Source organism: Puma concolor, chromosome A3, assembly GCF_028749965.1.
Source record: "Puma concolor isolate L17-30 chromosome A3, mPumCon1.1.hap2, whole genome shotgun sequence".
Classification (NCBI taxonomy): Eukaryota; Metazoa; Chordata; class Mammalia; order Carnivora; family Felidae; genus Puma; species Puma concolor.
The window spans coordinates 20,307,142-20,883,857 of NC_141669.1; the positions used below are offsets into that span (position 1 = coordinate 20,307,142).

Sequence of the window (576,716 nt, forward strand, 5' to 3'; positions counted from 1 at the left end):
CCCAGGCCCCACAGCTACGGCCACACCTGGGTGGGGGGAGGGGGAGCCAAAAGCCACATGCTTGACGGACAAGAAGACGGAACCCGGGCCTCCAAGTAAGAAGACTGAGCTCAAGACCGGTAGCTAACCTGCCCGAGGTCACACAGGATTCAGATCCGAGGGTCCTACATGCTGTCCTCTTTCTTCTGATACAGTTCAGGGCACCTGGGACTTCAGCGTTGAAAATGAGGGGTCGGCTGGGTTGCTTTCTGAGATCTGAATCCAGCTCTGAAAACTGTTGTTCTAGCCGCCCACCCATCAGAGGACTCTGCCCAGGCACTTCCCTCCCAGCCCGGCAGCCTCCCCCAGAGGCTCCCAGCTGAGGCCAGCGGGCCTCGTTCTGTTACAGGGTACTAGAGCCAGAGAGAAAGGGAGCTTTGGGGGGTGATGCCAGGAGCCCATTGCAGGGGAGCCCCGTCCCCCTCGGACGGGACTTCCTTGTGCCCCCATCTTCGACACACACTTTCTGCCCCTCGCTGAAGCCCCTCGCCTAACACCGCCCCACACCGGACACCCACTGCCTGTGCCCACCACCTCTGGCCTTGCTGTGGATGGCAGCCTCCCCACCAGCCAGCTCTGAGACAGCCTCTCGTCTCCCTCTCTCCTCTCTTCCGCTCTGCATTCACCAGGTCAACCTTGCTGAACCCAAGGAAGCTGCTCCTGAACCAGCAAGCCTGGGAGCGTGGCGCATCTCCTCCCCAGCCCGGGCAGACCCACCTGGGCATTCCGTCCCTTCACGACGACCTGACTCCTGCCCAGCCCTGGCCCTTCCCTCTCTGTCCCTCTCCGCCACCATCGGATGGTACCTGGTTTAAAGGCAGGAACTTCGCAAGACGGTTTTTACTAATGAAATGGCCCGGTAGCTCCCTCCCCATGAGCTCTGGCCAGACCGCCCACCTCCAGCTCAGGTGGCACTGGGAGGTCCCAGCGTGGCTTTCAGAGCTAGAGGGTACCCATGACACCCTCCCATTTCTCCTCAGCCTTGGAAGCGGCATCTCAAAGATTCAGTGTGAATTCCATCCTCCCGAGGCTGCCTCCAGGTGGGTACTCCCAGGTGAGTTCTTTTTCCAAACTGAGTGACCAATGTTGTTTCCACCTCTTGCTTCTGGCTACAGATTTCCAGCTTCTCAGGGGGAAAAAAAAAAAACCGCTTTGAGCCTTCACTTCCTCACCGGGATTAACACGTTTCTGAGATGGTCAAACTAAGGACTGTGTTTGTTTTTCTGAACTGAGAGCCTCAGAACTGAAGATCCACTATCTGCTGACCACTGAGAGGCAATCAGGCCAATGTGTCAGGAGCCAACCAAAATCTTCATCGTTCGGCCCCAAGACGTCTCATTTCTGGGAATCTAGCTTATGGAGAAAAAATACAAAATATAGGGGGGAAAAAAACCAACACATCAAGATATTTATTGCAGCTCTATTTATAGCTAAAATAAAATGCATATATATAGAAACAGACATCCAACAAGAAAATGCCATGCAGCCATTTAGAAAAAAAGCATTCTACATCAACACTGAAAAATAGAGAAAAAAAGTAGGATAAAAGTTAAGTGTACATTTACAGTTTTGCAAAGAAAAGTGCCCATGAAAAAAAGCTTATTGTCTCCCTTTTCTCAAATATTCCCTTTAGAATTTCTTTCAAAGCAGCCAACAAAATGGTGCAGCCCTAAACCTCTCCCTAGGTCTAATGTAGGAAAGAAACCTTGAATAATCCTCCCTTAGGAAGCCACTGGCCGAACTTGCTTGGCACTTAGGAGATAGAAACGCCACACAGAATGCCAGGGTCTTAGAGCTGAGATCCGTAAGGGGAACATCCTAATTCTCGTATGTGCTTAGATTCTGGTTTTTTTAGATGGCGGGAGACCGGAACTAGTGACTTTTAGGGGAAGAGTGGCAAGGATGAAGGGGACATTGCATACGAATGGGCTCTTCAAGCTACCAGCAAGACAGTTCTGAGGAGGGGCAGTGAGAGGCACCCAGACTCGGGGTTTCAAGGAAGGCCGATGGTATCCCCAAATGGCTGCCTGGCACCTCTCAACTGCACTGCTGGCCAGGGGCAAACAAAGGATCTTAAGCGGAGCTGAAATGGGCTGACTTCCTGCCGACTGTCGCCACTTCTGCTCCCTTGTGGAACTACCCCAACAATCCCAGCCCCTCAGGCTTACCATGTCAGTGTTTGCAAACATCTCTCCTCCTTCCTAGGCCAAATGCCCCAGTTTGTCCCGGGGTCCCTTGTGCAGTCCAGGTTGTCTACCTGTCAGCTGCCTTCCTCTCAACACCTTTGTGTGTTGGAGAAACCCCCTGGAGAGGGCAACAGAGCCCATAAGCAAAAGGGCCTCCACTCGGCTGGCCTGGGCGCTGGCACGAGGCCCTCCTCTCATGGCTCCAGCCTGGAAACTTCTACCCCTCAGCCCAGGACAGAACGTGCTCTTCCAGAGACCCCCCCACCCCCACCCCCCGTCTCACTACGTAGCTTGTCTGAGCTTCAAGCTGACCAAACCGTCCTTTTTTTCACCCAGTTTACAGCCCCTACTTAATGCTCACACAGGTGATATTTTAAAGGGAGAAACTGCATTGTCTGGACCCAAAGCTAGTCCCTCCCCACTTGGGTACTTGACCCCTCTGGGAAGGCTGTGAACAGTCATGTCAGGGGGAAGGAGACGCAAGACAAAAGGACATTATTACGGTGCTTTTTCCGTTTTTCTTTTTGCACAAAAACAGTCCATTTATTCAAGTGTTCTCCAGCACAAGTACATTAGAAAGGAGCTTTATTATAGTCTTCTGGGCACAAAAAAAATGTGATGAAGGCGGAACTGACAGACTTTCTACATCTGCTGTACGCATTGACCTCTTTAATTATTTCATAAACAGCTATGTCACGAGCATCACTTACACAGAGATACAACGGAACACCAGGGGGACGGGGATGGGGACCCGCTCGGGGGCCCCTCTCCCGCGCCCCTCCTCGGATGTTCCAGAACCAGACTGTGAAATGTACATTATTATTGTCAATAAATAGAGAAGCAACCCTAAAAAAAAAAATACAGTGGTGAAAGGGTGCTGGAACCAGGAAAACAAACAAACAAACAAAACCAAAGGAAAAAAAAAAAAGAAAAAAAAGGAGAAAAGAGGAAGTGAAGAGAAAAGGGGCGGGGGGGGGGGGGCTGGGGAGGAAGTCCTGCATTTAGCTGCGTGGAATGTGGAATAAAAGTGCTCTGCCGCCGGGGTCAAAGCGAAATCGTCTGTAACAGTAAAAGGTATCACCCAATCAGCTACGGAGTTTATTCTTCAGTATGAATACATGATTTCCCACAAATAAGTAAGCACCCGCTACTTCAATGCCTCAGCTAAAACACATGAAACCGCCCATTTAGTTTTCAAGTACAAAGTTAAAATGCCTTTTTAATAATAATATATCAGAGTAAAATAATAGTCTCTTTTAAACTCCACTACAAGAAAACAAAACAAACAGTCATTGTCCAGACAGCAGACTTAATTTAACAATATATATTTTTAATAAAATGTTTTAGCACCTTGTTGAGTCACCTCCTCCCTCTGCGTATTCTAAGAAATTTCGGCATTTTGGTTGGTTGGTGAATTCTAGAGCTGTGCAGCCGAATCGGTCTGGGAAGTGAAATGGGACTACGGGGCGAGGCTTTCGATCCCTGCTCAGCTCCTCAGGCGCCGGGCTGGAGGCCGGCCAGACTGGGGTCGGGGAAAGCCGCTCTCCCACGGCCCTCGGGCAGAGCAGAACGGGGGAGTTTTCCAGTTACCAGAGTTCCAGGAGCCCGTGGGCCTCCGTTCGGGCAGAGTCACGACAAGCAAAGGGCCCTTCCGTCCTTGTCCTCACTCCTGGTTTCTCCCACCCCCAAAACTCAACTGCCCAGGGTCTGTGGTGAGCCAGAGGTCACCAAGCAAAGGCCCGTCTCAGCCAGGTCTCTGAGGACACCCAGGGACAAGAGGGGCTGCCCTTGCCTCCCAAAGGCCCCCAGGCTTCCTTTACCAAAATGTAAAGATTCGAGAGCTTCTGTGAGAACTGTGCAGTCTATCTTTTCCATTAATCTCTCCTCTTTCCTCCCAGGTCCTGCACACATTTGGAGTTAACCCCTGCCTCGGCAGGGAAAGGCCGGCAGGGCCATGCTAGCTCCAGGCCAGTCCTCGGCAACGCCCCCCCCCCCCGCCCCCCCCAAGCCTGTGCTGGAGGAAAGCCTTTCCTGCCAAGGACAACTCCAGTGTCACCTCTAATCGCAAGCACTGGGAGCGAGCGGAGAGACAAATTCAGATTCCTCACCTCCTGGGATCAAGATGGGGCCTGGCTAGAAATGCTGTTCTCACCAGAATCTTGGGTCTGCTGTTTCTCTGACCAAAGGAAACTGCCAGCTCTCTCAGATCACACTGCCAGGCAGGTCCCACAGCCCTAACCCCACAGAGGGGGATCCTGCAAGTTTCCTAAAAATGACTCCTCTGAAAGACCCCAGTGCCACAGCAACTCTGGCCAAGCAGAACAGCGACAGGAATTCGAAACCTCCTCCAAGATCTGCTTTACCTACACTTAGATCACCAAACGCGGGAAGACTACTGATTGCGGGTTTTCCTGGCGAACATTTCCCAGACGGCTCCACTGAAACCTTCCTTCCCTTGCTCCTGCTACAGACCTTCCTGAGCCGGACATGGCGGGTATTCCCATGTAGGCTCTCCCAGAGCTGCCAGCAAAGAGGGACGGAGGGGGAGCCGGGCCTCATTAGCCCAGTTCAAGGTCCAGCAGCCTTCCCTGCTGTCCCAATCCGCACCCTAGCGACTCACCAAGACTCCCAGGGGCATCTCCACCAGCCAACCACTCCCAGGCCTGTCTCAAAAGCTAAGAGGTCCTGGATGCTCTTTGGGGAAGTTTGCTTTCTAGAAGAATGTTCAGTAGCAGGCAAGTTCTGGGGTCTAGAGAGAAAAACAGATAGTAACGCACTCATGTCGTCATGTACTGACCGCGAGACCCCTCTCCCCCACCCCGGTCCTCACCTGCTGCTTCCTCAGCCTACTACTGTTCTCTAGTCAGCCCACAGGGAAGGGGCTTAGCACCAGCCAGCTTGAGGCCCACGGGGCTCAACAGCCGCCTGCTGGAGACTCACCTCCTCCTGAGACAGGCGACCAAGGGCTCTGTGACCCTGGCACAGGCCCCCGACTACCTCCCCCGGACAAAAGCCACCAATCTCTTTGGCCCCACCTTCTACTTGGCACCTGCAACAAACGGGGAGGCATCCTCCTCAGTCCCTAGAAGCCCTGGTTTCCAGGGGTACATTTCGTTACAAAGAAGACCCCAATGGGCACATATTCCAGAATCTTCCCTAGGCCCTCCTGGTTTCTCCGCTCCGTGCCTCTACCCTCGGCTTCGCCCACAGCAAGCGTAACGATCCCCACCTTAATCCTCGCACGACCCCGCCTCAGCCAAAGCACAGCCCTCCTTTAGAAAGCGACCAGATACATGTCCCCAGAAGCGCCCCTGCTGGGGCTGGAAGTAGACTGAGAGCATCTGGCATGGCCAAGTTGGCACATCCCCAAGGTCCCCTACACCCTCTCAAATTCTACTGTGGGACCAAGCCCACGGCTTGGGCTGGAAGAAAAGCTGGTGATTGTGAACTGTCATCTGGCCCGTTCCGGGGCCTAGTCAGGTTGCTAGACCAGGAGGAACAAGTGCTCTTAGGTCATCACCCACAAAAGCCAGGCCTCCTCCGAGCAAGCTGGCTGGCCCACACTAAGCCCTCAGGCTTTGCCACATCCATGGCTGCCAAGTTTCTATCCCCACACCGACCCCCTGGGTGGAGCTTGGGCCATCGGGAAAGGCAAACCCCTTCGCGTAAGCAGTGGACGAAAAGCCTAGGAGGGCCCAGAGAGCCAGTAAGTCTGTTTGCAGAAGAAAGGCCCGGAAGAGACGGTCCTGACGCTGGGGACTGCGAAGACCTTAGTGTTGGCCAGTGGGGGAGGGAGCACCTTGGACTGCCTGAGGCAGCCCTCCTCCCCACAGCCCTCCTGGAGTGGTGCTGGTGAACTCCAGGCCAGGAGGATGGAGCCCGGCTGGAGGAAGGGACGGGCAAGCACCACGATTTAGTACAGGGATTCCAACGAGGGAGGGGCGGACGGATCCCCCCTCCTAGCTGCTCCAGCCCCAGGGGGGCCCACCATCGCCACCTGCCACCGTGTCACAGAGCCGGCAGGAAGCAACTGGCTGTGATTTTAAAAACCAATCTGACAAGGAAATAGTAGCTTGAGGCCCAGGACCGAGCACCTCTAAAAGGAACAGGAGACCACGGCCACCAGCTGTGCGCGGACTCCTGAGCAACGAGCAAGGGATTCAAAGCCTTGGTTTAGTTTTGTCACCAATTACTAATTTGCTTTATTCAAATGATGAGTTTCACTGTCCCATTTTTTTTTTTTTTTTTTCCAATGGAAGCCCCCTTGGCCGAGACAGACCTGGATGTCAATTTTATTTTGGTTGGGGGAGAATAGGTAGGGGGAGTCGAGGGCTGACTTTACTGGTGCCTAGAGTTGCAGGTCAGTATCACAGGTTGCTAACAGAAGAATCTTTTGACATCACCAGGGGCAAAAGAGATAGAACGCTACCTGCTAGAGGAGAGCACCTGCGAAAATAAAACCTCCTCCTTTTCCTGCCTTCAGCACCTAGCAACTTCTGGGATTGACAGTCTACCTGCAATCAGGGCAACAGAGGTAAAGAGCTGCAGGGCCGACGCCACGAAGTCCTGAATCCTGGGGAGAAGGGCGCTGGGAGCCCCCTGGCTGTGTGTGTGTGTGTGTGTGTGTGTGTGTGTGTGTGCGTGCACGCGTGCGCGCGTGCACGCGTCCATTCTGCATCGGTAGAATTCTGTTCCTGTGTATGCGTGTGGGATTGATTGATTGGCGTGGGGCTTGTCTGCAGTGGGACCCGAGGCTCAGCATCCTGAGCCCCCCTGCCCCGCTCCCCACTACATAATATTTCTTATACGTGACCCTATCTATGTATTTATATAGCGCCTATCACCGTAGGCCCTATCTTTCTAGGGATGCGAACTCGGGACCATGTGCTCGACAGCACACCTCCCAGCCCTGCCAGTCCCAGGAGGTGCCATCCCCCCTCCCATTATAAAATATATATCTCTATATGCCACATATCTACACCCCATCTATCCAGGCAAGCATCTGCCCATTGGGCCCTCACCCTGGAGCCACCAATGCTGTCCCTGCCTACCGCCAACGCCAGGCTGCCCGCCTCGGTAGGAGGTGTCAGTGCACTCGGGGGCTCCAGGTGCTGCTGGCTCCAACGAAGAGCACAGCTATCATCAGACCAAGTACTAGAAAAGAAATACACACCACTCCAATCATACACACGAGGAGAGAGATGGCCCGGTCCTCCCTCCAGCCCTGACACCCGGGACTCGAGAGGAGGGGAGTAGAAGAGAAGAGGGACGCGCCCGGAAGGCCGGCCTCGGGGACTCCTCTGGCCGCCTGGCTGTCGCTGCGCCCGGTGGCCCACCTGGCCCGAGGGGTGGGGAGCCAGGGCACCAGGGCCACCACTAACTTAGAAGCACCCTGCTCCCCGCACCTTGGTTTGAAACCGAAAGGGAGGGGGGTTGGGTTTTTGTTTTCTTAAAGAAAATCTGAAAACAAACATAATTATAACCAGAACCATAATAATAATTATAACAAAAGGTGTCATCAGCCTCCCAGTATAAAACTGCAGCCTTTGGAGATGACCAAAAACATCACATTCCAGGGGCCAGAAGCCGCCTTGTGCACAGAGGGTGGATGGTGAGGGCCTCATAAAAGAACACACAAAAGGCGACTTAGACAGGAAAGCACCAGTACGTTTTGTATGTTTTTTTATTTGCTCCAGGTGGGGTTTTGACTGTCACTTTCCCACACTCTGGATTATTTCTGATCCCACCACAAGGAGCCCTCGAATCGGCTAATGTGAGAAATTGGGAATGAAGACCCCTTATCTTGCCATCTTGCCGAGGGAGTCTCCTTTTTGAAAAAAAATCAAAAGGTTATTGCGTGAGCCTGGATGAATCCCACTCTTAGCTTTCCACGGTCCGACCACCTCCTCTCACCCCTTTTGGCAGGGAGGAGCGGGAGAACGCGGTTCCCAAATTCTCCTCCTTCACCTTGTGAAAATACCAAGGGGAAAGCCCGCCATGGTTAACGATTCACCTTCAAGCTGCCTCCCTCCTCCATCCTCGGTTAAAACCCTTTGCACATAAGGCAATGTGGAAGCTGATGTTTTTACTCATCTCGCTGTTTTAAAGCACCATTATGAAGTCAGGTTGTACAGTAGTTAACAGTACCTTTTATATATATATCTCATATCTATCATATATATATAAACTGTAAACAAGAGGTAACAGCGGCTTCTAGAAACTGATTTTCTTCAAGGTTTCCTGTGTGGTAGGCACCTGAAATACTGTATAAAAGGGTCTTGTGTGTTCTGTCTCCCTGCTGCTAGTTGGGTTCTGTTTTGCATGACCAGGAATGGTGCTGGCAAGACAGCTCAGTGGCTGGGAGGGAATTCTGCCGCTGAGTGTCACTGTTTTCTGTCCCCTGCTTGTGCTCCTATCTGATCAGGCTAGAGACAACAACAAAAAAAGATATATAGTAAAAAAAAAAAAAAAAAAAAAAAAAAAAAAAAAAAAAAAATCCAATATATAGATTTCTATAGAATTTCCTTTCTTCCTTCTCTCCCATCCTTCCTCTGCAAGGTATCGTTACTATGTCTTGTTACTGATTTTTGCTGCAATAAACCTTCTTGTTTCAGTCACAGCAAGAAACAAAAACCCAAACAAACAGAAAACCCCTCTGAAAAGAGTAGAAAACAAAAGGTTTGACCAAAAAAAAAAAGGGGGGGGGGAGGGGAGCTTGGTTTTGTTTTTAAATAGGACTGAAGATTAACATTGAAAAATCAGGAGATGATGTCCAACCCTTTTTGCAAAAGGCAAAGCCCTCCGGTATTTCCACCTCTGTGGTTTTTGTTTTAAATTCCTTTTTCTCTTCTGGGTGCTGATACTTCTCTCCATCCTCATGTTGTTGGTGTTTTGTTGTGTTTTGTTTTTTGTTTGTTTGTTTAACTTTGTGTCACTACCTCGGTTTGCCCTCATGTCCCTTACACACAAGCAAAATATTCCTTCAGCGGAGCGAAGAGGTGGCGGATGACGGGCACACTCCATGACCGGCCCAGCAGTCTCTGCCTCGCCAAGCGGCTCATGTTGGAGACGTCGGTATAGTGGACAGGGAAGCCAAACACCCTAGAGACACAAGGCAGAAAGGGCAGGGGTCAATGTGGGCGTGGGCGAGTCTGCCAAATCTTCTGCCCTTCTTCACCAAGCACGACTCAGGCACCCAGCCACTTTCTGTGGACCTGTAGGAAAGTAAGATAATCGCTGTCCGAGAGGCGCCTCCCAGTACAAACAAAGTTAGCATTTGTGAAAAACACCTCCGCCTGAGAAGATGGAGACACAGGCACGGCGGGTATGGAAGTCTATATACTTAAATGCACATCCCTAGGGCACGCCTGGGCGGCTCAGTCAGTTAAGCATCCGATTTCGGCTCAGGTCGCGATCGCACAGCCTGTGAGTTCGAGCCCCGCGTCGGGCTCTGTGCTGACAGCTCAGAGCCTGGATCCTGCTTCGGATTCTGTGTCTCCCTCTATCTCTGCCCTTCCCCCATGCACGTGTGCTCTCTCTCTCTCTCCCTCTCAAAAATAATAAAAAATAAACAGTTAGATAGATAAATACACCCCCGCCCCCCCCACCTCTGGTATCTTCTCCACAAGAGCAGACTCAACAAAGGAGTTGGACTCTTGCCTGAGTTCAGAAGCTTCAAGTTTCTGTTTGTTCTGTTCATTTGCATAAATGGTCTCTTTGGCTAAGCCGCAGTTACACTGACACTGAAGAGGTAATCTAGCCCCCGAGTCTGGTTTGCACCAAATCAGAGTGCTGAGGCCGCGAGGCCTACCTTGGTCCCGCACTGCCCCGGTGTGCAAAGTACCTACAACGAGCAGCACAAGTGGAGGAAGATCCTGTGGTTTAGCAGCTTGAGCAAGGACCTCTGGGAGCGAGCCAAGGCACCGCGAACCGATTCCTAGACCCCTCTTACCCTGTGTGACCAACCTCACGATGCACAGGAGTCCTCCCCAGGAACCTGCCCTGTCAGGAAAAACTTGGGAGGACCCACCGCTCACAGGGTACCTGTGGAAGGTACGAGCCTGGCCGGAGGAGGCAGCGATCCCTCCTCCCTTACAGACAGCCACCGCTTCACCCCACACACCCCACGACACCAGCACCCGGCCTCGGTACTACCTTTCCATTTCAGTGCACCATAAGATGTCCTCTTTCTCATTCATGAAGACGGGGAAATGCTGGTCTTTGCCCTGCTTTATGGAGTTCGACCTAGTAGTAATGGTCCTCACTTTGCTGAACTAGAAACAAGGAGAGGAAAAGAATGAGCACTCATCTGCCAGCTGTGTGTCTAACACATGCGCCAGGCCCTTGCCGGGACAGGCAAGTCTGACACTGACAAGTCAGGCCTGGTCCGTTCCGGTGGCCGGGGTGAGGCTCCGGCGTGAGCCTCTGCAGATCCCACCGCCCTGCTCTTCGTCCCACTTTGAGGTCACCCGGCCATCCTTAGTCCAGTCCCGCTGGCCAAGGACTTGAGAAGTAGCAGCTCGAGCCCAGGACTGAACTTCCTAAGTCTTCTGAGAACTGGTTCTTGCACACGTGAAGTAACTTGCAGGCAAAAGGAAGCCAAACGACTCGGGAGCTCGGACACCTCTGGGGTCCCTGCAGAGTGTTGGCGAATGTCGGTGCCTGCTCTCGTGGGCCCTGACGCCTAGTACACTCACTCCAGGAGATTTCTCCAGAGAGAGATGCGGCTTCCACATCACAGGAGAGATGTGCGGTCCCGAAGGCTCATGCAACAGGCCCTGGCCAAAAAGCTTAAAAGCCTGAGCGGATCCAGGGACTGTGGCAAAGACGTCTTATCGAGTGTCTGCTTCCCACAGGACCAGCAGGCGATGCTCAACGGATGCGCCGGAGACTAGGAAGGACTTCTGATCTCTCTCCTTGCCCTCCAAGCTGTCCCCCGGGCCCGCCCCTCTGGCCGACTGGCTGCATGACCCCGTGTCACCTCCCAAAGTGCATTCTCCACACTAGCTGTGGACACGGCCCCAGAGGCCACTCCGGCTCACCCCGCCCTTTCTGCCCCTCTCCCTGCCCCCCCCAGCAGACGGCTTTGGTGCCAGGGGGCTAACCTTGGCTATTCTGCCGTGCTCCAGACACTCCTGCAGCTCCAGCTTATCATTCACAGTGGATGCCAACGGCCTAGGAGGCAGAAAGAGAAGGTAACGCCAGAGACCAGGAGAGCATCGGGGACGCGCCTGGCGGCCATGATTCACACGGAGAAGGAAAAGAGGGCTGATGTCACCCACACACGTGCGACCCCCTTCAAACGCCCCCCAAACACAGGCACACACACTGCAGCCATCCAAGGACAGTGCAGCAAGTATTAATCCTTAAAGGGAAGTTCCACAGTGGTCTCAATCCACGAATAAGCAGGTAACACCTGCCCCAAAGAAGGAAAACCCAATAGCTCTTGTTAGTTATCTTTAAATATACTGAGCTTTCAAAGTATCTGTCAGGCTTTGGGGGTGACCAAAGGTTCTGTATCTTGACTATGGTGACGGTTTCCACGGGTGTATATGCTGGATGAAATTCATCGAAGTGTGCACCTTAAATGTATAGTTAAAAAGGCCTATGTTCTTGCACAGTCCCCAGAAGACTAAAATTCCGTGACATTCAGTGTTCACTTCTCACAGGGCAGAGCAGATCACTGAACATCACCTTCGGCGCTGACCTTTTCTGACCTTTCAGAATACTTAGTGAAGGTTTCCCATGGCAGTCCACCACCTCAGCGCGGGACCCACAGGGACCCACGGCCTGAGTGGGCGCCTCCAGCCTCTGCCCTGTTCACGCACACACTCACTCTACTTGGTCCCTTGTGGTACCTCTGGTCCTCCTCGAAGGTCAGAGTTCTAGAATTTTAGAGTCGGAAGAAGCAAGTGAGAATAATCCCACAGGACCAAGATCCGTGAGGAGACACTGAGTTTGTGGCTCCATGAGACACCGGATTGCGTAATCCAGTCTGCCCTTCCAGTACACATACGTCTTGGGAGCTTAGGAGGGCACTGAAACAGTTTTCAGGCCAGCTATCCTCCTGACCCATCTCCTTCCCATCAATAAGCCCTCACAAAAGACAGCAAGCAGTTTTGCTACATGGGTAGGAGGCTAGGGATGTTCCTACAACTTCACGCTAATGGCTGAGAGGAAGAGGAGAAGACTGAGGCCAGGTTAGACGATGTTTCTGATTTATAGATATAGCAAGGTATATAATCCACTCTTAGAACATTCTGGAAAAGAAAAAAAGAACATCCTGGAAAATATTTCCCTACATAACAGATATGTAGATTGGGTGGATCTCACTCTGCTCTTAAACAGACTCTCAACCAGAACTCCTTTCTCCTCATAGGCCTTTTTAGAATGCATTTATTCCACTGAAGAAATGAAGTTGCCTGCGTGAACATCTGGACATTAAAATCTCTACCTGTGTAACCTAAACAAAGAACATCCTTCCAACAAAGGACCTGAAGCTAACAAAGTGTGGGGATGACAAGCGAAGCTGGACCCTCTAAGCTGCCCAGTGTTGCTTCGAGGGTCCCTCTCCTGGAGCAGATGTGGCCCAGGTGTGGGCACCACTCCTTCCCATCCCACATCCACCCTCCGTGGCTTCACCTAGAAGACTAAGGACAAGCACAGTCTGGATCCATCACCGACGTGGGAGCGCAAACTATGTCACTCAACAGCATGGGGATTCTCCTTTTGTGTAAAGGGTGCCCTTTCAAAGGTCCTATTTCGGCCATTAGTTTCTGATTTCTCAGGCAAGTATTTTTCTATGCCCTGACTCGCCTTCTCCCTCAAGGAGAAGGAAACAGAGAAAAACACGGCAGAGCGGCAAGCTGGTCAGCAGGGGTGGCTGCCCAAGAGGGCCCCTCAGTGACCTCCTCCTCCTTGGCCTGAGCTGCCTGCAAGACACCGACCCGCAGCCACCCCAGACCCGGGCTCTCTCACCAACCTGTTCATACCAGGAAGGTTCCCCCAGAAGTAGCGGGCCCTGTGTGCAGCTGACACTTCTTTGGCATCAATCATCACAGGGTTGGACTACAAAACAGGAGAAAGATTAAAGATGAGCAACAGAGGAAAATCAGAGTGCGCCAGGAAATTTTGCTAGTTTTAGAGCCTTACAGCCTCAAAGCCGCTTACTCCTCTCTCAGGAAGCCACACAGTGGAACAGCCTGAAGCCTCTAGGAAAAGCCAGAATGGAACCCAGCCACATTCCACATGCTCTCATTAGAACATTCTAGACCACTGCAGTCCAACTGAACACCCTGTGATGACGGAAATGTTTTCTGTCTGCCCTGTTCAATGGAGTAGCTGCAGGTGGCTAACAAGTACTTGAAATGAGGTTAGAGCGACTGAGGAATTTTAATGTCAATTTAAATACCACGCGTGGCTGATGGCTACCCTATTGGACTACATACCTCTAGCTCACCCAGAGGCTCTGAGTAAGAAAGTTCCAATGAGTGTGGATGTGTTCACTGTGTGTCCAGATTATGAGCCAAACAGACGCTTGCGCTTAACGTAAGAACACCGAGCGGGAGCATGGGCTCGAGCTCCCAGACTGCCCACCCCAAGAATGCCTCTGGCCACAGAGATCCTGAGTGCACGGCTCCAGCCGGCTCAGAGCTGAGCTGGGACCCACGGTAAGCCATGTTTTTTCCTTCTCAGATGCCACAGAGCATCTGTCGTGGTGCCAGGGAGTGAGGGCAAGCCATTCTGGTTGGGGAAAATTGATCTGGCCATCTCAAAGGTTCCCCCAGTGAAGCACCACACAGAACCCCAACTCTAGGAGTCTGGCACCCCACCTGACTTAGGAACAGTCCTTCAAGCCCTGAGGCCCACACCCACACACTACCTCTTAGAGTGAGACCACAGGTTCTTTCCAGGGTCGGCTTCTAGCAATGTTTCCTCCCTAAATGGGAAGCCCTGAGCTTCCCAAACAGGCCCCTTGCAAAGCAGAAGTCACCAGTCCCCAGCTCCACAATGCAGATGAGACAGGGATAAAGCAGCAGTCCAAGGTAGAAGCCATTAGTGAGCTGGCCAAACCAAGGTTGCTGGCTATACCTCGAGAAATCGCGAGATGTCCCTCTTGTCACTAACGCCCATGGCCACCACATTCTCAAAGAGCCAGAAGAAGGGGCGATCATCTCCCTCCTTGGGCCGCGCATCATGCAGGAGGCGGTAGAACTCAAAGAAGAGCCGGCCAGTGCCCTCTGAGAGGTCGGAAGAGAAAGCCATCAGCTGGGGCTGTCTGCATGAGACAGTGGTGTGGCTCGGGCACAGGGAGGGCAAGGGAGGACAGGGTCATTGGGAGTAGCTGTCCCAGGGCAGAAATATCCAAGTAGGAAACCTACGTGCGGAAGCACCAGCTCAGAAGGTGGAGGGGTGAGCACGGCACCTACCGTAGAGTCCTTTACGGGCAGGGTTGACGATGGAGAGATCATTGCAAGGACTGCCCCCAATCACCAGATCGAACGGGCCCCATTCCTGGATCTGGGAGGATAAAGGTAATGTGATGGCCTGATGTCCGGGGACAGAGGCAGAAAGGAAGAAATTATCTGTGAATTTGGCACAAAAGTACTTTGGCATGGGAGAGAGGAGACCCAGCTGCTTGGTATGCTCACTACATACATTCGTACCTAATACCACATATATGCCCCCCTCCCCCAAACACACACACACCACCCCATGGGCACTGAGGCTCTCTGAGCTCAGTTTCCTAAACAAAGGGATTCAACCGGATAATCTCTGAGGCCAGCAGGGAAACGGCGTGCTCCTGACAGGAAAAGCAGCCACTTAGAGGGAAGGCAGTCCGGGCTGGGCAGCTGCATCTGAGGGTACTTTGTGCTCTGCACATTTTGGACATGGTATCTGGGCCATCTGAACACCCTCCAAACGCCCTTGGGGATCCCCGAGGGCCTGCACTTTCAGGGGTAGAGCTAGATAACTGGAAAGACAAAGGGTCACTTGGGCAAGACGCTGCCAGAGCCCCCCAGAAATGGAGGCTGGTAAAGCTGTTGCCAAAAGTATTAGAAAAACGGGAACCAAGGCGCTCTAGTAAAAAGGCCCTGAAGCTAGCTGGGGGCTGCCCATCTTCCTCTGCAGACAGGAGGAAAACGGAAGAGGAGAAGAGGCTGGGGAAAAGGACAAAGGAAAAGAGCAAATGAACAGAATGCAAGGGGGCGCTGCCGCCCTCCCCCCCCCCCCCCCCCCCCCCCCAGGAGCAAAGCGCAAGGGACGCAGAGAAGGCGGGACGGGTCCCACTGCACTGACATACATGCTTCTGTGTGACGCTGCGGACGTCCCCGACGTACATGATCTTCCCCTGGTGCCGCACCATGCCCACTGTGATGGAGTCCTCACACACCTCGGAAGCGATGTAGCGGTCCACCTGAATGCCCAAGTCCTTCAGCACCAGAAGCCCTGTGCCAGCCAGCAAAAGGCACGGTCACTGGGTCTCCTTCCCAGCACCCTGGTCTTCGCAGGGGGCTCTCTGGCTGGCTAGACACATGGGTCAGCAACAGGCCTGAACCCTACCCTGCCCGGTAAGCTGCAGGATCCTTCTGGACCTCTGTCATGCCTACTTTGGCATGAGCAAAAAGGCAGTCAAGAGCAGACAACAGATGGTTTTCAGGACCAGAGAGAATAGCAGGTGACTTTTGGGGAGGCCTCTTCTTTGCTGTTTCTACATCCTGCATATACTAGCCTTCCTCACCCCTCACCCATGGCCTCCTGCTGCAACTCTACCCAGCCTCCAAGACTCAACATAAATGCCACCTGTTCTACAAGGTTTCGCCAACACCCCCCCACCCCCACCCCGCAGCCCCCTGGAAGCACCTCCCTGCCCCTGGAAGCCCCTAGCACTCTGCGTCTCTCCCCAACTCATTACAACGGTGTGTATTTCTAATTCAGCAGTTAGGTTGCAAATGGTCTTCAGGACAGAGAAGGAGTCTCATTTGTGTTTCCTCCTGAGCGAGCTACACTCACTTTCTTACCACGATCCCTCCACAAATGCCTGCTAATTGAGGGCAAGGAAACAATTAGAACAGACCCTGAGAGCTTCCGGAGAAACAGCATCATCTCCACTGCTCGACAGGCCTCCCCACCAAGGAGCATTTACAGCCTGTTGGGGTGTGACGTGGTTCCAGAAGGCCTCAAGGTTCTGGCCTGGGAAACCAAGGCTGTAAATTAACTTCTCCACGTTTACATAATATCAACGTGGAGCTGAGAACAGCACATAAGCATCTGGCCCGGGATGCTACCCCACCCTGGCCCTCTGACAGCCCGTCTCCCTCTGGTCACAAGTTCTGAAGAGGGTTGTTCCTTTCTTAAGAACTGAGAAGCCGGGGCGCCTGGGTGGCTTCGTCAGTTGGGTGTCCGATTTTGGCTCAGGTCACGATCTCACAGTTTGTGGGTTTGAGCCCCGGGTCGGGCTCTGGGCTGACAGCTCAGAGCCTGGAACCTGTTTCAGATTCATGGTCTTCCTCTCTCTCTACCCCTCTCCCACTAGCACTCTGTCTCTCTCTCTCTCTCAAAAATAAACATTTAAAAAAAAAAAAACAAAACTGAAAAGCCCTCAGGGCACCTGGGTGGTTGAGGTCATGATCTCCTGGTTCCTGGGTTGGAGCCCTGCACTAGCATGGTGGAGCTTGCTTGGGATTCTCTCCCTCTCTGTCTGTCCCTCCCCCTCACATGTGCTCTCCCTTTCTCAAAAGAAATAAACGTTAAAAAAATTAAACCTTTAAAAAAAAAACAAAAACAAAAACGGGAGAAGCCCTCGGCCTAGGGGCTTGGCAGATGGACAGAGGTCAGTGGCACCTCTCAGGAGGGCACTCTGGCAAGGTCAAGAACCGCATGAAAAAAACTTCCCATACGGTGACCCGGCATTCCCTATAAGAGAACAGTCTATGTGTGTATGTGTGTATAAAGATATTGTCAAGGACTACTCGTAACAGAGAAAAAACAGTAAACAACCCAACAGAGATCAGTTAAATAAATGATGGTACTTTTACCCAATGGAATCCTATGAAGCATTTTCCAGTAAGGGAGGTCCATGTTAACATGAAAAAGCACTCATAGTATCAAATGAAAAGGCAAGTTACAACACAGTGTGCATTTTACTATCCTTTCGTTTTATTTATCTATCTATGCATGATTATATAAACACACATTCATATACCCGCAGAAAAAAAAATATAAAAGGACAGACACCAAAACACTAATTATGGAATTATGGGTGATTTAAATATTCTTTAGACTCTCTTGTTGATAGTTTTTTTTGTTGTTTTTTTGTTTTTTTTTTACTGTAAGTTACAGTCATCACACAACAGAACTGCCTGTGTTTTTGTTTTGGTCGCCGAGTCTGTCCTTTGAGGCTCTGTGAAAATCTTCAATGATCTCTGGCTAACGACCACCCTGTCCTCTGCTGCAGTGCCTCCCCCATTGAGAAACATGCTGGTTTACCACTGATTTTGCTTCTCATTGAGCACAGAAGTTTCCTCTCTGAGGTAATATTTTAACAGCTGTCACGTTAACTATCACTCTGTTTTGCCGGAGTTACACACACATGGTCCCTCAGGCACAGCCTCCTCGTCCCGGGACCAGGACGGTGGCACATCTTGGGGTCCGTGCCACACACTCACCTGTAGCAATTCCGTCGAATAGAGACAGCACCCGGATGGGCTTCCTCTTCTCGGCTGGGACAGGTGGGTAAACCTTCGGAGGGTCCTAGGCATGAGCACAACAGGCCAGGTGAATGGCCAGGATTCTGCAGGCCTGCACCCAGGGCTGGCCTCCCCCCAGCCAACTAGGGCTGCCCTGGCTTTCCAAACCCGAACCCCTGCCCAGGCCCCTCGACCACCCAAGGACTCTGGCTCTGGCCGAGCCTGCCCTCTGGTCCGGCAGGGAGGGGGTGGAAAGAGGCGCCCCAGGCCCGGCACTCACAAACTCCTGGTCGTGGTTATTGGCAAAGAACATCTGCAGCCGCGAGGGCCAGTCGTCCCGCCGCCGCAGCAGCCCGTAGGTGCCCTTGTGCCCGCACATGTAGCAGTTCCAGGGGTCCTCCTTGATGGCCGCCTGGGCGGCCCCCGGCCCCACCAACAGATCCACACACTCTACACAAAAGCACCTGGAAGGAAGCCCAGTGGAGCAGGGCTGGAGCACGGCCGGGGCTGGGGCCGAGGCCGGGCAGGGGGGCCGCTTGGCCCCGGACGGAGCTCGGCTGGGGGGCTGCGGGCCAGGCAGGGACCCTCACCTGCAACAGTTGTTGTTCCCACACATGAGCACCTCGCGTCCCCCACAACAGATGGTGCAGTAGGACTGATAGCCGTCGTCATCGTACTGGTAGGCGCACTCCAGAAAGCAGTTCTAGACAGCAGAGCGGAGGGTCAGAGACCACCAGGCAGCACCCAGGACAGCCACGGTGAAGGTGGGCTTTGAACCCAGGTCTGAGCAGGGGACAGCAGGCCTCCCGACCCACGGCAGTGCGTGGAATCAAGAGGCACGAGAGCAACACCAGGGAGGGAACCGCATCCCCTCATCCCTTGCTGTGGTGCTGGACTTTTCTCCTGGGCCCCCAAGGACATCCATCCATCAGCCCGTTCTCCCTCACCCCACACTAGGGACTGTGACATTGTGAGCCCACATCCAGGGAGCAGAATGGGCTTTAGAGGGGGAAGAATCTTTCCGGGGAGGACAAATAAGGGCAAGTAAACGCTCTGAAGGCCCAGGGTCTGTTATCAGGACTCTGCGTCCACAGTGCGCTGTGGGGTCAACGTTGCTGCCACCCCAGGCGACTATAAGCCCAAAGAGTTGAGATGGCACAGAGAGCCAGGGCCCCAGAGTCACTCTCAACCACGTCTCTGCTGGGTGTGCCCCTACCTTACAGTTTTGGCACATTCCTCCAACGAAGAGAGGGTGTTCCAGGGTGACGTTGAGGCTCCCACAAGAGATGCAAATGTCTAGAAAGCAGGGACAGCAGAGAAAGCGGAGTGAACGTCACCAAAGGGCCCCTTCCCACCTTGGGCCAAAGCCCACTCCAGAAAAGCTACAAAAAAAGGGCGTGTTAGAGCCGCAGCCCCAAAAGGAGGCAGACAGGAGTCTGGGAGAGCACCCACGGAACAGGAAGACACCAGGGCCCCAATCTTAAAGCTCATCAGCTCTCAGAGCAGCAACGCCTACTGCCCAGGAAAGGTGTAATTCAATGACAGAAACCCGCCCAGGAGAAGAAGGCCCTGACCCTGGGTGACTCTGGGGACAGTCCAGTCCCTGGGCTGTCTTTAAGTCTCGTGCTCCTGCCCCATCTTTCCCAGCCCTGAGGGCCCCACGCTGGACAGACTAGGTCAAGGGAAACAGACAGGAGATGCTCCAATGACCACGGGATGAGAGAAGGTGAGGAAAAGTAAAAGGCCCAAAGGTCACAGGTTTAAGCAAATCCAAGAGGCCACCTCGCTCTGACCCACTGGAGTGTCCCAAACCCTAAGGACCAGCCCATGTCACTGACAGGAAAGCGTGTGAAGCAGGCTGGGGGTGGGACATACAGGACAGAGGCCTTGACTGGGTACTGACATCCTGTGACGTTCGAACCTTTCTAAATACCTATGCTACTCTGTGCCGGGCACCACACGAGGAGCCAAGCCCTCCTGCCCGTGCCGGGAGCCACAGACTATGGACCTCCCAGGGAGTCAGTGCCCACGAGGACTCACCCTCGATGTTCCGGCACTTCTGCCGCACCTCGTACACCAGCCGCTCTGCGGAGGGGAGGAGAGCCCAGCATCAGAGAGGGCCGCAAGGGCCATGCCCGCGCCTCTGAACGCCAGCCTCGCCACACCACTCTCTCCAGAGCCAGGCCAACTACCTCTTGTGCGTTCGTCAATGATCTCCTTGACCTTGGGCTTCTCAGTTGTGCTCTTTCGGGGCTTTTTGGCTGGTGGGGGTGGTGCATAGGCAGCTGCCTCAGGCTCGACCCACATGTCTGTGTAAACTTCTTTGTAGGGGTTCTTCTCCTCTGGATAAGGAAAGCAGGTGACGAGACTGTGGTTACCACGGACAAGCAGTGCCAGCTCCCTCCCCTCCTCTGTTCTGCCTACAAAGGGGTGCAGCCTGGTCCCCAACTTGTTCTAGCTCCCAGCCCCCCAGTGCCAGCAAGCCAACGGGAGCATCTTATTCTGCGTCCCAGAGCAGCACCGCCCCTACGCTGAACCCAGGGAAGGGGACACACCCCCGGGCCTCTCGACAGAGGCAGCCGGCGCCTCTAGGCAGAGCCTTCCCAGCCCTGGCATGGAGCTACCTGGCTGGCAGGGGTCCCAGAAGGCTGGGCTGAGCACCTGCATTTACCTTCGGGTGGCTCCAGGCCCTTGGGGCCGGAGGGCTGGAACCCTCCGAGAGCCCATTCGATCATCTGTTTGTTCTGCACCTCCACGGCCTTGGCAGTGTCGCTCTCATCGCTGTCGTGGCACGCTGGGAACAGCTTCCCCGCACGGCTACTGGCCACCTGGAGGGCAACACTTGTTGGGGAGAGCGTCAGGACAGGCTGGAGGACAGCAAAGGTGGCCTGAGGCAAGAGCTGGGAGAAGGGGCAGGGCAGGACCGCAGGAGAACACTGGAGGAGGGGAGCGCAGAGAGGGTTCCCAAGGGCCTTACAGGTGGACCCCCTGCCTGGGCCTAACGTCTGCCCTCCAGCTTCTACACCAGCTAGGGGTCCCTGCTGCCTAAGCCCCCTCTGCCTCGGAGGGGCACTCACCTGCAGGACCTCGTAGATGGCTTTGCGGTACATGGGCTGCTTGTTGTAGGTTGCCTGGTGGAAAGCACTGCAGAACGAGCTCAGGGGCATCAGCTTCTCAACACACACCTGGAGGAACAAGCGACGCCCCCCTTGCTCCTCTGGCCACACCCGAGCCCCCACCGCGTGCCCGGCAACAGGCAGGTACTGGGGCGTGAGGACTCGGCCTCTGCCCTTGAGAGGACCAGATGCATCGACAAATGATTACACGATGCTCAAAGGAGGAGTCCCACCCAAGCGTGGGGGAGGACCTGAATGCAAGCAGGAAAGGAGTTCTGGAGAAAGGGTCCTGGGAGGCAAGAGCCTGGCACGCGCACCAGCTCTCCGAAACCGCTTCTTCCGCCCCAGTTCTGGACCTCGCCCCCAGCCAAAAAGCCTAGATAGCCCCTGGGACCCAGACCCGTCCCTCCCCGAGGCTACCACCAAACCCCACAACTTACCACCGAGAACTTGCCGTCTCCGAACCACATGACCCAGCGGGTGCCTTCAGCTGCTCGGCTCCGGCCCGTCATCCACCAAGACACAATGCGGCCTGGCCACCAGGAGAAGCCCCGAAGTTTCCCCCACACCAGCTCCCCAATGCCAAAGCCCCGGCCGTCCTGGAGCCCCAAGGAGCAGAAGTCATTACGTGGTGGTCACGAGGCCCTGCCACCCTGATCCCCCCATGGCAACCCCAGCCCTGGGCATCTGAGGGTCAGGACAGCCAGGAGGGAGCTCCATCTGAACGGACCGAGACAGAGCAAGACTGGGGAGACGAAGAGGCCTGGGGTCAGGTGGAGAGAGGAGAGCAGGACGGGAAGAGCTGGCAGTGGAAGGACCCAGGAAAGAGCTGGACGAGGCAGGTGAAGAAGCGAGCCGCTCACCTCGTACTCTGGCTCATCATCGGCCGCTTTGGTGGCGTTCTTATCCCCGGCGTCGGCTCCCACAGGCTCAGGTGTGGTGGCCACAGTGGGGGACGCAGGGTCAGTGGGCTGCTGCACCGCGGGAGGGCTGGCCTCCTCCACCTTCTGAGACTCGCCAGACCCCTGGTTTTCTTCCACAGCGTTCATTACTGCAATCACCTTGGCTTTCTTCTCAGCCTGGAGAAACAAAGGTAACAGAAGTTACCTTGACCTCTCCAGGAATTAGCAAGGCCGCTTGATACGGGAGGGCTCTTCTCAATCTCTTTGTGGCCTGGAGAGAGTGACAGAAGTATAGCTGAGTTCTTTGCTCTTCAACTCAACTGGCTTGCCATGGAAAACGGGAAGATCTGAAGTTGGTTGGTGAACTCAAAACAGTTGGCTGCTTTCCAGCCTCCTCTTGTGCCTCTCACAAAAATCTTCCTTCATCGGTCAGCATCACCAGTTGCCCACCCTCTGACATGGAAAGATTAATTCTACTCAAACAGTAATTGTGTGCCTCAGCTTAGGCACAGACCTTGGCTCCGCCCTCGATCTTACTTCCCAAGCACGAATTGGATCCTCTTGTCCTTTTCTTTGTAATTTTCCTGGGCAATCAACCCCTTCTATTCCTGGTCTTGGCTTCCAGACCACAAATCCAGTTTTGTCGTGATGCCTACCAAGGATGAAATCACTGTTCCGTGTTCCCTCTCTGCTCAAACCCCACAGAAAGAGCCACAAGAGCTTGTCTGCTCCTACGTCATTCTGGAGTTCTTAGCATTGTTATCAAATGCATGTTATCGGATTCCCCCCTTCTTTCTACACGCACCTTTCAGATCCAACACCCTACAAGCCACACATCCTCTCTGCCATCCTACTGACCAATTAACAATCCAAACCCAATTATGCTCCCAAGTGGCCAGCCTCCATCCGTTCGCCTCATCACGCTCATCCTTCCCAAAACCTGCTCCAAAACTGTCATCACCCTACAGAAGAGAACAAAATCCTTGATCCTTAGCTCTGAGAACCATTTCCCCTAGTGTCACCCCAGCTACTGAATCTGAGGGACACATGAATCTCAAACTTCAAGGCTCTGCACCTGTTTCCACCACATTCGGAGAAAAACATCCCATCTTCAATCTGCCTTTCAACATGAAGCTTTCCCAGAGAGTTTAGAGCTGTAAACGCAAGCCCGTCCTCAAGACTACATAAGCATATCACAAAGCAACTTGGAGTAGAAGAGCTCTAAGCTAGTCGGAGCACCTACATTCCCGCCTTCGCCTGGCAGTAACAGCCGATTCTAAGCAGTCCTTTCTTTCTCTTCCAAGTTGCCCAACCTAAAAAAGCATTTGATCTAAAGGATTTCCACTACCTGTTTCTGACTGGTTTAAGAATCTGATGTACACAAGTATCAAGATTTCCAAGGACTCTCTCTCCAAAGCTTGTCAACGGACTCCCAGATGCCAGGGTCCCAGGTGAAGAACCTTTGTTTTAAGCTCAAAGGCCTACTGTGTCGTCGATTCATTTCCCTTCCGGTCTTCGCGTCTGCCTCCAGGCCACCGACCAACCCTGCTTCTGGTGCAGTCCTGAAACGCTGAGGATGAAGTCCTGGTTCTTTCCCCCCGACTCCACAAATTCTAAGATGGGACACCGCATCCTTTGCCCCCAGCCCACAAACAGCTGGGAAAAGGAGCTGGATGTCAGCGGTGGAAGAAGGCAGGGCAACTTTTCTTCCCTCCCAAGCCCCTTGCTCACCTGCCGGGACTTTGCCCTCCCTGTCCCACCATCAATTATCTACCACCTCCTCCCCCACAAGAAGGTGGGCCTAGGTGTGTGCTCAACCCCATCCTCTTCCAGGACCAGCTGTGGCAACACTACTGAAGCCCCAGATCCGCTCACGGAGAAACACCATGCCTCCATGAAATTCAGGCACGGATCTACAGCAGGGTGCTGCTGTGGGAGACCCAAAGACCCTGCTTTGGGGGTGACAAGGCCCCTCGGCCAGAACAAGGTTGCGGGTGGCAGAGGGCAGGAGGGGCCTTCTTTGGAAAGGTGAAGCCACTGGCACAGAGAACAGCAGCGGGTGGGTGCCGGGCTCCCCAGGTCTAGAAGGGAATCGTGCCTGATGCCACCCTCCTCACTCCCCCACAGCCCCTTTGTCTCTCTTCTCAACCCCTCCACTGTGAGTTCCTGAACATTATTCTTCCCCCACAACTTCCCCCAGCTTGTCAGATGCTGCTGCTGACGGCTGTTAAGCACCCCCAACCCACTAGGTGCAGGAGAACGCGCACCCAGCAGGGTTTTGGCAGGCGGAGGAGGAGGAGGAAGGGGGCCTCCATAGGGACGAGGCCAGCAGGGGTGGGGGAAGGAGGATGGGGGTGGGTTAGCAGCAGGAGGCAAGAGGAAAGGGGAAGAAGTGGCAGAGACGGTGGCTGGGTGGGGGAGGGGCCTCATTAGAATAGTCTGCCTAGGGCAGTGTGGGAATGCCTTTTTTCCACGCTCACTCCCACCCTCCTCCCCAGGCAAACAATAGGAGAAAGAAGGGTTAACTCAGGGCTTTGGCATTTGGGCTAAAGGCTCCTACCCCCAGTTCACAAGAGCCCACGCCAGAGCGGCCCAGAGATTGGGCAGGGCCAGGGAGACACTGCACCAACCCCCCACTACTGTGGCTCAAGGAAGCCACTTCTCTGGAGTTTGTCCAGCCTGGAAAGCCACTGGCAACTCCGCTCTAGTAGAGGCAAGGGCCCCGCGTCCAGGCCCATCTTCCTGGGCAGCTGTCCCGCCTCCACCTTCCTCTGCGACTCAGGCTGCTTTCCGTTCCAAAGGTCAGAGGTCCGGGCGCCCATGTGGACTGCCGGTGCAGTAGATCCCAGGCTGTCCCAGGCACCTCTGCCTTCCCAGGTCGGCGTCAGGCTGCCCTCCACGGCAGCCGCTGACGTGCCACAGCCCCTGTCAGGGCCACACTGCTCCCTCCTACCCAGCACCATTTCTCTCTGCCTGGCCTGCGCCGTGGCTCCCAGTGACACGCAGGAGAAGAAACTGTCCCTCCCAAGAGGCTGCAAGGTTGGCATGGCCCGAGGACAGCATGGTCCGCCAGCCAAGAGCACGGGTCAGCAAGGAAATGCCGACAGCCCATCAGCGAGCCACTTCGGCCAAAGGGCTGCTTCCAGCCCAACTCCTGGCCTCCCAGCTCCCGTGGGCCAGGGCCTGCCCCCCAGCTTCACTGACTGCTGCCCCGGGCACACACGCTGGGGCTGCTCTTCTGGCCCCTGCACCGCCAGTCCCCACCTGAGCACAGGGAGAAGTGGGGCTGGGGGCTCCTGAAGAGGGAGTGGGTGGGACAGCACTAACTCAGCATCTCCAGAACTCGGGCCAGGCACAGCAGCCAGCTCCTGCGGGCCAGGGAGGCAGACTTTGACTCTTCTCAAATCCAGAGGGCTGCAGCGGCCCAGAGATCCTCCCACCGGCCCCTGCCGCCTCCCCGCCCCCAGTCTCCCCAGGGCTCCGTCCAGGAACCTACCCATAAGGCCAGGTGCAGCCCCTCTGTGGTCCGGCTCAGGTGTGAGCCCCGGCCCTGAAGCTCTGTAAGTAGCTGCCCGTCTGGGGGGAGGGGAAGGGGGCGATGGGGCTGGGGGCGGAGGGGGCCAGGGAGAGGGGGAGGGGGGAGGTGGGGGGGAGGGCTTGAACATTTTCTTTGTCTAGAACTCCAGGTCACGTGGGCCCCGCTGGAGTGCCTGGTTGGCTGCGAGCGGGCCGGGGGAGGGGGCCGGCTCTCAGACGCTGGCAATGGGCCAGCCCCTCTCCTCCCGTCCGAGGGGCGCGGGCCGCCGCTGGGGCCTGGGGGCGCGGCTGGGCCTCCGCCCGTTCCCAGGACCCCGCCCAGGCCGGGGCTGGAGGCGGCACCGCCCCCTCCTCCGGGCTGGCCCTCCCGCCCCCTTCACCCCCAACTCTGCGTGAGCTCCGAGGGACGCCTCGGGGCGAGGCGGGGAGCCCGCGGAGGCTGGGAAGGGGACCCGGGAGGGAAGGGGCTGCACTGCAGCGGCGGAGGTAAGCTGGGAGCGTGGAGAGTACCAGGAGCGCCGGCAAAAGAAGAGAGGAGGTTGCGGACAGCCTGGGAGAGCCAGGAGAAAGTTGGTAAAAGTCAGTCTCTCGGAAGCACAACCAAAAAAAAAAAAAAAAGAAGAAGAAGAAGAAGAAGAAGAAAAAGCTTACAGATGAGCGTAGAGGCCCAGGAAGCTGTAGGGAAAACTCAAAGCACACAGAGATGGACAGAAGGCGCCTGCAGAAATTGGGAGCGCTCCAGAACAAGAACTGTTGGGGAGAGGGCTCTCCTCTTCATACTACAGGTGGATCGACAGGGGGTCCCTTAAACGCGTGGCTTGAGTTCAGGCTTTGAAAACCTCTTCCTGGCCAAGTCCCTGGGTCCCCTACGTCACTCGGGATCTGCCTTGGATGTTCCATTTTCCCGTTTGTGGGGGGGCGGGGGGGGCACACTCTAGTTTAAAAGTGTAGCAATTCCTCTTTCCCAGGCACAATCATCTGGTGCTCGGGAAGACTACATTCCTCCTCTGGAGCCTCCAGGTGCGGACTCAACCATTTCAACCTCCCTCCTCCAGAGCAGAGGCCCCTATCCCAGGGAGGAGGGACACACATACACACACACACTCTCTCTCTACCCACATCTGATAAAGAAGCAGACCCTCTTGGCCCTACCTTCAAGGAGCTGACAGATTCAACTAGACTTGGAGAGATAGGAAAAGGTCATTGAAAAAACATCTGTGAAGATAACTATACCACAAATACCAAGCCCCGTGGACTTGGATGGCTTGAAAGCCCAACAAAAAAAATTGGCTAGTATGAATGATAAATGAGGTTAAGAGGTCAGTGTGGAGCAGAGATGAATCAGATTTGGAATGAAGTAAGATAGAAAGGAAATAAGAGATGTAGGGCTGAGGTGGGGGGAAATCCTTGCCCATCTCCACCTCCCAAGACAACTAAGGCTAAAGGGTGCAGAGAAAGATGTCAATGGATATATCCCACAGCAGTGAAGAATAACACAGGTGTTTCTGACAAGACCAGATGAATGGTTATTTTGGAAAGATCAGCCTGGTTTCCGTTTGCAAGATGAATTAGGAGGAGGAGCAGAGGAACTGAAGGTAAATGCTGTCAGCAGCAGAGAGCTGTTTAGCCAGCAGCACTCGTCAGAAGATCTGGACTTGGGTTCTGGTTCCATCACCATGACCTTGAACAAGTCACTTAACGCCAAGAAGTCTGGTTTTCTCATTTGCAAAATAGAAGTGATAACATCTGCCCTCCCAGGCCCTGGAATACCAGCATCTCTTAAAGAGATACTGCCCCAGGTGCCTGGCTTCCAGCCACAGTCAGCTGGGAACATACCAGCTGGAACAGGTGCTGGTATAAGGAGGTTAAGAGAGGTGCTGTGAAGGACGGCCCACCATCCCTCCTGGGGCTCGGCACCCTTCTGAGGGCCATCAGAGCAAGCCAGCCCTGAAGAGGGAGGAAGACTCCAAATCAGGGAGCTTTCTCCAAATAATACTTGGGGAGTTCACACTTCGCTCTCCCAACCCTGACTGAGACTCAGAATCCATCCATACAAGCAAGGAGAAGGAGTCAGGCTGTTCTGTTCCAACCCATCTTTCAACCCAGTCGAGGGATCTGGAACAGTTTTTCAGGCGATCCCCAAGCAGAGACCAGAAGCCCTGAATTTGTGCTTCTTGCCTGCTGGAATCCTTTCTGGATGAGCTTCTTCTCTGATGCCTCCTGGGCATCCAGGGCCTGTAAACAGGCCACTTTAGACCTCCCCTCCCAGGCCTCCTCTCAAAATGAAATTTCTGATCTGGTTTGGCCAGCTCTTTTTTAAAAAACTCTAGATCTTGGGGCGCCTGGGAGGCTCAGTCGGTTAAGCGTCCGACTCCGGTTCAGGTCGTGATCTCGCGGTCCGTGAGTTCGAGCCCCGCGTCAGGCTCTGTGCTGACAGCTCAGAGCCTGGAGCCTGCTTCGGATTCTGTGTCTCCCTCTCTCTCTCTGTTCCTCCCCCTTTCGTGCTCTGTCTCTCTCTGTCTCAAAAATAAATAAACATTTAAAAAAAATAAAAAATAAAATAAATAAAAATAAATTAAAAACTCTAGATCTCATCCATGGCATCTCCTTTTCCACTAATACGAGGTTAAACACGTTAGACTATACACTCTGTGGCGTTGGGACTTCTTCAGACAGTAAGTAACGATCCCTGGTGCATGCAGCCAGGATTCAAAGTGTCACCTCGGACAAGGACCATCAGTTTCACTTTCTCTTGGCCCACTTAATCAAGTAGCCTTTCCCTCCAACTGCCAAACTTCTTTGTTCTCATCCTTTAAAATTAAGCCCAAATCTTAACCTCTTCCACCCAGCTCCCAACTTAAGCATAAGAAAGACCCAACTCAAAGTTGTCCCCTCACCAACCTAGAGCACCGTCCCCCTCTTGTAGCTATGCGGACAGGAAAGTTTCCCCCCTTCTGTATGTATGAGTCACTCAGAGATTCATGTGCTCTTGGTGCTCAGTGGGCAGAGACGGGCCCCAAAACAGAAGAGGCCTCAAATCTAGGACATGAGGTGACTTTAGCAGGAAAAAAACAGGGCAGCCTTCAAGGATCCTCAGGTCATGTATGTCCTTGACCTTCCAAAGGAACCTTCCCAGGCTGGTTACTGAGATAGGTCTTTTTTTTTTTTTTTTTTTTTTTAAGTTTATTTACTTAAGTAATCTCTATACCCAATGTGGGGCTCGAACTCATGACCCTGAGATCAGTAGTCCCAATGTGGGGCTCGAACTCATGACCCTGAGATCAACAGTCGCAGGCTCTTCCAACTGAGCCCTGAGATAGGTCTTTTGATTGCAATAAAGATCATAAACCTGAAATAGGAGTGTCACATAAAACAAGCCAGGTTTTTGGAAACGTTAGAAAGTATGTTGAAAGGGGGAACTGCTGGATGAAAAGATCTAGTGGATGTCAAGAGCCTAAAAGAAGTGTTGGAGAGGAAGTATCCAGGATGGCCCAAAAGAGAGAGGGTAACTTGAAAGAGGGCCGTTTCCTGTTTGACAGGCAGAAAGCAGTGATTCAACAGGCCTGATGAAACACCTCTTAAGGACACCTGACTCTTCGCCCTGATCCTGCACTCATCGAGCAAACTTCTCATTTTAATTATATTTTCCAGCGACTCCGATGCCAGTAAGTTGCCAGAAAACAGCAGGACAAGTGCTAGGATCTGTGTGGCAAGGACACGTCCTGTTATAAATCTCAGCATTCTGCTGTGTCGCTCTCCTGTGTTTCTGAAGAACATGATCACAAGACGTGCCATTAACCTGACTCTCTGGCTCACAGACCTGAGATGAGGCACGAGGGCCACGATCCACCAGTAAAGAGCAGTAATTCCCACGGGTCCAGGTGGGGACGCCAGGCCTGCTGGGCTGGTTTTAACTCAAAGTTCAGTGTTCTGCGGTACGCTCGGACATGAAATCCGGTGCCGGCAGGACAGGGGGAGGTCATGTTGCTGCCATCAAACAGGACATTTAACCACAAGTCCGTTTACTCAAAGCCAGAGAAGCCATGATCCCTATGAAGCCATCTGCAAAGCCACATATTGAGGAAGCACTGTATATACTCTGCCACAAAAGCACTCGCAGCCATCCCAAGGAGACCTGGTCCGCACAAAAGGCCGTGAGATCAAAATGGATGTCTGTTCCCATCCTGCCCTTCTCCTACCTGTAGCTCAAAAGCCTCTGACTACCTGCTGATTACAGTCAACCCTCTACATGGCATTCAAGGCCCCCACAAGCTGTATAGCGCTTATGTCACGCAGCCCACTCAGCCCACCCACTTGCTATTCCCGAAATATGCCCTTTCCTGCCTCTGTGCCTTTGCTCATGCTGTTCCTTGCTCCTCCCCTTCAACTCCCACCAGCCCAAATCCTATCTATCCTTCCAGTTCATCAGTTATCTCCACCATCAAAGTTTCTCTAGACCTGAACTGTCCAATAGGGTAGCCACTCACTGCATGTGCTATTTAAATTAATTAAAATTAGGGGCACCTCGGTGGCTCAGGCGGTTGAGCGTCCGACTTCAGCTCATGATCTCACAGTTCATGGGTTCGAGCCCTGTGTCGGGCTCTATGCTGACAGCTCAGAGCCTGGAACCTGCTTTGGATTCTGTGTCTCCGCCTCTCTCTGCCCCTCCCCTGCTCGCCCTCTGTCTCTGTCTCTGTCTCTGTCTCTGTCTCTCTCTCTCTCAAAAATAAACAAAAACAATGTTTTTAATAAATTAAAAATTAAATAAAAATAAAAGTTCTTTTCCTCAGTTGCATTGGTCACATTCCAAGTGTCCAAGAGCCACCTGTGGCTGCGGCTATTATATTGGACAGCACAGATCTTAGAACATTTTTATCATTGCATAAAGTTCTGTTGGACAGTGGTACTCTGGCCCCTCCCCCTTACCTTTCCCTACTGAAAAACTGCCCTGCCCCCACTCCGAGGTACTCCCATAGCACCTTGTAATCCTCTTAGCACCTGCCAATATTTGCCCATACTAAGGCGATCGTGCACTCACTCATCTTCTCCTCCACAAATTAAAAATTCCTAGAGGGCAGAGACTGGACGTTATTCAGCTTCATATGGAAGCAGTGTGGACTCGAGCTTCTTGCACATTGAAGAGGATTTAGATAGTGTTTGCTGAACTGAATTCAACATTGTCTCAGGAGCCTCATCCAGGATCCACTGCCAAAGTTCCCAGTTAGGGACAGATTCTGTCCATAGCAAAATTCTAATAGGTGCTAAGAGGTCCAGGTCTGCCCCCCCCCCCCACCAGAGGCCGGGAATCTTTGTTTGCCTGTTCCCCTGCAATCCATATGGAGGTTGCAAGCAAATGACCAGGACTGGGCTGCTGGCAGTGAAGCTAAAAATAGCCACGGAGCCAACAGCAAGGAGTTAGCAGGACTTGTTGCTAGGGAGACCAGTCACAGAGAGAGCAACTAAGCAGGGAGAGTGTCAGACCAGCACCTGGAGAGCAGAGGCCATAGTTGCGGGGGGGGGGGGGGGGGGGGGGGGGGGCTTGAAGTTGACAGGGGTCCAAGGCTCCCACCTAGAGATGTTCAGCCTCCTGGCAGCTCCTGACTAATGCTCTAAGTGGGGCAAATGCTCCCCCTGTCCCTCAGTAACCCATCTCCATGGAAACCACCATTACTGGGGTGAAGTACCAGCCCCTGGAAGGGAGGCCTCTGCCTAGAGCTGGTTGTTATGGCAACACCCCCCCCCTTCCTGTCATTCTCTCTCCCCGGGCTTCTCCTGTGGGGGAAAGGTGGGGGCCTGGTCTTGGCTTAGCCAGCATGACCAGGAAACACCCGCTTCCTGACAAGAGTAACCTGCAAGGGGCTCTTCAGAAGCTCCTGGGAACCCAGAAAGGCCAGTCAGTCCTCAGCACAGGGCAGGCCTTCCTTTTCTTCCCACAAGAGCCCCACAGATCATCTTGCTAGGAGAATCCCCAAATCGGTTGGGTTTAATTGTATTAGGATCACCCAAGGTTTTTAAAAATACAGATTCTTGGGCCCTCTTGTGGAGATCAGCAGGCTTGGGGCAGGGCCCAGGAATCTGCTAAAACCTCCCTAGGTAATTCTGATTCTCGCCAGGTGTGGAAACCACTAAAGGCCCTGGCTGTCCTTGTTACAAACGAGGAAACCGAAACCTGCAGGAACCGAGCCCACCCAAAGGGTCAGAGCCAGTAACGGGAGAGGAAGCGGTCTGGAGCAGGAGGGGTAGGTGGAAGGAGATACGGAGGGAAGCTCCCTCAGTGCAAGCGTCAGAGGGGAGGCCTCAGGGAGGCCGTGTGTCCTGGGCCTTTCTCTCCTCCCCTTCAAGCCAGAACATGCAATTGTCCGATACTGGATTGTGATTTAGGACCGAGCCTCTCTCGACAAGCTATCCCCTGTGGCACAAGGCAGAGGTAGCGGGGTTGGGCCGTCTGGTTCCCAGAGTGTACAGAAGGGTGGCGGCCCAGGCAGATGATCTGCGCTGAAAGAAACTATCCTCCTTCGGAAGGAAACCAAAAGGGTCGCCATGGCAACCTGCAGTGCGCTGGCCTGGTTGGGCTCTGTGCCATCCTCCCAAACTTGGGCCCAGGAGAGGTGCAGCAGTATTCAGGCAAATGCCGGAGGGGCAGGGGCGCCCCATCCCCCTCGCCGGTCCCAGAACCCACAGGGAGGCCGGGCTGTACTCCGGAGCCGACCTCGGAGCCCGCCTGGAACACACCCAGACACCGGAATCCGGGAGCACGGGAGTTCTGAGCACCTGCAGTAGCTGGGCCGGGGGAGGACACTGCGGAGGTGGGGGAGACGGGCCTCCGCCCTTCTGTTACTCAGCCTAATTGTGTGCCCAAGACCCACCGCTCATGGAACCACAGCCCTCATGCAAGACAGCATGCAATTAGCTGGTAAATTATGTGGTAGGGATGCTGTCTCCATGTGCTGAGGGAAGTCAGAGGAGACGGAAATCAGTAAAGGCAGCAACGGGAGGATGACAGAGGGTATGCCAGGAGTGGGCACAGCCTCCCAGCTTTCTCACACAGGAGCGGCCAGATCTTTAGGGGTGTCTGCAGTTGTATCGACTCCCCGGCAGATAGAGGGGCAGGGGTGTGAGGCACCGGCATGGCGCCTGCCTATCTATGAGAGAGAAGGAGTCCCAGCTCCCCCCCCCTCCCCTGCGTGCCATCCATGCACTCAGATGCATTCTTCTGAGCCTGGGAGGCACCTCCTGGCCGACCCCTCACCTCATCTCTTCTGCCACATTCCCAGGCAGCCTCCCCTCCTCCCCAGCCCCCTCAATCTCTGCAGTCACTGCTACACCCCCCCAATGCTGTGTGCCTGGGAGCCCCAACTCGCCAGAGCAGCCCTGAGGCTTCTGGAGCTTCAGCTGCTACCTCCTTCCTCACTGCACCCATCTGCCTTCTCCTTCCCTACCGCTCCAGGTCTGCTCCGTAAGGGGAAGGCTTCCCCCACAAAGCCAGCTCCCCGCTGCGAATCAGTTCCCCAGCCCCTAGCCCGGAGCTGTTGGGTGTGCAGGGCTCCACCTGTGAGTGAGTGGAGTGCGGATCCGGGCAGGGAGCAGGGGTGCAGGTGGCAGTGCTGCTGGTCCCCATACCTTACCATGGCAACATCAAGGAGCGGGATGTGAGGTCTCAGACTGAGCAGGGGATCATAGCTGATGCCAAGACCTTTAATAAGTGCCTAGCCACTTTGGACCCTGATTTCCTAATCAGTCTGACAGGACCACAAATATCTGCTGACTAGTACAGGTAAGATCGAAGGAAGTCAGGAGGGGGGCGCCTGGGTGGCTCAGTCGGTTAAGTGTCCGCTCTTGATTTCGGCTCAGGTCATGATCTCATGGTTCATGAGTTCAAGCCCCGCATCTGGCACTGTGCTGACACTGTAGGGCCTGCCTGGGATTTTCTCTTTCTCTCACTGCCCCTTCCCTGCTCATGCTCTCACGCACACCCTCTCTCTCAAAATAAACTTAAAAAAAAAAAAAAAAAAAGGAAGTCATGAGGGTGCAACATTTTGAGAGGTGGAAAGAACCCTATGACAGGTTTGCTTGAGGACTTGTCGATGTTCACTTTGCTTTAGAAACCCGACCCTAGAGAGAAGTGTTAATTTTATACCTGGGACAGACGGGTCAAAAGGAACCTGGTAAACCCTAACAGCCAGGGCTGCTCTCCCCTCCCCTCCCCTCCCCTCCCCTCCCCCACCCCTTCTCCAGGCTCTGGGGGTCAAAGGGAGGGGCTCAGGGACCACCATTCAGATTCAGGCATGCAGACCCTCTCAAGTTTCAGAGTCCAAAGAGAAGACCCAGGAGGAGCCCGGCAGACAGGCATTGCAGTAAACTACAGCTGGAAACAGAAGGAACGCCTACCATCTCCATCCCAAAGGGAAAATTTGAATTCCTGTACCAAGTCCTTTCCGGTCTTCTCCCCCCGCCCCACCCATGTTTGGAAACGGTTCCCTAGCTCTGCCTGCCTTAGAGCCCGAACTTCTTTCCTAGTTCAGTATTCCAAGATCAGAGAGTCTCATGCAACAGCTGTACATTAGAATCACCTGGGAGAGCGTTAGCAGCCATGTGGGCCAGGGCTCATCGCTAAATCCCAAATGTAATAAATCCAGAGGAGGGGCCCAGGCGGTGGTGGTTAAAACAAAACAAGACTCCCAGGTGATCCTAACGTGCACAGAGCACCCCCCACCCCATGCGGTTGATAGGGCGGTAGGTGAAATGACAAATGCACCTTTTGGGGATCTCTTCTGTGCCAGATTTGCTTTACTTGGAATCATCCAAAGCTTGGTGGTTCTCAAGCTTTCATAAGCCACAGAATCGTCTGGGGAGCTGGCTAGAAAACCAGCTTTCTCAGGAACCGCCCTAGAGATTGTGCCTCCTTGGGTTCTGAATGGGGCCTGGGAACATGCCTTTTTTGAATGCACAGCCCACATGATCCTGACGTAGTATCACAGCAACCCGCCCTCTAAGACACACTGAATGCTGACGGCATTTTTGTTATGTATAAAGCAAGCCCAACTCAGTTTTTGGTTTTTGTTTGCCCCATAGAGTTGCCCTTGAAACAGCATCTAGATTCAAATATACAGGAGACTAAGCTCTTTCATCCCTATTGGTGTTTAATTCCTCCAGGTTGGAAATGAAAAATTAAATATGTATACTGCTCACCATTTACAGACTAAGGAGGAATAGGGGAAGAGTCATAAGGCATCTATAAGGAGTTGTAATTAAAAAATGGCAGATCTGAAAACTGGTAAAATCACACACACACACACACACACACACACACACACACACACACACACACACACGACATGTTTGTCAGGGAGAGGATAAACTGAGAGGTGGAGGACCAGGATGGCCAGATGCTTCACAGAGATTAGAAAGGGCTCCACAGCCTGGTGAAAGAGGGGGCTTTCTTGGTTCTCTAATGGGCTCCAGAACTCCTTCGGATTCCGAAGCCCTCGTAGTAGTCCTGGGCACCAGCTGTTCCCAGAAGCTCCAAGTCCCCACCCCTCCTTATCCTGGTCTCCAACAGGCTGCTCTCCCTGCTTCCGGCTCTTCCCTCCCAGCTCTGCAGCACGTGCCCTCCACGGCAGTGATTCCAGAGTCTGGTTCCGGACCCACCTTCAGAGCTGCCTGCTACACCTCTCCCAGCGCACAGCCACCCTGCCGGCTTCTCAAAACCAGCTTGTCCAACACCGAACTCACCCTCTCCTAAGGGAACATATTTTCATGACCTTGGGGTGGGCAGAGAATTCTTAGAGATACACACACATGCTAACCAATAAAATGGGGGGAAGAAAAGGATAAATTGGACCTTATTAAAATTAAAAGCTCCTGCTCATCACAATACATCCTTAAGAAAATCAAAAGCCCAGACCACCTTCCAGTCCCAAACCCGCTCTTCCTCCAGGATTCTCTAGCTCAGATAATGACCACACCCCCAGCCCCTAAATACGAGGCCAGTTTCTCCCTGTCCTCCGACGAGAGACAATTCTATCAAGTCTCTCGTGTCCGCCTCTTGTTACCTGGACCCTCGGTCAAAGCCCAGCCGAACACCCTCCTAACTCGTCCTGCTTCTCGACTCCTCTGCTCTGGACTCCCTTGCCATGCTGCCAGGGTTACCTTCCTAAAAGCCACGGCCACCTCTCTCACACTCCTGCTCTCTGCTGCACAATGAAGCAGTTCCTGACCGTGACAGGAGGGCCTTTGACAGGAGGGCCTTTGCGGATCTGACCATCTTCCTTTGTAGTCTTCTCTCTCCTAACGCTTCCTCCCCGACTCTCACACCCTAGTTACCAGATCTCTTGCTGTTCCCTGAACAACCCAGAAGCTTCACAGCTCCTTCTCTTTGCCCCCTCAGTGGTTCTTTCCTCATTTATCCCTACTAGAATTCCCAAAGGAGGCCTCCACCAGGAAGCTTCCTGGAAATTCCCTGGAAAAGTGCTTTTGCCCTCCACTGTGCTCACCAGACTCTTGGTACCGGGAGCACAGAACAAGTCCCACGCTCTACCCGACACCGAGGTTCACAGTGAACGCTCCAGCCTTCTCCACTAGCCACATGTCCCTGGGACGGGAGCTGTGCCCATGCGTCTCCTCCAGCACCAGTACAGTGCTGTGTGTGTTTGGTAAGAACTGAATTCAAGTCCATTAATTCTTTCATCTAGAGTTATTGGCTCCTTAATAGGGTCACACAGTCCAGCCGGCCACCCCGTGCTTCAACATCCCTGGGGCCTCCAGGACAAATGGTCTGGTCTTTAAAGCAAAGCAGAGAGAACATCACTGTTATATCCTCTCCTTTGTCTGCCTCATAGAAGGTGCTATAAGAACGCTTCTCAAAGTTGGGACTAAATATGCAAGCCATCTGGAGGTGCTCCAGACCCCAAACTCCCGGAGGATTTCTCGGCACCTACCTTAAGATCCCACTCAACGCCCTTCCCCCGCCATCCCTGTCAGGCAGACTGCTGGTTCCAGGGGGAGGGCTGCGTGCTGTCCCTTCTTTGGCAAGCCTTCCCCGAGGTCCTCAGGCTAGTTAGTGCTCCCATGGCCTGTTTGCTCCTAGTCCTAAAATGGCCGTACTGGGTTGCACAAGGTACTCACCTACCTGCCTACGTCTCCCAGGGGAAGGAGGCATCCCAGGCCGGGATTCTGACTTTCCTTGCAATTTGTTTCCATAGTGTCTAGAAAATGTCGGAATGCAGTAGCTCCGCAGACACATGTGGTGTTATCTTAAAGCTCAGTTAAGGTTCGACGGTTCTTTGAATGAATGAATGAATGAATGAATGAATGAATGAATGAATCAGTGATTAATGAAAAGAAAACTAGCAATCCTGGGCAGATCTAGGTAGAGGGCCACCAAAGCCAGAAGCTGGAATGTGAATTCCCAAGCTAAGGAAATGCCCTAGGAAGATGTGTCACCTGGCGGGGGTGGAGGGGTGTACTTTGCAACATGGCCTTTTTTGTATGAACTCAAGCCTCTCCCTAGCCTGGGCCTAGTGTCTGAAGATGAGCACCAAGTCAAGAGTAGTGAAGAGGAAAGGAAAACTAGGTTCTAGCACCAAACACGTAAATATTACGAAAGTCTTTATTAAGAATCCTTGTCGGGATACTTTATATATGTGTTTCTAGAAGAGGCGTGTATGTAAGGTCTGAGAACGCGCTCAGATATTTAATTTAGAATTCATGTACAAGGTAGTACAGGAGACAAAGGTGCTACAGGTCATGACTCGAGCCCTCCTCCCCACAAATTATAAACTTTTAGAATCTCTGGGGTCAGCTGAGTCTATTTCTGTCACATTACAAATGAGGAAACTGAAGTGCAGAGAGGAGAAAGATCTTCTCAAATAGATCAGGGGCAGAGGCTGAGCCCGGAAACCAAGCCTCCTGAATCCCAAGCCTCGTGAATCTCATTCCAACATTGTTTTAATCCAATCTCACAATGTCAAAGGTACCTTCATGAGAAAACAGCGATTCAAGGAGGGGCTCAGGACCAAGTGAGTGGAGGGGGGCGGGGGCAGTCCCGAGGGCCTAAAGGACCCAAACCTGGCTCAGGCAGCCCAGGAGGTAGGGAGTGGAGGCGGCAGCTGGGGCAGGGGGTGCTGGGCCAACTCTATCCTATCTCTCTCTTTTTTTTTAAATGTGGTATGATTCTTTTCCTTTTTTCTTTTTTTTAAAGCTTATTGTTTTGAGAGAGGGAGAGAGAGACAGAACAAGTGGGGGAGGGGCAGAGAGAGAGGGAGAGAGAGAGTATCCCAAGCAGGCTCCGCCCTGTCAGCACAGAGCCCAGCGCAGGGCTGGAACTCACAAACTTTGAGATCATGGCCTGAGCAGAAGCCAGACTTTTAACCAACTGAGCCACTAAGGCGCCCCCACTATCCCTCTCTTTTAACCCCATACTTTAGTCTAAGGAGAAGCCATCAGCAAACCAGGAAGATTCTGTTCTAGGTGAGTCATTTGGGCGCAAAACAGAAGCAGCATGGGATGGGTTTTGCCCCTGGGAACACTCTACAAGCATATCCATGTGGTTCTCACCTCCTTATCTAGGGGAATCTTAGTTTCCTAGGAGTAAGATAGGGATAAAGATAGTTCTTATAGTAACTGCACATAATATATCTGTCAAATGACAAAAACAATACAATTCAGTAATGCGTTTGATGTCCTTTGTTCCAGGGAGAAGAATCCAAGGATCGGAGAGTACAGTGCCTAACAAGCAATGGAGTACTCTTCCTGAGGGATTCTGGCAGGTAGCGACTTTGATAGACACTTAGAAGAGGTAACACGGAAACAAGGCATGATTGGCTAGGAAGTGGGGAATTTCCTTATAAGGCTAGCAGGTCCTATTTTCTAGGGTAAGGTGAGCCAACGAAAGCTGAGCTGGACGATTGTGATTGGTGTATGTTAAGTTTGACCTGTGGTTCCCGTAAGTGCATAAACTTAGGCTTGGATTCGTGACGTAAGCTGGGCCACTGGAACATATCGTATCTTAGTTCTATGGTGAAAGTGAATGCTCCTGGCACAGTGCCTGGTACAAAGTAGGTGCTCAGTAAAGTCCAACCCCTCTTGCCTAGTTCCGCGGCCTCGGCCAGCCGCTAGACCCCGCCCACAACCACCACCACCACGCCCACCCCCCCCCCCCACCCGCCGCCATTTGCTTTCTCATCACTAAAAAGTGAGGGTTGTTCTAAGAGCTATTCTCTGTGCCCCCTGATAAAGTGAACACTCCGGTGTGCAAACAGCCCATCCCCTCAGGAGACAGTGGGAGCCTCTATGATGACAATTTCACAGCCAGCCCTGGAAGTCACTCTGATTATAGGCTGTCACAGGAATACCTTTAAAAACCTGTTCAGCCTTTTGGTAAAGTACATACTTGTCATGCTTGCCCCAAATGGCATCACCTCCTTGAAGGAGATGTTATTTTTGAGGCCATCCTGCAAAAGTTCAGGTTGTCATGAATTTACGAATGGTGGATAAGAGAGGGATGCCTGCCGGTCAGAATACCCTAAAACTGCTATCCACGTAGTTGGCTAATAATTTGATTTTAGTCCTTAATGGTCTACTAGCGTAGCCATTTCTCAAGTCTCCAGCACTAGAGCCCAGGGGAATCACACCTAATTCATCTCCTTATTCCTAAAGCCCCAAGCACAATGGCCCCCTACTTAGTAGGCGCTTAGTGATTGCTTATTAAATGGAATATAGCACAGCAGGAGATGACCCTCTCGACATTCACAGGCTGTTTCTTCCCAGGACGGACAGGAAGCACAGTCTGTTGAGACTGCAGGGTTATAAAGCAAGAGGAAGCAACATTTGCTCAGCTCACAGAAGCAGCAGCACAAATGGCCAATAACCATATGAAAAGAGGTCCAGCCTCACTTATTATCTGGGAAATGCCAATTAAAATCATAACAAGATACCGTTTTTTTTCCCACCCATTAGATTAGCAAAATATTGATGTTGGCAAAGGTGGAAGTCTTCTCATACCCTGTTTATGGGCACACAAATGGCACTGCCCTTTTTGGAAGGCAGTTTGGCAGGTTCGATAAAATGCAAAACACACATTCCCTTTGACCTAGCATTCCTCTTTCTAGGTGTCTTAGAGGAACACAGATGCACAAAGAGGCATGACCAAGGATGTTCGCTGCTGCAACGCGTATGTAGTAAGATACTATAAACAACACAAATGCCCGCCACTCAGAGAACGGTTGAGTAAAATCGTGGCAATCCATATGCTGGGATAGAACAGTGATTACGTGGCGAGATTGTTGAGACTTATTGTAAGTGAAAAACCAAGCTGTAAAACAAAACTACAATGTGGTTCCATTTATGTAAAAAAGGAAGAGAAACAAAAGCAACTGTGAAGTAAAATTATATATTTATACACACAGAGATGGATAGAAAAAATCATGTCGTATATACACCAAACTCACAACACCAAGCACCTCTGCTGGAGGAATTAGAATCACGGGGGAGTTGTGAGTTTTTCGCGACAAGAATGCATTTGTGTAATACTTATGTCATTTAAAATCATTTAGAAAAGTATCAAGCTCCTGTTATACGCTAGCCCTGCCCTAGGAGCTTTAAATGTTAAGGATTATTTTATTAACCCACACCAGTTCTGAGATTAGAATTATTGACTCATTCAGCAAACCTTTCCCCAGTCTCCCCTGAGTGCCACCCCTGGGGACAGAGGTGCCCAGAGTGCCTGCATCTACCCAGCTCGGGTTGGGGAGAGGTGGAAAGCAAGCCGGGCAAGAGCCGCTCTCGTGCATACGAGATACACCCAGGAGCTCGGGGCACATCCAAGGCCAGCTACAACCAAGGGCTCTCAGCCTGGTGAGGTTAAAAGTGACTCCTAAGGTCCCACATCCCATAAGTGGCCAGGTGGCATTCGAACTCCCCTCCAAAGGCACCCTTCCCTTCAGGAACATAAAAGCTTTGCCACCTGTTGGGGGGCCGAGGGGGAGGGGATGGGGAACTGCCTGATATAGGCGGGAGAGGGGAGGTCTCTATGTGAACCACAGATTATTTGTTATCATCACTATTGAATATGTATTAAGCATCTAATAAGCGTAAAGGTGCATGAGTCCCTCCCTTCAGGATGGGAGCCAGGAAACAGACCAGATCCTAGATCAGCAGGACATGGTGTCCTTGCCTTGACATAATTTAGAATCGGGCCGGGGTGAAGAGATTACTCTTCATCACGCAGCTACAAGGGAGTCCTGAAACCACACAAACTGGAACCGTGGGAGTCCTCGGCCCCTCTGGCCAGATGACCGTCCCCGCTGCTTGAGCAGCCCTCTGCACCTCTTCTGCCTCACGGTGGTGACATCCAATGAAGTGACACATGTGGGAAGACCTTCCTAAACCCACCATACTCCCCTGGGTCACTGCGTTCTGTTAATCATTAGAAAGAGGAGCTAGGACTTGCCCTCCTCTGGGAGGAGGAATGCCTCACCTCTGCCCTCCCTGCTGCCAGGGCCTGGGCCAGCTCCGCCAGGGCAGGGAAGGTTCTCATCGGCTCCAGCACAGCGGAGGCCCGGCAGAAATAGCGGGAGCATGGAGTGCAGAAGAATCAGGGCACCACCTTACCCGTGGGAGCCTAATCACACGGGTCCTCCTGCCCCATGCTGTTCTCCAGGTACACCTGTCAGCACCTCCGAGAAACCATATGGAAACCAAGGGCTTGGGGCCTCAAGGCAGAAATCCAAGGGCCTGAGCTCCCTGAGGTGTCCCACATTCACCAATGTCTCAACTGCTTGGCCAACCAGCAGGTATATATTGAGCCTATTCTTATCCAATATCAGGCTGGGCATGATGGGGGAAGACAGGATTAACACACGAGAAATAGTGAAAAGTACCCTACAAAATATAACTGAGTGCTTCATCCAAACACATTGGCAGTAAGGGCAATGGGGTGCAGAGAAGGGAGGAGGTCAGTGTGAACTGGAGAAATCCTAGAGAGCCTTGTGGACTCAGTCCTGCAGAGCATAGAAAGGAAAGCACAGCGGGGACAAAGGGAAGAAAGAAGGGGCACAGCAAAATCTAAAGGGGGACTGGTCCTTCTTAGAGGGCCTTCCTCTTAGAGAGTGGCAGTGAAACGGGGTGGGGTGATCGTGAGGTCCCAGTGAGAGATGATGCCTTGAGAAACAGCCAGGGCATTTCTAGCACGGATGAGGGAGACAATGGGGAGCCATTGTAGGTTGTATAGCAGGGCCCAGGCAGGATTCAAGCGGAGCTTAACCCTTGAAAGGATTAGTAAGGAAGTGACTATGTGATAGGACAGACAGAAAATGACAGACAGCTTCCCACCTTCAGCCAGAATTCCCACCTCAGTCTCAGGGAAGGAGCACATGTCTCATTTTCCTCACCCGCTTATTTTAAATTTCTTTCATTTTGTGATATTCTAAGCCTTCTTTAAAAAAAAAAAAAAAATTAGGGGCGCCTGGGTGGCGCAGTCGGTTAAGCGGCCGACTTCAGCCAGGTCACGATCTCGCAGTCCGTGAGTTCGAGCCCCGCGTCAGGCTCTGGGCTGATGGCTCGGAGCCTGGAGCCTGTTTCCGATTCTGTGTCTCCCTCTCTCTCTGCCCCTCCCCCGTTCATGCTCTGTCTCTCTCTGTCCCAAAAATAAATAAACGTTGAAAAAAAAAAAAAAATTAAAAAAAAAAAAAATTGGAGGTAGAGGAAAGCCTGGGGAGGTAGGTAATCTCAGATGGAAAAGGAAAGAGTAAACCTCAGCCAGTAACGGGATTGATAGAGGAGTATTTTGAGGGAAGCAGGCCCCACAGGTTGGGGCATGTGGACCAGCGAAGGGGCAGGTGCAGACTGGGGTCTGGTGGGAGCCCCAAAACAAGACACACAGTCCTCAAGCCCTACATCCTGTGTTTCTTCACCAACTTCCATTCCTGATCCTGAAAAGGCCACGTTGCCTGGTGCCTGGAACCTCTGCATATGCCGTATCCCTCCTTCTGCAATGCCCTTTTCCCCCTTCCCTAAATTCTAGTCCATTCTTTAGAAGCCAAAAGCCACCTCTTGCTGATGCATGGATGATCCAGGCAGAACCGCTCTAAGCCCTTTGGGTGATGCTCTTCCCGAGGTGCCCTAAACCCTTGTCCTATCTTGGGGTAACTAGGAATCTTCTAGGCTTCTGGTACCCCCAATATCTCATACAGTGCTGAGACATGGAGGGTTCTGGTAGCTCAAAAATGGTGCCCTGCGGGAAGTTTTAAAGAGCAGGTGTCACCTTCTGAGGTTAGGAAGAGCCGGCTGGGCCTTCAAGTGACACTGCCTGGGAAACAGCTGGAACTGTGGTTTTAGGAGGGCACCTAGTAGGATCTAGGAGAGCACATAGGGGGTAAGTGGATCAAAACTGGCAGGAGGCAGGGGCGGGCAGAGATCTGGGGATGCCATAGTTAAGGGACAGAGGAGAATGCCAAGCAGATGCCACTGGAGGAAACGGGGAAGGATCCCAGGGCCAAGGTCAGGAAGGCCTAGCGAGGCAGTGTCGGAAGAAAGGGTCGGACGCCAGAGAACGATGATGAGGCCGCAAGGAAGGGTTTCTTTACCCCTGGGAAGCCACTCGGAAGACAGGCCTGCTGGTGACAGTTACTACCCTTTAGTCTGAAGGGAACCTGGCACTCTTGAGAGCTACCTGTGTTTCCCCAACATTCTTATTGCCCGCAGCTAGCTCTCTCCTAGCTCCCTGGCCGAGCCCAAGGAGGGCAGGGGTGGTGCTGTGGCCAGGCCTCAGCGGGCAGTAGGAAGCCCGAAGGGGGCCTGAGCTTGTAGCCAGCGCTTAAGTGCGGCCCCAGCCCCCTAGTTTGAGAATGAGGAGATCAGCAGTTCTAACACCTGTACTGGAAATCACGGAAGGCTTTATGACATCTTTAGTTATAGAATATGAATGAGGAACAGTTGTACTGGCAGAAGAAATACATTTTTTTTTAACTTTTTTTTTTTTTTTTAAACTAAGCTCTATGCCCAATGTAGAGCTTGAACTCAAGACCCCAAGATCAAGAGTCAGGTACGCTATTAACTGAGCCAGCCAGGAGCCCAACGGATATGCTTTTGGGGCACATACCTCAAACATTTTAAATTAATTCAACTTTGTACGTGTTTCTGTAAATGCTCATTGATTGCCTTTGTTGGCTGGGGGTGGGGAAGCAGAGGCCAAAGGTTTAAGATTTACTAGAAAAGCTTTCGATGATGGTTGAAGCTGGGTGATAGGTACATGGGGGTTCGGCACATCACTCTCTCCGCTTCTGCGTATGCTACAAGATGTCCATGATAAAGTCTTGAAATTTTAGTGGAACACTTAAAATTAGGAGAAAATACACCTATTATCTTAATGTTTCCTGCAAGTTGAGAAAAGATCCCCTTTTCTTTTTTTTTTTATTTATTTATTTTTTTTATTTAAAAATTTTTTTTTTTCAACGTTTATTTATTTTTGGGACAGAGAGAGACAGAGCATGAATGGGGGAGGGGCAGAGAGAGGGGGAGACACAGAACTGGAAACAGGCTCCAGGCTCTGAGCCATCAGCCCAGAGCCCGACGCGGGGCTCGAACTCACGGACCGCAAGATCGTGACCTGGCTGAAGTCGGACGCTTAACCGACTGCGCCACCCAGGCGCCCCAAAGATCCCCTTTTCTATTGCAACTGAGGGCAGGCCCCCATACTGCTTCTTCAAGGGAGCACAGTTTGAGGACCACAGAGTTTATAGATTTACCAGGCCTAAAAGTCATCGTGTCCAAGCTTCTGGCCCCAGGGCTAAGGGAGAGCAGAAAAAAGCAAAGCCCCCCTCTGCTGGCCCCAGGGAACTGATTGGTGGGCACCTGACCAGATGGCAAAAACAGCCCAAGTTCCTGAAATTTCCAGTCCAAAGACCACACTGCGTGCTCAGGGTCAAGTGCTTCTCTCCTCTCCCAGACCTCAGACAGGATGCCCCTTTTCCGGGCTCTTCCCGGAGAGAAATTTCTGCCTTCCTGGATCCCGAAGGAACTGGAAACAATCAAGTAGCCAAACCCCTACCTGTTCTGAACCTCTTCTAGGGCAAGCTCTCTCACACAATGTAAACGGGATAAGGCCTTTCTTTGTAGGCCATGTCCCAGAGGGTGGCAATTCAAGGCATCTCTGCTCCAATCCTGGTGCCAGAGGTCAACAGCCTTCTCTCTACTAATCAGACAGGAAGGAGAGCAGCCCCACAAATCAGGCTTCATGGACTGGGGCCTCCCTGGTCTTGCAGTCTCCTCACCTCCTCTCTCGGCCGCAGCCTTCCATGGGCTGGCTTCCGCCCCCCGCGGAAGCTGCTCTAAGAAAAGTCGCTGGCCAACTCCAGGGCGTCAGATGCATTGAGCACGTCTCAGTGAATTCACCTTCCACAGGGCTAGGCAAACACTCTCGGGAAAGCCTTCTCCTTTCTGAGTCATGGCTCTTCTCCCCTCGGCTACCCCCCAAGCCCCTCGTCAGTCCCTGCGGCCTGCCAGTCCTGCTCTCTACACGGCCCAGAAATAGTGGGGTTTTGTGGCCGCGATCCTGGGACTTTGTCTCTTCTCTCTCCCTGTCCCTGGGTGAGCTCATCAGCTTCCCCGGACTTAAACACTAGCTTCTGCTCTTAACGCCCTCTCACCTTTGCATCTGGAGCCCAGACCTCCCTGCCCCCCAGGCTCCAGGCACCTCCACATCTCAGACTGAAGTCAGAATTCCCGCCGGTCTCAAACCTGCCCCTCCGCTAGCCATCCCCATGTGAGGACATGGACCAACCATCACTGGTATTCAGGTGAGACCCCTGGGAGTTGTCCCGGAGTGCCCCCATGTCCTCCCCTCCCCCACCTCTCCCCTCCATCAGCAAGCCCTACTGATTCTATCTCCAAAATACATCCCGATGTGTCCACTGCTGCCCCTTTAATCCACATCAGATCATTCCTCTGCATAGAAACCTTCAATGTCCTCAGAACTATGCCAGCTTCTGGCCAGGAGCTGCAAAGCTCCATGTGGTTGGACCCCTGCCGACCTCCCAGCCTCGTCCAGCCCCACTTCCTCCCTTGCTTGTTTCACACTGGGCATACCGGTCTCTCACTTTGCCAAACAAAGCGCCTTGCTTGTGTGTTTCCTCTTCTTAGAACACTACCCCACTCCGCTCCTCACCAGACACCTTGCACGGGGGTCGTGGGGTGAGGGGTGGAAGCTGGCTAGTAGAGGGATTTAGCAGCAAGAGGCGTTGAGGCAGTGGAGACTGAAAGACCAAGGAGCGACCCGATGAGAGCCAGCTCTCCTCTTCCTTTAGGTCTCAACTTAAGTGCCACCTCCTCCAAGAAGCCTCCCGTGACCACCCCCACCTAAAGCAGGCCTCTGTTATCCTCTACTTCAGCCCCTTCTTTACGTTTCTGTCTTTATTTGTTCTATCTCCTCCATCAGAATGTCAGCTGCACGAGGCCAAGAATTATATAGGCACGGAGCCTAGAACGCTACCTGGTACACAGTAAGCGATCAAGAAACATGTGTCGAACGGACAAAGAAACCAGTCACTGCCTACTAATTGAGCGGTTCCCTGTAAGTGCAAGAGGTTAACCTGAAGGGGAAACTGAGGCTCAGCCAGGGGCCGACAACAGCTCCGGAAGGCGGCTGAAGCTAACTTCTGGTTTTCCAATGCTGGGGGACGGGCTGGGGCCCAGGCCAGAAGGCACCTCACCTCCCTTTTCCAGCGTGCCAGCCACTCGTCCCGCTTGCGCTTGCTGATGTAGTAGGGGTCCCCCGCCTGGAAGGTGAGCCGCGGCATGGGCCGCTGGCGGAGGCTGGACTCCCAGCCCAAGCCACCCCGCAGCCGGCCCCGGGAGCCCTAGGACAGAGAGACGACAGAGACAGACTGGCATTAAGATGGGCACCGACAGTCCCACTGCAAGGTTTCTTCCTCCTAAGGGGAAACTGAGGAGGCACTCACCTCGAACACAACACAGGAGCTCTGACTCCTGGCCAGAGATGCCGACCCTGCAAGTGCTGGGCAAGCCCCTGTTTGGGCTGGAGGAGTGAGCCGTGGGGTAACGGGGCACGTGGACGTGAACCACGAGGGGAGGTGCTTGGTCTCAGAGAGGGACCAGCTGGCTGCCTCGTTGGGGGACTGCTAACCTCCGCACCCATTTCCTTTCCTCCTAACATGGGGGACAGGTAAAGAAGGGGGCAGGGCCACCTCAGGATTCCCCTCACACACACTGGCCACAGTTGGTCAGAGAGGTGGCTTTCTTCTCCTAGAACCAGGATCCACAGAGCCCCTGGGGGTTGAGGAAAACACTTGCCTCCATTTTCATGGATTCGATGTTGGTCTCCTTCTGTTCTTTGCCTGTGGAGAGGGAAGAACAAAGGGACTGTCGCAGAGTTACAGGAGTGGCTCAGAGGCCCCACCTTGTGCCTGGGGTCCCTGCCACAGAGACGGGGTCCTCCAGCCGTTCAGTTGTTCGTGTGTCAAACCTGCTGGCCCACCGCGTGCTAGGCACGGTGTTGGCCCCAAGGACTCAGAGCAGGGCCTAGAGCAGAGAAGGGACTGGTGCGGGGTTGGAGGCCCAAATCCGAAGGAACAATAGAAAAGCCAGGGCCACTGTTTCTGGCCCACAGACACTGTCTTGGGCACACAAAAGGGGTCATCTAGAAACAGCTCTCTCCCCCAGAGGAGGGGCCAGACAGCCTCCCCCTACCCTGGAAGGGAGCTGTTCTCTTCCCTGTATGGAGTCAGGCAAAGATACCCTGGGGGGCAGTGGGTACAGAGCCACTGGAGCAAGACTCTGGTGAAGCAACTTTGTCTCTGAGACTCGGTTTCCTCATCTGGAAAATAATGATGCTGGAGATGATTTCTAAGGTCCTTCTGCAATTCTCAATATTGTGGTTCTGTTATCGATATCTGCCTCTGTACTCCATTCTCCCCCCCAGCCCCCTTCTCAGGTCCCTGAGCTAAGCCTTTATTCTAGTAGACTTGGATTCCAGCTGTTTCTGTGTGACCTCTGTAACCTCTCCTAGCCTGTTTCCTCACTGCATTAAGATAGAGAACTGTTCTAATATCTTTAGGTGATTGGCAACATTGAGTGCCTGGGGCAGGGCTTGGCATATAGTAGGTGTTCATTGAACGTTCATTTGGATCTCTGTCCCCAAGGCATTTCCCTGCTCCTCTACCCTGTGGCTCCTTCACTGGGCCCAGATGCCATTTCCTGGAAGCCCCCCACCCCCTTAGCAGAAGCCCCAGAAGTTCTGTCTATAGGGGAGTCTCACCCTCTCCCTGTCCCTCTCTGGGCCCCAAGCAGGAGGACAGCCACACTCCTCCAGAATATCCTGTGCTCCTATCCCGGTCCTCTCGGGGTCCTCACCCAGATGCCCTTCCCGGGCCCCGCACACACCTGGCAGTCTGGTGGCGGGGTTGGGTTAATTATGCCTTCCAGAGCTTCCTGCAGGTGGGGGTGGGCAAGTGAGCCCCTTCTCACCTGGGCCCCTGAACTCGGTTCTCTGAAGCTAAAAGTACTGAGCTTGGGCCCAAAGCAGGAAGGTCACTAAGGCTGGTTCACGGTAGTTGGGGTGGGGGAGCCCAAAACGGAAAAAACAGCCCCTACTTCATCTCCTGGCTCTGAAGCGGAAACCAGACACAGCATTGAAGGCCTCTTCAGCCCCCGGAGAGGAAGTTTCTTTCCCTCTCTCTCGCTAGAGAAGACCTGGGGCTCTTTGTGTGTGCCCCTGGGGCAGGGGCAGTCCGGGGTTACAGCGCCCCCAGAGCCCAGGGGAGGGGAGGCAGGGGCAGCGCCCACAAGGGCCCTGGCTGCGGGCACCGCACCACGTGCCGGCATGCGACAGGGACGGTGCTGAGCTGGCTGCCTGGGTGGGGGAGGGGGCGTGGGAGGAAGCAGGAGTGTCTGTCGTGGGTGTGCGCAGTGGGAACGGGGGTGCTAGCTAACACTTTACACGACAGGCTTTTTAAGTGTGTCTCACCCGGGGCTTTCTGTCTCTTCCTCTGAGCTTCCGCTCAGCACGGCCAGCTCCCAGCTCCCGGACTTTTCTCCCTGGAGCAGGGTGCCCCTCCCGCCCCCGGGGGTCCCCCGCCTCTCAGACCTGCACCTTCTCCCAGCAAGGCTTTGGGCTGCCAGAAGGGGGAGCCTGCCCTCGGACCAGGCTATGACCCAGGGTCCCTTGGACCTTTCAAGCTTTTCCTATGGGGGTCCCTCCATGGCATCTCATTATGGGGAATCATACATTTATTAGAATGAAAGAAAATCAGGGCTGAAGGGGACTGTAGAGATGCTGGAGCACCTGTCCAGTCCCTAGATTTTGCCAATGAGGAAACTGAGGCTGGGGGGTGGGTGGCTGGGGGGGTGTGGAGTGACTTACTGCCAGGGCCGAAATCAGATATCGGGGCTCCTGAACCCCAAGCCAGCTCACTTTACCCTGTACCACCTTCAGGTTCTCCCCTTCCCCATTCCCTGGCCCCCATGCTCCCCCAAACAGAATTGCTTTTCCTCGTGCAGTTTCCAACTGGCTTCTTTCTGGAATTTTCTCCCTGACAGATTCTGCACATGCCCACTGAGTGATATCACACACACACTTTCCAGCCTGGCCCAGCAAAACAACAAACTGGGCTGTCTCAGAATGCCGCACTTGTCCTGAGTCAAGGAGGGTCAGCTGCTCTCTCAACACTCCCTCTGCGGTCCATCTGCTCCTGGCCCAGACCCAGGGTCACAGGCGGGCCAGGTGGCTGCATGCCTCCCGGGGTGGCCCTGGCAGACTCAGACATGACCCTAGAGTATCTTAGGTCCTGGGGGCAGGAGAGGCCGGGATGTTTCCAACACTTACCTGTCTGTCTAAGCCTATACCCAGCTGGGGGCCACCCCAAATTCCCTTGAAAAGGAACCCAAATCTCAATGACAAGGCTAAGGCCAGGCTTGCCTCAGAGGGCAGTCACTAGCCCAATAGTGAGTGTTCAGAGAGGGGCTTTGTGCTGACCCTGATCTGGTCCTGTACTAGTTGTGCAATCTTGGGTAAGTAACTTAACCTTTCCGAACTCTCAGTCTCCCCAGCTGAAAAATGGGGACAATAAGAGTCTTCCTCACGTGATCACAAAGATGAAACAAGAGAATACATAAAAAGCAGGGCTTCTTAAACTTGAATATGCATCGAAATCAGGATCTCTTTGAAATGTAGATTTTGATCCCACAGGTCTAGGGTGGGGCCTAGGATTCTGCATTTCTAACTTCCGAGGTGACAGAGCTGGTCCATGGGCCACTTTGAGTAGTGAGGATATAGGACACTCAACGCATAGTCAATACTCAGTAAAAGAAAGCCATATTACCGTCGTTTCTATTATAATCATGGCGGCATTAATGCTAGGAATGCAGGAGCGGTCCCAAGGCCACCACCTGCCTATCCAGGTGGCTCTTGTCCTGATTACTCATCATCTCCCCTGTTCTTCCTTCTTTCTCCTGGCTGTACTATCAGGATCTGGGGCACCTATGTGCACAAGAACGCTGCCCTAAAGTCTTCTGTCTTTCCTGTATAAGAGCTAACGGAAGGGGTTCCAGAGGGGATGGATGCCCCTCCCCCCCCCCAAGAGATCTGGAATGAGGGAAATAGAAGGGAGACCATGGCTAACTCACTTCCTCCCCTGGGGCCTTAGTCTCCTTCCTCCTTGGAACTAAGCAGCTGAGTACGTGTTCTGTGTGGCTGACTGCTGGCCTGACAGACCGCTGCCCATGCCTCCAAGTAGCACCTCACGGGTCTCAGCATCCGGGCAATGCACAGTGGCCTTCAGGGGTCCTACCAGCTCTGAGCGCGGCCAGTATCTCCCCCTCCTGGATAGCTGCAGCACACAGGAGCGCTCTGAGGCCGTAGCTGGGCGGTCGGGGAGGCCTGGAGTGTTTGCCTGCCACACTCAGCACTGAGACTCTGAGGAAGGTCCGCCTGATGTGTGAAGATCCCAAACCCAGGAGTCACCTCGACACCCTCTCTCCCCTTTCCCCTGGTGTTCTGGGGCTTGTCTGTTTCTCTCCATCTCTGCTGCCACCTCACTCGTCACAGCCACCTTCCCCCGCCCTCAACGCCTGCAGCAGCGTCCTAACCCTGCTTCCCAACCCCTCTGTTCCATTCCAGGATCCAGAGCGCAAAGTGATTTTTTTTTCAAAACACAAAGCAGACCGTGTCACCACCCCCCCCCCCCCCCCAGCCCCGAAGGTGTCCTCAAAGACCTGCCCCGGCCCTGTCTGCTCTGCTCTCATCTCACACCCTTCTCCTTTGCCCTCTCCACTGCAGCCCTGCTGGTTTCTATCAGGTCTCTGGGTGCCCTGCTCCCTCCTACCTGGGAGCCTGTGTACCTTTTCCCCCTCATCCTGCACCACCCCTCACGTGGTGAGCCCCCACTCATCCTTCAGCTTCTGTGTCACAGGCCAGACCGGCTGAGGTTCCTTGGTCACCGTTCCTTACAGAACCCTGCTTATTTTCTCTTAGAGAACACATCTCCCTGTATAATCACAAGCTTTTCTCTTTTTTAAACTTAAAAAAAACTTTTATTTTAAGTAGGCTCCATGCCCAACGTGGGGCTTGAACTCCAGCATGCTCTACTGACTGAGCCAGCCAGGCGCCCCAATCACAAGCTTTTAAGTGTGAATTTCTCTTTCATGTCTGTCTCTCCAGCTGACTGTGAGGTCCTTGAAGGCAAGAACCAGGTTTTTGTTCATGATGGTTTCCCCAGATCCTGACACACACACACACACACACACACCAAATAGGTGTTTAACAAACGCCTATTGACCGACTCAAGAAGGAACTCCTGAGAACAAACAGAAATGGAGACAGGGAAATCCCAAACTGAAAGCAAACCCTTAAGGGTTAAGAGCGGCTTTAGAGCTCTGGCTCCACCCCACTGGGCAGGAAGGACCTGCCCTGACCTTGCACAGCAGCTTGGTGCCAGTCGTGGTGAGATCCCAGGAATCTGGGAGTCAGCCAAGACGTACCCACGGGAAGTGGCACATTTGGTGGGCAGGGCTGATGGGCTCCCAGGTTCTGCTCTGGAACACCTGGTCTCTTTAACGGGAGGGATGGTGTCTTCTCCCTTTCCTCCTCAGTTCCCCCCCACTCAGGCCCCTTGAACAATCCTGCCAAGTGTCGGGACATATCCCATGAGGCACTTGCGTGAGGGCAGGAGCCCTGGACAGTTCTGGGCCAGCCCACCCCGAGCCCCATTGCAGAATAAAAGGGGACAGTGGAAGGGCACACCGACTTTGAAGCCAGAGACCAAGACGGAATGAATCCTGGATCTACCACTTACAGGCTCAGGGTCCCTGAGCAAGTCACTTCCTCTCACTAAGTGGCAAGTTTTTCCTGCTTTAAAATGGGGATAATAATACCTCCGGAAGACTGTTTGGAGGACTAAAACAACGAATACAGAGTGCCCTAGAAAGCGCTCTGCACATAATGGGAACATCAAAGTATTAGTTGAATAATAAATGAATGAAAGATATTTTTTAATAAATTTGGAACTCTCTTTTCTGGAAATGCGCTCAATCTTGCATGAATATTGGGTTTGGATCCATGCAAAATAAGCGATGCCAATTAATCAATTTACTCATTCCATCATACACACTTGGAAAGAAGACGTTTTGAATTTAAAATGCACATATGCAAACCAACCTGGCAGGGCCCTGGGAGGATCAAACGTGATAATATATGAGAAAGCGCTCTGTAAACTGTGAACCCTGTACAAATGCTAGTTGTCCTCATTACCAACATGTTTACAGCTCGCTTGGCCCTGAAATCACTGGCTTAACCTGAAAGAGAAAAGTAGGCAACTTTCCAGGACTCCAGGGAGAGGCCAAAAAGTCCAGGGAGAAAGGGGCCTGGGCCGGGAAGCGCCCTGGCCACCCCATCCGCCCCTCCCCCACCTCGCTCAGTCACAACCACATTTTAGCGGGGTCAGCTGAACTGTGGTGGGTTCAGGACATCTGTGCTGGGGAAGACTAACTGGGCTTTTAACACCTACAAGGGCATCCACTGCTCTGAAGAGCCCAGAGGCTACAGACACAACCATCCCTGAGAGCTGCGCCAGGTGAGAGCTGAGGGAAACTGAGGTGCACACCCAGCCTACGAAGGGGTAGGGGGCGGGGTGGGGGGACAGCCATCACCCCAGTCCCGCAACTGTTAGCATTCTGCAAACCCACTGCTTCCAGATCTGGCTTTTTTTTTTTTTTTTCTTCACGAGAAGCCAAAACTCCAGATTTTTATGTGAAATTTCTTGATTTTTAAATACTGGCAACTAATTTTTTTTAGATGTTTAAAACACTACATGGGCCAAATAAAACACGTATGCAGGCTGCACGCAGCCAGCCGCCTCCAGGGCACAGCCTTGGCAAGCCCACCGACCTTCAGCTCCCATGCCTCCCCGGACCGGACCTGCTGGCCCCAAGTCTCTAACCCTCGGGGGAATCCTGCGGAGCCCAGAGAGGCTGCCCCTTGTGCCCAAGACTCACTCTCTTCTGCGGGGGCTCCTCGGCCATCCTTGGGGGTGCAGCAGCCATTCTCCACAGCTCTGGAGGCTTCGGGTGGGGTCTCAGCCGCACCCTCTCCCTCTGCTGGGGCTCCGCCCTTCTGCCCTCCAGCGGGGCTCCCCTCCTCAGGCTGGGGATCACTCCGCTTCTCCAAGTCCCCATTGGGTAACAGCTCTGAGGGGCCTGAGTCCTGGGCCATGGACGGGGACTTGGAGGTCACTGCGGAGTCCTTCGGCGTGTCACTGCTTTCCACCTGGAAGATGAAGAAACAGGAGGAGAGGATTAGACCAGCGGTCTTGTCTCTCTTAGATCACTAACCCCTCTGGAAATTCTGGTGAGTGATGTCCCCTTTGTCCAGAAAACTGTGTTCACGTAAGCATCCGTACCAGCAGAGACACTCACGATTTTGCTCTCAGTGTCAAGGGATTCGTGGGCCTGACTCCCTGAGGTCAAGGGGTTTGTGCACTCCAGCTTCAGAAGCAGGAGAAGAATCCCGGTAGGTGTGCCAGGCTGGTTTCACTGCCCAAGCCACCCTGGCCACCACCCCCGCTCCCTGAGGTGACATAGGGCTTCCAAGCCGATGCTGAGGCCCGCTGTTAGAAACAAATGTTCTGGGGCACCTGGCTGCCTCAGTCAGCAGAGCCCGCGACTCTTGATCTCAGGGTTGTGAGTTCAAGCTTTGCATTGGACCTAGAGCCTCATTAAAATAAATACATAAGGGGTGCCTGGGTGCCTCAGTCGGTTAAGCGTCCGACTTCGGCTCAGGTCATGATCTCACGGTCCACGAGTTCGGGCCCCACGTCTGGCTCTGTGCTGACAGCTCGGAGCCTGGAGCCTGTTTCAGATTCTGTGTCTCCCTCTCTCTCTGACCCTCCCGCATTCATGCTCTGTCTCTCTCTGTCTCAAAAATAAATAAACGTTAAAAAAAAATTAAAATAAATACATAAACGTGAGAATGCAAGCTGATGCTGCCACTCTGGAAAACAGGATGGAGGTTCCTCAAAAAACTGAAAATAGAACTACCCTACGACCCAGCAATTGCACTAGGCATTTATCCACGGGATACAGGTGTGCTGTTTTGAAGGGACACATGCACCCCCATGTTTATAGCAGCACTATTAACAATAGCCACAGTATGGAAAGAGCCCAAATGTCCATCAATGGTGAATGGATAAAGAAGATGTAGTATACACACACACACACACACACACACACACACACACACACACACACACAAAATGGACTATTACTCGGCAATCAAAAAGAATGAAATCTTGCCATTTGCAACTATGTGGATGGAACTGGAGGGTATTACACTAAGTGAAATTAGTCAGAGAAAGACAAAAACCATAGGACTTCACTCATATGAGGACTTTAAGAGACAAAACAGATGAACATAAGGGAAGGGAAACAAAAATAATATAAAAACAGGGAGGGGGACAAAACAGAAGAGACTCATAAATATGGAGAACAAACGGAGGGTTATGGGAGGGGTTGTGGGGGGGGGATGGGCTAAATAGGTAAAGGAATCTACTCCTGAAATCATTGTTGCACTATATGCCAACTAATTTGGATGTAAATTTTTAAAAATAAAAAATAAAACAAAATAAATAAATACATAAAAGAAAAGAAAAAGAAAACATCAAGGATTTTTTAAAAAACAAAAACACAAACAACAACAAACATCCCTTGCACTATCCCTACTGCAAATTAGGACCCCTCCTCAGAAGATTCTAGTGTCACCAAATCAATTCTGTTAACCTTGGGCTGATCTGACTTTTTTGTTGTTGTTGTTAATGTTTATTTATTTATTTTGAGAGAGAGGGAGGGAGGAGGGAGGGGCAGAGAGAAAGGGAGAGAGAGAATCCCAAGCAGGCTCCTTGCTGTCAGCGCTGTGGGCTGATCTGACTTCCGTCCGATGTCTCTGGCTTTTGTTCCGGCCTCCTAAGGCCCAGACCCAAATAGTGACCAGTTGCCCCCTGGAGCAGAAGAGTCAAAGGGGGAGCCTCTCAAATATACATTCTGCTGGGCCCCAAAGCCCGGCACAGTTCTTTCCCTCAGCTCTGGACCCCACGTGTTCTCCCAGCACCCAGGCCCCCGGAGAAACCGCCCCCCGACCCCAACAGAAGCTGTTTGCAGCCTCTGCGGTAAGCCCTCCCTGTGCGTGTTCTCATATTCCCCTCTGAAAGGAAATGTATCGCTCCATCCCAAGAGTCTAAGACCCGAGCCTGCTACAGTTCCAGGTAGTAAGAATCCCATCAAGGGTAATCGTGACTGTCCTTTGTAAGTGTCACTGCATGGTGGGCAAGACTCCTTGTCACATTACCCCTTTAGAGCCACTCAACCTCCCTGAGGAGGCTCTCAGAGAATTCTGTGACTTGCTTAAGGCCACACACTTTGTAAGGACAGAGTGAGGGGAGGAGAGCCTGAGGAGCACTTTGTGCTTGGCCCCTGAGGGGCAAGTAGGCCCGGACATCTCAGAAGGAAGGGAGGTGTCCTCTTGGGGCAGAAAAAGCTAGCTTCCCCTGTGATCAGTGCTCTGCCATGCCCACGGGCACAAGGCCACCCTCGGCACCCGCCAGCCGCATCCACGGAATGCCTATGAGAAGGGAGACCGGGCTGCTGGCCTGCCAGTTAGGCGATGCTCAGGAGGGGGCCTCGGGTGCCCCACCTAGAAGGTGAGATGCTTAGGCTAGTCCCCTGAGGTTTTTCCCATCTTTTGAAGTCTTTTTTTTTTCTTTCTGTTTCTAAAAGTCAGACACATATATTATAAAAATTCAAGCCACACAAAAATGAGTCTTCTTAAAAGGCTAAAGCTCCTTTCTCTTTTCCTTTTTTTTTTTTTTACAATTTTTTTAACGTTTATTTATTTTTGAGAGTGAGAGACAGAGTGTGAGAGGGGGAGGGGCAGAGAGAGAGGGAGACACAGAATCTGAAGCGGGCTGTCAGCACAGAGCCTGACACAGACCCCGAACCCATGAACCTCGAGATCATGATCTGAGCCAAAGTCAGACGCTTAACCGACAGCCACCCAGGCGCCCCTAAATCTCATTTTTCAATTCCCTACTTCCAAAATCACAGGTAAACCCTGATCAACAATTTGGTGAGTATATTTTCTAGACTTTTTTTTTTCTATGCATCTACAATCATGTGTGAGTTACATGTTTATACATATGTATTCGCACACACATCCAGATCCAGATTTTTTTTTTTTCTAATAGGGTATCATACTACTCTGTGTTCTATAACTTGCTTTTTCACATAACAAGCAGAGTGGGCATCTCTCCATACCCGTACATATGGATCTGTCTCCTATTTCACAGCTGCTCAACATTCTATTGAATGGAGGCTCCATAATTTATTCAAGCAGTTCCCTAATAGTGAGCCTTTGGGGGGATTTACTTTACCTACAGTGAACCCCGAGCACTTCACAGTTGTGTGCACCTGTGTATTTCTGTAGCTTGGAGTCCCACAAGTGGGCTGGCTGGTAGAAGGCCCGCCTAAGTGTGAGTAAACAGGCCAAATTCCCCTCCAGAGAGTTGTACCACTCAAGTGTACCCTGACGGCCCCGAGAGAGCGCGCTGGTCTCCCTCCCCAGCAATCTCCAAGGCCGCTTCTGCTCTAAGGGTCTGTATCCTCAACTCTGAGCCCGCTGCTGCCATCTGTTGAGGAACCTCCAGGGTGGCAAATAGGGACAAGGGTCTTGGGGACAAAAAAAATCAATCCATCAAAATAAAAACTAGAGTCTTCCCTGGACAAGGCTCCAGGCCAGGCCTACAGAACAGCCTGAGGTAAAGGGACCGGGTAGCTTGGGGCAGGCCTGCTTCCAGGAAGGGAAGCTCCCATGGAAAGCTGCAAGTGTATGCAGTCCTCAGAGGCTGGGGGTGGGGTGGGGGCTGTAGCAAGAAAAAGAGGAGGCCTCTGGCAGGAACAAGAAGTCCTCCTGTTAACCTAGCCTTGGGCACAGAGGGCCTCCCAAGCCACAGCCAGGAGGCCAAACACAGGAACACAAGTGAGCAAGGAGGCCCCGTCTTTCTCCTTAGCCTCCATCTCTGAGTGTTGGGACCTACACACCCTGTCCAGGACTCAGACGGCCCTTCCCACCTCCCTGCTCAAGCCAACAGGGTTCCCTGGCCTAGCACACCCCTCCCTGGTACAAATCCTCTCACCTCTAGACAGCCCAGGTAGAGTAGGGCATACCCGGACCCTCAGGGCGCCCCCAACGCCCAGCTGTGTCGGGCACCACAGAGCCCTAAACATGGCACTCCCAGGAAGACGGGGTGGGGGTCCCGCTGGCCAACTCAGGCTGGGAAATTCAGGTCAGAGCCAAGCTCTTACCGTGGCCACGTCCTTTTCCCCTCTGGCCACTTGCTGCCCACAGACACCTCAAGTTGGGGCAGGCTCCCAGCCCCCCAAAGCTGCTCGAGACAACCCTGCTGTCACTAACTTCCTGCCTGGGAACCACATGGCCTGCTCTCACCCTGGGACTCACTTCCTGTTGATCGCCAGCTCCAGCAGAGAGAGCCAGGAGGACCTGTTCTAACACCCACGCTGCTCACACACCCCTTCCAGGCCCGCTCCGGGAGGACCCCAGTCTGCAGCAGACCCCACACCCTCTCCAGAAGCGGGCGAATCAGGCGAAGGGAAGCACTCTGCACAGCTCCAGCCCCAGGGTTAGTTCAGTGGGCTGAAATCCCCCCTGGATCCCACACAGTCCTCACCTCCTCTCTTCCCAACCGCGCCACCCTCCACTGCCCATTCTCTCTGGTTCTAGATGAGTCTGCATTAGCCAAAGCTCTGGAATCGGGGGAGCTGCTGACTGCAGCCCAGGCCAGCCCCTGAGCCACTCAAGACCCCCCCCCCCCACCAACCCCCCAACGCTGGGATGCCTGGCTGGCTCTATTGGTAGAGCATGTGACTCTTGACCTCCAGGTTACAGGTTCAAGTCCCATGCTGGATATACAGAGTACTTAAAAATAAAATCTTGAAAAAAAAAAAAAAAGAACCCTCCCCTCCCCAAGCCAGCAGTACGTCCTCACTGGCTTCCTCTCTGGGGCCCAGGCAACTGAGCAGGTTGAATCCACCTATAAGAAACCTCTGAGAGGAAGGAAGGAGGTCCACAGGCAAATGAGCTGAAGTGACTGTCCAAATCTCTTGCAGGGGCTGCGTACACCTTGAAAGGGGCATCTCAGGTGAGGAGCACAGCCTGATCCACACCTGGAAGCCACCGGGAGAGCCAGAACTGCACCCTTCTGCCCCTACCTCCATACCTTCCTCCCAGCTCCTTCCTCTCCTGTCCCCTGTCACCCTTGGGCTTGTCCACTCCTGAAGGCAAGGAGTTTGCTTTATCCAGCTCGACTCAGCAGGAGCAGGGCACCTGCTGGGCACTCAGTATTCATAACCGATTCTTGCATGCCAAGCTTAGGTTACAACTCAGAACACCCAGCTCATCTGCTTAGAGGCAGTTTCAACTTAGTTGCAGGTCAGATGCTAACTTTAAAATTCGGTTTTTGTTTGCTTTTATTTCACAGTTGCCTTGAAAGGAGACACAGCGGCACACCCTGAGACACTTATTTTTTCCCATGGAGGTGAGGGGGAGGGGTAGCAGCAGAAGCCCCCGGTCCTTTCAGAAGCCACCAGCAGCAGCTGAAGGTGACAATTTCAGCTTCCTCTGCTTCTCACCTGTGGGGCTGGGGGGAGGGGCGGCAGAGTTGGCAGAATGGGAATGGCGGTTCCCAACCGGGGGCAGTTTTGCCCTCCAGAGGACATTTGGTAATGTGTCTGAGACACTTTTGGTTGTCACACTGGGCTGGGGCTACTGCTGGCTTCTAGTGGGTAGGGGTCAAGGATGCTGCTGAACACCATAGAAGAACAGGGCAGCGACCACAACAAAGAATTATTCGGCCCCAAATATCAACAGTTCTGCTGTTGAAAACCCCTGGGCTGAATGGGGGGCACTGAGCAGACTGCCTTTTTCTAAGAACCCTTTTTAAAACATCTTTAAAAAAGTGTATTGTGGCAAAATATACCTAACATAAAATTTTACCACTTTAACCATTTTCAACTGTACAATTTAGTGGCGTTAAAGCGCATTCATACTGAACAACCATCACCACCATCCGTCTTCAGAACTTTGTCATCATCCCAAAAGGAAACTGCACCCACTACATACTAACTCCCCACCCCCCGTGCCCCCAGTCCCTGGTAACCACTATTCTACTTTGTGTCTTCTAAGGAACATTTTAAAGTCTGCCTGTCTCTTACACACACACACACACACACACACACACACACACACACACACACACTCCCAGCCAGGCAGGTATTTGTGCTAGGCCCTGTCCCCAGGTCACAGTCAGCCCCTCCAGCCCCCCCACCCCAGCCTGGCAGTAAAGGTGTTGGGGGGGGGGGTAAAATCCAGTCCAGAGGTCACCGAACCCCCAGCCCACTGCAGGCACATTTGTTTACCAAGCCTTCCACACCCTAGCTCGTTACAGCACGCCTCTGCTACACTTCATTATTCACCATGTGTCTCCCTCGCAGACTCAAGAGTTTTGCCTTACGTATCTTTTCATTCCCCTCCCTTCCAACGACTCCACCTACAGCTCCCTAGCACTGAGCATGCGGCATAAATATGCACATGCAATTAATAAATGTAATTATCACAATCGTCCTGGTGGGTAGCGTTACCCTCACTTTTCCGAGGAAAAAGGCACCAAGGCCTCTGGTCACACACCTTCTAAGTGGTAAAGCTTCCAGAATGACCCAGGTACGAGAGAGGCATTTGAAAGCCAGCTCCCTCTTTGGGTTGAGTCTCTGGAAAAACCCAACCTCAAATCCCAAGGGTTCCAAGGAGGAAAAGGAGGCTTTGATGTGCCTAAGCAGGGCCAGGGAAAGGCTGCCGGCTGTTTCCTTGGCAGCAGCCACAGCAGGGAAAAGCCGGAGGCAAAGCAAGAAGCAACCTTCGGCAGTGAACCTGTCCAGGCCCCCCGCCCCTGTCCGCCTCCTCCTCTGCTGGAAGTCTGGACCAGACCCCAGAACACCCCCCCCACACACACAGATGAGGCCTCATCTCCCAAGGTGGGGCAGTGTGCTGAAGTTCCAAATAAGGAAATGACTTTCGAGAGGCCCTTTATTATAATAATAATATTTACACACAAAAAATTAAAACCTGGCAAATAAGAGATGAGGAAAACAATACAAAGGAGGCGAGGCCCAGACATCTGAGGGCACAGGAGCCCATTCACTGAGGGTGCCAGGGCACAGGGACCAGCTGTCTAGGGCAGCCCCGCGTGCAGGCTCACCTGGGCCCAGGTGTGGAGGGGGCCGGCCCAGGGCCCGGCCTCTCTTACAGGAAGCCCCTGGAGGCCTGAGTCAGGTTCCCGGGCTGGCTCTGGGCCCCTAACTGGCTCTCCCTTGCAGCCCTGGAGGCCAGGGCTGCAGCTAAAAGGGGCCTTCTCTCCTGCACCCCAGCGCAGCGCTGGGGCGGGAAGCCCAGAGGCCGGCAGATGTGGGGCGGCCCCTCCCACCCCGTGTTACCGCCGTTGTGCCTTTAAGGCCCTTGGCAGCACTCAGCTCTGTGCCAGCCGGGAACCCTGGCATCCCGCCAGCCTTGGCCTCTTGATTGAAGACACACAGTCACACGCACAGACACACAAGGGGTGCGCCACCTTCCGGAGGCACAGCCCGGGAGATGCGCGGGGGAGGCGGCAGAGCGGTGTCCACAAAAACACACAAACAGTGCCCCTCTCCTTGTACCCGCGGGCCCGTCAGCCCCCCACCAAGCCCTGGATTCTCCCAGGCTGACTCCAGCTACAGGTTGACTTCAGCTTGCAGGGCGGCCTGTCCCACAGCACTGGAGCTGGGCCCCACACTCCCCCCTTCCCCTCTGCCCCAGGCCTTCCTGCAGCCCCTTCTCCTGGCGGCCCTCGATCTGATTGGCCAGACGTGGCCTTGAGGCAGGGAGAGCCAGAGAGGTCCTCGCATTGCCAACTCCCAAAAGAGGTCCCCAAAGCCTTCCTGCTCTGCCTTCCTGAGGTGAATGGAGGCAGACTCTAAGCAGATCTCTCTACCGTGTGTGTGTGTGTGTGTGTGTGTGAAAGAGACACAGACGGACAGACACTGATTCTAGGAGACAAATTCAGGGCTCAGCAGAACCTCAGAGGTCACACAGTTTGTGCCCCTGCTGGCCATGGCAAGTGCGTGCAAGAACGAACACGCCTGGTGGTGGCCAAGCCACTCGGGGTTCTGCCTCCAGCAGGGACACCTGTCCACCTGGAAGAGGGCCTGGCTGTGCTCTTTGAAGTCAACCTCAAAGGATTTCAGGATGAGCTGGAGGCTCCCGTTAAAAAGCCATCAGGTATAGAAGATCCACATATTTAGGTAAATCTCTTCTGAAGTTATTTCTATTTTCAACCCCTACCATCCAGGCCTGGGGTTTGGTAAGAAGGAAATCCACCATGGAAAATGGGGCTTTCTTTCTCTGTGCTTCCTGTACCTTTCTAAAGTTTCAAAGGGGTACCTCCCCACCCCGCCCCACTGGGGTGCACCACAACCCCCCCCCCCGGCCCCACCCCTCAACATGATTTCACAACTTCAATCGCATCCCCTCTAGCCTTTGTCTCTCCGGACTGGGGAGCCACAGTCTCGTCTGTCCTCACTTGGCAGCCCTGCCTTCCCCTTGATCAAGCTAGCTGCCCTGCTCTGGAACTTTTCCAGTTCGGTTATATCTTCCTCGAGGTGGCGGGACCAAAACGCACACAATTCTCTAGGTGATGATGATGAAAGAAAACCAGCGTCAACAACTCTGTCCGGGTGCATGTGCTGGCGAGCACCCACAGGAGCACAGGAGTGGTGCAGGTGCAGGGCGGGTTCCAGAGAGGCCCACGGGGTCCTAGGAAGCCCCCTGGAGGCCACCCCTGGAGGGAAGCAGGGCTTTCTCTGGAGGTGGCCCTGGAATGTGTGACTCTGGCGAAGGGACCAAGGCGGGATGAAAAGAAACAGGGAATTTTGGAAAAACAAAACAGAGATTCTGGGATTTCACTCAGATGCTCGCTGAGACCAGCTATCTAGAGTGACTCTGCGAGGGCCCCTGCCAAATCTGCTCTCTTCCAGACGTCTCCATCTCTGACAACAACACTGATGCCATCCATGGGGCCTGCAGCATCTCCTCTCTCCCCTCCTTCTCCCCGGTCCGCAGCGGTCAGCAGTGTGGGCCCCGCCAATTCTGTCCCACGCTGCCTCCCCTGGCAGGCTCTGGGGGTGTTTTCTGGCACCGCCCCACCTCACCCTCCTATCTCCCTGCAGTCTCTCGTGCTCAACCCCCCCATGTTCATGGATGCCAGAGCCGGCTGCCCAAAACATGACCCCCATTGCTTCACGCCCCCCCACCCCCTCAAAAATCTCCTAGATAAACACACTTTTGAGAGGATAAAGCGTAAACCCCTCGGGCCGCCTGCCAACTACCTCTCCAACCGCTATCTAATGTGTTCATAAATGAAACCCTCAGCCACTCAGCCACACCAGTCAGCTCTCAGTGCCTCCTTCAGTGCGCCTTCCTCCCTCCACACCTTTGTTCAGGAAGGTCCTAGGTAGGAAAGTCTCCCACTTTTCCCTGGACTTCTAAACATTACCTCCCTTCCCAGGCCCAAGTCCAGCCCCTTCCCCCCCAGCATGTCTTTGGCACTTGAAGACCAGACTACCAGCCAGGCTCTCGGTCCTGGATGCCACTGGCAAGTGCCGATTTGACCCATCAGGCACAGGAATGAGCAGATGAATCTGCAGGGCATAGTTACGAGAGGTCTCTAACCTCCTAAGAGGAGCAACAGAACTGTTCTCCCCACACTTCGAAAACCACGGACAGACGGGTGCTAGCACTGCATCGAGGCACCCTCACAGGCAGCGAAGCCCTCCAAGGGGCTGGCAGCCAGGACTGGGAGATACTTTCTGGAAGTTTTGTGCATAAAACCCAGGGGGCACCAAGTCACTGAATCAAGGTTCCAAAGATCGGTGAAGGAACCATTCTGACCTGGACACAAAGAGGGGATTTGAGCTCTGTCTGAACTTGGAGACGAATCAAAAGTTCGCATTAGGTTGGAAAATGAGCCAATACTGCAAACGCCCAACAGCTGAGTTAAACTGTCCCCAGCTGGCTTGAGCTGCAGTGCAATGGCTCCCTAACTTCCCAGTTTATACCCCAAGTCTTCTACTGCGAAGAGGGGAAGCTTTGCCCTCTTGAACTCATTTGGGCGTTGTGTCAGAGGCTCAGCCTCCAACGTGGAGTGAGTAATGTTGGCTTTGGGCTGGCCTGGCTGAGCTGGGCCCCTGCTCCCAACCCCCTCCTCCTCCCCCTCCCCCTCCCTTTCTGGGTTATTCTTAGCAAGAGGTGACCTCAGAATGCTCCCACTGAGCAAAAAATAACCCTGGAGGAAGTCGGTGAGTATAAATCTTCAATGAATAAATACATATAGCTAGTACACAAGGTATGGAGCCCTAAAGGGCTGGTCACTCCCCGGGGTCTGGTGGGCAAGGGCAGAAACTGTCCCTCCTAGTCCCCCAGTTGTAACCAGCATGAACGACAAAGGTGCCTGCAGGGCTGCTGGGGCTTGTGACCGGGCAGGACCCGGCTTCAGACACCTCCACTTGTTATGTCCTCAGGAGTTGGTGAACAGGAAGATGCCTCTTCCTCCCACCCTGAGGCTCGCACCCACGCACAGGCTCACACTCTCCGGCCGGCAGAAATCAGCCCTGCACACTGCTCTCCCTCCTCCCCATCACGGGCACCGGCCAGCCCGCAGGCCCTGAGCCCAGGTGCCAGCTCCCTTCCTAAGCCACGCCCAGCCCCGCACGGGCTTCCTGTTTCCTGTTGCCTGCTCGGCTCAAGCATCCTGGCTCTGAGGCCAGCGCTGCAGACCAGCCCCGCTGCCCGGTTTTAATGGGCCCCCCTCTCGCTCTGAAGGCCGCTGCAGCCTTGCCCATTTACCCCCAAGCTCCCTGGTACTTGGGTTGGTCGCCCTCCTCCTATTATATCTGACTTGCATTTCTCTGTATGCTTTTTAGACCAGGTCTCCACTTCTTTCAAACAGCCCTGCATTCACATTTTAACTTCAGGCGGCTTTGGGAACACCCAGGCTTCCAGAGCATGTGGCTGGCGTGGTAAGGAGAATTGAGTGCTGTGGGCTTTGCAGGCAGGAGGTGTGGAGTCCAAGTCCCAAACATCCTCTCTGAACCTCAGTCTCCTCATCTGAACGTGGGCATCGTAATGACAGAGGCCCCACCTATCTCACACAGGTAAGTAAGTCACCCTTGCACAAGGCCTTTCCTTGTAGGCAATAAAGTGCTACACGACCCTAACTACGCCTTTGCTCCTGGTCTGTGTCCTCAGTGAGGTGGGTAGACAGTGCAGTGTGGCTCAGCTCAGTGCGATGTGGGGTGGCAGTCAACGTTAAGTCTAGTGGAAGGTGCGAGCTCTCTCCGTGTGCTCTTCCAACCACGCGGGGTGGAAAGGCCAGGTTTTTGGTTTTGTTTTCTCAGTTCTCAATCCAGCAAGAAATAATACTTTTGTAAAATACAAACTCATGCATGTGGTTGTGCTGACAGTATCGAATCAGCAAAAGTTCAAAATACTTATTCTCAAGTTCCCTAAAGACGTGTAATAGTTTGAAGACCAGTGCCATCCAAGCACATGATCAGTGGGCTTATTATCTTTTTTTTTTAATATCTTTTTTTTTAATGTTTATTCATTTTTGAGACAGAGAGAGACAGAGCATGAATGGGGGAGGGTCAGAGAGAGAGGGAGACACAGAATCTGAAACAGGCTCCAGGCTCTGAGCAGTCAGCACAGAGCCTGACACGGGGCTTGAACCCACGGACTGCGAGATCGTGACCTGAGCCGAAGTCGGACGCTTAACCGACTGAGCCACCCAGGCGCCTCTTTTTTAATATTTTTTAAAATGTTTTTTTTTTTGAGAGGGAGAGAGAGAGCAGGGGAGGGACAGGGGTGGGGGGACAGAAGATCGGAAACAGGCTCTGCACTGACAGCACAGAGCCCGATGTGGGACTCAAAATTTCCAACCGTGAGATCATAACCTGAGCCGAAGTCGGATGCTTAACCAGCTGAACCACCCAGGCGCCCCAGTGGGCTTAATATCTTGTCTTTTATTCCTTTGTGTTCATTGGGATTAATTTTACAAACAGCTCAGAAGAGAGGGTCATGATGGCTGAAGCGGGCTTCCCTTGCAGGACAGGCTTTGATGGGCTATGACGGTGGGGCTGGGAGAGAGAAGGGCAGGCTGTGGACCAAGCCCCCAAGGTAGTGAGAGAAATGTGGCCGGTGTGCTCAGGGAGCAGCTGGGAGACAGGGTTTCTATGACAAAAGCAGTGGACGCTGAGCACGAGAGCAGGTTCAGGAGAGGGGCCAGGTGGAGCATTCCAGACCTTGTCCCATAAGAAATGAAGATTCTTGAACACAAAAGTACCGTGGACAGTATTTAGTGTAACTGCACGGGGCCCCCTCTCTCTAACACACTAGCCTGAAAGGTATGTCCTTCTTTATCAGTGTGGCCTCCTCACCCTGGTAGGTGCTGAGTGGGTGTAAAGCATCTGTCACTGAGGGGTTACAAAGTATACTGGGGGCAGCTGGGGTCTGGTCTGGGTGAGGGTGCAGCCAGGAGGCTGATGCCAGAGCAGGAATGAATGGAAGAGATCCAGGCCTTGTGGACAACACGGGAAGGCAGACAATGATTTCTTAGCCTTGGGGCCAGGCGAGATCGGGGACAGTAGTGGCCGTACCTCACCCCTCCCTGTTCAGCACGGGACATGAACAAATTAAGACCCCGGCTGCAGCTGGCTCTCACGCTCAGCTTCCCCGCACTTCCCCCTCCGTGCCACCTGTCGGGATCTGAGCCAGGCTCCCTCCTGTTTCCAGGCTTAGCTGGATGACACAGGCTCGGCTGCTTCAAAGCTCCCTGGTCAGTGTGTCCCCAGGGCTGCCGCTGTACAGGGTCCCCACGAAGCCCTCCGGCTCTGCTCCTCTGTGGGAGGCGAGGAGGGCAAGCACCTGCTCCGTCCTGGGAGCCGACCTCTAGTGGCAGCACAAACTTCCCCGATTTCCCCCCCACAGGCTCCCTCCGGGGACCAGGGGCCTGCTGCCTGGGAAGGCCTGTGAGCTCTTATTCTGGGGTCAGTTCTTCTCTGTTGCCCCAGAGTACAAGGGGTCCCTTTCACAACAGCTGCCTCAGCCCTCTGTCCCCCTGTCAGCATTGCCGTCCCCATGGCCTCTCTCCCATCCTGGGGCCTCTCTTGAGAGTGCGGGGGCTGCAGATGTCCACTAGGGCATGGGCTGGGCCACATGCAGACTGTGACCTGCACAATATTGCACCGCCTCTCACCAGGGCTGCCGAGAGGCCAACGCTTGGCTCCCACCCGAAAGATCTGGTAGACCCCGGCCCCACGGACCCCCGCACAGGAGCAGGTTTATTACACTGCCTGCCCTGCCCTTTTGGATCCACTTGGCTGTTTGCAAAGCATCCCTGGAGGTGGACAGGACAAGTGTTCCTGGCGGTTAAGTTTTCCCGATGGAGCAGCAGAAGTTCAGAGAAGTTCAGTAACTTGCTCAAGGACACACAGCTGGTAAGCAGTAAATCTGTTTCTTCTATCAAACTGAGGTTGCTGTAGCCTCCTAAAGAGGAAAGGTTTGGCCGGGCAAGGGAAGACCGACCTTTGCTAAGCCCTGGCTCCCCAGTGCTTGTACCAATTTAACTCCCACAGGCATCTAGGAGGAGTACATCCTTATCATCTCTATTTTTCCAAGGGGGAAGCCGAGGTTCAGGCGGTGACTTCTTCAAGGTCACACGGGTGGTCAGTGGTGGAGCCAGGATTTAAACCCGGGTCTGTTATAGTCTAAAGACAGTGCCTTTCCTTCCACACTAGCCCCTGTTCCAGGCAGGGGTGGGGAGGGCATACGACCCACTGACCCTTCACCCATTTGGCCCTGGCCCTCCTTCCTCGCATTTGTCCACCTCTGGACACATTTCCACAAACCTGCCCCTGACTGCCTTGCACTTTCTTTCCCGGGGCCTCACCTCCCCTCTCAGTGATATGCCCTCCCTCTGGTCCCGGGGACTCACAAGGATGAGCAAAGGGCTGCCAGGTCTTTATTTGCTATAGGTGGTAATTCTTGTCCCAGGTGTGCCTGAATGGGGGCGGGGGGGGGGGGGGGGGGGGGGAAGGGGGTCAAGTTCTCGGCCATAGATCATGGCCACATGTGCAGGTGAGGAATAACTGGTGGGCTCTGACTCAGCCTGGCTCCCCGCCCCCTCCCTCCAGCCTGCACTGGGGCCCTCCACCTTCTCCCAGATGCCCATGGGGAAGGAGAGTGGAGGGGCACCCTGGGAATCTGGGAGTACAGCCTGGAGTCTGCTGCAAGCTGGAAATTCCTTTGAAGTCCCCTGTTTTATCTTTCAACTTCATGTGAATTTTTCATCACAGGCCATAAAATATCCATGTTTGCTTTAATATTAAAATACTTAAAATTACTTACCAATTAAACGACTTAACTTCTGCCCACCCCCCCCCCCCCCCAATCTCCAAACAGAATTGGCAGTGTGCACTTTGGTACCCACAGGTGCCCAAACCTCCTGGCTCTAAGAACCTCCCCTCCCCTCCCCCTGGTGCAGGCCTCCCTCCCTCTGCTGTCCTTTTCACCATGGCCACCATTCACCCCGACTCTCTCCCCCAAGGGAGAAAACCCTGCCCTGCTGAGAACATTTCCTTGATGGGCTGAGTTACAAATCTGAGCTCCCAGCCCTCCCTTGCCTACTTGCTCTGACTCTCCCATTCTCAGCTGGAAGGAACTGAAAGAAAGGAACCAGCTGTCTTCGGTGCTGGCAAATAATTATTGCTCTGCCTCTGAGTCTAAGGCATAGGCAGGCCAGCTCTTAGAGCCCCCCGGGCATGCCCTCTGGAGCATTCTGCATCCTGGGCAACCCCGGGACTCTCCCTAGACTCAGAGGTTATGGCCCCCAGAAGCCTGGGCTTGGGACTGGCCCTGTAGCCCACACTTAAACAGCGTCAGGTTCCCCTTCTTCCTTTTTTTTTTTTTATGTTTATTTTATTTTTGAGAGACAGAGAGAGACAGCATGAGCAGGGGAGGGGCAGAGAGAGAGGGAGACACAGAATCTGAAACAGGCTCCAGGCTCTGAGCTGTCAGCACAGAGCCCGATGCAGGGCTCGAACCCACAAACTGCGAGATCATGACCTGAGCCGAAGTCGGACACTTAACCAACTGAGCCACCCAGGAGCCCCTCTACTTATTTCTTCTGAAGGGACCCATCAGCCTGCAGCTCTCCTACTCACTTGGATCAGACGTCCAGACCTGGGTTCCCTTCCTCCGGGTCCTCAGGTGGGGCTGAAGCCCAGGGTGGGGGGTGGATGGGGAGGGAGGGGCCTGTGCAGGCTGGCCAAGGAACAGCAAGTCCTGCTGTCAAAGCCACAGGCCTGGCCTGGGGAACCTTTCAGGCTCCCTTACTGCCACTGCCCTTCCAGAAAAGTCCCAGCTCTGCCACGACTCGCAGCGCAAATCCTCTGGTCTCTAGGGGTTTCCAGTTCAGTGTAGAAAACAGGAAAGCGTGAGGGTGGCGGTAGGGTTCAAAGGACAGGGAATGTCAGTGAGCTCTGCACCCGCAGGGGTGCACCGCATTGCCGAGTCTTAACGCCCCCTGGTCCCCGCAGGACACACGTCACTGCTGTTTAGTGCGTGCGTGCGCGTGCGTGTGTGCGCGCGCTGGGGGGGAGGGGATGCCATGACACTCACCAGGGGGTGCTTGCGCTTCCGCCCAGGCCGCCCCACCTTCCGTGCGGTTGTGCTGGGCTCCTGCCGCTCCTCCTTGCCACGAGCCTCCTCCGGCTCCTCTCCCTCCTGCGGGTACAGACACAGCCTGTGAAGCCAGGGCTGGATCCAAGAGGCCTCCTCCCCTGTCCCACCCACACCCGTGACAGCCACATTCCCGGGGTCGTGCCAGGCTGTTCCTCCCCGGTGGGGATGATCTTCATCCATTTCTTGCCTGGCAAAGCTCAAGCTGCCCCTCAGAGTCCCATTTAAGCAAAACCTTGGGGAAGACTTGAGGGCAGACGCTGTTGCCCCAAGCGCTGTGCCGCTCTCCTTCCTGGCGGTCACGTTTTTCTCCAGCACAGGGTCACAACACATGCTCTGACAAAAAGTGTATTTCTGGATAGGAATTTATTTATATGAAACCAACCTTACACAAGTACAAAAGTTAAATTAGCTATGTATTTCATGAATCACCTGTCCTGTAAAGCATAAAATCACATGACACGAAATAGTAAATTTGGCGACTGGAAATCCGGGCAGCACTTGGCATGGGGACTGTGGCAAACAATGGAGGACTTTCACAGTCACTGTGATGTATCTGCCCTGAAGCATTCGCCATGCATGCCTGTCACCCCACAGGAGCATCTCAGGGACACCGTCTTGGTTCATCTCGATGCCCTGCGTTCATGGAGCTCTCTGGACCAGAAGTTTGGTCTTGTGAGCCACCTCCCCCAGCACCTGACAGAGCCGAGCCCTGCACTGTCGTCTCATGGAGCACAGAGACACAAACCTAGAAAGTCCTCCTGCCTCACTGCTCCAGCCTGGCCACAAACCACCCACGGGTTTCTTCTGACTCAGCCGGCTCCAGCATGACTAATCACAAACAGAAACAATGATGGGGAAGGAGAAAGGGACCCTGACCCGGCAGAGGGATCTCAGGCAGCTCTTCAAACCTTCCATGATGTCAGGAGCCAAAGATGGCTTCCCAGTCCACCCTGGGGAGGGTGCCAACCCAGAGCCGCACTGGTGCCACAGAAGAGAAAGGAAGGTGCACAGGTTCCCTGTGGATTTAATCAAGATGTCCCTCAACATCCCACTCAACTTTCATTTTCTGTGATTTCAAAATAGCTTGTGGTTTGCCTGTCTGTGGGCGGGAGGGGAGGGTCCAGGGTGGAAAGAGAGAGTTTGCACCAGGACCAGAGACCCTTGACAGGCTCTTTTTAGGAAGACACGGCAGAGAAGCTGTGAGAGCAGAAAGGCCACAGAGGTGGCCCGCCAGATGGTGGGGAGGGTTCCACGAGGGCTCTGGGAGGCCTGAGTGCGGGGGCCGGGGCACGTGCCCCATGGGAGGCCAGCCCTCCGGCTCTGAGCTGTCCTTGGTGAGACCTCGCAGATACCCCGTATAAGAAATGATCACTTGGATCCCAGAGGAAATATTACCAATGCGGCTTAGTCTCTGTGAAGGTTTCAGTCGAATCTACAGAATGGCAGTGAATTTCAGGCGGAGGCAGTGCTTTTGTTCTGACTCCACCACTGCTAACCGGGCAACACCTTAATCATTCTGACCAGGTAACCCGGCGTTTACAAAGCACAGCCAACGTGAAGTCATGCAAAGGCGCAGGACTTAGAACAAACCAAAATGGGGCTGAGCCCGGCTTATCCATTAGCTATAGTACCATCTTCTCTGAGCCTCACTTTGCTCATCCGTAAAAGGGGAATCTGAAGGTGTCCATCCTGCCTGCTTCTCAAGTTTTTCAGAGGACCGAACCAATGTTTTGTCCCCTTGTCTGTTTTGTCCGCTGCTGAGTTCCCAGAGCCTAGAACAGGCCCGGGCGCTTAGTGAGTGTTCCGCATGCCCCCCACAGGAGGGGCTTACATAATCCCTGGCAGCAGGAGGCCTACTCAGCCCCTGCATTTGCCTGGAAAGCACTGGGCCAGACCTAGCCAAGCCTCTGACCACTCCTCACGGCCAGGCCCAGGGGACTGGAATGCACAAGGCAACAGGCAAGAACGAGGCACCGATGTGGATCAGGGTCAGGCTGGGTGGCCACAGGGCCTGGAAAGACTCCTACCGCCCAGAAATTCTGGGCTACGAATGATTTCTTTAACAAACTGCATTTCTTACAGAGGGATTCATTTGGTTTTCTAACTTTTACTCTGAACTAACCTGAGAAGTGAAAGTCATTCAGAGCCCCTGAACGGCACTAAGGAACCACAATCACCACACTGCGATGACCTAAAAACAATGACACTTGACATTTCAGGACCCGTGAGGCCGGTGCAGCCCGTGCAGAAGCCTTCAGGGGCCCCTGAGAGGCAACTGCTGTGCTACCCGAAGACTGCTGTAAGTTGGCCCCTTAGTGACACTGGCTATGCCTGACGCATAGGAGATGTTCCACGTATCTTCCCCCCATTGAATTCAGCTCAGTGCAATACACCCCCGGAGGAAGGGGTGGGATGCCTGAATGCCATGCCACCTGACCAGGTCCTGACATGTTGAGAGTGTGGACATCACCGGGGCAGGCTGCCACATGCTGAGCCCGTACGTTGGCCCAGGTGCAGGGCAAAGTGCAATACGCTCGGTCCGGCATTCAGGCCTCACCCCTGGGTTGTGCATGAAGAAACCCAATATCCCCAAGAGCCCGGGTCGGGACTCGAACTCAGGTCCGCGTAACAACTGGCCCATGCCCTTTCCATCAGACCCTTAAGTACGGCTTTGTAAAAAGCATGTTATTTGGGGCCAACACATCATTCTTCCGTGACGTAGTGATGTCACAGGGCAAGGAGAAGGGCGGTAAGGCCTCCGGCTCGGGACCTGCCTGAGTCCACACACACAGTCAGGGGGATGACACACAGAGAAGGAGAACAGATGGCTCAGGGCTGTGCCCCTCAAGGAGGCGTATCAAGAGGTCCATTCTCGCATCTGTCACGGAGCTGGCTTCATTCAATATCTTTGCTGATGGGTTGAGCAAAGGAATGCAAAATATGCTTATCAAATCTGTAAGCAGCCCTGATTAGGCAGCATCACTAATACTCTGAAAGGGAAGAATCTGATCCCCAGTGACTTGGAGCAGCTGGAAAACAGTAACAAATTTAGCAGGAACAGACATGAGCCCAGGTTGGTTTCCTCATCTGTCAACTCGACTAAGGGGACTGAATTAGTCAATCCCTACAGTGGGGGTTGGCAGGAAGGGGACAGAAATTCTAGTTGGGTGGGATTTGGAGAGGGCAGGGATGAGCCGGCCTTTCCGTCCTGCTCTTGAGTCACTAGTAACTTCAAGCCATCTAACCTGAGTCTCTCTTTGCTCACCTATGAAACGAGGCTGATAATATCTACCTTACAGCGATGCCGTGACAACTGAATGAGGTAATATATCAAGAGCTGACACGTGAGAGTCACTGAAGAACTACTAACTCCCGCTCTACACGTCCTGACCAGAACTATTCACAAAAGTGCATCCCTCCCTCTTCCCCTTCCCCCCTCCCTCCCCACCCCCAGGCAGAACCCAGTGCCCTGCATTTGCAGCCATCACTCACTGCTACAGACCAAGCCCAGCATCTGGCTGCTACCACTGCAGTGGGATACTCAGGAACACCGCCTCTCTGATCTTTCCAAAATGCAAAGCTGATTATGTCACTCTGCAGAGCTTAAGCCCTTGCTGAGGGGGCTCCCAGGGGCCTGCAGGATCCAACCAAGCTCCTTAGCCCATGTGAAGGAAGTCCCCCAGGATCTGGCCAGCAGCCTTGGTCTCCCCTCCCCACTGCCTTCCTCCCACTCACCGTAAACAGACTGCACCAGCTGCAAAAGTGGGCTGCTTCCTTCCCCAGCGCCGTGGCACAGACCATTCCTTCTGCCCCGACTACCTCCCCCTCAGGTTGACCAGCAAATCCTTACTTTTCCAACCTAATTTCCTGGATTTCCTTCCTCTTGGTCCCTTCCTCTGATGGAGTCCATAGGTCCTTTCTCCCCATAGCACCAAATACCCAGCACTGCAATGGCCAGCAATTGTCCTGGATGGGCTGTGAGGGCCTTGGGGGAAGGGATTATGTCTTATCCACCTTGGCATCCCCAAAGCCTAGACCGATGCACCTAGCATGAGGCAGGCACTCAAAAGCACTTGATGAGTGACTGTCACATAGTAGGTACTCTCAGCAGGTAACTCCATACACACCGAGAGAGGCACACATGCAAATCTACAAACCTACAGTTACGTGAAGATAACTGTGCATGAGGCTCCGGTGCTGCCCTGAGCTTTATGATTTCAAATCAGGAAACAGGATGACTAACGTGTACTTTCTAGGCTTACACAGAGTCATGTCACTTTACATTTATGTAACTCTTTACAGCTCTCAAAGCACCTTCACATTTGGTGGCCTGTTAGGTTAGGTAGTTACCATCAGCCTTTCTAAACTTCTGAGGCTATGATTTGACCTAGATTTTAACCCAGCTCACTGGATGGATTATTTTAAGCCACATACAACAACTTCTCATTCTGATGAGCTGGGCTATGACGATAATAATCTCTTGCAGTCGTACTATAGGTGGTAATTAACAGAGCATTTTCACATACATTATTTCATTTTATTCTTCTGCTTTACAGAAAGCAGAGCTGGCATTATTATTTTTTTTTTTTCCATTACACAGGCGGGAAATCTGAAGCTCAGAGAGGTTATCTAACTTAGAGATCAGGGAGCCAGGAAAAAAGGTCTTTAGAACCAAAATTTCAATCTTTCGACGCCCAGCTCATGGGTCTTTCCACTGCCACGTGCCATTACACCCTATGACGCCACGTGCTGCTGATGTGTGTCACTGTGTGCGTCACAGGGAAACCATGAGCGTGCAGGCGATCCAAGGTAAAAGCACACCCCGGCATTCACATGTGCGTATCCACACAGCTGTCTCAGGAGGCTCACGCCTAGACACAGGACCCCTCCCCTAAAGAGATCTACGTCCCACCCTGAGACCGCCGGTAAGATGTACGTGCTCCCTCCAGAGCGTACAGAGGATGCTACCGACCCAGCATCCGTTGAGCAGATGTCTCAAGTTGGTGTTTGAGTTGAGGGGATGAACTTGACAGATCTAGCCAGCCACTTGCCCAGACCCTTTGGGACAAGAGGCACGTACAGCCTTGGCCGGCTGGCCGGCTGGCCTCCAGGGGCCGTCTGTGATCGTGGAATTCAATGGAACCGATTGGCCTCTCCGCCAGGCCCAGCCCCGTTCTGGGTGGCCCGAGTCCCAGCTCTGCAGAGTGACAGCCACAGGACCCTGCACACCACACTGCGCACATGTGCTCACAGGTGCCACACGCCCAGGCTGGGCCCACAGACAGGTGGGTGGCAGGGCACGCTGCCGGAGGACGCGTGGGGAGGACGAGGCTGCAGCGTGAGTGGCCACGCGGTGGCACCAGGAATGGCTGCACATACCCCCCAAAGTCCCTTGCTTTAACGATCTCAGTCACCTCCCAAACTATCAGTCTTCTGTTCCAATTATTCATCAGTATTCAACAAGTATTCACTGCCCCCTTGGTCTGCTTCATATTATACATACTGAGGAAGGCCCCATCCCTCCCAAAAGGCCATGCCCCCGAGGGGTTCCCACAGCTCCAGTGCCCCATAAATGCCATTTGGAAACCCCAAATGGTTCAAAATGGTGGTGCCTGGGGTTTCCCAGGCCCTCCTGCCAGGGTGCAGCCCTCCTCGACAAGCTGTGTGCCATGATGGGGCCTCACTGCCTTCTGGAATGGAGACTCCACTAAGCACATACCCAACACACTGCAGCCCGGCAGGTTAACCTCCGTGGCCTATGCGAGGCCAGGCTAATGGGCGTGCTCAAAAAATATTTATCCAGCACCTATTGTGTGTTGGATACAAAGATAAGCAAACAGAGCACTCAGTTTAGAGAGAGACAACACAGAAATAAAAAAGCACCTCAGTACAGTGTCCCTTCCGTGGACCCCAAGCCCACCCAAGCTCTACATAGCGCTCCATCTCATCCCCACCCCACCAGGCACCCCCTTTCTGGAGGCATTAGAACGCTACGTGGGGCATGATTTTTCTCGATTTATAGAGGGAGAGAATCCGGCTAAAACTACTTCATAGCCGTGTGACCCTTTGCCAAGTTTCTTAGCCTCCCTATGCCTCCATTCCATCTCTCTAAAACGGGGGTGACGAGAGGAGATGCCCCCTGGATTGTTGTGGGATTGAGTGAGTTAATTGCCAAGCCAAGGAAGCTCCTTTGCATGCCCTACCACAGCGTGCAGACATTAAGTGGGATGATCACAAGCAATATCCCTCATTGCCCCGCAGCTCTCTGCAGGGCACGACCAGGCCCGGGGGCCAGAAAGGAAGGGCATCGTCCCCATTTCCCGAACGTCCTGGAATACCCACTCCAGTCTGCCCTTCTCCTCTGCAAAGCCGAGCTCGGCTGTTCCCACCCAGGCCCTGTGGGACGTGCTTCTTGGCAGGGAGGGGCTCCATCCCCAGCCTGACCATTTAAGCCATGAGGGACCTGGGGAACCTCACCTGAGCTTCTGAAGGGAGCCACAGCCCTTCCCGTCAGGAGTTGGGGCTCCCTGTCTCTTGCCTCAGTGTCACTTCTATTCAATGCATGAAGGGAAGAGGGACCTCAGGCCTGTTTTTGAGGACCCAGGAATAACCTTCCTTCCACATGCCAGGTTCTCAGTGGACTTTCAACCCACACCACACCCCGCCTGCGTTTTCCACCCTGTCACCCCAAGTTCCTGAGATCCTTGGGGCTACATTGCACCTACCCCACCAGTGTGCAGATAGGCAGGTAGATAAATACATGGGTGGGTAGGTAGATAGGTAGAGAGCAAGCTAGCTAGTTATCCAAAATAAGTCATAAGACTAACTTAACACGTCAGGTCCCTGTGTTAAAAACACACCATGTAAACCTCTCTTTTCCCCGCTCAGGCCATGCCGCTGAGTCACACGGCGCATTCCAGACGCAAACACAGGTCTGTCTCCAGAGTCCGAGTGACACCTTCTCAAGACTGTAGTGACTGCAGGTTACCTAAACTTGACCTGCCTACCTCCTTTTACGGTGCCTCACAGATAGCACGTGTTTTATGAATTGAAGGTTTGTGGCAAGCACGTCTACCGGCACCATTTTTCTGACAGCATCTGCTCACTTCGCGCCACGTTTTAGTAACTCTTGCAATTTTTCGAAAATTTTCATTCTATTTGTCATGGTGATCAGTGATTACGACTTGCTGAAAGCTCAGATGATGGCTAGCATTTTTAGCAATGTTTCAAAATTAAGGTCTGTACATTTTTTAGACACGTTATTGCACTCTTGATAGACTGCGGTATAGCCCAAGCGTAACTTTTAGGCACTGGGAAATCAAAAAGTTCATTTGACTTGCTTTATTGCAGTATTCACTTTGCCCTGCGGATCTGGAAAGGAACGTGCAGTATCTCGAAGGTACGCCTGTCATATCTAACGTAAAGAATTTTAGAGGACCTAAAACATGGGTCCCAGTCGGCTCAGGGGTGGACTGTTTACGTCACACGTCCACTCTACGTGACCAAGCATCTAATCGACTCCATTGAACTACAAACGGACGTGCCCTTAGTCGTAGCTATGTTCTTGAAGAGGTAAGGGTAAAGCTACCTTTTCTGTTACCGTCTGCATGAACTAAGAGGGATGCTATTTAAACAACCCCTATAGTGACTATTATAAAGCAAAGAGCCGGCCCTAAGCATTGATGTGTGGGCCTCTGAGTGTGATAAAGGCAGAGCGTGCCCAGAGTGGGCAACAGACCTGTGGACCAGCAAGAACGACGGAGAGGGGAGCTAGGGGAAGCCTACCCAGGGTGCCCTTGAGTTTGTGTACCAGGATGCAGGAAGTAGTCAGTGCCCAAGGGAAGTCGGCACTTGCCAGACCCTTGGGCCAGGCCTTTGGGTTGGAGGAGGGAGCCCCGGCCACAGCGGTGGACACACACGCACACGGGCACATTCACTGTGCTCCCCCAGCACAAATATGCATCCACTGCTGTTGCTTCTTCCACCCAGCTTCTCCCCCCCTGGATGGTAGGCACGGCTCGTACCTTCCTATCCCCATTCCTTTACAGGAATGTTTATTTAGTTCATCTGACAGACTTATGGAGCCCTACTATGTGCTAGGTGCCTGGAGAGGTACCTGGAAAGAAAGAGAGGAAGAGAAGGAAAGAGAATGGGTGCAGGAGGGAGGCAGACAGGCAGGGAAGGAGGCATGGTAAGAAGGAGGGTGTCCACAGCCCTGTCTTCATTGACCAGCGTGTGTCTGGAGTGTCTGTGTGTGTGCGCACGCACATACCCACAATCGTGCCCACGAGACTTGTGTGTGAATTCTTACTGGAGATGAAGTGCCCCCAACACCCACCCTGGGGCAAGAGCGCTGTCGCGAGGAGTAAGGCGTTCCCTGGCCGTCCCGACTTCCAGTCTAGATAAATATCCTGGCCCCTGCAGCAGAAGCAATACGGGCAGGACCCTGGAGGCACCACTCATTCTACCTCTTCATGCAGGAGGCAGCCTGGTGGTCAGCAGCCACGAGCACAGTCTGCCTGGGTTCCAAGCCCACTTGCTAGCCACTGACGAGCTGTGTAACCTTAGGCAAGTGACCGCACCTCTCCAAGCACCCACTTAGTCGTTAATAAGATGGAGGGTGAAAAGAATACAGCCTATCTTATGGAGCAATGGTCAGAATGAAATAAGATAATGCAAAGCACAGAGCTTAAAGTAGCACCTGGCAGATAGCACTCAGTGCATCTTGGCCGCTGTGTTTCTGAGGCCAGAGGAAAGAAAGAGGGGAGCGGCGTGATCGGGGGCCCAGCCTGGGGCTTGGACTCGTGGCCAGGCGCTGATTCATATTTGGGGAACTGAGGAGGCCTTTCCAGCCCCTTCCTGCTCCCTCTGCCCCTCCCCTCCCCTCCATGCAGGGCCTGACACCCCACCTCCACGCTCCTCCGCAAGCCAGGACCCCGGCTCCGGGCCTCCCTGCTGTTGGACGCGCCCCCCGCCCCACACACATCTCCCATAAGGCCAGTTCCCCCTCCCTCCATGTGGCTACATCTACCCAGCTGACCCACCCTGGAGAGAACCCCAGAGCTCTACCCCCCCCCCAAATCTGCATTGTCCCAGCCTCCCCACTTAACATACGGATGGCAAGGCAGGGGAGGCCACAGGGAGAAGAGGTGCTGGGCAGACCCCTCTATGCACTCCCAGCCATATGCACTCTGCCTCAGCCACCACTGCACCCAGCCTGCTTGACCCAGGCCCCAGGCTGCTGTTCTGTGGGAGGGTCTTACCCCTCTCGTTCCCCTTTCTCTGCTATCCGCTATGTATTTCCTGAGCATCTACTCTAGGCTAGTCAGGCCCTGCCCTCCCCTCCCCCTGGATATCATCCACACCAGTACTTCCTAGATGCCCTAGAGAGCTAGTTAAAACAGATTGCTGGGCCCCTGCCCCAGAGTTTCTGATTTGCATTTCTAACCTTTCCAGGGGCCACTGGGGCTGCCGGTTTAGGGGGTCACGTTTTGAGAACTGCATGTCCACTACAAACTGTAATTCAAGGCCGACAGAAGGAAGCAAGGGCTTTGATCAGAGAGGAGCAGTGAAGATTAGGGAGCAGGCACACCGGGCAGAGGAAACCGCAGAAACAGAGGCCTGGCAGCTCCAGGAAGTACCCAAGTGGAAGGTGCGTGGAGGCGTGGCCGGGAAGGAGGCTGGAAGGGGCGTGGGGCCCAGTGGAGCAGGGGCCAGTGCGTGGCCACACCCCTTCCCTCTGGCTCACCAAACAGTTCCTTTGTGCCAGGTGCCCCAGGCAACTCTGCCAGGCTCCTTGGGCCGCAGCCCAAGCCCATCTTCCCCCTCTGCAGACAAGGCACCTCTGCCCCAGGCCTGCCTTTCTCGGGCCAGCGTGGGCGGCTGTGTCTCTACCCGCCCTCCCCGGTGGCTCCCTGCAGTTGTGGGAGCCAGCCCAGAGGTGCCAGGGAGGTGTGCCAGGTGAGCCGGCATGTGCGCTGTGGGCGTGGGCGGCTGGGGAGGAGCGCCCGCCATGCCCCAGCCCCCGTCTATCGGCCGCTCTATCAGCACCAGGATCTGGGGCTTGGGTGTGTGTTTGTTGCCGCGTGAGCCAGAACAGTTACTATGGGTAGATAATAATAGCAATCGTAATCCCTCATAATTGGACCAGACTTTGCTGTTTGCAGGGCATTTCCATGCCCGTGACCTCATCTGACTTCCACAACCACCCTGTAAAACAGGCACAGCCAGAGTCAAGATCCCCACTTCACAGCTGAGCAAATGCAAGCCCGGATGGCCTAAAGTCACATCTCCAGGAAGTGGCGTACTCAGGCCCGGGCCCGGGGACTTCTGACTCTGTCCAGTGCTCTTTCTCGATCTTGAACTGTCATCACAGGGAGCCTGATCTGCTACTTTCCATGCGAGGGAGCCAGGGCCTCTGCTATCCAGGGTGGCACAGTTCAGTAACAAGAGGAGTCCGGCCTGACTGTCCCCCCCCCCCCCCCCCCCCCGCCACCTGCTAGTGTATGGACTGGAGCTGTGTCAGCACCAGTCAGGGCATCAGGCCACGTCGGGAGGTCAGGGTCACCTAATCCAACAGAGGAGCAAAGCAGAGCTGGTGGAGGGAAGGGAATTACCCATAGCCTCCACTCAAGAGCACAGGTGGCCAGCTGCAGGTGGCCCTGACTCCGTGGTGGCAGAGTGAGGTCTACCGCCACCCGAGATAGGAGTGGCCCAGAAGGCCCACGGGATAACCTGGACTACCTGTTATTTTCTGTGGGGGTCAGAGAGAAGGGGACCGGTAGCGCCTAGAAAGCCTGGCTCAGTGGGCCACGTCAAGCACTTTCTCCCCAGTTTGCTGCGTATACGCCCCCAACCGGGGCATTCTGCCGGATTCCAGGCTGGGAAGGCAGGTGCCTGCGCTTTGTGCGCACACCTGTGCGTGTGTCCGCACGAGGACTGACGCAGGCGGGGCAGCGGGAAAGGTTCTGACCCACTAGGCTCTCATCTGGACCCACCACTGAGTATCTGGGCTCAGCGTCCTCACCTGTAAACCAGGGCCATCTGCCCTTGCCCCACCTGTTTCAAGGGCTGCTTCCAAGAACCACATGGATGGAAACCACTCAGAAAACCGAAACAGGCTCTAAGAATGAGCAAACCCAGGAAGGAGCTGAGCACGCATGGGGGAGGATAAGCAGTGAGCGGGTCTCAGGGCCGCCCCTGACGGTGGCCAAGCAGAGGGGACACTCCTCAGAGTGCCGGGGGGTGGGGGGGCATGCCCGGTAACAGGTGTCCACTGTAGTTCCAGAAGGACAAACTATAACCCCCAACCAAGCATCACCACCCCTCGCTCCTTGCTCAGGAAAAGGGGAACAGGCAGAGGAAACTGTGGGGACCAGGGCATGGCAGATAGGACACCCCAGAAAGGCCCGTGGCTGGCACAGCTTCCCCAGAAAGGTGGTGGTGGGGTTTACCATTTCACTGACAGAGGGGGAACACAGAATCCCAACGTTGGGGGTTCAGGGTGGCTTTGCCTACAGGTGGACACGGCTTGGTGAGGTTCCAAGGCAGCCTGTGGGGACCCAGCAGGGACCCCTACTGGTCTGCTGGGATCTCCTCTGATTTAGGCTCATCCTGGAGTTCAGCAGAGGGTGATGAGGTCACCTCTCATGGGGCTCTGAAAACAAGGAGGTCATTAGCTCCATGGTCAGAAGTGACACTCACTCAGAGCCCGGGGTGGGGGTGAGGGGCAGGAAATCACCATCTCCAGGATGACTGGTGTCACCCTGTGTGGGAGGGGGAGCCCTCACGCGGCCTCACATCTACCAACCTCCCTGAATTTGTCTTTGGCCTCCCAGAAGCTACCGAATACCCTGGGGAAGCAGAGGCAGCTAAGACAGGTAAAGTGACCAACCCGAGGACACAGGGCTGGTAGGAGGCCAATCCAGAAAGGAATCTGGGTTTGGGGACACGCTGCAAGGCCGACTGCCAACACTGTACAGACCCAGGGCTTGAGCCTCTGCTCAGACACCAGGAAGGTGAAAAGCCTGGGTCCTGGAGCCTGATCACGTGGTTCAAATTCCCACCGTACCACCAGGACTGAACCTCTACCAGCCATCACCCGAAGGGGGACATCACCCCCCTCCACCGCCCAGCGCGAAGGCTGAGCTGCGCGGTCCAGCGCTCAGCACACCAGAGCTGTCACTGCTCGGGGATGGGCCCTCCCCTTCCCTGGGTTTGGGGTTCCAGGGGGTCCTGGGCAGAGCCAGCCGCTCACCTTGCGGTCCTCCTCCCGCTCCGGAGCGGAGCTGCTGGTGTCCCCGGGGCCGCTGGAGGGCATTGCGGGCAGCTGGGCGGTGGGAGGCAGGCTGGGGCTGCGCGGGGCTGGGGGGCTGCTGGGCTTTGGGGAAGGAATTATCGTGGTCTTTGTAAGCAAGAGTTAGAACTTAGACATAGATCCCGGTGCTGAGGGAGACTCCTGCTGCCTGCGGTGTGGGCTTCCAGTGGCTCCACCTGTGGGGGAAAGACAAGAGGGGTCAGCAGGGCAGGGCACCCCCAACCCAGGCCCCACCTGACCCCCCCACACACACACCTCAGCCCCGGGGCCTGTGAGGCCTGTTCCTCCGACCTCACTCCTCTTCCCAGGCTCACCAACAGCTCCGGCCAAACTAGCACCCCAGAGAGTAGGGGAAACCGAGGCCGACTCAGCTGGCAGGGTACTGCCTGGCTTCCCCCAGGGCCACCTCCTGCCTGCGAGGCGGCAACAGTCTCCCCGGGGCCTCCGCGTTGCTGGGGCGCAGTGGGCGCCACTTCTGGGACTTCTAACTGCCTCCTGCCTCCTCCCTTTTCTTCATTCACGTCTGTTCTCTCCTTTGAAAGCTTCCCGCACCCTCCCTCCCACCCAGCCACCCCCTGGGAAATCCCAGAGGTCCCCAGCCCCGCTACATTTTCCTTCTAATCTGTCCTCCCCTCACGCCCCCGCCCCCACACCGCTCCCACCACGTGGAGGAAGTGAGCTGCAGTCACAGGATGTGAAATGAATGTCAGCTCACTTTAGGACCAGCGCCTGGGCCCAGAGAGAGCTGAGGTTGAACTCGGGCTGCGGCCAGGCTGAAGGCCTAGGTTTGCAGTGCAGTCTGCAGGGCGCCCCGGTGGGGAGAGGCTGAAGCCAAGGCCACGGCGACGGCTGACGGGAGGCTGCTCCCCCCCCCCACCCCCACTCGAGTCCCACGAATCGGCACCATTTGCCCGGGGAACCTGGTGGGCTTGAGGGGGCCCTCTGCACCCACCCTGCTTGATTTTAGGGGCTTTTTCATCTTCCCTGCTTCAGGTGCGGGCCTCAAGCCAGTGAAATCACAAAGCCCCCGCCGCAGGCCTCTGCTCGGGGTGGGGGTGTTGCGGATTCAACCCCCTTTGCTCGGAGACACTGAGTTCTGGGCTCCCCACCCCCCCAGGAGGAAACCCGGGCCAAGCCCCTGCCTCCAGTGCACCCGCCCGCGGGGAGGGGATTGGCAGGAGAAGGAAAGTGGGAGGCAGCTGGATCTGGGCCCACCCACACCCTTCCCCTTCCAGTTCCCGTTCTGCTTCCCGGGCTTCCCCTCCCTCTCGGGCTCCTTCTCCCATCCCCCTCCAGCCAAGGCTCCCTGGAAAACCAGGCACTGGAGAAAGCACAGGCTTGGGTCTCCCACGGGCGCGGCCCCTCCCCCAGGGACGGCGGCGGCAGGAAGGTGGGTTCTGCCCAGGGTGTGTTGGGACAGGCTGGGACTGGGAGGAGCCTCCTTAGGGCCAGCACAGGAGGGGCTGTAAGTTCAGACCCCAGTGGGCTGTAGGTGCTCCAAGCCCCCACAGGTGAACCCGAAGGAAACCCCAGGTGCTATGCAGACACGTAAGCTGGGCACAGTACTGAGCCCCATGAATGTTTGCTGCCCAAATGCACGAGTGCACAGACAGCAGGAGGAGTATTGCTTTAAGTGTCAGACACGGTGCTAAGCACGTGACACGCTGGCTGGCCTTCCTTCCTTCCTTCCTTCCTTCCTTCCTTCCTTCCTTCCTTCCTTCGGGCAGCTTCTAGTACTATTACTATCCCACGTTTACAGTGGAACCTAATGTTCAAAAAGGTTAGGATTTGTCCATATTCTAGAGTCAAAGCAGAAACTTGAATCCAGATCTCTCTCACTAAAGCTCTGGGGGAACTGCCTGTGAAGCTTTGTCCCCCAGCTTATACCACCCCACAGAAACAACTCTTGAGAGCCCATTCGAGAACTGGTCCAACCCAGAGCTCCATAAAGCTTCCCTCCATTATCAGCCAGTCATTCCCCCTCAAACCCACACCCCGTTTGTTGGCACAAACATGCCCAATGGCCTTCCCACCACCACCCCCCCCCCCAACCACATCAAAACCTTCAAAAGGATAAGGGAGTTATCTAGTTGGAAAGAATATTGAACCCAGAGTCAGCAGATGTGGGTTCTAGTCCTGACTCGGGCTTCCCACCCTTAGTTTCCTCAACCGTGAAATGGTCGAGGTAGACTCCGTCATCTACAAGGGGTCTTCTAGCCCCTCCTGGCCAAGCTACTGGAGGCTCCAAGGGCAAAGGGGAGACGCAGACAAGGCTGGGACAACTTCAGGAGCCCCAGAGCCCCAGAATGGAGTCGGTGAAGACCCAGGCACAAAGTAAGTAAGAGGCAGATAACCCTCCACCAGATGTTTGTCTCAACACTGCCCTGAGGCCCAGAAACACCCAGGGATCTTCTGCAAGGAAAAAAAAAACAAAAAACAAACAAACAAAAAAAAACACTTTCAGAGAACCTCTGGTTGCCATTGAAAAGAGTAGGAAGTAGGAGGGAAAAGCGGAACATCACAAGGCATTGACCCTGAGGACAGACACCCCGGAAAGGAAAGGAAACCTCTTTGCTCCTCCCCTTCCTCCCCATATCCCCCTGGTATCTGAGCTGCACGCACAAACTCACCGCAAACTCAGCTGACCTGGGTCAGTCTGTAGGTTCCTTTGTGTTACTCAATGGAACAGATCTGTCAGAAAGTGCTCCTCAGAATCACCCAGCATCATCTAAAACCATCCGGCATATGGTCAGGCAGGCCACGCACCGCACAGCCCAGGGGGCCCACGGCGGTGGCCAAGCTCCAGGACTCGACACGGCGCTTCCCACCTGCCCTTGGAAGCTTCCTTCTCTCAAGCAGCCCTGCTGAGAGGAGCGGCCAGCTCCTGGGCCCCCGGTCCCAACCCAGCGGCATGTGTCCACCACGGCGACGGTCCTTCGCCAAGCACGGCTCCCTGCTGCTCCTGGCGCCGAAGCCTCCTTCTCACCGGTGCCAAGGGCTGTGCCACAAAAACCACCACCAAAGAAAAATCCATGCCAGGAACCCTACCACCAAGGACAAGCAGCTTTTATTTCCTTCTTTACACTTCTAAATGTCCACAGTGGCCGTAAATAATGTGTATAGCAACATCTTTAAAAAATGCTTAAGGAGGGGCGCCTGGGTGGCTCAGTCGGTTAAGCGTCCGACTTCAGCTCGGGTCACGATCTCACAGTCCATGAGTTTGAGCCCCGCGTCGGGCTCTGGGCTGATGGCTCAGAGCCTGGAGCCTGCTTCTGATTCTGTGTCTCCCTCTCTCTCTGCCCCTCCCCCGTTCATGCTCTGTCTCTCTCTGTCTCAAAAATAAATAAACGTTAAAAAAAAAAAATTCTTTTTTAAATGCTTAAGGAATCCCATCAGAAAAATGTCTGGGTATCACAACCTACACAGTCACCATTATCACTCTTCAATTCCAAACCCGCTGTGGAAAAAGGACAGGGATTTTGAATACACACACCAAATTTCACCACCGTCTAAATCCAAGTTGGTAAAAAGTTTTTTTTGTTTTGTTTCTCAAGACGTACAGTCACGGGCTGGGGCCGAACAGAGAGGAGACACCCCCACCCCCGCGACATTTTGGGGTCTGGAAAGCAGCTTTGTGATTGCCAAATTTCAGACAAAACTGATTTCAAATCAACCTCAAATCAAATCAGATCAGACCTGCTTTATGACAAGAATCCTCAAAAGACACTTGAGACAGTAGCACCAGATATCTCCCAGACCAGGGGTGAGGGGGACGGACAAGGGAAAATGAAGAAGACTGAAGGAAAGAAGTAAAAGCCCTAGGTCCTGTCCCCGTGGAGTCCGAAGGTTTACTCTCTGGAGAGCACAGAACAGAGGGGTCTCTGCACAGAGAGTTGACTGGTGCAGCTGAGAGCAAAGGTAATATATCAAAATCCGGGAGATGAAGATTATTTTAAACGCTGACGTCGAGTGTCCCCAGCTTTTCCCCACTAGGCTCCCAGAACCCTGGCAGCCCGACCCCCGCCTTCTCTGGAGAATCTCATTAGTCGGAGGGGATAGGCCTGAGGACATAGATGCTGCCACCAGAAGCCAAACGGTGTCCAAATGGCTTGTTTAGGTCAACCAGGTGGGTCTGCCGCACAACAAGCCCCAGCATCATGCACAGGTCTTCTAATCCGCTTGTTTGTCCCCCGTGCTTAATCCTGTAAAGGACCATCATGGACCAGTAGACGTCAGAGGGAAGCCTCTGACTTGGAAGACAGAGACGAGAACGCAGAAACCCAAACCAAACCACAACTTGGAAAACCCAGACTTCAGGCCCAGATCAGACGCCGCGTTCATGAGACAAGAACGTGGCGCGATTTGAAGAGAACACTCAGAGAACAAAACAGGTTTGCCGAAGGTACAAGTCATGCTAGCAAGATGCAGAACTCAACACAAAGGTACTCCAAAGAGAAAAATGGAAATAGGAGAGGACGGGAAAGAGAGCTTGAGAACTGGTCTGGAAGTTTCATCTGAAAAGCAGGATTACAGAAAAAAAAAAAAAAAAAAGGGAGAAAATTACCAATGAAATAATTCAAGGGAATTTCCCAGAGCCGAGACATGAGTGACCTGGTTGAAAAGACCCACCACAAGGCACGTCACCGTGAAATCTCAGAACACTGACATCAAGAGAGGATCTTGCAGACCAGGAGAAAAAGTGACATATAAAGGTCCAGGAAGCAGAATGGCTTCGGATCGCTCAACGGTAATGTGGAAAGCAAGAAGACAAAGGACCAATACCTTTGGAATTCTTAAAATAATTCTCCCGTTAGAATTCTTTACGCAGCCTCGTCATCATTTACGTGTGATAGAAGAATATATTTTCCAGACGCTCCTTTCTCAGGAACACAGGAAGATGTCCTCTAAGACACACGAGACAAGGGAAGGGGATCTCCGGGACTAAGGTGGAAACAGGCCAGGTGAAGCCATCGAGGGTCATTGTTCGGATCAAAGCAGCGTCACCGAAGCCTCAGGCCTGTTGACTGCTGTCATTGCCATGCCCTTGACCATCGAACGGTCTTTTTAAGCCGACAAGACTACGGGTGTCACTCCCTGTTCCCACTCTGCCATCTGAACTCAGGAACTGAACGGATTCGGATGTTGACAGGTATCTGTCCTGGACGATGTGCTCCAAAAAGGGGGAGTAAACCAGACAAGAGGAAGAAGGCGAGATCCAGGAAACAGGAACTTCGACCCGAAAGAAGGCAGAGGGAATGCCACGGAGGACCACAAAAGGAAGCCACAGAATGGCAGCCACAACGTGCCACACAGCTAGAACTGGAAAGAACTTTCCAGCAAGAACTGGAAAACTGGGTCTGGAACATGTAATATTTGATGTGACTGCCCTATGGAAAGCCACACCAACAGCTATTAGAAGGTGAGGCAGCAACTAGCAAAAGGTACAAAGAAAATAAGGCAGATGCAGAAACCAGATCATTGTTAACTTCAGTGGAAAAAAAAAAAAGAAAATGATTGCAGTAGACTGTAAGGCTTAGCTGTGAATACAGACGCATTAGTTGATTTAACAAATATGTGTGTGTGTATACACACCTATGTAATGCATGTGGGTATGTATACATATGTGTGTATATATATATATATATATACACACACACACATATATATATGTGTGTGTATATATATATATGTGTGTGTGTGTATATATATATATATATGCATTTCCTGTTGCTGCTGTTACAAGTCACCACAAAATTAATGACTTAAAACAACACAAATGTGTCATGTTGCAGTTCTGGGAGACAAAAGTTCAAAATGGTTCTTGTCACTGGACTGAAAATCAAGATGTTGGTAGGGCTGCACTCCCCTCTCTGGAGGCTCTAGGGAGAATCCATTCCCTCGACTTTTTCGACTCCTACAGGCTACTCACATTCCTTGGCTCATGGTCCCTTCCATCGTCAGAGCCAGCAACGGCCAGGCTCTCTCTTATCGCGTTACTCTGACTCCGCTTCCAGAATCACATCTCCTCTGCCTCTCCCACCTCTGTCTTTCATTTCTAGGAACCCTGTCGATTACCCTAGACCCACCCAGAGAATGTAGGATGATCTCCCCATCTCAAGATCTTTAACTTAATCAGACCTGCCGGCAAAGTCCCTTTTGTTACATAAGGTAACATATCCACAGGTTCAGGGGATTAGGGGATTAGGATGCGTCCCTCTTGGTGGGGGTGGGGACGTGGCAACATCCTGCCTATGACACGTATACACACGCATACATTCATATGTGCATAAAACATTTTTGAAAGAGCACTGTTAATAGTATGCCCTACCACGAGAACTATTTAGGAGCAGAAAGGCTAGCCGTGTAAGGAAGCTGCATGCCTACTTACTAAATAGGAAATCAATGGGAAATGTCTAAAATGGAAGAATCAAAAATATGCACATGCCTCAGAAATGTGAGATGCAAAATTGCTAGAAGAAACAGCTAAAAGTGGTCGCCTCTGAGAAGGAGAGGGTGGGAGGGTCTCTTTGGTGAAGTGATGTTGGTCTTGACTTCTTACGTGATGCGTATGTACTGCTGTGAGGAAATAAGACAGGAATGTTATGGGGTGCCTGGGTTAACCAGGCGGTTAAGCGTCAGCTTCAGCTCAGGTCATGATCTCACGGTTTGGGGGTTCAAGCCCCGCATCGGGCTCTGCGCTGCCAGCTCGGAGCCTGGAGCCTGCTTCGGATTCTGTGTCTCCCTCTCTCTCTGCCCCTCCCCCGCTTGCATTCTGTCTGTCTGTCTCTCTCTCTCTCAAAAATACATAAACATTAACACAATTATTTTAAAGAGGGAATAGGGAAGGGCAAGAGGGCTTACCTCCCAACTTCAACCACTGGTTGGCGTTGGCTTCTATCCTCCTCTACGAGTGCGTCTAAGCCCTTCTACCTTGCTGCTCTGTGAAACCATCACTTCCCACAGCATGACCATGACCAGTGCCTCACACCCACACACAGTTCCATCACCAGCTATAAAAGGGGTGCCTCCCTCCCTGCTCCCCCACCCCACCCCTCACCGAACGTGTCTAATCCCTCCCTGTACATCACTTCCACCAAGCACAGCCCCTGCCCAGGGTGCTGCAAGTCCCTTCCATTCCTCCCAAAGTGCATCTGTGCTCGCCATGGCTGCCCACGTCCCTAACCGCAACACCGGCTCATTCAACAGCCCACCTCAGCCGAACACCCACAGTTGAGCCATCCCTGCCACGTCACCTGCCCCCCACCCCCCGCCTCCAGCCTGCCACCACACCGTCCCCGGCACCGTCCCCACCTTCCTCACCAACCCCAACCCCATCAGCACCTCCCCAGCTCATCACCCCAAGTCTCCCCTCCAGGTTTGCGCCCACCAGCACTGAGACCGTCACCCCGCTATGTCACCTCAACAAGAGCCTGCGCAGAACGATTCTCTTCCAGGAACAAAACCAGAATTGCCCCAAACCTAAATCCTTTCTCCATCAAAAACAATCCCGGGGCGCCTGGGTGGCTCAGTCGGTTGAGCTTCCGACTTCGGCTCAGGTCACGATCTCACGGTTGGTGGGTTCAAGCCCCCTGTCGGGCTCTGTGCTGACAGCTCAGAGCCTGGAGCTGCTCTGGATTCTGTGTCTCCTTCTCTCTCTGCCCCTCCCCTGCTCACGCTCTCTCTCTCTCAAAGATAAACAAAAATTTTTTAAAAATTCAAAAAACAACACAATCTTGATGTCATCATCGTAAGAGCCCCCTCCACTCCATCGCAAGTGCTCGATCTGCATCGCTGAAAAACATAGACCATCTCTGGAGCAGGCCCTTCCTCCCCCTCCGTCTAAAGTCTACTTTTCCCCTTGTGGACTTTGCTTGTTTCCAGCTATCTACCCCTCCCCACCAGGGGGCTTGGGGCGTATTTGTCCTGACCCCACAACTCACCCCAGGCAGAGTGAGCACGTGACCAGGCGGGGCCAACCGGAGGCCTCCGGGACCGTGGTGGTGCAATGGAAAGGCTACAGGGTAGGATGTGAGTCAGGAGCGGCTGCCTGCGGGGGAGGGCTTGCCTGAGAACAAAGAGCTGAAGACAGAGGGATGGCACACTGAGGTCATTGTCTAGGCCCCCGAGAATCTAGCTGTACCTGGAGGCAGGGCATCTCTGAAACTCGCAGTAATGGAAGCCTTTCCTGCTTGGGTGTGAGTGAGTCTGTGCCGTGAGGCTGACAGTCCTGACTCATATGCTAATCTCAGCCTCCTAAAGGGCTTCTTCCTGCTAGGGTTCAAATCCTGACCTGCTTACTCTATCAGCTGTGTGACCTGGGGCAAAACCATGGCCCGCGGCCTCAGTTTTCTCAGCTGTAAAATGGGGTAATAATAGGAGCCACTTCACAGGGTTGTTGTGAGAATTCAAACGAAATTCATTGAACATGCTTACAAGGGTGCCTGGCACAAAGAAAATCCTCAGTACATTTAAACAACTGTTAGTCCCTGACTAATCCAGCCCACGGTTTTCTCTCCTTTCTTGAAATCCCCCGAGTGCCCGTGAGCGGACGTCACTCAAACAGGAGCTTGTACTCACGAAGCTCCCACGACGTGCCAGCCCCTGTGAATAGAGCTTTACAACCGCAACATCTTGTTCATCGTCACGCCTCACTCCGACCTTTTGAAGTGGGGACTCTCCCCTCCCCCCTCCCCGTTTTCCAGACGAGAAACGTGCGGTATCGAAAGGTTAAGAAAGCTGCCCAAGGTCATTATTAAGTGGTGGAGCTGGATTCACATCCACGTCTGTCCCACCCTGAAGTCCAGAGTTTTCCACTTCATCATGTCCTCTTACAATTAACATGTGGCTGTTGCAGACATATTAACTTTGGGCACAGATTGGTCTGAAAGCAAAGTTTCCAGTTAGCCTCTCTTTCCTGGTGAGGCCTGTCTGCGGGGAGGGCAGGAGTCGGCGTGGTGGTAAACAACTTTCTAATCATAGTAGCCCGGGCTCTGCCCAACGCGTCAATCATTCATTCAGCTATTTACTGGGTACCTACCATGTGCTCGGCACTTGCTAAGAGACTCGTATGGTCCCATTTCATCCTTGCAACGATCCTGTGAAATGTATGAAATGGTTCTCTTGTTATTCCCGTCTTACAGAAGGAAAACCTGAGGCTGAGAGGTTTAGTACCTCTCCAAGGGAGCACAGGTAGAAAGTTCCAGGGCAGGATTATGAAGCCAGGTCCATCTAACTCCAGGGTCCTTACAAACATGGCAGCACTTGGTCACGGATGAACACGCTGAGCCTACACCGCACATCATCTGTCTACGCCCCTGGTGTGGCACCAGCCCAGAGATAACAGCGTCATAGCTGAATTTCCTACTGGAGCTTGGGCGGAGCTACAAATGCACCTGGTGGATGACCGAAGGCAGGAGAGTAATCGTGTGCCCCTCGCCACCTAATCATCTGCCAGGGTGGCGATAAGCTCCGGGCCTAGTAAACTGGGGGCCGGTAGGAGGCTGAGGGGAGCGATCAGGGCCTCCGAGACAGAGATGTCTATCTGCCAAGACTTTCCCCCTACCACAGCCTCTCTCGGTCACAAGACTGAGCTGGATGGGGGGCGGGGGGGGGGTCTCCTTTGGACTGCTCATTCCTCTCAGCGTGAGTGAGAGGCACATCATCATACCATTCCTCTGGCTTCCAGAAACATCCCTCCCATCCAAACCACCAGCTGCACAGAGAATACCAAAAGCCATTGGCAACAGGCCAACAGTCCTGCCATCCTGTTGCCACTTCAAAGCCCATCTGTCTGGCTCTGGAGTCACAACAAGATGACCTGTGGTTGTCACACTATCCTCGAGGCCAGGGCACCACCAGTGTGAGCATTTATGATCACACCAAACCTGCTGCCACGATGGTGGCAACACCGGCAGAGATGAGTTGAATCAGACTCCTGTGCTCATACTAATGGTTACCATGACACAGACCCGAAAGCAAGGAGGGAAAAAAAAGATTTATACCCAAAATAGATGCTGGTAAGGAGCCGAAGTTGTCCTTGGGCATTAAAAAGAACCAGTACAGACTTCCGTTAAGGAGCACGCAATTCTGAGTGTGACAGGTCAGGAGATGCCTGACTTGTGGGGAGCCATGGGTGCTGGAGCAGTCAGATGGGCGTCCGGGGCCTTGGATCAGAGAGCCAGGGTGGCCAGGCTGAGGGTCCACATGAGAATCAGCCATGTGGGCCCTGGCAGGGCCTGCTGTCTGAGCAGCCGTGAGCGTGGGTCCGGTCCTGTCCTCCCCTGGAGGCAGCCCATGGTCCACACCTGCCAGCTCCGGGACCTCTTCACTTACTCCCTGTTGACCCCTGCCCGCGGCCCCTACCTCCTGTCTCTGAAACCGTCTAGGAGTGCGAAACGTCATAATCCCCGAAGGGGACACCACCATGGTTCCACCGGAAAGTAAGTCCACAGCCTGGCTTTTTTTGGACCCCTGCGCCACTGAACCAAGAGCCCCAAAAAAAGGAGTTACTCCACTGGCTTGCGTGATCGATCCTAGTTCCCACACCACTGAGTTGCTGGTTCGTAACAGAGACAAGGAAGACCACATCCGGAATCCAGAGGATTCTCTCAGTCACCTCTTAGAACTTCCAAGCCCCAAAGTTAGGGTTAATGGAAAAACTAGAGTAACAATAACAACAACATAAAAGACAGACCAACGAGGGATTCGGATCCTTCGAGAATCAAGGTTCGGGCCACTGCACCAGGTAAAAGAAGCCTGGCCTGCTGACATTCCAGTAGAGCACAGAGGAAATCTAGGGTGTATAACGGGAGAAAGGAGCCAGACATCATACGTGGCCTTGGGAACAAACACAGAAATGAAAACAGTAGTAGTTTTGTGTACTTTCTATTTACTTGATACATATACGTGTTTATTTGTACATGGTAACCGTTTTTCTTCTTTGTCCTCCTTCTTCCCATTATCTCATATACAAGCTGTTGGAAGTTAAATTTATACTTTAGTCTTTAAAAAAAAAAAAAGATTTTATTTTTAAGTAATCGCTACACCCAACGTGGGGCTCGAACTCACAACCCTGTGATCAAGAGTCACATGCTCCACCGACTGAGCCAGCCAGCCTCCCCTATGCTTTAGTCTTTAGGTAACAGAATAGTCAGTGGCACTGTGACTGAACTTGAGAAGCTATTCACGTAGACAGTGGCTGATCCAGTGCTTAGTGGGACTCTTCGGGGAAAAGGGTGAGAAGAATTGCTTGCCGTGTCTTGCGAGGTAGAAACATGGCTTCGATTGTAGTTGTAGGGGAGCCCAAATAGGTGTGAAAGGTGCAAATGCAGTTGTGCGGCCAAAGGGGTAGATAGACTGCCAGTTAGCGATTTATTCATCCTTCACTTCCTGCTCGGTGAAAATGGAACCAGGCCCTTGAAGTGTTTCTCCTCTGCCAGCAGGCACGGCGTTAGACTCTGCCACCAGAGGGTACTGGAGGGACACTGAAGAAAAGGGAGTCTTCTTTCCTAGACCTGGGGTGCTCTCCCGGAGCTCTGTACACAACTTCCCAGGCCCCGGCTCCTGCAGCGAGGGGGCTTCTGAAGCGCCTGGTCTGGGGAGTCCCTAACAGCCGACAGCAGCCAACAGCTCCACCCGACATTCCCCTTGGGTAGTTTAGTGGCAGTGTGACCCATGCGTAGCTTTCCTTGGGACCCAAAGGATGGCTTCCGGTGAGTTCCAGGGGCAAGTCTCCAGCAAGGTCTTCCAACGTGTCTCCACAGTCAGCTCCCTGTCATCCAGGGAGCCACAGCCGTGCCCTCTCCATCCAGGTCGGGATATCGGCCCCGGCATGGGCCTCTTCCCCGGGTGCTCCATGGTGACCCCCGGGGAAGCGGCTGGTCTCACACGTGCAATTTCTAGATTCTCTGTAGTTCGTTTTACGTCTCACCGGCCGGTCTCTCACTACTCCCAACCCCAATTGTAGTTAACACGTTTTGATAGTAAAACTTTTCCTGTTCAGATCACGATGTGCTTTTTGTCTTCTGAATGGACTCTGATACGGTCACCCACAGCCTCAAAGGACCATTTTCCATCCTCGTGGTCCTTGAGTTCAATTCAGCCTCCTCGCCAGCTAACCGTTACCCTGCTTCAAGCACTCGATCGGCCACCGTTTGCTGAGTGCCACTGCTGAACCACAAGACACCCTACTTCTGGAAGCTTCCAAGCCAGTCGATTCTCTGGCTCTCAGTCCTGCCCGTGCCTCCCCCTGGCTCCATGCCCTTGACTCTCCCACCCCTCGGGCCCCTCTGCTCTGTCTCGGGGGGCAGCTACTACTGCACAGCGGGCACCCCCGTGGGGCACGTGGTCCCCTCTGCGGAGACGCTCAGGCACCGGGGTCAGTACAGACCCCCACTTTCTGGACATCTCCACATGGCTGGTTTGCAACCACCTAAAATCCCACTCTTCTAGACCCAGATGCCTCATGTTTCCTCTGGCTTCTCTCCCTACACGGTAGTGGCACCACCCCCCCCCCTCGGCCGCCGACGCCCCAAAGCCTGAAGAGAACCGAGGTCCCCCTTCCTCCTCAGTCCACCCGGCACCTGATCCTGTCCTCGGGCCTCTATCCTCCACCTCTGCCCTCCGGGCCCTTTGTGCCACAGGTCTCGACCTTGGTGGATGTTCTACGACAGGGCTCCCTGCCTCTTGCATATCTACCGCCCACCCCCGGCCTCTCAGCAAAGATTTTCCACAGCACGTGGCCTCCTCCATCAAAACCTATGATGCCTGATGAAAACGTTCTGAGATTGCCTGTGGTGATGGTCGCACAACTCTGTGAATGTACTAAAAACCATCGCATTGCACACGTTAAACGGGTGGATTGTATGGTATGTGAATCATATCTCAATACAGCCGTTATTTTTTTTAAAACTCCATCGGGCCTATGATTTTCACGCACAGTAAAATCTGAACTCTGGTCCAGACCTACACGGATGGCTCACCACAGCGTGGCCTCACCCCCCACCTTCCCAGCCGACCCCATCATTCCAGGGCCGGTCACTGTCCCCCAGCTCACACCCTCCGTTCCCACACCTGTGACTACACCCACCCCGTCCTCTCCTCTGAGGGAGTCCCCTCCCCCCCCTTCCCTCAGCACCCCCATGCCCACTGCTTCTCCTCGACCACCCATCCAGTGGTCTTTAATCAGTGTCTGTCACGTGGTCATTTCGCTTTTCATGTGTATATGCGTGTGTCTGCTTTCCCAAACAGAGGAGGTCAGAGTTCATGTCTTGCACCTTGCTGTCCCCCCAGACAGCTCACAGCTGCCTCCCCCCTCCTCCCTGTTCCGGGTGACCCTTGAGGCAAAGAGGACTGTGTGAAATCACTCCCAGGCAGCTGCAACATCCCCAGCACAGTGCTGCGGTGCCCCGAGTGACCCCCCACAAGCCCCATTCCAGGGGTCGCTTAGCAGAGCCCCCCAAGGGACTCTGCCCACAGTAAGGCCCTCTGCGGGAGCTCCTGGCTTCCTGCACCACCTTTCCCAGGCCAGAACATACACCTGCTGTGGGGTTTGCAGGCCCCACTGGCCTCCAGATGCACAGGGTGAAGGGGGTCATGAGGGTCCTAGGTCAGGGTGTCAGTGAACCACAGGAAGCAAGGGGGGATGGCCTCCCACACCCCTCCGGGCCCTTGGAGGCTGAGTCCCCACATGGCCTGTTGCCACTCTCTCCCCACCATCTACGCACATGCTTCTTCCACTCACGCTTTCTCACCCTTCTCCGAAATCAAGTGACCACCCAGCTGACCCCCTTCCAGGCCACAATTAAGATGTCCCTGAAAAGGTCTTCAGGGCCTGGGAGCTGCTATCGGGGCACAGCTCCTCTCCACCCGTTGCTACATGAACTACTCACTTGTCCCTGGTTTGCTTTCTCCTCACCCTCTGCCCCAACCAAAACCAAACGTTTTGTGAAGGGGGTCGAGGGGAGGAAGTAGAGCTCCAGATTCTGGGCAATGCTTTTCGGAGTCACTAGCCCCTGGCAGCAGCCCTGGGGCCTCTCACCGCCCCCCCCTCCACACCCAACTTCAGCCCTAGGGAGGCTCAGCCAGACTCCACCTCAAACCCTGGCCCTGCCAGTCAGGGACACAGGCTTCGGTGTCTGGTCTCTGCAGTGGAGTGAATAGGAGCCCCTATTTTAAGATATGAGAGAATCCAGGGCACCTGGGTGGCTCAGTTGGTCAAGCATCTGACTTCGGCTCAGGTCACGATCTCACAGTTTGTGAGTTCAAGCCCTGGTTCGGGCTCTGTGCTGACAGCTCAGAGCCTGGAGCCTGCTTCAGTTTCTGTGTCTCCTTCTCTCTCTGCCCCTGCCCTGCTCACACTCTGTCTCTGTCTCAAAAATAAACAAACAAACAAAAAAGGATATGAGAGAATCCAAGTCAAGCTTTTAGCCAATGCCTGGGACACAGTAGGCACTAAATAAATGTTAAGTCTTTTAAAAAGTATTATGTGATTAATCAGGGCAAAAGGCCAGTGAAGTGTCCTTAGAAAACCTAGACTCTGGCTTAAGATCACATCTACAAGTGCCTGTCGCTCAAGGTGGCCTGACCCAGAGTCATCTCTCCCAGCTAAAGCCCTCGTCTGCCCCTAATCCCCCAGTCCAAGGCCCCTGGCCACAAGTATGGGCAACCTCTTCACCAGAGCCCCGAATCCATCATCATGGCCACACACACACACACACACACACACACACACACACACACACACACGTGTGTGTGCGCACAGATACACACAGACAGGTGCATGTGTGCACACATGGGCATGTATACAAGGACAGATGCGTGCACACACACACACACAGATATACACGCGTGTGCGCACAGACACGGGTACACAGATACACATGCATGTGCACACACAGATACAGACAGATGCGTGTGTGCACAGACACACACAGACACTCACCCCTCCACACACACACAGATGGATACAGACACACACTGACACGCTGAGACACACATATATACACAGACACGTATGTACACACACACACACACACACACACACACACACACTCACTCTCTCTCTCTCTCTCCTCACGCTCCAGGCGCCCCCTGCACATGCATCACACATTTCACCTACTGTATGGGCCAAAGAGGCATTTGGAAACCAGCTTGGGAACCTCATAACCATTCATAACATTGTTCTGATAGAAAACACAAAACATTGCCCGATAAACAAACATTTGCAATAGAATTCCTCCAAGAGCTAGGAATTGCCTGTGCTAGAAAACTAACCGAGCAAGAAGAGAAAACCGCATACACTTAGTTTGCCTCTGCAAAATTAATACCAATTACAAAAACATTTATGTGAACTGCTTACCATTTACACCTAATTACCATGCAGCACAATTATGCATACCATTAAGGGCATGCCAGATGAATTATGCTGTATGTTTCATTTGATTACACCACCACACCCTCCGTCCATATACGCCCAGCTTCCAGAGGGCCATCCCTCTGCCAGGGTGCGAGCACAGGTCTGTACAAACCAAAGAAACATTGCTTTCCACTCTGAAGTCGATCGTGGTCCCCACCCCAACCTCTTGCCCCAGCCAGAGCCAGCCTGACTCTGGCCCAGGCCTTCCCGCCAACATCACCACCACGGGAGCCCAGGCCGAGACGCCATCTTCCCGCCAGAGCCTCCACCAGAAGGCTGACCTTCCGAGGTCTCCCCGCGGCCGTGGCTACATGTCACAGGGGCCACGATACAGCCAATGGTCACCATGGCGTGGCCACTCACGAGGCAGCTGGCCTCGCTGTCCAGACAAGGCCACCCCAAGCTCACCTTGCAGACCCCGCCAGGGCCCTACACCCCTCCTCCTGGCACACTGAGCCAGCCACTGCCCAGGCCCCGCACGGTGCAGAGCTTCTCCCTCTCTTGTCCACACGGCCGTGGACAGTCCTGCCCCCTCTTTGTTAAAGAGAAAAGGAACCGACTCCCCTGATTCCCACCTAGCCCACTAGACGCTCTTCAAATACAGTGGGGCGACCCAGACTCGAGAAACAGGAGAGTCAATGGAACGTGATACGTGGACCTTCTCAGGACAGGGAACTCCTCAAAACTGACTGCGGGCAGGTGACACGGGCCTCCTGGAGGCAAAGCGCAAGAAGTAACTCAGCCGCTGAGAGAGGGAAGGAAGGGGTGCGCACGTGTGTGCCTCCACAGCGCCAGAAGGGAACACGCGCAGCTGAATGTTAATTCTCGAACACCTGTGAGGCCAACTGCATAAGGATTCTTTTAAAAGACGAGTGACATAAAATGTGTGACGAGTGACATCAAACATCCAGGGTTAGCGCAAGAAGCAGCGTTTCAAACAAGCAAACACAAGCCTGTGAGGTTGTCTCCACTTTGCAGATGGCAAACTCCATGAGAAGCATGGAGTGATCTGCCCAAGCACGCGGCTAGGAGGTGGCAGGGCCAAGCTGAGACCCCTGTCTGTCGAGCACAGGGTCTGCTGGCCCTGGCACGACGCCACGCTGCCTCTCGTCTCAGTGGTGCTAACTCAGCTCACGTCATTTTGCTGGAAGGTCTTTGGAAATGGCCCTTCCTGCGACAGGCAGATTCATTTCTATCTTAGAGAAATGGTTTTTGTTTGTTTCTTGTTTGCTTCTCCAAACTGCTGTCCCCCGCTTATCCCCACCTATCTCGGCAGCCCTGCCTTAAAGGGAAGGGTGGATGCCAACTCTGCAATTCGCGTACCATTTTCCAGGGTGAAGGGACTCACCCCGGGGCCCTGCAGCCAGGGAGCCCGGGGACAGAGCCTAGGCGTTAAGGCTCATCTTCTGAAGGGGCTCCTGGGAAGAGCAAGGTCCGGCTCAGGCCCTCAAACATCAGTAGCCCCCAGTTACCTCCCTCCGAAAAGCCTACAGAAGTTGCTACCAGCTACGGAAGAAAATGTGCCGGCCCTTCTAATCCATCATGCTGGGCCCTGTCCCTCCCTCCAGCTCCAGTCCTGTCCCCCATGGGAAGCCTCCGCAGGGCTCCCCCAGGCTCCCCCCACCGGTGCCCTCTCAGTGGCTGTCGCCTCCCCCCACACAGCTGGCCAGGTGACACTGCCCAGCCTCTAGCCCCACCTCCATGCCCGCACTGCCACTCCCCTTCTGACTAGGCTCCCTGCCCCCCTCCTTCTGTCCAGTCTCTCTGCCTCGAGGCCCCTGGACCCCCCCGCTCGGGTATAAACGTGGACATGTTACTCCAAGCCCGACATCTGCCAGAGGATAAAACCCCAGCCTTCCGTGGTCCAGCTCCACCCCGCATCCCACCATTCCCCACATCCCGTGACGTCCGAAAATGCCCTTGACCCCCTGGCTGACTGCTCCCTGCCCTTTGACACTCAGCTCAAGCATCACGTCCTTTAGAACAGTATCCTGATGAGCACTTCATAATGTCTGTAATTGTCGAATCGCTATGTTGTACACCTGAAACTAATCTAATATTATAGGTCAACTAAATTTCAATTAAAAAATTAAAAAAAAAAAAAAGCCTTTGCTTGTTTTTCTCTCCCCTTCTAATGAGACGTCTGAGCCCCTGTGGTATCCGGAGCTCTCTCCACTCCTCCACTCCCCTGCCAGATAATAATCATCATCCTGGTCAGATTCACCTACTGTGGGCTCAGCCCACAGGGACCGGCTCAGCCTCTCTCATCTGGCACGTAGTAGGTCTTTAATAAATGAATAGATGAACATGACTTGAGGATCTGAAGCAAAGGACCTCTGGACAGAAAACTCGAGAGCTGCCAGACCTGCCAAGGCGGGGGCCCTGGCATCTCACTCTGCTGAACCCCGGCTCTCTCAGAGTCCAGGCTGTGTGGAGGGTGTTGACAGAAAAAACACAGAAGCAACGGCCCGGCCCCACTGGGCTTCCCAGCTGAGCCTCCAGTACTAGGCAGGCCCTCAGGCCACCAGCAGATGGGCGGGGGGGGGAACCAGGCCCGGACAGAGGATGGCAATAGGCACCACCATTGTTGCTGGACATGAAACCATTAGGAACCAGCCCTGGGTCCCAGCTGCCAGCCCGCTGTGGTCTAGAGCCTCCCACGCCTCCAGGCCAGGGGGCAGGGCCAGAACCCGGCAGAGAGGTCACTGCCTGCTCTGGGCCCAAAGACACTAGAGGGCAGGGAGAGAGAGAGAGGCCCAGGGCTTAGGGGCCCTTCGAGGTCCCCAGCGGGCACGGACTCCGACAAGACTGAAGTTAGCGCATCCAGATGAAAGGCCCAGAGATCAGGCGGCCAGGGCCAGAGGGCTCACAGATCAACCACCCAGCTGAATCCTGGCTTCCCACAGGAGGCCCTGAAACCCCGACAGCGAGAACGACAGACATCTGTAGGGTCGTACAGAGCAACAAGGCCTTCACGGGGGTCATCTCACCCGGTGCCCACCGTCACCCTCATGCAGCCCTGCCATGACCCCACTTAAAACAAAGGAACACACATCTCCTCACCACCTACGGCGTGTCGGGGACAGCGCCAGCTGGTTTTCATACAATATCTCATTCGACGCGGGCAACCCCGGGAAGGTGGGCAGGCTATTCTCCCTGCGTCTCACAGATGCAGGGCCCGCGGCACAGAGACATTAGGGCCCGAGGTGAGTGAGTGGTAGCGGGGCTGAGATGCTCAAGGTGTGCCCGCCCCCTGCCTGCCAGGGCTCTGCTTTGCCCGGCCCATCGGTCCCCCTACCAGCCTGGGGCCGAGGGGCGGGGGGTGCGGCAGAGGGACACATTCCGTACCTGCTTGGAGTACTCGTTACCCTATTTATCTTCCTGCCTTAATCCGGGGGGGGGGGGGGGGGCAGAGACAAACAAGGCCGAATACGCTTTCCCAAGTCACGTTAAACAGGGGCAGCCTCAGAGTGGAAAGCAAACTCCAAGAGGGCACCCATGGGTGCGGGGGTAGGGCCGGAGGAGGGGGCTGTGGAAGGGGAAGGTGGGTGCTGTTGCCAAGCAACAGGCCGAGGAATTTGTACCTGCCGTTCCTCACCTCTCCACCCCATCACCGGGGTCACTGCCACCCACTCATGGGCCTCCAGATCACAGAGCTGGGCACATGCTGGATGAGTTCTCCAGAACCCCCTCCATCCCTCTTGGGGGGTCTCCTGAAGCCCTATTTTGTCCTCCCTGAGTGCGGCTCCCCACGCTGTCCATGCTATGCCAGGGCTGGATCCCCTGAGCTCCGTACTGGGACCAGGGCCTGGCTATACCTCCGGTTCCCAGAGGACCATTTGGGCCACAAGAGCCACCAGATCGAAGCCTTCTGTGAAGATCTTCGATGACTTGTGTGCCATCCTGGGTGAACTGAGAGTTCTAGTCACCGCCCTAGAAAACTAACTCGGTCTAGAGTGTCTGCAATATTTCTTCCTGCAACCTTTCCGGAAAAGACAGGTACCTGAGTGGCTCTACCCTTTGCTGTCAGTCTCCAAGCCCGTATCTTATCCATTACCAAAAAAAAAAAAAAAAAAAAAAAAGCCATTCTTCCAGCCCTGGCACGACTCAATTTTTTTCATATTCTTCCAGAAGCTTTCAAAAGTGTGCTTTTATTTATTTTTGTTGTTGTCATTAAGAAAGCAACACACGTGTGTTTACATTTTTCCAAAGATTACAAAAAACGTATAAAGCATATAAAGTAAAAAAGGCAAAGTCTCTGTTGACAGGTCTGCTGTGTGTCCTTCCAGAGCAACTTTTTCTGTCCACGTATATTTGTATTTCTTTTAAAGGATTTTACAAAAACAAGATCACACTCTGCGCCCTGCTTTTGCGGGTAACCCAGCACCGTATCATGGACATTTAACACATCAGAGTAGACATGCTACGACCTCATTTCAAAGACTTAGGTCTATTTAGATTCCCCTTTATCCACAGATGTATTTACCTTTCCAGGATTTCTAAAATTAATCACACAGGACCGTTCCCTCAAGAAGTCCCTGCCCAACAGGTACTGTTGCTGGAGTGTTAGAGGATCTCACCCGCCAGGCACAGGCCTGGGTGTCCTCCCCGGCCCCTCTCAGGGTCCTCTGGGGAACCTCTGAGGGGGGGCACACTTCCAGAGCCCCAAGCCCCAGCATTCCCAAACAGTCACATGGCCCACGTCCAGTCCAGGGCTCAGTAAACCACAGATCTGACCCCATTGTCCCATAATGTCCCCTCTGAGCATCTTTCACCTGTTCAAGTAAGCACCACTGAAACACAGGGATCTAGAAGATCTGTTAGGTCCGGAACATCTGCACCAAAGCCCAGATCCATCCACACAGCCCAGCAGGCAGAGTACTAGACTGGGAGTCAGGACACCCAAGTTCCGACCTTCCGCTTACTAGCTGAGAGAGACGGTCCTCCGTCCCCTCGGTGCACCCAGACAGGGCAGCTAACAACTGGCTCAGAATAAAAATGACCTTGACATTTGAAACGGAAACAGAGAGGAAAGATCAATAGGGATGACAGTGAGCAGGGCCATGACCGCAGGAAAGAGAAAATAGGAAACTGGTTATAGAAGTAAATAAGGCTGGGAAGCCTTAGGGGTCAGAGGGGACCACAGCAGGATGGGAGTGGACAATGCTGAGCTATGGTTGAAAAAAATTCCACTCCCTACTGGGATTCAGTTAGGAAAGCCCCAGACGTCTGCACCTCCTCCCCCTGTCGCTGTCCTCCAGACAGGCCTGGCTTGATGTGATCAGCAAGGGAGATGTGGCCTGGAGGGCCCTGAGCACTGGCTGTCCTTGCTGGGGGCTGCCAGGCACCTGCAGCCACACCTCGGTCATATCCCACTCACGCCCACCCTCACCCCCAGCTGGGGGCTTTGGGCTCTCAGTTCTGCTGCGTGTGGGGGAGGGAGACTGGAGGGAAGGGCAGAGTCAGCCTCTCCTGCCCCCATCCCCTTCCTACTCACAGCCCCTTGCAGGAATGTTCTGGATGCTAGGGCACCTCAGCTTGGGTTAGGGGAAGCTATGGGAGGCCAAGCAAGGGACCCCCACCTCCTCCCCATTCATACCATGGTTGCTGTCACTGGCATGTAATCCTTACCCCAACTGGTGTTTCCCTTAATGGCCGCAGCCCCCCTGGGGTTAGTGTGATTTAAATATGCTGTTTCCCTCCAAGTCTGAGCTCTTAAGTGCTAGTCTCTGGAATATAAAGAAATCATCAAGAGCCTATACCAAATGAAATCAGCTGGCCCCTTCCCTGCTCTCCCTTCCGTCCCTGTCTTCTCCCCACCCCACCTTGCAAAGCCACCACAAGCAGGGTAGTTCAAAGCCATTGTCCACAGGCCACGCAGGCGTTAGAGCACAGGGGCCGCTCTCCTCAAATCGATATGGGGTCTCCGCCTGGCTCCCAGCACAGCCAAGGCCCATCCCACATCCCAGCGGCTCTTCTACACTCCAGCCACCCCAACCACCGCCCCCCCCCTCCAGCAGCCTGGCTTCCTCCCCTCAGCCTGGAAACCCCACCTCAGTGCTTTGAGGCCCCTCTCAGGCGCCACCCCCAGGAAGCCTTCCCGGACGACCTCAGATGGTTGTGACTTCACCGTCCTTTGAGCACTTTATTTCTCCCTCTCCCGTGACCTCGGTCTGTGGTCATTAATTAGTTGGGCTCATCGTAAACTCACTCTGTGTCTCCTCAAATCCTAGCCCAGGGCCTTGCCCACGGGAAATGCTCAGCAAACACACATGGGCCACTGAAGACAGGCTGAGAATAAAGCCTGGAACTTCAGCGTGAGGGATCGAAGGTGGGTACAAAGACAACCTGTTGACAATGGGATCCATTACACTCAGGAACAGACAGCTAAGTGGCACAGAGGGGCCTCCACCTCTGAAGATTATCCAATCAGAATCAGCACGTTCCTCCTTTGTCCAAGATTTTGCAAAAGAGGCAAAAGAGGAGGGTGGACAAGACTTCCCAGAGCGCTTTGCAGCGCCGGTCCAACCCAAGCTGCCCACGTGATGAAGACAGTCACAGCTGCCTAACACTGAGCCCTGGCTCTCTGCTAAGGCAGTGCACTCTCTCCTGGAATCCTCACCACCACCCTGACGAGAGCCCCGTCTCATTGCCGCGTTACAGGTGAGGAAACTGAGGCCCAGAGAAATTAAGTTAGCTGCCCCAGATCTCACAGCAGGGAAGCGGCTGTCTCCGGGGGGGCCTCACTTCGGCTGCCTCGAAACAGGCTCATGTCTAAGCAAGTCATATCCCTCCCCACGCGGCTGCACACCGTGTACACAGAAGTACACACAGACACACGTGCACCACACCCTGTCTTGCCCAGAACACTCAGCCAAGTGGAGGCAGGCTTCAACACACACACACACACACACACACACACACACACACACACACACACACATCTGTGACACTTCATGAGCCTCAGATTTGTTATTTTGTTTTGTTTTGTTTTAGGGAAAAACAGTCAAGGAGAGAAAGGACTAAAAACAAGCCCTCAAGATTTGCAGGGAACGGAATCTGGCACCTTAGTTTATCATGAAAGCCCCCAGGAGCGGCCAAGCGCAGGCCCATAGAGATGTCCAGCCTCAAAGGGCAGGTGGAGGCAGACTCCTGACTGACTCCACCGTTAGATACCAAAATGGAAGTGGAAACAATCCCCAAGGGCGCCGGGCACCCGAGTCAGGGTCCCCAGGCCCGTACAGGCAGCAGGAAGTGACGAAGGAAAGGAGCAGGAGCACGTGACAGGCCATTATTGGCTCTTCTGGCCTCAGGCTCCGGGTAGCACTTCCAAGCCCAGCCAGGCCCCACACGCAGACAGCCCCCAACCCAGCTCTAAGTGTTCTCAGAGCTTCAAGTTCTTTTTCAACCCTAAATTGTAAGGCTCGTATTCTAATGGTAACATTTCAGGCCCAAGGATGGGGAGTGGGTGGTCTATTCTTAACTGACCCGTTCGTTCGTTCAGGAGCCAGTGAGACTGATCTGAGGAAGCTCTTCTGTGCTTCCAACAAACGCAGCCTTGCCTGGCCACAGCTAGGGAGAGGACAGGAACCAAAAACACAGATGTGTAGCAAACTCCCCCGCCATTCAGCAGACACCCATGGAGGCCCCACTAAACGTCTGATGGGGGACCCAGAGGCAGCCGAGTCAAGGTCCTTGTCCTGTGGAGACTACAGGCTTACAGGAGAGACGGTCACCCAGAGCAGCAGCCCCGGAGAGCTGGAGCGGGGGACAGTGTAAGTTCCCCAGGGGCCAGGTCACCCTGGGCAAGTATTTTGTAAGTCCTGTCTCCCTTGTGGCCTTTTTCAGAGGACCGTCAGCAGTGATGTGTGTGACTGTGATAGGAAAATACCCACAAGGGAGTCGGCATACTGTGAATTGGACTCAGAGCAAAACAAAACCCTCAGAAATTATGTACACACACAGATTTACACGTAAATCACACACGTGTGAAGGTTTAACTGGAGGCTGCATTTTTACAGCCTCTGTGGAGTCACCTGTGACAAACCTGTCTCCCTGCAAGGCCCCCACCCCTCACACCACCTTCTCCTTTCAAAGGCCCATCCCCCAGGAGGCCTTGCTCTCTCAGACCTCCTCTCCTTGGAAGCCTTTCCGGATTACCGCCATGTGGTGAAAACAGACCACCCCGCCCCCATTCCTGGGTCTGAAATTCCACCACTAGAATCAGAGCCATAGAATTTCAAAGTTGGAATGGACCTCCAAGCTCCAGTCCAACCCCCACCCCACAGAGGAATCCTGTCCGCAGACACCCTGACAGATGGCCACAGTCCGGTCGTCTTCTCCAGTGCTGGGGTTGGGGGGGTGGGGGTGGGCAGTCCTTGCACTGTGCACCCGGCACTCAGGGAATCTAGAAGGAATTAGGAATTCACCTTCCTAAGGCCGACCTCTCATTGCAGACCCCACGCCAGGGATGGAAAACGAGGAGAGCCTCGGTCAGCCTGAGCTTTGAGGAGTAGCTGAAGACCAGCACCAAGCAGCTGGACAAGAGTGCAGAGAGGGAGCCAGGGCCCAAAGAAGTGGGGCCCGGGAAGGGAGGCAGTCGGGCAGGTGCCAGACTCGCCGCACAAGTTTGTGGGCCCCTGCCTGGGTGCAGCGCATGCACTCACATGCACACACACACGCAGACTCACACTTTCACACAGTTGCCTGTCAAACAGCTCAACCGGGGGCTCAACGGGACACGGAGGCAGAGCAGGACCACCTTACCCCAGAAACCTAGCAGGGACTCCCTCCTGACAACCCGAGTCTCCAAACCCCGGGGGTTTACTCAACCACCAGAAGATAGCCCCTGCCAGCAGAGAAGACAGCCCAAAGAGGGTCCCTCCGCCTGACAGCTGGGCTCCCCAAATCCCACAGGCCAGTCCTAACACTCCAGCAACGCCTAAGGAGAAAAGCTTCCCTGGCTGCAGCTGTCACATCTGCCTGGAAGGGAGGAGGCACAGCAGAGCAGCACCTGATCCCAGGATCCCTTCGCAGCCCGCCCGCCCAGGAGGCCGGAGGCCGGAGGCCGGTTCAGCCGCTGGCAAGCCCAGGGTGAAACATGAAGACTGAACAGTCCCGCGGGGATGCTGATGGCAGTCTCTGGGCAAGGCTGCGAGGGGGGCAAGCTGGGTCACAGGGCAGAGGGCGCTTCTCGCTCAGGCTCCTGTCCCTGCTGGTTTGGGAGGGGGCGCGTGGCGTGGCTCTGGGGCCCGGCCCTTCCTCCCCCCCGCCCTCAGGCCGGGGCTGCCCAGCTGGGTGCTGGACGCCATCTTGGGTCAAGGTGCAGCCACAGGGGGCTCCCCTCAGGAGCGGGGGGAAAGAAAGCCGCTGAGACTGAGCGAACCCCCCGGCCCCCTTCCAGGGCAGCAACACCTACTCAACTGGCTTTGCAGTAGAGAGAGGTGGAAGGACGTTGGGGATGGAGAGAAAAGTGGGAAATCACAGAGGGGGGAGTGAGGGAAGTGGGTGCCCCCAAGAAGGGAGGTTCCAGGAAAGCGAAATGCAGTTTGGCAGCCCGAGGGCCGCGGGCCCCAGCGATGGGGGGCTGGGGGAGGCCGGGGGCGGGCCCTGGACCCACGCCAGCTCGGTCCGCGCCGAGGGGGAGGGAGGGCAGGGCGGCCTGGGGGAGGGGAGCCGGGGTGAGGGCGGGACACGGACCGCGGCCGCCTGCGGCTCCGAAGCTCGGGGTCTCCCGGGGCGCGGGGCCGAAGACCCCGCTCGGCAGCCTCTGCGAGGCCTCGTCCTTCACTGTGCAGATGCGAAGCTTTCAAGGACACGTCTGCACCGGCCCAGCGGGGGTGCGTGTGCGTGAGTGTGCCCGCGTGCGTGTGAGTGTGTGCGACTGGGGGTGCTGCTGCAGGGGGCGACCCTGGGCGCCCCCACCCGCGCCGCTCCCGGCCCCGGCCCGCAGCTCCCATCCCCGCGTTTTCCGGCCCCAGCGGCCCGGGCCCGGGATCTTCGCCCGCCCCCGCCCCGCCCCCACACTGCGGCGCCGCCGCCACCGCCGCCACCGCCGCCGCCGCCGCCGCCGCCGCCGCCCCGGCTCCCACGGCCCGCGGCGGGGGCAGGGAGGAGCCAGGCACGACGTCCCCCCCGCGCGCCGCCTGGCCCTCCGCGGGGAGGTGTGCCCCCCGAGTGGCACTCTCCCCACCCCCGCCGCCCCTCCCAGATCCGCTGGCACCCCGCACCCCCAGCCACAGGTGGCCGGAGGAGGATCGCAGCGCAGCGCTCCTCGGCCCGGCCCCCGGATCACCCCTCGGCCCGCCCCCGGGGGCCTCCCGGGTCCCCCGCCCCGCCGGGCCGAGGAGGGCCGGGAGCCGGGGGGAGGGGCGGGGGGCCGGGTCGTGCCAGGCTGCCATTTTCTGCCGCCGCCGCGGAGCCTGCGCGGGGCCCGGCCCCCGCCCCCTCCCCCGCTCCCTGCGGGCCGCGGCGGGAGCCGATCATTCCGGGTCGGGGTCCGCGCCCTCCAGCGCCCCGGCCGCAGGCCCCAGGCGGGGCCCCGGGGCGGGGGCAGGGCCCGGAAGGCGGGGGCGGCCAGGCCGGGGCCCCTGCGGCAGCGCCGAACCGGGCACCGCGGCTGAGGCCGGCGGTGGAGGGGGCCCCCCGCGGCATTGTATAGACTTGAACTTGAGCCCGGAGCCGGGCGGGGGCGGGGAGGGGGCTCCGCGCCGGGAGCGGGCGGGACGGGAGGGGGCGCCTGCCGAGCCCGCGGGGACATAAACAAACCCTCAAATCCCCCGCGCCGCCCTGGCCAGCCCGGCCCGCCGTCCCCGCCCGCAGCCCTGGCCCCGCGAGCGCCCGGCGCCGAGTTGCAGGGGTCCGGGAGCGTGCCCCAAGCCGGGCACTGCCCGCCGCCGTGCCCCCCGCCCGGCCTCCCCTCCTCTCCGCCCGCCTCCGGGCCGGCCTCCCGGGCCGCCAGCAGCGGCGCTCATTACCGTGTGGCCGGTGGGGTCGGGCCGGCCCGGCTGCGCGCCCTGGTGCCGCGGCGCCGCGTCCCGGCTCGTCCTCTGCTCTCGCCGCCGCCGCCGCCGCCCGCGCGCCCTCCCTCCCTCCCGGCCCGCCTGCCTCGCTCGCTCCCTCCCTCCGCTCTCGCTGTCGCGCTCCCTCTCTCCGCCTCCTCTGCCGGGTCCCCCCCCTCCCACCCCTTCTCTCCGCCTTCCTCCTTCCCTCCCTCCGGCCGCCCGCGGGCCCAGGCCTCCGCCCGCTGCTCGCCCCCCGCGGCCGCGCTGGCCCCGGCCCCGGCGCTGCGGAGCCGGCCCGGGAGGCAGCGCCGACTGGGGGGCCCCGGGGCGCCGCGGCGGTAGCGGCCTGGGTGCGCGGCCGGTCCTAGCGCCCTCGGCCCGACTTCCCGGCCTCTGCGGCCCCGCCGGGAGTCCCCGCACGCTGCAAGACGGAGGGCCAGACCCCGCAGCGCCCCGACCCTGCGCTGGGCCTGGGCACCTAGCTTCCGCCGCTCTCCGAGCCACTCCGCCGGGGGCCTTGCTGCAGCCCTCCCCCCGCGGGGTGCCCCGCTACCTGGCGCTGCCTCTGCGCTGGGTCCCCGCATCCAGCACTGGCCGCAGGGACAGCGGCCCCTCCTCTCCCTGGGCCGGTGTCAGTGCCTCCCCCCCAGCAGCCCGTGGAGCCCCCGGCGGCCTTCACCCTGCAGTTCTCCCGACCTCCACCAGAGCCCACTGCACTCTGCCTGCCTCAGCACTGGGGCTGGGGACAGCAGCGCCGGCCCATCCGCACAGCAATCCCCACCCGACCCGCCACCCCCGCCAGGTGCCGCCGCCGAGTGGAGGCCAGCCCACTCAACAGGGCCAAGGTCGGGGCGCCAGGTCCATCCAGGCCGTCCTAGAGGCTCGGGCACCTCTATAGGATGAGTCCCCTTAAAGGGAGTGAGCTCCCCGTACCTTGACGCGTCCAAGTAGAGTTGAGTGCCCTCAATTGGACAGTGGAAGACTGAAAGACTTCGTGGGGTGGGAGGTTGAACTAAATGACATTGAAGATCCCTTCCAGCTCTAAGATTCTGTGCACACCTACACTCCACCCTCACGCTTACTCACCCCTTCCCTGCGGGGGTTGTTCTCATTTCCCAGAGAGTTCTCCCGCTCCAGGTTTCTGACTTGGGGCATCTCCGTCTACTTCCATCAGCACAGCCACCCTCTGTTCATCGCTACCTCTAAGGCTTGGTGCTGGGCCCCCAATCCCCCCAGACTGGCTCTCCACTTCTGCGTGTACCTCCATCAGCCCCTTCCACTGTGCACCCCCATTCCACCTAGCACTTCAGCTACATGGCAGTGCCCTGAGTTCCCTCACCCGGGACATGGAGTGCTCCCTTCCCGAGGCGCCCACCCTCCCACTTGTGGGTGGGGGCTACTGAAAATGGGCACTCAGGCCCTCGCTGCTGAAACCAGTCCTACTTTTCCCTTCTCCCCCACCAGCTTCACCCCGCGGAGGGCACAGGAACAGTTACCTCACTCTTTGAGACACAGAGCTGAACTTTCATCCAAGAGGTTTTCCTTCTGGAAGCTCTGTAATGCTTCCAGATCCTGTACACTTCCCCCACTCCCCAGCCTCAAGGTCAGAGGCCACTCTCCACACAGTTGTCCTGGCCTCACTCAAGTGTCCCCCCGCCCCCATGCCACTGATGGCAGGCCCTGTATGCATGGACTCCACCTGGCCAGTTCTAGAAACTTGTACTGTTTCTTCCATGAGGATAGGAACCACATATGTAGCCCAGCACTTGGCACCCAGTAGGTTCTCAACAAACATCGGTTGAATGAAGGTGCACATTGCAAGCTCCTTGCCACTTTGCTTTCCACGTCAAGGCAGGCATCCACAAATAGTCTAAAGCTTGGCGAAGGGGAAAACCGTGTTTAGAAAGATGGCACCATACCTCTCCCCTCCTCAAAGGCTTACAGAATAGTGCCCCCAAATAGCGACTGTTTACTGAGCGTGTCCTGTACACCAGGCACCAGACTTGGCACATTTCCCTTAGCCCTTGCCAACTCTGTGTGGTAGTTTCTATTATCCTCACTCTACGAATGAAGAAACTGAGGCTTAGTCAAAGCCATGCAGTCGGGAAGCCGCAGAATCAGGATTCAAAGCCTGGTTCATTTGACTCTGAGATCACCACACCATACTTTTAACACATTATAGTTACTCTTAACAAGCTGAAATTCTCAGGATCAAGAAGGGTAAATATAAGTTTCTGCTGATTAGAACTATTTATGATGGAATCATTGGGAGCCCATGATGTGCATGACCTTGGACATCTGTGTTGCTGGGGTCAAGAGGCCCTAGCTATGTTAGAAGGGGTTTGTTCCAGTGAGAAGCAACCATGTGGCTACAGGGTTGGTTCCAGAGTGTGGCCCTGATGTCTTCGGCATGAGAAGGACCCTCCAGGTGGTCCCAAGAAGAGGCATATCAGTTGTGGCAAACCCTACTGGTCCTCACCCCATGTCACACTGGGTCTGGCTCAGATAGAGTTAGCCTTTGGGCTCCTATACCCCCTCACTTCTGTCTGTTCCATTGTGGCCTGCAGAACCCTGGTTGATCCCAGATTATCTGGGGCGAGGGGCAGTGTCAGTCAGGATATGCTAGGTTATCCTGCGATAACAAACAACCCCAAGTTTTTGGTGATTTAAAATCACAAAAGTTCTATGGAAAGCAGCGTGATGGTTCCTCACACGAATTAAACCTAGAATTACCATATGACCCAGCAATTCCCCTTCTGTGAAAGAGACTCTTCTAGACATTTGTACACCAGCGTTCATAGCAGCCTTGTTTACAATAGCCCAAAGGTGAAGATGTTCACGAATAGATAAGTAAATGTACCACCTACATACAGTGGAATATTAGGCAGCCTTAAGAAGGAAGGAAATTCTGACACCTGTTCAACATGGATAAGCCACGAAGACATTATGCTAAGTGAAATAAGTCAGACACCAAAGGACAAAAAATTGTGCGATTCTACTTACGTGAGGCACATAGAGTGGTGAAAGTCACAGAGACAAAGCAGAATGGTAGTTGCCAGGAAGTTGGGGCTGCGGGGCGGGGTGGCTGGGTGAGGAGGAGTGGGGAGTTAGTGTTCGTGGGTCCAGAGCTTCAGTTGGGAAGATGGGGAGAGTCCCGGAGACGGAGGGGGGTGATGGTGGCACAATATGTGAATGTACTTAATGCCTCTGAACTGTGCACTTAAAGATCGTTCAAATGGCAATTTTATGTTATCCATATTTTATCACAATACAAAAGTTGAGCATGGTACAACTATAAATTAAATCTATTAGATCTATTACTTAAAAAAAAAATCACGTAAGTTTCTTTTCTCGTTCCTGTTACGTGTCTGTGGCAAGTCTGCAGAAGGGTAGAGTCCGTGGAATATTCTGGGACCCTGGCTGACGGAAGAGTCACCATCTCAAGGAGAGCACTGGAGAGTATCACACTGACAAGAGCCATTTGTCACTCATTGGCTGGAACCAGTCATACGGCTCCATTCAGCTCTCAGGATCCAGGAAGTAATCACTACCACAGACCTTAAAGCAGCGAGAATCAGACGTATTTAGCAACCAGCACCAATGACTACCGCAGGGGCCCTTCCAACTCCTTCACTGACAACATGTTCCTCTAACATCTTCCACCCAGGGATTCTAGAGGGTGAGACTCGGTTCCCACACGTCTGACTCAGATGAGAGTCTACCCTGGGCCCCGCACCCCGGTAGACCTTATGTCCTCCACGTCAGTTGGCTGCTGAAACCATTCCACCTGCCTTTGCAGCACCTCGTCCTAATGTCCAGACCCGGCTCACCTTCCATCCCGCTCGGTGGTTTCAACCCCACAGTGACTCATCACTCGGGCCATCTTAATACTCACCGCTTGTCACACCCACCAGGAGAGCTGCATCATGGACCGCTATCCACGTAGGTTCTTCATCTATAGCAAATGGTGACACTTCCACCTACCTTCCATGTGGGTTGTTATATTAGTCAAGACTCTCAAGTCACACGGGACAGAATCCCAGCCTAAACTGGTTTAAACAAACAAAGGGATTCAGTAGTTTAGAGTTTAGACGGTTGGGAAGCCCAGGGTTGGAGATTCAGGACTAGGTAAATCCAGGGTCTCGAATGTTAACTCCAGGCCTCACTGTCTCCATCACTCTTGTCTGCTCCCCCACTGCCTTGGCACTTCCTCTCCTCCTCGAAACAGACGCCAAGATGGCAGCCAACAGCCTCAGGTATACATCCTCCCAGCTTAGAATCCCAGTGGAAGAACATCGTTTTCCCTTAGGAAGCCCCCGAATGCTTCCAGGACATAAAGCTCCCCGTCCTTTAGCAACGACCCCTCCCCCACCTCGAGCCTCAAGGTCTGAGACACATAATTGTCCCATTTTGGTTTTCTTCGCCACCCTCACTAAAGGTGCCGTGCCTAGCAGACAAGTTCCAAGGGTTACTCCGGTTGTTCCGGCTTTGGTCACAAGCCCCCCCCCCGAACCCGGCTCTACAGCCAGTAGGATAGCATGAATCACATGCCCACCCCCCTAGGTGAGGACAGGCGGTGGCTGGGGATCCAGCCAGCACCCCGTGGAGTAGGAGCAGAGCTGTTCCCCCAAAGGAAGGGGGCCGGACAAACACGTTACGCATCCTTCTTTCCCCGTGTAAGCACTTTCCAAATGCTCTGCCTACCTGATTGAGGCGGTGGTTGTACAACGTCGCATGTTGTATATACATATATACATGATACAACATCAACGTGCCACTGAATTGTGCATTTTTAAATGATTGATGGTATGTGAATCTCACCTCAATAAAAAAGACATTTTTAAAATGTTCCTCCTAAAATGAAGAACCCACGCCATCTACAACTAAAAATGCACTTGATCTCCTTCCCAAAAGAAGATAGTCCAAGTCATGACCAGCTCTAAAATCGGGATCTCTGAGTAATGTGCATTTCTCTCAATGAGGTTTGGATGTGGCTCCTTTTCTGTAACGGTGGCTAAATTACAAATTTAACCACCCAAAACACCGAAATTATGATGGCGGACAGAAAACAGATTATCCCCAGTAAGGACTGACTTTGCAAGAGCAGAAGGGAAAGAGCCTTCAGGGGTTGCCAGACCGTGGCCTCCACCACACCCACTTCTCCACAGTGGATCCAGGTGCGGGTCCTGGGAGAATCTCCCTGGTTCATGGTCCTCCATGGCTGGGCCGGAGGGCCTACAGGGAGGAAGTCTCTTTGGGGGAGGGCCAGCTTTCCTCTTGGCGCGATCATGGCTTCCCGGGGATTCCTTCAGACCTTGAGCAATCCCTGGCTCTGGGAATTTGAGATCACTTCCGTAAGGCCTCAGCCAGTGGCCAGTCAGCTCATTTTCTGGGCATTCCATGGACCAGCCACTAGCCACCCCTCCCAAAGACCCAAAGCACTGGGTGGACCACTTTGCTAGCCCCCCACAGGAGTCGTAAGCACGAATACAAAGAGCGGCTAGGAAAATGCTTTGTAACCCTTAAAATGTCATCCTTCTCACTCACAGAGAAAATCAGAAAGACACAAATTCATTCAGTGTGGTTTTGTGTGTGCCAATACACGGTCCTTTTATTCAGGTCTTCTATCCTCTTATTGGATTTCCCACAGCAACTGTCATAAACCTCCCCCCCTTTCGAGATGCTGGCTCAGCCCCTTCCCCCAGGAGACTCCTCAGCCTCTACCTCTCACCCCAGCATGAGCCTCACACTGTGTGTTGACAGATCTAGAAATAAATATGGATGTAAAATGTATGCATATATACATATATATATATATATACACATGTGTGTATGTGTATCTACCTATATTTTCCATTTTTCTGTTCACTGAGAGCACCTACAAGTAATAAAACCTCCATAGCAATGAGCACACCTCGTGCCCAGATCTTAGTTTCTAAATACCATTCTTTACTAAAAGGAACTGAATTTTTTTGGAGAAATGGCAGATTCCCGAGATGGGTCGAGCAAGGAGCGAGATGAGGCCAGAACACATCACACTTAAAAGTAAGGAAGCGCAAAAAAAAAAAAAAAAAAAAAAAAAAAAAGGAAGGGAGTGCTCACAGAATCATGGGATACAGGGGAGGGACTCCCGCTGGCAAGATGTGGGAAAATTTGAGCGTCAGAATCAATGATAGCAACACCGAATAAAATAGGAATCTATGAGTCCACACTGCTAGAAATAAATGAATACACTGCAAGTTTAATGAGGAAGGGGATATTTACATAGTCTCAAAGTACTTCCCAACAAAATACTGCCTAATTACAAAGGGAAAAAGAGTGACTTTACAATGGAAAAACTTGAAACGCATCCCTTGAATCAAGTGATTAAAGTTAACATCATCAGTAATGAGCCAAGCTGAAATGGTATCCCACCTAACAGGATGCAGTGAGAACAACAGGGCACCATTTCTCTTGATATTCCAACCCAAGATGCATCACCTGAATTTAATCTTGAGGAAACATCAGACAAACCTTATCTTAATCCATTGGGCTGCGGTGACAAAGTACCATGGGTTGGGTGGCCGATAAACAGCAAACATTCACTTCTTACAGCTCTGGGGTCTGAAAAATCCAAGATTGTCACACCAGCAGATTCAATGTTTGGTGAGGGCTTCCTGGTGCTTAAACAGCCATCTTTTCTCTGGGTCCGCACATGGTGGAAGGGACAAGCTAGCACTCTGGGGGCTCTTTTACATGGGTACTAATCCCAGTCATGAGGGCACCGCCTTCTAATTCCATCACCTTGGGGGGTAGGTTTCAATGTATGGCTTTTGAGAGGACACAGCCATCAGACCCTAGCAAATCCAAAACAAGGATATTCTACAAAATAACTGACTTGTGTTTTTCCAGAATATCAAGGTCACGAAAGTCAATGAAAGATTGAGTTGTTCCAGATCAAAGGAAACTAAAGACATGACAAGTGTGTGTGTGCATTTGGGATGGAATCTTTTTGCTATAAAGGACATTATTGGAACAATAAGAGAAAGTTGAATGGGGTCTAAGGATAGCTGGTAGTAATGGGTCAATGTTACGTCCCTGATTTTGAGGTTTATGCTGTAGTTAATTGTGAAAGAGAATGTCCTTATTTGAAAGAAATATATACTACAGTTTTTTGGAGGCTATTGGGCAATGTGTTGACACATTCATGAAAAGTTTAGAAAAAATTAAGTTTTTTTACTGTGTTTGCATCTTTTCTGTAAGTTTAAGATGTTCTTCTTATTTATTTTTAATGCATTTTTAGAAAAGATTTTATTTTTAAATCTTTCCACCCAATGTGGGGCTCAAACTTACGACCCCGAGATCAAGAGTCGCATGCTCTACCGTCTGAGCCAGCCAGGAGCCCCAGTTTGATTGACAAAAAGTTTACAAAAATCACCCCCAGGGGTTGTAGCATTTTGCCTTCCCGCCATGACCATGTATGAGAAAGCATGTTGCCAGTTGAGAATGCCATCCCCCTGGTGGGTGAGCAGTGGTCTCACCACACATTGTGCCTTTTATGTCTCTCATTTTGAGGAGGTCGATCGTCTTTTCATATGTTTAAGGGCCCTTTGCATTTAAGAACTATCAGTTTATTTTTGGCCATTTTTCTTTCAGGCTGTGGGTCTCTTTCTTCGTGTGTGTGTCTGTGTGTGTGTGTGTGTGTGTGTGTTACCTCTCCATAAATCAGAGGTCATCCCTTTGAGACACAAGCCAAGCTGAAGGCCAGTTGGGATTAGGTAGGTGAGGGCATCAGGGACGAGAGGGCAATATCTGGGGAGGTATGTGGAGGTTAAGAACATGATGCCTGGGGCCACTCCCCCTCAATCCCTCTCCCTCTGCTGCTGGCCTGCACCCTCAGACTGGGTGACCCTGCCTTACAGAACTTTCCTGCCTCTCCTGCAGCCTCCCCTCACCCAAGTCATTTCCCCCTTTCGCTGCTCCTCCAGAGGGAAGGGGAAAGAAAGGAACTACCTGCTGAATAGGGTCTCCTGGGCTCCGGGGAGCGGCTGAGCCACCCCACAGCCCACCTGGCTCTCTGTGGGGCGTGTAATTCAATGTCAAGATAAAAGACTGGAAACCTGTGTTTGTGTCAGTACTTTGCCGGTACAGATGTTTTCGTGAGTAAAATGTTTTTTTCATTCATTTCATTTCATTAGTAACGTACCTTCCAGGTTTTAAGATGAGTTCCATGCAACTCAATAAAAGGGTATCTTTTTTTAATTAAACTTTTTGGAGATTTTTTTTTTAATGTTTATTTTTTTTTTGAGAGAGAGAGAGAGAATTCGAGCAGGGGAGGGGCTTGGTGGGGGTGGAACAGAGGATCCAAAGCGGGCTCTGTGTTGATGGGATAGAACCCAAAGCAGGGCTCGAACTCATGAACTGCGAGGCAAAGTCAGATCCTTAATTGACTAAGCCACCCAGGTTCCCTGAAGATAGATAGATAGATAGATAGATAGATAGATAGATAGATGTGCCCAATGTGGGGCTGGAACTCACAACCCTGATATTCAAAGTCGCACCCTCTACCTACTAAGCAGCCAGCTGCCCCTTTCTGGAGATAATTCTAGATTCACATGCAGTTGTAAGAACTACTACAGAGAAATCCTTCATACTCTTTGCCCGATTCCCCCCCGAAAACTTCTCTCAACACTCAAGTGTCCGATTCACAATCAGGATATTGACACTGACATGGTCAGTGGGCACAACATTTCCATCCCCTCACGTTGGCTTCCTCACAGCCACACCCACCTCCCCTGTGCCTCTCCCCAACCCTGGACAATACGAATCCATTCTCCATTTCTCTAGTTTTCTCGTTTCGATGATGTTATATAAATGGAGTCATGCCTTTTAGGATTGGCTTTTTTCACCCAACATAAGTCTCTGGAGATTCATCCAGGTTGTTGCATGTGTCAATAGCTCTTTTGTTTTTTTTCTTTTTTTTCTGGGTAGAATTCCATGGTACAGATGTGTCACAGTTTAACCATTCACCTGTTGAAGGTTATCTGGGGCCTGTCCAGTTTTTAGGTTCAGGTTAGAAACCTGAGGCCAGGGAGGAGAACCAATCTGCACACAGGCGGAATATGGTAGAACCAGCCTGCAGACCCTGGCCTGGCTGCTGGAGTCGTGGGGGGACATTGGTGGGAAACATCAGGCAAGTTCAATGGGAACGAATATGGAGACGCGAGAGTGATCAATAATCTGACATCTTGAGGTTCGTGTTTAAGGAAGGTGTGTCTGCTTTGGAGTGAGGCAGCTCAGAGGCGAGGAGACTGGCAGGGGGTCTGGGCCAGCTATCAGCTGCCTTCCAGAAGGAACATCTACTGCTGACTGGAAACAGAGATGACGAGAAGGGACATATTCACTGGTTTGGGTTGTTATAGTAACATCCAGATAAAATATATATTCAGGGGCCAGAGGAGAAATGGAGCTGAATGCAGATGAGCTGCTGGAAGGGGAGAGACGACTGGAAGAACATCGCGATAGATGCGGTACTTACACATTGCTGGAGCTGGAAATAGGTGGGCTCTCCCTAAGGAGTGCGGAGACCAGAGACACCGGAGTGGACCTCCACCTGGGGGCGGAAGCGATGATGGCAAAGGAGAGAGAAGGAGGCTCAGGAAGGCCAGGGGAGAACCAGATGAGTACACAAAGGCCAAGGACAAAGGGATGATGGGGAGACAGGGTCAAGGAGAAAGGGCTGTATCTGTTATCTGTCGCCACATAACAAATTAACCCAAATCTTGGTGGCTTACACAGCAACATTCGTTGTCTCACAGCTGCTGCGTGTCTGGAATCTGTGGGTGGCTCAGTGGGGTCATCTGGGCCAGGGTCTCCCACAGGTAGCTGGCCCCAGCCATCTCCAGGTTCCATGGAGAAAGATTCATTTCTGAGTGTACTCATGTGGGAGTTCTTAACAAGATTCAGTTCCTTGGGGGTTGTCGGACTGAGGCCTTGTATTCCATGTTGGCTGAAGGCTGAAAGCAGCCCTCAGTTCCCTGCCATGTGGGCCTCTCCACAGGACAGCTCACAAGATGGCGGCTGCCTTCATCAGAGTGACAAGCCCGAGAGAGCGAGAGACAGTGTTCAGGAAAGGGAGAGGGCGGAGACACAGACTCTTGTATCAGGATCTTAGAAGTTTCATCCCATTGTCTTTGTAAACAGCAAGTTACCAGGACCAGCCCACACTCATGGGGAAGGGATTCCACAAGGGTGTGCGTACCAGGAAACCATTTTAGAAGCTGCCTACTACAGGGAGCAAAGACAAGGTGTCTGCACTTGACCTAAGACTGCCCCAGGTGGCCCCTGAGAGGATGGTGTCAGGAGAGTGCGAGGGGTAGGGGACAGAACGGAGGGAGACAAGTGGTGATGCCGAATTCCCAGCTGACCCAGCACTTCGGGGGACATGAACAAACTCACGGCCTCCACCCCAGTCCCCAGATGATTCCAGCTCAATTGTCTGCTCAGGTCTGCTTCCTCCACCCCCCACCTTCACCCCCAAGCAGAGCAGAGCACACAAGCAGGCAGTGCCCGGCCCCTCATCTCCATTTCGCCAACCGAAACCAACTCCATTTCGCCAGGGGGGCACAGGACCCTCCTCAGGGGATAGGAGGGCAGGAACTGATTCCATAGCCCTTTGCACACTCCTGGACTGGCGGCCTGTTGACTGATGCACCAGCAGTGACCGTCTCCCCGTCCCATCTGCAGAGGCATCCGCCTTCCCCTGCTGAGCCTGGCCAGCAATCTGGACCTGTCTCCCTGTCCCTCCTCCAGCCCAGAGGCCGTGGGTCCACTTGTTGGAGGGACACACAGAAAGGGAAGAGCTGAGAAGATGGGAACCAGGGCCTTCTCATCAGCAGCGGGCACCTCCTGGGCACACTTCCAGGGGGCACACAGGAGGCAAGAAATGGAATGGAGGGGAAATCCTCAAAGGAAGAGGCTGGGGCTGGACACGGACTTTTCCGAGAGGTGCATAGGAGACAGCCGCAGGTGCACATCACAGCCCACCCGACGGATGTGCAGGACGTGTGACCATCTGGGGATGCCGCCTTTGGGACAAGGGGCGTATGATAGCCGGAATAATGGCCCCCAATGATGTCCACATCTTAATCCCCGGGACCTGTGAAAATGTTAGGTCACAGGACAAGAGGAATTGAGGTTGCTAATCAGCCTACCTAGAGGTGGGGGTGTCACCTGGATTATCCCAGGGGAGGGGGTCCAGTGTAATCACAGGGGCCTTAGAAGCAGGAGACGGAAGAGTCGCATCAGAATGACAAGGTATGAGAAGGACTCGACCCACCGTTGCTGGCTTTGAAGGAGGAGGAAGGGGCCACGAGCCAAGAGCTGTGGGCAGGCTCTGGATGCTGGCAAAGGCCAGGATTCTCTCTTAGGGTCCCAGAAAGTTCCACTTGCCTTATTCTCCCTCCTCTGCTCCGAGCTGGGGCCTGGGCCCAGGGAGCCGAGAACAGCCCGGCCTAGGGGTTGAGAGATCTGGCTTCCAACCCTAGCTCTGCCGCTAACTCGCTTTTCCACCTGGGAAGTCATTTTTTTCCTTATTGGACACTCGCTTTCTGAAACATGGGCTTGGTAATAGCCTCCATTGCCCCCCACCCCGGCCCCCACCCCCCGGGAGGTTGAGTCCAGACCACAGGTGGCAATGCTCAAAGGCTGCGGGAATCCCAAGGTCCACATTAGGGCTCAGCCCCCCCACCCCACCCCAGGTCTGCCTCCCTTCTACACATCTATTCCTTTTCTAACCACACAGAGGATGAGGGCAGGGATGACAGACATGCCCCCTGAGGACCTGCCAGGGGACTTGGAGAGCAAACTCCTTATAAACGAAGGAGACGATGGACGCCCAGAGAAGTTCACGTTGCCCAGGCCCCCACGGTGAGCTGCAGAGAGCACGGAACCCAGGTCAGACTCCCAGGAGGGTGCGTCCCCAGGCCAGGAACTCCCTGGATGGTGTTGGGGCAAAGGGGAGGGGCTTCACTTCAGGCAGATATGGATGCGCGTGCTGGCCTGGCCATGCTTGGGAGTAACATGGGGGGGTGACGGTCCTGCCCGATTCCTGCACTTGTTGGGAGAATTTAACGGCATGCCGAGTGCCCCGGGCGGAGCCGGGCACACAGTGAGCGCTCCACAAACATCAGCGGACGGTACTTTCATTTGTTTGTTAACTTTTAACGCAAGCCTCATGTTTTCAATTGATGTATGATTAACATGCAGTGTTATGTTAGTTTCAGGTGTGCTGACAGTGCCTTTATGAATTGCTTTCCCACTTCTCTCTGTCCCTCGTCTCAGAAGGGGAGAGAGGAATAACGAAAATTCCCTCGATGGGACACAATGTTTACAGTGGGCTTTCCGTCTGGGCTCTCATTAGATCCCAACCACAAACCTGAAGGCCCTCGGGCCAGAGACCATTATCCCAGTTTGAAGGATGAGGCCGCGGAGGCGCAGAGAGGTCTCTTGGCAAGTCAGTGGCCAGCAGGACCGTCCTGGACTCCCAGCCACATTCGGTGCCCACGTGGAGTTTCCAAGGGCCCCGGGCTCCTCTGGGCACGGGAGGATGGCCAAGCTGATGCACCCGGCTCGCCGGCTCACCTGTTGCCATGCCACATGTGGGGTTTTGGGCTCACAGCTCCGTTCCGGGGCCGGCTGCACCCTCGCCCTGCCCCTGCAGTACCTTCCCCCCAAATGTCCTAGGTTCCCAGCATCCAAGGAGCATTCAGAAAACCTGCCTATCCCCAGACATCCTGAAATTTCTTTACTTGGAGACCAACCATGTCTTTTATCCCACAATTAGTGAGTTCCCAGGAGCTGAATGTCACCTGTAGCCGTGGTGATATGGGAGGCCATGAGCAAGGCAAGAGAGCAGCGGAGAGGGAAAAAGAGGCTTGGGAGAGGGGAAGGAGAAGCTGGGCCTTGGGAGCTTTTTCTGACCCAAACTGGGGGTTCGTGTGTTCCTGGGAACAAAGTAGCCAGGAGGAAATTGGAACGAGGAAAAGAAATAGAGACCAGGGCTTAGGCTGCACCAAAGAGGGAAAAGCTAAGCTTTAGGACTTCTCAGGTATCCCCCTCCCCCCGCCTCCACAGCTGTGCCTGCCTCAGTTTACCCCCAGCACAGTCTACTTTACTCTGATACCCAGGGATTCCAGGGTGTGAGGCCTCTCACTCCGGGAGTGGCAGGAATGGCCTGTCTTAGTCCTGGGGTGACTGTTGGCTCTGCCAGAGCAAACTCGGGCACCCAAGAAGCAAGTCCTCTCTCACCACTGTGGTGGTCTTAGACCAAGTGGCTCCCCCACCAACCCCAGTGGACCCCAGGCTCAGAAGATCTCCCAGATTTGGTGGCTGACACAGACCATCCCTTCCCAGAAGCCAGCGGTGAGCCGGGCGCCCGGAGTTGCCCTGTCTACTCCCCCGTGACAGGGCACGTCATCTTGGAGTTTCCAGAGCCAGTTTCTTCAGAAACCTTGAGCTTCCTCCTGGCCCACCAGGGAAAGGCCTGGAACCTCATTTCCAGTCCTCACAATCCCTCCAGTACAATCCCTCACGTCCCTTCTCAGGTGATTTTGGTGGCGTAACTTAGCCTCTCCATTCTACACCCATAGACTCCCACCTTTTTTTTCTTTTTGGCCACAGACAAGAAAAGTAGGGCTAGGTGACAGAGGAAGAGCCTAAAGGGATATGCTTCTTTGTATAAAATTAATATGTGATATTCCAATGATAAATATATTTCTTAAACCAAACTTCTTGGGCTTTTGTGAGGATGCCGCTGTCCTGGCCAGAAATCTAACACGGTCGCTGGCACATAGCAGGTACTCAATAAAATAAAAGTCCCTCTTCCCCACACTCGTCCCCTCTTGCCCTTCCCCGTATCTGGGGAGGGCGGGCAGTGAAGGGGGGTCCTGAGAGCACCTGGACTTCCCGGATGTTGGGCAGCCCTCCTTCCAGAACAAACCTCTCCTGCAGAGGAGGGCAAGCAGCACCCAAGGGGCTGTGCTGAGTGACACAAGGGGAAAATCCACCTTGAGCCAAGCAAATCTTCAGTGTCCTTGGAAGGTGTATTGCTCAGACTTCCTTTCAAATGAGGAATAAGGAAATATGAAATGATTAAGGATTATTTAAGTTCTGTGCCCTGACCTGGTGAGGGAGAGCAGGGCTGACAGTCAAGGCCCATCAGAGAGGGGGACCTGGAGGTCAGGGTGCAGGGCCAGCCCTGGGCTCTCTGGGCCACTAGCTGGGGGCGGGGACCAGGGAAAGGGTGCCACTCCCTCGCCACATCCATCTGCTTAATGGAGGTGGGGCCCAAAGGAGATGCTATGGAAGCATTTAAAACCACTATTGTATCACTTTTCTGAGACACTTTCACTCACCAAATCCATTCTTCCGGTCAAGCAGGGATAATTCGCAACAAAGTAGGGGAAAGCTGTGGGATGTCACTGGAGTAAATCAGATAAACGGCACTGTCGGGAGCTCCTCAGAGGTTCCTGCCTGAACGACCCCTTAGCAGTCTGATTGGGGGTGGGTGTGACGGAGTGGGCGTGGGGACCGGAGGCCAGCATCTCTAGGGGCCACAGGGACGTGGTCAGGTCTGGCTGGGCAAAGAACCCACTCGGCAGGCGCCACATTTGCACTCCTCGACCTCCAGGTGGCGCTGGGCGCCGAGCCCGCTGTCTGTCACCCATGTGCGGGGAGGGGCCTCGGCAATGCTGACTTCTGATTGGTTGAGTTCAGTCTCGCTTTCTTTTCGTGTCCAGAGCAGGTTTTAGGGAGGGGCGAGAGGAAGAGCGTGTGTATTTCATGTTTTGTTTTGTTTTTTTCTTTACAACTAAAACTGAGTTTCCATTTCTCATACCCTTACAAGACACCTCATAAATCTGCACATCAGGGAAAATCCTTGGTCACACCTATTTACAATAAATACATCATTTATGAGGTCCCTGGGTGGCTCAGTGGGTTAAGCCTCCGACTCTTGGTTTAAGCTCAAGTCATGATCTCACAGTTGGGAAGTTCTAGTCCCCTCGTGGGGCTCTGCGCTGGCAGTGCCCAGAGTCAGCTTGGGATTCATTCTCTCCCTCTCTCTGCCCCTCTCCCACTCTACCTCTCTCAAAATAGATAAATGAAAACTTTTAAAAATGTAAATACATCACTTATTTATAAGGGAGTTAAGGTTTAGGATCTACCACTCAGACTTACCTTTTTTTGTTTCCTTAGTCTCTGTCGTATGTGTGTTACCAACATTATAATTGCATCTTGGGTATAGTTTATTCGCACATTTGACGGCTGTTGGTTAAGCTTTTACTATCTGCCAGGCATTGGGTGGGGTTTTGCGGAGTCAACGGTGAGGAAAACAGACATGGGCCTTGCCCTCAAGGAGCTCACAGACATGATTTAGCAAGCACACCCATGTCAAATTTTAACAAACACAAAACTCCTTTGTGGCAATAAATGAGAAGTGGCTGGTGCTCTGAGAGAGAAGTGTGGAGATTTGAGGAAGTATAGTACTGAGTACAGGCAACAGAGCCACTCACCCAAAGAGTACGAAACTGAAGTGTAACTGATCTCGTTCTAGAACACCGGTGGGCTCCCTTGTGAAGATGGGGAAGCCAGGGAGGAGTAGAAGGAGATTTGAGGTGGTTTTGTAGATACTCTCTGGCAGCCAAGGTGGCCAGTCTGGGCTTTTGTCTGGTTGGTGTGGAGGAAAGCACTGGAAAGTATGTAGCTTCCAGAACATTCTTTTCTTGCTCCAGCTAGAAAGCTATCTTCTGGGATTGGATGTGACAGGGGGACTATAAACCTTGTCCCTGGAGAAGGTGGCCAAGGAAGGGCTGGCAAAACAAATAAGCAAACAAACGACACCTGTCAGGGAAACAAAGGCCTGGAGTCCAGAACACAGCGTGGACTTCAGAGAGAAGAAGGAGGAAAAAAGGAGGCAGGAGGGTTTTAGTCTGAGGCCGGATTAGTCGCCGGGAGAGTCTGGCCTGGGTGGCTGGCAATGGTGGGACAGGACCCAGAGGGTCATAACCTGCCAGGACTCTTTTGAATTGGTTCGCAATTGGATACCGACCAGAGGAATTTCCTGCCAAGTATACTTGTGTTTTCTCTTTGTTCCTCTAAAAAGGTGCCGGTTCCTGCGCATTGGGGCAGAGACTGAGAACACTGAAAAGTTCACACGCTGCCCTCCCCGCCCCGTAGTCTCTAAACTTTCACCACACTTCCCCCCTCCCTTCCCCCACCCAAGCAACTTCCACCTGCTGACGTTACACGACCATCTGCTGCCTGGCTCCCGCGCTGGAATATAAGCTTCCACAGGGCAGGCGCCTGGTCCTTCTCTGCTGTAGCCCCAGGGCCTGGGATATGTCTGGTCCGTAGTAGGTGGGTGCCCTATAGATATCTGTTAAACGTATGAATGAAGCAGATTCTCCTGGGCCTGTAGAGAAACCTCCCTCAGCCCTAAACGTGGAATGTACGGAGCGGGTACCTCCAACGAAGGATAAATTGCTCTGAGAGGCCCCTTTGCCCTGAGAGAAGGCTGGTACAGACTCTGCTGTTTCAGAGGCTTGAAAAGTCTGCCTCGCCAACCGAGGGGGCAGGCAGTCACCAGAGAGGGGTGTGCAGGTACTTGGTGGCGGGCGGTGCGGCCTGTGAGGTGGCGCTCCCGTCCTGTCCTGGCCCTTCCCTGCACCCCTGGAGCAACCCCCGGCCCAGAAGTGGCTCCTCCTGTGAGGTGGAGTCTGCGGTACGTGCAGAGGTTCCGCTCGGCGCTCAGAACCCCATGCTCGGACCTGACGGTGGCCCCTCACGTGTCTGTGCAGGGGGATGAATTGGTCCCCAAGCCCTCGCAGCTCTTGCTGGCCCTGGGAGGCATCACGGGGGTGACTGGGGGCCACCCAGCGCCAAGCATGGCTCAGGAGCCCGCCCCGAGGCCGAGGCTCCGAAGGGGCAGCACCTGCAGTGTTGAGGGGGTGATGCGCTTAGGGTCAGAGGAAGGAAGGAAAGGAAAGGCTATGGATCAGTGCTATGTGCTGAGTGCCATTCGGACCTTTAATCTTTCTTATTTTTTAAATGTTTATTTTAGAGAGAGAGAGAGCACAAGCAGGGGAGGGGTAGAGAGAGAGGGAGACACTAAATCTGAAGCAGGCTCCAGGCTCTGAGCTGTCAGCACAGAGCCCGATGAGGGGCTTGAACCCATGAACTGAGAGATCGTGACCTGAGCCGAAGTCCGATGCTTAACCAGCTGAGCCACCCAGGTGCCCCAATCTTTATAGCAACCATGTACGTTGGAACGATCCTCGTTTTATAGATGCAGAGAACAAGGCGTGACCTGTCTGAGGTCACACTCTAGAAAGGAGCTGCGTGAGGATTCAAATGCAGGCATGGCTGCCCTCCAAAGCCCGTGTTTGTTCCACTCTACCCTACGGCTGCCCAAGAAGACTAGGACAGGGGTGGGGAGCCCAAGGAAGGTTCCCCGAGGAACGGGACCGCACCCAGGCCTCTGAGAGACCATGGCACAAGCTCAGAGAAGAGGGCAGGGGTCCTTGCCGGTGAAGGTGCTTGGGAGGAAAGATGGGGCAGAAGGAGGAGCCTTAGTGAGGGACACGCAGGGGGCAGGCTCACAGAGAGAGAAAAGAGAGAGGATTCAAAAGGATAAATGGAAGCCAGGTCTGGGGAGGTCACGGGGGAAGCCCAGGGAGCCTGAGGTGCCCCAACAGGACCGGGTGGCTTCCAACTGAGTTGGAGCAGACTTTCTCCAGGAGCTGGGCCGGTCACATCCATGGGCAGGTCATCTGGAGGGCATAAACAGCCAGAGTGCAGGCAGAGGCACTCAGGATGCCAGAGCTGAGAGTCAGAGCGAGGGTGGGGGAGCCCCCAGATGACCAGTGGGAAGCCCAGGTCCATAGGCAGCCTGTGTTTCCTGGGCAGCGGGGGAATGCCGGATAGTTCAAGCACCGGCTCCCCCTTCCTCTCTACGTGGTCCTCACCCTCCCCTTTAGCCTCCCGGAGTTTTTTCTATGGGCGGATGCTTCCCTGCATCATCTTAAACCACATATTCATTAACTGCACTGAAAAGCAGTCTTTTGCCCATATTAGTTAGGCACAGTCTACACAATAATTTGATTCCTATTTAAGTTTCATTTCCAGGCCAGTGGACTCTCCGGGTCACCATACATCGGCCATTTGTTTGCTCAGAGTCGGCACCCAATATGCTCTCAGCACTCAGTCTTCTAGCTCCTTCTCTCATGCCTCAAGTTGATTGGTGTGTCTGGGAAGGTTTTTACCCCCTCTGGGTGTTCCCAAGTGGGAATATCCTCAGCGGCCACTGCCACAGAACAAATCGTTGCTTCACGTGGGCCAGGACGCACCCCCAGGGCAGGCGTCAGCGCCTATGGAACCCTGAGGAGGTCCCCAGGCTCCTTTAGGAGAGGACACCTGGCTTCAACGCTCTAGCTCCAGGCTGGGAGTGGCAGCGGGTAGAGGAGGACAATCAGGAAGATAGGTGACAGCAGGTGGATTTTTTTTCATTTATTTTTAATTTTTTAATGTTTATTTATTTTTGAGAGAGAGAGGGAGAGTGTGAGGGAGGGAGGGACAGAAAGAGAGGGAGACACAGAATCTGAAGCAGGCTGCAGGCTCCGAGCTGTCAGCACAGAGCCCGATGCGGAGTTCAAACCCACCAACTGCAAGTTCATGGCCTGAGCTGAAGTCGGATGTTCAACCTGACTGAGCCACCCGGGCGCCCTAGATGGATTTTTTTTTTTTTTTTTTAATAAAAAGCAACAAATAGCAATACTTCTTGTAAACTTTGTTCAGATACTATCCTAGGATTCCATGGGTGTTGGCTGAGGGGCAGAAATGTAACTACGTTATATCCATCTATATTCATTAAATCATTTGTGCTTTAGGTAATTGACCATACGCACTCACTTTCGTCACTGGGAATGTTGGAGAACGTAGTATTTCCTGTTGTGAGAAGACTTGAAGAAGTCTTCTTTTGCTCTCAGGGAGCCTACAGTCCATTCTGGAAGACGAGGGGAGCACATGTTAAAAAGCTCCAAGGTAAGAGGCGCCTGGGTGGCTCAGTCGGCTGACCGTGCAACTCTTGATTTCTGCTCAGGTCATGAACCCAGAATCGTGGGATTGAGCCCCGCACTGAGTGTGGAGTCTGCTTAAGATTCTCTCTCTCTCTCCCTCTGCCCCACTCAGAGTGGGGTTGGGGGTGGAAGCTCCAAGGTTCAAGGTCACATGTGTTCAATGAATGGAGACACAAAGCATAAATGTTTCAAGGGAGGTGAGTGTCTAGGCTGGGTGCTCGCTGACTTCCTGATTGTGACAACATTGAAGCGTCTCTCATATTCTTCCTCAGTTGTTTGTTTCCCTAAAACTACCTCTCCTTTCCTGCTTAGAGCCCAGGGCCACCCTGGACAGTCACTACCAGGCCTGCCATCACCATGGGGTGGCCCAAAGTCACGTCTGCCAGGAACACCATAGTTCGGCATTTACCTATGCAAATTTTACATCGGCCGCTGATGAGCAAAACAGTGGTCCACATATAGATTTGGGGTGTGGGGCTTTTGCTGTCGGAGTTCCCCCAGAGTGATGGTGGCTGAAGGCACAGTGACAGCAGCCACCGGGAGCAGTTGACCCCGGCAAAGGGGACTGTCTCTGACTCAGCAGCGAGGCCCCTCTCTGACCCTTCTGTCCCAGAACTCTGGCTCTGCACGGTAAAGGGGGGTGGCGTACCTGTGGGTGTGGATGCTTTCCCACAAGTCTGTGCTCCCCAGAAATTCAGCTGCCTTGGCCCTTATTAAAAGGGCTGTTCTCGGTGGGGCCAGAGGGAGGCTCCTTCCAGGCTGCAGCTCGGGAATGGTGGGGAGGTGGGAGTGGGGGTCAGGGGGTGGGTGCTCTCTGGCTGGGGCTTCAGGGGGTGCAAGGACACCACCACGCAGCAGGATCCATGCCCACAGCAGCCCCCCAGCACAGCTGCCCTGGGATGCGCAGGCACAGTCGAGAGAGAGAGAGAGGGGGGAGGTCTGGCGGTCTTCAGCAGAATCGTTGCCATGGGGGGACTTGTGGGACCAGAATAGCCAGATAGTCTAACATTTCCAGAGAAGCTGTAAATCTGGATTTTTCTGTGAAATCTTCTGATGCTTCACCGTTTGCAAACCATTAAATTGTTTTAAAAACACCCCTCGGGCCAAAGCAAATGACTTTGGGCCATTCTCTGTTACACCCTCCTTAGACCCCAAACAGCAAGCAGTGTGTCTATGTCCTCAGTCCAAATGATGATGAGCACCCGACCTCTACGGTGTCATGATCCTCAAAGTGCTCCTTCCCCAGAGGGCCAAGCGGGCAAATGAGGCTGGGGCAGGAGCAAGCGTCAGTGTCACCGTGGAGTCACCAGCTAACCCCACCCATGAGGCGTCGCCCGGTGTGGGTCTGAGGAGTGAGCCTTGCCCTTCCCAGCCTCTGATGCCCGTGGCCTTGTAATGCTCTTCCCGGCCTGGCATCGGCAGTGGGCGAAGATGAGGAGGCCAGAGCGGGTGAAGTGCGCACTTTCTCGGTCACCTGCCCCAGTCCTGGGCCCGAGGAGGGGAGGAGGCAGGAGTCACCCCGGGCCTTAGTCTTAACCACCCGAGGCCAGCATCCTGGTTTGGGCTGCCAAGTCCTCGCCTCCTATTTTAGGGAAGCTGAAACAGATCCCCCTCCCCTCCCTGGAAGCTGCCTGGGCCCTTTGCACCTTGCTTTGCCCTAGCATTTTTAAAGTAAACCTTCCAAACAGATGGATTTATTTGCTTTGTAGGTGTTTTAGGTTGAGTTGATTTTGTTTTGACGTGCTGGTTCAAAATAAGATTGACCCTTTGGAAACTCAACTTGCTAAAGCCATGTACCCAGCTTCAGCTTGAGGGCTTAATTGAAAACAGATGAGGCACACGGCCACCGCGCAGGCCTCCAGACTGAGCGAGACCTCGGAGGAGGTACGCTGGCTCAGAGCAGGGGACGCGTGGCTTCAAAGGCAAGGGCCAGTGATGGGAAGTCTCATCCCAAGAAGAGGGTTTTGCTTCAAAAATAGCTTTTAAAATGTGTTTTTAAAAATTTTTTTTTTCAACGTTTATTTATTTTTGGGACAGAGAGAGACAGAGCATGAACGGGGGAGGGGCAGAGAGAGAGGGAGACACAGAATCGGAAACAGGCTCCAGGCTCTGAGCCATCAGCCCAGAGCCTGACGCGGGGCTCGAACTCCCGGACCGCGAGATCGTGACCTGGCTGAAGTCGGACGCTTAACCGACTGCGCCACCCAGGCGCCCCTAAAATGTGTTTTTTAAAAAATGAAGACACTAAAGGAGCTGACCAGGCATATTTAAGACCCTATAAGCATAGGAAACAGTAAAAGAACTCACTGGAATTCTATCTAAAAGCAGCCTTGGTCGGGGCGCCTGGGTGGCGCAGTCGGTTAAGCGTCCGATTTCAGCCAGGTCACGATCTCGCGGTCCGTGAGTTCGAGCCCCGCGTCAGGCTCTGGGCTGATGGCTCGGAGCCTGGAGCCTGTTTCCGATTCTGTGTCTCCCTCTCTCTCTGCCCCTCCCCCGTTCATGCTCTGTCTCTCTCTATCCCAAAAATAAATAAACATTGAAAAAAAAAATTTTTAAAAAAATAAAAGCAGCCTTGGACAGGCTGAGTGAGCAAGTGAAGGAATGAGTTCACGTAATAAGAGACACGATGTTTTCTGTTATTTCGTCTTTTCCTATCATTTGATTTACCTGTGGTTGAACTCCTCCGCCTTCCCTGATTCCCCGGGGCGCTTTTCTGGACCTGGTGTTTGGTGATTAACAAGCATCACCTTGTGTTTTTGCCTTTTTACATATATGCCCTCCCACCTTGGGGACAGAGACATTTTACACACACGACCAAGTGTGGATGGCAAATGAAGAACTCTGCAATGTGTACTTATTTACTCCTCTGATTCTGCAAGCAATTGAGAAGCAGAGAGGAGGGGGATCTCCTGTGATTGGCCAGACCAGTTCGGTCAGTCACCGGATGACACAGCTCCAGACAGACCTCCCTCCGCTAGGGTGAATAGGGTGGGGAAGGGACCCTCCTTCCAGGGTTGGGGAAACCCTGGTGATTAGATAGAAACATCGTTGTCAGTTAATGAGGAGGCTTTGTGATGCGGCTTAGGCCGAGTAGGTGTGGTGAATGCTCACTTAGCCTAAGACCAGGCTACAAAGTGAGGCATAGAGGGATTAGTGTGTTCTCTTGGGGTGTCTTTCAACACCCTGCCCTAAGGTTCAGGGTGACCCTAAGCAGCGGAGCCAGTTCCCATGATGCATGTTAACTGAAGGAAGGAAGGCCGGCTCATCCTTCCGGTGCGTCTCGGTGGGGCCAATTATTAAACTCCCATTGATTCCCACCCTCCCGTCCCACTGCTTCTGTCAGGGATTCTGCCTGCCTTCCCCCCTGCTTCCATCCCCAGGGGCTGCTGGTGGAACCCCCTCCCCCGCAAGTCTCTTTAGTCAAGGCCAGATGTGACAGTGGATGGAGAACTCTCCAATCCTGCCCTGCAGTCAGGTGGAGGCTGGGGAGCCCCCGATGCTAATATTGGCCCCTGTGAGTGATGTGCCCACAATGCAGGGTGGGCCTTAGTGGAAGACCAGTCGGCTTAACCAGAGCGGAGTCTTTATCTCTTCGTTTCCTGCGTGAGGTAACACGTTGAAAGCACATCGCAGCGCCAGGCACCGACATCTGGCTCAGTCACCGTTAGCCAGAGAGACATGGTGGCTGGGAGATGCCTCCGGAGACAGCTTGCCTGGATTCAAGTCCCCACCACTGGTTGTCCCTGTGTCCCTGGGCAAAACCCTTTCCTTGTTTCAGCTGCCTCATCTGTGGATTGGGGACGACGGAGCTAGTAGCTTTCAAGGGGCGTGGTGGGGATTAAGTCCCTGTGCTTGGAACGGTGTCAGCACACGTACATGACATATATGGGCTGGTCCACGCTAACGTTTCCACCTTCTCTTCTTGTTAGGCTTCGTCTCACGGGGCCTTTATGGGTCTCAGGGCGGGGGACAAACTCAAGTGTCTGTGGCACATACAGGCTGGATTTGCACAGACTGGGGAGCATAGGAGAAAGGCACACCCAGAGGCGGAGGTGAAATTAGGAATTAGAGATACGATCTTGGTTAAGATTAAATATCTATACTTGCTTATATATATAAGGAAATCTGGGTGACTATTTCTTCATTGTGGTTTTTCAAAGCAGGCAAACCAGGCTGTAGCGAAGTCAACTGATTTCAACACTTCACTTCCTCCCCTGAACCATCTCCCTGCTCCTCCTCCCCCCACCTTGGAATATTCTTCCTCTTCCTTGAAATGGTGCTGAAATTCTGCCATTTCAGCAGTCTGACACGGTGGGAAGGAGAGCTGCGTCCCAGTCAGGCAGACAGAGAGGATCCTGTGATCTTGGGCAAGTTATTTGACCGCTCTGAGCCCGGTTTCTCTGCGTTGAGGATGCCTACATCACAGCTGTGGTTGAGTGGATGACCCTACATAGAGCCACATGTGTGAACACCCCTGGCGCACAGTAGGCATCTAACATACTCTGTTCACTCCTCTTTAGAGCAAAGCCTGCTTTAAGAAACCTGCCTGATTGTCATCACCCGGTGACATCAGGACGCCTGATGCTTCATGCATCTTAAAACTCGACAATTGATTATGTGCATAATTCTCTTTTTTTTTCCCTGTTCCGGTATTTTGCTTCATTAACTCCCTCCTAGATGTCTTCAAGCAGCTCTGTTGGCTGGTTTCTCAAGGTAGAGTTCCATTTTTTTTTTGCTCGTATCTCTTCATGGTGCCTGGACAGTCCTCTCCAGACATGGGTCCTCAGGGCTGACTGTGACTTCTGAGTTCCTCCAGGTCCCTGCTCGAAGCGAGTTCCTGTGTTGGGTGTGCCTGGGTGTACTAAGCCTTTTTGAAGGTAGCTCTGTGTGTACAATATGGCCAGAGAGTGACCTTGTCCAGGTTGCTGTCCCCGCTTGAAAGGACATGCAGGTGAAGAAAGACCCAATCTCATCATAAAATGGGGGCAGGGAGAGACCAGTTAGGTGAGGTGGCCTGTGGGAGGTCAGGGTAGGGGCCTCAGTAAACAGAAATGTTAAACAAGGCCTCCTCAACTCCACCCTGGCTTTAAACCCCCCGTTTGCAAAGTCTGGCTGCAGAGGCCTCCCAATGACCCCAATCTAAGTCCCCTCCACTCTCCAGTGATGGCTGAAGGCAGGAAGATAAGAGACTCCTTGAACAAGACACCCCCCAGGGAAATTCCATCAACCCCCTTGGAGGCTGCAACTGAGCTCTATAAACTGGGCTGGGGGCAGGGTGGGACTCGGAGAGGAGGGAGGGCAGGCGAGATAAGGCCTCTGACTTCTGGGCCAAGGGCCACGCTGGGGGTAGGAATCCCAGAGGAAGGCGTATGCAGTGCTTTCCAGTGGGGATTAATTAGGGTAAAATGTGGGGGTGAGTTGTGGCAACAGGACAGGAATGAGATCCCCTAAGCCTGGGGGGCTCGGGAGCGAGAATTTGTTCCCCAAATCCCGTCCTGTCTCCACCTGCAGTCCTGTCCCCTGCGCCCCAGGGTGAAAAGCTCCGCTCCTCACCTGAGCTCTGGCCCTCTTCCCACCCTTCCTTCCTCTTTACTCTCCTCTCTTTGGTCTTTCACATGTCCCTCACTCTTCCCTGCTCTCTGTATTCCTGTCCTTTGTTCTCCTCCTCTGAGTGGGCTCCCAGGGTAGGTGGGTGGCAAAGGGTGAACCCAGGTGGTTGCCTAGGCAACGAGCAAACTAGAACGAATGCCGGCCAGCCATCATGGCAAGACGGGGAACCCAATGAGGTCCCCAAGCCCAGAGCCTCCTTCCTCACACTCCGTTGTCCAGTCCGAATCTGGTTCCGAGGAGCTGGGCTGGCTGGAAGCTCATCCAGCTGGAAGGAAGCTCAGGCTGACCCCCTGGGCACCTGACACCTGCACCTGGCTCCCGCCCTGTCCCCAAGCTGCTCCTCGGCCCTGCCTGGCTCGCTACTTCCTCTCTGCGTGCCCTCCCTCTCGGCAGCCCCAGGTGCGTACACCTTCTTCCACAGGGCCAACCCCATCAGGGGAGCTTCACAGAGGCAAGACCTCAAAGGCCAAGGAGCCTTGGCAGGCAAGGCCTCACCCAGGCCATTCACACGCTGGTGAATAAGACATCAGCCATTGCCACCGATGGCCATCAGGCTCTGTGGAAGAGGAGCCCCAGGGCCGGCTTTCTGAGGGATCAGGAAGACTGGGGCTCCAACCAGCAGGCCCAGGATTCTGAGGAGCTGTGGGTGGGGAGGACTTCCAGAGGCTTTGGGTCCAACTCCAGATAGAGTTCTTGCTGGTAGGGGATGGACGCCTGCTGGGCAAGGATGGCAGCTGTGGTGGAGGAGGGAGGGAAAGACTAAGTGACAGGAGTCCTGGGTTCGGGCCATGGTGGAGCCAGCACGACCCAGGAGCTGGGACTTGAATGAGCAGCTCACGGTGAACAGGTGATCTTGAGGCCCGCTGGTGTAGACGTACCCCCTACATTTCCCACCCCACCCCACCCCACCCCAGATCATGTGCTTCGTCTGAGGATTCACTCTCCTGAGGGGGGGAAAGCTGCAGCACCTGTGGCCAAAACCCGAAAGCCAGAGGCCCCCACTGTACGTATGTGCAGGTGCACTGAGGACTCACCGTGCCCCTCAGCAGGACTGGGGTGGGGGTGGGGAGGAGCGAGTCCGCCGACCATCCTCCCACAGGCCCCGGGCCTTCAAACTCCGGCCGGGAGGTGCGCCAATGGCTGCAGGCCGACGTCCTAAGAGGTTCCTCTGGTTGAGGACTCTGCAGGGGATTCAGGCTCTAATTCTACCAGACGCATCCGTCCTCGTCTCCTCTCCTGGGCCTGTGTCCAGAACCCCTCTGAGCAGTGACCGTTTCCCTTCCCCGGTGCGCTGTCCCATGTGTGTCCCCAGTCTGACAGGCTTCAGAAGGCAGTGCAGCCCCCCCAAGCCCACCCTCATGCCCTAGTTATGAATTCAGACCAGGCTTCAACCTTAACCTCTAAGGCCCCATGTTCACGGAGGCCTGGAGAGGGGGGCCTGGGGCTCGGCACACCGTCAGAGCTCCGAAGTATCTTCTCGAATGAATGACAGTCCCACATCAAGCTAACTTGTCCTCTCCCCACTTTTTTTTTTTTTTTTTTTAGTGAACTCTACACCCAACGTGGGGCCTGAACTCACGAAGAGATCAAGAGTCACGTGCTCTACCGACTGAGCCAGCCAGGCGCTCGTACGTGTCACTTCTTAATCTCTACCTTTAGCAGGGCTAGGCTCCCTTCACTTCAGAAATACCAAGACGCTCCTTTCAAGAGCCCTCCCACCACCAGCAAGTCCCAGTTCTCCTCACGGCCTCCCTCGGGAATTACCCACTTTCAAAAACGAAAGCGCTCACCACCCATCCAAACCTTCACACAACTGAGAAGCTGGTATCGCTTCCTGGAACTTCTAAACGGATTCGATGTCCACTTCTTCTACCCTGTGGCCCTGCCCTGGCCGTCCCCGCTTGGAGTAGGAGGCAGAGGGCAGATGGTGCCGGCACACTCCACCTGCTCGCAGCCATGCCCGGGCAGGAGAGACACCGGCACACCACCCACAGACCTGGTTTTCCAGGCAGGGTTAAGTGTGCAGAGAAGGCATCACAACCCCTGGGATCTGCTCTTCATAACTGGGAAGGCCTGCCGCCCTCACCTTGGGCCCTCCAGTAATCATTTCCTGTTGGGCAATGGATTCTGCTCATGGGAGTTGGAGCTTCAGGTAGGCTGGAAGTAAGCAGCCCGGCTGGGCCCCGAATACGGTTTAACATCGAATATAGTGTTTGCATTCTGGGGAAAGCATCTGGGTGTAAAAGCCCCCGCTGTGGGGGCCGGGGGACTGTTATGCCACTCCCCCCCCCCCCACTCCCTCTGGAGCCAGGCAGGCCCTCAGCCTCCCCCATTGCTAAGACCAGACCGTGCAAGACCCACTCAGTCACTGCGCGTCTGGGATACTGCTCTTCCACGCCTTCATGGCCTGTCTTGTAATGCTGCCCTCTCTTAACATGTCTATGGGGCAGGTCCAATTGCTTGTTGGAGACCACAAAAAAAACCGAAAAAACAAAAAAATTAAGACCACTGGTCTTGGCACATGCTCCCCAGGGCACCTAACCAAGAAAAGGGACTGCTGAGGCCCCTCTTTTTCTTCCTTTAGAATAGACCACCGACTCTGGCCTTTCTCCACCTGCTGGCGATGGCTCCTGAACCTTTTCTCCTCATAAATGTGTACTGTGGTCCTCGCCACGTCGTCTTTGGACCAGCAGCACCAATGCTACCCAGGAGCTTGTTACAACTGCTACTGAATCAGAAACTGGGGGGTGGAACCTAGCTATCCATACATTACAAGCCTTCCGGGGGATTCTAAGTTTCAGAACCACTGGTCTTGTATCTTCCCTGAGAGCCCCAGGTAGGAAGCCTTAGTTTTCTGAGCCACACGTGGAGAGCCTGTTGAGGTGCGTGTGGCTTGCAGCTATGGGAGTTTCATCCCAAGGAAGATGGGCTACCTGTCTCCCACACTTCCAGTTTGCAACAGGCGTCTGGCCCCTGGCAGAGGAGAGGCCCAGGGAGGCTGGCTAGCTTTGGAATCCACTGAATGGTTCTTCATAAGGCCTTTTCTTCCAGAAGGTGCAGCAGGAATTGAGATGGCTCTAGGCATTGCCATAGCAACTGTACCTTTCTGAAGCCGTCACGGACTGCAGGAGCAGGGAGTAAGCAACGCAAAAGAAGGGGAGTCTGCCGGTGGATAAAGCGCAAGCAGCAGAAGAGGGGGCTGTGAAAATAAATGGAACCTCAGCACGGCTGGGACTTTGGGATCTGCACTTGGTGGGCCTGCGGCTTCCTCAAGACCCAGGACGCATTTAGGACCTCTCGAGGGGTCTTCACGGCTAGGAAACAGCGGCCCAGGGGGCCTATGATGCTGACAGTATACGTCACTTCTCTTAAAAGATCATCTACTCAGGTTAAATTAGACTCCTAAATGGTCACAGAGCAATTAAGAAGGAAGTGCCCCCTACCTAGGGTGACACCTGTGTTCCAGGTCAGAGTTGAGGAAAGGGACCAGCTTCAAGCTCCTGATACGGATCTGCATTCTACAGCACATGCCAAGAAGTCAGGAGGCACCTCAGGGGCCTTAGATAATGGTGGATATTCTAGCTGCAAAAGAACTCATTTGTCAACCAGAGTTTATATAAAACCCAACACCCCATGCACTGTCATGCTGGCGTCTGAGCTCATCGCCGTGGCTCTCTCTAGTCCTTTTTATCGTCCTCCAAGTACACGTGAGAGGCTGGGAGTCCAGAGCCTCTCCTGCGGTTGAGGACGTTAAGGCTGCTCCTTGGTGCAAGAACCTGCCGAGCAGTGGCTGGGGGCCTTGTGGGCTCGGGCAACCTCCCAGGTGTGGAGGGACACACAGGGGGCCCAGAGGACACTGCCATACACCACGCGCACCTTAGCCCTTGGCTGTTTTGGAGCCACTGGTGCTTTTAATCTGTTCTCTGGCTCCTTCTGCTCTGGAAGAAGCAAGCAGTTCATGTGAGGAATCGGGAAGTGGGGTCCTGCTCTGTCCTCAGGGGCAGGGTCCAAAGTGTGGGAAGTCAGGATTGTGGGGGGAGCACACAGTCATCCCTGAGACCTTGTTGTAGCCCTGCCGCCCCCCCCCACCCCCGCCCCCCATCCCATACCTAATCTCACCACTGGTTGGCACGGAGTGTCCCTCAGAACTTTCCATATGGTTACTTTCATTCTTGCCCCATCTGGCCCTCCAGGCAAGGCTGGATCCCTGTTTCCTGAGCGTGTGGGAGAACCTTTTCACCAGTGCTTTTGTTTTACCAGAATCCCTGTTGGCTCTCCGGGGCCTCGGCTCACTGCTGGTCACGGCTGGGCCAAGGCAGCGCTCGGAAGCTGCTGTGGAAGGCCAGCCCTCCACGGGCGTGGGGCCTCTCCGCAGGCTCCCATTTATTTCCTCTCTGCTCTCACACAGCTGGAGCGATCCAGGCTGCACCTGCCCCTCATACGTAGTATTCATGACATGGAGGCCCTGGGCCTAGCAGCGCACAGCACTCCCGGAATAAGCCTTGACCTCCTTCCTGGGTGGGAGTAATGAGGAAGCGGGGACAGTGAGAGGGAAGGATGGAGAGTCAACCCCACCCGTTTCACCCTGGCTGCGCCCTCACGAGGTTTCCACGTGACTCCCTCCGTGGGTGGCTACGGGCTGAGCCCACTGGCTCCGCAGGCAGCGGGCAGGGGTCCGCAGGGGCGTGTGTGTTGGGGGGATGAGAGAGCCAGCTGTGGGGCCTCTCACTTCATTCCAGTCGCTGCCCTTTATAAATATTTATAGCCGTTCCACTACTAAAAATAACATCCTGGAGCCCAGGGAGCAGAAAAAAAATAAATGAAAATCACCGGGAATTGGGATTGATTATCATGTGTGCCAGAGCAGAATGGAACCCTGAGAAGGGGGAGGTGGCGGGAGCACAGCGCCCGGGGGTCAGTGCTCCCTCTGGTGGTCACCGGTCAGCGCTCCCTGGCCGGCCGGCGGCGGGCTTTGCTGCAAAGAATCCTCTCCCGGGCTGCTCTCTGCTCCCCCTTGCCGCCTAGGCTGCTGAGCAGCGAGCGGCACCAACCGGGGCGGAAGCCTAGCTAACCAGTATGAGAGAAAGGAAGGAGGCTATTTTTAGCACTGTGGCCAGGGTGTGAATATCTGTAAAACTCAGTAAAGCCTGAAGCTGTCTTTGCACGACACAGGGAAGAAAACCTGTTGGTTTTTAAAGGTCAAAGGTGGTGAGGAAAGTTGTGCCCCCACCCCAGGGAGCACGCGATGTGCTGGCAAGACGCCAGCAAGAACTCCATCAGGTCACACACACAGGAGATTCGTGCTGTTTCTTTTCTCTTTTCAACCTCCCGGTAAATTCCTGTTGCAGAGATGAGACCGTGGCCCGAGGGGAGTGAGGAAGATGCTAGTTCATGCAGGACTGTGCAAGGGGGAGGCCCACCGGCGGCAGCGGCATCAGGCAGTCCCTCCCATTTCCCACCGGCTTGGGCTCCCCTCTTGCTGCCAGGTAGTGACGTCTGGCAGCCTGCAAGCCTGGTCCAGGTGTGCAGCCGAAAGATGGACAGGAATGCGCCTCTGGGGGAAGATCTCGCCTTCCTCATGTCAACGCCAGCTTGCTGCATGTCCCCTGTGCCTGTGCAGGACAGACACGCTGTTACTCACGGGTGCTGCGGAGGGTCTCCAAGCAAACGCTGCTAACATCTGCCGGGGCAAGGCAATGTCCTGGGATGGGGCCGTCGGGATGCTTACCTTTCAACTCAGAAGATGCAAAGAGTCGATAATACTCGTGCTCCTTTTTAGGGAAAGGGGCTTTCTCTTTTGTGGGGGGTACCTAAAGTTTTTTGGGAGTTGCTGCTGGGGTCACAGGGTCAGGAAACGTTTCTGGGAAGAAAGAACGGGGTTTACAGTGCGAGGTTTGGAATGTGGTGCTTTTTTGGGAAGAAGGATTGTGACCGAGGAGAAGGGCACTGAGCTTGGAGAGGTGCTTACAAACACTGGGTGGCAGGGACGACAGCCTTAGATTCAGGCCGGAAGAGGGCAGAACTTAAGGGTCTGTGAAACTGAGCCACCTGAGTTTTTATGCTTTTCAGTTGACTCTCTACTCCTGATGAGTTTCTCCTAACTCCCGATCTGAGGTCTGAGGACAGCATCCGGAGACCCAGCTCCGCTTCCAGTTCTGGCACCAAGCTCCCAGGCCGTGGGCCTTCTTCATTCCCTCCTCTGCAGGAAGAGGGGGGGCCAGATGGCTCTGGCGTGCCTATCCTTATCCCCCAGTTCCTCTGTGCCCCCGGGGAGGGGGGCTCTGGCAAGCTCCCGAGGGGCAAGTCAGCTCCTGACTCCCTCGTTGGCTGCAGCGGCCTAGGCCTGCTGTTGGGAAGGGCCTTGCCTGAATGTGCAGTGAATTTAGGTAAAACCCTGCCCAAGCCCCGGAGGCCCTGAGATTTCCAGGGCAGCGGGAGAACTTCTGCAGCTTGGGTGCTTCCCATAGAGGCTTGCACAATCCCTGAGTCAGTGCAGGCTCCCAGACGGCAGGTCCCGCAGCGCTGGCAGAACAGAGCCCCTCAAGGGCCGGGTGCACGTGGGGGGTGGGGCCGGCAGGAAAAGGCCTGGAGACGTTCCTTTTTTGGGATCATGGGGCTGCAGCCCTGGCTTTTCTGCCTGGAAGATCTGTAACTGAGGAAGACGGCCTAACTTTTAAACACAAGAAGTGGGGGAGGGGAGGGAAAGAAAGATTGACAAATAAAGAGACATCTCGCGGCCAAACCAAAGACATCTATCTTCCAAAGAACTGTTCTGAACAGACTGGTTGTCCAATTATTTTCATCCCTTCTTTCTAGCAAGCAGGCCCCGGAGCCTCACTGTCTTGGAACTGGGAGAAGAGTCGAGGTCCTCAGATGGAAAGACGTGAAAGACTACCTCCTAAAGCAGTGAGCACTGTCCCAGAGGGAAATCTGTATTGTCATTAATTTTTTAGGACGAGGGGGTGAGGGTTGGCAGGCACCACAGGAAATGGCTTGGTTGGCTCTATTGGAGTGGATGTGACCCTGGAGGACGGAAATACGTGTCTGTGGCCAGGTTCCAAGGCAGATCAGAGCTCTGTGTGTTGGAACCCTGGGGCGCCGGCACAGACCCTGGGAGAGAAATGACGGTGGTTGTGGGCAACCAGCAAGGTGGCAGAGGTGGCCGGGACGGCCTTGGCCACTGGCTCCCAGAGCCCGTGTCGGCCGGCAGCTCTTGGGTCTGCCGGCTGCATCCAGACACCAGTGATACCAACCGATGCCCGAGGCCCAGGCCAGACCCAGCGTAGAGCAAGATGGGCCAGAGCCCGGAAGAGGGGCCAAGAGGGTATGATAGCGGGGCCCGGGCAAAGCGAAAAGGTGAACTGGGCTCTTTAAGAAAAACTTTAACTGGAATCTCTCCCCTTCAGGGTGGCTGGCTTGGAAAGTGAGACCAAGGAAAGGGAGGAGGGAAAGGAAGACCGTGGGTACAAAGGGAAAGGGGCCATGGGGAGGGCAGAGAACACTGTACTCACCCGCGCTTCCTCTCTGTCCCGGCTCCTCTGCTAACCTGTGCAGCACGGACACAAACAACACACGGAGTCACGCCTGGGGTGTCTCACCAGCCTGCATCTTCTCCCCGGGGACTACCGGCCCACGCACCCACGGGCTTCTGGACTTCACTCTCCCCTTTCTGCCCCCTATGCTGGCTTTTCCCAACCAAGTACGAAAAGGGCCAGGAGAGTCACGCTACCTACAACCAGCACCTGCAACGGACGCAGAACAACCATGGAGAAACAAGTGTCTCTCGGGAGAGGGAAAATACTACTACTAAAATGGAAATGAAGCCACCCTAAATCTAGGGAGCAGTTATATCAGGGGGCGCAGCCCATCTGGTTCTGAAAGTGACCAAGGTGAGAAGGAATTAAATTTCGATACTGGCGGTGTTTCCTGCCTGCAGGCGTGTCTGCTTGGGGATGCTCAATCACTCCTGCTCCCCCTGAAATCTTGAACACCGACTGCACCCACAAAAGCCTGAGAATTCACAGAGGGCCGCTGCTGTCAGCCTACCGGACATACACCAGCGTACTCTGAGCGAGCAAACTGGATTTACAGCTCCCAACACCATGGGTGGCAGGTTCTGGGAGAGGCAGTTCTGAAGGACAAAGGAGCATAACATGAGGCCCTGGAGTGGCCGAGATGAATTTCGGGCTCTGAAGTACCGTGTCAGTCTGTTTCATCTGTGTAGTCCTGGCGACAAGGACCCTGAACACCCCAGGCGAGCAGTGAGGGGACGCGAAGTCAGTGCGGCACCCCAGGGGAGCAGAAGCATTCCCCAGAATGCAGCCAGCCAGAGATCCAGGGTAAGGCAGTGAGGGGGCTGAGATAGGGGCGAACGTGCTGGTGAAGTCTGGCTTGGTCACGAATTCTTCAAAAGTGCCCATTTGATTCTTAGGGTTTTTGCACTGAGCAGACTATGCCTGCCTGGTGGGGTGCTGACCAAATTGTGTTTATGTTAGGTCAGCATCACTTCAACCCCAAAGAAGCACATCTCCTCTCTCTCTATGGGTGACAGTCACTCTTCTCCAACACCTCGGTGACCGCGGTTACCGCCATGTTGGTCTATAGTAAAATCTCATGTCTAGACCACGGCAGACCATCGGAAGGTCCATCTGTAAAAATACCTGGCTTGTACCTCCACCCGCATACCTGCCACAGTTCAGCTAAGAAGACATATCCTGAGACCTGTATGTACAATGCCAAGAGTCAAACATTTGTTTAAAACCCTACTCAAGTCTCACCCTGGCTCTTAACACTCTTTTCCTTGGGATGGCACCTAAAGCCACAGCAATGGAAACTCAGGTGTTCCCACAAGGTCTCACGGGGACAGACAGAAACGTTGGTGTGTGCACTGGAAGAGAGATGGGGAGACACTAAGAGCAAGAGGGGCAGAGAGGAGAGATGCTGGCAGAGAACACAGGTGCAGACAGAGGCCCCTGAGACCAGGGGGCACCAGGCAAGGGGAACTATGCCTGTCCACATGTGAGATGCAGCCCACACCCAGCCCTGAACCAAGACCAGGGCTGCAGTCCATGGTCATGGCAAGGCCCAAGTGGTCAGGGCCACCCTCCGTGTGCTGCACCCAATGCAGGGAGGCTGAGGAGAAGCCATGGGAAAAGCTACTGGGAAGGGAGGGTCAATGGGAAGAGAGGCCAAAGCAGCAGATGTGACGTCTTCAGCCAAGAACATTCCACATGAACGCTAGGATCTGGATGAGTTGTGTGTGTGTATGTGTGTGTGTGTGTGTGCCCACGCGCGCATGCGTGCGCACGCATGTGACTGGAGCACGTGTTTACGGAGTGTGAACTTATCTCTGTGCATCTCCTCCCCGCTTCGTCTCTTGCACAACAACCCTTCTGCCTTCCCCCTGGTCTACTCTCGGCAAGGAAAGGGTCTTCTCTACCATTCCCTGTGGCACTGCTAGATGTCTCAAATACAGCTGACCTCGACTTCTGACATTTGGGCGGCCACGCCAAATATGCCGTGGTCCTCAATCCCGCACAGTTGCCGTCCACTGCCTCGCAGGCCTCACTGACTCCCTAGAGGACTGTGGCACCTGGACTCTGCTTCTCCACTCCTCCCAGGATCCTGGACAGTCTGAGTCTGGTGGCAAACTCTGAAGGCCTGCCTCTCCTGCCCCGCGAGCCCCTGTGGCAAGCAGCACGGCAGACCCTACCCCCAGGCACCCCCCTCCCTTACCTTCCCACCTTCTTTGCCTGCAGCTCCCACTCCACTTCTTCCCACCCTTCCTTACGACTTTTCTCACTTTGCCTCGTCTACCAGCTGCATGGGCGCTGATTCCCGGCTCTGCCAGCTATGATCTGTGCAGGTTATTGAACCGCTCTGAGCCCTGTCTCAAATCCTGTGAAATCAAACAGGAAGGGTGTGCTCAGTGCAGAGCATTCAGCAGGGGTAGAGAGAGTGGGCACACCTTCAGAGCCCAGCCTCCTCGCGGCCGCTCCCACTCTGTCCCTGACGAAGCACTCTCTAGTACATCACCTGGCTTACTTCCTTGTATGTGAGAATTTACTGACACCTCACTATGTGCCAGGCACTCTTCTGGGCACTGGGGATACATCCTGAACAAAACAGACTGAAATCTCTACCTTGTGGAGCTTATGTTTTGGAGGAATCCAGAAATAGACATATTAATATAGGACCGAAATAAGAGCTCATATAACTCCCAAATGTTTTTTGTTCAGCATGGCACAGACACATGAAGATTAAGTGTGTGAAGTGGGGTCAGAAGGACCCAGTTCACACTGAATCTCTGCTGCTTTACAGCTACGTGATCTATACTTCTGAGAGCCTATTTTCTCAGTGGTAAAATAGGGGCACTGTTATGTGTCTCACAGGGTTGTTAAGTGTCAAGTGAGATGATACGTGGACATCGTTTAGCACAGCTCCTTGTTCATAACAAGTTATTAAGCAAGTTTTCTATACAAGAAAATGAGGAAGGCATTACTGTCCTTTGCTGATACCTTTCTTTATTGCTTTTAATTCTTCCATCAAGGCCAGAAAACCACTTGGCTATTCTGCCCACAAGAATCGCTTCCTTTTCAGAAATGTTTCTTGTATTTATAATCACACACTCAAAGTTTGATGATTAACTTTTCCTGCTACTTCATTTTATCTCCTATTTATTCTGCATATCTTTGTCTTGCCTTTCTGACTAGATTATAAACTCCTGGAGGCAAAGGGTCATGTTCTGTGCTCTGCTGGTATCTACTTCCTATATCCGAACCATCTATCACAGTATCTGGAAATCAGGAGGCTTTTCTTGATCGCCTGACACCGCCACCTCCAGGGCAAACCTTGATGGTCGGTTGGGAAAAGTAGGCAGAAGGAACTGTGGGGGTTGGAAAGCTTTGGGGGAAGGGGCAGCAGGAAGGAAAGCAGAAACAAAAGGGAGGGGAGTTTCCCTCAGGGGCTGTCCAGCTCTGCCTCCCACTCAAACTAGGGGTCCTGTGAGCTGCCTTTACCTCTTTCTTTCCCACTTTGCATCTTCTTTTCTTCTTCCTCTGCACCTTCCTCTGCTGTGAAAACAAGTCCAAGGAGGCCAGTGACCCTTCAGCACAGCACAAGCATAGAGGGAGGGTGAAGGTGGTAACTCAGAAGGCTTGGGACGAAGCCCTAGCTAAAGGCTCACGGTCCCAGGCCTGCATGGGTGCTGACGCTCACCTAGTACACGCCCTGTGTGGTGCACACCCTAGCACTGTTTACCCATAAGCCCTACGCCCTTAGGGGCAGCACAGCTGAGGTCACTCACCTTGCTGCTGGTTCAGTTGCTGGCTTCCCTGGTGACTAGGTCGGGGGTGGCTGCCTCTTCTCCATGCCCGCTTTCCCTAAGGTGACGACACCCACTAGGGATACATCTAATACCTTGCATTCAGGTTCAAGAAAGCAACCATAAAAGTTCATGGTGGGAGAATACCTAGATTAACACTGGCTTCTGTTAAGAAAAAACAACCAGGGGTGCCTGGGCGGCTCAGTCGGTTAAGCTTCCAACTTTGGCTCAGGTCATGATCTCTCGTTCATGAGTTTAAGCCCCGTGCTGGGCTCTGTGCTGACAGCTCGGACCCTGAAGCCTGCTTCAGATTCTGTCTCCCTCTTTCTCTACCCCTCCCCCACTTGTGCTCTGTCTGCCTCTCTCTCAAAAATAAAATAAAACATTAAAAAAAAATTTTTTTTTAATAGAAAAAAGAAAAAACCACCAAAAGGGGGCGCCTGGGTGGCTCGGTCGGACTCCTGGTTTCTGCTCAGGTCATGCTCTCCCAGTTTGGTGAGTTCGAGCTCCACGTCAGGCTCTGTGCAAACAGTATGGTGTCTGCTTGGGATTCTCTCTCTCCCTTTCTCCCTTCCCCTCTGCCACTCACACTGTCTGTCTCTCTCAAAATAAATAAATAAATAAATAAATAAATAAATAAATAAATAAATAAATAAATAAATAAACAAACTTAAAAAAATTTTTTTTAAAAGATAAAAACCACCCCAAACTAGAAGTTTCGGCTGATAACAAACTTAAAATGACTGAACAGCAAAGTGGCTGTGTGTTAAAAGCTAATGTCCTCAAAGGTTGCTTTCCCTGGAGCCTCCCTGAGCGAAAGCAGGCATGGAGAAGAGGTGTCACCCCCAGCGCAGTCAGCAGGGAAGCCAGCAACAGAGCCAGCAGCGAGCTGGGCTCTGCAGGGAGCACATCCCCCGTGATAGGGAGGAGTGTGCTCAGCTCTGGGAGCTCATTTTGAATTGGGGCCTTGAAACTCTCGACCATATCCCAGTGCTGGCAAGCAAAATGGTGAAGTGAAAACCACGTTACGTTAAGAATGGCTGAAGGAGGGGCGCCTTGGGTGGCTCGGTCTGTTACGTTTCAGTCTCTCCATTTCAGCTCAAGTCATATGAGGTCATGTTTTGTGAGATCGAGCTCCTTGTCCGGCTCTGTGCTGACAGCGCAGAGCCTGCCTGGTATTCTCTCTTTCCCTCTCTCTGCCCCTCCCCTGCTTGCACTCACTCTCTCTCTCTCTCTCTCTCTCTCAAAAGAAGAATGGCTGAAGGAACATCGAACAGCCGCCTAAAGAGAAGGCGTAGGGACAGCCATGTTACCTGTCGTCAAACACTTGAAAGGCCAAATTAATAGGAGTAGGAAGGACTGAACTTACTCTGGGTGGCTTCAGAGGGTGGAATGAGGATAAACTGCTTACAGAGAGGCAAATTTTGGCTCCCTGATAAGAAAGACCTTCCTCATGATGAGAGCTGGTCATGAATGAGCTCACTGGAAATATTCAAACAGGACTTTTACATCGGGCAGCAACCTGGATTAGATGACTTCTAAGATGTTTTCCAACCTTTAGATTCTACTATTTGTGAAAGTATTTTGAAAAAGATGAGGAGGACAAGCTACATCTATAAACAGTATGCTCACATGGTAAGGAAAATACGTAGAGACAATGTGAACATCTCACCTCATCCTAACAAAACCCTTGGTGGTGACAGTAAACGTGTGTGGGTGTTGGGCCAGCCTCTTCCATTCACTGAGAAACTGGCAGCTCGCATGTAAAGGGAATCTGTTTCTGAATTTTGTAAAGGTGCTGTCATGTGTGGACTTAGTCCACATCTACCTGTGGACTTCAGGGCTTGGGAGGGAACAGAGTCAGTGAAAGGGGCCCTCGTGGGGCTGTGAATCTGACATCTTGTCCCGTGTGGACGGAAGGGCTCTGTGGTGGGAAGAGCCCTGGCTTCAGGTTCTTCAGACCTAAGTTCTAGGACCAGCTTCACCCCTTCAAGCAAATCACTCTTCTGATAATCACTCACTGCATTTCTGAAGGGGACTAGACGACATGCTCTCTAAGGCGCCTTCCAAATACATCACATCATTTTGTTAAAACCACCCTTTCCTACCATAAGAGATTGCTGGGTATCCCTGTGACCTGTTAGTTTTGTGGAGCTGTTTGGTCTCTGTGTGCCGTGTGTTTAATGGTGTCCGGTTACCTCTCATCTAGTGTGATGAGCTCATGAGCCACTGATTTTGCCCAAACCCTAGTAAGTAGTCACAAGGCACAGTGTGATTAACGTCCATGGCCTGAGATTCTTTCAAAAAGTGGGATTTCTGGCATCTGTGGGAAGTCCTATTAGGGAAGGGACTCTCTAATCACCCGTGAAGTCATGTCAAAGGCAGTCACCTCTTGTATTTATGTGCGTTTATCATACAATAAAGAGGGGGCAGTGCTTCTGAGGATTGAGGAATGGGACCAGAATGGAGACTCTGTCACCTTCACACCCCCTCCACGGGAGAACTGGCATCTTAATTGCATTGAAAAAAACAACCTAGGCCATACGCTTACTCTCTTCTAAGTGGAATCAGGCAGATTTGAGAGTGAAGCCATGGGCCAGACCCATGACAACACTAAAGGTGTATGCTTTCTCCTTCAAAGGTCTGAAGAAATACCCAAGGCTTCCCTTCCCTAAGAGCCTGGACTGATGATTTCAGTGGATGTGTTTGAACAGTCCATGGAAACACTGCTTTATATTTTTATTTAATAACCTTGTTAAGCGACTTTAACATATTCAAAAGCATTATATTAGGTGAAAAGAACAAAGGAGGGCCATATGTAGTGCGCAGGAAGGGAACCTATGTGTTTAATATGGAACATGGGAATCTGATTACTCTACACCGATTAGTAAATACCTGGCAGTTATAAAATGAAGAGAGTCATGGGGAGTCTTGAAAATATGACGATAGGGGAATGGCCTTTTATTATTTCTCTCTTTCATGGGTTTTATGTAAGAGGAACAATGAGGTAAGGGTGTCCGGAAAATCAGTGAAATAGCTAAGTGATGGAGAGACTGAGGAAGGAGCCACAGGGAAGACTGGACAGAGGAGCGAAGGAGCAACAGACTCAGGTCACAAACGTCACGTGAAATCAGAGCCTAGTCGTGGACAAAAGGAGAGAATAGGGTTTCAAAACCAAATCAAATAGGAGAGAGCAGAAAGGCAACTGGGAGAAAGTCCAGAAGCTTTTGTGGCTGATTCAGTTCCAGTCTTCCAGGAAAGCCTCAGAACGAGGCGGTCGCGCAGCCCTGGGGGGAGAGAGGCTGTGGACGGAGAGCTGGTGGAGGATGAATGAAGCAGGGAAGGGGCTAACTGTGTGTGCGTGGGGCTCTGAACTTCTTTAAAGTCTGGATTGGGTCTGTCCTGCAAGGAGCATTCTTGAGAGAAACATAACGTGTCAGCGTCTCTGTGTGATCACGTGTGGCAGAGAGGCTCCCTGGGCCAAGACGTCCAGTGTGTTCCTAGAAGGCAAAAAGGCTGAGTGGTGAACTGAGGTGGCGTGTGCTACGTGATGATGTTTTACCACGTGGCGAGGACGTGAGGAGGGCGTGGGGATGGAAAGGGGCGCGTGAGGCCGGGCAGGAGCTCTGGGCTTCACCTGAGTGGAGCTCCTTCACCAGGGATGACATGGTGTTGGTGATGGAATCGGCGGCCACCAGCAGGTCACTGCGGAGGTTTCTCCTCGTACCTGAGGACAGTCAGAGCAGACGGCGATGGCAGGTGGGCGGGCGTGGAGAAAGAGCCGAGCGCACGCCTCGGTCTGCCAGGCCCTAGACGCGGTGCAGGGCACCTAGGGGAGACGGGGCATCTCCACCCGCTCCCGGGCACATCAGGGGCACGAGGCACCCAAGTCCTCCTTCTCCTCCCTCTTCTTTTCCACCTGAGGAGTAGGAACCCGTCAGCGGCACGCTTCTCAGCCACGATCAAGGGAGTTGGATTCCAGAATGAGAGTCGGATTCCAGGCTCGTTGGCCTGATGTAGGACTTTACTCTCCGCCAGCTCCACCAGGCAGTACTTTGTCTCCCTGACAGGACTTCCTTAGCCACGGCGTCTTCCCCCAACTATTCGACACGGCTGGTCGCTAGCCCCTCAGACAGTTGTAGTGATCCTGTGCTGAGTGTGCCTTCAGCAAGGCCCTGTTTAGAGCTCCACTCTTCCTTCTCTTAGTTGCTCTAAAGAGTTTCCAGGCAAAGCATGACTCCAGGAATGATACCACCCAATTCCTCCAGAGGAGGCAAAGCCCAAAGGACAAGGCATTTCCCGTAACCCGGGGGGGAAAAAAAAAGCACAGAAGCCCCGGAGGCCTGCTCTTCACAAACTTACGAAGCCTGTAGACCTCCCGTTGGGAGACCAGCCCATCTAAATGAGAAGGGACCAGCACTTGACTTATTTATACTGTATATGAAAATCTGATCGTTTAAAGCTAAGCCCACAAAAGAAACTGGAAAAATCTCAGTAGGAATCTCATTCACATTTCCAAACCCCTCTAGCTCTCCAGTGAGCTCTGCTCCCAAATCTCACCTTGTGCAAAGGCCTCCTGCATGTCTCCCCCGACTCCGCTCAGTGGGTCTTGCGGACAGTGGGTGGGGGTGGAGCCAGCAGACGTTGAGCGGACAGGCATGGGCATCGGGCGGCCGCCTCCGTGAGTGGGGGATGTATGTGGTGATCCTGTGGCCTGAGCCTGGGAGAATCAGAGAGATGAAACGTGTTACCTCAGGTATCTTACCTCTTTGAGGAAGGAGAAAGTCCTTCTACTCAGTCAGTCTAAGCCAGCCGAAAGAGCTCAGTTCAGTGGGCCAGTGCACTGCGTGATCACATTTGAAAGGAAGGAGTCAGGCTGCCTCCAGGACTGCAGAGAGGAAGAAAAGGAAAAAAGGAAGGAAGGTGGGGGCGGGAGAAGGAGAGAGAATCCCATTAGACTGGACTAAAAGTGGGAGGAAAAGCAGAGGCTAGCATGGAGAGGGGGTCCTCGCAGGCAGACAGCCTGAGCAGAGTGGCTGGGTCCAGGATCTGAGACGGGCTGGGGCCACACAGTTGGAAAATGATACACAAACATCTTTCTTTTTTGTTTGCAAACACATTTACGGACATGACCTCACTTGACCCTCACAATAACTTGTGAATGAATAGAAAGGGTGTATGTTCTTGTGCCCATTTTATGGTAGAAAAACACAAAGGGAAGCGGAAGAGCTTTGTGTCAGGCCAACACAGCTCACGGAGATTCCGGAAGAGGTCCTTCCACTCCCAGGGCAATGGCGGGCACCCGGCACCTCTGAAGTCCCAGCCCGAGGGGATCACGCTCCTGAGTGCGTGTCCGAGCTCCGCTGCAGGCTGCTTCCCAGGGGCCGGGTCGCCGCACTTGCCAAAAGCACACAGTGAGGCTGTCGGGGCCATTCCATGGGGACAGGTGAGGACGGACACACACCTGGTGGAAGCCGAACTTTCCCTGTGAAGGCTCCGGTACAGTTTTGGAGGAAGCTTGGAGCAAGGGGATCACATTTAAAAATTCTAGTTAAAGGAAGCTCACTGAGATTTGGGCCCCGATGCTGCTCTTCAGAACAAGGGACACTGGGTGTGACACGGGGCAGGTTTTCTGTGGAAGCAAAACTGGGAAAATAGAAGCCAAAGTGGGCAAATGAGTTCAAATGAAGAGATTTATCTTTTGGGGATCTAGCTCAGAAACACCCCACATGACAGAATCTGCCCCAAACACGCCGACGGGCTCCGAGCACAAAGCCTCACCTCAGCGCTTCGGCCGGCGTGCGAGTGGCGCCACAAAGAAACAGTCTGTTCTCTAACCCTTTGGTTTGTGTGAGCGTATGTGTGTGTATTTTAATTTGAGAAATTTAAAATATACAGAAAGCTAAAAAGCATAACATGATAAACACCCACATTGCAAACTGTTCATAGTTTGTCAAATTCATTTCAACTTAGAAACGCCGCAGAGAAGTCTGAAGACCTATTAGCGTCCAGTCCCAGTCTCTCCTCTCATCCCTTCAGAGGCAACAATCGTCAAAGATTTTGGGGTGAATTCTTTTTCCTGTGTGTACCTATATAACTATGAATAATGTATGTTATTTCATACTTTAAAATTTTGCATCAATGGTATCATACTGTGCATATCATTTTGCAATTTGCTTTTATCACTTAGCATACTTTCTGAGATCTTTCCATGATACAAATGATAGGAACTTAGACCCTTACCTCACATTGTATATCAAAACTAATTCAAAATGGGTCATGAAACCCAGGAGACTTTTAGAAGAAAAGGTTAAGCAATGACTTTTTAGATATGACACCTAAAACATAAACTACAAAATAAAATGATAAATTGGATTTCATGAAAATTAAAAACTTTTTTCAAAGGACACCTTTAGGAAGGTAATAAGACACTTCACAGAATGGGAGAAGATTTTTACAAATCATCTATCAGATCAGGGGCTTCTATCTAGAATCAGAAAGAAAACTTACACTCAATAACAAAAGGACAAGTAACCTAATTTAAAAATGGGCGAAGGGCCTGAATAGATGCTTCTCCAAAGAAGACATACAAATGTCCAATAAGCACCTGAAAAGATGCTCAACATTATAAACCATCAGGGAGATGCAGATCAAAACCACAATGAAACACCACTTCACATCCATTAGGATGGCTACAATCAACAAGGTGGACAATAACAAGTGTTAACAAGGATGCAGCTTAGTTGGAACCTTTGCACGCTGCTGGCAAGAACGGAAGATGGTGCGTTCCTGCTGCTTTAGAGAAGAGCCTGACAGTTCCTCAAAGATTAAACACTGAGTGCCACGCGACCCAGCAATTCCACGTCTCGTGTATATACCCGAGAGGAATGAAAGCACAGGTCTGCACAAAAATCTGTACACAAGTATTCATGGCAGCATTATACATAAGAGCTGAAAAGTGGGAACAATCCAAGGGTCTACCAACGGATGAATGATTTAAATAAAATGTGGAATGCAGCCGACCCTTGAACAATATGGGTTTAATCTGCACGGCTCCACTTGTATGTGGATTTTTAAAAAAACATATTTAATTTTGAGAGAGAGAGTACATGTTGAGTGGGTGTAGAGCAGAGAGAAAGAGAGAGGGACAGAGAGAATCCCAAGTAGGCTCCACGCTCAGCACAGAGCCTGACATGGGGCTCGATCTCAACAGCCATGAGATCACAACCTGAGCTGATATCAACAGTTTGGATGTTAACCAACTGAGCCACCCAGGCACCCCAATTTTTTTTGATAAATACAGCACAGCATTATAAATGTATTTTCTTTATGATTTTCTTCATGACATTTTCTTTTCTCTAACTTTTTTTGTAAGAATACATATACATATAACATACAAAGTATGTGTTAACTGATTATGTCATGGGTAACATATGGATCAACAGTAGGCTGTTGGTAGTTAAGTTTGGGGGGAGTCAAAAGTTATACACAGATATTTAACTGTGCAGGAGGTCAGTACCCCTAAGGCCCCCACCATTGTTCAAGGGTCAATGGAATATGATTCGGCAAGGAAAGGAGTAAGTACTGATACATGTTACAACGTGGACAAACCCTGAAGATATTATGCTAAGTGAAATGAGCCAGTTACAAAAGACAGAATATTGTTTGATTGCATTTATATGAAATGTCCACAACAGGCAAACCCATAGGGACAGAGAGTAGATTGGTGGCTGCCTGGGGCTGGGGACTTGGGAGGAATGAGGAGTGAGTGCTAATGGATGTGGGGTCCTTTCAGTGGGTGATGAATTGTTCTAAAGTCAATTGTGGTGATGGTTGCACAATTCTGTGAATATATTAAAAACCACTGCATTATAGACTTTAAAATGGTGAACTGTTTGGTATGTGAATTTTATCTCAATAAAAATATCATAAAAAAGACACCACTAGAAAAAATAAAAAAGATAAGTCACAGACTGGGAAAACATATTTGCAAATTATATCTGATAAAGAACTTGTGGGTCTTTGCAATGATTTTTTTGAATATGACACCAAAAGCAAAGGCAACAAAAGCAAAAATAAACAAGTGGAACCACATCAAAAGTAAAAAGGTTCTGTACAGCAAGGAAACCATCATCAAAATGAAGAGGTCAGGGCACCTGGGTGGCTCAGTTGGTTAAGCGTCCGACTTTGGCTCAGATCATGATCTTGCGGTTTGTGAGTTCAAGCCCCGCGTCGGGCTCTGTGCTGACAGCTCAGAGCCTGGAGCCTGCTTTAGATTCTGTGTTTCCCTCTCTGCCCCTCCCCCACTCGTGCTCTGTCTCTCAATAATAAATAAATGTTTAAAAATTTAAAAAACAACAAAACAAAACAAAATGAAGAGGCAACTTACTAAATGGGACAAAATATTTACAATCATATATATGATAAGGAGTTAATATCCAAAATATATAATGAATTCATTCAACCCAACAGCAACAAAACAAAACAAAACTAAAAACCCAATCTAATTAAAAAATGGACTAAGGCACAGGGGTGCCTGGGTGCTTTAGGTGGTTAAGTGTCCAGTTCTCAATTTCGGCTCAGGTCATGATCTCACAGTTGGTGGGATCGAGACTGTGTCGGGCTCTGTGGCGACAGTGAGGAGTCTGCTTGGGATTCTTTCTCTCCCACTCTTGCTGCCCCTCCCCTGCTCACACTCAAGTTCTCTCACTCTTTCTCTCTCTCAAAATAAATGAACATTTTGTTTAGAAAAATAATTTAAAAAAATGGACCGAGGAACCAAATATTTTTCCAAAGAAGACATACAAATGGCCAATATGTATATGAAAGGGTAGCCAGGGAAATGCAAATCAAAACCACAATGAGGCATCACTTCACACTTGTTAGGATGATTATCAAAAAGGTAAGAGATAAGTACTGGTGAAGACATGGAAAAAAGGGAACCCCTGTGTACTATTGGTGGGAATGTAAATCGGTACAGTCACTGGAGAAAACAGAGTAGAGGTTCTTCAAAAAATTAAAAGAAAATGAAAACGACAGAGCGCCTAGGTGGCTCAGTCAGTTGGGTATCTGACTTTGGCTCAGGTCATGATCTCACAGTTCGTGGGTTCAAGCCCCACGTCGGGTTCTGTGCTGACAGCTCAGAGCCTGGAGCTTGCTTTGGATTCCATGTCTCCCTCTATCTCTGCCCCTCCCCTGTGCTCACTCTCTCTCTCTCAAAAATAAACATTAAAAAAAAATCTTACAAGTTTGTATATCAATAAAGCAGAAATGGAAAAAAACACCAAGAATAAACTAAAAAAATAAAAAAGAAACTTGTGTCCAGAACATAGAAAGAACTCTTACAGCTGAATAATAAGAAAACAAACAACCCAATTACAAAACAGGGAAAGACTTGAACAGACATTCTACTGAAGAAGATGTACAAATGGGCAACAATCACACGAAAAATGCTCAACATGAGTAATCAATAGGGGAATGAGAACTGAAATTACAATGAGATACCACTTACCTACTGAAAGAGCTACAATCAAAAAGACGAACAAGGACATGACAAAACCGAAACGCTTGTATGTTGCTGATGGGACCATAAAATGGTACACTACTCTGGAAAACAGGTAAGCAGTTTCTTAAAATGGTAAACATAAACTTACCATATAACCCTGCAATCTGACTGCTGTGTATGTGTCCAAGAGAAACGCAAACATATGTCCACCCAAAACTCAGACACAAATATTCAGTAGCTATGGTCTGGTAGGCCAAAAGAGGAAATAGCCAAAAGCTCATTGACTGGTGAATAGATTAACAGAATGTGGTTTATCCATTCAAGGAAATACTATGAAATCTCTTTTTGCTATTTTTTGCTGTTTAACTTTTATAATAATTTTCCTCTGACAATTAAACATGTTCTATCTTGTGAAATATTTTATTTTTGTCAGCGTACATGAAACGTATTATCATTTATTTTTTTTTTTTCAGGGTATATATTTTTTCTTCCCAACTAGTTTATAAACATCTCAGGAATCCCATTTTGGTTGGATAACACATTAATCATTGTATTAATACAAATCATTATCACATATTAATCACTGTATCCTGGGGAATCACCTCTGTCTTTTACCCTATAATTACCATCATCCCCGACTTTTGGCCATTTTTGGGGGGGAGGGGACAAATAATAAAGTATACAATTAACTCTGGTTTGGAAAGTGCTTATGAACAGCCAGATCCAGCAGTTCCAGCCCCAATCCAAGTGAGATAATGAAGCTGGGAGAGAGGTAAGAGAATGTGCAGAAAAGCAAGAAAGTCTGATGCAGTGGTGTGTCCCTTGCAGGGAAATCCTATGAGCCAGCACAGTGTGGGATGCAGGAGATCACAGACGCGGTGGACCCAGGCCAAGCCCCAACCTCTCTTGGGCTTCCAAGAGCTGAGGGGCATGGGTGGAAGATCGATGCCTGGGTTGCTCGGACAGCATCAAGGAAGGACCCCATGCACCCCTGTAGCCGATGGTTTCCCAGCTGCAGAGGCAACGAGCCTGAAGTGGTCTCTCAGTCACGGAAGAGTTAGAGCCTAACAGAGATCACATGTGCACCCTGGCTGCCGGGGGAGCCTATGAATTCGGCTGCCTTGGCCGGGGAGTGAGGAGTGCTGCCTAGAAGAACCAGGCTTGGCCACAAGCAAAGGACCGGGCTGCCTCACCACACATGGAGTTGGAGCCGCGGACACCCCTCCCCTGATGCCACAGCACTCAGCATAGTCCCCAGGGCACAGCACCCATCTCGGTGCCAGAATCTGGGATGACTGGCTTCAGAGTTTGCCTGGAGATGCCCAGACTGTGTCCAGCTCAGACAGCAAGCACTCAAGAGGGATGAAGTCCATCCAGCTAAAGATTTCTTTTTTGCGTATCTATGTGGCTTGTGAAATTCAAATGCACTTCACTGTGTGACAGTTGTCTGTCGTCCCCGCAGAGGGCTGACCCAGCATTAAGCACACAAGTATTCCCTAAATCTCCCTCAGTGCGATCTGGGCCAGGCACCGCTGCCTGAGGACTGAATGTCAGAGTCGCAAAACCCAAGATGAGCAGCTAGGTTGCTTTTTAAGAACATGAAACCGAACCTCTGAAAGCATTTCAATAGGAAAATGATGATGGGGGATGAGGCAAAAGGGATGCACAAGGTGGCCAGCCACATGTGGCTAAAACTCTAGCTAAAGCCACATGTGGCTAAAACTCTAGGATCAGAAAATGAAACCTATTGCCCACCATCGGCTTGGAAATAATCAAGCCCTCTTCCTGGGATCAGTGCCCAGGACATGCCTTCCAAGGAAGATAAAAAACAGGCTTCAGAAGTTGTCTTTGTTCAGAGCAGTAGAAAGAGAAAAATGAAGACTGCTGGGAAGGCATGATTCTCCCCAGTGAATCTCAAGCACCAGCCCTTGGCTTTAGGGTCACGTTGGATTACAACAATGCTGGGATGGAACCATCAAGAGCCCTGTGTGAATTCAGGCTCCAGCAGAGCAACACCAGTTTGGCATCCCGGTAGGTCAGTAAATCCCAACTGCCCCGGGAGAGGCACAAACCACAGCCAATTGATACACACATACTTGAAGTCAGGCCCGAGGCCACGGCTTCAGGAAGGCCTAGAGACTGGGGTTGGTCTTGGAGGAGGTACACATGGGTGCAGGCATGCCCATGGCTGCCACTGGGTGGTTTAGACATAAAGAAGCAGGACGGGCGACAGGTGCTGCATCTACAGAAAGGCTTGCTCTCCCCTGCCTGCAGGCCTCTCTGCCTGTCGTCCTCTGGTCAGAAGCTCTCCACCCTCAGTGTGGTCAGACTAGCTCCTGCTGCCCCTCGGGGCATTTGCTTCATGGTCACCTCCTCTAGGGTCAGATTCCTGACATGCTCCCCAGAACTCTGACAGCATTAACCTCACCTCTCAAATTTTATCTTCCTTACCATTGTGCTTAGCACATGTAAATGCTTAATAAATGTTTGTTAAATGACAATGAGGTATATCAAGTTTCTGACCCTTTTTCTTCAGTAATGGAAAGTGGGAATGGAGCCAGAGCAGGCAGTAATCTCCAGGGAGCACTAAATCTATCAGTCATCAATAAAGCTTTGTGTGACATACTTAACCAGATGAGTAAATGTGGTTGGTGGGCAGACCTCTGCGAAGGCTCCCAATGACATTGCTCCCTGCTGTCACACTCCTGTGTAATCCCCTCTCCTTGAATGTGGTCTGGGCATAGTGACTGCTGCTACTGAGTCAGGAGAATGGGATGTCACTTCTGAGATCAGGTTATAAAAGACTGTGACTTAGGTCTTGCCCATACACTCTTTCTCTCTCTTGTTTGTTCAGTCTAATGAAGCCAGCTGCGATCTTGTGAGCCACCCTGTGGAGAGGCTCACGTGACAAGGAACCGAGGCGGCTTCCAGCCACCAGCTGGCTTGAACTGAGGCCCTCAGTCCGGCAGCCCACGAAGAATCCTGCCAACAACATGTGAGTAGTTGAGCCTTGAGATGCCTGTAGCCCTTGTGAGAGACCCTGACCCTCAGCTTGTGAGGACCAGCATCTGGACTCCGGGCCCATAGAAGCTGTGAAGTAATAAATATTTATTCCACAAAGCCACTAGGTTTTGGGGTAAGTTGTGACACAGCAACAGGTAACTCATATTCTCAGGTTGATTTTCTTCTTGATACATTATTGGGTCAGTCCCATCTGAAGGACATTTGATGGAGAAGGAATGGGAGGGAAGGTCGTGGAACATGAGAGATCAAGCCCAGAGACTCAGGGAAAGATGACTGTGAATGAGAATAGATGCAAGGATATATAATCAAAAAACATTTTACCCGATCAGAGAATGTGTCTAAGTCCCTGAGTAAATGAGCCTGTCCTGATGCCCAAGTCCCAACCTCTTTGCTTTGTCAATAATCACAGGCCTTAGAGACGATTCTTTGCTGCCAATTCAAAGACTCAGAAGAGGATGGGGAAGTTGCAGGCTCTGAGATGGAATCCTAGCTCTCTCCACCACTCTGGGGTAGACACACAAAGAGGAGGTGTGATTCGGTGGGAAGGGCATGGCCTGCAAGTTGGGAGACCTGGGGTTTTCTTTTGACCGTACAGCACCTGCTTTTTAATTTTTCTGGGGCTCAGTCTTCTCATTTGTAAACTGAGTGGCATCAAGCAGATGATCTCTGAAGTATTTTTCTGATTTAAAATTCTATGATTCTATGCCTTTGACCAAGTCACGTCATCTCAGTGATGTCAAGTAATCATGGCTTTGCTCCAGTCACAAAGAGGCTGTCGGTGAAGGATCTTCTGAGGGTTCCCGGCAGCCATCTCAGGGTCAGATAATGGCATGTTCTATACCGAACATACCTTTCTTTTTTTTTTAATGTTTTATTTATTTTTGAGACAGAGAGAGACAGAGCATGAGCAGGGAAGGGGCAGAGAGAGAGGGAGACACAGAATCCGAAGCAGGCTCCAGGCTCCGAGCTGTCAGCACAGAGCCCGACGTGGGGCTCGAACTCACGAACTGTGAGATCATGACCTGAGATGAAGTCGGACGCTTAACTGACTGAGCCACCCAGGCGCCCCCGAACATACCCTTCTCACCAGTACGGTGAGTACCAGAGATGCTGTCCGTTTAGATTCATGCACACAGAGCCTCTATGGAGGTGCAGGGAGCAGGTGACTGCAACAAGGATGATTCTAGCTCAAGACGCACAGAATTTCAATAAGCCCCTTCTAGTTACACATCCACAAGCTGAAGTGCGCAGAGCACACAGAGCTCGAGACCCTGTTTGCAGTGCAGCGCAGCACTCTGGGCGTGCTGTCAGTTACCTACGATCCCGGGTAGGGATTGTTCACCCTCTGCCCTCTCGACAGGTCTGGGCCAGACAGATACACTACAATCTGCCTGGGGCACTGCGTTGTGAAATTTCACCATGTCTCAGAAGCGCAGATGGGCTTTACATTCAGGCAAGCAGGACTTCCCCACAGAGACTGCCAAGCACTCCAGTCACTGCAAACCAATCTAGAATAAATGGTCACAGGAGCAGGCTGGGGGCAGCATCGCAGTTGGAACCTTGAAGTTATGGGGAACCTGAGAATCACACAGAAATCAGGAAAGGTGGGGGAACTAGTCAGGCGGTTCCAGGGGATGGGGATAAACTCTCCCATGCGGGTGTAAAACCATCTTGCGCCTCTGGGTTTGAGCTGCCAGGACAGGGGCAGTTAGCCTGGGGAAGCTAGGGAAGGTCTGCAATACGCTACTTGGTGTTCGAAGGTTTCCTGATGCAAGGACAGTGGGATCTTGCTGTAATACGACCTATAACAAAGGCTTGAATGCAGCACGGGCCAGTCACCAATGACTGAACACAATACATGCCCTGTCACTCAGGTTCTCTGAATACAGAGGTCCCTTGTAGTTAGAAACAATTCTGCTAGAAATACAGAGCTCGAGAAATACATTCTGAGAAGCTCTCTGGTCTGTTGGCTCTTCACTTCTTCTAAATTAGCAAAAGAGTCTAAAAACCTGAGAAAACTGGGTATCACATTCTAAGAAAAGGACTCAGAGATTATGCTTACAATTTCAGAATGTTCATGACCCCAAGAAAATAGCCTCTCTTTCAGTCCAACGTTCATTTTATATTTGAAGAGACTGAGGCCTAGAGCGGCCACAAGGTTCCAAATAAATCAGTAGGAAGGCTACGACTGGTACCCGGGTCTTCTAATGGCCTCATATGGCTAGGAGAAAACCAAAGCATAGCACAGTGTTGCTGAGGCCTGGAGGAACCCATGTTTCAGTCGAGACCCGAAAGGAGAGTACAGTGATTATGACTTAGTCTCTTGTCTATGACGCAAATCTAATATTGGAGCCAAAGCAGGTACACAGTATGCCAGAGAAGGTGACCTGAGGACACTGTGAGCAGAGACAGGAGCTCACAGGCTGTGGCAGAGAGAGCCGGCCCCAAAGGGAGAAAGGCACTGTCCTTAGCAGAAGGGTGATTTGCACCACACTCAGCTGTGTTCAGGCATCCTCGGCATGGTGCTTGGCAACAGGAGGGGCTCGAGAAATACTGTTTCCTCCCCTTCTTTTTCTTCATGGGACAGGTATGAATTTTTTCCTATCTCCTTGGTACACGCTACAGTTAGGTAATCGAGCCTGGAGCGGCTTGTGGCAAAAAGCCTGATTTTGAGTTACTGCCCTCTATGGAGCCCTGATAACTGTATCCTCTGCACAAACACAGACCCACCTGAAACTCTGAGCTAAGCTGTTATCATGGTACCAGAAGGAGGCGTTTTAGCCTCCATCTGTCTCTCTGACTCGTGGATACCTGCCAGGGAGCAGATGGCCTTTGTGGACAATTACCTTCATTTTGCTGCAGTGTATTTAAATTAAACAAACTGGCCTCTTTGCTGCTGATTTTCAGAGGCCCTCTCAGAAAAACAGCAACAACAACAAAATCCACAAAAATCAACCCTGGGAGAAAGGAGCTGCAAGTCTGAAATTTAGATAAGGCAACCCTGACTGTATAGAGGAATGGGATGTATAAAGAATGGACTTTTTTTTTTTTTTTAATGTCGATTTATTTACTTTGAGAGAGAGAGAGAGAGAGAGAGAGAGAGAGAATGAATCCCAAGCAGGCCCTGTGCTCAGCTTGGAACCTGATTCCGGGCTCAATCTCATGACCCGGACGTCATGACCTGAGTGGAAATCAAGAGTTGGATGCTCAACCGACCGAGCCACACAGGCGCCCCTAAAGAATGGACTTGGGGCAGATTTTTCTCCCTTCAAGAAAAGGTAAAACAAACCCCACATACTATATCGATCTGGTGTTGGGTGGCTCTGCTCGGAAAGTGCAGCCATCACATCAAATGTGCAGCTGAAAGGAGAGAGACAGGAGACCGCGCTGCCCGTCCTGCGTGCCTAACAGGACAACAGTTGAGACCGCTAGCAGTTAGCACCAGGGATGGGAGCAAGCAGACAGCAGAGAACGAGGTGGAGGAGACGAGAGAGACAAGCGCATGGCAGTGAGCAAAGAAACAGGCTGTGATTCCCTCCGGGGTGAATTAGAAACAGCGAAAGAGCACGCCAGGAGACCTTCCTATCTGAGCAAAGGTGCTGTGTGACTTAAGTGCTGTGTAGCTTTTCAAGGTAAACTTTGCGTCTAAACACCAGAGAGAAGAGCTGACGGGTTTTACGATGTCTCTCTTTTCTTTCCACCACAGATACCATGAATGTACATTTACGTACTGTGTAGGTCTGTTGGAAGGATAGGATGGGGCCACCAAAAAGTGTGCCAGCAGTCCCTCTGCAGAGGGCTGGCACCCGTTTGTTCCCACATCACTTCAGGAAACTCAGGGCTGACACACAGCCTGTCACTCACTGTTCACTGTGGTGGCTCATGGGGTAAGTTGCTATAAGACAGGAAACAGCTCCCATGGGACTGCTGGATGTTTATGGTCTCGGTACTGGCAGTGGGTAGATTCTGTCCCTGTTCAAGTCCAATTACACTGCAGAAGACAAAGCTTACCTCAAGGCTTCGAGGGGTGGGAGGCAAGTTGTCTAGCTATCTTTCTTAGTAGGAGGAGGAAAGCATACTAAGCTCCAGGGACAAAGAACAACCTACTACAACTCACCATAAACCCAAAGATCAAAAGAAGTTGAAATTTAAACTTTCAGATAGGGAAGCTCATAAATTGTAAGACTAGATTACCCTCTTTCTGTTTGTTTCTCCTAGTCTGTCCGACTCTATTTGAGAATGGTATTCCTTTAGTTCTCATTGTAGGATTTCAAAGCCAGTTCTCGGTGAAATGATCAGGGACCTCACTGAAGGGAAAATCCCTATAAAATGAATACAAAACACTCAGCTTGCATATTAGAAACAAAAAGAGAATAAACTGCCAGGAGAGCATGGTCCTTATTCAGACAGCTCAATCGGTGATCAGGCAAGAAGCCAGAACCTATCAGGGATATTTTAAACTCCAATGAGTCAAATTTAAAGGCTACTTATAGGTATGCAAAACTCATATGGTGAGGTATGGCACCCTTATTCAACAGCACCATTCTTTGCTGAGTCCCTGCTGTGCACAATGCAGCAGTTAGAGTCCAGGCTTTGCAGTTAGGGAGACCTAGTTTGGATGTCAGCTTTACCATTTATTAGCAGCATGCGCCTGGGTAACTTACTTAACCTCTCTGCATCTCAGTTTCTTCATATGCAAAATGGAGATAATATCTTTACAGGCTGGTGTGGATGAACATAAAATGCTTCACACACCAGCTCAATAGAGGACCACCTGCCATTATTCTACTTTGAAAGGTGCTGGGGGTCACAAAGGGGCAAAGTGTCCACTGTTAGCAGGCTCACGGTCCCCTGGGGTTGTTAGGCATGTATGCAATTAGCATACAAAGGAGAGTGAAATCCATGCCTTAGTGGAGGCACAAAGGAAAAGCACAGAATCGAGAGAATGTAACTCTGAGCTTCTGGAACAGGGTAAGGTTTCACAGAAGAGGTGGCATCTGAGAGTATCTTGAGGGCTATAATTTCAATAGGCAGAAAAGGCTCGGGAAGGGCAATCCAGGTGAGGAAAGGGCATGAACACAGGCAGCTGGCCTGGGAGGGGAGGCTGCCTGCGGGGGGTAAGGAGCAGTGTGGGGGGGGCTAGCATATAGGGAGCACATAGACATGTGGTAGGAAAGAGCAGTGTGGCCTACCATCATCCGAGCCTTAAATAAATAGTCACCTAGTTTATTTACTAGGCCGGAGATGGCAAACGGCAGCCTATGGCCATATCCAGCTCACCACCTGTTTTTTACAGTCCATGAGCTAAGAATGGTTTTCACATTTTGAAATGGTTGCATTTTAAATGGTTATATAAGTACCTACATAATATCTCTGATTTGGTTTACAAAGCATAAAATATTTACAGTCTAACCCTTTTTAAAATTTTTTTTTGTTTTTAATTTTAAGTAGGCTCGATGCCCAGTGTGGGGCCTGAATTTAAGACCCCAAGATCAAGAGCCACATGTTCTACCCACTGAGTCAGCCAGGCACCCCATACTGTCTAACCCTTTAATAAAATGCCTACTGACCCCTGCTGGGGGCAGCGGCACAGGGAGCTAGGGGAAGGTTCCAGAGGAGAGAATGGCGTGGCCAGTGCCATGCATTTAGGACTCTGGCTCTGGAGCAACGTGAAGGAGGGACTGAGGAGAAAGAGATAGGGCACAAGGAGCCCTTATGCGGAGGTTCTTCCAACAGACCAGGTGACAGATGATGGAGGCTGGAATGAAGAAAGGTGGTAGGAACTGGAAGGAGAGAGACACAAGCAGGCTTTTGGAGAAAAACTTGCCTGGACCTTGACAAGTGCGTGGATGAGCAGAAACCTGAGACAGTGTGCAGACAGGGAGCTGACAGGAAATACGGCCAGAGGACTGATTTGCGGGGAAGGTGCCTGGGAATCGTTCACCATCCAGTCCACATGTAAACCTCAGAATCAGGGATTCTGAGAATGCCTCGGCGGCTCAGGCTGTATCGCAGAGCAAGGTTCTCTGAGCTCAGGGTAGTGCTTCTCAGCTGGGGGTAATTTCACCTGCTAGGGCTTGGGGAGGGGCTATCACTAGAATTTACCAGGTAGAGGTCAAGGGTCCTGCTAAACACCCTACAATGCACAAATCAGCACCCCCAGACTCCCCAGAGTTATGTGGCCCAGAGTTCCACAGTGCTGAGGATGAGAAACCTGGCTGAAGGTGAGTCAGAATCTTCTTTTCCCAGGTGGCAGGCTGCTGTGGAAGGAAGGGCAGGTCACCAGTAGCCTTGGGTTAGGTTAGGATCTTCAAGGGGCCCAAGAATAAACTCTTGTATCTTCTGCACATTTGGAAGATGTCCTGGGCGGGGGGGGGGGAGGGCGGCTATAGGCATCAGAGTCTCCTAGATTGTCTCTTGGTTTCCTCAGGTCTGAGCTGGTTAAATACGGCAGTTGAAATTGGAAATGTGAAAGCAATGAATAAATAGTGAATGTTACATATATATTTAAGTTAATAAGAATACAAAATAATAAAAGTATTGAAGGATTTATGGTTAGCCAGCTGTTAGAGCTGTGGTGAGTTGGTGTGGTTTCTTATTAAAGGTACCACATTAGCTACAGTTAACCGTTTCTCTCTTTGCCTCTAATTTTATAAAACAAGCTTCTACTTTTTCTTTCTTCTTTTCTTCTCTTTCTCTTCCTCCTTTTCTCTCCCTCCTCCCTTCCTCCCTCTCTCCCCTTCCCCCTTCTCTTTCTTTTAAAGCGTCGGGGCATCCATACGGTAATGCCAAATGACAGTAATTCTACTTGCCAGACTATGATTGGCAGCAAATGGAGAAGAGTGCAAAAAAGTCTAGTGTACCTTTTATAACATGCTTCTTGTAGCTGAAACTAAGCAGATGTTCATTTCAGTTAAGGACTCTAGGAGAGAAGGCTCCCTACTGTTGCGTTATTGTTAATATGGAACATCAGAACCAGCCCGAGGTCAGCTATAAGACCCAAGAGATTGGTGCAGGATCAGGCTTTGATGAAATGCCTACAGATGGTCTCCAAGCGAAGGATCATAGATCCAATCCCACGCCAAGAGAGGATGCTGGAGTGAGGTCTACCAGGAAGAGCACTAGGGATTCCTCTCCTCCTGTGGAAGCCCGAGAGATAAACCAAAGGAGGGGGCTTCAGGGAAGCAGCGGATATTTTCTTAGGATGCTTTCTTTTGTCTGGAAAGGAGGAGGTAGAAGGCTGGCATGAAGAAACACTGAGGAAGGAGCTGGGTGTTGAAAGAAAAGCCCAGTGCATTTGAAAGTCACAAAAGGAGACACCAGTCTAATGAACCCACTTGGTTTTCTATAGACCCTTTCTGGCTTTAGCCTTTCCCCAACATACTGGCTGATACAGGTGACGAAAGCATCAAAGGACTGTGAAGCTGAAGTTTGCAGATGAGGAAGCAGGTTTGTAAAGTCTATGGACATGTTTAGACAGAAAAGTGGTTTTGATGAGAAGGACCTTTGAATCACAAGAGCAATCCATTCATATGTAATTCAATAAGGAGGATTGAAGATTTAATTCCCTCTCCTTCTTTGGGCTGAAACCAAAGCAGGGTGGCGGCTGGACAAAACAAAGCCTATTTTTCAGAGCTATCTACACTACTACTCTACTGAAAATTTTCTTTCCAGGGTTGCTGGTAACTTCCTGATTGGCAAATCCAAGGGCTTCCTTATCCTATTGTCTTATTAGTTTTCTCCTTCTTGAAAGCTTCTGAGCTTTCACCAAGAACCCACAATCCTACCCCTCCCACCTCCTCTTTCTTCTTTTTCTCTACTATGGTTTTTCCCTAAGCCTCATGTTTATGGTTTCAACCCTAATTTTATGTTGAAGACTTCCAAATCGACAATGCTAGCCATGTTTTCCCACTGAAGTTCCAGCTGCATATCCCCAAATATATGGTAGATCAGGCAAAAAGCCTGAGTGCCTGCCTAATCTTCAGAACTCAGTATGTTCAAAAACAGGTCAAAGTCCCCTCCCTAACCCAGATCATCTCCTCTTCTTACTTCTTCAGTCAGTGTTCCCATCATTTTCCTAGATCCTCAGGCTCAGAACCTAAAAAAGTCACCTTTCACTCATTCTTTTCTGCTGATGCTTTGCTGAGACTCAGACTGTAGTATTCTGGGTGAGACAGTGTGTCCCAGGAATTCAATGTTGTTCCAGTGGAAGGACAATTTCTCCAGCTTGGTGTGTAGAGAATTTCCCTGGAGACTTTGGAAGATAGTTTTCATATGTTGCATGCATTCTGTCCAAGAGAGGGAAAGACAGAAATGTAGTGCAGGAGGGAAATAGGAAAGCAGGGAAGGAAACCTCTCAGTTTGTCCTTGACGAGGGTGATGAAAAATACTGCGGAGACTCAAAGCGATTTCCCCCTATATCCTCACACTGTAAACTCCTTGTAGGTATTCAAGGAGTTCTGGGGGAGTGAAATACAAATCTTATTTTTAATACCGTAACAATATTTTCTCCTTTGGGGAAAAAACTGAATGAAAAACAAAGCAACAAACTACCAGGTTCCTATGGTGAGTACAGGAGCCGGGACTGGTGAATGAGCACACTTCACAGACTCACAAGGCAATCTACGTGCAGTTAGCACATGGGGTCATCTAGACAGACTAGGACTGGAACCCAGGCTGAAGGTCTATGGCAGAGTCACATAGTACATCACACTGATCTTTGTTTACCAAAAGACATCTGTGGAGTTCACAAACTTAGAGGGATAGCAGTGGTGCCTATAGCTCAGGATACCACTGACCTGGCATGTGTTTCTGTATTTAAGGCCATGATGCCAATGATGAAATAATGTTCATACTATTTGAGGGTGGCATTTTTGTAGGATTTCTCTTGTTATCCTCCAAAATGCCAAGTTCACTGTCTCAAACATATGTAGTAAGACACTGCTGAATAAATAAGTGAATGGCAATTCTTTGCCTCAGGGTAGAAGTAGATTCAGCCTTCTATTTTAGAGTATGGTGGGGTCAGAGAGTCCAGAAGATTTAGAGGCATGTGAATTTGAATCACTTCCCAATGAGACTGTATCTAGAGGTTAAGTGAAGCAAGAGGAGAAGTGGTCCATGAGCACATCAAGGGGTTCACCAATAATCTCTTTAATGGACAAAGGAGGCTTTTATTTGTTGTTGTATAGGGTTTTTAAAAAGTACTTTTTCTTAAATTTACAAAGTTAATATTCATGAAGTTTGTTAGAACCCTCATGGGTCAACCGTGGCTAAATAAATATTGAGCACCCTTCCTCTGAGGTATATTTGGGGGAGCCAGATCAGAGACGCAGGCTTTTAAGAACCAGCTCACATCATGCTTTCTTTGGTGTAGTTGTAGTGGGTTATTCATCTGATTCTGGAAATCAGAAAGGGCATGTGGCAAGATCCCACTTGATATTCCAACTTACTGAAGTAAAAGGAAAGGTTCCAAGCGTGTCAATACTCTCTTAGTGGAATCCCCAAGATTCCTCTAATTACACAATTTTCAGAGTCCCATCTATCTAACCCTCTGGACCATTACCATACTACTAATTTGGATCAAGGCAACCCCATGGGAGCCCTCTATTCTTATATCTTACTATCTAAAGTTAGAGTCTTTAAGCCTGATGTTGATCTGTATATAAAAAGTAGTGATGTCTAATAGGAGAATTCAGAGAAATGTTCCAGGCAACATCTTTCATGAGTAAACCGTACCTCTTGCCTTGGATAGCTCATTTTATTTGGTGTTAGCAATCCAGCAGTACAATTTTATGGTGTGTTGAGTCACTGGGAAAAATGGAACACTGAGATGTAACTAGCATGAATTTAGACATCTGAAATCCCTCCAGAGTAGGGCCGGAGTAGCCCACAGCTCAAGTGCACCAATGGCAGTAAATACCATCACCAGCATTACTCGTCAGGCTGTTGTTACCTTAGTGAGTTCCTCTGTAACATGCTGGTGAATCCCCTAACCAGGCTGCAGGCACCAGGTTTTTACTAAGCAATTATCAAAATACTTTCAAGTGATACAAACAACTACATATACCCCACATTTTATAGATTTTTTTTTTTTTTTTAATTTTTTTTTCAACGTTTATTTATTTTTGGGACAGAGAGAGACAGAGCATGAACGGGGGAGGAGCAGAGAGAGAGGGAGACACAGAATCGGAAACAGGCTCCAGGCTCTGAGCCATCAGCCCAGAGCCTGATGCGGGGCTCAAACTCACGGACCGCGAGATCGTGACCTGGCTGAAGTCGGACGCTTAACCGACTGCGCCACCCAGGCGCCCCCACATTTTATAGATTATATGTATTTAAAAAAAAAGAGAGGATTATTTTATTCTACATACTCAATATCTGTTCTTTAGACAGAAATGGTAATAGCATTAATCATAATTAATGGCGACCCTGAAATTCCTTTTTCTGATTCCTTTTTATAAAGGGCGTTTCTGAACCATGATTTAGTCTTCTGAATGGGTAGGGAACAGGAGTACCTTGAGCAAAGTCACTGCTCTAAGTACTCGAAGCAGTTATGTGCCTTATAATCAATAAACTTACAAATTCATACCACTTTTAGTTTGAAATCTTGTGAATTTCGTTAATAGTAGTTTTCATTCAGCAACTATTTATTGAGTATCTGTTCTGTGGCAGGCACTAGCTAGCGACTGGGGATGGCAGTAGTGAAAAAGGCAGACAAAGTCCTTTAATTACAGTCTGATGATTATCACGGGCCTGATTAACCCTGACTCAGTTGATACAATCTAATTCCTGAGCCTGTTAAACTGTAGGGTATATTGTGGGTTGAAGAGTCACTCAGTGAAGTCTTATCTGAAATAGCCAGGCAGTTCTTCCCTTAATTATAACTCTTGGATCTGAGAAAAGAGAAGGGAAGGAGGGAGGGAGGGAGAGAGGAAAGGCAGAAGAATTATCAGCTGAGGTGCTGATGCCACTCAAAGCCCTGGAGAAGTGGCTGAAGGCTGAAGGTGGACCCACAGCACCAAAGCTGTTAAGTCACAGTCATTACCTATTCCTCTCAAATCCCCCCAAAGCTAAAATAATCCCTAAAGAGGAAAGAAGCAAGAAGACGACTACATGAAAAGTTCTCTATAATGGATTTATAGAGCCAATTTTGGGAAGCGTGTCTAGTAAATTCTTCATTGTAGGAGTCTCTCACAACTATTTTATCACCCATATAGGTAACACATTATGATGGGGGAAGAAATTAAACAATACCAGCCAGAACCCAGGAAGGAAGAAAAAGTTACAACTTAGCTCTGTGCTAAATACCTTTTTGTATCTCACTCAGTAAGGAGACAGACTAAAACAGAAGCACTAGTTCTAAAGCTTTATGTGTCTACTTGTTTAAAATGTTGAATTATATAAAGCTATTGAGCTTTCAAATTTGAGCCTCAGCACTGAGCCTTGGGTGGGTCCAGTTTAACCTGTGATGTAAACAGAGGATATTTAAACCTATATCCACAGAGCAGTATGTCTTACCTATATCATGAGGAAAAAACAATTTGTACCAATTTGTGCCATGGACGGTCCTAAGAGAGTACGAAGACAAGGTCATGAACTCAGGACCACGGCCATGGAGAACTTCTAAGACATACACACAAGTGGTTCGTTAGGGGCAAGCTTCAGCAGTCTGGGTCTAGCCTCTTACTTTGCTGACTTCAAGGGCATGATGATCTCACACAGACGCAAAGGTCACTGAAGCGAACAGGTTATTTAAGTCCCTGTCTGCTCAAGGTCAGCTTTAAAGCAACCTGAGAAATAACATACCAGCAGTGGCAATTTCTCGTTCTTGGATTACATGGCAATCCATAATGTTTTTTAAGAATGAAATGTCTATTGGAAGCTCTACTGCTATCATTAAAATAGATACTCATAAAGCCCGCCCTCTTCGGAAAGAGAGTTCTCAGGTAAGGTGTAGGGTTCTTCACTCTGAGCCGGCACATTCCCAGAGGGAGGAGATGCTAGTCTGGGCAGATTGTTGGAGTAAGTTCCCAGCAAGTGGTTTTAGCTGCAACGTGCATCTTTGGGGTACAGAGGAGAGAAGAGAAGGAAGGGAACAGTGGCTGTCGGCAGCTACAGGTGAGGTGATGCCCTGGAGCACCACGAAGGAGAGGAAACTGTCAAGGAAACAGCGGGGGAACGGAGAAGGAAGGAGAGATGTTCTCTTTCCTTCCCTCAACACAAGCGCACCCATCCTCCTATTTGTGGTCGGCGTTACCAGCATCCGCGTCTCTGTGGCTTCTAAGCAAACTGGAGGATTATACGTCTATGCCCCCCTTGAAGTCAAGTGTGGTCATATGACTTGCTTTGGGCAATGAAATGGAGGGAAAGAGAAGTATGAGTGTCACTTCCTGGGAGAAACATTTAATGACTGGGCTTGACTTTCCATGCTGTCTTCTCCTGCTTTGCCCATATGAACACACCTACTGAGGAAGTGCCATAAGATCAAAGCAATAAACTACGTGTCAATGAGGAAAAAAAATAAACAAACAAACAAACAAAGCAAAAACAACACTAAACAAACTTTTGTTACAGTAAAGCCACTGAGATTTCTGGGTTGATCACCTATCTTAATCCCATAATCTATCTGCTTTCCTTCTGACAGTCTGTCTCTCCCTTGCTCCTTTCTTGCCTCTTCCCCCATTTGATCTTTTCCTTCCTTTCTTTTCCTCTTCACTCTGTTATTTCATTGCCCTCCTAACTGAAAATAATAAATATACTGTTGGGTATTCCTATTCTTTTTTTTCTAAATATTTATTTATTTTTGAGAGAGAGAGAGGGAGTAAGGGGAGTGGGGGGGGGGGGTGGAGACAGAGAATCCAAAGCAGGCTCTGCAGTGACAGCAGTGAGCCCGATGCAGGGCTCGAACTCACGAACTGTGAGATCATGACCTTAGCCGAAGTCAGACGCTTAACTGACTGAGCCACACAGGCGCCCCTGTATATTCCTATTCTTAATCTAAAACATGGATCACTTTGTTTTTTGAAAAAGAAACAAGTAAATTTTTTGAATTAAACATTCATATTTCTCTCTTTTAAAATTAAAGCCCTGAGGTAAGTTAAAAATCAGCTTTAGCTTGTATAAAAAAATGTATGCTTTGAAAACCTTACTATGTTATACAAACATATGGTGTTACTATTGTGGATAGGCCCTCAATTGATTTTCTTGTGTGGGTTAAGGGCTGTCCGGAAAAATAAAAACAAACATAAACCTTCCCTAAACACCATGCAACAGGCATGCAGCTCAAAAACCAGAGCTCCCCCTGGAGCAGACTCTGAACAGGAAATCACTTAGGGCATAACCAGTCACTTAGCTTTCATTGGTAACTTTGTTAAGAAGGCTCCTGGGGCTGGAGCATCCAGAAGCCTGTTCGAGACTAAAGGACATTTGAAGTCATCAGAAAAACTATACATTTCCATGCACAATCATTCATGATGTAGTATTTAGACCTGAGGTCACTCCCACAACCCCGAAAGTTGTTTCAAGCAATTAAAGTCACTCTAGACATGAAGCAGCAGCGAATGCAAAAGCAGGGAAATGCAATCGTAGCCTGGCTAATCATGCATAGTTAAATAAACACAACAGATGTGTACTTTAACAAAAATTCAACAAGCTCTGTTTTCAAGTAAGAACATGCTCTGCTAATGAAGTAAACATGACGTGGACTTTCAGGCCGTTTTACACAACTATGGAGTGAACGGCTGAGGGTTTTACACATAACCAATTCTGTAGAGGTGAACTTGTGCAGGGAGGAGACGAGAAACAATGTAACAGTTCTCTGAGGAAAAGAAGAACATGCAAAAGGAGCAAGAATCAGGTGGAGAATTCCCAAGTTCACTTACTGCCTGCTTTTGCTCTTCCTCCTAGAGGTGTTGAAGATGGAAAAAAAGGCAGAGGGAAAAAGGAGAGAGGTTAATGGCCATCACCACAAAACATATGGAAGAAATGATGGAAGAATCAAGCAAACCAGGCTAGGTGCACGGGTTCAGAGACCAAAGGCCCAGACGGTCATCAGGCACCATCAGCTACACAGAGCGAATGGCAGGCCTCTGTCCCACCCAGTTCATTCAGGGCTAGCCTCTAGAACTGGGAAACCATCTAATCCAACTTCCTCATTTATGGACAGAAAAGGCCTAGAGAGCCTGACTCGCCCGAGCTCACATAGCTGTTTAGGGTAGACTGAAAGAAATAGCTCAACTAGGACACAGAAGCCCAATAATCAATCTCCCCATTCCTAATATTCCTATGTGTTAGCTACCTTCCTCTAGGCCAATGGTTCGCAAAGCAGCAGCACCTGGAAACTCGTCAGAGATGCAAAGTTTGGGCGCCTGCCAAGACTACCTGAATCCAAACTCTTGGGGTGGGTGGGGCACAGCAACGTGTTTCAGAGCCTTTCAGCTGATTCTGATGCCTGCTGGTTTGAGAGCCACTGCCCTAAAAACTTCCCCCAAACTAGCAATTTCACCTGACCAGACTCTCTTCCTTAGTCCCCTCCTCTCCACTTGCTTTGGGGCTGCTTTTTTGTGGTTTTGTCCCAAGGATGCGCTTACATCCCATCCCCATTCCTCCAACAAACTGGAAGCTGCTTCAGGGCCCTGAGAGGCTTTTCAAAAAGAACTCTCGACCTCGCTTTTCCACTAATTCAACACAGGTTCATTTAGTACTTCTTATGCATAAGTCCCTGGAAACCTGAAGATAAGATGTGGTCTCTGTCTTTTAGAGCCTCACAGTGACGGCGGGCAGAGTGGGTACTTGCCAACTCTCAGCTATCACAATGCACCACTGGGCGCCGCGGGAAGAAGCACAGCAAAGACAAGAGAAACACTTCTGAGTCTGTCTCTCCGTGGTCCTTTGCTCTTCAGCTACTCTGTCTTTTAATGGGCCTTTTTGCTTCTTCTTTCTCTGCCTCATCATGAGTAACTGTGGTCAGGGAGCCTCTGCTCTTTGCCCAGGGTGTGCAAATCTAAAAGCTGCTGTGATGGTTCTATTTAAATCGGATCCAGCCGTGCAGGCAGTCTTTACTGAACATGTGTGTAGGAAGTCTTAGGGACGGACGGGTGCTTCTGCTTTTACAGGGTCTGCAGATCTGGGGCCAATGGTAAGAATGGTTTCAGAAAATCCAACCAGTTACAAAAAGGAGAGAGGAAGTAAAAAAAATTGGAAAAAAATAATTTTATTCCTGCAAGGAAGAGACATGGACTAGAAATTAAACAGGCACCAAGAACTCTCTTCCGGAGACTCCAACTGAGCACAAGAAGATGTTCTTCATAATCAGAGCCAGCTGCTAGATGCCTGACCAAACCTATACTCACAGGAGCCCAGGCAAAGAGGGCCCTGAGCGTTAGCTCAGTAAGCCTTAAGAAGTTAGCATCTTAGGGTGCCTGGCTCAGTTGGTAAAGCATGCAACTCCTGATCTTGAGGTCGTGAGTTCGAGCCCCACCTTGGGTGCAGGGATTACTTTAAAAAAAGAAAAAAAAGAAAAGGAAGTTAGCATCTTTCAGTTTTTACATCTGGCACGTGGCTCTGGTCAGAAGGGCTTAGAATTCCGTAGCTGGGAAGAGCTTTCCCTTCCTAGCCAGGCTTCCCTGTAAGGCAGAATACTTTTCTCCATTCACTCGGCAGGGCAAAGAGCCATAGGAAGAGTTATTAAACCATTTAAAATGTGTGTTTATTGCTGGCACTAAGTGTTGAAATGGACACTGAGATGGTGGGGGAGGGATGAGGCAATGCTGACAGGCTGAAATTGCAGCTGAGGTCAGAAGACAAGGACAAAAGTTCTCAGGACTGTTTCTAAGACACCTCCCTATTTTTACTGTTTTCTCCAGGCAAGGTAACAGTGCTTTGGCTCAACAGAATAGGGAAATTTCAGGAAGCAATGTTTCCCGTTTGCACATTTGGGAACTCTGCTATGGATAGTTTGTCCCAGGACATGACATCATGATAATCTGCAGGAGACACATGTCAGGTTAGGACGGGAATGGTGGACAGGGCAGCCTTTTCAGGAGGTAGCGGCCTCTGCTGTGCACTGGGGTTGGCAGAGGGTGGGCTTTGACAACGTGTTACTGAGGATGGTGTTTTACAATTTAAACTCACAGAAGTTACTCAGATAAAGCCTTGAAGGCTCTGTCAACACACTTAACAGGTCAGATACGAGGTCTTAGATATAAGGTTTTTGTTTTCAGTCAGTCAGTCGTGTCAGTATACACTGACTGATGGCAACTGGCACAGGAGCCAAGGTTGATTTAAAGGGAATAATAATACTTTAACCACAAATCCAAAAGTGCTTATGTCACCTAAACACATGTGAGACTTTTCCACATGGGGGATGTCTGGCTAGGTGGCCAAGTAACACCGAAGCTACTGCAGTTATCTACATGATAATTTATATTTTAAACCTCATTTGCAAATGAGGTTGAAATCCAAAACTGCAGAATTCACCTGGTGACTCTGTTTCAAAAGCAATATTAGGAAAATGAAAAATGAGGCAGAAAAATACTGGGGACATGATTTAGAAAGTAAAATACCAACATACAACCACTCCCAGCTTAAATAAGTTTGGGACAGAGGTTATCCATACACATTAATCGGGGGGGGGGGGGGAAATGTAAAGAAAAGATACCTTCTGACCATGGGTACCTGGGTGTCGGTCTGCCTCATGCCACCAAAAAACCAAAAATACAATTAAGAAGGTCCCTGAGGGGTGTCTGGGTGGTTCAGTCAGTTAAGTGTCTGACTTTGGCTCAGGTCATGATCTCACAGTTCATGAGTTCGAGCCCTGCGTTGGGCTCTGTGCTGACAGCTCAGAGCCTGGAGCTTGCTTCAGATTCTGTCTCTCTCTCTCCCTCTCTCTCTCTCTCTCTCTCTCTCTGCCTTTCCCCTGCTCGTACTCTGTCTCTCTCTCTCAAAAATAAATAAACTTAAAAAAAAAAAAAAAAAGAAAGAAAGAAGGTCCCTGGAACTCCTTGGTCTTACTGCCAAATACGTAAATGTGACAGTTAGGAACCAATATTTTCTTGTTAAATAAATGCCTGATTAATTTTTACCCTGCCTTCTTACAAAAAAGGACTTAAGATTATTATTGAATAAATTAATAAACAATGGGAACACTTCATATACATCCTTCTTTAAATTATCATTTTTCAGATAAATAGATAATGTACATAATATTTCACTGAAGCAGTAGAAAGAACTCCCTGTGAAATGGAAATTTACTGTGCAGTGTATTTTAATTTATGAGTATCCCAGACCATGTGGTTTCATTGTCCATTTGACTAAGTGCTTACAGCTGTTTTATGAGAGAATTAAATGCTAGCAGATTGAACATCAACGAGGGCAGGACAGTCCTTTGAAATTAAAATTAGGATTCTAAAGCGTATTTTTATTATCGGTTAGTGAATATATTTTCTTAATAGTAGGAAAACATCTTTGAAATTTTCATGGAAGTCAATGATTCCTACGGGTGACCTTCTAGGAGTGCATACAATACACAAATTAGGATTGTGCTGTCATCTTTTTAGGAAGCTGGACATTAGAGAGGCATGAAATTTTCAACTGTAAATTCTAATCAATGGGTAAAAAGACAACATTCCTGCTCTGTGTTGCAAATTCTTCCTCCCAGTATGAATGGCCTCAGCCTATCAGGTAAGTAAATTATAAGGCATTTAAGAAGCCGGCAGGGGATTTTACAAAATGGGGCACAAGGATCCTGCTTATTTTACGAAATTATAACTGTAAGACAGTAGCTAGAAATACAAAGAAGCTCAGCGTTTGGGATCAGAGTTCCAGGCCTCAGCTCATTCTGCCCAGCCCTTGAATACAAACATCAGAAGTGAACCAGGTCACAATAATATTCACAGGGCTCTGAACCAGGAACTCTAACGGAGACTGAGGGCGGCGCAGCTAACGAGAAAGCACACCGTGGGACTTTGGGGGAAATGCATTCTGACTTCCCTTCAGTTTGCATAAACCTTTTGCCTTTTACAAAAATTACCCTAGGGTATCTTCCCACCTATGTTTGGGCAATGTCTGAAAGCAACTTACTACAAGCAAGTCTGACACAGGCCAGGGATGAGTGGATCCCCTATTATCTCCCGTCTTGCAGGGGACTACCCCACAATGGCAGGACTTTCAAAGCCCCACATGGCTCCAGATGCTATACCGGCCAAATGCATTTAAGTCCCTCTCTGCCATCTTGAGTGGGTGATTGGGTTGGATTAGCTGGATACTTGACAACTATTAGAGGGATCTGGGCCAGGTTTTCTTTAAACAAGACCCATTTAGACACGAAATACTTCTCAAGAGAAATTCCGTTAACAGGGTTAACGTAGAAACACGTCCATGCAAAACAACCCAAATACCCAGGACCAAAGCTAGAAAAAGAGATTCAGCTTAAGACTAAAAGAAGCGATTGTCTTGAGCAAGTCAAAAGTCAGTTGTTTTTTTTTTTTTAATGTTTATTTATTTTTGAGACAGAGCATGAGCAGGGAAGGGGCAGAGAGAGAGGGAGACACAGAATGTGAAGCAGGCTCCAGGCTCTGAGCTGTCAGCACAGAGCCTGATGCAGGGCTCAAACTCACAAACTAGTGAGATCATGACCTGAGCCGAAGTCGGACGCTTAACCGACTGAGCCACCCAGGCGCCCCAAAAGTCAGTTTAAAACACAAACGCTACATTTACCCAAGTTGTTAATACCACTTGCTTCACTATGAAGGGACTCGTTTAGCATAGAGAAGTTGAAGAAGTCTCCAAGCTGATGTTTCCTTGAGCCGCACTGCTAGTCTGGACCCCTGTCACTCACACTCACAGATTGTGATGCAGCACAATCACTGGGCTAGACAGTTATATTTATCTCCATTTCTCCTTTCGTTTCTTCCCTCTCTGATCCGCTCTACATATTTTCCCAAACTATTATTTCCCAAACCGTCAGTGACTCTCTTACCACAGGACTCAATCTACTCCCCTCAGCCTGGCTTTTGAGGTAATCCACACTTTGTGATTTCCACTCTGGCTGTGAACTCGGTGTGGCACCACAAAATACAGTGGTTTCTCAGCACAGACACAGAGACTGAAGGAACTAACAGCAGGAACAAATGTATTCTGGTATTGCTGCTACGTATCTGGGTAGATATTTCTGTGGAGTGCCAGTCAAAATGTCCAGGTGAGGACACTTAAATGCCAAATGTGCCTTTCTCTACTCTGAGGTATAGGGGCTGCGATATATTTGTCGCATGTTGTAATATGTCAACAAAGATAGTGACATCTGAATCATTCCAAATTTATTCAAGCCCCAAGATAACAAACATAGAGCTGGGATGCTTTTTTGTTCCTCCTAATAAAGTTATTCATTAGAATTAGTCTGATTAGCTTGGTCTGCCACGATAATACTTACTAACATAGGACTCTTAATCCTTCTTGAGTATTTAGGGGAAATATTTGAAAATTTGTTTTAAAAGAAACTTCAAACAGTTGAGAAACATTTGTTTACATACAGTTAGTATCCTATTTATAAACCTGCCTACCACTATTTAAGGACATGACGCTAACTCCAGTTACTCATTTTTTATAATCAGGCTTTACACTAATTAGATGACTTTATGGAGTCGTGTCTAACTTTACGGGCAGAGCCATTTAAGCCTTTAGCGGCACCCTGTTCAGACAGCACGGCAGGGGTTGGGGGGGCGGCAGCAGCTGAACTGGAGGTGAAGGGGAACAAGCGGTGGGAGGGAGGCGGGTGGGGGGGGGGGCGTGGGGGAGCGGCCAGGGCTCTCTCTTACCTTCAGCAGCTTCATCAGCCCCTCCAGCTGAACCATCAGCTCGCGCCTGCTCTCCTGCAGCGCCGACATTCTCTGCTCCAGTTCATCTTTCCTTTGCCTGTCCGAGAGGAGAAGCCCATCCGGAATGAGGGTCTGAAGACAAAGGGACCCTCAAGGAAGGGTCTAAGCCTAGGCGAAATGGGCTTCAGACCCGATTCCGCTATTTACTGGGGTCTGCGATGCTGAGCAAGTTACTGAACTTCTGATACCTTATGTAGAAAGTGGTGATAATATCTGTTTTGCTCACTTTCCTGTTGTGAGAATAGTATGTAAAAATGCTTTGGAAAATGCACATGGCCATATACAGAACAAAGCATGATTAATATCATTGTTAAAGTGATTTTAAAAATTCCTCAGGGGGCGCCTGGGTGGCGCAGTCGGTTAAGCGTCCGACTTCAGCCAGGTCACGATCTCGCGGTCCGTGAGTTCGAGCCCCGCGTCGGGCTCTGGGCTGATGGCTCAGAGCCTGGAGCCTGTTTCCGATTCTGTGTCTCCCTCTCTCTCTGCCCCTCCCCTGTTCATGCTCTGTCTCTCTCTGTCCCAAAAATAAATAAACATTGAAAAAAAAATTTTTTTTTTTAAAAATAAAAAAAAAAAATTCCTCAGGAAGTCAATTTTAGAAAGATACATGAAACGAGTCCGAACTTAAATTGATAGTGGAGAAAACGTATGAAAATTGCTCAGGGGAAACAGGGTTCAGTAGCTGATGCTTCCAGCACCAGATGCCAGCCTCAAGAGTGAGACTGACACCAGGGTGGCTCTGTGTCTGAGAGAATTCACTTTTCTCCGAGGCCAGGTTTCGCGTCAGTTCTAGCTCAGTAAGTCCAAAACCGAACTTAAGACTTTAGTCTGCAAATGGTTCTCTTTCCTCATTTCTTCTAGCTGTCATGGCTGAAAACCTCCGTCCTCTTCGATACTTTCCTGCTTATACCCTATATTCAGTCATCCGACTTAGATACTCTTTCCTAGAAATGTATGTGTCTTTCTCTCCCGTCTCTCACTTTATCCAAGCATGCCTTACCTCACACGTGCAATGGTCTCTTAGCCTGATTAATCCTGATTTCATCTGTTATGGTGAAGTGGAATAGAAATCAAGAGGCTTGAGGCCCACCATTTACTAAATATTGCAACCTTGGACAAGTCACTTAACCTGTAAGAGCCTCAATTTTTCTCTTCACTAAAATAGGACTAATTACAAACAACTATGGCAATATCTGGAGGATCAAATAAGACCATGGGTATGAAAGATAAAATTAATGGCACCTATTTCCTTTTAGTTTTTCACTGTGGTTGTTAGAAAAGTTTTTAATTACATGTGTGGCCCACATTCTATTTCTATCAGAGTGCTGCTCCAGACCCCACCTGCATGCCTATCCTTAGTGCCTCACCTTCTATTCCCTTCCACGTCTGGATGTCCAGCTGATGGTTCACTTTTCCTTAAGCAGATCCTGTCATTTTACGAATCCCAGCAATTCCCCAACTTCTTCCAAATATTATTCACTCCTTAGTGTCCCACCCAAATGTCACTCTTCCCAGGAAGCTACTCCTAATTACTTCAACAGGTATCAGATCCTGCTTAATTAATCACTACAACAACTGGTGCTCCTGTGGCACCTAATTTATTTTACCTTGCATCGCTGTCATACCTACCATGATGCAAAATCCTTGAGGTCAGGGGATGAGTCTTACTCATCTTTGCATGTATTGAATGATTAAGAGAATATCACATCCAGTATGTACTCAATTAACATCTAGTGAAGTTAACACCATCATTGTTTGAAATCCTCCAAGGATTTCCACTCACCTATCACTTAAGGCTCTCCAGAATCTGGTCTCAATTCCTCAACTAATTTTATCTCCTATCACTGGCACTCTAAAGATTAATTCAATGGACGCCTGAAACAAATTCTTAGTTCCAAGACTCTTTCCCTTCTCTGAAATGTATCATACTTCTTTGGGGGATCATGCTGAACCCCAACTCCACTTCTAATCAGAAATGTTTTGTCCCAGACTCCATCCAAATCAACCCTACCTTCCATGGTCTAGCTCAACTTCCGCCACCTCCATGGGTCTAATTGCTTCTAGCCTCTCTCTATATTTTCATACTTAGATTTCTTATAGCATAATGCCCATACTATTTATTAACATTATATAATATTAGTTAACTGACCAGAAAATTATTTTATGTTTATTTCCAAAACTAGATCACAAATTTGTAAGATGGAATCATTGTTTTCTAGTCTTCATACTCCCTAAATTTCCAGCACAGGTATAAATTCAATAAAGAAAAACCGACTCATTCGATTTTCTAGAGAGCCTTTCTTCTCTGAACTTCCAAGACTGGATGCGGTGCTCTTTCCCTGTGCTATGCACAACCAAATAATTACACTATGTGGTGAAAATGCAGGAACTATATGTAGCTACAGCAACAACATGGAAGGACCCATGTTGTCCTTCTACTACCCTAAAGCGTAGTACTGAAGGGGGGAAAGGTTCCACTCCATGCATATAACAACATTTCTATAAAGCGCAAAAAACAAAAAGCAAAACTAAACACTTTATTATGTGGGAATACACATATATTTGATGATAGATACTGTTTAAAAAGCAAGACAATGGGGCGCCTGGGTGGCGCAGTCGGTTAAGCGTCCAACTTCAGCCAGGTCACGATCTTGCGGTCCGTGAGTTCGAGCCCCGCGTCAGGCTCTGGGCTGATGGTTCGGAGCCTGGAGCCTGTTTCCGATTCTGTGTCTCCCTCTCTCTCTGCCCCTCCCCCGTTCATGCTCTGTCTCTCTCTGTCCCAAAAATAAATAAAAACGTTGAAGAAAAAAACAAAATTATAAAAAAATAAATAAATAAAATAAAAAAAAAATAAAATAAAAAGCAAGACAATGATAAACCAAATTCTGGATAGAGGAGAGCTCTGTGGGGAACGTGGAAGCAAGGAAATGGGCTTGGGGGCACTTACACACACGACATGGTTTTAACAACACATGACAAAGGTGTGGGTTCATGGGTATTCATTTTATCTTTATGCTTCACATCTTACACATTTGTCACATATATTATTGAAATGAATATACCATTTAAAAATAACAGTCATGGGGCGCCTGGGTGGCTCAGTCGGTTAAGCGTCCGACTTCGGCTTAGGTCACGATCTCGTGGTCCGTGAGTTCGAGCCCTGCGTCGGGCTCTGGGCTGACAGCTCAGCCCAGAGCCCGGAGCCTGTTTCAGATTCTGTGTCTCCCTCTCTCTGCGACCCTCCCCCGTTCATGCTCTGTCTCTCTCTGTCTCAAAAATAAATTTAAAAACTTAAAAAAATAAAAATTAAAAATAACAATCATGGGGGAAAGACACAATTCATAACCATTAATCCCAAGAATGAAATTCTCTATCTCGTTTTATTACACTAGCTGGGTACCTGGCAGTTCCTGGATTCGTATATATTGATCAAAACCAGAAGGATGTCAGATACGTAGAAATGAATCTTGCCCTTTATGTGTCTTTTGATAAACAAAAGTTCTCAATATGAATACAGATGAATTTACCAACTTCTTTCACGGTAAGTGATTCTGAGAAACTATTTTCTATTCCAAAATCCTAAAGAAATTCTCTCACATTTTCTTCTAAAAGTTTTAAAGTTTTGTCTCCATGTTTAATCCATCTGGTAGTGTGTTCTGTATATAGTGTGAAGTGGAGAGCCAATATGTTTTGTCTGTGTGCATAAGCAATTGATCCTGCACGCTTACTAAATAGTCTCTCTTTCTTTAGTGATAACAGAAGCTGCTTTTCAGATTAAACACTTCCGGACTTTTCAAGATTTAGACCCTCCTCAGATTTAGGGTAAATTCTTGCTTCTTGCTGCCTACATGACATCCCTGGGCTCAGCCGTCTGCCTACTAAATCTGTGACATTTTCCAGACACTTCCGGCTGAATTAAGGACTTTTAGCGATCCCACTTCCAGCAACAGTTAAGATTGGAGTATAATCATTTTTTGCTTTGCTAGATATAAAACAGTTACTTGTGCCTGGGCTGTGGTGAGGAAAAGGGAACAGTTGTCATCTTACGCCGAGAGTTCAGAGTTAACACTGGGACTGAGTCAGCTGCACATGCTCTCCCAGACTTCGGAGAGTAGCACCAAGCTGCTAACATCCCAGACATGCAACAGAGGGCCTAGGAACCAAATCCTCAAGCCCAATTAAATTTAGGAACTAAAATGAATTTTCAGAAGAATGGGAATCTCTGTAACTCTAATGATTTTCATCTGCACAGTTTAAATTCTTTATGACTTATTTATTGATGATATAAATCTAGAAAGAAAGACAGTTATAGAAAAACAATCATCTCCATTCTCTAGGAGAAGAAATGATGGTTGAGAAGCTACATGACCTAAGCCAAAGGAAGAATTACAAAAGGATATTCGGCTATGCAGAACCCCAGATGATGGCACATTAAAAATCAACTGTGCAATGTCAAATGTTACAACCTACACAGAAAGGATACTCTTTGGACATCTAGAGGTCTGGTGAGAAGCCAGTCACTAATTTAGCGTCCAAAAAATGTCTGCATTTACCAAAGAGTACACACACATCTTTTTAAGACTGATAGGAAATAAGATCCTAATAACTTTGATCAGATCACTCTCATGTTAAGCTCTTCTGGCAGACTTCTCCATTCGCTCCAAAATAGCATCTCAGTGGGGGCTGAAGCAGCTCTCTGCCCGCATTCGGGTCCTGAGCCCTGAGTCTCCGGGCCCCGAGGCCGTTTATATCTATGTCGAAGTGGGAAGTTTCCACAGCGGTGGTGCAAGGGATTCCCACGTGGTTTTGCATCTCAGAGACGTGCCTGTGTAACAAGCACCCTTCCCCTTCAACAGAGTCCTGCTCTGACTGTGAAGCACCGGGAGAATATACTCATAGGACAGAGAAGCATTATTCCTGCCAAGGGTCTTCAAAGTCGGACTAATTAACAAAATAAGAAGACGGATCGGAGCAGTCTTCTTAAAGCGATCATAAAAGTGTAAACACTGCTCTGCCTGGCGTGGAGCCGGACACTGGTGTTGACCTGGTTCTGCCACGATGGCTGAAGTTCTCAGAATCCAAACACCTGAAGCAGTAACAGGATGACTGGAATGTTTTAACTGTTTGCTCTAACAGGACTAGTTGTATTGAGAAACAGATTCCATTCTACTCGTTTTGTTTCCCGACACGTAAATTCCTACCACAGACCATCCTTTGCAGACAGTGGTGCAGTATCCCTACTTACCTCAGCAGCCGCAGCTCAGCCAGCAACGTGGGGTTCTGCTGGGCCTTCTCGGGGGTGGGCTGGGAAGCCTGCTCATGCTCCAGACGGAGACGCTGAATCTCTTGCAGGATCTCCCTGGAGAGGCCAGATGAAAGAAAGTTGGCTGCACAGCACTTCACAGCTCTTTCCTGTCAGGTCTTTTTATTCTAGAACAGCCTCCACCAATCTTGTTCTGACTGCTTCCAAATGACCGAGATGTGGAATAGCCACCTTCTTGATATTTCCACACTTCATATTTCCTCAATGAAACAATCTTTTGTGGTAGAGAAAGTCATATAAACACTCTTCTCAAGAATTTGAAAAATCTCCACTAAAGGAAAACAGCCACTAGAAGACTTTCTTTCTTTCTAGGGAAAGGAAAAACGAACTCCCTGCAATCTCTGAATGTGGGTCCTATGCTAACTCCCCCCATCTCCCTTCTTCCTCTTGAGCCCCCGAGTGATAAGAGCTGCCATTTCTTCTTCCAAAACCTGTTCCTTTACATCTAATCTCCTTGTCCCGGTTTCTACTATTCAGGGCATACTGGTGTGCCGTCTGGTGTCTGTGACTTTAAATGGCTTTGTGGGGAGAGAGCAGACAGTCACATACAGCACAGTGGGCCAGGATAAGATGACCAGATAAAGTGAAAGAGGGGTGGGGTGGAAAAGGGAATCATGAGAGGGGAGCTGGTAGGTGGGAGAAGGCAAGGGAAAAAGAATCCATGAGGGCACAGGAACAGGGCTTTGGGCTACCAGAATGTACAGCATGCAGAGATCTCCAAATCAGAGTAGGGGCATTCCCATGAGTTGGTCTGGCCTATATTCACTAAGGTGGGATCCTCCTTCATGGTCAAAATACAACTAGTCTGCAAGGAAAAGGAGAATCAGATACTCACATGACAGTCTTGGACTTTGGAAACTGGCTTGGCCTCTGCATTCTTACCTGTTTTTGTTTTCCAGTTCTGCAATAAGCTGTCTTTGTTGTTTGTTGGCATCAAAGTTAAAGCTCAAGTCAGTAGGAGGACGGGTCTACAGTGAGAAGAAAGCAAAGGTTTTTTTTTTTTTTTTTTTTTTCTGTGTGTGTGTGTGTGTGTGTGTGTGTGTGTGTGTGTGTGTATAATTAAAATATATCCAGAAACTTAGACTACTGATTTTTTAAAACAGATTTTTGGGGCACCTGAGGCTCAGTCGGTTAAGTGTCCAACTTTGGCTCAGGTCATGATTTCGCAGATCGTGAGTTCGAGCCCCACGTTGGGCTCTGTGCTGACAGCTCAGAGCCTGGAGCCTGCTTTGGATTCTGTGTCTCCCTCTCTCTCTGCCCCTCCTCCACTCATGCTCTGTTTCTGTCTCTCTCTCTGTCTCTCACTCTCAAAAATAAACATTAAAAAATAAAACAGATTTTGGAGGTACAATTTACATACCATAAAATCCACCCATTTTAAGTATACCATTCAATGAGGCTTAGTAAATTTATTTATTTATTTTTTAATTTTTTTTTTTTAACATTTTATTTATTTTTGAGACAGAGAGAGACAGAGCATGAACGGGGGAGGGGCAGAGAGAGAGGGAGACACAGAATCGGAAGCAGGCTCCAGGCTCTAAGCTGTCAGCCCAGAGCCCGACGTGGGGCTCGAACTCATGGACTGCAAGATCGTGACCTGAGCTGAAGTCGGCTGCTTAACTGACTGAGCCACCTAGGCGCCCCAAGGCTTAGTAAATTTAAACAGTTGTGCAACCAACCACCACAGTCCAGTTTTAGAACATTTCCCATCACCACAAAAAATCCGTCATGCTGGCTTGCAGTCAATTGCCACTCTCATCCCCAACCACAGGCAACCACTGACGTGCTTTCTGTCTGCCGTTTTGCCTTTTCTAGAAACTTCATATATATGGAATCATACAACATGTGGTCTTTAGTTTCTGGCTTCCACTAAGCATGATGTCCCTGAGGTTTGTCATTGTTGTTCGATGAATCAGGAGCTCCTTCCACCTTACTGCTGAATAGTATTCCACTGTTGCCAGCTTTTGACTGTTACAAATGAAGTTGCTAAAAATGATCATTTACAAGTCATTGTGTTGATATGTTTTTATTTCTCTTGAGTAAATACTTGGGAGTGGAATTCCTGAGTTATCTGATAATTCTGTATTTAATATCCAAAAAAAATGTTTTTAGGGGCGCCTGGGTGGCTCAGTTGGTTAAGCAGCCAACTTGGGCTCAGGTCATGATCTCACGGTCCGTGAGTTTGAGCCCCGCGTCGGGCTCTGTGCTGACAGCTCAGAGCCTGGAGCCTGTTTCAGATTCTGTGTCTCCCTCTCTCTGACCCTCCCCTGTTCATGCTCTGTCTCTCTCTGTCTCAAAAATAAATAAACGTTAAAAAAAATTTTTTTTTAAATGTTTATTCATTTTTGAGAGAGAGAGAGAGAGGCAGAGTGCCAGTGGGAGAGAGTCAGAGAGAGGGGAGACACAGAATCCGAAGCAGGTTTCGGGCTCCGAGGTGTCAGCACAGAGCCTGATGTGGGGCTCGAACCCACAAAATATGAGATCATGACCTGAGCCTAAGTCAGACGCTTAACTGACTGAGCCACCCAAGTGCCCCTGTATTTCATATTTTTAAAAAAAATTTTTTTAATGTTTATTTATTATTGAGAGGCAGAGCATGAGCATGGGAGGGGCAGAGAGAGGAGGCGACACAGAATCCAAAGCAGGCTCCAGGCTCTGAGCTGTCAGCAGAGCCCAAAGTGGGGCTCAAACTCACAAACTGCAAGATCATGACCTGAGGTGAAGTCGGACGCTCAACCGATTGAGCCACCCAGGCGCCCCCTGTATTTAATATTTTGAGGTACTATGAAACTGTTTTCCAAAGTAGCTGTATCATTTTAGAATCCCACCAACAATGAATGAGGGTTCTGAATTCTCCGCATCCTGGCCAACATTTGTCATTGTCTTTTTTCTTTTGTTGTTTTAACCATTCTAGTGCATGTGAAATATTTAACTGTGGGTTTTTTGAGATATGATTTACATACCATGAAATCCACCCTTTTTAAGTGTACAATTCAGTGGGCTTAAGTATATTTACAAGCTTGTGAGATTATCACCATTAATTCCAGAACATTTCATCACCTCAAAAAACTCCCCCGTACCCATTAGCAGTCATTCCCTATTCCCCCTACACTCACACCCTGAGAACTGCTAACCTACTTTCTATTTCTATGGATTTGCCTACTCTGGATATTTCATATAAATGGAATCATGATCTTTTATGTCTGGCTTCTTTCACTCCGCAAAATGTTTTCAGGGTTCCTCTGTGTTGTAGCATGTAGCAATACTTTCTTTTTTGTAGCTGAATAATATTCTGTTACATGGATATACTACATTTTGTTTATCTATTCAACAGCTGATGGGCATTTGGGTTCTTCCCACTTTTTGGCTGTTTTGAATAATGTCATTATGAGCATTTGTGGACACATGTTGTATACTGATAGGTTTTCATTTATCTTGGGTATATATCTAGGAGTGGAATTGCTGGGTTATACAGCAACCGCTTTCCCAAGTGGCTACACCATTTTACATTCCCATTGGCAATGTATGAGGGTTCCATTTTTTCCATACCCTTGTCAACACTTGTAATTGTACATCTTTTTGATCATAGTCATCCTAGTGGGTGTGAAGTGGTATCTCATTGTGGATTCAACTTGCATTTTCCCTATGACTAATATATTGAGCATGCTTTCATGTGCTTACTGGCCATTTGCATATCTTCTCTGGCGAAATCATTTGTGGTTATGATTTGCATATCCACTGACATTTCTGACCCTCGTTGCCTCCTTTAAGAATATGAAAGCCAATCAACACAAACTAGGAAAATGGATAAATAGATGACGTTTCCCTTTTTTTGATTAACCAGAACGGAAGCCCAAAATGAAGGCTCTGAGATGGCTATGTTTCACGCTGCACATTCTTGGTTCTGCCCAAAACATGACCTACCATGAAGCAGAAACCTTGTTTCCTGTCTAGAGCTTAAAGATGCAATAAATAGTACTTTTCATGTGGCATTTCCTAAACAGGGGCAAAACAGCATAGCAAATGTGGGTGGGAGGCTTTTTTACCAAATATTTTTTTTCTTAAAAGAAGGAAAAAAAGTGATGTTTCTTCCTCTAGAGTGGACCAACAGCCAACTGAACAAATTTTCTATATTCTTTTCAGACTCTTGTGAGAGCCAGAGCTGAGCCTCACAAAAGTGGCTTGCCTGAGACTAAATCTGCTGTGAATAACAGATTTCCAGTTCTTGAAAACTGGAGTTGAAGCGAATGGCTCCTTATTAGTGTGAGATTGGGGAAAATTTGGATGAGGAAACGGACTCTCAAAAGGAATTGGCTTCATCATGGCAAACAAACAAAAACCTCATAGTTATTTCATTGGAGATTTCTAAAGAATCTTTTCAGTTTTGAGTTACTGCAAGGCTGAGGCTTCTTTCAAAGAAGAGGTTAACACAGGAATCAAGAGTTATTATCAGCAGTTCCTAACCAGGAGAGATTCTTTGGCACCAAGAAGTATTGTTACTCAAGTACAAAGAAGTGCGGGTCAAAGACTTCTATCCTGAGGCAGCAGTTCCAGCTGGAGCTCAGAGCCTCTCCACCTGGAGATGACAACAAGGAGAGCCCCCAGTGGTAAGTGTTGATGACGGCTGATTTCCCCCAATTAAATGTGAAACACAGTCACGTTACATTAAATAACAGAGAAACTTGGGACTGTATTTATTTACTATCTTAAACTTCACAGTGCTCCTTAAAAGAAAAAAAAAAAAAAAAAAAAACAACCCAGGTCTCTCTTCCTAAAATGCCTCTAGGATACTGAAGGGAACAAGACAGAAAGGGAATTATTAGTTCACAAAGACATGGAATACTTTAACCACAAGAGACCTAAAGATGATTTCTTTCAAAAATTAACAAGTTTGTTCATTTAGTCAACGAATATTTCCTGAGCACCTACTATGTGCTAGGAACTAGGATGCATTAGTGAATAAGATACAGCCCCACCTTCAGGTAGCTTACATTATGCTGGGAGAGAAAGATAAGGAACCAAAGACAGTATATACCATCAGTAGTGATAGATGCAATGAAGAAATACAGGGTCATAAAACAGAGTGAACTGAGACAGAAGACTCTTTTTGAATAAGGTGGTTATGAAAAGGCTCTCTGAGACTCAGTGAAGCGGGGAAGCTAACCGGGTGATGATCTGAGGGACAGGTGTGCTAGGTAAAGGCCAAGCAAGGCTTGCAGCTGCTTCATCTGGGTGTGTTTAGGTCAGCACTGATGGAGTGGACGTGGGCTTTGGTGAAAATGGTGGCTGACTCTAGGAGATGACCCCGGGACCCTGATCGCCAAGGGCCTTTTAGCCTTGGAGGAGAGTTTCCATTTCCTTCTGAATGTAGTATGAAGCCACTGTAGGGCTCTAAACAAGGAAATACAGAATCAATTCCAAATACTGTAGGTACATACTCAGCCTTCAAGGAGGTGGAGCTTAACACTCACTCCTTTAGCGTGGGCTGTCCGCAGAGACTTCTTTCCAAAGAGACAGTGTGGAGACAGAGGGGAAGAGTAACTTTATGTTGGAGAAACCTGACAAACACTACCTCACCCAGGTGATCAAGGTCAACATCAACAGTGATAGATAAATGATGTTGACGCTATGTACCCCAGGTACAATGGAAGAAAAACAGCACTTACCTCCTCTTTCTCCTCCTCCTCCTCCAAAGCCATAACTTGAGTCTAATCATGAGAAAAACATCAGACTAATCCCAAATAAGGGACATTCTACAATGCATTTGACTAGTACTCGTCAAAACTGTTAAGGCCATCAAAAACAAGGAAAGTTAGAGAAACTGTCACAGCCAAGGGGAGCCTAACAGATATGACAGTTAAATGTAATGTGCTATCCTGGATGGAATTCTGAAAGAGAAAAGGGACATTAGATAAAAACTAACAAAATCTGGGGTGCCTGGGAGGCTCAGTCGGTTGAGCGTCTGACTTCGGCTCGGGTCATGATTTCGTGATTCGTTTTGAGCCCGGCGTCGGGCTCTGTGCTGACAGCTCAGAGCCTGGGGCCTGCTTCAGATTCTGTATCTCCCTCTCTCTGCGCCTTCCCCGCTCATGCTCTGTCTCTCAAAGATGAATAAGCGTTTTAAAAAAAAAACCAAAAACTAACAATCTGAATAAAGTATGGGCTTTAGGTAATAATAATGCATCAATATTGGCTCATTAATTGCAATAAGCATGCCATGCTAATGTTAAGATGTTAATAAGAGGAAAAACAGCATGGGTTATATAAGTCTGTGGTAGCTTGGTAATTTCTCTGTAAATCTAAAAGTATTCTATAATAAAGTTTATTACTGTAGTGGGATAAGAATGGAAGTAGAGAGGCTAGTGAGGAATCCTAAATTTTGCTGTTTACTCACTATGCAGACCTTGACTTATTTTATTTTCCTACACCTTTATTTTCTCAGCTGTAAAATGGGAATATTTACAGAAAGAGATGTGAAGAGGACCACTTAGCATTCTCTTAGATTTAGGTAATCTCAGAGAGCTCCATCATCTTTAATGAGATGGAAATACATCTGAAAAATACAGGGTAAAAACAAGATCCCTCTGTGTAAACCTGGGCAAATTTTTAAAAACCAAGGAAAGCCAATGCAGTCAGCAAACTGCAATCTGGTAGCATGCATTTCTGAAGCCTCCTAAAAAAGGGCTGGCGGCTTCCCATCTGTATGAGCTTGGCAGGAGGAGTTCCAGAGAGATGTGCCTGATATCAGCTATGCTTTCTTCATACTCCAGCAGCACCCTCCCATCACCCCAATCTCACTTAGACTAACTAGAAGACTGTGGATTACTAATCCTCTCAAAAACCCAATGACTTTTAGGGCAGTGGTTCCCTAGCTAGCTATACATTTTTGTTTACAAAAAGTTTTGTTTTTCCTGTTTAAATAAAAAAAAAAAGAAATCAATGGGCTCTAAACACAGAGATTCTGATTCAGTAGGTTGGAAGCAAAGCCAAGGATCTCTACGTTTTAAATGCTTCACACGATTATAGCATGTACCCACGTTTGACAATTAATTACTATTCTACAGGGGCTTTGAGTCATTAAATGTGTGCAAAACACCACATGGATACTGTTGATCTTTACTTGCAAGAAGCCATAAGGATATTTCTGGAATGGTGCATGCCTGGAGCAGTCGATGTGATGATAAGGCTGTGAAGGCTGGGCTATCTGAAAAAAAAAGCTTCTTGAAAACATGTTGGGTGGGATGACAACAAAATGTTTCCCCTTCCTTTCACATTTCTTCCAAGTCTTCCATAAGGAATTTCACATTTTTCATAAAGAAAAAAACTTAAAAAATAAAGAAACAAAAAACTCTCCTCTGATTACATCTAGTGTTGCTGATGTTTGTGATGAAATTTTAAGAATTTGCTCTTATTACTATGATTTACCACACACTGTAGTTTTTTGTTTGTTTTTTTTTTTTTTAAAGGAATTTAGGCACTCCAGGAAAACAAATGAGCTCTCCTGGCTCATCTAAACAACCTAGAATTTCTTTGTTCAAGGGTCAGCCTGAAGAGGTTTCCAGTGGCCATGTTGTCAACTAAAAGAGAGGGATGGCTCTGACACTGAGGTACTCCACAGGGTGCCATGCTGGCTGCTTAAGTGATTTAATGGTCTTTTTTTTTTGAAAGAAGGTTTAAAAAAAAAAAAAAAAGTAAAACGTCAATACAAAGCCTATCTGGCAGGCTATAAATAAATTCTTTTGAGCACTACACCCATTTTATGCAAAGCACTTGTATCGGCAAGAGATTAGCAGATTAGTAGTCCTCTGTTTAACAGAAATCTAGTCAAGAAGAATCCTTCCTGAGAGGCCCAATATTTAGAAGATAACCACACACTGGAAAATAAACTGAAGATGAAAGGGACCTTATCAGTATTTCCACTCAAGACCATTCTAACAATTATCATTTTCACACGAATTAGAGAAGTGGCATCAGAAACTATCAGGTGTAAACAGACTTATCTTGTTTGCAGGAAAGGAGAACGTGACCTCCTTTTCAGGGTCAAATGGCTTTGGAGCTTTTATTTACGGTATTTTTAAAGTACGATGTAAAGTCAACAAGACTACATGATGGCATTAAATATACTTAATTTTAAACATTCAACCACAATGCTATCTCAACAAATTTAATTAATTTCTAAAATAACTTAAATGGTTGTGACTGAGGACACATGTAAGGTTTAACTAATTAAATGGAACTTTTCTTTTCCTCAGACTTCTCCCCACCTGCCCTCCATTCTGTTCCATTTCACTAACCTTTAGAGTTGTAATGTTGGGAGTCAGATATATGACCTAATACTAGATACTCAAGGAAAAGATGTCGAAGCCTAAACAAATCTAAAGGAATAAATTACTTTTCGGGGGAGAAACAAAGCCAGACTCTCCACTGGAAGCACTATTTCTCTATGAAGAAGTAAACATAAATTGGCACACATTTCTAAAATCAGTATACTGTGTTTGTAGAAGACGGTCCTGAGAGATCTGGCCTGCCTGTCCAGCCTAATTTCACTCCAAGTATTGTTCTCTGGGCTCCAGCCTCACAGACATCTTTTCGGTGCTGAAACCTCCAACCTCAGGGCCTTTACCTAGGTTGAAACACCCTCCTGGCACACACTGGGTGTTCCTTACCTGGTTAATGCTCACACAGTCTGTTGTTTCAGCCTCAGATCCTTCTTCCATTTGTCTTGCTCTTTCTTCGAGATTTAATGCTCCTCCCGAACTACAACCTTCTGTAGCTAAATCTCAGGAGTTGATTGACTAGTACCCCAGTCCCAGCTTGCCACTGACCGACTGTCACCTTGAGTAGTTTCCTTACCTTTCTGAGGCTTAGTTTTCTCATGAGATTGTTTTGCAGAATGAATGAGCTAATATATGCAAAGCACTTAGAATAATGACTGGCACATAGTAAACTGTCAATAAATGTTAGCTATCAGTGTTATTCTTTCAGCATGAATCTCACTGGGGCCTTTCTCAATGCTTGCCAGAAAAAGTCTTTCCCCTTTTCCTTTGACAGGTTTAGTTACTTTCAGTACATTAATGATATTCAACTGCCTTTTTTCACAAAGAAAATTCTTAAAAGTTTCAACATAAACATCAGCAGCAGTGGATATGATTGGAAGTGTTATTTTTAAAGAAAGCGGGTTTTTCTTGTTTATAAAAAAACTGTTGAATTGTTGTTGGCGTTGAGAAATCTATCAATTCTTTGCAGGTATCTATCTTTTCTGGTTGCTTTTTGAGTACCTTGTCTTTGTATTCTGTAGTTTCACTAGGATACATCTAGGTGCGAAATTATTTACCAAGTTTGGAACTCATTGTTATGTTTCAATCTGAGGATTCATGTCATGAATCAATTTTGGAAAATTTTCAACCATTAATTCTTTTTTTAAAAATTTTTTTTTAACGTTTATTGATTTTTGAGACAGAGAGAGACAGAGCATGAACGGAGGAGGGTCAGAGAGAGGGAGACACAGAATCTGAAACAGGCTCCAGGCTCTGAGCTGTTAGCACAGGGCCCGACGTGGGGCTCGAACTCACGGACCGCAAGATCATGACCTGAGCCGAAGTCGGACACTTAACCGACTGAGCCACCCAGGCGCCCCAGCCATTAATTCTTTAAATATTTTCTCACCTAATAGAAAATAATTTTATTTTCCTTTTTTTAGTGGTGGGGGGGATTGGGGGAGGGGGATTCCAATCAGATGGCTGTTGGTTATCTTGTAAGTCTGAAAACCTTGTTTCAAACTTTTCATCTTTCTGTGTTGCATCTGGGAAACTTTCTTGCATATGTTTTCTAGCAGACTAATTCTCTGTGCGGCTGTGTCTGATCTGACCTTTAACTCATCCACTGAGTTTTACATTTCAACAACTTTAGTTTTTAAAAATGTTTATATCCTATTTGGTTTGTTTTCATCTCTGGTCTTCTTAGTCTTTTGTTATGTTTTTAATTCCTTCTTTCAGGTCTGAAGAAATTTTAAACAGCTATTCTATAGCCAATAATTCTAATATCTAAAGTCACTGAGGGTCTAACTTTACAGAGATGCTCAGGAGTTCATGTCTCGTTGGGATTCTCATGTCTAGTTGGATTCCATACTTTACAGAGATGCTCAGGAGTTCATGTCTGCTTGGCCTTAACTGTGAACGTTAACCTTAAGAGAGGATTTATATTTTGCTTCTCTTCCATGCCAGAGGATTAATTTCATGTTAAAATTTCACCTGGGTGTTTCTCAAACTATGAAGTTATGTAAATGCACCCAACACGAACACAGACAGGACTAAGGTTGTGAATTCCTAGGGGAGACCTCTTCTGCTCCTACAGGAGGAGACCCATAAGCTTTCCGATTCTATTTTTGTGCCAGCAGATGGATGTCTTCTGTATCATACTTTCACCGGGCTGTGCTTCTGGGGGCCTAGCTTAATGTGAAAGCTTCATTTCCAACTCTCCACTTTGCATATGCACAAGGCTTTGCCCACTGTACCTCAAGACAATTAAAATCCAAGCACAGGGCTGGAGTGGGAGCAACAGCAGCCCATGGGCTGCTTTGGGTTTCAGTTCTTTTTAGCTCCTAGGAAACTGAATTCTCTTCTACTTATTTTCAGATCTCAACACAAGTAACACTTTCTCACAGAAGCCATACAGTATAAAGCAGGGACCTGCTATACATTTTCATAGCTCCTTCTATTTTCCCTCCACTGCACCTAATTGTTTGTAGTTACGTTAATAGTGTGATTATTTGTTTAATGTTTGTCCCTCTCACTAGACTGTTAGTTCCCTGAGGGCAGGAATCATTTGTTCATCATAGTAAATAAAATAAGTAATAAATAGTTGCCAAATGAATACGATGAATATGTGTGCAGAAGGAAGGGGAAATGTATATTAATATGCATATAACTCTTCAAGGAAAGGGTTGAAACGAAAGAAAAAAGGGAACATTTTATTATAAATTACTTCAAATTTATAGTAAACATATGGCAAATCCCTGGGTAGCTAGCCATTTTTCAATACAAACTCTTCCATATTCACCATTCTTGGTTCCTTTTTCTTTTAACTGAGATATAATGCTCATATCTTAAATACGCCATCCAATCAGTTTTGACAAGTGCATGTAACTTGTAACCCACACCTCTATTAATGCAGAACATTTCCATCAATCTAGAAATTTTCTTTATCTCTCTTCAATATCCTCGTTCCCAGAAACAGTACCTGATGTGATTTCCATCACTATAAATCAATTTTACCTATTCTAGAATTTCATATACATGGAATCAAACAGTACACACTTTTGGTGTCTAATGTACGAGAATTCTGTTTGTGCCACATCTTCTCCAACATTTGATGTTGTCAATCTTCTTCATTTTAGCCATTCTGGTGGGTCAATATGGTTTTAATTGCCATTTTCCAGATGATTAATGATATCAAGCACCTTCTTATGTGCTTATTGCTCATCTGTATAACTTCTTCTGTGAAGGGTCTGGACAAGTCTTGAGACCATTTAAAAACTGGGAGTTGTCTTATTATTGAGGTGCAGGGATTCTTTACATAGTATGCCCTTTATCAGACATGTGTTGCAGATATTTTCTTCCAGGTTTTGGTTTGTCTATTTTTTTGATAGTATCTTTTGATGAGCAAAAGATTTTATTTTCAAAAAGGTCCAATTTATCAAAATTTTTTTTTAATGGTTCATGATCCCTCTAAGAATTCTTTGCCTGCTCCAAGGTCATGAAGATATTTCTCTAAGCCTTCTTTTAGTAGCTTTATGGTTCTAGCTTTTAGGTTTAAATTTATGGTACATTTCAAGTTGGTTTCTATGGATGGTTTGAGATTCTTTACTTCATATAGATATACAGCTGTTCCAGAAGCACTTGTTAGAAAGATTTTCCTTTCCCAAAATGTCTTTTGTGCCTTGTCAAAAAAAGTCATTTGACCTTATACATATGAGCTTATCTTATGGATGACTCATTTGTCTATCTTTTTGCCAATACCACACTTTCTTGATTACTGTGGCTGTATAGTAAGTCTTGATGTCAAGTAGGGTTAAGTCCACCAACTTTGTTCTTTATAAAGACTTTTGGTTCTTCTAAGTCCTCTGGTTTCCAAATATGTTTTAAAATCAGTTGGCCAATTTCTATAAAAAGTCTACTGAGGTTCTGACTGGTATTGAATCTGTAGATTAATTTGGAAAATTTTGCCATCTTAACAATATTAAATCTGAATATTTTATGGCATACCTCTCCACTTATTTAGGTTTTCTTTAATTTCTCTCAGCAATATTTTATTGCTTAACATCTTTCGTGAAATTTATCCATAAGTATTTGATGTTTTTAAATGTTATAGTAAATGGTGTTTTTCCTAAATTTAGTTTTCTAGTTATTCACTGCTGGTAGATAGAAATACAATCAATTTTGGTACACTGACTTTGTATCTTGCAGCACTGCTACAAAGTCATGTATCTGTCTTAGCAGTGTTTTTGTAGATTCCTTAGGACATTCTCTACACCATCATGTCATCTGTAAATAATAACAGCTTTACTTCCTCCTTTCCAATATTCACACCCTTTTCTTCCTTTTTTTCCCTTTTCTTCCATATTGTACTGGCTAAGACCTCCAGGGCAATTTTGAATAGAGGTGGTGAAAGTGGACACCTTTGTCTTGTTCTCAATATTAGGTAGGAGAAATAGTCCAAAATTTAACCTTTCATTGTATTAGCTGTAGATTTTCTTGTAGGTGTTCTTTAGCAGATTTAAGAAGTTTCTTCTACTACTAGTATACTGAAAATGGGCAGTGCAATTTGCAACAACATGGATGGAACTAGAGGGTATTATGCTAAGCGAAATCAGTCAGAGAAAGACAAATAATCATATGACTTCACTCATATGAGGACTTTAAGAGACAAAACAGATGAATATAAGGGAAGGGAAGCAAAAATAATATAAAAATAGGGAAGGGGACAAAACATAAGAGACTCTTAAATATAGAGAATAGAGGGTTGCTGGAAGGGTTGTGGGAGGGGGGATGGGCTAAATGGGTAAGGGGCTTAAGGAATCTACTCCTGAAATCATTGTTACACCATGTGCTAACTAACTTGAATGTAAATTATAAAAAATAAATAAATTATAGAAAAAAGTGAATAAACAATAAAAAAATAGAAAAAAAAATGGTCAAAGCCTTATTCAATAATTTCCAAAATAGTAAAATCCTGTTCTATTTGGAAATAGGACAAATGAAAGCAAGCACACTACCTGCAGTAAGAATGAAAATATAAATAAGTTGAGAAAGGCTTTAGATATTTTCATGACTCGTGTGTCTTAATTAATGTCCGTAATAATTGGCATTTTATAGAACTATTTCCTTTTTTAAAAAAATTCTCAATGTCAATAATCTTTACCGAGATTAAAGAAAAGAAAAGAAAAGAAAAGAAAAGAAAAGAAAAGAAAAGAAAAGAAGAGAGAAAGGGCAGTGCGTTTTGTTAAATACTTTTTCTGCACCTACTGAAATGATCTTATAATTTTCTTTTTTAAACTGCTAACTTGGCAAATTACATTGTCTGATTTTTATGTATTAGTTAAATCTGCATTCCTAGGATAAATCTCACTTGATCATGGTGTATTATCCTTTTTATATATTGCTAGATTCAGTTTTTTAATATTTTGTTAAAGATTTTTTCATGTTCATGAGAGAATTTGGTTATTGATATTCTTTTCTTGTAATGGCCTTTTTTGTCTTGGTATCAGGTTAGAGTGGCCTGATAAAACGTGGAAAGTGTTTCTTCTTCCTCTATTGAAAATTTATGTCAGATTGTTATTATTTCTTCCTTAAATACATGATAGTATTCAATAGTTAAGCCCTCTAAGCTTAGAGTTTTCTTTGTGTGAAGTTAATTATGAATTCAATCACTTTAACAGATTCAGGACTATTTAGATTTTCTATTTATTCTTATGTCAGTTTTGTTAATTTGCCTTTTTTTTTAAGATTTTATTTTTAAGTAATGTCTACACCCAACATCAGGCTCGTACCCATAACCCTACGATCAAGAGTTGCATGCTCTACCAACTGAGCCAGCCAGGTACCCCTAACTTGTGTCTTTCATGGAATTTGTCTATTTCATCTAGGTTGCCAACTTTATTGGCAAAAAACTGCTTATAATATTTCCTTATCATCCTTAAAATACCTGTAGGATCTGTAGCAATGTCCCTTCTTTCATTTGTGATACTGGTAATTTGTGTTTTCTTTCCTTTTTTCTTCATCAGGATTTCTAGAGGGTTATTAATTTATTTGATCCTCTTTTTTAATGTTTTTATTTTTGTGAGAGAGAGAGAGAGAGAGAGAGCATGAGTGAGGGAGGGGAAGAGAGAGAGGAAGACACAGACTCTGAAGCAGTCTCCAGGCTCTGAGCTGTCAGCCCTGAGCCTTTTGCGGGGCTCAAACTCACAAACTGTGAGATCATGACCTGAACCGAAGTCAGACGCTTAACCGACTGAGCCACCCAGGTGCCCCTATTCAATCTTTTTAAAGAACCAAATTCTAGCTCTTTGATTTTCTTTTCTTGACTCATTTTTTAAGGAGGATATTATAGATAAAACTAAAGGTCACTGTAATCCCTTCCCTAAACCCATGCCTCTCCTTTTGTTCCTGAGGTACCTATATCTATTCTCCTAAATTTCAAGTTTACCATCCCTCTACCATTTGCATATTAAAATAATGCTAATTTCTGCTACTCTGCTAGGACCTTCCATTTACTTACCACGTTTCCTGCTTCTGCAGCCAGCCGGGCAGCATAGCGAGCTATAAGCCGGTGTTCCTCATCCAGTCGGCTAGGACTGTCCAGGACACTACCAAGGAGACAAAAATTCAATAGGTGTGCATTAAACATCCCCTACCTTTGTTTTTCTTTTAGAAAGAACAGATGGGAGAAAGCTTGTAAACAAGTATGGTAGCAAAAGAAACAGAAGCCTGGGTCATAGATACTAATGGTCCTCTGAGAGAAAGGGGGTTTAGAGAAATGATGAGGCCACATACGCCACACTTAATCTCCCTGCTCCTACACCATCAGAAGGGGCATTTCTTTTTTAATTCAAGGTCTGAGAAAAGACAGACCATCTGCAAAATCTGAAAGAGGGATTTCTAATCAAATGTTTTGGAAGAACTTGTGACTTTTACACATAGGTCTTGAATTTAAAAAGACCAAGAGAAAACTAAAGCACCATGAAAAACAGGGCTACGGAAAAGTACTTAACACTGGCTGAACAGAAGTAAGAAGCCTAGGCAAGGGCAAGTCCAACACATGCTAAAGTCAGAGAAGAATCCATGGTATCAAACCTTCCCTTTCAACGCTCCTTTTTCTTCTTTTACCAAAGCTTGTTACCATTATAGCCTCATCTTAGAGTAAATTAATTTACTTCATTACTCTTTCATAAGAGTGCTGGTACCCCCAAAACTGAAAGACCTACCTAGTTGGGATATCAAATACTGCTGCACCTGGATGAAAGAAGCTAGCTCTGTATATATGTAATGCAATGAACTTCGGACTGGATTATGAAATAATTCACTCCTTTAATTTAGCATGTTACATCAACTGTCATTTATCTATTACATTATCTTGTAATAATTACTGAGGGGAATCTGGGAAGGGTGATGTTAAATCTATAGAGATGTGTCTGACCTTATTTATGTATTTTTCCTAGATGTTTTCACCTTTCTATATTTCCAATCTCTGTGGCTAATTCTTTAAGATTAACTTGGTCTTTCTTCTAGGATGGATTTTTTTTTTTTTAAGGTGCTTTAAGTCTTCTGCCTGTGCCACTTTAGAATATTTGATAATTTCAGGTATGCAAGTATCAGTCTCCAGCATGTCTCATCATCCTCTGAAAAGATGATCTTGTAATAAGAACATGCTAGCATCAGTTGGCTTTAATACATTAGGGCCAAGGCCCCAAGGTCAAGGCTGAACTGTAATATTTGTGCCTTAAAGATGTTTGTTAGAAATAACAGAACTGTCTTTATCTTCTGAATAAACAACAAAAATGAACATTTAACAATACAAGTGGATAATATTATAGAGGGAGTGGCAGCCTAAGAAATGGGACTTAAAGTGTCTGCCCTTTGTTTTGGCAAGGGATATAACAAACACTTCATTTTTTCCCTCTGTGCAAAAGAGCTCCTTTCTCCTCCATCATGTTCCACCCCCTAGGAAGGTTAATTCTGTTTGTCATTTATACACAAGTGTGCACGACACGGTTGCTTTATTTGGCTATGCTTTCCAGTCAGAAACTAGAACTTTATGCTGATCAGAGGTTTTAAGGTCAATGAAAATTAAGAGGAAAATTAGAAAGGTTCCTTATTTTTCTGCTTGAGCTAACTTTCATTTTCAGAATTAGCCAGGAAATTTCTGACTTCTTTGAGGAAGCATGAAGCTAGGTTCAAGAAGAGATACAGTACTCACCCAATCCTCATGTTCCCCCAGGCCTCCCAGCCAGCAGTTCTTGCGCAGGAAGCCTAATCCCTAAGCGAGGAGGCTTGAGGACCTAAGCTAGACCCACCATAAATCTCTTTGGGCTGAAATATCAGGTAGCAGTCCCTGCCCAACATTCTGCTCCTATTTTCACCATGGAAACTTTTAATCACCTACACAAATGCCCTTATTGTTAATAAGTAAGCTGTCCTGCCAGGGGTGAGACACCTCTATTCCTAGATCCCAGGAGCTGAGACAGAGTGTACAGAAATCATCTGTTGGATGAAGAGACACTCTTTGTGATACAATGCATAATTATCAGGCCTTCCCTCCCCTCCTATAGGATAGGCCTATATTAAACATACTTGGGAAGTAAAGAAGTAGACTTTAGAGATAAATGCCTAAACATATCAATGCTATTTAGTCACACTGGTAAAATTACGGGAAATGGTATGAAATATAAAAAACAATCCTTTTCAAAGATACATATTTCACATTAATTATTCTTGTCATCGCAGGAAATAAAACAAGCTCAAATGACCTTCCCATGAAGCCATCGCAGGTTCTGTGCAAAACTAAGATCAAAATGCAAGGCTCCAGCTCTCTTATGTGCTCAGTTAATAAATTATGGCTTCCTCTCTAAAATTAAGAATCCGTTTGGCATAGTGACTCTTATTTGCTGCTAGGTGAAGTGGAGGGATGGCTTTATATGATTGAAACTTTACCTGCTATTCTCCTTGCAGAATGGTGGTAGGTGTGGGCACAGAGTGGACAGGTAGCTTTGTGTCTGCCTGAATGTAACAGCACTTAGATTGGTATTAATCCTTTTAAAGGGTTAACTTTGCTAGAGTTAGTGGTTATCAAATGTTTTTCCATCCTAACCCACTGAGGAGCCAGGCATATTCTCACATTAACAGTGAGTCCCTACCACAGTTGTCAAAGAAAGGGGTACATGGAGTTATTATAATACATAAAATATGAGGAGGGATATATGTTTTGGAAAAGGCCCTGGGGTGACAATGATCCAATATCACTGCTGAAAACCACTGGTTCAGTTAATCAATGATGGATCTGGGAGACAGAGATGAAGACGTAGCACGTAAAGACGTTCTAGGGTGATGCCACCTTAGACGAGACAAAGTGAGACATCTGTGGGTTGATCAACCTTAAGCCCTGAATGTCGACAGAAAGGGGTCATTATTTAGACAAGAATGAACAGTGAGACGTGGCATCAGGTAACTCTGTGCGTGTGCATCTTGAGACTGCACATCTGTCTGAGATTTGCTCAGCCTTTACGTGTGGGCCGAAGGAAGCGAACTCCATAAGAGCATTTCTGACTATATGTTTAGGTAAGTGCCCGGGCTTGGCAAGGCTCCTTCTCTTTCAGAAGTTAATGCTTTAGCAATTATTTAAGCTCTGCCAAACATAGCTGGTAGCTTCTCAAGAAAAACCCCACATGCAGAGCTTTTTCCAGCTGGCAACCCCAGGTAACATAGCTCTCCCTCCCTCTGATCAGCCCTTGGCTACCCGCCTGCTGCTGCTGCTGCTGCGCTACCACTGACCGTGCACAGTGTTGCAGACGGGCCACATAGGAGGCTATCAGCGCATGCTCATCGGCCAAGTGACTGGGTATATCCTGGCTATACTGTAACCTAGGAACAATGGAGGCAAAGACAGCAAGCACGACACAGACACATATAGAGCGAGAAATGAACATGGATTAAAATGGGCAAACTTCAAAGAAAAATAGAAAAAAACTCATGATAAGGAAAATAAAAAAACACAACGCATAATGGAATATGGTGTCAGACCACAGAGAATACATTTCACAAATCCTTTGGACAAAAGCAGTCCCTCAGGAAACAGCCTTGGTTGACTGACACTTTAGCCTTTGAGCAGAAGAAACCAAGGAGGGGTCGCCAAGGAGCCTTGCCCACCAGTCTTACCCAGGTTCTGGGCTCTGGGATGGACGTACCATTTTAGGGAAGGCCCTCTGGCAGGAAAACAGGCAGCCTGGGTCTATTTAACATCACTAAACGCCCCCTAATGCTTTTACAGCTTTTGTCTACACATTAAGAGATTTTCAGTGTCACCTCGTGATACCAGTTAAACCTTTGTATTTTTGTAAGGATACTGCCTTTAGCATCATTCTATTTTCTCCCATAAAACTGATACTTCAACCAAACTTGTCAGAGTTGTTTCTCATTGTAAAACACCATATACATTCTGAGTGAGGCTCTTTTATAGACGTTCCGTAGGACCCTGCACATGAGTTTTTAAAAATTTTTTACTCCAGAAATGTTAAAACGTGCACAAAATAAACTAATGACTACTTTTCACATACCCAACCTCAAAGAAATCAACATTTTGCCAACTTGCTGAGTCTGTCCCTCAACTTTTTGCCTTGAAAGGGGTGGCTGGAGAAAATCCCAGTTTATTATTTCATTTTGGAATACTTAATTTATATAGCCATAATGCCATCATCACACCTAAACACATTTAAGAAAAAGTTTTAATCCAACCCATCTAAAAATTTCCAATTTAATATCCATTTACATTTAAAATCAAGATCCCAGCAAGGTTCACACACTTTGCATTCGGTTTGTATGTTTTTGTTTTTAATCTTCCTTTTCCTTGTTTCTTTCATGTCATTTGTGAAGAAAACAGCATATCCTACATTCTGGATTTAACTGATTGCTTCCTTGTTGCCATTCAATTTGTTTCTCTATTCCCTGTGGCTGGATCTGGGTATTTGATTGATGTTTTTGCTTTTGTTTCATTTTTGAGAAGAGGCTAGAATCTGTCATAGGTAATACGGTGCACTTACAAATCAAATAGGGGCACATAATGGAATATAAACATTGATCAGTGAATTCAGAAGTTATTGGTCACATCTCTCTAGTATAAAGTTCCCCACCAATTTTTCACCTACTGGCTTTAGCATTTACTAATGAGTCTTTCCTAGATTCATTAGTTCTTGTGGGGTTGCAAACGTCCAGTTTCCAATTTTATCATCTTTTCTGCATTTATTAGTTTATTTGTTTATCATGAAGTATCATTCATTCAAGAAAGGTAAAACAAATGGTTGACATTTATTACTTAACAAATTTCAGAACAATGAGTTAGGGCCCTAGTAACCTACGATGATTACCAAGGAGTTTTTTTTTTTTTTTTTTTATCATTATGATCTCATAGATTTTTATGTACCCTATTGCTTCAATCCATTATAATAATATTTTAGATGCTCAAATTATCCTGTCTTTGGCCAGTGGGAGCCCCCTATAAGTAGGCTCCTGTGTTAATCTAATATATCCATTAGATATTATCAGTTTCCTTGCTTGGCACAGTATGATGTCCCAGTCTTGTCTTGTGCATGTCCTGCCCCACATCTGGAATCAACTATTCTTTCAAGGATTCCAGGTTCCCGTTACTAGGAAAGAGTATTTAGAGACCACAGTCAGGGTACTAGGGTGCTCTTTATTCCTGGAGTATCATCACTGCTTCTAGAACTTTTCAGTGGATAAAGCTAGGAAATCTATGTATTTTAGAAGAAATAAAAACAGGTTCTCTCACTACTTTCAGATGCCATTCAATTTTCTGTTAGCGTGCATTGTTTTTGAGAAATCACTTCAAAACCTTATCTTTGGGGGCACCTGGGTGGCTCAGCCGGCTGAGTGTCCGACTTCGGCTCAGGTTATGATCTCACCATTCGTGGGTTCGAGCCCCGCTTCGGGCTCTGTGCTTACAGCTCGGAGCCTGGAGCCTGCTTCAGATTCTGTCTCCCTCTCTCTCTGCCCTTCCCCCACTTGCACTCTGTCTCACTCTGTCTCTCAAAAATAAATATTTAAAAAAAGTTAAAAAACAAACAAACCTTATCTTTGTTCCCTTGTATATAACATTTTGTTTTCCTCTAGCTGCTTTAAATATCTTTTTATCATTGGTTTTCAGCAATTTGATTGTGATGTGCTTTGGTATGGTTTTCTCTGTTTATCCTGATTACAATTTGCCGAACTTCTTTATCTATGGGTTTATGGTTTTCATTTAATTTGCAAAAATTTATTTGGAAATTTGGAAAAAAATTTCCTGGAATAATTTTTCTCTCCTCCCTCTTTTAAACTGCTTGACATTGTTGCGTAGGTCTTGAGAAGCTCTGTTAATTTTTCAGCCACTTTTCTGTGTTTCATTCAATTTATTATTTATTTATTTTAGAGAGAGCAAGAGTGAGCACAAGTGAGCGAGGGGCAGAGAGAGAGAAGCAGGGCTTGAGCTCACCCAACGCGGGGCTCGAACTCATGAACCATAAGATCATGACCTGAGATGAAGTCAGATGCTTAACCAACTGAGCCACCCAGGTGCCCCTTCTGTGTTTCATTTTAGATAGTTTGTATTGCTGTGTCTTTAAGTTCAGTGGACTTTTTTTGTCTACAATTTCTGATCTACTGTTAAGTCCATCTATGGAATTTTTCATTTCAGGTACTATCCCTTTCAACTCTAGAAGTTCTATTTTTCAATTTAAAACTTTGTCATTGAAGTAGAATATATATTCAGAAACTTCCAATATGTTTACACTTGGTTCTTTTTTATTTTCATTTTTCTCATTACGTTAATATTTTCCTTTGCATTTTTCTATTTATTGTGAGTGTTTTAAAGTCCATGTCTGCTCATTGCATCATGCCTGTTATTTCTGGCTCTGTTTGTATTGACTAATTTAATTCTGGTTACAGGCCATACCTTCCTGCTGCTTCCTATGTCTTCTAAATTTTTACTGGATGATGGAAATTGTGAGTAGTATGTTGTTGAATGTCTGAATTTTGTTGTCTTCTTCTAAAGACTCTAGTAGTCAGTTAATTTACCTGTGGACAGTTTGGTCCTTTTGAGGCCTGTGTTAAAGCTTCATTAGTGCAGATCTATGGTAATTTTTATCGAGGGATATTTTCACCCTCCTCGTAAGGTGTGGCCTTTCCGGGGTGCTCCAAGTGTTCCATGATGTCTCTATTCTGGTTGATTGGAACCCAAACAACGGCCTGAGCTTGAGTAGCTGTTCTACTTTCAAATCCCTGGGAGCTGAGTTGTTCTTTCCCAGGTAGCTGTTCTTTGGTGGTCCTATAAAATCTCATTCTATGCACAAGCAGCTTGTTTTCAGCCAAAGACTTAACAGACCTGTATGCAGATTTATGGAGCTCTTTCTCTAAATGCTTCCTCCCCTCCGGTATTCTACTTGGCAAATTATAGCCTCCCTAAACTCCAATCTCTGTCTTCTTATTCTCAGCAAATAAGGCTTACTCTGCTTGTCTCTGGCACTGGAGTTTGGTAAATGCCTCCCAGCAGAAAGCCTGGGCAATCATAGGGCTCTCCTCATTTACTTCCTTTCCCTTGGAGAAGAGTCCTGCCCTACTTACTGTCTAATTTCTGAAAACAGTGTTATATTCAGAATAGTTTTCTAGACGTTTATAGTGGAAGAGCTAATCTTATAGCAATTACTTCACCATGACCAGCATGGAATTCTCTCCCATAGTAACTCATTTTGTATCATACTTTTGTAAAGTATTTGTCTACTTCAAACTAAAAGTTAAAACAAAACAAAAGTGCTTCTTTCTAAGACAGATTGAAAAGTAGCAGTGTTATATAAGGCCATCATAAGGGTTTCAGCTTTTACTCTGATATGAGAAGTTATTGGTGGGTTTTGAGCAGAGGTAGGGTATGAAAGAACTTATATTTTAATAAGATCATTTGCACTATGGAAGATAAAGTGTCAGAGAATGGGGAGGCAGCAGCTAATTAGAAGCTTCCTGCAACGTTCCATATGAGAGACAAGAGTGGCCAGCAAAGTAGCAGTAGCTGTAGAGATGTAAGAAATAGCAAGATCTTGGACAGATTCTGACAGTATTTTTGGATAAAGCTGATCTAATAATCTGACATTTTTGACGAAATAAGCATCAAGACTTCTGACCGAGCAACAGGAATGAGACCGCCATTAACTGAGCCGGTGAAGACCCTGAGAGAAGTAGGTTTGGTTGGAAGATACAGAACTCAGCTTGGGACATCTAACTAAGGTATGCATTAGATCCAAGTGAAGATACCACTGAGGAGGAAGATAATGAGGTTAGAGCTCAGCAAAAAAGGTCTGGTCCGGAAAAATAAGGTTAGAAGTCACTGGTATGTAGACGGTATTAAAAACTGTGAGTCTGGATGGGATCACCTACAGTGAGGCCAAACAGAAAAGAGAAGTGCTCCCTGTGGCATACTAACATTTAGAGTTCAAAGAGGTATGGAATAACTAGCAAAGGGGGCCAAGAAGGAAGAGGAGGAAAAGCAGAAGAGCACAATAGCTGGAGGCAAGTATAGAAAGCGTTTCAAGTAGAAGGGAGCGATCATCTATGTCAAATGTCATGGATAGATCAATTAAGATAAGTTCTGAGAATTCATCAGTGAATTTAACACTGAGGAAGTCACTGGTCTCCTTGAAAGAACTGGTTTGGCAGCGAACAGGATGTGAAAATCTGACCAAGGTGCGTTCCAAAGGGAATGGCAGAAAAGAAACTGTAGGCATTCACTACAGAAGCAATAGTCCAACTAAACTCCATTTTAACTTTCCATGAAAACTGCTATTCAGAACTAGTGTCTTTGGACAGATAATGAGGAATCTAAACCAAAATGAAAGGCATTATCAGTAGCCATCTACAGTAAATAAGGCACTTAAGTGTCCATATATTTTCTGACAATTCTGTGTCAGGGTATGGGTGTTATGTTAGATATACCTGTGATAATATATACTCCATTGAACGGTGTACCTGTGTTTCCAGATTTTTTTCCTTTAAATTCTTTCCTTTTGATAAAATATAAATCTATATACAACCCCCAACTTATAAGTAGGTTTTGCTTTAGAAATCTGTTTTTCTAAAGCAAAGTCAGTAGTTTGGAATAGTTTGAAATCCCACACAAGTGATAAATACATAAAATAATGATAATGATAATAACGATAGTAATAATGATAATAATAATAATAATTTGTTCTATTCTAGGCTGACACATGTCAATTCCATCCATAAAAGTAAGTGATTTTCACGGCAGAATATACAATAGTTCTAGTAGTATTTCTGATGGAAATTTGGCATTTGAGTCAATGTCTGGAGCACCTACTGGATGTCAGGCACCGTGCCAGGAGAAGAAGACATACCACAGTAAGCAGGATCCAGACACGGCTGCTGCTCTCTTGATGTTAACAGTCTAGTAGAAAAAGAGATGATCACACAAATAAATGTAAAATGGCTAATAGAGTAAGTGTTAAGATGACAGGGACACTGTTCTTCTCTAAGAAAACTTAATAGGGGTTCCTCGTTGGCTCAGTCAGTAGAGCATGTGACTCTTGATCTCAGGGTTGTGAGTTCGAGCCCCACATTGTGTGTACAGCTTACTTAAGGAACAAAACAGAAAAAATAAAACAAAACAAAAAAAACAAAAAGGAAGAAGAAGAAGACATAAGAATAGAATGTTGTCCAGTTAGGGAGATCAGCAAAAGCAAGGGTGAGTAGAATGAACCAGAGTTAAAAAAGAGGAGTGACAATGAAATGAGCACATCTCTCTCTGCAGCATACTTTCCTTCCCAAGACACCCTCCCAGCTCTATGCATTTGAAACAAGCTTCTAGGTGCTCCAGATGCACACTCCAGGGTGACACCTGCTCTCCAAGATGATGGGGGCCTTTGAATCTAAGGCAGAGTGTCTCATGGCTTCAGCAGAAGCTCCAGTGGCAGCAAGAGAGGGTGCTTTGGCAGAAGTTAAGAGACACACTTGTGGGGTAGGACACAAGGGAAAGGGATGTGAGTGGTGAGGGTGGGGATGAAGGGTAAGTTGTGGTGGGACAAGGTCAGAAGCAGAGGCTGCTTCTGGAGTGGCAGTTTGTAGCCCCGGAGCAGGACTCATTGCTCGGCAGGAGGCAGGAGAGCACAGCATCTGAGAGAATGGGCTCTGGAGTGAGGCAGGCTTGGGTTTAATCCATACTCTGATACCTGCTTGCTATGTGAACTTGGGCTTTAATCTGTCCACAGAGAGATTCAGTCCCCTCATCTGTAAAATAATATAAAATCTACCTCATGTATTACTGACTTTAGAGAGTACAGGAAGGATTACAGAAGATAATGTAGTAGTCATTATCAGCAGAGTACCTGTGACCTTATCACAGACTTTCACATATGCTCTTTTGCTTATTCTCAGAATAATCTTACCAAAAGGTATTACTGTAATCCTCACAAGTTTACATTTCCAGCTCTGACCTCCCCCTGGAGCTCCAAGATTGTGTATTAGAGGGCCTAGTCAGCATCTCCCCTTGGCTGCCTAACAGGCATCCCAAACTGAACATGTTCAAAACAGAGCTCATTCTCTCCACCCACTTCCTCACCTGCCACTCTCCCAGGCTGACCAGTTAAAAGGAACAGCACCACCACTCACCCAGTCACCGAGCTCAAAGCAGAAGTCTTCTTGTTTCTTCCTCTCATTTCCTCGTGCCCCACATCCAATTCCTTAATCAGCCCTACTGGCTGCCCTCCGAAACCAGCCCCCTTCACTGCCCCCACTGCTGCCATCCTTTCTATCTGGCAAGTCTCACCAAGTGCCACCCAACAGCCCTTGACTGCCCTCCTCTTCCACTCTTGCCCACTACAGTCGATTCTCCACACCACAGTGAGTGATCTTTTAGTAGTGGGGGTGATGAAAATGTTCTAGAATTGATTGTGGTGATGGCCACACAACTCTGTAAGCATACCCCAACCCACTGAATCATACACTTTATGTGGATGGATTGTATGGTGAATGAATTATGTCTCAGTAATCTATTAAAGAAATAAATAAACAGTTCTGAAACCACTATCCATGCTATCAGGGCTAAACAAATAGGCACAGGGATGGTGGGTGATGGGGGCCGGGTTTCTCACTCTTGGAGAGGAAAGTTACAGATAACCAGGGGTGGGGGCAGCTATAGTGAATCATGCAGTACTGGAGTAGAACCAGATACTTCAGTAGAACTCATGTCCTTTATTTCTCTGCCCTGAATGGAATAAGCAGGCAATGTTAATAAGATGCCACATGCTTGAAGTAATTGAAGAAGAAAACCCCTTTCCTAACAGAAGAAGTACTGATTAAGATACAAAACAGCAGCACGACTTGAAGAAAAGGAGTAAGTTTCTGGATAAAGCCTCGTGAGTCCTCACTCTCAATGAACATATAGTCTAGAAAAGCATGGAACAAACAGGTAATTATGATACAATGATATGTACAACATGCTATGAATCACAGAGGAAGAACACTTAACCTAGTTGTAGGGTATTAGGGAGGGCTTCCTGGAGGAGCTGAAGCTAAGTTCAGAAGGTAGAATTAGATGACAAAGAGAGGGACATAAAAGGAAAAAGGAAGGGAAGGCACAAAAAGGAAGGAGCAGGTGCAGAAACCTGCTTGGGGAACTGTAAGTGATTTGAGTAATTCTGGGTGTAGAAGCCAAATAAAAAGAATGAAATAAGGTAGGGCTGGGGAGACTAGCGACCGTCACCTTGGAGCAGCCTCCAAAGCCACACTGAAGAATGTGGGCCTAATCCTGTAGAATTGTGTTGCCACTAGCCACATGTACCTGTTTACATTCAAATTAAGTTAAAATTCACTCCTCGGTCACATTTCAAGTGCTTGACAGCCACACTTGGCTAATGGCTACCATTCTGGTTTCTATGCTATTGGACAGTGCTGTAGAAACAAAGAGCCACTGGAAAGTTTTAACCAGGAGAGTAACATCATTAGATCTGCATTTCAGTAAAATGTCTGGTAACAAAGAAAGGACTAGATTGGGGGTGAGGTGGGGAGTAGACTGGAGATTTCCTAGTAAGATCCATGAAAAAAGTAGGAATTTATACCACAGCACTGATTTGTTTTAAATATCTGCTTTACTATGGCTAAGTTAAAATACTGTAATAGTTTGATGTTAGAAGGAGTGAAGAGCCATGGTTAAACTGGATCACCATAGGAATTTCAGCATTGCTATAGGAATTTCCATTATAAGTGCAAGCCTTTGGCACACCCCTTTCATTACAAAGCAGCATACCGCACGGAGTCGGCTTTTTTTTTTTTTTTTAATGCTTATTTATTTTTGAGAGAGAGAGAGTGCAAGCAAGCAGGGAAGGGGCAGAAAGAGAGGAAGACACAGAATCTGAAGCAGGTTCCAGGCTCTGAGCTGTCAGCACACAGCCTGACGTGGGGCTCGAACCCACCAATAGTGAGATCATGACCTGAGCTGAAGTTGGACGCTTAACCAACTGAGCCACCCAGGTGCCCTGCACTGAGTCAGCTTCTTAAGAGCAGATATGGTCAAGATACTCAAGTTAACAGCCTCCAAGTGTGAAAAATGTGTAAAATTGTGTGTGTGTGGGTTCTGTACATTTGTTGGATCTGAGTATGTGCCTGCCCTTTGCTAGTGTGAATGTGAGGTAGCTGGAAGAATCTGGATGACAAGAACTCATGCTATGGTCTGGTTCCTCTGTGTCCCACAGGCACTTCTAATTCAACATAATCTTGCTATCTTCCTGCCCAAATCTTCCTCCTGTGTTTCGACCATAAGTACCGTAAGCCAGAAAGGAACCTGGAGGAGAATCATCTATTCCCTTCCTTGGCCCCCCACATCCAAACTCCACAGAGTTTGGATCACTCTGTGGATCACTCTCAGGATCCCTCAGGCATCTCAGTCTGAACACGCAATGTTGAACTCACAGTTTTTTTCCCCAGACCTGTTCCTTCTTCCCCTCTGTTCTGCTGACAGTACATAATGGATGTAATTCTTGCTCAGGTTGAGGACCTCCAGCTTCAGTCCAATGAGAGGAGGTAACTATTACTTCAGTGCAAGGAGAGGAGTTACTATGCTTCTGTAAGCTTCAATTTTCCAACCTTAAGCTTTAAAGTATGGACTTGGAAATACTCAAGCTTTCTGTTTGTACTAACCTGAGTTAGAACTGCTGAAGGGTTTACCTTAAATGCTTGAATGGAAATGGAATTTAATCCCAACCCAGAGGCAGCTAAAACCTGGCCGATTGCCTGGGCCATCAGATGGACTTTGGAAATCTGCCAACACTGAGGACCCTGCAGTCACATAAAATTATGTGTTAATTTTCAATTACTCTGCTTTTCTGTCTCTCAAAAATAGATTGGAGAAAAAAGTAATTCTTGTGTTGTCTCAGATTCTCATGAAGAATTCATGCAAGCTAAGTTGTTTCATGATCGTGCTTAAACCCTCATTAATTCTTGCTTTTCAACCAAACTCACTCTCATTTCACAGGAGGGAAGAGCACCAATAGCCTGAGTCCACAAATGGATAATTTCTGGCTTGGCCAATTTCAGTTTGCCTCCTTTCTTCGTTTTGCCAATATTTCTGTTGTTCTCAGTCTAAAAAACAACAGATTGTGGCTTCTGTCATTCTTCAGTATTCTGTAGATAACAAGATAAAACCTTTACCTTGGCACCCACTCAGAAAGCCATTGTAATACTATTATAGTGCAACACATCTCTTAACTTGGTCATGTGTCTTCAGCTCAGAAATAATATAGAATATGGCATTTTCTGGCCTTTAAAAAATACTTTTCCTTCTTGTGAAGTATGTGTTAAGTTAAAATTTTTTGACTGATAAAATCGTGCCTTTACTTATGATTCCTAGTAATTGGTAACTTCTTAAAATTAGTGGCTCTAATGTCTACGTGTTGCTACCCAAAGATGGTGGCACACAATACATCTTTATAAACCAAACAGACTAGAAAGCACTGTTTAATATTTGAGGAAAATAAAAATGAGGTGGTAGGGGGGTAAAAAGGGCCTCCTGAAACAAATCTATGCTAATGCGGGAGTGATATAATCTACTTAGGTATGCAATTTTTTTTTCAGAAATCACCCAAAAAAGAAGTCTATAGCTAATGTCTCTTCAGCACCCTTACCTTCTCCGCAGACAGCAGACCCCCTTCTTTGGAAAACCGACCCCTACCCATTCAACCGTGGTAATCTAGGTAGGGCCACCAAACAGAAAACCCCTGGATGGGTAACATGATCTAAGATGGACCAAAAAGAACTCTCACTAGGAGTTTCCAAGTTGGAACTAAGAGAAAGACAATCGCTATAGGGTTGAGGTTATGAAATATGAACACACAGGTCTCACGGATATATTCCCTGCTGTGTGAAAGGTAACTATTATAGGGAAGAATCAGCTGACATACGACAGGGAGGAGCAAGGAGCATGAGGGTAGCAGAGGGAGACAGGGAAACACCTAAGTGAGTTATAGCCCCCCTGGCTCTGGTCATCCCTGAGGCCCAGCCACGTACAGCCCTGCTTTTCTTCCCCCAGTTTGGCTACAAAAACAAAAAAAATCTTCTTGTTTTCCCTAAGCTCATCCAAACTGAGCTTCTGTCACTTATAGCCAAGGGTTCTGACTAAAATAGAAACTGATACTAGAAGTGGGGAGTAACACTGAGTGGAACTAGCTGAGTCGGGTTGAGGAATGGATGGCAGCAACACTCCATCCCAGGGAGGGGACACATCTATCTTTGCTACGTGGCCACTAAGAAAAGCAACTGGTTCAACTGTGATCTTAAGGATCGTGGGGCTTCGATCTTGTGCCCCTGATGGCTGGAGTTCCAGGCACCGGAGAGGAATAACAGGATGGAGCAGTGATTTCCCGAAGTCTTCAGAACGAAGGGAGGGAGATGGGTTGTCTGGAAGCCAGTTGCTTCAGCCCACCAAGGGTGAGATAATGAAGACAATTAGGATCTCCTGGGGGCTGTATTGTTCCAAAAACCCCAAATATAAACCTCAACTCTTTGGCAGAGTGGGGCAGGGACAATTACCCAGTCATGTGGATAGTCTGTGGTTCGAAGCGCTTCCTGTACAGACTACCAGCTAAACGTCCTGCATCCTCCCTTTGCCTTCTAATTCCTGGAGCGGGCCTTCTTCTGGGCTCCTCTCCCCATCCGCTTATGCTGTAGTCTTCTCCAGTCTGTAAAATCTCTTTCCACTCACCCACCTGCTTTGCTGCTTCCAAATTCTTGTTGGTATGGTCTCCTCTTTCATTTTTCTTTCTTCTTGCGGGTTTTTACTCAAAATAATCCCAACACTGTCATTTTGGTGGTGTTTCACAAGGAAACACAGCAGATGTGGCTTAATATGCCATGTTTTCCGTCACCTCTCTTTTCCCGCTGTCCAAATTACAATTCTCCTACTTTCTGATCTCTACCTTTATGGACTGGGTGCAAAGTGCTTACAACTTATCATTTGCTTCAGGGCAGGAGGGGCTAAGGAGTCATAGAAAGACACACCGAGGCCTGACCTGGGTGAATGGACATAATCTATGTAACCAGGGTCCAGGGCTGTTACAGCACGTGGACAGACTCCTGGGAGAGGCATGCACCCATTTGCAGTTGTACGTGGAATGCTACATTATGGGAAGGAAAACCCTAGGAGAGGAAACCTGTATGAGAAGGTGTGTGTATGTATATACTTTTGCACACATCTGTGTGCTCGGTAGCAAAACGGTGGTCTGCCAACAGCCTCTGTTATTTGTCCTTCCCACAATCTCTTCTGTTCTTGACAGTATGACCATCTTTTGGGGACACACTCCCTCCTCTGTTTTGATGATGTAGGTTTAATGGGTGTGGCCTACCACATACACAAGGGTGGGCAGTAATCCAATCCAGGACAGTTAAGAACCCTTCCTTGGAGTTTTCTAATCGAAGGGAGGAAAAGCATAACTTCTTGAGTGCCAACGCTGTGGCTGTGCATCTGAAGCCATCGGCGGTATTGAGAAATAGGTGTTTCGCAGCAGTAGGGAATGAAGATGGCATTCTGTGAGTAACCAAGAGATGGAGAAGCCACAGATAGACATCCCGACGGCTTTTAAGTTGCTTTTGTGATCCGTGGACACTTCTGCCTTTGCTTTCTGCTTTTGCCTTTGTCTTTGTGGGTTTGTCTCTTTTTGTTTTCCTTTTTGTTTTTTTAACTATAGTAAGAACACATACCATAAGATCTACCTGGTACTAACTACGAGCACAATGCTATAGAGCAGTTCATTTACAACCTTTTCATCTTGCTTAATTGGGTTTGTGCATTTTAAGTTAAATTTTAATACACGAAGTTAAAAGAGTTAATACTAATATACCAACTGAATACACAAAGCAAAAAGTGTCATATTGGAAGTTTTTGTTACTGCCATAGTTATATGAACTGCCCACAGAATTGTAAAAGTTTAAATATTCATAAATGACGCTAAGGCTTTAGAAGACATTAGAAAATATTGGCATAATTTTCGATATTGGTCTGAATATATGTTATGATTTAAAACAGTATAACAGTGGGTGCCTGGGTGGCTCAGTTGGTTAAGCATCCAACTCTTGGTTTCGGCTCAGGTCATGATCTCATTGTTCATGGGTCTGGGCCCATGTCAGGCTTTGTGCTGGAAGTGCAGGGTCTGCTTGGGATTCTCTCTCTCCCTTTCTCTTTGCCCCGCCCCCCGGCTCGCTCACTCTCTCTCTCTCAAAATAAAAATGAATGAATAAATAAAATAATACAGTACCTTAGTCCAGAGACTAATACCACCATTCACATTCTGAACCCTGGGGAAAAAGAGGGACAGAAGCAAGCCTTGGAGGAAATCCAGTAGAAGGGGGAGACTTTAAGCCTGTTTTAAAGTTTTGAAAGTTTTTTGTTGTTTGTTTTTAAGTACATTGTTCTTGTTATTTTATTTTATTTACTTTAATTTTTTTAATGTTTATTTATTTTTGAGAGAGAGAGACAGAGCATGAGCGGGGAAGGGGCAGAGAGAGAGGGAGACACAGAATCCAAAGCAGGCTCCAGGCTCTGAGCTGTCAGCACAGAGCCCGACGCAAGGCTCAAACTCACTATCTGTGAGATCACGACCGGAGCCGAAGTTGGACGCTCAACTGACTGAGCCACCTAGGCGTCCCTCTTCTGGTTGTTTTTAAAGAAAGCAAATTTCCAGGAACTATTTAGTCTAAAGCAAAGATGAAATTTCTTTCCAATTATAGAAATTTCAATATAGGAATACTAGAAGAATATTATATAGAGCAAATCCCTACAGTGGACCCTCTCAGGAACATAATTCACAGCATCTCACGTGACAGCCAGCATCTTTGCCATTGATAAGTTTTTCTTCTTTAAAAAGTCACTCTTACATTTGTGAGCATCTTCTATTTGGACTCACATAGTATTTTTGACCCTTGGAGCTATCACTACTTTCATATGCACTGCCTCCTGAAAAGGCAGAAACTGTAGCTCTTACAGAAACTGTAGCTCTTAAATTTTTGCTGCATTTTTATTACTGTGCATGTTCTTGTCTGATTCAATGATTTATGTCGTATGCTGAGTCCTAAAGGAAACTTCTTAATTCTGGAGAGTAGCTTTATTCTCCTTGAGGATTCTCTGCCCCAGCAGAGAAAGGTTCTGTATGACTGGGATGATGTGCTGGGTTCCTAGCTTTCACCAGACTCTGGAGACACACATCTAATGACATTTGGAGGAAAAAAGAAAAACTGATGAATCCTTAAGGAAGTAAATAGAATACTAGTTGGAAATTTACATTGGTTTGGTAACTTGGGCCACAAAAAGCCAAACCTAACGGATTATGCAATTGATGCCCACGTGTTACATCATAATCTCATCCTGAATATAAATGAAATCTAAAATTCTAAGGACTAAATTGTTAGGGTGGGAGCATCTTGTTCCCATATGGCAACTACTCTTCTTCATAAATTATAGCGCTCAGTCTTCCTTTCTGGCCTGCTAAGGGCTCTGGCTGCCGTTGTTCTGCTGGTCAACGCCTACAAAGTCTGTGATAACCACCTCTAGGAAGGACCAAGTCTACTAGACTTTGCTAAAAAAAGTGTCACCTATAAGTTATTGTTTCTTCACCACCTCTTCTCTCATCAGTTTAGTTAATTTTTTTTAATGTTTGTTTATTTTTTGAGACAGACAGAGACAGAGCACTAGTGGGGGAGGGGCAGAGAGAGAGGGAGACAGAGTCCCAAGCAACTCCAGGCTCTGAGCTGTCAGCACAGAGCCCAATATGGGGCTTGAACTCAAGAACTGTGAGATCATGACCTGAGCCGAAGTCAGATGCTTAACTGACTGAGCCACCCAGGCACCCCTCATCAGTTTACTTCTTAAATAGTGAAAACAATATCTTCAATTTTCGCATAACCCCACAAGGTAGACACTATCATTGTCCCCATTTTATATATTTAAAAAAAGAAGATAAAAATCTTGTTCAAGGTCAGGTGAGAGCCAGGACTTAAAGGCAGCCAGTCAGGCTCAAGTCTATGCTGTAGTCAAGAATACCACTTAAATCTGCTCAAAAGAAGCGGTAAGGGGGGCGCCTGGGTGGCTCAGGTCACCATCTCGCAGTTTGTGAGTTCGAGCCCCGAGTCAGACTCTGTGCTGATAGCTGGGAGCCTGGAGCCTGCTTCAGATTCTGTGTCTCCTAATCTCTCTGCCCCTCCCCTGCTCATGCTCTGTCTCTGTCTCTGTCTCTCTCAAAAATAAACATGAAAAAAAAAAAAAAAGAAGCGGTAGTGTCTCAACAAGGCTGTAGGCAAGGACTCTTACCTGGTCGTCTTGAGTTTCCTAGTGGACAACACATTATCAGGTCACTCTGATTTAATCCCAAAACCCTCTATTCCAGTTTACTCCATAGCTTACTTCTAAGGCTCTTTCCCAAACTTGCTTGATGATAAGAATCACCTGGAATACTTATTGTTAGAGGTGTAACTTCTCAAGATCTCAGGAGCCACTGGGTCTGATGTGGTCCCAGAAAATTGTATTTTTAATAACTGACCCACGTGATTCTTTTGAATCTTCTCAGCAGTCAAGTTTGGGAAAGAGTGCTCCAGGAGTTTTAGCCAATGAAAACAAACACAGTTGATCTTAAGTATCATATATTATATGTTAAGTCACAGTATTATTAAGCAGATGACATTTCTATAGCTGAATTAATCCAAAGCAATCAGTACATATGGCACAAAGTAGTTTTTCTTCGGGAAGAACTTGGGGAGTTGGTTGGAATGTCTTTGTTTTTTTGTTCTTTTTTGGGTGATGACTGTTAGAAAGGATTCTTTAATGGCTGTGCCCTTGAGGGAGTTTCTGCAATACTCTCATTATGGAACAGCTTAAATCAAACAGAAAGTAAGCCATTTTATAGAGTTCTTTTAAGTCCTGCCTGAGAGAATTTTGGAGAAGAGTAAATTAAATAAAGAAGAGAAAGGACTACACAGTTCTAGCTCCTTGTAGGACCCTAAAGGAGACTCTCTGTAAAACTAAGAGAAAGACCCAAGCTTTTCAACTTAAATGTTTATGAATCGTATACACATTGATTTAGGAGAATTATCAGGGATTAATTCAGTTCACACAGTCTAATCAAGAAGCAGAAGTGATCTTCAACATTTAAAGAATGCAAATGCAAAATTGTTGAAATTCATGATCATCAAAATATTATTTAATGTTAAAGAAGAGGCTTTCCAAAGTGCCAAATCTGCTTTGACACTATGTTCACTGCTTGTCACAAATGAAGAGTTTCCACCTCAGGCACCACTCACAAGCAGACTCCTTTGGTGCTACATTTACGAGTTAGTGGGGAAAAAAAGAAGAAAAAAAAAAATCACAAAATAATTTTAAAAGACAGTTAAAGGAGGAGAATTCTGCCCTGTGGAATCTCTGCTTCCCCGGCCAGGCCCGTACCCAACTCTGAGCAGTGACTGAGGCGTAGACCCTACATACCTCTTGGTGGGGGTGGGCACCCCAGAGGACAGGTGGCTCACCATGGTGTCGTTCATGTTGGCCAGAGGACGAGGAGGACTGAAAGGAAAGACATTTACATTATATTAATAATTACCAATAGGACCGGGGAAACAAATGAAAGAGTGATAGGGGCAAAGGAACCAACTATCATTGCTTCTGATAAGCACAGTAGGATTCACAGGGAGGAAGGGTGGAGATGGATAGGTGCAGCCCAAGCAAACTCAACAAGAAGGGTTCTTTCACTCAAAGCCAAAGGACCACAGAGCTGCACTGCACCAAGAGGAGCGACTGGTCACACACACACCATGACAGGGATGTAATTTCGCCGGATTTTGTTCCGTAGTTTTAGTGCACAAGAGACTGAGTTCTGCTACTTAATTAGTATCTTTGTATCTTAGGTGTTTCCAGGGTTACGAGGTGTTTGACGTTTGTGGTATATTATGAGGGTCACAATGGCAACTTGCATGTTGTTCCTGATTTGGTTAGAGTTCACTGTCTTCCCTTAGATTTGGGTGGACAGACATGATGATGAGGGCAGTGGAAAGGATTAGGTTTCCCGGGCATACCTGAATCAGGTGACAGCACAGTGCAAGCCTGAGGAGGGGAGTGAGACAAAGCAGGAACAGAAAGAAGGACAATGTGTCAAAAATGGGCCCGTGATGGAAGAAGAGATGGGCAGGAAGGCAGCACAGCAGAGTCAAGAAACTGGCAGGTGGGCACAGGGGGAGGGCAGAAAAGAATGATGGGAAAAGCCCATCAAAATAGACCAACATAAACACAGGATCAAGTTGGGAGGTGATGGGGAGACTCTGATGCCAAAAGATGCTATAGCCATAGCACACGTTTGTCATCGGCAAGAAAGGGAAGATCACAGATGAACAAGATGGATTTAGTTTGCATACTTTTTACCAAAACAGGCTGTTAAGTACTAAATTCTTTTATTAGTGCTTTACTAGAATCTTAACAATCAATCCATATTTTATACTTATCCTCTAATCAGAATGCTTTTTTTTTTTTTTTTAAGTAGGCTCCATGCAGACTGTGGATCCCAATGTGGGGCTTGAACTCACAATCCTGAGATCAAGACCTGAAACTGAGATCAAGAGTTGGACACTTAACCAACTGAGCCACCTGGGTACCCCTAGAATGCTTTTTTTTTTTTTTTATAACATAATCTAAATTTAAATTTTAAGGTAAGTACATTTGATAACTTGTCTGTAGCACTGGTTTTCTGGACTCAAGATCTAGTGCTCCTTTTTGAGAAAGTCTTAAAAGAATGAATCCAAACTTACCAAAAGGAATCTATGATTTTGCTCTTCTTCCTCCCCACCAAGCTCAGCTACACAGGGTTACTGTCTTGCATTGGAGCCACATGACTATTGCTAAATATTACTCCTGGGAAATCTCTCACTTGCTTTCCTAAGTTGAAAGAAGTACTTTTCAGAGAAATTTGTCCATCAAAGCCAAAAGTGAAGCAAAGAAGTCCTTCTTTCATATTTAGGTGCTTGGGAACTAGCTCCTGGTTTCTCCTTATATTTAAGTGCTGAGTTAATTATGTAAAGTGATTTTGTAGAGGTTATACTTAGCAAGTCTTGGTGAATATTAAGGGACCAGAGCCTTTACTGTTTTGCAGGTTTTACAATACACTCAAAAACGCAAGGGAAAATTTTCAGGTTAAGCCAAGGACTACCTACCTACCTATCTCTGTATCTATCTATACACTCCTCTTTTTTTTTTTTTTTTAACCAATTTTATTTCTGGGTAGGGAAATATTTTGTTTATTTATTTATTTTTGAGAGAGAGTGAGAGAGAGAGCAAGAGAAAGCACATGGTGGGGCAGAGACAGAGAGAGAGAGAGAGAGAGAGAGAGGGAGAGAGAGGGAGAGAGAGAATCCCAAGCAGGCTCTGTGCTCTCAGTGCAGAGCCCGATATGCGGCTTGATCCCACAAACTGAGATTATGACCTGAGTCAAAGTCAAGAGTTGGACACTCAACCGATGAGCCACCCAGGCACCCTGGGAAATATTTTTAATGGTTTTCCATTTAACAGAGAGGATTAACTTATTATTAAAGTAATTAAATTGTTAAAGTAATTTGCAGGGAACAGATTTAGGTCTCTTGACTTTTAAGCCACAGTACTATGTTTATTTATTACACATTCCTCCCTTTATGTGACAAGTTGCAAAGTAAGACATTCAGAACTGAAATATGCTTTTCTAGGCTAGAATTTAATTCCACATTATATATTTCCCCACCTATCTTCCAGGCAGATATCCAATATTGCCTCCCACACTTTCAAGCCTATTAATGCCAAGTAGCTGTGCTGAGTTATAATCAATGAATCAATCAATCAATCATTTTAGGCTAATAATAAAAATGAACAGAGATTAACTTTAGTTCTAATGGACTAAATGTCCAAATGGAACAAGGAGACAATTCCTATGAAAGAAACAAATCCAACATCACAGCTTTTCATCCTTGAGGGCACCAGAAACATTCTGGTCCTGAAAACAGAATGGGCTTTGCTCGTTTAATATATTATTATTAGTGACCCATTTCCCAAATAAGATAAGGACATGTTCATGCTTTCAGAACTAATACAGATACCTAGTATTTTTCAATATTGACGATACTACTACATTCAATTTCCTTTCTGACATTCTCAGAGGAAAAATGACAATAGAAAAAATTTAAAAAAAAATTTCTTATACATGGATCCATGTGATAAAACTTCATGATTTGTAGTATTTTGTTTGGTCTGATGCCACAAGACTTGTTAACAATCATCTCTATCTCTTGGCAGATAGCATGCTCAATTATTATCATTCTTTTAATGTTTATTTATTTTGACACAGAGAGAGAATGCAAATGGGAGGGACAGAGGGAGAGGGAGAGAGAGAATCCCAAACCGGGTTTGATCCCACAAACTGTGAGATCATGACCCAAGCCAAAATCAAGAGTCGATGCTCAACAAACAAAGGGCCCCATGCTCAATTATTATCTTTTAGCACATACATTAAAACCTCTTCTCTAAACTCAGAACCAGACAGTAATGACTACATTGTAAGTTGGAAGCTAATCTTAACTCCCCCCAAAACTTCATACCCTTTGTGAACTTCTAGCACATTTTCCCAGAGAAATAGGTACTATGTGTTCATAGTCCAAGATGAAAGAGGAATTTGAAAACATAAAGGGAGTCTTTACTTAGGATCTACCACTAGACCCACAATTCACTGTGAAAACCAACAACTCAGATGTGGTACTAGGAGATGTGATACACCAAGAATGACTTCTGGCTTAAAAAATTTTTTCATATGTCCAGTAGGACACAGCTGAAAAAATGCTTCCAGGTGTGAAGTAGACATTAACAGTACCAGTTTCAGAAACTTACAAGGCAGAATTGACACAACTCATCAGATCAGCTTTGTTGGTCTTCTTTAACATGCAAAACCGTGTTGAATACCTTGAACATGTCACCAGATGTTTTATATCTACCTTTGATGAAGATCTCAACAAGGCATCCTTAGAAACTAATGAGTTCCCTGATACCCAAATGACCACCAACCATCTCTTCGTACAAATTTGGGAGGTTCCTTCTTTGTTCATAAGACGTGCCAATTTTTTGAGGAGATAGATGGATGATACAGACAGAAGGCAATCTGCTAGGCAGAAGTAGTCGATACAAAAGAAGACATGGAGAGAATTTTTAAAATCTTAATCAAAAAGAAAGAAGCATTCTTCCTGGGTACATACTCACAAAAGATAAGTAAGGCTATCTTCATCCCAATAACCTAACTACATATTGATGAAGACAGGTATGTAAACAGATCATCATAATGCAAAGTAGTGAAAGCAGCTAAAATTGAGGAGTCCAAGAAGAGCAGTTACTCTTGGAGGAAAGGAGGGGCAATGGGAGTGAGGCTGAAGTAACACTGAGGAGTTTCTCAGATACAGAAAAAAGTTAAGGGTACCCTGGATGGATGAAATGGTATGGGAAAAGGCACAGAAGCCCAAAAGTACATGGCATATGTGGGTTTAACTTATTTGGCTGGACTCAAAGGCACTTGAAGGGGAACAGCTGAAAATGCCTCTGGAAAAGTAGATTAGGGCCAGGATGTGAATGAAGCCTGTTCTACCACAAGCTAAGAAGTTTGGAATTTATACCAATGGCATTGGGGGAAACATGGAAAGCTTTTAAGCCAAAGGATGATGTACCTACAGATGGGCTTTGAAAAGGTGACCCAAAAAGGTTGTGAATAAATCACTAACTTTAATCAAGGGTATGCATAGAAATCATCTGAGAAGCTTTGAAAATAAGACATGCAAGCTCTACCCTCAATTTAATGAACCTGAATCTTGAGGAGAAAGAGGAGTTTTTTCTTTAAAAAAGTTTTTATTTATTTATTTTATGAGAGAGAACACAAGCAATGGAGGGGCAGAGAGAGAGAGAGAATCTGAAGCAGACTCCAGGCTCTGAGCTGTCAACACAAAGCCCGACACAGGGCTTAAATCCACGAACCATGAGATCATGACCTGAGCCAAAGTCAGACATTTAACCGACTGAGCCACCCAGGCGCCCTAAGGACTTTTTTCCTAATGCATACCCCTTTTAAAAATCATTTATGGACTTTCAAGTTAAGATGGAGGGGTAGCATGGAGACCCTCAGCTTGTCTCATCCCTGAAATGCAGCTAGATCAGCACCAAACCGTTTTACACACCTAGGAAATTGATCTGAGGATTAACACAACAATCTGCATAACTTGAGCCAAAGAACTTGGCAGGTACTCAATGCGGGGAGGTGAACTGGGGGAGAGAAAAGCCGTGGAGCATAGGGAGCTGTTTTTGCAGACAGAGGACAGAGAAAGGGGGAGAGTATGGTGTATTGGGAGAGTGCAAGAAAAACACTCCCTCGAAAGTAGCTGGAGAGAGAGAGAGAGAGAGAGAGAGTAAAAACACCTGCAGGTGACTGAACAAGAAATCTGTTCCCCAAAACCACGGACAGGAAGAAAGGAGTGTTTTTCAATAGCATCAGGATTCTAAAAACAGTGGAGCACGGAGTCTGAAGTTCCGGAGTTCAGTCCTGGTGGTGCTCTGGTGGGGAACCAGGGCAAATCCCCAGGAGCAGGCAGCGGGCTCTGTCACACGGGTGCCATGCGGGGAGAAGCGGTTCCCCTGCAGGGAGTGCATTTGGTAGAGGTCATATGGCCTCCCACAGGCAAAGGTCCTAGTGGACCCCATAGAGCAGCCACATTTGCTGGTATTGGGACAAAGATGCCAGAGTGTGATGAAACCTCATGCTAGCTGTGTGTTGTGATTTGCCATAATCTCTGAACTTCTGCTGCTGTCAGATTGCAGGAACATTTTCTGGGCAAGCTGGCACCCGGCCATTGCTCAGCAAGATCCTCCCCCAGAGAGTCGGCGGGGGTCCAAGCCACAGGGGTCTCTGAAGTGTGGGGTTTTGAAACACAATCCCATCTGAGATAAAACTCATTCTATGAAGCCAGCATTACCTTGATTCCAAAACCAGACAAAGACCCCACTATAAAGGAGAACTACAGACCAATTTCCTTGATGAACATAGATGCAAAGATTCTCAACAAGATACTAGCAAGAGTTATTAAAAGAATCAAGAGAATTAGAACTATTCACCATGATCAAGTGGGATTTATTCCTGGGATGCAGGGCTGGTTCAATATCTTCAAATCAATCAATGTGATACATCACATCAATGAAAGAAAGGATAATAACCATATGATCCTCTCAACAGATGCAGAGAAAGCATTTGACAAAATACAGCATCCTTTTTCAATTAAAAACCCTCAAGAAAGTAGGAATAGAAGGATCATACCTCAAGATCATAAAAATCATATACGAAAGACCCATTGCTAATATCATCCTCAATGGGGAAAAACAGAGCTTTCCTCCTAAGGTCAGGAACATGACAAGGATGTCCACTCTCACCACTGTTATTCAACATAGTGTTGGAAGTCCTAGCCTCAGCCATCAGACAACACAAAAAAATAAAAGGCATCAAAATCAGCAAGGAGGAAGCCAAACTTACACTCTTCACAGATGACATGATACTCTATGTGGAAAACCCAAAAGACTCCACCAAAAAACTCCTAGAACTCATCCATGAATTCAGCAAAGTCGCAGGAAATAAAATCAATGCACAGAAATTGGTTGCATTTCTATACACCAATAATGAAGCAGCAGAAAGAGAAATCAAGGAATTGATTCCATTTACAACTGCACCAAAAATCATAACATACCTAGGAATAAACCTAACAAAAGAGGTGAAAAATCTATACACTGAAAACTATAGAAAGCTTATGACAGAAATTGAAGACGACACAAAAAAATGGAAAAACATTCCATGCTCATGGATTGGAAAACAAGTATTATTAAAATGTTGCTACTACCCAAAGGAATCTACATATTCACTGCAATCCCTATCAAAATAACACCAGCATTCTTCACAGAGACAGAACAAACAATCCTAACATTTGTATGGAACCAGAAAAGACCCCAAATAGCCAAAGCAACCCTGAAAAAGAAAACCAAAGCTAGAGGCATCACAATTCCAGACTTCAAGCTGTATTACAAAGCTGTAATCAAGACAGTATGGTAGTGGCACAAAAACAGACACTTAGATCAATGGAACAGAATAGAGAACCCAGAAATGGATCCACAAACGTATGGCCAACTAATTTTTGACAAAGCAGGAAAAGAATATCCAATGGAAAAAAGACAATCTCTTCAGCAAATGGTGTTCGGAATACTGGACAGCTCCATGCAGAGGAATGAACCTGGACCACTTTCTTACACCACACACAAAAATAAACTCAAAATGGATGAAAGACCTGGGGCGCCTGGATGGCTCAGTCGGTTGGGAGGCCGACTTCGGCTCAGGTCATGATCTTGCGGTCTGTGAGTTCGAGCCCTGCGTCGGGCTCCTTGCTGACTGCTTGGAGCCTGGAGCCTGCTTCAAATTCTGTGTCTCCCTCTCTCTCTGCCCCTTCCCCATTCGCACTCTGTCTCTCTCTGTCTTTCAAAAATGAATAAATGTTAAAAAAATTTTTTTAAATGGATGGAAGACCTAAATGTAAGACAGGAAGCCATCAAAGTCCTAGAGGAGAAAACAGGCAACAACCTCTTTGACCTTGGCTGCAGCAACTTCTTACTTGACATGTCTCCAGAGGCAAGAGAAACAAAAGCAAAAACGAACTACTGGGACCTCATCAAGATAAAATGCACAGTGAAGGAAACAATTAGTAAAACTAAAAGGCAACTGATGGAATGGGAGAGGATATTTGCAAACGACATATCAGATAAAGGGTTAGTATCCAAAATTTATAAAGAACATATCAAAATCAACACCCAAAAAACAAATAATCCAGTGAAGAAATGGGCAAAAGACAAGAACACTTTTCCAAAGACATCCAGATGGCCAACAGACACATGAAAAGATGCTCAACATCACTCATTATCAGGGAAATACAAATCAAAACCACAATGAGATACCACCTCACACCTGTCAGAATGGCTAACACGAACAACTCAGGCAACAACAGATGTTGGCGAGGATGTGGAGAAAGAGGAACCCTTTTTGCATTGCTGGTGGGAATGCAAACTGGTGCAGCCACTCTGGAAAACAGTATGGAAGTTTCTCAAAAAATTAAAATTAGAACTACTCTACAACCCAGGAATTGAACTACCGTGTATTTATCCAAAGGATACAAAAATGCTGATTTGAAGGGGCACAAGCACCCCAATGTTTATAGATAGCAGTGCTATTGACAATAGCCAAAGTATGGAAAGAGCTCAAATGCCCGTCAACTGATAAATGGATAAAGAAGATGTGGTATATATAAACAATGGAATATTATTTGGCGATCAAAAATGAAATCTTGCCATTTGCAACAACAGGATGGAACTAGAGTGTATTATGCTAAGCGAAATAAATCAGAGAAAGACAAATATCATGACTTCACTCATATGTGGAACTTAGGAAACAAAATAAATGAACATAGGGGAAGGGAAAGAAAAATAAGATAAAGAAAGGGAAACAAACCATAAGAGACCCTTAAATACAGAGAACAAACTGAGGGTGCTGGTGGGGTGCTGGATGGGGGGATGAGCTAAATGGGTGACAGGCATTAAAGACAGCACTTGTTGGGATGAGCACGGCGTGTTACATGTAAGTGACGAATGACTAAATTCTACTCCTCAAATCATTATTACACCATATATTAAGGACCCTGGATTTAAATAAAATTTAAAAATTAAAAAATAAAGTACAATGTTTATGAAGATTTTCTAAATGTTCATTTATTTGAGAGAGAGAGAGAGAGAGCATGTATGCACGCAAGCTAGGGGAGGGGCAGAGAGAGGAGAATCTTAAGCAGGCTCCCCACTGTCAGCAATAAGCCTCACCAACACAGACAGGTTGAGATCAGGACCTGAGCCGACATAAGAGTAGGATGCTCAACCGACTGAGCAATCCAGGCGCCCCTATGAAGACTTTCTAAATGCTTACCACATAAGAGGTAAAAAAGGGCATGATAACTACGGTAATACTAACAATTATTGAATGTCTGATGTATACCTATCAGACACTGTGTGTAGAGCTGTAAATATATCATTTTATCTTCACAGTAACCCTGTAAATAGAATTATATATACACACAGCATGTTCTCAGCTAAATAATAAAAGTAAACAAAGTAACTGAAGGAAATATGTCAAAATGTTAAGAGAAGTTGAATTATGGCTAGTTTTTTCCTTCTATTTATACTTTCCTGTACTTCCCCAAATTCTCCGGTTTAATTTTTCCTGATTTCCAGAGAAAAGGATGCTCAATGTTAAAAAAATTATAAAGCAGAAAAAAAAAAAGACAAAAAAAAAAAAAAGAAGCTATAACATCGAGTCAAATTGTCTAAAGTGAGCCTATACTATTTTTTGTTATCATAAAGAGAGTAAATTGAAGGAAGATGTTTAACTGAGGGACTGTGAGTAGACAAAAGACCTTTAAATGATTTGAGTAGATGCAAAATTGTACATCCCCTCAGCACCCTCACCACCACAATCCCCCAAAAGAAAGTTAATAAAACATACTAGATCAGGGCACATTATCTCCTCTACCAGACTGTGAGAAATTTGTGTGATTTTTTTTTTTTTAATCACTGTATTTCAAGTACCTGGCAGAGTATGAGACATGGAGCAGGCTTCTGGGAAATATTTGTTGGTCACAAGTTAGCACCATGATGCAGAATACAGAGGAGTGCAGTGTATAAGAAGTAATCTTTCTGTTAAATTCAGGTTTGGTGAAACTATTCTTGGAGAATGAAATAATGACATTATTAGCTGTTATATTGGGTAAGTATATTGGTATTGCTTGCAGCCACAGCAGGTTTTCATCTGTGACTGTGTCATGGAATCAGCAGAATGGGGTGTCTTAAATAACAACAACAGCAACACTTGTTGAGTGCCTAATATGTGTCACACTCAGTTCAAACATTTCCCAAGGGTTCACTCACTTAAACCTTACAGCCTTCGATGAGACAGATACTATTACTAACGCTATTTTACAGATGGAGACACTAAGGCACACTGAGGTCACAGCCAAATCCTGGCAGAAGGAGGATCTGAACCAAGGCGGTACTGCTCTTGTGTCTGTTCTTAACCATGGTGTAGTGTCTCTGCTACCTTTGATTACTGCACTTTCAGAAAAGCTTACTTAAGACTGTTTAGTCTATAAATTATAAACAAAAGCAAGGTGTTAGATCAAAGTTCTTAAAAGGTTGTTTCTATAGGAAGGTAAAACAATATACACCTGGAGTAGTTTTGGGGTGCTCTACTCTTTCCCCTATCACATCCTTAAAGCTCTGTATCATGAATGCCTATCTGAACTCAAACCATCTGGCTGCAGAGCTCTCATCTTTCACCACCTCTAGGCTGCCCCAAGGAAAACTGGGTAAGTTAGATCCTTCAAAACAGACCCTTCAAAACAGATCCTAATTTATTAAGATGAATTTAAAATCTAATCTTAATTTCAAAGGTGTTATGGATTCCTCATCTCAGTCTAACAAAATACATAGGTTTAATGAGCAAATTATCTATTCTATCAGCCAGACGACTGATTAAAAAAGAGAGAGAGATTTTAAGACTGGGCTCAGGACCAACACTGCGTGTAATTACTTGTTTTGGTTTTCTAAGTTGACCTAGATCCAGAGGTAAATACTTTTTGGGTAGAACTCTCTAACCAAGGATGTGAAAGTATAATGTTGTTGTTTAAGCAAAACTGCTACTTAAAAATTATGTGTGAATGAAGAGACACAAGAACAAAGCCAACTGAAGCCTGAGAGAACACTGAGGTCCTGGGCACCTATAAGTGCTGTCACTTCTGTAGGTCCTTCGACAGAACCTATTCTGTAGGAAGTCATCCAGACAGTGAGATACTTTTAACCCTACCCTAGACTTTTAAAAGTATTTGCTCATTATCTTGCTCTTCTTCCCAGAATATTCTCCTGTTTGTAGAGGCTAAGACCGTGATCCTGCAATTCTCTTTTACCTTGACAGCTACCTGCCAATCACATGCTTGGGGACTTCTTAACCAGATTTTTTGGTTTCTGTTTATTACTGTTAGTGTGAAAGGGAAAAAGATTATGCTGTATGCTTTCATTTACTTGATGATCGCCCACAACGATGCTTCACAGATGAAGTGCTTAACGATTTTAGTTAACTATTTTTGTAGCCAGCTATGTGCCTTCAATCCTAGACCCCTGTGTTGCTTCTGAACCGCTCTTCCCTACTCACTTTGGTCATACTATTCTCATCCTCAAGATTATGCAGCAGATTCCACCATACTTTAAGACAGATTCAAAACCTACCTTGAAGACTACTTCATTCTTTAATCTATCAAACTATTTAGGCCTTTCATATCTTTCAGGCAAATTATTCTCAGCCCCTGCTTTCAAGTCTTCCCCTTGATACCTACCTGGAATGTCCTTCTTCATAGACTCGGCAAGGTTACACTTTCTCACTTCTCCTACCAGAGAAATTGCTCCTGAAGTTATAGTATCACCACAAAGCCCTTCTGATCACTACAAACTCCATATAAATAAACAAGGACTTTATCAATAGAGAAACACACCAAAATCAATGGCTCATTCATGCCTAGCACTGTTCACTTTGAGAAAAAAACAAAAAACAAAATGAAGTTGAAGGTTGTCTCTGATGACAAGTTTATAAACCAGTCAGTCCTCATAATCATCAGTCGTCGCAACAACAGGCATTTAGGTTTCAGCTTAATGTACTGTAATTCTTAAGTCAAATCTGATTTGACAATTATCGTGTACAACCAAAAATGTGTAAAATCATTTATAACAAAGACAACAACTTAATTATTTCCGACAATTAACTAAAGACCAGCACCACAAAATAAGAATGAAAAATCTTATGAAGTTAGAAGATTTGCTAAATAGTTTACATTTATTTCTTCACTTTTAGAACACTGGAGAAGGTTGGGGAGGGAAGGGTCAATGAACTAACACTTGTTGAGTCCAAGCATTGCATTAGCATTGAGCTAGGTCCTCAGATACATTATCTGAATTCTTGCTACTGCTCATCATGGTATTTCTATTTTACTAATAAGGAAATAAAGGTCAAAGAAGAGAATTAACATGTTCCAGGTCACATTAGTAAGTGGCAGAACCAGAATTGGAACCCACTTTTTTTCTGGTTCTGAACTCACTGAATAATTCAAATCTACAGACTCACCATCCTATAGCAGGCACTCCTATATTACCCAAATGAAAATTTCAGATCAGAGCTCTCAGGGAAGAACAGGACCATTGACTTCAAATCTAACATGAAATAACTTAGGAAAAAAAGGGGAATTTCCTGAGTATCATCACCAAATGATAACCAATGATAACACAAATTCATAAGTCAACTTCATGAAGGGTGGGGGTACAGCTGGCTTCCAGGACACTGGAACGTCATTAGGACATTGACTCTTTGCTGAGATCCCATTTTGGGTCAGAGTCTATACAGATCTCATGTCTTTTTATGCTTAACAAGAAATAGTTTCTGCCTAATACTGTAGCTTCACCACTGGAGAATAAAACCTCTTCCCCTAATTCCAATTTGAAATTCCCAGAAAACACCTCAAGTCATCTGCCCACTCTGATAGACAGAGGGCCCAATACTTTGATTGGGAGTTCTCTCAGAATAGCACACCTAGGTCTGAGAGAGGACCAATTCTATAAAGAGGTTATTATTCCCAGGGGAAAAAAAAAAAGGTTGCAGGGCAAATCAGTGAAAAATATTCACTTATTTAAAGATTAACTTTCTTCAAAAGTCAAGGTTAACTGTCAGTGTCTAGGGTCCAGGCACTGTGGGATCTCTGCTGGGATGATCAGCCTAGATGAACACTACTTTAGGATGAAGGTAGTATATGTTTCTGTCTTTTTCGTCACTAACTTCCAAAATTTAGTAGTCTATAAAACTATTCACAGACCCCACACTGAGACAATATGTGATCTAATGAGAAAACCAGTTTATCTAATTATTCCATTATGATGAAGAGAATACACGAGAGTTACAATGATCTATAATAATGGCACACCATAGCTCTGGTGAAATATGAAGAAGGACAGATTCTAAGATCCCTTTTATCTCTATGATTCTATTATTCTCTCAAAAAACACCCCGCCTCTTGACAACAGTCATGACAAATGGAGATCATTTTTATGCTCCTCGAGTAGCGTGATGTTTTGTTCTTTGTTTCTATGTACCAGACCAACCATCTCTGTTACTCCACTATATTCTATGATTATCCGCCAAAGCAAATAAATAAAAAACAAACAAAACTGCCTTTTGGAAAACCATAAGGTTAAAAAAAATATATGGTACTGTAAACGTAGTATAAATATGATATTACTTGTTTACAATGAAGTTTCTCTGACTTCTAGGGAAGTACATCTCATGATATTATTGGTCATTTACAATTAATTAAGCAAGAGGAAAGATTTCAGTTTCCAAACCAACTACTAATCTAAACACACTGCGACTAATTCATCAATGTAATAAAGACCTATGAATAAGATATACATGCTTCAATTTCTGTTTCTAGCAGTTCATCATAGCCATTTGTGGTATAATACTTATAATGAAATATTTCTCAGGAAGGAAAGGTTTACCACAAACACATTCTTATACAGAACTTTCACCACCAGATGACAGCTAGAGGGACCCTGAGGAACCTGGATATCCTGCTCTACTCTGGAAAAGGACAGAATTATAAAATGAATTATTAAATTAGATTATTTAGCACTACGGATCAGTTTAATTGTTATTATATTGAAAAAGCAGGGGAAGGGTCCTAATAAGACAGATAACTAAATCAACAGAAATGTATTATTTTATTTCAAAAACCTTGCCACACTAAATCCCTCTCTCTTTGTTCTCTTTATTCATTAAACTTAGATAGGAAGTTGTCAATACTTTATATAGATGTTAACTCCTGTATTTCTAGAAAAATGAGAAAAGACAGCAACTTAAAAACTTCAACAAGTTTCTGTTCACACAAGGGTCAACGCATGGTGCAACATTGTCATTTCCTGACTGTTCACATGATCGTTACTGAAATCTGTGTTCAAAAATGGAAACATACATTATTAGAGAAGACACGCTGATTCTCAGGTATTTTTATAACGAAGCAGACAGGAAAAGATAACAGTGGGCTTTCCCTTTATAATAAATGCCTGGGAAGTTCCAGAGGCCCTTGCACCCTGCCAAAAATAAACATAATCGTCATCAGCCCAGCAGCTGAAGCAGCAAAAACATAAAGGCAAGGAAAAGCTATCAAACCTTTACGTTCTGTAGCAAATGCCTCTTCTTTCTCTATGGATCTGACATCTAGTGTATTACACTGCTGTTGTCTCTAAGGAAACAGAACAATCGCATGACGAAGAATCTTCTCCACAAGGTAGTTTATCCCACGGAGCATCTTGGGGAGAGGAGGTACGAGCGCACAGTTCATTAGAAGGCAAACACACGTCTGCATCCGTCAGCAAGCCCATCAAGCAGTCGGGTGCAGCCAATGACAGAAAGGCAGATGTCACACACAGAGTAGGTACCACTCCTTGGAAGCGGAAACATGAAACACACCTCTTGCAAGAGAATCCAAGTTCCGCTGCAAATTACGGACCCAATTAATCCAGTCGGCAATTCCATTCTGATGGGGCCATTAAGGAGCATCCCCCACCTCCTCTCCTAATGGCCAACTGCTTGACAGGAAAGCAGCCTGCGGCACTGTACCTGCCAAGCAAGCTGGGTAGGTAGGATTGGGAGGAAGGGAGAGTTAGGAAGGCTTGGTGTCTCGTTTTGTTGAGGAGGAGTTAATGGGAACGGTGGCAGAGTGAAAAAAATAGACGATGGTGTCTACCTACCCCTTGGATGTGAAGAGCTCCTGGCTTCAGAAGGGCAGCTCATCAGAGGGCAGCTGAGAAGGGCTGTGCAGTGTGAGCTGCCGAATGGGCTTTCAGGGACACCTCCAACAGGGCACTCCCAGGATGAGGACGTCCCTGACACTCTGAGTCATCCTGTGCCCTCCTATCTCTTTCATCTCCTCAGTAGCCCTTACATCTGTCTGGCCCCGGTCTCCACCTCCATCGGCACCCCACACTGCCGTAGCTGGCCAGCCCAACGTCAATAACATTGTAAGGGCTTTCTGGTAGTCCGCTGGTGTCCACAGAACTTTTGATTGTTACTCATCTGATCTCCCATGGCTAAAATTGCTTTCCTAAGAACAGTTCTCACGTGCCATTCTGCTTCAAATCACTGATTCCCTACCAGTCTCCCAAATGAGGACAAACACCTTCCTTTCTGCAGTCACTGCCCAGACACTACAGCCTCAGTCTTCCAGTCCGTCTTATTTTACCACTTCCTTATACTTCCTAAGAGTCTGAGCAAAAATGTCACATAGGCCCTGACTTCTCTGCCACAGTAAAACAAAAACAAAACAAAATGGTAAAAGATATACAAGTACTACACTAAAAACAGGAAAGTCAAAATGAAACCCAGACTAAAAACCTAAGTGCCTAGCAAAAATTCTATCATTTGCTAAGATGCGCGAAGAGGCAAGAAAAGACAACAAGACACATCAGACAGCTAACTGGTTAATATAAACACTTTGATACCGATTTTAAAAACCTGAAAAATAAAACGGATGTATGTGTTTGAATTCTTGGCAGAAAATGAAAGAGGTGATTTAGATGATATATCAGAAATAAAATAAAAACAAAATAGCAGTGAGATAATATCTCTCACGGTTACAAACGCTGAGGACAGACAAGGGGGAGCAGAGCACAGAATGTGAAGGGCAATGTGAACAGCAATGGGTTAAAATTAATTTCGGGGGAAAAAAAGAACCACAGCACAACAGAGATCGAAATACCTTAATTTTATAATAAAAACACATGAAGGGGGAAGAAAGGCGGGGGGCAGTGAAAAGAATGCATGTTTGCGAGAGGTGGGTTCTTGTTCTGATTCCGGCACTAAGCAGACTGAGTGACCTACATGACTCTGGACAACGAAGCCCTTTGTGCCTAGCTAACTGGTCTGTGAAATGAAGGGAGCTGGTTCTAGAACAGTGGCTTCCACATATGCTCCCTGGGCACCAAAGGATTCCATGAGGTGCTTCAGTCACCATGAAGGAGGGCAAGAGGATCAGATCTCAACCTCATTTTCATAAAAGCAGCTCCACTCTGCTCCACATAAAATGTCATATAAACAAAATATTCCACTGCTGCTTTTTAAAAAAGTTTAAAAACTCCTCTCCTTACTACACAATTTAAATGAGAAGTCTCTGCTATGCTCATGCATAGTAGCCTGTTCTTTGCCTTTATAGGACTTATCACGGTTTGCAATTATATGTGATTCGCGTTGACTTCTTGATTGGTCTCACTTAAGAGGCTGTCAACTTCCTGAGAACGGGGCCCACAGAGTTGACTGCACCCTTGGGTTCACACCACACACCTAACACCACGGCTGGCATATAGTGGGTGCTCAACAAATACTGGTTCAATAATGACATTTTATGATTCTACTTATAATTCTAATCTACTTGAAACAATGGATTAGCTAAACCTAAAAGTGCAAACTGGTGCAGGGCTCACTTGAATTTTATTTTTTATTTATTTATTTTGAGAGTGGGAGAGATAGCACAAGAGGGGGAGAGGCAGAGAGAGAGAGAGATAGAGAGATAGAGAGAGAGAGAGAGAGAATGAGAATCCCACGTAGGCTCTATGCTGTTGGGAGTCCAACGTGAGGCTCAATCCCACAAACTGTGAGATCATGACTTGAGCTGAAATCAAGAGTCAGACACTTAACTGACTGAGCCACTCAGGCACCTCCTCACCTGAATTTCAAATTGAGAATATGTATTCAAAGGATAGCTAATGGTCAGGCCATTTGGATGGTGAGAACACTTGAGCAGGAGGCCTAATGATGATGAAACAGTGTGCTCAGGGGTGCACTTGAGCACATGAAAACAGCAGCACTTCCCTCCCATATGGACTAAACACATCAGGCCAGCGATGCCCGTTAAAGCAGTCTTGGTATTTAATTTCTGGGCCAAAAGAATCTAAAAGTAATTTGAAATGCCCTAATACATTAGGGAGTTTGCAAGGGGAATAAAGAACCACACACCATTCATTAAATGTGTATCAAAGTCTCTGCTGGAAAGGCCACACAGAGACCTTTGAAGACAGTGCTGTGACAGTGAATTATAAATCAGCTAAAGAAGTAGTGGAGAGACTTCAGGTTCAAGGTGGCAGGTTGAGCACATGCAGAGAGCTTACCCTCCTGCACCAAAGAAAAATGATTTGAAGATATAAAAATAAATTGATGTATACATAGCTAGAAGCAAAGCAAAAAAAGGAAACTCTTTAAATCTAAAAAAAGAAGTATCCCCCAAGGAAGAAAATAAACAAGAAGCCACTGTGGTGAGCAAGGGTTGTGCAAAGCTTCCATGACCCCCACACAAGGACTGCTGCCTCCTTTGAGGAAGCTGGAAGAACAAACCCTCAACTCACCCTCCCTCCAAAGAAACAGAGAAAACAGAGCATCTATAAAAGTCTTTAAAATTAATATATTTAATATCCTCAGGCACCTAAGGCATAGAATAGCATCCATAAAATGTTCTCTTTTTTTAAGTTTATTTATTTTGAGAGAGAGAGAGAGAGAGAGCGTGCGTGCATGTGAGTGGGGGAAGGGCGGAGAGGGAGAGAGAGAGAGAGAGAGAGAGAGAGAGAGAGAATCCCAAGCAGGCTCTGCACTGTTAGTGCAGAGCCCCAATGTCGGGCTCAATCCTGCAAACCATGAGATCAGGACCTGAGCCAAAGTCAGATGCTCAACTGACTGAGCCACCCAGGTACCCCACATCCATAAAATGTTTTGAAAAGAAACAAATTAGAGATTTTAAAAATGAAAATCATAATTATTGCAATTAAAAAAAAAACACTCCGAACACAGGATTAATATAATACTGAATCCAATGGAAGGCAGATCGTACATTTTCTTTAAAAGTTAAGAAACATGAGAGCGAAATTCAGTTTTAAACTCTCTATGTCAGAGTTCCAGAAAGACCAAAGAGAATGAAGAGGCAATTGTATCTGAAATAGATAATGGCTGAGAATTTTTCAGAACTGATGAAAGATATGAGCCTTTAGAGAATAAGAATCCTTTGAGTAATAAAACAAATAGAAATAAACTTTTAAAAAAAGGAGCTCATAGCCAGATAGATTATATAGTAAAACTATTATAAATAAAAAATAAAAATAAAAAAATAAATTATAGTAGGGGCGCCAGGGTGGCTCAGTTGGTTAAGTGTCCAACTTCAGCTGAGGTCATGATCTCATGGCTGCTGGGTTCGAGCTCCACGTCGGGCTCTGTGTTGACAGCTCAGAGCCTGGAGCCTGCTTCAGATTCTGTGTCCCCCTCTTTCTCTGCCCCTCCCGTACTTGTACGTGTGCGCTCTCTCTCTTATTCTCTCTCAAAAAAAAATAACAACGTTAAAAAAATTTTTTTTAATTATAGTAAAAACTATAGCACTAATGTTATAAAGGAAACTAATGTTACTCGTAAAATATGAGAGATTCAACAGAAAGGAAGGAGAATCAGATTGTTATCATCAAAACTGGTTACAAGATAACAGAGGAATGATACCTTCAAAGAATGAAGGGAAAACATCTTTTGGCTAGATTTTAAATCCAGCCAAATTATCATTCCATAATGAGGGTATGCCACAACAATTAGGCAAGAAAAAGAAAATGTATCCAAATTGTAAAGGAAGAAGTAAAACTATCTCTATTTGCAGATGACATGATCCCATATATAGAAAACTCTAAAGAACTCCCCAAACAGGGGTGGGGCTAAAAAAAAAAAAAAAAGAATCCAACAAAAAACAAATAAAACCCCCCAAAACTATTAGAGCTAATAAGTTCAACAATGCCACATGACAAAAGGTCAATACAAAAAATCAGTCGCATTTCTATCAACTAGCAATGGGTAATCTAAGAACGAAATTAAGAAAACAATTTCAATTACAACAGCATCAAAAAGAACAAAATACTCAGGAATAAATTTAATCAAAGAAGGGGAAGACTTGTTGTACACTGAAAACTATAAGATATCATTGAAGGAAATTAAAGAAGGTCTAAAAAAATAAAGGAAAGCCATTCCGCGTGCATGGACTGGAAGATGTAATAGTCCCCAAATTGATCTACAGATTCATTGCAATCCCTGTCAAAAAATCACAGCTGCCTTTTTTATACAACTAGACAAGTTGATCCTTAGTTCATATAGAAATAAGAGAAGAATAAAATAGCCAAGACAATCTTTCAAAAGAACAAAATTGCAGGATACGTATCTCCCAATTTCAACTTGTACTAGTATGTTCAAAGGTTCAGAGATATTCATAAATAACCCATTATTCTCTAGTTACAGAAAAATCCCTAATATATGACATTATTTGGCTTTGAAAAAGTTTCTAAACCTAAACACTGCAAGGATGGAGCAACAGATCGTGAAGGCCTTTTAATTATTACCTAAGTGATAGCTCTCACTGCTATGGGCTCCACACCCCATGCCTCTGTTTTGTCTGTCAGTACAGCTGACAATGGCATTGGTACAGCTCCCTCGCCCAAGGTCTTCACTGTCACTATTTCTCCTCTGCCACCATAACAAAGGTTGGGGAAAATGACAGACGGATGCAATCATCAGACGCTCAGCTCCTGTAGACAGGAGCACGTGTTAGTTGGGAGTCTAGGGTGTTTTTCATTTTGAAGATGTTAAATTTTTAGATCCACCAGTACTTTCCCATTTGTAACTTACTCCCACTGTATCCACACCAGGAAGCCATTTGACTTGATTCATTTAAAGGTTTACATGTTCAAGTTAGTTTTTGGAGATCCTTTCTTGGGAAAGATTGCCTTCCCCTATTTTTAAAAGAGAAAAAATATATCAAAAGCTTGTTGCTACTTGCACTTCTATTTATCCCATTTCTCTCCTTCCTTCTGCCACTACTTAACATTTAAGGACACAATAATTTAGAAACAGAATTTTGTTTCACTTTCATGACTCAATTTCATCCAAACTCTTTGAATGCATCTTTGATATCTGTGTCTTCGTCATCACTAAAGGTTCTCTGAGTCATCACACAGTTCTCCAGAGTACATCATGGTCATTTCTGTCCAAATTGCTAAGAAACAATTCCTCTGTATCTAATGCTTTTAATGGAAAATGTACCAAAAGCTTCTCCCATAATATTCAGCCAGCTGGCATTTCCATCTATAGACACTTAATGCATTTTTTATTTTTAAGATTAAATTTAATCTTTTTACACACATAATTAATAAACTTGATCTAATGGGAATACCGGGAACACTGCACTCAATAATCTGAGAATCTATTAAAACAAACACAAGATGTTTAGAAAAAACTGTTCACATACTTAACCCTAAAAGAAATCTCAACTCTACCAAAGAATCTATATCACACAGAATACCACCTCTGACCAAAATTCAATAATATCAGAAAGCATCAAGGAATACCCCTAAAAGTCTCATGTGTTTGGAAATTTAAAAAATCCCCTTAGGGACACCAGGCTGGCTCAGTCAGAAGAGCATGTGACTCTTGATTTGGGGATCGTGAGTTCAAGCCCCACAATGGATGTAGTTAATAAATAAATAAACTTCAAAACAATAAAAATAAAAAAATAAAAAATTGCCTTAACTCTGCATATTAGGAAAAAAGAATTTTAAAAAATAAATTAACTGAATGATCATCTAATAAAGAAACTAGTAACAGGATCTGATTCTTACGTGCTTTCTCTTCTCTTTTTTTTTTAAGGTTATTTATTCATTTTGAGAGACAGGGAGCACGCATGAGCAGGGGAGGGACAGAGAAAGACAAGGAGAGAGAGAATCCCAAGCAGGCTCCGCACTGTCAGCACAGAGTCCAATGCGGGGATCGAACCCATGAACTGCAAGACCACGACCTGAGCTGAAGTTGACCCGCGCTTAACCGATTCAGCTACCCAGGCGCCGCTTCTCCTCTCTATCTAAACATTACCTCCAAATTGTCAATTTCCAAATTTATACTTCCAAACTTTATACACATGAACACCCTCCAGACATATATAAACTGCCTACATCTCTATTTGGGTATCAAAAAAACCCAAATGGAGCTCTCATTCTACCCAAACTTGTTTCACCTCTAGGTATCCCGATCTCCATTTTTCCAGTTGTTCAGGCCAAATTGACTTCTCTCTCTCTCTCATACTCCGTGTCAACCTGTCAGCAACATTTTTACCCCTCCATGTTACACCACTTCTAGACTTTTAAGCTCTCAAAAGGTCTGAGGTTCACAGAGATGATATCAATGGCAAATTAATCAATTTCTTAAAATGAAGATGTTAAATATTCATCTCAAGAAACTCTATGGAGAAGCTGTTAACAAGAATGTTTTTCTGGTGATAAACTGGACACAGGACATGAGTGAAAAATAACAGCTGGACTTACAGAGAACTAAACATGAGGTGGTGACAGCTGGGAAGAAATGACTAAAGAGAAAGAAGAAGTCACTTAAATTCCAAAATGAATTCCATTAAAAAAGTGAAAAACCAAGGAGGAAGACCATTCAATACTATTCAACAGAATCGTTCCTGAAATTCATGCTTGAAGATAAAATACCCAGTTTTACCCTGAAGATGATCCATTAGCATTATCCAAAAGGGAAAAAATAAGTAAGACAAAAGAGAAAGGTTACTTTACCAAAGGAGAAGATGCCTTATTTTGACCTTATCTTGACCTGTAGGATTATTCTGAATAGTAAAATAAAACCTCTCCAAAAGCTCATAAAAAATACAGAGTTTTACAATCTAAGCAGCCTTTCCTTGATTGCTTTCCAAAGCTTCAGTAAGGTCTGCAAAGTCATAACCAATAAACAAGCCAGGTCCCAAAATGTGACCCTGAGGAGAATGACTACAAGTAACTTGCCAAACTTAACCTAATTCAATGAGAATTTACAATTGTGCTTCATACTCAAGAAGCATACAAGTCAGTACAGTTTAGTCCCACAAACACCTGGAACATAGCAGACACAAAGGACATTCGATCAGAGCCCTTAAGAAAATGAAGATGCAAAGCACGTGCTTACAACTTTAAGGAATCCAGGCCTGATACAGAATCAAAAAGTCCTTAGAGAAAAGAACAGCACTTTTGGTGTTCAAATGACTGATAAACCAACAAAAGCTAAAGGAATTTAGGGAAGGAAAGAAGAGATCCATACGAGTTAGCTGTTTCTAGGATTCAAAGGTTTCATGGATAGAGCAGAATTTAAGCTTGGCTCATGGATATACAAAAGTGGAAAAGTCTGAAAGTGGCAAAGAAGGGCATTGAGGAAAGGGGGCAGTTGGCCTGGAAAGTTCATGAGCCTGCTCAGAGAGGCAGGAAGAGACACAAAGTTTTAAAGGGTAAGAAGGAGGCAAGTTTGGCTGAAGCACAGGCTTCATATTGCATAAATTTAGCAGAAGATAAGATTCAAAGAGTAAGGTGGGTCCTGATTACACAGGGCCTTGAATTCCAACATGAGGAGTGCCCCTTAATTCCACAGGCAGTGGAGTTTTGCAGACTTTTAAATAGGGAAGTAATATGATAAAGGCAGTAACTCAAGAAGATTAATTTGTTAGAAACATGTAGATAGATTTGAGGTTTAAGAAAAATGAAAAGGGCTAATTTAGTAGGTGCTAAACTCAGGTACTTACTAATCAAAAGTGGGCAATATAAAGACCTATAAAGGTGTCAAGAAATATTCAGATTATTCTAAATTGCAACCAGATCACAGTATACACATTCTATTGAGAAATTCCACTCAATATTGACTGGCTGACCAGTCAAAAGAGCATATGACTCTTGATCTTGGGGGTTGTGAGTTTGAGCCCCACACTGGATATAGAGATTACTAAATAAATAAATAAATAAATAGATAGATAGATAGATAGATAGATAAACTTAAAAAAAGAAATTCCATTCGATGAAATATATAATTTTGAGGCTCAATGTCTACATGAAATTACCTTATAGTTATACTCTAGGTTTGGCTTGGGAAGCAATAAAGCTCAAATAAAAGCAGATTTCTCCAATATTAAGAATGATTACTTTTCAAGGATTTTTTTTTTAGCAATCATAATTAGTTCAAAAGTAACACAAAAATGGATTATAGACAGACTAAAATGTAAGGGTTAAAAATATAAAACTTGTAAGTGAACACACATAGGAGAAAACTTATGTGACCTTGGGTCAGGCAAAGATTTCTTAGATGTAACATCAAAAGCATAATCCTTAAAACAAAAAAAGAGAAACAAATTGGGCTTCCTCAAAATTAAAATTTTGCTTCAAAAGATCATTAAGGAAATATAAAGATAAGACACAGACTGGAAAAAATTATTTTCAAATCATATATTTGATAAAGAACTTACGACAAGAATATATGAAGAACTCTTAAAAACTCAGTAAGATAAACAACCCAGTTATAGAGTGGGTGAAAGAAAGTGTCCCGGCTCAGAGGACCCCAAGGATACATGATGAATAAATGGAATGTGACATCCTGGATTGGAACTGCAACTGAAAACAGACATTGGGAGCAAAATGAATGAAGTTTTAATAAAGAATAGAGTTCAGGTAATACTGATACCAATATTGGTTCACCTGTAAAATGTTAACAACGGGGGAAACCGAGTGCAGGGTAAACGGGAACTCCCTGTTCTATCTTTACATTTCTGTAAATCTAAAACTACTCAAAAACAAGACTGTTTAAATGGGCAAAAGATCTTAAATAGACCATCATATCAAAGAAGACACATGAGTAGCTTGTAAGTACACGAAAAGGTACTCAACATCATTAGTCACTGGAGAAATGCAAATGAAAACCACAATTAGATACCACTACTCACTAAGTAGGATGGCTACAATCCAAATCGTGACAGCGTACGAAGCGCTGGTGAGAATGTGAGGAACCTGGGACTCTCATGTATTGCCGGCAGGCATGCAACACGGTACAGTCACTTTCAAAAACAGTTTGGCAGTTTCTTAAAAAATGAAATATACACTTACTCTGCATGACCCAGAAATTCTACTCCTAGGTATCCACCCAAGAGAAATGAAAACATTATGTCCGCACAAAGATGCAAATGTTCATAGCAGCATTATTCATAGACAAGCAACACCTGGAAATGAGCCAAATGTCCATCAACTGCTGAGGAATAAATAAAATGTGGTATATTCATACAATGGCATATTTTCAGCATTGAAAAGGAATGAACAATTGATATTGGATGCAACATGGATAAGCCTCAAAAATATTATGCTAAATGAAAGAGCCAGAAACAAAAGACCACACATTATTCTATTTATATGAAATTGCTAGAAAAGACAAAGCTATAGAAATAAGAAGTATATCAGCGGTTGTGTTGGGGCTACTGGTAGGAGCAAGGATTAACCAAAAATCAGTACCAGGAAACTTTTTTGGATGGCAGAAGTGCTCTAAAGCTGAATGATGGTGACAGTTGCAAAATTATATAAATTTACTAGGAGTTATTTAATTGTCACAGTGGGTGAATTTTATGGTACGTAAATTGTACCTCAGTAAAACTGTTAAAAAAATAAAAGACAAATCAAAATGACAATGAGATATTACCTCACACCCATTAGGGTGACTAATTCAATAAAATGAAAACAATAAAAAATAGAAAACAAGCGTTGGTGAGTTTGTAGAGAAACTGGAACCCTTGCACATTGTTGGTAGGAATGTAAAATGGTACAACTGCAATGGAAAACACTATGGAGGTTCCTCAAAAACTAAACATAGAACTACTGTAACATCCAGCAGTCCCATCTCCAGGTATATGTCTCAATGAATTGAAAGCAGAGTCTCACAGAGTTCTTTGTACACCCATCTTCAGAGGAGCATCATTCAGAACAGTCAAAAGGTGGGAGCAAACCAAACGTCCGCTGGGGAATGAACAAACAAAATGTGGTATATACACATACAACAGAATATTATTCAGCCTTAAAAAAAAAAACAACAACAGGAAATCCTGAAACATGTTACAACATGGATGAACCCTGAGGACATTATGCTAAGTGAAATAAGAAAGTCACAAAAAGAAAAAAAAAATACATGCTTCCACTTAGATGAGGTATCTAAAGTACTCAAATTCATAGAAACAGAAAGTAGAATGGGGGTTACCACAGGCTTGTAGTTTTTTTACTACAAAAAGTTGATGTTTAATAGATGTGTCGTTTCAGATTTGCAAGTTGTAAAAGTTCTAGAGATCTGTTTCACAACAATATAAATATAGTTAACACTACTGCACGCTTAATGGTTAAGATGGTAAATTTTATGTTATGTGTATTTACCACAATGAAGAGAGAAAAAAAAAACAACAAGGGATGATGTTTCGACCATGTTATATTTAGAGTTTAGAAGCACAGCTTGTGTTAAGCACAGGTAGCGGTAAACAGAGTGAGGAAAATCCCAAGGCGGGGAGGTAAAACTCAGCAGACCAAAGTCACAGCCACTTGTAAATAGTTACCCTCCTAGGATTAAACCCTGAGGTTTGTTACATTAAATAATTATTTCTCCTTACTGCATCATAATCAGTTATCACATTTGCTGTTCACCTGCCCATCATGCTCACACACACACAGATAGGTACACATATACTCACATGTGTGGCTTCGTGTTTACAGCTCCACACTGAAGTTCAGGCAAAAATCTTATCCTATTTCTAGGACTACCTAACATGACACATGACCCTCGGTATCAGTGCTCTCTATGCTCCATCTTTCTTTTTGGAAGGATATACTTCCAGGGCTAGCAAGTAGCCCCAACCCCAGAAGCGAATAATCCCCTGGACCATCCTCCTGAAATGGAGCCAAGCAAAGAACACCCAAACCAGGGTGAAGAGAGGCTCAAAGCTCTGAGAGAATCTTGTATTCCTCAGGTGCTAGGTTTTCAAAATCATCCCAGCAAATGTTAAGACAGAATTAGTGTCAGATGATGCTAAGAGCTTACCTTAAGAACCGTAAGAGCTTTCACATTCCGGGCTACATGAACAGGAGAATGAAAAGCAGCTTTTCTTTTCTCCAAAGATTAAATTAGATAGACCTGAAATATAAGGTGTCTGATGGCCCACTGGTGAGCAGATTATGTCACCATTGCCTAGGTTTTTCAAAATCACTACAGCAAAATGCAAGACAGAATTAGTATCGGATGAGCTATGATCTAAGAGTCAAATTATAATACTTAACCTGCTGGAAACAGCTCAAAATTATAACCTTCCCAATAGGTTCAATCTCAAAAGACCAAGACACCCAGAATGAATGTGATACTCCCTTCAAGTGACTAGAACATCAGACTCATCCAATGATCTGAGAGAAAAGTATCATCTTGTCAGTGTTCTCAAATAAGACTACCCTCAGCACCAAGCACAGAGCCCCAGTCACAGTACACATTCAGTAAATAGTTGTGGAAGACAGTGATTTCAATCCAGACCAACAAATCAGTACTATAAAGTCTACTGCACCCCACACTTTGTTTGGGAATACAGTTAAAGCCAGTTAATAACTCTCTTTGAAAACACCCAAATTTAGTGTATAAAAAAAGTTGCAAACAATGAGGCACTGAGTTTGGCACAGGACAATTACCCAGAAGCATCCTTGTCACAAAAGCCATCTCCAAATCCAGATTTATCCATCATTTTAAAAGAAGCATCATGGGACATTTGGGTGGCTCAGTCAGTTAAGCGTCTGACTTCAGCTCAGGTCATGATCTCATGGTTTGTGAATTGGAGCCCCGCGTTGGGCTCTGTGCTGACAGCTTGGAGCGTGGAGCCTGCTTTGGATTCTGTCTCTGTCTCTCTCTGCCCCTCCCCTCCTCGCGTTCTGTCTCTCTATCTCTCTCTCAAAAATAAATAATTTAAAAATAAAAAAATAAAAGCATCACAAAAATGTGCCTTAATATCTAAATAACATAAACAAGTAGTTAGACTTGTTTTTTCAGAGTCTTACAAATTTCATAGGGTTTTAATAAATGGTCTTACATTATTCCTGGTCTCACAAATTTCTACTGATTTACTTAAAGTCATGAATAAGAACAAAGCAGGCAGAATTATCATATTATGCTAATAAGTTCACAAATACTGTAAGGATGAGATGTTTCAAGCATAATTGTCTAAAGTTATAAAAAATCTATGAAGTTGAAATAAAAGAGGATATGTTTTGATCAAATCAAAATAATGCGTAGGCAGTCTAAGTATTAAATAGAAGGGCAGTTAAAATTGAACAAAATAGAACCATATTAAAGTTTTTAATTACAATTTAAATAACTTTTTTTATTATCTAGATTAATTCTCTTTTGATGCTAAGTGTAGAGAAAACTAGTTGGCTCAGTTCAAATAGGCTAATATTTATATTTGCATAAGCAGCAAGAAACAATAAGGCAGTCTGGTTTCTAGGTAACAAACATTATCCAAGAGCTTCAACAGAAGAAGTTATCAATTAACCTTAATCCTTGGGCTGAAAAAACAACCTGGACCATCAAAGATGATGATGAGCATTCAGAAGAACAAAATACCAATAAGCAAAAAGTACTCTAAATTTGCAGTTTTTACCAACCCTTCCTTCAGAGTAGGGGCTGGCAAACGTTTTTTATGAGGAGCCAGATAATAAATATTCTCATTTTTTATTTTAAGTTTATTTATTTTTATTTTGAGAGAGAGAGAATGTGTGCATGCACATGTGAGCAGGAGAGGAGCAGAGAGAGGGAGAGAGAGAATCTCAAGCAGGCTCCACACTGGTGGCGCAGAGCCCAACACGAGGCTCGATCCCACAAACCATGAGATCAAGGTCTGAGCCAAAATCAAGAGGTGGATGCTCAAGTGATTGAGCCACCCTGGCGCCTCCTTTTTTTTTAATTGAAAAAGACTGCGGGGTGCCTGGGTGGCTCAGTCGGTCAGTTTCAGGTATATGGCATAGTGACTGGACAGGTCTGTATGTTATGCTATGCTCATCACTATGTAGCTACCATCTGTCACCACACATTGCTATTACAGGTACCACCGACTATATTTCCTAGGCTGTACAATATTTTAGGTTTTGAGGGTCATTCAACCTTAGTTACAAAGATTCAACTTTGCCACTGCAGCCCAAAAGCAGACAAAGACTATGTGTAAAGGAGTAAGTGTGGACTGTCCCAAAAAACTTATTGATGGACAATGTAATTTGAATTTCATATAATTTCCACACGATGTTACTCTTCTATTTATTTCACAAAATATTATTTTTTCTCTCTCCAGTTATTTAAAAATATAAAAACCACTGTTAGATCATGGGCCACACAAAGACAGCCAATAGGTTAAGTCTAACCTATTAAGATTAAGTCTAATCTGCAGGCTGTAGCTTGCCAATCCCTGTTTAAGAGAACACATCAGTCACAGGTGTGTCCAGTGGGACACTGGTCATGCTCTTCCCTGACGAAATTCAGAGGAATACATACACTAAGACAACACCAGGAAGTTTTGCTTTCTCTCAGAAATAAATAACCATAAACTGCAATGTAATAGTGATTAACCGCTAATTAAAGAAATTAGGTATAAGGACTGTGTGTTTAGATAATTAGATCTTAAGCAACAGCAAATTGCTTGAATTAGGCTAGCAGAAAGTCTATCAGACATCAAGAATCAGAAGTTTTATAAAGATGTTTTGGCCAAAGGAAATACCTAATTTCTCTGAGAGACTTACAAGTAAGAAAAGTTGCTAGAGTACGGATGATAAATGAACTGGTTTTGTTTGAGGTTTATTTGAAAAACCTTGTTTACTTAATATTTTCAACTCCAGGAAAAAAAAAAAAAAAAACCCACAATAAGCCAATCAAGGAAATATGCCTGACATCTAGTGGAGACTTACTGTAGGTACGTGACCTGTACTATTTTCTGAAGAAACAAACATAAAGAGGGGAGGGGATGAGGGAGGTATCTGTTTAGATAAATCATTTTAGTGTCATTCATTCATTCAATGCATTTGAAGTGCTGACTACGCACCAGGCACTATTGTAGGCACTGGGAACTCAGCGAAGCATCAGACAAAGTCCCAGCTTTTCTGGAGTTTACATTTTTGTGATATGATTTACTTAATTCTGAGGAAAAGACTTTAAAAGTTTAGAATACAGTATTACAGCATCCTAACCTCTTAGAAGTACTTTCAAATACATTAACCTTAAACAATATCCTGAGATAATTATTACTATTACCACTTTACAGTAAAGCAAATTGATATCTCTATTTTTTCTTTAATGTTTATTTTTGAAAGAGAGCGAAGGCAAGTGCACGAGTGAGTGGGGAGGGGCAGAGAGAGGGAGACACAGAATCTGAAGCAGGCTTTGCAGTGCCAGTACAAAGCTTGACATGGGGCTCGAACCCACGAACCATGAGATCATGACCTGAGCCAAAGTCAGACACTCAACTGACTGAGCCACCCAGGTGCACCTGATGTCTCTATTTTTAATCTAGTTTTTCTTCTATCATACCACACTGCCTCCCTTCTATTTTTCAGTCAACCAACATACAGCTATTCAATGTTCTCTCTTCACTCTAAAACTAACCGTAGGGCTCAAACAATGGTCTGATGACTGTATGTTTCCAGGGTAAAAATTTCTTACTGGGTCTGCCTGTTAGGAAAGTGAGATGTGATGGAAAGAGGCTGAGTGTGGACTCCAGTCCCAACTCCATCATTTTGAGCTGTGTGATCTTAGACAGGTCACTGAAACTCACCAATACCATTTCCTGACCCATTAATGGTTAATGATACTTATACTGCAAAGGTTGCTATAGGAGTTAAATGAAATGATGTATATAGGAGAGGTGAGCAAAGGGCTTGGAATACTATGTGTGCTCAACAAATATCAACAACACTTGAGTCCTGAATTTATGAGGATCTGGATAAATCTCTACATCTAACATGAAATGTAAGCAATTAACATTAAAATATACTTTATCTCATACTTAACTTCAATTCCTGTCCCACATTTCCATTGGGGTTTTAATTTTATTTCTAGGTGTCCAATAATGGTAAAACCTTAAATTCTTTATGTGTTCACAAACTTTTCTCACTATCACCATGAGAATCCAAACCACCATCATCTCTCATCTGGCCTATGAAAAAAACCTCCTAGCTGGCCTCTTCTTTTTCACTCTTGTCCTACTCTCCTATTTCCATGCAGGCAGTGACTTTTACAAGTGCAAAATGCAAATATATCTCTGTCCTACCTAAAACTCTCCAATTTAGTATCATGTCCAAAATCTCAGCTGGATTCTGCCCACCTCTGCAGCCTTTCCCTCTCTTCTGTCCTACTGTTCCCCCTCTGCTGTGAATGTTCCTCCACTGACCTCCAACATGGCTAATCCCCATTCATCTTTTAGGCTTCACCAAAAATGTTATTCTTCACAAAAGCTTTTCTTAACGTGCCAGTAAGATAAAGACAAGCCATAAGGTAAAGGAATCTTGCTAGAGAATTACTTTACAAATATAGACACAGATGTGATTTATATTATTTCTCAGGGTGTTAAGGTGAGTATCAGTTGCTAAAAGAAAAGCAAAATTAAAACTGCAACAAATCAGGAAAATAATGGAGTTGGGACTAATGGCTATCCATTTTGGGAAAGAAAAACCCTTAAATTATTTTTTTTGAAGTTTATTTATTTTAAGACACAGAGAGACAGAAAGAGAGAGAGGGACAGAGAGAGAGAGAGAGAGAGAGAGACAAAGAATCTCAAGCAGGCTCCTTGTCATGAGCATGAAGCCTGATGTGGGGCTCAATCCCACCAATTGTGAGATCATGACCTGAGCTGAAATCAAGAGGCGTATGCTTAACCAACTGAGCCACTCAGGTGTCCCAGAAAACCCTTAAATTCTTGTCTTTTATCTGACAACAACAAGAAAGAAAAAAAAAATCCAGAAATAAGAATTTTTTATAGACACAGATATTCTTTTAATTTTGAGAGGAGCACATTAATGTAAAATATGAAATGGAAGCCAGATTACAAACAAACAAAAATAACAAATTTGATCTTTAAACTAAAAAGTTTAGTAAGAAACATTATTCTCTACACTAAGATCCATCTTGACAAGGTTAGACTTTCTAGCATGTCCCGTCTCTTTTATTTTTTATTTATTAAAAAAAATTTTTTTTAATGTTTTTTTTTGAGAGAGAGAGAGAGAGACCGTGTGCAAGTGCATGAGTGGGGGAGGGGCAGAGAGAGAGGGAGACACAGAATACAAAGCAGGCTCCAGGCCCTGAGCTGACAGCACAGAGCCCGATGAGGGGCTTGAACTCACAGACTGTGAGATCATGACCTGGGCCGAAGCTAGACACTTAACCGACTGAGCCACCCAGGTGCACCCCTCCCCTTTTTTTTAATGTTTATTTATCTTTGAGAGAGAGTGAGCATGTGAGGGGCAGAGAGAGGGGGAAAAAGGATCAGAAGTGGGCTCCGTGCTGACAGCACATAGCCTGATGTGGGGCTCAAACTCACGAACCGTGAGATCATGACCTGAGCTGAAGTCAGACACTTAACCAACTGAGTAACCTAGGCACCCCCCATGTGTCACTTCTGAACCAAAGCACAGGAAGATGGATATGAGTTCCCGATAAGCTCCTTTCCCTGCTGCAGGGATCAATAAGGCCTCATGTTAAGACAGTGGAGCCAAAAATTGAAGCAGCCTAAACCATTAGCCACTGTCCATAGTTCAGCTGCTCTAGAGTCCTTCCTATCCACATGGGACTTTGTGTGAGTGACAAATAAACATTCATGCATTAAACTATGAGATTTGAGGGTTAATTTTCCACTGCATTATCACCTAATCTATCCTGATTATGTGATATTCGTATCTTAGGACCCTGTGGTTCCACTCATACCTTAGAGAAATTCTCTGTATAAGAATGCTCACACCAGTACTGTAGATTGTGGTGAAAAACTAGGAACAACCTCAATGTCTGTCAACAGGAGAATGGATTATTTATTGTATAGTCATTCGGTGGAATGTCATTTGAGATTCTCAATAAATCTCAAAAACATACTATTTAATAAATAAACATACAAAAGGATATGTAGAACATAACCACTTATATAAAGTTTTATAATGCTATTTTATGGATGCATGAACATCTGGTAAAAGTGTAAGAATATGTATAGAGTGATAAATACCAAATAAATGTTAGGGGCTACTCTATGGGAGAGAGAAAGGGTAATGAATGGGATTAGGAAAAACACAGGAAACCACAACTTTATCTATAAAGTCTTAATAACAACAACAACAAGAAAGATCTGGGGTGCCTGGGTGGCTCAGTGGGTTAAGTGTCCAACTTCAGGTCAGGTCATGATCTCATGCGTTGTGAGTTCTAGCCCTGCGTTGGGCTCTGTGCTGACAGCTCGAGCCTGGAGCCTGCTTCGGATTCTGTGTCTCCCTTTCTCTCTGCCCCTCTCCCACTCACACTCTCTCTCTCTCTCTCTCTCTCTCTCAAAAATAAACATTAAAATTTTTTAAAAAAAGGATCCGAGGTAAACATAATAAAATGATAAGAATCAATAAGAAATATTAAAGGTTCAGATTCTTAGCCCTCAGTCCTAAACTGAATTCATACTTAAGTTTCTAACAGAAACCAGAGATGAGGAGGGCTTTTTTTTTTTAATTTTTTTTTTTAACGTTTATTTATTTTTGAGACAGAGACAGACAGAGCATGAACGGGGGAGGGTCAGAGAGAGGGAGACACAGAATCTGAAACAGGCTCCAGGCTCTGAGCTGTCAGCACAGAGCCCGACGCGGGGCTCGAACTCACAGACTGCGAGATCATGACCTGAGCCGAAGTCGGACGCTTAACCGACTGAGCCACCCAGGCGCCCCGAGGAGGGCTTTTTTAATATAGAGAGAAGAAACCTGAGGTGAACGTTCTCCTGAGCCACAGAAGACCAGGAACGTTCAATAATTAGAGATGCCAGGTGCCTCTGAAAGAAGGGAGAGTGGCTGCATTAAAAATTAGAGGTTTGGTTTAAAGTCCACCTACAAAGCAAAGCACCCCAGTCTCCAATACCATACAACCAAATGACTATTTTTTTCTAGGCCTGGTAAAACAGCTAGAGGTTATTCTCTAGTGAAACTGACCAGAAAGTCTCTGAACCCAGGCACACCAGGTAGAGATGGCCATGTGGGGCCTGAATTCAGATGCGAGAGATTAACTGAAAGAATACACTAAACTACTGGATTCCCCAACACACTTCCTCTGGTCAGGATACACACAACCTTTGACCCAATAACTGTACCCTAGGTTTAAAGAAAGTCTTACCCTGTTCCACTGGGAAAAAACATCTGAGGTCTTTACCGCAGCATTTTACATGGAGGCAACTGGATGTCCATCACAGGGAGAACGAATAGGTATAATCTGCATAGGGCCACTTTACATAAATTTTTTAAAAGGACGTACAAAACCCTACGTAGTTTTCAAGAACATGTACTGGGAAAAAGATATACAATGAGCATTCTAATTAGAATGATTACTCCTGGGGAAAGGGTGACCAGAGTGAGATATGCAAATAAAGGGGAATTTTTTAAATATTATAAATAGCACAAAATAAGAGAGGAGAAAAAAATCCAATTACCATGGTGTAATACTTTTAACTGTAATAATGAAAGCCAATTTTACTTATAATGACTATAATAATAATAATATTATAATAATAAATTTAAATGGAAAAAACTCGCCAGTTAAGACAGGTTGTCAGATGACATTTTTTAATCCAGCTCTTAATTTACAAGAAGCATGCTGAATACCTAAGGACACAGAAAGGCTGAATGTATAAGGGTGCGGAAAGTTATGCTATGCAAATATAGCAGAAGATATTAAAAGAGGTATAGCAGATAAAATAGACTTGAGAACATACAGAATTATTAGGAATAAATAGTTACTAGGTAAGAACAAATTTTCAACTTCCTAGTGAAATATGTACAGTTTTGAAGATATGAGCAACATGATTAACAAACCTGACCTGACATACATTCATTCACTATGAGCTCTAAACCCAAACAAGCATAGAATAAATGTTTTCATGCTTACTAAGAGTATAATAAAAACTGGATCATATACTACATATAAGCCTGTCTCAACAAATTTGAAAGAACTGAACAGTGCAGACCGCTTTTTAGACCAAAATTAAATTAAACTAAAAATTAATAACAAAAAGGAAACTAGACAATCCTCACATGTTTGGAAATTAGGAAAGTATACTTTTCAAAGAACAATAAAAAAAATTACATAAGAAAACTTGGACACTACTCAGGGACTACTTAGAGAAATTCACAGCCTTAAATGCTTATATAAGGAGGGGGAAAACCTGAAATGAATACGCTAACCGTATCTTTAAAGAAGTTAAAAAAAAAGAGTAGCAAGATAAACCCGAAGAAATTGTAACAAAGGAGATAATAAAGAGTAGAAACAAATAATATTCAAAAATACAATGCATACAATAAGAGAATCGTCAACACCAAAAGTTGGTCCTCTTAAAGTCCACTAGATGGGACAAACCTATGGCAAGATTTGTTCAAGAGGGAAAAAAAAAAGAGAGAAAAACTATAATTATGTGAGAGTAGGAATGAAAAAGGGACATTAGCGTACATACTGTAGATAAAACGTCATGAATTTTGTCCCAATAACTTTGAAAATACAAATGAAATTGACAAATTCCTACAAATATAAAATGTTCTAGAGTGACTCAAAAAGAAATAAAAAACGAAGTCTTATAATTGCTTTTAAAAATGGAATTCACAGTTAAAAATTTTCCCACTAAGGCTTTTGGCAGAGATAGCATCACTGGTGAGTTGTACCAAATATTGAAAGAGCAAGTACATAATTTCAATTTTAGAAAAGCTCTTCCAAAAAATATAAAAAGAGAGAATGCTCTTCAGCTTTTTGAAGATAGCGCCCTGGGAAAACTTTGTCCTAAAAATAAAACAAAACAACAATAAACAAACAAAAAAACCCCGGGAAATTACAGGACAATTGGAACTCCTAAACATAGGCAAAGTCTAAATAAAATATTAGCAAATGAAATCTAGCAATGTATTAAAAGAAGAGTCAACTTGTATTTATTTCAGGAATATATGGTTGTTTAAAAAACAATGTAATTCACTACATTAATAAAGAAACTCATATGATCATGTCAATGCAGAAAAACCTTTGATAACATTCATTCATGACCCCCCCCCCCAAAAAAAAAGCACTCTTAGCAAATTAGGCATACAAGGGAATCTCTTTTACCTGATAAACAATTTCTTCTATAAAACCTACATCAAATAACATACGAATAAATGCTGAAAGCCATCTCTTTGGGATCAGCAACGATACAAGAATGCCTGCTAAACCACTTTTATTTAATATTGCACTGCAGGGGTGCCTGGGTGGCTCAGTCCGTTAAGCGTCTGACTTTGGCTCAGGTCATGATCTCACGGTTTGTGAGTTGGAGCCCCGCGTCAGGCTCTGTGCTGACAACTCAGAGCCAGGAGCCTGTTTCGGATTCTATGTCTCCCTTCCTCTCTGCCCCTCCTATGCTCTGTCTCTCTATAATAAATAAATGTTAAAAAAAAAAAAAAACTGCTTTAATATTGCACTGGAGGCTCTACACAACTTAAGAAGACCAAAAGAAAAAAATCAGATGATTAATATTTAAAAGCACAAGGAGTGAGGGGTGCCTGGGTGGCTCAGTCGGTTAAGTGTCCGACTTCGGCTCAGGTCATGAACTTGCGGTTCATGAGTTCAAGCTCTGTGTTGGGCTCTGTGCTGATGGCTCGGAGCCTGGAGCCTGCTTCAGATTCTGTGCCTCCCTCTCTCCCTCTGTTTTTCCCCCGCTCCCACTGCCTCTCTCTCTTTCTCTCAAAAATAAATAAAGATTAAAAAAATAAAAATAAAAGTACAAGGAGTGGGAGGGAAGAAATAAAACTATCATTATTTGCAGGTGATATAATTATTTTAGAAAATCCCAAAAAATCTGAGTGCAAATTACTAAAATTAATAAGCAAATGAGGCAAGATGACTAGATAGTGGATTAAAATACAGAAACAATTTGCATTTCCACATACCAGTAACACACTGTTAAGAAACATAATTCAATAAAGATACCATTTGCATGACTGTGTATACATTTGACAAAACTCATTCAATTGTACACTTGAAGTGGGTGCCTTTATCATATGTAAATTATATCTCAAAAAAACCTGTAGAAAAAAGGACACCATTTGCAACAGCAACAAATATACAGAAGAATTTTTAAAAGTACCAAAGAATCTGGGGCGCCTGGGTGGCGCAGTCAGTTAAGCGTCCGACTTCAGCCAGGTCACGATCTCGCGGTCCGTGAGTTCGAGCCCCGCGTCAGGCTCTGGGCTGATGGCTCAGAGCCTGGAGCCTGTTTCCGATTCTGTGTGTCCCTCTCTCTCTGCCCCTCCCCCGTTCATGCTCTGTCTCTCTCTGTCCCAAAAAAAATAAATAAACGTTGAAAAAAAAATTAAAAAAAAAAAAAAAAGTACCAAAGAATCAGGGTGCCTGTGTGGCTCAGTCGGTTAAGTGTCCAACTTTGGCTCAGGTCATGATCTCAAAGTTTGTGAGTTCGAGCCCTGCATCGGGCTTTGTGCTGACAGCTCTGAGCCTGGAGCCTGCTTCAGATTCTGTCTCCCTCTCTCTCTGCCCCTCCCCTGCTCGTACTCTGTCTCTCTCTCAAAAACAATAAACATAAAAAAAATTTTTTTAAGTACCTAAGAATTAATCTATCATATATAATAACTTTCTGGGGAAAACTATGAAGTTTTAATGAAAGGCACAAACTAATATTTACTTTTTTAATATTTATTTTGAGAGAGAGAGAGAGAGAAAATGAGTGGGCAAGTGGGGAGGGGGCAGAGAGAGAGGGAGAAAGTCCAATGTGGTGCTTGATCTAACAACCATGAGACCATGACCTGAGCTGAAATCAGGAGTTGGATGCTTAACCCACTGAGCCACCCAGATACCTCAGCACAAAATGATATTTAAATAAATGCAAAGATATAACACATTCATGACATGGAAGACTTAATACTATAAAGATGTCAATTCTCCTCTATTTGATTTTTAGATTCCATGAATCTCAGGTCAAAATCCCAACAAAATTTTATGAGGGACTCAATAAACTGTCAATAAAATTTATATGAAAGAGCAAAGGGCAAAAAAATACACAAGACATTCTAAAAAAAAATTACCTAATCCCTTATAGTAATTAAGATAGCATGATGTTGGTATAAGGATAGACAATTTGACCAAAGGAACAGGAGAGTCCAAAACCAGACCATGCACATTTGGACACTTCATTTATGACAACTGTGGCAATGTAGGTCAGTGGAGAAATGACTGATCACCCAATAAATGGCCCTGACACAAGTTATTATTCAAATGCAAAGAGAGAGAGAGAAAGAGAACTGGATATTCTATACCACACCATACACAAAAGTCCATTCTACATAAACTAAAAACATTAGTGAAAGGGACATCTTCAAAACTAAGAGAGAGAGAGAGAGAGAGAGAGAGAGAGAGAATGAGAAAACCACTACAATACTGGAGGAGCAAAAAAAAATTTTTTTAATCAAAAAATGTAACAAACACTAACCAAAAAGGGGAAAGGTTGAAAAGTTTAATCAAAAAGTGGATTACAAGCAATAGGTAAAATTCACTATGGAACACAGTGGGGAACAAAAGTATCTATTTTTTTTCCCAGTAAGAAGAAGAAACCAAAAGACGAGCAAAAAAACAGTACAAGAAAGTCAATCCAGTTATAAAGTCAACAGGCCTGATTTTGAGCCATCAGTGGTGTGTACGGGGGACGACCCCCCTGCACCCCGACAGGAGGTACCTGCACAGGGACGGGGGCGCCGGCACCACGAGGAAGAGTTCACAGAACCGAAGCGCACTGACTCTGCAATGAACATGAACTGTAAGTGCTGCTGTCGGGTTTTCAACTTTTAGATTTGACCCTTAATGAATCTCAGAAGACTTAGTTATGGTCACTGAAGAGAACAGAAATATCAGCATTGACAATACAAAAGACAGATGACAGAAGTCAGGAGGCAAAAAGAGAAGGGAGAAGTAGAGAGAAGGTACTAATTTCCTCAGTTCACACAGTGCAAGTCAAAAGAAGTTACAAGATATAGAGGTTTAGGATTAGTATTTAAAATTACAAAGGTAAAAGTAAAATAAAATAACAGGTAATCAACTTTAAAAATGGTAATATAATCATGAAAAACTGGGATGGGTTGATACGTAGAGTTATAAGTGAGACTGGCTCCTTACACAACAGAAGGAATTCAACAGTGTCCCAAATTGGGAAGTCAAAAAATGGGGCTCTGAATACATCAGAGATATCAAGGTATCTGCCAGCAAATCTAAAAGCCAGACAACACACAACGAAGTGTGGGAGAATGTGCTGCATTTCATTTTATGCTTTTATTCTAAAATTTTTAATCTATAGGTATGTATCATTTTAAAAGAAGTTTTTCAGATTATTGAATGAGAAAGAAAATAAAAGATCAAGAACCCTAACTGCTTTTTTAAGGAGGTTAAAGAAAACAGATGTCTATTCCAACAGAAAAACTTCTCGACACCCGAGAAAGACTAATGATCAAAAGCCTACTGACTTTATCCAGGAGGACACATAACATCACCATTTAATTCAAAGTGAAGAAACCAGTTTAGAGGCTGAATCTTAAAGTTTCATTGTTTCTCCTCTTCCTTACTCTTCCTCTTTCTCTACTTCTCTTTTTTGATCCTGTCTGGCTTTCTTTCATTTAGCATGAATATTCAAAGAAAGTAAAAATAAAACACCAGTTTTATTTACAGAATACAATCTTGTGTTTCCTAATTTTCTCTCAATACAAAAAATAAAAATAAAAAAACCAACAAATTAAGTTGATTTTCATTTCCATGTTGTCTGAACCAGTTTTAAACACCTCTGTGGGCATTACAGCCATAGAGAAGAAATGATCACTACCGCTGATTTAAGGAAGAACACGCTAACAACAAAAGGTAACCTTGCTAAAACCAGTTCAATAATTACTCTTCAATATATTAATTAATGTTTCTCTTTGTGATCATTATCACTTAGACTTCAGGGCTCAGGAGCTATATGCTTCCATGTAAATATTTATGGTGATTTAAATAAATGAAACCTTGAAGTCTTTTTTTTTTTAATTTTTTTTTTTTATTTTAACGTTTATTTATTTTTGAGACAGAGAGAGACAGAGCATGAGCGGGGGAGGGGCAGAGAGAGAGGGAGACACAGAATCTGAAACAGGCTCCAGGCTCTGAGCTGCCAGCACAGAGCCCAACGCGGGGCTCAAACTCACGAGCTGTGAGATCATGACCTGAGCCGAAGTCGGACGCTCAACCGACTGAGCCACCCAGGTGCCCCCAAATCTTGAAGTCTTAAGCTCCCCAAAAGTAAAGTAAAAACCAGAAGGTTAAATGTTCATGTTAGGTAAGTTGGCTGTGATCCAAAAGAATTCAGCAAGGTCTCCATTTCAGTATAATCCATATCCACATCCAGGTGTATACTTACACTATATTTGCAAGGTCAAGTGGTTTCTCTGGTTGCTCAGGAAAAACAGGATGTGGGGGTTCTCTGGTGGGTACACACCCCAAAGATTTACTAATTGCATGGCTCAGCTTCTTTGCAGGGGATTTCTGTGTCAAAGTAGAAAATAAGGAAATAAGAAATTAAATCTTCAAAATAATGAAAAGGAATTTCCAAAGAACTTGGTGACAAGAACTAAAGAAAATATCTTTTAAATACAAGCTAAGTTGCATTATAATCAACATTACCGGGCCTTACAGAATGGGACCTACAGTTGTCCCAAGGTCATTTGTGGTCCTTCATTTCTATACTTACTCCCTCATTTCTACCATGCAGTCAAGACTATAAAGTTAACGTTAACTTTCCTTTCGAACATCTCTCTGTGCCCTTTGCATGAACTCTCTCTTCTGATGCTTCTGGATCATTTTTGGTAAGATGTTACAGTTAATTTCCCAATCAGAGTCAGAAATTTTTGGTGGACTAAAATACTAAAAGGCTAAGATAATGCTGAGAGCTCGTGGCTTTTGAATGTTAGCAAATTAGCTGACGAAGTCACATCCCAAAACATGCCTATTAAGAGAATATTCCCAAAATAAACGTGAGGCAGAACATTTGGTGCTAAGGGTCTGGCTATGTATACAGACACAGATGAGTGCCCTCACATAGACAGGCAGTCAGCATCAGACCCGTGACTGTAAATTCAGATATGCGGAAGGTACAAGAATAAGTTGGCATACTAATACATTTCTCTGTAAGGTAGAACCACACACGCCAAATCCAAAGACTATCAAGTCTAAGATGTATCAGTAAATATACACACTAGTAAACAATATGCCACAATTAAATTATTCAGAACATTCACATTGGAAACCCATATATAAAGGAAGCTCTTCATATATTGATTTTATTGCCCACCCAATTCCCTTTAAATAACACATTTGTCTGAAATTTTCTTGGCAAGATGTTTACTGCAAAAAGGTGTAAATATTTCATTCTACTCCCTCTGCAACATATTACCATATGTAGCACTCTAATTGAAAAACAGAACTTGTTTGCAGCCATGTGCCTTATCGATATCACATCTCCACTTAACTTTTTATATGCTACTTGCACGTATTTAACACAAAATAAGCAAAACTCTTTGCCTTTAAGACTATGAAGGGAAAGTTAATTAACACCTTGTTTATAACACGGACTAAATAATACCAATTTCTTCAGAAACTTCATATATTGGCTCCAAATCACCTACCACTAACCCCTTCAACACATTAAATTCTGAGCAAAGCCTAAATGTAGTATTTCCTAAAAAGCGTATGAAGCTAAACAAAGCAAAAACCTGAAAATCCCCCCTAAGTGCTCTCCATTTCCCCTTTGCCCAACAGGCTGAAATGTGACTTGATCCTCCCCTCTGACTTCTACACTGTCCCCAGACCTCACATCACTTCTCTGTTTAACATCTTTCAAAGACTCCTAATCACTTATAGAATAAGATCTAAGTACCCACCATCACAATCCACATAAAAGCTTTCCTACCTGGCTCCCGCCTCTCCTCACACTAGCATAAATGACAAGCTGCTCAGTTAGCCCCAAACACCGTGTTCTCTCTTAGGTACCTTGGCGTGTGCCTTTCTGAGATCACCTTTTGCCAGTCTATTTTTCTGTAAATTTTCTGCTCATCTCTCAAGACTTCTTGAAAGTCTTGCTCCGGGCAGACTTTTCTCACAGTTTCATAAGCCAGAGACCACCTTTCCAAGCTACCCACTTACTGTGCACAAATTTCCACTGTTATGCTAACGATGCTATCATGCACTTTTTAATTCATGTGCCTATTTCTGTGAAACTGGTGCTCCTGAAAGGTAGGATCTACATGTTAATCATGTGTATAGTTCCAGGATCTGTTCCATAATGGAATATGTTATTTGAACAACTGGCCTAGATGAATTTTCTAGACTGCTTTTTCCTGATCAAACCATATAAACTTATTTCTTGAGTTACAACACAAGTAGGAGAGAGAGGACATCAGAGAATACCTTAATTCACCTTTACAACTAAACACTACATCTGTGATCCATGTATTAATTTCATGATATTTTGCTGTCTGAGAACCCCCTGGGCCATTAATTCGTGTAGTCTATGAGATGGATTATCATATAGACTGCTTTAGCTGCATCCTGAGTAAAAACAACCATGAAATCACAGGTTTCACATGTATATTTTATAATGAACATTAAAATAACTACATAACTATTAAAATAAAAAATGGCTCCCTCTGTACCACCTAATAATCTCTAGTAGTGTGCTTGTAATTCATTTGAAAATACTGCTTTAAAGTCAAGGCTTAAGATCAGATCCAACTTTGAGTCTCAAAAATATAGATAGGGAGGTAAAATTAATACATCAAAGTCAATTCTAAGTGATTAGAACATGAGTTTTGACATGTATGGAAAGGGAAAAAGACTGAGAATAAATATACATATTCAGGAATTACAATATTAACTAAGGGCTAGGACCGAACCAAAGAGGATATATTACTCTGAAAATGTTATTTGTTTATTATTTTAAGTAAGCTCCACACCCAACGTAGGGCTTGAACTCACGACCCTGAGATCAAGAGTTGCATGCTCTACTGACTGAGCCAGCCCGGCGCCCTTACTCCGAAAATTTTAAAGACATACATTCAGTTAGGTTGTCTAAATATGTAAAGAAATGACTTCCTTACAAAGATAAATTATGATATGGACCTGAAGTGAATTTTGCTATCTAGTTAGTTTAGGAGGCTAAGATTAATAAAGCCTGTAAGCATGAATCCAAAAATGGCTTTAAGCACCAAGATAGGGACATTACCTCTCAGGCTCCCGGACCTGTAGGACAATGCCCAGGACTTGGCAGTCAGTCACCAAATATTTACAGAGGTGAAGAAGAGAGTGAGGAAGGAAGAAAGGCAGGTGAGGCGCAGGGACTGGTGTCTTCCACACCTGGTGTAAAATACTCTGCAAGAGATGCCACTTTCTGTCTCTGTACCTTTCCCCTCACTTGGACTCTAAAACTGATAAATATATGGAGAAGCCTTAACCTAAAAAAGTAAATCTCTTCTAAACACTCTGAGGTGATGATTTTCAAACTTCGTCCGTTTTCGATACCTTAATCCACATTAGTCAATTTCAAAACATTTCCTACCATTTCTTCAAAATACTACAGGGTACGATTAAAGAAGTCTATATCAGAGTGTATAAAATGTGTATGTGCAGTTTAAAAAGTTATAAAATAAATACCCATCTACCCACTAGTGTGCCTGAGAAACCGAAATATGGTTGTCACTCTGAAGCCTTGCTGTGGGATCTTAGGCTAAGAGCCCCCTCCCACCTCACTTGCTCCTCTGCTGGTAACCTGTATTCTGGATTTTGTATTAATCATGTCCTTGATTTTACTACTTTGGTGATTATGCATAAATACATGATTTAATACGTTTAAAACCTATATAGACTTACATAGATATATTTTTCTACAACTTGCTGCTCTTGCTTAAAATGACATTACAAATCATCCCTATTGATACATGTCACATTCATTTTTTCACCAACTGACTGTATGTCATTGCTTAATTATATCATAATCCATTCCACTGCTAATAAACACTTGGGTTGTTTCCATTTTTTCCCTCTCACAGTATTGCCATAAGCTTTCTTGTCTAAGTCTCCTGGTAGCCATGTGTAAGAGTTTATCAGAGTGCAATTACTGGATTGAGTTATACACATTCAATTTTACTAGGCACTCGCCACTTGTTTTTACATAGTGGTTACACTAATTTCCATTCCCATCAGCTGTGTGAGAGACTTTCTAAATCTCCACGTTCTGGCTAACCCTTGTTATTGTCAGACATTTTAACATTCGCCAATCTAATGGGTGATAAATGATTTTAATTTGCAACCGTGACTGCCAAAAAGATTGAGCATCTTTTCCAGTATTTACAAGCCAGTTGGTTTCTTCCTCTGTGAAATGCCTACTCCTGTCTTTGGTGTAGTGTTACATAGGGTTGCCTTTCTCTTATGGATTTGTAACAGTTGTTTATATTTTTTTGTGGAAGACCTATGGAAGTTAGATCTTGCAAATAACTCCTACTTCACTTGTTTTTGACTAACAGTCATATTTTTTTAGGAAGTTTTTGTTTGGTTTGGTTTTAATTTTAGAGAGAGAGTGTGAGAGCAGGGGAGGGAGGAGGGGAAAAGAGAGAGAGAGGAACAAAGAATCTTAACTAGGCTCTACGCTCAGCATGGAGCCTGACAAGAGGCTCGATCCTACAACCCCGGGATCAGGACCTAAGCTGAAATCAAGAGTTGGATGTGTAACCAACTGAGCCATCCAGGCTTCCCACCACATTAACCATTTTAAAGTGTACAGTTTACCAGTAAAGTACATTCACATGGTTGTGCAAACAATCTCCAAAATTTTTTCATTCTGCCAATCTGAAACTCTATACTCATTAAACAACCCCTCATTTCCCCCTGCCCTGAGCCCCTGGCAATCACCAGTCTTCTTTTTGGTCCTATGAACTCTCTACTATCTATCTATTACTATAGATAACCTCATATAAGTGGAATCCTACAGTATTTGCCTTTTTGTGACTGGCTTCAGATACTTAGAATAATGTCTTCAAGGTTCATCCATGTTGGAGCATGTATCAGAATTTCTCCCATTGTCAAGGCTGAAAAATATTCCATCATATATACTGCATTTTGTATACCCATTCATCCATCAATGGACACATGAGTTGCTTCCAAGTTTCAGCTATTGTAAATAATGCTGTTACGAACATGGGTGTACAAGTATCTCAGGACTATGCTTTCTTTTGGTATATACCCACAAGTAGAATCATTGGTAATTCTATTTTTAATTTTTTTTTTTAAATTATTATTTTTTTAATGTTTATTTTTGAAAGAGAGAGAGACAGTATGAGCAGGCGAGGGGAAGAGAGACAGGAAGACACAGAATCTGAAGCGGGCTCCAGGCTCTGAGCTGTCAGCACAGAGCCGGATGCGGGGCTCAAACCCATGAACCATGAGCTCATGACCTGAGAGGAAGTCGGACCCTTAAGGGACTGAGCCACCGAGGCGCCCCTCTATTTTTAATTTTTTAAGGAACCTTCATGCTGGTTTCCATAGTGGCTGCATCATTTTACATTCCACCAAAGGTGGGTCCCAATTTCCTTACACGCTCACCAACACTTCTTTTTAAATACTAACCATCCTAATATATGTGAGGAATATTTTATTGTGGTTTTGATTTGCAATTCCCTAATGATTAGTGATGTCATATATCTTTTCATATGCTTGTTAGCCATTTATTTATTTTTTTAAAGTTCATTTATTTTTGAGAGACAGAGAGAGACAGAGCATGAGCAGGAGAGGGGCAGAGAGAGAATCTGAAGCAGGCTCCAGGCTCTGAGCTGCCAGCACAGAGCCTGACGCGGGGTTTGAACTCACAAACTGTGAGATCATGACCCGAGCCGAGAAGTCGGACGCTTAACCAGTGGAGCCACCCAGGTGCCCCAGCCACTTATTTTTTTAAGGAAATAAAAGTTTTATTGAATACATCACAAGGAAGCAGCAAGCTGGACAGCAAAGGAGAGGTTGTCTGCCACTTGCTACCCATTTTTATATCATCTTTGAGAAATGTCCATTCAAGTCCTTAGCCTATTTTTCAATTGAGTTGCTTGTTTTTTGTTGCTGAGTTACAGGAGTTCTATAAATTCTGGATATGAACCCCTAATCAGATATACAATTTGCAAATATTTTCTCCCATTCCATCGTTTGCCTTTTCATTATGTTGTGTTTATGTCCTTTGATACAAAGAAGTTTTTAGTTCTACTGATTTATCTGGAGATTCTTTCAGGCTTCCTACACTGACAGTCATCATCAAATAATGGCAGTTTGGTTTCCTTTCAATTCAAACATCTTTTCCTTGTTTATTATGCGGCATGGGACTACCGATAAAATGCTGAACAGAAGCAGTGATGGCAAGCCTCTTTGTTTTGTTTTCAATCTTAAATAATTTCAACATTTCACCAGTAAAAATAATAGATACTATCAGTTTTTATAAATATCCTATATTAGGTTAAGGAAGTTCCTTCTATTTCTAGGTTGTTAAGGTTTTTTGTTTTGAAACTGTTTTCGGGTGTGTGTGTATACATGTGTGTGTGTGTGTGTGTGTGTGTATTTAAATTATCAATGGATATTGGGTATTATTAAACGTCCTCTATAAGTCTTTTGAGATGATTATATGGACTTAATCCATCAATCTATGAATTTGGTTGTTATAATAATTTATCTCTAATTGCTGGAATAAAACCAGGGTGATCAGGCTGTAGTATCTTTTGTACACACTGCTGGAATCAGTTTCATAGTATTTTGTTTAGGCTTTTATTTCTGTTCATGAAAACATCTTATAAGTTTCCTTTCTTGCTGTCCTCTGAGGTTTTGGTATCAAGGTTCTTCTGGCCTCAAGAATGAAACTGGAATGCTCATTATTTTTTCTGGAATCTGGGAAATGTTACATAATATTGGAATTCATCTTTTCTTTGAGTGCCTGTTGAAACTCATGTCAAGTCATTTGGGCCTGGTTGTTTACTTTGTAAAGATTTTATGCTACTAATTCAAATTCTTTAATGATTATACCACTATTTGGGGTTTTTATTCCATTTTGAACCAGTTTTGGTAAGAAGGATTGTGTTAGGAATTTGTTCATTTCAACTAAGTTTTCAGTAACCAACGTACCAGTTTTCTTGTCATCTTTCCGTTACTGATTCTTAAGTCAAATGTACTATAGTCACAGAATATAGTCTGTGATACTAATTCTTTCGAGGCTTCCTTAATGTGGTCAATTTTTTTTGTGTTTGAAAAAAATGTGTAATTAATGGATACACTCAAACTTCCTATGGTCTGTGTTTTGTCTAATGATTCTAACAGTTGTTGAGGGAAGTGTGTTAAAATTACCCATTTTAACAACGTATTTTTCAACTTCTTATTGTGCCTCTATTATTTATGTATTTTACAGCTGCATTAGTAAAGGTGTATTTGTGGAGAACTTTTTAATTTTAACACTTATTTATTTTTGAGAGACAGAGCAAGGCAGAGCACGAGCGGGGGAGGGCCAAAGAGGAGTGGAGGGGACACAGAATCCGAAGCAGGCTCCAGGCTCTGAGCTGTCAGCACAGAGCCTGATGTGGGCTCAAACCCACAGATGGTGAGATCTTGACCTGAGCCGAAGTCGGACCCTTAACCAACTGAGCCACCCACGTGCCCCATGTGGAGAATTGTTGACTGCATCCTTTACCTTTGGCAAACTAGCTCTGGTTAAAAAAACAAAAAAACAAAAAACAACTTTATTGTGATCAAGCATAGTGTAAAATGTACCATTTTAGCCTCTCTGGTAAAAATTTTTGCCCTGAAATCTATTTTCTGAAATTAATATAGTTTCACTAAATTTCTCTTGGTTGGTACTTTGCGTGGTATGTCTTCTTTCATCCTTAACATTCAACCTTTCTGTTTGTTTGTTTCTTTACTGTTTCTTATAAGCAGCATGAAGTCAAATAGAAAAATAATAATAACCATTTGATTATTATCAAATGGCGCCTGGGTGGCTCAGTCAGTTAAGCATCTGACTCTTGATCTTGGCTCTTGGTTCAGGTCGTGATCTCACAGTTTTAGAGTTCGAGCCCCACATCAGGTTCTGCACTGATGGCCTGGAGCCTGCTTGGGATTCTGTCTCTCCTTCTCTCTGCCCTTCCCCTACTTGTGCATGCACATGCTCTCTCTCTCTCTCCTCTCAAAATAAACTTAAAAAAAAATTTTTTTTTAAGTATCTATTTGACAAGGGGCGCCTGGGTGGCTTAGTCGGTTAAGCGTCCGACTTTGGCTCAGGTCATGATCTCACAGTTTGTGAGTTCGAGCCCCTCGTCGGGCTCTGTGCTGACAGCTCAGAGCCTGGAGCCTGCTTTGGATTCTGTGTCTCCTTCTCTCTGCCCCTCCTCCACTTGTGCTCTGTCTCTGTCTCTCAAAAATAAATAAATGTAAAAAAAAAATTTTTAAATATCTATTTGACAACTGCTGCTTTTTATCTGGAAAATTTAATTTGCTGATTACTAATATACTTTTACTTATTTCTATACCTTATTATATCACTTGGTTTATTCTTTATGTCATTATTTTCCCTACATCTTTATCTTTTCTTTTTAGGTTTTTTCTTTTTCTCATTTTGTTTTCCTTTTCTGGCAATTATACTCTGAGTCCACTTTTTTAGTGGTTGCTTTTTGTTATTTGTTTTTTTTTCCTGAACTAGAAGCAATGGTTATTAAGAATGTAATGTCGGGGCGTCTGAGTGGCTCAGTCAGTTAAGCATCCAACTTTGGCTCAGGCCATGACCTCGCAGTTCATGAGTTTGAGCCCTGTGTCGGGCTCTGGACTAACAGCTTGGAGCCTGGAATGTGCTTCAGATTCTGTGTCTTCCTCTCTCTCTGCCCCTCCCCAGCTTGCACTATGTCTCTCTCAAGAATAAAATAATTTTAAAAAATTTTAAAAAAAGAATGTAGGGTCAAGTTCCTGAGGGTGCTTTGCACACAAAGTAAGGCTCATTTAACCCTCCCAACCGTCTTATGAATTAGGTGTTAACAGTCTCAATTTTATAGGTGTAGAAACTAAAGCTCATATAAACTAGGCATGTCTGATTCTTTTCACAGTATAACACAGCCTCTCAACAGGTAAAATCACTCAGAGAAAAGAACACATAGAGATTAGGAGGGACGGCCCCGGACAGTGAGACATTCTTCTTGCAAGGAGTCAGCAACAGATTGGGGACACCAAGCACCAGCATGGAGGTCATGAAGGAGAAGCCTGGCTGAGGGATGGGGACACAGAGTTTCCAACTGAGAAGCAGACTCCAAGTTAGGGAGGGAGAAGTGCCTTGCGCTGTTACTGCTGCCCTGTATGCTCCTGCACCAGGGCTAAAACTTGCTTTCCTCAGATAACTGTGGACCAGGCACTAAGACACCCCCCCAATTTTTGTTGCTGCTGTTGAGCTCAGATGATGGTATTTTCAATCAGCCTCAAGCTAATTGCTTGCACAGCACAGGCTTCAGCTCAGCTCAGGGCACATGCTGACAGGCCCTGACACTTGGGAGCACAACAGCCTAATGGAAAAAGCTCAGGATTGGTGCCTCGGAGGCCATTTCTGTCATGTTTGCTTCAAATTACTCTCTCTGAGTCCATCATCCTGAGCTCCAAGCCACCACGGAGGGGATCCAAGCAGAAACATAAGCCTATTAAATCCTCAGACAAGCCAGGAACCTCCACTAACTATTTTAACATGAACACTTACTTACCACAATCTTAATTAGCATCTGTACTCTCACTCTGTTAACTTAAAATTCTTTCCCTCTACTCATGCCTCAGCCACATTCGTGTCATCGTTGATTAGTTCTCTAGCTGCATCTTATGTCAAGCCCACCAAAATTAGTTGATTATTTTTATTTTACACATGATGCTTATTTACATTTACCCACATTTACCAATTCTTCTTGTATCCCATTTCTTCCTTATTGCTTCAATCTATTTTTTCCCAAAAGTATATAGTTTATTGTTCCTTCAGCAATGGTCTATGGGGGCAAAGCCACTAAGAATCTTTGCAAAAATAGATCTTTTTTCTTCTTTGCTCTTGAATAGATTAGTTAAGTACAGAATTCTAAGTTGATCTCTTGCTCTATCCTTTAATTGCCTTTCACATTTTCCATTTCCCTGTATCTGTGTTCAATATTCTGTATCCTGGTTAATTTCTTCAGATCTGTTTCCCATTTCTTAATTTTTGCTGTAGCTGTCTCTAATCTGCCATTTAACCTCTAATGAACCTTAATATTTTTATTTCTAGAAGTTCAACTTAGTTCTTTTTCATATTGGTTTGTTCCGTTCTAAAATGTCACTCTTCCTAAATGTACTTCTTTATCTTTTTAAATGTAGAATTTTCTAAAGTTGTTGGCACACTAAAACTCCTATTTTTCTCTTGCTGATAATTTCATAACTCAGTTTGCAATTTTTAATAATGAGTTCACCTTTAGCAGAGACTGCTTTTTGTATGGGAGTCCCATTTGTACCTTCTCCAGCCACTGGAGTATTTTTAGTCCCTCTTTTTCAAGGAGGCTGCTCTTGTAAAGTCCCAGCCTTTACAAAAATATCAGTTCTATTCATCTTGAATGGATCCAAGTTAGATTTCCCATGCCATGGGGGCATGAAACCCCAACCACTGGCCTAAATCCAGTATCCAGTCTGAAACCCCTTGGGACACCACAATTTGGGGCTTAATTTTTGATAGCCAGATATTTGTCTTTTATTCAAGTTCAATTCTGCATTTTAGTTTTGTTGTCGTTACATTTAATCCAACATGCTTATCTGTCACTGGGGATGGGAGACTACAGTTAGCTCAGTCTACCATGTTGCTGAAGCCAGCAGTTTTAAGTTGGAGCAACAGACAGAACTTCAGAAGTTGAATTATTCTTGTGCTTCCAAGATAAATGCTACTCATCACGCATCAAATTACTTTTTTTTTTTAGAGACAGAGAGAACACACAAGTGGGGAAGAGGGGCAGAGGGACAGAGGGAGAAGAGAATCCTAAGCAGGCTCCATGTTCAGTGCAGAGCCCAATGGGGGTCTTGATCCCACGACCCTGGGATCATGACCTGAGCCAAAAACAAGAGTTGGAAGCTCAACCAACTGAGCCTTTCAGGTGCCACTACTAATTTTTTTATGTAGGATTTGGGCATCTATATTCTTTTTAAAACATATTTATTTATTTTTGAGACAGAGAGCATGAGCAGGGGAGGGGCCGGGGGCAGGGAGGACAGAGGATCCGAAGCAGGCTCTGTGCTGACAGCAGTGAGCCACACACGGGGTTCGACCTTATGAACTGTGAGATCATGACCTTAACTGAATTCAGAAGCTCAACTGACTGAGCCACCCAGATGCCCCTTGGGCATCTATATTCTTAAGTAAGGATGGCTTATTGTTTTCTTTTCTGGTGTTTTCTGGTGCCTATTTGTAGATGGAAGTTATGCTGGCCTAGTAAAATTGGTTAGATGGGTTCCAGTATTTTCTTGTGCTCCACCATAGCAGGTATAAAATGAAAATTATCGATTTCTTGAAGATTTGAGAGAACAACACCTGTAAAACAGTCTGAGCTTGAGGCTTTCTTTAGTGTGTAGATCTGTGATTCTCATTCCAATATTTATGACTGGTTTGTAACCTATTCAGATTTTCTACCTTTTATACTAAATTTGTTAGTATCTGTTTTCCTAGAAAATTGTCCGTTTCATTTGGGTCTTCTGATTCATCAGCATAAAGTTCTTTTAGTCATATTTTTTAGGTTTATTAGTTGTACTTTTTCAGTTTCAGAGTTGAAATCTCATTTTGTTTATTTTCTATAATTTTTTGCTAAATTATATACTTAAGGGTATAATAATTCTTTCTTTGTGTATTATTTAAGGACATAGGCTTAGACATGTGCTTTCCAGTCATTTAATTTTGATAATTTTGATTATCCATTATCTTTACCCCACAAGTTTAGAACTCCAGATGTGTATACAGGTTATTTCTTCTTTCTGTTGTTGATTTCTACTTTTACTGCACTGGGGTCGGGGAATGCTCCACTCTGACGCAAGGCCAGAAGGAGAGGAGGGGCTGGGGCATGGGGACACTGGAAGGAAAAAGCTTCACAAGCAGAGTCAGTGGGAGGAATGGCAAGAAGTACAGTGTGCTGGGAGCGGAGCAAAGAGGAGAGAGGAGGCAGCAGAGCTTGGGTGGTGTAGGGCCTTCACCCCAAATGAGGTGGGAAGCCGGAGGAGTGTGCGGAACGGGCAAGGATGTGAGGTGTCTCATAGGATCGTTGTGACTGCTATATTTAGAACAGACTGAAGGTCACAAGTACAGAATGAGGGACACCATGGAGAAAGGCTCCACAATAATTTCAAAATGTATATATTTATACACATACATAAATAGACATGCAGTTATTAAAAGCAAGACAAATAGGCTCACAACTGAGAGCAACTCTTGTAAATTATACCTTTTGGTAGCATTTTGAACTCCCATTTTGTCCCTTCCAATGTTGTTTGCCTTGTTTTGTCTCATATTAATATTTTATACTGCCTTTTTTGTCCCTTTGTCAACTTTTGAATCCTTGCCTAAAACACTATACTGTGTGCTTTTTGTTGTTGTTGTTGTTGTTTTGTTAAATCTGAGTTTTTACCTCTTAAGTAGGTGAGTTTAATTCATTTTCATTTATTGTAATTATTGATATGTATGTTTAAATTTATTCATAGCAACTTATTTTGTGCTTTGTATTTACCATGGTCTTCTTTTTTTCTACTTTCACGTCTCCTTTTGGATTGTTCCAGTTTGTGTGTGTTACAGTTTTTCTTCTAATAGTTTTAAGGGTCTAGATTTTTTTTTTTTTTTTTTTTTGCTTTGAATGACTGATTTATTCTTTTTTTCTTTTGATTTCTTTTTTTAAAATTTTTATTTAATTTATTTTTTTAATTTACCTCCAAGTTAGTTAGCATATGGTACAACAATGATTTCAGGAGTAGATTCCTTAATGCCCCTTACCCATTCAGCCCATCCCCCCTCCCACAACCCCTCCAGTAACCCTCCATTTGTTCTCCATATTTAAGAGTCTCTTACGTTTTGTTCCCTTCTAAGGGTCTAGATTTTATATCGAATTCTAGTAGCTGCCCTTACATTTTTAATGCGCATATTTTCTTATAGAGTTGATTACATTTTATCATCCTCCTCCTGCATGCTTTTATTTCCTTTTCACTCCACCTAAGCACAAATTCCATGTTGCTATCTTTGCTGATTAAAGTTACAACTTGCTAAAAGTCATTTTCTCTTTTACAACCAATGTTTACTCAGATTTAACATTGTTTTCCTGCTTTCTCTGCTTCTTCTTTTCTCTTTTATCCTATTGCTACCTTCTTGGTTCATTTTTTGTTTTTTTTCTTACTGCAGTGTATCTATCTTTAAATTAGTTCTTTCAGCAAAGGGCTGTCAAAGTCCTTCAAGTCTAAAAATGTTATTATGAGTGCCCTCACTGTTGAAAGATAGTGTGGGCAGAAACAGAATTTAGGTTCTGATTTATTTTCTCTCAGCATCTTTAAGACACTGTGCTACTGTTTTCTTAAAACCAGAGATTAAATCTAATATTATCTGGATTCTCATTCTTTTGTAGACCATCAGTCTTTTCTCTCTGGTATCTCTTTGGAATTTCTCTTCTTCATTATCACCGGGATGTATATAGGTGTTGTTTTGTGTTGTTCCTTTTAAAATATATTCTTCTTGAATGTAGTAGGCTCTTTACACTTAAGGGCTTGCACTTTTTCAGTTCTTGCAACTCCTATTAGATAAATATTGTAACTTCTACATGGTCCTAAATGCCTCAACCTTTGTTTCAAACTCTTATCTCTTGATGCTGAGTTTTGAGAGAATTTCTCACCCTATTTTAGTCCACTAATTTGTTCACAGTTATATCCAGTTTGCTATAACCTATCCAATGAGCTTGTTCAACAACCATATTTTTCATTTTAATTACTGTTGACCATTTCATAACCTCTGTTTCTTGGAAGCATGGAAGCATGCTTGGAAGCATGGAAGTCTATCCTTGGTCCTCTAGGAAAATTAAATTGACCTATTTTTAAAGTTTCTTTCTCATTGTTCTGCTTCCTAACGTGTTGTTCTCCTATTTTTATTTCACAGTGCTAGGCTTCTTCTGGTGTTTCATGGTTCTTGGCCAGGCAAACATCTCCCACAGGGACTGTTCAGCTGCCATCTTAGCCAGCAGTGGCCTTCCGGCCAGAGGATCTCATGCGAAATCTGTTCTGACAAAGTAGGCAGATCAGCTTCGGGGTCCCGGCAGTAGTGATGACCTCAAACAGGCAGTGGGAGCAGCTCATTTCTGCAACTTCTCATTTAATGTATACCTTCTCTGCTTAAAGATGTCTTATGGCTTTAGGTCTGGAACATTCTTTTTCTTTTTCTTTTTTTTTTTTAAGTTTTTACTTATTTATTTGAAAGAGAGAGAGAGCATGCACGTGCAAGCTGGGAAAGGGCAGAGAGAGCAGGAGAGGGAGAATTCCAAGCGGGCTCCCCGCTGTCAGTGTAGAGCCTGACGCGGGGCTCAATCTCACAAACCGTGAGATCAGGACCTGAGCTGAAATCAAGAGCCGGACACTTAACCGCTTTACTGACTAAGCTACCCAGGCACCCTTCCTTTTCTTTTCAATCTTTAAAGGGAATTTATTCATCTAACTTAAAGTTTTATCATTTCTATGGGTTTGGTGCAGAAGAAGGAAGAAGTAGTGTTTGGTCAACCATCTCAAAACTAGATCTATTACTTCTTTAAATATAGTCTGTCTGCATTCTCCTCAGCCTCTTTCTGGGATTCTTATTAAACGGCAATCTTCCATTTATCCTCCATGTCTTAACTGTTTTTTTCTATTACTTTATCCTTTTGCAATGTGCTTAGGAACATTTCTCTGCTCTAGTTTCCAGCTCACAAATTTGCTCTTTAGCTGGAAACACTGTCAATTAGCCCATGTAATGAATCTTATTTTGACAATCAAAATTGTAATTTCCCGGATCAATACTTGTGTTTGGTAGATAAAATAACGGATCACCTCTCTCCAAAGGTTTCAACTATACATATTATAAAATCTGTTCTATTTATTCTATTAATTCTATGTCTGAGATAAATTCTTCTGTTATCTCCTCTGCAAGGTTGTGTTCCTCTGGTTTTTGGTGATTTCTAGCAAAGTGCTCATCTTTGTTGTCAAGGCTCTGTTCAGACAGTCAATCTGTGTGCACTACCTACTCAGAAGGAAGACGTGTCTTCAGTGAGAGTGGCAGGGGCACAGGAGGTACCACCTCATGGAAAGACTTTGTATCTAGTCTTCAGAGCATGGGAGCTTCTTATTCTGGAATTCATCAAGCACCTGGAACTCAGCCCTGTCTCTCCAACCCCAGTTCCTATATACACTACATCTGCCTGAGACACCTCCATCACCATGCAATGGTACTGGGATCACTCTGTCATTGTGCTGAGCCCTTCACAGCTCCCTATAACAACTGCTTCCAAGTCGAAATAGACACTATTCTTCTAGATGCTATTCCTATCTTGAGCAGCAATACTTTCCTGACCTTGTTTTGGAACAAGGTTTTCTTTTGCAAATAGATCCCATGTGCTTTTCATGGGGATTCTTCACAGTCTAGGGCCTGCCACGGGTTTTCTTTTTTTTTTTTTTTTTTTACCCCCTCTAGTATACTTGCAGATTATTTTTAAAATTCCAATGTATCATTTCTAAGTAGCTGGGACAAGAAGGAACGGCTACAGCAGGACCTCAGTCCACTGCCTTGAAACAGAATGCCCACTTCTTTTTTTAAGTTAAAATTAATAAAAATTTATTTTGAAAATTTTATAATATCTCTTGTGATATATTATTACTTTTGGTCTTCAGAATAACTACTTCAGAAAGTAAAAAACTCGAATTGCTAAGCTCCAGTTTAACTTAGTTTGTAAAGCTATAATTTTCATTGATTAATGTATGAGAGAAATGTAATCCATGTAATTTTTGTTACTCTTCCAAGATGTAAGAGTATTAGCTCTCTGACAGTTATGAAAGTGTGGTTAGGTAAAATAAAATGTAATTAGTTGGCATATGGCTTCTGAAACATGCTTGTAAGTTACAACAACCTCTTAACCCACAAAAAAGGAACCACTGCTATTCCAGCTGGTCCACCAAGAGATGGGGTAGGAAGCAGTACCTACCAAAGAACAGCAGTACCTTGGACTGAGCAGCGAACAGCTTCAGCCCCTCTTTCAGGAGAAAAAGAAGACAGACCTGTGGGAAGTCAGTATCAACAGACTAACCACCTAGGGATGCCATGATCGCCAACACAGTATTTATGGTTCTACACACACTGGGTGACAGTGGCACTTGAAGCACAAACGAGTGCTACATTAAACGCAAGTAAATTAAAACTGAAAAAGTTGTGAATGCGTATAGACAAAAACACGGTTCAACACCACGCCTTGCTCCCAACTGAGTTGCCGTATCAAGCTGACCTGAGTGGAAAGCGTTGTATTTGTGTGGGAGATGGCCCCCTTCACAGTCTACACAGCAGTGAAAAATCTGATGCTGAGTGTGGACTGTCCTATAAAACATCAGTTTGATACCATGGATAGAATCTTCCTTCTCTGTAGCTCTAACTGGCAGTTCATATTCCCTTCCTCTTCAAACAATTTGTTAAGAGTTTTGTTGCTCTATAAGAGAATTAAAACGAATATATTCCTTATAAATGAAGATGTGGATAAACAGTAAGGCTCATACACTGCTGGTGGGAGTACAAAGAGGTAAAGCCACCTCAGAAAGCAATTTTGCAATATCTAGTAAAACTGAGGGTGCACAGTGCCCCAAATCAGGGATCCCACCCCTAAAAACACACCCGAGAGAAGTTCCACACCACACAGGATGACCTGAACCAGAAAATCCATTAAAGCTTTTTTTAGAAAAGTAGAAAATTAGAAACAAGTTGAATGGTCAGTCAATAGGAGGGTAAAATGTGGTATATTAACAGAATTAAATCCTATATGGCAATGACAATAACTACAACATAGAGATCATTTAAAAAACAATGTGGGTAAAAAGGAAGCTGCAGAAAAATATATGCACTGTGATATTATTTTGATAAGTTTAAAAATATTAGAAAGAGTCGATACTACCCAAAGCAATCTACATATTCAATGCAATCCCTATCAAAGTAACACCAGCATTCTTCACAGAGCTAGAACAAATAATCCTAAAATTTGTATGGAACCAGAGAAGACCCTGGATAACCAAAGCAATCTTGAAAAAGAAAACCAAAGCAGGAGGCATCACAATCCCAGACTTCAAGCTATACTACAAAGCTGTAATCATACTACAGTATGGTACTGGCACAAGAACAGACACTCGAGATCAATGAAACAGAATAGAGAACCCAGAAATGGACCCACAAACGTATGGCCAAGACAAAGAAGGAAAGAATATCCAATGGAATAAAGACAGTCTCTTCAGCAAGTGGTGCTGGGAAAACTGGACAGCAACATGCAGAAGAATGAACCTGGACCACTTTCTTACACCATATGCAAACATAAACTCAAAATGGATGAAAGACCTCAATGTAAGACAGGAAGCCATCAAAATCCTCAAGGAGAAAACAGGCAAAAACCTCTTTGACCTTGGCCACAGCAACTTCTTACTCAACATGTCTCCGGAGGCAAGGGAAACAAAAACAAAAATGAACTACTGGGACCTCATCAAAATAAAAAGCTTCTGTACAGAGAAGGAAACAATCAGCAAAACTAAAAGGCAACCGACAGAATGGGAGAAGATACTTGCAAATGACATACCAGATAAAGGGTTAGTATCCAAAATCTACAAAGAACTTATCAAACTCAACACCCAAAAAAATAAATAATCCAGTGAAGAAATGGGCAAAAAACATGAATAGACACTTCTCCAAAGAAGACATCCAGATGGCCAACCGACACATGAAAAAATGCTCAATATCACTCATCATCAAGGAAATACAAATCAAAACCACAATGAGATACCACCTTACACCTGTCAGAATGGCTAATATTAACAACTCAGGCAACAACAGATGTTGGCGAGGATGAGGAGAAAGAGGATCTCTTTTGCACTGTTGGTGGGAATGCAAGCTGGTGCAGCTACTCTGGAAAATAATATGGAGGTTCCTCAAAAAACTAAAACTAGAACTACCCTACGATGCAGCAATTGCACTACTACGCATTTATCCACGGGATACAGGTGTGCTGTTTCGAAGGGACACATGCACCCCCATGTTTATGGCAGCACTATCAACAATAGCCAAAGTATGGAAAGAGCCCAAATGTCTACTGATGGATGAATGGATAAAGAAGATGTGGTATATATATACAATGGGGTATTACTCGGCAATCAAAAAGAATGAAATCTTGCCATTTGCAACTACGTGGATGGAACTGGAGGGTATTATGCTAAGTGAAATTAGTCAGAGAAAGACAAAAATCTTATGACTTCACTCATATGAGGACTTTAAGAGACAAAACAGATGAATATAAGGGAAGGGAAACAAAAATAATATAAAAACAGGGAGGGGCAAAACAGAAGAGACTCATAAATATGGAGAACAAACTGAGGGTTACTGAAGGGGTGGTAGGAGGGGGGATGGGCTAAATGGGTAAGGGGCATTAAGGAATCTAGTCTTGAAATCATTGTTTCACTATATGCTAACTAATTTGGATGTAAATTTTAAAAAATAAAAAATAAAAATTGAAAAAAAATTTTAAATATAAAAAATATATATATATATACATATGAAAGAATGCTATATATTTTAATAGTCACATACATATGTATAACAAAAAAATACAAAAATATGAATGGAAATACTAAACACCAAAATCACAGTAGAGGTCACCTCCGAGGAGGAAGGAGAATGGATATGTATTACAGACTTCTTTCCATATCTGTACACAAAAATCTGTTTCACTTATTTTGACTGCATATACAGAATTTCATAGGTATAGTTATTATATATCATAACAAAATTTAACCATTTTGCTACTATTGGATATTTTGGCCATTTCCTTTTTGGGGGGTGGGGATGGGCCTCATACAGAGATCCTAATATATTTGGTGCAAATGTTTTTATGGAAGAATTCCTAGATGGGGAATTGTTGGGTCAAAGGTTGTATTCATTTAAAAATCTTATTTTTCAAATGTATCCATTCACACTCCTGCCAAGAATCTTCTAGAGTCCTCTTCTCCACATTGCTACCAGAACTGGATGTTATCAATCTCTAAAGAGTCAGGTGGGCATAAAATGAACATGTCCATGACCTAAAGTAGTTTAAAAACTGGAACAAGTGGGGAAGGCCAACTTTTAGAAAGTTCTTTTTTTTCTTATTTTTTTAAAATTTATTTTTGACAGAGAGAGAGAGAGAAAGAGAGACAGAGCATGAGTGGGGGAGGGGCAGAGAGAGAGGGAGACACAGAATCCGAAGGAGGCTCCAGGCTCTGAGCTGTCAGCACAGAGCCCGACGCAGGGCTCAAACTCACAGACTGCGAGATCATGACCTGAGCCGAAGTCGGACGCTCAACTGACTGAGACACCCAGGAGCCCCTAGAAAGTTCTTTAATAAACACTAAGGTATAGAGACTAATGACATCCTGAGGACTTACGATATAATGGAACGTACAGACAAATGAACAGATACTTACAGTGGGGTGGTAAGTGCTTTGAAAGAGGTGTTCAGTGTACCACAGCAGAGCACAAACAGATACAGAAATCAGCCTGGGAAACCAGGAAAAGAGGCAGCAGCTAAGCTGAATTGTAGAGGCTCTACAGAAGGTGGCAAGGAAGAGGGGGAGGAGAGGAGGAAAGGGGCAGCTAGAACAACAGATTCAAAGAAAGGTAAGAAAACACGGTGGAAAAGCACCTGCAAGTAGTTTAATACTGATAGAGTGCTGCCTGCGAGTGAAAACGATAAATAAAAGTCCCAGACCAAAGATACTTGTAAAAGCTTTCAAACATTACTCCGTAAGACAGAACTTCAGTGTGTTATCGATCATTTGATTTACAAGTTGCTTCTAGTATAGACTGAGCGGACAGTTCTCTGGCTCAAAAGCAGTGACAGGTTGCATGGCAAAATAGAAAATGTGACCAATACTTCAGGTTTCAGCAAACAAAGGGTCTAGTCAGCTAAAACAAAAAGAAGCAGAGCACCGAGTACTATGGAAGTAGACTGACAGGCAGTCAGGGCCCCAGGAAAGAGAGGCTGGAGGGCAGAAAGCATGGGGCGAAAGAACCCAGAAGACCTGCCATGTGCTTCTGGGCACAGCAGCGCTGTCCGGAGCCTGGAATGTAACAGGTACTAGAAATGTTTATTGAAGGATTACCAGGGCAGAGAGCTCTTTGCATGGCTTAGATCACCACCTGTATGACTACACCTGCAGAGACTTTCACAAATACCTGCAGAGACTTTCACAAATACCGCCACAAGTCGAGGCAGGAGTCAATTAACACCATCCATGGTGCAGACATGCCAAAGTCAGGACCGAAGACCACCACCACCACCACCACTATTAACACTGCTCTAAAATAGCTTCTCAAACTTGCCTGAAGATTAAAAAAAAAAAATCCTGGGGTACTCGTTTTAAAAATAAGACAAAACAAAGCAGATTCTTTTGCCTCAACCCAGACCTACTAAGATAAAATTCCCAGGCGTAGGGGCTTGGTACTTTGTATATTTAATAAGCTGCCCAGCAGAGTCTTTTCAGGCAAATTTGGGCAACCGCTACTCTAGAAGTTCCTAAGAAGGCAGAGGTTTTTTTTGTTTGTTTTTGTTTTTTAAAGTTGTAACGATTGGAAAATTACTAAGTTAGTTTCCTATAAGTGATACAGTTGTCTACTTAGAAGTGGAAGCAAACTGACTGAAACATTATTAGGAACATGTATTGAGAGAAAAGTCTGTAAGGCCTCAAGATGGAAATGTCTATTAGACCACTGAACATAGGAGTTAAGAAGACTGGGCTGAAATTAAGAACTGCAGGAATCTATCCATATCCAGGGGGATCATTTAAAAACCTAGAACTGTGTGAAAAATTCAGAGGGAGGGCACTGAAAGAGAAGAAAACACAGTTCAGGAGAGAATGCCAGGGAACACATATCTGTATCAGAGGTAATCAAAGGTTTAATCAATAACACATGAACATTCCATAATTGAATACTTTGTAGTCACTAAGTGGACAGAGAATGTGAGGAATATACAATACACATGTATTAAACTTCTTTGCAGAAAAAGTTCTCCCCTAAATCTCCACCAACAGATCTCAGAAAGCACCAGATGACAATTCCTGATATATGTGAGTTCACGTAGAAACAGGCAATTCACATTGCTGGATCACATGGATCTCTGTAATTCTCTCCACACATGGAAGTAGGGTATACATTCTCCAGTTCCGCTCTGGTGGCCAGCTGTCAGAATCAGGAACGATCTAAAGCTGGACAAAGGGCTGTGGGAAGTCATGACCACCAAGAGGAGACCGCTCATTTGAAGAAGCCATTCGGGTTAAGTCATTCATTTCTCTACAGATGGAAAACCACCCTATCATCTCTTTGCTCTAAGAATATTCAGGCTGGTTGGAAAAAAAAGTGCCTTATTGTTCATAAACTATACACCAATCCTTTCTTTGATAAGCATCCATCTTTTTAAACAGCTGGGTCCATTTCAAATATTCTGCTTTCAAACTCAGCACTTTTGCAGCTGTAAATGGATTTAAGAATAAATAGTGCATCCAAATATCATAGTAGAGTGGGGGCGATGTTCAGATGCTGAAAAAAGCAATATTTTAAACATCCCGATCAACCTATTGAAAATGTTGATAAATGCTGTCAGGATATCTCCAGCCTATTCCTTCTATCTCTCAGCTGGCACCAGAAAGTCCACAATTTCAGAGGGAGCTTGGTCAGTGAAGCAGTCAGCTGAGCCATCAGTCAGGAGAACTTCAGGGCCCTTCTCCCCAGACCTTCATACCACAGGGACAGGAGGAAAGATAGGCACCCAGAGCTCTGCACATGCCTGGCAAGGCTTCTCCCAACTAACACTCAGAGCGACAGCACCACGGTCTGCCTTGGACACTATCTGGGGCTGATTCCAGCACAACCTTTGTCATAAGGTTATCACACCATGCTTGTTCCACAAGAAATCCAAGACCCCCACTTAGATTCTCATTCCTATAAGGCTCTGCAATACCCTTACATGACCCCATCTCACTAATCCTCACTCTCAAATCCTTCTACTTGTCTTCATAGTCCCCATCCCCCAAATCCCTTCTCTGGCAAAGAATCCTCTTCTCTGAGTCTTACTTCACCTTCTTGCCCTGGGAGGAAACCTGGCTTTCCCTGAGGGCTCAACTCCCCCCCACCCAACCAACCCTCCCCCCCTTCACAGCCATTCAAGATGCACCTGCTTTCTCTCTCACACCCTCAAACTGCTGGATCTCCAGCTGTGGATATGTGCTCCTAGAATCTCACTGCCACTCCCAGATCATTTTCTCTTTTCCTTAAAACCCCAATTTTGAATGTCACGTCATCGGACCAAAGCATCAAACATCCCTCTGTAGTGGAGTCCAACATTACGGCTGCCATAAATCTTGTTGATTCCAACATCCACATAGAATTGACCCTTCCCATATGCTAGTTATAGGGGGTTGAATGGTGGCCCCCGAAGGATATGTCCAACACCCTGATCTCTGGAACCTGAAAATATTACTTTATATGGCTAAAGAGTGAATGCTACCTACTATTTAAGTTAAGGATCTCGTGACCGAAGAGTTTATCCTGGATTATCCGGTTGGCCCGTAGCAATTACCTGTATCCTCATAAAATAGAGACACAAAGGAAAAGAGAAAGAAGAAGAGGAAATGTGACCAATGAGGCTGTGACTGCGGTGATGCAGCCACAAATCAAGAAAAGCCACCAAAAGTGAGAAGAGACAAAGAATGGTGTGATGGTTAGTTTCATGTCAACTTGCTGGGCTACCGGGAGCCTAGATATTTGGTCAGACGTCATTTTGAGTGTTCCTGTGAGGGTGTTTTTAGATGGGATTAACATATACTCCCCTCCCTGCTATAAGTGGGCTTCATCCAATCAGTTTGAAGAGCTGAACAGAAAAAAAGGCTGGCCCTCACCCGAATAAGAGAGTATTCCTCTGGCCAGTCTTTGAACTAGGACACTGGCTTTTTCCTGCCTTCAGACTTGAATCACAACATCTGCTCTATCTGGGTCTGGAGGCTGCCAGCCTTCAAACCCAGACAGGACCTACATTATCAGTTCTACTGGTTTCCAGGACTTCAGACCCACATTGGCTCTACACCATCAGGTCTCCTGGGTCTCCAGCTTGCTGACTCATCATGCACATCCTGAGACTTGTCAACCTCCATAATTGCATAAACCAGTTCCTTATAATAAATCTTTACAGATAAATTATATATATAGGTTCTGTTTCTCTGAAGAGCTCTAATACAAATGGATCCTTCCCTAGAGTCTGCAGAGAGAGTGTGGCCCTGCTGACATCTTGATTTCAAATCTGTGGTGTCCAGAACTATGACAGAATAAACTCCTGCTTTAAGCTACCAAGTGTATAATAATGTGTTCTGGCAGCTACAGGAAACTTATACACTGGGATTCCTGGAACTCACCTTCAACAACCTTTCCCTCACTCTACATCGGCCACCAGCCTCAGAGTCACATCCTGGCACATCTTATAGCCAATTACTGTACGTCACCTAAAATCTCAATTTCAAGCGTTCCATTCTCCTACAAACTTCTGTCTAGCTCACTCCTTCAACAGAACTTCAATGCCAGCAGGTCCACTACTCCACTGAGCCTACCACATTCACATTGTTCCTTATCTAACATCATGGCCTCATTTCTCCTTTAACCAACCTACACTCCATGGCCCGTTATTATATTCATTTCTTTGCATACTCTCCAACCCCTCTTGCCAGCTCTTCCTTTGTCAGACTCTCTGTCGAAACCCCAACTTTATCCACTCTGCTCCTTTACCCTCTACACTTTACTGGGGAAGTAAATACACAACTATGCTGACTGGTCTGACTTTGGATTTATAACCACCAACCTCAAGTTAGTCATTCCAATCTCAGTTTAAATGTCATCTCTTCAAAAAGGCTTTCCCTGACCAGGTTAAAAAAAAAAATAAATAACAGCTTTTCTGAGAGATAATTTACATACCATAAAGCTCACCCTTTTAATATTACAATTCAGTGGTTTTTAGTATACCAAAAGAGTTATACCACCATAACTAATATGTCATTTCAGAACATCTTCTTCACCCCAAAAAAGAAATCCAATACTCATTGGCAGTCAACCCCCATTCCTCCCTTTCCTCAGCCCTTGGCAACCACTTCTCTGTCTCTTTGCATTTGCCGATCCAGATAAATTTCAGATAAATAGAATCCTACAATATGTGACATTTTGTATCTGTCTTCTTTCACCTGGCATAGTTTCAAGGTTCATCTATGTTTTAGCATGTATCAGTACTTCATTTATTTTTATTGTCTAATAATATTTCATTATATTGACATACATTTTTTATCCGTTTGTCAATTGACCAATATTTGGATTATCTCCACTTTTTAGCTATTCTGAATAATGTTGCTATGAACACTCATATACAAGTGTATGTGTGGACATGTATTTTCTCCCAAAGGACAATTTTCACCTAGGAGTGTTGGACCACATCATAACTCTGTTTAACATTCTGAAAGGGACACCTGGGTGGCTCAATAGGTTAAGCGTCAGATTTTGGCTCAGGTCTGTGATTTTGATCTCGCGGTCTGTGAGTTCGAGCCCTGCAGCGTCAGGCTCTGTGTTGACAGCTCAGAGCCTGGAGCCTGCTTCAGATTCTGTGTCCCCCCATCTCTGCCTTCCCCCCACCCCCACTTACACTCTGTCTCTCTCAAAAATAAACATTAAAATTTTTAAAACAAACCAACATTCTGGGGAACTACCAAACTGTTTTCCACAATGGAAAAATTTTACATTCCCACCAGCAGTGTACCGGGGTTCCTGTTTCTTCACACCCTCATTAACACTAGTTATTGTCAGTTTTTTCTTATTTTAACCATTGTAGTGGATATGAAGTGGCATGTCATGGTGGGTTTGATTAGATATTTCCCTAATGACTTAACGAGGTTGAGCATCTTTTCATGGGTTTATTGGCCATTTGTATATCTTCTTTGGAGAAATGTCTATTCAGACCTTTTACCCATTTCCCCCCCAAAGTTATCTTACTTTTTTTTTTCATTACAAAAACACATGACAGAAACTGGCCATCTCACTTCAGTACTGTTAAGTATATTCACACTGTTGTGAAACACGTCTCCAGAACTTGTTCATCTTGCAAAGCTGAAACTGATTACACGACTCTCCTTCTTTCTTTCCCCCACCCCCAGCTCCTGGTAACCACCACTCTACTTTCCCTATACCCATGTTTAAATTGGGTTATTTGGTGGTTTTGTTGAGTCCGAAGAGTTCTTTATAATTCTGGATACAAGTCCCTTATCAGATAAGTGATTTGCAAGTATTTGCTCCTTTTCAGTGAATTGTCTTTTTACTTTCTTGCTGGTATCCTTTGAAGCAGCAACTCTGTCATTTCAATGAAGTCCAATTTATCTATTTTTCTTCTGTTGCTTGTACTTTTAGTGTCACATCCAGAAGGTGCAGCATATCCCAAGGTTGTGAAAATCTATGCCTGTGTTTTGTTCTAAGAGTTTCCTGTTTGTAGCTCTTACATTTAGGTCTCTAATCCATTTTTAGTTCATTTTTTATATGGTATAAGGGTAGGAGTCTGGTTTCATTCTTTTGCATGTGGATATCCAATTGTCCCAGCACCATATTTTGAAAAGCCTATTTTTCCCCTCCTGAATGGTCTTATCACCCTTATTGAAAATCTATTGACAACAAATGTAAGAGTTTATTTTTGGACTGTCAACCCTATTTCATTAATCTATACATCTACCCTCATGCAAGTACTACACTGTCTTGATTACTGTTTTACTGATAATATAGGTTTTGGAGTCAGGAAGTATTGAGTCCTCCAACTGTGTTCTTCTTTTTCAAGATTGCTTTGGCTATTTTGGGCCCCTTGCATATCCATATGCATTTAGGATCAGCTTATAGGGTTATGTAAAGATGCAGCTGAGATTTTCATGGAAATCGCATTGAATCTGTAGATAAATTTAGGGAGTACTGTCATCTTAACAATATTGAGTCTTTTGATCTACAAATGTGTAGGCTTTTCTATTTACTTAGGTCTTCTTTAATTACTTTCAATGATGTTTCATAGTTTTCACTGTACGTCTGCTATGCAGCAGGTACCTAAAAAGAATTCATTATGGGAGTTCCTGTCTACTGGCTTTTGTTTTCTCTGTGTGGTAAGAAAGGAGGTCATCCTTTGAAAGAGAGGGAAGAGTGGGGGTAGATGGTTTTTAACAAATGGAGTTTTTTATTCCTACACAACTTCAGTTGACTATTGCCAAGAATGGAAAGCAAGGTGATCAGAGCAATGTAATAGGACTGCACTACTGAGAATCAATACAAAGTTGGGGATCATGAATTTATGCTAATACTAGTCAGCCCTTTTGTATGGCTTTCTCCAGAAGTACTTAGGAGAAAGCAGACAGATTTAAGTCATCCACGCATTTAGTTGACAGAGCTTTGGACAAAAAATCACCGGACAATGGAGTTTATGGTACAGGAAGGAAGCGCTGTATCTAAAATGGTAAGGAGAAAAGAAAAATGAGAAGACTGAACGAAAGCAGACAGGTCAATGGAACAGAGGTTGGAAGACATGAGGGACAGTCTTAGGGAGAGATGATGAACAAGTCAGCTGGAACGACAACGGTACCGACACAGAATGGGGTGTCTAAATCAGTGGTTTTCAAGTAGAGCAGATGGAGTTGGCAAAAGGGTCCAGGTGTAAGTGAGGGAGTGGATGTCTGAGGCTCAGTGGAGGAGAAGACAGAGTTGGGGAAGTCAAGAAACTGTGTGGCCAGCGTGTTAAAAGATCTGACTATACAGATACTGAAACCAACCAAGAGGTGACCATAATTCTGGTACCAATCCATACAGGGGTGAAGGAAAATGACCAGAAAGTCAGGGGCTAACTGCAGTCAGGAGAGAAGAAGGGGGCTGGAGTTAAAATGGCATGAGCCTCAAGGCAGTATCCTGCTTCTTGCCATTGTGTGATCCAAGAGATTCAGGGTGTGATGGGCTAGAAGTGGAAGGTGGAAAGCAAGGAAGAAAATAACCAGGATGAGTAGTAGGATATGCAGAATTCTAAGGTGACTCTCAGCAACCCTTGTCCTCATCAAACCTCTCCCCTTTGAGCGTCATTGGAACCTGTGAGTATGATGAACTATCACTCCTTTGACTATGTTACAGCGACATTACCCTGATGGGTTTGATCCAATCAGGTGAGCCCTTTAAAAGGAGCATTTTTTCTGGCTAGCTTCAGAAGAGAAAGTCGGGGATATGTGCTCCAGTAGGCTTGGAAGAAAGCAAATGTCCGTTCTGTAGGCTGCATATGGGGCCACATGGCAAGGACTGCAGGTGGCCTCTGAGGAGAGGCACCCCTGGCTGGAAACTAGCAGGAAAATGGGGACCTCGATACCATATCTGCAACAAAATGAGTTCTGCCAACAACCAGTGAGCTGGCATGAGGACCTCCCAGTACTGATGATAACCACAGCCTGAGCTGACACCTTGAATTCAGCCCAGGAAGACCTAGAGAATCTAGTCATGTCATTGCCTGGACTCCTGACATACAGAAACTAAAATAACAAATTTCTGCTTTAAGCTGCTAACTTTGTGTTATTTGTTATGCAGTAACAGGACACCAAAACAGTGTCCATAAACTGTTTACCCAGGAAATCCCAGCCTATGCATGTCGTCCCTGAATAAAGAATAGTGCCCCCTTTCACTCTCAAGTAAGTCTGCTTTATATGATAAATTATATAGCCACCCTAACAATAATTTCACTTCCCAACCCCTTAAAACTCACAGATGTGGGAGAATAAATAGCTACCACCTGAAGGGATGCAGGAGAAGGGGACGTTCTAGAGGACAGTCAACCTCAATTAAGACGGGGGTGAAAGAAAAGTTTCAAGAAGCAGTAAAAGTGAGGACAGCTTGCTGATTACAGCAGGGGTTTTTTTGGTTTTTGTTTTTTGAGAGAGAGAGAGAGAGAGAGAGAGAGAGAGAGAGAGAGTGAGCAAACAGGGGAAGGGCAGAGGGAGAGAAAGAGAATCCCAAGGAGGCTCCACGCCCAGCATGGAGCCCAACTTGGAGCTCGATCTCATGACTGTGAGGCCATGACCTGAGCTGAGATCCAGTCAGGCACCTGACCAACTGAGCCACCCAGGCGCCCCAGGAGCAGCAGTTCTAAAGGGTCTTGAGATGTGGAGAACTGTAAGAAGGATGGGGGGGAGGGTGGGCAATGAATCACCAACAGATCACGATGGGAATGGCAGTGCCATGCAAAAGAGCAATGCCAGACAGCTTCAGTGGTGATAGCGACTCATGAACACGAGGTGGGAGCTATGGTGGACACGGTTTCAGCAGCTCCTCTGAGGACTGTGGGACGTTGGGCTAAATGCCTCATTTACAGATTTTGTTCGGAATGTCTTCATGTATTTGCCTTACCTCATGTTATAACTTGCCACAAGTGGGGATATTGCCCTATGCCTTTGAAAAAACCAATTCTTCTAAAAAGGAACTTTCATGCACTGCTGGTGGGAGATGAGCTGGTGCAACCACTGTGGAAACCAGCATGGACGCTGCACAACAAATTAAACATAGAACTATTATATGATCCAAAAATTCCACTACCAGGTATTTACCCAAAGAAAACAAAAACACTAACTGAAAAAGATAACACGCATCCCTATATTTATTGCACCATTATTTACAATAGTCAAATTCTGGAAGCAACCCAAGTGCCTATCAACAGATGAATGGATAAAGAATATGTGGTATATAGACACAATGAAATATTACTCAGCCATAATAAAGAATGAAGAATAAAGAACACCACTGGCAACAACATGGATGGATCTAGACAGCATAATGCTATGTGAAATAAGTCAGAGAAAGAAATACTATATGATGTCACTCATACATGGAATTTAAGAAACAAAACAAATGAACAAAGGGGGGGAAAAGAGACAAACAAAACAACAGACTCTTAACTCTGGAGAACAAACTGGTGGTTACCCAAGGGGAGGTGGGTGAGGAGAGGAGTAAAATAGGTGAAGGGGATTAAGAGGACACTTAAGATGATCACTGAGTGAGGTATAAAGTTGTTGAATCACTGTATTGTACACCTGAAACTAATACAACACTGTATGTTAACTGCACTTGAATTTTAAAAATTAATTTAAAAAAATTTTAAATCCTCCTGCCTAGTTTTACACTCTGTACAAAGGAGTTATTTAATTATGATGTGACTATTTGGAACTGGGCAGAAGTGTACCAAGAAGCACGCCATACCTTCTTCTCACTGCATGCATATTCTCTCAGAATTCAAGAGATGTGAGGAGAGGTGCACTAGTCACATGAGAATTAGATACCTGACAGAGGTCTTGGTCTCTGACAACAGAATATGTTCTGAGTCAGTAAGGTAAATTATTTAATATCACTAATGCCCAAACAAGTATCCTAGACACGTGTGTTGCCTGTTAATATTTATTTTTTAAAAAGATGCAATAATATTAACAGATTGCTAAACAAATCCAAGTACTTCCTCATTTATAGATTTTTGAAGAACAAGAGAAGTAACTTTGTTCAGAGGTGGAGTCTGCCCTCTGCTGGGAAGAAAGACGAAACTTCCACATATTCCATATTATGTAACTGCCTCTACTGAGGCACTCAGCTAACAAATGGTAGCTGTGCTACAAGTGTATTTTGTATAAACACACACACACACACACACACTTCCTGCCAAGTGGAAATCAGTCAAATACCTCTTGGTAAAGTGAAGACCAGGGTAAGCAGAGATCTGAATGTAAAGCACAGGGAAGGTCAGGAAATGGCTTCTTTCTAGCCCTCCTCATATATCTAGAAAGGGTTAAGAGTTTCTCTTTGGGAAAATGGAAAAGTTCCAGACAGATGGTGGTGATGGTTGCACAATAATATGAATGTGCTGAATGCCAGTGAAGTGGACACCTAAAAAGAGATAAAATGTAAATTTTATGTTGTACATATTTCACAGTAACTGAAAGAGATGAGAGATAGAGGAAGAGGAAGAGGGGGAGGAAAAGAGGGAGGGAAGGATGCATAAAGTAAAACAGAAAAGTATGGATGCCCCAACCAAGGAAAATGAAGGTCAGGGTTAAGATCATTAAACAGGGATTAAAAACAGCAGCACTATATTTGAAATAGTTTAAAAGAATCTTTCTCCAAATCTGAATCATTTAAATAAGGGAATAAAAGTTCCAGTAAACATTATGCATCGTTGTTTTAACGAAGTGCTCTTTTAAAAAGCATAACTGGGGCGCCTGGGTGGCGCAGTCGGTTAAGCGACCGACTTCAGCCAGGTCACGATCTCACGGTCCGTGAGTTCGAGCCCCGCGTCGGGCTCTGGGCTGATGGCTCAGAGCCTGGAGCCTGTTTCTGATTCTGTGTCTCCCTCTCTCTCTGCCCCTCCCCCGTTCATGCTCTGTCTCTCTCTCTGTCCCAAAAATAAATAAAAAAATAAAAAAAAAAGAAAAAAATAAAAAATAAAAAATAAAAAGCATAACTTCGTAGAAAAATAGGGTAGTCTCTATGGCTGAATTAACCATTTAAACAGAAATGCTTGTTCGGGTTGTAAGGCTTTCCTCCTGTGTGGCAGACTTGGATGCACGGCTGGGTGTCCTTTCATTCACCCATTTAACAGATCCTTACTGAGCATTAACTATAGGCCAGGAAATTATCTCCAAACGTAACTGCACCGTCCCACTCACCACACCACACATGCTCCTTGTGATGGGACTTTACCCCCACCACCTCCACCAGCATCCTCTCCCTCCCCTGAGCTGGACTGGCCCTAGTGCCTTGACACTGCAACCAACAGAAGTTGGCAGAATGTGGCTGCGTGACTTCCACAGCTCAGGCAGAAAAGGCCTGACGGGTTTCCCCTAGTCCTCTTGGAACACTTGGTTCTCCAGATGCTCCCTCAGGGGATGCTGTCTCTGAAAACACCGCCACCATGCTGCGGAAAGCAGAGGCCACGTTCAGAGGCCACACAGGTGGCTCCAGTCTACAGTGTGGCTGAGTCCAGCCTTCTAACCATCCCAGGGCAGCCACTGGCCAAGCGAGTGAAGAAGCACCCACCCCACTAGTACTTCAGTCATCCAGCAGAGACCTCAGAGGTCATGGAGCAGGAACAACCCAGCCCCCCTGCCCTATTCAAATTCCCGACACCAAACCCGTGGGTGAAATAAAATGGTTGTTTTTTGGGAGCGTCTGAGTGGCTCAGTCGGTTAAGCGTCCGATTTCGGCTCAGGTCATGATCTCACGGTTCGTGAATTCAAGCCCCGCGTCGGGCTCTGTGCTGACAGCTCCGAGACTGGAGCCCGCTTCGGATTCTGTGTCTCCTTCTGTCTGCCCCTCTGCTGCTTGCACTCTGTCTCTCGCATTGTGTCAAAAATAAATAATAAGACATTAAAAAAAAAATGGTTGTTTTATGTGACCAGTTTGGGAGTGGCTTATTTTGTAGCAACTGAAATACTGTACGTGCAGGCCTCCTAATGGCAAGGTTACTTGAAATATGACCCAAGACCAAGAGAAGATGATGACTATATCCTTGCAAACTGGAATATAAAAATCCATGCTGATTCCATGGCCCACTGTCTTGTTTCCATGTGGAGGACCTTCTCTGGAGGACCCCAGCAGGTGGTCACTCTCTGCCCCTCACTCCTCGGACCAGACTGGTTGGTTCTAGAGAAGGAATGAACATGCTAGCTCAGCCTCGTTCCCTCCCCTGTTTGCTGGTATCTGCAAGCTCTACAGAAAGCAAACATTCTTCTCTGCTCCCAGAGCCATGAGCCTCCAGGCTCCGCTGTGTGCTGGGAAGGCCCACCTTGGGTTGGCTTATATTCAGTTCAGGGGCTACTGGCAGTCCATTATTTCCTCACAGTTAAAACCACCTTCTCAAACAGACTGCCATGTGCCCAACTCGCAGCTGCAATTGTGAGTGGGGAAAAGTGAAGTGGGATTAATTGAGTCTCCTAAAATCCTGCCAAGAACTGCTATTAGAAAAAAAGTCTTAGGGGGCACCTGGGGGGCTCAGTTAGTTAAGCATCCAACTCTTGATTTCAGCTCAGGTCATGATCCCGGAGTCAGGGGATCAAGCCCGGCATTGTGCTCTGCGCTGAGCATGGAGCCTGCTTGGGATTTCCCCTGCCCCTCTCTCCTGCTTGCGCTTTCTCAGAGAAGAGAAGAGAAGAGAAGAGAAGAGAAGAGAAGAGAAGAGAAGAGAAGAGAAGAGAAGAGAAGAGAAGAGAAGAGAAGAGAAGAGAAGAGAAGAGAAGAGAAGAAAGGAAAGGAAAGGAAAGGAAAGGAAAGGAAAGGAAAGGAAAGGAAAGGAAAGGAAAAGAAAAAGGAAAAGAAAGGGAAAGGAAAGGAAAGGAAAGGAAAGGAAAGGAAAGGAAAAAGAAAAGAAAAGAAAAAAGAAAAAAGAAAGGAAAAGAAAGGAAGAAACGAGAAGGAAGGAAGGAAGGAAGGAAGGAAGGAAGGAAGGAAAGAAAGAAAGAAAGAAAGAAAGAAAGAAAGAAAGAAGAAAAGAAAGAAAGGTTAGAAATAGATATTCACTGACAGTTGTCTATACTCTCTGTCTCCATCTCTCTCCCCTCTCCCTCTTGCACCCACTTGCGTCGGGTTTTGTCCCCACCACTCCACAGAAACTGTTCTTGCAAGACCACCTCTACATTGTTAGATGAGGGGCCACTTCTCAATCTTCTCCCTTGACTGTCACAGCACTGGACACAGAGGATCAATCCCTCCTCCTCAAAACACCCTTCACGCATAGTCCAGAACACACCCTCTCCTGGCTTTCACCTTGTGTCACTGTTCACAGGTTCCTCCTCTTCTCCAAGATCTCTTAATGATGAGCCCTGAGGGCAGTTCTCATTCCTCTTTTCCTTCTTCTCGCCTCTATCTCCACTCACCTGGTGCTACTGTTCAGTTGCATGGCTTTACATATCAACCACTTGCCAATGACCCCCAAGCTTACATCTCTATCTCAGACTTCTTTATGTTTAGACTCATATGCAATGGCCTATCCAACAACTCCCTATGTCTAGTAAGCAACTTAAATCCAACTGAACTGAATTCCCAGAGTGAACTCTCAATCCTAACCTCTACATGTACTCCATCCACAGCTGTCTCATCTCAGCTGATGACAATTCCATCCTTCTAGCTGTTTAGGACAAAATCTTCACTCCTGTCTTCTCACAAGCCACATCCAACCCATTAGGCAGATTCAGAAAGTAAATTCTAGTTCTACCCTTGTCACCACCTCTACTGCTACCATCCTACCGTATCTTGTTTTGATTACTGCAATCATCTCTCCTGAAATGCTCTTTCTGCTTCTATCTTTTCCTCCCACTTTACTCTTTACATGTTATCCAGACTGATCATTTTAAAAGATAAATCAAGCCATGCCATTCCTCTACTCAAAACCCTATAGACTCACATTCTGGGGTAAGTGGGTGGCTCAGCTGGTTGAGCATCCAACTATTCTTTTTTAGTGTTTATTTATTTTGAGAGAGAGAGAGAGAGAGAGGGAGGCAGGCACTGAGAGGGGGAGAGAAAGAATCCCAGCAATGTCTGTGCTGTCAGCACAAAGCCCAACACAGGGCTTGATCTCACCAACTGTGAGGTCATGACCTGAGCTGATATCAAGAGTTGGATGCTTAACTGACTGAGCTACCTGGATGCCCAGAGCACCTGACTCTTCAATTTGGCTCTAGTCATGGTCTCAGGATCCCAGGATCCTGAGTCAGGCTCTGTGTTGAATGTGGAGCCTGCTTGGGATTCTCTCACTCCCTCTCTTTCTGCCCCTACCCTACTCATATTCATTCATTCGTTTTCGTTCTCTCTCTCTCTCTCTCTCCCGTAAAAAAAATAAAGACTCCTCATTCCACTAGAGTTAAGGCCAACATCCTTATTATGGTCAGAAAGGCCCTTGTGAGCTGTCCTCCTTTCCTATAGACCTCCTCCTGTTGACTCCACTCTGGCCACATAAGCTTCTCTGCTGTTCCCTGAACTCAGAAACACACTCCTACTCACAGGATTCATGCTGAAAATGCCTCCTCTTCCCCAGATGTCTACTATCATACACCAAAGACTCTGTTCAAATCTCACTTTCTCAACAAGGCCTCTATGACCCTATACTCTGAATTCTGCTTTTTGATTTCTTGTTCATGTGCAAGTCTAGTGTAAATTGGCAGAGGGGCTCTGATCCATCTACTAGGTACCCAGCTCCCTTTCATTCAAGGGCTTCTGCCGCTATTACTTTCTTCAAAGATCATCCCATGTGGCCAATGTCTAGTGGGAGTGGGAAGGGTAAAGAGAAGATGAGACACATCTGCTTTAAACAGCCCTGACCCAGAAGTAACACAGATCACCTGCAAACAAATCCCACCGGTCAGAACTAGTCATATGGCCGTGTCAGGCTGCATGGATGACGGGCTAGATCATCCAGGTACAGGTCCAGGAAGAAAAGCAAAACATGGATATAGATAAGTACTTCTGATCACAAAACGTTTCCTCCCTTTTCCTACAAACAAAAAACACTCAAACCTCTCCAAAAAGAAAATGTGAAGTGCCACTCAGTCCGTGCATCTAAAGACAAGTCCAGGACGTCTGGGTCTATCACAGTCTTCTTCATCAGGATCATGCGTAGCTCCAAATGATGGACCCTATGAACGGGTCGGGCACATGATCCACACTCACCCTCCCCAGGCCCAACACACAATGGAGGAGCACAAGCACAAGGTTCTTCCTTATCTAATATCCTCCTTGGCAAAGTGGGCTCTGGCATGCCCTTCCTAGAGGCCGTACAGCCTTCACAGACCACCTCTTCCCAGAGCAAGTTCTGGGTCGTTAGAAAGTAGTCTTACAGTTAGAACAGTCAGGGGCTTGTTAAGTGCAGGCTCCTAGTTCCTTTGCCAATATATAATTCCCTCAAAAACTTAGTAGGCCTTTGATCTATTTGTTTCCAGTCAGTTCCATGTGCCAGTAACCGCACACAAAGTCCTTTCCTGGACATAATTCTTAAGGCTGATTTATGTCTTTGCCTCCGTTCCTCTCGCTTTGAACTAACAGAAGCCACCTGGAGTCCAGATGAAACAACAGGTCAGCAGTTTCCAACGTTGGCTGCACGATGCAATCACTTGAGGGAACTTTTAAAAACTGTCTTATCTAGGTTTCATGTACCTTTGACCCATTAAATCAGAAGCTATGTAAGTGAGAGCAAGGTAATTCTGATGAACAGCCAAGAATGAGAACTCATGCCCTGATCTGATCTTTGCCATAGGACTGTCATCTTTCTTTGACTGAGAAGGTTCACTAGGCCTTTGTGGCTCAAAGCCTTTCTCAACTCTTACCTATTGCTCTCTAGGGTCTACAAGCAATCTGTTTTTCCTGTCAGAAAACAGTTCCTGTTCCAACTGTCAGAACTTTCTCTATTCCCTTTCATTTTTTGCTTGAAAACTAGACAATTCTTTCTTAAGCTCATCTCTTTCGTGTAAGACCTAACAAAAGACAGTCAACACACACTCGCACTTCAATCCTTTCCAACATTTGACCCAGAGCTCAGGTGGCAAGAAGTGGACCTTCTAAGTTATTATGGATGACAAATTTAGCCACTGGTCACCACTGCATAACATAGATTTCTGTCCTTCCCACCTCCAACATTGGTGTCCTTATCAGGGCTACCTGACTGCTAAGCCAACAACACAAATCTCAAGGTTTTGCTGTAATAGAACTTACTTCCAGAACCAGCTACTATAGCCAACACTAAAACCTCAGTAGCTTAACACAAGGTTTCTCTCTTGCTCCTAGCTCTCTTGATCAAAGTCAAGCAAGGTAGCAGGATATTCTTCTCCACCTATCATTCAAGGACCCAGTTTCCTTTCATTTATGGTTTCATCTTCCTCTGGGTCCTAATGAAGTTCTCTCCCCTAAGTTGTGGTAGAGAGGACAGAAAAGGCCCTCAGCTATTAATGGCCTTATTCTGGGAAGACACATATCACTCTGTTCACATTCCACTGATAACTGGTATTTACATGGTTTTTCTTAGATACAGGGAAGCTGAGAAATGTAGTCTAGATGCATGCCAAGCAAAAATGGGAAAAGAGCAATGTCAGTGAGCCCTCATGGTCTCTTTCACACCCCTTAAAATTCAAGCCCCACTGAGTAGGGATCTTTGTCCGGTTCTGTTCATAGACGTATCTCATATGCCTGTAATAGTGCCTGGTACGCACAGCATGAGTTCAAATAATATCTTTTGAATGAATAATGAATGCACAGAATGAATCACCATATAGCATTTTTTTCTAAAGTAAAGTCAAATGAATGGATTGATGCCTGACAGAATAATGAATTACACTGCATAGTTACTTAGACAAAATATTAAACAAACTTTTGGAAAAATCAAAATAAACTTCCAAGCACCAATATAACACCTATCAATCTACAATGCAAATTCATATACAAACTTGTTAAACGTACACTAAATTTATCCCTTGTGAACACAGAGAAATAGTTATTCAAATACTCGTATAAACACAGTGGGCAAATGTCAAAGAAATGACTATTAAAGAGATTATACATCTTTTTGTTAGTGGAAACTTCTTTACCCACATCAGTCTCAAAATTCATTCAGATCTTCCTCAAAGAGCAAGGGTATTATACATACAGAGTTCTAATCCTGAAAACAAGTCACATACATACACACACACACACACACACACACACACACACACTGCTAAAAAACGTTACCAAGATGCATCAATCACACATAATGCACATACTCATCAAAATTCAAAACAGATAGCAACTTCAAAATGATGCATGCGTATTGTTCATGACTTTTCTTGAAATCTTAAGTCACTATAATAAAAATAAATAAAATTTAAAAAACAACAAAGCTGAAATAAAAATAACAACAAATGGGGATATGACTTACTACACAAGAGTGTTATGAGAATCAAGCAGAAGCACAAAAATTCACTGTGATTTCTGTACTTTATGTATGCTTTTGCTCAATGAAATAAAGCACAGGAAAACCTGCTTTGTAAATCATAAAGCAATATTCAGTCACTTATATTTTAAAAAATGTAAAATTCCCATTTCTAAAAGGGTTATAAATTAGCTAAATGAGCAAGTTCAAATTAAGATGAACAAGTTCCTCATTCTCTCTCTGTTTTTTTAATTTTTTTAATGTTTATTTATTTTGAAGGGGAGAAAGACCGAGTGTGAGAGGGGGAGGGGCAGAGAGAGAAAGGGAGACACAGAATCTGAAGCAGTCTCCAGGCTCTGAGCTGTCAGCAGAGCCCGATGTGGGGCTCAACCCACAAACCGCAAGATCATGACCTGAGCCGAAGTTGGACGCCTAACTGGCTGAGCTACCCAGGCACCCCAAGCTCCTCATTCTCTAGCCCAACATGTAGATGAGAATTATCAAAAGAAACATCCCAATGAATCCAATCATTACAAAAGGTAACAGAGCAAAGAGCTATCTCAGTGCTGAGTTAGACTCTAAACAAAAAACAGTGGGAAAAACATTAACAAATCATTTACCACCAAGGGACACTTGTACTTTAAGAAAGGGAAAAGCAACAACTTGGAAATCTATAAATTATCTCTATTCAATGAAAAAGGGAAGAGACTACTATGTTGTATTTTTTTCCTTTGCTTGTTTAAAAAATTTTTAAATAATCACTCCTCAACCAAAAACAGTATTAGAATTTACAACACAACAAAACCCCAGATAGGATGTTCAGTTTAACACAAATTTTATGGTTAAGTGTAACTGAAAACCTATCTGATAAAAAAAAAAACAAAAAACAAAAATTACCTCTAACATGTCAGAGATGTAGGAAGTAAAGTGCACACATGGATTGAAAGTTGTTCTTTTTTTTTTTTTTTTAACTAATCCCTGATATGAATTTACCTTCTTTTTGTTCTTGGTTGAGTTTTAAAAAGACTAATTAGAAAAAAAGGGAAAGAAAAAAAAATCCTGATTATTGAAGCTTTCTAAATACTTAAAGTCCAGTAGGATGACCAAGGGTAAGAACCTAAATCCTGAATTACACTTATGACCCTCTATATGTTCTACCCTTTAGCAAACCAACCAACCAACAAATGAAAACCAGAGGGAAAAGTTTTTAAAACAACTTTTTGGAAATAAAAGTATGGCATTTTGTGGGGGTTGCCTGGGTGGCTCAGTCGGTTGAGCACCTGACTTCGGCTCAGGTCATAATCTCATGGTTCGTGAGTTCAAGTCCCACATCGGGCTCTCTGCAGTCAGTGAACAGTCCTCCTCTTTCTCTGCCCCTCCCTGCTCCCCACCCCTCTCTCTCTCTCTCTCTCGAAAATAAACATTAAAAAAATATATGGCATTTTTAAGACTCTGAAAATAAATTGAGAGACGGGAAGAAAAATGATTGATGCTAAGCTTGTTGCATGATTTGTAAACACTATAGGAAAATCACACATCAACCTCCACCCAAATACTGTTACTTAAAAGACTACTTTTGGGGCGCCTGGGTGGCGCAGTCGGTTAAGCGTCCGACTTCAGCTCAGGTCACGATCTCACGGTCCGTGAGTTCGGGCCCCGCGTCGGGCTCTGGGCTGATGGCTCAGAGCCTGGAGCCTGCTTCCGATTCTGTGTCTCCTTCTCTCTCTGCCCCTGCCCCCTTCATGCTCTGTCTCTCTCTGTCTCAAAAATAAATAAACGTTAAAAAAAATTTTTTTTTAATAAAAATAAAAGACTACTTTTGAAAATAAGGACACTGATGTGGCAACTGTAAAATACAGTATTTCCCCAACTTCAGAGAGACAAAAATTAACCCCTTTATTTCATGCAGCTTTCTTTACCCCATTTAAGCCCTACAGACGTGAAGAAAATACGCTTTAAAAAAAAGAACTTTCAATCCCACGTAAAGCTCAGAGAGGAAGCTTTGGGAGAATACCCTTTGCACAGTTTTAAAATAAGAAGACACTTCTCGCTTACTTTTCCATTTCAACTGTAATAATACCTCCAGCTCCTGAAACTTTAAAGATTCTGCTTTTAAAATCAGGTGATGAAGCGCAACACGCTCGCAACCCATCCCAAGTGTTGGCACCTAGATCTGACTGCACCATGTCCCTCTTTGCCAGGGACCTATCGGGAAACCCTCCTGGTGCTGTTGGCGATGAAAGATGAACAGCAGGGGACCCGGACCGACACACGAAGCAGTTACCCAGGAGGAGTGCTCCTTCATCTGGTGTTGGTTGCTGTGAGGGCCGCTGGCGTGGCCACGCCAAAAGCAGTTTTGGCAGAGCTGGTAGTTGTGGCACTGCTGGCATCGGTACCGGAAGCCCATCATACTCTCACACCGGCAATAGGAGCACTCCACGGGGTGGAAGACTTGTGGCAGGCAGACAGCAGGGCAGGGGAGAAGGGGCGGGAGAGGAGGAGAAGCAAGTTATCTTACTTTCACTCGGAGAGTCAAGTCAATACACTGGAAAACCACACCTGATGCAAAAAAGCAAAAGTGAAAACAACACTAACACTGAAAACTCTGAAGCGTCTCCTAGTTAAGTGAGCCGCCATTTACTAGAATAAGGGGGGAAAACAATAAATGAGAAAAGTTTTTCAAGTTACAATATTACATTCCAGGGGTGCCCAGTGGCTTAATAGGTTAAGCCTCTAACTCTTGATACAGGCTTAGTCCGTAACCTCCTGGCGGTGACATTGAGCCCCCTGTCGGGCTCCACTCTGAGCATGGAACCTGCTAAGACTGTCTCCCTCCCTCTCTGCCCCTCCCCTGCTCATGTGTTGCATGTGCATGCGTGCTTGCTCGCTCTCTCTCAAAATAAATAAATAAACATTAAAGAGAAGAATATTACCTTCCAATTCACCTTAGAAAATAACCAATTTCTTTAAAACGAGACTCATGCTTCTCAAATTCAGATAAATATATAAGAAGAGAAACTTTCAGTCTAAAATTTATTTTTCAAACCCATTGCTTTTTAAAGAGATTTATCATTGTCAGCTGTACAGACATTTGTTTCCTTTGCTAATAACACCTGGAATGATATACTACGGGTCTCTATTACCTGAAAATGGTATTTTACACAGTACCTTCAACTGAAGGCCTTCAAATGTTGGCTGAACTAAATGCTACAACATGCCTGGGCACAAGTTTGTGGTTACTGGTAAAAAAAGTAAGGCTAGACATATTACCATGTTAGTTTTAGGTAAGAGTTCTAAGTAGCAAAACAGTAAAATAAAGTACTCTAGACCAACAAAGCAGCGGGGATTTGGAGGAAGGGAATCTTAGGGACCTGTCACCCTTTTCTCCGTTCATACAGCATGTCACCTTATGCAAACCTGCCAGGTAGCAGTCAGGATTCACAGAGATTGCTGGGATTCTCTAACAGCCTGAACATCCAGTTCAGTGAGTGGGAAGTGGGCAATGCATAACTGTATATTAAAGACAGTTGTTTATTCTTTTAAGTGTTGGTAACATAATTGTTCCCTCTGGCAATTCAATTCTGAACACAAGAAATGGAAGTCAATAGGAGAAGGGCATACAGTATTCAAATCTTCATTTGAATAACTCTTTCTAGCAATATGTATACAAATCCAATCTTATTTCAATAATAAGGGTTTTGGGGGGCGTCTGGGTGGCTCAGTCGGTTATGCATCTGACTTTGGCTCAGGTCACGATCTCACAGTTCGTGAGTTCAAGCCCTACTTCAGGTAAGCTTGAACCCCACATCAGGTGAGCTAGAGCCCCACTTCGAGTGAGCCCCACATCTCTCTCCCTCTCTCTCTGCCCCTCGCTCACTTGCACCCTCTCTCTCTCTCAAAAAAATAAAATAAGGATTTTGGGTTCTGTTTCCAAAAATGTACACCAAGACTCAGGGGGGGAAAAAAAAGGAGCACTTGGTGAAGAAAACAATGTAACAAGATCATTAAAGACTATAAAAAGTAAAATCAGGAATAAGAACTCCAAAGGACATAATTCCTCTAAGAAATTCAAGCATTTTGTCATCAAGATATTTCTAAGGAATAATGAAAGTGCTGATAAGACTCTGTGCTCCAAATTAAAACTATACAATCTAGTAAAGTTCCACCAAAGAACACTACTCTCAAATCAATCTGGAGCTAATATCAACACAGTCAACATCAGCATATCAGAATTTATAATTCTATATAACTTTCAGTTAATATTAAATAATATATAGGGGCACCTGGGTGGCTCAGTCGGTTGAGCGTCCGACTTCAGCTCAGGTCATGATCTCACGGCTCATGAGTTCAAGCCCTACATCGGGCTCTGTGGTGACAGCTCAGAGCCTGGAACCTGCTTCAGATTCTGTGTCACCCTCTCTCTGCCTCTCCCCCACTCATGCTCTGTCTCCCTCTCTTTCTCTCTCTCTCTCAAAAATAAATAAACATTCAAAAAAATTAAAAATATATACATATTAATATTAAATTATCAAGTATATTCTGACAATCTTGGATGAATATGCATGTCTATGTGATTTTTCTTTTCTTCTACACCAGTCAAGAGCCAACACTTACATTAGATAGTATAAGGGGCTGACCAGATGGAAAGGAGAGCCAGACTAAGGAAAGGATCACCTACGTACTGGGTCAATTATAAATAAGATCAAGTTTTGGTAAAAGTATTCTTTTTGGAAGAATACATCATGTTGTATCTTCTTATATATTATATGCTTGGATTTTTCAATAAAAAAAGTGCAACTTCTGCTTAAGCAAATAGATATCTGTCCTTATTGATAGTAACTTCAATATGATTCCAGCGATGAATTCCATAGAAAAAGCCCAAACAACAACAAAAATAACATATAGAAATATATAGAAATATCATAATTTTAGAATTTACTTCCTGCCATAAAAATTAAGATATGTAGATAAATGTTACCATGATAGATAACATGTTTTATTTTTAAGATATTGCAATGAGTTCATACTATTTCTCTGTTGCTGAGGAAAATATCACTAACCTCATAAGAATGTAATCAACAAGTAATACACTATACACAAAGTAACAGTAAAATGTTCACAATGATAACAAAAAACCAGAACAAAAGAGATTCTTTCTACTTGGCATAGCAAATACAAAATCATTTCATGAAAACAAATTGAATATAAAAGTACTAAAACACTTCAGGTTAAAAGTATTGCCTCCAAAAGAACTAATAATACTGTAATAATTTAACAGTATAAATCTCTATCCAAAAATCTTGTTAAAAAATTATTTAACTGTTTTAGTTTAGTCAAGAGATTCTAGACCTTTAGGAAAATAATCCTGAATCTAAGGTACCTGTGAACTAAAGCCACAGTGGGGCAAAAGGCTGAGAGGTTTAAAAACAGAAGATATGGATGGGACAGAGAGAAGATAAAAAGAGTATGGACGTGTATTTCATTCTTACAAAGGGAAAAAGGCTCTGCTTTTTAGCTCCTTTCACTTGTTACTGGTTCTCTTTGGCGGAATAAGATACAGGCAAAGGCCCGGAGAGGAAGGAGGGAGGTTACACAAAAAACTTCAGCCTTTCCTTTAACAAACTTAGACAACCTAAACAATGAGATAAATGGATAACAGCAGAAGAAAAAATTAAGAAGTTACTAAGAGATAACTGTCATTTTAAGCAAAACAGATTTAGTCAAATTCCTGGAAAAGATACCAAGAGTAATTCAAGGTAAAATAGTAAAGGAAGAAGTAAAGATGTATGAAGTGCCAAATCCTACCTTAGCTATTCTCCTTGAAACTACTCTAAAAGCATTATAATTTTAGTGGGTGATACTGCATATATGCAATTTTTTAGAACTATGAATTTTATAAGTTAAAGGAAAAAAGGAAGGCATGGGTAAATCAGGTCGGTTCAAGTAGAAAACAATCACCTGAAATCTCAGGGGGAAAAGCCAAGAGTGTGAACCACAAAGTTTGATACTGCTATTTCTTGGTACCCTAAGTAATAAGTCCCCTTCCCTTACTTTTCTTTAAGAAATAAATATCCATCGAGGCGCCTGGGTGGTTCAGTAGGGTAAGTGTCTGACTTCACCTGTGTCTGACCTCACAGTTCGTGGGTTCGAGCCCCGCATTGGACTCTGTGCTGACAGCTCAGAGCCTGGAGCCTGCTTCAGATTCTGTGTCTCCCTCTCGCTCTGCCCCTCCCCATTCATGCTCTGTCTGTCTGTCTCTCTCTTTCTCGCTCAAGAGTAAAATAAGCATTAAAAAAATAAATGAACTTGTAATTTAAAAAAAGAAAGAAATATCCCTCTTTTGAAAGCTAAAATCACAAATCCAAATGACAGAGTGACAACAAATGTCAATTATAATTTTCAATGGCAATCGCTAAGGACATTACAAAATACTATCAGCTCGTGTATTTCCTATAGCACAAGAAACTGAATGATAAAAGTTCCGCTTACCATTCTCAACATGGGCAAGCCTATGCATGAGAGGTAGCCAGACAAGGCACTGGGGGGGAGGATCGGCCATCATTGTGTCTAAAAACATATTTAGCATGATCTTTTTCTGTAAAGAGAAGAAGAGCAAACATACTTTATATTATTAATGAATTCCAAAATTACGTTGATCTAGAATTCTCCCAACCAAGTTGTAATGAATTCCTTGTGAAAGTCCATAGCAAAATACAATATCTTACATTACTAGAGACAATGCAACATACTGTATGTCACTACAATAGTCACATGCATTTCCACACACACTATTTTGAGTCTTAAAACAACTGTACCAGGTAAATAGGTTAGGTATTATGACTAACTTCATATTACAGATGAGAAAATAAAGAAGCGTTTATATGACTTGTGAAGGTCCTACTCAAATAGGATACAAAGCCAGCACAGGAACTCAGCTGTCCTTCAAACTACTATTATTAACCAGTGGGGGAGACAGACATCCCACACCTTATTATAAAACAACATCAGTGAGGGACGCCTGGGTGGCTCAGGTGGTTAAGTGCCCGACTCTTGATTTTGGCTCAGGTCATAATCTCACCGTTCATGGAATCAAGCCCCAAGTCAGGCTCCCCACTGACAGTGTGGAGCCTGCTCGGGATTCTCTCTACCTCTCTTGCTGCTCCTCTCCCATGCTTGCTCTCGCTCACTCTCTCTCTCTCAAAATAAAACAATAAATAAACATTAAAAAAATCAGTGAAAGCAGAACTACTCCATTTATTGTTTACCGTATCTCCAGCATTTCATAACATTGGTGTGTTATCACTAAATAAATACTGCAGTGAGGGGCAAACACTCTTAAACATCATTTAACAACTTTCTTGTACAGAAAGAAAGAAAGAAAACTAAAGGGAAGAATTGGACGAAATTAGAGCCTAAACATCCAATGTCCATCACCCCCCCATTACATCATCTCCCCAGCTAGACTGCATTTTTCTGTTTCATCTTTATTTCTCTCTTTTAAACAAATACATACGAAGCTTCCACTGTATGTGAAACACTGGTATAATTATATTCCACTGGATACAAAAAAAAATGAGAAAACAGTTTAGAAAAAATAGAGTCATGAGATACAGATAGAACAGATTATCAAAATTTTTCAAATTAATGAATTTTCCTTATTTCCTCTAACCCACAAAGCACCTTTCCTGCTCCAAAATAGGAAAGAAAAAAGGAGGAAAGAGGAATGTCTTACAACTAGATGGGAGAGCTCTGTGATTATAACCTGGACACAGAGGCCCCCACTTCCAACTTTATTCCTAAAGAAGGGCAGAGACAAAGGGGTGAACACAGGAGAGCAGGAGATACAGGCCCAGTAAGTAGTGCTTTTCTAACAAGCCCTGGTCCCACCATTCAAAGGCAGGGGGAGGGAATGAGGACTAGAGCAGGTGGACACCAAAAGGCACCCAGAATCTCATCTCACTCTCCCAAGTAACTACGTTCTCAGTCCCACCACCTTTTCTTGAGGTGAAAAACAGGGTATATGAAATGGAGTGTTTCCCCATAAAACTTTAAAATACTTTATTTCAGGAAGGAAAAAAAAAAAGGACAAAATTGGTTAGAGCCGACTCAAAGATTTTGCCAGTACATTATAAAACAAGTGATTTTTACCACTAATCCGTTCACCTCAAACTGGGAGCAACAAGTGAAGGCACCGGGGTGGCTAGTCAGGAGGATGGCGACCTCCAGCATTTGTATCTGATCCACCGTGACACCTTGGCAGTGATGGTTCCATCATGCAAACAGGAGACTACAGACTCACTTCTGTGTATCTTTTTGGCAACTATGAGAATCTTGATTTCATTGTATGTAAATTGGAGACAATTCTTATTAAGAATAATCTTAAAAAAAAAAAGAAACTGGTAAGTAGGGAACAGAAAAGGGAGGATAAAGTAGATGTAGAGCAAGAAAGGCTTTTGCAATAAAACTCAAAAAAGATGAAGAAATAGGAAGGAGAGCCTCAGATTCAGGACAGAGGCTGGAGGCCAACATTGACTTGAGGGAGGGAAGGGGCGAGCAAGAGGGCTGAATGAGGGTGATGATAGTAAGAACCTACCATACAAAGGCCCTTTATAGATACCCGTGCGTGGGGTGAAATTTGAAAAATATCTACTCAATTAGGCCAAATAAAGTTTTCCAAAGTGTTTTCCATCTCAGGCATCCAAGTCCCTAACGTTTCTCACACCTGAGTGGAATCTCGGAGGAATGAGTGAACAACATGAAAAACAAAACCAGAAAGTCACCAAACATTTGAATGGAGGTCCAGATACAGAAAATGCCTCTTCCTCTGGATATGCACATAACTGTAACAAAGCAACAAAAAAATGAAAAGTGTCCCCGTAACATTACTGAGAAAGAAGATACTAAGAAGTGTTTTTTAGCTAGCAAGAGGTAGCAACCAAAACTTAAATGTATGTTTTAATTAATATTTCTATATATTTTATATCTAATTTGTTATTTTATATCTAATATTAAAATTAATTTTTACAAGTCTACCTGTAATTCTAATGCTACTTTCTCTAAAAAGTTTTGACTCACCTATCATGGAGGCTTCTTTTTTAATCTTCAAGATGAAAAGGAACAATTATATATGACATCTCATTAGACCCTGATAAAAATGCTCAGGGTCAGCTTACAAAAGTTGTTCTAAGGTCATACTGTAATGTGAAGTCCTCCAAAATCATGAGGAATGAAACCAGAACTGTGTCCCAGTAGTATCTTCAATAAACCATGTGATTTGGGGAAAATCGCTTACCCTTCTGGTTTCAGTTTTGTCACCTATCAAAGGGTAGAGCAGTAGTTCTCAAGTGTGTTCAGAAGCTGCCCTGTTGGTTCCTAAAACATTTGCAATGAGTCCCTGAGGCTGGGGCTATTTTCATAGAATTCTCAGACATTATTTGCCCTTTTCAATCTCATTCTCTTATAGGCAAACAGTGGGCATTCCAGAGGCAAGGCGGCAGATTCACAACCATCTGAAAAAGCTACTACAGCACTCCTCCCTTTCCCAACTCCTCGCCACACGAGGCCAGATTTCTTTCTACACTTCAACTAAAACAACGTATCACAACAGATTGAAAGGATAAGCAGATAGGACAATCCAGCTATCTTCAACTGAGCCAAATATTAAAATGATTTGCAAAAATGTAGAACCATGGCATTCTTGTTAAATTTTTTTTGTTTTGGGATATATAGCTTTTTTTCATAAAAATATGTTTTCGAATATATAGCTTTTCTTCATAAAAATGTTTTCAAATATATACCTTTTTTTCATAAAAACATTTAAGATTCAACAGACTTCTCATTGTTTTTACACGACAATATCTTTAATTTCTCAATTTTAATTTCTAGTATAGAACTATTAATAGAAATAACTCACATGAACAAAAGCTCTTTGGGGTCCTCAATAATTTTTATTGTAAAGAGGTCCTGAGACCAAAAAGTTTGAGAACTGCTGAGCTAGACTTCTCAGGTCAAAAATTCCATGACTTAGTAAATAACTGTGTAAATGACCAGTTAGCACTTTTTTCTCCTTTTTTGTTTTGTTTTTCATCCTTGAGTTGAACACATTCTTTGCATTTTTCCCTATTTAAAAAAAAAAACTTTTTTTTTTAAATGTTTATTTATTTTTGAGAGAGACAGAGACAGAATGCGAGTGGGTTAGGGGCAGAGAGAGAGGGAGACACAGAATCCGAAGCAGGCTCCAGGCTCTCAGCTGTCAGCACAGAGCCCGACGTGGGGCTCGAACCCACAAGCTGTGAGAGCCGAAGTCAGACGCTCAACCGACTGAGCCACCCAGGTGCCCCGCATTTTTCTCTATTTTTATAGCACAGTATTTATAACAAAAACTACAACAAAATTACAAAAACTGCTTCCCACAATTCTCATTTTCCTATATTTCCCTGTAAATGTACATATGATTCTATGTAATTATGTACATAGGGTAGATAAAAATATATAATGTTTTTTCACTTAACTTTTTTTAAAATACTAATTGTTTTGCTACAAGGTCTTCATTTCTAATCATTTTAACAGCTGCCTGATCCACTGAGCTGAGATGCCATGATTTATCTCTGCCTTCCTCTATAAAACACTGAGGCTGTTTCTATCCTTGTGTATACTCATATATATTTTTCCCTGGAAGTAAGCATTTCTTTTTGTCACCTACCTTCCTGCCCTTTGTTATTCTAATCCTCAATACTGACAATTATTACCCTAGAGCCATTCTCACCTCCTTCCCTCTACCCATGACTACATTTTCCCTGTTTTAAAAGGGGGTAGAGACCACCCCTTAAAAATAAGAAATCCAGTATCACTAAAACAACATGAGAAAACAAGTAAATTAGTTTAGCATTGGGTCATCACAGGTACAATTTCCAGCCTCATCATTTCCATTAAAACCTCCTCCTATTTCCTTATGGGCAACAGGTAAGGTTTTTTTTGTTTTTTTTTTTTTTTTTAAGACTTTTATTTTTAATCTCTATACCCAATGTGGGGGCTTGAACATACAACCCCGAGATCAGGAGTCACATGCTCTACCAACTGAGCCATCCACGTTCCCCAACAGGTAAGTATTTCTTATTCATTGCTCTGACTTACTTGGTAATCAGTAAAACCATGAATGACATACGGTTAACAAACCTGAAACATTTTTAAAAATGTTTTTAAAGTCTTCTAGATTAAAATATTTTTATACAAACTTTTGTGTAGAGTTAAAAATATTTTGTCTGACCAGGACAAACATAAATTAACTGGTTATAGGACCAGTGCTATGGGTCAGCCTTTTGATTATTATCAGACACTAAATTTGACCATATCACAAATTTATTTTGAACTTGAAAAATTAAAGTACTTTGTAATGACATAACAATATCATGCTGCTGTGCTCTTTTTTTAATGTTTATTTTTGGGAGACAAAGAAAGAGCACAAGCAGGGGAGGGACAGAGAAGGGTGGGGGGGGGGGACAGAGGATCTGAAGCAGGCTCTGTGCTGACAAGCAGCTAGCCCAATGTGGGGCTTGAACTCACAAACTGTGAGATCATGACCTGAGCCAAAGTTGGACGCTCAACGGACTGAGCTACCCAGGCACCCCTGCTGTGCTCTTTGTTAGAGATGATTTTATTTATTATGGTTAAAAAAATGGGGAAAACTTCAGTACTTCTGAAATACTATATTTTCCTCACTGCAAAGACTGTTTCATTTGAGAAAATCACAGAATAAAAATATCAATGAAAACAACAACAAGGTTTCAGATACATCCATGAGATTTAAGCTTTCAGTTAGAATTCAAACCAAGACACTTTCTCATGCCATATTTGATTTAAATCATTTAATCCAACAAATCTCTAGTAAGCATCAATCATTTTCCAGACACTGTTAGTCACGGGGATATAAAGTTGAAGGAGATCAAGGTGTATCCCTTCAGGGCATAAGTGAACTAGATATAACACGCCATGGGAATGCAGAAGAGGAACAATTAATCCTACAGTGAAAGATTCAGAGCATCAAAGAAGAAGGGCTATTTTATCTGGGATATGAAATATGAGGGCTTCTGTTGGAGAGAAAGAAGGTCAGGGGTTATTGGCATTTCAGTGAGAGCTAATATCATTTGAAATGACAGCACACGCAGGACCAAATGTGTACATAATTCAGCTGAAGTGACAACAGGAACAGCTCTGACCAAGTTCACACATGTGCAAGAAAAGACAACCCATCATAACTACTGGCCAAGTGCAATTGTAAGATATTATTGTCTGTATGAGGTACCTGGATATCAGAGATGGTAAGGTGTGCAAGAGTGTCTTCAAATCAATGAAACATGGTAATTACCCAACTAGATTATCTTGGTAATGAGGGACTGCTGATGGAGATTGTAAAATCTGCTTAATTGGAATTCCTATGAAATACACATATACACACACCAGGTAATTCTTACCAAACTTTATACAACGTCCAGGAAAACAAAGTCAGAACATCCAGAAAATGTCTCACTTCAAAGATGGAGTGGGGAGAAAAGTCATTTTGGCATGTAGCAGAAGAGGATATGCGGATCAAAGTATAGCCAGAGGACATCTCCAGGCACAAGAAACACTGTTGCTGTTCTGAAAAATCCACTGGTGATAATGTAATCCCATCTCTACCCACTGCCCGCCTCCCCGTGAATCACGGAGAGTCCCGCAACACCCAGTGAAAGAGCACCGCTCCCTTCCCATCTCCCTCTCTCCCCTACTCATTCAGTCTTCCATAAAGACGGACATCAAGTTTAAGATCCTCTGCAGGGTGGACTGAACACTTCAAACTAAAGACAATATGAACCTAAAAAATAAATAGCACAACAAATAGCAATCATCTTTTTGAGAAACAGAACTCATCCTTAAACTCTGAAGTTTAGAAAAACTGGGGAGAGATTTAACATATTCACTGCTTGTTTTTTAATAACTTTTAAGTCTCTAAAGTCAGTTTGTTAGTTTACAAACACTGAAAAATCAATATACCTGGCCTACCCACCAAAATATTAGCCTTGAGGTATTATGTTAACACTGTGCTTTATACAGACAATAATCGTTAGCACAAATAAACAGCTAGATTTTTTCTAAAAATTTTAAAGTATACCAAAGTAGAGAGAATAGTATAATATGCTTGTTACCCAGCTTCAACAATTCTCAATAATGACTAATTTTAATTTATGCCTTCACCATTCCTTCAGTCTGGAATATTTTGAAGCAAATTCCAGGCATACTATTTCTCGAATTAACTTCACTCCAGTGGTTTATTACAGACACCTCAGATGCTTATGAAACTGATAAAAGAATCTTTGACATTGAGGTTTATAGGAAACCACCAGAGCATCTTCCAAAGTGGCTCGTATGAGAGTTCTAGTCACTCCAAATCTTCACCAACATTAGCTGTCAGTCTGAATTTTAGCTATTCCAGTGGATGTGTTCTGCTGAATTAGCTTATAAATGCCTTTAATATTTGTTGTGTTTTTAAAACTATGTTAAGTCCAACATCTTTTTTGGGGTCAGTTTGTGAAAAGCAGGCAAAATTGTTTTTTAAAAAAGAATTCAAGCTATATTAAAATAGAGAAACATGTAATTCTCTTCACATCATTTGAAAAATTCAAGAATTTCTCCTGTAAATCAACACAGACATCACTGAAAAGCTGCACATACTGCAAAGCCGTGGATTTAAAAATAAGGTATGTGAGAAAAAACAGGGTTGGCACAAACCTAAAAACAGAGGCCACCTTGTAAACAGAGGACTAACAAAACAACAGCAACACTAATAGCACAATTAAATCTCTCACAGGCACTGCCAACAAGGTCACTATCAGATGATACCTTTCAGTCCTAAGTCCTGAGTCATTTTTTCCCTTCTTTATAATAAGGGCATACAACTTCTAAGACAGATCAATTTTATCAAAACTAAATACGGGCTCCAGGGAATAGGTAACTCCATCAATCAATTTTTGTAGCACAGGTGTGAGGGGTCCTAAAAACAATGTCTTCACACGTCTTTCTTGTGCATCCACAGTTTCACCCCATAATACTACAGAAAGTGAAGCAGTTCATGAATCCTGCAAACCAGCCACTTCTTTCACCAGAGAAAGGTACTTCTGCAGGTTTTCCACTTCTTTCTTAAAACAGTCCTACATTCTCTTTCATTGTGATCACTTGTTTGCTCAGCCCAGAACATTAATATGCTGGGAAAACTGCACGTGAGTCAACAAAGCAATTTCCACTTTACACTGACCCTGTTCTCTCGCTATCTGATGGTGGATAAGTTAACTCGTGTTAAAAAACACATAGGTAGGAAAATAAACCATACGGGAAAAGCCCATTTTCAAAAAGAAACCCAAAACTCATTGGACTTAACTCTTGCTGCATGAACCTCTGTCCAAAGTCTCATATTTTTGGTCATTCTACCAGTAGTTTCTTTTTCTTCTGAGGGTCCTTTTTTGGGCCATCTTTACAGACCAAGGAAAGCTCAAGTTTCCTCTAGCCTGAGATGCTGCTCTGACTTTTTCAAATTTGGCACATGAGTTTTTTATAGGAATCAGAGGCAGATAAGAAGCAACAGCCAAGCTGTATGTTCAAAAGCCTCACCATAAAGGCATAAGGTGATCTGGAGAATCCTAGATAGCACTCCTAGGATTAACAGCTGGAAATTTCTGTACATTCTTCAACATTTTAAACTGTCGTTCCAGTACTAGATTCTCATTATAGTCCTCACGTTACAATCAGATCAAAGGTTACTTTAGGTTTAAAACCCCACATAACTGCCATCCACTGGTCAGATGTTACTCTTCACAGACACTTCTTTGTATAAATTCCCTTCCCCATTCATTCTGACACACTTTACTTAACAGTAGCATTCCAGGACTTGATCAAGTTTTAGCCTGACCTCCAGGAAGTATCTTGTGTGAAAAGCCACGCGTACATCAGATATGATTACCCCAGAGTATTGTGGGGGCAACCGTTTAATGTAATGGTACTACTAAAGCAGTAGCACCGAGAGGAATTCTAAGTGAAAACTGTCTGGGCCCCCTGTGCAGCTCAGTCAGTTGAACATCTGGCTCTTGATCTCAACTCAGTTCTCACAGCTGTGAGTTCAAGTCCCACAGTGGGCTCCACAATGGACGTGAAGCCTACTTAAAAAATAAATTAAAGGGGCGCCTGGGTGGCGCAGTCGGTTAAGCGTCCGACTTCAGCCAGGTCACGATCTCGCGGTCCGTGAGTTCGAGCCCCGCGTCAGGCTCTGGGCTGATGGCTCGGAGCCTGGAGCCTGTTTCCGATTCTGTGTCTCCCTCTCTCTCTGCCCCTCCCCCGTTCATGCTCTGTCTCTCTCTGTCCCAAAAATAAATAAAAAACGTTGAAAAAAAGTTTAAAAAAAAATAAATAAATAAATAAAAAATAAATTAAAATCAATGGAAAAATGTTTGTAGTTTATCACACTCATCCTCACATCGCTTCAGGGCATTTTAATACCTGAAGGACATTCCCGTACCAGCATATGTATGGAAAGCCTCATTTCATTTAGAAATGCATATTTATGGGGAAAATGCAAACTATACTAGAATAAAATGAAGCACAGAGCTATCTTTACTGTGCTAAAAGCTGATATTGTCATTTATACTGAGAAAGAGATAAAGTATGCGTAGAGGCAAATTTCCACAAAAACAATAAGCCAAAGTATGTACAAATTTGGAAGAACATCTCCTCAGAACTTACTAAAAATAACTCACCAGTATTATGGGTGCCACTTTCGGTGCTAAAGCTAATGAGTAATCTCTAAACAAATTACAAAATAGTGTTTGAAAGTCTGAGTTCAAATAAATATGAATTCTTAACTTTAAATGTAAAAGAAAAAAAAAGGTATGTGTGTGTTTGTTTTTGTTTCTTTTGTGAATCAAAGTATCACAGATCAGGAGGATCTGGTTTACGATGTTCTTTCGGTTCTCAAACTTTTAGATTTGTTGTTTTTATGTGTTAACTTTTTATTTTTAAATAATTTCAGACTTCTAGAAAGATCATAAGATTACAAAAAAATTCATTTACCAAGATTTCTCAAATGTTAACACTGCAGAAGAGATGCCCCTTTACCCTTAAATACCTATATTTCTTAAAAACAAGGTTATTTTCTCACATAACTTAATACAAATATCAAAATAAGGAAATTAGCATTTAATAACAAAATACTACTATCTAGTCTACAAAACGTATTCAGATTTTTTCAATTGTCCCAACAATGTCCTTTATAACAAAAAGGAAACCCTGGATCATAAACTGCATTGGGTTTTTCTTATCTCTTTAGATTCCTGTAACCTGGAACAGGTTTTTGTTTTTTGGGGTGTTTTTTTTTTTTTTTTTTTTTTGTCTTTCATGACATGGACATTCTTAAAGTGTATAGGCCAGTTATTTTGTAGAACTATCTTCAGTTGGGTTTGTCAGATGGTTCCTCAAGATGAGACTCAGGCCAGATGTTAATAAACTTATTGTGATAAATGTTTTGCAAGATATACAAATCTCAAATCATTATGTTGTACACCTTAAGCTTTTACAATGTTATATGTGAATTACATCTCAATAAAACTGTAAAAAATAAAACCAAACATAAAAAAATGGGGAAAAAAAAAAAAAGGAAGAGGAGACTCAGGCTGTGCTTTTCTGGCCCAAGTACCACAACAGTGATACTGGGTACATCTTGGTGCATCCGCTCAGGAGGCAAGGATATCAGTCTGTCCCTTCGCTGGTGATAGGGACTTTGATCACTCGGTTAATGCCAATCTGACAGGTTTCTCTATTGTAACATAGTAACTTTCTAATGTTACTACATTTCCTTTCATAATTAATAAACGTCTTATGGTGGGGCTCAGTCAGTTGAGCATCCAATCCTTAATTTCGGCTCAGGCCATGATCTTGCAGTTCATGGGATTGAGCCCCACGTCGGGTTCTGCACTGACAGCACAGAGCCTGCTTGGGATCCTTCTCTCTGCCCCTCTCCTGCTTGAGCACACATGCATGCACACTCTCTCTCTCTCAAATAAATAAAATTTTTAAATAAAAAATATCTTATGAGGAGATACTTTCAGACTATGTCAATATCCTACTTCCATTAATCTTTTACTCATTAGTTTTAAAACAGATTTTTCAGTAATTCCCCCCTTTCTAGAACTTTCTAAGCTTAGCATGAAGCTCCTTTTATCTCATGTCTACCTGCACAAACGGAGCTACTGCCAGCATCCACTCTGCTCTGAGACCCCTGAGACACAGTTAAGATCTCAGGAATTCACACATACAATCTCTAGGGCAGGATCACACAAGGACACTCACAAATAAAGAGGAAACCCAGTCTATCGTTTCTTCACATGAAAACGAGAGTGTACCCTCGAGAGATTTTGAGCTGGCAGCTGAGAGCTGTGTAGCATTCCTTGTCTTTGGTGCTGAGAAAACAATGGCCCAGTATTGTATAGAGTTTTACACCAAAATTCTTCTATTTCACAGTTGAAAGAACTCATTCAGGCAAGTAATATATGTCCAGTAGCAATAATATAAACACTTCATCTTCAACATTTTTCTTTAAAATGTCGGTAATTTAAAATTTTACATATGTTACCATTTTCCAGAAAAGACTCCCCTCTCCCCCAAACCAGAATTCATAGGTGAATTTTTTGTCTGCCCTCTTTCTCTTTTTCACACCCCTCCCACTTAAAGCTCTTTTCCCTCCTCTACCCAAGGCTTTATGTCCCTAGACTAGAAGCAATCTGGTGAAATCTAATAAAGGGCAGAGGGATGGATGAGTGCTCTTCTAGTCCTAGATTCTACAAAACTGTCCTTACCTGCTGTGGAAAACAGGTGCGGACTGAGTGCTCTGTGTAACCAAAAGATGGCCCTTCAAAGACAGCTGTTGGGAGCTTCAGAACTTCCTTCAGAAACTGGTCAAACTTGCTAAATATCATTAAGCCATTGGAATCTGACATCTGGGAGAAAACATCTATGAGAACAAAACCAAATAAAGTCAAACTAGAAAGAAATATAAACTTTTTATAAATGACTCTATGTTATTTGTATACTGGTCAAAAAGTACCATTAAAAAGTACCATAAAGCTATTATGATTTTTAGTTAATATGTGTTCTCCTTCTTATTAACATTGTATAGTTCCTTTACTGCCCAGCCCTCTCTCCCACCCACTTAATATCTACCTAAATATTAAACCCAATAACCATTCATGTATGTCTACCTACCTCCTCTTTTTGAGTGTACATAACTGAATGATATATACTTTTTATTTTATTTATAACAAACTTTGTTCCAAGAAGAATTTGTAGCAACATACCTTTATCTCTTAGCATTTATGTATGTGTTTATATAAGACATATACATGCTTGGGTTTATGAATATATTAGCATATTGATTTGGGGGTATGAAACTGTATTATATTTATATATTCATATGCTACTAATGTAATGTATTCCTGTGAAGGAATAAATTTGAAGGAAGCATAAAACATGTTTAAAATATTCCATTCAGTGAGTTCCAAAGTAGAATAAAAAGAACTCCTATAAATTCTTCTACCCCAAGATACTTTGATACTATAAGATCTTATTTTTACCATAAAGTCTGACTCAAGCAGATGGGAAAGAAATTTCTAGTAATACTATTTCTTTATCTTCTTAGAGAGAGTCTTCTCTCTCCAGTTAGTTCTTCCTCTCTTCTCATCCATAGTCGGGGAGAAAAAGAAAAATCACCAGCAGCTCAAAATCAATGTGTCAGAGAAATGTGACCTGAGCTTTTTTTCAAAGTATTGAGCTTCCTTATAAACAAATGGGTGAGTTAAACATGCACAGAAAAATCGTTTCCTGAGGCCCTGCCAAGTGTGGCATTTTAAAAAGTCAGATTCTATACATAATTAATAAGTATAGAACAGATATATATGTAATTGATATATGTTATATATGCATTATTCTTTAGGTTTAATTCGAGGTATTTATCCTGAAGCACTAGGTGTAGAAAAAAAAATACATTTGAAATATAAAGAAAGATAAAATGTTAAATTATCAACTCCACAGAGTAACTTTTAAAAAACATTAACATTAAAAAACAAGAAAAAGTATCAAAGGAATGAAAATCTACAATATATGCTCTCTAAATAGCTGTTAGTTTGTAGCTGGAGAAAAAGTATTAAATACCCATGGCGGGTGGGGAGATTCAATGAGAGGCTAAAAGAACTACAATCCTAGTGGAAGATAAAATCAATTAATTAACAAACAAATATTAAGTTCCTTCTATGTGGTCCAAGTGCCAAGCATTCTGCTAGGTGTTATGAAACACAACAAAGAAGTATGATGGGGGTCTTTATCCCCCAAGAAACTTTCAGTGTAGCTGAAAAAAAAAAAGATACATATGAAGCAAAGAAGAATTAAGTGTTAAATTGACACTAAGTGGAACAGAAAGAACAGAGACATAAAGATGCCTGTTAAGCCTATTTGTCAAGCACCACAACAGGTTGTAACCATGGCTGAGGCTGCCTGTAGCCACCCAAAATTAATTATCCTAGTTTCTATTAGTAATAGAACACTAATTTTATTTTGTACAGCAATGCACCCCACTAAGAGATTAAAACTTATAGCCTCCTTTTAGCAAGTCATGGTCATGTGACTAAGTGGTAGCCAATGAGACTATAAGCAGAAGGGTTATGAGGGACTTCCAGGAAGGTTGGTTAAAGAAAGCTGACTAAGCTGGAAATCAGGCCCTTCTTTCCTTATCCTCTTCCTCCTTTTGCTATCTGAAGTGTAGTTATGATGGCTGGAGCTCCAACAGCCACCTTGGACTATGTGGTAATTGTGATTTTGTTGCAGAAGTCATGCACTCGAATGGCAGAAAACAAAGGTAGAGAAAGCCTGGGTCCCAGATGAAATACCACATCAGCCTTGGACTACCTAACCCTGGACTTCTTTTATGTAAGAAAAAAATAAACTTCGGCTTTGTTTAAGACACTATTATCCTGGGTTTTTGTTTTCAAGCAACAATCCCTAATACTAAGTGCCTTATACATTACTAAACAATACCTCATTTTACTCTCACAAAAAGGTGTATGTGTGTACACAGAATTATTTAAATTTTATAGATAAGGAAACTAGCTTAGAAAGGTTAAGTTGCTTAGGGTTAAGAAGTTGGTAAGTAGCTAAGTCAAGATTTAAAGTTACACTTTAAAGTTATACTTCCCTGACTCCATCACACCACACTTCTTCAAAATGTAGTTTAGAATAGTTACAAAACACATAGGCAGTAACTGTCAGGGAAGTTCTAAAAGAAAGGAATTAGAAGCTAGGCCTTGAAAGGTATAGAATGATGAGGTCAAAAGAGGTTGGAGGTGGGGGCTGGGGGACACAACCAGAGAAGAGGAGGCAAGTGTCTATGGCAGGAATTTGTTATCTTTTTTTTTGGGGGGGGGGGGGGTAAAGCAGGAAACAGTGTACTGAAACAGTGTACTACATTCTTCAATGAGAGACAATTTAGATTGAGAAATAAAGGGAAATAAAGACAGAATAAGAAACATATCTGGCATGAAAGAAAACTTTGAAAGAGGAAATCACTTTGAATTTGGTTTAAAAACTCTTACGAAGGGAAAAGATATTTAGAAAGCTAAGTTTCTGTAAAATGAGACTGTTAGTGACCAGCAGAATGGATAAAAAAGGAAGAAGAGGACTGGGGAAATCAGCTACAAAACCTTGTGGAGGAGGCACAAATGAGGTAGCGAGTGTGTGAACTTCAGTAGTGACAGTAAGGTCGGGGGGGGGGGGGGGGGCGGTCACCTCCAAGACATTTCAATGCAGGAAACCCCTGCTGATGGCAAACTGGATTAGGGAATAAAGGAATTTAAGAAGTTAGGGTTATTATTCTAAGTTTCCAGTTTGGGAAAATGACAACCCTGACTAAAAAACAAAACAAAACAAAACAAAACAAAAAAAACCCTGAAGATACAAATATTTATCTTTGCACATAAGTGTATTTGAACCAATCAGCAAATGTCCAGGCAGAACCATCCTGCAGGTAGTTAGAACCGGAGTACTGGGCCACAGCTCAGGACTGCATACAGAGCTTTGAAGATGTTGCCAATTATGTGAAAAACTGATGCCCTTTGAAGGAGGGGAGACCATAGTAACTTCATTTTTATTTATTTATTATGTATTTATTTTATTTTTTTTAAAGATTTTTTTTTCATGTTTATTTATTTTTGAGAGAGAGAGAGCGCGAGAGAGAGACAGAGCACAAGCAGGGGAGGGGCAGAGACAGAGGGAGACACAGAATCCGAAGCAGGCTCCAGGTTCTGAGCTGTCAGCACAGAGCCCGTCGCCGGGCTCAAACTCATGGACTGCAAGATCATGACCTGAGCTGAAGTCAGACGCCCAACCAACTGAGCCACCCAGGCACCCCTAACTTCATTTTTAAATAGCTGGGTGCTAGTCTTATGAGGAAAATAATCATTCATTAAATCTGAACGAAAACAAAGGGTCGATATGGGATGCGGCAACGTGCCTACTACTCAGTATCTACCTTCCCCTGCTTGCTCCCCAACTGAACCCTGACGGTGATGAGAATGGCAATGTGCTCCACTTGAAAAACGACTTCCCAGTCTCTCTTGTACAAGGTAACTCTAAAGTGGATTTCTGGGAAGGCTTCTGCTTTCCTGAGAGAGGCACTTCTTTCTTCTCTCTGCTTCGAATGAGAACGTGCGGCCTGGCATGCAACGGTCACGTTATGAACGTAAGGAGGAAAGCCATATGGCAGAGCAGGACGAGAGGATGGGACCTGAGTCTCTGATGACATCCTTAACTCATGGTACCAACTTTGACCTACCTGCCTTTGGACTTAATTTTACATGAGAAAAATACATCCCCATGTGTTCAAGCCACTGTTGGTTAAGTTTTCTGTTGCCACTCAAGGTATTCAATAACTGATAAATTAGCAAGTTATTAAGTTCTACCCGCTAACTAAATGGTGGAAATATCCAAGACCAGAAACTTTAGCCGCCCAGCACATAAATACACGTATCTACAGCTTCACAGTTACAAAAACATCTGTGTATATACTCGCACTGACACATCTATACCTAACTCATTCAGAGTAACAAAGGAAATAACTGACAATAAAATGACCAACCTTACCCTCAAAAAAGTATTATTTTCTATTATACTTAGTTACTATGTCCTATAATATATTCAGAGTAATTTTTTTAAAAATTCACTAAAAAAGAAATTATCACTTAATAGGGCCATGTTACAATTATAAGAGAACCAGAACATGTTTCTTTGTTTGATTTAATAAGAGAAATACTGCCAGACCCCCAAATTGAAGGCACAGTGAAGTTAATTTATTATTGCTTGAGTTATTGATTTACAAAGTTTTTTTTTTTTAAAGATTAGGCTTCTTTGATCTGTAAGAAAAACAGTAAAAAAGTACCGCAAATTTTTTTTAATCTTAAATGAAGCATAACAATGAGTGAAGTTACTGTGATTTACTATATACAAATACAAAGATCTCACCAAAGTAGTAAGTAAGAGTGGGGCGCCTGGGTGGCTTAGTCAGTTAAGGGTCTGATTTCGATTTTGGCCCAGATCATGATCTCATCATTGGTGACATCAAGTCCCACACTGGGCTCTGTGGGCTTATAGCACAGAGCCTGTTTGGGATTCCCTCTCTCTGCCCCTCTCTCCCTCTCTCTCAAAATAAATAAATAAACATTAAAAAAAAGAAGAGACAATAAAATTTAATAAAAAATTAAACTAGTCCTCTAATTAAAGCCCTCAACCCTTCGGCATTAAGGAACTAAATTACTTCCCAGAACACTGGTTAATTTCCCCAGTAATTCTTTTTCTATTTATATACCTCTGAAAAAAGCTATGCTAATTCCCCATTAGATGTTTCCAGATTAAAATGTAGGCTTTCTCCCTTGTGAAAAACCCACAATTAAGTCCCTAAATGTATATGTATACACACTTTAAAAAATATTCTGGGGCTGCCTGAGTGGCTCAGTCAGTTAAATAGCTGACTCCTGATTTCAGCTCAGGTCATGATCTCACAGTTGGTGAGTCTGAACCCCACACATCAGGCTCCGGACTGATCGCGCAGGACCTGCTTAGGATTCTCTCACTCTCCCTCTCTTTGCCCCTTCCATGCTCTCTCTCACACGTGCACGCTCTCTGAAAAATAAATTAATTAATTTAAAAAAAAGTCTGTCTTTTGTGTAATGGCAAAATAATTCCACTATTCTACCATCATCACATCTGTTTCAACCTTTTATTCTGGTGATAACGACCCTGGTTTTACTCATTGCATCTATCCACTCTTTTTCTCCCATTACAACCAATCATACACTTCTGCAAGATGATAGGGTTGTTTACAATAAAGAGTCAAGTCTATAAACAGAATGCCATTTTCTTTCATATGTTAGCTTTCCCTGGCAAATGATTCTCACCGCCTGTCATCTTTCTACCAATTGAGTAATCTAACCCACAAAAACATGTATACACAACTGTATATTTATAAATACCTGTATGTAACCAAATCCAAATGAATATTTTATTCCCAAACTCATGAACAGTCCTACAGCATTCATTAAGTCAGAGTGAGGCTAGAGGATGGAGTCTGAATGCCTTGGACCTCTAGTGCTGACTCAGCCAGGAACTACCTCAGACAAGTCTCTAGGCCTCCCTTTAAAAAAAAAAAAATTTTTTTTTAATGTTTATTTATTTTTGAGAGAGACAGAGACAGAATGCAAGTGGGTTAGGGGTAGAGAGAGAGGGAGACACAGAAGCAGAAGCAGGCTCCAGGCTCTGAGCTGTCAGCACAGAGCCCGACGCGGGGCTCAAACTCTCACAGAGCCGCGAGATTATGACCTGAGCCAAAGTTGGACGCTCAACCAACTGAGCCACCCAGGCACCCCTCTAGGCCTCCCTTTTGACAAAACATTGATTTAGGACTTATCTCTTACTTGCTTCCAGTTCTAGAACATTTTGGTCATATGAGAAATGCAAATGTGGGCATCATTCATTCAAATTAAACTGTCATTTCCATCTAATGATGAGAAAGGATGGCTAATAGAAACCAGCCAGGATAACTATGCAGTGACAGGCAGTTAAAAGACTATTGCAGAGGAAGCTAAATTTTAAACAAGTGAATCTGTTTCATTAGAACTGCAAAGGATGGCCCCTCTACAGGCTGTTAGTAAAATATGAAGGAAGCAAGCAATTGAAATGTTGGTGAGAACTGTCAGTTCTGGGCATAATCAGCACTCAGGCCATCTTTTCTCTGACTACTCAAAGTGCAGTATATCAGAAACACGCAAAACCAAAAGTAATATAAATTATTCTTACTACAAAACCATTTTTATGCTGTAACACAGAAAAAATGCTTGTTATCATTTTGGCATATTATTTCTTTTTCTATGTGCGTAATAAATTTTTGCCTAAAACTATATTACATTTATGCATTTTGATCTGAAACACATATTTGAGGACATTATATTCAATCATGTAAGTATCCCAGACTGTAACTGGGTTCTGTGCTTTGGACACTAAAACTGTTTCAAGCTTTCACATATTATAAAAAAATGTCATAACAAATATACATAAAACTTAGGGCACACTCTTGACTAATTCCTCAGGGTAAACTCAAGAAACAGACTGAGTCAATGGATGTGGATATTTTCACAGCCTCCCTGATACATTCTGTTAGGCTGTCATTCAAAATGGGAGTGGCAGGTTTTTAAAGAATTTAAATATAAATTACATGAACCATCTGCTCCTATCTTTTTTTTAATGTTTATTTATTTTGAGAGAGAGAGAGAAAGTATGAGTGGGGGAGGAGCAGAGAGAGAGGGAAAGAGACAATCCAAGCAGGTTCCGCACCGTCAGCACAGAGCTCAACACAGGCTCACAAACCGTGAGATCATGACCTGAGCTAATATCCTGGGTCGGACCTTCCACTGACTGAGCCACCCAGGAGCCCCAAATTATCTGCTCCTATCTTTTAATGCAAGACAGATGAGGTCTGAATAAGAGACTAAATTTCCTAGAAAACAAACAGCAGAATTAGACAAAGTAAATAAATCCCATAAATTAAATGACAAGTATGATTTCATAAATAATAGGCTTTACAGTCTGTAAGTTTTGTTCTCTGAGTTATTTTTAGGGTTTCTGACATTACTAAGTTTTGATCAGGCTTATAATTAAAGTCTGTATTCTGATTATAAATCACTGGTATTTAGAATGTGATCCCAGTTAACTGTGAATCTAGGATACAGTCCCTAATGGCCGTAACAGTGAACTATTTCTATAAATGAACATTACCTGGAGACAGAAACTCTCTTAAGAGAGATCTGAAAAAACCAATCAAGAAATATTTCAAGCTAAAAGTACAAGTATTGTTTAAGTTGTTCTAAATGCTATCTTGAAACTAAAATAAAAAAAACAAAAAATATATCAAACAAAAAAGGGGGGAGAGAAAATTATAGGAAAAAAAAATCTAAAACAAAAGGGAAAAAGCAGAAAGATCAAAATAAAAGGAAGAAAAGTAGAAACACTAAGGTGTATTCCATAAATTAGAAAACTGAATTTATTTCATTTTTTTTTAATGTTTTATTTTTTTGAGACAGAGAGAGACAGAGCATGAGTGGGGGAGGGTCAGAGAGAGAGGGAGACACAGAATCTGAAGCAGGTTCCAGGCTCCGAGCTGTCAGCACAGAGCCCGACACGGGGCTCGAACTCACGGACCGTGAGATCATGACCTGAGCCGAAGTCGGGCGCCTAACCGACTGAGCCACCCAGGCGCCCCTAGAAAACTGAATTTAAAAAGAACATTAACATTTGGCACCTGGGTGGCTCAGTCGGTTAAACGTCCAACTCTGGGATTTTGGCTCAGGTAATGATCTCAAGGTTTGTGAGATCAAGCCACACATAGGGCTCTGCGTGGACAGTGCAGAGCCTGCTTGGGATTCTCTCTCTCTGCCCCTCCCACCTCTTACGTGCACTCCTATGTGCTCTCTCTCTCAAAATAAATAATAAACATTTAAAATAAATAAATAAAAGGAACATTAACAGAGGTAACAAACAGAAAGTGCAGTTAATGGGAGGAAGATGGAGAAACTGAGAACAAAGGTCAACGGAACAAACAGAAGGAAAGTGAATAGTCAAATATCATTGGATATTACAATATAGTGTTACAGCTCACTTTTACCTAAGCTGTTATTCAGCCTTCTCAACGAAGCAGGACATAGCTGAGACTTGGAAAACCAAGGAGAAAAGGATTCTCACAGCAGACAAACTGCCAATCACACTACAAAAGCTCCAGTACGTCTCTCATAATACAGGAGTCATCACTTACATTCATACCTTAAATAGAATGCTCAGAAGTTTGCTTATGTTTTCTCCATATTAAAAGTAAATCAGAAGCAGGGCACCTGGGTGGCTCAGTTGGTTAAGCTTCCAACTTCAGCTCAGGTCATGATCTCACAGTTTGTGAGTTTGAGCCCGACATTGGGCTCTGTGCTGCCAGCTCAGAGCCTGGAGCTGGCTTGGGATTCTGTGTCTCCCTCTTTCTCTGCCCCTTCCCCACTCACACTCTGTCTCTCCCAAAAATAAATAAACATTAAAAAAAAATTTTTTTAAGTAAATCGGAAGCAAAGAAAGATTTCTAGAGACTGGTACTCTGATAATCCTATCATGTTTACCAGTGATAAAAGGGACACACACACACACACCACCACCACCACCACCAACAACAACAAAAAGCTCAAGAACTTGAGAAAGCAAAGTTGTCTGAAAACATCAGAAGGGATAAACAACCCAGAGCCTCACAATTAGCCCCAAATGCATCAGACGACGACATCTCCAAGTTATGAAAAATATGTAAATTACAACCAGTGAGCTCTGTTTAAAACAAGAGTGACAGACCACATAAATGTGGTTTCCACTCTGAATGATTAAAATTAAGAAGTGGAGATAGACTTCAATACCTGAAATGTTTTACTTATGTTAAACATCTCATTTTCAAGCGAAGATAATTATAGTACAATAAAAATAATGAAACAGAACTACAGATGATAAAGAAACTATAATTTTGAACATGAAGATAAGGAAACCATATTTTAGGCCTATCTGTATAACACAAATATGGTAATTAGTGACCTAGCGTGGGCTGGTATCTCATCAATCCATATCTGATGTGCAATGATCTGGCATTCTGAATACAGTGACAAGTCACATTGGCCTGAGTATGTGTACTTTTGTGCCGTGTAAATAATGATCACTTGTGTTCCTCTAAGAAATCTGAAAGCCACCTAAAAACAAATGAAAACCCTGCCATTACCTGGATCCCTTCCACATTTCACGTCATACTAAAATTTGCACTTTTTCACTAGCAGTAACAACAGGGAATTGCAGTTATTTTAGTACTCCAGCAACAATTGATATTTGGCAAAGTTTTGGCATTTACTACGTGCCACGTTCCAGTTCTATGTAAATATAGCTGACTTAACCACAGAAACTGAAAGACTCCAGAGTCATCCACAATCTGCAGTTATATCATGTATTTTCTATTTTCAGCCACTTTCTCCAGTACTAATAAAGACGGCAATGTATATTCTTTACCTGGTATCATCGTCATTACAAAAGACATAAAATTCCTCAGGCTCCTGGGTGGCTCAATCAGGTGAGCGTCTGACTCTTGATTTTGGCTCAGGTCATGATCTCACAGTTTGTGAGTTCCAGCCCCAAGTTGGGCTCCGTGCTGACAGCATGGAGCCTGCTTGGGATCCTCTCTCTCCCTCCCACTCTGCCCCTCCCTTGCTCATGCTCTCTCTGTCTCTCAAAATATATAAATAAACTTTAAAAAATAAGAGAAAGATAAAATTCCAACTTTCTTTTCCTTTATGTTTGAATGAAATATAATCTCATCCGTATTGTATTATCTGTCTCAGAAAAACAACATGCTAGAATTAAAAAATATGAAGAAATTTCAGCCCCAAATAGTAATATTTTGAGATACCATGTGAAAAATACATAGAAGAGTATTTAATGAAACTAGAAGTTTTACTACTGAAATTTTGGTTTACATTGCCGCTGATTTCGAAATGAAGATAAACCACGTTAACAGCTGACCAAACATACTATGTAAGACCTTTCTTTAGAATATTGATATCTATATCTAGTGAGCCATCCAGCTTTCCAACTTTCAATGCCATGGTAACATGTAAGAAAAAGCACAGAAGACAAAGGTACCTATCAAGTCACCTTGCCCAAAAGCTTGTGTTTAAATCCAACCAAGCATTTATAGCTTTTAATTAAAACAAAAAATGTGGGACGCAAAGGAACATCATAGGGATGCAATCATCAAAATCCAGTCCATGAGAAATGCTACTGGACAAATGACCCAGTTTCTTCAACAAAGCAATTCACAGGGTATCTCAACACTTCATTAAAACCCACAGCTTCAATCTCACCTCCCTGAAACCTGCCAGAGCTCCTTACGTGTAGTATGGCACTTTGCTCCTTGTACTGCATCGTATGTGCATCGCCCATCACAGCATTAGTATATGGAGGACAACAAAGTAGCTTAGAGCAGGGCTAGAAGCTCAGCAGCCTGAGTTGAAATCCCAGCTTTACCCCCTTAGTTAACTTGTCTGTAAAATGGAGAAAATACCACCTGCTGCTCAAAGAAATTTTAAACATTCAGTGAGAAAATATATGCAAAGCACTTAGCACGATGTTTCGCATATCTCAGGCAGTTAGTAACTATCTAATGAATGAATAAGTGAAAACCATAAGCAGCAAAATTACTGTGAATGTCACTTCCTTTGATGTCACTTAATCCTACAGTATACTTAGGGAACAGTAAAATGACAAAATGGCCAACAGTAAGAAAAGACTTAGCAACAATAAAAAAAAAAAAAAAAAAAAAAAAAAGACTATAAATTTCTAAATAACTGAGCTGCACTCTAAGGTACTAAGGAAAAGCTTAATCATAGCAAATACCCTCTGATGAAGAATAAGCTTATTTTTTAAAGGGCTAATCTTAACCAAACCTGGTAAAAATAATCAAATTTCTTTTCTAACTAAAGGCAATCAGCATAATCATCTGCAAGCAAAATTTTTAATAATATAGGAAACATTTTTAAAAGACTTTTTTAAGGTCCATGTTCCTGTTCTGAATCTCTTCAGTTTTGTTACTTTATTCTAAAAAAAAAACAAAAAACAAAAAACAAAAAACTAAACAAATTAATTCAACCAATTTGTCCATCTCAACAGTAGGTGGCATAACTGACATATTCTGAGGCAGTTCCCAGTTGTTACAAAGGGAATGATGTAGTAAAAACACAAAAAAGTTCATTACAGCATCATCCAAAATTCTGACAACATTCATTTAAAACTGTTTAAAGGTCCTAATTGGAAAATAAAATCTTTCAAATAATATGAAAGTACTTACATCTCAATTTGTCCAGCATTTTTCCACCACACATCGTTGCTAACATAGCTTTAACTGAAAATACGGTCAACTTGCCTCGGCCCTCACTGCAAAATAAATTATATTAGAACAATTGCTATCTGGACCACAAAAGCATTAATCAAATGTACCACTAAATATCAAGCAACCAGTACATTCACCCCTACCATTATATTCTACAATTATTACCTTGAATTTTTAGAAACCTTGGATTGTTTTTCCTTTGTAGAATTAAGGCCTCATGCATGTTAGGTAAAGAGTGCTAAAACTAACCTGAATTATTTGGAAATGAGCTTTATAAACATTCTGTAAAGAATTTTCTACTGGCTATGTAGACAGAGGCCAAATGGATGAACCAGAAATAAATTTCCTATCAATTTAGCCCATTGAATTCACATTTGAGTTGTTTTTAGTATTCAAAACTGAGGCACCACCTGGTTTGAATAATTCAGAAATGTGTCCCTTCTAGCACGATAACAACAGTTTATTGTTATATAGTAAACCCACAGGGTGCACACTGCTATAAAGGTTTTATAGTACATTCATCTTTGTTCTTACTATGACAACCTTACGTTACAATGTGTTTATTCTAAGAAGCTTGATCGTATCTGTCTCAGATCTTCCCATACCACTGCTGTGAGAAAACTGAAGGGGAAGGGATAGTAATATTAATTCTTTTTTAGTAACTGGAGATGAAATGTCAAACATACATGAATTATCTAAAATAATGCCACACACCACCTGCAGAGACAAGACAGTGTCTGCAAGCCCCTCTGACCCAACCTGGCCACTGCTCCCTCCATCCAACTATTCCCTGGTTTCACAGCAGATGAAAACCTCACTAGCAGGTTTTTAAAGTCATCACTTGTAAACTAACAATGGGCTTTTGTGTTCATTTTATAAAGCTTGCGCTTACAAAGTTTCACAGTAAGAGTAAAATACCTCTAAATACCTCTGCAGTGATGAGAACTATATCACCTTGGTTTTGAAAAGCAAGGGTTTATAAGCCAGAAAGTTCTCAGTGAAAAGATCTCCAGGAAATACTAATGCTTGTTACAGTATGACTTTCGACTATTACATCTCTTTAAGTTTATTCATAAGATAAAGCCAGACTCCCTGTAATTAGCTAAAATTAGGATGGGGTTTTTATTATTTTTAAGTTTTTTTACTTATTGAGAGAGAGAGAGAGAGAGAGAGAAAATGAATAAGCGGGGGAGGGGCAGAGAGAGAATCCTAAGCAGGCTCCACACTGTCAGCACACGGAGCCCAATGCAGGGCTCGATCTCACTAACCATGAGATCACAACCTGAGCCAAAACCAAGAGTTCGGCACTTAACTGACTGAGCCACCCAGGCTTCCCTGGGATGGGGTTTTTAAAATAAAAGTTCTCCAGAAATACAGGCACCGCTCCACATCTTATATGGCACCTGGCAATATAAGGAATATGCCTGTGTCAAACACCCCCTGCACTGTACAAACAACACGAGTAGCTACAAAGAACATCAGCTACTAAGAGGAATGGATTTCTAAAACCAATACAGAACTTCTACAGTGGACATTTCTTTTTGGTCACCAACCATCTAAATGCCAAGTCTACCTTTAAGCATGCCTTATATTATGAGACATATACGTGTCCTACGACCCAAGTGTGAAGAAAAAAACAAAGAAAACCTCACCCACTTGCTTTCCCATCTTTCTTCAAAACTAAGACACGGCCACATGCCACAAGCTCTGCCAGTAAGACGCACCCATTCTAGACCAAATAGAAAACCATTAGCTTGTAGAAGGAGGAACTCCAAAGATCCCACCAGCAAGCATGGCTGCACTAGCAGTTACCTCCAGCTCCCTGAGTGGGCAGAGACACAGACACTTGTGGCAGGCCCACGGCCCAGCGTCAGTGGTATGTGGGGTTCAAGCAACGATATCAGTGCCCCAGAGAGGTGGCAGTGGTGTCTTCATTAGAGCGTTTTTGTGACAATTTTGAGATCTGTTCTTGGTGGTGTGGTCATCAGGCCCACTTTCCCAGCCTTCTTAGAGAGTCTGTGGGTCACACATACCCTTTTAATAAATTAGCCAGAGACAGTTTCTTTTTTTTTAAAGTTTATTCATTGAGAGACAGACAGACAGACAGACAGACAGACAGACAGACGGCGAGTGGAGGACGGGCAGAGAGAGAAAGGGACAGAGGATCCGAAGAGGGCTCCATGCTGACAGCAGAGAGCACAATGCAGGGCTTGAACTGACGAACCGTGAGATCATGACCTGAACTGAAGTCAGAAGCTCAACCAACTGAGCCACCCAGGTGCCCCCAGAGATGGTTTCTATTGCTTACAACTAAGAACTCCACTGGATGCAGTGTGTATCCTGAAGTGAAGTGGCCCAGAAAGATGAAGCAACAAAAGAAAACATTCCTGAAGTCCAGAGTGGGAGCAGGCATGCCTGATGGCCAGCGAGCAAGAATGAAGCGGAAGGGCTCATCAACAGTAGACAGAGCCTCGCTACACAGCTAATGACATTTTTTAAGGTAAACTTGCTCAAACCGTTGTTTGCAGATACAGATTTCATGAAGTGAGAGTATCCAGGGGAAAGTAAAAATTAATCTTAGAAGAGATTTCCATAAAAATCAGCATACTTGGGGCGCCTGGGTGGCGCAGTCGGTTAAGCGTCCGACTTCAGCCAGGTCACGATCTCGCGCTCTGTGAGTTCGAGCCCCGCGTCAGGCTCTGGGCTGATGGCTCAGAGCCTGGAGCCTGTTTCCGATTCTGTGTCTCCCTCTCTCTCTGCCCCTCCCCCGTTCATGCTCTGTCTCTCTCTGTCCCAAAAATAAAAAAAAAAAATCAGCATACTGATTACCTGTGGGAGAAGGGGAGACACAAAAGGACCACACGAAAGGCTTTCCAGGTGCTGACAGTCCTCGACTCCTTGGCCTCCATAGTACCTACATGGGACATCTGCTTTACAATGATTCATTACACTGTACTCTGTTATAGGTATCCTTCTGCAGGCATTTTCTAATTCTCAGTATAAACTGTTTAAAATAAATGAATCCTGGGAAAGCGACAGTTACCATTACTGGACAAGGCTAATGGTTTAAGGCAGAAAATGATGAAGGGAAACCTAGAAGTTAAAAGACACTTAAAATATATAAACTGTATGCATAAAGTTTTTCATAATGAAATGCATAAAAAGAATAAAAATGTTAAAAATACCAAGACCCAGGCCCTATTCTTAATTTTTAAGTTTATTTATTTCTGAGACAGAGAGAGACAGAGCATGAGCAGGGGAGGGGCAGAGAGAGAGGGAGACACAGAGCCCAAAGCAGGCTCCAGGCTCTGAGCTGTCAGCACAGAGCCCGACGCGGGGCTCAAATCCACAAACCGCGAGACCATGACCTGAGCCAAAGTCGGTCACTCAACCGACTGAGCCACCCAGGCCCTATTCTTAAATGCCCATTAATAAAAGACTGGCTATTAATGCTATCATAAAAAAGAATAAAAAAGAATATGTGAAAGATAAAGAGTTATATCCAGGATAGATTACTAAGTTGAAAAAAAAAAAAAAAAAGCAAAGCATGGAAGAAAATAATTGCTAGAATGCTATGTAGCATTCTGTGAAAGGATATTGAAAAAATAACAATGGTTGCATCCAGGGTGGAAAGAAGGCAGCCAAAGGAAAGCATGAGTGTATGGGCACTTTTCACTTTGTAAGTATTAAACATGCTTATATTAGAAAAGACAGTTCTCAAGTCAATAATCTTAAGACACTAGAAACAGAACAGCAAATTAAACCCAAAACAAGCAAAAGAAAAAAAATATGCATAAGAGCAGGAATCAGTGAAATTAAAAAACAGAAAAATAGAGAAAAATGAATAAAACCAAAAGCTGGTTCTTTGAATAAATCAGTAATATTGACAAACCTCCAGCCAGTCTAAGAAAAAAAGAAAGATATTGGTAATACCAATATCAAGAATGAAAGAAGGGTTATCAACTAAGGCTTCTATAAACATGATAGAAATAAGAAAATATAAAGACATTGTGTCCATAAATTCAACAACTTAAATGAACCAGACAGACATAAACCACTCCTCGAAGAACACCAAGTATTAAAGCTCATGCTGAGGAAACAGATAACCTCAATAGGCCCGTATCTATCACAGAAACTAAATCTGTATTTTTAAGCTTTCCAAATAAGAAAGCTCCTCATGCAGAGAGCTATACTGGTGAATTCTAAACATTTAAAGAAGAAATAATTGCATTTCTAAGCTCTTTGAGGGAACAAAAAAGGAGTAAACGTTTCCCAATTCTTTTATGAGACCAGTACTATTTTGATACCAAAAACACAATAATCTATTACAACAAAAGAAAACAAATCAGTATCCCTCATGAATGTGGACACAAAAATCCAGATGCCAAAACCCTACCCTGTTCTTGATATTTTTAAAAAGTTTTTCGGGTGCTCGCTTCGGCAGCACATATACTAAAAGTTTTTCGTGTTATTTTAATATGCATCCTGAGCTGAAAACTACCAACACAGAACTTTGAAGGCAATACTAAGACTTCAGCTTTTATTTTGCAGGTAATGATAAAATCAAAGGACATAATGAAAGATTAAAGAGAATTAATCATATTGTGATTGTATAACTCTTTCTGGCTCCAAATCTCATGTTCTTCCTTCAAAGAGAAAAAAGGATATCTATTCCTGATGCAAAGAAACTGATGCCATTTATGCGAACAGAAGAGTGCAGCAGAGCCCGGCATGCTGACAAGAGAGCCAGGTCAAACTCAACTCTGTTACTCAAGAAAGATTTAACGTACAGTACCCATCAATAAATGCCATATGGCAGGTCTTAATGGGTACTATGACACCTTTACTTCTAAAAATTATCATAAGAGCACTTACCACTTTTTTCTTAAAAACCTCCAGAATGCTTTAGAAGCTAATATTTAAAATACTAATATTTAAAATACTTCGTATCCCTTATTCAAATATTCTTTACTCAGCTTTAATGCAGATATTAGTTCCAAATTCAGAAAGTCTTATATTCAAATACAGGATAACAACATCCTTCTCAACTGACTTAGATCAGCACTTGTATCCTTTTCCACTCGTTATTTTTTATACTTTTTTTAATGTTTATTTATTTTTGAGAGAGGGAGAGACACAGCGTGAGCAGGGGAGGGGCAGAGAGAGAGGGAGACACAGAATCCAAAGCAGGCTCCAGGCTCTGAGCTGTCAGCGCAGAGCCCGACATGGAGCACAAACCCATGAACCCCAAGATCATGACCTGAGCTGAAGATGGACACTTACCCGACTGAGCCACCCCTCCACTCATTAAGATTATTACTAATCTCAATGACTGACCTCTGATCAGACGTATTAACAGGACAGTGTGTGTGTGTCACCCCGCAACTATTATCAGTAACGTGTGGTCCCTTAATTCGTCATCTCTCAGATCTACTTTCCAACCATTTTCCTATTTGTACAGCCACACAGCAATATCCACACATAATCTCCCACCCATCGCACCGTGAATCTTCTCCCCTTTCTGCCTGCATGCCCTTTTGGGGTGTGCTAATATGTGTGCGCGTAACATCACATGCTTTATTGAGGGTGAGGGGAAATCCATGTACGTGTCAATGTGTAACTCAAGAGGATAAAGGGAACGTATAAGCAAGGTGGGGGGTGTTTTAAGTAAGGAGAAAGGAGCGGTATCTGAGATTAAGGATCATGAGGACCTACAGACAGAGAGATTTAGGAATGACGCTTACTGAACATGTTTAAGAATCTGTTTATATGGGGCACCTGGGTGGCGCAGTCGGTTAAGCGTCCGACTTCGGCTCAGGTCACGATCTCGCGGTCCGGGAGTTCGAGCCCCGCGTCAGGCTCTGGGCTGATGGCTCGGAGCCTGGAGCCTGTTTCCGATTCTGTGTCTCCCTCTCTCTCTGCCCCTCCCCCGTTCATGCTCTGTCTCTCTCTGTCCCAAAAATAAATAAAAAAACGTTGAAAAAAAAATTTTTAAAGAATCTGTTTATAAATATATAATTGTGTATCCTGAAAATGGGGCAGTGGGTTCAGGTCTGAATTACGAACTAACCTTCCCACTTACAATGCTTACAGTTTTAGGCTCACAGTTTCAACCATCAAAAGGTTTATTCAACCTTTCAAAAGTAAATACTGATATAAACAAATTAAGAAATGGTGTATTTAAGGATACTTTAAATACTTACTAAAGATACTGATGTAAAATCTAAGTATAATTTAGCATACAGAAATAATCACTTAATAAAATTAGTGAAAGGGTATACTCAGAATTCTTGCTGAAATCACGTTATTTACATTTTTCTCTTCAAACAGAAAGAATCTTAGCTCCCCCACCTCTCAACTGTTTGCTTAGTAGGCCAAACGTCAGCATTTACTCCTTTGCTCTGAATGCTTTTCTTGGCACTGGGTTCCTCAGTCTACTTTAAGCCTAACTAAAACTTCCTGCAGCTGCCCCCAAACAAAGCAAAGGGAAAGTGTCACTGTCACTGTGTTCTCTAGGGTTGCCTTATCGCCCCTGCATTCTTGCCTAGAATTAGAGGCAGCAGAGAGGAGCTGCAGCCACTTAGCAGCCTAACACCCTGTGATTATGTCCTTTATCTACTTGATTCTTTCTTCTTGGAAAAACTCAGTCTCAATCCTTCCCAGCAGACACCTGAATTTAACCTGTATACAAGTCAAGTTACATTTAAAACTCAAGGGTTAGCTGCCCTTGGTCGTGGCACACACAACCTCCCCAACACCTATGTTCTCAGTCCTTCCGAGGTAAAATCCAAGTTCATCCCAGAATCCGTTGTCTTTGAATAGGATTCGGTTTTATCACAAAAAAAAAAAAGTGGTTCAACTGAAAATCTGACCTATGACAGCTTCAGAGTTAGTAGGTGAATACTTAATAAGTAACAGTAGGGGTGCCTGGGTGGCTCAGTCAGTTGAGCGTCCGACTTTGGCTCAGGTCATGATCTCACCCTTGAGTTCAAGCCCCGCGTTGGGCTCTGTGCTGACAGCTCAGAACCTGGAGCCTGCTTCAGATTCTGTGTCTCCCTCTCTCTCTCTGCCCCTCCCCTGCTCATGCTCTCTCTCTCTCTCAAAAATAAATAAATGTGAAAAAATTATTTTAAAAAAACAAGTAACAGTAAATATTAACCCCTGCATAAAGATACTAAAATGAGAGGGCAAACAGGTAGTGTTTGTTGAGGATGATGGGAGTAAGGAAACTTGTTATTTTAACCCCACCCAGAGTCTGTCCAGGGAGCACCCTCCCTCGGTAAGAAATATCATGCCTCTCTTTCTCAGACTTCCCTGCATGATTCACTGCTACAGACCTATCATTTTATGGTCTGACAATAAACCATGCACATGACTTCTAAAAAGAGTTCTTATTATCCAATACTGAGAAAACACCACGATGAGCTCCGTGCCAAGCTAAGCAGACAGTGAGTCACCCTGAATAAACACTGCTATGTTTTAACATGCAGGCACCTTCAGAAGCCTCGCCGTCCTCACCTGTGCCCTTTCGCTGGGAGCTTGCTCGTTTCAGTTCAGCAAAGTCTCAAATTCTACCTATTTTTAAAAAAATATTTAAACTAACCTAATCTGGATGGTGTTTATAGCTTTGCGCTAAGAAGAACTTGCTATGCAAATTAATACTTTTGAAAACAAGACTACAGGGGGCATTTTTTACTTAAGAAACAAGCTGTTTCTACATCTTTAACAAACAATTGTGGCTGCTGCCAACCATAAATTAGTACTTCTCACATAAAAATAGACTTCTACTTTACAAACACTGCTACTAGTCCAATTACCACATGCAGCTAAAAGTAAAAGAACATTTCTTGTTGATTTTCAAAAACTCATATTTTTCCAATTAATCTTAATTTACAAAACTTCACAGTGAATGGATTATGCAATAATCACCTGCAAATCAAGAATCCATTTGGCAAATGTCAAATGGCTTAATCAAGTAAAATCAACTTAGAATATTATTCAGTTTTATCACAATCAGAATGCCTGCTAATTTTCATTTCAACCTTACAAATATTTATTAAGAATTCAGCATTGTGTTTATCAAGTAATCAAAGAAGTATAAGGTAGAATCTCTGCTCTCAAGGGCTTTCAACCTTATTTGTACACTTACGAAGCAGTTTAGAGCATTGTATAACTTAAGGTCAAAATAATAACACAGACAAATACCATAGGTCATCAAAGGGATAAAAGTGGGGTTGGTGGTAAAAAGGAAGGCTACAGAGTATATAAAAACTTGAGCGGGGTGGGGTAGGGGTTGGGGTAAGTATGCTTGGAGAGAAATGGGAGCATATCATATTAGAAAAACTGAGAAGTGCCTCAAGTAGTTTACTGAGAGCTTGGTATGTACAGGGAATCAAGGACTGACACCATTAGAAGTGAGGAGTACGAATCTTGTTCAAAAACCACAGGGAGTTTTGGAAGGTTCTTGAGGTGAAAAAGGTGTCTTAATCAGATTAATTTGGAGGTACCGAATGGACTAGAGATCTCTCTGTTACTACCTCTCTCCTCACTTTCAGAGAAACAAAGGCAAGGAAAAAGTAACACACTCAGAAGAAGCATGCCCTTTCTTGCCTTTTCTTAAAAACAAAAACAAAAAATAGGGGCACCTGGGTGGCTCAGTTGGTTAAGCATCCAACTTTGGCTCAGGTTATGATCTCACACTTTGTGGGTTCTAGCCCCACATCAGGCTCACTGCTGTCAGCATGCAGAGCCTGCTTCAGATCCTCTGCCCCTCTCTCCCACTCTGCTCCTCCCCTGCTCATGCTCTCACTCTCTCTCTCTCTCTCTCTCTCTCTCTCTCTCTCTCTCTCTCTCTCAAGAATAAATAAACATTTAGGGGGCCCCTGGGTGGCTCAGTCAGTTAACCGGTTAATTGTCCAATTTCGGCTCAGATCATGATCTCACGGTTCTTGAGTTCAAGCCCCACATCGGGCTCTGTGCTGACAGCTCAGAGCCTGGAGCCTGCTTCAGATTCTGTGTCGCCCTCTCTCTCTGCCCCTTCCCCGCTCGTGCTCTGTCTCTCTCTCTCTCTCAAAAATAAACAAATATTTAAAAAAAAATTTTAATAAACATTAAAAAAAAAACAATACAAAAATAAACACATAAAAAGGAAACAGTAAGATAAGGCCAAAATAATTAGCAAAAAATTGTTTTTCTGAAATATTAGCTAATGGTCAAACCCTTTTCAGATCTGCATATCCTGGAATCAAGAAGATTCTTTGAAAATTAACATGAATGCATGACTTCTCTTGAAAGAAAAGCTACAAAATAATGAGTAAGTGATGGGAAGAGTAAGTGAACTTCAAGTTCACTCATTTCTGCTCCCTGAATAATCCTGGCACCAAGTACTCAGACTGTGACTCAGTGAACCAGTTCTGGTGACACCATCAAGACACCCACCAGGCAGTGTGGGGGATGCAGGGCAGGCAGGTGGGCTGTCCTCCTCCTGGTCCACCAGAGCAGCTGTTTCTCTCCATTTCACACAAGGTTTCTGCTGAGGATTTCACCTTTTTAAAACACCCCAAATCCCTACCTCATTCTCCACCAACCCCCGGAAATTTCCTAAAGGAGTTATGCTCACATCCTTGCAAGAGTTAAATGTGCTGCTTCTGTGAACCCCAAACTCTTCCCACTCAGTCCTAGTTCTCTCCCACTTGTATTTGGCTGTATTTTTTCTTGCCATCCTGAATCCATCTGACAACAAGCAGAGATAACAGTAAATACTGCACATAAATATATCAAGTATTTATGCCTCCCAGGATATGATAGTTTTGCTTAAAAATCACAAATGAGGAAGACTGTAACCTAATGTTATCTTTTTCAGCAACATCCATTCCATAATACGCTAGCTGGGCATATTCAAAATTAAGGAATACAACTGCTTTATTTAGAATGAAAGAGTTTGTTTTTGCTTTGTTTTTTTTATATTGTTTTGTTTTTAGCATTCAGTATTAAGAGGAAACCATGGAAACTTTTAAATATGTCCAAATTGTCAGAGCAAGACTTTAAAACAGTTCTTAGCCATATTTCCAAACTACACAGCAACTTCTTCCATATTTACCCATCAAAATTGGATACATAAAACTCATGACACTAAAGAAATCTTTAGATTGTTCAAAGTAGCAAGAGTGTTTTATACTGCTCTTTTAGATGATAAACAATAACTCTGACCTTTCATTAATATGTTCAATACTGATGTATTTTGAAGATTTTATCCAAACCTAGTTTCATTAGATGTATGATTTCTTTATAGGTTTGTTCCATTTAAGGTGTAATTTCATTCCATTCTAAGCAGTAGTATTTCTTGGAGCAAAGCTGAGGGAAAATGGTACTGCAACACATTAGAATGTAGGCACTGGAATATTTACATATGAAACAATGATACTTGAGATCTGCTTCAAAGAAGGCATGAAAAGAGGGAGGGTGGAGGTGAAGATCCTGAGGATACAGATGAGGTAAGTTTGGGGATGTGCTGGTAATTACTGAAGCTGAGTGATAGATAGCTTGAGATTTATTATAATATTCTTTCTATGTTTGTAAATATTTGAAATTTTTCATTAAAAACATTTGAAGAGAAAGATATCCTATGAAAAGTAAATGGAGAGAACATACGTGCAACACATATAACCAAGAAAAAACTGTCATCGAGAGTCTATGAAGAGCCCCTACAATCAGTACAAAAAGAAAAAACAACACGCTAGAACGACAGGCAAAAGACACGAAGAGGCATTTCACAGAAGTAATATATTTGGTTAAGAAACCCATGAAGACATGCTTGATAATCAAGAAAATGCAAATCAAGACAATGAGGTATCACTTAGCAAAAACTAAAAAGTCTGACAATTCTAAAACTTTCAGAAAGAATGTGGATTGAAAGGATCTCTTATGCACTGGTATAATTTGTTAAAATAATTTGATACTATCCTCTAAAGCTGAATTTCATGTACCGCACCTCCCCCCCACCCCGAATTGGCAATTCCATTCCTCAGTTTAGGACCAAGAGAGCAGTCTAGAACACTTGTACGCATGAGCCAGGGCCCTCCAGGCAGTGCTGTTTCCCGAAGCAAGAACCTGGAGAAAACGACAGGTACAGTATTACAACAGAACGTTGTGCAACAGCGAGAATAACTGAACTATGGCTACATGCAACATGAATGAAGTGTTACAATATATTACTGAATGGGGGCACTTGGGGGCGCCTGGGGGTGCCTGGGGGCTCAGTCGGTTAGGCAGCCAACTTCGGCTCACATCATGATCTTGCAGTCCGTGAGTTCGAGCCCCGCGTCAGTCTCTGTGCTGAAGGCTCAGAGCCTGGAACCTGCTGCCGATTCTGTGTCTCCCTCTCTCTGACCCTCCCCCGTTCATGCTCTGTCTCTCTCTGTCTCAAAAATAAAAAAAGTTAAAAAAAAAAAAATGAAATGAATGAAAAAAGTAAATGAGGTAATAGTACAGACAGCCAGACAGCATGAATTTCTTTTTTAGTATATGTGCTGCCGAAGCGAGCACTGAATTTCTTTTTTACAATTAGTAAAAATAATTAAAATTAAACAACACTGTGTTTATGCCTATACACGTGGGGAAAAAACTGTTAAGAAGAACACAGTAACGCAAAATCAGAATCGGATTCACTTTAGTTATGTGCAGGTCAGTGGGATGGGACAGGAGAGATAAACCTAAGTTATTGCTAATGTTCAAGTTCCTGGGTTAGATAGTAGGGCTCATGATGTTTATTACCTCTAAGAACGAATGAGGGAAGAAAGCACGTGTAAAAAGATCAGTTAGAAGCCCCGGAAGCAGTCCAGGCAGAAGATGACGGTGGCAGGCTGGGTGGTAGTAGGGCCAGAGAGATGCACACAGACCTGAGCGAGTCAAGATGGAGAAATGGGGGCACCTGGGTGGCTCAGTCGGTTGAGCATTCGACTTCAGCTCAGGTCATGATCTCACGGTTCGTGGCTTCGAGCCCCACATCGGGCTCCATCTGAACACTTGCTCAGAGCCTAGAGCCTGCTTCGGATTCTGTGTCTTGTTCTCTGTCTCCCTCTCCCCTGCTCATGCTCTGTCTCACCCTGTCTCTCAAAAATCAATAAATGTAAAATTTAAAAAAAAATTTTTTTTAAACAGATGTAGAAATGACAGGCCTTGGTAACTGGCATGGAAATGGGAGTGGAGAAGAAGGAAGGGTGTAAGTGATTCTCAGGTTTCAGATTTAAGGAGCTGGGTGGAGAACAGGGCCGTTTAACAAGAAAGGGAGCCACAAGTTTATGATGCTCAGTGAGCAGTTTCGGGTTGACACGTAGCCATCTCCTTCATAGCTAGTCCAACCACACCCCCCACCACTGTGAGGCATCATGTAATGAGGGGAAGAATTTAACCACTCTACTCCAGAGACACAAATCCTGATCTGTTTGAGCTAAAAAGCATCACATCTACACATGCATGGCCCAAATGCACATTTCTGGAGGGAGGCTCATATACTTTTGTTTGGTGTTGAAAGAAACCAGCTCTCTCCCGCTACCTAGACTTGAAACAGGAAGCATGTAGTAGCTGACAGCAGGCATTTTTTGATGTAGCAAAAGGATGAAGCTGATACAAGAGGAGGGCAAAACCACAACCACTACGAAGAGAAAAATGGAAGCGAGAGCTCTGATGCAAGAAGACAGAGGGCTGGCCTGCCTCTGGGCCTCTGGGCTCCTTGGTGATGTGAGCCTATTGGCCCACTGCTACAAAAGCACACGCGTCAGTGGGCTTCCTACTGCTTACAACTAAAGACGCCGACCTAACACAGACTTTGGTGATGGAAAGGGAGTTTGCAAATCACAAGCCCTAAATAATGGAATTGGCTCAACTGAAGAAGAGTAAGGAAGAGTTCTAGTCCCTCAGCATCGCCTGCTGTACCTTCAGACCAGACCAGATGACTACCACCAATATTATTATACTAAAGACCTGATAAGGAAAAAAATGAGGCTACCCAAGTGTTTTGGCTATTCCTCATAGCTTTTACTAATGTCCTACACACAGATGTTTACAACATTGTTCTCTGTGTTTTAGTTGTCAAATATAAGATATTGTAAATCCTCAGCAGAAAAAGAAAATAATTCCTAAGAAGATACACACTTGAGGAACAAAGTCTGGATCCTATTTGTTTCTTACTATTGTTTTACAGCCTTACAATGTATTTTAATTGTAACAAAACACGCTGGCCAAAATTTGACTGTAAATTCAGAGGTAAGGGAATTTAAGAATAATCAAATTAGTGCTTCAAATTCTAACTTAGGAATTATAAAATATGAAATCCTGAAAATATTAATTAAAATAAAGAACTAGAGGAGTGCCAGGGGGGCTCAGTGGGTTAAGCATCCATCTCTTGATCTCAGCTCAGGTCTTGATCTCAGGGTCGGGAGACCAAGCTTCACGTTGGGCTCTACGCTGAGTGTGAAGCGTACTTAAAAAAATGAAAAACTACATACTCTACATATCAAAGGCACTCTCCAGCCTAAGTAATAAAGAGGCCAATCAATACAGAGACTAATACTTGAAATATTTCACAAAATGCTACGATTTTCAAAAATAAAATTCCAATAACCAGATCCTTTCATTTTTCCAGTATGTGAAAGCCAATCTCAAATTACCAGAGAGTGAAACAAGATGTTATCATATATACATATACATACATATGTACGTTACGTATGTACATATATATACATATGTATACACAGGCGCACACGCGTGCACGCGCACACACACACTCAAGATTTCAAGGTTAGCAGTGATATAAGGATTTATTGATGCCTATGGCCAAAGTTTTAAATAGGATATGATGTGAGAATTACCAAATTCACCACTGTCATACTACAGTCCTTCCTCTTCTTAACTTACTCATCTTTTTTTGTTTTTCCTAGTTCTCTGTAGCATGCCCTTCTATGGATTGTCTTCATATGATTTACTGTTTGCTTACTGTTTTCCGTTGTCTCCCTCTGGATGTGTCTAGCCATCTCTGAATATGTCCCAGAACCTCTGCACCTTCTGCTCCTAAGTTGGGTATTCCTGTTCTCTCTCTTGCTGTCTCTTTGCTCTGCCTTCTTCCTTCCTTAGCCATAGTACTTAACTTATTTGATATGGTTATAAAATCAAAGTTTATATAATTTCTGCTTTATCATTGTTTAAAAGTAAGATGACTTTTATTTCTGATTTTGTATAAAAAAAAATTGTTTCTTGAATTAATTTGTATTGTGCAATCCTGAACTGATTTACTCACTGAGTTAGTGTCATGATAAGTGCTGCTTATTCACCACAGAATAACATTTTTACTAAGGTCTTTGTATCCAAAGAGTCATTCCTTGGACAATATAAAATTAACCTTATGGATTCACTAATCTAATTACTAACAAAATGGCATTCAATTCTGGGACTTATGTCTCATGTGTACTCTTGTTTTAAAAATTCAAATTTCCTAAAATAATTTTCTATTAAATGGATACAATAATTTGATAACATCTTATAAAAATGTTATAAATTTAGTGAGTGCCTATGTTGTGACTTGACTTTGTCACCTGCAGAGTTTTATCAAGGCACAGAATCTTCAATATTATGAAGTATAATAAATAAAAGCATTTTACAAATGTATAAACTCAAAGTAGGTCTACAGGGAGAAAAAAATGAAGCAGAAAGAATTAACCCATCCAAAGTGGACGGTTGTCAGTATAGCAGAAATCAAAAATCTAAAGTCTTGGTTCCCGCAATATAAACATTAAATTCTATGCTTCCATCATTTATGATTTCTTTTTTGCTTTTTACAATACCAACTTAATTCTCTATGAATACAAATATAGCCAATTATTTGTTTTAATTTGTAGTACATTTAAATAGTTTTCTTCTAGTGTTATAAGGTGTATAAGGTAATGTTCTGCACTGAAAAAAATTAAAACAGCATCCTAAACATAAAGAGAAGAAAACAAGACTAGAGTCAAGGGGCATTTACTATTCCAGAGTAAATAAAGGTTAGCTTCAAGGTGAAATAGAAAGCCTCATAATCAAATTCACAACTTAGCTATACTTCTCTGGATAGAGAACAGCTTATACTAAGGTACTTACAATGTTACCAAACACTATGTCTCAGTGTTGTGATTCTCCATAATTTTATGCAGTTTAATATGTGATAGTAAGTCACTCTGGCATTTAACCAGTCTTTAGAAGGAACTCCTATGGAGTAATTTCCCTTTTAACTGTGATTCCAAGTTGACAACTCAGCAAGACACTCTGGAAGAAGGATGACTAAGAGACAAACATTCTTAAAATGAAGTAAACATGTAAGGTACTAGCCTGTCATATGCAGCAATCATAAAGTTGAGGAGGAGGCTGATCGACTGCTCCACACTGATTTGGTGAGTAGAAGGAAGGCGCTTGTTCAGCTGGTAGTAGACAGAGGAGATGACAGTTTCGAGGCGGGACACGCTGATCTCAGTGGTATGGTCCAGTGTATTAAGGCCATTGTCTCGGAAGGCTTCAATCATGTTCCAGATATCAACAAGATGGACTGAAACACAAAGGAAATAAATTGCCAACAACTTAAAAGTTTTATTTCACCAGAAAGATCTAAGAACTTTTCATTTATTTATATCTAATAGAATAGTGAAAGGAGGCAGAATAGGACCCCAAAACATGCCACTTTGGCATAAGGATTATTTTGAGCTAAAGACACTTGAAAAACAGCAGGTGCCAAGAAGGTCATGTTAAACTCCTCTTTTTTTCCTGAAAGCAGGAAATAAACTCCCAAGTGAAAGATGCCCTCCTTATTCCAAAGGGAAAGAAACATTCTTATCCCCAGAGACAGTGAACTGAATCCAAGAGAAATCTGCATAGACTTTGTTAAAATAACCCTTATCTTCCTTGAGTCTCCCCATGTATTTTAGTTACTTTTCCACAAGTGCTACTCCTTCCTTCCTAGTGTATCAGCACTGATGCCTCCTCACCCCTTCAGTTCTTCATCTTCCTATGGGAGCTCCCAGGTACAGGAAAACTCTGTGTGCAAAACTGCCAATCTGTCTATGTCCATTTAATTCTCAGGCCCAACCAGAGACCCTAAGAGGGTAAAGTTTTGCCTCCCCTACAATAGCATCAAAAGTATATATTGTAAAATTTAACAGAACCTCAAGGAGACAAATTTCACAAGCTTAGTGGGAGAAATTAACACATTTCCCTTAGTAAGTGATAGAAGAAACATACAAAAGCATAAGTGCGGATGTAGACAATTAAGAGTAGGCATAAAGGGCACTATATGAATTACTGCCCCTAGTGATTAGAGAATATGCTTTATTTTCAAGAGCGCAAAGCACCTGTCTGAAAATTGAGCTTATCCTGAGTTATAAAGCTAATCTAGGCAAATTTCAAAGGATTCAAGTAATATCAACCATGTTCTTTGATCAAAATGAGATTGTCAGAAATCATCAAAAAAAAAAACAAACACTTTTCAAATAAACTTTATGTTCAGAAATGAAGAAACACAATACTAGGGGATGTCCTTAATCTGATTAAGGGTATTTACAGAAAACTGCAGCAAACATATTACTTAAAAGTAAAATGTTGAAAGCTTTTCCTCTGATATGTGAATAAGATAAGAAAGGCTCACCATCAAATGTAAATTGGTATGGCCACTGTGGAAAACAGTATGGAGGTTCCTCAAAAAATTAAAAATTAAAATACTATATGATCCAGTAATTCTACTACTGGGTATTTGCCCAAAGAAAACAAAGACACTAATTTGAAAATATATATGCACCTCTATGTTCATTGCATCATCATTTACACTAGCCAATATATGGTTGCAACCTAAGTGTCCACCAATAGATGAATAAATAAAAAGGATGTGGCATATATAGAGAATGGAATATTACTCGGCCATGAAAAAGAATGGGATCTTACCATTTGCAACATGGATGGACCTAGAGGGTATTATGCTAAGTGAAATAAGTCAGACAGAGAAAGACAAATACCATATGATTTCACTTATACGTGGAATGTAAAAAACAAATGGACAAACAAACAAAAAACAGAACAGGCCCATAAATACAGAAAACAAACTAATCCTTGCCAAAGGAAAGAGGGTGGGGGGATGGACAAAATGGGTGAAGAGGAGCGGGAGATAACAGGCTTCTAGTTATGGAATGAGTAAGTCATGGGAATAAAAAGCACAGCATAGGGAATATAGTCAATGGTACCGTAATAGCACCGTATGGTGACAGATGGCAGCTACACTTGCGGTGAGCATATTGTAACATACAGAGTTGTAGAATCACTGTGTTGTGTATGTGAAATAAATGTAACATTGTGTAGCAACTACACTTCAATTAAAAAAAAAAGGAAATGCCAACTATCATCATCTCTATTGTATTTTGGGTCCTAAACCAAAATAAATAAGCAATAATTATCCATGTAAGTTTCAGAAATGATGAAATTTAACTGTCATTATTCAGAAATGACAAAATTCTACACATAGACTATCAAAGATTCTCCAGATAAATTACTAAAACTGATATTTGAGTCTGGAATGATTGCTAGATACAAGTCAAGATATAAAAGTCACTGTATTTCTATTAGTAACAGAAAATGAAATTTTAGGGGTGCCTGGATGGCTCAGTCAGTTAAGCATCCAACTCCTGACTTTGGCTCAGGTCATGATCTCACAGTTGTGAGACTGAGCCCAGTGCCAGGATCTGTGCTGGGTATGAAGCCTGCTTAGGATTCTCTCTCTCCTTCTGCCCCTCCTCCAGTTCTCTCTCTCTCTCTCTCTCTCTCTCTCTCTCATTTAAAAAAATAAAACAAGAGGCGCCCGGGTGGCTCAGTCAGTTGAGCAATCAACTTCAGCTTGGGTCATGATCTCATGGTCCATGGGTTTGAGCCCCGCATCAGGCTCTGTGCTGACGCTCAGAGCCTGGAGCCTGCTTCAGATTCTGTGTCTTCCTCTCTCTCTGCCCCTCCCCCGCTCATGCTCTGTCTCTCTCCATCTCTCACAAATGAATAAACATTAAAAAAAAAAACTTTTTTATTTAAAAAATTTTTTTTTTTAACATTTATTTATTTTTGAGACAGAGAGAGACAGAGCATGAACAGGGGAGGGGCAGAGAGAGAGGGAGACACAGAATCTGAAATAGGATCCAGGCTCCGAGCTGTCAGCACAGAGCCCAAACGCGGGGCTCGAACTCACGGACTGTGAGATCATGACCTGAGCTGAAGCTGGACGCTTAACCAACCAAGCCACCCAGGCGCCCCCCAAAAAAACTTTTTTAATAAAATAAAATAAAAAAGAAAGAAAAATAAAATTAAATTTTATATACTATTTATAATAGTATCATAAATCATCAAAAATTTAGGAATAAATCCAATGGAAGAAGTGCAAACATCTCCACAAAAAAACAAAAAAAATTATAATTTAACTGGCAGAAATTAAAGAGCTAAATAAATGCAGGAACATACCATGTTCATTGGAGGAAATGTCAATATTAGAAATATGTTGATTCTCCCCAACTTAATCTATAGATTCAGTGCAGTCCCAACAAAATGCCACAGGGCTATACGTTAAAATAGGATAAATTTTACTATATGTAAATTATAACTAAAAAGAAATCAAGAGGGGAACCTGGGTGGCTCAATCAGTTAAGTGTCCAACTCAGTTTCAGCTCAGGTCATGATCTCACTGCTTCACAGGTTCAAGCCCCACATCGGGCTCTGTGCTGGCAGCATGGAGCCTACTTGCGATTCTCTCTCTGTCTGTCTCTCTCTCTCTCTCTTTCTCTCTCCCTCCCTCTCTTTACTCCTTCCCCACTCACATTATCTCTCTCTCAAAATAAATAAACTAAAAAAAAAAAAAAAGTAAAGATGGAAAAAAATCCCAGCAGTGTTGTTTTATTGTTTCTTTTTAGTAGAAATTGTTAATTAGATTCTAAAATTTATATGAAAATAAATATAAAAAGACCAAAACTGTCCCAATATTAAAAAGAAAAACAGAACAGGGGAGCCTGGGTGGCTCAGTCGGTTGAGCGTCTGACTTCGGCTCAGGTCACGATCTTGTGGTTTGTGAGTTTGAGCGCCACATCGGGCTCTGTGCTGACAGCTCAGAGCCTGGAGCCTGCTTCAGATTCTGTGTCTCCTCCTCTCTCTGCCCCTACCCTGCTCATGTTCTTCTCTGTCTCTCAATAATAAATAAATGTTAAAAAAAAATTAAAAGAAAAAAAAAGAAAAACAAAACAAAGTAGGAAGACTTGCTCTGATATTAAGACTTATTATAAAGTTATAATAGCAGTTACTGGTAGGATAGACAAATAGACCAGTGGAACACATGAGTCTAAAAGCATATGCGGAAACTGCTATGAACATTTTTTTTTAATTTTTTTTAATGTTTATTGATTTTTTTTTTTTAATTTTTTTTTTCAACGTTTTTATTTATTTATGGGACAGACAGAGACAGAGCATGAACGGGGGAGGGGCAGAGAGAGAGGGAGACACAGCATCGGAAACAGGCTCCAGGCTCCGAGCCATCAGCCCAGAGCCTGACGCGGGGCTCGAACTCACGGACCGCGAGATCGTGACCTGGCTGAAGTCGGACGCTTAACCGACTGCGCCACCCAGGCGCCCCATAATGTTTATTGATTTTTGAGAGACAGAGACGGAGCACAAGTAGGGGAGGGGCAGAGAGAGAGGGAGACACAGAATCCAGGACAGGCTCCAGGCTCTGAGCTGTCAGCACAGAGCCTGACGCGGGGCTTGAACTCACAAACCGTGAGATCACGACCTGAGCCGACGTCGGATGCTCAACCGACTGAGCCACTCAGGCGCCCCTGAACAATTATACATTTCTCCTAATGCATATGAAGAGAAGATTTGGAGGCAGTGAAGAAAAAAGGATAGTTTTTTCAATAAACCATGTAAGGGACAATTGAACATACATATGGATAAAACTGAAATTTTACTCCTACTTAAACTATACACCCACAGAAAAAAAATTTTTCAGGTTGATTAAAGAATCATATGTGAGGGATGCCTGGGTGGCTTGGTTGCTTAAGTGTCTGACGCTTCATTTTTTTTTTTTTTTTAATGTTTATTCATTTTGAGAGAGAGTACAAGCAGGGGAGGGGCAGAGAGAGAGTATCCCAAGCAGGTTCTGTGCTGTCAGCACAGAGCCCAACACAGGGCTCAATCCCACTAACCGTGAGGTCACAACCTGAGCCCATATGAGCCACCCAGGTGCCCTGAGTGTCTGACTTGATTTCAGCTCAGGTCATGATCCCAGGGTCGTGAGACTGAGCCCCACATCAGGCTCCACACTGAGCATGGAGCTTGCTTAAGTTTCTCTCCCTCTCCCTCCCTCCCTCCCTCCCTCCCTCCCTCCCTCCCTCTCTCTCTGTCTCTCTCCCTAGCTCACGTGTGAAAAAAATCATATGTGACAAAATAAAGCTTCTAGAACAATGCATCTTTTTACTGTACATTACTAATGCCACTAGTCTGTTTTCAGACTCTCAACACTGCACACATACACTACCATTTCCCAAAAATAATTACAGGAAGAATTATTAAAACGGTAGTTGCTCTGATAGTGATTTTCAAACTTTTTTACCACAACCCACAGAAATATATTTAACACACACACACACACACACACACACACACACACACACACACACGTCTAAATAGATAAAAAACAAAAGTTTCACAAAATACTTTGTCTTACCATATAATTCGTGTTCTGATTTCTTTTCTTTCTCTTTTTTTCTCTATTATGTGCTTTAAAATCTGGCTGCAGCCCATCAGAATGATTTCATGAACCATTAGTGGGTCAAAACCCATAATTTGAAAAACAATGCTTTGAGAAATCAGAGACTTCAGTTTAAGATGGCATGGTAAACTCCCTAGAGAGAATTTCATACTAGGACTTTTAAGTAACGCTTCAAGTAGGGTAAAAGTATTTAGATGTAAAGTGACTTACCCAACATCATGTGTTTATAGTAAATGCCAAAACCAGGACTAAACTAAGGTTTTTCCAATTCCAAAGCCAACTTTCTTTCCATTACACAAAACAGTTTTTCATTAATACACACAAGAAAAGTGAAATAATTCTGTCATAAGTTAATCTTCATGTTAATTAAGAAAGATTCTATATCCATGTGTGTATATCTATGTATCCGTACATACACATATATATTTTTTATTTACTTATTTTATAAGTAGCAATTGTGGAGTGATTACTTATAGAAAAGGCTGATTCATGAATTCATTTTAATCAAGAAAATTAATTTATCACACCTCTATCAAAATACTGTTTTTCTTTTCTTCCAGAAGCTGATTAAAGAAGTGAGAAGGAGAAAGCAATTCTCCCACTTAAAGAACATTAATACTATGCCAGCATCGAAACCAATTACATTATTGAATTTAGTAAACATTTTGAGGGACAAGTCCTTTCCATGAGAAAGCTTACATTTTAATAAACATTCAAGACAAAAATAATTCAATTAACATTACAGGAGGACCAAAAGATACTAAAACCTTTTATTTATATTATTGAGAGCACTATCCAGCTATCGCAGAAATTAGTGAAAATGACTTACGGTTGCATCGCTTTTGTACAAATCGTAATTTGCAAGCTGTTCTATAAGTTGATAGTCGTATGACATCAAAATTCTGAGCACCTGAAAAAAGGGCAAACAACATATGTTCAACTGGACTTACCATTTAATTTCTAAATACTGGGAAGTGACTCTATTCCACAGCATGGGCACAGGCTATATATAACATGGCAACATGTTTTCTTCTGAGAAAACAAAAGGGGTAAGGAAGGGTCAGGCACACTTTCTTCATGCCCACTCCATGCCCAGCACCATGACAGCAGTTCTGCCTATATTATCCTGTCTGCCAGCCTAACAAAACTCGGAGGGAGAACACTCATAACTAGAGTGAATCTTTCCTTCGATACCACTTGTATGAAAAACACTAGGGAAACTAATGTGAGAAGCTGGGAAAGGAAAGTTCCATCCCCAACTAACCAAACAGAAAGATTACTAATCTGATCAATCAGACTGTACACCATGTTTACCACTGGAGAAGTAACCGTACAAAAAAGTCAGCACATATGGTATATAACTCACTCTCTTTCAGGTTCTCTCTCCAGTGCAGTTAGAGTCAGATTTAGGTACTGCAAAATGGAATAGAGCAAGTATCACACAAGTCCAAAGCGAACTGGTTGAGGGAAATGGGAAACTCCATAAGCTCCAGCCCAGTCTGCCAGAAATCTCTACTCTTAAGTTCAAGGTGCTAGTCAAGAATTAATTATCACTGTTTTCCTTTGCCATTTTTTTTACGCTGTGAAAATATATCCCTCTAAACCCAGTGGAAAAAGGAAGTAACAGTGGGATGGCACAGGATTCAGACATTCTAGGGATCCCTGGCCATAATATCATTTTTAAAATCTAACAGCAGTCTGAATCCCAAAATAATTTCTACAAGTCAAGATATAATCAGTAACTTTAGAACTTTATTAAAATCTTATTGTACCAACATTCAACCATCCAGGTTCTCAAACTTCTGATACATTTACCTTCTTCTGAAGCAGTCCTCTTGCCAGATATCTATAAGGAAAACCCTCATATACTGCTCTAAGAATAGCCTTCACTTTTTAAAAATGTCCCTTATGTAAACGTCATATTGATTTCCTGATCAGAAAATATGGTAGTTTGGCACATAAAAAATAGAACAGAAAGTCCCCAGTGAAGAAGCTAAAATGATTATCCCTTTGAGTATTCTGAACTAGAAGAGATTACTGTTCATTTCATTATTATTCATTTTGAGAATACTTCATTATAAGAAATACACTAAATGTCCCTTTAATACTAATATGTCAGACAGTACGTATCAAGCTTATCAAGAAATGGTACAAAAAGTCCTAACTAAACACACAGGCAAAACTCTAGCCACAGGTGGAGAGCCCGGTGAAGCTCCTGGATAGATAGGAGACAATCTAGAAATACTGAGTAGCCAAAACGTAGAGGGAAAGGATAAGAAAGGATTAACTCTTCTTTCTTTATTATGGCTCTCTTCATTCATGAGAACAGGATATCAATCTCTATTGTATAACCAAATCCCAAGGAAAGCAAAAAATCAAATGGGTGAGTTTCATTGTATCTGCTTGTATCAGAGTCTCCTGGGGAACCTGGAATCTTCAGTCTAGAGAGTCCTACAATCAAGCTAGGTTTGGGAAACCTAACTATCCAACTCAACTAAAAGGTCTGGCTCATGCAACTCTTAAATTCCACCTCACACCCAAGCCCAATCAGTATGGGCTACATATAATTACCCAAACATGCCAAACCCTCTCATCTGAGCCTTTGTAAGTGCTACTTACTGCTCCAGCCCCTTCTTCATCACATCACTGAACCGACTCAGCCTAGATATCATTCCTCCCAGATCTTTTCCTGGACCCACCTCCCCACCCTCCGCCGAGCTGCCCCAGTCATGGCTCCTACTGCCCTATCGTTCCTTATGTCCATTTCCAGGAAACTAAGTTTGATGAAGACAGAAACCATTTAATTGTTGTGTTGTTCACTATTATATGCCCAAAAGTAGGACATACTAAGACTAGTTGCTGAATGGATAAATAACTGAAAATTAGTAAGTTCTATGTCACTGGTATAAAAGACTTATCTGCTTCCTCCCAAAAATATACCAAGTAAAGTCAAAGTATCAGACAAACTATACAATTTTGGAAAAGCTGATAAAGAGAGATGATAAAAGTAGTGGGAAAGCCAACTCCTTTCTCCAGGTAAACATGCTGATACATTTAGCCTTCTTCAGATAGATCACAGGATTCCAAACCATGTTCGAGGGAGCCATAGGATTTGCTGGAGGTGCTCGGCAGACCATGGGAGGTGCAAGGAGGTAAGTGTATTTTGTTAGAAAGGCCTCTAACTGATGAGATGAGAAGAGAAGGAGAAAGGAGAGAAGAGATTACAAACTGAATAAATATAAGTATAGCAACATTTCTGAATTGTCCCGAAAACTTACAACCACTTTTAATAAGGAAAAAAAAAACTTTTCAAGAGAGTGAGTCTGAATAAGTAACAAATATAAACATAAATGACTTCCTTATTTTTTTTTTTTCCGGCAGTACAATTAGAAACCCTAGGGACCAGAGATGAAGCCAGAGGTCCCAGCAGAGAGGAAGGTACAGACCACAGAGTGGTGACTTCTCAGGGGGTGAACTAAAAAAAAAAAAAAAGAAAGAAAGAAAAACGATACCACAAAGGGAAATGGTAGAGACACATGGCTGGCTCCACCTAGATTTAGATTTAAATTTTATTTATTTTTTTTTTTAATTTGAGAGAGAGAGAGAGAGAGAGAGAGAGAGAGAGAGAGAAAGCAGGTGTGCATGGGGGATAAAGGCAGAAAAGGAGAGAGAGAATCCTAAGCAGACTCCACACCCAGCGTGAAGCCCATTGTAGGGCTCAATCCCACAACCCTAGGATCATGACCTGTGCTGAAACCAAGAGTCAGATGCTCAATTGAGTGAGCCACCCAGGCACACCTATATTGAAATTTTAAAAGCAAGCAAAGAAAGTGATAGTCAAATAGATGAGACAAAAGAAAAACTGATCATACAAAAGAATTATAAAGTCTAACTTGTGGCGTTAAAAAAGATAATGCTGAGGCACATGGGTGGCTCAGTGGGTTGAGCGTCCAACTCTTGATTTCAGCTCAGGTCATGATCCCAGGATCATGGGATCAAGCCCTGCATCAAACTCTGTGCTGAGCATGAAGCCTGCTTAAGATTCTCTCTCTCTCTCTCTCTCTCTCTCTCTCTCTCTCTCTCTCTATCCCTTCCTCTGCCCCTCTCCCCTACTTGCTCTTTTCCTCTCTCTAAAAACAGAAAATCAAAAATTTTTAAAAATTAAAAAAAAAAGTTAATACTAAAAGTGGTGTATCTTTCATAAAGGAACTACTCTAAAACATTATATTCCAGTATTACTTTGAACAAAGTTATAAATATCAAGCTCTGAACTTCATTTTAATTGACATTAGAATTTCTAGGGTAGCCACAAAAAGAACAGGAAAAGAATACGAAAACTCACAACCAAGAAGAGGGAAAAGTAGAATGGAAGGAAGGAAGTTCAATTCATCTAAGGAAGACAAGAAAGGAAGAAAAAAAGAAAAAAGAAAGGACACATTTGAAGCACAAAGCAAGATGGATGAAAAAATGAAATCTATCTGTATTCATAAAAAAATTAAACAGAATAAATTCTTCAGTGAAAAAGCAAAGACTGTCGGTCACAAGGGTAGTTGTTAAATAGCTTAGCTTATGCTGTTTCCAGGGGATACACACAAAAGATAAGGATACAGAAAGTTTTGAAAAGATACTATACAAAGCATTCTAACCAAAGAAAAAAACTGGTGTAGCCATATTAATAACAACAAAATAGACTTCACAGCAAAACACATTACTAGAAAAAGAGGGTAACTACATAATGACAAAATATTTGATCTCCCAGGTAGACGTAACATTTTAATGCATGCGCATCTACAAACAAAAGCTTCAAACTACTGACAGAACTAAAGGGAAAAAATTTAAAATCTATGATCAAAGCAGAGATTTTTAACGTCTTTTAGTAATTAAGGAGTCAAATCCATAAGGACCAAACAGATATGAATAAAACATGTAACAAGTTTGATCTAAATAATGCAGAAATCATACACATTATTTTCAAGCACTCATGGAATATTTACAAAAACATGTAACAAAAAAGATCGCCAAATTCAAAGATTCTAGAACGTCTCTCATTCCCTGATCCATATCCCAATTCAGCTAAGTATTTTTTTTTAATTCAAAGTCATTTATTTGCAAATTTTTTTAAAAGAGTACTCTAAATAATTCCTAACAGAAATAAGAAAGCACAGAGAAGTGATCATGAAAATGGCATATATCGGAACACATGGAGCACAAAAATAGAAAATCACAGGAAAGAAGCTCTTAAGTGCTTATATAAGAAAGAAAAAAGTGTTAAAATAAGCAGTTGGAAAAAGGAACAACAGAATTGCCTAAAGTAGAAAGAAGAAAATAATAAACACAAGAGAACAAAACAATGAGGAAGAAACAAAATACATGGAGAGGACCGACAAAAGCCAAAAAAGTTCCTTGAAAAGACCAATAAAACTGACAAAATTCGGGAAAAGAAAAAACGAAATCACAGTCTCTGAGACTGGAGGGAGGCCTGACGCCAGCATTTTATCACCTGACCTAGAGAGCTTTCACTTTACCTCCAGAGTTGCAAACTACAGTTCTAACTTATCACCTTTTTCTTAGTAGTTTTATATCATGTAAGAATTGTAAACTACCAAATTCCTTCTATGTAATTTATTCCAGTCTTCTTTTAATAAATATTTATCGAGCTACCGGGCCTACTGGAATGAAGAGATGTGATCCTAATTCTCATAGTGCTTAGTCTACAAGAGAAAATATTAAACAAAGAAAGAATAAACTAATTTCACTGCCCTTCATAGTATGGAATTTAAATATATGGTCTAAAAACAGAAAAGCTTAGGGGCGCCTGGGTGGCTCAGTCGGTTGGGCGGCCAACTTCGGCTCAGGTCACGATCTCGCGGTCCGTGAGTTCGAGCCCCGCGTCGGGCTCTGGGCTGATGGCTCGGAGCCTGGAGCCTGTTTCCGATTCTGTGTCTCCCTCTCTCTCTGCCCCTCCCCCGTTCATGCTCTGTCTCTCTCTGTCTCAAAAATAAATAAAACATTAAAAAAAAAAATTTTTAAAAACAGAAAAGCTTAAAAAAAAAAACAGAAAAGCTTAAGAAGATTATAGAAAAATATAACAATGGTATAATAATAAAGCCACACAACATAAAAAGAATACAACCTATCTAAATTATTAAATTATTATGACTGCTTTCATGCTATAACAGCAGAGTTCAGTCGCTGTAACAGAGAACTCATTATATGGCCTCCATATCCTAAAATATTCACTTTCTGACCCTGAAAGGAAAAGATAGCTAGCCCTAGCACTATATTTACAGAATAAAGGAGAAATACATTCATCTCAAGAGAAGCAGGAAACATCTGATAAAATTCGATACTCGTTCATAATTTAAAGAAATAATAAATAAATATATAGAATAAAGAAAATAATAGTAATAACTCTCGGTAAATTAGAACCTAGAAGTAGTTCCTTAACCTGATAAAGGGTACAAAACCTGCAACAAATATCATTTTAACAGTGAAATACTACATGTATCCCCATTAAAGTACGAAACAAGACAAGGGTGGCTGTTATCCGTCCTGTTCTTCCTGTTCTTATATCAGAGGTCCTAATGAGTAGGGAGGTAATGAAAAAGAGGTATAAGAATTTCAAAAACAAGAATTAAAACTGTCTTCGTTTAAAAATAATATAATCCCATAGAATGTACAACATCCAGAATGGACCCTCATGTAAACTATGAACTTTGGGTTTTACAATTTGTCAACACAGGCCCATCAGTTTTAATGAATGTACCCTCTCGTGGGGGATGTCGATAATGCGGGAGGCTGTACATGTGTCGAGACAGGGAATAGATGGGAACTCTCTGTGCCCGCCTCTTAATTTTACTGTGAACCTAAAACTGCTCAAAGAAAGTAAAGTCTCGGGGCGCCTGGGTGGCTCAGTCAGTTAAGCGTCCGACTTCAGCTTAGGTCATGATCTCGTGGTTGTTTGGGTTCGAGCCCTGCGTCAGGCTCTGTGCTGACAGCTCAGAGCCTGGAGCCTGTTTCAGATTCTGTGTCTCCCTTTCTCTCTGACCTCCCCTGCTCATGCTTTCTCTGTCTCTCAAAAATAAACATTAAAAAAATTTTTAAGTCTCTTTTAAGTAAAAATCTATTAATTACCCATTGAGAGTAATAAAAGAGTGGAGAAAGATCACTGGATTCAAACTTGACATGAAATCAACCCAAAACCTAGAGGGTAGAACTGTATGATAAGGCTGGCAAAAGATGATTTCTGCATCCATAGAAGGGAATAATGCTGGAGATTTGGGGGGAGTAGGAAATGAGAGAGTAGGCCAGATATCACTGCCACCAATGCAATTCTTCGCGTGAAAAAACAGGAGAGACAAGAAGCCATACCAAACATCTCCCAAACTGTCCAAATCCTTGAGTTTGTTACAGAGAATAGTAATTTATCCAGGGCTCATATATCAGAATAATATTCACTAAGCAGTAAACCCAGTTCTTCACAGAACACCCAATTTCTATTCCAAATATCGACCATCACTGTACTCTCTCACATGCCCATGTTTGTTCCTGAAGCCACCCCAGGCACTTCTTTTTTATTTTTTTAATGTTTATTTATTTTTGAGAGAGAGTGCATGTGAGTGGGGAGGGCAGAAAAAGGGAGGACAGAGGATCCAAAGCAGGCTTGCCACGACAGCAGAGAGCCCAATGCGGGGCTCAACACCACAAACTGCGAGATCATGACCTGAGCCAAAGTCAGACACTCAACCAAGTCACCAAGGCACCACCCCCCACCCTCCCCACTTCTTCTTCTTTTTTTTTTTTTGAGAGAGAGGGCGCAAGTGAGTGAGGAGCAGAGAGAGAGAGGGAGGGAGGGAGGGAGGGAGGGAGGGAGGGAGGGAGGGAGGGAGGGAGGGAGGGAGGGGAGAGAGAATCCCACAAAGGGCAGAGAAAGAGGGAAAGAGAGAGAACCAGAGCTAACCCGAAGTGGGGCTTGAGCTCACCCAATGCAGAACTCAAACTCATAACCTGAGCCAAAGTCAGATACTTAACCAACTGAGCTACCCAGGCATCCCCCCACTCCCAGGCCGGTACTTCTTAATATCAGGAATTATCGTTTATTTCTTTGGACTCCTTATTTTGCCTGTTTCCCCCTTGCCAAAGTGTAGAGAGGTATAAAGTGTAAGCAATATGAGGATAGTCAGGCACTACGTTTTGTTCTCACCTTAACCCTAGCACTTAGAACAATTCCTGGAACATAATAGATCATCAATAAATGTGTTAAAAATTAAATAGAAAAGATGACCCCTATGCTGAGCCTTGAACAGCAAACAGGAACAACGAGTCAGATGAAGGTGAGCCGAACAGCATGAGCAAAAGCACAGAGACATCAAACATATGATCGATGTGGGAAAAGCCACTTCAGTATGACTGGGACACCCATGGTGTGTGATGGAAACCAGGAACCTATGAACTGAGGGAAAAAGAGGCCAGGAGAGCCTTGCCAGGCATGGCCAGGAGCTTGGACTTTCTTGGGAAAGCGATGAGGAGCAACTGAAGGGATTTATGAAGGAAGTAACACAGATTTTTGCAGTTCAACTGGCAGCATCACGGATCACAGATTGGAAGGGGTTGACACTGGAAGAAGGGATCCGAAACAGATTGCTTTTAGTTCAGAAAAGTAACAATGATAAAAATATTAAACACATTTAATCACATTAAATACCTACTATTCTGTGTCCGTGTTAAAGGCCTGACATTATCTCATTTAATCTTGACAATAATTCTATGAAATAGATACTACCCCCATTTTATGGACAAGTGTAGTAGCACAGAGATTAAGTAACTCACCTAAGATTATACAGCCAGAAAATGAGGGAGCCAAGATCCAAACACGGATAGTCTCACAGCAGAGCCTGGATTTAAAGCCACTAAGGCATGAGAAATTCAGGAGTCCCTTAAGAGGTAAAACTCAGCAGCACTTTGTGATTTCTTTGGAGGTGGAAGGTGAGGTGGAGGGAAGTGATTGCAGGGTGTCTGGCTTGGATGACTAGCAATTAGAGACTCGGAACTACAGAACTCCTTAAAGATCGCCCGGACTGACTGCCCACCCAATGCCACAAATTTCTTCTCTGACATCTTCCATACTTCTCTAGCTTATGCTTGACAGGACAACATAGATCTCAGTTAAGTCAAACTCTGCCTCCCGTTACTAAGACTCTTAAGATTTAAAATATCTTGCTTGTTGAAAGAGGCTTCTGAGACTTTATCTACTGATTTTTACTCTGTGATATGCAGAATTCTAGAATTCTACAAGTATCTCAGGGGCTATGTCAGGCAGGGCTCCTGCCTCCCCTCTTCAACCAAGCAGTACCAATTCTATGACACTCTCGTGTTGAGGGTCCTTGTAAGATCTCATTTTTTAAAAAGAGTACAATGCTTTTAAAAGCAATCATGAACACTGGTACAGACCAATAACCCTATTTCATGGCAAAGGAATTTGTGGTCCACCAAGTATGAATGCACGAGTCAAGGTCACATAGACAAGTAATCGGAGACCAAAATAGTCATTCAAATACTGGGAAATGACCCACTTCTCTCGGCCATCTTTCTCTTTGAGTTTTATAGAAGAATATAATTTTTTAACAAGATTTAAAACCGTACTGTAAAGTAATATACCAAACTATACATTTGTACTTTTAATTATTCCTATAGCTCTAAGTTTTAACACTTAGTCCTCTATACCTCAGAATCTGTATCCAGTGTAACTTAATTTATATAATGTATTAATTATTTATCACCACCTGCAAGCTCATGGTAACAATGGAGTTACAACAAGAGGTCTAAACTGACTGGTGTGCCTTGGGACACCTGGCTGGCTCAGTCAGTAGAGCATGTGACTCTTATCTCAGGGTCATGAGTTTGAGCCCCAGCTTGGGTATAGAGATTACCTAAAAATAAAATCTTAAAAATAAATAAATAAATAAATAAATAAACAAACAAACAAACAAACTGACTGGTGTGCCGTAAACTCATAGATATGCTAGGTAACATTTCTGCCTTAGTATTCATGATCTTACTTAAGAAAGTAATTCAAGTCAGGGCACCTGGCCAGCTCAGTCAGAAGAACATGCAACTCCTGATCTCGGGTTTATGAGGTCAAGCCCCATGTTGGCTGTAGATATTTAAATAAATAAATATGTAAAAAAAGAAAGAAAGAAAGCAATTCAGGTCAACTCAATTACAATATATGCTCTGACTTGAGGTCCTCCAACTCCATGATTCTTCAACTCCCTTTTTTCCCTTTTCTAAAGCTTGGAATGTGCTAAGGATTAAAGATGTGACTTGATCAGAAAAAAAAAAAAAAAAAAAAGGCATCCCCACACATACAAACAAGGGCTCCAGAAGCACTCAAGACTCACGCATTTCTATGAACAGCTGCCTCTTCTCTGCCATGGTCTTCCGCTTGTTCCCACTTTCCTCAATCATCCTAGAGACAAAAAAAGATACAATAGACCACTGTAATTTGACAGTTCAACCAAGAGCTTATCATTCTATTATGAAGAGGTCCCAAAAACCAAGTTGTATGTGCACATTTAAGACAGCATCAGTAAAAACAAAGTGGAAGCCTGATACAGAAAAAGACAAATAACTGTCCTTTTATTTATCTGACAGCTTCTAAAATAATTACAAAGTTAATAATTAAATGAGCACATACATTTGCTTCCTGTGCTGAAAATATGGAGCTATGTCTTATTTCTAACCTTGATTATTTTCTCTGCAGAGTCCTGGATTAGCTGAGACAGTTTCCCACATCCCTACTGTTTTACAAAGATAAACATGTTACTAAGTATAACTTAGCAAATAATTATAATGAAAAGCTAAAATAAAGAACATAAGAAGTTACCAGCTTATACATAAAAGATATAAATAAAATATTCTATTTTATATTGAACAATATTAAACAAAAAGGTATTTATCCCCAAACTCAAAGAGCTCCTAAAGGTAAGTTTTTATCACATGATAATAGTTTAGGTTGACAGACATAGGCTGTCACACTGTTAAAACTCTTTCCATGCATTACCTCATTTAATCCTCCCAACAACCCTAGATACTGGTTATCATTCTTATTATACCCCTTTTATAAATTAGGAAACAGCCTGCAAAGAACACTAACTTGCTTGAGGGCACACAAACAGAAGTGGTAGATGAAATCCTAACCCTTTCACTAAACTTCTTACATAACTGTTGCTTTTAGATGCATATTGCCAAATCTCTACACCTAAAAAGCTAAAAAAAACCAACAGCGTATTGCACAGACCCTAGTGATGCAAAATCTCTGATAATTTCCGCTGCATTTTGCCTTATTCTGTGAAGAAAAAATATCTAGACAAAGAGCGTAAGCCTAACAATTTCCTTAAGCAAAATTAAGCTGTTATTTACATAACATACTCTCAAATATGTTAGAATAACAAATTAAATGATGGCTACACAAATTACATATCCATTAAGACAAGGTGCCCAGCAAAGTATAATTATAAATAGTATCCTAAAGAAAATTTAAAATGTAAATGCAATCCTTAACATCCTACAACTAATGTTTTGATAATTAAGACTGACCGTTTTAGATCATTGATATGTTACAAAGTACTCTTCAACACACATGTTGGTTACTTAACAATTTACCCCCAAGAGAACAGAATTTTAAACGGAAAGAAAGCCAAAAGAAAAAGCAACTAGAAACAGCAAATATTAAATGAAATCTAAGTCCTACAGTAAAAAAACAGAAGTTGATACCCATAGCCTGTAATTACTAAGAAAGAAAGTTACTTAAAAGTTTACTGCCTCTTCCTCAATCTTGGCCTGTGAAGAGGTAATAACAAATCTTAAATGCTAAACACAGATTAAAAGAGAATATCATAATATCCTTTATAACACATCTCATTTATTAAATCCTTTTTCTACTTTTGCTATTTCTCTACATCACTTTTTTGCAAAGTTGGGTATAAGAATTCCTGGAGATCTCTAAATTCTTCGGGACAATCTTCTAAATTGTATCTTTGTTTCCAAGTTAATCTTGAAAAAATTAATATAAATATATTCTGGATCATCTGGATGTCCACCAAACTACAATGCTAACATAAAAATACCAACATTCTCTATAAAATTTAAAGAAGACCCAAAGTCTAACAATATAATGTTCAGTATGTCCGGGAAACAATACAAAACTATTTGGCAAACAAACAACCAAGACAATCTTAACTCACAAGGGGAAAAACAATCAACAGATGCCACTGACGAAATGACGCAGTTGGTAGTAACCTGACAGACGTTAAAGCAGTGATTATAAAAATGCTCCAATTGGCAATCACATACACTCTTGAAACATGAGTTAAAATCTTTTTTTTTTAATGTTTTATTTATTCTTGAGAGAGACAGAGACAGAGAGTGGGAGAAGGCCAGAGCAAGAGAGGGACACAGACTCAGAAGTAGGCTCCAGGCTCTGAGCTGTCAGCACAAAGCCCGACGTGGGGCTCCAACTCACAATCCGTGAGATCATGACCTGAGCCAAAGTCAGATGCTCAACCAACTGAGCCACCCAGGTGCCCCAGAAACGTCAGTTAAAATCTTACGTGTCGGGGCGCCTGGGTGGCGCAGTCGGTTAAGCGTCCGACTTCAGCCAGGTCACGATCTCGCGGTCCGTGAGTTCGAGCCCCGCATCGGGCTCTGGGCTGATGGCTCAGAGCCTGGAGCCTGTTTCCGATTCTGTGTCTCCCTCTCTCTCTGCCCCTCCCCCGTTCATGCTCTGTCTCTCTCTGTCCCAAAAATAAATAAACGTTGAAAAGAAAAAAAAAATTTTTTTTTTTTAAATAAAAAAAAAAAAAAAAAAAAATCTTACGTGTCAGTAGAGAAACAAAAGATAGGAAAGGAACCAAATGGAAATGTTAGAACTGAAATATAAACTCACTGGGGGAGAGGAGGTGCTCACTGGAGGAACTCAACAGTAGAATGGAGACAAAGGAAAGAGTCTGTAAACTTTAAGATACATCAAACAGAAATTATCCAATCTGAACATCAGAAAGAGAGAGAGAGAGAGAGAGAGAGCGAGAGATTTCTTAAAAAAAAAAAAAAAGGAATAAAGCCTCAGGAACTTGGTGGACAAAAACAAAAGATCCAACATTCCTCATGTACTCAGAATCCCAGAAGGAGAAAAACAGTGTGGTGATATGGTGCTCAACAATACATGAAGACATAACAGCTGAAAACTTAGCACGTTCAGTGAAAGACATACCTACAAATTCAAGAAACTGAGCAAACAAGTTAAAGTCAAAGAAACTCATTATAATGATCACATCATAATCAAATTGCTAAAAGACAAATTCTTTTTAAAAAAGTGTTTAAGTTTATTTATTTTTGAGAGAGCATGCACACATATATACGTGAGCAGGAGAGGAGCAGAGAGGGGGAGAGAGAATCCCAAGCAGGCTCTGAGTTGCCAGCACACAGCCCAACACAGGGCTTGATCCCACAAACTGAGGTCATGACAAAGAAAAATTCTTTGGGAATGCAAGCTGGTGCAGCCACTCTGGAAAATAATATGGAGCTTCCTCAAAAAACTAAAACTAGAACTACTCTACGACCCAGCAATTGCACTACTAGGCATTTATCCACGGGAAACAGGTGTGCTGTTTTGAAGGGACACATGCACCCCCATGTTTATGGCAGCACTATCGACGATAGCCAAAGTATGGAAACAGCCCAAATGTCCATTGATGGATGAACGGATAAAGATGATGTGGTATATATATACACTCAGCACTCAAAATGAATGAAATCTTGCTATTTGCAACTACGTGGATGGAACTGGAGGGTGTTATGCTAAGTGAAATTAGTCAGAGAAAGACAAAAATCATATGACTTCACTCATAGGAGGACTTTAAGAGATAAAACAGATGAACATAAGGGAAGGGAAACAAAAATAATATAAAAACAGGGAGGGGGACAAAACAGAAGAGACTCATAAATATGGAGAACAAACTGAGGGTTACTGGAGGGGTGGTGGGAGGGGGGATGGGCTAAATGGATAAGGGACACTAAGGAATCTACTCCTGAAATCATTGTTGCACTATATGCTAACTAATTTGGATGTAAAATTTAAAAAATAAAAAATAAAATTAAAAAGAAAAATTCTTGAAAGAAGTCAGAGTAAAAGAAAATTTTACTGGGGCCCCTGGGTGGCTCAGTCAGTTAAGTGTTCAATTCTTGGTTTGGGCTCAGGTCATGATCCCACAGATCTCTCTCTCTCAAAATAAATAAATAAACTTTTTTTAAAAAACTTAAAAAAAAGGGGGGGCCCCTGAGTGGCTCAGTCGGTTAAGCGTCTGACTTCAGCTCAGGTCATGATCTCAGTCTGTGAGTTTGAGCCCCGTGTTGGCCTCTGTGCCGACTGCTCAGAGCCTGGAGCCTGCTTTGGATTCTGTGTCTGCCTCTCTCTCTGCCCCTCCCCTGTTCGAACTCTCTCTCTCAAAAATCAATAAACATTAAAAAAAATTTTTTTTAAAACTTAAAAAAAAAAACAAAAACATTTTACCCATAGGGCAGGGATCAGCCACTTTTTTCTTGAAGGGCCAAACCATAAATATTTTAGGTTTGCAGGCCATGTGGTCTCTGTTACAACTACTCACCATTGCTACTGCAGTGTGAAACTAGCCATAGACAATATGTAGACAAGTGGGTGTGGCTTTGTTAAAATTTTATTTAGAAAATAGTCCGCCCACACACTACAGTCTGCCAGCTCCTGTTTGAGAAGAACAATGATACGAATTACTACAGATTTCTCATCAGAAACTATGGAAGTCCGCAGATGGTAGACCAAGGCTTTTAAAGTGCTGGGGAAAAAAAAACACCGTCGACCCAGAATTCTATATTGAGAGAACATTATCCTTCAGAAATTAAAGAAAGCTAAGAGAATTTGTAGCCAACAGACATGCTCTAAAATAACTGCTAAAGAAAGTTCTTCAGAAAGGAGGGGAAAATAATTACAAAATATTGCAAATGAAGGAATAGCAATAGAAAAGATGTTAAAAGAAATAACACCAATTTCACACAATTGCTACCAGAAAATACAAAAGAACATCTTTTGATTCATCTTAAAAAGCCAGCAATATCCTGATACCCAAAATAGACAAAGACAATACAAAAATAAATATCTCTCATGAACACAGACACAAAAACCCTCATCAACAAGCAAAATCCTCCACAAAGTATTATAAATTGAATCAAGCAATATATAAAAACCTTGGAAGCAACAGCAGTTTATCCCAGGAATGCAAGACCAGTTCAACATTTGAAAACTAATCAACATAATCCAACATATTAACAATCTAAAGGAAAAAAACCACATGTTTATATCAGAAGCAGAAAGAGCATTTCACAAAATACAATGTCCATTCCTGATGATAAACTATACTCAAACTAGAAATAAAACCTCTCTCTACCTACAGGGCATCTAGAGAAAACTTACAGCCAAAGTCACACTTAATGGTAGAAAACTAAATGCTTTCCTCCTAAGATTGGGACCAAGACAAGGATGCCCATTCCTACCACTTCCATTAAACACTATACAGGATATCTTAGCTAGTGATAAGAAATAAAAGGCAAACAGATTGGAAAGGAAGAAATAAAATTATCCCTACTTGCAGACAACATGATTATCTTTGTAGAAATTCCAAAGGAATATACAAAAAAAGCTCCTAGAACTAAAAAGTGAGTCTAACACTGTTGCAGGACACAAGATCAAAACACAAAAAATCAACCACAGTTCTGATTACTAGCACTGCACAAGTAGATATTGAATACTTTGAAAACAGCATTTACGATATCTCTAACAAAAAATAAGATGCTTAGGTATACACCAACAAAATATGTATAGTAAAGGATCTGTATACTGGAACTCAAAAGAGTGATGCAAGAAATTTTTTAAAGACCTAAACAGAAAGACATACCATCTAACCAGACAGTCTAATCAAAATCCCAGCAGAAGTTTTTATAAACATAGACAATTCTAAATTTTATATGACTAGGCAAAAGGATTGGACAAGACAATTTTGAAAAGAAAGAAAAAAGTTGCAGGATTACACTCCCAAATTTTAAGAATTACTATAAAGCCACAGAAATCAAGACAACACAGTACTAGAAAGGCCATTTGATTTTTTTTTTTTTAAGTGCAAAAGAAATTCAATGAAGGACAAACTTGGTGTTCAATACACTGCTTATCTATATGCCAAAATGATGAACCTTGACCTATACCTCACACCATACACAAAAAATAATTCTAAATGGAAAATAAATGTAAAATATAAAAGTATAAAACTTTTAGAAGACAACAGAGGATAAAGTCTTCATGGTCCAGTACATCACACTAAACGCACAAGCCGTAAAAAAAAAAAAAAAAAAAGACAAATTGAACATCACCAAAATTAAACACTTTTGTTCTATGTAAGAAACTGGTAAGAAATGAAAAGACAAGCTAATGACATTTCAGACACAGGATTATATATAAAAGTATATAAAAAAACTCTCAAAACCAAGCCAATGTCCAAGAAGAGGTTGTTACTCAACATTAACCATGACGTTGACATTATTTGTTGACTTAAGAGTGTAGAAGACCCTGTTGATATCCTGCCTTTATTCTTTCACCTATACTACTACTTTCATGTAGAACTGATCAGCTTCCAGTTGCCAACATCTGCATTTCTTTGCCTGAGGGTTTTTCTGGCCATTGAAGACTGCTTTGACATTTGCAGGGCAGTCCAGAAGTCCCAGGGAATTAACATTCCTGGAGGAGCCCTCTCACTGATGGAAGTTAATATATAAACACTCCAGCTCCTTTACGCATCAAAAAACAATGTTTTCCACTGGCTTCCTAAGTTCCTCTTTGGAATTAAGTTTGCTGACTCACAATGCCTGATAGGAAACCCTTTACTAGCTGCTTTCTCTTCTCTGACTTCTCCACTCTCTTGGTATCTTCTAAGATCACCTAAAAAAAAAAACAAAAAACAAAAAACAACAACAAAAAACAAAACAAACTAACAAAAAATACTTGCACTTGAGTCTTTATATCAGCATTTACTTCTAGGGTAACTCAAACAAGACCAATTTGACCCTGGTATAACAGGTCCTTCTGATGTATTCTGTAAGTGGATCACTTGCCAACCAGACAACAAGGTTCCCAGTGCTGGTAGTAAGTGGCTTGTTGAGAACCCCTGGCGAGCTGTTGCATCAATATTACTAAGATTCTTGATGTGGTGGAGCTAGTAAGAGATACAGATAAAAGATGACTAGGTTATGCAATAGCTTTAGCATCTGAGAGATATAGGGGTATCAAGAATCTTAAAGACAATGAAATTGGCTGAGTTTCTGCTCCGTAGCATTGATGCACAGAAGAAAGAAAACGTCAAGGGCTAAATCATATAGGTATCAACTCAAAGTATGGTAAGACAGCCCAAAGACCCCACAGCAGCATTTTAAGGAACCCTCAGCCTCTACAACTAGAAGGCAGACTGTGCTAAAAAGCAGGCCCAAATTCTGATTATGAAAGGAGGTAAATTATTAAAAATATTGAATTGACACTCCAGTCAAGATTCTCCTGAACCCTCTGGGCCGGAAGAAGTGGCTCCCTTGCCCTTGCTACAAGATGGCAGTCTCCTCTGCCTGAAGACCATGAAAGGCCTCATCTGAGATACATGCCTCAAAAGATGCTGACACTTCTCAGGATCTGTCCCTTCACTGATTCTAGGCTTCACTGATTCACTGATTCTAGGCTAACAACTACGGTCAAGTCTTGGCATCATGGGAACAGGGAGGTACTGTCCTTGCTTTGGATGATTCACCAAAGGTGAAGAGGTGATTCACCAAAACAGCTACTGGACCTGATAATATGTACTGGTGGAACCTGGGAGAACATACCTGGGAATGGATTTTGAGAGCTGAACTTGGGGACCAAGTATAAGGTTGGTGAGGAAACTGTTATATAGGCGCACTCCCCCATGACACTGGATTTAATGTTCCAAAAAGGACAGCTGGACCCAGTCCTAATGTACTGCTAGATTGGCTCATTTAAGCCTCGGAGTGAGAGCGATTGATGACCTATAGGAAATGAATTGGAGATGCTAGAACCACAAGGCAGAGTATAAGGAGGCATATCCATACCCTTCCCCATATCTCCTAACCTTTGCCAATTCTGTCTACTAGACTGACAGCATCTGCTTCAAAAACAAAACAACACAAACAACAAATTTGATGGCCTCCTCTGACCTCTGAAGTCCATTTTATTCCCTGCATGCCAACCTTGAAATATTACAGACTTACCACCTTCTGGAAACAGTCCTAACCAGTGACTGTAGATATTCCACCTACCTCGCCCCCTCAAGAGGGATAATTCTGAGGACGTTTTATACTGGCTCCTAGAGTTCTCCAGTGGGAAAGCTCCAGATAGTTACTTGCAGCTGTAACTTGCTTGATAACAAATCCTTTACTTGCAAAACTTCCCTTCCCTATCTCGCTTCATGGTCCTCTACTGGTATTTCCTGGGATAATCTTCAAAATAAAATACTTGCACTCAAATCCTTGTCTGAGGCAGCTTCTGGGGGAACTCAAACTGTTTAAAACAGTAAGTCTTTTCACTTTAACCAGGCCAACAACAATTCAGATTACATAAAATCCAAATGTATCGGGTACATATAAACTAAGATTATTATAAATGATTTCCCTAAGCCTTACTGATAGGTAAGTCCATCCACTGCTCCATGGATACTAACAACTGAAGCTCTCTAATTCTGATTTTAACAGTTCCACAATGAACAAATATCTAATCCTACTGCCATACCTGATTGTATGTCCTTGTGCTCCTGACATAACCTTGAAAATCAACACTTACATGAATGTAAGCACATCGCTTTAACTTCCTTCCACTCACACTCCTGGCACTTTGCCTTTTCTTAGCCTCATAATCGAGAGATAACCAACACCTCTGTATTATTCCCTTCACATACTAACTCTGATTTCAAATCCTGCCATTTCCTTCCTCATGATATCTCATATCCACCCCTTTTTCCCATTTCGACTGCCAAAATCTTTGTCCATGTGAATGCACAAATAAAATTCTATGATACCATGATCTCAGACTCTGCACCCACATCTTCCTGTATCTCATCCTGTGGTCAGAGAAATCCACTAGGTATATTTATGCCAACACGTTTCATCTTCAGTGGACCCTAATCACCCTACTCAGGAGTTTCACCCTACCCAATTTAAAAAAAATCAGTGCACAAAGTGCACCAAGCCAGGCAAAGAAAAACAAATACCATGATCTCACTCATATGTGGAATCTAGTAATACAAAAAAAAGTCAAATTCACCACAGAAGCAGAGTGGAATGGTGGTTTCCAGCAGCTAGGACGTAGGGGAAATGGGAAGATAGTAATCAAAGGATACAAACTTTCAGTTATTAGATGAACAATCTGGGGACCAAACGTACACGATGGTAAGTGCAGTTGATAATACTGTAGTGTACTGTATATTTGAAATTTGGTAAAAGAGTAGATCTTAAACTACCACAAAAAAAGGTAACTGTGAGATGATAGATGTGTTTTCTATCACACATGATTGTGTGTGGAAATCATCTCACAAGGTACACATATATATCAAATCATCAGGTTGTACACTTTAAATATATAAAATTTTATTTGTCAATTACACTTCAATAAAGCTGGGGGGAGGAATATAACAATATATCTGAGCATCTTTCCAAGCTGTCAAATACTCCTCAAAAATTTATCTGAGCCTTGATTATTGACAATTATTTTCAGTTATCTACTACTTTAAACAATGCAACAATAAATGTCTTTGAAGCAAAATTAATAATTAAAAAAAAGAACCAAACACAGCCTTAGCCTATAAAATGTTAAAAAAAAAAAAAAAAAAAGACTACAGTCCTAGCTATGAGAATGTATGCAAAGTTTCTTCAGTCTAAAAAGGGTTGAAACTGTAAGCCCATAGAAGAGGCTATTTAATGTCCTAAGCCCAAAGCCAACAAAACAAATGAGTTTTTAGATACAAAACCCCAAAACACAATCCATGAAAGAAAAAACTGTTCAGTTAGATCTTACCAGAATTAACCATTCTGCAAGAGATACTGCTCAGATAATGAAAAGACAAGCCCTAATGTGAAAGAAATGCTTCCAAAGCACTTCTGATGAAGGACTTGCATCCCAAGTGCAAAAAAGAGTTCTTAAAACTCAACAGTAAGAAAACAGCCCAATTACGCCTGGGTGGCTCAGTCGGTTGAGCGTCCGACTTTGGCTCAGGTCATGGTCTCACAGTTCGTGAGTTCAAGCCCCGCATTGGGCTCTGTGCTGACAAACAGCTTGGAGCCTGGAGCCTGCTTCAGATTTTGTGTGTGTGTCTCTCTCTCCCCCTCCCCTGCTCATGCTCTGCCTCTCTCTGTCTCTCAAAAATAAATAAATGTAAAAAAAAAATTTTTTTTAAGAAAGCAGCCCAATTAAAGAAAAAAGATCAAAAGATCTGAGCAGATACCTCACAGAAGACATACAGATGATAAATAAGCATATAAGACATTCAATATCATTTATCATTAGGAAATCACAAATTAAAACACAAGATACTACTGAATGGCTGAAATTGAACAAAAATGACCACACCAAATGCTGACCAGAACGCAGAGCGACAGGCACCCTCGCCCACTGCTGGCAGTAACACACACACAGCCACACTAGCAGACGGCCTGGAAGTCTCTACAAAGCCAACTGTACAGCCTTACCATGCATTCCAGAAATTGTACAACTCAGTATTTACCCAACTGAGTTGAAAACTTCTATCCACACAAAACCTGCACCCAAATGATTACACCCAGCTTATTCAGAATTGCCAAATAATGAAAAGCAACCAAGATGTCCTTAAATGGGTGAACAGATAAACACACTGTGGCACTTTCATAAATGGAATGTGGTTCAGCAATAAGAAATGAGCTATCAAGCCATGAAAAGACACAGAGGAAGCTTAAATACATACTGTTAAGTGAAAAGAGCCAGTCTGAAATGGCTAAACACCATATGATTCCAATCTCGGGACCTTCCAGAAAAACAAAGCTATACAAATGTTAAAACAATCAGTGGTTACCAGAGATTTCGGAGGGGGGCGGGGAGGCAAAAGGGATGAACAGGTGAAGCACAGGGGACGTTTTAGGGTGGAGAAACTTTCACAGGATACAGGTCTCGTGTAAATGACACTAAACATTTGTCAAAACCGACAGAAATTTCAGAGCGAACCTTAATGTACGTCAATTTTTTTTAATCCTTGTAATGTCAGAGGATCTCAGGATGAAATGCAGAATGTGACAAAAAAAAATCTTACTGTTACAAATGTATGACACAACCTCACTGAAGAGGGTGAGGGGGAAAGTAGTGACCTAAGTAACTCTGGAAATAAATGGAGTCTGTAAGACTAAAGACAAAGCAAAACACACGTAAGTACCGTACTCTAGTTTCTCACGGGTTATAAGTTAACGATTCTGATACGAGTATGCATGGGCACTGCAACTGAACACCTAAGTTAATGGATGGCAGATGGTGGAGAGTGAGGTTACAGAGAAGCAAGATGAGAAGCTAGCAAGATCCATGTGGTAATGGATTACAATTGGAAACATTAGTACAAGTTCATGTTAGTTTAATATAGATACAGATAGCTACACATAGAAGCATTTGTAGATCCCGTGTACATACAGGGGTTAGTATACACAGATATACGTCCTTGCTCTGTCAACTGAGAGGGCCTAGAAACAACAATATCCTAATAGCAATGACAACACCTAGTGCTCAATTTTTGGTATATAATACCACTCTCCAATAAAAGGAACCAGGGCTCCTTGGAGAAATGGCTGAGGCAGGAAATACACAACATGAGCCCTAGAGCATCTTGAAAGAAAGTTCTGGGAGGGAAAACACTACATGACAGGGGCGTATCAAAGAGACACAGAAGCCAACTGTAAGCTCCCAATGGCCAAAGTTAGAAATTTCAGCAACAAAATTAAATAGCATTAAATATCCTTAAGTTGATACTGATATAAATGAGCGAATGAATTAATAAAGAATTCCTACACAGAATTCCAAATTATTTACATAGATACTCTGCCCTAAAGAAAGTGGAGCATAACTCCCCACTCCTTAAAATGTGAGCTGCACACAGTGACTGCCTTCCAAAGAAGAACAGAGGGAGGGAGGGAGGGAGGGAGGGATACCTTGGCAGTGAAGACACCTGACAGACACAACCGTCAATCAGGTGACTGAAGCCAACAGTGACCAATCATGTTGACAGAATGTACCTTTCATATGCTGTGATGAAAATGGCATTTTTCTTCTGTGGTCTTCCTTCCCAAAACCTTTAAACCCAGTATAATCATGAGGAAAAGCATCAGGCAAATCTCAATTGAGGGAAAATATACTAAATACCTAACCAGTACTCCTCAAGTTTGTCAAGTTTCATAAAAAATTTGATGAGAAAAGTCTGAGAAACAGGGGTACCCAGCTATCTCAGTCGGTGGAGCATATGACTCTTGATCTTGGGATTGTGAGTTCAAGCCCCACACTGGGTGTAGAGCTTACTTTAAATAAATAAATAAATAAATTTTTTAGAGGGAAAGAGAGAAGTCTGAGAAACGGACAAAGCCAAGGGAAGTCTAAGGAGACACGACAACTAATTATCATGTGGTATCCTGGATGGGATTCTGGAACAGAAAAAGGCCATGAGGAAACAGTAAGGAACCTAAATAAAATACGGATTTTAGTTAATAATAACAGAACATCATCGGTCCATTGATTGTAACAAACAAACGGCACTAATGTAAGATGTTAATAAGAGAAGGAACAGGCATGGGGTACGTATGGGTACTCCCTATTATTGTTTTTCAGTAAATCTAAAACTGTTCAAAAAATTTTTTTTAAAGACAGAACAATTACTGGGGCACCTGAGTGGCTTGGTTGGTTAGGCGTCTGACTTCGGATTGGGTCATGATCTTGCGGTTCATGGGTTTGGGCCCCGCATCGGGCTCTGTGCTGACAGCTCGGGCCTGGAGCCTGCTTCGGATTCTATGTCTCCCTCTCCCTCTGCCCCTCCCCAACTCGTGCTCTGTTTCTCTCTCTCAAAAATAAACATTAAAAATTAAAAAAATAAAAGAACAATTACTTGTTTCTTTTCCTTTATTCTCTTAACTGATTTGAAAAGCAATTGCATAGGCATGCCCGGCTGACTCGGTCGGTGGAGCATGCAACTCTTGGTCTCGGGGTTCTAAGTTTAAAGCCCCATGTTGGATGTAGAGATTACTTAAAAATAAAATCTTGAAAAAAAAAAAAAAACTATTGCAGGAAATAATATCTATAACATTGTGCATTGTTTTGTTGGGCCTGTAACATAAAGAATTCTCTGAAAAGACAGAACAATCCTAAATGTCTACATACCTAACCACAGTGCCTCAAAATATACTAAGCAAAAATTGATAGAACTAAAAGGAGAAATTGACAAATCCACACTTCCACTTTGAGACTTCAGTATTTCTCTATGATCAATACAAGTAGAAAGTCAAGATGAATATAGAAGGACCAAACACCACCATCAGCCAACTAGTCTAATTGATACTTATTGAACATTCTACCCAATAATGGCACAATACACGTTCTTTCCAAGTACACATGAAGCATGCATCACCAAATTCATCACAAATTCTCTGGGGATGGAAGCAAAACGATGTGAGTGCAGAAGGACTCCAACTCTATGTAGCTATGTTTTATTTATCAGACTGGATTCTGGGTACACTGTATCATTCTTTACACTTTATACATCCTATTTTATAATAAAATGTTAAGCCATTTACTTTGAATGTATTCTCTAGTAAATCTTTTCTTTAGTGGTTGGGGGGTGGTGACAGGGTAGGCAGGACTCCATATATCTTATTATTAAAAAGGAATGTACTAGGGGCGCCTGGGTGGCTCATTCGGTTAAGCGACCGACTCTTGGTTTTGGTTCAGGTCATGATCTCACAGTTTGTGACTTCGAGCCCTGTGTCAGGCTCTGTGCTGACAGCACAGAGCCTGCTTGGGATTCTCTGTCTCCTTCTCTCTCTGCCCCTTCCCCGCTCATGCTCTGTCTCTCAAAAATAAATTCATAAACATTTTTTTAAAAGAGGAGCATAACAAATACCATAGTTCTGTACTTTTATCCAAATGTACAAGAACTCCTGCAAACTCCATAATTTGATATAATATTTATTATTTCAATCTTCAGCAATGTCTTCCATGAGTATCCCAACAAAGGATGCATTCTATTTTGTCACCAAACTAAAGTTATTGATTTGTCTATATAGTATTTAAGCCACTTTTACCAAAACAGGAAGAGCAAAGGTTTATGGCTTTTTGTCTTTTACTCCTAAAGTAAGAAATCTCCGAAGAATCTCCTAAAAATGTATCACTAACTTAATAATTTTAATGTACTAGATTAGTTAGCTCATGACTGTAATCATTACTGAAAAAGCACAGTTTGTCTTCATATACCAAATGCTTAGCTTTAAAATATCTCACCTGATAACATTAGCCTCATACTATCATTAGTGAATATCTTAAGACACACTACACTCAACAGTGCATATAAACCCATATATCAAATAGTATTTAACAATTTTTTTTTACTGATTCCTCTTCATTCCACTTAGATCATTATTGTTTTCTACTCTGCATCAGACTGACAAGCTCATAATATCAAGTATCAGCTCTGCTTTTTTCTTGTTGTTCATGTGTCCTCACGTTAGTACTTCAATCTCCAGTTGAGTCTGAAACTTCAATCTACAACTCTTTGCAGAAACCTTTTTAAGCCCTTTGTCTATTTAGCAAGGTTCATTTCATTGAAATAAGATACAATCTGAAAGACCACTAATCCAGGCAGAGATGAACTGTAATATGTCCGAACAGAATGTAAGCCAACAAATAAGGAGGCTCACACAATGGGCCCCTCCAGGCTTTGTGGTCCCCACTATCCCCCTCTCAGGTTACTTTGCTTACCATACCTGATGTATATCACCAGGCATACAGATGGAGTAAAGTGTCGACCTACGGATGAAATATTAGTAAGCCCATATTTTGTTATACCCTACCTAGGGGGTCATTTTGCATGCCTCCCACTCTGGAAACCACTGCTCTTTAAAAAAACAAAAACAAAAACAAAAACCAACAATGAGAAAATGGGACTATGCTAGATTTGAGGAGCAAGTGAGTAATACAGGTGCAGAATTAGATAAGGACATTTAGAGCCTATGTAGTTAGTTAACTTGGCCTAAGGTTACAAAGTTAGTCATTGGTGGAAGCAGACAACCCATCAGACTCGAAAGCCTATTCTCTTTCGGCTGTGCCACATCGCCCCCTACAGGGACGACAGAAGGATTCCAGGAGTGAGGAAAACAGGTCCACAAACTGGGGTGCTAGATCAGACCTCACGTCACAGTTAAATGGGGTTTGGAGGCTAGTGTAACAAAACGTCTGGATTCTTGTCCTGGTTCTAGTCCTATCTAGGCAGCAATATGCTTCAGAGTTGGACAAAGTCTGCAGGGGAACTTAAGTAATTCCCACAGTAAAGATTAAAGGAAAGAGAGCAGGCTCTAGAAACATTTCCAGAATGTCTCTGTACTACACCCAAGTGTTAAATATCCTTCATTTCCCTTGAATCTTTTTGTTAATGTCTTAACCCTTCCAGCTGTCAGTTACTCCAAAGCATCCAGGTATCAAAACTTCTTGTGCAAATTCACTGTCTCCCAGCAAAACTCCTGTCAGTTTTTCTCTGGATGCCCATTTATTTAAGAAGTCCAAGATAATGGAGATTATCACTAATTAGTACTTGACTAGTTATACTAGTCAAACTTCTCTGAAAGAGAACTTCCTTATTTATTTCGGGAAAATTCTCAACTATCTTTCCTCTAACACTTCTTCTTTTCTATTCTCTTTCAGATTTAAAAAAAAAAAAATGTCAGGGGACGTAAATGTTGTGAAACCCTAAGATTTGCATTTTTACAAATCTAAAAAAGTTCTCTAGATTCCAATAAAAAACATTCAAAACTGCCCTCCACTACTACCAAGAGCTCTGAATAGCTAATATAATAGCCTCACTGGGCTATGGAAACTATTAATAAATTATGTAAAGCATTTAGCCCAATGCCTAGCACAAAATAAGAGCCTAATAAATGTTAGCTACTTATTATTATTATTATCATTAATATTGATGTTATCATGTAACTACCCTCCTGGGTAATGTCTAAACTAGAATTCTACAGGCAAGACTCCTTCCTAATTAACAATTTTTCTCATTTATTAAGGTATAAAAATATTGGGGTGCCTGGCTGGCTCAGTCAGAAGAACATGTGACTCTTAGTCGCAGAGTTGTGAGTTCAAGCCCCTATTCTGGGTGCAGAGTTTACTGAAAAAATGAAATAAAATAAACTTAAAAAAATAAAGGATAAAAACACAGACTTGGAAGAAGAGTAAACACTTTGTTATCAATCACTTGCAACACTAAATTTGGAATAAAGAAAAGGTTTTTAAAAAAAGTGAAAGAGATAAAGAAGTAGAAATGCAATGTGCCCAAAGAATCAGAGAAAGAATGTAATAGAAAGTAAGCCACAGAAAGGAGAAACAGGTGCCTCTAGTGTGCTCGACACAAACCTCCTCGTTTTACCTAAAACCTGCCAAAGGCTGCTTAGTTAATAAGAGGAAATTTTAGTTCTAAGCAAAGATACTAAACTACTTATCTAATAAGGAAATAATAAAAGCATATGAACAGTAAATAAAAGGTACACTCTTGAAATGACATGCAAAGCTCTAGTTTTCATAGTCACATTTCAAAAAATGTATCCTTGTTATTTCTATAGTTAAGCTTGTCCCCAGAGACTTTTTTTTAAAAGAAAGATATTAAGAATGACTTTTTGGGGGCTCCTGGGTGGCTCAGTCAGTTAAGCATCTGACTCTTAATTTTGGCTCAGGTCGTGATCTCACAGCTGGTGAGTTCCAGCCCTGCACAGGGCTCTGTGCTGACAGTGCGGAGCCTGCTTGGGATTCTCTCTCCCTCCCTCCCTCTCTGATCCTCCCACGCATGCACGCATGTGCACACACACACTCTCTCTCTCTCTCAAAATAAACTTAAAAAAAAAAAAAACAATGACTTTTTCAAATGAGTTTGGAACTAATGAAAAGAAAATAAAACCAATTAAATAGCAGTGTGCAGGGGCACCTGTCTGGCTCGGTTGGTGGAGTGTTGACTCTTGATCTTGGGAGCTGTGTGCCCAAGCCCCATGTTGGGTGTGGAAATTACTTAAAAATAAAATCTTAGGGGCACCTGTGTGGCTCAGTCGGTGAAGCATCCAACTCCTGGTTTCAGCTCAGGTCACGATCTCAGGGTTGGTGAGACTGAGCCCCATGTGAGGCTCTAGACTGACAGAGTGGAGCCTGCTTGAGAGTCTCTCTCTCCCTCTCTCTCTGCCCCTCCCCTTGCTCATGCTATCTCTCTGTCTCAAAATAAATAAAACACTTTTAAAAATTACTTTAAAAATAAATAAAATAAAATATTTTTAAAATAATAAATAAATAAATAAATAAATAAATAAATAAATAAATAGCAATTTTCAACCTTCACATCAAAATCCTATGGAGCACCTGGGTGGCTCAGTTGGTTGAATGTCCAACTTCGGCTCAGGTCATGATCTCGAGGTTCATGGGTTCGAGCCCTGCATCGGGCTCTGTGCTGACAGCTCAGAGCCTGGAGCCTGTTTCAGATTCTGTGTCTCCTCCTCTCTCTGCCCCTCCCCCACTCACATTTTGTGTCCCTCTCTCTCTCTCTCTCAAAAGTAAATAAACATTAAAAAAATTTTTTTTGTTAATCCTAGACATTAGCAATTCCTTTTCTGAGTTCTCATATCTTTAATATCAGTTAATATATCTGTAGTATCATTACGAGCTACAAAAACCAAAGCAAAGCAATGGCGAATGAGAATGGGAGAGCTTAGAAATGACTGACCTAACCCAGACCCCCTACTTTGAGCATCCAAATAAATGTCTTGTCCCAGGTTACAGTTATGCTTCACAATAAAGAAAGCCCAGAACCCCCAACTCTTGGTCCATTATACCATCTTTCTACATTAGTATAAAATGTAGTAAAAATTATAAACAAGTATGAAAAAACACAATGCAACAGAAAAAAAGGTAAATGATGAAAAAGCAAATCACAGAAATGGAAGTCTAAAGAGCCAATAAAAACATCGAGTAATGTTCAAACTCACTAGTAATCAGAAAAACATATATTAAAAGACAGAACCAAAATAAGATTACATTTTTCATCCAACAAATTGGCAAAAATTATAAAGTCTAATAACACTAAACATTGACAAACCAGGGAAGCAACAGAATCCACACACCTCTAGTGTGAATGTTAACTGGTTAACGCATCAGAGAGAAATTTAGTAATATCCACTAAAGTTAAAGATGTGCTTGGCACATAAGCCAGTGTCTTACCCCTAGGTACATACTCTAAAAGTCATGCATGTGTGCACAAGGAAATGTGACAAAAATATTCACAGCAGCGTTACTTGTGATGGAAAAAAAAAAAAAAATCCAGAACAAATGAATTGCCAATCAATGAGAAAACATAAAGGTAAACTATGATATAGTCAAAAACCAGAATCCCATTCTGCCAAGATGTATATATCCATATATCCATATATGTATGCTACATATATCCATACAGATGAGTGTCACAATACTGAGAGAAAAAAAGACAAGTTACAAAAAGAAATAATTACTACTCTTAATATAAAGGTTTTTTTTTTAATTTTTTTTAATGTTTATTTATTTTTTGAGAGAGAGAGAGACAGAGTGTGAGCAGGGGAGAGGCAGAGAGAGACAAGGAGACACAGAATCTGAAGCAAGTTCCAGGCTCCGAGCTGTCAGCGCAGAGCCCAACGCGGGGCTCGAACTCACAAGCTGTGAGATCATGACCCGAGCCGAAGTCAGATGCTTAACTGACTGAGCCACCCAGGCGCCCCAATATAAAGTTTTTTAAATGCAAAATAATATTATACATTTCAGGGCTATTTACATATATAATAAAAGTATAAAAATATGTACAGGAATGGAAAGCATCAAATTCAGAACAGTAGTTTCTTCAAAAGGGGAGGAAAACACAATTGGGAAGGAGTTCTGTGAGGGTTCAACCTTAAAAGGAGCCTGGTTTCTTAGTTAGTATGGTATTCACTAGTATGAACACAGGTATTCACCATTTTTTTAAATTTTTTTTTAATGTTTATTTTTGAGAAAGAGACAGAATGCAAGCAGGGATGGGGAAGAGAGAGATAGAGAGATACAGAATCCGAAGCAGGCTCCAGGCTCTGAGCTGTCAGCACAGAGCCCGGCGCGGGGCTCGAACCCACAAACTGTGAGATCATGACCTGAGCTGAAGTTGGACGCTCAACTGACTGAGCCACCCAGGCACCCCAGGTATTCACTATTCTTATTTTCTGTACCTCTGAAGGTCAATGTTTCATAATGTTCACAAAGTTAAAGGAAAATAAACTCAAGGTCCAACCAAAATAGTTACACCAGAGCCCACATACTTAACCATGATACTATATATATATAGTATATATATATTAACATGATATATATATTACATATATACTAATATATATAGTATATATATATTATATATATACTATATATATATTAACATACTATATATAGTATACTATATATATATAGTATAGTATATATCTATAGTATCTATAGTATACTATATATATATATAGTATAGTATATATCTATATCTATATTTGTTTGTTAAGAAAGATTTAATCGTTATAAGAAATCTCTCCAGAAGATACAAAACATCAGACTGGGAAAAAGCAAGGAAGTACCTGACTAACGAAAAAGTCTCTCAAGGAAATCATACTGGAGACACAAAGTGGTCCTATCACCATGCTCAGGAATCATGTGGGTAAGCCAAAACACAAAACTCAAGTTGAACTGGAACATCAAACATGCTATTTAAGGACAGTATTGTAGAAACAACATGGGCTTTGAAGTCTGCCCTGGGTTCAAATACTACCTGGGTTTCTAATTAGTTGTGTGGCCCTAAACAAGTTTTAACTTCTCTGAGCTCAATTTCCTCACCCATATACTGGAGATACCATATCTAGCTTCCAAAGTTATAAAGATTAAAGAGTAGTCCTTATCTATGAAAATCACTTGATACACTGTAGCCTCAAAATAAATAATATTATTCCTGGCAGAAGGTCTCTCTCTGGCAAGAAGAGACAGAGCAGGCAGAGAGAAAAGTTAAAAGGAGGGAATAAAGAGCCTACAAATAGAAGCCAGGAAGAAGTTGGAATTGTTAGGAGCTGAAAAAGTCTTTGTTGAATCCCATAAGTTACCAAAAAAAAATTATTTAACTGTGCACTATTTCACTATAGAATGCTTAGTTACAAGAATATTTAGCCTAGACTTTTTCATCACAACATTTCAGTCTTGTTTTAGCTTATTTATAGTGTTAATACACAAAAATTCAAGATCAAAATGGGGTTTTATAAAGATTCGCTTTTTGTTAAAAATGCATTATCAAATAAACCATGTACAATATACCTGTTTCTCTCAGTTACCTACAACTCAGAAATATCTCTCCTACTCTTAACATATTAAAAAGAATGATAATTTCAACAAATACAAAAAAAAATGCCCTTGATAAAATTCAACACCCAATAAAAATACAAACCAAGAACAGATGAAAACTTCCATAAATTGACAAAAGAAATCTACCAGAAACCTTCAGTAAGTATATCTAATAGTGAAACACTGGAAGCATTCTCATCAAGGAAAAAGATAAAAATGCTCATTATCATCACTACTATTCAACTTCTATACTGGAGGGTCTGGGCATTGCAATAACACAGACAACAAAATGGCATGAACTTTACAAAGAAGCCTGGTCAATTTAGGCTTCTAATCAAAGTAACCCAGCAAGTAAACAACCCTGATGCATCCCCTCCACTCCAAATGCACAGCAATAGATAAAATATTTGTTAAATATATTTTTAAATGACTGGAACATGCTCAAAAACAAGGTAAAACCCCATGTGGATCAGAAACAAAACAGCACACAAAATTGTGAGCAGGACTGAAGCTACAGGCTCACTGGACTCGGAGTCCAGAAGCAGGTGCACATCTTCTGCAGGGCAACAGTAACACAAAGTGAAGGAGCCGTGGAGAAACAGGAGACATGACAGCTGAGCCAGACTCACGGCTTCAAGCCAAGGATGAGGCTGGAGCTGAAAAGAAGCTACAATGTACTGCTGCCAGTCTCTGCCTAGAGCTACAGTGTGTATACTGCTCTAGGCCTAGACAAGTGGGAAGATAAAAACACAGCCTCACGACCAGGAACTGAACCGAGACATTCACAGACTCTGAACAGATCTGAAATAGCCCCAATTATCTCAAAGAGTAGGACCCCTGACCCACCATCATCATATCTGATTTCTTGACTACGGTCCAAAAAGGCAATAAAAGCGCCTGAAATATCACCACACAGAGAAGGGTGAGCACAGAAATAAGGAAAACACAATCAAAAGCACTCACACTTGAATGAGTCTGTAAATCAAAACTTCAAAAGACATAAAGAAATATAATGCTAAGAAACACAGCCAACAAAAGCAGCAATTAGAATATGAATTCATTGGGGCGCCTGGGTGGCTCAGTCAGTTAGACGTCCAACTTCGGCTCAGGTCATGATCTCACGGTTCGTGAGTTCGAGCCCCGCGTCAGGCTCTGTGCTGACGGCTCAGAGCCTGGAGCCTGTTTCAGATTCTGTGTCTCCCTCTCTCTCTGACCCTCCCCCGTTCATGCTCTGTCTCTCTCTGTCTCAAAAATAAATAAACGTTAAAAAAAATTAAAAAAAAGTGTTCGAGGCTCATTATGGAGCCTCCATTTAAAAAAAAAAAAAAAAAGAATATGAATTCATTCCAGGGGCGCCTGGGTGGCTCAGTCGGTTAAGCGTCCGACTTCGGCTCAGGTCATGATCTCACGGTCCGTTGGTTCAAGCCCCGTGTCGGGCTCTGTGCTGACAGCTCAGAGCCTGGAGCCTGTTTTAGATTCTGTGTCCCCCTCTTTCTCTGACCCTCCCCTGTTCATGCTCTCTCTCTGTCTCAAAAATAAATAAATGTTAAAAGAAAAATTGTTTTAAGAGTCTCATGCTCTACCAACTGAGCTAGCCGGGCATAAAAAAAATTGTTTTAAGAATATGAATTCATTCCAGATGAAGTTTAGAGAACAGTCTGACAAAGACTTATTTTTTAAGTACGTTTAGGGTACTAGGATATAAATTTCTTTAATTATCAGGAATGCAAAATTGTACAGCCACTTTAGAAAACAGTCAGGCAGTTTCTTGTATGGCTAAACATACTCTTACCACACAATCCAGCAAAAATGCTCCTACATATTACTCGAAAGAGTTGAAAATCTATGTCCAAGCAAAAACCCAAACATGGATATTTATAGACATTTTATTCATAGCTGCCCCATACTGGAAGTAACCAAGATGTCCTTCAATAGGTGAATGGATAAACAAACTAGTACTTTCATATAATGGAATATTATACAGCGATAAAAAGAAATGAGCTATCAAGCCAAGAAAAGACAGGGAGGAACCTTAAATGCATATTGCGAAGTGAAAGAGAGCAGTCTGAAAGACTACAATACTGTAGGCTTTCCAACTGTATGGCATTCTGGAAAAGGCAAAACTATGGACAGGGTAAAATAATCAGTAGCTATCAGGAGCTCAGGAGGAGGGAAGGAGGAATGAATAGCTGGAACACAGGGGATTTTAGGGCAATGAAGTTATTCTGATGATACTGCAATGACACTACATGAAATGTCATGTAATGACATTAATGATGCATGACATTTTGCATCTGCAAAATCCACAAAACACAAAGGACACAAAGAGAAGCCCAATATAGATATACTATGAACTTAAATTAATAATAATGCATTGATACGTCAGTTGTAACAAATATACCACACTAATACAAGATGTTAATAATAGGGGGAACTGTGAAGATGAAGAGGTATATACTGTGCACTATCTACCCACATTGGTCATATTCGGTTATGTATATAACTTTTTAAAAAATATCATGGACAATCCCACTTCTAGATACACACACAAATGAACCAAAAACAGGGACCTGAACAGATATTTATTTGCACACCCTGTTTATAACAGCATTATTCACAGTAGCCAAAAAGTAGAAACAACCCAAGTGTCCACTGTTAGATGAACGAATAAATAAATGTGGTACATACATACAATGGAAGAGTATTTAGCCTTTAAAAGGAAAGAAATCCAGGGGCCACCTAGGTGGCTCAGTAGGTTGAGCGTCCGGCCCTTGATTTCAACTCCGGTCATGATACCAAGGTGGTGGGGTGGAGTCCCAAGTCGGGCTCCATGCTGAGTGTGGAGCCTGCTTAAGATTCTCTCTCTCTCCCTCTGCCCTTCTCCCCAGCTTGTGCTCTCTCTCTCTAAAAAAAAAAAAAAATTTTAATAAAAAGGAACAAAATCCTGAGACATGCTATAATATAAATGAACTCTGAAGACATTACGCTAAGTGAAATAAGCCAGACACAAAAGGACACGTGTTGTATGATTCCACTCACATGAGGTACCTGGAGTAGGCAAATTCACAGGGACAGAGAGTAGAATGGTGGTTGTCAGGAGCTGGAAGGAGGTGAGAATGAGGAGTTCGTGTTTAGTGGGTACAGACTTTCAGGTGGGGAAGATGAAAAAGTTCTGGGAATGCACAGTGGTGGTGGTTACACAACAATGTGAATGTACTTAGAGCCACAATTGCTCACTTACAAATGGTTAAAATGGTAAATTTTATGTCACGTATATTTTACAATTTAAAAAATGAGGAAAGAGGGGCGCCTGGGTGGCGCAGTCGGTTAAGCGTCCGACTTCAGCCAGGTCACGATCTCACGGTCCGTGAGTTCGAGCCCCGCGTCGGGCTCTGGGCTGATGGCTCAGAGCCTGGAGCCTGTTTCCGATTCTGTGTCTCCCTCTCTCTCTGCCCCTTCCCCGTTCATGCTCTGTCTCTCTCTGTCCCAAAAATAAAAATAAAAAATAAATAAATAAATAAAAAATGAGGAAAGATACTGAAAAACTGGTTATCCCAATTGAAAAAAAAATTACCTCCTCATTATACCACACAGAAATTCCCCATGGAAAGCAAAACTTTTTTTTTAATTTTAGAAGAAAATATAGAAATCTATAATTCATACCGCAGGGTAGAGAAAATTTACTTAAGCCAGACACACACACCGTTTTTTAATTTAAGGGTAATTTTTTCACAAATGTAACATCAACATTTTAAACTTGTATACAAAGACACTAACAAAGGGAAAAGGCTAGCCTCAGACTAGCAGGATGCATTTGCAACACATACAGCCATCACATAATTAGTATCCAAAGTAACCCAACTGTCTGTTCCTCATTGAAGGAAGAATGAAAAAGGGGATTTAAGTCCACAACTGAACATTACCTAGTAGTTTAAAAAAAATGAACCAGATCCACCAGTTCTACAGTTAATTCTCCCTCAATTAAAATTTAAAATGTGTACCCCCCCCCAACCTAGCAAATCTACTTCTTTCATTCACTGCAACAATGTCTGAAATAGCAAAGAATTTAAATGGCCTTTAATGAGGAGATGATTAAATAAACTACAGTATAATACACATACTGCATAAGAGATCATAGAGTAGTCAAGAAAAATCAGGTAGATCCCTATGTTCCAACATGGAAAGATCTTAGACATTTTCTTAGGGAAAAAAAAAAGTTGCAGAACAATGTGTACAGTATCATGTCAATAACTTAGGGGCAGAAGGAAACTGCTTTACTTCTGTATTACCTATACTGTGTGTGTGTGTATAGATGAAAATGAAAAGGCCTAGAAGGACCACTGATCCTTCTACAACTGACAACAGCAATTTCAGCAGAAAAGGGAGTGGGCCAAGGGGGCATTTATTCTGTCTGTACTATTTGAGTTTTTTATAAGAAAATGTGCATTCATAAGCCATTTGCAGAGCTGCAGTACACAGCCACATAGACTGTGCATGAGACAACCCCAGGAAGTCCCATGTGCAGGGACTCTGATATAAACAGCACCCCCTAAAGCTGGGCAATATACATCCTGCACAACTAGACTCTAGAGCCCTGATGGCTGTGTAATTAGAGGTAAATAAAATGAGAGGGGGTGGACTGTAAACCAGCATGAGGGAATTTTCTGGGGTGATGTAAATTTCTATATCCTGACTGGGGTAGTGGTTACAGAGTATATACATTTTTCAAAACTCATCCAACTGTACACAGACATTTGTGCATTTTATTATATGTCAACTATACATTAATAAAATTAATTTTAAAAGAAATATAAATTAAATATACAGATAAAATACAATGTCATTGGGAGAACCTGGAATAAGGTACCCAAAATTACAGGGGCAGGGCACCCCAAAACAAGAACAGATGGACTCCTGTTAGATGCATTCTGAAGTACACAGTCCCTAAAATTGAAGAGAAATTAACTTACTTCTTCAAAGCTTACAGCACAAGACCAAATGTGGATTAATATGACTCTTGTTTTTTATATACAGAAACGAAGGCCCTGAAAGATTTCTATTAGAGACATAAAATAAATGGTAACTTGGCATTCTATTGGTTCTGAGTCTAATTTTCTAAGTAGAAAACTTGCCTCTCATGCATAGTGGACGCTCAAAAACCTTGCCAGCATAACTTTGACTACATAACCCTCTTCAAAGGTAATTCCACTTACGTATGATAAAAATCCTCACAGAACTCATAAAAGGTCAAGTTTTAATTTGGCACACAAAGTAACCCAACAGGCACTACAACCCGGGGCACTGAAACAGCAGCCGGGAGCTGGAGAGCCCAGAAATCCAACCTCAGCAGAGAACAGGTAGAATTGCAGTCCTTACAAGAGGTACTCGCTCTTCCTACAGAAAGAAAATCCAAGGACCAGGATAAAAGGGGGGGGGGGGGGGGGGGGGACTGTTCCCTAGATAAAAGTACTCTTCTTCTTCCTCAAGTGATAGAACAAAAGGGCCAGAATTGGATGATTTGAAGCAATGACCCACGGAGTAAGCTCCTGCTGGACAACATGCAATAAAGATGTGAAAGTGGCCGTGTGGCCACAAGAAATCACGACTCCATCACCTTAGCCATGGCTTTAAATACCCAGACCTAGGAACCTGGGTTACCTTACATGACTCCCCCCGCCCTCCCCGCCAAAAAAAAAAAAAGGAATTATTTCAGGAAGAGAGGAAGTCCATCAGCCATCCCTAACACCAACGTAATTAATAGTGTGCTCCGTGTAAAATACAGCAAAACCTTGTTTGGTTCGTTCATTCATGCAATGGATACTTTTTGTCTGACTGCGTGGGCCAGGCACTGTTCTTGCCATTGAGGCTATAGCAGTGATAGTCACGGAGCTTAGTAGGAAATTTCCAAATTTCTTCTTCCCTTCTCCCCCCTTTAAATGTTAGGCAGAACTGCCTTCAAACTCTCCCAAATTTCTCCCACAAGCTCCTCTGACTCTTCTGCTTTATCCCCAAACCAAGCCATTTACGGCTCCAATTCCCCAACACTGGGAAAAGACCAAAAAAAAAAAAAAAAAAAAAACCAAAAACAAAAAACAAAAAACCTAAAGTGAATGAAGTATGAGACAAAATTCATGCTACTTTGTATTTTATACGCATACCTTCACTACCACATTGTCAGCACCTAAATAGCAAATTACGGTTGGGTTTTACGCTATTTTGTGGCCTCAGTGCTGACCATGGTTCTCTACCCAAGGTAGCTGATCAATAAACGTTTACTTGGAACGCTGGAAGGTCTTCCTAATCCCAAGGCCTGGCACAGGAATTTAACAGCAAGCATTTGTTAGCTGCATCCTGCCTCCTCTCAGGACACCTTCCTTTCAAAGGTGACCTCGGTGCACAGGTTCACTGTTAGGCGCCTCGGCGAACAGTGTTTGGGAGTGATCTGAAATAAATTCCCTTCCCTCTGCCAGGGCCTAACTGCCTCACCTGCCCTCTGCCAGGACCTGCCTCCTTCGCCCCTTACAGCACCTAACGCAGAGCCCCCTCCCAGCGAGCCGGGCTCCAGGAGCATCAACCCGGCGCCCGCACCCCGGCCCCAGCGCCCTGCGGCCACCGTGCGCTCCGGACCCCGAAGACCCCTCCCCGGCCCGGGGCTCAGAGCCCGGCAGCGCCGGCCCGGGACTCCGCTCCATCCCCTCCGCTCGCCCCTCCGGGGCCGGGCGCGCGGCACCGTCTCCCCTCGCAGCGCGCGCGGTGCAGGGGCCCCGGCTCCCGGAGCCCCCGTCCCCGCCGCTCCCGGCCCTGCACCCCCGCAGGCTCCTGAGGTCCGGGCGCTGCGAGGGCTCCTTCCCGCTCCTCGCGGGCGCGAGGGTCCAGCACCGCGCTCCTCTCCCGCAGCCCGCGGCCGCCGCCGCAAACCCCCCCACCTCACTCACTTCCCGGCCGGAGCTGGGGACGTCGAGAGGGTCTCGGGCGGCCGCAGCCTCCTCCGCCTCCTCCGGCCCGGCCCCGGCGGCTGGGGTGGCGGCTGCGCCCGCTCAGGCCCCGGAGCCGCCCCCGCGGCGAACGTTCTCAGGCGCCCGGCTCGCGCCGTTTCCCCGCCCGGCACGCGCAGCAAGCCCGCCCCCGGCGCGAGGGCGCGAGGGCGCGAGGGCGCAGGGCGGGGGGCGGGCACGCGCCGCCTGCGCGAGCGCGCGGCCGGGGGCGGGGCTTCCGCCGCGCCGGGGAGGGGGCGGGCGAGCGGGCCGAGTTCCCTTCGAACCCCGCCCCCTGCGGCCGAGCGGGACCCGTCCCCCCCAGCTCGCCAGGCTGCTCGCAGACCTGCGAGGGAAACCTGCCCCCTTCGGGCTGGTCGCTCACCCTGGCGGCGGGCGGCCGAGGTGCGTTTCAAATCCACAGGTATGTGCGGGGCAGCTGGATACTCGGCACGACGTGACTATAAGGTAAAGAATGCAAAGAACCACCCCATGAATCATTCATCCGCGCCTCGAGCAAGAGATCTTGCCCTGAGTGGTTTTTCCGAATTAATTCAACTCAGCAAGCGTTGACTGAGCACCGACTCCGTGCCTAGCGCTGTACCAGGTGCTGTGTAGGTGCACCGTCACGGTCACGGTCACGGTCACGGCCCCCGGTCTCGAGGTGCGCATAATTTAGTGCAAAAGCAGCCGTGTAAACAACCAGGTCTGGTGACCCATGCAAAGCAAAGCCACAGGGAGATGCTGTGGGAGGGCAGAGGAGGAAGAGATTACTTCCGCTGGAACCGCGTGGAGGGGCTCCAGGGAGAGGTGGCGTTTGTGTTCAGTCTGGAAGGAAGAAAAAGAAAGACGTCCTAAGAGAAAAAAAGGAGTGCAACCAAGGCTAGGTAAACAGCTTGGGCAAAGGAACAGAGGGCTACCCAAGTTTACCATCTCAGCATCAGCTTTTGTGTTTTAGTATTATCCATTTTTGATAGAACCCTTTCCAAACATAGATGATTCGAAATTAGAAACAGCTAAACTTTTTTTTTTTTTTTTTTTTTGATGGTTCAAAGGATCATTTTTCTCGATGATGAGCCTTTCTCAAGGCTCAAAACAGCAGTGTCCTTCAAGGGCTACTGATATGTGAGCCCATGATGTAAGTCCCTAAGCCAAGAGCCCCCAAGCCAGTATGCTTTAACGTCTGGTTTTTCACTGCTTTTTGGCACCTTATGGTAAGGCAGATCGTACCACCTCCTGCTGCTGTCTGCCTGCATGCCTGCCTGCCTTTAGAACATCCTCTTCCTCCTCCTCACATTTTCCTATTTTTAAACTCCTCTGGTGAAGGAAATGCTGGTAACTAACTTTGTTAAGTAAGGGTAAACAGGCTCCTCAAAAAAAAGGACATCACCTTTCACACATGAATATTAGGACTATTTTTCATGCTTAGAAGACTTTTTCATTTGTATTCAGGATCTTGACTGTGTTCTGAATATGCTAAGATACTCAGAATACAGGCAAGAGACGTCTTATTTATTCATTTACCACTTATTGAGCACCAACTACGTGGGAGGCTTTGAAAGGGTAAAACATTGATCCTACCCTTCGGAGAAAAGACGTGTACATGATGTAAAATAAATATGTCAATACTGTCTGCTATATTTGCCGTATTGATCGAAACCTAGGTAATATCAGTATGTGAGCTAGACTATAATAAAGCATTCTGGGAATTAACTTCTTTAAATACACTTGTATTAGCATCTCTCCATCACGGTTCTGTACCTCATCACCTCCCACATCCTCAGAAAACTCCTTTCAAACATATTTCGATCACGCTCCCTCTCTCACTCCCAAAATTATCGACTCTTACCTTTTTCCTTCACCATCTGTCATGTTCAAGCTTTTCCTGTCCTCAAGAAAAAGAAACCCCTCTGTCACTCTGGACTGTCTTCTGGTTACCACTTGCTCCCTTTCTGTTTTTGCCTTCACAAACGCCTTAAAAGCAGTTTGCACTTCTACTCTGCCAACACGGCAGCCTCCCCCTTCTCAACCCATGGCTATGTGACTTCTGTCCCCACCACATCACGGTGCTGCTCTCAGTCATTTAGGTCTTGCTTAATCCTAAATGCCACAGGCCAGTTTTGAGTCAGGTAGTGAGTTCTTGGTGGCATTTGACAACACAAAGCACTCCAGTCTTTTTGAAACTACCTTGGACTTCGTGGCATGACTACCTCCTAACTCCTCTGAACACTCCCCTGTCTCCAGGGTTCTGTGTTCAGCTTTCAGTTCACCCCGCCCATTCTCCTTAACTCATTCCATTCACTCTTCATTGGCCATGTTTACCAGCAACTCCCCGAGCATTATCTGACTCTGCCCACTCATCTGAGTTCCAGAGACACAGAAGCCTACTGGACTTCCCCACTTAGATGTCCTACAGACATCCCAAGTTCTGCATGTCTAAAGCTGTTCAGCATTACTGTTGCTCAGCTGCCCAGTCCAGAAACCTGGGAGTCATCCTTGATTCCTTCCTTCCTGTCCCCACCACACTCAACAATCCTGTTGATTCTCCTCATAAATAACTCTAGAATCTGTCCCTCATAGCTAAGCCTCTCACTGGATTAATGCAATAGCCTTTGCTCTTGTCCCTCTCTTGTAGTCTGGTTCCTTCCATTCCATATTCCATACTGCGTGTCAGAAAACACTTTCAAAAATATGCTGCCTATATATGTCGCTGCTCAGCATGGCACACAAGACCTTCCATTTCTCTGGCCCTCATCTATCTCCTCACTGCGTCTTTTGTGCATCCAAACTCCTGGAATGTTTCTACTTTCCCTTGCCTCCATACCTCTGTGCTTATTTCTCTCTCCATTTGGAATGTCATTTGAGTCCAAGCAAAGAACGTCCAATGTGTAGCTAAAGTTCCACATAGAATGAAACTTTCTGGAAATCAGAAAACGTAAACGTACATAATGAAAGGGCTGCCATGTACTTGGGGAAATCATCACAGAATGACCAATTCTGAGAGCTAGACTCTTCAAACTGTTAGACAAAAATAATAATTTTGGGGGTGCCTGGCTGGCTTAGTTGGAGGAGCATGCGACTCTTGATCTCAGGGGTCATGAGTTCAAGCCCCATGCTGGGTGTAGACATTCCTCAAATAAACTTTAATAACTTTCAAAGCCTCCATGCAAAAAGTTCAAATTACTTAAAAGGGTAAGGAAATTAGGACACAGTACATTCAAGATGTCTGCAAATTCTTTGTCACTTCTTTTGATCCAGGCTGGCCCACGTGAATTGTCTGACCAATAGAATGTGTGATGTATATGAGATGTGATGTATATTCCAAGCCTAGGTCTTATCTTGAAGAATCCACCTGGGTCTTTGAAAGCACTTGCTCTTGAAGCCCTGGGCCACAATATATACCATCTAACTCCCCGTGGAGAGGTTCTGAGACGGCACAGAGACGGAAGGAGGCTAGCTGATCCCAGCTGATATGAGTGAAGTCATCATGAATGCTCTATATCATTTCAGCCATCAGCTGAATACCACTGAGTGACCCCAGGGGAAGCCATGTGGAACAGAAGAATCATCCAGCCAACCCCCACCCAAATTCCTGACCCCAAAGATTGTGAGATTATAATCAAAACAGTTCTCACTTTAAGCCATTACGTTTCAGGGTAGATAGTCTGTTATGGAACCTGGTGACCAAAATATTTGGCATTAGACTTTTCAAGGGCAAAGCAAGGCAATAGTGATGCAGCATTTTCAGTATTTTCTAAAAACGCAAGGAAAAAAGATGCAAGCTAAGGATTTTGTATCCACCCATCCACGCTGTTTTTCAGGCACTGAACTCTATAGGAAAAAAAACTGTTTTTAAAATGCAAGAATTCAAGGAATAATATGCACATAAGCCCATCCTAGGTATTTACTAAAGCAGGGTCAGCAAATTTTTTTTAAAGCACCAGATTAGCAAACATTTGGGGTTTGCAGGTGTAATATTCAACTCTGCCATTGTAGCACAAAAGCCTCCATAGATATGTGCAAATAAGTGAGTGTAGCTATGCCCACAAATAAATTGGATTTACAAAAATGGGCAGCCAGCTTGATTTGACCCATGGGTTGCAGTTTGCCAGTCCTGTACCAGAAGAAAAGAAATAGAGAAAGTTATTTCTCTTGGGGCACCCAGGTGGCTCAGTTGGTTAAGCGTCCAGCTCTTGCTCTCGGCTCAGGTCTTGATCTCAGGGTTGTGAGTTCAAGCCCCACGTTGGGCTTGGTGTTGGGCTCAGGGTTGGGCGTGAAGCCTACTTTAAAAATAGAAAAGAAAAGAAAGTTATTTCTCTCGAAAAAGTGCAAGACCCATATGATTTAAGAAAATAAGGGGCACCTGGGTGGCTCTGTCAGTTAAGACTCTTGATTTCAGCCCACACAGTTTGTGGGTTTGAGCCCCACATGAGGCTCCACACAGACAGTTCAGAGCCTGCTTGGGATTCTCTCTCCGCCCCTCCCCTGCTCATGCTCTCTCTGTCAAAATAAACTTTAAAAAATAAAATTAAAAAAATAATTGGGCCCCTGTGTGGCTCAGTTGGTTAAGCGTCCAACTTCAGCTCAGGTCATGATCTCACAGTTCACGAGTTCAAGCCCCGCATCGGACTCTGTGCTGACAGCTCAGAGCCTGGAGCCTGCTTCAGATTCTGTGTCTCCTCCTCTCTCTGCCCCTCCCCTGCTTGTGCTCGCTCGCTCGCTCGCTCTCTCTCTCAAAAATAATACACATTTAAAAAATGTTTTCATAATTAAAAAGATAATATATCACAACCAAGTAGGATTTTGTATTAATCTGCTAGAACTACCATAACAAAATACCACAGATTGGCCTAAGGAATAGAAATGTATTTCCTCACAGTTCTGGAGGCTTAAAGTCCAATATCATAGTACCACAAGGGTTGGTTTCTTCTGAGGCCTCTTTCCTCAGCTCGTTGATAGCCGTCACCTCCCTGTGTCTTCACATGGTCTTCGCTCTGTACTGTGAGTGTCTGTCCTAAGGATACCAGTCACTGTGAAGTAGGGCCCACCAACCATATTTTAATTTAATTATCTCTTTAAAGACCCTATCTTCAAATACAGTCACATTCTGCAGTACCGATCAAGACTTCAACAACCTTGGGGCACCTGGGTGGCTCAGTTGGTTAAGCGTCCGACTTCGGCTCAGGTCATGATCTCACAGTCTGCGAGTTTGAGCCCCGCGTTGGGCTCTGGACTGACAGCTTGGAGCCTGGAACCTGCTTCAGATTCTGTGTCTCCCTCTCTCTGACCCTCCCCTGTTCATGCTCTGTCTCTATCTCTCTCAAAAATAAACATTAAAAAATATATTTTTAATATAAAAAAAGACTTCAACAACCTAGATGTAAAGGTTAAAACTATAAAACTCTTAGAAGAAAACATAGGTGTAAATCCTCATTACCTTGGCCTCCTTAGACACACCCCACAAGCACAAATGACAAAAGAAAAAGCAGATAAATTTGGCTTTATCAAAATTAAATACTTTTGTGCATCAGAGGACACCATAAAAAAATGCAAAGACAGTCTACAGAATGGGAGTAAATATTTCCAAATAACATACAAGCTGAGGGACTTATATCCAGAATCCATGAACGAACATAATCATAACACAAATAACCCAGTTGAAGGGTTAACCCAGTTGAATAACCCAGTTGTGATGGCTCCCATCACAATCGCAGATAATAACAAGAGTTGGTGAGGATGTGAAGAAATTGGAACCTTGATACATAACTGGTGGGAAAGAAAATGGTGCAGCTCTTTCAGAAAATAGCTTGGCAGTCCTGAAAATATTACACATGAAGTTATATGACCTAACAATTCTACCTCTAGGTACATATATACCCCAAGAGACTTGAAAATAAATGCCCACACAACAACCTATACACAAATGTTCATAGTCTTACTCATTATGGCCAAAAAGTTAAAACAACCCCAAACTCCATCACCTGATGAATGGGTAAACAAAATGTGGTACATCCATCCATTCAGTGGAATCGTATTTCGCAATAAAAAAGAACAGAGTGTATGTTATAACATGGAAGAACCTTGAAAACATTATGCCAAGTGAAAGAGGCCAGCCACAGAAGACAGTATAGTATATGATTCTATTGATATGGAGTGTCCAGATGAAACAAATTGACAGAGACAGAAAGCAGGTTGGTGGATGCCGGGAGGCTGGAGGGGTTGGAGGGATTGGGGAAGGACTGCTAACAGCTATGGGGTTACTTTATGAGTTGATGAAAATGTTCTAAAATGATTGTGGCGATGGGCACACAAACCTGTGATTATACTAAAACCACTGAATTGTATGTACACTTTAAATAGACGAATTGAAAGGTATGTGAATTATGTCTCAACAAATCAGGCTCTTTGAAAAAAGAAAACTATAAAAACAATCCCAAAAGACACAAAAGTATGCTCGAAAGAGACATCCCTTGGTTTCGGTTAAAATAGCTCAACATTGTTAAGATGACAGTTCTCCTTATGTTCATTTATAAAGTTAATATGATTCCCCCAAAATAGAAACAAGCTTTTTTCTTGTTTTCTGTAGCTAGACAAATTGATGCCAACGCTTTTATGGAAAAATAAACACTCAAAAATCACTAGTAAAACACTGAAATGAGATATGAGAGATGACAAATATAAAAACTTACTGTGGGGCGTCTTGAACGAAAATAATGTGGTTCTGGCAAATGAACAGGCAGACCAATGTAGCAGAATAGAAGGTACAGAAGTCAGTACAACCACCTAGGAAATCTAGTATACGATAAGCAGTCAAATGGCTGAGGCAAAGAAGGACTTTTTAACATGATGTTGGGATGACCATACAGCCATATAGAGACACGCTCTGTTGGTGAGGTTATGGGAAGACAAATACCACTACAGAGAAGGGGAAATAGTATAACCCCTCTGAATGGGGCATTTGCCAATATCTAATGAACGGTTTGTGCATTTACCTTTCAACCTAGCACTCCAACTTCTAGGAACTTACCCTAAAGATATCTCCAGAAATAATATGCATGCTTACATATGTCCCTTCTTCACTGTTCCATTATTTGTATTTGTAGAATATTGGAAGCTACCTAAGTGCCCAAACAGAGAAGACCGATTGAAGAAACCATGATACTTACAGTCGATTCCTAGGAAGCAATAAAAAGGAGTGAGGAATATCTTTATGAGCTGATTTATAATAATTTCCAGGGTGTATTATTAAGCTTTAAAAGCAGGGGTGCCTGGGTGGCTCAGTCAGTAAAGTGTCCAGCTTCAGCACAGATCATGATCTTGCGGTTCGTGGGTTTGAGCCCCGCGTCGGGCTCTGTGCTGACAGCTCAGTTCTAAAAAATAAAATTGAAAAAATATATACAGGTACAAGACTTTGATTAAATCACAAGATAGCCATGAAATAGAAGGTGCCACAGTCATTAAAATAACAGTGTAAAAGAATGTTTCGTGTCATGGAAAAGTACAAAATGGTATGTGTAGTATGATTCAAATTTTGCTTAACAATATGTGTGAGAGACAAACAACCCAAGAGGAAAAGGGTCAAAAATATGAGCAGACATTTTACAGAAGGGCAAACACATATGGCAAGTGTATGTATGAAAAGATCCTCAAGTTCTTTAGTATTCAGGAAAATGCAAATTAATACTACAATATTACAAACCCACTAGAGAGGCAGAAGTTGTAAAGTCTGACAGTTCCCAGGGGTGCCTGGGTGGCTCAGTCGGTTGAGTGTCTGACTTTGGCTCAGGTCATGATTTTGCAGTTCTTGAGTTCAAGTCCTGCATCCGGCTCACTGCACAGAGCCCACTTCAGATCCTCTGTCCCTCTCTCTCTCTGCTCCTCCCCAGGTTGCTCTCTCCTCTCGCTCTCCCTCTCTCTCTCTCTCAAAAATAAATAAACATTAAGAAAAAAATTATGATGATGATTCCAAATGTTGGACAGGAGGTTGATCAGTTGGAAGCTCTTATGCACTGATTCCCGGGAATGTAAATTGGTGCAGCTAGTTTGGCAATGCTTCATGAAGCTGAAATTTTTGCATGCTTTGTAGCCAATGATTTCACCCCAAAGACTTCTTGACACATTTTCCAAGAGACATGTACAAGCGCTGCTCATAATGGCAAAAGACTAATAATCCAAGTGACCAGCAAGAGAAGAATGAATGCATAAATTGTGGGTATCTCCACAATGGAAATATTAAGCAACAGCCACAGTGAAAGAATTGTATCTACACAGAACAGCTTGGATAAAGTGACCCAATGTGCTTTTGAGTGAAAAAAGCAAGAGACGTATGATTACAGCATGATACCATTTTTATAAAGCTTAAAATCAAGCAAACCCAAACAATTTATGAATTCACTTTTTAAATCCACAATTTATAAAATCACTTTTATAAAGCAAGGGAATAATAAACCCAGACTAGGAGAAAATAGTTACCCTGTGGGAGGAAGGCTGGGAGAGCATCAGGTAGTTAATTGCAGTAGTAAATTACAGTTATTGCCAATTACTCATAATGTTTTGTTTCTCAGTGTTTGTGTTTAAAAAAAAAAAAGAGGGAAAAAGTTTGTAGGGGTGTGTGTGTGTGTGTGTGTGTGTGTGTGTGTGTGTGTGTGTGTTGTCCTTCCTGAAGAAAAGATGGGAAGAACAGAAACCAAAATATTAGCAGAGATTATCTCGGGGCGGGGTGGGGGGGATTAGGAGTGATTTTAATTTTCTCTGTATTTGTTTATATTTTCAAACTGTTAAATGAGCATGCACTTTTTTGAGAACAGGAAAAAATAGTTTTCAAAATCTCTCCTAGAACCTGTCTCATTTTCATTCGGCAGCTTGAACATCCAAGTCTTAATTTCCACGGTTATAAATGATCCGAGGGAGAGGTACGCAGTGGAATCTCCAAGGTCGTTTGTGACACCAAGTTTGGCCAGGTAGTGAGCTGACAGCAGTGGAAGTAAAGCTACAGAAGGATGTTAGCGAGCTGCGTGGGAGGCCAGACGCCTGCCAGCTGAGCGTCAGTGTGGGCAACAAGAAGATAATCACAGCTCAAGGAAAATAATTTAATGAACCTGAAAACCATTTCTTGAAGTTCTGAATCCACAGCCCTGCCCTTCAATCCCCACCAAAAATCCCTAATAACATGCAGATAAGAATACTGGAAACAAAATATCACAATCCCATCCTTGTATCAAATTATAGTGAATTCACGCCATAATGAGTGTCATTCTGTTCTCTGGCACTCACGGACGATGTGAAAGGACTGGAAAGGGTTCAATAGAGAGTAATTAAAATGACAAGCAGAGGGGCGCCTGGGTGGCGCAGTCGGTTGAGCGTCCGACTTCAGGCAGGTCACGATCTCGCGGTCCGTGAGTTCGAGCCCCGCGTCGGGCTCTGGGCTGATGGCTCAGAGCCTGGAGCCTGTTTCCGATTCTGTGTCTCCCTCTCTCTCTGCCCCTCCCCCGTTCATGCTCTGTCTCTCTCTGTCCCAAAAATAAGTAAATGTTGAAAAAAAAATTAAAAAAAAAAATGACAAGCCAAAGAGTGTTCTTTACATGATGACAAGCAAAAACCAAACTCTGGCCTTCGGGGGAGGATGAGGGCTTAGATGCGACATGCCAAAGGTGTGCACAGTCGGGTCAGATGCGGTCACCAAATCTTGTAATCCCGGCAGGTAGGGCTGGCTGATGGTGGTTGAAAGAGGCAAATTTGGAAGAGATAAAAGGGAAAGGCTGTTTTGCACAGTGGGTAACAATGTGGAAATCCTTCCCCCCAGAGGCTGAATCATTGGTTCTTGGTCTCGTCCAAACGTGAAATGAAGACGGCACAGAAGACCAACTGGGAGGCTGGCTGGGGACGGGATGGCCAGGAAGAGGGCGGTGCTAAGACAGGGGTGTTTTCACTCTCCATAGTATCATGTGAGGTCTGAGTCTGTGACAAATTGCATGGAAAACCTTTCTGAATGAAACTTTCTGGGGTGACTGGGTGGCTCAGTCGGTTAAGCGTCAGACTCTTGATTTCGGCCCAGGTCATGATTTCACGGTTCATGAATGAGAGCCCCGTGGCGAGTTGTGTGCTGACAGCTCAGAGCCTGCTTGGGATTCTCTCTCTTCCTCTCTCTCTCTGCCTCTCCCCCACTCCCTTGCTCACTCACTCTCTCTCAAAATAAGTAAACTTAAAAAACAAAAATAAAAAAGGGACTTTGTAAGATTTACATTATGGACAGCAATCGTGTTCTTCAACAAAACTGTCCAGGATGGTGCCGGGATGAAGAGACAGCTACACTGAGCCGCCAGGTTATTTTCTGTATGCCGATGATCACGCGAAGAACTCCCATCCTGCCCTATGGAGGGAAGCTCAGGAGGCCGAAGCTCAGGATGCCAGAGCTCACACGGCACACTAGAGAACCTCGAGAATTTCCCCAGGAAGGCAACCCAGGGGCCACAGTCTCCAAGGGAGGGTATCTCTTAGGTTTTCCTGGTTTCCCAAAGGCTAATTCTTTTTGTGGTGTTTTCAGACACCTCCAAAGATCAACAAATTCCATGTTGACCGAACTGTCTAAGGTGGCTCAAGATTAGCAAATCCAGCTGTTCTCAATGTACCACTCACCTGGTATGCTTTTGGAAAAAGCCCCTAGACAAACTGCATTTTTTTTAAAGTGCCTGCAAGTGATCGAGTGTGCAGCCAAAGTGGAGAACCACCGCACTTCTCCATTAAAGTTAAAGTTAGTTATTTGAAGAGGTTCTGATTGTAGGAAGAGGGCAAAGGGCATTTGGGGATGAGCTCAGCGGAAGAAGCAAGGCGGCTCTGCCAGCTCCCCAGTGCCCGCACGTGCCTGCGTGCAACCCCGGGTTGTCCCCACACGGGCGACAGGGGCAGGCATGCCGAGCTGCTTCACCTTCCTGAATGTCACCAGACTGCCTTGGACATTGGAAGATAAGTTTTTCAGGTCCCTGCTGTCACGTGAGGGAGGACAGAGAAGAGACTATGCGTGCCCCTTCCTCTTGTAGGCACTGCTTCTGTGCTCCTCTCTAGAACCAGAGAGAAGGATGCATGAGCCCAGCAAGCCCCAGGAACAGGAACGTGCTTTCTTGTCACCAGTGCTGAGCTGTCCCATCTCTTTTTTGCTTCTCCACATTTACCAGTTTCCTCATCTTGCGGTTAGCCCCTTCTGCTCCACGTCGGCACAATTACGTTCCTCGTCTCAGCATTTCAGCGCTCAGCCCGTGGCAGCCTCCACCTCTTCCTGTTCCCCATAGCGACTCCTTCTAGGGCTTGGATCACCACTATTGAGTGCTTCTCTGGGCCTACTCAGGGGCTTCTGTGGCTTCAGCTCAGGTCATATTAAGGGTGCTTCCAGGATTGGTTAGGACAACTGTATCCTAGGAAAGTTCTTCCTTTTCCTCACATCACAAAGTCTCCATCATTTGCAAAGATGCCCGAGCAAAGAGCCCAAATTGCAGAAAGGAAAAAAAAAAAGTCACCCTGTGGAACTGGAGGGGCCACAACAGCTATAGCAAACCACATGGAACGCAAGGAGGGCCAAGTCCCACACTCCGTGTTGGCAACTGCCCGGCACTGCCACCCGGGGCTCTGGGCTCCCCCTTGGCAGGACAGCCTCCCACCTCCTCCATTTCTCCCTTAGGTATGCAGTACTCGCTCTTTAATGCCCTGCATGGAAAACCACTGTAGAGTGAGGAAACTTCCAGAAACAAACTTCACCCACAATCTCAGGTGCCCACATGACCCTCAGTGTCATTTGCTGAGGCTTTTAAAGGCATGTCTATCACCCCACTTATTTCCCCAATCTTTTTTTGTTCCCCACCTCCAGATCTACGTACTCCCTTCCGCACATTGAGTGTTAATTTCCTACCTCATTCACTGGACTCCGTCCCTTCATAGATGCTAATACCACTTACATCATCCTTTACTGTCTCCATCAATATCTGTCCATACCCTGTTTCTAGATCTAACTCAAACTTCACCTTCTCCAAGGAGAGATGGCTGTCTTACAACTAACTTCACTGCATTCTAACCACGTCTGTGTTGTATCTCCTACCTCGCCAGGTCTGGTTGTAGTGTATTGATTTTTACATTTGTTGACATGTTGATTAAGTAAGTAGTTTGGGTTGTTTCATATACACCCATTATGCTTCCTTAACTAGATTTCAAGTTCCCCAAAACCCAGGACTCATGGTCAGAACACAAAAGAGCTGTGCCTATGAGAGATGAGATGTAGGCCTTGGGTTTGGGTTGGACCTCAGAGGGTCTGTACCTGGCTGGGATGCCGGTGTTACATGTGATTATGATGGATGAGACTGTATTCTATATGTAGACTACCATATCTTAAACATTCTCACCAGTCAGCATCCTTTCACGGCTCTTCAGAAATCTGGAAAAGTCATGTACCTGAGGAGGTTGAGAACCTATGTTTGGTGTTTGGTGAGAAACCTCAAAGAAGAAAAACATGCCAACACTACACAAATTACAATGCCCTGCACTGTGTTTCTAGGACTTTCTCACTAACAGCTAATATTTAATGAGCACATACTGTATATGAGCCTATGAAATAGAAGGTGGGATAGAAAACAGACCTGGAAATTGTCTGCTTAAAGAAGCTTACAGACCCTTCCTCAGGTGGCTGGGAAGATGGTGGACATTCAGACTGAGCGTGCCTACCAAAAGCAGCTGACCATCTTTCAAAATAAGAAGAGGATCCTGCTTAGAGAAATTGGCAAGGAGAAGTTTCCACAACACTACAAAAACAGTCTGGGCTTTTGAGATGCCCACGGAGGCCACTGAGGACACCTATAGTGACAAGAAATGCCCCTTTACTGGTAATGTCTCTGTCTGAGGGCAGATTCTGTCTGGTGTGGTGGCCACGATGAAGATACAGAGGACCATTTTCATCCACTGAGACTACCTCCACTGCATCCCAAAGTACAACCGCTTCAAGAAACACCACAAGAACATATACATGCACCCGTCCCTTTGCTTCAGAGACATCCATGTTGGCGACATTATCACAGTGGGTGAGTGCCAGCTCTCAAGCAAGACTGTGTGCTGCGGTGTGCTCAAGGTCACCAAGGCCACTGGCATCAAGAAGCAACTCTGGAAGTTGTGAGACTAGACGCCTGCCCACACCAAAGAAAATGATTTTCCCAGTCAAAACAAAACAAAAAAAAGCTTACAGATGGCAGTGAATAAAACAGAAATGCTGACTTTAAAGAGAGACTATGTTAATTAAGTGCATTTATTTTTATTATTTTTTTGAAGAAATGCATTTCTTTTTTTATATTTCATTTATTTATATTTAAATGTTTATTTTACTCTTGAGAGAGAAAAAGAGAGAGTGCAAGCAGGGGAGGGGCAGAGAGAGGGACACAGAGGTTCCAAAGCAGGCTCCATGCTGTCAGCACAGAGCCCAATGCAGGTCTCAAACTCAGGAACTGTGAGATCATCACCTGAGCCAAAGTTAGACCCTTAACCAACTGAGCCACCCAGGTGCCCCTATTTATTTATTTTTGAGAGAGAGAGAGAGTGAGAGCGTGAGTGGGGGAGGGGCAGAGAAGGAGGTGAGAGAGAATTCCATTCAAGCTCCACGTTGTCAAAGCCCAATGCGAGGCTTGAACCCACAAACCTGAGCCAAAATCAAGAGTTGGTTGCTTAACTGACTGAGCCACCCAGGTGCCATAGTGTATTAAAAAAAATTTTTTTTTAATGTTTATTTTATTTTTGAGAGAGAGAGAGCACGTGTGCAAGCAGTGAAGGGGCAGAGAGAGAGGGAGACACAGAATCCAAAGCAGGTTCAAGATTCTGAGCTGTCAGCACGGAGCCCAACACAGGTTTAGAACCTACTAACCGCGAGATCGTGACCGGAGCCAGAGTCAGACACTTAACCGACTGAGCCACCCAGGTGCCCCTCAAGTGCATTTTAGTAGAGGTTCAAAGCACTAGGAGAGCCCAAAGGAGAAGACCCATTCAGTCTAGAGGCACGGTAAAGTAGACTGTAACAGTGATGGTCCCCAATGGGTCATGCCTCGTGGTGCACGTGCCCTTGTGTGTTGGGACAAATGGCACACATGACAGAAGCAGAGGCTTGGGAAATACTTGCACAGTAGGACTTGCTCTCTTGAAACACTGCCCTGTGACCATAATGTAAGGAAGCCAGTCTAGCCTACGAAGAGGCCACAGGGAGGAAAACGGAGACAGTCTCACTGTTGATTAGCTCCTACTGCCAGATGTGGAGTGAGGCCATCTAGGACATTCCAGTCCGGTTGATCTTACAGTTTAAGTGCAGCCACGTGAGGGGCCCTAGTGACACCAACAAAGGAGCCTCCCAGTTGACCCCTGAAGATGAGAGGAATAATAATTAAGACTCAAAGTTTGGAGTGATTTGTTTCACACCAATAGATAGTGTACAGAAACTGGTACCTGGAAGGAATTAGCACCTTAACAAAAATATGAAACATGTAGTATTGGCTTTGGATTGTGTGGCAAAGGAAGGCTGGGGGGGGGGCAGGAGGTTTTGGGGGGAAATCTACTGCAGGAGGGGAAAGGCGGCACCTGTGTCTTCTAGCAGCGAAACGGCCCCAGCAGGAATTTAGAAGGTAGAAAACTGGCCTAATAAGCTTATGATTCGGACTCGGGGAATTTCCAGGCAGAATGTTAAAAGCGTAAATTGTCTTTTTTAGCAGCTTTTGCCATAAGGGACAGCAAGGAGGAACTGTTCAGCATCCCAGCAGAACTTAGAAGGAAGACGGGAGGTGTGGGGTGTGCTGGCTACCAGAGTCAAGTGTTTCGTATTTCTAGTCTCTCTAACCCACAGGAGTCTCCAAGGAAGACATGGATGGCTTCAGGGTAAAGATCAAATCAAGTTTGAGGCTGTGACTCTTTGTTAAGACCTCAGAAAGATACAAGGTGGTGCTAGTAGCTCTCTCTGGAAAAGGAGCTTCTAAGAATCTTGAGGTCATTTGCCCTGTGGTTCTCTGACATGCTGCCCAAAGTGGAGGGAGGACCATCTCTAAAATAATTGTGGGAATGGCTTTTGTCTAACAAAGTAGACTCTTCTCTGACAGATTAAAAAAAAAAAAAAAAAGCCGACATCGTTTTAGGGGAGTCCTCGGACAGGGAGAGTTCAAAGTGAAAAAAGCCTCCCTCCCCCCTCAGCTCCACACGATCTAAGGGCAGAAAGAGCTACTCATCTGCAGACACAGTTCTTACAGACCCGGAAGAGTATCTCCGAAGCTAAGAGGCACAGAGAACAATCGACTGAGGAATCACTCCCAGCGAGCTAGCAGGGCCTTGGCGCACGAGCATCCTTCCCTCCAAAGTAGAGAGCCTCGACAACACGGATCCTGCTCGGTTCAGAATTGCCCAGTCACTGTGTGTCTCCCTCCACTCCCTCCTGGGACCTGAGTGTTTACCAAGGTCGTCAGGCCCTCTCTCACCACTGTGAGATGTGAGGCGAGGAGATGATTCTCTTTTTAGTTCACCATCCTTGACCCAAGGGGACCCAGGGAGGAGCTGCAAGCGAGGAGCCTTGCACAAACCGGAATATGATTGGATCCGGAGGCCCTCCTCTGTGAGCCTGGGCCCCTGATTGGATGAGGCGTGTGGGCACCGGGAAGAGTGAGGGCATCCCACGTGCAAGGGATGTGAGCCATTTGTTAGAGGAGTGGTCCTCTTAACCATGCCTCCCAGTATACCCACTAGGTATCTCCCAGTATCCCCACTGTGTGTGTCTCCCTCCCCCATAGACTTTCAGTGCGGCCTGGGGATTTGCTTTGGCCAGTGGGACAATGATGCACCAGAGGCTTGACAGGCACTTGCACGTTAGAACATCGCCCTGAGATGCCACGTAAGGAAGACCATCGGCTTACTGGAGGAGGAGAGACCACATGAAGGGGAACTGAGGTGCCCCAGGTGTGAGCCAACAACTGCCAGACATCTTGACCATCAGCCCCTCCAGCCCCTCCTACCCTATGTTGAATGAGTATGTTCAGGTGAAACCAGCAGAGGAACTACTCAGTCAATCCACAGAATCATGGGAAATTCAACATCATTGCTAGTTTGAGTAAAAAGTTTCAGGATGGTTTTGTTAGGCAGCAATAGATAACTGACTCACGGGAAGATTTACAAAAGCCTTCTTGGAAGAGCTGGTACTTAAAGATGAAAGAGTGAGCACATAGAAGGCCACAGAAAGGTTATCCCTGACACCGCAAGGTAGGAGGCATGGGGGTAAGCATAGGCATGGGGTAAGGGGGAGGACAGGGAATTACAGGCCGCTTCATGCTTAATATGCCACAGTCTGTGGGAATTACACCCAGAAGGGGTAAAGAAGTCCCTCTTTTTGGAAAATAAGTCTTCCATTACTCATCAGAGGTCTTGGCTTAGCTGTGGGGGTCTTAGAGGTCTGGAGCTTTCCCACTTCTATTGACCAAACATATGCCATACAGGAGATTGTCCGGGTTGGCGGTGGCCAGAGGACAATGCGCTGTCACTTCTCAGCTGCATTAATGGGAAAGAAACAAACACCCACACTGCACCAGCTGGACGTGGCTCAAAGGCCGGGGGCAGTGTCCGGGGCTCAAAGGCCAGACACTCAAGGCTTACTGTATATGTGCTATTGTTTTCAGACCATGCAATGCTGAACACTGTACATAATTTCTCTGGGTTTCGTGTCTTCATTTGTAAAATGAGCAGGTGTCCGCCAACTCTGAAAGCCTATATAAGGTCCTAGGAAGATATTTTAATGCATAAATAAATATGTAAGTGCCTCCCACATAGTAAGCAGCCAAATATTTGTTGAATCTGAGTAGGCATTAGCAACAAAATGGACTCTGGTAGCACTGAAATACTATTCTCTGTAAGTCAGTACAACACTTTTGGAATGCAAAAGGGAATAAGAATCAAGAGTCATAAAAATGTTTGTTCTTTGACTTTGTCATCCCATCCTTGGGAATTTATCCCAAGGAAATAATTAAACATATGATAAAAGCTATATGCATCACCACCAATGTCAAAAAAAAATTCAGCACCAATCTGAATATGCAATAAAAAGATAAATTATTGCCTGGGCAATATTATATAGCCATTACAAGAAATATTCCGAAAGGTGTAGAATCACAGGGAAGTGTTCAGGATTCCCTAATTAGGGGAATATGATATATATATATATATATATATATATATATATATATATATATATATAATTTCCGGAGCTGTATAAAAATGGACCCTGCCAGAAAGAAACATGCAAACATGAAAATCGTTGTATAAAACAGCTGAGATCATAGTGAAGGTTTTTCTTCTTCCTTATATGCTGCCTTTATAGTAAAGTTTTTTAAAACTTCATTGTCCCAGGGGCGCCTGGGTGGCTCAGTCGGTTGAGCGCCGACTTCGGCTCAGGTCACGATCTCGCGGTCCGTGAGTTCGAGCCCCACATCGGGCCCCTGTGCTGACAGCTCAGAGCCCGGAGCCTGTTTCAGATTCTGTGTCTCCCTCTCGCTGACCCTCCCCCGTTCATGCTCTGTCTCTCTCTGTCTCAAAAATAAATAAATAAACGTTAAAAAATTTTTTTAAAAAAAACTTCATTGTCCCTGCTCTTCACCCTGGTGAGTAACCGGGTGTTCCTGTGGGAACAAGAGAAAGCCCACCATTTGTGCTCTGGGAGTGGCCTGGGGCCTTCCACGCCGCAGGAGCCCTGACAGAGGCACAGGCCCCTCCTGATAGCATCCAGGAGACCCACCAGGGACGCAGAGGGGCTGACCAGGAAGAGGGGCAAGCTAGCAAAGGGTAATTTAGACTCTCTGTAACTCCATCAAAGGAAGAAAGTATAACAAGGCCACGGTGAGAGACCCTGAGGTGCCCCACGTTGTGCCAAGACGGTTGTGGCAGACCAGAGAACAAGGAAACGGCACTGCCCGAGAGGTGACCTGACCAAGTGTTTTGTTGGTGGAAACCATAGAGAGGCACTGACAGAAGTGACATCGCCTCACCCCCCCCCCACCCCCATCTGAAGTTAAGATCATCTTCTTCATTCAAACTAACCAGTAGTTTTGAGCATCTACTTTGCATAAGACGCTGAAGAGGACACAAAGATGACTAAGACAGGGTTTCTGCTGCAAGGAGCTGGCATCCCAGCACGGGGTGGGGGAGGGGGAGAAGAGAGAGAGAGACACAGACACAGAGAGACAGAGAGGATTATCCCACAAGGCAGAACACTTAAAAGTGGGGGAACCAGTGCTACCAAAGTCAGGAGGAGGAAGAGACCATGTCCAGCCAGAAGGATCACTTGCCTGGCCCTTAAAGGACGGGTTTTGTCGGAGATGACCCCTGGGGAGGTGTTTCAGGCTGTGGAGCCGGTGGAAGCCAGATGGCAGAGGTGGGGAAGCCCCTGGTGCACTTGGGCAGCGGTGAGCGGTCTGGTGAGGCTGGTCCAGAGCATGCAGAGCGAGGGCAGGGAGAGATTTGGTGGGAAGGGGGAGTGGAGCCAGGAAGGGTTCATAGCTCCAGTGGTCTGCCGGGCTGTGCTTTCAAATAAGGCACCAGGGCGCCTGGGTGGCTCAGTCAGTTAAGCATCAGACTCTCGATTTCGGCTCAGGTCATGATCTCACATTCATGGGATCAAGCCCCACGTCAGGTTCTGTGCTGACAGCGTGGAGGCTGCTCGGGATTCCCTCTCTCTCTCTCTCTCTCTCACTCACTCAAAATAAATAGTTTTTAAAAAGAGAGAAATACAAACTGAGGGTAGATGGGGGGTGGGAAGGAGAGGAGGGTGGGAGATGGGTATTGAGGAGGGCACCTTTTGGGATGAGCACTGGGTGTTGTATGGAAACCAATTTGACAATAAATTTCATATATTGAAAAAAAAAGAAGTTAAAAATAAATAAATAATTCTTTGAGAAAAAAATAAAATAAAATAAAAAGAGAGAAAAAAGAATAAGGCACAGTGACAGGACCTTGGAGACAGAGTGGGGAAGACAGGAAGGAGTGGCCTGGCTAGGGAGGAGCCAAGAGAGCTTGATACAGCGGGGCGGTGGGGGGGGGGGTGGTGTCTGCAGGTGAGCAGAAAGGAAAAGATGGGAGGAAGGTCACAGGGGCAGAACTGATAGGGTTTGGTGATTGACTGGTGTCGGGTGGGAGGAAGGAGTCGTAGATGATTCCGGGGCTCAAGCCCCCTGAGACAGAGCCCTGGGCATGCTGGCAATGGGGACAGGAAACGGGCTGGATGAGGAGGTGAAAGCGAAGGGTTAGCTTGGGAAGCAGTGAGTTCAGTGCAAGTGGCCCAGTCCAGCCAGAGGCTTGAGCGACCAGGCAGGACTTCGCGGGAGAGCCGGCCATTCAAAGGCTGTAGCTGCAAAGGCAGAAGTGTCCGACAAGAGGGCTGAAGGCAGAAACTCACGGCACGATCTGCTGACATCAGAGGAGAGGAAGCAAATGACGGGAAAAGTGGCGGAACGGAGGGCGCAGAGGAGAGCACGGTCCCGAGGCTTGGATGGAAAGTGGCAACTGTCCTGTGCAGGGCGAGGCAGGGGCGGTGGTCTCAGAAGAAGAGTTTCGGGCGGGCAGAAGCCAGGCTATGAGAAGCTGAGAGCACGGTCACAAAACGGGGACAGGCTTTCTTAACTTTTTCATTACGTTTGGCAGTAAGGAGAGGAGGGCTGGGTGGCAAGCTGAAGGGGGTTCAGGGTCAAGGGAAGATGGGTTTTAGGGTGTATACCTTTGAACGTGTTTGTAGGTAAGAGATGGTGAAAAAGGGCAACGGAGCCTCACTGCCCTGGAGAAGAGGGGACTGGGCAGTGGTGAAGTCAGCTGTAGCAGAAAACAAGTACTTGGTCCTCCAAGTCAGTGCTGTTTAAAGACAGTTGTTTTTTGTTTGTTTTTTTTTAATGACAGAAACTTCCTTCAGGCAAACCTTACTCAGAACCACAATATCCAGGGGCGCCTGGGTGGCTCAGTCAGTTAAGCGTCCGACTTCAGCTCAGGTCATGATCTCGTGGTTCGTGAGTTACAGCCCCGCGTCGGGCTCTGTGCCGACAGCTCGGAGCCTGGAACCTGCTTTGGATTCTGTGTCTCCCTCTCTCTCTGCCCCTTGCCCGCTCATTCTGTTTCTGTGTGTGTGTGTGTGTGTGTGTCTCTCTCTCTCTCAAAAATAAACATTAAAAATTAAAAAAAAAAAACCCGCAATATCTAAAATCATTGATGCTGAGTTATAATAGGGAACTAGCAGGCCACGGAAGGCCCTCATCCTCCTGGGGCATCAGCTCCAAGCAAAACAGAAAGGGAGGAGATTAGATGGAGAAGAACATAAAGTCAGTGACAGAGAAAAGTGAGAGATCTTGCTGCAGGCTTTGTGGGGATGTTGAAAAACTTAAAGCTTAATGAAAGAAAGAATTTGGAAGAGTCATGGTGGAGAATGAGCTACTGATAGCACTTGAGCTGGAAAACATGGGATTTCTGAGCAACAGGGAGGTCCCCACTGAGTTAGAGCCTGAATCTCAAGTACAGCTGGCTGGCACATGGCTTTCCTCCAGCAAGGCCAGGGCTGCAGCAGAAACAGCCTGGGATGGTCATTATCCAGGGTTGGGCACTGGCACAGTCTGACAGGAGGCTGGGACGTGAGGGCATCTCAAGAGCGTTCAAGGGCATGGTACAGGGGGTCAGCCTTCTCTGGGGTCCCCTATTTGCCAAACCAGACAACAGGGCCTTCCTTTATGCCCTGGGATGCACACCTTTGGCTGCGATTGGTGGGAAACAAGGCTCCTTTAAGGGACAGGACACCAACAGCTTTGAACTGAGATTTTCAGTGAAATATTCGGCACAATTTTAAAAATTATAGTAAATTGTACATGACATTAAATTTTCCATTTTAGCCATTTTACGAGGTACCGTTCTGTGGCATTAAATAATTTACATCCTTGTGCAATCATCACCACCACCCACTTCCAGAACTTTTCCATCATCCCCAACTGAAACCATCTGTACCCATTAAACACCACTCTTCCATTTTCCCCTCCATCCCAGCTCCTGATAACCACTGCTCTACTTTCTGTCTCTCTGAATTTGATTACTCTAGGTGCCTCCTACTGGGGAAACCATACGAGGTTTATCTTTTTTGTGACCGGCTTCTTTCACTTAGCATAATGTCTTCAAGGTTCATCCATGTTGTAGCCTATGCCAGGATTTCTGTCCTTTTTACGGCCGAATAATATTCCATTGTATGTGTACACATTTTGTCTACCCATTCATCAGTGAGTGGACACATGGGCTGACTCCACCACTGGGCTCCTGTGAATAACACCACTGTGAACTCTGGGGTACAGACATCTGTAGTCCCTGTTTTCATTTCTTCTGTGCATGTACCCAGGAGTAGAACTGTTCATGGTGTATTCTTCAAAACGATACACATAACTGAATAAAAGTAGATCAATACAACTTTGACCAAAATCGGTGGCACTGGACGTGCGGAAGGTCAGAACAAGGAGGCCCGGGTGCCAGCACCCTTGCCTGGGCAGGACTGATGGCAGCCACTCACACCCATTTCTAGAGCCCTAGGCTAGGATGTCCGGTTGGTCTTTTAGGATTCAAGGCCTGACCCTAGAAGGGTACTTGATTATTTCAGTTTCAGGAAAGAAAGGAGCCATTCCAGGCTTCCAAGGCACCATTTCTGGAGGCAAATGTACACACAGCTGTGTGAAGCAGGAAGTTCACAGACAGCTGTGGTTTGAGCACAGGTGATAAGAACAGGTCAGTCCTAAAAATAAAGCCCAGTTGTGAGGGGGCACCCTAGCCTTCCCTTTCTGGTGTTATTTATGGCTCAAAGCACACAGGCTTTGGAACCAAGACAGGCTTCTGTTTAAATCTGTGCTCCCACTAGAGTTGGCTCTGTTAGCTTGGGCAGGTCATTCTGTCCCCCTGATTCTGTTTCCTCATCTGTAAATTGAGTGGCTGAAAGGACTAAACGATAAACGTATGCATGAATGACCAACGCAGAGTCTAGCGCGCGGTGAACTCTCAGTAAATGTCGATTTCCTCCTTTTCCCACCTCAGTGGCCCCCCTGCCTCCACCCTCTTCTGGACTTCAGGAGCCTAGGAACGAACCCTCGGCCTCTCTGGCACCTTCCCACAGAGCTTTAAGCTACCAGAAAAACAAAGAGGCAGAAACACTGCACCTTTGCCTTCTAGTGGTGAAAGAAGCCCATTGCAGGCACATGCAACGAAGTACACGTTCATACTTTATTGGTTGATGAATCAGAGGTCCGGTCTAATTTACAAATGCATATCTGAGTCATCAGCAATACAGCACTGTAACTAGAGTTTACTGCTTACTATTATTCATGATTAAATACTATAAAGCAGGATAATTAGGAGGCCTCATTACATATATCACATTTATTTGGTTTGACTGACTGACTCCAACAGTAACTGTCCATATTTGGCCTCATGTTCATCCGTTTGTAAATGTGAAAGAGCTGATGGTTGAGAGGACTTCTTGAGCCCAGAGATATCATAACGTCCTAGATCAGAGTACGGACCAGGGCACGGTGGAGGTTGGGAAAGGTGTTGTTTTGGAGATGATTCATGAAGGACCCAAATGACTGAGGGTGAGACACACGTGTTGTTTTTCAGAAAGGCTGAAAACATGGGAGCTGGAAGGAGACTGAGTAGCTGCCAAACAAGGCATCCATAAGAGCTCCTGGGATGTCTGTCTACGTTCTGACTGGAGAGCAATGCTTTCACAGGCGGATAGGCTGGCTGAGGAGAAGTATGACTGGAGATAAGATGTGTTTGGAGGGTGGGGAGGACATGGCTCCTGGGGTGGGCCTGGTAGCAGGTGAGAGAAGGCCCATAGAGTACAGGGCGGGGAGACATTGACAGGATAGGAGAGCGTGCAGGTTGGTGGGTGTCACTCCAAATAGCCACCTGGTGAGTTCCCCGACAGCCAGGCAGTATAAGGATGCAAAGTGGCCAGGGTCATGGTGGTCCATGAGCCAGTACTTGGGCCCAGCCAGAATCTGGGAGGCATGGAGCAGTCACACAGAAGCCCCGTTCCCCAGGAAGTGGCCAGGGTACGTTGGTGAGGACCCAGCGATAGCATCAGGAGCACCTTCCAGCCAGAAAGTAGCCTTGACTACAAGTCCTAAGCTATGTCCGGAGGTTGTGTGTCTCACAGTTGCTCATTGTATCAGGGTAATCAGCATACTTGTCAAAATGCTAACTCCTAGGCCCCGTCCCAGATCTCTGGACCTTCATGGCATGGGGAGCCATGCATGGCATGGGGAGGAGGGGGGGAGCTGTGCTAAGAATCTCTACTTTCAGTACCCCTCCCCCAGGCGATTCCTATGTCTATGCCTAAGGCTAATATCAGCTCTCCCTTGACCAGCAGTGGGATGATCCCAGGCAGTTGGGCAGGGCCCAGGGGCCATAGCTATGGGATAAAGGATGGGGGGAGCAGGAAGTCTGTACACTACCCACTCCACAAAGCCCAGCAGCAGCCATGCTAGTCCTGGAACCTAACAGAAGTCCTACCACGTGCTGACCAGTGGGCTCTGGCTTTTGGACCTTGATGGGATACCATGTGATTCCTGCAATACTAAAAATGACACATGCCTCAACATTTTTTTTCTTACGTAAGATTTTTGGTTTGGGTTTTGGGTTTTGTTTTTTGTTTTTAAGATGAAGTGTGAGTTGACGTACATAGAACCAGGGCTAGTCTCGCGCAAAATAGGTGAATGGTTTGTTTCTGTCCTGTTATAAGCCCACCCCAAGGTACCCATTGCCTTCATGTGGCAGTGGGTACCAGCACCTTCACCGTGGTCCCCCTTCCCACCCCACTAATGAGTACTGCATTCTCTGGCACCTTCTTCAACTACATGACCTCTGCAAAAACCTATACATGCAACGAGTAAGGAGGTGATACGTCATCTGTGATGCAATCAATTCAATGGGTTAGGCAGTCTTTGAAACTACTATAAAGATTGTTTAGAAACGTAGGGAAATACTAATTAAATAGTATGTGTTATTAAGAAACCATAGGCACTAATCTCTCTGATATCGACCTTAGCAACATTTTTCTAGCTATGTCTCCTCAGGCAAGGGAAACAAAAGCAAAAATAAACTATTGGGACTACACCAAAATAAAAAGCTTTTGCACAGCAAAGAGAACGATCAACAAAACTAAAAGGCAACCTATGAAATGGGAGAAGATATTTGCAATGATATGTCCAATAAGGGGTTAATATCCAAAATATATAAAGAATTTACACAACTCAACATCAGAAAAACAAATAATCCAATCTTTAAAAAGAACCTTCATGCACTGTTGGTGGGAATATAAACTGGTGCAGCCACTGTGGAAAACAATATGGAAGTTCCTCAAAAAGTTAAAAATAGAAACACAATATGATCCAATAATGCCACTACTGGACATTTACCCAAAGAAAACAAAAACATTTGAAAAGATATGCACCCCCGTTTGCAGCATTACTTACATCAGCCAAGATATGGAAGCAACCTAAGCGTATCGATAGATGAATGGAAAAAGAAGAGGCAGTGTATATATACAATGGAATATTAGCCATAAAAATGAATGAGAAACAAAAAAAGAATGAGATCTTACCAACATAGATGGACCTAATGGGTGTTACACTAAGTGAAATAAATCAGAGAAAGACAAATGCCACACAATTACACTTATAGGTGGAATCTAAGAAACAAAACAACTAGGGGCACCTGGGTGGATCAGTCGGTTAAGCGTCCGACTTCACCTCAGGTCATGATCTCACGGCTCGTGGGTTCGAGGTTAGAGCCTGGAGCCTGCTTCAGACTCTGTGTCTCCCTCTCTCTCTGCTCCTCCCCCACTTGTGCTCTGTCTCTCTCTTTCTCAAAAATAAATAAACATTAAAAAAATGCTTAATGAAACAACTAAACAAACAGATGGGAAGAAAAGCAGGAATAAAAAAAAGAGCAGAAACAGACCCATAAATAGAACAAACTGGTAGTTGCCAGAGGGGCGGGGGGGGGGGGGGCGGTGAGGAGGATGGGCAAAACGGGTGAAGGGGAGTGGGAGATACAAGTTTCCAGTTAGGGAGTGAGTAAGTCACGTGGGTGAAAGGTACAGCATAGGGAATTTAGTCAATGATGTAGTAATGGTGTTGCATGGTGACAGATGGTAGTTACCCTTGTGATGAGCCTGAATAACGTATAGAGATGTCAAATCACCACGTTGTATACCTGAAACTAACGTAACGTTGCGTGTCAACTATACTTCAACAAAAAATATGTGCTATTAAGTGCAGAAAATATCAGCATAGCTACACAAATATAAAAAAACAAAACAATATGCAAAAAATAGAACTTGTGAGAGTTGTAACCATCTTTGTTTCTTTAAAACCTTTTAAACCGTGTCATCGTGTTGCTGTCACTAAAAACCACCTTGCTACTAAGTACTGTCCCTTTTCTTCTCTGAATTGCAAAATAATAGACCGTGCTCAGGATTGAGACATTTAATCACAGAACGGTATGTGACTGCTGAGTCTTCACTAACCTTGAAAGGTCAGAAAGCATCCCGGTGAAATCCATGATCGATGGGCTGGCTGGCAGCTCTGAGCCCAGCCTGTTCTCAGCAACCGGAGCGCCAGCTCCCAGCAGCTTGCTAATGGTCTCCTGCAGGGGTAGGTGAGGGAGACCAGCCCCTTAGCAGCTGTTCAAGCAGCAGTCTGGGAGAAGCTCTGCCCACCGCAGAGGGCAGATGACCCTGGGCAGGGTGGTGGGAAGCGCTGACAGTCTGACTTTCTATTTGGACTAATTCCGGTTGAGCTCTCCCATGAGTACATTCAGGCCCCATCCCAAGGTCTACTCCCAGTGGCAGATTTCCACTCTCTGCTTGTTCGCAGATGGAAGGAGAAGCGGGGCTGAAAATGCGAACCTCCTTTCACAGCCTGTGAGGTGAGGGGAGCTGTGATAACACTCTATAAGTCCTCCTGGTGGAAACGCCCGGGGCTGGTCACTCCCGGGTGAACTCGCATGAAGTGGTGTTGCTATGCCAGGAAACGCAGTCAGAGAAACACTCACCTGAGAGTCAGTTTCCCCGCAGGGAGCTCAGTGAGACAGCAGAGACATCTTTCCTTGGGGAGAGAGGGCAGAAGGAGAATGCCGGTTCCCGGGATGTAATTAGAGATTCAGAGGACTTGGCTGGAGACGGGGAGCCCACGTAGTGTACACAGGGGAATTCCTGTGACCTCGAAGAGCATTAGCGCCACAGAGATGTTGGGGTGCTATGGAGAAGAAAGCTGGGGGAAGGTGAAGAAAAGCATCTTTTTCCAAGGGAAACGATGGAAGATACGATGCCATTGTGAAGCTTCCCTTTACGGCCTTTGGCTCTTCCGATCCCTAGGAAGCCGGAGAATATAAACACTAGGGGCGCCTGGGTGGCTCCGTTGGTTAAGCATCTGACTTTGGCTCAGGTCATGATGTCGGGATTCGTGAGTTCAAACCCAGCATCAGGCTCTGCACTGACCGTGTGGATCCTGCTTGGGATTCTCTGTCTCCTTCTCTCTCTGCCCTTCCCCCAATTGCACTTTCTCTCCCTCTTTCTCTCAAAATAAACAAATAAACTTACAAAAAAAGAAAAGAATATAAACCCTCTATCATTGAGTTAATTCTACCCATGAGTCTTAAAAATGGTTCTGCAAAATGAAGACTAGTTAGAAGCCAAAAAGTTGCTGACTTGCAGATAAAACTTAAAAGAGTGGTCACTGAAATGAAAAATGCAAATTTCATACATAGTCTTAAGATTACATGGTCTGTTGCGGCTGCTTCCCCCTAAGCTCAGGGTCTATAATCTGGGTACTGACAGGATGCATGCAGTGGGATCAAGCTTTGGCCCTGTTAGCACCAATGGGAAAGACATAATCCAGGCATGAACAACCAAAAGAAAAGAGAGGACGTTAATACACAATGTCTTTATGCTCTCTCTATAAACAATATAACTCTCAGTTCATGGCTACTAGTTTACTAAACTTTTCAGTAAACAACTCTTACTCTTGAAAAGTAAGGAACATTCAATAAATAAATACATACATACAGGGGGCACCTGGGTGGCTCGATAGGTTAAGCAGTCGACTTCGGCTCAGGTCATGATCTCACAGCCCATGAGTTCGAGCCCCACGTCAGGCTCTGTGCTGACAGCTCAGAGCCTGGAGCCTGCTTTGGATTCTGTGTCTCCCTCTCTCTCTCTGCCCCTTCCCTGCTGGTGGTCTCTCTCTCTCTCTTTCTCTCTCTAAAATAAATAAACATTTAAAAAAATTTTTAAATACACACATACATAAATGTGAGGAATGTATTTTATACATATTTATCTTTGAAATTTCAGTTACTAATACTGATAAAGCAAATTCAAGTCAAGGCTTAACACACAATAGTTTCTAAGGAAACTTTAGTACAACATACTAAAATTTATGGGCTGCAGCTAGTACAGTACATAGAGGGAAATTTATAAATGCCTGGAGGTTCTAACCAGGCAAGAAAATAAAAGAAAGGGCATTCAGATCAGAAAGGAAGAAGTGAAGAAAAATTAGGTTCTAATTAATACTCTAAATATAAGTTTTATGGGTTCACTCATGTTCCTCAGAAAGATTTGTTGAAGTCTTAACCCCTAGACCTTAAAAGGTGACCTTATTTGGAGGTACCTGGGGCTCGGTCCATTAAGCATCTGACTTCGGCTAAGGTCACGATCTCGCGGTTCGTGAGTTCGAGCCCTGCATCGGGTTCTGCCCTGGCAGTGCCGATTTTTCCCCTAGAGCCTTGGGAAAGCCTGGCCCTGCTAACACCCTGATTTCTGACTCCCAGGCTCTAGAACTGAGCGAGGATAAATTTCTGTTGTTTTAAGCCCAAGTGTGTGGTAATTTGTCACATAGTCTGAGGATACTAACACTATTATATACCTTCTTCCATCAACCTGAATTAAAGGACCCCCCAAGAAAGGTGGGAACCTACTGTTGGCAGAAATACACTCAAGTTCCCTGCCACATCCCTATCCCCTCTTTGGTCAGGAGCGGACTTCTGATGCTCTATATATGGCCAAGGCCTGGGGAACCAGGGCCACCCACACTAAGCAGCTCAGAAAAGTAAGTGGATTCTCTTATCGACTCTCTGACCTCCCACGTTGTGACAGACTCTGTTTGGGTATTTACTCAATATCTGTTCCCCATTTCTTCCTCAACAAACAGAGCCCCACTGCTATTCAGGGATCTACTTGTCATAAAAGATAACCCTGTCCCCAGCACTGTTCAGGAGTGATCCCGATTAGTCCAGGTCAGTGCAGTGATCCTCTTGCCGATGACTGGTTTAGGGATGACCAAGTGAGGGGAAGCCTGCTGGAGAGCTTCTGCAAATGGTTCGTCACTCTAAGCAGTGTCCCCTTCATCCATTGTACATTCACCATGAAGGCAGGACCATAGCGGGAGGAGAGCCAAGGTCAAAGCTGAGATCCTGGGGGTGCATGAGTGTACAAGTAGGAAGACTGATTTTTCCAGATGAGAGACAGTGGTGTCTTGGCCAGGGTGGCGACAAGTTGCTGGATTCTGGATATATTTTGAAGAGAATGGCCAAAGGATTTGGAGGCCAGGGATGTGGAGAATGAGTGAGAGAAAAAAAAAGTCAAGGAAGACTCAAAAGTTTTTAACTCGAGCACAAGAATGGTTTGGTTGCCATTCACTGAGATGGAAAAGGGCCATGGGAGGAAGAGCTTTGGTGGGGAGCAGGGGCTCAGCTTTTGGAAGTTACTAAGTGTGAGATGCCACGTCTGAGCAGGTGGTTAGATGTGTGTGGAGAACAGGAGAGGGGTCTGGGCTAGAGAGGCAAATGCCCATTGCCAGCATTTGGAGAGTAGTAGGGACATGGGACGGAATGAAATCACTATTGAGTGAGTCGAGAAAAGAGAAGTGGCCTGAGGCCTGAGCCAGGAGGCAGCACACAGACTGAGAAGGTACGCCTGTGTAGATAAGAAGAGAAACAACCCTCAACACAAATACGTAAGAAAAAACACGAATGTGTAAAGTCAATACTTCATTTTTGTACTCAATAACTGTGAATAGCAGTAATAATAGCTTCCTACCTGCCAGGCTCTGTGCTAGGGTGTCTCTGCATATTACCGAATTTAATCCTCACAGAACCTCAGTAGGAATTTTTAAAATATTAATGAAGCAATTCCAAGGTACCATTACACAAACCAAACTCCGTAAAAATGAAACCCTGTTTAGATGGGGGCTGTGGGAGAACAGACACCCTGGAACGGGGCTGGTGGCAATCTAGCTGGAGAGGAATCTGGCGGCAGCCTGACAGGAGCTCAAAAGTCTGTACACCTGTTGACTTTATGGCAGGAGGAAAAAGTAACTCTTAACATATGTTCATGGTAGCTCTAGCAATAACATTAGAAAAAAACAGGACAGTCAGAGAAAGACAAAAACCATAGGACTTCACTCATATGAGGACTTTAAGAGACAAAACAGATGAACATAAGGGAAGGAAAGCAAAATAATATAAAAACAGGGAGGGGGACAAAACAGAAGAGACTCGTAAATATGGAGAACAAACTGAGGGTTCCTGGAGGGGTGGTGGGAGGGGGGATGGGCTAAATGGGTCAGGGCATCAAGGAACCTACTCCTGAAATCATTGTTGCACTAGATGCTAACTAATTTGGATGTAAATTTTAAAAAAATAAAAAATTAAAAAATAATACAATAATAAAATACATATACATATATAAACTAGAAATGGAGGTGCTTGGGTGGCTGAGTTGGTTAAGCATCCAACTCTTGATTTTAGCTCAGGTCATGATCTCACAGTTTATGAGATCACTCCCGGTATCAGGCTCTGCGCTGGCAGTGCAGAGCCTGCTTGGGAGCCTCTCTCTCCCTCTCTCTCTCTCTCTGCCCCTCCCCTGCTCGCTTGCTCTCTGTGTCTCTCAAAATAAATAAAAAACAAACATAAAAAAAAATAACTAGAATTGACTTAAGTCATTGTAAAACAAACTAAGGTAAATTAACAAAAAGGAATGACCATTTAACCTTTAAAAATGACAAGTATGGGGCCGTGTTGACGTCGGTAATGTGATCTGTCTTGGTTAAGGATTGGTTCCTGTTGAGGGTGGGCTCCAGCCAGTAAGCTTAAATAAAGGAAAATGTATTGGGAGACTAGGAAGCTTTATTGAGAGGTTTATCTTTGGGATCCCAAGAATAACAACTAGACCCAAGTGTCTCGAAGACAGGGACAAGCCCTGGAAGGTCATCAGGTACAAGGCCAAGCATCTGAGTGGTGGCATTCTCTCCTTGACCAAACTTCAGCCAGGCTCCTCTGAGCCTGTTCTCAACCAGGCCTCAATCTTGGCCTAGAAACTCTCAAACAAACACACTAACATAGTCTCGAACAAACACACTAACATCTCGAGGCCACATCCTAGGGATGACCAGAGGCCCCACCTAAGGTGCCTGCCTAAGAACTCTCAAGGCTGCCCAAGGAATATGCTGTTTGTTCCAGCCAACACCTGAAGTCAGAGCTCCTGTCTCTTAGTGTCTGTGGGAAGATAGGGATCTCACTTTGATAAGTGAGCTAACTTTGTTAGTTTTTAACGCTGGTACGTTTTCTGACAAGAGCCAGAGAAGTTGAAATGCTACATGCAAAATACACTTTTACCAAATTCTGTTCTTTCTGTAAAATTTCTTGTGCTCATAGTTTTTAAAATGCATTTCTGAACGGTGATTTAGTGGGCTCCACGGAGGTATAAAGGGTGAAATGTTCCACCCCCTGTGGGTTGTGTGTGAATACGGACTAAGACAAGGTGTCGGATTTGGAGGAGCCAAAAGAACCAAGAGGAGGCTGCGTGGCAACTAACGTGAGGCCAGTAATTCTGTGTGGAAGGAAACTGTCCCCACCCCCCACCCCCACATTGCCAATTTCTGGTCTCCGTGGTCCTTTGTACATGACTCCTACCTACGCTCTTTCTCCATGAAACTGTTATTTTGTTAGCGGAGCCACATGAGGGGCTTGTAACAGTAAAGAAGAGGGAAGGGTGATGCAGGACTGCAGGCTGCTAAATAATGTGTTTTCATGACTTTTCTCCTCTGCCTGGAACACGGATTTCTTCTTCTCTGTGAAATTCCTGTACAGCCTTCAAAGCCCAGATCAGATATTTCCCGAATGGAGTTATCTCTAATCCGCTAATCGGGATTAGTCCCTGTGCCCCGTCTTCCTAGGCAAGTTTGATTCTTCTACTACAGAATTTTATGTATGGTTTTATAATTCATTGTGTACACATCTGCCATTCCTCAAGGTCAGGGACTACGCTTCATTATCTTTGGCTCCCTGGGGTCAGTGCAGTTCTTGGCAAATCCAAAGTGCTCAGTAAGTGCTTGGTGATTAATTGAATTCCTTGTGTATATTCCTTTGTTCATTTATTCCTTATAGATTCCTCAATTGGCTGCGAGGAAATCAATATCAGGACTAGTTTAGATTGGTCTTTCCGGATCAATCTGGTCTTTCCAGATCGATGCAGCACCTCTCAGCTGGAGGCACAGAGGCATGGGGGGGCTCCCTTTCATGTTTCCTGAGGAGAGACTTCAAAGCAAGGCAGGATGCAGAGGATGTGATGTTACTTAGCAGTTAGAGAAAAAAGAGATCAGATGCCTGCTCTTATGTGACCTTCCTTCCCTACACAGCTGCATTATTCCCTCCTTTCCAAATCGAGTCCTGCTCTACAACCAGATGGAAGAGGTGGAACCAGAAGAAGGATTCATACATTTTCCTGTCGTGGGTTGAGATGAAAACATTCATGCATCAGTTTCCTATTGCTGCTATAACAAAGTATAAAACTTTGGTGGCTTAAAACAACACAAAATGATTTTATAATCATTATCTAGTTCAAGGGGTTAGATGTCTAAAATGAGTTCTACAGGGCTAAGATCAAGGTCTGCACGGCGGTTTTCTTCTGGAGGCTCTCAAAGAGGATTCATTGCCTTTCCAACTTTTAGAGGCTACTTTCAGTCCTTGGCCCACATCACATTGTCTTTTTCCCTCTGCTTCCATCATCCTATCGTGTTCTACCCATTGGATCCTGTACCTCCCTCTTACAAGGACTCTTGGGATTGCATCGGGCCCACCCAGATAATCCAGAAGCATTTCCCCAGCTCAAGCTCCTGAACTTAATCACACTTGCAGAGTCCGTCTGCCCTTTTGTCTGTCACGTAAAGCAACACCACTTCCATGGATTAGGGTGTGGACATCTCAGGGGCCCATTAGTCAACCTGTTACAACCCGCTGAAGGTGAGACTTCACCATTACAAAATCCTGCCTGTCCACAAAGCCCTTACCTGACACTTCTCACCTCCTTAACCATTATAGCAAATCAAGGACACAGTGGACTCTCTGATGGCATATGTAATTTAACAGTGCCGGGAAATAATTGTAGGACTCAAACCAGCCCAAGGGAAACATAACAGCTTCAGAGCTAAGTGCCTCTGCTGAAAGCAAGCATGCATACATTTAGGGTTCACACTATTTTTTTGAGAGAGACAGAGAGAGAATGAGTAGGAGAGGGGCAGACGGAGAGGGAGAAAGAGAATCCCAAACAGGCTCCCCGCCCAGCATAGAGCCGGACACGGGGCTCAATCCCACAACCCTGGGATCATGACCTGAGCTGAAATCAAGAGTCAGACGTTAAACGACTGAGCCACCCAGGCACCCCTGAATACATTTGAAAATATATATATACTGCTAACTTTCCACGCATTAAAGGATACATGAGAATGAAAGACCTAGCATTTGAGTTCCCCTGCATCGACAGAATTGGATTAATGAAATAATAGGAAATAATTTTAACAGTGATACATGACATGAGTTCACACCATGAAGGAATGGGATGTAGTACATACAACTGCTCATACATCATATCCCCTGCAGAAGTAAGAGAGCACATTGCGATGTGAAGGTTGTGAGAGCCCAGAGTGATGTCCTGTCAGGCCCGTGCAGCTGTCACACAGCAGCCCCACCTTTGGGGGCAGGGGAGAGACAGTGAGCTCCATCCCATGGCATCACCCCATCTGCCACTCTGGTCTCTTCATGCCAAGCAGACCTGCTTTCTTCTCCAGGAAGCACCTACCCTGCTTGGCTCACAGCTGGGACCACCTGCTCATTTGGACAGTGTTTCAGGTCTATTTCCTTGTTTTGTTCCATCTCCATCTCCCAGAGCAGACCTGGCTTTCCCCCTGCAGTGCGGTTCCCAGTCAAGGAAGATGGAGTCATGTGTCCCATGGCTCCCCCTAAATAAAGCATCGTGGCTTCAGCCATCTGTGCTAGAAACGGTGGTGTGCTTGCTTCTCTAACCAGCCAGGCTCCTGGTCTGTAGTATCTGGCACCACTCACCGATGCACATCCACGGCCTGACGGATGACCACACAACTGCCTCAAGCATAACACCTTTTAAAGAATCGGAAAGCTCTAGGGGCACCTGGGTAGCTCTGTCTGCTAAGCAACAGACTCTTGGTTTTGGCTCAGATCATGATCTCTCGTGAGTTCGAGCCCCACGTGAGGCTCTGCACTGACAGTGAGGAATTTGCTTGGGATTCTCTCTCTCCCTCTCTGTCTGCCTTTCCCCTGCTTGTGCTCTCTCTCTCTCTCTCTCTCTCTCAAAATAAACAAATAAACTTAAAAAGAATGGAAGAGCCCTAAAAAATAAGAGGATCTGTGTAAAGAACACTAGCTTCCTCCCTGCGAACAACTGTATGTGCGTGTAATTAACAGTCACGCTCCCTAGCAGGGCAGCTGCCAAGACTCCTGGTTTATCTAACAGCAGGCATCCTGCTCCCCCATTTTCGGACGCAGGGGTCCACGTCGCAGTCCGGCCTGCGGCAGAAGTGCAGAGCAAGCTCCTCAGCTGGGCTCTGCCTCACCTTGCTCCTCCCCTCAATGGACGCTGCATTTTTGTCCCTGCCTGTTCTTACCAGGCCAGCCTGGTCCTGCCTGCTGTTCATCCTGGTATGTCTGCCGCACTCCAGCCTGGCATGGCTCAGAGGCTATTGGCTCTCAGCCAGGTCTCGTCCATCTGTCTCTCCCGAGCTCGCAAGATAGACAACAGGACCCACCACCCCATACCATGCAGGGAATGGGAACACATGGGACGCAGAAACGGCCATCGCCAGCTCCACTGGGGAAGCGTACGTGCTCACTGCTCCGTCTTGTCTGGCAGCCCAACCTTGCCGGGTCTGAATCTCGGGTCACCACACAGCAGCTTTGTGATTTGAATCTCTCAGGTGTGTAAGTTTCCTCACACATACCATAGGGATGATACGGTAAAACCCCACCAGAAGGTGACGAGTAGGTCACAAAGAGGTCAAGCTTGTAAAACGCAAGGGCACAATTCCGAGAAAGTAATGAAATACTTGGATTCCGGGGTCCTGGCGACATGAGCTAAGTCCTTTCCAGTCTCAGCCGTGGTTTGGTGCCATCTGAGTACTGTTTACTCTGGTTTAAATATTGATGGGGACAGAGATGGGTCCTGCAGCTGTCTGGCTGAAGTTCCCAGGACAGGAGCAATAATTCCAGGAATGTCCTCATCAGCTGGCGCCCAGAGTGTCTTTTGGACCCAGGGAAATTTGGCTGGGAGAACACTGAAGACACAGAGACTCACTCTCTGCCTCCCCATTTCCCCGGAGGGAGTTGTGGCCCTTCCCACAGGGCAGGTCGGAAGAACTGTAGCTCATCTGTTTGAAAGAAGAGCCTGGGGTAAGGTCAGGACCCAGGAGAAAAACAATTATGCGACACCTGAATTTGCTCTATTATAGAGTTTTACTTTAACGCCTATCCCATTAGTGTTGTTGTGAACATGCCAGAGTGCTTGGCATGCGGCATTTGCTCAATAAATCATGCATTCATCCCCCAAATGCTTATTAAACACCTACTATGTCCCGGCACTATACCGGATCCTAGGACTATGGCAATAAATAAGAAAAATGCATATTGTTCTTGCCCTTGAAAGCTTATAATTTAGCAGAAATAACAGCTTGGAGCCATGCCTTGGAAGCTATGAAGGTATTATCATATTTCTTCTAAAATATCCTCTTTTCCTAAACATTTTTTAAAAGTTAATATCTTATATGTATATTTTGGAACAGAATATTCCATCCTCCTCCCTAAAGAGTGGTTCTCAACAGGGGTCAGTTTTGTGCCCAAGGGACATCTGGCAAAGTCTGAAGCCATTTTCTGATGTTTGTTGTCATAACCTGGGGGTGAGGGGCGTGCTACTGGCACGTAGTGGTGGAGGTCAGGGTTGCTGAGCTACAATGCACAGGACACCCCCCAGCACAGACTAGCTGACCCGAAACTTCAATATGCCAATGTTGAGAAACCAGGGTCTAGAGGGGACCTGCTTAGTCCACGATCAGTTATTTTGGGCCATAAAGGGAGAGAAACACATTTCATCCTTCCAAGTCTTAGAAAAACTAGCCCTTCTGTTCCAGGCTCTATGACACTTGCCCGTGTTAGAGAAGGTTCTTAGGGTTTTTCAATCCAGAAGCATAAGCCTCTCAGGGACAGAAAGAATGGACCCGGGAATCTGTTTACAGGGCACTCAGCACTATAACTATATTCTGTGTGTTATATTTGACTGATTCTCTTACAGAAATGAGTTTTCTGGGGCACCCGGGTGGCTCAGTTGGTTGAGCATCGACTCTTAGTTTCAGCTCAGGTCATCGTCTCAGGATCGTGGGACTGAGGCCCACGTCTGCATGGAGCCAGCTTGGGATTCTCTCTCCCTCTCTCTCTCTCTCTCCCTCTGCCCCTCTCCCCTGCTCCTGTGCACACACTCTCTCTAAAATAAAAATAAAATAATTAAGTTTTCAAACAAATATTCCTGGAAAAGGCCTTGTCTTTTTTACCCTTTGAACACCCCACCAAGATATGCAAATTATCCAAATTACCTCAAGGGCACTGAACCCAACTTTTCAGTTCATTTGGCTTTCTTTCTTTTTCAAAGTGTTTTAAAAGCTTGTCTGGGCATACTTAATCCAATTTGGTCTTTAAGGCAGCCCACACTTCTAGAGTGACTGGTTTTTGATCTGGTAGTTTTCTCATATCTGTGCAGCAAAGCAATACAATTCTGGACAAAGCAGAGGATAAGGAAGAGTAAGGCAAAATAACAGGAAGCCAGAAGGAGAGGGAGAGATGAAGGAAGGAGCGAGAGCAAGAGTGGGTCACACACACACACACACACACACACACACACACACACACACAGAGAGAGAGAGAGAGAGAGAGAGAGAGAGAGAGGAGAAAAACCAAAGAACTAAGGGGCTAACAAGCCCAGAAAGAATGGAGATGGCCAATCTTAACCTTCTCAGCTTCAAAAAGCCCTAGATCCCATCAACTGATGAATGGATAAAGAAATTGTGGTTTATATACACAATGGAGTACTACGTGGCAATGAGAAAGAATGAAATATGGCCCTTTGTAGCAACGTGGATGGAACTGGAGAGTGTTATGCTAAGTGAAATAAGCCTTACAGAGAAAGACAGATACCATATGTTTTCACTCTTATGTGGATCCTGAGAAACTTAACAGAAACCCATGGGGGAGGGGAAGGAAGAAAAAAAAAAAGAGGTCAGAGTGGAAGAGAGCCAAAGCATAAGAGACTTAAAAACTGAGAACAAACTGAGGGTTGATGGGGGGTGGGAGGGAGGGGAGGGTGGGTGATGGGTATTGAGGAGGGCACCTTTTGGGATGAGCACTGGGTGTTGTATGGAAACCAATTTGACAATAAACTTCATATATAGAAAAAAAAAAAAAAAAAAGCCCTAGATCCTCACCTCAGCTTGCTCCTTTGCCTTCTGAAGTGCTTTCCGGAAGCACTGTGTTGGGTTCTAGCCTACTTCCCTCTCCTCCGGTTTTCGGGTACAGGTGGGAGCTCCTGACTCGTTCACAGCTGGGCTCTGCAGCAGAATCCTGTGTTGAAACAGCATATGCATCGGGAAGGGAAGAAGGATGCACACATGAAATGCAAGACTGTCTTGCCATTTCCATTCACCTTATCCTAGCGGATTATGAGTACTGTTATTGATGAAGCCTGAATAGCCACGAGTGAGTACCACGCATGTCCCCACTCCTCTGGTTAGATGATGATTCAAACTATGATGTGAACCCTTTGAACTCTGTATTTCATGTCCCATATGCTGAACAAGCTACATACCTTTTCTAAGAAATGAGATTTGATTTTATAACGTGCAAACATGTGATCTGAAACGTGCCGACCATTTTTTCCAATGCAGTGTTTTACTTGGAACTTGTCACAGATGTGCTGTTACAGATTCTTTGATAAAACAATTTATCTGGGCTTACTTGCAGATGTTATGCCTCTATCACACAGCCATCCATGACAGCCAGTGACAAATTGATAAGAATTATTTGTAATGCTTGTGGCTAACAGAATTGTGTGTTCTATGAAGCATCATTCCTCACTTTAAACATTTGTGTTACTGGCTGGTGCTAGGTGTGCTATGGTACCTCCTTGATGTAAACAAGAATTTAGCAAAAGCTTCCTGAGACTGTATTTCATGGCTTAAACTTGCCCTTGACATATTAGTCTTCAGTAATGACACTCAACCCCAAAGCTTACTGGTACAAGCACATGTCTTGACCAAAGTATCTTTCTCCCCTTGAGTTTTTCTAACTTTGGTTTTGAATTCACCTCTTAGGGACTCAGTGAGGGTTTCTTCGGGTTTCCTTACAGCATGATATTTAACAAACTCCCCACATGCCTCGCACATGTGCTCAGTAAACGTTTGCTAGATGGAAGAACAGGAGGACTTTGCAAGGTAGGTTATCAATATATGATGTGACTGCCTGTCAAGTTGCACTGTCCCGAGGGCCATTCCTTGTCCCACGTCTCCCATCCAGGCATTTCCAGGAGCAAGAGATCTCTCATCAGGCCAGCTTCCTTCCAGTTCTAAATGCCAGCACTATGCTAGAAAGGGAAGCACTTCCTGGGCAGCCCAGACATTCCTCAATCCACCAGCATGTCTCTTCTGTTCACATTTGTCTCCAGGCCCATCCCATGAAAGCCCAAGCCAGGGAGAGGAATGGAAATGATGAGGCCTGAAAAGTCTTCACTCTTTGTTCTTCTGACGGGTGATGGGATAATTAGTCCCAATGAGATGCGGCCTCTCCCAGACTATATTTAGTCTAATTGTAGAGCTTCTTTCCCCTGGAGGAGCCTGGGATTCCTCCAGGAGATCATAATGCCAGAAAAGGAGCAAAATCAAGCAGGTGGCCACGGTCATGGTGGGGCCTGCCCTCCCTTTCTCAGAAGGGAGGCAGCGGTGGGCTTGGGTCCAGGATTCAGGAAATGGGGTTCCGCTCCAACTCTGCTACCGACTAGCTGTGTGACTGAGGACCTTTTATCCCCTCAAAGCCTCAGATTTTCACATGTTACATAAGCATGGTAATCTCTACCTAACAGGAGAGTAGTGAGGATGAAATGTGTTATGTTTTGTAAAGCACTTCATAAACTGTAGGTGTGTGATACAAATGTAGGTGTGTCGCCGTAAGTAGTAGAAGTGCCTGGATTTCCCCCTTCACAAAGGGCCAGTGCCCACTGAACACTGACATGGGAGGCTCTGTCCTACTTATTAAGTAAGCGTGCCATCATCTTCTCACCCTTCTTCCCCTCCAGGACCACAGCATCCCAATCCTCAACTCATGGTTGGTGCTCAGTAAATATTTGATTGCTAATAATACTATTTACAATTAAAATTTTAAACTAGAGAAGTATTGACTCAACAAACACTAGAGATAACTGTATATTTAGTTGTCTAAATATACATTTTGCAAATAAATTGAGGAGAGGTGAATACTTTTTTCATTCCCAAGTACACTGAAAGCAGTACATAATACTGGTACACCTTTGTTTATCCCTTCAGCTGTACCGTTTTAAATTTGATAATTTTAATATAATTTGACATCAAATGAAATATAATTTGAAGTCAGACCACTTACTGAACTCTTCCTTCTCTTGATGGCGCTTCAAAAACACTTCCTTCCCCTTGCTTTTCCATCTGTCCTACTTCCTCAGTTCTTGAAAGTAAGAGAAGAGAACTTTAAAATTGCATCTAGGGGCGCCTGGGTGGCGCAGTCGGTTAAGCGTCCGACTTCAGCCAGGTCACGATCTCGCGGTCCGTGAGTTCGAGCCCCGCGTCGGGCTCTGGGCTGATGGCTCAGAGCCTGTTTCCGATTCTGTGTCTCTCTCTCTCTGCCCCTCCCCCATTCATGCTCTGTCTCTCTCTGTCCCAAAAATAAATAAACGTTGAAAAAAAAAATTCTTTAAAAAAATAAAATTGCATCTAAAGAATTCTCTGTGATTCAACATACATGTACATATGCAGAGCTGAGAAAGACATTTGAAATCTATGGAGTTTTTTCTCCAACTCACCTGGTGGTAAATCTCCTATTCCAATACACACACAGATTTGCTGTACTCGATACCCTGGATCTCAGTGTTTTGAACTTTTTCTTCAACCTAATGAGCACCTGCAATCCATAATTATTGGGTAATAATGTACTTTCCCTTCCAGGTAGCTCATCCTCTCCTCCCCAACCCCCCACCCCCACCCATCCTGCCAACCTCAGACAATGAGACTGAAGCTTATTGCCCGAGGGAAGAGAAAGATGAACTCTGGCTAAAACAAAGAAATTATGGCTCGGCTTTGCACTTCAAGTTAGACTTTTTAAAAGTTCACAGTGAGACAATAGTCTTGAAAGCCAGAATTTTTTGAAAAATAAAGAGGTATTTCTCAGAAATTCTAAACTAGGTTTTCTACATAAAAAGAAACAATGCCTTTTAGAGAAGTCACCATAGAATAAGCCACAGAGAGCACAGATTCCTGCCACATATGGAGGAGGAAATCCTTCCACCAGAGTGGGAACGAGCTGGGAATGAGAAACAGAAAGGCAGGGTCTCATCTTGCCTCACCTGAGTGTCAAAACTGCACAGTAGCGAAACACTAGGTAGTATGGGAGAGGTTAAGAATATCAAGACTGGAGGGGCACCTGAGTGACTCAGTTGGTTAAGAATATCAAGACTGGTGTCCTGATTCTCCACTGAGTGTGAGGATACTGATTACCTCTCTCAGACAAACTTTGGCTTTGGATTGGTTAGCAATGGTTGAGGGAGGTGCCTAATGTAGGTGGGCCTGGCATCAGCCTCCTAAGATACCAACTATATACAGCTGACCCTTGAAGCAGGAAATGGGGAGTATTAGGGGCACTGACTGCCCTCCCTGTCAAAAATTCACGTTTAACTTTTGATTCCCCAAAACTTAATTGCCTACTGTTGACCGAAAACCTTACCAACATCATAGTCAATTAACATATATTTTGCATACTGTATGTATTAGATACTGTATTCTTATAATAAAGTAAGCTAGAGAAAAAAATGTTAAGAAAATCACAAAGAACAGAAAATTCTGTTACAGTACTGTAAAAAATCAGCATCTAAATGTACTCGTGCAGTTCAAACCCATGTGGTTCATGGGTCCACTATAATGGAGAGTGTTACAGAACAGACTTCTCAAACTCTTTGATCTTTGGAAGGCAGACCAAGTATCTACTGAGCCTGTTTCTCTGGGGTGAGGTTTTCAAATTCTTTGGTTTCAAGATCCCTTGACATTCTTACATATTACTGAGGACCCCAAAGAGCTTTAATATATATTGCTATAAGGATTTACTATATTAGAAAATAAAATTAAGAAATGCTTAACATATTAATGTTTTAGGGGCATCTTGGAGGCTCAGCCAGTTAAGCATCTGACTTCAGCTCAGGTTATGATCTCGCAGTTTGTGGGTTCGAGCCCTGCATTGGGCTCTGTGCTAATAGCTCACAGCCTGGAGCCTGGTTCAGATTCTGTATCTCCCTCTCACTCTGCCCCTCCCCAACTCACACTCTGTATCTCCCTCTCTCTCTCTCTCTCAAAAATAAACATTACAAAACTAAAAACATAATAACTTTTTAAAAGATAAATTCATTGATGTTAATATACTTTTTGTACAAAATTACTATTTTCCAAAAAAATTTTAAATGTAGTGAGAAGATGAAACAAAAATAATACAAAAACAGCGAGAGGGACAAAACAGAAGAGACTCATAAACATGGAGAACTGAGGGTTACTGGAGGGTTTGTGGGGGGGGGATAGGCTAAATGGGTAAGGGGCACTAAGGAATCTACTCCTGAAATCATTGTTGCACTATATGCTAACTAATTTGGATGTAAATTTAAAAAAAACAATAAAATAAAAGAAACTTCTGGTTGCCCCTCTAAAAAAAGAAAAGAAAAAAAATGTAGTGAGAAGAATGGCATTACTTTATATATATATATTTTGCCAATGTCTTTAATGTCAAGGTTAATAGAAAGCTGGATTCTTTTATTTGATCCTGCATTAAATTTGTCATGAAAAATTGTTGTGGTTGAAGAACGTGAACAATCCAGCCTCATGAAGGATAAGAGAAGTATCTAAATAAAATTTAGATAACTGTGGATATCCTACTTTGATACTACATCAAAAGTCAACAAGTGGTAGTTTTGTAATGGTTAGTTGCAGTGGAGAATCTGAAACCACATTATTGGAGTGCCGGGCTGGTTCAGTCAGTAGAACATGTGACTCTTAATCTTGGGGTTGTGAGTTTGAGCCCCACGTTGAGTATACAGATTGCTTAAAAATAAATAAATAAAACTACATTATCAGTAAACTTTTTATTCTCTATTACACTAAAGTTTATGGATCTATTTTGCACTTTGAATGGATCATTTACCCATTCATAATTTTGTGACATCATTGCCATTTGTGAAGTATTGTTTCACTGGGTTATGTAGATATTATAAATGTTGACACATATCACTATACAGTGTCAAATATATCTATGTCTATTTATATTTAGCTAGCTAGCTTAGTATTTTTGGTTTTTTTAGAAGTCTTTAAGTTTTGGGAAGCTGTCAAGCTCATGGTGGCAGATATACTTTTTCCAAAATTCTTTCACTCAAAAGCTCAAATTTTATCATTGTCAACAAATATCATCAATTATATTTTTTAATTTTTTAGATTTTTCTTTTTTTAAGTTTATTTTTTTTATTTTGAAAGAAAGAGAGAAAGCAGGAGAGGGGCAGAGAGCAAGACAGAATCCCAAGCAGGCTCCACGCTGTCAGCACAGAGCCTGATGCAGGACTTGAACTCATGAGCTGTGAGATCAAGACCTGAGTCAAATTCAGACACTTAACCAACTGAGCCACCCAGGTACCCCTCAATTATTTTTTTAAGTAAGCTCTATGCCCAATGTGGGGCTTAAACTCAGGACCCCAATCAAGAGTTGCATTCTCCACTGACTGAGCCAGTCAGGCACCCTAATACACTTATTTTTCTTAAGTGACAGGTTCAATTTGTTCATTTTCAAGAAAATTCCCAAATCTGAATAACCATAGTTTTTCTGTCATATTCATAAATGATTTTTCTTCCTTTTTTTCCCTTTGACCACCTTCATTCATTTCTTTTCTTAAATAGTAATTTTTTTTAAACTTTTATTTATTTATTTATTTATGAGAGAGAGAGAAAGAGAGACAGAGAGACAGAGGTGAGTGGGGACGGGGCAGAGAGAGAGAGAGACACAATCCACAGGCTCCAAGTACTGAGCTATCAGCACAGAGCCAATGTGGGACTCAAACTCAGGAGCTGTGAGATCATGACTCAAGCCAAAGTTGGACACTTAACTGACTGAGCCACCCAGGTGCCCCACCTTCACTCATTTCTTAAACATGAAAAAAGCAGGTAGATCAGCTCATCACTCAAATAACTACACTAATGATTTTTCTCAAAATAACTACTGTTCTTCAGTATGCAGAAGTATTTTATGTGTAAACTCCCCATTTTGTCACACATACTAAAATGACAGGCACTCAGGGATCATGATTTAAAATGAATCATAGGCTTGGGTTGCTGGGTGGCTCAGTCAGTTTAGCATCCATCCGACTATTGGTTTCAGCTGAGATCATGACCTCACCTTTCATGAGTTTGAGCCCTGCATTGGGCTCCGTGCTCACATCACAGAACCTGCGTGGGATTCTTTCTCCCTCTCTCTCTCTCAAAGTAAACAAACTTAAAAAAGTAAAAATAGAATGAATCAAAGGCTTAAATGTAAAACACAAAACTATAAAACCCCTAGAAAATGACATAGGATAAAGTCTAGGTGACTTTGTGTATGATGACAACTTTTTTAGATAAAACACCAAAGACACAATCCATGAAAGAAATAATAATTATTATTATCTGGACTTAATTAAAATTAAAAACTTCTGTTCTGTAAAAGACACTGTCAAGAGAATGATGAGACAAGCCACAAACTGGGAGAAAATATTTGCAAAAGACATATTTGACAAAGGAATGTTATCCAAAATATATAAAGAACTTTTTTTTTAAGTTTATTTATTTAGAGAGAGAGGGAGAGAGAGAGAGAGCATGAGCAGGGGAGGGGCAGAGAGAGAAGCAGGGCTCAAACTCAGGAACTGTGAGGTTAACACCTAAGCTGAAATTCAGAGTCAGATGCTTAACTGACTGAGACACCCAAGCACCCTGAAATATACAAAGAACTCTTAACAATTAGAAAATTAACAATCTGATTAAGAAATGGGCAAAGGGCTTTACAGACACCTCACCAAAGGAGACATACAAATGGCAAATAAGCATATGAAATGATGCTCAATGTCGTATGTCATAAAGGACATGCAAATTAAACGAGATTGGGAGAGCACTGGGTGTTGGGTGTAAGAGATGAATCATGAGAATCTACCCCCAAAACCAAGAGCACACTGTATATACTGTATGTTAGCCAAATTGACAATAAATTATATTTTAAAAAGTGAGATACTTTTTTTTTTAATGTTTATTTATTTTTGAGAGAGAGAGAGAGAGAGAGAGAGAACATGAGCAGGGGAGGGACAGAGAGAGAGGGAGACACAGAATCCGAAGCAGGATCCAGGCTCTGAGCTGCTGGCACAGAGCCTGACTCAGGGCTCAAACTAATGAACCATGAGGTCATGACCTGAGCCAAAGTCAGACACTCAACCAACTGAGCCACCCAGGCCCCCCACTGCTACACACTTATTAGAATCATTAAAAATCAAAAAACACTAACAACACTGAATGCTGGCAAGGATGAGAGGCAACAGGGACTCTCACTCATTGGTGATGGGAATGCAAAATGGTACAGCCACTTTGGAAGACAGTTTGACAATTTCTACAAAACTAAACATACTGTTACCACACAATCCAGTGGTCATGCTTCTTGCTGTTTACCCAAATGAGCTGAAAACTTATATCCACATAAAAACTTGCACAGTGATGTTAATAACAGCTTTATTCATAATTGCCAAAACTTGGAAGCAACCAAAATGCCCTTCAGTAGGGAAATGGACAAAATAAACTGTGGTCTATCCAGACAATAGAATATTATTCAGAGCTATAAGAAATGAGCTATCAAGCCATGCAAAGACATGAGGAAACTTAAATGCGTATTATGGAGGGGTGCCTGGCTAGCTCAGTCAGAAGAGCAAGCAACTCTTGATCTCAGGGTTGTCAGTTTGAGTCCCATATTGGGTGCAGAGATTGCTTAAAAGTAAAATCTTTAAGGGTGTGTGGGTGGCTCAGTAGGTTAAGCATCTGACTCTTGGTTTCAGCTCAGGTCATGATCTCATGGTTCTTGAGTTTGAGCCCCACTTCAAGTCTCACTTCAAACCCTACTTTGAGCTCCATATTGAGCCCCAAGGGCAGCACAGAGCCTGCTTGGGATTCTGTCTCCCTCTCTCTCTGCCCCTCCCTGTCTTGAGCACGCTCTCTCTCTCTCTCTCTCTCTTTCAAAATAAATAAACGTTAAAAAAATTGTTTAATAGAAGCAATTTCATTTCTTTTGCTTATTTTAGGTTTAATTTGTTATTCTTTGTCTAATATCTTAACATGGAGGCTGTTGTCAATAATTTGATAACTTTATTCTTTTTTAAAATGTTGAGTACTATGAATTTCCCCCTAAGTACTGCTTTAGTAGCATCCCAACAATTCTGATATGTTGTTTAATTTCTATTCAGTTCAAACTACTTTCTAATTTTGATTGATTTCTTTGACCCATGTGGGATATGCTATCTGGTTTCCAAATATTTGAAGACTTTTCAGATATCTTTCTCCTAATGGATTTCTATTTTAATTCCATTATAGTCAGAGAACATACTTTGTGTGACTTGAATCATTCTGACTATATACTGAGGCTTGTTTTACAGCCCATAAATATAGCCTATATTCTGCGTACTTTTGAAAAAAAATGTGTATTCTGCTGCTGAGGAAGTGTACCATAAATGTCAATTACATCAAATTGGTTGATAAAGGTGTTTATGTCTTCCATATGTTTACTTATTTTTCTGTATACTTGCTCTATTGAGAGAGAAATATTGAAATCTTTAACTACAATGATAGATTTCTCTCTCCTTTCAGTTCTATTAGTTTTTGACTCATGTATTTTATAATAGACTTTTAAGAGCAGCTTTAGGTTCACAGCAAAACTGAAGGGAAAGGACAGAGAGTTAACGTATACCCTCTGCTTCCACACATCCCCAATTATCAGCACCCTATACCAGAGTGGTACATTTTTTTAAATCAATAAATCTACATTGACACATCATTACCACCCAAAGTCCGTAGTTTGCATTAACGTTGTAACTTCTATGGGTTTTAACAAATGTGTAAGGACATGTATCTACCATTATAGTATCCTACAGAATGACTTCACTGCTATAAAAATCCTCTCTGCTCCACCTATTCATCTCTCTCTCCCCTTGACCACTGACCTTTTTATTGTCTCCATTGTTTTGCCTTTTCCAGAATGTCACATAGTTGGAATCACACAGTATGCAAACTTTTCAGGTTGGCTGTTCTCAGTAATATGCATTTTTTAAAGATTTAATTTTATTTTTTTTTTATTTTTTTTCCACGTTTTTTTCTTTTTTTTTTTTTTTTTTTATTTTTGGGACAGAGAGAGACAGAGCATGAACGGGGGAGGGGCAGAGAGAGAGGGAGACACAGAATCGGAAACAGGCTCCAGGCTCTGAGCCATCAGCCCAGAGCCTGACGCGGGGTTCGAACTCACGGACCGCGAGATCGTGACCTCGCTGAAGTCGGACGCTTAACCGACTGCGCCACCCAGGCGCCCCTATTTTTATTTTTTTAATGTTTATTTATTTTGACGGGGGGAGGGGCAGAGAGAGAGAGAGAGTGAGAGAGAGAGAGAAAGAGAGAATCCCAACCAGCTTTATAAATGTTTTTAAGTCAGGTAATATTTGTCTTCCAACTTTGTTTTTCACCTTCAAATTTGGTTAGGCTATTTGTCCTTTGATTTCCATATGAATTATCTGAGATCAGCAAAGATGTCCATTATAAGAATTCTACTCTTCACTAGAATTGCTTAATACCAGGCAGAAGGATGGTTAATGGTTTGCTTATTTTCAAAAGGGACTCACCCTTGTTGCCACCAATTCCTGTAACATTTTGGTAATCTTCAGCTTTGATGCTAGAGTCTTGGTTCTTGGCTGTACTAAAATGTTGAATTTGGTTCCATCCTCAGCTGTCATTTCTTAGGTCAAGGACATTTTTCTGAGTATGCACAGAGTGAACTGCAAGACCTTTGCTTCTCTCAAGGACACATCAATTCTTCTAACATCATTACTAGTTTCTCTAGTGCTACAGGGTTTTTCTTAATTCCACTGGTGGACCATAGATTCTTCATTTCCTTAAACAAAACCACATTTACTTTTTTTTCTTTTCTTTTTTTCTTAAGTAGGCTCCACACCCAACGTAGGGCTCAAACTCACAACCTTGAAATCAAGTTGCAGGCTCCACTGACTGAGCCAGCCAGGCATCCCAACAAAGCTATTTTTAAATTAATCTTCTCAGGTTGCTCAGAAAAGAAAATGTCACACAAGTTTTATTTTCTTTATCCACTGAGTCTCTTTTTTAAGAATTTGTGGTAAAATATACATAACATTCACCAATTTAGCCACTTTTAAGTGTGCAGTGCTGTAGCATTAAGTACAGGATGTTGCAACCACACTACCGTCCATCTCCAGAACTTTATTTTTTTTATTTTTTTTTTTAAATTTTTTTTTCCAACGTTTTTATTTATTTATGGGACAGACAGAGACAGAGCATGAACGGGGGAGGGGCAGAGAGAGAGGGAGACACAGAATCGGAAACAGGCTCCAGGCTCCGAGCCATCAGCCCAGAGCCTGACGCGGGGCTCGAACTCGCGGACCGCGAGATCGTGACCTGGCTGAAGTCGGACGCTTAACCGACTGCGCCACCCAGGCGCCCCATCTCCAGAACTTTAAACACAAACTCCCAATCCCTGTTGCTCCAAGTCACTGGCAACCACCATTCTAATTTCTCTATGAATTTGACTACTCTCGACACCTTATATAAGTGGAATCATATAATATTTGTCCTTTTGTGTTTGGCTTATTTCACTCAGCATAATGTCTTCAAGGTTCATCCGTGTTGTAGCAGGTGTCAGAATTTCATTCCTTTTTAAGAGAGAGAGAGAGAGAGAGCCTTTTTAGGGCTGAATAATATTCCAAGAATATCACATTTTGTTTATCCATTTATTGATGGACATTTGGATTGTTTCACTTTTTAGCTATCATAAATAATGTTGCTATGAACATTGGTGTGCAATTATCTAAGTCTCTGTTTTCATTTTGTTGGGGTATATAGCCAGAAGTGAAATTGCTGGATCATATGGTACTTCCATTTAATTTTTTGAGGAATTGCCATACTGTTTTCCACAGCAGTAGAGCCATTTCACATTTCCACCAGCAACACACAAGGGTTCCAGCTTCTCTACATCCTTGCCAACACTGTTATTTTCTTGCTGGTATACACATACACACACACTGCTATACAAAGTAAACTCTACTCCCAACGTGGGACTTGAACTTATGACCCTGATATCAAGATTTGCACACACTACCAACTGAACCAGCCAAGCACTCTCTTTTTGTTTTTTATAATAGTTATCCTAATGGATATGAAATCTTATCATGGTTTGGTTTGCATTTTTCTGGTGATTAGTGATGTTGATCATCTTTCATGTGCTTATTGGCCATCTGTGTATATCTTCTCTATATAAGTGTCTATTCCAGTCCTTTACTCATTTAATTGGCCAGTTGTAGGAGTTCCTTACATATTCTGAATATTGGTTATTAGATATATGATTTACAAATATTTTCTCCCATTCTGTGGATTGCCTTTTCACTGTGAATAATGTCCTTTGATGCACAAGTTTTTCATTTTTAATGAAATCCAATTTATCTTTTGTTGCCTATGCTTTTTCCATATCCCAGAAATCAATGTCAAATCGGATTCTAAAGCTTTCTCTTCTTCTGAGGGTTTTATGTTTTTAGCTTTTAGGTCTTATATTGATGTTGAGTTAATTTTTGTATAAGACTTAGGGTAAGGGTCCAATTTTATTCTCTTGCATGTAGGTATCAAGTTTCCCAAAAACATTTATAGAAAAGACTGCCCTTTTTTCATTGACTGGTCTTGTCAAAATTCACTCCATCATATATGTAACGGTTTATTTCTGGGCTCTCTATTCTACTTCATTGGTCTGTATGTCTGTCTTCAATGTATTTCCACACTATTTGATTACTGTGGCTTTGTAGTACAGGTTTCCTTTTTATTTTTGAAATGCACCACACATTCTCTCTGGCTCATGTTCATTCTTTAACACCCTTCAAGTGTTGCCTGGAGACTGGCACTTTCTGCAGTTCCCCAAATTAGCCAGCATCCAGGGAAAATTGCACAATCAGGTGCAGGAAAAGGAGCAACAGGTGAGTCATTCAACATGGTATTGGGGTTTTTTGGAAAAGAAAAGGCACAGTCGCTAAAGTAAAACTGTATGCCTTTATTCAACTTAAATGAGTTGTTAAGATAAAATACAATTTGCCCATGTGCAGAAACATTATACATTCAATTCTGAAGAAGGTAGTTTTATACAACCAATGAAAGGAACAGTCTAAAAGTGAGAGGAATAAAGACGATAGTGAGAGGGAGCTAAAAGGCAGAGTTTTATCTGTCAAAGTGCTAAGGCCTATGTGCACAAAGTTTTAAAGTGAACAAGACCAACAGAAGGTCATTTCTTCCATTCGGATTTCTCTTGGTGCTGGTGAAAGTCTTAAGGTGTGATGCAATCACAGAACTAAGATGGGTTTTTTAAAAAAGTAGGTCATAGCACTTACGGCTAAAAGTTTTTAATTTCTAGAGTTTCATTTGTCATGTACTCATGGATTCTACATATTTTGTGAATTCAGTAAGAACTTGGCCTTCAATCAGTAGTTTATTATCAAAGAGCAAATTGTCAGGTCTTTCCCAGCCCAGTATCTATCTCCTTATGCAACAAAGAGGAAACCAAAATATGAGACTCTGGAAGAGTTTCATTAATTTAAAGTTTGCGGTATGTGATTACATATAGGTTCAGCTGAGGTCACCAGAGTCTTCAAATTGCTATTGCCTGAAATCCTAAAATGAGAATTGCTTACTTGGGGTTCAAAGTCCAACTCCATCATGTCCAAGCTCTAGGTATCTGAAAACATCAGACACTGACTCTTAGAAAGAACTGACCCAAGAAAGTAACATTTTTTTGTACCACACTTTCCATAGAAAGGAAATAGGCTGTGTGCAAAATAGTTCTAAAGTATCTTCAAATATTTTGATATCATTTAATGCATTGCTTTCTTATTGGACTAATCTGAATTTTAACTACTTAAAAAGAGGATCCATGATTAAAGTTAGTAAAATTCAATGTTGACTCAAGTTGGCTTAATAGTGTTTATGATGTTTATAGATGTTTATAGCAACATCTGTGTCATCTAACAGACAGGTGTATAGACCTAAATCCTGATCAGTAGCAAAAGTTGCCACTAGAGGATTCAATAGAAAACCATTACTTAGCCTACAAAATGTCTCGAATCAAATGCCATGTTCCAATCATGGCAATGTAACATTATGTGAAGCCAAAACCTTAAAAACAAAAAAAAATCATTTTGTAAAAAAGTTAAGAATAACCCCAAGTTTACTTAAACCTATTTTAAACCCAATCTTGGGCTTATCTTTCTTCTCCCCTAGGCATTCTCTGGGTTTTGCAGTCACGATGGAAATCAGTAGGTTTTTTATTTCCCTTTAGCCTCTTTGAGTTTGGAAAACCAGGGACATTGAGTTGGAAGTTATTCTTCAGGAGAGTCCACTATGTGGTCACAGCCCATCTGCCCAGCTGATCGTCTCTGGCTCTCCATTCAAGGCTCAGTCCCTCCTCCCAGTTTAAGGAAGTCTTTCCAAGGATGCCCTTTATAGGTTAAGACTGAAAGCTCCATGGAGGTATAGAAATTCTTTAGTTTATAAAGTCTCTATAAAAGAAACCAAATCTTTTGTTTAAGGTCACCAAATACTGTGAAAATATAGGATACCCACCCTCCTGCTTCTTGGACAAAGCTGAGACATTTCACAGTGGAATACACCAAATACCTTCTTGACCGAAAGGTGAATCTGGATTATTCTGGCATACAGAATTTGAGTTGCAAATCCAGCAATTCAGGTTAAAGATAAATGGTAAGGAAATTTCAAGAATAAGCACAAACAAAACACAATGATTTATCCTTTAAAAACTTTTTTTTTTTTTAAACACCAGACAGTCTCAAAGTAAGAATTGGGAATTTGGGCCGCTAAAAATTTTAGGTCTAGAATCCTGCTGAAGTTTCTTATAACTCAAGTTCTGTGACTTAGAGATGGGGGTGGGGAGGGGAAAGCCAGTTCTACAATATTATAATAAAAAACTTTAAAACACTAATTTTATCCACTTTGGAGAAAAAGCACGGATACAACATTTTTAACAATATAAAATAAAGGGATACATTTCCTTCTCACCAGACTACAAGACGAAAATCAAGATTTAGTTTTAATTTCCTTTAGCTTCCTTTGTGTTTTAACATCAGTGACAGGAAGGCTGCATTATTTACCTAATTGTTATTAGAAAGGGTTAGCTGAGAATAACAGATAGCATCTTTCCTGATGCACTGACCAGAATTAATTGAAAGGGATTCTCTCTTCAACTAAGATGTTACTAAGAAATTTCTTGACGTTTCTATTAAGAATTCTACATCTTCCAATGATTGTTTTCAGAAAAATGTAAATTTTATTAACATGGCTCTTCACTTCCACACTGTTATTTCACCTAGGGGCAATGCCTTTCTTTTCTTTCTTCATGTCTCGCCACTGTTTCGCTCAGTGCCTCAAATGCTTCACCTCTGTAATTCATTTACACTTAAATTTCCATTATGTCTTGGGAAATATGTAGCACATATTTACTCCTTGAGCCCTTAACTAGACACACGCTGTATGGCTACTACTACTTTAGGAAGACCTTTTGCAATTTACATGGCTGCTTTTGTTTACCCTTGTATAACCTGAACTTCAGTAGTGCTTAGCACATAGTAGGAGCTCCAAGAAATATGTGAATGAGTAACATGATTTGTACACAAAAACAGCTAGAAACAGTATGCAAAATCTTATTTCTAAAGACCACTTTATGGTCAAGTAGTGTCAAAAGCAATGAACACAGGTTTCTAAGGTTGTGATGTAAATAAAGGACAGTTGGGGATTCAAGCTGAAGTTGTGTTCTGGTATATTGCTTTCTCACTCAACTGCAGATCAACTATACATTTAGGCTCCTATGTCATTACCTGAATATGAATTTTACTTTCGGTGAGGTAGGAGGCCCATTTAAATAATTATATCTACTGGAAATGGGGGGATGGCTTTGTAAAAGGCCATAATGGGCTGGTGTAAACACATTTAATATCTCACCTTCACTCCTATTTATTATATGGGAATTATGAGGATGCAGATATTCCCTGAGACTTCAGAAATTTCCTTTAGAAAAAAGCGCATTTTCAGCAAAGATTTACAGTGCTGTTCTCTTGGATGGGTAAACGATATTCAATGTCTTTGGGCAATGCCAATGTTTGAAATGTCAATTTTTGAAAAATAATAAGGCTGTCTTTTAAAAAGCATTCTACATATCCTTATTAATTTCCAAAATATAAATGTATAAATTATTCATTTTTAAAGAATGGGCTAGATTCCTTTATTTCCAAAGACTATCTAGGTATCATTTTGCTCCTTCAATCGTATCCTAAAACCAAGTATTTGCAACCACAAAATTCTCTTGAACAGGATCGCAGACTATCTGTAGGTATGGGACCATGGGCAGTTAAGCTCTCCTAATATTTGGCTCATTCCGTATTTGCATAATTGCCCTTCCCGACACTGGGCAGTTCAAAACCCAAGTTCTCCTAGCTCTTCTAGCTCCCAAGATCAACCAGCAAGGACCTAAAACTGGTTAAGAAACTCCCTATCCAGATAAATCAGGATACAGAACTGCCTAGGAAATTCACTTCTTAGAGAAGAACTGGGAAACAGAAAAAAAGTTTTCAATTACCTTCACGAGATTATTTCTTCACGTAGTCCTACTGCTTGTAAGGTGATGGCAGCAAATGTTTGCTAATGAATCATTAACCATTGTTGAGAAAGAAAAACCTATTTTCCCCCTGAGATATTTTCTTACCGTTCTTTGTTACAGAAGTAAACAGTGGGACACCATGTTTTTGTGTTTGTCTGTTTTGAACGTTCCCAGGAACACCAGGGTGGTTAAGAGACAGAACAGTTCAAGGGTGAAAACAGAGACAGACAGATAAGGTGAATTTAACATTTTTACTAGAATTCTGAAAGAAATACGCTACCCTGATATGTTTATCACCAAATTCCTCATTTCACTCCTCTATACAATCTGTGGTAATCTTCCAATGATAATATAAGGCAACAGCTGAGGGCCCTTACCCACACCGCTCTCAGATGGATGTCAGACCTCAAGATTCACCAAAAACTCCAAGGTTTTTATTTTCACTTTAATTATCTTTTACTTAATAATAAAATGAAAAATAAGAATATATGAATACATACAATCTATATACATATATTTATTGCAAATACTTAAAATTCTTATGTAAAATGATTTTTCTATATTTGTGAAAAAATATGACTTTTTAAATGGTGTTGACACCAACTTCTCTGTACATACCCTCAATTCCAATGTTAACAATTCCTTTAAAAAGGCAAAAGACACAAAAGTTTAGCATTTACCAAACCAGTCTGTACAAACCTTATAAGCCAGAAGGAAAAAAAATAGCTTGTGGTAAATAAGTTGATTTTCTTTTAAAATAAAAAATAAACTTCAAAACTATTCCCCTTATTGCATTTCTCGGAAATAATCTGAGTGTCTTTAGAGTAACTTCCTTTGTAATAATTTGTGCCTTAACAGTGAGGTCCTACATTAAACATACCATATATGAGAAATTCAAAGTCTTCCACTGTCACTTTTTACATAGATATTAAAATATATATTACTTAAAATATATTACTGGAAAGCTATTTTTAAAATTGATCTTTAATAGTTGTATCAAATGTAAAGCATTAAAAAAAATAAAGTAACCAAGAATCTATGAAGCTCTTACTTCAACTTTAGGAAATGTTTCACCTATTGTTCCCTTTCAATAGGTATGTAGGTACTGAAACATGGCAGGAAAGATCCCTGCCTATCATCATGTTTCTCAGAGTCTCTTTGGACTATTCTACAAATTGAGCTGAAAGCTACCACTGGCCAAGTTTTTTTACTTAGCACGTTGTTGTAATGCAATGGGAACTTTTCCCTCCTTGCTGTGAAAGTGAAACCTCTAGGTCACAGAGAAAACCCTGGCGCTGCTCACGGACAGTGAGTTCTAGAAATAAATAGTGGTGTATTGACCAGAGAAGACCCCCTCATTATAACAAGTCATTTCACCGAACAGTTCTTTAAGGACTCTAAGGTAGAGAAAGGCAATTAATAAGCAATTAGGATGGTCACTGTCAAGTTATTAATACATGTGAATTTACACCTTCACCCAGAAGGCAACGAGGTCTTCCTTTGGCTATTTATTTAAATCTGAGAGAATTCCTAAAACACATACATCTGGGTGCCTTCCCAGCCCATGCTAGTATGCTTCCCCTACCCCAAGAAAAACGTCCCATTTGCCAGATCTTATTCTTAGAAATGTTACATGGGACATCACATATAGTTTCACTATCTTGAGCACAGGGTTTAAGGAATAGTAGGGCAAACACTCCAGGTTATTTGGCTTTATTTTGTTTAATAGGCTGGAGAATTTTCGTGGAAATTTTTTTTTAAGATTCAGGGAGCCTTCTCTACTAGACAACTCAGAACATTCATTAAGACTGAGATGATTATTGTTAATGCTCTCTCCCCAAGGTGACCTACAAAGGAAGGTATCTGAAGGCTGAGAAGCATACCCTGGAGGTATAAGCATCAGGCACAATGCCTGACTAGTCACTGGAAATAGTGCAACTACATACCACAAAAATAAGCTTAGCACTTATCCACAACCTTTCAGATTGAACTGAAAGGTAAAGCAACTCTGAAAACCTAAGATAAAAGCTGCTTCAAAGGTACTGGAGTCCCATGCTCTTAACAACACAAAGATCTTTCTTGTTCCTACTGCTTCATTTTCAAAAGAGTCAGATTGTAATACGGTTGGATTGTTGCTCTTGCTTTTCTGTTCAGCTCTTAAAATGACTTTCTACCTGAAACCACTGTTTTGAAACGAACTGACAAATGGATTGTATTTAATTTACTACCAACCCAAAAGAATCTATTCTCTCATTTTGTCAAGATTGAGGCAGTGTACCTAGACGACAAATTCTGTTTTAGGGACATTTGTAAATGCAAATATTTCATTAGCTGAGTATTATTTGTTAGGAGAATCTGGGGAATCATAATGCTTAGGGCCTATCTGCAAGAGCCTGGTCAAGATGAAGAGGCACAATACGGTCTGCTCTCCAAGTGGACTTGAAAATCCCTGATACGTTTCCTCCTTTCCTGGTTAGTCTGTCCAACCTCAGATTAGGAGAACCATGGAAGAGAGACTTTCTATGACAGCAAAGGCGCAAAGAAGAAAACTCACGTTGATCAATCCAAACTGGTAATTAACGTTCAGCATGGGGTCCGTTCTGAATCACTCAGGCACTTCCAGCGCACAGACCGCCTTCGGTCCTGGCACGGACACAGGGAGTGAAGAAGCAAAGTATGGGGAGTCTAACCCAGCAATAGGTGCTTTGAACTCCCTCCCTTGGACTGTCCAGGGTACTGACAGTCTGGGGAACAGAAGCATGGTTTCTGTTTCCTACTGGATCTTGGCTGGAGAACTTAATCCTTACCCCTGTATCCTTGCAGCCTTCATATTTTTAAGCCACGAAGAAAACGGGAAGTTAGGAGGGCATCCTATTGTCTCAGCTGAAACTGGAACACAGATATTAATCTTGTATTTGCCTTGGGTCGCAAAAAATTAACAAAAACAAAAACTGAAGAATAGTGTAGCAGTAAGTTTCTTATGGGGTTCAAAAGTATTACAAGCATGTGTATTATGGGGCAAGGAGGGGAATGGGTAACAGAATGGGGAAGAGTGTTACTGTCTACTTTCTCCTAATCTGGAATGTGACTTAATAAGTTTACACTGTTCTGCATATGGTAAATATCACATCCTGAATACTAAGTACAACCACAAGTGTACTAGGTTGCAATAATATTTTTACTTTATACACTTGAAATTAGGAAACTTAAAATCAATATGCAAAAGATGCACATTGACAACACCCAATTCTTCGATACCAAATTCTGATAAACTGTAGATTTATTCTAATGTTCTTTAACCATGACCTAAATATATGTACTCAAAAACTCTTCAGTCATCAGAGACAAGATTTAAAAGAATAAAAAAGGAAACAAAAAAAAGTCAACAAAAACAAATAACAAAACTGTGAAGCTAATTTCTCCTTTCTAGATGTTCCCTTAGCCATTTACTGAGGCCCCTTTACATTAGAAATCTCTAGTGCATAGATACCAGTAATCCAAAATAGAGGACAGGTTTTCTCAAACAGGAAAAGTGTCTAACTTTTACTGTATGCATGCACACTGTGTTCAGAGTCATATAGAACAAGGTTCTTCCATACTCCTCAGATGCCTGGGAGGTCCAAACAGGCTTAACAGAACGGGCAAATGTGACAGCCAAGGGCTTTTCTTCCTGCAGCGACAGCAGGACTACAGAACATCAGGGAACGGGTTGGGCAAGAAGAGGAAAAGAAAGACTACCTTGTTTCTAGTGTTAAAACCATTTTCCAAAGTTCTGTATGTTCAGTTTAACAATTTCTGCACTTTTACTCCTTTGCCCAACAAAACACATAGTTCAAATCACCCCATCATTAATATTATTTGTTACTTTTGTCCTAGTATTTCCTACCTGTTTGTAAGCTCCACGACTGACAAAGTACTTGGATGTTATTGCCGGAACTGCTGCCCTGCACAGGCGACAGTAACAGCAGGGGCCCGGAGAGGCATCCCCTTTATGGGCCACATTCACAGTCTCAGGGCAGGGTAGTGGGACTTGAGGGCAGGGATCCACAAACTGCAAGCTGAGAGCTTGGCAACAGCACGGGTTTGTGGAAGCCAAGAACCAGGTCAAGAGCTTTTGGAGTCTGAAATACTACCTGTGAAATTAACATCTTATGAAAAATTTGAACTTAAGAAGGTTCTTCCTGTCTAAGATAAAGGGACTGAGCAAACCCTGACTCCAGATTCTGCAAAGGCTGAATAATCCATGTAAAGCCTGCAGTCAGACTGTCATGACATAATCGGCTTGAATGGTCCTTTCTCCAGACCATCCCTTCAACTCCTTCCTTTTCCTGGCCACTTAGGAAAGGACAGAAGAGAGACAGCTTCCTGTAACCATGCATGGCATTAAAGTTTTCTCAGAGTCACATGAAGCAGAACATAAATCTGAATTTAAAGTAATACATCATTACCTAAACAGCTGGAAAAACGTTAAAACAAAATGTGACATATTTACATGATTTTGTAAGTGCAAACTTGTCACAAATTCACAAAGTCTTGCTTGACCTAGACTTACTATACAAGGTGCTCTTCCTCTAAAATGTAAGATCTGCACTCTGTATTCCTGATTAAGTAACATTTGTCTCTCAAGATAACTGAAACCTCCTTATTTATTTCTGTGATTCCCAAAGGATGCAAAAAACACATCTCGTCAACCCTTCCCTTCCTGCCTCCTTTACAGCATGTTCTCTTTCTAGTCTCGTTACCGAACGACAAGGCAGGAGACACAAAGTTTAGAGGGGCCGATGCAATCATCGTGGCAGAACGCTCCACACCCCTTGCACATGATCATGGCTTTCAATCGGCAGTAACATTTCGAAGGTGTGTCCTCTATGCTGTTCTCTTCAGGAAAGGCCTGAACAGGAATGGTCTGGCCATGGCTGCTGGGATTCATAGCTTGGCTAGCAGGGATAGTAGTGACAGTCACTGAAAAGGACATGACATCACCTACGTTGCTAGATACTTGGCTACAGTCAGGCATCCCCGGTACAGCAGAGTTAGGGTCCATGTCAGACGAGGTGGAGACATTGATCATGCCTCTGTAGCTTGGCCCAATCTGTGTGGGGCTTCCATATAGCTTTGGGGTTTGCAGTGGTGGAAGGAGGAGAGGCTGATGGGTGGGACTGTCTGCAGTCAGAGGGAGAGCAGAACTGAAAAGCTCAGGGCTGCTACGCATCGTCTTCCCTCTCACTGCATGAGCTATTTGTTTCTGTGCTGCCTGAATAAAATCTCGGGCTAGGGTTTTTTCATCAAATGTTTGGCCTCTAGGGAACAGGTAATTCTCCTTGCTTAAAGTGGTTTGCTCATGCACTGGTGTCTCCGCCTTCACATTCTTTTTTGCTAAACAATCATTGGTGGATGGGGTCTCTCTACTGTGGGGTCCTGAACTTGCTTCACACTTGCCAGAACCCTGGGAAGCCTGGGGCTCCTCCTTCACCATGATGGGTTCTTGCTCATCACCAGTACTTTCCTCATCAGTATCTTCTTCTTTGCCGCTGCTACTATCTCCTGTTGCATTTTTACAGTCTGTATATCCCACTTTCAAGGCCTCAGTGGGGCTACTTAGACAAAAACGGTCTTCAGGGTTTACAGAATGGGTCCTCCTAAAGCTCTCTGAACCCCGGCCATAGGTGGAAATGTTAAGTAAGTAGTGACCTGCCATTGCAGGCTTTGATGTCCTTCTGCCAGCAAAACCCAACATGAACCTCTGGCTTGTGGAGATATCCTCTAACTGGAAACCTGAGTGAGTGAAGCTGAACTGGGAGGGCTGCACAAACGGGAGAACATTCTGCCTCCGAACCCTCTGGATGAGAGTCTGAAGGATCTGATCTTGAGTGGCTTTACTTAGTCCTTCCTGGTATTGGTGTGTGTCAATGCTAGAGTCCCTCAGATCCTTACCTGTCAAGAGCTGGAGGGATCTTGGAACCTGGGGGAGCTGCTTATTTTGCAAGGTTTTACCCAGCGGCTGTAGACCTGGGCGAGACTGCCTCTCACTAACTTCCTCTCTGCTGATCTCTGTTGCGTTGGTGCCTGTGAGGGCTCCTACCCCCGGCTCCTCTCTTGTGGTCAGTGGAACAGTTTTCATTTCAACTTTGGTGAGAGGTTTGGGCAGAATTTGCTCCATGGGAACATCTTTGCCCTGAAGCAGCTGAGTGACCAAAGGATTATTCGCAGGGATACTAGAGCTTGGCCTTGAAATGGGTCCATTCATATTTGAAGAAGTTCCTGGAGTTTTAAGGCTAGAAGCTACTGGCAAAGTGCTCGAGGACGGAGCTGATCCGGTAGATGCTACAGTCACACTGACCTGGGGTACAGGAAGCTTTTCTAAAGTGGCTGCTGTCAATAAAGATGTTAAAGGAGAGGGAGTCATATCCACTGACGTACTAGCAGTTGTCTCTGCCGAGGCTGAAGGGTCTGGTATATTCTTACTAGAACCTACTCTGGGCTCAACTGTGCCGTCAGCTGCAAAACGAACAGGCGAGGCACCAGAGAGGAGAGCAGAATCTGTCGGAGCAGAAGGCGCTTTCTCCTGTCTGCAATCGTTGGGCCCTTGTGGGTGGGTAAGAGAGGCCACTGTGGCTGTTGCCCTGGTGGGATTCAGTTTTTCATTACTCAGTTTCCCTACAGCTGGTGGGGGTGCGTGAGTGTGGGCTGATGATGGGACACTTGTGCGTGCTCCACTGATGGCAGGTGTTGGAGGCACTGAGGGGGTTTGCTGTAGTTGTGCTCCAGAGACACTATGAGGCTGAGCCTGGTCTGGGGTCTTGGTCTCAGACTGGGGCTGAGTCTCTGGAACACAGGGTAAAAGCTCTCTCGTACCTCCCCTGCTTCCAGTTCCTGCCAATTCCAGTGCGGGGCCCTTTCCGGGTTCACGGGCTCTGTCTGAGTCTGGACTCCCTCCTCTAGCAGGCTTCCTTTCACCACCCTCTCCTGGACCTTGTCCACCCCCCGGGCCAGGTCCTGGAATGGTCCCTCCAACCGAGGCGGCGGCGGCAGCGGCGGCGGCGGCGGCGGCTGCTGCCCTCTGTGCTTTGACCAGCTGGGCTTTTGCTTTGATGTCTGCAAGAGTTCTGGCTCCTGTTCTGTTAGGACTAGTGATGGAGACTGGAAAACGAGCCCTGGGAGAGACCTGCGATGTAGGAAAAGGCATGGGGGAGATTCTGGAGACAGGTATCTGAAAGAAGGAGGGAGAAAAAGAAAACGCCAGAGCTTAGTTTTCACTTACAAGAGTAACAGAACTTCATCAACACTTGAATTTTCCCAGTAGGGTAAACACTGCACAACACCAGTGGCAATGGTGGCAGGTCCATGGCCAAGAGACCAGACTGCGGAGACAGCAACACGATTTCGTCTCCAGGATCCTTCCACCTCTTAGAGTGGTGCCAAAGTCTCTCCTCCCCCGACATCCTGTCCACCCCAAATCCCCATACAGCTTTTCCCAACACAACTCCCTCCTAATGGCATTACTACTCACAACTGCTTATTATTTACGATACAGACCTTTCTACGGTATTTGCGCTTTCAAAAGTGTGTGTGTGAGAAGCATACCACTGTCTTTGTCTTCCTAGCTCTCCTTCCAAGGTCCAAGGAAAAATTCTTGCTCTCTTCTGCTCTACACACATACACCCATGCACACTTAAGCATATAGGCTGAATTATCTCAATGACAGAGGCTTCTAGATAGCACTGGAAGACAGAGACAGTGTGTAATCCACAGACGCACCCCACTCTGCCCATCCCATGAGGAAGGATGCACATAATATATATGTTTGCTATAGTCATTCTCCTCCCTGGCTGGCTTAATACTTACTTGGGGAGCTTTTTAAACTTACTTGGGGAGCTTTTTAAAACTATATGCGCTCTGAGTCTTATCCCAAAATTTACAAATTAGAACCTAGGGAAAAATGCTTTTATCAGGTTTGAAACCACTGATTTTCATATCATGAAATATTGTATCTGAAAGGAATCTGACTCATATTTGAAACTATACTTCAGAAGCTATCAGAGTTCATTAGAATGCATCAAAGTCTGGCCCCTCCTAGTAGCTGCTAGAGTTTAAAGGAACAAATAACTATTACAGATGTTCTAGGGCATTTAATTAAAAAAAAAAAAAAAAAAAAAAAAGAATCAAGCCACGGTACTGTAAGAATAGTAAAAGTGATTTTCAGGGGCGCCTGGGTGGCGCAGTCGGTTAAGCGTCCGACTTCAGCCAGGTCACGATCTCGCGGTCCGTGAGTTCCAGCCCCGCGTCAGGCTCTGGGCTGATGGCTCGGAGCCTGGAGCCTGTTTCCGATGCTGTGTGTCCCTCTCTCTCTGCCCCTCCCCCATTCATGCTCTGTCTCTCTCTGTCCCAAAAATAAATAAACGTTAAAAAAAAAAAATTATAAAAAAAAAAAGTGATTTTCATAAAAATCACACTCTCTGGCAAAGCATTCATGATAGAAAAGTCTCAAAAAATTTTTTTAAAAGGGTGAGATTTGTAAGTGTATAAATCTTAAAATTAAAAAGTCATGAAGAGGGGCGCTTGGGTGGCTCAGTTGGTTAAGCATCCGCCTTCAGCTCAGGTCATGATCTCGCAGTTTGTGAGTTCGAGCCCTGCGTAGGGCTCTGGGCTGACAGCTCAGAGCCTGGAGCCTGCTTCAGATTCTGTGTCTCCTCCTCTCTCTGCCCCTCCCATGCTCATGCTCTGTCTCTCAAAAATAAATAAATGTTAAAAAAAATTTTTAAGAAGTCATGAAGAATGTCATACAATTAGTAGTAGGCAAAATGAGAGGGAAATCACGTAGTAAATGAAATGGGTCAAGTACTAGCAAATGAAAGTTTCTAAGGGATATTTCCTGAAAGAACAACTTTGGTTCAACTAAGTTAAATTAAAAGGGGGGGGGGGGGAGTATTTCTATGTGGATTATTTTTCTCTTTATATCCTAATATGAATGAATAATACCCAGTGCCTGGGTTCATAGTAGACACAACAGTATTAATAAATACCATTAATAAAAATGTAGATACTATTTATCAAATGAATAAATGTATTACAAACTGATATTAAGCACAAGGCCAAGTATTACTAAACCTTTATATCAGAAGTAAAAAATGTGTTTGGGCTTTAAAGGGCTCACTATTGGTTAAAAGCAGTCTTTATATAGTATCTTAGCGATACTGCTTTCTGAATGTGAAAGATTTGATACGCAGCAATATAACACTAACATGGAAGTTAATGACATACCCTAAGCAGCAGAGCTTAGCAAGGCTATTCCACCTTACTAAGAAGAAACCTTCTCTCAAGAAACCAGCAGTGACTCAAGGCAGCCACAAATGTTTCCTTTAAAAAGATGGGGCACCTGGGTGGCTCAGTCTGTTGAGCGTCCAACTTTGGCTGAGGTCACGATCTCAAGGTTCCTTGAGTTCAAGCCCCATGTCGGGCTCTGTGCTGACAGTGTGAAGCCTGCTTGGGATTCTGTCTCCCCCTCTATCTGCCTTTCCCCCACTCACACTATCTCTGTCTTTCTCAAAATAAGTAAATATACTTAAAAAAAAAAAAAAAAAGGTGGAACTAAAGGTAGTTCTAGAGCCACAGAACATCAAATTAGTTATGGCAGTAAGAAAAGGGCCAAGGTACACTTAAATATCATCGCTCTCGCTACAAAGATCTTTTTTTTTTTTTTTAAGTGTATTTATTTATTTGGAGAGAGAGAGGGAGAGAGGGAGAGAGGGCAAGGGAGGAGCGGGGGGGGGGGGAAGAGAAAGAGAATGTCAAGCAGGCTTCACGCTATCAGTGCAGAGCCAGACACGGGGCTCAAACCCATGAACAATGAGATCATGACCTGAGCCAAAACCAAGAGTCAGATGCTTAGCCAACTGAGCGACCCAGGTGCCCCAAAGACAGATCTTTTAATCACATCGATGACTTCCTTCTCTTATCATATTTCTTATTCTGCCACATGAGACAGAATACTATCGGTAACTATTTTAAGATATAAGAGTAGCCAGCAGGGGTGGGTGGGTGGACGGACGTAGTCTACATTAGATATGCAGGTACCTTACTTACTCAAAAACTAAAAGATCTGTAGGAATGGAGTTCTAAATGCCTGTTTATTAATAATTTTATTCGTGTAAGACCACAGTTACATGTTTATCAAATATATACAACTGCTTCTGCATTAAGAAATAACACAAATGACTTGAAATTTAATAAGTATGACCAGAAACTCAATTCTTCCCACTCACTTACCTTGAGAGGCGGTACTTTTCGCACCTGGATCCTGTCTGCTCTACTGAGAAAGGGCTGTGGCGAGACGTGAAATGGCTGCTGGTGCTGGCGATTCTCAGTGACACGCGGCCTTTTCTCCCAGCTCACAGGGGCCTCTTCTTGGAGAAGACAAGATTTCCTCTTAAGGCTCTCTGGGCTGTGATCGGTCAGAGCTGATGGAGGTTCTTTCATACTGGTCTCCTGTGGACCTGTTTCCACTATGGGCTTCATTCCTGGCTTATCCACCCCAGGACTCTTGGGTTTGTTTGGGGACGTAACTAAAGCTCCCTGGCTTTCATCTTTGTTGTAATTAGAAACTGTAGTGAGATGATTCTCTTTCTCGGACTCCTGTTCAACAGAGGCAACTGGCTTCTGCTCCATGAGCTCATCATCCTTAGGGCACTTGATGGGAACAGTGCCGCCAAGCTCTTGGGTATTGCTTGCTGAGGACAATAGGGGCTCTGTGGGCTTCGAGTTTGGCGGCACCAGATCTTGGCTTTCATGCTCTTCCTTCCTTACTGGGGATGGTGCTTGTGCCACTTCTTCTTTAGACTCTAACTGGGGAATCACTGGGACTGTACTGGCAGGTGAGGCCTCTGAAGGAAGCATGGATTTTGGTTGCTCTGCTGGGGTTTTCTTTACTTTGAGATCACTGGGCGAGGCTGTTAATTTCTTTGAATCCTCAAGGCTCAGGCCAGAACTAAAAGGTGGAAGAAAAAAATATTCTAGTTGAGAAATGGCTCGTGTTATTGAAAGCATTATGAGATAATAGTATATGGCAATGCCTAGAAGGAACCCTGACACATAGGAGGTATTCCTCACATGTTATCTTCACTATTATCATCATTAGTGAAGCTCTGGAGTTCGAGTGCTTGGATGCAAATCCTGGCTCTGATAAGATCCATGTGAAATTGAGTAAGTCACTAGCCTTCTGTACCTCACTTTCTTCAGTTATATACTGAGATTCATCACTTGATACTATTGGTGTTATTAAGTTAATGCATGTCAAGTACTTAGAACAGTGCCTAGCACATATTAAAGCTCAATAATGTTAATTATTATCATTACTTTTGCATGTAAGAGGGGCTACCTTGTCTAGAAGCAAGCATCACAGACTACTCACAAGGGAAGTGAAAAAAGGCCAAGACCCACGCACCCTGATCAACTCTGCTCTGCAGCACCTGAGAAAGGCTGGCCCAAGAAATCTAAGGGCCCCTGAGGAGACAGGAGTTGGCTGTCAACACTCTCCAAGCATTGAAAATTAGAACTTGGGAGTTTCTGGAAAGCCTGTTTAAACTTCATTTAGTATAGTTCTATAATTCCGAGACCAATGCCTCTGAGCTATCCCAGGAGTGAACTGATAAGACTTCCATAGTGTGGCCTAGAGCTAAGCTACTCAGTAGGAGTCACTAGAGATTCCTCCTAATGTTTTAGAATATTGTTTAAACAGGCAAAAGCAAGGCACCCTCTTTGGTGACTTCAATCAGGACTGCACAATGGCTAACAACAAAACTATACAATACCAAAAAACAGTTCTTCTATAAAAGCTGGCAAAAAATAAGAGCTAAAAACAGAAAAACCCAAGAATTGCTACAATGCTCTATCTGCCTAAGGAGGGAGGGCTCAGAGCTCATACCAAGAGTGGAGAAATATCAATATGTGAAACTCTTTTTCTTTTCTTTTTTTTTTTTAAAGATTTTAAGTAATCTCTATACCCAACGTGGGGCTTGAACTCACAACCCCAAGATCACGAGTTGCATGCCCTAATACCTGAACCAGCCAGGCGCCCCAATAAGTGAGACTCTGAATCTCAGGAGGAATTACTTCCTAAGTGACCATAAAGGGGATCAATGAACTACTTGGAGATAAGGAAAAGAGCCATTAGTTCTCAAACTGTGGGTATGAGTGTTCTTAAGGACTGCCATTAGGTATGCAGAAGGAAAGAAGGGAGCCAAACCAACAGAATCTGGATGTTCAATTCTACTTCGAACAATACAGCTCCACTGCCATCTATTTAAATGTCCCCTTTAAAATTTTATTTGGACTTTTTGTTAGGAAAAAAAAAAAAATTTTAGACAACATATCCTTGAGAACAGGGTTTGTATCTTGATTCAGCTATGAATATCTCCCAGAGGGCCTTATACAGAGAAGAAACTGTTTAATGATGCACTGGGCATAATGATCCATATTATGGGATTCCTCAGTGATTCCGGATAAATTATCATCTTGTGGGATGATAATTAACTACTAGAAAAGATGTACAGGATTTCAGTATTCTCTTAACTTATAAAGTCACTGGAAGAACTATTCACCCTATTCAAAGAAAGGGACTCTAATTCAAGATAACACTTTTTTTTTTTTTTTTTTTTTTTAAATAAAACCATCCCACCCACAATAGTAATGTGTTAAGAGTCAAGTAATCCAATTCTGGGCACCCATGACTCATAAAAAGAAAATAATTCTTCCTAAAACAGAATTGGTGAAAAAAATAGAAGGAAATTGAGGACCAGATTTTCTAGAAAGGTAGTAAGATGAAACACTGTGTGACATATATGTAGGAATGAACATTTTGTTTATGGAACCTGTCTTGATATTACCTCTGACCATAGTAGCTTTCAAAGAATTGTTCTTTCCATGGCTCTACTTTTTTCTCCTTCTCAATCTCTTGTCGAATTCTCACCTGCATCTCAGGTGTAAACTCACCTATAATGTACCAAAATAAAATAAGATAAAATTTTTAAAAAGGATACTCAATAGAAATATGGTGTTTCCATTTTTTAACTTTGCAGATTACAAAAGACTCGTGCAGGAGTCAAAATACCATCATGTGAAAATAACAGAAATTTCCCAGAATTCTAACAGAAATTTCTCAAAATTCCTCACTGGAAGGGAGCAGCTAAATGCCATCAGGTGAAATAAAAATACTTGTGCACCACTCCATGCAGTTTTCGGTCTCAGCTGGGCCACTTGTGCCTTTTCTCTGGGCTTTCCTTGTAGCACCTCCCTCCAACACCAAACATCATTTCTCTACAGATTTCCCTTATCACTAACCTTGAATGTTTAATTTCCACTGGAAATTTGATATGACTCTCATCATATGTTTTCAGTAAATAATGCCACTGAGTATTTTATTATTTTAAAGCTCTGTTTCTCTGAGGCGACTTGTATTTTATGCCCTTTATCTCCTACTGCATAATGAACAGCTATGGCCCCGCTCAGAGGCATTTGAGGCTCCAGTAAAAAGAGAGGGAGCTATTTAGGAGTTGCCAGTTTTCTAGCTGTCCCAGAAATTGTGCCACTCTAGCGCCTTGGCGAGGAGGCATTCAACATGTCAAACACCCAGCTGCTCGGAACATGACAGTTACGTGCACATACTACCAGCCGCCTTCAGTCCTCCCACTCCATCAGCAGAGAACCGTCCAATGTGCTGGGTAGGCCACCTTCAAGCTGCGGCTTGGAAACATTGCTCTCTGTTATATTCTACCACCCAGGACACCAAGGAGTAAGAGGTAGCAATGGTAGACGTGAAGTTGAAGGTCTCTTGGGGGTAAGAAAACGGAAAGGGAAAGTGTCTGAGGACACAATCCTGGTCATATAAGTAGGAAAAGAGGAATCTGTCTGCCGGAATCCAACGGAGAACTACTTTTTTGTTGAGTCCACTGTGCATGACAGAATGAGGAACAGAAAGTACTGCATTCTGTTCACACGTGTACAAAGTTTTTGCTGCTCACATGACTCTAGGTATAGCAGTGACTGCTCCTATGCAGTTAACACTGCTAATAATAGTTAACACCAATACTAATCAAGGTATCACTATCGTTAACATCTACTTCAAAAAACTAGCGGTTGGGCAGGGTATAAGCCCTTTACCAAATTCTTCTTTTTTTTTTTTTTTTTTTAAGTAGGCTTCATGCCTGGCATGAACTCACAACCGGGGCTTGAACTCACGACCCTGAGATCAAGGCCTGAACTGAGTTCAAGAGTTGGATGCTTAACCCATTGAGCCACCCAGGTGCCCCTACCACATTATTCTTAAAGGTAATGATAATGTATATGTTTTATAGTGCTTTTATCATTTTAGCTCTTTCAGAAAAAAAGTAATCAGTGAGAGAGCCTTTCTACACAGAATTTGTCCCCTAGGGGCAATGGGGTGGCTCAGTTGGTTGAGCGTCCAACTTTGGCTCAGGTCATAATTTATCTCACGCTTTGGGAGCCCGAGCCCCTCATTGGACTGTCTGCTGTCAGCACAGAACCCACTTCAGTCCTCTGGCCCCCCAACCCCTGCACCTCTCCTGTTTGCACTCTCTCTCTCAGAAATAAATAAACACACACAAAAAAATTAACCATTTAAAAAAAAAAAAGGACAGAATTTGCCTCCGAAAAGAACAAAAACAAGAGGAGGGAAAATGTCAACAACTGCAGTGAATGTAGATATTAGCTTGTCAGTTAACCCTAAATGCTAGAGATCTGACAAAAAGTCAGATGAATAGCATTCCTAATTGCTCTCCTTACAAATGTATTTACTTTTAATCTTTTTTTTTTTTACGTTTATTTTATTTTTGAGAGAGAGAGACAGAGTGAGAGCGGGGGAGGAACAGAGAGAGAGAGAGGGAGACACAGAATCTGAAACAGGCTCCAGGCTCTGAGCCATCAGCACGGAGCCTGACATGGGGCTCAAACCCATGAACTGTGAAATCGTGACCTGAGCCAAAGTTGGAGGCTTAACTGACTGAGCCACCCAGGTGCCCCATAAATTTATTTATTTTAAAGTTTCTCACATTTGTTTTAAGCTATGCCTTGGCATAAATTCATTATGACTTTTCAAGTGCTGGTTTGTATTCCATGTGTAACTGAAAAACAAACATAATACAGCACTGTAACTCTAATTTTACACTCCACTTATTAAGGAGCTTAGTAAAATCTCATTTTAACCTAGAATCACTAAGTCAGAATCTTTAGGACTAGGGCCTAAAAATCTGTTTTTTTTGTTTTTTTGTTGTTTTTTTTTTTTTAGTTTCCCAGGTGACTGTGAACTCTTGAAGAAACATTGCTAGACTCCATCTGGAGCTAAAACCTGGTTACACAGGCTCCGGATAAAGGTCAGTGTAGTGTTTCACACAGGATAGCTACCTCTAGCCCATGGAAACATCCTGTCCTTTGCCTACCAAAATTGCTCAAAAACTCATCGAGGCGGAGAGGTGCCAATATGCCCTCACAGTGGCTCCAAGTGCATATACAACCTAGGAAGCATGCAGGGTAGAACACTTACCTTCTGAGAGTCGTTCCTTCCAGCCTTGGGCTGCTGAAGTGAAGAACTCATTGTTAAGGGCTGAGCCATTTAACTTCATCAGACCATCTGGACCAACCTGGGTCAAAGAACAAGCCAAGAAAAGCTAACAATGAAAGCCAAATGTATCTTGTGGAATTTGACTTTATTTTAGAGAAGAATGTATACACATTTATACATATATATTTAATTTTATAGAAACATGACTAGATCATACCATACTGCCTATTACGGATACTCCTGTTTTATCATGTATCACTTTTTTCTAATAAATTTCTTTCCTGATTACCTCTCCTCCCTTCTTCCTCTACTCTCAATTCCATTTCCCATTTATTCTACTCAAAGAATCATCTGCAAACAAATACATATACATCTAAGAAGTTCTTTTCTTGAGAGGTTTATTATTTGTTTTGTAAAACTGTGACCAATCTACACACACTCCTCTGAATCTAATTTTTCTCACGTAATACACTATGGAAGTCTCTCCAAGTCAACAGGCACAATGTTAGCCTTTATAATAGCTGCATATTTTTTCATTGTATGTATGCACCTCATTTCATTTACCCAGTTTCTTTTTTTTAGCTTTGCTTTTAAGAGAGAGACAGAGAGAGAGTGAGCGCCTGGGAGGGGCAGAGAGAGAGGGAGACAGAGAATTCTGAGCAGGTTCTGCACTGTCAGCGCAGAGCCCTATACAAGGCTTGAACTTACGAACTGAGAGATCATGACCTGAGTTGAAATCAAGGAGCTGGATGCTTAACCAACTGAGCCACCCAGGTGCCCTCATTTACCAGTTTCTTAATCATAAACATACACCTTGTTTCCAATGTTTTCCCATAATGAACCAAGCTGCAATTAGCATTCTGGTAAAGATGAACATACCAGTGCTTCTATTTCTGTGGAGTAAGTTCTAAAAGCAAAGCAATATTGTGTGTGTAAGCAGGGATTGTTAGACTATTTTCCAAAAAAGGCTACAATTCATATTTCTATCAGAAATATATGCTTATCCTATGAACAACAGATGTTAACCAGACTATTTTCTTTTTGGCCACTCTAATGAGTTTGAAATGGTAATTTCCTTTACCTTGACTACTGGAATTTTATTCACCTTTTTGCATGTTTATTAATATTTAGATTTGCGGGGCGCCTGGGTGGCTCAGTCGGTTAAGTGTCCAACTTCGGCTCAGGTCATGATCTTGCAGTTCATGATTTCATGCCCCACATCGGTGTCTGCTGACAGCTTGGAGCCTAGAGCCTGCTTTGGATTCTGTGTGTCCCTCTCTCCCTGCCCCTTCCCCACTCTCACTCTCTCTCTCTGTCTCCCCTTCAAAAATAAACATTAAAAAAAATTTTTTAAAGAAAATTAAAAAAAAATATTTAGATTTGCCATCTTGTGAAATTCTTATCATTTGCTCATTTTTCTATGAGGCTGCTTATTTTTATTATTAACTTGTGAGAATCTTTTACATAGTACTCTTAGTAAAACTAGAACATATATTAAAAATATTTCCCTCAATCAATCTACTGGTTTGATTTGTGATGTCTTCCCAAAAGGTTTTAAGGTTCTTTATATTAGAGATTTTGGATTTCCTATCTTGGTTTAGAACCATAAAATCTTATTTAAGGACATAAAACACAAGATATGAAAAATCTTGCAGATTTTGCATTAACAAAATGATTTTGAAGTACATATGGAAAAAAATAAGAGAAAAATCGCCTTTCCAATTATTAAACATACCACACACAAAGCCACTATAATCAAAACTATTATTACTAGCGTTAAAAGGAATAAAGAAATGAATGGAAGAGGAAGGTGTGCATGTAAACACATATTGCATACAACTGAATAAAATATATAACAAAGATGGTATCTCAAACCGTGACAAAAAAATCGTTACATTAAATACGTGGTGGAGGAACAAATGGCTATCTGTTATTCAGTGGAAAATAAAGGTGAATCCCAATTTCTGAGCAATACAAAAAAAATTCTAGATAGATTAAAAGTTTAAATGTGGTCAAAAACAATTTTCTGAAGAAAATTTATAACTATTTGGACATCCTACAGATTAAGAAACTCACTTTCTACACCTACCTGGGCCCATATTATGTTCCCCTAGCTCTAGAGCAGAAATTGGTGAACTTTTTTCTGTTAAAGGAGAGACCGCAAATATTTTAGGCTTTGCAACGCCATAGGGGCTCTGTTGCAAGTACGTAACTCTGCCTTGCCGCATGATGGCAGCTACAAATACGTAAACTAATGTTAAGTGGCTATGTGCCGATAAAACTTTATTTACAAAAGCAGGTTGTGGGCTGAAATTGGCCAATGGGCTACAGTTTGCTGACTGATGATCTGTACTCTAGGGAGCTGGCAGGGGGTTAACAGTCTTCCCTATAAGAACTAATAGTCTTCCTTATAAGAACTCTTATAAGAACTCTAAGAGGTCAGCCAACCTCTGCTTGAATAGCTCAGTGATGAGCAAGTTACTCCATCACAGGTCACTCCATTTTAACAGCTCCAACTGTTAAAAGAAAAATGTTATTTTAACTCCACATTTGCTTTCTGGAAACACAAAAAAGTTTACCTCTTTCATTTGACAGACCTTCAAATATACCTAAAGAGTGCTCCAGTCCCCTCCTATATTCTTTCCTCTGGTTTAAATAATGTTTTTCTACTTTGTGGCTGGGCATTCCATATACAGAAATGTTGTTTTCAATGTTTCATCCTAATACCCAGAATTCTATAAACACTCCAAACTGCATCTGACAGTGAAGTTAATTTGAGTTCCATACTTCTATAGATAAGGACATTATTTCTCAAATTACTGTGTGTTCCCACTGTAATCAAATAAGTCCAACTAATGCCCCAATAAGAATTCCCCACAAGGGCACCTGGGTGGCTCAGTCGGTTGAGCATCTAACTTTGGCTGAGGTCATGATCTCACAGTTTGTGAGGTCAAGCCCCACATCGGGCTCGCTACTGTCATCATGGAGCCTGCCTCAGGTCCTCTGTCCCTTCCCTGCTTATGTTGTCTCTCTCTCTCTCTCAAAAAAAAAAAATAAATAAATAAACATTGAAAAAAAAAAAAAGAATTCCCCACAGGATTGCACTCTATAGGAAGATGAATAGATAACGTTCAAGATACCTTTTAATTCTAAAACTGTATGTGGCAGTCCTCCTTCTGAGACAGGATAAGGACCATTAGTCAAAAGACCATTCTAAGGAACCTGCACTAGAGTTCTAGAGATGGGCCCTCAGTTAGGTCCCATCTTATGATTCCCAATAACTTAAGTCTGTAAAATAAAGATGAGAACAATCCTTATTGAGAAATTCTCTAAAAACTTTGCAGAAATGTCGGCCTCCTAACTTGTTCGAACCAAAAACTAGGCATCCCAAACACTGTACTTTCTCCAAGAAGTGTTAAGGTGGGGAAGGCAGGAGCTGGGGATGATCAGCTTACTTACTTCTTTGTCCCTACTGCTGGTTACTACCAGCACCTGACTTACTTGGTCTCCTTGAAAATAGAATCTGACCTGCTTGCACATGTGCTGACTCATAGCACAAGGTGACTGAAAGTGGTATCAATGCAGTTGAATAGAAAGATGATTTTCAGAATTTTCAAAAATAGAAATATTTTGTTTTGACATTATAGTCAATTAGCTAGGATAATGTGTGTAGCTTACTTACTCTCCTTTAATCTCTTAGTATAAACTAGAGGGATATATTTAGTTTTTTTATTGTGAACTAGGGAAAACCCTTCTTTCTCATCTTGTTTTTATAATGATTAGGAAAAATGGGAGAGGGCCTATCAGATTACTTAGAACACAGTATGTGCTTGGAAATAATGAATTAAAAAAACAAAAACTCAGAATTTAAAAACCCTCAGAATTGAATAAATCTTAGAAAATCAAAACGGTCCTATTATAGAGGAGGAAACATAATTAGACATGGGGGGGGGGTGACTTTCAAGTAACTCTTTCTCTGATGAAAGCCTAAGTCTCTGATCGTTACCTAATTCCTGACCTAAATCTCCCTGGTCTCTTCCTAGACTCTTCTCAAATTTGATATTTCTTCTAGCTATCTCTTTTAAGACTATAACATAATTACTGGGCTTTTAAAATTCTTCATATATATATATAATATTTTAAGTTTACTTATTTTTTCAGAAAGAAACAGTGCGGGAGAGTCAGAGACAGAGAGGGAGAGAGAGAGAATCCAAAGCAGGCTCTGCACTGCCAGCATGGAGCCCAACGAGGGGCTCGAACCCACAAACCGTGAGATCATGACCTGAACTGAAACCAAGTCGGACACTTAACTCACGGAGCCATCCAGGTGCCCCTTAAAGTTCTTTATTATGAAAACAATAAATGTTTCTTAAAAATCTAACAAAATAATGAAAATAATTAACACTCTTACCCTTTTCAAAAAATCCATTCAAGAACCCCTATTTAATGTCCGAAATAAGACAACTCTTCTTCCTGAACTGTATTCAATGAATGCCTACCGAGTATGATAGCTACACAAATTTTATTCCACAATTTTGACATTCTGATGAGATTTTTTCCTTTGTAAGACTTACAGGGCAAAATTCTTAAGAACACTTCCATAAAAATATTCTTATTTCTTGTTCAGTAGCTTTGACACCACTTCTTTACAAGCATACAGAAAAAGCTATTTAAAAAGTCTTAAGGAGTTCTAAAGGGGATGAGTGAAGAAAGCCTCAGAAGGGTTTTTGAAAACTGCTTATGCTTGAAAATAACGCACCTGACGATCCACCTCTGGAAGGAGTAAAAGCAGTCGCTGCTGGCAATCTCCAGGAAGGACTGAAAAGGTGTGTTTGTTGATCAGTGCTCGTAGATTTGTGTTAACCAGAATGGAGTCTGGTGTCTCAACATCAATTTCAGCACATTTAGTCCTTTTCATTTGCCCTATAAAAATAGGGGAAAGAATCATTTAGGCCTCCTTTACGTTCCTGTTTCTATCTAGAGTACAGTTTGCTCTGCAGTGCAAAAAAATGACAGTTGTAACTATTTTAAATATCACGCTGTGAAGAAGGGAACACTTACGGTATTTAGAAATTTTCTTCCAAGACTAACAAAAAGCAAGGTGTGGCACATACGCAAAATGATCAAAAAAAATCCAGAAAAATTCAAATCTATATAATAAATCATATTGGGATCCTTCTTCCCTTTCCATGGGAATTCTTTCATCAATTTTCATTACCTAAAAATGTTATGACTGAATAGCTTAGTGGTTTCAAGAAACTTGGTCACAATCAGAAGGTTATATTCTTTCAAAAGACGGACAGATTTCAGTACAAAAAAAGTTTCAAATGTAAATGGCAAAAAATATCATAAACAAAAGACTAACTTGACAAAAATATTTGCAAGCCATGACAAAACTTTTGTGATTCTCCATATTAAAAGTGAATTGATATGGGGTACCTGGCTGACTTGGTCTGCACAGCGTGCAACTTTTGATCTGAGGGTCATGAGTTCAAGCCCCACACTGAGCCTAGAACTTACTTTAAATAAATAAATAGGTTGCTAGATATTAAAAAAAAATTTTAATGCATCTACAAATCAAAATGAAAAAGATAATCACCTTGAGAAAAATGAGCACAGGGGATTACAGGCAATTCACAGGTGACTAACCATAAACAGACACTACGATATTAATATTTTAAAAATTCCAGTAAAACCAATGAACAGTTTTTGTCTATCAAAATGGCAAATACTGCAATACAGTGATGAGATTACACAAAGAAAAAGCTAAGACCACCTTCAAATACTGCTGATGGGGCCCAAATGAGTACAATTTTATTAGAAGAAAATTTGATAATATACAGCAAAATTTTAATGTGCACAGGAATATAAGACTCAGAAATTCTACATTTAGAAACATATGCACAAAGCTACACAACCCTGAATGTGCATAACGTCTGCTCCTGGATGAAGCAGAAACAAAAGTAATCTATTTTTTTTAATGTTTTTTTAATGTTTTTATTTTGAGACAGAGAGAGAGAGAGAGAGAGAGCAGGGGAGGGGCAGAGAGAGAGGGAGACACAGAATCTCGAAGCAGGCTCCAGGCTGTGTGCTGCCAGCACAGAGTCCAACGCGGGGCTCGAACACACAAGTTGCGAGATCATGACCAGAGTCAAAGTCAGACGCTCAATCGACTGAGTGACCCAGGTGCCCCCAGAAGTAATCTCTCTTAAGCGGAAAGAGTTAGGCCCATAGGATTCCTACAAATTAAGATCCAGCGTTATCTCACACAGACTACCCTGACAAACCAACAGACACTCCACTATGACAGAGAATCAACAGAAACCAAAAATAAAAGGTTTAGACCTAAAAGTACTGCTATTAATGCAACTGTTACAGATAGAATACAAAATAGCGCTATATAAAAGGATTTAAAAAATAAAGAATGTGATTGTAAAGATGGGGATAAAATCATCAGGAATGAGCACAATCAGGTCTCAGTGAATTTCAAATAATATTAGTAGTAATCATAACTACAATGACCAATAATAGCAGCTGTAAACACTTCTGTAAGGCTTCGTAAGTGCCAGGCACTACTCTAAACATACACGTGTTAGCTCATTTATTTTTCATGTAACCCTATGAAGTAGGAAACTATTATTATACATTTCACAGAAGAAGAAAGTGAGGTCCAAAATGGCAAGTAAGTTGCCCAAAATTGTACCAGTGATTAGAGTGAAGGAATTTGAACCTAGGCATCATGGCTCCAGAGTCTGTTATTTATCAGTATAGTGTAGAGGCACAGGTATCATACAGTGCATGATCTCTGATTACTAGGTATTTAAGTTAAAAGTTCATAACAGGAACATAAAAATCCCTATATATTTGTATTTTAAAGACTTCATTTTTAAGTAATCTCTATGCCCAGTGTGGGGCTTAAACCTATGACCCTGAGATCAAGATTCACATGCTCTACTCGCTGAGTCAGCCAGGTGCCCGCAAATCCCTATGTATTTTAAGAAAATAAAAAATTTTTAAGTTTGTTTATTTATTTGTTATTTTATTGTTTGAGAGAGAGAGAGAGAGAGAGAGAGAGAGCGCGCGTGCACGCATGAGCAGGGGAGAGGGGCAGAAGGAGAGAGAGGGAGAATCCCAAGCAGATTCCATGCTGTCAGCACAGAGCCTGAAGTGGGGTTTGATCTCACGCACTGTGAGATCATGATCCGAGCTGACACTTAGCCAAGTGAGTCACCCAGGCACCCTTAAGAAAAATTTTAAAACTTCAAGATAATTCCTGGGACAGAGAAGAAATCACAGTAAAAAATTTTAAAACTTCAAATTGGATGATATTAAAAACAGAATTTGTGGGGCGCCTGGGTGGCACAGTCGGTTAAGCGTCCGACTTCAGCCAGGTCGCGATCTCGCGGTCCGTGAGTTCAAGCCCCGCGTCGGGCTCTGGGCTGATGGCTCAGAGCCTGGAGCCTGTTTCCGATTCTGTGTCTCCCTCTCTCTCTGCCCCTCCCCCGTTCATGCTCTGTCTCTCTCTGTCCCAAAAATAAATAAACGTTGAAAAAAAAATTAAAAAAAAAATAAAAACAGAATTTGAGAGATAAAGGTAAATATCCCCCAAATTAAAATAGTACCAAAATATATAAATGAAAAGTAAAGTCTTCTACATTCCCAGCTTTCTACCAAAAGGGACATTTTATTTACATTTTTATATTTTTTTAAGTTTATTTATTTTGAGAGCGAGAGAGAGAGCAAGCGAGCGAGTGTGCACACAAGCACACATATAGGGGAGGGGCAGAGAAGGAAGGAGAGAGAGAGAATCCCAATTAGGCTCTGTGCTGTCAGTGCAGAGCCCAACGAGGGGCTCAATTCCATGAACCATTAGACCATGACTTGCGCCGAAATCAGGAGTAGGATGCTTAACGGACTGAGCCACCAGGCACCCCAAAAATGACATTTTTAATTTGAAATGAAATCACAATATACATACAAATTATATTTAGTCTTTTCTTTCACAGAATATTTTAAACATCTTTCCAAACTATCACCTACAAAACTCTTTTTAAAAAGCTGCACCATATTCCAACATACATACTATGACTAACTTAATTAGGCACCCACTGAGGATCACAGAGGTGATCATTATTTGGTTTGCATAAACAATGTTGCAATGGCCCCAAGGACTGAGAGCAACATCCTACTATTGCTTCCCCATGTGACCGATGAAATGAGAGTGCCAGCATTCCTTGAACAGTTTTCATTATTTTTGCATTCATTTTGTACCTTCACATCTGAGTCAAACTGGAGTTAAAACTTGAAATTTTTTTTTTTTTTTAAGTAAGCTCTACGCCGAATATGGGACTTGAACTCATGACCACAAGATCAAGAGTTGCATGTATTACCGGCAGAGCCAGCCAGGCACCCCATTGATTTTAACCTAACTCCTTAAGACTTAGGAGTTACAAATTAGTCTGTTCTGTTATTGATCAAATAGTGCCCATGGATATTTTTATGTGCCTCAGACAAACTGGCTCATTTTTAGAATTTAAACTTCATGTCCTCTTAAAAGTCAAAAGTTGACCCTGGTTTGTTTGTTTTTTCCTTCAGTTTAGGTTGCCACATTCTATCGTATTATACTTGATATCTCAGCTATCTTTATTTTTCTGATTGAATCTGGGACATAAAAATATATACCATTAATTTTAATGAAGTTACAACAAACTATACCAATATTAACTAAACAAGTTTTGTGTAAATTATCTAATTTAGTTTTATCATTTATATTTTACACAAAATGTACAACCTCTTCCATAGATTTAAAAAATACTCATTGTGGCATGTATTGTAAAAATTCCCATATTATTTCCATTAATGCTTATTTGCATGAGAGGAGATGAACCTGCATTTACTCCTTGGCCATGAGGTGAAAGTTAGATACACCATGCTTTCTTTTTTTTATGGTTAATTTTTCCTAGTTTGTTAGTATGCAAGCCAGAAATTTGCAGTCCATAATTTCTCAATTTTTTACATTTACATTTCTACTGCAGTTGAATGAAGATACTAAAATTGTGACTTTGACTGCATTTAAGTAGAATATAGTCTCCATAAGGAAGGAACTTTGTTCATCACCACATCACTAGGAACTTGTGTTTGGCATATTAGTATACCTTCTATAAGTAGTTATTTAATTAATGAATATTTTGAATCCTTGGCAGTGGAATTGATGATCAAAGGGTATGCTCAGTTCACGGCAGATACTGCTTCTAAAGAAAAATGCACCATTTTACAATCCACCCAGATTCAAACCTGATTTTTACAAAGAAGTTGTCTGGTTGCTGGACAGCAAAGAAGCAGGCACCTCAAGCAACTTATTGACTCGGCTCTTAATTTCATCGCTTATACTGTGCCTGGTAATCTTCAAATTATTTCTCCTGCCTGCCTTACACCTCACTTCTAAGCGTCTTCTTGGGGAGCAAAAACAAATTAGATTGGTTCTGCTCTCTGCAGGTGCCTGGACACCTGAGCCACAGCTCCTATGGGACTGGAAATGTCTCTAGGTATCCATATTGTAGCACAATTTTCCAAAAACACCATAATTAAAATTTAAATCAATCCCAGAAAGGCAAGTGTTGGATTTCAAGAATTCTTTCTTCTCCCTTTTCTCTTTTTAAAGATTTTATTATTTTTAAATAATCTCTATACCCAGTGTGGGGCTTGAACTCACAAACCCGAGATTAGGAGTTGAGTACTCTACCGACTGAGCCAGCCAGGTACCTCTGGAATTCAGGAATTCTTACTTATTTTGATAAATAATCTGTAAAATCAAACAACAATAAAAACCCAAAGAAGCTGTCTGAAATATTATTAATTCTGTTCTCACACTTAATAGTGTGGAAGGGTCTGGAACATAGAAGTGGGTATACAATGACTTCTTCCAATTTTATCACCATTGCCACACTATCTTTTAGCTTCTATTCTGCTTCTGAGATGTTCACCATCCCAATTCCTACATCTTTGTACACGAAGTGTTTTCTTTCTCTCTGGAGGCTTTTTTGGAATCTTCTCATTATCCTGGATGCTTTGAAATTTCAAAAGAATGTGCCTTGGAATGGGTTTCTTTTTATTCATGTTTCTTGACACCAATTGTGTACTTTTACTCTGGAATCTCTGACTTTCAATTCTCTGGAATTTTTTCCTTTTTTTTTTGTTTCTGGAATTTTCTTATATTATTTTTCTTTTATCTTACTCCCCGTTCAATTTTTGTTCTTTCTGATGGTCCTATTATCAATTTTTTTTAATGTTTATTTTTGAAGGAGAGAGAGACAGAGCATGAGCATGCGAGCAGAAGAAAGAGAGAGACAAACACACACACAGAATCTGAAGTAGGCTCCAAGCTCTGAACTCACAAACCACAAGATCATGACCCAGCTGAAGACCTAGATGTTTAACTGAATGAGCCACCCAGGCAAACCTAAAAATGTTTTATTTTTTTCTTTTTGAGAGAGAGACAAAGAGGAAGGGAGAGAGGCAGAGGGAAAGAGAGAATCTTAAGCAGGCTCCACACCCAGTGCAGAGCTGATGCAGGGTTTGATCTCATGACTGTGAGATCATGACCTAAGACGAAATCAAGAATCCAACGTTTAACAGACTGAACCATCCAAGTGCTCCTCTGATGGTCATACTATTTTAGACATTAGACATTCTAGATTGGTATTCCAATTTTCTTACATTCTCTCTCCTTTTGAATCTCTCTTTTGCCCTATGTTTGAGAAATTTCTTTACCTTTTAGTATTTCCATCATAATTTTTTATTTAAGCTACATTATTACTTAATACCGAGAACTCTTTATTTTCTGATTTTTAAAATAGTAGTCTATTCTTTCATGGATGCAATATCATCTTTTATTTCTTTCTGTGGATATTATAGTTTTTAAAGTTGCTTGTTTTAAATTTTCCTGAATTGTCTGTTTCTTCTGTATCTGTATTTCAGATTCTGTGTCTCATGATAGACGTCTTCAAAGGTGATTGTGAACAATCACAATTGGGAAAAAAAAAAAAAAAAAAAAAAAAAAAGCCTGACTGGAGGGGCTCCTGGGTGGCTCAATCAGTTAGTTAAATATCTGACTTTGGCTCAAGCCATGATCTCATGGGTTCATGAGTTCGAGCCCCAGGTTGGACTCTGCAATGATAGCTTGGAGCCTATAGCCTGCTTCCATTCTGTCTTTCTCTCTCTTTGTTCCTCCCCAACTTGGGTGCACACATTCTCTCTCTGTCTCTCTCTCACAAGTAAACAAATAAACTTTTTTTTTTTTTTTTTTTAAAGGCCTGGGGCACGTGGGTGGCTCAATTGGTTGAGGATCTTACTTTGGCTCAGGTCATGATTTCACGGTTCGTGAGTTCAAGCCCTGCATCAGGCTCTGTGCTGACAGCTCGGAGCCTGGAGCCTGCTTCAGATTCTGTGTCTCCCTTTCCCTCTGTCCCTCCCCTGCTTGTGCTCTCTCGCTCTCTCTCTGTCTCTCTGTCTCTGTCTCTCTCTCTCTCTCTCTCTCACACACACACACACACACACACACACACACACACAAATAAACATTAAAACTTTTTTTTTTTTTTTTTTTAATTTTAAAAAAAGGTCAACCGGAAATTTTGGGTACATAGGTAGGTAGGTCTTATAGACTGATGAGCTCCACAGAAGTGTGATCAAGATGGCTTCTTTTTAGACTGCAATCTATAAATTTGGCTGCAGACTTTCTTCTAAGGCTATTCAATTTCTTTAGGTATCAACCCATCCATCTCCTGCTGGAACACAGGTGGGGCTGGAAGGAAGGAAATAGTGGTGGCAGAAATATGCTTTCCTACTAGCATTCTGGAAGCCAAGCAGAAGGATCACTATTGGTATTTGTATTTTTCTTTATTCCCCCGATTTCAGTACACTGCCTCCTTATCTGCCCTTAGCCATGAGTGGTATCTTTGAATTTGAAGTCTGTATGGTTTCATTTCACCTCAAAACAAATCTCCTGTCTCCTGCTTGGGTGAAGCATCAATCTGCTTCTTACTAACTTTCACAAAAGGTCTTCTTTTCAACCCTGGGCTTCATTCACCCTTCTCCATTATGACACATGGTCATCTCCTATTCTGGAACCTGTCTGGTGTTCTGCAGACTTAACTGGCTTGCTTATTACTGGCATCTGTTGCTCAGCTCTGTGAAAAACTCCATCCAGTTTTCATCTTTCAAAATTTGTTGACACTGCCTGCCCATCTGTTGTCTCCTTGTTTTCGTCACCCTTATGGATTTAATCTTTTGCATTTCCATATTCTCATCTTAGTGGGATTTCAAAGGGAGCAGGAAAAAAGGGTCAGTTTTCTGTGTTTAATTATAAGTCCTTCTATCTTTCTGTACACAGAAATAAGACACTAATAATGCTGGACAAAGCAACCTATTGTCAGAAAAAGAACTAAACCACAAAACAGCTGCTGAATTTCAAACACACAGTTGACAAATTAAGATGCAGAACCGTCTTTGTAAATCAACTTACTTGTGTGGAGCCTGTCAGACCTCTGGAATGACTTCTTCCCCAAGCCTAGCAAGGGATTTTCCACTTGAACTGAACAAGAAAAGCTAGAATTTGAGTTCTGAGGGCTGCTTGACTGGCCATCAGATGGCTTTCCTTCCCACATTGCTAAGAGAAAAAAATATATCAAAGACTGGTGACACTGAGGTTACAGACAGAAATCAATCAAACAATTAAATCATTCAACACTAACTAAATAAAACTGCCTCAAACATGAGGCAGTGTGACCTTGCACATGCGTTTTGAGTCTGCAAATTCAGAGTTAAAAAATAAAATAAACTCCCTTCTGGAAGGAAGCACATTATTTGCTTCTGGTGGTAAATTTCCTTCCTAACTAAAATACAAAGCTCTGCAAGACACAGTTTAAATTTGGCAGGCCCATATAATCAGCTAGCATCAAAATGAACTGTGTAATAAAATACAAAGTCTGTATCTAACCCAGTTTAGAGGAAAAACAAAACCAAATTACAACAAAAATCCAAAGGCCTGTTTTTATATCCAATGGAAATTCAAAGGTAGCCTATATTCTTAGGAAGACATTTTATCATTAAAGGAGAAAATGGGTGAAGTTTGGTCTGAGTGTCTTGGCAATATCAGCTTTTTAAGATCACAGATTAGAAGCTTCCAAATATTATTAGGTTAGACATCTTGGAAGTCAGTCACTGATCTCTTTCTAACATGCAAATCTCATTGATGTATTTTTTCGTAACTGCACAATGATTTTGTGTAAATTTTCCCATTTACCCTGAAAGGATTTATATTGGTGATTTGGCAGTAAAAGACTATGTACATAAATACAGCAATTTAAAAATAAATGATATGGTATCCAAATGTGGAAAAACAACACAAAAATACGGGAAAAAGAACTTCCACTGAAAAGATGCCCAAATCTGCCTACCAGGCCTGGCAGATACAGAGTCACTGGTTGCTTTGACAGTCTTCAGGGAGAGAGGCTGGTTGCAGGAGATGGACATGCTTGGCCTGCATTGCTGTTGCTGCTGCTTCTTCTGCTGTTGCTGTTTTAGAGCCTATAAAAAGAAAACTGGCTATGAGCAACAAAAACAAATCAGTTTTTAGTAATAGCAAAAAGTAAACGACTGCTTTTTAAGTGGTGAGGAGCATGCTGATCATTCAATTTCTTTGAAAGCTATCAAAGTAAACAAAACCTAAATTAAACCAGTTAAACACAAGGCCTGAATGATACTTTAAGAGTCTGAGTATTTTTTTGGCAGTATTACTCCTTTAGATAAATGTGAGAATTAGTCACGAACATTTTTAGAACCTAAAAATCACCAGCAAGCCATGGACTTTCCATATTTGCAGCAGCAAATTAGAGGTTTTCAATCATTTCTGGAAACAAATTCTAAACCCTCCACCAAAAAGATTCCCACTTGCATTAATTCTACGTACAATCCCACTTGCATTAATTCTACGTACAAACGTAAACATTTAGCTTATGTATATTTCAGAGGTGATACATTTGGACAAAAGGTTGTAAATAACTACTTATTCTGATCGACTGTAAGAGCAGTAAGATTTGGCCCAATGACCAAATCCTCTGCAATTTACAGCAATGCAATATACAGAAGGGAATAAAGGTTAGAAACGTTTTGTTTTTTTTAATTTTTTTTAATGTTGGTTTATTTTTGAGAGAGAGAAAGACAGAGTGTGAGCAAGGTAGGGACAGAGAGACGGAGACACAGAATCCAAAGCAGGCTCCAGGCTCCGAGCTGTCAGCACAGAGCTGGACACGGGGCTCGAACCCACAAACTGCGAGATCACAACCTGAGGCGAAGTCAGAGGCTTAACCCACTGAGCCACCCAGGCGACCCTAGAAAATACTACTGGTTCTAAGAACAGTGTGGTTCCTCCTGGCTATTTCAGAATTACTTTTATTTCTATAACGTTTCTAGCTTGTTTCTAGAATACACTACACTCAACTAGTTAAATAATGAATAAAAAGACAGTTAACTTCTCAGATTTTAGTCATGAAAATACATGAAGGCAACTTTTTAACTCAAGGTTAAAAAAAAGAGAAACTAAGAAAGTAAAGATACATTTCAAGAAAAGGCTGGAAATCTATGACCTTACTAAACTGCCAGTTTAAGCATCAACCTTCAGAGCATCATGCAGAAAAGTGTGGAATAACTGGCCGGTTGGTTCCCATTCCCTCCGCACAATATAGTTTTCTCCTTCCGGTTCCACATTTACACTCATCTCTGCTATACGACAACTGATCTTGACTAAGCTGTCAAGGGAAAACAGTAACTGAGTGAGTCAGGTATCTGGCTTACATTCACCTACAACATTACAGCAGGCAAGCAGGCGCATAATGTATAAAAAACATTGGCTCAGGTCATGATCTCATGGTTTCGTGGGTTCAAGCCCCACATGAGCTCCATCCAGGCTGGCAGCCCAGAGCCTGCTTTGGATTCTCTGTGTCCCTCTCTCTCTCTGCCCCTCCCCCCACTCATGCTGTTTCTGTCTCTCTCAAAACAAATAAATAAACTTAAAAAAAAAAGTTGGCATTTTCTGATTAGCTTATCTCTCATTCTCTGCAATCAGAACAGAAAATGTTTATACACTTCCTGGGTGGCAGCCACTAGAGTCTGTTCTGGTCATTCACAATATCTAGATCATTCTAGGTTAGTGCAAAATTTAATACAACCATTTGATCTCATCTATTCCTACTGTCATCATATAAATTCAGACACATGATGGAAACAGAGTAACTTATAGCCTCTCTATTTAGGAAGTGTACTCAGTTCTTTTTCTCCCTCAGTAGTTTACAAACAGTGTTCCTAATTCTATTTTAAAATTAAAAAACGGGGGGTGCCTGAGTGGCTCAGTCGGTTAACTGTCCAACTTTGGCTCAGGTCATGATCTCACGGTATGAGCCCCGAGTCAGGCTGTGTGCCAACAGCTCACAGCCTGGAGCCTGCTTCAGATTTTATGTCTCCCTCTCTCTCTGCCTTTGTCCCCACTCGTGCTCTGTCTGTCTGTCTCTCTCTCAAAAATAAACATAAAAAAAATTAAAAACCAAACAGCAAAAAACAACCCTTCATTGTCATAAAGGATAACTTATGTTGAACTAATTTTTTCCTCATCTAATACCATACAAAACATACACTGAAGGCAAGGCCTTACTTTACATCCCACCAACCTTATTTACATAATTTCCCATACTGGAATTCTTCCAATACGTTTGACCCTTGGGATTATAGGAGTGTAATAATACAGGAGTAGTAAACATGTTGTGGATTATCTAACAAGGTTTAGGAAAATACTTGCCTTTTCCTGTGGAAAAAAGCATCTTATACTTCTTCTTTTCTTTTTTTTTTTGAAATGTTTATTTATTTTTGAGAGAGAGAGAGCGAGTGAGCAGGGGAAGAGCAGAGAGAGGGAGACACAGAATCTGAAGCAGGCTCCAGGCTCCGAGCTATCAGCACAGAGCCCGACCTGGGGCTCGAACCCACACACGGCGAGATCATGACCTGAGCCGGAAGTCAGACGCTCAACTGACTGAGCCACCCAGGCGCCCCATCTAATACTTCTTAAAATCCTCCAAAGTATTTATAAAAATACAAGTGCTATTTTGTATTTTTATACAAAATAAAATATTGTATTTATTATCCAGGCAGAGAGCAATTAATGTTATTGAATTTCTGAAACTCTTAATAAAAAAGCACTTTTGCTTTAAATACTTTAAGATCTACATAATTTTTAAAATTTCAATTATATAGATAATACATGATTATGATCTTTACCATTTAATTCACACATAAAGCTAAACTCCCTTGACCATCACTCAGTCTTGTCCCTAATCTTCAGAGATAACTACAAACATCAATTTATTTTTCCATATTGAGCTTTTTTTTTACATTGACATTATGAGTGTATTTCTACTAAAAATATAATATTGTTTTGCAGATATGTATTTATTTTTTATCAATGGCATCATGCTCTACATGTTGTAATATAACTTCAGCGATTCAACATTATAGTGTGGTGATGCTTCCATGTCTATATATATAAAACAACCATATTACCAACATTTAATCTTGCATAATTGTCCAGCATATAGATATGCCATCATTTACATAAGGAATTCCCTAACTGATATGTATTAGGCTACTTGCAAGTTTTTGCTATTACAAACTTTAACACAAATATTTGTGTGTGTGTGTAATTGATATGTGTATTTATTTGTATTTACCTAACCTAAGTTCCAAAATGTTCAAATGCTTAGTCATGGGATATGTGCTTTTAAAATTTTAATAGACAGGGGCGCCTGGATGGCTCAGTCAGTTAAGCCTCCAACTCTACTGTGGCTCAGGTCATGACCTCATGGCTGCACTGTCAGTGAGGAGCCTGCTTGGGATTCTCTCTCTCCTTCTCTCTCTGCCACTCCCCTGCTCATGCTCTATCTTTCTCTTTCTCAAAATAAAGAAACAAACTTTAAAAATAAAATAAAATTTTAACAGACATCACAAAATTTCTTTCTAAATAATTTATATTCCACTGTCAAACTGCCATTAGACATTTTTCTACATACCTGCCAATGCCTGATATTACAAATTAAGTTCTTGTGTATACCAATCTGAGGATAAAAGTAGTCTGTTAAGGTTCCATTAATTACTAGTGAGTTTGTATTTATAGATCATTTTGCATTTAAAAAATTCAAAGCTAGGTCTTTGAACAGCCCAACAAAATAGATGGATGGCTAAGTAGCACTGGGAAAAAAGATACATGATTAACGAACAACACTGAGGAACAAAAAGGACACATAAAAGAACGCTACACACAACTTTAAACAATTTTCTTTAAAGATTTTATCTATACCCAACATGGGGCTCAAATTTACAATCCCAAGATCAAGAGTCGCATGCTCTACTGACTGAGCCAGCCAACTGCCCCACAGATAAATACGTATTTTTAAAAATCAAGTGCGGGGCGCCTGGGTGGCACAGTCGGTTAAGCGTCCTACTTCAGCCAGGTCACGATCTCGTGGTCCGTGAGTTTGAGCCCCACGTCAGGCTCTGGGCTGATGGCTCAGAGCCTGGAGCCTGTTTCCGATTCTGTGTCTCCCTCTCTCTCTGCCCCTCCCCCGTTCACGCTCTGTCTCTCTCTGTCCCAAAAATAAATAAACGTTGAAAAAAAAAAATTTAAAAAGAATAAACAACAACAACAAAAAAAAATCAAGTGAGGGGACCCTGGCTAGCTCAGTGGACTGCTTGAGCCTCTGACTTTCGATTTTGGCTCAGATCATGATCTCACAGGGATTCTCTCTCTCCGCCCCTTCCCCTGCTCAAGCGCAGGCACCCACATGCTCTTTCTTGCTCTCAAATTAAGCAAACTTAAAAAATAATGAAAAATAAAAATAATATCAAGTAAAATGGACCATTTTTTAAGAGAAATTTCCAAAAAAAACCCTTTTTCTAAAATTAGTTCAAAAAGCAGGAATCAAATGAGACCACTAAAAATAGATGAAACTGAAATGCTAGAACAATTTTAAAAGGTGAGATTTAAAAAATTTCCAAGAGGGGCGCCTGGGTGGCGCAGTCGGTTAAGCGTCCGACTTCAGCCAGGTCACGATCTTGCGGTCCGTGAGTTCGAGCCCCGCGTCGGGCTCTGGGCTGATGGCTCGGAGCCTGGAGCCTGTTTCCGATTCTGTGTCTCCCTCTCTCTCTGCCCCTCCCCCGTTCATGCTCTGTCTCTCTCTGTCCCAAAAATAAAATAAATGTTGAAAAAAAAATTTTAAAAATAAATAAATAAATAAAAAATTTCCAAGAAAAAGATAATTTCTACAATTGTTTTCCAAAAATCTAGAAAAATATAGAGAGCTACCCAACTTATTTTATTATATTAGAACCATCCTGAGTCCAAAACTGTACAAGAAAACAACAAAAATCTTAAAAAAGAAAATTCTATAACGTATTCAAAAACAGGTAACAACATGTAGAGTTTACTCCAGAAAGCTAAGTATATGTTAACATTAGAAAATCTAGCCATGGAATTCTGTGTTTCAATAGATTTAAAGAGAAAAGCTACCTGATCATCTCAATAAATGATGAAGAAAACAAACCTAAAAAATTCAACACCTATTCATAATTTAAAACAAACAGGGGCTCCTGGGTGACTCAGTCAGTTGAGTGTCTCAGGTCATGATCTCACCTTCGTTGGGCTCTGTGCTGACAGCTCAGAGGCTAGAGCCTGCTTCAGATTCTGTGTCTCCTTCTCTCTCTGCCTCTTCCCCACTCACACTGTCTCTCTCAAAAATTAACATTAAAACAAACAAACATGCACACAAACAAAAGCTTCTCAGGAAGTTAGGAACATATGAAGAGCTTTTTTTTTTTTTTTTTTTATTTAAATGTTTATTTATTTATTTGAGAGAGATCCAGGGAGGGGCAGGAAGAGAGAATCCCAAGTAGGCTCTGCACCGTCAGCACAGAGCCCAATGAGGGACTCAATCTCACAAACTGTGAGATCATGACCTGAGCCAAAATCAAGAGTCAGACACTCAACCACTTAGCCTGCAGTGCCCCACAAATGAAGAGCTTTTTAAACGTGATAAAAAGACTATCTACCACAAACCTACAACACAGAGGTACATATATTACTAAATCCAGATTGGGAAACTACATGAAATTTTTCCTTAAAAGGACCTAATGTCCTTTCAAGAAATTGTCAATGACTTCCAGAATCATGCATTTTTAATCAAGAACATAATACTTCTGTTAAACACAGACTAGCATGATTACCTGTTTTAGTGCCTTCTTGCTGTGCTTCTGTGATGGAGAAATGACTTTACCTGCTGGAATGGTAGGTGATGGGCAGCCTGACTGGGGAGAGGATGGTTGTGACAGTCTAGACGATACTAGTTGGGGGGAAATGACAATAAAAAAGGTGGTTATCAGAGATGCTATCAAGCACCATTCCTTCCCCAATCATATGCTGCTACCTGTATTAAGAACTGTGACCAAACACTTTTGGGAAGGATCTTCTTTTTGGAGTTCTACTGCAACAGCCTCCCTTTTCAGTTTATTTCCTCAGAAAGCTCTAGTGAAGGATGATAGGACGGGGAAGGGATGGGTGTTAGTATTCACTACTTTTCATTTTTTTATTTTTCAATAGATTGAAGCAGGAAGAATATAAACCATGAGTCATCAAATTAGATAAAACTGAGAAAAGATTCTAGAGCCTGTTGTACAGTATGTGTGTCTTAAGGTAAATCTGATGACAACATGATACAGTGGAAGGGCCCTGGGCTGACAGAAAGGGTCCAGTTTTCCCTATTTTAAAATGAAGGCAATAAGGCCATTCCACCTCAAAAACTCTAGAACAGCTTTAATTCTTATATTCCTTCATCTCTTAAATCAATAGTTTCAGGCCCACCAGTCAGTGTGAGAGGGTTGTAGGATACCTCTAATGGTAGCAATGGACGTTTGCACAGGGTATAACCCCTCTCTACTCATCACTACTTGTTTTATACCCCATCAGAGCTGAGCCAAACATCAGTCTTATGTGAATGAGGGTTTCCCCTTCAAGAGCCTGTCCTCTCCTAATAAATAGCAATTACAGTTTTAGGTTCCGTAAAGTTCAGCAGTGCATGCAGCTCACGGTGAGAGATAACGAAATTGCTGATTCAGACCCTTTAATAATAAAATAATAATTGCTGCTGCTGGTGATGACTCTGGAATAGTGTTGACAGAGTGCGTGCTTACTGACACCTTCTCCTTTCCATGGCAGCTGGACTATAAAGGCCTGGATAGCAAAATGGCATCCCATTTAGCTATGGCTAAAGAGCTTTAAGATACCATATAAAGTATGTTGGTAGGTAGCTACCTGATATAAAAGTGCAGAAGCATGACTCATTGGAATACACAAGGTTTGGAAAATAGCATTTCCATGGATTCTTAGATGTCCTAACAAAGGAATACACAATAGATAACATTTCAAGAGGACAAGAGCAGATAATACTAAGAAGGTTGACTTGTCAGACTTGGTATTGGCTTTGCATTCCACCCTTATGACAGGGTTTATATATGGGAAAGAACTGACATACAGTAAGTGTGATGCTTAAAAAAGCTCACTGTAATCTATCATACAAGAATAAAATTGGGTAGTTCTTGAGATAACTGAGCAGCAAAAAGAAACCACATCCTCAGTCTACTTATGTGGACCAATTTTAAAAAATAACAGCTTTACTGAGATAAAGCCCCATACTGGTTAGCTGTCACCCCTGTTTCCCCTAACTATGCCTCTAATCCCAGGAGGTCAGTAATCTACTTTCTGTCCCTATGCACTTGCCTATTCTAGACATTCCATATAAATGGAATCAAACAATATGTGCTCTTTCATGACTGTTTTTTTCACTTAGCATGTTTTGAAGTTTCATCCATGTCAGAGCATGGATCAATACTTCCCTTTTATCACCAAATAATATGCCATTGTACACACACACTGCATTTTGTTTATTCATTAGCTGATGATCACTTGGGTCATTTACGTCTTTGGCCATTCTGAACGATGATGTGAAGAACACTCATCAGCACAATTTCATGTTGGACAGATGTTTTCAATTCTCCTGGGTTCATATCTTAAAGTGGAGTTGCTGGGTCTTACAGCAAGTCTATGGTTAACTTTTGAGGAACTGTCAACATGTTTTCCAAAACGGCTATACCATTTTTATAATTCCACAGGAATGTATGAGGGTTCTAATGCTTGTCAACACTTGTTATTGCCTATCTTTTTCATTTGAACCGATGTTTTTAAAGGGACATAATGAAAATAAAGTTAAACACTATTAATATTTGACTATGCTCACTTTCTCGTCAATGGTTTGCAGAAATCTGAAAATACGCATTTCCTTACCTACCTCAAATACTGCCTAAAAATAAACAGAAAACAAAATAATTCCCTTAGAGAATATAAGAATTCCACTTAGCAGCCTGAAAAAGGAACAATAAAAGCTATCCGTATTACCACGGCAAACTGTTTGGACTGTTCCCCCTTAAGGCAAAAGCCCTTTCTAACAAATGAAACCATAAACACGTCTCAAAGCCAGCCAAAATAAATCACAAAAACTTCAGGACCCACCAAGTAAGGAGTATCTCCCAGATTTGACTTATGCCAAGTACTGGTCTCATAACGTCTATGAAACTGTCCTAACTTATATATATTTAAGGCTCAGAACTACAAACAACAAACAAGATTTAAACACATGCTGAGAAACTTCCCTCTCAGATTGCATTTTAGTGGCTACACTGTCTTCACACACAAGTTTATTAATAAGAACCAAAAGTAAGTATCTTGTGTGTATCTAATAGTGTGTTAGGTTCATGTGAACAGGATTTCACTGAACTACCCTTTAAGGTGGGTCCAAGTCCGCTTTCTATTCCCACCCAAACTCCTCCAATTCTCCCCTCAGAGATAACTAAGTAGTGTATTTGGGTTGGCATCCTTGCTGACCTTTTTCTACACAAAGAAAAAATATGAAAAGATTTTTAAGGACATATATTTATGCAAAAATTTAAATATACACATTCTTCTGTATATTGTGAGATTAGCTAAATTTTACATATCAGGAAATGTAATGAGTTTGCCAAAACACTCAGACAGTAAGGGGCATAGCTAAGATCCAAACTGAGCATCGTTTCATTTTTTAATTTTTATTTTTATTTTGAGAGAGAGAAGAAAGTGTGTGTGTGCACAAGCTGGGGAGGGGCAGAGAGAGAGAATCCCAGTGTGTCAGCACAGAGTCCAGTGTGGGGCTCGAACCCACAAACCGTGAGACCATGACATGAGCTGAAACCAAGGGACGCTTCACAGACGGAGCCACCTAGGCGCCCTGCAAACTAGTATTGTTTTCAGAATGAGTGGGTATTTGTTGTGAGCTGAATGGTGGCCACCAAAAAGCTATGTCCTAATCCCCAGAATCTGTGAATGTCACATTATTTGGAAAAAGAGTCTTGGCAGATGGAATTAAGTTAAGGATCTTGAGATGAGATCATCCTGGATTATCTCAGTGTCCTAAATCCAATGACACAGAGGACAGACAGAAAAGAAGGCGATGTGAAGACAGGCAGAGATTGGAGTGATGTGGCCACAAGGCAAGTAAGTCAGCAACCAGTAGAAGCTAAAAAAATACAAAAAACAGAGTTCTCCCCTAGAGCCTCTGTGGGGAGTGCGGCCCTGCTGATACCTGATTTCAGACTTCCGTTCTCCAGAACTGTGAGAAAATAAATGTTTCAAGGCACCTAGTTTGCGCTAATTTGTTATAGCAATCTCAGAAAAGTAACAGTATGTAAAATGATTTTAAAGTGTCATTGTCAATCCATAGATGTTTATATATTTGAGATGTTTAAATCAAAAACAATCATTGCAAATTTGGCACTCAGATTGTCCCCTTTTGAGTTAGTGTGAGAGCCTGTAAGTTGTAAACCATCTTTAGGACATGGCCTCAGCAGTAACCAACTGCTTCTCCTTGGTATCTAACAAGAAAGAGTCCGAGGCAACCTTGCATTTTTTTTTCCCCCAACTTGCATCAGCCACTTCTCCAAGGACCACTGATATCTTTCAAATAGGAAATGGTATTAAAAGACCATGTGCTGCACCGAAGGGGGTAATCACTTGCTACAGGGTTACCACTGGTTCTAGGACTTTAATGGTTAGAACAAGAAAGGTCTTTTTTTTTTTTTAATTTTTTTAATGTTTGTTTATTTTTGATAGAGACAGAGTACAAGTGGAGGAGGGGCAGAGAGAGAGGGAGACAGAGAATCTGAAGCAGGCCCCAGGCTCTGAGCTGGCAGCACAAAGCCCACAGGGCTTAAACTCAGGAGCCATGAGATCATGACCTGAGCCGAAGTTGGTCACTTAACCAACTGAGCCACCCAAGCGCCCCGAAAGTCTTTTTTTTTTAGAAGGAGAAAAATTCATGCACAGATAACAAATTTTAATTTTATATTACAGGACTGTCACTTAACTTTTCTGATTTTATAGTTCTATCACTTCCCTTCTTCCCTGATAACCCTGGTTCCTAATAACATTACTGTTATTATTAATGTTTTTCTAATATACATCTAGTTGCAAAGAAACTGTACCAATATAATTACTGAAAACAAGACTACTCAAATATAGTTTAAGATGTCTTTGTGTCTGGACTCCTACACCTAAGATAGATCCCAAACAACTTACCTATGTCATTATGCCAGAAATTTGACATATACTTCAGTTTGCTTTGTTTCATATTTCTAGAAAGTACACTTTAAAAACTTGTTTTAATTATGTAAAGCAATAAAACAAGTTACTTCCATATAAGCCTAGCTCCCTCCCCTATCTACACTACTTTATTACTTCTCTTCCCTTTTAGGAAATGGTTTGTATTAACTATCCTTCCATTTTTGTTTGCTTGTATTTTTGTTTTGGCGAAAACATAGTGTATATATTTTAATACTTTCACTCTTTTTTTTTTTTTTTAAGCAAAAACAAATCTGCACTGTAAGCTGTTCAAAATCTTGATTTTTTTTTTTTTAACTTAACTAATATATCCTGTGGAACATTCTAGAAGAGAATACAGAGATCTTCCACATTCCTTTTTTAATAGCTACACCGAATTCCACTGTACAGATGTACCATAATTTCTTCAACCAGACTTTGCTGAGTATGTCCATTCTTTGTCTTTTGCTCTTATTACTACAATGTCTTAATCAGTGGTTCTTTAAGGTATTGTACCAAGAAAAACACCATCAGTAGCAAAAAATCTGTTGTAAATGCCAATTACTAGATCCCAGTCTAGATCTACTGAATCAGAAACTTGGAAGGTAGGGCCCAGGAATCTGTGTCATAATAAAATCTATGTGATTGAGAAGCATTAGTCTTAAGCTATGCTATTTTGTATTGTCGACAGTGTCTGAGGATTGATTCTTAGAGGTGGGTTTGCTAAGTCAACAGATAAAAATATATGCTTCCAGAAACAACACTTTAAAAAGTTTTATTACTCTCAGGTTTTAAAAGGAGCTCACCCATGTTTTCTCTTTTTAGTACTTGGTTTCATGTTTTACATTGTATCTCTTGTTTGTTTGAAATTTATCATGGAGTATGGTGTGAAAATGAATCCATTTTCGTCGTTTTGGAAAATACAGCTCTAAATTCCCTTCTCTATCAGACTTTATCTCCACGGATTCTTCTGTCAGATTCATAATTGTATGTGTCATCTACACACAGAAGCAGCTTTCCCCTTTTTTTGTTGCTCACTGTTCCAATGGCTTTCTCTTGCTTACTTGTGTTGGAATATAAGAACTGAGATACTGGGCACCTTGTTCTTGACTTGTTCTAACCTACGGGCAAGCCACTGGTGTTTCCCCATTAAGATGCTGGTTTTTTTGACTAAGTTATTATGTTAAAATAGTATCCACCAATTCTCAATTTTATTGAGTACTGAATTTACACAAAGGCCTTTTCAGCAAGTACAGAGATAAGATTTTCCATATTAGCTGTATTAATATGATAAAGTATAGTGGATTTCCCAGTAATGAATCATACTTACAACCTAAAACCCCATTTTTTAAGGATATATAATTTTTTTAAGTTTATTTATTTACTTTGAGAGACAGAGCATGCGCACACAGCCAGCGTGTGTGTGCAGGATTTGAACCCACACATCATGAGACCACAACCCGAGCCAAAACCAAGAGTCAACGCTTAACTGACTGAGCCACGCTGGCGCCCCAGGATATATAATTTTTTTAACATATGGCTGGATTTTGTATGTTAACCTTTAAGATCTTCCCTCAACGTTCACAAGACAGCTTTGTACTTTGTGGAAAGTTTTAAAATTTTACTTCGAAAAAGAATCTGGACGACCTTTTTTCCTGCACTGGAATAGTTTTAAAAACACTGGGATTGTTTGATCTTTAAACATAGTCTGTGAACAATGAATTTCTGTTTAAGTATGTGTTCTTTTGAAGGGGAGCTCTTCTATATCCCTCTTTGCATGAAACTTTATTGTTTAGATTTTCTATCTCTACTGGGTTCAATTTTTATGCATCCTGTTTTCCTACAAAATCATCTCACTTCATCTGAGTTCTTAAAGCTTGTGAAAAAGTCTTGTGGTTTAAAATTTTTATTTTGGTATTTCCTTCAATCTGAATTTGTATATGTATATCTTTTCTCTTTTTAAAGGTCAGTGAAGCTGGTCTCTTTTATTCATTTATTTTGAAACTGTTTCTATCATTGTCCCCCTCTCAAATTCAGTAATTTCCATTTTAATTCTTTTGTTCAGCTTTTTATTGCTTTACTTTGTTCTTTTTTTTTTTTTCTAGCTTTCTTGGTTGTATGTATATTATTTTTATTTATTGATAAAAGGTATTCAATGCCCTGATTTGTTTCCTGGTAACTACTTTGGCTGTAACTCACCCAGATGGCCCTACATTAACTGATTTCTGAATGTTAAACCAGCCTTGCACACTTAGGATAAATCCTATCTGGTGGTGATGTATAATTCCTTTTATAAATCATTGGATTCAATTTGCTAAATATTCTGTTGACGATTTTTGCATCCATGTTCATTAGAGACATTGGTCTGTAGTTTTCTTCTCATGTCTAGTTTTGGTATTAGTGTAATGCTGGACTCACAGAATGAGTTAGGAAGTATTCCCCCTGCCTCTATCCTCTGCAAGAGATCATACAGAATTGGTATAATTTCTTCCTTAAATGTTTGGTAGAATTCATTAGGGAATCAAAGTGAGCCTGGTCTTTTTTGTTCTGGAAGGTAAGTAATTACTGACTCAATTTCTTCAACAGGCACAGGCCTGTTCAGACAGTCTATTTCTTCTTGTGGGAGTTTTGACAGATTGTGTCTTTCAAGGAACTGATCGATTTCATCTAGGTTATCAAATCTGTGGGCACAAAACTGTTCAGAGTAAAAACAAGAAAAACTGTTCATAGTATTCCTTTATTATCCTTTTAAGTCCATGGGATCTTTAATGATGGCCTCTCATGTCTGATATTCATAATTAGCTTTCTTAGCTTTATTGATCTTTTCAAAGAATCAGCTCTTGGTTTCATTGATTCTTTTCTACTAATATTCTGCTTTCAATTTCATTGATTTCTGCTCTAATTCTTAGTATTTCTTTTCTTCTGCTTAGATTTAATTTAGATTTTATTTGCTCTTCTTTTTCTGCACTCTTAAAGTAGAGGCACAGATTACTAATGTGAGATCTTTCTTCTTTTCTAAACTAAATTTCCCTCTAACCCCTGCTTTCTTCACTGCATACCATGACTTTTGATACATTGTGTTTTCATTCTCATTCAGTTCAAAACATTAAAAAATTTCTCTTTTCTTCTTTGACCCATGTGTTATTCAAAAATGTGTTGTTTCTGTTTCTTTTTCTTTTTTCTTAAAAGTTTTTGTATTTATTTAAGTAATCTCTATATCCCACTGGGGCTCAAACTCACAACCCTGAGGATCAAGAGTTGCATGCTCCTCCAACTGGGCCAGCCAGGTGTCCCTCTATTACTGACTCTTAGTTTAATTTCACTGCGGTCCGAGAGCAGACGTTATATCATTCCCATTCCTTTACATCTGTTAAGACGTGTTTTATGGACCAGAAGAAACTATCTTCGTGTCAGTGGGAGAGTCAATCTTCTTAGGGATGTACTGGATGATATTAAAATTAAGAAACTGTATTCATCAAAATAAAGTTTTCAGAAAATAAAAAAGGCCACAAAGGAGAAGTTACTTATAAGATATACATTCAATTAGGTAATATGTGAAGAACTAAGGAAAAGATGACCCATGAAAAATTGAAAACACTGGAAAAGGCATTGCACAAAGGAGGCCATCCAAATGATTACTAATGAAAAGGAGTCCAATTCTGTTGGCCATGATGAAAATAGAATTTAAAACCATAAGGGACACTATTACACAGTAACCAAAGTCTAAAATGTAAAAGACTGACCGTTGGTGAGCATGTGAAATATTAGTTGAACTCTCATACATTACTGGTATGGCTATAAATTGGTACAAGCACTTTGGAAAACTGTCTGGTAATACACACTACACTTAACTCTGCTCCCAAGTATATACCAAAAGAAATGGGGGGGGGGGGGGGAGACATACACAAAAGCATTCACAATAAAGTTAATAAAATAGGCAAAAACTAGAAATAACCTGATGTTCATCAATGGTAGAATCGATAAATAAATTGAGGTACTGGGAAATATTTATAAAATAGAATACTCTTCAGTTTTAAGAATCTGATGAATAGGGGCACCTGGGTGGCTAAGTCGGTTAAGCGTCTGACTCGATATCAGCTCAGATCATCTCACAGTTCATGAGATCGAGCTCCATGTTGGGCTCTGTGCTGATAGCAAGGAGCCTGCTTGGGATTCTCTCTCTCCCTCTCTCTCTCTCTCTCTGTCCCTACTCCCCCCCCCCCAAAATAAGTAAACATGAAAGAGAAAAAAATTTTAATGAAAATATTTAAAAATAAAAAAAATTTTTTTAAGGAATATGAATAAGATACACAAGAATTTGGATGAAATCTTACAAGAGCACAGAGAGGGCCACTGGGGTGCTGACGCTATTTTGTTCTTTGATCTGGATACTGGTTCATGGTGCTGTCCCATTTGTGAAAATTCAACAAGCTGTACACTTACAATATCTGCACTTTTTTGGATATATATAATCAAAAATTTTAAAACAGGTAAAACTAATCTATACTGACACAAGGGGCAGAAGTTTTTGCGCAGTGGCTAGAGATGGCATAATGTCTCTGCAGTGCTAGTGAAGGATCATTATAGTTAATTATTTACTTATGGAGGTGCAGTTATTTTCCACTCTCATTTCAAAACAAGGGCTTGTTAAAGAAATACAGCATCCCCAACAGTTTCTAAGGTTGACAAATCATTTAAACCACTGCTGTTTAAATGTGGTCCAGCTAAACCATTGCCGTTCAAATACAGGTCTGCTACAAGAGAAATAACAACAGTGAGAATACGCATTTAGACACTTTCATAGAAATCTGACACTGCTGAGCCATTTTTTATGTATTTTACGTAAGTATCAGTGCACAAAGGATAGAGGAGGGGGGAGAGAATGGTCCTTTGTGATGAAAAGTTTGAGAATAAACCAGCTAGCTGAGGAGGGGAGGATGCAGGGTAGGGGGTGTACACGAAGGGCTTGGGAATAGTGCCCACAGTCACAAAATAAGGAACCAAGATTTCCTAGGGCTATATCCTACAAGATGAACATATTAAGAATAAGACACTGTTTGAAAAATAAACATTAAGGCTGCATTTTAACTTCATCAAGTCCCTGCTTATAATCTTTTTAAAAAAACGAATTACATTTATTTCTTGGTAGATAGTATGTGAGCTTGCACATACGATTTTTCAGTTCACAAACCAAGCAGTGGGAAAGCAAACCTCTGTTATGTTTTTTGCCTTCTCTCCATTCCAACGTTTTCCGGGTTTCATAGATCCCTACTGATTAAGTGCTGGGACACCAGCGCGTTGGCCCAAAGGTCCCACAAGGCCTGAGACATGTTTATAATCCTAATCTTACAAAGTGGCACTTGGAGAAAAATAATCCCTCACACTTCTGTACTACCAGTTATACTTTTAACTTCAAATAAAACCAACTAACGTCACCAATTAATCTCATCCTGAATTAAGGAAATCTACTCAAAACAAATGATTTTCAACAGTAAAATGGAAATAAATTCTTTTAACCTATATACCAGTGAACAGAAATGAATTGAACTAACGTAAATGTAAAGGCCGCTTTTAGGAAACGGACTTGAGCAATGAACGCAGAGCAAGGCAACCCCTTGGCTGAATACAGACATCAGGCAACCCATCTCCAAATCTCCACAGGCAGTAACTGACCAAGGGGTACTTACAACCAGGCACAGTTACCAAAAAAGGGAAAATTCCATACATCCCCCTACCTCCTCACCTTCCCCCCTTTAAAAACAGCCCCCAACCACTGCCTCAAGTCAGACAGCCTCTCCTCTAGGGTCCTGCCTGCTGCTCCCTTGCAGTGTGTTCAATAAACTCCTATCGCCTAGGTTCTGCCTCAGGTGAATTCTTTCAATGCCTATTGCCCCACATTTGGAGGACCCCATCCAATAGGAAGAGACATCACAATAAACACTAGTAAGTAGAAAAAACAAATCAAAGCTAGTACATTTAACTAACTGCGATTTAAATAAAAACTTGAAAGAAAAAAATAATAAAACAGAAAAACTAAGTGGCACCTGGGTGGCTCAGTTGGTTAAGTGTCCAACTCTTTCTTGTCTTCAGATCAAGTCACAGTTCGTGGGATTGACCCGCAACTGGGCTCTGGCACTGTCAGCAAGGAGCTTGGGATTCTCTCTCCCCTCTCGCTCTCTGCCCCTCTCTCTCGCTCACACGCATGTTCATGCATGTGCACGCACTCTCTTTCTCTCGTTCAAAAACAAACTTTATTAAAAACAGAAATAAAAAAAATTTTTAAAAAGCTAGTATATTAACTCAGATCTTAAATGGACAAAAGGATGAGACCAACAGCAAATGGACGATAAACAAAAATTTTGTTCCTCTTGGTATGTGGCTACAAACATTTGAAAGAGTCAGCAGGGTTGTTATTCTCTGATCCAGAATACCACATTTCTTAATCCTCCTAGTAAATTACTTTATGGGGCGCGCTGGTTGCTCAATCAGTTAAGCGTCGGGCTTCAGCTCAGGTCATGATCTTGTTTCGCAGGTTGGAACACTGCATCAGGCTCTCTGTTGTCAGCACAGAACCTTCTTCTGATCCTCTGGCCCCCTCTCTCTGCCCCTCCCTGCTTGTACTCTCTCTCAAAAGTAACATTAAAAAACATTACTTTAGGGGCACCTGGGTGGCTCAGTCGGTTAGGCGGCCGACTTCAGCTCAGGTCATGATCTCGTGGTCCGTGAGTTCGAGCCCCGCGTCGAGCTCTGTGCTGACAGCTCAGAGCCTGGAGCCTGTTTCAGATTCTGTGTCTCCCTCTCTCTGACCCTCCCTGTTCATGCTCTGTCTCTGCCTGTCTCAAAAATAAATAAAAACGTTAAAAAAAAATTAAAAAAAAAAACATTACTTTATGCACACCAATACCCTATAAATAATGGAGACTAGCACTAAATATTAAGTCTGATCCCTACTTCTTTCCCGTACTTTCTTTCCACAAATCCCCTTTTCCACCCAAACTTTACTTCATCATATGGCTTCCTGAAAACACTGTACACATGCTGCTACTTTCTTGCCTTTATATATGTTTTTTTTTTTTTTTTTCATAATATATCCTGTATTCCTCAGGGGTTATACCCCCAATGGAAGGAAGTATATTATTCTCGGGGTGCCTGGGTGGCTCAGCAGGTTAAGCATCCGACTCTTGGTTTCAGCTTAAGTCATGATCTCATGGTTTGTGACTCTGAGCCCCTGGTTGGGCTCTGCACTTACAGCTGCAGAGACTGCTTGGGATTCTCTCTCTTCCTCTCTCTCTCTCTGACCCTCTCCTGCTCATGCTCTCTCTCTCTGTCTCAAAATAGACATTAAAAAAATTATCCTATAGCTTACACAAGCTGTAGTAACCCAGGTAAAGTTAACTATTCCCTTCTCTAATGCTGCCATAACATGACACATATAAACACTTGTTACTTATTAAACTAATTTGCTAATTGCTTCTTTTTCTATCCTTCTAGCTATGGATAGGGCCCACACCTTATTCAAATTGGTTTCCCAAATATCTGGCAAATAATACATATGTATTGGAGAATGAGTGAGTGTGGCAAGCATTTTAAATAGAGATAATTCTTTCGTTTTATAAATCAACTAATGGCCTAAAGAATACTTCCCAAGTATATCCTGACCTATTGGTACTTCAATGTGGACTGCTCAACAGCTTAAAAGCACTTGTATTTAGAGAACATATTCAGTATCTGATTAGAAACAAAAATGTTTGCTTTCATATAAACACATAGATACAATATTAACAAATTCTGATAAAAAGATCAGCAGTTACTTACTATTTGATTTTTAAAACCCAGCAAACTAGTAGAGAAATGAGTTTTTAAGCTTAAGATTGTTTTCAGAAAACTATTTAAAATAAATTTCAGAACTTGAGGCTCATTAAAGCCAGTTTTACATAGTTTACTCAAGTAGTTTCAGATTGTTGGATAACTGGCACTACCCACTGAGTACGTGTTCAGAAAGTACTACTTTTCAGATATATTACACCACTGAGAATTTTCCATTTCAATGGATGATTATACTGAACAAGATCAAAAGGATACAGACTATCCATGCTAGATGCCTCTGAATTAGAGGCCTTAGCAAATAGACCCTGACTACTTTCTTTTTTCCTGAAGATATTTGATGGGTCCCTCTGAAGCATCAGAAATATTATCAGAGAGGTGCCTGGGTGGCTCAGTCATTAATCATCCAACTTCAGTTCAGGTCATGATCTCATGGTTCATGGGTTTGAGCCCCGTGTCAGGCTCCGTGCTGACAGCTCAGAGCCTGGAGCCTGCTTCAGATTCTGTGTTTCCTTCTCTCTCTGCCCCTCCCCCACTTATGCTCTGTCTCTGTCTGTCAAAAATAAATACATGACAAAAAAAAAATTTTTTTTTAAGAAATACTATCAGAAATAATGAAGCAGTAACATTACAAGTGAAGCTTAGCTTCCTACAATTGAAGGATTAACAGCTGAAAGACTGATAACAACTGAAGTATCCAAACTGTTTTAATTTTCATCAACAGTAATCCTTCTCTTAAGGGAGAGTTCTTTTTTCACAATAGTTTTCTTTTGAGTAGTTTCATTTCTAGAAGTTAACAGACTTTTAGTTTTTTATGTACCCTCTTCCTACTCCAAGTGCAGTCTCCTTCAAACTTGGCAGGGTGTGGCTACAATTAATATTCGAACAATCTCCTAATCAAAGATGGAGAGGATACCTGGGTACCCTACCTATCCAAGTCCTAACAGTGGAGCCATCCTTAATATATGACAGCTAAAACCTCTGACTCAGCCACCAACCACACCAGAGAAGAAAGAGAACATCTCTCTCAAAGCTCTCTCTCTCCACATAAGTTAACTTTGCCCAAAGGAGTTTTTCTCCACAGTGTACTAATTTTTAAAGGAGACATTTCTATAAATAATCATCCTCATTTAGTAAACTTACATGTATAAATGATGTTATAGGGCAGGCAGGTCTTTGGTATTTTAAATAACTCCAAACATAGTATTTGTCAAATTTCTGATTTAAAATACCTCTGCATAAGCGATAAAATTAACATTAGATCATGCCCCTGGAAAGAATTTGTAATTCCTTGTAAGTCAAAAGGTGTATCTTACATAATTAATTTTTCTTTTAAGACATTTTAAAAGCAGGCCAAAATTTAACAAAACTTTTTTCTATCAGAAGATAAAAATAATACTTCTATATTTGCTTCATGCTGCAATATTTGTATTTTATTTGGGGGAAAAGACAGAGACTTCACTTAGCTATGATCCTATAAAAAAAAAAAAAAGCAACAAAAAAGTTGACTCTAATCATTTTTTTCTAGATTTACTCCGCCTTACCTTGGCATGGAATCCCATAAAGCTCTTCTCTGAACATGGTTTCCTGTCTGACAATTAGGAACCAAAGCTATGAACTTCTAAGTTCTTCCACTTTACATGGAAATCAATAAACTAGTTTTAATATTGGACTGAATTTCAAAGTTCTGTTCTCTGTGCCTATTTGGCTGAAAGGTATACCTATTATCAAGAAAGGTTCTATCGATTTTCAACTAGAAGTACCAGTTCTGCTGTCAGAGCTCTTTATTTTTGTACATAAAAGGAAGTGGGTTTTGATACTATCTCAATGTTCTTCCTGTCTTACAATGCATTTGAAATAAAATGATGTCAGATTGAGAGTAACAGCCCTAAATAAGAAAACAGAATAGGCACAATTACTTTGCTTTCCCTTTATTAATAACTGTAACTGATTTAAAACTGCTCTGCTGCATGTTGCTACTAGCACTGCTAACTACAAGTTTTCCACTTTCATTTGCACTGGACTACAAAAACATTCCCGGATTATATAATATACACCTAAAAATTTACCTATCTAAGCCATATGCCATATGTATGACCCATGAATGAGAGAAGCACTTTCTATGAGAAATGAAATCATTCTTCGTTACTGGTAGCTCAGCAAAGAGTAAACATGAATTCTACATGACATCATGCGCCCCTCTTATCTTTATCTTCCAAACACCATTTAGCCCATTCTACTCTTAGTTTACTGAACTTCCTATAATGAGAAAAGAGCTTTACAGAACATCTCATCTTAACGTAAACTGAGGATAAATACTCAATAATGTGATAATTTCTAGAAAAGCAATGAATACAAAGGCAGTTCAATAACAATTTGTTTAGATCACAATTCTGAATTTGCTACTACTTCCCTGTTAAATATCTTCTATTACTATGCCAAGCATAGCACAAGGTTATGCTATTTTAGATCTATTAACCTATAACAACGGGATTCTATTGCTATTTCTTTAACGTTTATTTATTTTTGAGACAGAGAGAGACAGAGCATGAACGGGGGAGGGTCAGAGAGAGAGAGACACAGAATCGGAAGCAGGCTCCAGGCTCTGAGCTGTCAGCACAGAGCCTGACGCGGGGCTCGAACTCAGACCGCGAAATCGTGACCTGAGCCGAAGTCGTTCGCTCAACCGACTGAGCCACCCAGGCGCCCCTCCTCTTAATTTCTTAGAGACAGGCTTTACCAAACATGTAACAGCCCCTACTCACAACAGCTACTGCTGCATATGTGGCTATTGAAAAGGAGAGACCTCCAAGACCATGATTTTGTTCCCAAATTCACTAGTCTGACCAACGTTGTTATTGATTTCTGTTTCCAGCCATATCTAGAAATTATGAATCTTGCTAACTGCTTCTCTTGCTTAATGACTTGGCTTGGTTCCTAATCTTAGAACAACAATTTCCAAACTTAAAAGTTTAAGCTGGGGACAAGCAGGAGATATAGACCCCTTACCACTTTTGGCTACACCCTCCCAAAAAAAGATCCTTAGTGGAATCTAAGGAATGTAAAGCCATGGACCACACCTCCTTTCACTACTGACAGGGTGTGTATACACACACACACACACACACACACACACACACACACACACACACACGAATAATTACCACAGGTACTAGCTTTATTTGACTTTATACCATTTGTTCCTAGTATCTGAGGTCTAGGTTGCTCTCTTAAGTGGTTCTGATCTTAAAGCTAAAATCCTGATTACAAAATGTGCCCAAATTGCATGTGTGGTAGCTTTACCAGAGGACACAAATGATGCCACCAATCATCTCAGTTCTCTCCAGGAGTAGCACATGCATGAATGCAGTGATGGTAATGAATCAGACTGCTTTTCTCATACAGTTCCACATCAATAGTTCCAAAGGCACCTAAAATTAATGAATCCAGGATTCCTACATATATAACTCTCGTTTCTAGATCCACAGAGAGCTGACCTATAACACAAACCTAAGAGGATATCCAAGCTAGGGACACTCTCGGATGTCTATTTTGTTCTGGAATATCCCCATATCAGTCCTTGTAAAGAAACCACCATGATTTGGCTTAAAATCTGCCCTGCATGTACAGCTGAATTTATGAATACTGAGGTGAAAACAATTTGCCCTCTTTAAGAAGACTCTGACAAGAAGCTACAGATAATCGGCAAGAATAGATAATAAAATGCATCCTTAAGTGGAAAATCCATCTCAGGTAAGTTGTAGCAACAAAGACACTATTCCCTAAAAAAAGTTTTTTGGATAAGCTATGAAGCAGACACCAAGCAGGAAAGAGCAAAGACCATCAGACTAAATTTAGGCTTTGCTAGCAGAAATGAAAAGCATTCTTTTCCTAGTAAGCATATAGCTGTTAGAGCAAAAAATGCTCAAATTTTAGAAGAGAAGATTAAAAAGGACAAGAAAAAGGGGCGCCTGGGTGGCGCAGTCGGTTAAGCGTCTGACTTCAGCCAGGTCACGATCTCGCGGTCCGTGAGTTCGAGCCCCGCGTCAGGCTCTGGGCTGATGGCTCAGAGCCTGGAGCCTGTTTCCGATTCTGTGTCTCCCTCTCTCTCTCTGCCCCTCCCCCGTTCATGCTCTGTCTCTCTCTGTCCCAAAAATAAATAAACGTTGAAAAAAAAAAAATTAAAAAAAAATAAAATAAAAAGGACAAGAAAAAAAATTAGAACAGTCTTTAAAAAAAAAAAAAAAAAAAAAAGGCTATGGCTGACCAAGAACTGAAAATAAATCCAGATAAAACCTAGAGCTATATATGGAAACCAATTTGACAATAAATTTCATATACTGAAAACAATAAAAAATAAAAAATAAATAAATAAATAAACCTAGAGCTATGTTGTCCAACCGATAGCCACTAGCCACATGTGGCTATTTAAGTTAAAAAAGAATAAAAATTCAGTTCCCAAACTGCCATATTTGAAGGGCTCAATAGACACGTGTAGCTACTGGCTATGTTGGGTTGGACCTCCATAGACACAGGGCATTTCCATCACTGCAAGAAATTCAACTGGACGGTACCGATCTAAAGGGAAAGGGAAAGAGACGGACTGTCCTAGGGTCTGAAAAAAGAGGAGCTAACAAGGGCATTTGTCCTATAGCATTCAGTACTTTATTGAGAGATCAGGTGGATTTACCTTTCCTTTTCCACCTGCTCTTTTTTCCCTCCTTGTTGCTGCCACCATCACTGCTGCTGCTGCTGTTCTCAGAACTCTGGGAATCTGACTGACCATCACTGCTTTCTTCTGAACCTTCTGATAGCTCTTTCACCCCATCCGGCACATCTTTCTGAAAATGTAGGCATCCAATTAGGATTAATCATTACCATTTCAGCAAATAGGAATTAAATTTCTGATATGCATTGTTTGCAACTTAACTGTGCTGATTAATTTTTAGTATTATAGGATTCAGTAGCAGAACCAGCAATATTTTCTGAATTCCTGTCATCTCTCTTCTTTGGGTCAATTTAGCTAATGTTTCCATCTACATCCAAAGATAAAAATTATACATGACAATCATATGCAAGCACAATACAGAGGCTCAAATTAGACAAAAACTGGAAATATATTAAGTCCAAGTAAATGAGGAAATGTTCAGAATAAAACAAGTATATAATAAAAATTTTGTAAAAGGTAGATATATTCATCATCCATATATATATATATATATATATATATATACACACACACATATATATATATACACACACACACACATATATATATATATACACACACACATTATTTGCATGTATGTACCATTATGTATTATGAATTCAGTTGAGTCTGGTTAGGAACAGATACTGTATTATTTGACTCTGATTCCTACATATTGGTTAATAAGTAGCAAGAGTCAAATATAAAAGAAATTAAAAATTTTTTTTGTATTTTTAAGTAATCTTAAAACATGGGGCTCGAACTTACAACCCCAAGATCAAGAATCACGTGCTCTACCAGAATGTCCTACCAACTGAGCCAGCCAGGCACCGCAAAAGGAATAATTTTTTTTAAACACTTGGGTGCCTGGGTGGCTCAGTCGGTTGAGCGTCTGACTTCGGCTCAGGTCATGATCTCACAGCTCGTGAGTTCAAGCCCCGCGTCGGGTTCTGTGCTGACAGCTCAGAGCCTGGAGCCTGATTCTGCTTCTGTGTCTCCCTCTCTCTCTCTGCCCCTAACCCACTCACATTCTGTCTCTGTCTCTGTCAAAAATAAATAAACATTAAAAAAAAATTTTAAAAAAAACCTCATAAGAATCTTTGGTTTCTACGTTGGATAGTGAGATTGCTAATCAGAAAGGATAACCTGTGTCAGCACAGTATATGAGAAATATAACAGTATATGCTGCAAGATCAAGAACTTGGAAATAAAAACTGTCTGGGTTTGAATTCTGGCTTTATCTTCTAATTATGCGGCTTTGGCCAAAGTCTTAACCTCATATGCTTCAGTTTACCTGTCTATACCATGGGGATAATAGTACCTACCTTAAAAGATTATTCAGAAATTAAATGAGTTAAATGTAAAATGCTTAGAATAGTGCCTGGCATATAATAAGAGCTTAATAAATATTAACTACTATATATGTATATAGTATATAAAAATATACACATATAAACATACATATTAATGTTATTTCTAAGGTATGAAACTATGGATGGTTCTTTTTTCCTCTCAATGTATTTTTTTTATTTTCCCACATAATTAATTTTTATAATCAGATAAAAAATAATTCCGACATGTAACCCTCCTACCTACAACTGGCACTCAGAACATTACAGCCAAGATAATAACCTCTGATCTAGTAAGGAACTGATACTTCCCACTTATGATTATATCCTAGTGCCATTTCTAAGTCATTTCTTATGTTATATACTTTCTTAAAATACACACCCTATATTTTTGTATTCTTTCCTTCAAAATGCAGGACTTTTACAGTTAGTTGCCAGCCAGACCTCCTGACCCGTAGGTTCAACAAGTATTTTAAGTACAAACATAATGCTTCTTAAACTTAAACTTGTGACCCTTTCAGGATCAGCTGGTCAACTGTGCACGCCCCAAATCTCAGAATCATTTCACCTCATCATTACCAACTCCATATAGTATACATTTTAGTTCTGTAATGTCCCTCGCCTCTATCTCTTTTACCACTCTCATGGTTCAGGCCAATTATCTCTTGCAGACAATCCCTGCTTTACCCTTAAATCTATCCTACTTGAATTATCTTCCTAACAGATTTGATCATGCTATTTTCCTGAAAAACCTCTGCCATCTCCTCAGCTATCTCTCTTTTTTTCTCTCTCAAACTGCTAAGTCAGGTCTTCAAAAGCCTCCAAAGTTGGATCTTTACCTCATGTTAACCCCACCCCCAACCCGTTACCACACTAGCCCACGCACAGATTATGGTAACCAGTCTAATTTACTCTATTTTCAAATCCATTCTGAATCTTTCTATCTGTGCCTTTACTTAAGCTATTTCCTTATCCTTGGAAGGCCCCCTCCCATTACTTATTTGTAAAAGTTTATCTCAAATCTTACAAGTTAAAAAAAAAAGCTTTCTAGATCCTTTTATTCAAAATTAATCTTTATTTCTCTACATGATCATGAGGCCTTATAGTATAGTACTTTATATCACAGTACATTTTGTCAGTATGCAAGTGCTTTAATAACTATGTGAGAGTCGAGAGATCAGCGTCCAGTTTCTTCTTTATGACCTGCACAGTGCTCAGCATAGAGTAGGCTTTTAATTAATGTTATTAATAATATGGAAGGTCTAGAACAACTAAAACTTAAAAGAAACACAAAAAGCTCCCTGTGGGAGTAGAGTCCCTAATCACAGAAGTTTAACAAAGTGTATAAAAAGGAGGTTTTATAGGTAAATTAGAACTTTCTAATGTTAGTGGGCTACACAAAACCACTGAACATAGTGATGACGACAGCCCAAAACTAAAAAGAGGGGACAGAGTCCCACGTACACATGGATAACAGTCAGTGCAAGCCAAGCATTAATTCTCCTCCTGCTGATAATTTCCTCTGGCATACAACCCTCTTCCTGAATTCGTCTGGCAGAGGGCTTACCCTCAACCTCACATCAAAAGTGGTCTGGGGCATCAGCCCGGAGTCTACTTCAAATCCTCTGTCCCCCTCTCTCTCTGCTCCTCCTTTGCTCATACTTTCTCAAAAATAAGTAAACATTAAAAAAAAGAGAGAGAGAGTGATCATGAACTTGTGTACAGCCAATCAGAAGCCTCAGAGCATTCATTATTCAAGTATAGACACATGGGCTGGGCCAAACCAAACCAATTAAACCAAATCAAAACTAACTGGAGGGCTCCCACTTCAGACTCAAGGCTCTTTTCTCTCCAGACTTACAGCCTGCAGATTTGGGGTGGACAGTGAAGTCATGTACAATAGGAGAGAGCCTGCCTGAGAATGAAGCCAAAAGAAGGACAGAGACCAATCCCTGATGACATCATTTGAGCTCCTGGATCCAGGCTGAGTTTCCTCAGAATTTATAGTTCTATAGTAAACTCTCTGTTTTAATCAAACTCCTTTAAATTGGTTTTCTTGTTTGTCACTGAAGGGACCTCAGTGCCAGAATCAGAAATCAGCAAGACTATTAGGATAAAAAAGAACAAAGACTCAGTCAGGAATCCAGTCAGATCTGGGTCCATATTCCGGTTCTTATCCTACCTGGCCAACACTAAGCAAGAACTTTGGCTTTTTCTCCATTTCAAAAGGAGAACTGCAGCTCTGAATTTAATGGAGAATAAAGTCACAAAGTAATATGAAGCATCCAGGCTACAAGAATAAAATCACAAAGTAATATAAAGCATCAAGGCGGTAGCTCCAAGATAACACTCATTATTCAAATGTTGTGAGGTCCCTTAAAAAGTCACTGGAAGTCATTTTCAGTTCATCCTTTCAAGATAGCATTATAATAAAGAATAAAAAATAAAATTACTTTTCTGGTCTACCTACAGATGGTTACAGATTAGTAAAAAAAACTGTGCAGGATACAGAGTTGAACATATTACCTCTTCCCGATTTTAGTTTTTAAGTGACGTCCTAACAAAAATATTTACCTTCAAAGTATATACGCCCATTCTACCTGGAACCTTATAGAAGATGCCCTCTTCACCTCGGGAGTTTGTGTGCAACATTGCATTCAGGCATGCAAGAGGGGAAGTCCCACTGCAAAGGAAAAATAAAAAAAAGAACAAGAGGAACACAATGATTAGTTTCTGTCTCTGAGTATCCTACATGACACTGACTTAAGATAAAACTAACTGATCAACATCATTTCACATAAACACATTTTATAAACTATAATATCAACCTACAGAAAGGATGCCACGGAGAAATGGATGTAAAATTTATCCCCGTGTATCTAAAGAAAAATTAATTCTTTAATTTTCTTCATCCTGATGCAGTAGCTAACATGCAAGAGAACATGTACCTCACAGGAGTTATTACAAATATATTTTACAAATATTGTAATTCACTTACAATTTTGTCAATTTATACCTGCATAAAGCTAAAATAAGAAAGAAAGAAAGAAAGAAAGAAAGAAAGAAAGAAAGAAAGAAAGAAAGAAAGAAAGAAAGGAGCACCTGGGTGGCTCAGTTGGTTAAGGTCCAACTTTGGCTCAGATCATGATCTCACGGTTCGTGAGTTCGAGCCCTGCGTCAGGCTCTGTGCTGACAATTCGGAGCCTGGAGCCTGCTTCGGATTCTGTGTCTCCTTCTCTCTCTGGCCCCTCCCTGCTCACACTCTGTCTGTCTGTCTGTCTGTCTCTCTCTCAAGAATAAATAAAACATTAAAAAAAATAAATAAAAATTAAAAAAGGAAAAAAAAAAAAGATTCTCCTTCATTTAGCAGAAGTTTTCACAAGCTTTACATGTCCAGAAGTAAAACCGGGGGGGGGGGGGGGGGGGGGGGAACACAAATACAGATTCAAACAAACAATATTAATAAAAAACATATATATCTATCTCCATGCACACTGATGCAACAGACTGAATCTGAGGTGTGAAAGAACACGTTTGTATGGTCTCATATTTATTTTTTACATTTTTATTGATATAATTGACATATATTACTCATATTAGTTTCAAGTGTATGACACAGTGATGCCATATATATATATAAAATGCAATAGTCTCTTGTACTTAGATCTACTACAAGCTCACTTAAAGAGGTAAAGTAGGCTTTAGAACATTTATCTTCTTTGTAACACCTTGGTTAAATGTTTACTAATTTCAATATACATTCACCAAACCTCTAGAGCTTTAGGTATATAATAGATTATCTGTAAAAAAATATAAATATAATACTTTCCTTTCTGTTACCACATTTCATTTTCCTATCTTTTTGTACTTATCTAACAAATAGCAATATAATAGATGTGTGACATCCTTAATTTAAAAAGGTTTTTTTCCTCCTAATACCTGAGCTTATTTGTACATTTCCAGCTGTTCTCTCTCTTAATTCTCTGTTGGTACCACTCAAAAACCCAAATAAGCCTAATAGAAGAGGCTGCTAGGTATCTTGGATATACGTAAAGAGTTGTCTATGGGGGAGAGCAGGACCATGGGTCCACTGTCTTCTGATAGTTATGAAAGTGTTGAGGGTCAAAAACTGTTAAGAAGATGGAGGGCAACCAAGAAAATTAAAAAAAAAATTTTTTTTGTTTTCCTGAAGAAAGTGTTGAGACTCTCCAGGTTGATTTTCATAGTTATGTTTACATAATTTGGAACTTCCATCTTAAAAACACACATACTGCAGGGCAACTGGGTGACTCAGTTGGTTAAATATACAACTCTTATCTCAGAGTCGTGAGTACAAAGTTCCACATTGGAGCCTACTTAAAACACACACACACACACACACACACACACACACACACACACACACTTCAATTCTAGTCAGAATTCCAAAGTTTATATCACATAAATATATAAGAAATTTCTGGGTGGGGCACCTGGGCGGGTGGCTCAGTCAGTTAAGCGACCATGATTTTGGCTCAGGTCATGATCTCATGATCTTAGGCCCCAAGTCGAGCTCTGTATTGACAGCCTAGAATCTGCTTAGAATTCTCTCTCTCCCTCTCTTTCTAACCCTCCCCTACTTGTGCTCGTGCTCTCTCTCACTCTCTCTCTCAAAAAAATAAATAAACTTAAAAAAAAAATCTCTGGGCAAAAAATGATGGGAGACTTAAAAAGATATTAAAATGTACTGTATGCTATTATTATTGAAGTAATATGTTTCTAAGACAAAATAAATAGGCAAATGAACACTCTAGACTGTTGTTAAAACAAAACAAAATACAGAAACAGCTAATAAATGTAAAAAGTGAGATTTTTGTTAACTGTACAATTCTGTACCTATCTGTATGATCTGTGTAGTAGGAAGGAGACAGGCTCATGACATGGTCACCTGTGGTTTGACTACCTAGCATCTATCTATTCCCTCTTCTGAAGACAATACCTAAAATTTCCCATGAAACATTATTCCTCTGCCACTCTCACACATGTGGTTGAGATAGATTCAACCCCCTGTGCATCACAGGTGTAAATTCAAACTGTTAAACCATGATTCCTGGTTGAAAAAGCCAATCAGTTGAAAAAGCACCCCCATTCCCCACCCCCACAGTAACAGATTCAGGAACAGACACATGACTTAATCAGGGGAAACAATCCTAGGAGCTATTGGGCATTTAAGAAAAGAAACTCCTTCTCTTCCCCTTAGCAGTAAGATGAAGTAATGCCTAAACCTTTCAATCATGTGACCATGAGGAAAGTATCTGGATTTGGGGTAAACAACACATAGGACAGACAAAGGAAGGGTTGGATAAGAATTATAGGGAAAAATACAACACCCAAAAAGGCACTGAACTGACGAAAGAAAAAAAAGGAAAACAGCAATAATTTTAGCAATGTTACTTTTGCAGTTCTATCAAGCCTTGCCTTAAGCCGATCCTACCTTTGGAACTGCTGAGATTTTAAGTCAAAAGCAACCAAAAGAATTGTAAATAAAATAGTTTATGTTAAGTAGTGCTGGCACAGCATGTTATTCATCTGGGGAAAATAATTTTTCACAGTATATGCACAACATTCCAAATGGATTAAAGGCCAAACTGTAAAAAAATAGGAGATTATTAAAAGGAAAATAGTGTATCACTGCAAGATAGATAAACCTTTCTAAATAAGACAGAAAAACCTAAAAACCACAAAAGAGAAACAATGACTAAATAAAAATAAACATCTCTATGTAGGAAAAAAATAAGATCAACCAAACTGTAGACAGTATATGAAGTTGAAAGGAGTAACTGTGAAACAAATGGCAGACAAAATAATGAACAGTCCTACAAGAGCTGCTTTTAGGAAAACACAAACAACCAATTTAAAAAAGTGGATAAAGAGGGAGCCTGAGCAGTGCCATCGGTTAAGCATCCAACTCTTGATCTCGGCTCAGGTACAGTTTGTAGGTTCGAGCCCCACATTGGGCTCTGCGCTGATGGTGCGGAGCCTGCTTGGGATTCTCTCTTTCTCTCTGCCCCTCCCCAGCTTGTGCTCTCTCTTTCTCTCTCAAAATTAATAAATAACTTAAAAAAATTTTTTTTAAGTGGTAAAGGATATGAATAAGTGATCATAAAACAAGTATGTAAATGGCCTATAGAACACTTAAAAGGAAGCCCAAACTTCTTAGTGATCAAAGGGGAAAAAATTCAATCAAGATACCGCTGATTAGACTGGAAATCAAATGAATCCACATCTTAGTTAACAATACTGTGCTAACATCAATTTCCTGGTTTTGATGTTGCACTATGTTACCACTGGAGGAAGCTGGGTGAGGTATACATGGGATTACTTTCCCAGTTTCCTGGGAGTCTATAATTACTTTAAAATAAAAAACAAAAAATCAAATGAATTGATAAAATCCATTGCTGATATGGTTATGGGCAAATGAGTACTCTTAAAAGATTGTTGGCAGAGCTAAAAATTACCACCTTTCCCATCCCTTCTCAGTTCTATCTTAGGGAAGTAACATGGAAATTTCCATTGAGATGAAAAAAAAATCAGGGCCCACTGATCCAATAATCCCACTTGTATCCATCCTATAAAAATAAGGCCACAAGGACTTACGGCCATATATAGGAGGATTATATCCAGCATTGTTATTTTTTTTTTTTTTAATTTTTTTTTTTTCAACGTTTATTTATTTTTGGGACAGAGAGAGACAGAGCATGAACGGGCGAGGGGCAGAGAGAGAGGGAGACACAGAATCGGAAACAGGCTCCAGGCTCTGAGCCATCAGCCCAGAGCCCGACGCGGGGCTCGAACTCACGGACCGTGAGATCGTGACCTGGTTGAAGTCGGACGCTTAACCGACTGCGCCACCCAGGCGCCCCGTATCCAGCATTGTTAAAAGTGTCAAAGCACTGAAAATGGCTTAAAGTTCATTAATAAGCAAATGGTTGGCCATGTATTAGTACAGTAACCAACAAGACATCAATCAGTAACAACTACATTAATAGGGCGTCTGGTTGGCTCAGTCAGTAGAACTTGCGTTCTTGACCTCTGGACTGTGAGTTTGAGTCCCATGTTGGGTGTAGAGATCACTTTAAAAAAATAAAATCTTAAAAAAAAAATAAAGTACTTTAAGTCAGAGAAAGAAACAAATAATGTGATCTAGAATCTAGTACCTAGAATCCAAAACACAAAAACAGAAACAAAACAACCCAAACCCAAAAAAAACTCCTTAAAGGAAAACCCAAGAAATGAAAGTAAATGATACACATCTGGTGAAAAGATGTGGTAAAAGTCTTAAAAACACCATCATAATATTTTCCTTGCAAATCTGGGTATAATTTTCCTTTAAAGGAAATAGGGAAGTTCTGAATAACCCACAAGATATACAGAATACTATACTAATTAAAACAAAAACTTAGATTTGGTTTCAGGAAAATACAAAAAGTCAGAAAATCCTGGCAGTTTATTTTTATGAATAATGAAGCAATGGCAGAGAAGTATAAAAGGCTACACTTCCCATGATGGTAGTAATAGATCTTCAAGGAAAATAACTCCAGAATTATATAATTAAATAAAAGAACTGAATAATTCAAAGAAATAGGTTCCATGTGAATGGGCGATAAAACCCTGGTACTCAGAAGATCAATACCAACGTAAAGTCAAGTTTAAGTACAGTATGAGGTAAGTCCTGACACCTGAAGCAAGAACGCCTCAAGAGATTACATAATTCATGAGACAATGCAGCTTCTAATTTTTCTTACCCATGCTCAAGAAAGTAGAGTTGGGGAGGAGGGAAAGGAACACGTGCTATAATTTTGTGCTGAATCTACCTCACGTAAAGGAATACAGAAAGATGTTTCATACACAAGTCCCCAAAATAGAAGTAACTTCAGTTATACTGCCAATGGCCTTATTTAGTTCTCTTTGCAGGAAGAGTTGTAACTCAGCAGTATTGAGTAGGGCTGAAAGACCTGAGGTTTGTAATTACACTGCTCAGGTGAAACATTACATATAGAAACTAATGAAAGGAGGCATCACCATGTGGCAAAAAAGAGCCAGACATATATTCACACTCATCTGAATACAGATCTGAGAGTGGCCACAGGCAAGTCGCTTTAAATGCCCTTCATCTTCATTGTCTCCTCTGTAAAATGGGGGTAATACCACCTACTTTGTAATTTGACTGCACAGATTATAGCTAATATATATAAAGTGTATGTCAGAGAAGAGATTCACTAACTGTGGTAATGACCCTAACGGCTTGCTCCTCCACTCCAGTCTCATAGTATTCCAGTGTTCCCTATCTCAAGAGACAGTAAATTTACCTTCACCCCCATCAATTCTCCACTCTGAAGCCAGGGTAAAAGTTTTAAAAACAAATATGATCATGCCACCTCGCCTAGCTTTAAAATTCATCCACGATATCACAATGTCCTAGAGTCAAGTCCAGAATTATTTTTGTTAATATATCTTTTTTGAAAGAATGCAAGTGGGAGAGAGGCAGAAAGAGGGGGACAGAGGATCCCAAACAGGCACTGCACTGACAGGCTGACCACAGCAGGCCCAATGTGGGACCTGAACTCACAAACTGTGAGATCATGACCTGAGCCAAAGTCAGATGCGCAACAGACTGAGCCACCCAGGTGTCTCCCAAGTCCAGAATTATTAATACAATCTGACCATGATCATTTTCCCACACCCTCTGCTTCAGCCTACTCAAGCACAACACAAATCTAATTGTGAGAAAACAGACATAACCAAACTGAGGGACAGACTACAAAACAGCTGGCCTGAGTTCTTTAAAAATGCCAACGTCGTGAAAGACAAAAATTAAAGAACAGCTCCACAGTTAAAGGAGACTATAAAGATACATGAAAAAGATGCAAATGTGTGATATCCTGAATTAGGGTATCAGTGGAAGAATTACCAAATCTGAATACATTGCGTTTGTTAGCTTGTAATATTATATCAAACTTAGTGTCCTGATTTTGAGAGTTACATTGTGGTTATGTAAAGGAATGTACTTTCCTTTAGAAAACACACCCTGAAGTGTTTAAATGTGAATAGAGCATTAAGTTTACAATTTAATCTGACATTTCAGAAATACAAATTAGATAGAATGATAAAGTATAAAATGTTAGCATTTGGGAAATTTTGGTAAAAGTTAAAATTCTTCCTACCACTTTTGCAAATTTTCTTAAAGTCTGAAATTAATGTGTCAAATAAATAAAATAAAAAACTAAAAACATGCACTGTGTATGAGAAAAGCTATGAAAACAATATGGACCAATACAAAAGTATCAAGTACTTATAAAAGCTACAATATGATTAATCTCAAAAACCACATACGATTGCATTTATATGAAATATCTAGACATGATCTACAGACAAAAAGTCTGTAGATTAATGCCTGGCAATGAGAACTTCTATTAACTGTATACGTGTATGAGGGATCTTGCCGGGGAGATGGAAATGTTCTAAAACTGCATTATGCTGATGGTTGCCAAACCCAGTAAATTTACTAAAAATCATTGAGCTGTACACTTAAAATGGATGAAGTTTATGTTACATACACCATACCTCAATAAAGTTGTTTTGTTTTTGCTTTTAAGTAGGCTTCCCACCCAGCACGTGCCCAGTGCAGGGCTTGAACTCATGACAAGAGTTGGATGCTTAACCAACTGAGCCACCTAGGTGCCTTCAGTAAAGTTGTTTTAATCTGAATGAATCTCATTCATTCAACATTTACAAAGCAGCTATTCTGTAACCACAAGGTAGTAAGTGCTGGTGACATAAAAAAGGAAGCAGAAGTCTCCATAAGTACACATTCTTACATTTTAATGTAATAAATAAATAAATAAATAAATAAATAAATAAATAAATAAATAACTAGCTAACTAACTAACTAACTAACTAACTAACAGAACTGGCACTGAGCAGAGCCAGATAATATGAGGTCTTCATTTCCTAGTGCGTGCACACACACTATAGGATCATTTAATTTATGATTAACTGATATTTCCCTCCCACCAGAGAGACGAGGCAAGCTGGTGCAAATTTTAAATGTTTAGTAATGTAAAATAATGTATCATATTTGCAATTTTGCTATCAGCACAAGAACTGAACACAATCAGGGGCACCTGGGTGACTCAGTCAGGTAAGCGTCTGACTCTTGATTTTGGCCCAGGTCATGGTCTCACGGAGATGGAGCCCTGTGTCAGGCTCTGTGCTGACAGGCTTTGTGCCTGCTTGGGATTCTCTCTGCCCCTCCCCCGCTGGCATGCACGCATACTCTCTCCCAAAATAAGTAAATTTACATTAAAAAAAAAAGAACTGAACACAATCAGAAACAGCTACATATAAAATTTACCAACTCAACCATTTCTGTGTGTGTGCACTTCACTTACACTTAAATAAATTCATACCACTTACACAACCAACCTCTACAACTCTTATCTTGCAAAACTCAAACCCTATGCCCATTAAACACCTCTCCATTTCTCCCCTACATCCAACCCCTGGCAACCACCCTTCTATTTTTTGCCTCTATAAACAGTAAGTGGAATCATACAGAATTTCTCCTCCTATGTCTGGTTTATTTCACTTCGTACAGTGTCTTCAAATTTCATCCATGTTGTAGCATATGTCAGAATGTCCTTTTTTTATTTTAATGTTTATTTATTTATTTACTTGTTTATTTTGAGAGAGAGCAAGAGAGCATGCGCAGCAGAGTGGAAGAGGGGCAGAGACAGAGATAGTGAGAGAATCCCAAGCAGGCTCCATGCTGTCAGCACAGAGCCTGACTCAGGCTTGATCCCACGAACTATTAGATCATAACCAGAGCCGAAATCAAGAGTGGGATGCTTACCTGAGTCACCCAGGTGCTCCAGAATTTCCTTCTTTTTTAAGGCTGAATACCAGTCCACTGAATGTATATGCCACATTTTGTTCATCCATTCATTCATTAATGGACATCTGGGCTGTTTCTATCTTTTGCCTATTGTGACTATTGCTATTATGAGTATTGCTACAAAAATATATATTCAAGTCTCTGCCTCAATTCTTTTATGTGTATACCCAGAAGTGGACTTGCTAGGTCAAATAAAATCCTCAACTCTTACTCATTCTTTACCTTATTTTCAGTTTATGTAACACCCACAGATATGAATCAGGTAACTCCAGGGGCACCTGTGTGGCTCAGTTAGTTAAGCATGCGACTTTGGCTCAGGTCATGGTCTCGTGGTTCGTGAGTTTGAGACCTGCATCAGGCTCTGTGCTGATAGCTTAGAGCCTGGAGCCTGCTTTGGATTCTGTGTCTTCCTCTCTCTATGCCCCTCCACCACTCACATTCTGTCTTTCTCCCTTAAAAATAAATGAATATTTTTTTTAAAAATGGGGGGCCTGAGTGGCTCATTCAGTAAAGTGTCCGACTTCAGCTCAGGTCATGATTTCACAGCTTGTAAGTTTAAGCCCCATGTCAGGCTCTGTGCTGACAGCTCAGAGCCTAAAGCCTGCTTTGGATTTTGTGTCCCTCTCTCACTCTGCCCCTCCCCCGCTCATGCTCTGTCTCTCTCTCTCAAGTATAAATAAAACATTTAAAGAAAAAAAAAAAAGAATCAGGTAAATCCACAGATTGACAAGGAGCTTCACAGGTCATCTAGCCCATTTACTACAGATGCTTAGAGCTCCTCTGAAAACATCAATAGGTAATTGTCCAATCTTTTGCACAAGCATTTGAGGTGGTGGAGGCTAACTATGTCCTCAAGCATTTCCGATCATTTATGTTCTTCCTCAAGCTTAGCCAAGTGTGTCTTCCCATAACTTCATTTTTAGTCTTGATTTTATGCTGGAAATCAGTGGCTATCACAGTGGAAAAATCTGGGACAATCTTTTCTTTTCTCTTTGTGATTTTCTGTACTGGGAATTTTCCAAAATGACCTTGAAATAATTTATCTTTGTAGTGGGGGGAAGAAGTTTACCATTATTTCTTCATTATTCCATAGGACAGTCCTTCCAGTACTTTAAGACTCTTCATAAAATCCTAAAGTCTATACCTTCCCATATTTGTGGTTCTCTCCTCACTGTCATCCCCTCCTGCAACCAATTTAAAGAAATTGAATAAACTTTTACTATTCATCCTCAAAATTCTCCAATATCCTCCAGTATTTATTATGCTCATTTCAAGCCTTTGATAAAGAGCTTTAAGAGACTTCACCAGTGTAGGGGCGCCTAGGTGGCTCAGTCGGTTAAGCATCGACTCTTGATTTTCGCTCAGGTCATGATCTGGCAGTTCCTGAGTTGGAGCCTTGCATCAGGCTCTCTGCTGTCAACAAGGGCCAGCTTTGGATCCTCTGTCCCTCTCTCTCTCTGCCCCTCCCCTACTTGCGCTTGCTCACTCGCTGGCTCTCTCTCAAAAATATATAAACATTTAAAAAAAAAAAAAAAAAAGGGGCGCCTGGGTGGCGCAGTCGGTTAAGCGTCCGACTTCAGCCAGGTCACGATCTCGCGGTCCGTGAGTTCGAGCCCCGCGTCGGGCTTTGGGCTGATGGCTCAGAGCCTGGAGCCTGTTTCCGATTCTGTGTCTCCCTCTCTCTCTGCCCCTCCCCCGTTCATGCTCTGTCTCTCTCTGTCCCAAAAATAAATAAACGTTGAAAAAAAAAAAATTTTTTTTTAAAAAATTAAAAAAAAGAAAAAAAAAAAAAGAAAAAACAGACCTCAACAGTCTAATTTATTTATTCCTACTGATATTTCCCCTCGTAATAATTTACCCAGCCTAATTTCTAATCTCAATCTCTTGTTCATTTTTCTGTACTCCCTCCTACAGAATAGGCTTGTCAAAACTAGGCCTCAATTAATCAGCTTCCTTATCTCTGACGGAACTATTACACACTCTATATTTATCCTTCAAAGCTCAATCCCTTGAATTTCAATAGGATTAAATAACAGACTCAGACTTTCAAGGTTAAAAGATATGTAGAGTCATCTAGTTCCCCAGATACTTGAATGCCCTATTTTAGCTTCATTTTAAATATAAAAAGATAATAAACATAAGAATCTTTCACTCAACTGATACACTTATGCACATATCTATACAGACACAGATGCACATGCACAGTAATCATTATCCACATACGAACTGAAAATTTAGCCTAAGTAACTTGAAAACTAAGGATGAACTGATTTTTATGGCATGCTTACCTGACAGAGCACACAGAACAAAACGGAACTCAGCAGAACCCTTATGTTGAAAAACAGGGAGTTTAGAAATCACTAAATTAATAAATTACCTTGGTAGGTTTTTAAGTCACTGGAAATTTTTGTATTCTTAGAAACCCTTCATTAAAGTCTTTTGTTTGCTCTCCCTTGGTCGTGTTACCAGCAATTCTTCCAACAAGAAATTCATTTGGGTAACAACGAATCTAACTTTTAAAAAGGAAATAATATTGGGGCGCCCGGGTGGCTCAGTCAGTTGAGCTTCCAGCTTCACCTCAGGTCATGATCTCACAGTCTGTGAGTTCGAGCCCCGCATCGGGCTCTGTGCTGAAAGCTCAGAGCTTGGAGCTGCTTCAGATTCTGTGTCTCCCTCTCTCTCTGCCCCTCCCCCGTTCATGCTCTGTCTCAAAAATAAATAAACATTAAAAAATATTTTTAATAAAATAAAATATAAATAAAAAGGAAATAACATAAATGTAAAGTTTTTTAAAGTAGCATGTGACTCATCCATACTTTAATGAATTAGTTTCTTCAAACTATTTTCCTCCCCAAACACACCATGAAACAAATGGGAAAGGATCACTGGAGAGCTGAAAGGGTATAGAGGGAAATTTTTAAACAGGCATTTTTGGAGAAGCCCTTTTGGGATCCCAAAATGAAAGGTCTGGATTAGCAGAGTAGCCAGAGGGCATAAAACAAATAAGAAGAGTAATCTAGGACTAGCATGGAGGTGGAGGTCACAGAAATAAACACAGACTCTGAAAAATGTGTTTTGTATACTGTTTACACTCTCATCTTTATCTTCCCATTTTTGACTTTTTCCCCTACTACTGTTTTCTCAAAAGCATGGTTTGTCCAGTACCAATAAGATATAAGCAAAACCATTTCACCAGAGGGAAAAAAGAAAACAAACAAAAAAAAGAGCCAATGATTCTGTTTTATTTTAAAGTAAATAAAGGGGCATGTGGGTGGATCAGTCAGTTAAGCTTCAGCTCAGGTCCTGATCTCGCAGCCCGTGAGTTCAAGCCCCGTGTCGGGCTCTGTGCTGACAGCTCAGAGCCTGGAGTCTGCTTCGGATTCTGTTTCTCCCTCGCTCTATGCCCCTCCCGCGCTCACACTCTGTCTCTCAAAAAATGAATAAATGTTAAAGCAAAATTTAAAGTAGGGGCTCCTGGGTGGCTCAGCTGGTTGAGCTCAGTTGGTTGAGCGTCCGACTTTGGCTTAGGTCATGAACTCGCCGTCTGTTGAGTTTGAGCCCCACATCTGGCTCTGTGCTGACAGTGAGAAGCCTGCGTGGGATTCGCTCTCTCTGCCTCACCGCCTCTCATACTCGCTCTCTCTCAAAATAAATAAGCATTAAAAAAAAAAAAAAAAAAGACTCCTTTAAGAGCCTTACTCCATCTCCTGATCCTACTCAAAAGAAAAAATGAGGCAGCAGAAGCAGCACTTACATTTTGGAGTCAGACAGATGTGGATTCAAGTTTTATCACTAACTAGCTATGTAATTTCTTACTGCTTCAATGTCTTTATCTATGAAATAAAGACTTCAGAGGTTTAAAATTAAATAGATCAGGGGCACCTGGATGGCTCAGTCAGTTAAGCGTCCAACTCTTGATTTTTGGCTCAGGTCATGATCTCACAGTTCGTGAGCCCGCATCAGGCTCCGCATTGATGGTGTAGAGCCTACTTGGGAGTCTCTCTTTCTCTCTGCCCCTCCCCCGGCTCACCCTCGCTCATTCCTTCTCTCTCTCTGAAAATAAATAAACTTAAAAAAAAAAAAAAAGATTTAAAAGATCATATGCATAAAGTACCTGACTCCTATCTTAGCCGGTGGCCATTTCCACTACTGATTAACTAAAGCATCTTGCTTTTCAATCTTACGAGAAATAACATAATAAAAAGAAAATATAGACTTTAAGAGAAACACAATCTTTCTAAGAAAGGTCACTCTGTAACTATTGCATATAAAAAAATACCAAATGCTTTTATTTCAGCTGATCAGGCTGCTGACATGTCTTAACTGGCTGGGCCAAGTTCCTAAAGAGCATGTCTCTGAACTAAAGAGGTGTGAAGGGCTGCATATGAGGACATACTATTTGGAGTAAAACAAGTATTAGCGAAGAAAACAGAAACTAAGAATAGAATAGTTGTCATTATAAGCTATGGACATAGTTCTGAAAGAAATAAGCTGGAGAGAGATTAAAATTCAACAGATTTAAGTATCAAAAAACAATCTGTTGTGATTTTGCATCTTTGCAATATTTGGTATTTTTTGTTCATTTAGCAATATAGTTTATATATCTAAACAGCCAAAGCTATTTATTACAATTATTTTCTGCTTTTGAACAGGAACTCTCAGTCTTGGCATAGCCACTTACGTCAAGATTCAGAATTCTTTTTTTTTTTTTTTTTTAATTTTTTTTTCAACGTTTTTATTTATTTTTGGGACAGAGAGAGACAGAGCATGAACGGGGGAGGGGCAGAGAGAGAGGGAGACACAGAATCGGAAACAGGCTCCAGGCTCCGAGCCATCAGCCCAGAGCCTGACGTGGGGCTCGAACTCACGGACCGTGAGATCGTGACCTGGCTGAAGTCGGACGCTTAACCGACTGCGCCACCCAGGCGCCCCTAATCTTACTAGTTTCTAGCATTTTCCAACTCACAGAAGTAACTTAAGAGTTATGGTAAACCTTATACAATTAAATGGTTTTGACTGCAAATGAGCTTCCCTCAAACTTCAAAAATAAAGACTAAAAAAGGCAAGGCAAGGCAAGGCAAGGCAAGGCAAGGCATCTGCAAATGTGATCAGACCAGAAGCAGCAGCCCAGTTCAGGAAGCCTCTTTGTCCTGGTCAGCCAAAGGCTACTAGCTCTCTCCCCTGATAGGCTCAGCAGACCAGTGGCGCAAGCAAGAGAAAGAAGCATCATAAGCACATGGCCTGGAAAGCCTCTCTGCCTCCACAGGCTGGAGACTTCCTTTATCCCACATTTAGAGGCATCAGGCAGCCTGGCCTATGGAAACTCCTTCTACCCCCTCAGAAGAAAACAGCAGAGATCACTGGGAGCCCCTGTCATCAAATAAAACAACAAGACCCAAATAGCAAAGCAAAGGCTGTGAAAATTAAATTGTTATTGAATCACAGTCCACCAAGGGAGTCTAGAACTCACCTGGTAAACCCAAGCAGTGTGAATCCCCACTTAAATAAAAGATTTGAATTTAATAGGACCCAACATCTCCTAACGTAAAAACTAAAACATCCAGGATCCGAAAAATAAAAAAAAAATAAAAAAATAAAAATAAATATCCAGGATCGAAATACAATAATCACTTATCATACCAAAAACCAAGAAAACCACAACCTAAATGAGAAAAGACAATCAAATGACACCAACACTAAGACAGATGTTGAAATTACAAGACAAGGATGCTTCTATATGTACTTAAAATTTTTCTTGAAACAGGGGTAGCTGGGTGGCTCAGTCAGTTGAGCATTGACTCTGGCTCGGGTCATGATCTCACGGTCCGTGAGTTTGAGCCCCACATCGGGCTCTGTGCTGACAAGTCAAAGGCTGGAGCCTGCTTCAGATTCTGTATCTCCCTCTCTCTGTGCCCCTGCCCTCCCCCCCAACCCCCCACTCTGTCTGTCTGTCTGTCTCTCTCTGTCTCAAAAGTAGATAAACTTTAAAAAATTATAAAAGAAACTTTACTGAAACAAATGAAAATAAAACAAATAGCAAAGAAACTAAAGTTATAAAAAAGTTCATACCATGAGCCCAGAAAGAAAAGAAAGACAAAGAGTATTCAAAGGACTACTGGTTAAAAACCTCTCTTATTTGGTGAAAAATAAACATAAATACTCAAGAAACTCAATGAGTCTAAATAAAATAAACTCGAAGAAGTCTGCACATGAAGACACATAATTAAATTTCTGAATACTATATCCAAAAAAGAAGTCCTGAAAGCTGTCGGAGAGGAACAACACATTACCTGTAGGGAAATACTAATTCAATCAACAGTAGAGTTCTCATCTGACACCACAGAGACCAGAAAGACATAGTACCACATCTTACTAATGCTGAACAAAATGAACCGTTGATTTTATAAAAATTCCTTAAGAATTCTAGATCGAAAGAACTGTCCTTCATAAGCAAAGGAGAAATAAAGACAGTCCTAGAAACAATAAAACTAAAGAAATGTATTGCTAGCAGACCCACTCTCCAAGAATGGCTAAAGGAAGTTCTTTAAACAGAAAGATAAAAGAAAGGATACTAGAGCACCAGGAAAGAAGGAAGAATAGAAGCAAGCATACATACAATAGACTAACCTTCTCATGAGGTTTTAGCTAATATTTGATGATTGAAACAAAAATTAAAACATCATGTGATAAGAACCTAAATGGAATAGCTTCCACACTTCAAAGTGGTAAAATGTTCATACCATCAGAATGATAAATCACATATTGTACACTCTAATACCCACAGCAAACACTAAGAAAATTAGGCAGATATACAAAGAAATGCACTATAAATAAGCCAATATGGAACCCTAAAATAATCCATGGGAAGGTAAGAAAAGAAAAATAGAAGAACAAGAAACAGAAGAAACAAACAGAAAACAAATAATAAAATGGCAGGCATAAACTCTATTAATAATTAACCTAAACATAAATAACGTATATATACAAATTAAAAGGCAAAGGTTAGCAGAGAAGGCTTAAAAACCCCACAATCCAACTATATGCTATTTATAAGAAATTCATTTCAAATTCAAAGACACTGGATCTCTTAAATGTTGCTGGTGGGAATGTAAAATGGTACAATCACTGTGGGAAACAATGTGAAAGTGTCTTTAAACTAAACGTGCATGGGACACCTGGGTGACTCAGTCGGTTAAGTGTCTTGACTTCAGCTCAGGTCACGATCTCACGGTTTGTGAGTTTGAGCCTCACATCGTGCTGTCTGCTGTCAACACAGAGCCTGCTTCAGATCCTCTGTCTTCCTCTCTCTCTGCCCCCCCTCCCCCGCTAGCACACTCTCACGCTCGCTCTCTCTCAAAAATAAACATTAAAAAAAACAAAAACAAAACTAGGGGCACCTGGGTGGCTCCGTTGGTTAAGTGTCAACTTCAGCTCAGGTCATGATCTTGCAGCCCGTGAGTTCGAACATCAGGCTCTGTGCTGACAGCTCAGAGCCTGGAGCCTGCTTCAGATTCTGTGTCTCCCTCTCTCTCTGCCCCTCCCCCACTCACTCTGTCTCTCAAAAATGAATTAAAAAAATTTTTTAAACAGCAACAACAAAAAACTAAATATGCACTTACCATACAACATCAGCAACTGCACTTGTGGGCATTTACACCAGAGAAAGGAAAATTTATGTTCACACAAAAACATGTATACTTTTCATAGAAGCTTTATTTGTAACGGTGAAAAACTGGAGACAATTTAGATGTCCTTCGATGAGTGACTAGTTAAATAAACTGTACAGCCATGTCACTGAATACTACTCAGCAATAAAAAAAGAAACGAAATACTGACACAGACAACAACCTGGATGAAATCTACAGGGCATTACACTGAGAAAGTCAATCCCAAATATTATATATTTCATACAATTCCATTAATACAAATTATTGAAATGACAAAATTACAGAAACAGAGAACACATTAGTGGTGGCTGGCCTGAGGGGGATGGATGGAGGTGGTACTAGGGAGGTAGGTGTGGCTATGAAATCGGCAACACAAGGGATCCTCTTGTTGATAAACCTGTTTTGTATTTTGACTGTGGTGGTAGATACATGTATCTATACATGTGGTAAGACCGCACAGAGTCAAATGCACATCCACATGTGCACACACACACACAAGAGTACAAGTAAATCAAGTAGACTGTTATCAAAAGCAATATTCTGGTTGCTGATACTGTACTACGATGCTGCACACTGTTACCATTGGGAGAATCTGTATAAAGGATGACTTCTTACAACTGCTTGTACCTTATATTTTCCTGTTGTTACTCTAATTTTCTACAGTGAGCAATGTGTAGACATCTGTTGGTTCTGCCTGGCTAAATACATTCTCTCTTCTTCTGGAAAGAATGTACACTTTGCTTTGGGGAACTATGACCTACCCTACTGGAAACACTCTTGTAGGACTGGCCATCAAGATCTCACCATGCCTGGACATTGAACCAGCCAGGTTCACTCTTCCTTGTATGTTAACCCTGAACAGAAGAGACACAGACTAATTCATCCCAGCTACAGAGTCCTAATGAGCCCATCCATTAGTTCTAGCTACCTGATCTCTGAAGTTAACTTAGTTCTCTCAATTTCAGGGTTTGTTTCTTTCCTTTGAGGTTATGAGCTACCCCACATTCTTCAAATATATCCCATTTTGCTTCAGTTCTTCACATTTGGTTCCTGTTATTTGCACCTAAAGAACCTAATCAATATAAGGCCCCCTCAAAACACACACACACACACACACACACCCCACAAAAAACAAAAACACCTTACTTAGTTTTAAATTTTTTAAATAATTTTAACTGTTCGCACGAACCGAATTAAGGTTTTCTCCATAAACTGATACTAAAAAAATGAAGATTCTTATAAACGAACTTAATAGAATGCAAATTTGGCTGCAGTTAAAAAGATTTAGCTGTAACTAAAAGCCATACGAAGTCCAAGTAACATGAAAATACAATGATGTGGTTCCTATTCTAAAGTCTCATAGCTAAGACAGATAATTATAAGTAATTATAACATAAAAACTGTTTTAGAAGAGGTGTGTTTAATGCTATGTCAACACAGAAAAAAAGCCAATTCAATAAAGGATCCAAACTATGAATTTTAACCTGTTCTAGCCTGGTTTTAAATAAGTATCATTCTCTTAGAAGACTTACCAATATTCCCTCTATATCAGTCAGAGCATAAACATATATTTTCAATATCATGGTCATAAAGCAAATGTTAGCTCACACAATTCCAATCTGAAATATTTTTATTATTAGTCAGCATGAACACTAGGTATTCCAATGCTAATATGTCAAATGATAATTTTAATAAAGCCAAATGTAGACTGGTTTCTAAAATTATGACCAAATAATGATTACAGACTAAAAGGACAAAAAAAAGTCACATATAATAAATATTTACATAGTACTTCTACTCTTATTTAGTTTCTGGACTAATTGTTTAGTTTTATAAGTAAAAATCACACATCCAAAGATGAGTTCAATTAAACTTGTAAAAGTGTACTTTATCATTATATATACTTCCTTAGAATAAAGTAATACTTCTTACCTTCTGGAGTTGGAATGCACCCCAAGAAAATGAAAGAAAGAAAAAAAAAAGCTTTTAATTTTAACAATAAAACCAAAAAGTAAACTCTCCCTTCCCCTCCCAGCAATATCCACAATTCTTCAAATTAGCACCCTCCCCCCACTTTGCTATATAGAACATTCATTTCTTCTTTAGAATTTACAAGTTAGCCCAAAATATCACGTTGTCTAGACATGCACAGTTAAACTCAGATAAATAGTCTAAACCATTTCAGATAACAACTGCATACCTTAATTATGTGACAAACTAAAACTATTAAAGCAGTTTTGAGTCAAATGTGGATACAATGAGTATTCTTTAATATTCTTCCCATGCATTTCAATTTCAAGGAGCCATCATAAAGCCATCAGCTATGGACCCTAAGGTTTATTAGTTTCCATAATGAATCCACTACTGTGAAGCTGAGTAACAATGAGTAAGAATACTCTTTTCTGTTAACATGCAAGCATTTGTGGATTTTTGTTTCTTCATTATTAAGCCTTTTTGATATCCCTACAAGGTTTGTGTGCTTGAAAGCAGACTGCAACAGGCAGATAAAGAAAACACAGGCTGAATTCAAAGGTATCAGCTAACTTCAGATAAATATGGTATCAATTTAATCAATAATGTTCTTCATTCTTAAACTTTCCTGTATATCACCTTAAGGCAATTCAGCTTGGCAAACAGTCCAATGATCTATTCTGCAGAGATAATGATTTCTGCTGAAAACTAGTAGAGAATGTTGACTTTATTACCCTTGCTACATATTTTACAAAAGAAGAGATGGGGAAAAAATTAGGTGCTCAGATTCGTTTTTGGTATGAGGTAAGCTAAAACATTATTTTAATACCATGTGAAAGAGATTATCTTGTTCATAAGTAAATGTATTAATACTAATTAGATGCAATTGGGACTCCTCCAAAGAGGTAAAATTTCAATCTAGCAATTGTTTATTGAGCATGATCTTTGTTAGATGGTTCCCAGGTTCTTTACAATTCCAACTCTAAAGGAGCTTGCTTGGGATACAAGACTGAGACATTAAAAAAACAAAAAATCAACTCCTTGTTAGGGAACAAATTGGAGTTCTACAAAACAACAATATAAAGATTTGAATGTTCCATTACTGTAAATTCTTTAAAAATGTAGTGGCCCTTTCAGAAGTCAAGTTATTATAATGGCTGAGGTTTTTGTTCCAAATTCTTCCAGAAAGAAATTTACAGTTAGATAGCAACTATCCTAATGTTATTATGTACCAGCACATAATACAAGACTGATTTGAAAAATCGAGCAAATATACTAATCAAAAGAGTAGGAAGAACTAGGGATATACAGACAGTATGATATATTAATAAGAACAAAACCAGAAACAGTAAGCCTGGGTTTCTACCTTCACAGAACCAGTTGTCTGACCCTGACCAATCTCCATGGGCCTAAATTCTTCAATAATAAATTGACATGTAACGGTAATATCCCAATTAACTATTCCATCTATCACATTCTGTGACTGAAATAATGTGACTGATTTGGAAAAGGGGTTGGGGAAGGGAGGCAAGGGTGAGGAATACAACAGGGTTTACCTTTCTGGGGGTACTGTTAATCAGGGCCATCATGCTGTAAACAGCTAGAGAAACTTCATTTGCAAAAAAATCCAATTTTTTAAATTATAATTTAAAAGCTAGGTAGGTGGCTACACTCTTTTATTAGCTACATAACTTATTCTCCCACATCAATTTTATGGTGTACAAGATCCAAATTCATGACTCACCAAAATTATTAATTATTGTATATCATGAACCCTTGGGACCACTCATAAATGGTCTAATTCAGAAAATAATCTGTGGATGATAAATTCATAATACCAAGAATCTTCCTAGTTTCTCTTATGAATGGAAAGAAATAGTAGTAAGAGAAAAGGGTTTCAGAAAATAGTTATTTTTCTCTTCTTTGCTAAAAACTCTCTTTCTCTAATAGCAGATATAAGAAGAGTCAAGGTAATACAGCTAAAGGATGAACAAAGCAGGTGAAGAAAACCTGGGGGGGGGGGGGGGGGCGCAGGCACTAAAAGCAATGGCTAATTTAGAAGGAAGGCTTGAAGTCCTATACTTAAACATTAATGGCTGCCACAGCTGATGAAGGGGAGAAACCTGCTGTACAAGACTAAGGAAAGAAGTAGTGAAGAGTGATTAACAGTAAAGGATTCATGGGAATTGTATAAAACACACACAAACATTTGACTTATGGAGTATTCTGTGTATGTTTCACCAACAGTATTGCACACTTAATGTCTATGTTTAGTTGTTTGCTTTTCTGATAAGCCAAAATATTCAATTTGCACAGTCTCTTGAGTTCGTCTCTGTTGGATATATACTGCGTTGCTGAAGTAATAAAATGCCTAAGATTGACTTCAAAACAGTCCAGGGTGAGAGGACAATTTATAATTTAGCTGGAGAATGTATGCTTTTCTTTCCATTTGCAATTTTATAAAAGTAAAAATTTATATTTAGGTAACTGTCTTCAGTATCTTATTAACCGAGACTTGTAACATAAGTGAAAGTACATTATCATGAAAGGAAAGGATGCATTTTTGGATTCTATAACACACCAGAACTCTTTACTCAATGATGTGCCAAACAGGTATTAGGTATTAATCTCTGAAAATAGACACCTACTCTATAGCTCCAGATCACTGTTACCTTTTAGCTGCGACCTTGAAGTTTATACTATAACCATGCCCTGCACCTGAATACCTCCTCACCCCTTGTAAGGTTCACAACTTTTTTTGAATCCACAAATACATGCTCAGTGAATCCTTTAACAACTCCTCACTTGTCCAGTTCATTCTTCAGTTTTTTTCTATAGTAAATAGCAGCTATATAATCAGGAAGCCTAGAAATCATTTTTTATTTCCTCTTTCCTTTTACCTTCCACATCCAATCCGCCAGCAAGCCCTGAAATATGTATCTTAAATCCATCTATTCTCCCCAGCACTACTTACCAAATCCAAACAAAACACCACCATAGTTTGCCTGCTCTAGTAAAGCAGCCCCTTTATTAGTCTCCTTAACCCTTTCAACTCCTACTGCTGCAGGCCATTCTTCATAAATTACATTCATCTAAATATATATATTTATCTAAATCATAATTCAGACTACATATCATCTTGTAATTATCAGATGCAAATGTTTGAGGCAGGTGTATTATTTCCTTTTGAGAACTGACTACACGTTTGGACAGAGTGATGCTTAAACATTTAACCAGTGGTTAAATCCATACTGGTTTACTGTGTTCTATTCACATCCAATTACTCATTTGGTACAAAAAACTGGCTCCGATTACAGAACTACTCAACATGGAGGTTTCAAACACTAGTCATAAAATATTTGTGTTAAGTAGCCTATACTAGACTATCTGTGATAAACCCCCTTCCTATAGTTTTAAAATGACTGAAAAACAAAGGCTACACCAAAATCTGGAATTCTATTCTAAGCCAAAGAAAAACACAATGATTTTGAACTGAAATTTGTGGATTAATTCATGTTTCCATGAACTCCACAAATTTAAAGCTCAATCCAATTTCATGATTTAAAATTGAGTGAGACTTGGTGAGAGCAGACCCACAACAGCCTCTCTCTCTTTCTGGCTGGTTGCACTAAAACTTGTAAAAATACAGAAAGCAACTTCCCACACAAAAATTTGTACATGGATGTTCACAGTAGTATTATTCATAATAGCCAAAAAGTGAAAATAACCCCAATGCCCATCAACTGATGAATGGATAAATAAAATGTGGCATATGCATGCAATGGAATATTATTCAGCAATAAAGGAATAAAGTACTGATAAATAATACAATATGAATAAACCTTCAAATCTTTATACTATATGAAAGGAGCCAGTCAAAAAAGACCACATATTGTGTGATTCCATTTTATGAAATATCCAAAATTGGCAAATCCATGGTCAGAGAAAGCATATTAGAGGTTGCCTAAGGCTGGGGCACTGAGGGTGGGGCAAGGAAAAGGAATGACAACTAATACTGAAAGGTTTCTTTTGGGGATAATGGAAATGTTCTGTACAAATACATTAAATAATAAACCACTGAACCATATGCTTTAAAATGCTTTTATGGTATGTTCATTATATGTCAATTTTTAAAAAGCAACTACCTTAAACATTAAAAATTAAGAAAGCTGGCACATTTGGGAAGTCTAATTTGATTTGTATGGGAGTATGTAGTAAAGAATTTACCTTTACCCAAAGAGAGGTCTGGTCTTTGCCCTTGGATTAAGAAATATTCACTAGGCCTTTTGAGAGACTTGAGCCAGCCAGATAACACTGGCAAAAGAAGGCAGCAGAGAGGGGACAGTAAAATAAAATATAAGGAAAAACAGAAAATAGTGAAATGGTAGAGTAAATCTAATCATGTCAATGATTATCAGATAGAATATTTCTTTAAAAAATACTATGTGCTGCCTATACAGTTTAGCTGGAGTGAAGATGGAAACAAATCAAGTAAAACAAAATGGTATATGGGGCCAGACAATGATTTCAGTTATTCTACTGAAAAACTACTGAAGGCTGTTGTGCTAGTTATCAATTTATTGACTTTTAGCTCCAAATCCAGCTTCCTTTGTCCTCTCTGTAGTAGTGGAGCTGGACCCTATAAACACTTCTCCTCTGCCAGTTGGCTCAACGTTAAGTTTGTCAATAGTGCACTGGAGGAACACTACAGCATGAAAGGGCGCTTTTCTTTCTGGTTTTACTGTACTGTTGCCTGCCTGCTCTTATGACATGCAGCACCCAGCAACATGAAGGACACTTGACGGCCCTCCACCTTCAGCAAGGTTCAGCAGAATGCCTGTGGGTGGCTTCCCAGAAAATTCTGCTGGAGCCTCAGCTGGCTCCCAGTGAATGTGGGACAGGTGCCCAGCAGGAGGTTTTCCAACAAGTTCTCCTAATACTCAGTAGGGAGTTTCCTAAGTGCTAGCCCAGGCTACAGCACTAGTGAACTTTGTCATCCACGGGACCAGAGCCCTACCTTGTCCATTAAGATCTGAATAACAGCCTAGGGACATGGAGGGGTCTCCTTAGGTCACACTGCCTCAGCCCTGCAGGTACTGGCTGCTCCCTTTTAATAGTTAATTTCTGGTTAACAAATTAATAACTAGTTAACTTAGTAATTTCCCTGTTCAAATTACCATGTAGCTTCTGTCTGTTGACCAGACCCTGAGACTTATAAAACTGTACAGCTCAAAGACTGCAGAAAACCTCTTAAAAACTCTTAAGTTCTTAAAGGAACCAGTACCTCTGTCCTTCTCAACCAGGAGCCAATCACTTACCTTTTAATACTATTTTTGTGACAAAATATATGTAACATACAAGTTACCATTTGAACCTTTTTTTAGAGTTTATTTATTTATTTTGGGGGGGAGGGGGGCAGAGAAAGAGGGAGAGAGAGAATCCTAAGCAGGCTCCACACTGCCAGAGTGGAGCCCGACGCAGGGTTCAATCTCACAAACCGTGAGATCACAACTGAGCCAAAATCAAAAGTCGGACACTATACCAACTGAACCACCCAGGTGCCCCCATTTGAAGGATTTTTAAGTGTAGATTCCAGTGGCATGGAGTACATTCACAATGCTGGGCAACCATTACCACTGTCCATTTCCATAACTTTTTCATCATCCCAGAAAGAAACTTCATACTAATTAAACAATAACTCTTTATTCTTCCCTACTCTCAGTCCCCGGTAACCTCTATTCTACGTTCTGTCTCTGTATCAGTCTGCCTGTTCTAAGTATCTCATACAAATGGAACTGTACAATATCTGTCCTTTTTTTTCCTGTCGTCACGTCACTATTTGTCCTTTTGTGTCTTATTTCACTTAGCATGTTTTTAAGGTTTATCCGTGTAGTATGTATCCGAATTTCATTCTTTCTTAAGGCTGATAATATTCCACTGAAATTATATACTACGTTTTATTTATCCACTCATCTTTTAATGGACATTTAGGCTGTGTCCACTTTAATGTATTTTAAAATAAAACAACAGAATGTGGAATAATCAAACTTAAGTGAGCTTCTTCAAAATGGGGAAGATGGGGAAAACTACAAAGGGAAAAAAGAACTGAAAGCCACGTACTATGGATTGAGGAATGGAAATTAAACTGTAAAAAGCAGCACATCTTTAATAAAGATATTATCTATTTCATTCAGTAATCTAAAAACTTTAATGATTATAAGACTATCATTTAACACATCACTGCAGCAAGAGAATAAGCTGTAACTGCATCTGAATGTGATCTCCCAACTACTAATACTTCACATATATAACAGGTAGGTTTTCAATGTCTGACATATGCCAAAAACAAAAGAGAAGGGGGACAAAGAGCAAATTTCACTCCTCATGGAGCTACCTTAATGTAAGCAATAGAGAAGCTTGATGACTTTTTTAAGATCACAAAAATATGTGACTTCAAACTTTAGGTGGTATGAAGAAATAAACAGAACACTATAATACACTAAAAAAGGAAATATGCTCTAACTTCTAAAGTCAGCCAAAGTGCTCTGAAAAAGACATATTCAAACTGACATGTAAAAAATAAGAGGTAACTGAGGTAAAAGCACATTCCTTGTTAAAAAGTCAGCATATGGGGCGCCTGGGTGGCTCAGTCGGTTAAGCGTCCGACTTCAGCTCAGGTCATGATCTCGCGGCCCATGAGTTCGAGCCCCGCGTCGGGCTCTGGGCTGCTGGCTCAGAGCCTGGAGCCTGCTTCCCATTCTGTGTCTCCCTCTCTCTCTGCCCCTCCCCCGTTCATGCTCTGTCTCTCTCTGTCCCAAAAAAAATAAATAAAAACGTTGAAAAAAAAAAAAAAAGTCAGCATATACAAAGGCTGAAGTAAGAAAGAGCTTCCCTACATATTTGAGAATTGATAACATATAATATTTAAAGCTATGGGATTGGACAAAATTGCACTTAAGTTAGAAGGTAATGATCAAAGGAAAAAAAACTGAGAAGGAAGGAGGAGAGGAGAAATGTTTGTAATTGCTTCAGGTAACAGAGTTTCAAAAAGGAAGGCGTAGTCAACTGTGTTAAATAATGCTAAGTAGTAAGAGTAACTAGAAGTCCCATGGAATTAACAAAATGGAAGTCAATGGTGACTTAGAAAGAACTGCTTTGTCGTTACACAATTGCATCACAACAATGTAGTTTAACCAAGAGCAGCTACTTATAAATTGTTATCACGAAGTGAAGCCAGAAGCTATTTTTGCTGACTCTACCATTTTGCTATTTTTTTCTAAATCTCTTTTTTTCCCCTTCTTTTATTTATTTACTATTCTTCACATATTTACTATTCTTGCCTGCTTCCTAGAAATGATAACGATAAGTGTAAAGTCACAGAGCTTTAGTATATTGGAGCCAGATGACCCTGCACCTGTCACTGAGACCTAAGGGACTGAGGGTAGTTTACTCTCTACACACCAGATATCCTGGTCTATGTCCCCGGTGTGCATCAAAAGTCTAATTTTAAGGGGGAAAAAATGAAATCTCTTGCCCATTCATATTCTATAAAAACCCCATAGTGTTATAAAAAAACATTAGAACACCTTAGCAGAATTTGTTCCACAGAACCACAAAAATCACTACCTTTTGCTCCTGTAGCTTTGTACAAATTGATCTGTTATTACATGGACATTATGCTTTAATCTAATAAGTCTTATCTAATTCAAATAAAAATTTAGAATTATATCACTGATAAATTAAGTGACTAATTTTTTAATTTACAAAAATGTTTAAATGTTCACACAATTTCTGAGAGACTTATGTTACATAAAGTGAAATACACTAATTTTACTTCATTCCTTCAAAGTCATAACACAAACCTATTTTATTCCCAGCCTATTGACATTTGGCCACAAATCAAACAAAATTTTTTGAGCTCTGTTAGCAAACAAGGGCAAAAAACTGAATTTTGTATTCAAGAAGATGAGAATTACAATCTAGAACACACAACAGCTATTTATCAAAAAATGTATTACTGTCCGTTTACAAATATTTTACCATAGCTCATTATTACTCTGGCATCTGAGCTGAACAATTCTCCAGTGTGATGGACCATCCAGCACAATGTGAGACATTTAGCATCTTGTTACCTGTTAAATGCCACCGTGCTCCTGTACTTTCTAGTCACTTTGACAATCAAACACAGCCCCATAAATTTACACAATACCACCCCCACTTGAGAAAACTAGTAGCAGTTTTAAAGCACTCCAACCTTTCCCATCTTAATGAAAATATCTCTCATGTAGACTCCCAGATTTCAACGTTAACAATACAAAGTATGTTGAACATAACTTTAACATTTCTTTTTTATTTTTTTAATGTTTTAACTTATTTTTGAGAGACCGAGAGAGAGAGAGAGAGACAGAGGACAAGTGGGGGAGGGGCAGAGAAGGGGAGACACAGAATCCGAAGCAGGCTCCAGGCTCTGAGCTGTCAGCACAGAGCCCGACGTGGGGCTCGAGCTCGTGAACAGCGAGATCATGACTTGAGCCGACGTCAGACACTTAACTGACTGAGCCACCCAGTTGCCCCAATTTTAACATTTCTTGATGACAGAAGGTCTTGTTTATGAAGTGACTATTACGTGCTATTGTAATAGAAGGCTCTTAGAAATTAAAGTGTGTTTTATCTTTGGTCCTGTATTAATTGACCCCAAGCTGTTTTATTTGTACATATAACTATTATTTGAAATACATACTGCTCTATATGTACCTTTTCCATTTTATTCTTTTTGGCCAAGGTTATTTCTTCCTAGATTGTCTATTTCTAGCACTCTCCCTGCACTAGAGAATACTTGTTACATGCTACTGACCAAGCTTATTAAATTAAAAGCCTGAACTCATAGATGAAGGTTTGAAGATGGCTCCAGGCCTTCCTAAGAATTAAAGTGCATGGGATGGAAAAAGATACATTCTAAGAATTTTTTTTTAAACATACTTGTGGTTTTATAACTGTGCTATGGCTGAAAACTCCAGAGATCTGACAACTGAATAAATCAGAAATTAGCAAAGCAGTTATTACTAAATCATCAATCTTCAGGGCTAAAGTACACTGCTATATACTACAAAACACTCTAATCAAGTATTATAATTATTACTAATAATATTTAAGTAACTCACCTGATTTCTTTTAGTCCTTCTCTCTGGATAACTTGAAGAATTTCTTTATGACTCATGGGTGTATTGGGGTATTTTTCTAAGACCTGAGAAACAAGTATATAATAATAAATTATTTCTTATTTTAAGTTCTTATTATAATTATGTGTATAATTATAGTTCTTATTCTTATAACTATGTATTAATTTCATCCAGCACATACATATCCAGGGACTTTTTATCCCTTTAATTTTGGGACAATAAGAAAAATGGAAAATTAATGGAATATAAACAGGTTCTTCTCTCTTAGTCACAAACAATATGTCAAGTCCTGAAACAGAAATGGATCAAAAAAGATTAAGATTAATAACTAAATTATTTATTAGTAGTGTTTAGTATAAAATTATGTACTTTCTGCCTCCACCCCCATGTCACATGCCTAACTGTGGATCTACTATAGGTAGTTTGAGATTATCATCTTTACATTCCCAGCAAAGCTGAGTATGGCATGAATGCTCAATAAATTCTTAACCAAAACAAATGAACAATACAGTTGTAACAAAATTTCCTGGTTCTGGTAAAAAAGGAGTAAGCATAGTTTATCTCCTGCTGAATATGACTAAAAACCTGGATGGAATGCATGGAGCAGCTATCTCCATGCATTCGGGTAGCAATCGGGTTGGAGTACAAAACCACAACTAAAAGTTTTACTAACCCCTAAGTGAGTTTCCTGATTTTATTTGCTCTGGGACCACTCAGTCTAAACTCAAAGGCAGTACAAATTCAGAACTGTCCACTAACAGCAGGCAGAAATGGCTCTCAAGAGAATTCTTCTCTTTTTTGATCTGAGGACCAGTAAAGGGGTCCCCTAGGGAGAGGCGGTTTTCTGAGGTTTCCCCCCTTTCTCTTGACCTATGCCCCCAGACAAGCCAAGACAGCATCCTTGGCAGTGGTGATACCAGCAATGGTTGAACAGGGACTGAAAACTCCAACAAAACAGAACCCTTCTAATCCCCTAGGTGTGAAGGGAATCCACATGGCTTATATTCTTTCTCTGTCATCCTATTGTTTGCCATCAAAGGCAGATCCAGTTGTGGAATATACAGCAAAACAGAGAAATGAAAGCCTCAGCTGTCCAGCCATAGGACAAGGAAGAAGGGTCTGTAGGAGCCAGAAAGTTATCAGGGAGAAAGTTATTGCAAAGACAAAGGAGCCAAGAAAATGATACCACAAAGTTCCATAAACACTCCTGGGGTCACTCCAGAGCTATGCATGTGTGTGTCTGACCCTAATCATACTATCAGGTTCCCAAATTAGCCAGTAAGTGGTACACATGCAGAACAGATCAGAACAACTCTGCAAAGGCTTTGAAAACTAAATATTGGAATTTTAGTGCACAAAAGGTGGGTGGAAACTTGTGATCTGAACCTAACAAAGTCAAATAAATACCTGCTTTAAAACAAAGTCAAATAAATACCTGCTTTAAATACCTGCAAAATTATTCTCCATTGGATTTAAATAAGACATACAATATGATAACATAACATTAAAATGTCTATATACAATCCAACATCACTTGACAACTGAACAACTAGGAAACTCTCAAGAACTCACAAGGGAAAAGACAACCTACACACAATAAATCCAAGATGACAAAGACATTGGAATGATCAAAGACTTTAAAGCAATTATTATAACCATGCTTCAAGTCAGGAAGACGGGGGTGCCTGGGTGGCTCAGTTGGTTAAGCATCCAACTTTGGCTCAGGTCATGATCTTGCAGTTCTTGGGTTCGAGCCCCACATCAGCCCTGTGCTGACAGTTCGGAGCCTGGAGTCTGGAGCCTGCTTTGGATTCTGTGTCTCCCTCTCTCTCTGCCCCTACCCTGCTCACACACTTTCTTTCTCGAAAACAAATAAACATTAAAAAAAAAAAAAAAAAAGTCAGGAAGCGGGCCACCTAGCTGGCTTAGTCAGTGGAGCATGCAACTCTTGATCTCAGGGTTGTGAGCTGGAGCTCCATCCACAGGGTGTAGAGACTACTCAAAAATAAAATCTTAAAAAAAAAAAAAAAAAGTCAACAAGAATATTCTTGAAAGAAAGAGACAAGAATATTCTTGAAAGAAACAGAGTGTCAGCAGAGAAATAAGATTAGTGTGTGTGTGTGTGTGTATGACTGTGTGAAACAAAATAAAATTTTAGGACTAAAAAATACAATAACCAAGATAAAACCCAAAATTCCCTGGAGGCACTCAACTGCAGAATGGAGATAATGAAGAAAAGAGTCAGTGAGCTTGAAGCTAAAGCAATAGAAATTATCCAATCTGATGAATAGACAGAAAAATGGTAGAAAAAATAAATGAACAGGGCTAATGGGAAAGAATCACAAAGTGTAACATTCATGTTATCAGAATCCCAAAAAGAGATGAGAAAGAGTGCAAAAACTGTATCTGAAGAAACAGCAGCAGAAAACTCCCCAAATTTGGTTAAAGATATACACTTACAATTTCAGCAAGGTCAATGAATCTCAAACAACATAAATTCAAAGAAACCCATACCAAACACTAAAACAACAAAATAAATTTGAAAGCAACCCAGGTAAAACAACCATTTATTTAGGAGAACAATTCCAGTGACTGTACATTTCTCATCAGAAACCATGGAAAGTAGAAATAGTGAAAAAAACATTGTAAAGTACTGTAAGAAAAGGGCTCTCAATTCAAAATTCCTATCCAGCAAAAATGCCCCTTAAGAATAAAAGGGAAAGGGGGCACCTGGTTGGCTCAGTCAGTATAGCATCTGACTTTTGATCTCGGGGTCATGAGTTCAAGCCCCATATTAGTATAGACATGACTTTTTTAAAAAATGGGAACAAAGGGGGTACCTGGGTGGCTCAGTCAGTTAAGCATCCGACTTCACCTCGGGTCATGATCTCATAGTCTGTGAGTTCAAGTCCCATATTGGGTTCAATCTCTCTGCTACATCTGACAGTGTTAATAACCGTTCTTTTCTTAGACATTGCTCTCTCTAGACTTTTTTTCTAAAACCCTTCTTCTTAGTCTTCTTCACAGGTGTCTTTTTCTATGCCCACCCTTAAATAATTTATAAGCATCAATCTGCAGCTTTTGCTGCTCATTCCGCCAACTCTCCCTGAGTAACATCATCCATCCCCAAGTCTTCACCAAGCACCCGTATTTTGACAAAAGAAAAAGCACAGTCTGTACATAACTACCTTTTATTTTTTTTAATCTTTTTTTAATGTTTATTTATTTCTGAGACAGAGAAAGACAGAGCATGAGTTGGGGAGGGGCAGAGAGAGAGGGAGACACAGAATCAGAAGCAGGCTCCAGGCTCTGGGCTGTCAGCACAGAGCCCGATGCGGGGCTCGAACTCACAAACCGTGAGATCATGACCTGAGCCGAAGTCAGTCACTCAACCGACTGAGCCACCCAGGCGCCCCCATAACTACCTTTTATTTTTTTTTTTCAACGTTTATTTATTTATTTATTTTGGTGGGGGGGACAGAGAGAGACAGAGCATGAACGGGGGAGGGGCAGAGAGAGAGGGAGACACAGAATCGGAAACAGGCTCCAGGCTCCGAGCCATCAGCCCAGAGCCCGACGCGGGGCTCGAACTCACGGACCGCGAGATCATGACCTGGCTGAAGTCGGACGCTTAACCGACTGCGCCACCCAGGCGCCCCAATAACTACCTTTTAAACATCAACCTTAGATGCTTCAGAAACATCTCAAACTTAGCATGTCCAAAATTTCACTTATTATCCTTGTCCAAATTAAGGCCCATATAGAAAACTGAGCCTTTATTTATTGTCTATATATTAAAATGTATACAATTGGGGCGCCTGGGTGGCGCAGTCGGTTAAGCGTCCGACTTCAGCCAGGTCACGATCTCACGGTCCGTGAGTTCGAGCCCCGCGTCAGGCTCTGGGCTGATGGCTCAGAGCCTGGAGCCTGTTTCCGATTCTGTGTCTCCCTCTCTCTCTGCCCCTCCCCCGTTCATGCTCTGTCTCTCTCTGTCCCAAAAATAAATAAACGTTGAAAAAAAAAAAAATTTAAAATGTATACAATTACTGAAAATGAAAAAATATACACCATGGACATGGACAAATAATTCATAAAAGAGCTAATACAATAGGATAACAATCATATGAAAACGCATTTACATATTGAAATATTTACAGATGAAATTATATGATGTCTGGAATTTGATTCAAAATTATACAGGAGGAAATTAGGACAGAGGCTTAAATATAGCAAGACTGGCTATGAGTTGGTAATTTTAAGAGCTACACAATGGGTACAAAGATATTCATTATACTATTGTCAACTTTTGTGTACACATTCAATATCCCATAATAAAATTTATGAAAAAAAAAGAACCAGAAGGTTTTTTACTAACAATCAAATATAAAACTCATATTCTCTAATGTTTTTCCCCTGCTAATTTAGACAGCAAAAACATGGCAATAAGTAAACACCATGAAATGAGTATGTACACATAATCCAGTACTACTGAGATAGAAGAAAATATTCATTATGTTACTCACTAAAAAATTTAAAGGCTACTTATCCAATAACAGGACACCAAGGAAACTGGCGTATCTATACCACTTAATATTATACAGCCATAAATGAAAAGGGAACATGACTTGGGTATGGAGGCCTCCTCTCTAAGCCTCCCTCAAAACTAGATATGGAACTCAAGTTCTAGACACCAGAACGTGGTAACAGCAACAACCAGATTTTCAAAAAGCCAGAGCACGTCCCACTTTGGCCCTTTCTCTACCCCGAGGCTTTGACAATGGAGGTGACAAGGCATCCTGACCCATACAGGTAAGGCCATTCCCTAAGAATGGCAGACTACTGACTACACCTCCAGACCACTGCATGAAAGAGAAATACACATCCAATCCATTTAAGGAAGTGTTACACACAGCCAAGTCTGTGTCTAACTAATATGACTGACCAATCTATCCACGGGACACGGGACAGCAAGTGACCTTAAAACTTAAATTACATTATTCCTCTGATTTTAACACTTCTTTTAATTAGCTAAAATTGAAATCTGAATTCCTTGATAGAGCTTAAAAAATTCTACATGAAATCCTGTATCTTACTCTTCTTACATTACCTTCTTGCCCTTCTTCAAATATAACAAATTCATTCCTAACTCAGGGCCATTTGCATCTGTCCCACCTCCTGCAATGCTTTCCCCTTTAACTCTCTCCCTTCACTTCTTCAAAGAGATCCTGACCACTCTAAAATACACTCAGACACTCACAAGCGACGCCACCACCTACACACACACACACACATACACGCACACGCACATGCAGACACACTTTATTCCCTTAGTGTGATTTTCCCCCAGCTTTAGTGAGACATAATTGACAAATAACCTTGTGTACGTTTAAAGTATACAATATGGTCATGTGATATTCTTATATATAGTTAAATGATTACATTAAGCTTTGTTAACTATCACATAGTTATTGTACACATGGTAACAATTAAAAGATCTACTTGTAGCAAATTTCACAGTTTTTCTTTTTCTTTCTTTCTTTTTTTTTTTTTTTAAGAGAAAATGCATGCATGGACAAGCACTGGGGAGGGGCAGAGGGAAAAAGAGACAGAATCTTAAGGAAGCTCCATACCCAGTGCCGGACCCATGGCAGGGCTCAATCTCACAACCGTGAGATTATGACCTGAGCCAAAATCAAGAGTTGGATGTCCAACCAAGCCACGCAGGAGTCCCATATCCTTAGCAAAAAAATACACAATATTGTTTACTACAATCACCATGCTGTACATTAATTAGATCACCAGAATTTATTCTTCTAATTGCTAGCTTGTATCCTTTGACCAACATCTCTCCATTTCCCCTACCCACCCCCAAAGCCTAGAAACCAACAACTTACTCTGTTTCTGAGATCAATTTTTTTAATCTATCTATCCATCTATCCGTCCATTTTTGAGAGACAGACAGAAAGAGAGAACAAGCAGGGTTGGGACAGAGAGAGGGAGGCAGAGAATCCCAAGCAGCCTCCAAACGGTCAGCATAGAGACTGACACAGGGCTCAAACTCATGACCTGAGCCAAAACCAAGAGTCAGATTCTTAACTGACTGAGCCACCCAGGTGCTCTGATATCAACTTTTTTTAGATTCCACATATGGGACCATGCAGTATTTGTCTTTCTCTATCTGACTGCTTCACTTAGCATAAAGCTCACAAGGTTCATCCTTGTCATATACGGCAGATTTCCTTCTTTTTATGGCTGGATGGTATTCCATTGCACGCAGTAATTTTTTTTTTTTTCAGATCATCTGTATGACACCTAAGTTGTTTCCATGTCTCAGCTACTGTGAATAATGCTGCAATGAACACAGGGGTGCAAATACCTCTCTAAGACAGTATTTCATTTCCTTTGGATATATACCCAGAAGTGGGATTGCTGGTAGTTCTATTTTTTTTTTTAATGTTTATTTATTTTTGACAGAGAGAGACAGAGCATGAGCAGGGGAGGGGCAGAGAGAGATGGGGACACAGAATCTGAAACAGGCTCCAGGCTCTGAGCTATCAGCACAGAACCCGACGCGGGGCTCGAACTCACAAACTGCAAGATCATGACCTGAGCTGAAGTCGGACGCTCAACCGACTGAGCCACCCAGGCGCCCCTGGTAGTTCTATTTTTTAAGGAACATCCATACTGTTTACCATAGTGTCTGTACCAACTTATGCGGCACAAAAAGAGTTTTTATATAGAGATATACACATAAAATATGGTCAAATAAAAACACAAAAGACTGATATACCTATTAAAACAATAAAACCTGAATTCACACAAAAAACAACTTCCTATGAAGATTATCTTCAGATGGTGCTGCCAAGATAATACATAAAATTTTTTTACATTTCTCCCTTAATTCACACATATTTATAACTGCCTTATGGTTTATAAACATCACATAGCCATTCTATTTCATTTGATCCTCACAATAATCCAAGAAGGAAAACAGGTTTAGTTACGTCTATTTTACCAGGAAGTTAAGACTCAGAGAAGTTACAAAGCACAGCCTGAACTTAGATGGCAAAACTATTAATTCCCCAAACTAGAGGATAATATTAACACTTTATACAAAGTGAAGAGTTCAGAGGTGCCAAGGTGGCTCAGTCGGTTGAGCGTCTGGCTCTTGATTTCAGCTCAGATCACGATCCCAAGGTCGTGGGATTGAGACCCACACAGGGTTCCAAGCTGAGCATAGAGCCTGCATAAGATTCTCTCTCCCTCTGCCCTTCTACAGCTCGTGCACATTCCCTCTCTCTCTCTCTCAAAAACAAAACAAAACAAAGAGTTCAATGATAAAAGAAATACTTATTTTGTTAACTAAAATATGCTTTGGAATGATACAAACTGCCTCTGCTGAATAGTGGGTAGGTTCTTACCTCTTGAGGCAAAAACAAAAAAACTAACAGGATTACAGAAATGTCACTTACTCTTTTGATTAAGACAGGAATAGGATGTTCAACTGTAAAGATCCAATAGAGACCTTTTTCTCACACGTCTGTTTTGAAACATGACAAAATTAGCTTAATGAAAATGTCAGCCTCTACATATGTCTATAAGTAAGTTGATATCTTAAGAAGCGGGTCCCTAGCTTTGTTTTTAGAAATGAGCAAGTACATAAAACTGAAAAACAAGATCCTGGTGGGGCCTGGGGAGATCCTAATATTTTAAAAACTGTGTTTCTCAAATTCTAGTATTAATCAGGCTAAATAAGAGTGTTTCACCAACTTCTAGTGAAATTCATGGTAGTCCACAAAGAAATTAATTCCAGGTGCTGAGTTAAATCTATATACAGTCAGATATACCATATGTAAAGTAACAGGGTTTCCCCAATGATAATGCATATTCATTCTAGAATACTTATTCATTTATTTATTTTAGTAATCTCTACACCCAATGTGGGGCTCAAAATTACAACCCCAAGATCAAGAGTCACATGCTCTTCTGACTGAGCCAGCCAGGTATCCCCATTCTAGAAAATTCAGAATAACAACAACAAAAAAAAACACAGGTTTTATTTCACTGTATGTACAGAGGGCTTCTGCCATGACAGAACAGGACTTAACATGTTGGCATATCCCCTTCCAGGAGTTTTTCAGTAACATTTTACATAGTTGAGATTTCTTCTGCACATATCAGTTTGTACTATTTTAATATTATTAGAAGCCCTTTTTTGTAAATCTTGAGACATTTATTGATATATTTCATAGCAGCATAATACTCCAGTGAATATTATACACACATAAACACTAAATCACTTAACCCATTTCCTATTGTTGCATATTAGAATCACTTAAAGGGGTGCCCAGGTGGTTCAGAGCATCTGACTCTTGGTTTCGACTCAGGTCATGATCTCACAGGTTGTGGGATGGAGCCCCACAATGGGCTCTGCAAAGTCAACTTGGAATTCTCTCTCCCTCTCTCTGCCCCTCCCCTACCAGTACACACACGGTCTCTCTCAAAATAAACAAATTTAAAAATTTTTTTAATCACTTAAAGAAGCACTATTATCATTATCCTTACACACTGGACCAACAAATGCCAAGAATGAGACAGACCTTAATTTTATCCCTGATTCTATCATTTAGAGCTCTGTGACTTTGGAAAGTCAATCTCTGAGCCTCAAATTCATCAGTAAAATGAAAATAAGAACAATATCTATAACTTATGAAAGACCATGTGCGTCAAAGAGAATATTTTATTTTGAGCAGTTTCATTCAGAACTTGGGGATAGAGGGGTGACTCAGTCGGTTAAGCATTTGACTTTGCCTCAGGTCATGATCTCACATTTCATGAGTTTGAGCCGTGCAACAGGCTCTGTACTTACAGTGTGGAGCCTGCTTCAGATCCTGTCTCCCTCTCTCTATCTCAAAAATAAACAAACATGGAGAAAAAAAAAATAGAACTTGGGGATATAGCAATTCTCAATGTGTTATTGTGTTTTTTTATTTTTTACTATAATAAATGCCAAGTGTTTCTGATTATTTTTAAAATCTTCTAACAAGTGGAATTGCTGCATAAAGTTATTTTAATATAGTCAAATTGCTATCTGCCAGATGTACGGGAGTTTCACTACACCATTAACCGGCATTTATATCATTTTAAAACTCTTTGGTAACTATTTTAAATATACATATGCTACAATTTTAAAATTTTAGTTACTAATGTCATTAAACATTTATATTTCCTTTGTTGGGTGACCCTGACATAAGGCAACAAGTTACTTGATTTAAATAATAAAAATCAAATTAAAAACTAAAATTATAGGGGTGCCTGGGTGGTTCAATCAGTTAAGCATCTAACTCTTGACTTTGGCTCAGGTTGTAATCTCATGTGGGATCGAGCCCCATGTCAGGCTTTGCACTGACAGCACGGAATTTGCTTGGGATTCTCTTTCTCCCTTTCTGCCCCTTTCCCCAGCTCATGCTCTCTCTCAAATATAAATAAACTTAAAAATATAAAAATAAAAAATAAATTATAAAATTTAACAACTACAGGGGCACTCAGCTGGCCCAGTCTTGGGTCTTAGAGTTGTGAGTTCGAGTCCCACGTTAAGCATAGAGCCTACTTACACACACACACACAACTTAACAACTACATCACAAGAGACCTGGTTGAACACTACAAATACACTGCTTTTATTCCATAAAAGAAAGGAGAACATTAAATGATTTTGCCAAGTCTACCTAAACAAAATGTATTTCCATCAACAAGTTAAAAGAGTAAAAATACACAACGATTAACCCAAAGCAGAAAACTACATTAAAAGCATTGTTAAGCAGGGGCGCCTGGGTGGCGCAGTCGGTTAAGCGTCCGACTTCAGCCAGGTCACGATCTCGCGGTCCGTGAGTTCGAGCCCCGCGTCGGGCTCTGGGCTGATGGCTCAGAGCCTGGAGCCAGTTTCCGATTCTGTGTCTCCCTCTCTCTCTGCCCCTCCCCCGTTCATGCTCTGTCTCTCTCTGTCCCAAAAATAAATAAACGTTGAAAAAAAAAAAAAATTAAAAAAAAAAAAAAAAAAAAAAAGCATTGTTAAGCAGATTCAGTTCCAACACAGAACTTCCCCTCAAACAATCCATTTGGTTGCCAGAAGAAAACATACTGCCACTGAAATCTCTGAGGAACTCTGTTGCTACAAGTTCTGGTTAGGAAAAGTGGGAAAATGTAGAGATTTTTGTAAACCATTCTGAAAAGCACTGGAGTTGATAAAAGAAAAACAGTTTGTACAATTGCTTGCCCTCGTCAAAAACTAGAAGGAATTTCGGGGCGCCTGGGTGGCTTGGTCGGTTAAGCGTCCGACTTCGGCTCAGGTCATGATCTCACTGTCCGTGAGTTGAAGCCCCGCGTCGGGCTCTGTGCTGACCACTCAGAGCCTGGAGCCTGTTTCAGATTCTGTCTCCCTCTCTCTCTGCCCCATCCCCACTCATGCTCTGTCTCTCTCTGTCTCAAAAATAAATAAACGTTAAAAAAAAAATTAAAAAAAAAAAAAAAACTAGGAGGAATTTCTAAGGAAACTGATACAATCATCCCCCTGGCAATTAAATTTCATTCTGTTGGGGTACCTGGGTGGTTCGTCCATTAAGCGTCCAACCCTTGGTTTCGGCTCAGGTCATGATTTCCCCAGTTTGTGGGTTCGGGCCCGCGTCTAGCTCTGCCCTGAGGGCATGGAGCCTGTTTAGGATTCTCTCTCTCCCCCTCCCTCTCTGCCCCTCCCCCTCTGCCCCTCCCCAACTCACTCTCTTTCTCTCAAAATTAATTAATTAATTAATTATTATTATTATTATTATTATTTTTAATCAAAGACCTGGAGCACTGTACTGACAGCTTAGAGCCTGGAGCCTTTTTCGGATTCTGTGCCTCCCTCTCTCTCTGTCCCTCCCCTGTCTGTGCTCTGTCTCTATCTCTCTCTAAAATAAATTTTTAGGGGCGCCTGGGTGGAGCAGTCGGTTAAGCGTCCGACTTCAACCAGGTCACAATCTCGCGGTCCGTGAGTTCAAGCCCCGCGTCAGGCTCTGGGCTGATGGCTCAGAGCCTTGGAGCCTGTTTCCGATTCTGTGTCTCCCTCTCTCTCTGCCCCTCCCCCGTTCATGCTCTGTCTCTCTCTGTCCCAAAAATAAATAAACGTTGAAAAAAAAAAAAAGTTTTAAAATAAATTTTTAAAAATTATTAAAAAAAAAAAAAGACCTAAAAATTTTTATACACCTTTCTAGTGAGGACTTCCCAGATTTTCTAGATATACTAGTCTTTAATGAAATAAAATAGAAGAAACCAGTTAGTTACAACTGCATAAGGGATATTTACTTTCCTTTAAAAAAAAAAAGTTTATCACTAGTTCCTTTAAATATTAGGAACTCAAAATTAATTTTAAATTTAGAAAATTATTTGTGCTAGATTTCTCAATACTTAGAGCCATAAATCACTTAGTTTGGAGGAGAAACGAATCACTTAGTTTTCTTGAGGTGCCTGGCTGGGTGGCTCAGCTGGTAGAGCGTCCGTCTCTTCAGCTTAGGTCCTGCTCCCAGGGTCTCAGGACTAAGCCCGGCATGGAGCTTTGCACTGAGCATAGAACCTGTGAAAGATTCTCTGCCCCTAGGGGCGCCTAGGAGGCTCAGTCATTAATCATCCGACTTCGGCTCAGGTCATGATCTCATGGTTCATGGGTTTGAGCCCCACGTTGGACTCTGTGCTGACAAGCTCAGAGCCTGGAGCCTGCTTCAGATTCTGTGTCTTTCTTTCTTTCTGCCCCTCCCCCACTTGCACTCCTGTCTCTCTCTCTCAAAAATAAACATTAAAAACAAATTTTAAGCCTCAAAAAATAACTACAATTCTTTAATGTCAAATTATTTAGACATCCCCAATTTTCATGAAAAAAACAAACTTTTTTAAACAGTTAGATTGCTCAAATCAGTATTCAAAGACCCAAACATATCACATTTGATTAACACATGTCTTAAACTCTCTTCGAATCTATAGATTTCTTCCATTTTTCTTCCAATTTATTTACTGAAGAAACCGGGTAGATTGTGCTATAGTTTCCCACATTTCCATATTTTATTAATTGTATAGTACTCTGTCCCTCATATTTCCTGAATCTTAGAATTAACACCTAGAGACTGGCTCAGATTTGTATTTTATTTTAGCAAAAACACTTCATAGGCAGTGTTGGAGACTTCCTATCACACCACGTCAGAACAAAATATCTGTGGTCTCTTTTTTTGAAATGACTTCTATAGAGTTTCATATTATAAACTACAAGCTATTTTATACTATAAAGTATTTAAAAGTTTCCCATAAGCATTCCTACCTAATTGTTTTAGTACCCATAATGATCACTACCTAGACTCGTTATGTTATTTAGGTGTCCAAAAATGGTGATAAGTCTATCATTCCTTCTTCATTCATTAGCTAAAATCCTTCCAAAAAGAAACGTTTTCCTCCATCTACTTTTTGGTTACCTGAAAGAGAATTCATACAGACAAGGGTAAGTGTTTAATTATGTCCTATTTAATAATTTTCAGAGTAATTACCCAACTTTCCTAGTATGCTCCAAAGGGAACCAGTGAAGTTGGGTTGTTTGTTTGAAGCATCATTAGGAATATTATGAATATCATTTTATGAAATATCATTACAAATTAATATATTTCTGTGATTTAATAACTGTGTTTCCTCACTTGTAAACTGGTTATTCATGACCACTGTCTAATTAGTATACATACCATTTGTATGAGTTCTATTTTCACATTCAATATATTAAAACTTTAAAATGAATACTAAAACTTTTGCTGTCACATTTATTGCAAAGATTTTTTCCAGTTTATCCTTTATCTTTTCATTACTGCTATTTTTACATGGAGGTTTTTATTAACTTCATGTATTATAACTGGTCTTCTCTTTTTATTTCCTTTTTTTTTTTTTTCTGGTAGCTTTTTGGTTTCAATGTTTATTCATTTATTTAGAGAGACAGAAACCACATGCATCAGGAGGGGCACAGAGAGAAGGGGGGGGGGGGACAATCCCAAGCATGCTGTGCACTATCAGCATGGAGCCTTATGCAGGGCTCAAACACACGAACTGTGAGATCATGACCTGAGTCGAAATCAAGAGTTGGACACTCAACCAACTGAACCACCTAAGCACCCCTCTTTTGATTTTCTTTAGCACTTCTACATTTTATATCTTCCCTCCCTTAGATAGCTTAATATTTTTCCAACTTTTCATTTACATTTAACTTTTAATTCACTTAATCACTTAATTTTTAATAAGAAAATATGCATTATGCATAGACAGAGTGAGAAAAATGTGCAGATACACTAGATACATTACTATTACAATACTATTACTACATTGTATTACTATTACATTATTTTACCAGAAAGACCATAGTAGTTTTACAAAACATTTAGCTTACTTTAACCACAGGAGGGCAGTGTTTATCAAACAAAAATAGCATTCTTTTGGCATTGTTCATGGAACTACAAACACAATTTGTAGAAAACTACTTTATGACAATCAGAATAGCTTCTCAGAAGAATTTTTTATTTTACTGTAAGCTCTACACCTAATGTGGGGCTTGAACTCATGACCCCAAGATCAAGAGTTGCATGCTCTACAACTGAGTCAGCCAGGCACCTCTGCTCAGAAGAATTAAAATTAACATCACACTGAATTAAAGCATGATAAAATAAAAATGTTAAAGTGTGCCTGAAACATCTATTTCTTGGGTGCCTGGGTGGCTCAGTCGGTTAAGTGCCCATGGAGTTCAAACTCCATGCCCAGCATGGAGCCTACTTTAAAAAATTAAAACATCTATTTTATAAAAAAGCATCTATTTCTTTATTTGCAGATTCTCACATCCAGCTAATAAGATATTAAAATTATACTTTCTAAGTACCAAGAAAAATCTAGACAGCCCCTAAGATTCAAGTTTAACTCTAGCATAAACAACAGCATTTCAATTATTTTTTTTTTTTACATATATAATACTGTACTGTATTTGTTTAAAAAATCCATGTATAAATGGGCTCATGCCATTCTAACCCATGTCGTCCAAAGGTCAATTGTATAATATATGCACATTTGTAGTGAGAATTATATAAACCCAGAAAACAATTTAAAAGAATACATACCCAAATTAGGAGTCTTAAATGTAGGATGGATGGAAAAAAAGTATGGGAAAGGTATAATGTAGTTGTATCTCTGTGGTTTGATTTTTTTTTTTTATTTATTTTTTTTTATTTTTTATTTTTTATTTTTATTATTTTTTTTATTTATATATGAAATTTATTGTCAAATTGGTTTCCATACAACACCCAGTGCTCATCCCAAAAGGTGCCCTCCTCAGTACCCATCACCCACCCTCTCCTCCCTCCCACCCCCCATCAACCCTCAGTTTGCTCTCAGTTCTCAACAGTCTCTTATGCTTTGGCTCTCTCCCACTCTAACCTTTTTTTTTTTTTTCCTTCCCCTCCCCCATGGGTTCCTGTTAAGTTTCTCAGGATCCACATAAGAGTGAAACCATATGGTATCTGTCTTTCTCTGTATGGCTTATTTCACTTAGCATCACACTCTCCAGTTCCATCCACGTTGCTACAAAAGGCCATATTTCATTTTTTCTCATTGCCACGTAGTATTCCATAGTGTACATAAACCACAATTTCTTTATCCATTCATCAGTTGATGGACATTTAGGCTCTTTCCATAATTTGGCTATTGTTGAGAGTGCTGCTATGAACATTGGGGTACAAGTGCCCCTATGCATCAGTACTCCTGTGTCCCTTGGATAAATTCCTAGCAGTGCTATTGCTGGGTCATAGGGTAGGTCTATTTTTAATTTTCTGAGGAACCTCCACACTGCTTTCCAGAGCGGCTGCACCAATTTGCATTCCCACCAACAGTGCAAGAGGGTTCCCGTTTCTCCACATCCTCTCCAGCATCTATAGTCTCCTGATTCAGCATTTCAATTATTGATGCACTCATGAGTTCCTTCCAGATATGCATATATGCAGAGCCTGAATTTTGTATAATCTAGGTGATTTTATCTTGCATTTAAAATGTGCAGATAAAAATATGATAATCTTTATAGATTTAAATCAGTGTTATATGGCTTACTTACTAAACTTCAATTAGTGTTAACTAATTAGTTTCAATTAGTGTAACTAAAGTCATAGTAATGAATAAGGTCACCCAGGAAATATGGAGAATGATGTAAGCCTATACTACAAAACCAATATACCAATGTGTAAGAGTCAGAGAAGAAAAACCAGCCATTAAGTAAGGAGTGGCTAGAGGACTAAGAAGAAAATCAGAAGAACATGGTGCCTCAGAAAAGACAAAACATTCTAAGAACGATGAAGTGGTCAATCATGTCAAAAACTGCCTACAAACTGAGACAACTTCAAAATCCCCTGTATTTAGCAACAAGGAACCCCCTTTTTTTAATGTTTATTTTTGAGAGAGACAAAAAGAGAGAGAGAGAGAGCACATGCGTGCACAAGCAGGGGAGGGGCGGAGAAAGAGGGAGACACAGAATCCAGAGCAGTCTCCAGGCTCCAAGCTATCAGCACAAACCCCAACACAGGCCTCGAACTCATGAAACATGAGGTCATGACCTGAGCCGAAGTCAGACAGTTAACTGACTGAGCCACACTGGTGCCCCAACAAAGAGCTCTTTAATTAGTTTTACAAGTTCAGATTCCACTTAACCAAGAGAGAAGAAATCAAACTTGACAGGGCCTAGCACTGAATGGGAGGTCCAGAAGTGGTGACAGGGAATTGAAACAACTCTTCCTAAAACAGTGAAGGAAATGTGGAGTCAAGGAAAAATTGCGTAGTCAAATGGACTTGAACAAGTTTCACGGAACCAGGATAAAAGGAAAGAGAAGCATCCCTAGCTATCCAATTCTCCCCACCTCAAATAGACAAATAGATTATTCAGATCAAGTTTGACAAATCCTCCATTACCCAAACTTGTGCTACTTATAATCTGACACTTGAAACAAGATGAATCAAGAGGATGCAGTATCCCCACCTAACTAACTATGCAAACACTACGTGAGTTTAGAAGCTAAACAGAAAGTAACAATACATGCAATTTAGAAGGAATAACTAATAGAGCCAAATATCTGAAAAGGAAAGACAGAAAAGGACCTTACCTGGCTGCTTAGCAGTATCTGTTGATCACTAACTCTGTCCTGAGATGCACTCAGCTCAGCTCTGTTACACCAGACTCTCCTTGTTTCCCTCCTACCCTCTCCACCAGTGACTTTTTATTCTCCACAGTATTTTAATAATGATCTCTTTCAGAATTCTCTTAATTTCTAACCTCTTTGCACATTTCCATCCTCTCACGGTTTCAAAAATCAATACGCTCCTACAGCAGCATTCTATATACACCCCTCATAGTTCTTATCATACTGTATTTATTATAACTGCATTTTAAATCATCTGTCTTACCCACTGGTACATAAGCTCCATAAGAGCTGAGACCTTCTGTTTTCTTCATATAGTATCCTTAGTGCCTATCATATACTAAGTGTAAAACGTGAGGGTTGACTGGCGGATTCAGGAACACAGACGGTAAGACTGGCTCCATAAAAATTAAGTTTTTTTTAAACAAGAAAGGATGAAAGGTGAATGCAAATGCAAATAAGTTTGTAGATTCAGGGACAGAAACTTAAATGTAAGAAGCGGCTGAGAATATTTAAATACAAAGAGGCAGGGGTGCCTGGGTGGCTCAGTCTGTTGGGCATCTGACTTCGGCTCAGGTCATGATCTCACAGTTCGTGGGTCCGAGCCCCACGTCAGGCTCTGTGCTGACAGCTCGGAGCCTGGAGCCTGCTTTGGATTCTCTGTCTCCCTTCCCTCTCTGTCTTCTCCTCTCCCGCTTGTGCTCTGTCTCTCTCTCTCTCTCTCTCTCTCTCTCTCTCTCAAAAATAAATAAACATTAATAAAAAAGATTTTTTTAATACAAAGAGGCAGCTACAGATAGCCAGATAGCTATATGGGCTACATATAGCTACATATATGGGCCCATATAGCTACAGATAGGGGCCCAGATAGCTACAGATAGCTATATGGGCTGGCTTCTCAAGCTCACAAGTACAGTTTTACCTAAAAGTCCCTCAGTTCTGAACAGCTCTATCAAGTTATTCTGCTCTACATTAGGTTATTTTTATCTGATTATCCAAGAAGTCTGTATGTTATGTACACTCCCTAGTTCAGCAAAAAAAAAAGAAAAAAGAAAAAAGAAAGCTCCCAAAAGTTCATTCTCTCAAAATTCTGAAGATTTAATACTTATCTAGAATTTAAGTGCCAGGTACCATTTTAAGTGCTTTACATACATTAGCTCATTTAATCTTTACAATAAACCTACGAGGTAGATGCCAATATGGCATTTTTTTCAGATGTGAAAACTTTGGCACAGGAAAAATAAGTAATTTGCCCAAGGTCACATCAGCCAGCAAGTGATGGGAGAACAAGACTCTTTGCTCCTAAGCATTATGCTATACTGCCTCCCTCAATCAGTTACACATCCATACCACTTCTAAATTTAATTCTCACTGTAAACACACAATCACTAACTGTCTAAGTGCCAAAACCTGGGACTGCAAAGATGAATAAGAAACAAGCCCTGGGACCCCTGAATGGCTCAGTTGGTTGAGCGTCTGACTCTTGATTGCAGCTCAGGTCATGATCCCAGGGTTGTGGGACTGAGACCAGAGTCCAGCTCTGTAATGAGCATGGAGCCTGCTTAAAATTCTTTCTCTCTCCCTCTGCCCCTCTCCCCAGATCACACTCACTCTCTTGCTCTCTCTCTCTCTCTCTCTCTCTCTCTCTCAAAAAAAAAAAAAAAAAAAACAAGCAAGCCCAGTTCACAACTAGAGTAGAGAAAGAATGGCAGAAAGGAGAGACAGACAACTATGAGAGAAGAAATACTAAAAGGATGTAAAGGACTACAGAGGGGCGCCTGGGTGGCTCAGTTGATTAAGTTTCCAACTTTGGCTCAGGTCATGATCTCACAGTCTGTGAGTTCAAGGCCAGTGTCGGGCTCTGTGCTGACAGCTCAGAGCCTGGAGCCTGCTCCAGATTCTGTGTCTCCCTCTCTCTCTGTTCCTACCCCACTTGCACTCCCTCTCTCTCTCTCTTTCTCGCTCTCAAAAATAAATAAACATCATAAAAAAATATATATGGAAGCAAAAGTAAAGAACATTTCATTCTTCCTATAAAAATTATGCAGTATTTCAAATACAGAGGAAACTACAAAATAAAAGAACACTTATGCACTGACTAGGAAACTTTGTCAAATCTACAAAGGAAAATGAAGGAACTTTTTCTTTTTTTAAAGCGAGAGCATGTATGTGCACAAGAGTGGGGGAGGAGCAGAGAGAGAATCTCAAGCAGGCTCCGGGCTCAGCGAGGAGCCCAACACGGGGCTCAATCCCACGACCCTAGGTTCATGACTTGAGCCAAAATCAAGAGTCAGACACTCCACTGACTGAGCCACCCAGGCACCCCAAAGGAGCTTTTTGAAAAGATAGATATGTTCTATACTTTGACTAGGGTGGTGGTCACATGGATGCATACATTTGTCAAAATGAATTCAGCTATACTTTTAAGATGTATACATTGTAGTATATAAATATTACACCTCAAAAAAGCTGGCATATACCTCAATAAGTTGATTTTTAAAGGAATTAAACCAAAATGAAGGAATACTGGAAAAATACGCCACACTCCCTGAAATTCAAGAGTAAGCACAAATTAAGGAAAAAAACAAATTTGAAAATGGGTTAGGGTGGAAATTACGGTTTGTATTAAACTCCACTTATTCACATCTGACATACTGTCTTAATACCTGAAATGACCAAAATAACAGAAGCAGTGAAAGGATATCCAACAGAAAAAGTTAGGGAAAGAGGGGTGAGAAACAGAAAGGATAAAGTTCTCTGTTTAGCTGGGGTTGGGGGGGGGGGGGGATTAAATCCTTAGGAGGAAAAAAGATACTGCATCAATTGTAGCCATCAAACAAAAATAAAAAAAGAATGCCAAGAGATGGTAGGCAATACACAATAGGCCCCGGCTGTTAGGCAAGTTAGCATTCTAATGGTAGAAACAGACAACAAATATGTAAGAAAAAAAATTTTTTCTTCACATAGTAGTAAGTGCAATACACAAAATAAAACAGGATAATAAGGTTGACAGTGAATGGGAAAAGAGATAAATCCACTGAGTAATCAGGCCTCAGTGACTACCCAACATTTAAGCTGAGAACTGAGTGACATGTTGCCAGGCATGGGAATATTTGAGGGCAAAACAAGAGCCATGAAAAGCCATGATAAGTTTTAGTTTATTTAGCCACATGGAAAATAAAATTCAGGAGTGCGTGGGTGGCTCAGTCAGTTAAGCGTCTGACTCTTGATTTCAGCTCAGGTCATGATCTCGAGTTTCATGGGTTTGAGCCCCATGTTAGGCTCTGTACTGATGGTGCGGAGCCTGCTTGGGATGCTCTCTCTCTCTCTGCCCCTCCCATGCGTGATCTCTCTGTCTCTCAAAATAAAAACATAAACTTAAAAAAAAAAAAAATATTCAAACTCAATATTTCATCAGGGTGGTTTTACTTAAAAAAGAAAAAAAAAAGAACAGATACCACATTTAAAGAAAACAAAAAATATACAGTGAAAAGTTTCATTCCTTTCCCCGCCTCACCTTCAACCCCTTCATGTACCCCCCCATCTCTTACTCAGACACTCAGTCTCTTATGTAGCCTCCTAACATTAAAGCAATCATGAACAAACACAAATATATTTATCTTCTTTCACTTTTACACACAAAAGGCAGTAAGTCACACACAATACTCAATACATGACCTTTTTTAGTTAGTGTATCTTGAAGGACCCTATGTGTATATAGAAAGCAACTATTCCTTTTTATAGTTGCATAATATTCCATTGTATAGTTATACTACTATTTACTTAACCATTTCCTAATGATAGATTTGGGAACTGTTTCCCATTTTTGCATAGTATACAGCAGAAACAGGTGGTGCCCTGTATCACATCCCCTCAGCCCAAGGGGAATTCAGCCACATATGCTGTGGACAGTTCCCACTTACAATGACAGTGTCCCAACTCATGCTGAGAGTAGCCTATCCCAAGGGTCCATGAGTCTCTCCACTTTTCTGCCTCAGGGCTTTCTCCAAAGCCACGAAAGCCCAAATAGCAGCAAGGCAGCTCACGAGTCCAGGGAAGTTAGCAACCTTACCAGAAATCCTAAACCAACTGCCAGGGTGAACAAATGCTCCAGACTGTCTTAAACCACTCCGTACATATGCAACAGACCCACAAATGAGGAAGTCATAGAGGCAGGGATGAAGGTTATTTATAAGCCCAACAGCATAGAGGCTTCCTCTCATGAAAACTGATAAACCTTAACTACTGTTCCTGCTAAGTGTCCAAAACGTGTCATCAACAAAGGCCTACTCTGAGTCCCTCAAAGAGATGAGCCAGCTAACAAAGGAAAAGGAACAGAATAGGAAACCAATGCTGGTAGTACCACTGTACAAATGTGTTACTATCAAAAAAGAATTTATGTAAAAGGATTCTATGTCTAAGATAAAAAGTAGGTTCTAAATTCTATCAGGGTTGTCACCATCCCTGATAAAAATTTCCAACAAAATGAAGTAAGCTAGGTGTTCCTGGGTGGCTCGGTCAGTTGAGTGTCCAACTCTTGATTTCAGCTCTGATCGTGATCCCAGGGTTGTGGGATCGAGCCCCACATCAGGCTCCGCACTGAGGGTGGAGCCTGCTTAGGACTTTCTCTCTCTCTCCCTCTGCTCCTCTCCCCTGACTGTTCTCTCTCTCTCTCTCTCTCTCTCTCTCTCTCTCTCTCTCTCTCTCTCTCAAATAAAAAAGGGAGAAAAAATAAGTTTAAAAAAATGAAGTGAGCTAAGCCATACACTAAAAAAAAATGAAGCTAGTAGAGCAACCACTATCCTAATTAGAGTTAAGGTGCCCCTCTCTCTCAATCTTTCCTCTATAATTCTCATGTATGACTGCAAGACAGAGATAAGAGTATATGAATAAGAAAATGAGTAAGGTTGATTTCAAAGATATACCAAATTTCAAACTCCAAAAACTTCTACTTTATCTCCCAATCACTAGTAAAATGGTTAGCAAAATTGCCTATTAGGAAGCTTCAATAATTACAAAAACCATAAAATGTTCTTTTTGTTGTGATTATAATGCAATAAAATCATAAATTATAAAAAATAAAATAAGTCCTTAAAACTGTTTTTTATCTCAACCCCAAAAAAAGTCTTGGACCAACAGGGAAATCACAACTATAATATCCAGAGAAAAGAAGTAAGTGAAAGGTATAATTATGGAAAAGAAGGAAGCAATTTATTATTTTTAAAAGTACTTCTCTGGGGCGCCTGGGTGGCTCAGTCGGTTAAGTGGCCGACTTCGGCTCAGGTCATGATCTCGCGGTCCATGAGTTCGAGCCCCACGTCGGGCTCTGTGCTGACAGCTCAGAGCCTGAAGCCTGTTTCGGATTCTGTGTCTCACTCTCTCTCTGACCCTCCCCCATTCATGCTCTGTCTCTCTCTGTCTCAAAAATAAATAAACGTTAAAAAAAAAATTTTTTTTTAAATAAAAAATAAAAAAAAATAAAAGTACTTCTCTTATTCTCTTAAACTACTTGAATTTTTTTTTTTTTTTTACCATATTGATTTCAACAATATCTAAGCACCTTCTATACAGCAGACACTTGAACAACATGGGTTCGAACTACACAACTCCACTTACATGCAGACTTTTTTTGGATACATACAGCAGAGTACTGTAGATGTATTTTCTCTCATGATCTTCTTAACGTTTTCTTTTCTCTGACTTACATTATTATAAGAACACAGTATGTAATACATGTAACATACAAAATATGTGTTAATCAACTGTTGGTTTATTGGTAAGGCTTCCATCAGTAGTAGGCTATAAGTAGTTAAGTTTTGGGGGAGTCCAAAGTAATACTCAGATTTTCAACTGCACGGGGAATCAGCACCCCTAACCCATGTTATTCAAGGGTCAACTATAGTTCGATCACATAACAAGGCATCTAAAATATCCAGATTTAGGGGCGCCTGGGTGGCGCAGTCGGTTGGGCGTCCGACTTCAGCCAGGTCACGATCTCGCAGTCCGTGAGTTCGAGCCCCGCGTCAGGCTCTGGGCTGATGGCTCGGAGCCTGGAGCCTGTTTCCGATTCTGTGTCTCCCTCTCTCTCTGCCCCTCCCCCGTTCATGCTCTGTCTCTCTCTGTCCCAAAAATAAATAAACGTTGAAAAAAAAAAAATTTAAAAAATAAAATATCCAGATTTATACTCTACCATCCTCAATATACTACCTTCACTGGATTAAGTTAATCCAATTCCACTGTCTCAAAAATCATTCTCACGTACACCTTTGGTAATGAATCTTTCCTCATTTAAAATCCCCTTTTCTTCCCAGACCCATATGAAAATTTAACCTTTTGTAGGGGTTCATATCCCTTTGAAAGTCCGGTGATAGCTATGAAAACTCTTCTAAGGAGGGGAAAAAAAAGTTTATGGTTAGTTTCTGTGGATGACCAGATCCCATGAAGTTTAAGGTACATTTGTGATTTTAACCATTTATGTACCATTCAACATTTCTCTGGTTAAAAGGCCCTGATTCACCTTTGGAGACCCACCTCCTTTCTCCATTCTCAATCCATATGGTGGGAACCAACACTAGCAATAAAGCAAGAAAAAAAAGCACTTTCCAACCTCTTGGCCATAGTAATTCACTTAGAAATGGACAGAAGACTCAAACTAAGGCTGCAGGAGCAGAATCACAGGAACTACTGACTTAAACTTGAATGATGGGACACTGAAGCTAACAGCTTTCAAACATCCAAAAGACCAACAAAAGAGATAGGGAGGTAGTGAGGAAGGGAGGGAGGAAGGAAGGGAGGGAAAGAGAGAGAGAGAGAGAGAAAGAATATCTTCACAATGCCCCCCTTTTTTTAAAAAATATAATTTATTGTCAAATTGGCTAACATATAGTGTGTAAAGTGTGCTCTTGATTTTGGGGGTAGATTCCCGTGGTTCATTGCTCACACACAACACCCAGTGCTCATCCCAACAAGTGTCTTCCTTAATGCCCTCTACCATTTTCAAAAACAATCCTGACATAGAGCCCATCCCTAGATCAAGATTAAGAACTCCTAAAATAGGTAAATCTATTCTGAATCCATACACATGGGTTCCAGTAAAGCTAATTATGGCAAATACACTGGCAATAATTAGAGCCTACTAGTCACAAAAGGCTTTTAACCTAGTATAGGAGAAAAAAAATTATATATTTTTTAAGCTTTGTAAATTACTGAACTATATGATGAAATATTCCCAAAGTCAGTGAAAGCAAATGCCTTAAGACAAAGCAATTGTCTTAAGACTGAAGAATTTTATAGATGTCAAACACAACCTGGACTTCCATATCCTTGTTCAAAAGAACCAAGTTAAAGTCTCACCTCACTCATGAAGTCACTCACATCCTCAATGACACCCTTCCTTCTCAACTTTAGGTACTCAAAATGGGCAATTTTGGCATTTAATTGTATACATATTTTTATCATTCCTGCTTATTTTAGTCTCTAACTCTTGTCTCCACATAGTGAAATGCACTTATTCACTGAGACAAAATAGTCAAGGTTTTAATCAAAAGAGAACTAGAAAAAAATCTGAAGAGGACAGATGAGCAAGAAATTCCAACTTAGATTTACTGGATTTCACCTTTCTTTCAGAAGAAAACTCAAGAGTTTTCCTCTGTGATTAATATCACCACCACCACAACAGCCCCACAGAAGTACAATTTCCTTTATTTTTTTTTAGTTTTATTATTAATTTTGAGAGATGTACAAGCATGGGGGAGGGGCAGAGAGGGAGAGAGAGAATTCAAAGTGGGTGGGTTCTGTGCTGTCAGCACACGGAGCTCATGGAGCTCATTCCCATGAACCGTGAAATCATGACCTGAGCATAAATCAAGAGCTCGAAGCCTAACAATTAAGCCACCCCCAGGCACCCCCAGAGGTACAATTTCTATTTAAAGCTCCATGAAAAAAGTGAGTCAAAATACCTTTTTTTCTGCCTTTGCAAAGTTTAAAAAAGAAAAAAAAAAAAAAAAAGCAACTGGAGGCACTGTAAAAAGAGAGCTTTATTAAATATTAAGGGAAAAGTTGCACAACACAAGGAAGGAAAAGACAACACAATTTGCAGTCACTTTCATATGAGCAGATTTCTGAATCTCACCATGATGTCCTTCTAATACCAATACTCCCTGCTCTTGCTTCCACCCTTCTCACCCCTTAGGAGCTGACAGGAGGTCTAGTGAACCACTAGAGTTCATGAAAGAAATAAGAGTCATCATTCCTCCACAATAAGTCCAGTGTTACCTCAAGGTCAGTGACCATGTTACATACCAATGATTCTCCACAAATCAAAAGAAGACTAAGTCAGGAGGGGGGGACAAGTGCAAATCAATTAGGCCGAAATACTAATGGTGGTTGCCACTGGGTAGTGAGGACAGTGGGTGATTTTTTTCCTTTTAACCCTCCCCACATTTTCTATCATGTGCAAGTATTTTTACCCACAAAAGGGTTTGGGTTTTTTTTTTCATTATTATGCAGTCACATCTTTGCCTTTATGGATTCTGCTTTTGTTAAGTATGCTTTCCATAGAATGACACAAAACCAGAGAAACAGGAGGAGAAATATTACCAAATGTGACTACATAAAAATGAAAAACTTGGTACCGTATGTATGCACATGTACACACACAAACCCATAAACAAAGTCTAAATAAAAACCAGGAAAATATATCACACACAGAAAAAGTTGTTATAAATAAATGAGAAAGGGGTGCCTGGGTGGTGCAGTAGGTTAAGCCTCCAGCTCAGGTCACGTTCTAATGGTTCGTGAGTTCAAGCCCCATATCGGGCTCTGCACTGATGGTGCGGAGCCTGCTTGGGATTCTGTCTCTCCTTCTCTCTGCCCCTACCCAGCTTGTGCACACTCTCTCTCTCTCTCTAAATAAACTTAAATTTTTTAAAATAAATGAGAAAAAAAACCAGCAATCGAAAGAAAGAAAGAAAGGAAGGAAGGAAGGAAGGAAGGAAGGAAGGAAGGAAGGAAGGAAGAGAAAACTGGCAAAGGATATAAAAAGGTAGTTTAGAGAAACAAATACAAGTGGTCAGTAAACATCAGAAGATGTTCAACCACAGTCATGCAACCATAAATACAGAAATTGAAATCAAACCAGATTTTTTTCATCTACTGAGTTTGCAAAAATGAAAAGGTATGAAAAGCCCATTATTTGTCAGCATATGAGAAACAGGTATTGTCATCCATTACTGTAAAATGGCACAACATTTTGAAGCACAATTTGGTACTCTCCAGCCCTGATTGGGTACATCTCTGACCCACCAATTATAATATAAAAATTAACTATATGGCTATATTCTTACAAGAACACAAATAATACATACAACATTTACTTAAACTATGTTTATAACATGGTAAAACTGGAATGGCCTAAATTCCAGTAAGTTATTAGGAAAATAGATTTCTAATTAACCAAATAATAGAAGAATATGCCATCAAAGAGAGCAATGTGGACACTAAAATAAGAGACAACAAAAGTAAAAAGAGACAAAATGAACTACATTAAAATTTAAAATCTATGCATCAAGGGACACAGTCACAACAGTGCAAAGCTGACCTACAGAACTGGAGAAAATATTTGCAAATCATATATGTTAAAGAGTTAATATTCAGAATAGTGTTTGCTTCAGCAGCACCTGTACTAAAATTGGAATGATACAAGCAAGGGGCATCTGGGTGGCTCAGTCAGTTAAGCATCTTGAGTTTGGCTCAGATCACGATCTCATGGTTCAGGAGTTCTACCTCCACATCGGGCTCTGCACTGATGACACAGAGCCTGCTTGGGATTCTCCTTCTCCCTTTTTCTCTCTCCTTCCCCCACTCATGCTCTCTCTCTCAAAAAAAAAAAAAAAAAAAAAAAAAAAAAGAACATTTTTTTAATGTAAAAAAAATAAAGTAAAATTAAAAAAATAAAATTGGAACAATACAGTGAAAATTAGCATGTCCCCTACGACATACATATTTGTGAAGCATTTTTTTTTTAAATCAAAGACATCCAGATGGCTAACAGACACATGAAAATATATTCAACATCACTCATCATCAGGTAAATACAAATCAAAATCACAATGAGATACCACCTCACATCTGTCAGAATGGCTAAAATTAACAACACAAGATAAAATAGATGTTGGCAAGGATGGAGAAAGGGGAACCCTCTTACACTGTTGATGGGAATGTAAACTGGTACACGCACTCTGGAAAACAGTATGGAGGTTCCTCAAAAAGCTAAATATAGAACTACTCTAGGATCCAGCAACTGCACTATCTAGGTATTTATACAAAGGATATGAAAATACTAATTTGAAGGGATACATGTTTATAGCAGCATTATCAACAATTATCAACAATAGACAAATTATGGAAATAGTCTTAAGTGTCCATCGACTGATGAATGCATAAAGAAGCTTTGATATATACATACGATGGAATATTACTCAGCCATAAAAAAGAATGAAATCTTGCCATTTGCAACAAGATGGATGGAGCTACAGTGTATCATGCTAAGCCATGCTAAGGGAAATAAGTCAGAGAAAGACAAACACTGTATGATTTCACTCAGGTGGAATTTAAGAAAAACAGATGAACATATGGGAAAGGGGGGAAAAAAGAGAGGTAAAGCATAAAATACACTCTTTACTATAGAGAACAAACTGAGGGTTGCTGGAGAGGAGGTAGACAGAGGGATGGGTTGAATGGGTGATGGGCATTAATGAGAGCACTTGTGAGGAGCACTGGGTATTACATGTAAGTTATAAGTCACTAAATTCTACTCCTGAAATTAACACAGCTTATGTTAACTAGCTGTAATTTAAATAAAAACTTGAAAGTATGTACACACACACACGCGCGCGCGCATTAATATTCAGAATATATACAGAACTACAACTCAAGAAAACAAAAAACAAAAAAACAAAAAAAAAAACTCAAAAACGGGCAGAGGACTGAACAGAAATTTCTCCAAAGGAGATATACAAATGGCCAAAAAAGCATATGAAAAGATGTTCAATAGCACTAATCATTAGGAAAATGCAAACCAAAACTACAATGCAATATCAATCATATCCACTAGGATGGCTGCTTTCAAAACAAAACAAACAAGAAAAACAGAAAATGACAAGTGTTGATAAGGACGTAGAAAAAATGGAACCTTTACACTGTTGACAAAAAGTAGTATAGCGGTTCCTCAAAAAATTACAAATAGAATCATAATACGAATGCAGCAGTATCACTCCTGGTTACATATCCAAAAGAATCAAAACCAAGGTCTCTCAAAGTGATACGTGTACACCATGTTCATAGCAGTATTATCAAATAGCCAAAAGGCAGAAGTGCCCATTGACAGATGAGTAAACAAAATATGATGTACACATACAATGGAATACTATTTGGCCTTAAAAAGGAAACTCTGGCACATGCTACAAGATGATGGAAGCTTGAGTACAATATACCAAGTTAAAAAAAGCAAATCATGAAATGACAAACATTGTATGATTTCACTTATACAAGGTATCTAGAATAGTCAAACTCATAGAAATGTAAAACAGAATGGTAGCTGCCAGTTACTGTGTGGGGAGGAAAAATGGGGAATTGTTTACTGAGTACAGAATATCAGTTTTCTAAAATGAGAAAGTTTTAGAAATACGTCACATAACAATGTGCATATATTTAACACTATTGAACTGCATATTCTAAAAGTAAACCTTATGTTATACATTATTTTACCACCACTTTTTAAAAAGAGCATGTGGATAGACGGAAAGATAGGAAATGTTAATGACAGATTCTAGGTGGTATATATGTGGTTATTTTCTGTAAAACTTTCAACTTTGCTGTATTTATAACTATTCATAATAAAATATTATGGGGGAAAAGAACAATGCAGCACTCTATGAGCAGATGTACAGACACTTGCAGAACTGTATATAGTATAGTTTAACTTCTTACCCTTTAAAGGGGTGGGAATGGGGCAGGATTACATATATGGAAAGAAATTTTCTGGCCTTACATCTTAGAAGACATTACCACTGTTTACCTCTGGAAAAAGAGTTGGAGATGTAAAAGTCTATTATACCCTTAAAGATTTGGGATTTTTGTCATGAGCATCTATTATTTGTATTGTAAACATACACATTTATCCAGGCCTATACCCATCATCCTCCCCATTATAAAGCAAATATTAATTCTCTAACATCTAGTTTCATGGCTTCGCTTTTTACATTAAAAATGTCAACCCTAGCCTGTTTCCGATTCTGTGTCTCCCTCTCTCTCTGCCCCTCCCCTGTTCATGCTCTGTCTCTCTCTGTCCCAAAAATAAATAAATGTTGAAAAAAAAAATTAAAAAAAAAAAAAAAAAAAAGGGGCGCCTGGGTGGCGCAGTCGGTTGAGCGTCCGACTTCAGCCAGGTCACGATCTCGCGGTCCGTGAGTTCGAGCCCCGCATCGGGCTCTGGGCTGATGGCTCGGAGCCTGGAGCCTGTTTCCGATTCTGTGTCTCCCTCTCTCTCTGCCCCTCCCCTGTTCATGCTCTGTCTCTCTCTGTCCCAAAAATAAATAAATGTTGAAAAAAAAAAAATTTTTTTTAAATGTCAACCCTTCTATAATTTGTTTCGGTATGTGATATGAAGCAGAGATACATATATTTTTTTCCCAAGATTATTAGGTTTCTCAACACTACCTGTATACTGAATTCTTAAATATATGTCAGTGTCTCTGAATTTTCACATCTGTACTATTTACCAATCTTGTCTAGTCCCAAATCAGTGCCATGCTGCATTAATCATTGTATCTTTGCAATACACTTTAACATCTAGAAATATGCTATGCCTATGGGCACCTGGATGGCTCAGTGGGTTAAGCATCTGATTTTGTCTCAGGTCATGATCTCACAGTTCAGGAGTTCAAGCCCTGTGTGAGGCTCTATGATGACAGCTCAGAGCCTGGAGCCTGCTTCGGATTCTGTGTCTCCCTCTCTCTCTGCCCTTTCCCTGATGGCACTCTGTCTCTGTCTCTCTCTCTCAAAACTAAACCAAAAAAAATTTTTTTTTAAATAACAAATTTTTAAAAATTAAAAAAAGTTGTTATGCCTCTTTTTTAAGGTTACACTTCTCTTTTTAAAAATATTCTTAGGGATGCCTGGGTGGCTCAGTTGGTTAAGTGTCCAACTCCTGATTTAGCTCAGGTCATGATCTCATGCTTCATGAGATCAAGCCTTCCATCTGGCTCTGAACTAACAGCATGGAGCCTGCTTGGGATTCTCTCTCTCTGTCTCTCTCTCAAAATAAATAAAACATTTTTTAAAATATTGTTAGTCTAACCCAGTTGAACTTTTGATTTGTTTTCCAAAGAACTGTACTTGACAAGAACTGAAATTTTATCATATTGATTCTTCCCATCCACATAAAACAAGTTGGCTCTCTTTCATTTTTCAAGCGTTTCCCTCATCCTTTTCAGGGATTTTATAGTTTTCTTCACCTAGATCCTGCACATTTCTTATCCAACTTATTTCTAAATACTTCATAATTTTCATTGTATTTTGTTTACTATGGAAAGAAAGAAAGAAAGAAAGAAAGAAAGAAAGAAAGAAAGAAAGACAGACAAACAGCTAGAAAGTCTCAAAATACATGGACATTAAACAACACACTTTTAAATAATACACAGACTATGGGGCACCGGGGTGGCTCAGTCAGTTAAGCATCCAGCTATTGACCTCAGTTCATGATCTCATGGTTCATGAGTTCCAGCCCAACATCAGGCTCTGTGCTAACAGCACAGAGCCTGTTTGGTATTCTCCCACTCTCCCTGCCCTTCACCCCTACCAAATAAATAAACATTTTAAAATGAAATAACTAATACATTGGCTAAAGAAAAAAATCTCAAAAGAAATTTTAATATATTATGAACTAAATGAAAATGAAAATACAAGTTAACAAAATTTCAAGATGCAGGAAAAGCAGTGCTTAGAAATTCATAGCACTGAACACATACATGCATACATTAGGAAAAAAATATAAAATTAATAATCCAAGATTCTACCTTAGGAAACTAGAAAAAGAGCAAATTAAATTCAAACTAAACAGAAGAGATAATAAAAATGAGAGCAATAATCTGTGAAACTGAAAACTGGAAATCATAGAGAAAAATCAATACAACTAAAAGGTGGTCCTCTGAAAAAATCAACAAATGAATAAACCTAAGACTAAGAAAAAAGACACAAATTACTAGTATCATAAGTGAAAGAGAGAGCATCACTACATATCCCATGGACAATAAAAGAATAAAAGAGTATTATGGGGGCACCTGGCTGGCTCAGTTGGTAAGGGCCTGCAACTCTTGCTCTTGGGGTTGTTCGAGCTCCATGATGGGTGTAGAGATTACTTAAAAATAAAATCTTGGGAGGGGCACCTGGGTGGCTCAGTCAGTTGAGCATCTGACTTCAGCTCAGGTCACGATCTCGTGGTTCGTGGGTTCAAGCCCTGCGTCAGGCTCTGTACTGGCAGCTCAGAGCCTGGGGCCTGCTTCAGATTCTGTTGTCTCCCTCTCTCTCTGCCCCTCCCCCATTGTTCTCCCTCTCTCTCTCTCTCTCTCAAAAATAAACATTAAAAAATTAAAAATAAAATAAAATAAACCCTTGGGGTACCTGGGTGGCTCAGATGGTTAAGAGTCTGACTCTTGTTCTCTGCTCAGGTCTTGATCTCAGCTTGTGAGTTAGAGTCCCACATCCGGCTCTGTGCTGAAGGCACAGAGCCTGCTTGGGATTCTGTCTCTGTCTCTGCCCCTCCCCCACTCACTCTCTGTCTCTCTCAAAATAAACTTAAAAAAAAAAACCTCAAATTTAAAAAATAAATAAAATAAAATCTTAAAAATAAACAAACATTATGAATAACTCTATGTCCATAAATTTGACAACCTAGATGAAACGTATCAATTCCTTGAAAGATACAATCTGTCAAAACTCAACAAGAAGAAACAATCTGAATAGGCCTGTATATTTTTTTTTAATGTTTACTTATTTATTTTTGAGAGAGTGAGCACACAAGCAGGAGGCAGGCAGAGAGAGAGAGAGAGAGAGAGACAGAAATTCCAAGCAGGCTCCATGCTGTCAGCGCAGAGCCCGATGCTGTGCTCAATTCCATGAATAGTGAGATTATGACCTGAGCCCACACCAAGAGTCTGACGCTCAACTGACTGAGCCACCAGGTGCCCCTAGGCCTATATCTTTTAAAGAAATAGAATAAATAACTAATAACCTTCCAAAGCAGGAAGCACCAGACCAACGTAGGTTCACTGGCAAATTCTACTAAACACTGAATGCAGAAACTATACCAATTCTGTACAATCTTTTCCAGAAGATAGGAGCAGAAGAAATACTTCCTCATTCTGAGGCTTGCAATACCCTAATATCAAAACCAGACAAAGACACCAGAAGAAAAAAAAAAAAACAAAAACAGAAAACAAAACAGTACAGATCAATATCTTTCATTAACGTAAGTGCAAAAATCCTCAACGAAACATTAGCAAATCAAATCCAACAAAGTGAATGGTAGCACACAGATTGGGGAAGACCAGAATTCAAAATACCACCAAATGGCAGAGTTTAGCAAATTTCCCCCTCCAGTACCTCTCAATCTGAATTCAACAGAGCCCAAAACCTGGATATGGGCATTAGTGTACATAGAGTTCCATTAGAGTAGGAGTCTCCTAATACTCAGCTCAAAGAAGGAATTTCTCCATTTTATTTCTTAAAACTTTGAAAGGAGAAAAACCTTCCCCTCCATATCAGAGGAGTTTAGGGTCCCAAAAGAATGAAGCAAAACCCCATTGCTCTTTCCTCTCTCGTCTCCGGCTGCTCAGCCCAAGGGAGATACAGTCGTAGGAAATGCAGAGTAAAATAAAGACATTTCTGGCCAAAGATGAAAAATGGGAATCCCCCCAAATCATAAAGTACTGGGAAGACTGCCAACAAAAGAACTCAGGAAAGCGACCCTTAAAATTGTGTACGAACTCCTCAGCTAACACCTGAGCTATGCATACATGGACTGGACACTAAAACAGTATAGACAGACTTTGAGAATTGAACTGTGGGATAAATCGGGGTCAGCCAAACTTATCTATAAAGAACCAAACAGTAAATATTTTACGTTTTGTGGGCCAGTCTCTGTTGCAACTGCTCAACTGTGACCACCAAAGTATGAAAGCAGCCACAAAAAATATACACAAATGGGCATGGCTGTGTTCCAATAAAATCTTACTTATAAAAATAGGCAGTGAACTAGATCTGGCCCACAGGCCAGAGTTTCATAACCCAAAGGGAAGACCACCACCCAAATCCCACATAGTATGATGGTTCACACAAAGGAAAAGTCCAAATAGCACTAAAAAGGCTTTGAAGTCCTAACTGACATTGAAACAACAACCCACAGAAGGCTGGTCAAAACCTGAAGCCTAAACACAATTCAGCTAACTGTTTGCTAAAATAAAACTATTAACATTCTCCATGTAATTTAAACAAGACACAGAGTGTCAATTACAATTTAAATTTACATGGTATACCAAAACCCAGGAAAACCTCAGTTTGCTTGGGAAAGAAAATCAAAACACAGAAACAACAAGATAACACTGGTATGGGAAATATTTTGTAAAGACTTAAAAACAACTATTATAAAAATGCTCCAAGTAAAGGTAAACACTTTTTTTTTAACATTTATTCATTTTTGAGAGAGAGAGAGAGAGAGAGAGAGACAGAGCGCCAGTGGGGGAGGGGCAGAGAGACAGGGAGACACAGAATCTGAAGCAGGCTCCAGGCTCCAGGCTCTGAGCTGGCAGCACAGGGCCCAATGAGGGGCTCAAACTCATGGACTGCAAGATCATGACCTGAGCTGAAGTCAGACACCCAGGCGCCCGTAAAGGTAAACAGTCTTGAAGGAAGAGAAAGATATAAAGTAGAATATAAAGAACCAAATGGAAGGGCACCTGGGTGGCTCAGTTGGTTAAGCGTCCAACATCCCAACATCTGCTCAGATTTCGGCTCAGGTCACGATCTCGTAGCCTGTGAGTTAGAGCCCCACGTTGGGCTCTGTGCTGACTCAGAGCCTGGAGCCTGCTTTGGATTCTGTGTCTCCCTCTCTCGCTCTCTCTCTGCCCCTCTCCCAATCGCACTCTGTCTCTGTCTCTGTCTCTCTCAAAACTAAACATTAAAAAAAAATTTAATACAAAAAGAACTAAATGGAAATTTTAGAACTGAAAAATAAACCAAACAAACAAAAAAAAAAAATCCCACCTTATCCACCTCATCAAATAAATCAATAAGAGGAAGTAAACATGAAAACAGAAAAACAAATAATCTAGTGATTGAATAAAAACCCTTTACTCTAAATTTTTGTATGCCAAAGGACAAATCAAGAAAATGAAAGAACAGGGAGGGGCATCTGGCTGGCTCAGTTGGTAGACCATGCAACTCTTGAACTCCCGGTTGTGAGTTTGAGCCCCACATTTGGTGTAGAGATCACTTAAAAATAAAATCTTTAGGGGCACCTGTAGGGGCTCAGTTAAGCACTGGACTCTTGTTCAGCTCAGGTCATGATAACACAGTTTTGCTCGTGGGACTGAGCACAGAGCATGCTCAGGATTCTCTCTCTCCCTCTCTCTCTCTCTCTCTCTCTCTCTCTGCCCCTCCCCAGCTTGCACATACACGCATTCTCTCTCAAAATAATAAATAATTTTTTTTTTAAACTTTAAGAAACAGAATGGGGCGGGGAGGATGTGCCTGGGTGGCTGAGTCAAGTAAGCATCCAAATCTTGATTTCAGCTCAGGCTGTGATCTCATGGTTCAAGAGATCAAGCCCCACGTCAGGCTCTGTGCTGACAGTGCTGAGCCTGCTAGGGATTCTCTCTCTCTCTCTCTCTCTCTCTCTCTCTCTCAAATACACAAGGAAGAAGAAGGAGGAGGAAGAGGGAGGGAGGAAGAGGAGGAAGGAGAAGAAGAACCACAACAACAACAGAACCTATAAGGAAGACTTTCCAACTGATTTTTATAAGGCCAGCATTATCCTGATACCAAAACTCAGAGACAGATGATACAAGACAACTAAAGATTAATGTCTCTCATGAACATAACTGTAAATGTCCTCAACAAAATAATAGCAAATCCAGCTATATATAAAAAGCATAGGGTGCCTGGGTGGCTCAGTTGGTTAAGCAAGCAACTCTTGATTTCAGCTCAGATCATGATCTCAGTTTGTGAGACTGAGCCCCACATTGGACTCCACACTTCAGCAATTGAGCCTGCTTGGGATTTTCTCTCTCTCTCTCTCTGCCCCTCCTCCACATGCATGTGTGCATGCTCACCCTCTCTCTCAAAATAAATTAATAAACTTTAAAATATTTTTAATGTTTATTTATTTATTTTGAGAGAGAGCAAGCTGGGAAGGGAAAAAGAGAGAGAAAGAGAATCCTAAGCAGGCTCCATGCCATCAGCACAGAGCCCCACAGTGGGGCAGGATCTCACAAACCATGAGATCATGACCTGAGCTTAAATCAAGAGTCGGATGCTTAAGTGACTGAGCCACCCAGGCGCCTCGGTAAATAAACTTAAAAAAAAAAAAAAAATACACACACACACACACACACACACACACACACACACACCCCACAGGGGCACCTGGGTGGCTCAGTAAGTGGGACATCTGATTCTTGATTTCAAGGTCATGAGCTCAAGCCTCACATTGAGGGTGGAGCCTGCTTAAAAAGTTTTTGTTTTTTTTTTAACGTTTTACTTATTTTTGAGAGAGACAGAGCACAAGCAGGGAGGGGCACAGAGAAAGAGGACGGAGGATCCAAAGCGGGCTCCGTGCCACCTGCAGCAAGCCTGATGTGGGGCTCAAACCCACAAACCGTGACCACGACCCAAGCCCAAGTCGGATGCTCAACCAACAGAGCCACCCCCAGGCGGCTCCCCCTAAAAAAGTTTAAAAAGCATAATACACCACAACCAAGTGAGATTTTTTTCCCATAGGAATGCAAAGTCAATTCAATATTTGAAAATCAATGTCATCCACCATATTAACAGTCTAAAACTTAAAAGCAAATGACCCTAGGAATTCACTCAGAAAAAGCATCGAACTAAATTCAACATACATTCGTGACAAAAACTCTCAGTAAACTATAAATAAAAGGGAGCTTGGTCAACCTGACAAGTACTTATAAAAAACCTACAGGTAACACACTTAACGATGAAAGACTAAATACTTTCTCCTGTGATCAGAAAAAAAGTATCTGCAAAACACATATCCAGCAAAGGGCTTACACCCAGGATGGATAGAGAATTCTCAACTCTCAACAGCAGAACAACAAACAACCCAGTTACACAGTGGGCAAAAGACCTGAACAGACACTTCACCAAAGAGGATATATGCTTGGAAAGGAAGCACGTAAAAAGATGCTCAACACGGTGACATGGCACACAACAGGCGGTGAGGACACCCATGACCTTACTCCTTCCTCTTTTTTGACTCCATCATCTCAGTAGCAGCTGCAGTGGCCACAGTTCAGTCACTGACATGCAGGTCTGTCGGTGCCCAGGAGCTACACACCCTCCAGGTGACCAGTCAGGAGACAGCAGACGCGGATCAAGACTCATGTAGCCTCGCTGGAGGGCATCGCTCCAGAAGATCAAGTAGTGCTCCTGGCAGGCACACCCTTAGAGAATGAAGCTACCCTAGGTCAGTGCAGTAAAGGCTCTGACCACCCTGGAAGTAGCCCGCCCCATGCTTAAAGGTAAAGTCCACGGTTCCCCGGCCTGTGCTGGAAAAATAAGAGAGCAGACTCCCAAGGTGGCCAAACAGGAGAAAAAGAAGACCACGACAGGCCAAGCCAAGCAGCAGATGCAATATAACCAGTGCTTTGTCAATGTTGTGCCCACCTTTGGCAAGAAAAAGGCTCCAGTGCCAACTCTGAAGTCCACTGTAATACTGGCTTTCCCCAATAAAGACACTTAATTCAGGGGCACTTGAGTGGCTCAGTTGTTTACACGACTGGTGAGTTCGAGCCCCACATCCAGCTCTCTGCTGTCAGCGCAAGTCCCCTTCAGATCTTCTGTCCCCCCTCTCTGCCCCTCCCCTGCTTGTGCACGAACATACTCTCTTGCTCTCAACAATAAATGAGCATTAAAAAAAAAAAAAAAAAAAAAAAAAAAAGATGCTTAACAACATAAGCCATTAGGAAAATCAAAATCACAATGATCTACCACTGCACACATATTAGAATGGCTAAAATAAAAAGTGCTGACAGTACTAAAAGCAAGCAAGGATGAAGAGCAACTCTATTTCAAATACATTGCTGGTGGGAATACAAAAGGATACAGCCACTCTGAAAAAGTTTCCCAGTTTCTTGTAAAGGTAAACACACACTTATTCATTACACAGCAATCCCACTTCTGGGTATTTGCCCTGGGGAAATGAAAACTTAACATTCTGCCCACAAATTTTTACTGCAGCTCCATTCTTATTTGCCAAAAAAATAAAAACAACCTACACATCCCTCAACAGTGAATGGATAAACCATTATACATTAGTACAATGAAATACCACTCAGCAATAAAAAGGAATTAACTATTAATACACAAAACAACACAGATGAATCTCAAAGGCATTAAAGTGAATTTAAGAAACCAGTCTCAAAAGGTTATACACCATATGACACCATTTATATGACATTCTCAGAAAGACAAAACTAGTGATGAAGAACATGTCAGTGGTTGCCAAGGGTCAGGGACAAGTAGAGGGTAACTATATAAGATATTCAGGCTTGTACCTGGCTACAGTGGTGGTAGTTATATGTGTTAAATTCACACAATTGTGTAACAAAAAGGTCAATTTTTACTGCATGGTAATTTTTTAAATAATAACTTCTAAATCAAAATACTGAGATGAGCTAACAAGTGTATGTGTAAGTAGAAAATAAAAAGACAGTCACTACAGCATTAAAGTGGTCATTTTAGGTTTCTAATTTTCATAATACTATTGAGCATTTAAGACATAACCACTTCATGAAATACCCTTCAGCCATAAAAAAAAAAAAAGGTTATTATTAGCAAACCCAGAAAATGACAAATGAAAGTATTTTTGAACATGAAAAAGCAGATTAGAGGGGCGCCTGGGTGGCTCAGTCAGTTAAGCATCCGACTTCAGCTCAGGTCCATGAGTTCAAGCCCCGTGACAGGCTCTGTGCTGAGAGCTCAGAACCTGGAGCCTGCTTCGGATTCTCTGTCCCCCCCACCTCTCGCTGCACCCCCCCCCTCCGTTCATGCTCTCTCAAAATAAATAAATGTGAAGAAAAAAGAAAAAGCAGATTAGAAACTGAGAGACTAATTACAACCAAAAAGAAAAAAATGTATCAAAGACTAGAAGGAAACATCCCAAAATGTTTATATTGTGTCAGACAGAATAAGTGATCTTTCTTTTTTTCTAATAATTCATGAAACTTTTGCAAAATGAAAGAAACCTATGTTACATTACTATAACTAAAATATATCTATTTTAAATTTCAACATGGATGGACCTAGACAATATTATGCTAAGTGAGATAAGTCAGATAGACAAAGACAATTACCATATGATTTCCCTGATATGTAGAACCTAAAAAACAAAACAAATGAACCAACAAAACAGAAACAAACCCATAGATACAGACAACAAACTGATGGTTGCCAGAGGAGAGGGAACTGGGTGATGGAGCAAATAGGTGAAGGCGATTAAGAGGTACAATCTTCCAGTGGTAAAGAAGACACAGGTACATAATGTACATTATAAGGGATATAGTCAATGATATCATAAAAACTTTGTATGGTGACAAATTATATATATTTCATAATGTATGTAAACACTGAATCACTGTGTTGTATAACTGAAAGTAATACAATATTATATGTCAATTACTCTTCAATAATAAATTAAGCCCAAAAAAGTGAAGACAGTAATCCTAACTCAGAACCAAGATTCACAAACAATAAATTGAAGTAAATTTATAAAATGTCAACCCTCATCACCATTATTGAGAAAAAAGACAAAAATGTTGACCAAATACAGATTGAGAAAATATCTAAAAATGATACAAAGTAGACTAAAGCCATTTAAAAATTATAGCGTTTTAAGGCACAATTTAAATCACAAACATGCTCACACAACTTTTAAGATTAAAAGCATAAAACATAAATATCTTCACAGACAACTTTTATAACCCCTTGAATTAATATACAAATTCCTGGTGGGAGGTCTACAGAAAGTTAGTTTAACAATCATTTCCATTAAATCTCTACCATTTGCTACCTCTTGTCAGCTAGAAAACAAACTTGGGAAATAAATATGAAGCAAATCCAGGACTAAATGAAAAAAAATAGGCAAGTTGTCCTTCTATCCCCTCCAACATCTGCCCTCAAAGTGTGACTTTTGTATCACAAACTTGTAATAGGTTTTCCCCTGGCAAAACTGTCTCTAATTTTTTTTTGACTTTTTTAACATTTATTTGAGAGTCAGAGGGAGACAGAGCATGAGTGGCGGAGGAACAAAGAGAGGGAGACACAGAATCCAAAGCAGGCTCCAGGCTCTAAGCTGACAGCACAGAACCTGACGGGGGACTCAAAGCAATGAACCGTGAGATCATGATCTGAGCTGAAGTCGGACGCCTAACTGACTGAGCCACCCAGATGTCCCAAAAATGTGGCTAATTTTTAATAAGAAATAACATTAAATGTGTTTTCACAAGAAGCAACATGCAACCCAGAGCTACTGTGATGTTCGACTCCCAGGAGCAGTAGTCACATTTAATACAGGATGACTGGCTCCTTCTGGAGTTGTGCAACACATGGCCCTGATTGATTCTACCACTGGCACAAACCTGAAGACCAGTGGTGCAGAGGACAATGGTATGGAAAGAACAGTCATACAGGAACTCAGAGAGAGAAGAAAAATCAACATGAGCTAGTATAACTGGGGAAAGAGTTTTGCTTTCTTTTTCCATTTCAAGAATGGTAAGGTTTTGTTGTGTTAAACAGCATTCAATAACCTCCTGTATGTGTGAAAACTTCAGAAGACGAGCAGGTCTAAAGGCTTCTGCTGAAGAGCTGTAAGTGGGATCGGTGTAGGTAGAATAGATATAAAATGAGAAAATTTTGAATGATATGGAAAAAAATGTATACCCCCTCCCACCCTTTTAATTCAAGACAGCCGTACTGTAACCCTCATAACCTCTTTACAATAAATCCCTCAAATGGCCAAAACTGCTCAAACACAGGTGTGATACTATCTCCTGCATAAAAACTCCATACGGTTCCTAAAATCAAAATAGTTGTCAGCCCAACTTCTAAACTATCCACATTTTGGCCCCAACCTACCTCTTCTGGCCTGATCTTTCACCATTCAGTACTCAAAGGTGAATTAGCCATGCATCAAACAAACATCCCCGCATTTTTCAGTGATCCATCTTTTCAGCTCTTCCGTCTGTTTAAAATGCCCTTACCCATATTCACCTCTGTGAATTCACCTAACGTTTTATCAATCATCCCTCAATACCCAGGCCAAATATTCTGAGACCAACCCTGCCATGTTCCCTCTCCACCAAATTTTAGTATTAGTCTTGTTTGCTATTAAACAGCCTCTACAATACAAATTTATTTTTGTGATTACGTTTAATTATGAAACAGGTTAAAACAACATAATTTTATCTCAGCTTCTACGTTGTCAGGAATCTGAGCATGGATTAACGGAGCCTTCTGCTCAGGGTCTCATTAGGCTGAAATCAAAGTGTCAGCTGGGACTGACACTGAACTCATTTGAGGCTTGGGATTCTTTACCAAGCCTACTACCAAGCTTATTTGTTGGCAGGTTTCAAGTCCCTTTCAGTTCCCTTGCTGACTTTTGGCCAGGAGTCACTCAGCTCCTAGAGGCTCTCTCTCTGCCACTCTTTGCCTCATGGCCCTCTCTATAGGCAGTTCCTAATGTCTAAGTCAAGAGTGGAATTTTGTGCAGAATCTCCTGGAGCAGGAAAAGGATTTTCAGTGAGTTCTTAAAAGTTGTTCACAGCTAGTTGAAGTCTCTGTGTGATTCCACATTCACCTTGGGAAACAACTGGCAAATGGGGTCCCTGAGGTTAAAGGGCTTTTCATTAGAATAGTCTCAAATCTCTGTGCTTATTTGCTAAGAAAGAACATGTTCACAATAGTTTTCTCATTCAAAAACATAAAGCAAAATGGGGTGGCTCGGTCGGTTCAACGTCAGTCTTGATCTCTGCTCAGATCATGATCTCAGAGCTTGTGAGTTCAAGCCTCGTATTGGGATCCAAGCTGAGTTCACAGAGCCTGCTTGGGATTCTCTCTCTTCCTCTCTCTCTCTCTGCCCTTCCCCTGCTCTCTCTCTCTCTCAAAATAAACATTAATAAAAAATTAAAAAAATAAATTGCACTCACTCAAGAGAACAGTGTCTTCATTTTTATCTCCAATTTAAAAAAAGGTAAAGAAAAAAAAGATTCAGCACTCATGTGCAAAAAAGTGAGTTAAGCTCTGCAGACAGAAACATTTAAAAGTCTCTGCCCTTCAAGGTACCTGGGTGGCTCAGTAGTGGCTTACTCTTGATTTCGACTCAGGTCATGATCTCATGGTTTGTGGATTCAAGCCCCACATCAAGCTCTGTACTGACAGCGCAGAGCCTGCTTGGGATTCTCTCTCTCCCTCTGCCTCTCTTTCTCTCTCTCTCAAAATAAAAAAACTTAAAAAAGAAAAACTTTAAAAACAAAAGTTTCTGCCTTCAAGGGACACAATCTTACTGATATATAAAACTGAATTTCCCCTTATTTGTCCACAATGAAACATATATTTAGGAAAAATATGTCTTTGAAGCTGAACTTTTTTTTTTTAAGTTTTTATATCCTTTTGAAGGAGCTAGAGACAGAGTGTGAGCAGGGAAGGGGCAGAGACAGAGGGAGACACAGAATCTGAAGCAGGCTCCAGACTGAACAGTCAGCACAGAGCCCGATGCAGGGGTCAATCTCATGAGTCATGAGATCATGACCTGAGCTGACATCAGGCGCTTAATCAACTGAGCCACCCAGGTGCCCCAAAGCTGAACATTTTTTAAAATTTATACTCTATTTACAATCTTTAATAATCTTCTTTAACAGGACTCAAAGCCTAGAAAGGCATAAAAGGTAGAGATTGATAAAACTGTTTACATTAAAATAAAAAAGGTCCAGGCAGCAAAAAAAAAAAAAAAAAAAAAAGGATAAATCAGTCAAATCAAAAGACAAAAATGAGAAAGAGATCTGCAACATGAATGACAAAAAACTATTTCCTTAATCTACAAAACAACCTTAGAAATTAGTACAGGGGCACCTAGCTGGCTCTTCCTCTCGGGGTCATGAGGTCGAGCCCCAAGTTGGGTGTACAGATTACTTAAATAAATAAAACTTAAAAAAACAATTAGTATAAAAGGGACCAGGAAAAAAAAAAGGCAAAAGATCTAAACAGCCAAGTTTACTGAAAAACATACAGATAGTCAATAAGTATAGGAAGTTACTTTATACCTGCACTGTCCAATAATGGTAGCCATTAAACAAATGAGACTATTTGCTGAGGTTTGTTTTGTTTTGTTTTCTACATAGGCTCCACACCTAACGTGAGACTCCAACTCAGGACCCTGAGATCAAGAGTCACAGGCTCTACTGATTGGGCCAACCAGACACCCCCACAAATAAGGCTATTTAAACTTAAAATTAAATAAAATTCAAAATTCAGTTCCTTAGTCACACTAGCCACATTTCAAGTGCTAAATGGCCACATATGACAAGTGGCTACTGTGTTTGGACAGTACAGATATAGAACATTTCCATCAAGTTCCACTGAACAAAAGAAATGCTTTTTTAATATATCAAAGTGGCAAAGAATAAAGATTGATATATTCCTTGGATTAGAGAAAAGTAGGAAAAAGGCAGTAACCTTCAACATTTTCGAGAGGAATATAAATCGGCACAAACCCAAGTTTACAAACTCTTAACTATTCTACTCACACAAAAGTACATGTATCCAGACATACAAGGTACATGCATATGCCCACATGTATATATTGAACTAGTTGTTACAGCAAAAAAAAAAAAAAACCAACAAAACAAAAAAACCCTATAAATGGCCTATACATCGGGGTGCCTGGCTGGCTCAGTCGGTGGGGCATGCGACTCTTGATCTCAGGATCATGAATTTAAGTCCTACATTGGGTATGGAACCTACTTAAAAAACAAAATAAAATAAATAAATGGCCTATAAGTCAAAAAATAAATAACTGATTTTTTTTTTTTTAATGATGGTACATTTAAAAACAATGGAATATCAAGGTGCCTGGGTGGCTCATTTAAGGGGCTGACTTCAGCTCAGGTCATGATCTCACGGTTCATAATTCGAGCCTCACATCAGGCTCTGTGCTGTCAGTATGGAGCCCACTTCAGATACTCCGTTCCCTCCTCTCTGCCCTCCCCTGCTCTCTCTCAAAAATAAATAAATACTAAAAAATAAAAATAAAAAAATGTTTAATAAATAAATAAAAACAGTGGAATATTAAAACATTTAAGGGAATGAGGCAGATACATAAGACATTAAAAGGTATCCATGATATTCACAACTAAACAAGTTGCAAAACTGTATATAAAATATAAATAGGTATACATATTTATGTATTATCTCTACATACAGAGTTAGAAGTCCAGAAAGCTATATTTGAACTATCAACTGTAGTTAATTTCAGTATGGTAACTAAATATCGTCAATATTTCAGGATGCAGACTTTCATTTAATCTTGTTTTTATTAGAATGACTCATCCAAGATTAACTCTTTACACTTTTCTGTTCCTCTTTTTTTTTTTTTAAAGAATGAGCCTAGGGGCACCTAGGCAGTAGCTCAGTCAGTAAGCATCAGACTTCGGCTTAGGTCATGATCTCATGGTTCATGAGCCCCGAGCCCCACATCAGGCTGTCTGCTGTCAGCAGAGCCTGCTTCAGATCCTCTGTCCCCCTCTCTCTCTGCTCCTCCCTTCTACTCTCTCTCAAAAATAAACATTTAAAAAAAATAAATGAGCCTATATAACTTTAATAGAAACTCAAAGTAACTCAAACCGGTGTTTTTAAGTCAAATTCTAAAATTTAGTGTATTCAATAACCTTTTAAAACAACATTAAAGGGGCGCCTGGGTGGCTCAGTCGGTTGAGCGGCCGACTTCAGCTCAGGTCACGATCTCGCGGTCCGTGAGTTCAAGCCCCGCGTCAGGCTCTGGGCTGACGGCTCAGAGCCTGGAGCCTGCTTCGGATTCTGTGTCTCCCTCTCTCTCTGCCCCTCCCCCATTCATGCTCTGTCTCTCTCTGTCTCAAAAATAAAAATAAAACGTTAAAAAAAATAAAATAAAATAAAACAACATTAAAAACATGACAAATCAAACTGTACTAAAAATACTAAAGGGGTGCCTGGGTGGCTCAGTCATCAGTCAGTTAAGCGTCTGACTCTTGATCTCAGCTCCGGCTCAGGTAAGGATCTCATTGTTCATGAGTTCCAGTCCCACATCGAGCCCTCAACTGATGGCTTGGAGCCTGCTTGGGATTCTGTCTCTCCCTCTCTCTGCCCCTCCCCAACTCATGTTTTTTCTCTCTCAAAATAAATAACGTTTAAAAAAAAATTTTTTAAATAAAAATAATAAAATTTAGTATATTCAATAACCTTTTAAAACAACATTAAAAACATGATGGATAAATCAAACTGTATTAAAAATACTAAAGGGGCGCCTGGCTGGCTCAGTGGATGGAACATGGAATTCTTGATGTCAGGGTTGTGAGTTCAAGCCCCACGGTGGTGTAGAAGTTACTGAAAAACAAAATCTTTAAAAAGAAAAATAAATAAAATAAGTGAAAATAAAATTACTAAATTGCACATTACTATAAACTCTGAGGTTGGTCTCTATGCAATATAGAAAGAAAGACTACAGGGGCGCCTGGGTGGCGCAGTCGGTTAAGCGTCCGACTTCAGCCAGGTCACGATCTCGCGGTCCGGGAGTTCGAGCCCCGCGTGGGGCTCTGGGCTGATGGCTCAGAGCCTGGAGCCTGTTTCCGATTCTGTGTCTCCCTCTCTCTCTGCCCCTCGCCCGTTCATGCTCTGTCTCTCTCTGTCCCAAAAATAAATAAACGTTGAAAAAAAAAATTTAAAAAAAAAAAAAAAAAGAAAGAAAGACTACAGTACTAGAGAGGCATTCAGAGGTCTTTGGTAAAAAGGACAAAGATAGCAGGTATTGAACCCTACTGATGAGTTCCCTGCAGTTGTATCTTCCACACACTGGCCTCCTTCCAAACAGCTTTTATAGTAAAAACATAAATGCCCTTTCACCGACAGCGAAACTGCACAGCCTTTTAAGAAAAAAAGAGTCTGCAGATGAGGAAATAGCAAGGCATTCTACAAATGTGATGCTATTTTCTCAGCTCCTGTCAGAATTCTAGGAGATGCAGTAGCAGCAGCACCTTTCATAGAAATGTTTAATTTATGTGCTCAAAAGAGGTTTTTTGTTTTTTTTTTTTTCAGTTGTTAGGAGGTTTGTGGGCTTTTAAGACAGGCACATAAAAACAAGACAGAAGGAAAGACAAACTGAAATAACACAGAATTCAAGAAGCAAAACACAGGGGAACTTTAATATTATGGCAAGAAGGAACATCAGTCAAGAGTTACATCAAATCACCCAGCACAAACAGACTTGCAGATAGCAATTTCATACACGTATCAAATATCTTACAATTTTATGTCAATTGTAACTCAATAAAGCTGAAATAATAAATATAAATGTGCACTTGGTATTTTGAAAATTATGGATCACAGCAGTTTGTCAATTTTTAATCCATGCCCCTTACAATGCTCTCTCATTCTATTTTCTATATATTCCAAGATTTTGCCTAGTTTTACCTCCAACAGTCTATAAACAATACATGTAATATCTTTTTCCAAGATGCACACTCTTTCTGGAGATTTTAATACTACTACAAATACAATACAAATACAGACTAAAAAGGACTCTGGCCTGGTCAATATATATCCAAGAGGATATAACCAGGCTTGGCTTTTAAGTCTGTACTTGTATTCATAATTTTTTTTTTTAACGTTTATTCATTTTTGAGACAGAGAGAGACAGAGCATGAATGGGGGAAGGTCAGAGAGAGAGGGAGACACAGAATCTGAAACAGGCTCCAGGCTCTGAACTGTCAGCACAGAGCCCGACGCGGGGCTCGAACTCACGGACCGCGAGATCATGACCTGAGCCGAAGTCGGACGCCCAACCGACTGAGCCACCCAGGCGCCCCTGTATTCATAATTTTTAAGAAAAAAACGACTGATGGTAAAGATTAAGGGTACAGAAAATTTCTAAGACTTCTATTTTTACTAAAGTACATTTTGTTAAGAAGTTTTCCTAAACATCTTTCTAGAAAACATCTTTCTATTCATTATATACTTTTATCATATTTTAAATTATTTTCCATTTTCTATACTTCCTCCACAAAAGTTCTTAGCCTCTGAGTATTACTTCTTGTTTACAAATGTCCTAGGGACGCCTGGGTGGCTCAGTCAGTTAAGTGTCCAACTCTAGGTTTCTGCTCAGTTCATGATCTTGCGATTCATGAATTTGAGCCCCAAATCAGGCTCCATGCTGATAGTACAGAGCCTGCCTGGGATTCTCACTCTCTCCCTCTCTCTCAAAAAAATAAATAAATTAACTTAAGAAAAGATTTTTTTTTCTACCTTCCATCTTATTCCTAAAGTTAAATGACTTCAGGCAAATGTCAAAAATAAAAACCTATGTACATTCAAAATAACATTAATCACTAAGGGAAATCTTCTGCCCACAAATCACATGCTAAAGACCTATACAAGACAGTCTGTGCTCACCTCTAACACCCATACTTCACTTCACGTACCCTGACCACTTTGCTCCCAAGATATCCAAAGGTACCTCTAGTATAGAATCTCTTAAGGTTGCCTCCCTATCCTTTCCACCTACAATCACAACTAACTTGTCCTTTTAGGACATTTTCCCCTTTTAACGCTTCCCTGGTTGTGGTGAGTAACAAGGGAAAAGTCAAAAGAGAAAACAGGATCAACAAGATTGTAGTATTTCCAAAGCTCTGCTGTTGCAAAAACAGCTAAATTCTTCAAGGATGTCATTAAATATTTAGATGATACAATGTTCATTTTGTTGTGTGTGTGTGTGTGTTTAAAGCATGAGCTTAACTTTGAGCACAGTTCTAAAGTCAGTGCAATGGTTCTCAAGATCTCTGGCTTACTACAAATCTTTGTATTCAAGTCGAACCAAACACTATAGATCTAATTCCCAATCATTTCATCACCATCACTGCTACCCTTAAAATTGAAAACATCCAAGACTGTTAACAAAATACTTGAGTAACAATGGGGGGGCCTACGTGGCTCAGTGGGTTAAGTGTCCAAGTCTTGATTTCGGTTCAGGTCATGATCTCATGGATTCATGGGTTCAAGCCCCACATCCAGGTCCTTTCACTGACAGTACAGAGCCTGCTTGGAGTTCTTTCTCTCTCTCTCTCCCCTTCTGCACATGCACTCTCCCTCTCAAAATAAATAAACTTAAAAAAAATGTTTTTAAATACTCAAGTAAAGCTTTTTAATAACTAGTGTATTTATATAGGGCAAATAGAAAATCAGTAGGGAGACAGTCCAGTACAGTGAATGAGCATTCAAGTGCTACAGAATCTCAACTCCATCATCCCTCTCTCCGCTGTCCCTAGTTATTGGAACTAGTCTGTATGTTCTACATTTAATCAGCCTTTTGATATAATTTTACTATTATACAGTAATTATGAATATTATCTTGCTTTTTCAGGTTGTTCGTAACAACCTTACATCAATCCATGTAGCTCTCACCTCCATGCATACCCTCACATCAAACATGTACATATACATATAATTAATTTTATTTATTTGTTGCTATACTATTGGTCAGAAATACAACCTCATTTTAATAGTGCTCCCTAAAACAGGACAGCCCTACAATGCAGGTACCAAGAACACAATGAAAAAAGAAGCAGATAGTGCTCGTTTTCGTAAGTAATTTTATTCTTTCCTTGCTGAAACTGTTCCTAGAACATTTGACCCTAACGCCTATGAAATGTTTCTTTTTTTTGAAATAAGTTTCTTAAGACTTACTTCTCCTAGTCGTTTTGATCTTACAAATATATGCAACATTTCTTAATTTAGGTCAAAGTTACTTCCGTTTGTCAAAACACTAATTTTCTGATCTCATTATTCTGAAATATTAAAGATTGACTTTTGTCTATTCCCCCTACATTTACTTCTACCTAGTCCTTCTTACAAATGGAAATCTTCTGAATGCAGAGGTTTAGTTTAATTCCTCACTTTACAGATGGTAAAATGAACCAGAGCAGGGTGCTTTTTAGATTTTGCCTGCTAGTAAAAAAAAAGTTTTAGTGTCACCACTATCATTCTAATTTTAACTTAGATTGAAGCTTTACATTTGTCAGAATCAAATAAAAATACCAAACCACTAATATTCTGATCCCTTCAAGAACTCACTCAGTACTCTACTTATTAAACTAGCCTTTCCATCTTTTAAACATAGCTAACTACGGCATGAAATGTTTATTATAAATGAGCAAATATAACTAGAATTTATATTAAAAATTGAAAAAATAAAAACAAATAAAAATAAATGAGCAAATATATTAACCTATTATAGGAAAATCTAAACAGCAGATGCAAACTTTTCCTACTTGTCACAATCTCCCAACGATTAGACTATTTTATCCAAAGAGATCATAATGCAAAAAATACTCTTAAGATTCTAGCGACTTGAAATAAATTAATATATTAGGGTTGTGCTCTGCTTACCTATAATTACAATTTGCCATCCTTCTTTTAATAAAACGAAAAAGTCTTGAGGTATTCATCAAGTAGAAGAAAGTCTAACAGTCTTCTGTGAAGAAGCAATTTCCCCACACCAAAAAAATTATTTCTAGAGTTTTATCTTTTAAAGGAAACTATCAGCACAGTCACAATTATGAAGATAGACTGTTAAGTGAAAACACTCAATAAATAAAATGTGCCTTTATTTATTCACTAACTTTTTCACATTTCCAACTAAAACAGAAATACAAGCTTAAGACTCATCAATCCCCTATCACATAAAATTTACAAAACAAATACACACGGTTTACAACAATGCACAAGATTGAATAAACAACAGAATCCAAATTTGGGGAAATAAAAAAGAATGGGTGGTAATGTAACAAAACATTAACATATAACTGAGGGGTGAGATATGTGATTTATTTTCTTCTTTATACGTTTCTCTAATTTTCCAAATTTTCCCACAGTGAACATTTATTACTTTCGTAATCAGAAAAAAAAAAATCATTTAAAAAATAAACCATACATCACATAAAGGTTCATTTAGAAGGGGTCTTCATATTATACAAGTATTATTGACATGATTCACCATTAAAGATAATGCCTCCACTTTCTCACTTTCCAACACTAAAATGCTGTTTTACGTCTCTAACTTTTCTGCTGCATCTCCCAACGTTTTATTTCTACATACATGCACGCTTTTCGTTTTTTTCATACAACGTAATAAAAGTCTCACCATTCCTAAATTGTCCATTTTTTAAAACCTACCTCTAAATTTCGTTATAACAAAAGGGGGGGGGAGAAGTGGGGGGAAATGACAATTTTACCCACTAATCACAACTTCGTGAGGCCACCATCACTTTAGCTACGGAAAAGTCAAGGCCGGGTAAACTACACGTCCCACCATGCATTGCTGCCTTGTTCAGAGTAGGTCTCTACGGAAACAGAAAAAAAAAAAAAAAAATTCTACAAGTCCCACCTGTTACTTCGTTTCTAAACACCTCCTGCACTTTCAGCTTCAACAGCAAACAAAAACAAGAGCCTCGTGACCTCACGTTGGACCCGGGAGCCCAGACGAGCAGGGGACCCGGGGTCAGGCGGCATGTCTGCTATAGCGGGTAAATTCTACCAAGATCCAGCGCTCCTCTCTTCTTTCCGGGGCTGGGTGCACGCACAAGCCTTCTCCTATCTGCATCCAATGGGGGCTCTTCAGCCGCACAAGGGAGAAGAACCGGTTACTGTGCAAGCACAACAGACTTCCCCATGCCGGGGCGGGGGCTACCTCAGTGTGGAGGTGAGAGCGACGTGACCCCGAGAGGCAGCTTCAAAACACCAAGGGGACTCGTCGCAGACGCAGGGAGAAGCCACAGCCCCGCGGCGACCCTCTTCCGCTGGGCGCCTCCATTCCCACAGGGATCACAACCCCGACACTAACCGCCGCCCTCTCCGCGCGGTTTTGTGCCCCCTTCAGCCGGGTCGCTGGGCCAATGACCTCCCTTCCCCTGCGACCGGCAGGCGGCGAGGGAACAAAATTCTCCCGGGCTTCCCCTTCGCTCCCTCCCCCTTACCGTCTTGGCGGCCTCCGCCCAGGTCCTGCCCTTCTTCCTACGGCCCTTTTCCCTCATGTCGGGTCTTGAACTGACTGGGAGGCTCCCGTGTCCGGGCTCCGGCCGCCCTCCCTGCCTGCTCTGCCCTGCGATGCTTTTCCCGCGGTGCCGGGAAAAGTGGGAGAAAGGGGAAGTCAGGTCCGAGGAGCACCCAAGCAGAGGAAGCGGCGGGGGTGGTGCGCGGAGGGGGGGGGCGGGGGTCTATGGGGCGGCCGGTCCTCCTGCTGCCGTTGCCACTGCTACCGCCGCTGCCATATTGGGTCCTTACTGTACAGGCAGCCGCTGCGGTCACGTGACCGCTCCCGCGCGGCCGTCACTACTGTACGCAGCCGGACGCGCGAACGTGCGCGCGCGCCCCCGCCTCCCGCGCGGGGCTGCAGGACGAACGAGCCGACGGTCCGCTGCGTCTCGTCACTCCCCCGCCCTTCCGCTCTCTGCCTATCCTTTGGAGCATGCGCGGGAGGGAGGTCCGACGCTAAAGTGCGTCGAGCGTCCAGTGCTCACGCCTACAGCGAAAATCTGCCTGCGGAAGCGGAACTTGATCCGTCCCGGAAGGCTTATTGAACGGATTCTGACCGCGTGCCGGGCGCCTTGGTGGCTGTAGAGGCTTGGGAGAGCCGTGCTTTTCCCCCAAGCGGCGACTTTCCTAGCTATCGCTTTCAATAAGCCTCGTGCTTGTGTTTTTTCATTAGTGCATGTACAGGTTTACAAAGGTTATCTTTGTGACGATTTGCAACAGTTTTTGTCTGCTCATTTAACCCGTTTGGATAGATGAGGCAAGTTGAGTTCGACCTGCCAAGCTCACCATTCTAGGCTGTGGGGAAACCAAGAATCAAGGCGCCAGCTCAAGAGCCGGTTTTCCATCTCCAGGAATTCCTTTAAAACTTAAGATGATCCCCTCAGCCCTTTCTTAAAGGCCACCAGTAACTGCGTTCACACTTTTTCAAGTGAATAGTCTCATCAAAGACCCAAATGGTGTCTTTTCTTTCTTGGGGACCTTAGTCACTTGCACAGTGCCTATAAATATCAGGCACCCAGTAAATATTTGCTGAATGAGTCAGCTGTCTGTAGTCAAAAATTATTATCTGTAGGGTCCAAACAGCCTCCTGGAAAATCCAGAATGTGGCATCTTCCATCGCATGTTTTTATACTTTGCAAGGTAAAAAGAATATGCAGTAACGCCTACTGTTCTCCCAAATCCATCTGCTTTCAGAAGTTGTATCTAGTTTAGTAAACTTAGCCCTATACTATATTCTAAAATAGGACTAAGAGTTGGGCTGCCTCTTGGGAGGAAAGACAGGTGAGAGCAATACTTTACTTGGAGTCCATGGTTAGGTTTCAAAACCCCATGGACCCCCTAAAATTGTGAACAGCATTTTAATGTAATTGTGCATGTTTGAGAAAAGAACTCATGACTTTCTCAATTTTTCAAAAGGGGCTGTTCTACCAAAAAAAAAAAAAAAAAAAAGGTTTGGGTTTTTTTTTTCAGTGTTTATTTTATTTTTGAAAGACAGTGTGAGTGGGGAGGGGGCAGAGAGAGAGAGGAAGACACAGAATCTGAAAAAGCGTCCAGGCTCTGAGCTGTCAGCACAGAGCCTGATGCAGGGCCCAAACCAACGAACCGGTAAGATCATTACCTGAACCAAAGTCAAATGCTTAACCGACTGAGAAACCCAAATGCCACCCCAAAAAAAGTCTTAATAGGGAGTTTGAGAGGCCATCTAGATACTTCCTTATATTTCAACTTCAGACATTGATCAAACAGCTCCATAACAGCATAATTGATTTGGGCATATTTTCACAAATCCTTTTAGTAACTCACAGCACTCTCCATAGCACTCAAGGTGTGTACCATCTTCCTCTAAAGTCTAGGTCTAGGGGCACCTGGCTGGCTCAGTCAATAGAGTGTGACTCTTGATCTCCGGGTTGTGTGTTCCAGCCCCATGTTGAATGTAGAGATTACTTAGTCTTAAAAAAAAAAAAAAAAAAGGCCTAAGTTTGTAGTCCATTCAAGAAGTCTCCATCCCTAGATGTTAAGCAATGCAATGGCTCATTGAAGGAACACCGAAACACCAGCTCTGAAACAATATCTTGTGAGGATTAGGCACCATCCTGAAGACCACATTCATACACTCTAAATCAGTTAGCAATATATGGTACTTTGTCCCCAGTAGGTAGAATATGTGGGTCTGGAAATGAAGGGGTGAAGGTAGGAATGACCCTGCTTGGTGCATCCTATCAACTCAATCAGAAATCATGGTTTCCAAAGGGGACTGCTTCCACCAATAGATACAGCAGGAGTCCCATTGAACTTCAAGCGATAATTGCTGCCTGAGCATTTCAGATGCCTTGTAACAAGGGACCAGCAGACATGGCAAGAAGGCACCATCTTTTTTTTAATTTTATTTTATTTTTAAGTAATCTCTGCACCCAACGTGCTGCTAGAACATATAACGCCAAGATCAAGAGACCCGTGCTCCACCAACTGAGCCAGCCAGACACTCCAGACAAGTCACCATGTTGGCAGGGGTGATTTATCCCAATCATCGAGAGGAAGTTGAAATTCTGTTACACAATGGAAGATGGAAGGACGATGTTCGGCACCCAGGTAATTCACTTGAGTATCCCTTGGTGCTTTCTTACCCAGTTTTGTAAATGGAAAAGTACATCAGCCATGGCCTATAAAGGGCATTGGTATCGGGGGCTAATGACCCTTCGGGCATAAGGCTCTGGGTCATATCACCAGGTAAACCACCTGGACCAGCAGAGGCACCAACTGAGGATGAGAAGAATCTCTGTTCAGATAGAAGCAGGAGACAAGTACAGTTAAGCAGATACATATAAGCAGACAATTCACAAAAGAGGAAATTCAGTTACGCAATATATGTATAAAAACAATATGCAGGGGCACCTGGGTGGCTCAGTCGATTGAGTGTCTGACTTCGGCTCAGGTCATGATCACTCAGTTTGTGAGTTCAGGCCCCACATCTGGCTCTGTGCTGGACAGTTCAGAGCCTGGAGCCTACTACAGATTCTGTGTCTCCCTCTCTCTGCCCCTACTCCACTCATGCTGTGTCTCTCTCTGTCTCTCAAAAATGAATTTTAAAAAAAGTTAAAAATTAAAAAAAAAAACAATATGTACTTCATGAGTATCAGTGAAATCCAAATTATGATTACAATAAAAAAGTTCATTTAAGAATCCTGATTTTTGGGGGCGCCTGAGTGGCTCAGTCGGTTGAGTGTCCGACTTCGGCTCAGGTCACGATCTCACGGTCCGTGGGTTTGAGCCCCGCGTCGGGCTCTGTGCTGACAGCTCAGAGCCTGGAGCCTGTTTCGGATTCTGTGTCTCCCTTTCTCTCTGACCCTCCCCTGTTCATGCTCTGTCTCTCTCTGTCTCAAAAATAAATAAATGTTAAAAAAAAAAAAAAAAACTTTAAAAGAATCCTGATTTTTTAAATGTTTATTTATTCTTGAGAGAGAGAGAGAGAGAATGGGGGTGGGGGGCAGACACAAAATCTGAAGCAGGCTCCAGGCTCTGAGCTGTCAGCACAGAGCCTCCTGATGTGGGGCTCAAACTCACAAGCTGTGAGATCATGACCTGAGCTGAAGTCAGACGCCAAACCGACAACCACCCAGGCGCCCCAGGAATCCTGATTAAACATACTTATATAAAAATTAACAGGCTTAATGGGTTACAGAGTTTCAGTTTGGGATAATGAATAAATTCTGGAGATGGTTGGTGGTGATGGTTGTATAACAATATTAATGTACTTAATGTCACTGAATTGTACTCTTAAAATGATTAAAATGAAAAAAACAATTAAAATGATAAATTTCAGGGGCTCCTGGGTGGCTCAGTCAGTTAAGTGTCCGACTTTGGCTCAGGTCATGATATCGCAGTTTCATGGGTTTGAGCCCTGCATCGGGCTCTATGCTGACAGCTTGGAGCCTGGAGCATGCTTCGGATTCTGTGTCTCCCTCTCTCTCTGCCCCTCCCCCACTCATGCTCTATGTGTGTGTCTCTCTCTCTCTGTCAAAAATAAATAAACTTAGATAAATAAACTTAAATAAACTGACTGAGCCATCCAGGTGCCCCTCTTGGACTTTCTTAAACTAATAGGAGCCAACAGCAGTGCATTTAAAGGATGATTTCATGATTTAGAAATATAGCTATCACACACAATTTGGAATATACCTGCATAGTAATATCAGAGCTCAGGTTAATATTAGGATTTTTTTTCTAAAACCCAGCTCAAACCCAGTAGTAATGGGATTGAGTGGTACTTACATCTACAGAAAACACTATTGAATCTTTTGCTATACATTTAGTTTGGGACTTTGGGTTGGGGCTTGGCTTTGAATGAATTCCAAAGCAACCTTTATACTAAGAAGGTCTAGTAAGGAAATAAGTTTAACAGACTCTAAAATATAATCATTCAATCCACAAGTCCATCCTAAGTGCTGGTTGTGGGGACATGGTCCTCTGCTAGGGGGAAATCTTCAATGAAGAAATGACATTTGAATTGAATCTTGAGGGGCGCCTGGGTGGCGCAGTCGGTTAAGCGTCCGACTTCAGCCAGGTCACGATCTCGTGGTCCGTGAGTTCGAGCCCCGCGTTGGGCTCTGGGCTGATGGCTCAGAGCCTGGAACCTGTTTCCGATTCTGTGTCTCCCTCTCTCTCTGCCCCTCGCCCGTTCATGCTCTGTCTCTCTCTGTCCCAAAATAAATAAACGTTGAAAAAAAATGTTGAAAAAAAAAATTAAAAAAAAAAAAGATTACTTTTAAAAAGTAAATTAAATTGGGGTACACGGGTGGCTCAGTTGTTAAGCATCTGACTTCGGTTTGGGTGATGACCTCACAGTTGGTGAGCACAAGCCCCACTTTGGGTAAGCTCCAGCCCTGCTTCAGGTAAAAACACCAGCCCCAGATGAGTGCCGATTCTCTCTCTTTCTCTCTCTCTCTCTCTCTCCCTCCCTCTCTTGCCCTCTCTGCCCCTTCTGGGTTTCTTTCTCTCTCTCCCTCTCTTTCTCTGCCCCTCACTTGAGCCCTTTCTCTCTCTAAAAAAAAATTAATTAATTTAATTAAATTAATTTAAATTAATTTAAATTAATTTAAATTAAATTTTTATAATGTTACTCATTTTTAAGGGAGAGAGAGACAGAGCACAAGGTGGGAAGCAGCAGAGAGAGAGGGAGACAGAGAATCTGAGGCAGGCTCCAGGCTCTGAGCTGTCAGGACATGGGGCTTGAATGGTTCATCCACAAGATCATGACCTGAGCTGAAGTTGGATGCTTAACCAATTGAGAGACCCAGGCACCCTAAGTTGTTGTTGTTTTTTTTTAAATACTGGGCAGCCTTGACTTGTTCCTGATCTTAGAGGAAAATATTTCGGCTTGTCACCATTGACTATGATGTTAGCTGTGGGCTTGTCAAATACAGTCTTTATTATGTTGAGGTATGTTCTCTGTACACAGTTTGTTGACAATTTTTATCATGAAAAAATGTTGAATTTTGTCAAATGCTTTTTCTGCACCTATGGAGATGATCTTATGATTTTTATTTTTCATTTTAATATGGCATATCGCATTAATTTGCAGATATTGAACACCCCTGGAATAAATCTCAATTAACCATGGTGTATGACCCTTTTAATGTACTGTGGAATTTGGTTTGTTAATTTTTAGAAAAAAAAATTTAATGTTTAGGAACCATGAGATCGTGACCTGAGCTGAAGTCGGACACTCAACCAACTGAGCCACATAGGCACCCCTGTTCGATCATTTTTTGAGTCCTCTCTCTCTCTCTCTCTCTCCCTGTTTTTCTCTCTCTCTGTCTCTCTCTGTCCCTGTCTCTCTGCCTCTCTCTCTCTCTCTTAATCAGTCTGGCTAGAGGGTTATCAATTTTGTTGATCTTTTCAAAGAAGCAGTTCCTGGTTTCATTGATCTGTTCTATGGTTAGCTCATTTTTTGTTGAGGATTTTTGCATCCAGGGACATTGGCTATAATTTTCTTTTCTTGTAGTGTCTTTGTCTGCTTTAGTATCAGGGTCATATTGGCCTCATAAAATGAGTTTGGAAGTGTTTCCTCCCTTTCTATTTGAAAGCTTGAGAAGATTAATAATAATTCTTTCTTAAATGTTTGGTAGACTTCACCAGTGAAACCACCTAGTCCTGGACTTTTCTTTGTTGGGTGTTTTTTTTAATGGTTCAATCTCCTTGATAGTAATCAGTCTGTTCAGATTTTTATTTCCTCATGATTCAATCTTGGAAGATTGTATGTTTTTATAAATTTATCCATTTCTTCTAGTTTTTCCAACTTGTTGGCATACACTTGTCCATAATAATCTCCTGTGAACCTTTGAATTTCTCTGGTATTGAATTTCTTTGGTAGTGCCTCCTCTTTCATTTGTAATTTAATTTATTTGAGTCCTGTCTCTTTTTCTTGGTTAGTCTACTAAAGTTTTGTTTAATTTGTTTATCCTTTTTTTTTTCTGTCCCACTCCCTATTTTATCTTAAAAACCATCTCTTGGTTTCATTAATCTTTTCTATTGTCTTTTTGGTCTTTGTTTCATTTATTCCTTCTCTGATCTTTGTTATTTCCTTCTTTCTACTAGCTTTGGGCTTCATTTGTTCTTTTTTTTCCTAGTTAATTGGGGTATAAAGTTAGGTTCTCTGTTTGAGAGCTTTCCTTTGTTCTTAATACAGGAGTTTATTGCTATAAACTTCCCTCTTGGGGTGCCCAGGTGGCTCAGTTGGTTAATCCTGACCGTTGGCTCAAGTCATGATCTCACAGTTCCTGAGTTTGAGCTCCCCATCGGGGTCTCCGCGGTCAGTGCAGAGCCTGCTTATATCTTCTGTCCCCCTCTCTTTGTACCTCCCCCCCCCAAAAAATAAACATTAAAATTTTTTAATAAAAAAATAAACTTCCCTCCTAGAACTGTTCTTACTGCATTCTATAAATCTTGATATATCATATTTCCATTTTCATTTGTTTCACAGATTTTTTTGTTTGTTTCTCTTTTAATTTCTTTAACCCATTGATTGTTCAGGAGCATGCTGTTTAATTTCTGCATACTTGTGAAGTTTATAATTTTCTTCTTGTAATTGATGTCTAGTTTCATACCATTGTGGTCAGAAAAGATGATAAGATTTCAAGCTTCTTAAATTTATTAAGACTCATTTTGTGACCTAACATATGATCTATCCTGGAGAATGTTCCATGTGCTCTTGAGAAGAATGTGTGTTCTGCTGCTGTTGGATGAAATGTTCTGTAAATGTCTGTTAAGTCCATCTGGTCTACTAGGTCATTTAAGTCCAATGTTTCTTTTTTAAATTTTTTTTTTCAACGTTTATTTATTTTTGGGACAGAGAGAGACAGAGCATGAACGGGGGAGGGGCAGAGAGAGGGAGACACAGAATCGTAAGTCCAATGTTTCTTAATTGATTTTCTGCCTGGATGATCTATCCATTAGTTGAAAGTGGGATATTGAAATTCCTACTATTGTATTGCTGTCTATTTCTCCATTCAGATCTGTTAATATTTGCTTTATATATTTAGGTCCTTCTATGTTGAGTACGCAAATATTTACAAACGTTACAGCCTCTTGATGAATTGATCACTTTACCATTATATAATGACCCTCTTTGTCTCTTGTTACCGACTTTGGTTTAAAGTCTATTTTGGATAATATAAGTATAGCTTACCTCTGCTTTCTTTTGATTTCCATTTGCACACAATGTCTCTTTCCATCCCTTCACTTTCCATCTGTTTGTGCCCTAAAGCCAAAATGAGTCTTTCCTAGGCAGCATATAATGGGTTTTGCTTTTTTATCCATTTCGCCACTCTACTATCTTTTGACTGGAGAAGGAAAAAATCTTTTTAAAGTTACTTCTATCCATATGTTAAAAAGATACTCAGGTACTCATTGTATTTCTGCTTTGCGTTTCAGTTTGGTAAATTAGGTAAATAACGCACATACATTATTTATATCATTATATCACAATGCATTACAATGAACTTAAGTACCCCAGTTTGGTAGAATTTAACCAATTCTGTCTAATGGCAGTCCAAAGAGGATTTCCTTTTTAAGAGACTTCTTCCTGTAACTTCGCAGACAGTAGAACCAACATTAGTTTCAGGGGGGAAAAGATTAAGCAATTATAATAAAAATGCAGTATTAAATAAACAGCATAGTATGAATGTGCCAAAGAATGCACGTGCTGTTAGCTTGGCTGGCTCTCATTAGCTCTGCCTTTGCTACAGACTTCAGCCTTAACCAGTTTGCCATCTCAAGCATGCTTGCCTTAAGTTAGGTCATGAGCAGCAGGGAGGCTGTAGGTGGAGCCCATTGGAAGTCCTCACGTCTGACCCTACATCAGTCAGTGGCTGCACAGGGGAAGAGGTGCTGGGCTCACACTCCCTGGTCTGGAATTCCCCACATGAGGACATTCTACCTATCAGGAGCTGGGCAAGCCTCTTGAACTCTTTAAGTCTCAGTTCCCTCTACAGGGATTATTGTGAGGTTTGAATGAGGAGATACTGTGTAAAGAACCTAGAATAGTACCTGGTACATTAGACGCTATCCATAAATGCTAACTATCGTATCTTCTATATTATACCACAAGTATATATACTTCTATATAGATATAGATATAGATATAGATATAGATATAGATATAGATATATAGTATAGTATATGTATAGTATAGATATAGATATATAGATATATACTATATATATATATAGTAGAGTATATATACTATAGTATATATACTTCTGTATATATATACTTTGTATATATACTTTACATACTTCTGTGTATATACTATATGTATATAGTATATGTATAGAGTAGTATATAGTATATACATATACGTATATAGTAGCATATAGTATATATACTATATTATATGGACAGAAAAGAGGGCTGTGAGAAGTAAGGGAGATGATTCATTCTCAAAACTACCAAATAAAGTCTGTGTTGTCTAGTTAACAGCAGGTTTACAACTTATTGGAAATATATATGAACGACCCCCACCCCCCCCACCCCCCCATCCCCGCCCCACAAAATGGAGTCCCAAACCTTTAGACACTTCACTTCCTGGTTCTTCTTCCCCTGTCCGATTCAAGGACTTATTTTCATGGGCTTATTTTCAAGGGCTTTGCAATGAGCATGCACCAAAGAACAAAGGGAGGAGGGACTGAAAAATCTCTGCCATACCTCAGGGAATTTGCATTTGTTCCAATCAGACTATTTTTGCCTTACATGGGCATAGGTAGTGTCTGGGTAAGGCTGTAACCTCTGTAGCACTCAGCCAATGAGGAACCAGGGGAGGGACTTGCATGCTAGAAGATAAATTGTCTGCTGTTAACTGCCCCGAGTGTGCCTGTCCATCACCCACTCTTGCAAGAACGTTGATTAAAGCCTCTCTTCCCTGTGCTCCGAGTCTCTGCATCCCTCCTTTGATTGGGTCGGTGAGCCTACTTCTCACAAGGGCAAAAGTGACCTTTTCAACTCTTCTTCCCCCCTGCAAAACTTAAAAAATAACTAGCTGTTCCCATTTCTCTATTATGCAGCAAGATTTAGCTTACTTGGTGACAGGGCCAGCAAGAGCCTAGAAGAAAGGAATCTACTGAATGTCTGCTAAATGCCTGGCAATTTATATGAGGATACAAATGTTTCTTGTCAAGAAACACTTTTTTAGGGACAATTTCTTTTTCTTTTCTTTCTTTCTTTCTTCCTCTTCTCCTCCTCCTCCTCCTCCTCCTCCTTCTTCTTCTTCTTCTTCTTCTTCTTCTTCTTCTTCTTCTTCAAGTTTATTTATTCTGAGAGAAAGAGAAAGAGAGACCAGGGGAGGGGGAAAAGAGACAAAGGGAGGGAGAGAGAATCCCAAGCAGGCCCCACACTGTCAGCATAGAGCCTGACGCAGGGCTCAAACTCAGTAACCATGAGATCATTACCTTAGCTGAAATCAAGAGCCAGAAGCTTAACCAACTGAGCCCAGGAACCCCTTCCTTTTTTCTTTCAGGGACAATTTCTGCCAATTGGTAATATGATCTTCAAATACTCAATCCAATTCCATTAAACAGGTCAATTTAGTATATTTCAGCCATGAGCCAAATACTGAGGGCCAGAAACGAGTGTAAGACTGCAAAACAGTGAGAACAGGAACTGAGCCTGTCATGTTTATTATATTTGCAGTGCCCAGAATAGCACCTTGTGATAGGAAGTTCTCCATACATTTTTGTTGAATCAATAAGTAGATGAATGGGGGCGCCTGGGTGGCTCAGTCGGTTAGGCGTCGGACTTCGGCTCAGGTCATGATCTCAGTTTGTGAGTTCGAGCTCTGCGTTGGGCTCCGTGCTGACAGCCTGGAGCCTGCTTCAGATTCTATGTCTTGCTCTCTCTCTGCCCCTCCCCTGCTCATGCTCTGTCTCTCTCTATCTCAAAAATAAACAAAACACTAAAAAAAAATTTTTTTTTAAATAAGTAGATGAATGAATAAATAAAGAAGACATAGTCCTTACTCCAAAATAGCTCATCTGAAAATAAGAAAGACCTATGAACAAATACCATACATTGTTATACATGCAATCATAAACATATATACAAGATCCTAAAATGGCATAGAGGAATAGGAACCCTATGGATATTAGCACAAGGGAGGGTATCCAGCAAGGCTCCAAGAAGGAATGGCAACCAGTGAAGAGTGGACAGGGCAAAGTGAATAAATGAGATGAGAAGCAAGGAGACCAGTTGGGAGGGTTTTGCAGCACTTCCAGGACATTATTTCCTAACCTGCAGTCCAGGGGAGGAGTCCATTAGCTTAGACAAAATTACGTTTATTTTCACTAACCTTAAAGTTATGACTTTGGTCGCCAACGGAAATCACAGATATTTTCAGGTTACATTACACTTAAGACATCTAGAAATATTTTTACATTTATCACAATTTCACAACTTCAATATTATTAGACCTGGCACCGGATCTTGTTATTTGGTGCATTAATAATGAAGCACATGTATCGCTATAACACAAGTTTGTTTTTCTAATAAGCTAATCACTATATTTCAATAGAAATGTTTTTCTCTGTGATCCCATGGATTTTATTCACACATTCAAAGAGATTCTGAGGGGTGCCTGGGTGGTTCAGTGGGTTAAGCGTCTGACTTTGGCTCAGGTCATGATCTGACTGTCCATGAGTTTGAGTCCCATGGCCGGCTCTGTGCTGACAGCTCGGTGCCTGCAGCCTGCTTCAGATTCTGTGTCTCCCTCTCTCTCTGCCCTTCCCCTACTCATGCTCTGTGTGTGTCTCTGTGTCTCAAAAATGAATAAAGAAGCATG

At 43.5% G+C, this 576,716-nt stretch overlaps 3 protein-coding genes, 5 long non-coding RNA genes and 2 pseudogenes across 35 annotated transcripts; 6 read left to right on the top strand and 4 right to left on the bottom strand.

The window, feature by feature from the left end:
- Positions 1 to 7,890: 7,890 nt before the first annotated feature.
- Positions 7,891 to 108,297, bottom strand: DNMT3A (DNA methyltransferase 3 alpha). 6 transcript variants are annotated; one of them, XM_086700142.1, is made up of 23 exons: positions 108,150 to 108,297; positions 81,119 to 81,354; positions 68,800 to 68,904; positions 52,971 to 53,241; positions 46,776 to 46,819; positions 46,175 to 46,321; positions 21,894 to 22,109; positions 21,471 to 21,629; positions 20,992 to 21,099; positions 20,586 to 20,742; positions 20,107 to 20,256; positions 19,955 to 19,999; positions 19,131 to 19,210; positions 18,505 to 18,617; positions 18,195 to 18,378; positions 17,894 to 17,978; positions 15,529 to 15,674; positions 14,654 to 14,744; positions 14,316 to 14,464; positions 13,207 to 13,292; positions 11,330 to 11,399; positions 10,380 to 10,498; positions 7,891 to 9,326 (listed from the first exon to the last, which is right to left on the bottom strand). In XM_086700142.1, exons 2-23 carry the CDS (start codon positions 81,179 to 81,181, stop codon positions 9,185 to 9,187), a joined length of 2,730 nt encoding a protein of 909 aa, XP_086556268.1. In that variant the 5' UTR covers positions 81,182 to 81,354; positions 108,150 to 108,297; the 3' UTR covers positions 7,891 to 9,184. The 6 variants fall into 6 exon arrangements, with proteins under 6 accessions (XP_086556268.1, XP_086556267.1, XP_086556271.1 ...); XM_086700141.1 differs by lacking the exon at positions 108,150 to 108,297 and adding an exon at positions 107,570 to 107,704; XM_086700145.1 differs by lacking the exon at positions 108,150 to 108,297 and adding an exon at positions 82,131 to 82,825.
- On the top strand, positions 24,710 to 39,853 carry LOC147582297 (uncharacterized). 2 transcript variants are annotated; one of them, XR_015248941.1, is made up of 3 exons: positions 24,710 to 25,492; positions 38,163 to 38,265; positions 39,578 to 39,853. It is a non-coding gene; the product is annotated as an uncharacterized LOC147582297 (long non-coding RNA). The 2 variants fall into 2 exon arrangements; XR_015248940.1 differs by lacking the exon at positions 24,710 to 25,492 and adding an exon at positions 31,975 to 32,382.
- An 18,890-nt stretch (positions 108,298 to 127,187) lies between the features above and the next one.
- Positions 127,188 to 136,066, top strand: LOC147582298 (uncharacterized). 2 transcript variants are annotated; one of them, XR_015248943.1, is made up of 2 exons: positions 127,188 to 127,338; positions 133,864 to 136,066. It is a non-coding gene; the product is annotated as an uncharacterized LOC147582298 (long non-coding RNA). The 2 variants fall into 2 exon arrangements; XR_015248944.1 differs by lacking the exon at positions 127,188 to 127,338 and adding an exon at positions 130,689 to 132,717.
- A 1,762-nt stretch (positions 136,067 to 137,828) lies between these two features.
- DTNB (dystrobrevin beta) lies at positions 137,829 to 352,646 on the bottom strand. Of its 20 annotated transcripts, none has more exons than XM_086700147.1 (21): positions 352,579 to 352,646; positions 343,008 to 343,088; positions 336,733 to 336,946; positions 321,334 to 321,419; positions 309,689 to 309,843; positions 298,305 to 298,410; positions 294,100 to 294,266; positions 254,912 to 255,036; positions 215,643 to 215,720; positions 199,409 to 199,498; positions 196,140 to 196,227; positions 187,031 to 187,072; positions 182,247 to 182,332; positions 181,287 to 181,400; positions 175,982 to 176,078; positions 170,051 to 170,071; positions 148,202 to 148,361; positions 147,279 to 147,368; positions 143,337 to 143,390; positions 139,830 to 139,864; positions 137,829 to 137,930 (listed from the first exon to the last, which is right to left on the bottom strand). In XM_086700147.1, the coding sequence occupies exons 1-20, from the start codon at positions 352,643 to 352,645 to the stop codon at positions 139,860 to 139,862; spliced, it is 1,926 nt and encodes a 641-aa protein (XP_086556273.1). In that variant the 5' UTR covers position 352,646; the 3' UTR covers positions 137,829 to 137,930; positions 139,830 to 139,859. The 20 variants fall into 20 exon arrangements, with proteins under 20 accessions (XP_086556273.1, XP_086556278.1, XP_086556284.1 ...); XM_086700150.1 differs by lacking the exon at positions 137,829 to 137,930 and adding an exon at positions 138,071 to 138,178; XM_086700149.1 differs by lacking the exon at positions 137,829 to 137,930 and adding an exon at positions 139,050 to 139,428.
- Positions 139,112 to 141,094, top strand: LOC147582299 (uncharacterized). Its single transcript, XR_015248945.1, has 2 exons — positions 139,112 to 139,224; positions 139,873 to 141,094. It is a non-coding gene; the product is annotated as an uncharacterized LOC147582299 (long non-coding RNA).
- LOC147582300 (uncharacterized) lies at positions 286,263 to 292,099 on the bottom strand. Its single transcript, XR_015248942.1, has 2 exons — positions 287,687 to 292,099; positions 286,263 to 286,567 (listed from the first exon to the last, which is right to left on the bottom strand). It is a non-coding gene; the product is annotated as an uncharacterized LOC147582300 (long non-coding RNA).
- Positions 352,647 to 380,151: 27,505 nt separating the features above from the next.
- LOC147582301 (uncharacterized) lies at positions 380,152 to 389,220 on the top strand. Its single transcript, XR_015248946.1, has 2 exons — positions 380,152 to 380,362; positions 388,756 to 389,220. It is a non-coding gene; the product is annotated as an uncharacterized LOC147582301 (long non-coding RNA).
- A 1,538-nt stretch (positions 389,221 to 390,758) lies between these two features.
- Positions 390,759 to 393,089, top strand: LOC147582302 (small ribosomal subunit protein uS17 pseudogene; annotated as a pseudogene).
- A 38,210-nt stretch (positions 393,090 to 431,299) lies between these two features.
- ASXL2 (ASXL transcriptional regulator 2) lies at positions 431,300 to 565,683 on the bottom strand. Of its 2 annotated transcripts, XM_086700170.1 has the most exons (12): positions 565,333 to 565,683; positions 515,523 to 515,605; positions 488,365 to 488,473; positions 484,424 to 484,574; positions 467,454 to 467,569; positions 461,588 to 461,717; positions 460,654 to 460,797; positions 452,890 to 453,053; positions 448,113 to 448,209; positions 445,441 to 445,546; positions 442,826 to 443,543; positions 431,300 to 439,769 (listed from the first exon to the last, which is right to left on the bottom strand). In XM_086700170.1, the coding sequence occupies exons 1-12, from the start codon at positions 565,387 to 565,389 to the stop codon at positions 437,298 to 437,300; spliced, it is 4,347 nt and encodes a 1,448-aa protein (XP_086556296.1). In that variant the 5' UTR covers positions 565,390 to 565,683; the 3' UTR covers positions 431,300 to 437,297. The 2 variants fall into 2 exon arrangements, with proteins under 2 accessions (XP_086556296.1, XP_086556297.1); XM_086700171.1 differs by lacking the exons at positions 484,424 to 484,574; positions 488,365 to 488,473; positions 515,523 to 515,605; positions 565,333 to 565,683 and adding an exon at positions 481,278 to 483,670.
- Positions 541,709 to 541,791, top strand: LOC112864428 (U6 spliceosomal RNA; annotated as a pseudogene).
- Positions 565,684 to 576,716: the final 11,033 nt, after the last annotated feature.

Bases quoted from the DNA above. Each gene is read 5' to 3' on its own strand.
- DNMT3A (XM_086700142.1), bottom strand. From the start codon at position 81,181: ATGCCCTCCAGCGGCCCCGGGGACACCAGCAGCTCCGCTCCGGAGCGG. The intron at 14,465-14,653 runs GTAGGTGCCGTG...CCGACCTCTCAG, and splicing joins TGCCCGTAAAGGACTCTACG to AGGGCACTGGCCGGCTCTTC. The intron at 9,327-10,379 runs GTAGTACCGAGG...TTGTGTCTCTAG, and splicing joins TGGTGCACTGAAATGGAAAG to GGTGTTTGGCTTCCCTGTCC.
- DTNB (XM_086700147.1), bottom strand. From the start codon at position 352,645: ATGATTGAGGAAAGTGGGAACAAGCGGAAGACCATGGCAGAGAAGAGG. The intron at 199,499-215,642 runs GTATGTAGGGTC...CATTGTTCCTAG, and splicing joins GTGCCCACCCCCACCAAGAG to GTTACAGTATAGCCAGGATA. The intron at 182,333-187,030 runs GTAAGTGCTGTT...TTCTCACTGTAG, and splicing joins AGGAGGAGGAGAAAGAGGAG to ACCCGTCCTCCTACTGACTT.
- ASXL2 (XM_086700170.1), bottom strand. From the start codon at position 565,389: ATGAGGGAAAAGGGCCGTAGGAAGAAGGGCAGGACCTGGGCGGAGGCC. The intron at 515,606-565,332 runs GTAAGGGGGAGG...CTTGTTTCTCAG, and splicing joins GGGCGGAGGCCGCCAAGACG to GTCTTAGAAAAATACCCCAA. The intron at 448,210-452,889 runs GTGCGTTATTTT...TCTTTGACCCAG, and splicing joins TTCCAGAGGTGGATCGTCAG to GTTGGTCCAGATGGTCTGAT.